Source organism: Tympanuchus pallidicinctus, unplaced genomic scaffold (assembly GCF_026119805.1).
Source record: "Tympanuchus pallidicinctus isolate F22 unplaced genomic scaffold, pur_lepc_1.0 scaffold3, whole genome shotgun sequence".
Classification (NCBI taxonomy): domain Eukaryota; kingdom Metazoa; phylum Chordata; class Aves; order Galliformes; family Phasianidae; genus Tympanuchus; species Tympanuchus pallidicinctus.
This window is the reverse complement of record NW_026294747.1, coordinates 92,844,478-93,308,329: the sequence shown is the minus strand read 5'-3', so window position 1 is coordinate 93,308,329 and position 463,852 is coordinate 92,844,478. Positions and strand designations below refer to the sequence as shown.

The window sequence follows — 463,852 nt, the reverse complement described above, 5'->3', positions numbered from 1 at the left end:
TTTCCATTTTCTTCTGAGCTTTGATCTTAAATTATAGCAGTGCCCACTAGAGCTGTTTGTGCTCAGATTGTGTTGGTGTGTTTTTTATAATGAACCCCATACTTAAGCAGGATTATGACTTGGCCACAATACCTAGCAGAATTAAAGGTAACAGGAAAAATCTTAGGCTGGGGAAAAATATATATATATATATTTTTTAAAAATCCTCCTAAGTTTGTCACTTTAAAGGGGATATTGTTAACATTCTTACTTGCTAAAATAAACAGAATTTGACAGCTGCTTCATTTGATCACAAGTGAAATTAGGACTTTTAAATGATCTTTGTTTTGAGTCTCATTTTTAAAGTACAATACAGAGCATTTCCAATGTTAGAAAAAAAATTGTAATAACTGAAATTCCAAAGGTGATTTTTAGTATTTCAGTAAGTGAAATAAGAAGACAATTTAAATAAAAAAACATAATTCAGAATTTATTTTGCACCACTTGAAAATCAGCTTCATACCAAAACTAACAGTGAAGAGTTTATCCACATAATCAGCAACATAGATCCACATAGGATTCTAGAGCCCTACAGGAATTTTTTAAAACATATGCTCTAATTTTAAAAAATAATGGTAATCTTGTAATCTGATATATGAAGCTGAATTGAAATAGTCACTGCTGATATAAAATGTCCCTTACTGGTATGTGGCAGCCATTTTAGGTATTCAGGTTGTTTCGTTGTTTTCTAGTCGTATTTATTCAGCAGAAATACAAATACTTCAATTATGGTGAATTCTATCAGTTTATTATATATACGGTGCATTATTTTAGGACAACAGGTTAATTTATGAAGTTCTTTTGAAGAGAATATCTTTGGTTTTTGAAGTAAGGTTTGAAAAAAAAAAAAAAGAATAAAATCAACTATAGAAATATAGGACCAGTATCCAAATGCTTCCCCCTTTCATCACACTAAAGGACTTAAAGAATTTTGAAACATCAGTTGATTCAGTTTCTCAATGCTTGTAAAGACAAACACAAAAAAAGGTATGAAAAGTATATATTATCCCCATTGCAGAGATAAAGAATTTGGTATCCAGTGACCTTTTCAGGGACCCTTGGAAATCCCACAGAATATTTGAGTATGGACACCTTCTTGTCATACTGTATCACACTCTGCTTGTTCTTTCCCAAAACACATATTGCACTGGGATTGCACAGGACAAATCCATGCAATGAGGGTTTATAAAGGAAATTATGGTGCAAGTACTTCTAAGGATATTGTTTAGGTTTTTTTGCAGCACTTGCCCTAGGAAGGCATTTCTTGAACAAGATCAGCATATTTCTTCTGTAGGGATCACTATGGTTCTGTAGAAGCTGAGCTCACCACTATGATAGTTATCAGATTTAGTCCTATTGAGTCAAAGCTATTGTCTAAAATAGATATTTTAGAGGTATGGAATAATAATAAGAATTAAAGGCAATTTCCATTTTAATTCCAAGTTAATTGGAATTGTGTTATGTGAATCCTAACCAGATAATTATTGGGTGAGATTTAGAGGTTCATCATGACTACCTACCCACAGCAACTCTCACTGTCCATGTTGAAATGCAGTGATGCCTTTTACAATTCCTGATTTTTCATCTGAAATACGATCATTTCTCCCATTTCTCTCCAGCTCCATTTTAAATCCAGGCAAAATGTAACACTTGTTTCTGACTCTTAACTTAAGTACATCCTACCTGCACTCATCCTGTCATTTATAGCCTCTTTTCCATCACAGCAAACCCAAACTATTATACTCACAGAGTCCTCAATTGCCATCAAACACATACAGATGATTATTTCTTTCCCATATCAACACACTCATTCCTGCATGGGCACTGCCAGTGATGGCAGCCTCCCCTCCCACTAACCAAAGTTTACTGGAATTATCTTTATGTTTTTAGTAGATAGCTCCTAACATTTCAAAGTTGTTCCCCGCAAAGTCTGCTCAGCACAACCATTTCTATATATTCCTTCCACTCTCACCTTAAAACTCACCTGTGTTGTGACACTGATAAAACATCTGACAGTAGTTTTTGTGTTGTGACTTGTCCTTATTATGCTAATGATAATAATTTTCCTGTTATCTGATGCTCCTCCACTGTGTTTTGTTCACCTATTATTCCTTGTCTTGTTCATATAGCCTCCCTGAAAATTCATTTAACTCATTGTAAAGACTCCCACTGTTTTCAAAAGCTTTGGACCAAGTTTCTAGATGCTAAGTCCTTTCAATTTTTCAGTAACTTATGAGCACAGTAGAGAGTCTGTCCAAGCAAGTCATACATCTGACAACATCTTTTCCTTCCTCTATCTTGCAGCTCCACAGTAGACAATTTCCCTTTGGTCCTGTGTGAAGGGTAAAGATTTGATGCTGAACACAATTGTTTCATTTTAAATTAAATTTAAAATAAAAGGAGAGATTCTTTAGACTTTGTTCTGAGCATCTTTTAGATTTGTTCTATGAGAGTTCTCCTTTAATCTTGATCTGCTTATACATACCTACCTCAAATATTCACTTAAGTAGCCAGTCAACTAATTCAACTAATTTTGAATTAGAGTACTGTCATTTGAAAGCCCAGGCATATATTGGACTTAGATATTTTTCCAAAACAGGAAAACCTACCACAAAAAAAAGCAAGCAAAATTTTCTTAGGCCTGTGGCATAATGAGCCCATTTCTGGCAGTGACCTTGTTAAGCTCAGAAGTGTAGGACTGTGCAGACTCACACAATTTTTTATTTGAGTCACAGTGCTTACTCCATATTTCTGGACCAAATAGTTTGAAAGAAATACATCCTTCAGATGTTGGAGGGACAGCACAAGGCCCTATGAAAAGGGGGGGGGGGGGAGGGGGGGAACATGGAGACCACTTCCATCCAGGCAGAGGGTCACCAGAAAGGTTTCCTTATTTCCCAATCAGCCACCAGAGAAAGAATAGCAAATTTTAAAAATACTTCTGGGAAGAGTTTACAAGTTGGCACAAGAGCCTGTAATGGCTCTAAACCTTTAGCATTATTTTAAGGCTATATTTAAATATATATGTGTCATTTAAAATAACTCCCATGCCCTCATCCCATTTGCTATTATTCATTTCAGTGCCGATGCAACAGCCAAATGGTTTACCAGCCTGTGTCGCTAACACTTGCATAATAACTTGAGATCTCACAACCCCTCTATTTATCAAGCAACAATGTTACCAAAAATAACTATATGCCTAGCTATAAGGGAAGCTGGGGAGGGGGAGAGGGGGAAAGAGCATGGGGAGATTTGTCAATACCATTTGAAACCTGCAATGAAGAGCAAGCATCGAAGTTTTCGCATCACTTTTCCTGACAGGGCGCTTATCGCAGTGTGGGGATGGAGGCTGTGCAGTCCCCTTGTCACAGTGGGCCCAGAGCAGTGCCACCGCATACATCCACAACAACCTGCAGAGCTGACAGGAGCTGGATGGGTGCAAAAAACCTCCAACACTCTTTTCTTCACTGCATCATCACTCTCTGTGAACCCTAATGCCTTTATTCACAACAGATTGATTGGGGTTCAGTGCAAATTACAGTGGGTCAACCAAGGAGGAATGACACTGCTGTGCCCATTGTCCACCCACTGTCAAGTCCTCCTGTATGTGCACGTATGTGTGTGTGTGTGTTTTTCAAAGCCTGAGCATTCCTGGGGGAGGGAGGGAAGGAGAAAAGGAGGCAGCAGCTCTTCAGAAAGGCTGCTTCACCTGTGAAGTTTACAAAATACCATCAGTATTGCTGAACTAATGAATAACAAGAATGTGTTGTCTCTAGCTTTTATGCAGTCTGCTCTGAAAAGATTCAAAACTGTGTGGGACCTGCAGTGTTGATCTGCCTATTCCAGGTACAGCTTCAATGATTTTTATCTCAGCTTGGAACACAGAGTGTGTTCTGATACTAATACTGATAAAAGCATAAAGGCTGATGCCATCTGCCATGGCAACTATCAAGATGGCAGCTGCTTTTCATCAGCTTTATCTGAACTTTGCATTAATGGGAATTCAGACACTGTGGGTGCGTTTTCAAAAAGGACATAAAAATGATAGCACTCCTCTGAATAAAACCAATTCGTCAAATATCAACCTACTCTCATCTCCTTTATCTTTCTGGTAAGAAAAACGAAAAGGGAGGGGGAAATTCCATGTGTGCTCTCTTTAGATACCTTGTTTCTTTACCAGCTCCAGCCTCTGATGCCGGTGGTATTACACACTTCCACTCACACAGGAGCAGCAGCAGGGCTGTAACCCTGCGAGGCTCCCACTTTGAATCCCAGCACTGGCGTCGCTGCTGCAAATGGGATTCAAATGTGCAGTGTCTGAGGGCAACGCAATCAACAAAATAGCATGCTAGTGTGCAGAGCCTACCGCAGGTAATAATAGAGGCTTTTCCCAAAGAAAGAAAAAAGAAAAAAGAAAAAAGAAAAAAAAAAAAAAAAAAAAAAAAGAGAAGAATAAGAGAAAGGAGGAGGGAGAGAAATAAGAGGAAAAATGTTTGAGTAGTAAATCTAAAGGGCTTTTTTTTCCTCAGCAACAGTTTACAGCAGGTAAACCTTTCCCATGTTCATTAGCAGTACTAGAACATGATAATTCACTACAGAAAAGATGTTAATTACAGCACACAAGCATTGTGTTGCTGGCTATAGAAGTATATACAAAATATAAATATAAGATAGTAGTATGCTAGTATTAGATTGCTTTTATACTTCCACTGATTTTGCTATTTTCCAGAAGGTTATTTTCCCTGAATTTTTTCCTCTACTAATTAAATCTTTATTTGATTTATTTTTTTGGTCTAACTTAGCATCTGGCTCTCTCCTCAGAATAAATTTTATTGAATTTTAAGTAGATATAGATATATAATGGATGTACCTCAACAAAAAATGTACAAAACAGTGCTAAACTGTACATACAGTGGCATGCAACAATTTACAAAACATGTTCTCAAAAAAGTGTTTGTTGCTACTGTAGATTGTTTTGGCAAAGGAAACTGAAATGCTTGAATTTAGTGAAAGCAGAATTAGATACAGAAAGCAAGTCAGACATAGACGGAGGACCAGAGGCTTGAATGTGTGAAATACAAGGGGTGACTTCACCTTTCCAAGAAGTTGGTGGCAATTGAGGGATCTCTTGTCATCGCATGTCCCAAGAGACAGTGTGCTGGGAGCAAGAAGAGCAATCAAATCACCGGTGGCTGTAAATCACCAGTAAGGGCAGTCAGAGCTGGGGCTGACCTAAGCAATGCCCAAGGTGGTAGGAGTCCACAGGTTTATACATGAAGGAAAATTATGTATGGAATTAGCAACAATGCTTTCCCTTATAAAATGTTTTCATTCCCTCTCAATGTTTGAATCTTGGAAAATTATTATTAAACACCCAGTTCTGTCACAGCAACAGAAATTGTTGGAAGCCAGGGAGGAGAGATGGCTGATTTACAAAAGAGATTATTATGTTTTCTCCCTGCGATCTACAGTTTCAAATATGCACTCATTTTCTCTTTCTGTTGTTGTGTCACATACTAGATGAGGGTAGTAGGCAGGTTAAGACAACTTTCATTTTCAGCAGTGTAAAAAGCAACAGAAAGAAAATGTTTGCTGAATTTCTGTAAAGCAACTAAGTAGCGTGCAAAAAATTTTTTTCTCCAAATTTTGTTTTCCTGTGCTTCTAACCCAACCAAAACACTTAGTGACTATTGGAATGTTATTGGGGCATTTAAATTAAGAGAGTTCTGTAAAATCAGACAAATTTTGTTAAAGTAAAATGGTTCTGCCTGTAAGTACAGCATCAGAAATATTTGTATAAGGTCTTGGAGGGGTGACCAAAAGCTGCAAGATGGAGGAGACCACACAGAGGACAATGAGTATCTTGAAATGCTGAAACTTTTGTTATTCTTTCAATGGGAACATGAAATTTTCTGTCTCAGCTATCAGTCTCGTGTACATTTTTAGGCTGTAAAGAACCAATTCTTCTTAAAAAAAAAAAAAAAAAAAAAAAAAAAAAAAAAAAAGCCCTGCACTAGAAAGACAGGAACAACAGTAAATTGAAAGCACAGAGGAAAAAAAAAAAAAATGAAGCCAGCAAACAAAAACGTAGTTGACACCATACAGGCTTGCAGGCTTTTAGGACACAATTCTGTGTGTGAAAAAGTCGATTCACCTCTTCTCCTTGCAAGAGCATGTTATTAATGTTTAATGCCTACAGCAAAAGACAAACACTGTCTGAAATGGGGTGAATAAAAGTGTACACAGAGCCACTACATTGCTCTGTGCTGGCTACTCTTCTTAGAATCTACACGAGCATTGATTTTTCAGTAAAGAAAGCAACAGGGAGATTTTAAGTCTTACCAAAAAAGAGACAATTCCATTGCCTAATAAAGCTACCTTCATAATCCTTCTCATTCTTTATGACTCTGTGGCTTTATTGTTGCCATCATAAACAGTTGATCAGAAGACCACATTTGGAGTAACAGGTACAGCTCTAAAATATGGTAGAAGCTGAAGACATGCAGCCGAAGATAAATAACTCAAGGATTTGAACTGTTTGAAACTTTGGAAATAGTTGCTGTGGGCTCTTTAGTAAGGGAAAAGACACAGAGTAAACAGACAAAATCAAAGCAGAATGAAGAACTCCTTTATCTAAAAGAAAAGAATCTTGAGTTGGAAAAAAGGTTGGTGAGTACCAAGTGATTAAAAGTGGCATGATTAAACTCCATTAAATTTTTATGGAAGACAGTGGGCTTTACCATCAACTCACTAGATTTACAGTTTTGTTCTTAGAGCAGGATTTCTTAAAAAGATGGAAGAACAAATAGAGTGTTTATGGAGTAATTATATTTAATATTATACATGGCCTAGTCGTTACAAACTGTAGGGTAGTTAGGTAAGTATTTGGAAAATTAAAGTATTAGAATAGCATTTCTAATACAATTAATATTATGAACTCTTAGAAGGTACCCTGGTTTAGACCAGTAGAGGGCCAAATATAGCCCTATATACTGAAACCAAGTAAGGACTTCTCTACTCAAAAACAAGACCCCGACAGGTATGTTAGCACTGCACCCAATCACACAAAATGCTGCAAAATATTTCATTCAGTTTCAATGGGCTAAATCTTAAGTGGGGCTTAGATAACCATCTTCAACTTTTTTCACTTAAAAAGCTTTGAAAACATAGTTAATTTGGCCCAGGTCACTCAACTGTGGAATGTCTCAACAACGCACTTCTTAGAAATCCTAGAATCATAGAATATCTTGAATTGAAATGACTAAGAATCACATAGTCCAACTCCTGGCTCCACATTGGACCACACAAAAATCAGACTCTATGTGTGACCCTCCTCTGTCACAGTTTCATGCCATTCCCTTGGGTTCCATTCCTGTCACCAGAGAGCAGAGATCAGCAAATGCTCTCTGTACATGGACATAGAAGACTAAGCTTTAAATTAAGGTAGATATTTAAGACTTTTGAGGTTAAATTTGGAGATTTTGAGATGCAGTGCTGTAATATTCTCATTAAATATCTCTTTTCCAATAAATTGTATTTCTATTTTTTTCTAATCTAATTTCTATTTTTTCTAATCTAAATTTTAGAATGGCAAGATTTAGCACAATATGCAGGCTCAGAAAAGGAAGCAGCAGTATAATTGTCTGCAGTAGCATGTCTCTTCATATAAAGTGGCTTTTGACCTCTGAATCTCTGCCCACAGCCTTGTGCAGTGTCTGAACTTTTTGCATCCAGCTCAGAGGAACTGTGTACACTCAAAGAATAGTAGAATAGTGTCTATTATTAATAATAGCAAAAAATCTGATGCCTAGCATTGAAATTATTTTGACATATTAATGACACACTGTAACTATGTCACCAAACAGAGGGCTCCACATGTTCCTGCTCTTCAATTAGTCTGCAGTTGTAATGGTGTGGTAATGGGGTCTCCATAGAGTTATACTGAAATTGCTTTCCCCATCTTCATCTTATATCATAATGGCCCTGGTGCAGGGTCTTCATAGATGTGCCTTGCAGTCATCATTCATCATCATGAAACCTGTATTCTGCTAAATAAACTTCCCATGACTTTTTAAGAGCAATATGAACTCATCGCTCAAGTGAACTGAAAGTTGGTACAACATGGGAAAACATGAGGAGAAAGAAATTGAGTAGTTGTTTTGCAAATGTAAATATTATTGCTGAATTAAACCTTTATATTTGTCAGTGTCTAAGTTCACTAAAAGGATTAAAAACTTAATCCTAAAATCTTTTTGCAGGAAAAGTACCCAAGTGGTTCTCAAATTGTATTTTGTTTCAAACAAAATATTACACAACTTCTTTTGTGGTTTTGGGAAGAAAAAAAAAAAGAAAAAAAAATGGTGAAAACGTAAGTATACTTACTAGTCACCCAGTGTATTATTGAGAAGATTCCTTATATGCACACTTGAACAGGCCTCTACTTTGGGTTTCATTTAGAGGAAACAACTGTTATACTCCTATGAGTCAGAATTCAAGGATCTCTGAAGAAATGGTCGTGTCACTCATCTTTCTTAGATAGCTGTATTTTATCTGTATCTTGTCAATACACGTGTGCTGTTGAAAGATAAACTAGAGGTATATAGTAAAAGATCAACATTTTCTTGTACAAAAGAACATTTTGTACATTTTTTTGTGCAAAAGTTACATTTGTGCAGTCCAGTACAGACTAAAAATACTAAAGTTAGATAATCAACAAGTGCTTTACATAGTGATAAGATCATCTGTCCTTGCAGTTAAATTATTCTAGCATGTTTCCCTTGATACTTGATGTATCCCATCTGTGGATTTCAGTCTTGATGTATCTTGTATTTCCAGTATGCCATGCTTCCAAGGAACAGGTTTTTGATTTTTTAATCAGGTGCATTTTAGTGAGAATCAGATACTGAGGCTGTGGAATCAGATACTGAAGATGTTACTAAAACAGATCTTACAATAACTCCTGTTTAAAAACTAAGAATACAGCATCTATGATCCTGGACTGAGCTGCAATGGGAAGGACAGCAGTGGTATATAAACAGGCAGAAATGGTGAGCAATTGTACTGATTGTACTGTACATGGCGCATTCCAGGACCTTATTCCAGGGATCACACAGGTGGGAGCACATGGAAAGATGCTCAGTCCTATTGCATAGAAGTTCGTAGTATGGATTGTCTTTTCTCAGGCATTGTGTTTGAAGGGTGATAAGTGGTTGCAGATGATCAGAAAAGGGAAAGGGAAGGAGGACTGGAAGGAGCATTTAGTTGTGTGCGGAGGGCTGTATTTCCCTCACCTTTGGCACATGTCACAATAAGAAGTGACTGTGCAGCTTTTGCGTGGGTTGGATCATGTTGACTCAATAGCAGCCCATACTCATTTCACACATTTAAGTGAATGGCATAGCATGCAAAACCATGAAGAATCAAAGTAGTAACTTTTGACACTTCTCAAGGGAAAGACGGTATTGGAAGCAGGCTAGCAACAATAGGAGAAATAAAAAATCAAGGGCAGAATACACTATTTCCACAGGCAATCTGATCAAACTTCTGGAGTGCAGACTACTTGATGTCACACCAGTGCTTGGCAGGGCTTTTTCAGCATTCCTGGAGGAGATGGTTGTAGTGAGCCCTGACTCACTTCTCCTGCCCACCATTATCATCTGCAGTCTGCCACAAGATTTAAAATCAATAGATTATTGTGTCTTTAGGTAACAAACATTTTCTACATCATGTTATGTATCATTTACATAAAGAATCTGCAACAGGAAAAAAAAACCTGCTTCTCAAAATATTGCAAAAATAATTGAACAATCAAGAGGTCTTTCACCTGTTACAATATGCAGACAAAGTAGAAGATTTCTTTTTACTGGTAGTGATCACGCTGGGCATAGAATTTGAGATACAGATTGATTGATCTCTTTAATCTAATATTTGTTCATGGGGAGGCTGTTATCTTTATAGTGGTGACACCTGCTAGTGTCGTTATAGTTAAAGGCTTTCTGTATTTCTACCACAAATGCTGGTTTGGGGTTTAATATATCAGCAGGTTTGCATTGCACTGGGCTAAACACTGGCCTAGGAGTTGTCAATCCTAGACACACTTGGATTTTTTTTCTAAACTAAAAATTGATTCAATTCTTTAGTAGAATTGCTAAAATAGAAAGCAGTTAAAGTAGCATGGGTTTTAACAAGCAGCTGACACCAAGTCTCACTGTCAGAACTTTATATTCAATATAAATTAAAAGCCACATGCAAAGATGCTGTCATCTGACATGACAAACAGGCTCCTGAACCACCCAGAGATACAGTTATAGAGAAGTGATGTGACAAATCTCTTGGTCTACAGAGGCCACTCTGAGCATCCCTGCTGCCACAGGGCAGTCCCTCTGACAGCACAGGCTGTTGTAAGAAGAAAAATCTAGTAAATATTCTGGTATGGATCAGCTCACTTTGAATTGCAGCACTTGACTAACAGTGTGCTACTCAGGGTGAGGGGCTGTGTCAGTTGGGACGTTGCTGGGCATGGGCAAGTGGTGGAAACTGGAGTGGACCTGCAGAGGCTCTAGCCTCTGTGTGAAACTACAGCCACAGTTAATTTTGTATCATAAGAGGGTAACTAAGGCACCCTAATGAAGGCTAATGAAGAACTTGTTTTGAAGGAGTGAAATAAATGATTCTAGACAAATCACTATGCTGACATGGAAAATACTACTTCTAAGACGAGATCTATTTTTTTTAGGGTTTGTTTAAGTCTTTCCCTATGGCACTCTCCCCTCAGACACAGTAGAGTTACTCCAAAAGCCCAAGATTCAGGTTGAACCTTCCCTCTTTTTTCTCTTTAACTTCATCTCTCCAAGTTCCTCTCCACTCCCCTCTCTGTTTTCACAGCTCCCCTACGTGCATTTCCACTGTCTCACTCCATTTCTGCACAGCCCACTACCCTCTGTCTTTTTACAGAGATAAGCAGGTCTCAAATATGATAATATGCCACATGGTAAGAAAATCTCTCTGAAAATGCTGGCACCTACATTCTGAGTACAAATCACATGTTCTTGTCTCACTTTCATGCATAGTGTGGGTGCTGGCTTGCATGTGCCATCACAGATATGATAGGCTAATATCCAAAACTCACCCTCTCCCTAGGATCTTCCTCTATTTTTAAGTCAGACATGCCAAATGTGGACTTCAGCCTAAGCTTTTCCCTCGACTGGCTGTTTCAAAGGATCATTCCCAAACTCCTCTCTGCAGCCTTAGCACCTATATTGGTGCTCAGGGGAGCTGCCTGATCTGCTGCCAGGGTGAGTCAGAAACGGACTGCATTGCTTCAGCATGTGTGTCTGCAACTGAATACATCCATTTTACATTCGAAATACACAGTACTGGAGAACAGAACAGCGCCAGCTCTGCAGAAAATGCATTTCTTCATCACTGATGAAAGAAAACTCAGCCATTTATCTGTTCTGTCTCTGAATGAAGACTTTTGTATGATTTTATATATGTACATATGCACACAATAATGCACACACTCACATTTTTTTCTGCTCTGGCTGACTAGCTAGAATTTTACATGCTATTTACCTTGTTCTCTATCTTCAAATTCTTCATGTAGCTCCTGCTTCTCCAGGAATTTCACCAATTCATCACTGAGAACATGGTTATTTTTTAATTGCTATCCATACTGTAGTAAATATAAATGACAAAAATCATCAAACATATGTTGCCTAAGTTGTATAAATATGCATATATGTTAAAGATGTGGTAGCAGGCAGGTGCACAGGAAATCTTCATAAAGTTAACAGCTACTGCAGCAATAATAAACTGATGTTACCCTTTCAAATGCTAGTCAGGATTTTGCAAGCATTAGCCACCACTGTGTGATTTGAGCAGTGCCACTAATACAGATATAGTCAAGCTGGCAATTCCCCCCCCCATTTCCCCCTTTTCTCTCACAAAGAAATCGAATGAGTTTATTAAAGTATAGATGCCATTTTCATGTTGCAACGTTAACTGTGTTGTCTGTATCCCAAAGGTACTGAGCCAGTCAATGCAAACAGCTGTGCCACCTACTTGCAACAGTTGTACACCCACCACAAAACACGGGTAGGAGGAGCAGGTTAAAGCAAACCGTAAAGCTGCTAGTGTACCTCACTTTGCAGTTTACCCACTAGCTCGAGGGAAATTTCATCCCTTTGGAGAATATGCAATGTATGTGGAGCTCATAGCATAGAGTATTCTTTTGCTCTCGTTTCCTATAAACCACCTACTGCATTTTTATGTTCCACAATCACATACACCAAAACAGTGTTAAGCAAATTAACATCAAGCTAAATAAAAGGCATATCAACCAACTTAGCAGGCAGCTTTTAGGTGCTTCTGTACTGAGGATGTTGGGTGATCCATAGGTTAAGATAGCTGTATTTCCCTCAGATTATCATTATTTGCTTTTAGTATAATTGGATGAATTTAACAGGAAAATTAATTCATTTTCACAGGTTATATCAGTAGCCCTGATTATTGCAATGTGAATGAGAGCTGGCAGAGGAAGGCACTGATTCAGCACATCTCCTAGGGTAGCCTACATGGATGGATATCTGTAGAAATCTCATGATATGACAGAACAGCCCTTCTGCTCTATTCCTCTGTGAGGTGAGAAAGTCACTGTGCAGAACCACAGACGAGCACAGCATGCGTCTGGGCATGCACATGCATTTGGTTGTTGGTTGGGGGAATGAAGGTGCTTGCTTGTGTGTAAGGGCAGTGAATTTTCAACTTCTGCTGCATATAAATGTGTTTTGGTTTTTTTCTCTGGGAGTCAGTGAAAAAGCCTCTGACTCAGAACTGAAGTCTTGCCCACTCTATTGCCAGCTATGATGTGGCTCAGCAAAGCTTTTGTCTCTGAGATGACATGTGACAGGATGTAAAGAAATAGTAAGTGTAGCACAGGTATCCGCATGCATTAATATATGCATGTAGTTGTCCCGTTTTTCTGGGTCTTGCCACGCAGCTGTCTCACAAAGCAATGCAGCAAACCAAGACCTCCCTTGCACCAACAACACCCTTGTATGCAGTCATGTAATGCAATGTTAATTTGAGGACAGTATCTACAGTTCAGTGAATATCTGTATCTTGTAACCCTGATCCTCTGATCGAACAACAGGAACACGATCAGCACTAAGTGTTCATTTAGGAAAAAAAAAATACATTTAACTACAGCATGATCAGTTGTGAGCTTCTTTCTGCCTCTTCAATATAATTAACTAAGGCTTTATCTTACCATTATCCTTGTATGCATTAGGGACTCAGTCTAGGAACTTCTTCCTCACAGGACTCTAATATACTCTTATCTTTTCATAATAATTGAGTTATCTCATACTGTCACAGAGGCAGTAACTGAAATAGACACAGAAAGAAAAAACTGCAAGCACTCCTGAATGCTACTAAAACTCTTCTTGAACAACTTTTACTGGAGTAGTGTTTTATCACCTAGTGCATCCCCTTCAGATGTCTGCTTCCCCTATCCTTAGGCTGTGGGCAGGGAAATCCCACTGATCAGGACAGCTCCATTATCCCACTCAAATCACATTACCATTTCTCAAAAACTACTTGTCTCACTTTTTCTCAAGAGCACTGATGACCTCCTCCTTCTGGGAAGACATTCACAGTAAACCTCATTGGCGTACAACAGTGCAGCAATTGATGTATCAGCAACCTCTGCTGAGGTAAAAAAAAAGAGACTAACAACATACCTAGCACATAACAAGAAAATAACGTGCTTTGTTTCCGTCTTGTCTGCATCAGACCATGTACTGCTGTCAGTATATGTTTTCATTAAGCTAAACTGGATTTTTATTTCTGACTTTCAAGGAAATCACTGTTGCTGAGTGCCGCCCTCCACACACACCCAATATAACTGTTGAATAAAACAATTACAGCCATGCAAATGGCAATAGTCTTTGAAGCCATAGCATATAATACTATATAATGTAAATTAAAAAGAGAGTTGCAGGGTTCAAGTCTGAGAGATACATATCCTTAGCAAGGCCAAAAAGAGCAATGCTATCAGCTAACATAACAGGTCTAATCAAATAGTCATCTGTGATTTAGAGACACCTGCTGTGCTTACTTTTTGATGACTTTCTGATGTCATAAAAAAACATAGATCTTCCTAGACTGATGTGTAATAACTGTAATACTATGTAATGACCATAAAGAAGCCTGTGAAAATAATAAAAGACAATAAATTCAAGAAAGACCCAGCATCTGACCTTTAAATTTATAAACAAACAGTGGGACAAAATCCTTGCCTTGGCATCTGTAGAAGTGAACCTACTGAATAAGAACTGGGTTTACACACATAGACTTGCAATAGCAGACCCGTGAGAAAATTGTCTCTATTGAGGCCATGTGAGCCTCCCAAGTGGATAATCCAACAGGGGTCTAATGAGCAGGCTCAACTTCTCACTACATAGCATCTCCAGGATTATATGAACAGTAGCATTTAAGGGTGGTGGTGATGTTTGTGAGCAAATCATGGAATCATGGAATCATAGATTCTATGATTCCATGATCACAGAAGGTTAAAGCAAAAATAATAATATTAAAGAGCGGCTGCGAAAAATTTTTCTCAGTTTTCATTACTGCAGAACCCATTAGGGTCTTGTGGACTGTAACAGTATTAGGTCCCTAAAGACTGGAACAAATTTGAGGTACATCACACCAGCCCAGCATTCTGTGTCTCTCAGTATTCATTGCAGCAATGGATAGAGAAAACAAATTAAGATATATAATAAAATCAGATCCATCTTTTTAAGTGTGATGTCCCTGTCTTCTTTCTATCCTCAGGGAAGATACATTTGAGTCCATTCAATGGAGTTAGGATTTCTTACATATGCATTCTTTTAAATCTAGAATAAAAGTGTAAAAGTGGTTTTTGTTCTATGCAGGTCTAAATATCTTCAACAAGGGTTTCTAAATACAAGTGATATGAAACACTGATGCCCAGCAAATGATGCTGAAGAAAGGGAGTAGAAATGACTTCCAAGATATCTCAACGTAGTCCTGCCTCATACTTCAGCACTGGAACAAAAGATCCTTCCACTATACTAAACCCCATAATGACTGCTTCAAAATTCAGTAATGTTTCATGTCTCCTCCCACATCCCAGAGATCACAGTGTATTCTAGTCCAGCTGCTAACTCTTGTCTTTGTAGATGTGTGAAACTCTTCAGTACAAACCAACGCAACAGCGCAGATTTTTGTCTGATACAAAAACCAGGATAGTCCCGATTAAGATGGGACTATCTATCTATTGTATCCTATGTGAGCCAAAGAAGTGGTTTGTTGGAAGACGTGTAAATAGAGGGATAGTTTCAGCTATGAATACTCCATAAATGAGATTGGACTGGAGAAATCATCCAATAATATGTTTGCAGATTCATTTACAACTTAGGACCTCAGTGTGAGGTCTGTCTACTCTGGAATCGTGGAAAAGGCAATTTCAGTTTCAGATGCAGTTTAGAGACACATTTACTTGCGTCAACACAGATAGACTCAAGTACTGACCCATATCTTCTCATATCAGCTAGTGAAGTTTCCACTGCAGGAGGGGAATCTTTAGGGGATCACTGGGAACCCCCTCCTGACTGTGATATTTCTCTCTCAGGATGTTTCCCTGTGTTCTCCCTGTGTAACTCCATATTTCTCCTTTTTAAGAACACAATTTGACTCAAAAACAATACACATAAATTATAAGTTCAATTAGCAAGATCAAGTAGTAACAATTACTTCATTTGGATATGATCTAGAAACAAACAAACAAAAAAAGCCATTGCTGTGAAGATAAAGACAGGCTTATTTTCCTACATGGACGTGCTTGAAAGGAATATGAAAGGGACTTAGGCAAATGGACAAGCTCCAAATAATAAAGTACCGTTTTAAGAAAAATGCACAGGCCAAGATTATAGCAAATTACACACTCCTGTACCCAAGCAGCATTGCCACACTTGAATTAGAGATATTCATGCTTAGTTCCAAGGATCAGCACAGTTCTCTCAGCCCACAGTGTTTTCTTAGTGAGAAAAATATATTTTTTACTTCTTCTATTTTCAAATGGCAGCACCAAGTCTTATTATTCTTATTTAAGTTAGTAAACTTAGTTTAACTAAGTTAAAAATAAATAAATAAATAAATAAATAAATAAATAAATAAAAAGGACTGTGACTGACAGAGAGCACAGCTTCTGCTCAAAAAGGGGAAGTTTAAGAAAATTATAATAACAGAAACTGTCTTGTTCTGTCAGAAGGAATAGATCAATTGAAGTACAGATACCATAATGTGTTCAATTTGCAATCCCTAGAAACAAAACATTTCTGGGCCGGGCTAGATGGAAAACATTAAGTATATAAACCACATCAAAGCCTGAACAGGCCTTCCCCACAGTCTTTTTATCAGGTAGGGAAAGGAAAGGGCATAGCTGCATCTCTGTTCTCACCCATTAATGAGTCTGCCCAATTAATGTATGCTGAGGAAATAAACTTAAGCTTGAAAGCCAAACTTCAGTTTCACATGCTGCTTTACTTGTATTCAGATATGATCAATATTTTGCTGCTGCCACCAAACCAGTTCACACCATTCATTTTCTGCTATTTCAAGATTTCAGGATTTTTTTTTCTTCACAGTGATTGGTCTCAGTCCTTATTTTTTATTAAAACCTGAGATTTAACCAAAGGAAAGGACCTCTGGAAAACCTCTTACAGCCAGAGCTTCTCCATAGCCTTAGAAACACTCAGAAAAGGAATATAACCAGCTGACTCCAAGTGCCACTTGATCAATAATGAGATATTCAGAAGGAGTCTTAATTTTATCTAACCGGAGGGATGAGACTATCATCTTCCCTGACAACCAAAAACTCAGCAGAGACCTCTTAAAGGGAATGATCTCCATTAAGTTGTTGCCTGCTTGCTAGCAGTAGCAGTGATGGCACTCACCAGCTTTCAGCTGGAAGTGATTGGAGGAGAATGCAGCAGGTAAATTAATGCTTTGCAGGGGCATTGAACACATACCCGTAACATTATGCCATTGTGGCACTCATCCATAGATTCCACAGGGACTTGCAATCACTTCTAAGGCTGTGCTTAAGGTGCTAGGATGCCCAGAAGATAAAGCAGATCTGTCATGCAGTAATGTATGTGTGTATGTACGAGTATATAGCCTTTCCACAAATCATGTTTCATGCGTGCACCATAATGCCAGCGTAACTTCTTTTAAATGGAAAATTTAATGTTCTAAAAGACCATTTGTTGTTCACAACAATGCAAAAAACTTATTGTGACTTTTTAAAATTTGCACATTGTTATTACTCCTGAATAAGCTTTTTAGTGAAAAGTGCATATTAAAAATGGCAGATTGATGACCTAAATACATAAATCTTCTTTTTAAAAAAGCTTGTCTTTCTGGAGTCTAACACAGCCTATCATTAGTAAATTTCAATATTTAGTCAATACTAAATAACATAAACATCTCATTCATAATTTCGTTAGAAAATCAGTTTATTTCCAACTGCACAGTTTATAGATGAGGGAAATAAATTTTTTCTTAGGCAGTATGATCTTCCTATGACTTAGAAAGGAAAATAAACAAAGAAAAATTTATCTCCAAAGCTTTAAGTTTCAGCTTGCCACTGCTGAGTTTAGTAATTGGTCTGATAAAGACAGACGAAAAAGTTAAGATCTAATTAAAAGAATAATCTTTGATGCAACAAGAATCAGACCAGTATTAAAAGACATTTCAGGAATAAAATAGAGGGAATGCTCTGACCTGCTAATAAAAGACTAGAGCTTGAGGTGAGCAAGACATAAAAAAAAAAACAAACAATCACCTCATATTCAAACCAAAGAAATAACTGAAGAGATTTTATGAACCAAGCAGATGACAGTTCAAGAGTCTTCTCTGTGATGTAACCCAACACTGTGTAGTCCTTTCTTAACAACCCTTCAATCAAGTTTCATTTCATTTAAATTTAAATAACACCTCAGCCACCTCCTACAGGGGAGGACTTACAGACTCCCCTCTGGAAATACATTTCTATAACACTGGATGTCAAAAAAAGAAAAACCATACATTTTATTTTAACTTCTTCAAGTGGAAGTACTTAATTATGAAACTGAGGTTATGAAACATGTCACTTGTTCTGAAAAAATAATCCTATAGTGTTTGCATTTATATACTTTTGTACCTTTCATCAGGTTTTGCATCTATATTTGGGATGAAGCAGGTTTTCATGTAACCTAAGTAAACTTTGGTTATAACACTTTTTAACACAAATATAAGTAGTATTGTTGAAATAGATTCTATCATCCTGGCTGTATGAAATCTGAGCGGTACGATCTGAAATTTATACTTTTACTCTACTTGATCCTCTGAGTTCTTAGCTCGTCCGCACATCTCCACCTTTTAGACCAAGGCTTTATGTCCAGCATGTCCAGAGCAGATAAGCTAAATCTCTTCCCTCATTGAAAGAAGTCCTTTGTTTTCACAAAAGATCACTGTGTACTCAATATTGTCCAGGTTTACCAATTTTCAATCATGCATTTGGCATAAACTATATATGTATTTGCCAAACTTTTCGGAAGATTCAGTCATATATAGCTTAATTATGTGAGTCAATAATTCTTTCTTAGAGGTCTCTAAGCAAAATTCACAGCTAGTCTAAGATAAGTTTTGGTTTAGTAGCTTGAAAATTCTGTCAGGCAAAACCAGGACACAGCAGTATTTTCAGAGCAAATATAATTCATGGTGAATCAGAAAGTTTGCCAAAGATCATAAAAACATTTGGAGACTGTGGAGATGCAATCTCACTCACATTCGACCATGTTGTCAACTTAAAATTCTTGCCTGAATTCAGCACCACCATGATGAATAGCATGTGGCTTCACTGCATGATGAAACTTGAAACCTGTTGGTCTCAATTTCAATTGAGATGATAGCTAAGTACATCTACTTTCAACATCAACCAATCAAAAAAAGATATGATTTTCCATAGAAACATCTCTACCAATGGTTTATAAATGCTGAAGTAGCCAATTACATCCTGGCACACTCAAAAATACATAGCAACAGTAATGACAGCATGGCAACAGCAGCTGCTGTACAACAAAAAAAATTAGAAAATTACTCTTTAGAAAAAAATATATTCTGTTAATCCATTTCGTTTATATTTTCTTTCATGAAATAGTTTCAGAAAGCACTGTATATGTGCCTTACTCGTGTAACTCTTGGGTGAATTAAGATTAACAAAAAAATTCCTTGTAGTCAGACTTCTACCATAAGTGTAATTCCGCACATGGCAAACTATGGGAATTTCATTTTTTTTTCCAATTGGTTTCACACCTGTGTGCATATGTTGACTATGATTTTCATAGCTGGCAAACTGACTTCACTGTGATAGGACAACCATCCTAACCAGTGGGACATTACATGACATCCCAGAATGGCCCAGCCATGGTAGAAAGGCTGATTTTTCCCTCAGGGTAACCCATCATATGCTATCCTCACACAGTATGACGTTTACCATATGATCAGATGTACTTACATGAGTATGCACTTAAAAATACATAAACAGAATGAAGGAGAACTTATAGTGGAAATACTGTCCTTTTGAGATGTTAAGGTCCATCTCATTTCTGTACAGACAGAGGTTTTGTTCCACTCTCCCCTTCCCAGGGGAATGACCCCCATAACTTATATTATGAGAAAGAGCCCACAAGAGTGGTTTTGCTGTGCTTGATTTATACCATGCCAATGATGGCATTGCAGTGAACAAGAAAAGGATGGTTGTTTTTTTCTTGAAGTGATGAGAATGTATACATCCTCATCACTGTATATCAGACCCACAGGACACAGAAACATACAACTTGCACATTCACAGGCACTTAATGTGACGACCAAAACAAAAACAACCTATGCAAGAAAAATGATAATTACATTAATTATGTTCACAGTGACTGTGTCACATGTCCAGATTTTATTTCCTCTTCTGATAGTAGATTTGTACCATATTCCCTTGGGATATGAACTTACATCTTTTGCCTCTATAGTTAATTATTAAGCAGTTTCCTATCATTGCCATTCTTTATCTATTAGCATCTGCAAAGTTAATCTACTCTCTGGTAAGACACAAATATGTTTAGACCTACCAACACTGACTACATTTGATTTGATTAGATATTGTTATGCAAATAGTATATAAATTCAGATTTTATAAATGACAGATAATGAATTTCAGTTTTACCTTGTTCCTTCCAGTTTCATCTTGTTCCTCTTTATCCTGTATTTGAACTCTGTTTTGAGGCTTAGTAATTGTTTGACAGCTGTTTTGTTCTGTCTCATTTCTCTGCAAGCCCACACCCAGGAAAAACGTATAAGTTAGATGCCCACTTCACATGATGTGTCTATGAATGTGAAGATGAACAACTCTTCACTGAGATTGGGTACTATGCTCCATGTATATACAGAGACTGTCAGAAACCTCAGTGTAGCCACCTCTGCATTTAAGTTTGGGTCCCACCAGACCGATATGACAGGCATGCTTGTAACCAAGGTCACATCTTCCTTATTCCACCCTTATCCAGTGTGCTCTGAGGCATTTGTAAGGCTTTCAGGCCCCAATTTGAAAGACATTTCTTCATCTGAACCAGAGACAGACTGTCCAGATTATCTGCTTGAAGATGCAAAAACAACAGTGTTTCAAAGGAAAAAAATATTTTCTTGAACTTACATTAAAGTAAGAACACATCAACCTTTTTTTCTAACTCTCTCTTCTACTTCCTAGATCTTCTTGGCCCACAAAGTGAACTCCAAATGAGATGACGGTTAATTTGACCAGGATGGCCTTTCCACTGTCCCCTTGTCTCTGCTCAATAGGTGGCTTAGAGTGTGTTGAATACTGTTTTTGAACTTACATAAGAAGCTGCTCTATAAAATGACCTTTGAGCATGACTGAGGGAAGACAGTATTCTCTGAAGTGCTGCTTATTGTCCTGCTTTTACACATGTTATTTATATGCTTCATCTTCCACTTGTCCTTCTCTTATCCCATTGACAAGGTTCATAGCGGTCATGGCTATGATAAAAATCATTATTATCAGTTAGAGTTGCTCTACTTCATTTTAGATAACACTTCTCCTGGCTGTGAATGGAAGGGTATGCACTGCTGCTAGTAGCTCTTACCGTTTCTCAAACTGTCAGTGAACAGTCATTATTGTCCTTCCACTTCTCTTTCTATTGCGAAAACCTTTAGTTATCCTACTTTTCATAAAGCTTGCAGTTTTGTAAATTAGCTTTCATTGTAATACTTTATCATTTAAATCTGGAAATTCTCTTCAACTTCTTCCTCTAGGTACATATGGAGCAAATTAGTCATCCAATGGAAATGAGATTAAGACTTGAATTTATATAATTTAGAAAAAAAACAATGATCTCTCCATCTCTGTGATGGGATCCCAACCTGGCATATTTTCGATTTCAATATAACAGGTAGTTTCTCATCAACTTTCTCCTACAGTCCTTGGCTCAAATCTTCAAACATTCAATCTCCATTCAGTATGGTATCTGTGAACTTAGGTTGCCCTGCCATCACAGGAGCAGGTAATAAAATTTCTTCAAAATATGCTATATTCTTTCCCTGATTTATTTTTTAATTTCTTTTATTTTTTTAGTTGTAGAGAACAAATGCTAGTGCAACTGCAGAATCTCGTGATAAGAATGTAAGAATGATATTATATTTACTGTAATCTCCCAGAGATTTCTGTAAAATCTTTTGAAGACTTCCATATGAAGATAACCACTTTACACTTCCTCTTCTGTGACTTTATTCCTCTTTCTCTTGCTTGCAACAGTCACTCCGCAGTGACATGGACTTTAACGCTCCTGTACTTTCTTCCTTGTTTTGCTTCCTTATGCTGTTCTCCAGTGTGTAGAAGCATATGCAATGCAGCACTGAGGTTTCTTCATCAAGCAACACTTTCTATGCACTTCCCTATCATCTGAGGTGACACTTGTCTCAATCTTCTTTTTAAGGTGCTGTCCATTTGCAGGAACTGACACACTTTCCCACACTGACAGAACATTTTTGAGTACCAATGCGGGACACTCATTTGATAAAAATGGCCATGACAGTAAAATTGCCAGCACCCAACCATCTCCTCCTCCTCTTCATTTGTATAACAATCCTTTAACATGCAAGATCTTAATGTTCTTTAACAAGTCAGAAATGGTGAACAGTGTCATAGGAGCAATAGAAGTGGCATAGGGTGTTCACCTGTAGGACATAATATACAAAATCCATTTGCTTTAATGGGAACTATTCTGAAAAAGCAGATAGCACCTGTGTGCCAAATACATAAAGATGTATGTAATCTGCTCATGATCTATTTGCAGAGTGTGCTGTCAGTTGCTTGATGTGCACTGGCTTAACAGGGGAAGAATGGAAAAAAGGAAGAATAACTAACTAACTGCAGTGCAAACATGGAAAGCTTTCTTTAATTGTCTCAGTTCTTATTTTTCTTTCCTTCACTGAATGTCAGCTTTGACCCCACAGAATCATTTTTTAGATCGGGCTTCAAATACTGAATGTTTAATGCACACTTTTTTAAACCAACAGGCTGAATTATCCATCTGGTTGCCTAATATATTTTCATGGTAGCTTTAGGTCCTAGCAAATTGGGTATTTCAGTACCTGAACATTTTCAGTATAGCAGAACATAATGACAATGAACACGTACATTGGTGAAGAAAGGGATTTTTTTGTGTTTCTATATAAGTACGGTAATACATTCTGACACCATAAGAGCAGTATTTTCTGTCAATCAGCTTGAATTCTCTGTAAGCCTCAGACATATAAGTCACATTGAGAGGGTTATGCATTTCACAAGTGGATTTATATATAAATACTTTCTCTGGCTCCAGTTCAACACAACAAAAGAAGTCAAACATTAGTCTGTATTTGTATTTCTTCACTGAAATGTTTTGACATAAACTGCACACAATCCTAGCTGAAAAGTGCCATACAGTTTGGAACAAACGGCTATGAACACCTCTATTGTTCACAAAATGCCAAAGTTTTTGTTTCTTAGAAACTTAGAGACCTCATTTCCAAAGCTGCATTGATGGTGTGTTTTCTAAAGAGAACACAGGCAGTTTGCAGTCTTCTACTTCCTTTCCTAGGCACTCCTTGCCACCGTTCTAAGTAGACTCAGAAGCACACAAAGCTGTTAACACCACTGAGATCTACAAAAATTACATCTGATCTTTGGCAAAACAATGAAAAGACTATGAGAAAATGGTGGCTATTTGCTCTCCAATTGTAAGCAAATGCCCATTTTTACATGACATTAAAAAAATCACTGTCACTTCGTAAAACATTTTTTTACATTGTGCGGTAATTTCTCAATCTCTCAGGTATACTGTTAAATACTAAAATGACTCAATGAAAGGTGAGTGACTCTAGATTCACTCTAGGATTCCTGTTCCCCGGTGTGTAATGTAAGTGGTTATAACCATCACAGGAACTCTACAAGGTTTGGGTGCAGCTCTGCAGTGTCGTAACATTAATGCTAGCATGACTTCAGTGCCAACTTCATCACACACAAAACAACTTGCAGACTTTCCTGAAATGTGCCAGCTAGCAGAGTCCCAAAGTGCTGCTAACAGTTGAATGTCACTGAAGCAGCATGGTCATCTGGCTATGTTATTTTCCTCTGTGGATATTCTAATACTTAGTGCACACTCATCAGTCACTCATCTATTTACTCCGGCTGCTCTTTATCCTCCACGTAGCCTATCTACTACCACAGAACAGTGAAAACCTCCGAACAGCAGCAGAAACATCAGGTCTACTGGAAAAAATAGTGCACCGCCATTTTTATCTGTAAAAACATGTTCTATTTCACAGTGTTTGTGTATTAAATTACACTGAGAAGCACAGTACATTCATTGACACAAACTTGCTTTAAGTGGTCCCTAAGAAAATATGTTGGTTCCATTAGACATCCGACACTGTGTTTAGTGCAATGGGTTTAATTATGAAAAGGGAAAAGAAGAAAATATTCAAGCAGGATTTGTATGTGCTCAAACTAAAACATGCTGGTTTTGGAAAGCAAAGCATTTGGTTTTCAATGAAAAGCTACTGGTATTAGCGAAAATATTATGCCTTGAAAGGAAATCTATTCATTTCCATAAAAATTTAGTGACTTGAGTATGCATGGATTGGTTCCACTACGGATGTATTTGATTCAATGACACTGCATTAGTTTCAAAGCATATTTATCCATGCAGTAAAAATGTATAGGTTAGGAGAATTAAAGAGCCGTGATGATGGCTGCCCTGAAGACTCTAATCTGAAATACAATTCCTACTAAAATTGATTAAATTGGGCTTAACAATGATGCATTCCAAAATCCTAAACAAAGCCTATAGTATTTCATCACTTTGGACACATCAGTCCTTTCGTGTTTCTCTGGTGTAAACTGACTTGTTTACATTTCTAGAGTCTGCATCCCATCCACTTCTCCTAGAATGTAACTATAGGTGATTTAAGTTCATTCTCTCTAAGCAAAGTACAGTTTTCCTTGTCTGTCTCTAAGAAGGAAAATGCAGTTTGTACAGTGGGACAGCAGACAGGAGCAGTCTTGACTTCCAGTTTTCAAACTGCATGTGAAAACTAACGGTGCACAAGTGTCAGGGGCAGAAGTGGTCCTGCTGACCATAGGCCTGAGGGCTATTATCCTCAGATTAAATTCCAGCAGCAGCTCTGTGTTTGTATTTCTTTCTAGCTAGCTCCAGGTCACTCTGTAGGCTGTTACTCAGACTCCATGAGTTGCTCCTCGTTGATCACCTAACATCCTCTGGTGAACAGATACAAAAACAGAGGTGGAGTTTTGGTTGCCTGAATACATCCTTGACATCAAAAACAAAACAAAACAAAACAAAAAACATAAACAAACAGAAAAGAAAAACAGCATACCAGTGAAGCTATGTTTTTCTCAGACCCGTACATTTATTTTCTGCTAAAATTGTGCTGTACTAAAATGCCTGCAGACTCTTGCTGAAGCATAAAAATGTAGGCATGAACTCCCCTCATGAAGTACATTTTTTCATGTAAATCATAGTGTTTAATAAATGCACAATTAATTGAGAGGTGTTTCAGCTTCATCTGCTATAGCACAATAGGACTCTGGCTACACCGCTGTTATAAGTAATATTCTGTAGACACAACATTTGGAACCACTCAGGCTTCTGTGGTTGCTTCTATTGTACAGAGGCATCCTGAGTGATTCTGAAAGCCCAGGTATTTGTTTTGATTTGTCTATAAAAATGTATTGGTAACTTTATTATTTACTTTGTCCTGCTGACTAACACGGCTCCCCACTCATGCTAAAAAATGTACATAATACAAAGGCTGTTAAGTGCCTGTACTATTTTTATAAGCAAAAACATCAATAAGCACTTGACTTTGAAGTTTTTACCATCCATTCTCCAGTATGACTCTAAATGATAAAAGAAAACAGTCTTCAACTTGTCTCTTTGTGGTGTACAATGAAGCTCTATTTACTCCGACATTTCTTAATGATGGGACCCTAGCTTTCTCACACAGTCTCATTCCCTCTAACAATACATAGATGAGCAATTCTTTCATAAGTCCTCATTAGACTATTCCAATCTAATACAAGTGTTATTCAATATTTTCAGGTAAGACTGTAAAAATGTCCTAGGTTCAAATCCTGAATCTAGCCTTTCTTATTCCTGACACATCCAATTGCAGGATCGGTATTCACATGAGTCTGATGAGCTACAGTTCTATCTTGCCACAGGAAAGAATATTCTTGTTGAAACAACCTATTTTTCACTGTCATGTTATAAATTAAAAGTTTGTTGCTATTCCTAAAAAACATATTCCATTGTTTTCCTCAGAACTCTAAAGCAAAATGTACCTTAAAGAATTTAAGACTTTATTTAAAGCCTGGAAAGTGGAAAATTAAGTGATAGAGGAAGAATATGGTCCCATTAGAGGAAAAAACTGCAGTTATAAAATACACAATTTAAAGACAGTTACCATTCTGTAGTATAAGACTTTCTGCATCAGTTAGTCTCCCAGAATAACTTTTTAAAGTGCTATTGCCAATAACACCAAGCAGGCTTTGTAATCACAACTGCCACACATGTAGGACTCCAGGATAATAATTTTCTTCAATTAGGATTTGTCCAATATGGTTTGTTATGTTTTATTTCTAAGTTCTTCCTAAAATTTTCATCCACTTTTCTAATATGAGGATCTTTGGTTCAGCATACAGCCTAACTATTCTGACTCCTTATATAATGTAGCCAAGTTTAAGTATCTTCTTTTGATTAGTCCCTACGGCTATATATAATAGCTATTGCGAAAGTTAAAATACTCCATATGCTAGCTATAGTGTATGACTGCTTTTGCTGAAAGAAAATCAGAGCCCGTGGTCCTGACTGCAGAATTTACACACAGGAACAATGGCATAACTGCTACACCAAATTTCTCATGCACACGTGAATATTTGAAGACAAAGTGTTTAAAATATTGTCATAAATCCAACATCAGAAACAGGTGAAGGGGAATCCTCTAAGAGACTTTGTGGGGAAATCCCTCTACTTCTTTCCTTGTAAATTGATTCCATAGGAATATACCTGGGATCCAGGATTTGAAGGACAATCAAGTTTAACATACATGTTCTGATGCTCTCATATGGCTGAAGTCTTCTGTGGGTCAGAACATTTTGTACTGTTTTCACAGTCATACTCAGCATTTAGTAGCTGCTTTATGCATTTATTACATTTATTTTCAAGTCAGTCTGTTTTGTGGATGCACTTTTATGTCTCCTTTTAACTGTCTAGCCATTACATGCAGTAGAAGGCAAACATTTTAAAAATATATCTGATGTTTTCTAACATCATCACATATTTTATTGTATCTATTTAAAACACAGGCAAGCAATCACAGGCCAGCATGGGGGAGCTCACCCTAACAAGTTACCCCCAGCTCCAGCTAGTCCTGCAGTCAGGCAGCAGATGGGGGTCTGCACAAATTCCTTCATAGCCATAATAGCATCTTCTCTCAGCCCCAGGTTTCCCTCCAGCCATCACTGGGTTCCATCTGCTATACAGCCACGAGAGAAACAAAGCCAAGTAAATTTGAGCAGAGGTGTAAGACCTTTCAGGGTTTCCAGAAGAAGCTATTTGCTGCCCCAGGCTAAAGGACTTCCCACTCAGATTTTTAACAATTGAGTTGATAACATGCAGGATGACAGCCTTCAGTACAGGGCAAGGAATGCATGAAACATGGAGATCTCACAGGACAACAACTTTTAGGTCACTCTTAAAGTAGACAAAAATTCCACAATTGGTTAGAAGTGCACACACTTGGAAAAATGCTACCACTTGTCATTTCGTAATTCCAGATTTACAGAGGTGTAACAGGAATAGAATTTGTTCCAGAATCTGTAGGCAAGCTGAGAAAGAGCCCTCCTGGAACACATATTTCAATATCATGCCTTAGGTAACAGTAAAATCACAGTCTTTATGTTTCTTTCATGCACTATCAAGCTTCCATGCATCGCACATCTTTGTGTTTCCTTAGCTGCTTCACAGAATTTAAAGAACACTGGGATCTAGGTAGTTGGGTTTTTTTTGCATTTTACAAGAATACATGTTTTTCAAGATTAAATAAACAAAAGGTATTCACTCCTTAATTGGCTTTTGTCAGGAGACATTCTTCTTTTCAGCTAAGAGAGAAGTATTCTTTGATGTCTTCATTAAAAGATCTCACCATTTTATCCTCAGAAATACACACACACACACAAATATATATTAATGGCATGGTAAACTTTTGTGTCTCCCTTTGATTGTTTCATAATGCCAAGAATGCCATTTAAATGTGTATTATTTTGCCAGGGTTTATGTAAAATAACAACGTGGATATTATTCTTTAAATCTAAGTTTAAACAGTATGAAGATCGGAGCCAATTGAAGTAAATCATAATTGCTAAACAGGATTAAGTTTGCAACAGCTTCCTAAAAGTCTGTAAGAAAGCAGACACAAGAACAGATCCCTACAGCAAAAATACATTTTATTCATAGCTTCTACCCTAGACCTTCACTCTCCAAAATGTCAGTGTCATGAATCATTGTTAGAAAAACAATAACCTTAGTGATCTTACATTTTCTCTGTGCGCAAATTATGTATGTTTCATGTGACATTACTTACTTCCTCAGCAAGCAAGTCTTTTCCATCTGTTGGAAAACCACCAGTGGTGATGTGCTATCAAAGTGAATTACCTTCTTACATGCTAGGAAATTAGGGCAATCCAGTGCCTTTCATCTAGCTCTTCCACATTGCCTTCCTGCTCCCACAGGGTCCCCCATTCTCTCTTCTCTTACTGACTTGTATGGGAGACATACAATTACTTTCCAGGAAGTAATTTCTCTGTGGCTTGAGAAAGATGTTTCATGCTCGAAAAGAACTTCCATAACTGTATGTACAGTTTGTTTCTACAGAGCTACTGAGCACCAGAAACAGTAAGTTCTTTGTAAGTTCTTTGGATTAAAAAAAAAAGAGAGAGAGAGAGGGAGAGAGAGAGAAAGGGAAAAACAAGTTAAGGAAAGGATGTGCCACGCATAAATGGCTGCAGGGACCTTTATTACACGTAGATGTCAGGGAGTAGCTACAGCTGGTGCTTTCTCTTCTGGTCAGGATTGGTGGGCTATTTCATTTTCTTTGCACTTTTCATGATTTTCAACATTGGGATAATAACAGATAGAATAAGTTTACACAGGTCTGAACACTGTTAGTCAAAAGATTGTCCAGAGGAAGGTAAACTGAAAGTAATATTTGAATGGAAACAAGTTTACAGTCCTCTATCACCCTACTGCAAGTTATTCTTTGGCTTAAAATAATGTTTTCCAAAATGTGCTAGGTGCTGAAAATCTTGTGAATGAAGAGTTAAGATAATGTTCCATTTCCCCATTGCTGTACCATGATCCTTCTTTTCCTATCACTTCTATTTCTCTCCTGACTATGTTATCATTCTTCATTCCTCTCCTATTATCTTGTCATGACACAAATCCCTCTCACATATGCCCACATACCCTTCTTCACCTTTCATAACGTATGGGAACTGCTGAGTCACAGCCTGAACCTCTGATTGATCACCTGAGGCAACCCATAAGTCAGCCAGATAGCACAGGTTAAGGCAATTCACCTGTGCTGCCAGAAGAGGTGGAGCCTGGCTGCACCCCTCCTAGACCTATTTAAGAGCTGGCTACCAGTGGGGAAGGATTTCTTCTGGAGATCCCCTCTTCTGGTGTTTTTTGTGGGTGAGCCTAGCATACAGGTAAGCCTTCCATTTACTCTCTCTTGTTATCTCAGTCTACTTTGCCTAACTTTCTTGTTCTTTTGTGTGATTATACACCTTAATATCCATTGATTATACACGTAACTATTAACCTTCATGTCTCCCATCTCTTTCTTTTCCAGTCTCTCTGTGGGTGAACTGTGATATTGCTGTTCATCCTTCTCCCCAATCCAGTCATTTCTGTGCCTTCCTCAGTGACTTACATGATACCTTTATTGCTTTCTATGGGTGACCTGAACTTCCAAACATTGCATTACCTTTTCTTAAAACATCCACATATTTTGTACATTGCCCCATTTAAAGACTGATATTTGCATCTTTCTCAATGCATTTATTAGAGTGGAAGGGTTTTGCTTTCAATTACAAAATGTCTGTAAAACTTCTATCCAGGTAGTGACAGGAAATGTTTCAGAAGGACTGATTTCTGAGGTGAAGTTAATCATAAAAAGTTTAAAAAAAAAGTTTATAATGAAGATCTACATCATATCTTAATAGCTGAGTTGCTGTTGTTACACCATAACACAACAGGTGAAAGAGTTTCAAATATTCCATCATTTTATACCAACCAATGAGCACTCATTCACTAGATATCTTCAGCAGAACATTTACAAATGCAAAAAGTTGCTTTGATCACTAAGTTTCACCTACACTCGATGCATACATCTGTACTATACTGTAGTAAATCTGAATGCTTTTGTCTATATAAGCTTTTCAGGAGTAAGTGTAATGTTGTTTACTAGAAGACTTGCTCCTGCCTCTAAGTCAATGGCCCTTTTGAATCTGATAAAACCTCACTGATATCTGCAAATTGTTAGTTGAGTTTATTGACATCTATGCTCTCCAGAAAAATCAGAATTGTTATCCTTCTATGACTCATAATCAGTAGAGGATGAAACAGCAGTAAATTATGCTAATCTGCCATCAGGTCTCCTTCTGCTTTTTCATTTCATACAGGTCTCCATCCTCTTCAGAGCTAGCCTTACATGAGCATCTTCAGCAAGCACCCTAAGCCTACTGTAATGATCTCATAACCCCATCTCCAGACCAAACATAGCTGAGGCACAAACTGCACGATTGTCTGCAGCTCCTCCTCCTTGTAAGGCAGAAGAACATCTAGCAATGTAATGCATTTAATGGCATTTGATTGTACACAAAATCCTGTAATTTGCAAAGGGTCTCCCAGTCATTAGTGAGAATTAATGAGGTTCTACAGTAATAAAATCTTACTTCAAAATACAGAGTTTTACCAGAACATATGGGATTATAAAAGTAAATGTGCATCACACATAATCTTATGCCACATTATATAGCACATTTTTAAAAAGGAAACACCCACAGGTCTGAACAACTTTTATTTTTATGCAAATGCACTATGCAGAGAGACGTGCTTATGTGTCGCTTTTTTGTTGTTTCACCACAGTGCCAAAGGGAGGTATTGTGTCTTACTTTGCCTTGCCTTTCTCACTTTGCCTCGCCTTTCTCAATCTACCTTTGCAAACACTTTTTACCATCCACGAGTTTAATGGATTCTGGCATTACAGAACTGTTTGCTATTCATATTCATCTTCTGTGACATACAGAAGTAAGCCACTGCAAGAACTTTGTAACCCAATCCTCCTTGGGAATTCAATATGCTATACAACTTATGCCCAACCCTGCATGCTTTTTATAATCATAGCCATCATCTTTTTATTATGTCTTGGACTTGAAGAGTCCTGAAAGCAGATGTAACTCATGATGACCTGACTTCAATGGGAGAATGAACCAGGTGGCTAATTGTCTCTAAAACAAATACACTGATAATTAGCAGGAGAGCACAAAGCAACAGAAGCCTAACCACCAACCTTTATTTAAGTTAAGCAAATGGTTGAGAAAATGATGCAGCTGCATCGTACTTTGACAAGTTAATAAGGGAGCCATGCTTCATCTAGTCAGCTACAGTAGCCAAAGCATGCCCTCAGGACATGGTATCAATGATTCTCAAATGGTAAACTTATACGAAATGGAAAAAAAAAAAATCAGCACTAGAACAGAAAAGCTCCTCTACACCAGATTCTCTTTTCAGAGATGGTCACTGCACTAGATTTTCATTCTGTGTACCCACATCCAAACCTTGCCTTACATCTCAAATGGAAATAGCCATGGTGGCCCCCTCTTGCTTTCCACTTGCCCATATCATAAAAACAAATACACTGGCATCCTTTGCTGAGGAGCAGTCTAGGAACAAATAGCAAAGGAGCTGCCAGTTAGGCTGTATTACATTGGCAGTGCTGCACGGAGGAGCTTACTCTCTAATGGCTCACAGAATAGCTGGCTTTAGCTACCATTGCCAGTCCCCCATCTTTATAAGCAGTAAACTTCAGCCCATTGATTCCATAAAAAGCAAACAAGAAAATGAGTGGAGTTTGCTTTAAAGGTATTAGATACTCAGAGACTTTAACACTTCACGTTGAAACACAGACTACATTGAAACACAGACTGTTTCGTAAATTATGTCAAACAGCAGCCAACAGAGAGCACCATGTAAAATACCCAGTGCATACAACTCTAAGGATGTTGACAGAGAAGTGAAAAGATAAATATTTCCAAGTAGTTCTCGTTATCTTTGTTATATTTGTGACATTGATCAGATAAGTCAGTCTCTCTTGTACTAGGAGGTAATATTTTCACTTATGTTGAACACTGCATATTCGTATGCTTGAACATTTACGTTTGTTTATAGGTAGAAAAGGGAGGTAAATGACATTGGTTATCTAATCACTTGGAAGTGTTAAAAGTACTGAAGAAAAAAATATTACTGTTGTATTATATATTATTATATAATTATATAATAATAATGACCATTTACTCCATATTCTAGTTCCAGGTCAGAATGAAGGCTAATTTAAGCATGTCCATATGCCAGAGCCTCACACAAGACAGAGTTTGGGTACTAATGAGAATTAGAAAGAAGAAGTGGATATAAAGCAAGGGTTCAGTATATCAGTGTTACCCTAGTCTTACAAGCTCTCAACATCTTCCTTGTACTGTAAGCAACAATAAGCAACAAAATACTGCTATCAACTCCCATCCCACTTCATGAAAGATATTTGGCTCAAAAGTAGATTTTGTCAAAGCCTGTTACCTCATATCACCTCTTTAAAATGATTCTCAAGAGGTTTGCACAGGCATAACCCTAGGGTAAAATGGTGGTAAGATCAGCCTCTTCTCACAGTCCAAAATGAACAAACTATAACATTTAAACAGGTAGCATAAATGGTGAAAAGTATAATTTTCCACTAACGTTTTTCTAGCTTCTAGTTTTAATAGTCTAAGGAAATGTTATTAGGGTGATCAAAGAGAAAAGTCACAAATTAGAGAAGTATGAAAACTAAGCATCAAGTTAGTGTGGCAAAGTAGATTGCTTTCTTTCCATTTCCTGTTAAACATTGCTTTGGAACTTTATTTTGATGTAGATATGACAAAACTCTCATTGCTTACTGAAAAGAAAAGAATAAAGGAAAATGAAGAGACTGTCAGAACAATAGCTGCAAAAAGAGAAAGAAAGAAGTCTGTTAAGGCTTTAGATTTACAGACTTTACTTTGACAAATCGAAAAAGAAGTAAATGGGAAAAATAACCTCCTGTCTATTCTTGCAGCCCCTTAAATAATTTGACTCTTCATTAAGCCCCATGTACCTCTTCCTGAACTTAAAAATAATTAGCTTTAATAGTTGAGGTAGAAAGAAAATTAGATATAGCTCCTTTCAGTTCCTCTTTTAACTAGGGTAAGTGCAATAGTGGGGAAGCTTGGGGGCATTTTTTTCCCACCAAATCGTTTAGGATTTCATTGTCACATTAAAAGGTAGACATCTAGACCCCCACCAAGTTCAAAATAATCTTAGCTACTGTTATTTTCTTGTTTAACTTTCTGGAAATGTTAATAAACGAATGGAAGAGTATCAGCTGTTTACCAGCTTTGGAATACTGCTGTGAGATGAAGATGTTTCCAGTTCACTCAATATTTTTTGCTTTACCACAGTATGAATTAGACTATCACAATGTTCACATAATACAAGTTTAACATGACATGCCATAGAAAGAGTGTCTTGGTATTGTCTGACTCCACATTATCATGTGTTTTTCACACTGTTTGACTAAATAATAGGCATAGAGTCAGTTTAGCCCCTTGCGATTTTTCTTCCATGTGAGTTTTGAACTTCCTACTTATTAACTCTATTCCCATCGTTCTTTCCTAAGAGTCCAGGAAATAGTTTTTTGAGTTCTGTTTTGTTTTCTATAAAAAGCATTTCAGGAGCAGACTTCCTGAGTAAGATGTGAAATGTAATGCTGCCTTCTCAGTGCAAATGTGGAGTTCCAATAGGTATTGAAAAGCATATGATTTTCCTTGCAGAGCCTTTTCCTGCAGGTAGCATGTGTTATCAAGCACGTACTTCTTAGTAGTGCAACAACACCATCAGAATAAGTTTTGTTCCCATCCCTGATTACTCAATTTGTGACACCAGACAATAAAAAGCTGATGATCAGAGCCATACCATCCATATATTCTTTTTAAGAACACTGCAGTATAAGAATGAAGAATAAGAACCGTACAGTATAATAAAACCAAAATATTCTCAGAAAACAGTCATGGAAAAGACAGCAATAATGAAGGAGGCTTCCTCTAAAAAATGCATCTCCTTGCAAAATAAATACTTAGTTGTTGGTGAAAAACATATATAAATTCAATTTAAATTTTAAACATTCAATTAGACATTAAGTCTTAAACATTTCAATGAGGATTTAAGATCCTCACTGCAAATATTTCCAATACCAAAACATGGAAGAGCATTCTACACACAGGTTGTACACTTTCCCCTACAAGTCAGAATCAAAACAAATACTCCTTTACTGAATGTTCCTTCCTCTTTTTCCCCAGGAACTCTTTCTTATTTCATAAGGAACTTGGTACTTTCTCAAACTAAGTGCAAACATACGTATCTTTTCTTTTTCTTGTCATCTGCGGAATTGTTCTGCTACATAGTAGTACCCCGGCTCCTCTTGCCCAGATTATTTGGGTTTATAGGCCAAAACGTTTGGAAAACTGGAAGTTTTAGAAAGACTCTAGAAATGGCCTAAGAGAATGCAGTTTGTGGAAATAGAAAGAAGATAATGTGATTCTCCAATGTCAGATTTAAGAGTAAAATATTTTCCAGATTTCCCGAAAGAAGCACCTTCCCAGAAGCATTTCACTTAGCTTGGATCTACTCACTAGAGAATTGAATATAAAGACAAAAATTACTAGAAACTGGAATACATCCATTCTGCTTCCTACACTAAAAAGAAGGTATATCCATACTCATCCACACCTCTGAAGTGTTATGAAAGAGGGGTCTCACTTAGCTCTTCAACTAGTACAGATTGCCGTGGAGCAATCTTCTTATTCAGTTCGTACTCTTTCCTACTATATTGTATTAGAAGACTAAAGGTATAAAAAATCAGAGTACATTTTTATTCCGTATTCAGTTTAACTACCCTTTTCCTGCAAAGACCTGAGCCCTTTGATTTTCCTTTACTAGAGAAATTCCTATTAGGGAAATAATTCATTTAATTTCTTTTTTAAAAAAATCTTTTATACATAGTAATTCTCAATCACCCAACCCAATTTCTTTGGTGAAGTGATAATTAGGTGTTAAAAAGTAATCAGATAACAACAGAAATCTCTCCAGGCTGCCATCAAACATCTAATCAAGAGTACAAGTATGAAAATATAGGGTTCTCAGGAGCATTCAACCTTAATCAATTTTGAAACATTTTGAAACATTTGGAGTTACTGGCCTGTCTTTATAGTCCTACAGTGCTGTGACATAGCCTGATATACTGTAAAGGACTCACCCACATTTAAGATTCGGTGTTCGTGATAAAAATATGTGTATAAGCCAACCAATCTTACTCTACCCACATGTTTAAAGCAAGGATAAGACACTGAAAAAATCACTCTGACCAATGACCACAAATAAGAAATCTTTCCATCCCATGGAAATTTTTTTCAATGTGCTTGTCTTGTTGTCTGGGAATCCTTGTGTTTTTAAAAGCAAAGCTTTCATGTAAATTATTCTCTCTGTTGACTTTAAATTCTTCATACATTTTTCTTCCATCTGCTAAATTCACAGAAACCCAAGAATTGCCAATATGAGATCCACATCTTTTTCAAAACAAAAAGAGTTTGTAATGTAACAAATAGATTTTTTCATTCACTTCCTAATATGATTTTTACCTTTTTTTGTTGTTTGTTTTTCAAAGATTACAAGTTTTACCTAACTGTGCGCATCCTGAACGTTATTTAAAAAGACAAATAACTTGTATAGTGCTTAAGGTGATGTGCCCCTAATTTCAAAAGATTTTTTTATTTGTCAGAATGCTAAAAAGTATCTGATAAATCATGATAATGACTACATTAAAGTAGGGTATAAAATAAATCCTTTGATATAAAGCCTGCCATTTGATATTGTGATAAGAATGCTCTGATAAAATGGGTCATTGCAAAACAATGTTTATGTGTATTCCACTACTCTGATAAGTACACAAACGTATTAAGGAATTCTGCTCTCGACAGTGAGCCAAGCTCATTCTAAACTTGGCTGGCATAACAAGAATGACATCAGTAATTATTGTGACTTCCCTTTTTTTTTCCATTCCCTATCTACTCATTTGAAATTATAGTGGATGCTAAGAACTGCACATACATTAAGAGTTGCAAAGTTTATAACATTATCATGTACTTTGCAAAAGGACCTGGGAATCAACTTCCATAAGGCAAAAGAAAGTCTGTGGCTTCCTGACAATTTGACTTATGGGTGTTAAGCACAGTCTTGAAATCTATCTCAAGGGAGCAACAAGGTCAACTCAAATTATGAAGAGAAATTTCCAGTAACTGAGGCTTACCGAGCCATAGCATGCAGTCAATAACTTAGACAACTGTCTTCCCTCCAGGTCATGATCCCACAGCCATGAGGCTGTGTAACTGTAGTCCTCAGTGCTGTAGATATATGCTGATGTGACAGAAGCAGGAATGATTAGAATCACTGATTTCTATGGAAAGGCACAGTTTAATCCAAACTGAAAAACTGGCATAGATATGCCCTTCAGATGCTTCACATTAACATTACATTAATGAGTTTAGGGTAACTTTTAGGGAGTCTTAGGCCCAAACAGTGTTTTAGTGGCTATGTTGAAAACTGACAATACATAGCCTCACTGAAGCAAGGGAATCAAAACTTGACCAGTTCAGGGGACAAAGCTTGATCTTCAAACCTTGCCACCTCCTTCTAGTAAGAATGAGGCTGTGACCAGTGATAAATAGATCGTATTTATGACCAAAAGTTTCCCTTGTCTTATTTCAAGGAACTGACTTTTTAATGAGAGAAAAAAAGAGAAAACATTGCAATACTCCCTCAGTGTGCTTAATTCAATGGCACACTAAGAATAAAATCATCTGTGAATATAAGGCTTCCAAGCTGTTTGGTATCTTTTTCAGATCATCTCCTTATATTCGTAGGTCAGACTCTAACCCCTCTTCTAGATGCTATAATTATCGCTCCTGCCAGCCTGCAAAATATTTTCCTCAAAGAGCTTGATTCACCTCAGAAGCCTTCTCATAAATGTTCCCAATAAACTGAAGCACAGATCACTGCCTAGGTTATTCAACTCAAACTTAACATTGCTTTGAACTTTTCCTAAAAAAGTTATGTGAAATCAACATGCAAATGAATGATTAAGCACACAGTTCAATATTTTACATTTCCAAAGTGATTAGCATCCAGACGACTAATAATTGCTTCCTGAGACACTCAAAAACACACTATACACATTTATGTAGGAATTACCATAATAATATTATCACTATCACAAATATGCGTATGAAAACATCTCACAGTAAACACAACATTTGCACATAGTAAATATCCATATGTCTCAATAAACACAATCTAAAACTTTAATATGACAAGTGTGTGGCTCCTTCCTTTAATTGAGGATGAAAAATTAAGAACGTGCCACTTACAGGGTGAATCTTGCCATTATCGAAGTATGTATAAAATTGGTGTGGGTAGAAAACTTTGTCATACCCTCTACACTTGGTGGCATTAGGATTGGTCTATATTTAGTGCCCAAAGACTGAACATCAAATTAAAGGTCTACCAGAAATATATATCCCCAAAAGTGCTGTGGTCTGTACTATTGATTCTGTGACCATCACCATATTTTTGCCTACCAGAAATAATGTTCTCATTAACGGCAAATGTCCCCCATTACACGTCCCTTCTTTCATATTTTCTTCAGACTAGACATTAAGACACAAATATGTTCTCCTTCTTTAAATCTACTAATACTTATAGATAACTTAGGTTGCAATTTTAGCAAATGAATAAGGAAATAGAAAAAAAGTTGAGAATATTCTGAAAAATGAAATTCATAATTTGTCATAATTTCCAAATACTGTTCTTTCTTTATGAAACTTGGTTGTTTCGCTGAAGAATGGCCTTATAAAATTTTAAATATTAAACAGTTTAATGGGACAAAATTCTGCTTGTGGTAGCAAATTTTAGAAACTCTTTGGCTTTAACAAAATGTTGGAATAGGAACATCGTCAGACTTACAGTGTCTTCACTAAGATTAGCTCTCCTGGCCTTGTATATGTGTGCTTTCTCATCCTAGCCTGGACATATGTGGGCAGAAAACTGTTCTTCCTGGCGCTTGCTTCCAGCAATTCACAAGTCTGTCTTTGTTTTCTTCCTTTATGCTATTTTCAAACATACCAGTTGTCTCAGAAGTTTCAAACAGCTGTAGTTTCACCACTGAAGACTTTAGCAAAGATTTTGGGACATTTACATTTTGCTTTTCAGATACCAGACTGCTTCTATTTCAGATTACTAAACAAAATTAAAATATCACTTAAATTCTTAACTGATCAGTAATCAGTGCATTACAGACATACTGATGGAGCATAAATATCAGAAAACTAAGATGACATAGAGTTATTTTTCAGATCATAATAGTACTGTATGAAACAGAGACAAGATGGCATATGTTTCTAGCTGTTCCCTCTCCCTTTAGCACATAAAATTGATGGCATTACACAATTTGTTAACATTAGGGTGAATTTAGTCAGGAGTTCTGAATACCCCAAAACAGCTTTCACAGATACTAAAATAGGTTTGGTGCCTGGGTTTTTCTTCAAATCCCTCCGTGCAGAATGGAAACTGGGCATCAAACTTCTTAACTGTGCCCATACACTCATAAACATCTGCAGCAAACCATAATTTTGTTGAATACAGGAGCCACATTGCCATGGCATTTTGGTTATGAACATTAGAGGAGCGTGTGGATCTGAATCCCAGTATTACAGATTTTAGGAACATGAAGCTGAAGCCAGCTCTCTGACTTCAGCATGGATTGGGTTTGGCATGTTCTGAAAAATTTTTGCAAAGCATAAGTTTTATGTTGTACGAGCAGAACTTTGCTCTGGTAACAATAGTAGGGTCAAGGTGAGGACGGAGGGCAGTACCTCTCAGGAAGAGAACGGTTAACTAGCCACAATAACACAAGCAGACAGACAGCTACACTACTGCAACAAACAACAAATTATTAACACTAAGCAATTTACCAGCTCAACTTAGAATAAGCAGCACATTGGGCACTGACTACACAGTGGCAGACTGTCTATGACTCTCTGCTACCAGCCAGCCAGAAAATTTTATTTTTTGCCCTAAAAAGAGTTCTTTCAAAACTCCTCTATAATAGGCCATTCTGTGCCCAGGAATAATTTTAGAAGGGCTGAGTCCCAGACTTCCCTTTTGCAGGTGCGAGGCAGTGTATTTGCACCTCCATCTACAGCCACCACTTCCAGATCTGCCCAGAGTCAGCACTCCAGCTTCAGCAGAGCCACAATACCAAATTTCTCCATTTTCCATTATGATTTGAACTGCTATGAGCCAGTCTGCACTGTCCAAAACCAGTCCCCCAGAGGTGTGCAATTGCAAAAGCACTGAGACAATGAAAAGAGTGATCCAGATCCCAGGTTTTGAAAATTTGCCCCCCTCAAGAACAGCTAATTGTACCATCATGGCACTATTTTTTAAAATAAAGGCATGCTTCCTTGATCATAGCTCGCACTGCAAAGCTTCTGTTCAACTAACTACCCAACAGTCTGTTAGCACTGAAGGAAATCCCTTAAAAGCTGTGTTTGTTTGACCAACAGTGACTCAAATTAGAAAAATATTAAATGAAAGCAGCTGGTCAGCTACCAGTCATAATATTTTCCCAACTTCCTTCACAGGAAATGTTATAATAATGTTTTATATGCTTTTTTCCCCACTCTTGCTGCCACTAGGGTGTAATATTTCTTTCGTGTTGCTGATAGATCAAGAGCATTTCTGTTGGATTTAGGCTCTACTGTATGCTGACACCAACATGTGATGACAGTCTTTAGTTTGGGCTCAAGACAGCGTTTATCTACATACTAAAACAGGATCGAGAAGAAGAAAAACAAGGATTATTGATTCCTGAACCAAAATTCTCCTTCAGAGACTTTCTAGGGAAAGTACTTCAATATTTTCACTGTGTACCAATGACTGGAAATAACCTGCTTCACAGCAGACCTTTTCCTGCATGCTCTGCAAGATCATAAATCCAGTACCAGGAACTTAGGCCACCTGAATGTGTATATTTGCTTGTTCTCCTGCCATACAGGAAGCACTCCTATGCACATTTTGCACCTCTTTCCCCACATGTTCACTTTCTCTGTTACTTGGCCTTTCTGTTTCTCACCACAGTCTCAGCAGAAGAAGGTGTTGTCACAAAACAAGGCTGCAAGTAGGTGACAGAAGCTCCCAGACTTCTAAGCACCATCTCATCTCAGGAGCTGTTGGTGGTTCCTCAGAAGAACCATGATGGTGGCTGCAACAGGAAGGCTATGTTGTAGCTTACTGAAACCAATGCTGTCTGCTTTTTCTTCCGTTCAGAGTCTCGCAGAAGAGGACAAGGAGTCCTAAGCTATTGGACTGTCTCCACATGGTTTTGCATATTCCTTGTCCCTTAAGGAAGGTTCTTTTTTCCCTGCTCTCACAATGGTTTTAACATTCTATTTCTGTAACACCTTCTAAAATGGACCCAGCAGCCTACTCTGCTCTAGGAAATGTTTGTTAGTGGAGCTCCACCAATAACACTTCCTGCTGTGGTCACACTTTTACCAGCAAAAGGACACTTCTAATATGGCTTCTGCCATTTTGTTATGTAAAATAATCTGCATCAGCAAAACCATATCCCGCCAGAGGGAAGACCATTATAACCTAACATTTGCCAGTAATATAATTTTTTCAAAAAAGATGGAGTGCTTTTACTGACTCTTTGCATCTTAGCTAAAGTTTTTGCTACAGGTATATCTTTATGCAACTGTAGTTATGCTTTTACAACATCAGTTTAAGTATACCAGATATAATCAGTTCATAGGTTAGTGATAGCTCTTTTTCCTCAACACATGCATTAAAAAACAATATGGCTTTCATCCATCTTCAGTAACCAAGGCTTTGTGCATATGGAAGCCATATGGAGTATAAGAGCTTGCCTACATTAGAAATTATAACAATATATAGTAATGTGGGAATTTAAACCACTGTAGTTGGAAAATATAAGCCCTTTTTCCATCATAGGGATGTGAATGTGCGTGCACATGTGAGTAAAATGAATGACTGTATCTTTTTTAGCTTCTGTTGATTTGAAAGCAGTTTACCCAAACTGGAAAAAAAAAACCACAAAGTGTTTACTTCTGAGTAAGAGCGTCCACATGGAGAGTTGTGGTGAAATAAATACAGCATTTAAAGTATAGAAGTCTCATTTGTCATTCTCCCAGACACAATTGGTTCTATAGTAAAGTCCTATATCATATTTTTGAATATAGCTTCTTGTCACTACCAGCATTTGCATTTTAGCAATTTGCATTTCTTCTTGCAAATTAAGAAAAAAAAAAAAGTGTTCAGCTGAGATTTGCAAATGAGCAAAGGCAGCCAGGTGAATGCAAGCAGGAGAAGAGGGGGAGGGTGAAGGTGAGAGTGAAAGCAAGATAAACAACAACAAAATGTCAGGTTAGCTTGGAAAGGCTTGAGTTTTCCTCCAACCAAAGTTGGTATGTCCAACTTTGCACTGTGAATCTGAGTAAGGTGATTCCGCTCAAGTGACATCAATAACTCACTTCTAAAAGCAAATGCTTATTGATTTCAGGGTATAACATAATTAGGTCTCATATTACTCACATAGTCTGTGCAGTTCCTGCTGTAAACCTAGATATTATTCAGAAAATCAAAGTAATCTCTTGTGGGTATTAAAATAACAATACATTTGAGAAATGATTGCTACCATTTTTGAAACTGCATTAATGTTCATTATTTATGTAATATACAAGTTTAGAAGGGGCTGATTTTTTTTAAATTCATTGCTAGCATAAGAAAATCTTTCAAGTTCTTGGAATCAAATGAATGCAAGTTTCCCTTTCTGCATAGGATGATGAAGACAAATGTATCTCTGCACATTAAAAATACATCGCATATTTTATACATTTACGTATGTGGTGCTCTTCATGTTAAAAAAAATCTCAGTGCACTTCAGAGAATGCACCCAGAAACAGAACCATTGTTCGGGAAAAGCCAGATTAAACAAACACGCCTGTATTCTTGACTTGGAGGCATTTATGGAATTAACATTCTGAGTCTCAGCTGGCACCATGCTCCAAAGCTGGGGGCAGAACATGCAAAGCCTTTGGCACCTACGAGTTTTCACTGATATTTTTGTTACAGACAAAAGCCCAGCATTTTACAGAACTCCAAGTAATTCCCAAACATGTACATTAATGGAACCAAAAGTTTTAATTATCATTCAGGGCCTTAAATTATGTGGTGCTTAGAAGACTGTTCTTGAAACCATCCTGACATCACCAGGCAAGGCAGTGTGTGACATGACCTTAATATAGGATTGGTCTGGTTAGTCTGGTTTATTAATATTCAAGGGCAGCTTAGATTCCCATACAGTGTAATTTGTAAAGGTACTTATGATCAGGGATTTATGGTAACTTAGACTAAATGTGACTAAAAATCAGAATATTTCTGCTTTTATCTGGGATAGCAGTGCTCCTGGTGCTCTGGAACAAAGTCCTAGGATTTGTTCCCTCTTTTCATGCAAAGTAACAGATACTGTGGCACATTCTGATCTTTAGCTCTGGCTGGCTTCATCACCATCTTTCAGGATACATGCTAACATCAACATCCATAGCTAACCTGGCTCCTGAGAAAGCCCATGTCTGATTCTATAGTCACTACAGTATCTAGAAAATTCAGAGGGAAAAAAGAAGAGAAAAAAAGCCATGGAAGCACTGGTAGAGACTCCAGTCCTTGACATAACCCATTGCTGGAATGAGTCATGCACCATCAGGAGCAAGTGCTTTTCCTAATCTTTAGTTGTCATTATTTGCTCTTCCTTAATACTGGTGTGCTCAGAGATCCATCCCTAACTGTCTCTTATGACTCTAAGTCAACAAAACAAAATCTACTTGAGACAGGCAGAAAATAGCAGATCTCTAGAGAAAAAAAATCCAAGGCACAAAGTGGTATTTTATTAGCCAAGTACTAATGGCATAGACGAGGTCCTGGTGTCATGGAAGACGGCAGATCGACTATCTCTCATCCAATGATGTAATGCTGCTACAAAAAAATAACAAATCTCATTCTGACATGTGTTAACCAGAACATCCTGTGTAAGACATGGGAAGAAATTGTCTCACTCTCCTTGTTGATAGTTAGCGCAGCAGTACTTCTGTGTCAGCTCTCAGTGTCATACTTTATGAAAGATGTAGACAAATTGAAGAGACTGAAGAGAAGAGCAGCAGGAACAACAAGATGTTTAGAAAATGGGATATAACAGGAACAGCTGAATTAAAAAGAAGTCTGTGATGAACCCTAACTATCACGCCAAGATCCAGTAAGAAAGAAACCATTAAAGGCAGAGAATAAGCAATTGGCTTATTTTTCAGCATGTACATCTATACCTGAAAAAATGTCCAGGTCTGAGATCTGGAAGATATGTGGTATCCTCTGCAAGGGAAGGAGGCTTTTAAAATTATTAAACTGAATGTGGGATAGTCTAGATATAGTCCATTCACTTCAGGTAAAACGTGGGACATTATTTTTAAGACACTTTGTGTGAACAGTTTATTCTGAGTTATTACACTCCAAGGCACTCAGTATTGGTATGAAAGTTACTTGGGCTAAGCAGTCTTCATAGTTTCTAAAAATTTCAATTTAATCTGTAGTTTTGTTGATTATATCCCAAAGAAGCAGAGTCAGAGGAAGTTATCTGAACTTACACATGTATAGGGCCAATGCTGCCATCCAAGGAGCTACATAGACGTTAAAAGTTGTCTCAGAAACTGGACCAAGCAATTCAACCAAGTGTTTGCCATTCCTGAGGAGAGAACAAGGATTTTATATTATATATATTTTTTATAGTATATTTTATATTATAGGCTTTTATTTTATATTATATTATATTATATATTATAGGCTACCTGCTGTTTTTAAAGCCGACTGTGATAGCAATAATGGCAAAATAATGTTATAAGATGAGAATTGTACAAACACCTGACTTTGCCAAAACTGTGTTTTATTCCACCTACACAGATCTCTGATCTTCAAAATGTTCACCTCTGCAGGCAACAGACAACTGTATATGAAACACTTCTTAATCTCTCTGTGCCTCCCCACACTCCTGCCCAAATAAGCACTAACTGTTGCTCCGCCTTTCCAGCAGAAAAGACAGTTTCCTACAGGTGTTGACCAGACATGCATAAAGGAGGTAAGAAAATGAGGGTTTGCAAAAAGTGGTTGAATACTTCTAGAAATACAACGTAATGGCAGCAGAGACATAGGTTTACCAGAAATGTGTCAGATTATGGGAGCCTACGCAAGCACAGATCCCCATCAAACACAAACATAGCATTAATCCAGGTGAGAAAAAGACAAGCTGCCTATATAACTAGAGGGTAAGAGAAATATTCTGTTTCAGAGCTCAACTTTCATAGGTTTTACCAAAGCTATGGCACAATGACATATTATGCTTTAAAAAATATTAGGAATATCTGGACTTTTATGTTTTATCCTAATGTAGATTAGTTTCTACTCCTGCAAATCTATACATTTTGATCAGATTTTTGGTATCAGAATTAATAAGCATGCAGTATTCCTTAGATTTCTAAACGAGTTCTTTCAATGAAAAGGTAACCTGAGATCAGGTGGTATTTGGGGGAGGGGGAATAAAAAAAAAAAAGCTGTTGGTTTGAATTCTGCTTCCTTTTTGACATTAAAAACAGTCAACATAACTCCATGATAGTGTAGAAATTTAACTTTTGTACATTTTTATTATATTCAGAATACCAAAGATAAATGGACTTATTCACAGAACTGCTGTCATTGAATTCAGTTTTTTGGTACAATTTCCTTCTCATATAAAGCCATAAAAAATGTGATGGGTGAAACATTAGGACTGCTTAAAGAAGAAGCTGATATATATACATACAGAAGGAACAGATAGATTGCAAAATGTTTATGCCTTTTACATTTTTTACTGTATTAATAAGGAAACACTGTGATTACCAATCAAAAAAGACTCAGGAGTGCTGCTTGTAAAGTGCACTATTATAAAGATTTATATCTGTATCTGGGGAGTAATATAGAGCATTGATATTTTAAGGAGCTCTGTTCAAAATCTCTTCATTCAGTGAAAGCCCAAGAGAATGAAATATATTTTTCCTGGGGCAGAAGTGTGAGCATCATTGTTTATGATACAGGCTGGAAAAATGTGCTTTCCCCAAAATTATATGTATGTCCAAAACATTTGAGAACATTCCTGTATTTAACTGAAATCCTTTAGAACATGGCATTACAGCAAATCATCTCTGAGTACATGTATTTGGTTAATTGTGAACAAGAAGATAACAGTATTATCCATAGATTTTATTAACCAAAACATACATCTCAAAATAATTGAAGAATATGACTGCTTTACATGTATTTAAAAACACAAACCACCAAGAGAAGAGTAGAAACTAAGACTTCCTCTGGGGATCACCGAGAGACTTCAGGGAATTCACCTTTCTTAAGGCATCTTGTTTTGATGGTTTCATTTGTACATACTTTTGACTACTTCATGCAAACCTTTTACAGGACCTGAACTTTTTCTTTTTTTGAATGAACAGATGGTTCATAATACTCACCATAGCATAGAAATGTCTCTGTCTATCAGAGTAATGTTCAGGAGTCGGAGTGTGATAGAGTAAGAGTAAGAGTCTTAAATTCTTGTGTGTGTTCCTCACAGCATAGTATACTGTGGTAGTGATGTGTTTATAAAATGCTTTTGTTAAAAACTATTGTACTTAGTCTGTTAATACAGCAAACATGATCGCAGTTTGATATTGGCACCTACAATTCATCTTCTGAAAGAACAAGGAAAGGATCCAAACAAATTATATTTGGAACACACTTTTATAAAATCTTTTCCATTCTTCTAGCAGTGTTTTCCCCTGTTTTGGACAGCAAAATGTCTGCTCTCTCCCTACTTTGGAAATCTCCAGTGCTTGCCGAACCAATCCCACCATTCTATTTGCTTTAGGTGACATTTTGATCTGTAATCTGGAGAAAACTGTACCACACCTTTTCAAGACTGTTTGGGCACAAATAATTGCCTGTCATACTTTGGAAGAGACCTGTACAGACAACAGACAAAATTCACAGAGAAAAAAATTAAAATGTGGTAATAATTGTATTCCTTTCTCCCTTCCTTTTGATTGCTGAAGTTTAATCACTTGGCCAGGTTGCGGTCCTTAGGGTATGAAACATATCAAACCCATGTGTGTATAAGTGGATTTTTTTAATATACTGTGAAAAGTAGCAATGTACTGCGATCAGAATCTAAGCAAGAATAAAAATAAGAGGCATATGAACTGACGGCATAAATACAAAGTTTATCATATAATTCCCAGATTCATGTAGCTAGTCCCCAGGAACATAAAAAAACCAACAGTACAAAGGAAAACATTTTCAGATGTACTTCCCTTTTTTTCTGAAGATCCTGCTGCAGAGGTTATATCTGGCAGTGGGGAGCTTTTTCTCTTATCTTCAGTTCCCACAAGAACCAAGCTTGAACATCAGAGCTCCCTAAGCCTAATAAATGAGAGTATTCTTGTCTGCTTTATCTCTTTTTTTTTTTTCCTAGTCATATGATGAAGAAATAAATACATGATCTTTTTTTTAAAAGAAGCTATTGTATTAAACAGAGGTTCTGAGACTAACCTATCCCTGAGGCTCTCACCTAGACCTGAGTAGCAATGTGCAGGCACAGCAATGCACAAAGCAAGGCAATTGCTCTCCTTGGAGCAATTGTTCCTGCTCCTTGCCCTGGAGCTTAAAGGAAAGTGGCCTTACTGCAACCCACCCTTAATGCCTCCACACAGGGAAAGGGACAAGCTGCCTCACATTAACAAAGTCAGCCTCTTAATGATTAGTCCAACAGAATGGGGTGCATATTAAAATCAATTTCCATAAATATTCACTTACATCTCTTTTGTCTTCATTTTCTGCAAACATCCAAGTACTTGACTCCTATCCACATGAATGCTCACAGAAAGAATTTTAAGCTTATATGCTCGAGTACTTGCATATAGTACATTTTAAAATGAGTGAGTATGCAAGTCATAGGATGGGAAATACAATGCTTTTGCCAGTGTGTTGTAGAGAGGCATTTAAATAACCTAGACAAGTACCTGTTTATATCCTTCTTATCTACCACTGTGCGTGTACATGTAGTTTCATTTGGAACAGTGAACTACTTAAATGATAGTTAAATGGATGGGACACGGGGCAGGAAACACACAGATCTGTCTGCTTCCCCTACAGTAGGGATGATACCATTCAGTTACCTGTGCCAGACACTTGGAGATTTTTAGACAAAAAATATAGGAGCTTATATAATAATATAAATAAATGGTGCTTATCATGTTCTGCACAGGAAAAGATCTTGGCCTGGAGGAAGAAGAGCTGTAGAAAATAGGCACTGAGTGGCAAGGAAATCAGACAGTAAAGAAAGCCAAGTATTTTTCAGTGCTAGCAGTATTTTCTGGATTATACAGTCCTTGAAACAGTAAAAGTGAAAATCTCAATCAGTTCAGTCAGCCTCAGCTTTCCTATTTCTTTCATTGAGTCCAGTATTCCATTTCTGTCTTATATAAATTCAATCTTTATTTCCTAAAATTCAGCAAAGTCGGGCAGATGAAATTTGGATGCAGGCTGGTGGAATTCCAGAAGAAGAGAGGTCAGTAAGAATGGAGCAGATAAAAGCCAACAGAAAGACTGGGAAATAAAACATCCAAAAGAAATAGTTCCAACATGGACACAAGGGACCAAATTTGTCCTCGGCATAACTCTATCAGATGGAATGGATTAAGCCTGCTGTTTGGTTGCTGAAAAATCTCATCTAGCCAGAGTACCACTAGAAATGAAGCATTAGCAATTTACCAATAAGAAGCTGTGTTTTCTCATAGTAGGAAATGATTCCACAGACTCCACAAAAAGGAAATCTACATCAGTGCATGGCAGTTTATTTCACACTAAGCCAGTCAACATATTTTCTCTTTGACTGCATATGTGTCTGTTGCAGAGAGGAAGGACACCTGAGGGTTCTGACCTTAAAATTAGATGTGCTGCTCTTGCAAAAACCCACCCTCACAGCCAGATCTTCCTTTTTTCCAGTCCAAGTTTCACTGCATCTCTGAGCTTTGCAGACTGCTTAGGCCTCAGCAGACTCTGAGCATAATTTGACCCAATGTGAATTTGCAAGAATGATTGCTGCACTTCTTGGTTCCCCTGCCTTCCTCAGAGTACCTTAGCTACAAACACTATGCAGATCAATAACTTTACAGTATAAACAGACAGAAACTTCTCTTTCTGGGAACACAATAGGGCAAAGTCAATTGATTTACCATAGACACATGAGTAAATGAGCCAGAAGTATTTTAACAGGATATTCCAATCCAATATTTGCATTTTAAAACTGATATGTAACTCCTGATCCAAAATTTCACTGAAAGTTTAAAGACTCTCCTAGAGGTTGGGAGCAGTTAAACTAACTTTTTAGATCTTGTTGAATGTTGATTTGAATCTCCAGTGTAAAAATGAGACCAGGCATCTCACACGAACATTTTTTTCTTTTATGTGTAGACCCACAGCAGTAGAGCCCAAACTGCCAAAGATGATACACTGGACTTCAAAGGAATAGAGATAATAGTTTCAAGTTGTTCCAGGGGAGGTTTGGGTCTAATATTAGGAAAAAAATCTTCTCAGAAAGACTGGTGATGCATTGGAACAGGCTGCCCAGGGAGGTGGTGGAGTCACTGACCGTGGAGGTTTTCAAGAAAAGGATACTGAATGACATGGTTTAGTAGAATGGTAGTGGTGGATTGATGATTGACTATATGATCTCAGTGGTTTTTCTAACCTTAATGATTTTGTGATTCTATAACTTTCCAAGGTTTATCCTAAAGAAGCAGACATTTGACTTTGAGCCACATCAGCAGCCATGTTGAACACAGCATTTGCAGGTCAGGCACTTTAAGGCTGGAATGTTTTGGAAAGGTGAGTTTCCGTGTCAATATATATATTTACTAATAGCAACATTCATTCTCTGAATGCTGTAGGAGTATGCATGCTTAAGTTATGATTAGTTTTACAGCACTGCAGAACATAATTTATTTTTTTAAAGTGGAGCAGCACACACTGTGAAACAGTAGTGCTGGGGAGGAAAACAATGAGCAATTTCCCAGCCTTTGGCCACATTGGGTGTGAGATCCCCTGCTTCCACCTATGTCTCTTATTTGTTTGCAGTTTTTTTCCTTGTTTACCACTGTTTTCAGCAGCTGTCTGTGATTCCAGCTACAGTTTGATGCTAAATACAGTAAATATCTGGAAATAGTAAACATTTGCCAGTAAGTCAGGAAAAAAAAAAAAAAAAAGATTTTGCAAAGAACCCTTAATGAGAAACATGGGACATGTTACAACTCTATGGAGAATGAATGTGCTTTGCAAAGTCATTTGCATATTGTCACTCCTCCCAGTGTGGCTATTCCCTTAACCTCTTTTTAGATTGCAAACACGACAAGGCTGTACAAAATTCCACTGAAGCTCATCCCAAATTGAGGATAAAATGATCAATGACTAAAACATGACTCAGGCAAAAGAGACTTAGGGCCTAATTTTCTTCTAAGTTTTAGTAAATCTATGCCTATGTAACTATTCTATTGGCTTCTGTGGTGGTGCTGGCTGTAATAATATATGTGAAAAGAGAAACAGACTCCTACAGCTTCAGACCCATCCCATCTCATGGAAGATGTCAAATCCAAGTGTGTACTTGTTTTGTCAATAGCTGAATCTGATCTTCAGGTTTGCTGATAAGCTACAGAAACATGTACGTGCCCATACAGACTTTATGCAAAGCACTTTGAAGTCACTACATAAGTTTCAGTTACAATTCATGATGTTAGTGGAATAAAAGGAGCCAGAATTTTCAGCGATAAAGATGCAATTCTTCATAGAACATGCCTAATAATCACTAAAATCACGCTTTGCTCCCTCATAGTTGTGACTCATAAAGAGCACAAAAGTATGAAAGGAGCACTACATCCTTTATTGGAACACAGAAAAAAATGAATAAGTACATATAGATAATGATAACATCCTAATGCAATTCACATAATTTACTTGTCAAGAGCCATTAGGCTCATTAAGGCACGAGGATTTGAGTTTGAGGACACCATAACTTCAGAGAGGTGCCATGTTATTGGCAAGTGGAAAGATACTCCTCTGCATTAGGTAGCTGCTGTTCAAAGATTGTGAGAGATTTTCAGAAAAAATACCTTTAGCTAAGGGAGCTTAATCTGTTTAGTTTACCCAAAAAGGCAAAGAGGAGAGGACAATTTTAGAGATCAAGTCAGGACAAATCAAGGTGGTTTAGAAGTTGTAGGGCGTTGCAGGGTTCATAGAAGACGCTGACAACATGAAGAGCCAGGGAAATACAGTCCCTGATTGCTGGTGTAGGTGAAAGTTGACATTGTCTATAATACAAGGGTTAACTGGGAAGAAGTTAAATGCAGGCTGTTATGCATAAATCGACTGGTAGCACAATGTGCACTGAATGAACTCCTGGCTCCAGGGAAGTCCAAGGAAAAACTTTTACTAATTTCAGAATGTCACCTTTTTCCTGCCATATATTCCACTTTAGTGCTAAATATACATTAAAATGTATATACACTGTTTCAGGCCACATCCTCTCACTTGTAAGCATGGGAAATCTTCTCTCGTTCCTTTGTTATCGAGGATCCTGGAAGCACATAGCAGTTTTATGGGTTTTCAAAAGATTGTTTGAGATTCTCAGCTTCTTGGCGGTGGGATTGGTGACACTCTTCCATTCTTTAAAATTCTTTTTATTATTAAATGAATTGCAACAGGTTGTCACTGCTAAATATTACTTTCATGGCTAACACACAGTTATTTTGCTGCACAATCTAAAGTATTCTGGGAAATCAGATTGCAATTAGGGAAGTATGTCTGTTAATATACTTAATGTAATTACAGCAATGCACTGAATGAAACTGAAAAGCAATCCTTGTAGATTTCTGCTTGCATCAGTTTCTCTGCCTTTTTTATTGAAAAGGCCTTTCATCAATAACCCTAATTCTAAGTTTTTGTTTTAGGCTCCTTCCAATCACAAGCACGTAGTTTGGTTGAAAAGTGGCCCTGTATTTTGTGCTGAAGCTTCTTGCAGCCTGGCTTTCGGTATGTTTCCTTGTGTAGGTAAACATGACAGAACAAAAGTGCCTGGAAATGTAAACAGACCCTGAATTATTATGCCTATTACTTTTTATTAGTAGTAAAAACAAAAAGAAGCAAGGAACAGTCCTATTTATGGAGAGCAGTTAAAACATAAATAATAATAAAATGCTAAAACTATAAAACTACTTATGCCATATTAATTTAATTCTAATAAAAAGTTGGTTTAGGTCTTGCCTCCATGACAGCAAATGTGGTGCAGCTTTGCTTTCATCCAATATTTATACTAAAAAACATTTTGGTTTAGGAAATAAACTAGTGATAAAAAATTACAGTCTCAGAATATTGGGCTTTGACTAGTCCCCTGCTGCCCTTTATATTATGTTTCTGTAAAATACAGTACATCTTGCTGTTTTATTTCATTGTTTGTGGCCCATGCAAAATCCTATTGTCCAGCTGCCCAACGTAAATGAACAACAAATCAGAACAACCAGAAAAGCACAGTGACTGATTAAACTAGGTCAGAATTTTTGCCTGCACTGTCAGAAATATGACCCTATTCAGATTTTCGGTAAATGTTTACATCACCTTGAATGGCACTGAGGAAGCCTGCTGATGGAGCGTTTCATTTTTAAGAGCTACAGACAAGCAAATCATGCCAGCTCTCCTTAGCACATATTATCAAGTTGTTTAGTCCTGTTGATTTTTTTTTTTTAGTTATTCCAAGTTAGCAGGGTGATCCTGCATGGGATTAAGCAGCATATAAGTGAACAAGAAGTACAAATCAGAGAAGACTTTCTACTAAAGGAGCTTGCCTGTTTAAAGCCCACTATTGGCTCCAAGCATTGATAGTGCAGTTTAGGGGCACCCCAAAAGGGATCCCCTCCTAGCAGATATCTGGCTGCCGTAGGAAGTTTGAATCTCCTTCCATATTGCAGTATTTTGCTATCAGGCTCAACTTGAGTCTTCCTGCCTGTATCAGCAAACGCATGAGCCAAAACAGGCCAGAGCCTTGACAAGAAATCTGTGGAAGTATATAGAGATGAGCACACCAACATCTGCCTTCCCCCTGCATTTTCTTTTGGGTTTTGTGGTACAGAAGATGGGGTATCTTTGGATATGTTTTTTTTTTAAGGGGTTAGAAGTATCTGTCTCACCAGATAATGTGACATAGAGTCACAGTGAGTGGACTTCTGGTCTGCCTTTCTTACAGAACTTTCTTGGACAGAATCATAATTTAGATCCACATCTTAATAGTATTGTCAACTCCAACTATATATCTGTGTTTTTTGTCTCTCAAACCTTCTTCCAGCACAGGAATAATCTTTGGCTCTCCTATGTTCCCTGCAAAAATTCCTACTAGGAAAGAGGCAGAACTTGTTCAAGTTCTGTGTAACTATCTGCTGCCAAACAGAAAAATATCTCAGTTTTACCTTTCTTGACTTTCAGCTCAGTGCAGTCATTCAGCTGAGGTTTCTCTCAGGAAAACAGACAATGTCCATGAAACTGCAGTAGCATTGGAGATCTACTTTTCTATCAAAATTGGTAGAAACTGGCAGCAAGCTCACAGGTCATTAGGAGGCCGCTGATACACAGACAGAGTAATTTCATTACTCCATTAGCTGGAACCCTGTAATCAAACCCACTGCACAACCATGAGAATTGTTTACAGATCATAAGACTTGAGAACATAATAGAAATAGACTGTGGGTTCTTTCCAGTTGCATATGGATTGCAACTAAAGACAAAGAATACACGGAAAAGAAATTAAAAGAAAGAATTAAAGAGGCAAAATATTTCAAGTCTTACAAAGGTATCTTTAGAAAATGCATGAACTACTTATCAAAAAAGACTTTAAAAGAAAAGCTGGTTTGGCTTAAGCAGCAAAATATAAGGTGTTTGGAAGTAATATATATCCTTCAAACAGAATTTAAAAAAAATTGAGGAAAATAGAAAATATGATAAACTCCATCAAACTTCTTAAAATCTCAGGCTTAAAGGAAGTTTGTCAAATTATAGAAAACTTATTGCTGATACTAGGAAATGAAAAATGACAAGTAGGATTATTTTTTTTAAGCTTTTCCAAGGAAGGCTTCAGAGAACTGCAGGCTTCAAATTCCAGTGTTAAGTTTTGAACTGGTGAAATTGATAATAAATTATATTGATGGTACAGCTGAAAAGATAGGAAACAAAGAGTAAATGCAAAGTGGAGTTTCGCTGGTGGAGGAAGGTTACTAGCTCCTCAGGGAACTGCATGCAGACCTGTGTGCTTCAACATAATGAAAATAATACGGAATAGGAAGTGAATGATAAGTTCAAACTGATGACACAAAGCTTTTCAAGATGCTCAGAAGTAAACCTAAGCAAAGAGTTACAGAATAATCTTTCAGCATGGAGGAACTTCACAGCAAAATAGTAGTGAACAAAGTCCTGAACAATTGGAAGAAAAAGTTGAACTAAGCAGATAGAAACATAAGATCTTCTCTAGTGTTAATACTTGGAAAGGTTTCTTGGACTCATTTTGAGTAGTATTTCAAAAATGTCTGTTCAGCATCCAGCAATGCTCAAAAGGGGCAGTAAAATATTAGGAACTATTAGGAAAGAAATAGAGAAGAAAATGGGAACATTACTTTAGTGCTACCTTGCTCCCCTATAATTTCAAATACTGTGCATATTGGATATTTTAAGCAGCCATCTCAAAAAGGTTACAATGGATTCAGAAAAGGCATTGTGGATAGTGACAAAACATATTAGAGGTATGGAGTATATGCCATAAGAGGAGCAATTAGTTAGACTAGGATTCCCTTGCCTGAAAAAGGAAATAACTGTGAGGGAGAGCAATAGAAAATCATGAGCGGAGTAGGAGAGGTGAACAAGGAAAGGTCATTCACTATTTTTCGTAATATAGAAAATAGCAGGCACTGAATGAATCTGTCAGACAGAAGCTGTAAAACAACAAAAGGAACATGCTTTCTCATGCTTAGTAACACTGAAGAATATAACAAAAAGTTTGTTCTCTTGCTAACAGTACTGAAGATGAGTGGGGCTCTTATGCTGAAACCCAAATGTACAGGTAGTTACAGAATAGCCTTATGCTGTTCTGCAGACCTGTAGGCAACCTGCTGGTAAATGCATCAACTTAACTGCTGACAGACAGCAGTAAACCCATTAGCTATCAATCCTTTCCCATCATATATTCCTCGGGGATGAACAACTAAAAAATAAAATGCAAAATCTGCAATCCTGAGGCTTCTTTTTGTGACACTAGTGTTAGTTTCTTCCTCTTTTTTTTTTTTTTTTTTTTTTTTTTATTGTAGGTACATATAGCATTATTTACCTGACATGGTGGGAATTCCCAAGTTCCAAGTAATCCCATTTTGCTTTATCTGTCCCTTTTTATTTCTGCAAGTCCTTTGGGATTCTGACATTACTTTCTAACATTGTGGATATCTTGGTTTTCAATTTTGAATAAAATGGCAGCAGACTCATGCCTGATTAGTTAGTCCTGCTCTGTAACTTACGAGTGCTAAATAGATACGATATTGACTGTGGCCTTTGGGAATTGGGACTCTAGTATTTTAGTTGTGGTTTTCTATCAAACTGCTGGATAATGAGATCAGCAGTGATGTATTTTCAACCATATTTCAGAGCTTGAAGAACATAAACTCTTTTAAAATATCCTATATCCAGCATCAGACATTTAAGAGCTCTGAAGTATATAGGTCTGTTATGCAGTCACTTTTCTCTCTCTAGCAACATACCTGAGAGAAGTGAAAGTACAGGGAACTTTCCAGCCACTGTAAACAAATAAATGCCAGTTTTCCTTGTGCCACTAATATTTTTTTTTCTTTTGACTTGGGCTATATTTTTTGCTCAGGAAAAAACCTTTTGCATCTTTCCCAGTTTACTGTAAGGTCATTATGAACGTTCGTATCAAAGATACATCTTTCCCAATATCCTGTTTACAGTGATAACTAGCAGTGACTAGCTGATAGTATGAGTGATGGCATGTACTGACTGATTCCGTGCTATTCCTTACCGACTTCCATCAGGAGATGGTTTAAGGACTTATTGAACTTAAGGTCGCAGTTGATAACCAGCTACCTTCTTTAGCCCACTTACTCTTTTAGCTTCCATGGCTGTAGTAAGGTTGATGTAAAATTCTTTATCCATAATCCAAGAACTTTCTAATCTCTAAATGACAAGTGTATATTATTGCTAATACATAATTCTGCATCTTAGAAATAATCTATGGAATTGTTCTCGAAAATAAATAAATAAATGCCTTCTTTTTCCTTTTCCTTTTCCTTTTCCTTTTCCTTTTCCTTTTCCTTTTCCTTTTCCTTTTCCTTTTCCTTTTCCTCTTCCTTTTCCTCTTCCTTTTTCTTTTCCTTTTCCTTTTCCTTTTCCTTTTCCTTTTCCTTTTCCTTTTCCTTTTCCTTTTCCTTTTCCTTTTCCTTTTCCTTTTCCTTTTCCTTTTCCTTTTCCTTTTTCTTTTCTTCTCCAGGCACAATATGGTTCCTAATCAGAGACACTGAGTGATTTCAGAGTCAAAATGGAATCTTCAGACTTAGACAAGTCAAAAACTCTTCACTGTTTCCACCTTTATATGTATATATATATACATCCTTTGTTAAACAAATGCTCATCTCTTACTATTTTCATTGCAGTGAAGAAATCCTCATATTTCTGCAGCACAATTTCACAACCGAGCTTCCTCTGCCCGAGCTGAAAATACCAACTACTTCAGAATGAGTGACTGTTGAAATAAGGCTACCTCCCAACTGCCTCCTTTCCTGCTGGTCCCAATTGCTTACAGCTACAGATTGAAGTAGTGCTTCAACTTTCCCTAGTTATCCTCCATTTTTGAAAATTATTTAAACTTTAATGGGGTTTTAATTGTTCCATTCTTCCATTCTAGCTGTTTCATCAAATTGCTTAACTCTAGGTATGAGAGTATTTTGAGACTGACAAAATCCTGCTGCATTCTGCTTCTGAGTTTTAAATGATCAGCAATATGTACCATAAGCTTATTTTATAACAAAAAGATCAGTTTGGCACAGCTTGTGACAAACTCTTAAAAGTACAGTCCCATTGCCTTTGGAAACAGTTTCCTCAAATGGGGCATTTTTTGCAAGTTCCTAAATACAGAAGATGGTATGGATCTGGTTTCTTTGTATGGAGAGCTCAGCTAGAAAAGGATTACTGACACTGAGTCCAAAATAGAAAATATGCATGGATACAGATCTTGAGCTGAAAGAATATAGGACATGTCTCTAGATTTACTGACAACCTTGCCACAGCCAGCACACGTATTCCCATGGTTGCATGCACAGATGACTATCTGCATTTTGCCCTTATCCGGGTTACTGTGGGGAGATGGATTATGGAGTTTAAAGCGCACATACTTTGGTCTCTGTAAGAACCTGCGCTCTTGCTTTGAAATACAGTTTCTTATGGATCAAATGCAATAATGGACACTTTTGAACAAGTGAGAATGCCTGAGCCATGCACTTGTTTTTCATGTCAGGCTAAGGACTTAAAGAAGATACCACCTCTTGTCAGCATCATTTCAACTCAAATTCTTTTACACGGATCTCTATGTGAAGAATGCTTAGAAACTCCAGCAAGCACAAATCAGACTTCAGACTTCAGACATGGACAAGTTTATTTCCTGGAACAAAAGGCCTGACTCGTGCTAAAGAAATAAATTTGAGTCCCCACAGGTCATTGTCTTGCCTGCTGATGGTGTCAAGCAGCATGAGATTAACAGAAGACACAGCCTCAGTAGCCTGGAAAATAAGCCAGCACAGTAATTCATTACTTGTTTTAAAAGTTACCCTAATGGCTGCAAACTCTGTGGCCTCTCTTTCTATGTAATGCTGACTGTGGTCTTGGATCAAAGATAAAGCCTTTGCTAAAATACAATTGTAAGGCTCTTACATTGCTGTAATTCACTGTGGTGTCATGTGTAGATTTAAGGCAAATCAAGTTCTATAAACAAAATAAAAAGATGGCATTTCAGCAGAAATATGTAAAAAAAAGATACGGGATAGAAATACTTCAGAGAAGCAGCCTGCTTAGTTGTAAAATGAGTTTAAATTAGGCTTTAAAAAGGATTGCTAAATCTTGACACATATATGAGCAGCTTATTATCATGCAATTGTGCAGTAGTTGCTTGATCTTGTTACTGATGTGCCACATATGAATAAGTGATTAATTACCACAAAGGCTAAAACAGAGCAGAGTGAGAGTAGTGTAGCTCACCCTGAAAGAGGGGCTTAAACACGTTTATTGCCCTTTAAGTGCATTTCATTAAGGCCAATTAAGGACTTTCATGTCTTATTAGAAAAATGAAGTAGATTTATGAGGTTTTCGTTGGCTGTAAATGCTGGGGCTAGCAGATACAAAACTGTGCAGAAATACAGTAGTTAGAAACTAAAAAAATAATGTAAAGATACATACAGGAATAATTTCACTGAAGGACCAGATCACATGAAGGTGATTTCTGGGTAGAAGGGGTAAAAACAGTGTTAAAACATTTCCTCTCAGATTTGCTCACTGTAATCTTACAGAGAATTTTGCAATCCATGTCTCTTTGGGGCCTCATTCTACACAGCACCATATAAAATTTAGGATGACGTGAAGTGTTGCCATTCAGATTAGGCAGAAGTTGCTCCCAGTGGGCACACCTTATTACATACATGTGAATAAACTCACAAAGAGGAAGGGAGCAGATTGGTTGACCATCACATAGTGAGACTCCCAGTGCGTCTACATACCTTAATAACATTTAATATTGCAGAGAGAGATTCAGCCAGGTCTCCTTTATGGGTGCAACTTTAGGCACTGACTCAGAAAAACATGTAAACATATGCTCTAGTTAAAGTAAATTGGAGAATGAGCTCAAGTTTTTTGCTGAATAGAGGATGAGTATAAGTGCACACTTAAAGTTAAGTGTGTGCTTCAGCATTTTGTTGTATAAAGGACCACAAAAGTGAAAGCCCTGACCTACTCATCTATACTTCCTTCTAAGTGATGCATGATACTGCATTTCCTACATCCGGACAGGGATTTCTGGTTCTTGATAATGCCTCTATGTTGTATTTTTAAAAAATCCAAAAAAATATATAAAACAATAGAAATAAAGTATTTCTATTTGAATAATCCATATGTATTCAGACTCCCAGGGACCAAGAGACGAAACATGAGCACTGACCTTCCTTTCTTAAATCATGCTGTTCTTAAAGTGACAAAAAGGAAAAGAAAGAAATAGAGTAAAAATACCTCAACAGTGAGCTTTGAGGACAAAGGCTAACTTTACTTTGACTCTGCAAAGTCTTGGATGTTTGCATCACAGTCTTCATCTTATTTGAGTGGAATTTGTTCTATAGAATTTCTTTGCTTTCTTTATTTGGAAAGAAAACTTTCATGGGAGGTTATAGAGTGTGTATCATTATCCTTGAGGGACTGTGTCTGTTTCAGCATCATTCAAGTTTCTAGGTCCCACGCATACAGTATCTGGGCAGCTTTTTTACATATTATATATATTTATGAATTTTAAAAAATATGCATTATTTACTCAGTGGAATGGAATAACACTGTCAAGTGGGGGAATATGTATTTATAAATGTTTTTAAAATGCACATTATTTACCCCACAGACCAAACAGTTCCAGTCTACGATGTATAGTCTTAGCCACTTCATTAAAAATCTTAAGAAATTTCTTTGAAAAGCACTTGCAGTACATGTACAGTAACAACTTTTGGGGCTTTATTATCTTTGCTCTTTTTTTATTTTATTTTATATACACAAAGCACTTAGACATATTATGGTCTAATCACTTGCCAAATTTCATCTTAAATGGAAGCTGTATAGGAGTTTTACAAGCACAAAAAGCATCAAAAAAAGGCAGATCAGCTATATTTTGGGGGAGGGGGTGTGGAATATTTTGCTGCACTTGTATCATTTTAAAACAAACAAACTGATATTTTTTAATTTGGTGAAAAAGAATTAATTCCCACATTGAGGCTTGTTTGTGCCAAACCTTAGCTGCTCCTTTTAATGAGGTTTCAAATAATTTTTTCTGCCAAGTTATTCTTAAAGGGGTTTGTACAAAAAAAATCACTTCATTCTGTCAACATTGTCTATTATAAATTATTATATATATATGTATATATACATTGTCTATATACACTATTGATTAAATGCTTCTGGGATGAGAGAATATAGTTTTATGAAGCGTTGTGATTAAAGTAAAGAGCTATATTTAACACCAGCTGTCATTTTTTGACCAAATATCATTTCAAACAATGAAAATGTTCGCAGAAATACACTTTGCTCTGTGTGTTAGATTTTTGAAATAAACGAAGATATATTTTTTCAGTCTTCGAGAAAGAAAAGCTAATGTATTTTTTTGTATATTTTTGATAGACAAAAGTGATGAGCAACTGATGCTGACAATTTATATTAGAGTGTGAAACGGCTTTAGAATAAGTCTGGTCCATGTCTTGAGTAAAATAAAAATCAATCTCAGTTCTGTCCCAAACACTGTACCCAAATACTTTTCAGATCATCCTGAAACCACTTGTTTAGTAGCAGCAAGACACTTCTAGCCAGTTGATCACAGCATGATCTTTAACATGAACTTTGGCTACCCGTGACCATCTCAACCACTTCAAGGGTGTAGATGCTCTGATTCTGGGCATTTTGCTCACACTGAAGCCAAAAATCATCTTAGGAGCAGATTTTAAGGCTATTGCTATGTTAGATGCTTTGAAAGAAAAGCCTGACCAGTCCAAGCTACACAAGGAACTTATGACTAATTTTTTTGTAGTTTTTTATGCAGTGCAAGTCTCAAAGTGGGAAATACTTCTGCTCAGTTACCTACGTATATTGCTGCCAGATTTTGCACTTGTTAAATATATTAGTAGAATACAAACTGGATCTACATTATTTTTTCTTTAAATTTTATGAGTTACTTGAGATTCAAACTGAAAGCAAGTTACAGTTTGGAAATTACCTACAGGTTCTTGTGATGAAGCTTATTGAAATAAAGTCATTATTTTGAATGACTGAAATTTTTACATCTTCATTGTAGTAACAATGGATTCTATAAATAGAGATGCTTTTAACAGTACTAAGGTTGGTACAACTAGAAAATAAATTAATAGAATTATTTTTCACTGAAATTGACTCACAAAACATACCTTAATATTTCTGAGGTTTCTAGACCTTAATTCTTGAGAGACTGGGAAAGACACTGTTCAACAGTATTCTGAGTATGCAATTTCTGTTTAAATTATCTTCTGACATCTTACTGAAAGCTGGCATTGTAGGTTGGCACAACGCGACTGTGGAGATCTCTGGTCCAAACAGAATTTGATGAATTGTCGAAAAGCCACTTTTCTTTTGCCTCTGGTCAGAAAGAATAACATGGACACTGGCCTTTCTCAGAGTGTTCCAGATTGAAGCAGAAATGCTTTTGAAAGCAACTCACAATGGAATAACTGGAGATGGACTGAATATGCAGTAGCTCAGTACGTGATAGAACTGACTCCGTAGCTGACACAATGCTTGTGGCAGGTTTTGATAAATGGTGTGACAATCTCTTTTGACATGATGAGTGTGTGCTACCAGCTGTGCCCTTGGGGCATCAGTCACACAGCTGCAGTGTGTTGCATCCCTCCTGCACTTCTGCACTTCTAGCCATATGAAATATGAGCAGACACAAGATACATTTTCTAGTATGAGAGGGAAAAAATAAACTCTGTTAGTGTAGTATCTTCTCTATTTTTAGCTATGGTTGCAGCCATATTGGTGTTCTGTATCATAAAAAGATAAGATATGCCCCACTGGGCCAAGTCAGCGTTCCATCCATGCCAATATTCTTTTCCCAGAATTCATGGTAAGAGATACTATTTGTTACAAGTACATGAGCCTTTATGTTGACAGTTCTCTACAGACTGGGTGAGCATCCTCAGCTCTTATATTTGACACATCTTCCCTGTATCCATTATGTGCTTATAAGTTATCTGATAATAAATCAATTTCTTCATTTTCTTACTACATGTATCTTATTTTAGAAAAGAATTGGGCATGATTTCTATAGACCAGAGGATTCAAAATGGGTTTTCTTTCAAGGTTTTTTACTCAGCTTTCCTGCTTTTCTTGATATATGCACATATACACATATGCACATATAAACTTGGAGTTATATCATTAAGTAGATAGAGTAGCATATGCTCTAGAGGAAAGAAATGCCATTGAAGATTAGGCTTCAAATGCCAGTGGCAAACTGGCAAAAGCCTGATCAGGGAGTATAGTGATAGGACAGGGCAGAAAAGTTTTAAAATGAATGAGGGTAGATTTTGATCTGATATAAGGAAAAACATATGTGAAATAATATATATTAAAAAGTAAGTCCTGTTGTTAGAAAATTTAACAATTTTATGTCAAAATACAAGAAAAGACTTTGCAGCAGTGAGTATTCTTATTGTACTGGAATATGTCCTGCTTAAATCACTTTCTACATTTTCTGAATGTCAAAAGCAAATGCCCCAAAGGAGAAACAAATTCCTCATATTGTTCAGTTGTGAAGCTTACAGTGGATTAAGAATCAGCCAGAACCCCAACAGGGTCTTGTGGGCTTGTGGGCTAATACAAAGCAGTGATGGTGGTCCTCAGGCCTCCACTGGAGCCTTGGGCGCATCCTCACAAAAGACACACAAGTATGTTATCATATTAAAATTGAAAATGTTCTGAGCTGAGACGAGGTGGTTGGCTTTACGTGACTCAAACTAATCCCATTCTGATCTAAAGCAGAAGACGTACTGAACTGATGAAGAGGAGCACCCTTTTTCAGCCATCAGACTGTACTAACTGTACTAACCACGTACACATCTTGGGTGGAGTATGCATGAGAGAAACACATTCCTCATAATCAAGGGTAATTCGAAAGGCAAACAGTGACCAGAAGAGCATGCTATCCAGCAGAAGACTAATCCTGAACCCAGCTCCACAGACGGTTGCACAGCCTGCTGCAATGCCAGGGCAGATGCCAGGGAAGAGACCAGCCACAAACCGAACAGACATACAATCCAGAGCTTGGCATCTGGGTCCTTCAGCTGCCAGCCTTGCCTCATGAGTAGCCACAATGGTTGGCTCTTATGCAGAAAACAACAGAGGAAGAGGCTAAAGAGGTATATGTGCCACACTGCCAGCAGTGGGAATGAGCACTGCCAAGTGAGTATTGCAGTTTCATGCACGTGCCAATGTGCTTTGGAACCGCTTTTACATTTTCAAAAGTAACAACAGAATTCCTGCATAAAGCAAGACAAGCTCTAACATCAAGGACAGTTTGCCTTCGTTTCTGAGACTTTCTTTGTATGTAAATTTCCTTTTGACTTCATTTTCTTTGCCCCATATCTACACTTTAGACAGATGTGGCAGAGGAATGACCTTCACACCTTGCACTCCACACCAATAAAATATTTGAATCTACAAGAATACATGCACTAATCAGTTAATTTCATAACGAAATTACAAAGCACTAGCTTGTAAGCTTCCATTTTACAATGAAAGCAATTACTCCAAAAAGTACATGCACGAACCCCTGTGCTAATCTTTGCTGTGAAGCAGCACAGCACAACATGCAAACAGTTCACTTTCTTGTATTTAAAAGCCATGTTCTGCCCTATTTGCACAGAATGGTGTCTTAATACAGAAGAAAAGGTTTTTTATATAAATCATTACTCGTGTTTATTTTGCTTTGGGAATCCTTTAGGTTATTAATTTGCCAAATGAACACCTCCGAAAGTATGTGTTTGCACACATATATATGTATGCTTCCTGCATTTGCAATCCAGCAGAATTGTTTTATTCAGATGCTGTTATTTCCCACAAATGCCTGAATAAGTCCATTACTTTGAGAAGCTTTTGTTTCACATCAGGATGGTGTGTTCTATTGTCTGTAATTGAGCAAACAGCCAAAAGAAAGCAGGATGAGCCAGAAGCATGCAAAAGGGGTGGTTGAGCAGATTCTCCAGTGAAGGTTGCTTTATGTTTCTGAAATGTCTTTCAAAACAAGGATCCCACTCAGTTATGCGAACATCCCTAAATGCTGATTACAGACCGAAACTGATTATTGTATGATCTTACAGTAACAAATAAAGTTGTTGATTACCACTACATTGCCCTGGTGCTTCTGGAAAAGAATCTACTGGTGAAACAGTAAGATAGCATCCAGGGATTGTGATGAGGATTTTTTTGTGTAACTTAAATGTTAGGTAGAATAAAATGACAAGGAAGGCAAAGTAGCAAATGGCCAAAGAACTTTATTTGAGTCAAGCTACTAGAACAGGAATCAATATTTCTTCTGGGCTCTTCCAGGAGATACTTTCTTATCCATAATTCAAATCATGTGCTGGTATCACTTCCCACTCCAGACATTATTTAGTCTTTTTAACCACATTTCCACTTTGCAACTCTTAGGCTCTCCTCTTCCTCTTCTCAGACCATTCTCTTACCTATTCATTATTTTCAGACACGAATTCAAGCACTGTCAAATCACAGAAATGCATCTAGTGTCCTAGCCATGTTTCACATTGTATCTGCAGTTTTAAAAGGGCAAACAACTGTTAACCAACAAACAATTGCATACTATGATCTTGGTGTTTTTAATTACTTAGCATTTGCCTCTTTTTTCCATCATGCCAGTGCTGGAAATTACACTAATATCATTAGGAATAGCTTTAAGAATATGAATCTTTATTTTGAGTGAGAAAAGAGTTACTTACACTTGGATAATTCCTGCAAATCTAAACTCTGACTGACTCTAGTAGTAGTATTGAAAGTACAAAGAATATGTGAAGGATTTTACAAATTTGACCAAAAATATTTAAAGGTACAATAACTTGTTTAACCTGGCTTATTCACAATCCATACAACATTCTTTATCCTTATAAGATATGAGCTGCTCACATCTTGTCATTTTTCATTGCCCACCTTTTTATAGCTGTACTTGTTTCATTATTTATTTTTCCTTCTTATTATATTTGTCATATAATACAGGAAAAAAGCAGATGCCTCCATCAGCTCTTAGTGGAAGAATTTGATTTCCCAGTTTTCAGTACCATACTTAAAAGCAGCTATGGTAGATTAATATAAAACCTAAAATAAGATTATTATAAGTATTTCCTTATCAACTCTTATTCCACTTACTGTAAGGCTGAATTTAGCTCTGTGATAAGTAAAAGCCTAATCCTGACACTCATACCAAAGACCTCAGCAGCACTGATAGAAGCAAGATCAAGTTCTGATCTGCATTAGAACAGAAAAAAACAGTGGATTTCTATTTATACATGCAGACTTGACTTGTCCAGCTTTGGAAACTTAGACGTAGTCTAAGACTATGTCTCTTGCCTTTGTTTATTTAGTTTTCTACCTTTGACATCTCAGGTACAGGTCACTGTTACAGGTAAAATGTGGAACTGGCTAAAACACAGTTTTGCTTTGGTATTGTTTAATCAAATGTCCCTAAAAATCTAGGTCCAAGTCCTCAGCTGGTGTAAATTGCTATAACTCAGTTTATGGCAGTGGCATCATGCCATTTTACAACAGCTGATGTTCTGACCCCTGTTTCCCAGGCATAAATAGTAAGCTACACTGCTACCGCAAACATGGCCTGCAATGTTTTCTCATTCATTATATGTGTGAGTGGGAAAAGTGGGCCAGGCGAGAAGGAAATACTTCACATCATCATTGACACACAGAACAGTTTTGAATGTCTAAAACTTACTCATGTCCAAAATCAAAATCATGTTCCTCTGTGTCTTCATTAGAGTGCAATCTAACAGACCCATGATGATAACAAAAGCTGTTAGGATGGCTGTTGTGCAGATAATATGTAGCTCTGCACTCCTTGAGTTGTGAAGGATATTTTTGACTTGAAATGGTTTGGATACCTTGAGTTTTGCTGAAGTGAGACTGAGGTAGCAGAGACACAGCAAATAATTCTGTCCTCTGTTTTCTCCAGGGAAACCACCTCTGATAATCTCTGCCATAGTTTCCATATCCACACCCCTCCACCACGGTAAACCTGCAGCGAATTGCTGAATGTATCTTTGGAATATTTGTCCTTTGGAGATGACATTTTCAAATTTTGTCATTTCTAGACTTGTTCCTGCCAACAAACCTTCACAAAAAAAAAGCAGACTCAAGAGCTAAGCACATCTTGTCCCCTGTCCACCAGGCGTGAGAATCCTTCTTTGTTTTTTGGCTCAAAGTTTTCTTCCTGAGGTATTTCTAGTGGTAATACTCTGATTGATTTGTTGAGGAGGCAAGTGATGGGTGCTACCATGTGACAATCGACATCACTTTGGGAACATTTGAAAGCCCCTTCCTCCAGAGCTGCTCGCCTTTGGAAGAGAGTGCTCAGGAGTGTTTATTGGCAGAAGGTCAGGCCTGTGACTAAACAGCTCCAGCTAGGTATGGGAAAATTGGGGAATGATACCATTGTCTCCTATGAAAAACAGGATGCAGATGGGCATCCCGGGCATTCCTACTCCCTCTTATCTGCTGGCAAGACCCGGAAGATAGGAACAAAAGAGTTTCTGCTGAGATCCCAGAGCCAGAAGCTGCCATTCCAAGGAGAGCTGACTCAACCACTTTGGATTTGAGCTGTCACTCCAAAGACAGCTGACTCGACCACTTTGAAAGCATTGAAAAGGGGCCATCATCACTATGGTCACAATTGCCAATGAACAAGCAAGAGCCAGGGTATCCTCCTCCTCTTCCATGAACATACATGAAAACCTTATCTATGTTATAGCTTATAAATGTCTGATAATTTCATGAACTCTTTCCTACATCAGCCAATGGCAAAGCATGCACTATTACAGACCTGCTTCTATTGCAGTGGCAAGACACAAAATATAAAATCCTGAACTATGAAAATCGTGTTGGAGTTGGTTCTCTTTGTAGCTCCTAAGCAAAATGTTGCTCTCTGTTACATCCACAAAATGTTTATTAAATTCAGTGAGCTGAATTTAGAGCAGGAAATGCAGAGAATAATATTGACTTGGTAAATCTGAGCTAATATTAAGGAAGAATAATAGGTACCATAATTGACTTGATTTGGAGAGGCACTTTTGTCTCCACTTTTACTTTAAGGATTGTCAGGAATTTCACATTTAGTGAGCCACTGGATTCATATCTAAAATACATCAAATAAGGTATCGCCTAAAAAGCAGAACTGCAGCAAGATGCTTTATCCTGAATTATATTCTTCTGATGCATTTATTTCTCCAATTTTAGCACTTCTCTGTGCAAAATCAAAACCTAAATATTTAGCTGTACTACTTTCCATGACACTTTGTTTACGATTCCTTTCTGCTCTCACTTGTCCATCCATAAATATCTTTTCTTTCCTTTTTCTGAGCCAGCTACATAACTACTTACTGCATATTTCATCTCATAGTTTCAGCACTTATAGTCCCTAAGTCTTCAATCAAATCCTTACATTGACACTTGTTCACAGGTATTTATTGCTTTTATTTCAAGCTTTAGTTCTCTGCCTGCAGGCATTCAGCAATGTTCTCACTGATGACCAGCTTCCAAACACCTTCTTCTCTGGAGACATTGTAAGACTGGAATTTGCAAAATGTTAATGTTTGGCTTATACTTAGGAGGAGTAACACTGCTCTAAAACTTGGAGCAATTTGATCCCTTAATAGGAACATGTTGAGGAGTCTCGGTGACTTGTTTGCCCTGTTTGGTTTGTTTTTACTGGAGCACTGGATGCGAAGTTTAAACTGTTGTATTGTTTCTTTTGTTTGTTTAGGTGGTTTGTTGCCTTCTTTGCTGACAGGCTCATGTGGCAAGCTGTCTTGTTTCAGCTGAAGGTACCTTATAGAGTTCACATGCATACTTACTGAAAGACTGTTCTAGCCTTTATATTTTCATGTACGCAGCCATTTTTCCATAAGCTCATGCACTGTGGAGCTGGTTTTCAGCTAACAAGCACCAGAGTAGGTCAGCAGTCATCCTACCTGCCTTCCAACATGCTGGCCTCGGATCCGACTTTACGCTGTGATCATGGAGAGCTTGGTGGAATTTCAAGCAGGAGCTGTTGTCCTCACTGGGTGTCAAACTCCAATCATTCCCTCTACACACAGGGTTGGTAGGAGGACACCCCTTTCACCATCCCCATCCTGGCTAGCAAAGCTTATTCAGGAACCATTTCTACCTGCTTTATAGACTTTCTCTCTGCCATACAGGAGGAAGAGCATTACTATACCTGATGATCATTTCTATTAGGTCATGCATTGCATTTTACCTTAAAAAAGAAACCCAGTCCAAACACCATAGTTCAGTGTGCTGTGCAACATTGCACTCTACAATTCAGGTATGACTGTGCTACCCTCAGTATCAGTCCTGATTGTTGACTCTATAAGGAATGATTCCACTTCCACGTGAAATAAATATTACCCTAAACTTCAGCCATAACATTAGGGAATCAGTCATATATATTTTGCCTTCACATTTCTGAGAAGACATTGAGGATGAAATAAAAAATTAAAAATATTAGACACTGCCTTTTGACTTGACTGGTAACACAATAAAGCAGCATCGTAAACTGAATCATGGAAGTCTGCAGTCTTCATTGCTCCCTTTGCTGGTATTACTTCATGGATATTGGAGCCCTTAGGGAAACTGGAATATGAATAAAGATTTTTTTTTTTTTTAAATCAGTCGTTTTTTCTTGGTTCTGTTTCTAAAAATAATGCAGTTTGAAAAAAAAAAAACAAAAAACAAAAAACAAAACAAAAAACAAAAACAAAAAAAAAAAAACCAGAAGGTTTGGTTTATAACACAAACAAAATTGTTACATTCTGAATGGGTTGTAAGTACCTGATTCTTTGCCTTTTTACTCATCCCTGCTAAAAAAAAAAAAAAAAAAATCTGCAAATCCATTTGCTAACCAGCTGCACCTCTGTACTGAACAGATAACAACCTGTGCAAGCCAGGCTTTGCTGTGAATCGGTGCTGATAGGCCTGAATCTCATAGCTTTTTTTAAATGCTAATGACAAGAAACATTTCCTAAGCCAAAACGCTCTTGTAGATCTGTCTACTTCTATTATGACTGATATTTGCTTGTAAGTACATAGAACACTTGTTCACTGTGCCTTATCTGCTATGGTGCAGCATGCTGACCTACATACCATTCAGCACAATATGATGCACAAACATCTTCTATATAATTTTTCATTTTCGACTTAAAAACAGTAGAGGCAAAATAGGATTGCTGCAAATCTAACAAAGAGATGGCATTATTTCCAAATAAAAATGTGCATTTTTCCAAAGAATTTATTTGTCTAGCAGCATGAAGTTCATACATAGCAATGCTTAAAAAGGGTGTTGAATTGCGATTAGGAAAGAAGGACTTAGGAAGAAGAACAAACCACATCTTTTCTACTTACATAGAATAATTAAGCTAACTTATTTCTCATCACAATTAAAAGTTCAGGCTTTCTGAACCTTGTTTTCGCTATGTCACTAAATGCTGCTGATATAAGAATGCTGAAATAAGTGTGATAATAACAATAAAGAATGATGGATAGAAAAGGATACAGTAGCTAAGGGAGCAGAAATGATAGTCTATTACCTGCCATTGTCAAGCTAAACAAAACTACAGTATTTATGATTTTTGCTGTGATGCCTGCTATGTTCTATAAGCCCAGCCTTTATGATGATACTTGTCTATTGAATGAAATAATTAATATGTCAGTTTTTATTGTAAATAAATATATGTCTATCCAGTGGCCAGACATTATTCATATTGAGTAACGGAAGCACAGCCATGAATATATCAAAAGCTTGTAAAGAAAAATGTACTTTAAGAGCTACATTTTAAGAGCAAAACATAAAGTCTTCATCAATTCAGAACCTTCCTAACCAACTTATTTTCTGAAATGTTAAAAAAAAGATAGGAAAAAAGGGTCTTCTCAAACAATAGAAAAAAAAACCCAATGCCTTGGCTTTGCTGGATACAGTTGTTCTTATTCTAAATTATGTAAAACTATAAATGACTTCTACATAGAAAAATTGTGTAAATAAACCTAAATGAAAGACATTTTTACAACAATCTGCTTTATACATGCACCAACTTGAGATATATATTTATTGCTTTGTTGTTACATCTAGGTGTAAAAAAAAAAAAAAAAGCAAAGAAACAGAAAGAAAGTATACAAGTTAGAGGAATTGTGAATGTTTAATCCTATAAGAATTTTAAACAAATGACACAACATGTATGTACTATTTATTAGCTTTCTAAGAAAATATTAATTTTCATATCCATAGACACTATGATTCTACTCTTTCCAGTGGTATGTGATGGAGGAATCAGCTTGAAGTTTTAAACTGACAAATGAAAATAATGTGGGGACCAAATCAAATATCAATGAGATGAGAAGTTTCTAGTGACAAACGAAGCCCCCAGTCAATCTGTTGGCTCTTTCATCTCAGGTTGTTTTTCACTGTATTTTAGAACCAGTGAATGTAAAGACAAAGATAGATACTTGATAAATGTTAGTGGTTAGGGTTAGGGTTCTTTTTTATTCTAAAAAGATAGACTTATCTGCAAAACAACAGTGTCTGAATCATTAAGGACTGGATGATATTTTCTGTATTTCACTCATCTTCATGCACACGCTGAAGACACCATCTCTCAGATGAGCCACTGGCTTCACTTCTACTAAAGTGGCAAGCAGTGTCTTAACTCACGTTGCTTATGTATCATTAATAATGATAACATCTTTAAAATCCTCATGTAGCTCAATGAGTCTAAGCTAGAAACAGTTTGCAGTGATGTGGTTTCCAGAAATAGATTGTTATGGAGATTGATACAACTTCTAGTATCAGCCTGCTACCCATTCTGCATTTAGTAGATTAACTCTCTGAATAAAGTGGATTTTCCACTTATACGTCAGAATAGTTTTCCAGATTCCTTTTGCAGTTTTGCAATATCTCTCACAAAACCTTTGAGCCAGATCTGCAGTTCTTAGAATCATTGAGCCGTAGATTGACTGAGGTTGGAAAATGCCTCTAAGGTCTGGTTCAACTGTCCCCTTACCAACAATATTGCCCCCTAAACTATGTCCCTAAGTACCACATCTACACACTTCTTGAGTATCTCCATGAATGATGACTCCATCATCTCCAACACATCACCACTCTTTTGGAGAAGGTTTTTTTATTCACTTGTATAGCTATTGTGCTCAGCAGTTATACGATCTGTGATGTTAATCGAAGCACAGACCAGAGATCAGACATAACTGTGCCATACATGCTTTCCATTGGAACCACAAGCTATTAGCCTAGCTCTGAACAAGATTCGAAAAATTCGCTATGCTCAAGAAGAGCCAAGTTTGGGAGATCTAACAGATCAGGATCCAAATCATTAAAGTTGTTGTCCAGCTCAACACCCAAGGATAGCATGGACCTAACCTGACATAGAGTGCTTAGTGTAATTTCCTGATTAGACTATTTCTACTCACACATGCTTACAACCCTACCCTGTGGTGACGTGTATACATAAGCAGTATTCCAATAAGATCCATAAGAATACCTGACTTTGTAGTCACTGAGGCAATTTTCATGATCAAAAACAATATAAATTATTATGATTCCTATCTGTACCTTATTACATTATCCAAGATGTCTGGGTCCTGATATTTTGCACATGAGCACAATAAGGTTTGTGTGGCTTTTAATTTTTTTATTTCCAGAAGGAATAACAGAGATAAATTCTATAAGATACATATTGCTGAAGTTCTTTCTCATGCAGAATTTACTGGAGCTTTTTAAAGACACACGTCTGAAATAGGAGTTATAGAGATGCAGTTTTAACAGAAGACCATGACTTGTAAGGGTTACATGCCTTATTCAAAGTCTAGTGGGAAATCTGTGAAGGAATAATAGAATAAATTTCAAATATTTTCCCTCTTCATCTTTGTTGAGACTGATATGTAATACAGATTACTCTTTCAACTGTAACACTTGTAAAAAATTTTGCACTATCCCTGGGTTTGTAAAGGACTTGCTCCCTACCCCCCTCACATGGGTATATACAAGAAAATGCTGCCACTCCAAATGCTGAATCTTTTCCATTAGATAGCATTTGTCATTGACCAAATAAACCAAGTCTTCTAACAAAACACTGGGAACATATCTAGAGTCTGCATATTAATTAGCCTTCCTGACCTGAATAGACTATTACCTAGGGTCCTGGCCTTCATTTCCTGAGCACCCTAAACTCCACTGTGATGAATAAAATGAAATGCAAGGCCCTTATTTTGGAATTACATTGTATGGAAATATTGCTCTTGCCTATGAGATGAGATTTCTGAAAATGCCATGGAGAGTTTCTCTACTGTAAGAAGAGCTGCATTGTTTTGTTCCAGATGAGGTCTTGTGTCCCTCTAAATGAGTGTCATCCCACACTTAAACAATCTTTTGTGCTTTCAGAAAAATACTGAAAGTATGTCTGAGGCTCCCATATTTTTGACCAAATATAACTTAAAACAGTTCTCTATTTTAATAAAAGAAAATGAGATAATATGGCAAAAATATCTTTCTTTTATCCTAGAAGTATTTGATTGTATTTTATTAGAAGGTTTGCAAGCCAAGTGAGATGAAAAAAAAATTAAATAAAAAATAAATGGTAAAAAGCAAAGGAGGAACTGTCTAGATTTAAGAAACCTTGCTTTTTTTTAAACTCAGATTCTGCAAAAAATATTTTTGTTTTAAAAAAATATAATTCCCCTTTCAACTTATTCCAGACACAACTTTACAGGTAGGCTCTGTGAATCATTAAATTCAGCTTTGAAGATGCACCATAACATAAAGTATTACAATTATCATATACTCTAAAGCCTCTTTTGAATCTAACTTTATTAATGATTTTAAAAGTGAGGTAAATTTACGCATGGTGTTTAACTGGGAAACATAAGGAGTGGAGAAAATCATTGTGACTGAGAAGGAAAGCAATTTGTCGAGTTTTAATTAAAAAAAAAAAAAAAAAAAAAGAAATGAAGTTAATAGATCTTGTTAATAATTATTTGAAACTTTGCCTCTTAGAACTGTGCTTTTTCTATAGCACACTGTTTCCACACTTACTATGTTATGTAAGTAAAATGGACATCTGGAAAGGATTCCATCCTTCTAAAATTATGATACATCAGGAATGAAACATTAAATATCCACTTCCTGCCCTGGAACTCTGCAGAAAAAACAGTGGGAGTGGAGGTAACAGGTTAGGCAGTGCTTGACTGAATTGAGTTTGATATCTAAAGAGAAAAAAAGAGTATTTTAAAACTAAACATAAAAAATGTTTAATATTATAGGAGTAACTAATAGGAATGGATAGTAGCAAAAAGGAGGGGGATTCAGAAAGGCTTCTGATGTTCTAAGGCATAAAGGCAGTAGATAGTAAAAGAAAGTTAAAAAGAGAATGCACATACGCAACACGCTGGCTTCAATAAAAGCTAAGCAAGAAAGAAGAGCATGTGTAAACATTTGAAAGGTGACAGAGGCCATGTAGGCTACGAAGTCTCCAATGAGTAGCTGTGCAGACCCCATCTTTTGTGATATTTTTAATGTGGCTGTCTGTGTATCTAGAACATGCACTCTTAAGAATTACTTAATTTTACAAGGAAGCAAGTTAACAGACCAGCAAGCTCTCTTTCACTCCTTATTTATGTGATAAATCCATTGTAAAAACACGTCATTAAAAAGTATATCTTTCTACAATGCACATGGAGAGGCCCTGCTTGGGAAGATGGTGAGCAGCTGTTCAGAGAGCGAAGGTACTCCATGCTTATAATAGGTCATACGAGGGCCATGCCAAGCCAATGGCTTGCTCCAGATTACAAAAAGAAAGAAAAAAGTCAAAGTAAGGAGAGCATCTGCCAGTATGCCATGAACAGAAACCCATTAAAACTATGAGTACATTTGCCTTTAAATGGATGGATGTCATTATGCATGCAAAAGTGCCCAAAAATAAAAAGGCAGAGTGACTGCATTTCGAGGAAACAGTTGAGTGGCAGCAACCATTACCTTAGCAATTGCAGCACATGGTCTCTCTGCTCTGCAGTCTGAAATGAGGACATTCCCTGTGCTACGTGGTTTACTTTGAGTAGCTGTAATCTGCGTTTTTCCCAAGTAAAATGTCAGTGAAAAGTGTCCCCAGTGTTTCCCCTAATCTTGTCAGGAGCTACTTGGTTTCCACCAGAAAAACCCTTGTGCTACAAAAACTAGCCCAAAATGTGCTGTTATCATATGAGAAGCTCGTGCCAGGTAAGGTTTGTACTGGATTGCCACAGTGCAAAGAACAGATCGAATTCAGCCTTTCCATAGCCTGTGTGCTAACTTAGGGCCAGTATGCAGGCTGCAATGCCTCTTTGCTGTACTGGGAAAGTACCCTAGAGAAGGAGGTTGTCTGAGTGTAACTGAATAGGGATGGTAGGATTTGGCCCATAGGTGACAGCGAGATTCTGCACAATTTAGAATCTTCTACATAAGTAAACTTGGCAGTGAACAAACAGATGGATAGACAGATAGCTAGATTTGTTAAGATATTGCCTAATGTTCAGTATTGAATTAAACAACTAAGTATATATTACTTTCCCCTATGACTTAATCATATCCCTATGTATTTATTGAACCATTCATAATTACTGGACTGTAAAAAACAGTCTATGTCATGACAAAATATAAAATATAGGAGACTGAGTTCTTTCATTTGGATGCAAAAAGTATGAAATAGTAGATCTGAACTGAGATCAAAGGAAAAGGCAAATGCTGTCTCTGTATAGTTAAGAGCCTTTTACCCCATTTATTCATTAAGCTTCATTGCATTTAAAGGGAGGCAAACACTAAGTGGCCCCTCTGCATATATCTGCTGAAGCATGGTTGGCATGGATTCAAGGCAGGACTGCATGCCTGCAGGCCAGTCAACCACCAGCTCTCATCCTTACCACAGAAGTCCCCTCATCCCCGGGATATAGTATGGTGGCAAAACCTGCTTATTTAGTGTCTGCACCCTCATTTACATTATTCACTTGTAGAGGTAAGAGACAATTTTTCCTTTCTTCAGGCTTCAAGCAAGGCCTTTGATATGGAGAACTAGTGGGACATCCTTAGAAAATGTGTTATCTGTGTTTCTGAATCTAATGTCAAGATTCAGTGTTAATTCCTATTTTCAGGGATGTAGGGAACTGTATATATTTCAGAGGATTCCAGAACTACTTTGAAATGACGGTTGTGATGAATTTCATTTTCACAGAGCTTCCAAGTTAGAAGACTAATGTGAAAAATCAGGTATTAAAATAACCATTGGTGACAGGCACATTCTGAGGTCAGAGTTTTTGTTGGGTCAAAATCCCCATCCAGTTTGCAGAAAGAAGCTTCCTTGTGGAAATAATAAAAAGTAAAGTCCAAGAAGACAAATCTGTCAGGTATAATAGCCCATGTGTGAAAGTCGGAGGTATATTTGTAGATCAGTAAATCAAAAGCTGTATTTTAAATATCCATCTTGATGCTCAGTTCCTGAATAGAATGAAAATAGCAAGACAAAGAGAGTCTAAAAAACACTATAAGCTGATCTATTGATGCAACAGCATGATAGCAATTTATACATGTGTCTATTTAGTGCAGTTTTGCAGTAGGGCCTACAGTCTCATCATAAAATCCCAGCAATTTCTGCCCCTCTCTGAAAGGCACAATATATATACAGAACTAAATATAAAGAAAACACTTCTATGTTCCATTCTGGAAATTTTCACATCTGTGATTTTCCATAAGTGATTTTCCAGCAGCCAGCAAAGAAAAAATAAAGTCATGTGGGGAAAGACAAGTGAATTATGCGGTGCACCTAAGCAGTTCAATGTATCCTATTAGCACTTTCTATTTCATATCACCAGTTTTATAGTTAACAACGTAAGCATAAAAGTCATGTTAGCACATTATCAGTAGCTTGCCAGTTCATGTATTTAAGATTTAGGTACGCAGGTTCTTATCACCACACAGACCAAGAATGATTTTCTGTGTTGTCTTGAATGCCATTCAGACAAAACTAGACAGTTAGCATTTCAGAAGTTTGCACTGCTTCATCTAAAACTCTACCTAATTTTTGATACTTTTTACCCTCCTAATGTAGATGACCGACATAGCAGGCTGAACATAGATGTCTGAATGAGATGGACCATGCAAGGGCCAGTTGTTCTGGCACACAATTCCCAGCTTTGAATTGCACAATGAGAAAATCTTTTTCATGGGACAATGCCATCTTCCTGGGCAGTGGAGGCTGGGCTGCAGCTGGGAGAGGCCAAAGCCCAGAGGGAGGCAAGCCTGGGAGGGTTCTGGCTATGAGCAGTGCCAGTATCCCTTTCATTGGAAAGCCTTCCAGGGCCGCATGAAGGACACCTGCAGGCAAAAGATGGGGTATTGAGTATTTGCTGTTGCTGTGGAATCCTCTGGTTTCATCATTGCTGCAGTGAGCAGTCAGGGTTGAGCCTGTAGGCATCCATCCTCTGGACCCTCCACACAGGCACATTTATCATCAAGTCCACATAGAAAGTTTTCCCCCTTAGATTCAGCTAAGGCACCAGAGCTAACTTTGAAGTAAACATGCAAAATCTGAATAGGGACAAAGGTAACTGAAGATCATGGGAACATGCCTTTTTAAGGACATACTGCAAATGTGAACGGGTTCATAATTTCTGAATTTAAGAAACACTAAGTTTTATCACTAGGAGTCACAGATTATCAAAAGTGGTAAATAAGAATTATTTTTCCATAAAATGTGCAGCCAAGCATTGGCACAGCAGAAAGCGCCCATGCAGATGCTGGATAGAACTTTATCTATGGCCTCACTGACACTCCAGGGCCTTTTGCTTCATAAGAACATTTTTTGTTTCTGTGTGCAGATTGAAGCTGGATGCTAAGAAAAGGAAAGGTTTATGAAAGAAACAATTGTATCAAAGCAAACATAAATTCAGACACTATTTTACGTTTACCAGGAAACCAAGGAGTATACAAGAAACCAACTAGTTTATTTGGTACTGTGCTCATCCATGCAAACATTATAAATTTTATACCTCTGTTAGGCAAACAAGAAGCATCAGAAGAACAAATTCAGTGCTAAGTCTAGCAGGGACAGAGCAGATTTCAAACAATTGGATAACATAGGTCCCCATTATAGTGGAAGGCAGGATTTCGGCTTTCTCTGTATTTGGAGGCAGGGACAGGGGAGGGAAGAAACAAATTTTGGACTAAAATTCATTGAGAATGATCTTTAGCACACCTTGATATCTGGGTATGGGCTCTGGGTGGGCAAGTGTGAAGACAAGTTCTGCATGCACAGCTCCTAATGCAGTTACAGCAACGTACAAAAAAGCCAAAGGGGAGCAAGTCTAGACATAAGTTTATGTATTGGTGTAAGCATGCACATACTCAGTTTCTATCAAACCAAGGGGAGTGACACTGACTCGATTTATGCAAATATATGGGACAGGCTCTGTGCTCTCGTTCAAAGTGAATATTGCTGCTTCTCAAGTTAATGTGATAAGGAGGCTGGGCAGAGAGTGTCAACATACATTTCATTTTTGTCTGCTGCTCTAAAGACTGTGAAGTGAGAAATGAGAAACTTCTTTATTCTTTCATCTTCTTTGTTCCTTGCTCCTCAATACACCTGCTGTGCTTTCCCCACCTTGACCATCCCTGCTCTCTCCTTCTCACAAATAATTGCACAGCCGAGTCACTATGTTTTGATAGTAATCCTAGCTTCTAAATTTGAGATCCATCTAGAAAAGAACAACATTCCCTTTTTATAACAGTATATCACATCTCATCCCCCACTTTCATCACAGTATCCCTGCAAGTTCCCACCACCCATCTGATGAGGAGTAGGTAACTTCCTGCTGAAGACAACAGCTCTTTAGAGCCTGTTTGCACAGTGACCCAAGGCAAACTTTTTCCGGAGATCTTCTCTGAGAAAAAGGCTGGAGCCCCAGCATCATGCAGCTCTCTCCTCACACTGGAACTGTCAGCTACAATCAAAGCATCCACGCATGGTATTTCCAGTGGAAAAAAAAAAAAAATGTACACAGATGTATAGTTTGCATTTATGTACTGTAGGGACACCCTTGAATCGTGTTAAAAAATGTCAGTCAAGACATCTGGTCAGCTGTCCTAATCCATATTGGGGTTTTTAGACTACTGTTATGCCCCAATATGCTTTGAACATTGCCAATATGCTTTCTCTGCAGTAGCAGCAGTGTGTCCCCTTTGGTTTCACAGCCCGTCCCCAGCATTGTTTTTTATAGTGTCACGTACTGAGCAAAATGAAAAACCACATACTGTATCTTGTGTGTCTGGCTAATGAAACTGGTAGGACAAACCTTGTGTGATTAGGAACAGGGACGGATTGGCTTAGGTCTAGTTCATCTTACGGACTGCAAAAAGAATCAGCTGTCACTTGTGCCATGCAGCAGATGGACAGTTTGCATCCGATTTACATGCAGGCGCCAAAGCCTTTAGAAGCTTTGGCAGCCCACTTGCCATCAGGCAGCAGACTTTGATGTCCTGCAGATGGTTACAGCAGCCATCTTGCTCTCGCGTTGTGTGGCGCTGTCGTGCCTCCTTGCCGGCTCCGGCCGGCTCTGTCTCAGTGCCTTTGGAGCCGCTTGGCTGTGCGGAGCTACCCAAGGCTTGGGACCCTTTGGCTGCCACCTGGGCACGGCTGTATTTTCATTTCAGTGCAAAGCTCCCCTGTGTTTTCACTTTTATGGCAACTGCACACTCGCACCCACATAAAAACCCTTAACTGTGCCCACTGCAAGCTGTCCCTTTGCTCCCTCTGCCACACTTCACTTCATTTCATATTCCCCACCTAGAACCCCAACAAATCCACCGCCCCCACCCCCTCAGATTATAATAGCATAATTGCAGAATGATCACTGATCCAATTTCTGTGCGAATTCAGCTCACCAATGCAGCTTTGCCATAGCGTGGTTCAACCCGTCCTAGGTAATGACACGGAACAAAGAGTTTTCTTCATGGTGGTCAGGCTAATCTTGCTCCATGAATAGCCCAGAGTAATCTGTCAGCAGTGGAAAGCTGTGGCTGGAGGTCTTCCAAAATCAGCTCTTTCACATTTGGTAGGAGCAGTTAGGAATTCTGACTGGCACTATTAGTCAGGAGCCGTGTCAGTGCGCTACAGAGGGGACCGCAGTTGTCCCCAGTAGGTAGGATCAGCCCAGAATATCCTACCATCCTTTTACATCCCTTGGGTGTTACTGGAAGTTCAGTAAAGAGTCTCTGATGAGGCTTTACGAACCAACATAGAAGAGGCAAATTCAATCATGCATGATTTCCAGGCAGTTGGAAGTAACAGAAAACATTCAGGAGGGGTAGGAGGGTGGAATATACATCTATATCTATACACACACACATATAAATTGTCAATTAATGCAGACTGGTTACAGCCAGCAAACAAGGAGAAAAAAATAAACAGTTAATTAGGGCTTTTTGAATCATTGTTATATATACAGTGCATCATTTGCAGGTGCTACAAAAGTGAAAAATAACAATTATAATTACTAGTATTCAAAGATTCATATTTTCCCCCATGTAATTGATTTAGGATTATCAGTTTTCTTGTAGTTATACAAAAGGCCTGTCAAGGTGTTTCCACACGTGTTTGGCTCGTGCATGTTCCAAAAACAAGTCAAAATGCCATTGTATTTTACATAGCGCAGTTAAAGTGGCTCTAAAAAATAGGCCAGGTTTTACCTGGATTGTTATCTAGGTTAAATTATCCTACATATGCTTAATTTTTTTTCTTGTTCATCCTTCCTTTATCTTTTTTTTTCCTCCCTCTTTCTTTTTGTTAAAATACATCTGTGTTTGTTGACTGCCCCAGATTATATCTAAGTGAGGAGTGGGAGTACTTGCACCTGGTACAGTATATGTAGCTTAACAATACATATCATTACATTATTTACAGCTCATTTTATGTTATTCAATAGTAAACTGCATATTAACCCTTCAAGAACTGGATGAAGCTGCTCAGAGAGGCAGAGGAGATCCACACTTTCCATGACTGTGGTCTGTAGCTGTATTCATAACATGGCAGCGTCCTCATTACAACAGAGATTGCCACCAGAGCCAGCTAATTCCTCTCCCAGGAAATCTCCTCCATAATCATATTCCTCACCACACCACACTTGTACTTCTGCTGATAACAGGTTATAAAAGGGACACAGTCAGTACCGGAGTCAATTAATGAATTGGCTTTTTAACCTCCTTTATTGGAGTGCACTCTGCACCAAGGGGACCTAATACTGTGCTGCTGGCAGGAGGGCCCAAGCAATGCCATTTGGGACTGCCATTTGGGGTTGTTTCAGCCCCATTTCTGGTCCTGAGAAGCATCCTGTCTAAACTCATTCAGCATTGACTCAGCAGCCTCAGCACCTGCAGTTCAGCCAGGAGCCCAGGGGAAATATTTTCCCCACTGCCAAGGAAGAAAACATCTCCAGCTAAAGGGCTGATGGGTTTAGGCATCACCTGCATCGCCCGTGCTTCTTGAGTCAGTAGAAAAGACCATAAGCCATGAGCTTTTATTGTGCTTGCGTTTGTATGTTATTTTATTTTATATTTTTCCAGGGAAGAAAGGCAGCAAAGTTGCACAAAGGGAGGCAATATATAACAGGAAATGAAAATGTCAGGGGCATGCGTGACGGATGTCAGGAGGGGGAAAGGTGGACATCCAGTGCCCTGCGAAATATTTCCCTGTGTTTCAGCAATTTGGGGTGGTTGCCGCATGCAGGAAAATGTACAAACTGGCCTTTCCTTGTTCCAGCAATTTGTTTGGCATACAGCACACGTCTCTGTCAAAACGTTGTAGATGCCATGCAGTGCTGAAATAATTCTTCTTGGATAGTAAGTGCAGAAGGAAGGGAATCCTGCATCATAACACTCCTATCTCTAACCTTTAAATACTCATCAATATCTCCGTTGCTGAATTAATCAGCCTCAAGATTATCAGTAATTTAGTTGCATTTTGTTGGTAATTAGCTTGATAAATTAGCATCTGCAATATAAAATTTGACATCTTATTGTTCCCTCCGTTTTATTATACTTCTGAAAAAAAAAAAACCTGCAGCTTACTTTTAAAATAATCATTTCTATTACAATAAAGGCAGATATAACAATGAAAGTTTGACAAGCTTAGCAACAGACAGAAACAAGCTCTGCTGATATACTGGGCAAAATATCAAAGATAAATAGCTCATAATGCAAACTTCTAAAGTATGATTTAAAAAATAAAATTTAAATCCATTCACTGTGGGCAGCTGCTTCTTGTGAGTAAAATAAAATAAATGTTCGATGAATTCATTTTCCACATTTTCTGCAGAAAGGCTGACAAATAAACTTTGAAACATGAGAGAATTGAGAATTGATAGAACATAAATGTATTTATTACAGCGAGTCCCTCAGAGCTATTTGAATTTTCTCAAATCAGGTAAAAAATTAAAGCTTTTCTTCGTTTCCCGTCCACGTCAAATTGCTGAGCGTCGTGGAGACCTTCACGTCTGGGACACTCACTAATGCCTCTTTTTGTCTGGTGGCAATTATCAAAAGGACTGGTGAAGCTTTTTCCCAAACAGCATCCCAAGGCAAACCCGTGCTTCTATTTCCCTCTTTAAGTGATGAACAAAAAGAGAGGGTAGGTATCTTCTTCAGAAAACATATTTAAAATACAGCAATTTTGCAGTACAGATGTGGTATTATAAACTTGATATTCCTCAGCATTTTGTTTCAGCCATAATTTCTATCACAGAAAACTGTACTAATAGAAACATTCCTATTAGTCTGAATTTGAGATATTTCACACAATGTATATTACCTTTCTGCTGCCTGCAACCTTCTGCCAGGTTTTTCTTTTCCCTTTTTTTCTTTTTTTTAGGAGGTGCTTTGAGAGGAATATACCATGAGAACAATACACAGCTGCTGCTGTATAGAGATATCTAATTGTCAATATTGTGGAATTTCTACAGCTTATTACTTGCATTCAGTCTAATTCTGGGCAAATTGCCAGTCACTTCAGGGACATTCAAGTGAGCCATATTACACGTGGTACGGCATCACAGCTTTAAGATACCCGGCTGTTTTGCCTCTGGCCAGGGAATGTTTGTACCAATGCTACTGAGTGAAGGGGGGTAACTACAAATAAAATAAAATTTGTATTTTTTCAAGTGGGCTGCATTTCAAGCCCAGATGTTAGTAATGAAAGATTCAATTTAAGGATTTAAATTACAAATAAATAAAGTATGAAACAGATGTGATTTTTAAGGAAGTTCAAATTATCCAGGAAGAAAAATATCTCTGTGCATGACAAAGTAATAGGGATTGTCTTGAGAGTCTGTTGAAAACAATCTGCTGTGCTAGATACACCCTTAGGACAGGATTGGTTTGGAATGGGAAGGACTGGTGGAGCTTGTCATTAAACAAAAATTGTGTTTAATAAAACTTTATAACCGTGATTAATCCTATGAGGCCCTAAAGGAGTTTGCAGTTTCTGATAAACACATTTTCCTTGTTTGCAATGGTAATGATATTTTGAAGTGAATGGAATCTGAACAAAAAACTCTAAGGGTAAAAAAGGACTTGTCAGGTACCACCTATGAAGAAATTACAATGACACAAAAGAAAGAGGAGCCACCCACAAGGGAAAACTTAGATTATATGTTTGAAGGAAGAAAAAAAGATAGGTCATTGCAGGTCTGCCTTCAGAGTAGTCTGATCACCACAGAAATGCCTATAAAAACACAGAAATTATTTGAGGGTATCTAGCATGAGAGGATTAGAAACCCACATGTTAGGTGCAGGTGCTCATTTGCAAATGCGTGCAGGAGTGGAGCTACAGCCATGAGCTTAAGTAATGTGTTTGCAGGAAGCAGGGAACAATTTCCAGTGTGGATGCTTTGCTGACCAGCACAAAGTCCCAGGACAGTGTCATTAAAAAAAAACACATTTTGCAAGGAGAGCAGATAGGCAGTAGCTACTTATGGTGATAACTATTATAGATCTAATTCTGAAAGGTGCTAAGGAACGTGCCCAGCTTTAAGTGGCAAGGGAAATACACCTCTTCACACACTGCATGCACTTTGCCTGGGGATGAATCCATGCTGTCTACATAGCCATGGAGATAATATTTAGAGGTTCTGCAAGGGATTAAAAAAATCCATGTGCCCAAATGGAAGGTGGAAAAATTTTATCCAGCATTATGAAATTTCTGACATTCACTGTTCCTACACAGCAGTGCAGAATGGAAAGGTGATGAAATGTGAGGCAAGTACAGTAGAGCTGAGCAGCTGCAGTAATGTTGTGCTAAATGCTGCCTGTCCTCTACCTGATTTTATCTTGAGAGGCCACCTGTAGTAAATAAAAAGACTTCTTTTTAGTTTGTACTCTACTTATAAATTCTATATATGCTACTTACCAGCCCTAGAATGAGTGATTCCACACCCTGTGTGAAAAAAAAAAAAGGAAAGGAAAGAAAGAAAAAAACCCACAGCTTTCTCTAGTGTGAATACTCTAGCATTTCCAAGAACTGTCAGAAGCCCTTTCAGTTTGTCTTGATTTGGGACAAAGCCACATTTAGATGTGCTGTCTTCAACTGGGAAGTGTTTGTTGTTGTTTTTTAATGGGAAAGAATGAACATTTTAAAGATATGCTAAACTCAAAAGTTTTTAAATTAGGGTTTTTTTTCTTCTCAGTTTATTTTTGCTTAAGATCTTTTGAGTCCAGTTTCCTTTCCAGCCTATATCTGAGTTTAATGTCAAAAGGTATAGTGTTGCACAGCTCTGCCTACCTCCTACTTCTTTGTGATGAATTTTTCATTTCCTACATCATTCACAACTTCTTGCTGTAATTTTGTACGGCCTGTATAGCACTGTATATATTTGGACCATAAAGGGAGACAAAATCAGGTTGAGCTTTCATGAAAACGCGTCCTATTAAAGTGCAAATTTCCTTGCACTATCGTATCACCAGCAGCTTTCACAGGGAAAGAAAAGAGTGTCAATCCAGCATCCACACTGGATGGGCTCTGATGACCTTAACAATCTCCAGCTTCTGCGATTCCATAAAGATATGATGCCTCAAGAGAAACCAAGGAAGACATTTTTCAATCAGTCTCAAAATATCTCAGGTAATTCTATCATCTAGCATAACATAACATAAACAATGTGAAAAACAGAAGAGTGTTATGAAGTGAAAAGAAAACCTACAGCAGAGAAGTTGTAGCACTGTTATTTTCGAGATTAATAAGAGAATGGCTGTTTGAGGCCATGCTGGCAAACTGTATAGATATGTTGATCTCTTCACTCTCCATGGAGAAAAATCTTTTGTTTGTGAAGCATAGAAGCACAAAAATGATAAAGAAGAAAAATATAAAATGAGCATTCCATTCTGACAGTGTCCTCATTATGTTGACTTGGGAATGAGGGACCCTCAGCATTTCTAGAAATGCTCATGATCTTACAGAGTTCATCTCTGTAAACTGTGTGCATCTTTATCCTTTGTTTAGAAAGAAGCCTAACATATAAAATAATCAGGTAGCATCTGCCCTATCCCAAACTATTTCTTAATGCTTCCATTTCAGCAAAGCACTGTAACAGACATTAGGGTCCCAAAACAGTGACTGCGTTATGGCAGTGCCCATGTCCTTCTGGCACTAAAATGACTCATGGCCCAGAGGAGATCTTGGGATGTGATTAAGGATAAGTATACTTTCGTATGTTATGTATTTATTGGCCCTCCAATAATTTCATTTCTTTATTTTCAAGTCAACTCTGCTTTCACGTTAATGTTCTTGTAGTGACCAGTGTTGAACTGTATTTATTTTTCCCTCAGATTTTAAAATAATCATTTGAGGATTTTTATTCCAGTGAGATAAATTCCATACTGGCAGTATTACTTAACAATAAGCAAACAAGTAGGAAAACAATATATCATTTTTTATATGGCTGCATCCAGAACAGTGGCTCTGCTTTTTGTATTATTATTATAGCAGCAATTAAAAGTGCCAGGCAGGGACCAGTCCCCACTGCATTATGTGCTATTTAAATAGAAAGTTCGGCCTCCCTAATAAGTTTACAGTCTCTTTTGCACAGTGCCAGGCTTTCTTGCCATCACAAACACACTGGATTATTGCTGCATCATCTTCAAGGGTGGTCTGAGTTTGCCCCACCTGCCAGGCTTGCCATGAGGACTGGGGATACATGCACACCGCCTGAGGGCAAAGAAAACCACACACACAGCTGTAAGGAGTGCAAGAGCCCCACTGTGCCCAGGGTTTTGACAGGGGAATGTTTGCCTCTCGCTGGCACTCAACCCTGGAGAAAGATGGTGCTCCTTGCTGCACTTTACAATCCTTATCCACAGACCTCGTCATTCAGTTAATGTGTCATTTTCTATGCTCTTTTAAGTACAAGTGCACATCTGCAGAAATATTTCTAAAGCTATATGTAAAGTTTAATGTATAGTGCATAAATAACAGATGCACAAGTGCATCTTGAGATGAACAAATTCTGTGAACATATTCATAATTAGAGATTATAACACATTGCAGACTTCAGGAAAGATATTTTCTGAGGAATTATAGGCATCGATGCATCACAGAGTGAGGGGCTGGATTTAGATCATGAATCTCTTTTTTCAATTTATAAAGCTGCCAAAATTGACACAAGAGCAGGTAAGTTAATTGATAGGCCTTGCGCTATGAAGGTGTAGGCTTAAAATATAAACCTGAATATCCCCAGATTCTGCTGAGCCCTAGCAGTGCAGTGGATTAGCCTAGAAGGGAGATGAGAGCAGTCCTCCCAGTCAGACCATCTTTCTGGTGGGCTTCAGTGATTTCTCTGCAGAAGAAAATTTTGTAATGGTCATCTGCAGCAGTGAGTTCTATTCCAGAGTAGAGGGAAACAATCCCAGGTACTGGCTTGGGATTAGCTGGGCTAAACACTGCCTTGCCCGGACCTACCCTGATGTCCAGTCACACAGGCTGCCCACAAGGCATACAGCCTATCTGTGGGTGCCCAAGCCGCTCTGCCACCCAGCCTGACAGCTCTCATTGGTGTGTCTAGAAAATGGAACAGCTCTGTGGAGTTAAAGCCCAGTCATATAGTTGCCTGTTATTTATTCCATATTTAATAATCCCTTCCTGTGACACACATTGGAGATATAGGAGATGCTCTCATAAACTTTTTAAGATAAACCCATTTCTCTCCCAGGAGGCTCTGCTGACACAAGCCATTACTGAAGATTGACAGGAAAGTGTACTGGTAGCCAAGACATGCTATAAGACAAGCAGAACATATTTAAATCATTTATTTGTGATAAGGCATTTGAAGAGCTGTTTGGCCTCTGCAGAAAGGAACTGTGGGGTACTGTGCTTCCAAACCAAGGAACTATTGGGGGGAATAAGTTAAAACATAACACTTGCAGATTTCCTATGGCATCTGCACAGGTTAGCCTACTAAATCACTGCTTTTCTATGGTCACTAGCTAGATGCCACTAGTTTCACACTAGCAAGCAGGAGAAGGTAACACTGCGCTGCATCCCTGGGAAGCTCACTCTTCCAGGAAGGGAAAGGGGGGTGTGATCATACAGTGTGCAGCAAGAGATTGACAGCACATCGTGTCAAATCAATGTCAAAGTTCACTGCAAACTTGCTAGAAGTATGTGGGCAAGAAGGAGGGAAATTCATCCACATGGTGAGAAATGCAAACCTAAGGCATTGCACCCCAAAAAACCAAAGTTGCCTACTTGGAAGAACACAGAGTAAGACGAAGTTCTTCCTACAGCTGTAGAAAAATGCTGTGCATTACCCCTCCTAAACAGAGGAGCACTTTGTCTCTTAGAAATACTGGTTTAGAGTTGGGGAGGGAGAGTATTTGTTTCCAGGTCCTTGGCCAGTCATCTCATAACTCATGAAGAAAAAGAACACGTGAGCAACCTCCCTGAACAGGGCATGGATAACTCTCCCTATCAGCTGGGCAAAGACAGAAGATTTCGTGCCATGCTTTTTTCCCCAGTGCTTATAGTGGCTAAAGAAACATGTAAGAGCAGTAAACAAAAATTAACACATACTGATTGTTTTTCAGTGCCTGTAAACAATTAAACTTTCCCTCAAACATTCAAAAAACGAGCTTTACTGACTAAATCTGTCATTCTTTCAGACTAGTTTTTCCAAGCTATTTTTACAGCGAGAAAAAAGTGGGTATGCAGAAAGGTGCACAAGCCAGGCTTTGCAGCACAGCCTGCTTGCAGATTTAATTGCACTACACAGCCGCCTCCCTTTATGCCTGTTAGATTTAAACCGCCTTGCACCACAAACAGATCCAAGTCCAGCAAAGCACATCAGTGCGTGCTTAGCTTTAACTAATTTAGATTGCTTGTGTGCTTAAAGAAAATCATGTGCTCGTGGATTTTGCTGCGTTTGTCCCTTCATAATGAGAGATGATTTAGAAATGTTTTTGCTCTTGAATGAAGTAAGTATAAGGGAGCAGTCAGCAATGGCTTTTTCTCCAAAACCTGTGTTTCTTTGTGTCTCTGCAACTTGACACTGCTGTTCTTGCCATTTGCATCTTGTTAATGCTGGGCAGGTGTTTTCCAGTGCAGGGTTTTCCATTAGAGGGCTGTCAGAGGGACATACACAGGACAGTGGGATTCTTGGAAGCTACGAGGGACTGGCAGCCTCTCTCGAGCTGCGTGAGAAACAGCACGGTGTCAAAATTTATTCTTCACAGTGTTTTAAGGATCAGATCTTGATTGGGCTAAATTAAATTTCCCGGCAACTGTTTCCTTAAGCAAACATTTGTTTTCAAACCAATCCCTGTGTTTTTTTTTATTTCTCCCCTCAATGTAATATCTGAATCAGCAGATTTTAAATACTCAATATATCTTTAAATGCCAATGCACAACAAGTATAGCAGGTGTTTAATTGTGGTTTAAAGATCCACATTTTTCACATTTTACAATCACAATTAAAATTAAGCAATAACACCAAAGGAGTTCCGGTATGCAGCAATAATACTTACCCATATAGTGAAATTGATAAGGATCCAGATATAATGATGCCCATTGTAGTAACCCTGTGGTGACTGATTGCTATTCTGCTGTTAGCAAACAACCAAGAAATACTTTATTTTTTTTCAGAATTATCAATTTGTTTCTAGGGTATGAGAACAATGAAAACCTTAAGGGAGAAAGCAATAGTTAGTGAGGTATTAAAACAGTTCTATAACTAATAAAAACACTAAATCAAGTTAGATATGCAGCAGTGTGTCATTTCTATTTTAATAAAAAAGTACATTATTCTCTCCTCAAAATTACAAAATTTTATTTTTTTTAGTCATTGCCAACATAATCGGAAAGTGAAAAAAAATGTAATAAATCTGCAGTTTCTGGAACTGTCATTTATGTGACTTTCTACTCTTTAAAAAGACAGAGTATAGCTCATGTATTCATAAAATAATCTTCTTGAAGACTTATTTGCCTCTCTGCTTTGATTCTTTTTTAAAGAAGGGAGCTTCGGGAATTTCAAATAAAAAAAAAACATTTGAGTTTCATAATGTCTCTACAGATGCATGAGCTGTGAAACACTTTCTTAGGAGCAATAGCTGCTACATTTACTGTGCAAGGTGTTAAGATAAATCTAATGATTTCATATCATACCATAGATCCTGTGATATGGACAAACCAACAGAAAAACCGAGCTGTCCTTATTTAGAGTATTTAGTAATAAAGATCACTGTTCATGGATACTGATGGCACAATCACAAATTAATGTGCAAGAGATCATAATCCTTTCTTTCCAAAAAAGCAGAGCAAGAAAGAGATGGCTAGGAATAGTATTTCTATAATTTGGATGATTTGAAATTCATTGCCTATTAATATTTAATAACCCTACAATCCAATCTCACAGTTCTCACTCAAGCAAACTTCCCACAGAGGTTCATGAGATGTAGAGATATGTATAAAAATTTCTAAATACAATTAAGAAAAATGGTAAATAACACCTGGTATCAGTAGTGCTCTGGAAAAAAGGGCTGGAGGGAAGAGGCACCTGCAGTGAAAGATGGTCACTTATTCAAAGAAAGGAAAATTCTGAATTTCTTGAGAATGGCAGTCCTTCCAGACACATTGAAACAAGCACACTGCAACACTTCAAGCTTAATTTTCCACTCCATCAACTGTACTGTCAATAATATTAACCCTTTTGTGCACTTGATAAATCTGTGGCATTATAAGAAATCAGACTTTTTTGGAACTATGGTACCCAATCTTCACTTCCTTCCTGAGGGAAAGTCTTTTTTTTTATGAAACAAGGTGAATGGGATTGGTAATAGCACACCACTGCTTTCCCTTTCTTCATGTCCTACTTCAACTATCCTGAACATAGATGAACAGTATTAATAAACAGCATACAAAAGCCCCAAAGTTTCTGCATCTACTTGGCTAAAGTGCAGACACTCAGACAACTTTATCTTCTTTCTTCATGTTTGTTCCAATTAATCTGACTCCCTTTACTTAAAAAAAAAAAAAAAAAAAGGTGAATTGGGGGAGGGAAGAAGAAACATTCTAACACTACTAAAACCTGTTTTCATTGTCTTGCTCTGAGTCCAGCTTGCCTTTCACTGACACCAGCTCTTTAGATTTGGACTTAGAGAGCGTTCCTGAAATGTCAACACTTCCAAAGCAAGAAAATATTTATAAGTTTTTCATTGAATAGAAACATGGTTTCTTGCCCGGGTCCAGCAGATTTTTCTGCTCCCAAATTAAAACATTGGTGAGAAGCTAATATAGCTTAATTTCCATTCCAAGATAACCAGCCATTCCTAAATCTGTTCCTTTTTTTTCAGATGCACTTCCTGGAGATCATGCAGGAGATGCAAGAAAGAATGGGGAGGAACACAAAGCAGAAAGTCTGCCATGTAGAAGGTTCTGCTTTTACTTGAGAATCTAAACTTAGGTGATAAGATATAAGTGAAATACGTGGGTGGGAAAAGGTTCTCTACTGACGACAAATGGGCGCCCATTGTATAAATATGCTATAACTAAGAGGCAGTTCCCATCATAAAAAGCTTACAGTACAAATAATCCAAGCATTTAAAGGAACAAAGAAAGAAAAATGTATTTTACTTATGGGAAACCAAGGTACTTTGCTAACTCTGTACTCTGTGTCCTTCTCATATGACCCAAAGAGCCTTTTCTTACAAATGCATTTTTGATGTGCTTAACAAAACGCATTCACTTTATGCAGTTGGCAGACTTAGTTGTTGCATCAAAAATAGTTAACAGCAAGTATCAGCATTTTTATATTTCTTTCCTTGTGCAAGTATTTAATAACAGGGAAATAGCAAACAACAGCTGTGTAAAAGGAAAGAGCAGTATAAATGAATGCTCATCCTGCATCCCAGGGAACGATGTAAGCCTAAGATTCAGACTGGGAGCTCCCCCCAGATTGCAACCAGATGCTTTGCAAATAGTTTGCTTGCCACACACAAAGTGGGTTGGGAGAAACCTGCGGGGTATAATACTTTAGAGGTACAATATGCATACGTGGTGTTACTGACAGTGACAAGGAATCATGAGTCTACCTGTAGGTAACAAAGACTGGAAAGACCTTCATACTGAGGGATCTAAGCAAAACAAGGAAGCCAGACAAATCCCATCTTGACAAACATGAGTAGAGGGCCTTTGTGCAGGAAAGCATGCTGAGAATGACTCCATCTCAACTGGAATCAAATTGCCCTTGATATCTGCAAAGCCAAGAGCTTTTGCCCTGCTGGGAGGATCTGACTGGCATTGCCTTTGCCTTTGATAAAAAAAATTCAGCTGCATTTTAGGAGACTGTGTGACGAAAGTTCTTTTTTTTTTTTTTTCTCTCTAGGCTTCCTTGATCTGATCATGACGCAAAAAAACTAATTACAGCAATTAATACAGAATTAGAATAGTTTCATGCTAACTCTGTGAGTAGCTTTCTAGCAGCAGATTGCCTAGAGATACAGGGTTTGAAGCAAACACTAAAGCTCTTATTTTCCTGATTACAGCTGTTGAAAAACTAACATGTTGGTCCTCAGAATGAAGAAGGAAAGCTGACTATGAAACCCTTATATTATTCTGCAAAATGCTGCAATACATTAATATAGACAGAAGCTTATGAAAGAATTAATAAATGTACTCAGAACTGAAATCTCATTGCATTCCCAGACTCTTCAACTGCTTTCTTGTGCAAGAAAATGATGCTTACCTGGTCATTATCCTTTAGTGTCAAAAGTGATAAATGAATCTAAGAGGGAAAATAAAACAGAGGGACATGTAAGCAGATGGAATTGGCTGCAAAAGTTCCTCAATGACTTTAAATGATGTTAGAAAAAATCTAAGAAATCAGCATGGAGTACAACTCACATGGTAAAAACATGACCTCAGATGACTTTCTTTCATTTTAAACTTTCTCCTCTGCATCTATACAGGTACTAGTATGTACTCTGGAAACATATTATTCATGCATACTTTTGTATAGCACCAAAACAACAACAAACAAACAAAAAAATAAATAAATAAATAATAAACAGAAAGTGTAAATACTTGCCAATGTATTGTTTGCTGGCAATAGCAAACGAACCAAATACCGAACAGTCATGCTTCATCCAACAAGCACAGCTGCTAGCCAAATTCAGGCTTACAATTGTTTGGATGAAAAAGAGACTATCATCCATTCACCTCTGTATTAAGGATGTGATGTACTGTGCAGCAGCAAGTTAGGAATCAATCTTTTGGAAAGAACTGATATGAACACTTAGTACAGGACATGGAAAAGTGTATGAACTTTTTACACACCACTTCCAAGAACAAATATCAGTGAACATCGCAGACTGCAGCTTTTGTACTGACAGGAAACTAAGAATTCCCAAACAGATTCATCAGTGGGAATCATTTTTGACCCCTGAAAAGACATCAGCTTCAACTCTCTTCTCCATTTGCATTACTTTAACAAAGAGTCAATAGCTGGATTTATTTCCCTGGCAGCTTGATCCCTTGCCCCCTTAGCAGGCACACATTTCCTCCATCACCCACCTCTGAATGGAGAGAAGTAAGTTGATGTGTAATGATTCCCAGCTTTGGAGTGTCTCTCAGGCCACAGGGAAAGCGATGAAGGGAATCCTTTTCTACAACAAAGGAAGTCCAGAGAATGGAATGGACTTACACTTCTTCCTGCAGTTATTGCAGTTTTCAAATACTTAGCCAAAGTGAAACCTTTTCCATGAGGGTACATAGACTATTTCAGCTCAAATGTGATAGAAAGCAGTTCCTCTGAAGGGTATAGTCAGTGCTGCACAAAAGATGTGGATCATGAAGGAGGGAGAAAGCTCAAAGTAGTCTCTGTTTCTGAAGTCAGTTAACAAGGTAGAGTTAAACATAGATGTTATGAAGCCCCTTGCCATAGACAATATATATTTTTGGGACACTGTTGGGAGAAGAAGTGGGAGAAGGAGAAGCAGTAGTTGCAAACTTCTCAGCCCTCTGTTGTGGCAACATAACATTTGGGAAGAGAAAAACGAATCTGGAAAATGAGCTGAACTATTGCTGTGGACCAGCAAGCCTGGATTCTGCATAGAATTCAAGCACATATTCAAAGTGTCTACACATTGTGCGTATATAGTTTAAGAAAATCCTTAAGATAATGCAAAATACTCCGAGGCTTACAATAACACAAGCTATTAAAAAAAAAAAAAAAAAAAAAAAAAGCAGTATTCTCAGAAGAAATATTTTATGTGCACAGGCAGAAAATTTGTGGTACTAAGAAGTCATCTTAAACAAATAGCCATTAATGGGACAAACTTATTAAAATAATTCTTTTTCCATGCACAAAGGTTATGGTTTTAGTAGATTTTTTCTGTATTAGCATAGACCTGTTCTTTCACTTTCTGTGGCTAATCTTGAAGAAACACACATTAACATACTGTATTTTTCTGCTTTATTAATGAACATTACAAGTAAGATCGTATTACACTCATTATAAAACTAATAACTAACATATGATCACAAAGAATTATTATGTTAACACTTTCCTGCAGAGATGTGAAATGAGTAACACTTCTTGTTGGATGTTTACTGAAAAGAATTTTGCTTACTAAGAAAGGGGAACCTTGTAAAATCTTTTCTTTCTCATTGCTTTGAATATACTTGACATCTTGTATCCATAACGTTATCCTGCTCTGCATGTTCTCAACATGTTGAAGAATCAGGGCTAAGGTATTAAAATGAGAAGATTATCTACCTATTTTCAATCCAAAAAAAAAAAAGAAAAAAGAAATCAGACTAAACTACGGAGGTGAATGAAAGATCTCATAGAATCAATGAATGTTTGCAAAATTTGAAGAAACAGGTCAGCATGCTTTCCAATAATTTATATGTCAAAACTGCGAGAATGTCTTAAAAATTAATTGGTCAATTTATGTTTCTTCAGAGGCCAGTTTTATGCAAAATTAACTGTTAGAATATATTGAGGTGGTCATGGTTGCCTAGAGCTTGTTCTACACTTTTTATAATAAACTTTGTCAGACCCAACCTGAGACTAATACACCTCTACTCTCTTCACCATAGGCTTACAGTAATATCATCAGTTGGGCTGTCAGATACATCTTCATTGGTTAGATAAAAATGCTTTGCATTTCAAATATTCCACTTGCATTCCCAGTACTCATGGTACTTGTTGACTATCTTAAATAGCTGTTGTCACTTCATTCCTGCTTCTGGTATCTTCTTGTCATCTGCATCTTTTCTTTTTTGCTCCTCCCTTTCTTTTTCCATGAACATACTTATATACGTTCCATATCAGTAGACTCTAAATAGTATCAGTGGCTGTTGGTGACCTTGTGTTGACAGCAAAATTCACAGTTTTGCTCTTTTTTACCACCTGGCAGCAGGAATCAGGGGAAATACTCTTCCCTCACCCTAGATGTTTATTTTTACTTGCTCCATTATCATCCTGCAAAAAAAGAACACGCATGGCTCCTGTTGCACCTTCCTGATTTTCTTGTTTTACAAATCAGTCTCAGTGCCGCTCTTCAGCCTTATTTTTTAATACATGATACACCCATTCTCTTTATGCTCTCCAAACCCACCTAGTGAGTTTCAGTGAGTTTCAGTGAGCCTCCACTTAACTAGTTTCCAGCTAGTTTATAGAGAATTAAGCAATGAAGGAAGAGGAAAAACAGAAATGATGCAATCAGTACAAATTACCTGCTTTCAGAGTGTCTCCACATACCTTGCTGCATTTGGATGACTTAGGTCTATTTCCCAGGTTTAAATCACTGAAAGTGTGACTCGGGAAAATGTCAGGATTGCAGAAATGGAAGAGCACTTGTGTAACTTTTCTGGGAATTATTAGACTGGCACAAGAATTAACATCAGAATAGCACAGAGAATATCATTACATCTTACCTCAGGCCCACACATGACAGCTGTCTTATACAGATGACATACTACTGATAATGACCCATCAAAGGAAGATCCCAAAGGTTATCTATACCTATTCACTAATGCCAAAACTGGCTAAGGCGTGGTTTTATAGCAATATCTAGGCAGTAGTATAGCTATTTTTTTTAATCAGTCACAGCAACTCATGTCTTGGTGAACTGGAAGCGAAGTTGAATTTTGTTCCAGTGCTTTGGCAACTTTTATCTTTGATGTATATTACGTATTTTATGATACATTGTTGTCACCAATGAACAGAAGCCTGTTTCTCTGATGTTATTATAGGCATATGATGATATTCCAAGTAATTATGAAAAATATTCCTGTATCTGTCACACTAGAAGAAGTCTGTCAGTCATCTCTGCTCACAGATTCAGGTTCTTGTCCCTCTCCAGTTTACTTTATTCTGAGTATTTCTTATTGTTATTATAAGGTGCAGTGCCACAAAGAGGATGTTACAAGGTAAAAAGAGCCAACAGAATCTTTTTTTCTGAAGAAAATTTAACAATCTTTGTGGAAATAAGAAAGTTACTCACCCCTCCTGGCATCTCTGCCCTATTCAAACAGCTTGCCTCATTTGCAAGTAGGCAAGACACCATTCGAATACATAGCAAGTGATGTTAGCAGCCAATAAACATCTTTCAGTGCTGAGCACTGAAATACCAACAGGGAATAGACAAATGGATGTCTTTTTCTAGGTTACACATGAATGGTTAGTGGAATGTGCCACTGCCGCTGGAGTAGGTCACAACTGGAGTCACTTCAAAAAAGTTTGAAAGCTTCCACTATTGTGTCAGTTGTATTTGCCCAATAGAACAGTGAAGTAAAATGGAGACAAGAGCAGGAGAGGGAGGAAAATGCACTTACTGTGTTTCTCTTTTGAATCTACTTGTGAAGGACAACACAAGTATGCCTGTTCCAACCAGATTCTGAAAGTCAGCAGTGTAGGGGAAAAAAGAATTGGAAGAAGATGGATGGAGATCAGCACAGGTCAGCACAGCCTTGTCCTGTATGCACAGGAAAGGTTTGTGTGTGGTGGTTGGAATATGTAGACATTGCTCACATATGGCCCTCACCACCCCTTTCACATTTCCAGTAAGTACCTTTCCCATATACCATTTCCATTCGCAAATCTGAAAGGGCTACCACGGACTATTTTAATCCCAGCTACTTCCCCAAAATCTCTGCAATTAATTCAATTCCACTTTTCATTGAGATTACACTTCTGAGCTGCCTAAAAAAATATATGGTTTTCAAAATGTATGCTTTATTCTGATATATAACATCTCTTAAAACAAGTTACTCATGGCTTTTTAAAGACCTGGAGAGCTCAATGAAAAGATCTTTCTTTAAAATTTCTTTGTTAATGCTCCTGTCCTGAATCCTTCCCAACATACTGCTATCTACTGTGCCTGTTTTTGTAATACCCAACCTGACCCTCCCTTGACACAGCTCTGTACCATTCTCTTGGTCCAGTCTTGGTCACCAGAGAATACAGATTTGAACCTGCCTTCATGAGGAGCTGTAGGCCACCATGAGGCCTTTCCTCACTTCCCTCCACTCTTAAACAGAGAGACCTCAGCCACTCCTCATGTATCTTGCCTTGACATGAGTTATCTGCTACAGCTACATTTCAGTCCTCACTGATAGGCCAAATCCAGCACGACCAATGTCCTCCAGGGATTGTAGATCTAGCTGTAGTCCCATCCATATTAGCATCCTCCACGTAATACTGCCTATATCAGAATGATATAATTTCACAATGCAGCCCTTGAGAAAAGATGACAAGCAAGTACACGTGAGTTAATTTAACTGCAGAAAAAAACCTCAGAATTAATAATCAAACAAGCTATCTGAAAAGTAAAAAGGAAATAACTACCAGTCAGCATAGATGTATTAAGAATAAATCATGCCAGACCAGTCTAATTTCCTTTTGTGAAAGAGCAATAGTACATGTGGATAGGGAGAAGAAGTCAGTGTTCTGTGTATTGACTTTAAAAAGGCTTCAGCAAACTTTTATGGGGCTTTTTCATGGATTCACTAAGAGAATACTCTACAAAATATCTGGAAGAAGTGGCTATAAAATTATTTTTAAAACCTCACTCAAGGAATTTCAAGATGGCTAAGGAAATATAGGAAATATAGGGCTAAGGAAACTGTGGAATATCCCCTGTTGCAAGTCTTCACAACTAGGTTAGACTCATCTGTTAATAATTGTATACTGGCAGACTTCTTGATGTTGCTGCCTGTCCTAATTCCTATTTCTGTATTTCAAAGCAAGTTATCACAAAACTAAAGCCACCTCTTGCCAGTGCCACATTATGGGAATCAGTGCTGCAGAAGCATAGATGTGACTTAAGAAGGCAATCATACTATTATAATGCATGAAATCATAGATTTCTAGGACGGAGTGGGATGGACCTGAACAGTCTGCTTCATCCCTATTGCCTGCAAATAATAGGTTTGCATCTCAAATGCAGTAAAGACGTGCATGAAAGCTCTGGCCTGAGGAGGGTAGCTGCTGAATACAGAAAAGTGCTGCAAGTTATTCTCCAGATTCCAAGACAATAGGATTTATGTTAATAAATAGTCTCAATACATTTGAAAATTTACTCAAAATATTGTAGTGAGACACAAAACATTTTTGGGCCTTGTATTTAAACACTATGTGAGTTAATGCAAATTTATCCACTCCATACTGAAATACACTCCGCTGTTAAGTGTACATACTTTGCAAGTAAAGCCTTTGTTTGATGTATAATTCCATTCCTAAGTGTGCCAGTTTTCCAGACTGTACATTCACCTAGACTAGTTGCATACATGCATGAAATTCAGCTTGGTGCAGTTTATGTTGAACGGTGTTTTACTATGCAAGTTGTCTCACTGCAGATCCCTTTGCATTTGCAGAGCAAGATAATGGGATTATGTTCAGGTTTGGTACAGTAATTTTTGACATTAATACAATATTTTTAAAAGTGCATAAGCTATGGAAGAGATTGCCATAAGAAAACTACTTTTCATGGTGACAGTGCCTTAGAAATCTAACAGTATAATCATTTACTGCTGCTATAATTCTACAAGCAAAAGAAAAAAAATCAGAAATCTAGAGTGGAAGATTTGATTTGAAGATCCACCTCACTGACTATCTAATTCATTCCTAATGATATAATTATTGGTGAACAGTAAATGCAATTCAGAAGGTCAAAATTCTAATATTAGTCACTAGATTTTATAATCAAAGTTCTACTTTACTAGCAGTTCTTCTGCCCTGATTGTCAAAAAAGAAGAAACTATGGCTTGTGTTAAATGTGGTGGTAGAAGGCATTTGTACAAGCTGAACATTTATAACTCAGATCTAGCTATAAATTAGTCCTAAATTAAAATATTTTCATATCCTTGTCCTAAAAACTCATAAACAGAAATAAAGCCAAGCCACCGATGGATTAATTACTGCATTATCTTTCTCGTGAAAAATAAGTTCTCAATATCTTACTGCATTATTTGTGCTTAAACAATCAATATTTTACTGTCTTACCATATTTAACTGTACAAGTATATCTAAATATCTTTTTTGAGAAATTCTAGTGCAATACTGTGAGCATAACTCATGATCACATTCAGGTGAATTAATGATTCCCTGAAATACACCATGCATATGAAGTCATATTTCATCTGCATCTATTTCTCTTATTCATTACCTAATCTTTCAAATTCCAGACCTTTCTTCTGCTCCTTATGAATTTAAACAAAGCATGTTCCAGTGGCTTCTTTCACAGCAAGGGAATAAATCTGTACATTTACCCTATTGAAGACAGTTGAGGAAAGCCAGCATTACTTTGTTCTAAAAGTTTGCCACCTTTAGGCTCAATGCTTTATTTATCAGATCTATACCTACATTTACCAAAATGGCTTTTAAAAGGTTTAGAAAATTAGTTACTGAGCTGCCATTGATTTATATGGTGCAAGGTCTTGTATTACAAGACACAGCTGCCCAATCCACAGCCCCATTCTCTTCCTTTCACGTTGGAACTTTACCAACTCCAGCTTCCTTGCAGGTTTCTTTTGAGTTGAACTGGAGATATCTGGTGACGCAATAATGCAATGCAAGATAGCAGAAAAAGCCCATATTTTAGTAGAATACATACATTATTTTATTTGAGAATAAATTTTGATCAACACTTAGTATTTTTATATGCATAATCTTAAAGTTTGCAAGTGCATCCTCAAAGCTATTCAAAATCAGGCTTGCTAAACATGTACATATAAGCGATTGCCCAACACAGACACTATGATTTTTTAGATGAACAACTTATGAAAAACGAAGAAAATATAGATACAGATTAAACTTCCATTGGAAGACCTAATGATACGTTATGTCCGTCAATACAAAGAGCCCTTCAATACCATATTAAGATCCTAGATCAGAAAAGGTTGTACGCACAAGCTTATCTCTAAACAGGTGACCAAGTTTCAACAATGTCAGGATGCAGCAACCCACTCAAGCCAATGGTCTGACAGGTGTTTTTCTCAGTTATGCTGGCTTGATGAAGCAGCTTTCAGCACTAGCAGCCTGAGTCCAGGTTGATCTCACTGAAACCTGCTACCACCCTGAAAAGAATAAAAAGCATCACCTTATGTCACTCTGCCTTTGACGAAGTTAAGCTGAGTACACATCATAAGTTTTTCTGTAAATACATTGCTTATTTTTGCACTATGTTCAATTGAAGAGTAACATTGTCTTCTAAAGTAGTATAATTTTGCAAATGTCACTGTAATTTTCCCCAAAGTATCACCCATTAGTTATAAAATATACAAATGAAAAGGATTTTTAAATTGGCAAGGAGGTAGTGGAATAAGAAATACTGCACTAATAGTTCAGGTGGTATAAAAAATAATGATTTTTGACAATCTTTCAAGAAGAAAAGAGAGCCAGAAAGAAGTGATCACTTGAGCTTCTTGCACATTTTTATACAGAAATATAAGGGCAAATCTATCAGTAGGTATTAAAGCATTTCTAAGAGTAATTGCAAGCAAGGACCCACTGTAGTGTATATGCATACATAAATATTTATATTCATATGTATATAAATGAATAAGAAAAATGAGACAGTTTGGTATTTAGGGCTCTTCACCTACAACAGCAACTTACATTACAAGGTTTGGGATCACTTTTGGTATGTAAGTCCTAATGTTATAGAACTGTATGTCCAAAACCAGAGCATTATTAGGAAGCCCAGACCAGATTTTACTAACTTTACATCTGAATTTTTTCATTATCTGATTAGGGAGCTACAGGAAAGAAGAGGACATACTCTTTAGCAGGGCCTGTGGTGATAGAACAAGGGAAGATGATTTCAAGATCAAAGAGGGTAGATTTAAGTTAGATATAAGGAAAAAATCTTTTGCATAGAGGATAATGAGTCACTGGAATTGGCTGCCCAGATACATGGTTGATACCCTGTCCCTGGAGGCTTTCAAGATGAGACAGAATAAGGTCCTGGGCAACCTGATCTAGCTGTGGTGTCCCTTCGCATTGCAGGGGAGTTGTACTAGATGACCTTCCTTCAGAGATCTCTTCCAATTCTAAGGATTCTGTGATTCTATGATTGGATTTGATTTCTATTTTCATGGAAGAAGTTTTCATGGAAAAACTGGACCGTATTTTTATCCACTTTTATCAGTAAATCCAAAGGTGAAAAAAGAATTTTGACCAGTACTAGTCACAAATGTAGGGATTGCTACCTATTCAGAATATCAAGTTACACAGCCTTTTTTTCTTAAAACTTTTAGAAAATGTTCTTAAATTCTGTTGCCAAAACTCTCATTCTAATTTTGTAGTGGATTTTCTTTTTCTTTGACATCTGAATGGCTGTCATTCACTCATTCTTCGCTGTTGTCACTCTTATTGTAGGTACAAACTTTTGCATGAGTAACATTCAGTTTGAAAATAGAGATAGAGATATTTCCTCTTCTTTCTCCCATTCTATCCCCTGAATACAAAATTGTCTCAGCTTCAAAATTTCTGGTAAAAAAAATAGCAATGGAAAAGAAAATGTTCACAAAGCAGCAAGTAAACTCATATAAGAAACCTTTTACTTCACTTTCTTGCTGGATTGATTCAAAACATTGACTTGTACCTATGACTCACACTACCAAGGACTTGCTCAGTACCCTAATAGTCAGGCTGCTGGCTATTCTGGTTAGTATAACTCTTAAAACTGATTGATTTTAGCTTCTGCTGGTAGCCTAGCAATGGAGAATTAGGATCTTCAGAAGATCCACAGGAAAGAATAAATATGTCCCAGTCAACTCTAAGTAGTCCAACATTAGGAAAGCATATGATACAATCCGATAATTTATCACACTTTGTACTCTTCCAAACAAGTGTGGGTTTAGCCCAGGATTAACTGCAATACTCATGTACAATGTAATATAACTTCACTACTATATACAGATATTTGAACAAAAATTCAGAGAGAGCAGAAAGATCACATTCTCTCTTAACTGTTCTAGGAAAGATGATGCCAATAAGTAGGCTTTGAGACCTTTTAGTGTGTTGAAAAATCTTATGGTAATCTTGTCATGGTTTTATGTTTTTTGGTTTTCAGTATTCCACATCATAACATCACGTAGTGCTCCAATTCCAGGTACCTATTCCCCATACTTTTACGGAAGTCATGGGATCTGGCCGTTCTAGGTGGGGTGGTCTCTTACTGCCTTGCAGTGTGTGCTGGAGGCTGCTTTCCTAGCCATTCCAAGCTTTTCAGGTTTGACTTGGTCTCAAGAACTCTCTCTCTCTCTCCTATCTTATTTGATTTATTAGTCTCAATTTCAATTAGATTGTATTATATTATCTTGCATTCCGATATCATAGTTAATAAGTTTTCCTCCACAGGTCATTGCCGCTGCTTTTTTTTCCTTCCTTGAGCCCAGCTACCATCTTCCTAGCTCTTTTTCCTTTCCCTTCCCGTTTTGTGGGGCTACGGGAGGCCCAGGGGCCTACTACCCCCCTGTCACGGGCATAGATTGATCTAGTTAATTCCGTGACAAATCTATGCAAATCTTTGCATCTTCCATGTGTTTAAATGCTGTGATGAGACATACAGCAGTCCATGGATAACTAAGTATATATAGCCTATAAAGAATGGCATACAAGAATAACAAAATCCAAAACCTTTGGAATCAGGTCTCAGTTGCTACCTACTGCCCAAGGATCATTTCATATTTAACCACAGGCTCTTCTTTTGCATCTCATTTACAAAAGGGTCTTCCAAATTTGAAGTTATAGTTTGAATTTTGTTACTGAACAGCCATTACTTTACATGCATCCAGTATGTAGTCAAGCATGCAGGTTTGCTCAGAGCTGTTTATGCAGAAGTTTCATATTTAAGCACCTTCTTGTCCTCTTTAATGTACTGAGAAAAGTGAATGTATATTTTCATAGCTGGTACAGTGATACGTGGTATATACTAGTGTATGGGAGCTGGTGAGTCCCGGCCTGAACCTCTGATTGATCACCTGAGGCGAGCCATGAGTCAGCCAGAGGAGCACAGGTGAAGGCAATTCACCTGTGCTGCCAAAATAGGTGGAGCCAGGCTCCACCCTCCTACACCTATTTAAGAGCTGGCTACCAGGGGGAAGGATCTCTTCTGGAGATCTGCTCTGTGGAGTTTTGTGAGTGAGCCTAGGATAGGGGTAAGCTTTCTATCTATTCTCATTTTGTTATCATAATCTGCTTTGCCAAACTCTCTTGTTTATTTTGTAATTATAGCATCTTAATATTTATTGATTATACAATTACATACATTTCTACTCAACTCAAACTTAAACTAAGTTTGTCAAAGGTGATAAAATAAGTTGCTCTGTTAATTCCACTGTACCAAAAGTTCTCATTGTTACTATTTTATTTATACAGCTGAATTTGTGTTTGTAGGCTTGGCAAAATTGATTTCAGTATTGACTGGGAAGGGAGTCATTTGTTTCTCATTCTGTTTCTTCAGCAGAATGTTTCAACTTTCATTTTCTGTATGCAAAGTAACTTTTGCATGCTGAAGTTCTTATAACTGATTTTAAAAGTAATGCGTCTGCATTTTATATAAAATATAATATGGGAGATAACTCATTTTTTAAGCATCAAAATGAACATCAAAGACATCAAGAATAGTGATTTTCAATTTGTTTAGGACCTTGTAGGATCAATTCCCTTTCACAGTTTTAATCAAAAAAATGACTTAATGAAAATTTCATTGGCCATAGTTGGAATTAAGTGTAATGAAATTAAGTATAACTCTGGGAATGTCTGTCTCCACTGACAACAGACGAAATGTAGACACGTAACTTCTAGATGACTAAAGATGATTGAGATGAATACTACAATATAGGGGCAGAAGTAGAGGGTAAAAGGAAAAAGTGGGGGTCAGGGGATGACAGTGAAAAAGTTACTACATTTAAAGCATACAAAAGCCTGTTAGAAAATTCTCATTGGGGTTGTATGAATAGAAGACTCTGGCAGATAGATGTGATTCATATTAAGATGTTATACTCTAATCCTGAAATGCCACATGATACAGCCAGAGTTCACAAAATGGTAAGATAAAGCGTTTTCTTTCTTCCTGAAATGTTGATTATTTTCCACATTGCTTCAGATAGAATTATTCTTTAAAAAATACTTGTATTCCGCAGTACTTCTCAGCTGAAAGCATCATCAAGTCTTTTTCACAACTTGTAAATGGAACAGAAAGCAGTTACAAACTGTGTTCTAGGTACAGTAATAGGTGCTTACTGCTGTATTCACTGAATCCATCAGCAGCAATACACAGACTTCTAACTGCAACAACTTAAGCAATGTAAAATATGGCGTTGTAGGTTTCAGCTTGACTTTTATTGAAAGATTTTTAAAAATAAGAGTACATCATCAACAGTGACAGCTTGCTTAGTGACTCTACACAGTGGGAAACCTATTGCTCTAGAGGACTATGTTCTGCCTCATTATTTAATACAGACATCACAACCATGCTGTTCTGTTTTCAGTTCATAAATGCATGATGCAAAGGAACCTACATCTCAGTAACTCTGCCTTAAAGAGTGAGACTAATTCAGAGCTGTTAGATCTGTGCTACTGATAATACACTATCAGCACATTAGAGCAAAGTTACATAATTTATGAGATTTAGAAATATTTGATAGTATTTCTAAAACCTCAGTTGCTGGAATCAGGAGATAGTGTGAGAACATCTGCTTCCATTTTATAAGCATGAGCACCTATAACACTCGGTGTGTGTGAAGAGAAGCTCTAAACCATGAACAGAATACACTGTAAAAGCTAAGGCTCTCAACCCAGAGCCACATAGAAATAACTGGGAATTTTTGTTGTTTTTTAAAGATACCTGATCATCTTTTTGAGAACTTAAAGTGCATGTTATTATAGTAATAATATTTTCTACTTTAAAGAAAACAACAAGGAATTTATAAATAGGAAGAAAAACGAAGAGGAAGAGAACGGGGACGGTGGGGAAAATCGGAATAAGGAGAGATGTGAAGGAAACAGACACCAGGTAACAATCTGGGTATAGGGCGAACAATCTAGGAAGAAGCAAAAAATTCTGCTGACAGTACATGTAGAGTGATAATTCTGCAAAGGTAGGCAAAAAGGTGATGGGCAAGAAGCAAATCAATATAGAGTATATTAAAACTAGCCCTAGGATCAAATGGATATAGGTACAGAGGCAAGGCAAAGTGAAGCCAGTGAAACAGAGTATGGGAAAGGCTGAAGAAAGGGAAATTTGGTTTGTCAAAATAGATGACTAGAGTTGTGAAAATCAGCAGTTAGCAAGGTACAATACTGTTCTTTTCAGAAGCAAAATAACAGAGTACTCAAGGTTCTATATGAATCTTGAGCTTGTTCTGAGATTATATTAGGTTATCGCAAAACAGCTCTCTGTAACTTCTTCCTTTGTCCATAAGAGTCTATAAGATATATAATAAATGAGTGCATTGCAAAAAAAAAAAAAAAAAAAAAAGCAAGCTAGAAAAAGTCTTTATGCTAAGGTAGCAAATGCCTATATTTTTTCATACTTCCTTGACTGCAAAATTCTGGTGGCTAGTACAATGCTGGGGAACCCTTTCCTTTTGGAGGCATCTGATTTTAGACTCTGAGCTCCTTTACTGAAATACCAAGTGCCACTAAGCAACTTTTTTAAGAATAGTTTAGTCATGAAGTTCTTGAGCCTGGGGAAGGAAATGGGGCCAAAAGCTAGGAGAATAACCTGAACAAAGACAAGAGAGAACTGTGAAAGTACTTTGGTTTAGAAAGGCCAAAATGCTTTGTTAGATCACTCTGATTTCTTGATTCAAAACTGTATTCTTCATTTTTAAAAATGGATGAGGTAATGGATTAAATAATATGAAAATGAATGGCCAAAAAAATGTAGGGTTGACTGGAAATTATATTTTGTCCAGAGAGATCTGTAGGGGAAAAAATGAAAAAAATTCATTCTGGTTCTCTTCAAATCAATTTCCTTGTTGCTATTTCATTCGCTTATTTTTCCTACTCAACTTTATTTGCTGACCTGTTTTTTCAGAATACTCAAAATGGCAAACTGGAATTAGTGGAAGATATGCCTTGAACGTACAAAATGGCAGGCAGTTCCGAGTACTATCCCAAACTAATCACTCAAAATTAGTAGATTCCTTTGATGTCTCTTTTTCTGTTTCAGAGACCCTACTTGCTAAGTGAAACTCGTTTTCCACAGTGTATGTTATTAATATGATTTAATTCATGATTACAGAGTACTGACACAATATGATCAGGAGCATCAGAGAAATTGTCTTAAGAATGTAAGAGTGCAGATAATCAAGCATGAACTATATGTAAAGAAAGGGAGAGAAAACTTGATATTTAACACATACTCATTAGGAGAGTGACATCATTCAGTGTATTGAATGAGATTGAGATACTGGTGAGAAAGAAAAATCTCATGCAGTTGTGTATCTGAGACAATCATAGTCTAAACACACACTGAGGCTATATTAAATATGTTAAGGCAACAGTACAGTCAGGATTATTTATCTTCCTAACTATTGTATGCTTCAAAATCTTAATGATATCTTTGTAATATATTTTGTAGTTACTACCATGTAATCTAATGAAAATAAATACTGATTGATAAGAATGATAAGTAGGACAAAGAGCAAATAAAGTTATATAGATTTTTTCAAAGGACATAACCATTAAAAATCCCTTAGCCACAGAATTCAACTTTCATACTGATCCTGGAAAAAAAAAAAAAGCTAAAATAAACCAGATAGAATGGGAAAATATAAAAAGGTGAGACTTCAACAATAAGTGAATGTAGTGAATACAGCTCAGTTTCCTTTCTTTGGAAAACACTGCCAGTGTTTCTCCACCTGATATTCTAGCTAAACTGTACTCATCCGAACTGCAATTATCTTTGATGGTAAAGATATTTATGATGTGACTAACGCTGAATAAACAACTGAAAATTGCTATGTAGCATGAGCAACTGGCAGCAACAATGAGGAAGGGGTGATACACAAGATCTTCGCTTAAAAAATAGAAACATAAAATCTGGCAATCTCCTCAGGAAGTAAGCATAGGACACTTCCAGTTCTTAGCTGTCCTATATTTTGCATGTTGTTTCCATGAGATGCAGGCAGATTGACAGCATTTGTAAGCTTCTTCAAGCCTTAGGTAGCATTTTAATTCAAATTGGTTGGGGTAAAAATCAACAGAATCCTCAATATTTGTTGAGTAACCAACTCTGTAAGATGGTGAAGTACTCTTTCAGTGTATCAGGCACATACATGGAGTTCTACTGACAGTGCATATAGAGAACAGGACTCCATGCAAGCCTTTGCTTTGTATCTACAGACTGCTGAAACATAAAGGCTGTGGCCTCAAGAACCTGAGATTAGTACACTGTATGCCTTTACTTGACAGAAGTTTAATTATGATCAAGTCCTACTTAATTGGCAGAAACTGGAAAAAGAAGCAGGACCAAACTGAAAGAATTTTGTCTAAGGCAGTTTTATTTCGCCTACAAACTTATTTTAGTGTTTATCTTATTTGCTCAGAAAAAAAATGCATGTTAAAACACAAGAACGTTTTATCACAAAATAAAATAAGTTGTACATGCCAGCCTAATGATGTATATGTGCAAAATACTTGTGATGGACTGATTAAAAAATAAGATTGCATGATGTTAATGTTGCATTAACCTTATAAAATAGCTGATTTTGGGAAGTAAGTTTTTGAGTGATGAGTTCTTATACTCTCACTTGAAATCCAATTTCATGCTAGGAGATACTTGATGAACTTCTTATTCTGTTTAATTTTAAAAAATTAAGGTACTTCAACATAGGATCTTAAGCAAAATATCCTCTCAGGGTTAAAGAAATAACTCAGGAGCAGGAAACATGGTTGGAGTATATGTATACGTTTTTGTTTCAGAGAGTGGCTGCCAGCAGATCATTGCGAAGCCACGTATTCTTAAGTGATATGATAGAGGAAAAAAAGTAAGGTAACAATATATTGTGATGGTACTAAGCTAAGAGAGCTGAATGCAGTGTTACATTGAACAACTGGGTATTGGAATGTCAGGTAAAATTCAACAAGGAGTCATAGAAATTTGGGGAAAAGTTAGATTCCACGTACGGAAGTTACTGCCACTAAGAAGTGAGTAATAAGATCTTAAGATTCTAACAGTTCTGGGAAAATAACATTTTAATGGATGTTACTAGACAAAAAGAATAGGAAAAATACAGAACAAAAGGACACAACATCACTGTGTCAGATAATAAATTGTAGCATTGTACTGTATCTTCACTTCTATGGACAGTTCTGTGCCACTGCCTTCTCCACTCCTCCCACCCTTTTTCCTCCCCTCCCCCCCTCACCTTCCCAGTTAAAAATAAAGTGAATAAAAACAATATTCAATGAAGCTCAACAACAATTGTTGGTTTGGAGGGATTCCATGGGATGTTTACTATGTAGATCAGGACTTTTTGGAAAGGAGACAACTGAAGCATGTTGTTGCAGAGATCTGGACTATTCAGAGCTGAGACACTATACTGTTATCTTCTGATTCTTCTAACTCAGATGCAAGTAGTGTTAAATGAAGACTGGTGGCAGAAGGTTCAAAGAAAACAGCTGAACAAACCTGAAGGAGGTGTCTGTGCACACTGTGCAGAGTTACTATGTTAAACTTTCTATCAGGCTACATTATGGATTGGGAGCTCATTTTATGTGCTCCAACAAAGCATCACTAGAGAAACTTTTGATGTAAAAGCCTTCATCAGGAGCTGGATACAAAGATAACTACTCTGGATCAGAAGGTCTCTGGACAGAATGCCACATGGCCTTAGAGAACATTTTGATGTACAAATATAAGATTCCTAGTGTAGTGCTTTTCCTCAAATATTACTTGATGGTAATAGTCAGAGACGCTGTCTTGGAACATATGGTGCTTTGGTTGGTTGCCTACAAGAATTTTGTGGTCTTTAGTGAAACTGACAATTATTACTTAGTTATTACTCATGTGACTATGTACTAGTTAACACTATTGTGTACAAATTACTAGTTGACAAATAGGATAAAAAGCATCAGAAAAAGAATCACTTTTCCAAACTAACAGTTGCAACTTTTAGCACAAGAAAGACCATCCTGCTGTCTCAGATCTTCCTCAGAGAAGTCTGTGCTAACTTCTATCTATTCATCATGGATGTCTCCATCCTTCTCCTACATATTTACTTTATCCTCAACAAAGATTTTTTTTTTTCTGCTTAAGTTCTATTATTGCCACATTGTTCTTTACTATATAAACTCATTTCCTTTCATGACTTTATTTTTTCTTGCTGTTCTCTTCCTGGCTTTCTAGCAAGTCCATATCTTTCTCAAACAGAATGCCTCAAAACTGTGACCTTTCAAATTCTGATTAATAAAAAGTGTTACCCATTCATTTATATTTCATTATATTGTGACTTTTTTCAAATTGCGTATCTTCAACTTTCGGTCCCTGAGATACCTCACTCAGGATGGCTAAATGAAACATGCTCCTTTTGTTGCATAACTTCTTTGTTGATTGAAACTCCATTTTCATTGTATTATTCTGCTCCTAATTAAAATGCTTATGTTATAATTATTAATCTCCCAAAATACAACTAAACTGCAAACAACTGAGCAGGGAGCAGGACTTTCTAAAGATATCAGAGTAATACATAGCTTTGGATCTGCCACCATACCAGTATTATAGAAAAGTAACCCAAGTAAGCTCTTCAGTTCCTTCACATTGGAGACAGTTCACACGTGCCAATGAAGAAAATATCCAGCAAGAGACAGAGAACTATAACCCTTCCAACCTGTCACCACTGAATCTATTGAAAAAATAGCAATGCTGACTTAAAAACGGTTCTGGCAGCTAACAAGTGAAAATGAAACAATTCTGCTTTATTTATTTATTTCGTATTCTATTTGAGCCTTCTCTCCAGTAACTGCAAAATGTGTATATACACATGTAAATGCTCAGTATTTAAATGTAGGGGTAAGTTTTTGTTTAGTACATTAATTGAGCTTACAGACTGGAATAAGAGAAGGCTCTGGGGAGACCTGATAGCAGCCTTTCAATATCTGAAATGGATAGGCCACAGCAGGGTCAGTTTTGATAGGACAAGGGGAAATGGTTTCAAACTGAGAGGAGAGCTTTAGATTGAACATAAGGTGTTTGTTTGTTTTTTTTTTAATAATAAGGGCAGTGAGGCACTAAAACAGGTTGCCCATAAAGGTGATGGAAACCTCATCACTGAAGGCATTCAAAGTCAGGTTGGGCTCTGCTATGAACAACTGATGGAACTGTAGGTGTTCTCATTCACTCCAGGGGAGTTGGACTAGATGATCTTTAAGGGTCTCCTACAGTGATTCTATGCTCTATAATACTATCTAATTCCATGTATATACACACACCTATTTATTCTGATCATGCAAAATGTCTTTTAGTTTCCAAATTAAGAGGGATAGTTCGATCAAATGGGATAACACTCCTGATATTGATCCAGCAGATTATTAGATTTTCAAACAGCTGCCAGTAACTAAATATTTAATTATTATTATCATGTAAATCTGAGCAATAGTAATTACTATGTCAATATAAAATTGTAAAGACAGTAATTTTTGTAAATTCATTCTTTCCAAATAACTTTCTGAGATGTTATCTTTCTACCCAAGACATCATGAATTATTGATATTGATTTTTATAATATTTTACTTAATATTTAGCCCCTTGTTATGAATTAATTTGAATTATTAATTGAAGAATTAAAACACAAGTATGTATTATAGCAAGACAGCTGAAGGACTGATTATTTTTTTTTCAGTGCAAATTCTGAAAACATTCTTTGCAAGAATTCATACTGAAAGTGTCCAGGAAGAATTACTTTTTGGAATAGAAATGGCAAACAATTGTATCTGTTCACAAAACATATTCTTCTCTGTTTCAGCGAGAAACAAATGTATTCAATAATAGATCTAAAGATCAAATAGTCTCAGGAAGGAGAAAACTGTCCTTGGGCTACAGCAGTGAAGTACACAAAGGAAAGTGATGTGCAGTGTCCAAACACTTTTTGCTTGGATGTTTGAAATTAACTCCCACACAGCAGATCTTCTAACAGTCTTCCTAAGTTCTGTTCAGAGTCTTAATGCTATACACAGATCTTTTAAGAGCTCTTCATAAACCGCAACTTTTACGGCTACTTGTGCTACTACAAAAAGCAGCGTCCCTCTCAGTGTTTCCTGCCAGGCTGAGAAACTTAATTCAGGATACCATCTGACCAGTGCAAACATGGGCAAAGAATTAAGCATACAGATAGTTTGTCTGTCTAGATGAAGATACCCTGGAAATAGTACAACACAACTATAACATTGCGCATATTCTCAATTTATTTTCCTTTAAGCCTACACACTTCAATATAACAAGTCTAATAGCTATTAAAAGAGAGCAGAAAATTCTCCAAACCTGTGAAAGCATTTGTAGGAAAGTCATTATTGTTACCATTACTTTTTCTGAAACTCTACTGGGACCAAAGTCTTTTTATTTTTTTATTAGCTTTATACAAATAGGATGTGAATTTCAGCATATGCACTAATCAATACTTTCTCCTTCAGTACCCTGAGAAAATAAGGGATTCAGATGATGTCTCCTTAAATGTCTTACGACAATGCCTATGGCATCTAATATTCCTTAAATGCTAATCTGAAAAAAAAAAAAAAAAAAAAAAAAAGGAAAGAAAAAAATGGGGAAAAAGAAAACAACAAAATATAGCAGCAAAAGAACAAGATCTGCATATCCTCTTAGTCTGTTCCCAAACATTCACATGGTTTCAGTCCACCATTCCAAAACATTTTTCAGCAGTCAAAAAGTAACAAATGCTGTTGTTTTATTTCATGTATTAGTAGCCTGACACAATGCTACTCTTTAACTTCAGGAGGATTTGAATCACCTCCTTTCATTCACTAAGGCTGCTCTTTTCTTATATTAACCTTGGAACAAAGATGATTCTGTACAATTACATTGTCTCTATCTATTTAGATGATTGCATATTTGTGATTGTTGATGTTTCCAAAAGAGTTTGTCCTCAATTAAGCACTGAAGAAAAGTTACCAGACTTTCAGAAGTTGTTTTTCAACAGGGGTCCCCAAGTACAGTAAGCTGTGAAGTTCTGCAAAGAAAGTTTGTTCTGGTTGCCATAGTGGTGATTTAATTTATTTATATACTTATTTTTGACATGGCAAGCAGGAAAAATGTCATTTATTCTTATCAAATATTCAGGCCAAAATCGGTCCTTCTTACCATAACAGCAAAGGGATTTGCTCAGCCTGTAATGGCATTTGAGGAGCCATGCACAACACATGTGGAAAATGTGCAAAGGAATTAAGTGAAACTGATGGTGGAATGCAGCTTTTAAGTTGAAAGCTCACTTCAAAAACAAACAACAAAAAGCAAACAACCACAAAAACAAACAAACAAACATCCCATTCTCACTCTTCTGCTTAGATAAAAGGTACATTACAGAGTATCAGTTGCAGACTCCTGTCAGGCCATTTCTGTAGATAGATCTGTGATGTCAGAAATAGGGCAAAACTATTCTCAATGAATCACCTTGCTGCTGAAATATCAGGGGGTGGAAAAATAGCTTGAAGAGCCAGTGAAGAAATATTTCAAAGGCATGACAACAAGTATCTGCAACTATCCCTGTTGAACATTAGAAATATAATTTAACAAGAGAAAATTGGTTTTCCCAGCACAGATTGAAATAAGCAGATGAACAATGACTTTGCTTCCCACAAGACTTCAATTACTCAAACTTAAGCAAAAACAAATTCACAAATGCAGCTGGAAAAATAAGAGTCATAGTTCTACTGCTGAATCAACTTAACAAACGTAATGGTGTAACACCAATAGAGTAGCTGTTGTTCTAATAGCTATATTAAACCTCTGAGCATAATCAAAATGACTTTGATATTTCCATACGGCGGAGTAAACTCGAACTGAGTACTACGCTTAAACCATTAACAGTATTGTTGCCTTCTTGATGATTAGTTTGTGTTTGAAGTAATTTACTATATTTTACACTAGAAAAGGAGAAATTATGCATTAGGGAAGAACCATTCCTTCTTATTTGTCCCTTTTTGGAAATGGAGAAGTTTATCTGGCCCTCAGCATAGCTTTCAAATATTGTTGTTCTCAAAACTGGTTAAAGTTGCAAATCATCATACCAATATTGGGTGGGTAAACTCCATTTTATAATGTAGATGTACAATTCTCACTAACATTCAAGGCTGTTCTATATGCTTACACAGGGAGAATTCAATCCTCCTCATCATTTTTTGCCTCTTCATGAGGATATTCATTTGTTTAATGAAGAAAAGAAGTGAATAAACACACATAAACAAATGAGTAATCAAATGTCTTTCTTGCTTGGCCCTAAAGTAAGGTCCATATGTTTTAAGCAATGCCCCTCTGAAATGTAACATCTTCTAAGTGTTTTTGAAGGCTACTTATCTCTCTGTCAGAATCCCATGAGTGAACGCTGTTTGCATTATGCAAAACATTAGCTGGGCACCTGACATGGGGGTGGTCTCAATCTGGAGTCTCACTTCCCAGACTAGCATAGGATACAAATGTCATGGAGGCAATGTGTTGAGTTCCCAGGGAAGCTGAAAGAAATGGAGAATGCATGCCCTCAGTGACGTCTGTGTGCAGGGAAGCCGGAGCTCTGGTTAAGAAAGGTGGCATCTGAGACAAAGCCTAGAAAATGAAAGGTTGTAAAGAGATGAATGACACAGGCTGAGAGGATTTGGCGGGGTTCCAGAAAGGAATCAGGAGATGTCTCAAAGGAGAGGGAAAGGGTGAAGAACAAGAGGGGGAAAAAATCGAGAGTCTGGTTTATACCAACAAAAATAGGAAAATCAGCTAAAAGGCTGACAATCTGTTATCTGCTTATCACTCTGCTTAGATATTTCAGTGGTATCGGGCAGTAGAGAGTGTCAAATTCTGCTCATGCTGTTACACCCACACACAGCTCATCAGGTTAAGGCTGGAGCATTCTAATTTAATTGTGACTGAGCCAGTCCAAGCACGTAATTTTGTAAGGTACTTTTCTCATTACAGTTTTCTTTTCTTATTTTATTAACGAGATTAAAAAGGGTGCATAAAAGAGAAGACTGAAACACAAGCCTTGTATGATTTTATCAGTTCCAAATCAAACTGTTGTGTTCCCACCAACAGACTCTTCAGTGGCACTTGAATGCCAACCTCATGCCAGGGTTTTACACTCTTACAAGGTGCTGACTTCTTCTGATGGAATTTGTCTCAGTGTTTCATAGCACAAGAACAGCATCCACTGCACTTACTCATTCTGCCAAATAACAGTTGTTCTCGGGAGCCATTAGCTGAACACAGCATGGCTTTTCACACAACAGACATCACTGGTGGGATGCTAGTCTGCATTTCACTTACAACAATACAGCTCTGGTAGAGCGGCAAAGTTTTGCACCGTGTCAAATAGCAGCCTCCCTCTTGTGTCCACACTTCGGGTGAGCAGCCACCAAGATCAGAAAGGCAGCACTGCTCAGGAACAAAAAATATAGGCGTTAATTCATCAGCTCCACAGTGTACCTGCCAAAGGGGAGTGGGAAGATAGAGTGAGAGGGAGGAGGTATGAACTTTTAAAATCTATCCTGGAATTTAAATGCCCCCATTCCTATTTACATTTTTAAAATTATTTTTATCAAGGAAAAGAATTGTGTGTGTCCCATATATATTCAACCTTCTTCTCGAAGTTTTGAGATAGAAGAAAAAGGGAGTAAAAATAACCATATCTGAGGTTTTCTTGCATAGAGAAAAAAAAATGAGTCTCTCTTTCTTTTGCATTGTAATTTCAGTTGCACCTGGTAAACAATAAACAATTAAAATCTGTGGGGTTTTTTTGGGTGGCACTTTGTATCCATTCTCTTTTCAGCAACAAACAACAAAGAAAAAGATGTGTCCAGGACAGGAAAAACATGCAAGTTGCATAGTCCCACTACAGGAGGACATCACAAATAGTTTAATTGACAAATGTCACCATATTAGAGGGAAAACGTCTTCTGTAATCCAGGCATTAGCACAGACGGCCTATCTATTCCTTCGAAGTACGCTGATGACCATGGGAGCTGTTCAGTTTGCAGAAGGATAGCAGTTCAAGTATAAGATCTCCACCTGAATCTTTCTTCATAGCAGGATGCTTGGCACTGGCCTGGGTGATGTGTGCTGCCTACATCACAAGGATGCTACAGTACTGTCAGAGCAAAGCTGGAAAATCCTTATTTTCCTAAATGCCTTTTAAACCTCCTTATAAATTCAGTCAGGAACTTCATACCATCTTGCTGGTCAGCTTGGTTTCCAACCAGCAGATCCTTCTTATATGCACTCCCCCTTTCAGAAAATTAAACTTTACCCCAGAAAATACTCTTTTTCATTCTAAACAAGTTCTACACATCTTACAATCTTCTAATCTGAAGAACAAGTTTTTTCTTATACTATCTTATATGAGAGAAGTATTCTCAAGGGCTTATTTGAGATAAATCTCCCTGAACTGACTTAATAGTTAATAGATAGAAAAACACTTCCCTTGAGAGCAATTTAGGACTTACCTGCTCCCAAAGAACCTGTTTCTGTGGTATCTGGGGAGGACCTGGAAAAACTGGCCAGCATTAGCTATTCAGAGTAGTTCTCTCCATTCAACATATGAGAGGGTTTGTGGTTGTTTGACTGAGGTTATAGGAACAACAGAAATACAAATTTCCTAGAAGATAGGAATTACATAACAAAATAGTGAGGCAGTATCATTTTGCAAGGAAGTAAGTGGAGGAGGAGGAAGAGAGATGTGCTTACCTAGGTTAGATTTTTATTTTCAAAAAGTTGACCATTATTTAATTTATCAAACAATACAAATACAAACAAGCACAGTTTGCAGTCTAAAAAGCTTTATGTCAATTGATACCAGTTGTTGTATGAAAGGAATAACCCCGAGTAGAAGAACTTGATACACAAATGGGAAAACAACAGCCTCTGAGATGTTTTGGAAGCAGCATGCTGAAAATATTTTTCTTGAATTCATGGATTGAAAAGTAGGAAGTGTAAAATCTGGGAAAATTGAAGCATTGAGACATGGAAGATCCAGAACACTTTGCAACACTTTCCCTCTCATCCTTCAAAGAAGAATGAATTCTCAGTAATGCCTGAATTTTCTGAAGAACAGAAGTTTACATGAAAGCATTTGGGCAGTGATTGGGCAACTGGCCTGAACGAGCACAAATAGGTCTGCGTTGTTGTGTTATAGGGCATTGTTGTGTTTGCCTGATTCATCAATAATGAATGAAGTCTTTCCAACAAAGCTCATTTTTCAGCATTGACCTCAGCCTCTTTCCCTCTGTGCTTTTTCAGAAAAACATGAAGGAGTGGTGCAATACCCCTTCCTGAGCAGAATGAACCTGTCTTTCAGCACTGCTGCTGCCCTCTGCCTTCCACCAGATGAAGGCTGTGCCTTGGGCGTGCGCTCAGGTCATAGCCTCTTACAAGCACATGTTGTATCGCATATTAACTACTATGGGGCATTTTAGCCTTCACACTGTTCTTGTTAGCTGGGGAGGGAACTCAGAGTGTCCAAGATGACAAATTTAGAGAAATACAAATTTCTTTTTTACTGAGTAAATTACATTATACGTCGTGTACGTAGATTGCAACGTATTGATATATTACTGATTTTCAGCGAGCTTAGTGTGATGAAACTGTGGTGAAAACTGGACCCTCCAGCACAAATGTAAAGGACAAAAATCCTCAGCTCTCTGGGGGAAGCAGTAGGAGTACCAAGAGAGAGGAAGTTGCCAATTTCTCTGCATTCAGTTGTCCAAACGCCACTGCACGACCACCAACTGTTGCATGGCTGGTATTCACATAAATTTCTAGTCAATGAATTCACAGTTCATGAGCAGACTGATAGGTTACTGTTTGTTAATATACCTAATCCATGCATATTCTCGGTTTCCATGCTTCAGGGAACTGGGTACCACAGTGTACAGGAAAACAGAATTACTTTGCATGAATGCTCTAATCTCCGGTTCCAAAGCAAATCAGGGCCACAGCTCTACCATATTGCAAACATCAGTTACTGGACTACGTGTTTTTTTTTTTCACCTGAAATGAATTAAAAAATTGGTCTTTAAAGGCTTGATCTTTGCCTGAACAGAAGATTTTTAAAAATCAAGGAGTAACTTACTTCTGCAGTTATAATAACAAATATTTAAGCTGATTTCTTGTTTAATAATGTCTTCTTTTATTTAAATTTAAATAATTCCCTTTTAATAATGGCTGAGGTATATTTAGAGGCAAATGTCAGTCAGAGGAAGAAGCATTTAAAGATGTTCAAAACCAAACAGGCTGAAAAAGTTTTCACTAAGAAGTGCAAGGAACCATAAATGGTTCCGAGAGACTGTAGCTGGATGCCATTATGGGATCTAAAAAGAAGATTATTCTTTTGAAAGCAGGACTATGATATGATTATTTTTCTGTGGATTGGATACAGTGTCTGGCATTGTACCCTCTCCCAAGATGTAGTTAACTTTCTTGAATTTTATAATAATGACGTATGACACAGTGTCCTCTGGGATTAATCACAAATATTTTTAAAAGATGAGGCTTCGTTATATCTTTGTTCTTTGTATCTTGGCTTTTGTTAGCGCATTTTAATTAGGATCTGGTATCTGCAATAAACAGTAAACATAAAGAGCTTTGCAAAAATGTATTAGACTGTTTGTTTTCACACTCTAATGCATATTTGCACAATTTTACCATGAAAAAAAGAAAACATGCTAAGCTCTTGGGCTCTATCCCAAATGTCCTGGAATAGAATCTGGAAATTACTAAAAATGAAACCAAACCACATCATATTTCAGCAATTAACCTAAGAAAAGAGGGCACATTCTCTATGTGAAAGATAGTTTTGAGGGAGGCTTTTGTGAAAGAAAGAAGCTTCTAGAACAGATATGCAAGCAATTATTTAGAATTTGATTTGATTTTCTTTGACCAGGTAAAAGCTTGATAAACGCATTGAGATTATATTTTTTTTTCTTTCACAACAATGGAGAAAATATTTATCATATAATCCTCGTTGTTGAAGCAAAATACGTCTAAAGGAAATTGCAAATAAAAATGCAGCCTGAAATTCAGTGCAGCACCATTTGTTTCACCAGACAGATGCCAAACAATACAAAAGAGCAACTTTGGGAATGTACAGGATAAGTGAATCTATAGTGGATGAAAAAGCAGATGCTGACAACAAACAGCTTTGTATACAGGAGATGGGAGAAACGGACTTCATTATAATCATATGTATACTGATTTGAAGAAAGTTCTAGGGATTAATATCGCTTTTGTAAAACACTATAATATCATATTAAATACAAAACAAAACAAAACAAAAAACAACCAATGCTCAGAACTGAAACTGCCATTTGCCAAAGACAGATGTACTTTCATTTCAAAGTATTCCTATCAAACTCCATCAGATAACTTGAAAGGTTTAAAATGTGGCTCTTGTGAACAATTGGTATTGATATGACACCTTGATAGTATTTGAACGTGGCACAAAAGTCATAAAAGTATATAAGCTATTGTAAGGTGCAAAGTGATTTTTCCCACCAAAGATAGACTTTAATGTGTTTCCAAATAAAACACAAGATTAAGTAATTTATTTTGTCATATGATTTATTTATGGGCTGAAACACTGTAAACAACAGATAAAAGATAGAGACTCAGATGTCAAAGTAAAAGATGAAAATCATTACATTTTATTAGCAGAAGATATATAAAAATGCCAAAACGAACAGTAAAGAGAGGGAAAGTGTTATGCTCAGAGGTCCTGCATCAGAGTTGCATTTGTTTTTCCCACCTCCCCTAAAGGGGAATAATAGCTCTGAATTTAATTAAAAATCTATTTTTTAAGATTAAAGTCATGAAAAAGTTAAAAGACTGGATCACAAAGAAGAGTAACTGTGAGGATCTCAGGGAATATGAACCGATGGACTCCTTATATTTTATTTCTTCTCAACTATTTGTGGGAGGGTCACTAGTGCTGCAAAGGAATTGTTAGTCCTGGATAAAAGCAAGGATTTTATAAACCAATAAATTTTTCATTAGTTTTTACATAAATTTTAGTAGCAATAGTTTAATTCCAGTCAAATTATTTCAATCATATGAGTTGCTGCTGAATGCAACATTATACATTATATTAACTGGGGCATTTAGAAATCTGGTTCCTATGCATGGTACTATGCCTAAGGCACTGTTTGCCACAAGTTTTTTTCTTAACATGTAAAATAAAAATAAAATAGATGAAGCAAATGAAACTAAAACAGAATTTCAGAACCTTCTAACCACTGAGAGAACCACTAAACCCAAACTAGCCATTTAAATACTTATAGAGGTTTTGTTAAATTTGTACCTCTAAAGTGTTCCTCATCCCCTTAGACAAAATTTTGGAAGTGTTATGGTGTGACTCCTCAAGCTTTAACTTTCTTCACCTGCCCATTTCCTCTGACCACCTACAGGCAGTCCAAGAAAAGAACAGAGGAAACAATCTTGTTGCATTTAATTCTGATGGCTTCTGAACCAGAACATGGCACAACAATGGAAAAGGCAAAGCATACACTGCTTCTTGGCCAGCCAGAAAGAGGTAAGGATGAGGTCATGAGAAAATAATCAATATTAGTATTAAAAGATAGATATCACTTTGGGGCTGTATTCCAATATTTACAGGTTAATACAGGTTGGCTCTAATCAGAATTATATACTGTTTATTGTAATTTTGATAATACTTATACATTAATCTTCCCCTGTTTCCCATTCGGCCTCAATCAAAATCATGGAATAGCACTCAAGGCCTACACATAGAGATTTCCAGTGCCAAAGAAACCAAGCATATCTTTTTATGCTATATGATTTGTAATTTTCTTGATCCTGACTTCAATGGAAATACTGTGTGTGGAAGGATGACAAGATTGGGCCCTCAGGCAAGAGCTCTGTAGAATAATGTGTAGGAATGCTATTGTTGGCATTTTAAGAAACAACATCTAATTGCACCAAACTCAGACCATCTTCTTCATGTAAGTGATCAGTTAAGCTACTCAGAGGAGTAAAGGAAAAAGCTAACTCTATTTCAGTTTACTTGATAAAAAGCTGCATCTTTTGGGGAGTCTTTCTCTGTTATCTACATACAATTGTAATTATGCCATCCAGTTGGCATGAGGAACTCATGCTCATTGATCCCATGATACAGATAAATGGATTGCTTTGATCTTCCATTTCTAGTGGATATTTTGTCTTATTTAAAAATGAGCAGAAACTTTGCTACCTGAATTTCAGGGAGGTTTGGTGTCATGCCAGCACATAGTTCCACATTACCAAACGTAGAAACCAGTTAATTTTGCTACCCCATGTTTAATACAATTAACACTATCTATTGTTCAATTTCATGAGTAATAAAATCAATATTCATAACATTTCATAACTTATGTACCTGTTAAGAGAATCTCAACTTTGTCCTTTGGACACTGCAGCTCAAGAATACTTGACCATCTCACAGAAAAACATTTTAGTAAATTACTTGAAGACTTTATTAAAGTTCACAGTAACTCAGTGCAATTTTATGCAATTATGCAACATATTTTGGAACCTAAAGGAACATTCAGTTATCATTCATGGTGCATGCAGTACTTTTTATTGATAACTTCATAAAATATAGAATCTTTTACTAAAAAGCTAATGGAGTGAAGTGGGGAAGAAGACAGAATTATAAAAATAGCAACAAGAACATGAAGCTATAATAAATTCTTAATTTTTATTGATTGATGTACTCTGAGAAACTGTTTGCTAAATACTTTAATTTGTTGATTTTCTAGCACTGAAGAAGCCAACATGGTTTTGCCTTTTCCTTGCATTTCTGTCCATGTGTTAAATGCATGCTATTATACTTATAAAGGTGTCAGCAGCAATGTGCACAGCTCTGGAAACACAGTTGTGTACTATAAAATTGCCATGTAGTCCACCTTTTGCTTTTCCTTTATATAAAAGGCACGTTGTTTGTTAATTATACATCGCAGTACATAGAACAGAGGGAATCAGGCCAGCAATAAGCACACTAAGCCATATCATGCCCTGTCGTGGAAAAGAGAGTGAAAACATGCAACAAAAGTCTCTTCTCAAATGGAGCCATGCAGAAGGCACCAGATATCCCCATCACATTTGGATGAGTTTGCTCTGTGAACAGCAATCAATTTGTGCTGCTGTAAGTGAGGAAGCTTCATTAATAAAAGGGCAGAATTCATCTCTGTGCAATGAACACATCTGAACTTGCACTTCCCAGACACCAAATATACAATCAACTACACATGACCACATTTTGTGTCAAGAAAAACTCTGCTCACCAGAGACTTGTTTAAACATGTGCAACTGAGGAAGGCAGACATTGGCTCAGAGCTGTAGAGTACCCAGTGAACTCAGGTTGACCACTCGATAATATAGCAAATGAATGTAGAATAATAAGTTTTTTTTATGCTAAGCAAAGGAGACGGCAGGTAGAAGTTACTCAACCATACTCAAGAAGTACGTAACTGAAAAAAAGGCACATTAGGGGTTATGTGAATAATGAGATGCAGGTAAGCACTCTGGGTAGTTGGCATAAGTGTGGACTTTAACAGCCTTCAAGAAGCATGGAAGTCTTCCACTACTAAATTATCTATCCCCTCCCTCTCCACTTACCAATATCAAGTCAGTCCAACAGATGTTATGATTTTTAGGTATCATTCTACATCTCATCCAATTTAATCTTGAGTTTTAGACAAATTGCAGGGGGAAACATTTTGAGTATAAAAAAGTAAAATGCAGACTTAGTGTACAAGGCACAAAACCATAAAAAGATTTTTTAATATGACCATCACAGGCAATAGCTAAGAAAAAGAAAGCATGTACATAAGAGACATATTACTGATTATGAGAACAATAAATCACAGACACAGTGCGCCAGCACTTAGCACTGAAGGCAGAATATGGAATATCATCTAGCCACAAAGAGACAAGCTCAAATAAATGTACTTTTAAGTATAGAATGATTTACCCTATACGTACCAAGTTCACTAATAGTAGTGAACTACACTGATATCACAAATGGATTTTCAGGTATAGTAACACCAGCTGATGTTTTAATGCCACTTTTGTCATTACTCATTCATTCTGTTTTTTATGCACTTTACATTGATTCCATACAAATGAGAAAACAAAAGGTTTTGATTTGAAAGTCTTATTTTTAAAGGGCCTAGCTTTCCACAGGGGGGGCCTGATCAAGTTTCCACTCAAGTCAATAAGATTCTTTCAATTCTTCTCATGTGCCTGTGTTCAAAATGAACAAACATGGAAGAACCTGTACATATTGCCACACAGCTGACTGAAGTACAATATTCTTAATCTTATATTTTTGTACTCCATTTTATTTTGATTCTTTCCAACATAAAGGCAGTTCTACAATCAGAGCTCTTAGGAAACATGCAGTGATACAGTTGACTATTACAACTGCAAATTCTGATAGCAGTTTACTTCTACTTATACTAATGTGTGAACTTTTTTCTTTCCCATTAACTCATGACTTTATAGGTGAACTTTCTATATTTCTATATTCAATATAGGCTGGAGGAAAACTGAGATAGGAACCTTAAATACTGTACAAAGCACAAAAAATCTTAAATTCTTCAGAGTACCATTTCAGCCCACCTAAGAAAGGTTTCTCTTCTGTTAATGGAAGCTAATGTAAAGTGGAGAGTGACACTGACAGGCAACACCAATTTTTTTGATGGGCAATACAATTGAAGATAAAGGTCATACATTGGTATGAATACATAAGAAGAAACATCCATTTATACAAATTTATGCCAAGTGTTGCATTGCAACAGCCAAGCTGGGATTTATCACAGAAATTTAAACGAACACATAAACAAACAAACAAAAACAACCAAAGAAACAGGTAGATCTTTATGGAAAATGTCCATCTCCCAATGTTATGTGACTCTTCTCATTCAGGCAAAGAACACTTCTGAGAAGCAGTAAACACCACAGCAAGAAGGAAAGAGATCTTGATCTTGATTTGATCTCATTGAGACACATCAGTTCAATCAGACCCATGACAATAAAATTAATATGTGCTTTTCTCAAATTAACATTTAAGTCATTTTGTCAGACTGATAGCCTTTTAACTGATGTTTATTTTTCTACCAGATTACACAGGACAAGCTGATTAAAATAAACATTTTGCTAGTTTACCTTTAAATGTGAAACTTAAATCAGGATGACCAAGCCTTACATTACGAAGTGGTCTTTGGAATAAAATATGTCTTGCTCCTAAGTGTGTTTATATTTTTATCATACATAGCTTTTTTCTCTGTGTTCACCTCACACTGTTTTGATATTTGCAATAATCCAAATACTTATTACAAACCTAATTGTGCCATCAAAATAAAGAGAGGACAAAGTGACTATATTAATAATCTCTAATTATTAATAAGTTACTTAATAATCTCACAAAGTAGATCTTACTCAGCTACTTCCGAATGCCAGTGTCAACCGCTGCATACGATAATGGGTTGGCTTCTTATTGCATCTCTGTAAAATACAGCAAAGATTTATTTCAAAAGCAGAGAGCAAATTCAAGAATTAATATCCTTCATTTGGAGATACAGCAAAGTACTGACTATTTGAGAAGCATGTTGTCACCGTGAGACAAAAGTGTATGACTTTGGCATACAATCAGGAATATTTTACTTCTGGAGGAATTCTGCTGCTTGCAATTCTATATGTATATAAAAAAGATGTCAAAATCTTTCCACCAGTTTCTCCTGTGATACATTTATTAGCAAATCAGTAAGGCTAATTAAGTTCAGCAGAAAATTTAAACTATGAGTTTAATTTTTTTAATATAAAATGAAGAAAAATAAAATAAATGATTGCAAGATAAAATTGCAGACAGGAAGATAAGTAGCTTTATTTCCTAAATTTTTCAGTAGTTCTGTTAACCGTTTTTTTTTTGTTTGGAAAATCAGTCCTACATATGAGAAAAGGCTTTTTTTTTTTTTTTTTTTTTTTTTTTTTTTTTTTTTTTTTTACAGAGACAAGAACCTATTTGGGTGGAAATTGTGAACTAAAGTGCACAGATTCCTTTTATCTGATCATATACCTGTGAAATAATAAAGATAATTCAAAGGGAGGAGAATAAAAATGGTTTGCTTAGGAGATTCAATACTCTATTACTTAAGGATAAAGAATGTCTAATAGATATTAAAATGAAAATCAAGGAGTATATAAATTTTAATTTGTTCTTTGCTTCATATCATAGTGTACTGAAGGCTTTCAAAGTGCCTTTTAGAAGCTAGATTTTAGGTATATGTCATGAAATTAGGAAATGCCAAAGGCGAAAAAAAAAAGAATTGGAGCTATTAGCAAAGCTAACAATAAAAAATTAGAACATCAAAAATCCCATAGTAAAGAGCTTATGTAGAATTGCTACAGATTAAGGCACTATTGAATAATATTGCTGTTAAAGAAGCCAATTATTTTTATAGAGCAAATAATTTTTTCTATGATAATTCATATAAAACTGGTAAATGGTTAACCACTTTAATAAAAGGGGAAGAGAAATCTCAACATAACAGCAATTTATACAAAACAAGGGGTGATAATGAACAAGACGAATTAGTAAGTGATATCTCCAAGGCATATTATATGACTACATAAATCTGAAACTTCTGAAAATGAAATCCAAATTTTGAGACTGAAAATTAAAATCTTGAGGGTGGCTTATTTTTTTTTTTTTTTTAATATTGGAATAAAGAAATTGTCCAAAAAAATTTGTTACCCATCAGACCTCAGACACTAGTCAAAGGTAGCTTTTCATTGGAGTTTTTTAATACTATATTTAAAGAACTTGGCCTGCTCATGCTACAGACCTTTAAATTTTCTTTGAAACTGAGCTACATGCACTCTATTACATCATTAAAATTATTTCTATTTGGAAAAAGAAAAAAATGTCTATGTGACTTTTTACACTTTCAGCCTTTTTTTTTTTCCTCATTTGTGCTAATATCAAGATATTTGATCAATTTGAAATATGGTAGAAAATATTTGTAGGGTTCAGATGGATTCCATAGAAAAGAATTCTACCATAGAATAAGAACAATGCATTCAACACTGCTAATACTTGTGCCTAAAATATTTGCTTCTCACTTAACAGATACAGATGCATTTTTGCTGGAAGGTAGAACAGTGTGATTGGTAATGCTGTATAGACTTGTTTCAAATAGTGTCACAAAAGCTAGCCTTTCAGAGCAAAAGCTGTCGCTGAACTAAGCTTTCAAACTCAAATATATTTTAGATGGGAGACATTCATAAAGCCTTTCCAATATTTTTTCCAAGGAATTCTCCCCTTCATTGGGTGTCAGTTTGAATTTTAGGATGTGAAGAGGTGAATAAGGGAAAGGTACTTTGACTATACTGTTACAGCTGTTGAATTATTTCCATAAACTATTCAGTAGAATACAATAATACATGAAACTTTTGAATACTTGACTGCACTAAAAACCAGTTCACAAAATATCTCATATAAAGAAGGTCAGTTTCTCCTTATTCTGTAAAGTAAGTGCATGTGCTTACTAGATTTCTATAGCATCTACAGTTATCTCAGTGAGTGAAGATTCAGTTTTACTCTTGTCTTCGTCTATGATGTCAGGCAAATTCCAAGAAGTCAAAGACAGACAAACTTACCCTGATTATATTGTTCCCACTTTGTTTTGCTAGAGAGAAAAGACTTAGTGAAGAAGTTGTTCTTCCATTTATCTGGAAGCATTAGCTACTTAGGAACAGAGTGACAATACAGGAACACACATTTTGTGGTGTCCTGTTTTTAACTCACCTACTTTTTCCTCATATTACTGGAAGGAATTTTGTTGCATCCTGAAAAACTATTTATGCTAAGATGAGCATGAGATTTGGTCTCATTTCCAGCAGCTCACTGCAATTGACTGTTGTTCATCTGCACAGAATGAAATTGATAATCAAGGAGAATTGGCCATGATTTAAAACCCAGGAGTTCTTTGTTTCTCATTTTTATATTCCTTTGAAGTAACAGGAAAAAAATTATTGGGCCTGGAGATATCAGGTGCAATGGTGTTCACAATTAAGGTAGGACCATTGCAGATGGGACATAATACAAAAGACATATATTTACACTAGCCTACCTAAAAAAAGAATTTATTCTTGTGATGCCTTTGAACTATCCAACTTTGGCTGCTAATGTTCCAGGCCAATACTCACATTTTTTGCACAAGATGGTTGTCCTTTCCAAGTTTTCTAGGTAGACTTTGTACAGATATGGAAAAGAATTACAAAATGTCATGGAAGACATTATCAATTCTTTGCAGGGGTATTGGTCCCCTCACAAGAAAATTTGCTCTTTGATGGCAGTATGGGTTTTGTTTTACAACTCTTGGGGTAGGGATGGTTGCATCTCCTTGGTGTGCTGGCACAACAGTAGATACCCTCAAGCTTTATGATTATTTAGCACCACGGGGACTATTAACTGCTGGTAAGACTGCAGTTTGAGTTATTGGATTTCAATAACAGTTGCAGACTTGGCCTTTAATCTAATTTCCAGTGTGCTGTTTTATTTCTGCTTCATCCAGCATGGTGTCAGCAATGCAGGATCAGGCCATTCAGATTTGCTTACTGACTACTAATAAAACTCAATATAGAAATTATTGCTTGAAGTCACTATTTAACAAAGGACACAGCAAGACTTTGACTACTGAGAGACATTTTAATAGTTTGACTTTTTGCGATCCTGAGAATGTTTTCATTTAAAATAGGTTCCATGAATCAGCACATTTCAGAAAGAAATAGCCCAGTAAAAATAGGCTTGTGCTCTTAGTGCTTTTCTAACAAATTAACAGATAAGAAAGTCATCTCTGTGAAGAAAAGGATGTGTGTGTGCTGAGGGGATCTGTTTCATTTGTTTGAGCTTTTTCTTTTTGCAGTACGTATTTTTGTCCTGTAAAGTTTGGAGCATTTTGTGATGATGGGAAAGTGACCAACTGTTATATAAATCAAGAGAATAGCCACCTGAAAACTGTGAAAGGAATGTGTTCTTTTTTTATTAGGACTATACACACAAAATGTTATTAATAACGGATTTCTACTGCCTTTCTCAGTGAATGCAGTGTACACGGCACTGTCACCTTGGGATTTTGGTCAAATGGAAAGAAAAGGGTTAAGGTAAGGGGAATACAAATTGTTCGAAGGAGAAGCTATGTCCTTGTATGCCTTAGGTGACTTTAGATTTTAGAAAATATATTGCTAATAGAAAAACATTTTCATTTTTCCAGTCCTTGCTGAGAGTACATAGAAAACTGGAGGACTGGTTTGGGTTTGTCCAACTGAACACATTTCAAAATCCCAGTTTAATGAACACTTGAGAAAAAATATGCCATTGTTAAAGTTTCAGCACTTTTTTTTACGTATTTACTGCTTTGAAACTGCTACAATTCAGAGCCAAGTCAAAATAAATCTAACCAGCTTGTGTTCTCTAGTTTATTTCTTGTTTGTGTCCTGACTTGCCATGTGTACACAAATGCCATAAGATTTACACGTATTTTCACTCCTGCATTGACTTACCAACACATCACTTAAACCCCAAGCCAATAACATAACAGACAAAAAGCGGCTCAGAAGAAGTACGGAGACAAATAGTGGCAGTTGTCTTTAGCTGAATCCACACTCAAAACATGAACTGTTTCCACGGCCTTTTGCTGGCCTACTCAAAAGCTATAAATGTTTATTTGAAAAAGAATATAGCCAGTTAACTCAGTTCACTCAAAGGGAAAAGAAGAATTACAGAGAGGACAGAAATAAGGCAGTCTTCCCTTGACAGCACTGCATAAAGTGTTCTAGGGGAAACAGTTTCTTCATCCCTTCCCAATCTCTCACCAGTTATTACACTAAAATGCACCCCAGACAATCACTATCATAATGAGGTTAACGGATATGATAAATTCAGCAGAACTGTTCTTTGTTTTTGATTGACTTTGTGGCTGTGAACTCCTAACTTCATCCTTCCCACACTTTACTCTATGACAGATATTTTTTTTCTGGGGCTAATCTAAGTATCCATTGACACATTTAAAGATTTTTGTGAAATCCTTGAATAAAAATTGAGGCAATAAAAAGTAATATAATTGTGAAAACACCTTACTGAAGGAGTTCCTTCTTTTTCTAGGACACCCCTCTGGTGAAGAGGCATGCTGCTACATCAGATCACCAGAGAAGCAAAGATTGTGCTTGAGCACGGAGGATCCCATGTACATTTTGCAGAGCCAGAGGGCAATTACTTTACTGTTGCCTGGCCCACACAAACACCATAAGAGAAAAGAAAATTTAAAATACATTTTTAATGCTGCAAGATTAAACAAGGGTGCCATAAACAATTGTCATCATTCAGTGTGTGATATTTTACACATTTCAAATTTACAGTGTCCCTTTTAAGAGCCATAAAAATCTTTAACTGTTGTGCTGCTGTAGGGCTTACACTTATCTGTTGTAAAAAACAAGTGGGAGTCAGTGTAATGAAAGAGGTGCATTTGCCCTCAAATTCCTTTAGGCACTGAATTAGATATCCTCAAAATAGGGCATGGATCAGAACTGCCGCTTTCTGCTAATCAAAGGATCAGACATTTTCAGAAAGAGGATGTGTGGGTTTTTTTGTGTGTGCATCGGCATAATCTTTTGTTGAATAAAATTTAGAGGGAAAAAAAAAAGTGACAGTGAACATTCCTTTCTGTTCCCTTGCCCCTAAGTTCCACATCTGCTCAATGTGCACAGCAGCCTTATTCTGATCTCTGTAAGCAAAAGGAATCTTTTGCATCAAAACCTGGGCAGCTGAGAACGTTCTTAAGTATCTCCTAGGGTAAAAAAAGTACGGTGTAAAAGAATTCCTGGTGCTGTACCTTAGGGCTTTAGAATGACAACTTTAAGATTTGGAATTATTTTTAGGGAAAAAAAAAAGAGAGAGAGAGAGAGAAGAAATTATTATAGGAGCTGGACAGCAGAACAAGATGAGAAAAGAAGATGAGTTAAAGTTACTGCAGCTTTCATTTCACTGGTCTTCTCCAGGCACTCTGCCCTGGCACCCCGCTCTTCCCACCTTTCTGACTTTTCCCTTTCCCTGTGTCTTCTCTTGATGGAGTGTCAGCAGGATAGGTGTCAAAGCAGAGGAGGATGGCTCAGAGAAGACTGTGCCTCTCTGCTGGGAGCAGGGGAACCAGAACTGCATCATCTCATTCCTTTGCAAAACTGTTTGCCAATATTTTGAAATAAACAAGCAAAAAGGAAGGATTCTTAAAATTCCACTGGTTACCAAGCATTAAATGTACATGGCTATTAGGGATAAAGGTTCTTTAATCAGTTTTATTTATCCAAATACAGCTTTGTATGTATATCCAAAGCAGACAGAATGTAGGAGCTATCAACAGTGTAACTAAAAGACAGCATTAGTCACATTGCAAGTTCCAAGTTTGAAATATGAAAAATAATTATACAGCTTAAATACAAAAAGACTAACCTTTTTCAACAATATTTTTATTTAGAGAATTGTCACTTTCAGCAGAGGAACAGATTTTGCTTAAAGTAAAAAAAATAAAAAATAAAAAACTAATTTTTTCCCCCAAACTTATCATTTCTAACTAAAGATAGGACCATCTGCCCACTTACACAAGCTGGGTGTCTGGCCATGAAAGTCTGATTTTTCATGCCAAATTGAATAGTTATCAATGGCTTAATATTTATTTACTTATTTGAGGGGGAAAAAAAATCAAGCTGCTAAAAATTAATTGGTTAATTTGCACAACTTGCAGTCCCACTGCTGTTTCTCATAGTATCTTAACACACCTGATGAATGTGGTTGCTGTGTAGGCATCCAGTTCAAAGCCCAGTGAGGTCCCATCATGCCCAGTGGAATCACAGTCAACGGTTACCCTGGGAATCTGACTGCAGTTTTCAAAGGAACACAAATGTTTGTTTATCAAAATAACAATATGAACTGCTATTGAGTGCTTCATTTATCCAGCATACATAAGTGGCTAATCAGTAGTAGTAGCTTATTATTAAATACAAATGGTTTCTTATTTACATAAATAAGACTAATGTTACTTCTCTTGCCAGTTTTGGCATACTTGATAGCCATCACAGACTGTATTGGCATCCAAAGCGCCTTCACTGGTCTTGCCAGCTTAAGCGGCAATAAATCTGATCTTCGTTTTTAAATTGCAGTTTAATATTGCTATAGCCCACAAGATGGATTTGAGAATTTGCATCTGATTACAATTTTTTGTAAGAGCAGCTTTCCTAAGTTTCACAGTTAGTGCCATCGCCGTGTTCACCAATGGCAATGTGATCTCATTGCTGCTGTTCATCAATATGATGATGGTACATAGGCACTGGAACTGCAAAAATTAAAGATTTCATCCCTTGCCAATTCAGAATTGCTATTTATTTACTTTGGGGTCTATTTTAATTTTGACTCATTTGGGGACTTTATTCAATACACCAAGGGTTTGCTTAAACAGGGACACTCAGGAAAGTTAATCCAAAGTAATTAAAATAGTGAATTTAAAGTGGATTAGTTAAACCACATTAAACCCCAGTGTGGACTGGGGTTTAATGTGGTTTAACTAATCCACTTTAAATTCATACCTTTAGTTAATTTGGATTAATTTTCCTGAGTGTCTCTGTTTAGACAAGCCCTAAAGCCCCAATCCTGTAAACAATTTATGCACACGAGTATTTGTATGTGACGTACTTAATTAGCCTTGATTTAGGAAAACACTTAAGCCCCACAGAAATCAACGGAACTTAAGTGTCAATGGGCGGTTTTGTCCAAATCAGGACCAAAGGCACCACAGGTATAAACGCTGCCCTGGACACTAGTCACTAGGAATTATTGTTCATTTTTAGATACTTCTAGCACTTTCCTTGATATCCATATATCCATACTATTTTTTTTTTTTCTCGTTTCTTTTCACTTCTGCAGGATACTTTCATTACTCCACTCTTTACTCTTTTACTCCACTCTAACTACCTTCCCCATCTCTCCAGGCACAGATAGAACAAACACATTGTATGTCAGATCACGCTGACAGGATTCTGCTGATGCACCATGTGTTTCAGCATCAGAAGCTTGGATTCTTTACATCCTTCAGAAGAAGTCTCACCTGAAGCAATGTAGCTGAGTTAGATTGGAGTGCATGACTCTTGTTCTTCACATTCTTCCCAAAATCTGTTCATCAGTTTGTCTTTCTCACTCTTCTTTGCTCGATTCATTTAAAATATTTCTGAATGCATTAAGTAGCACATCTTTGTCAAACTTATGTGATGAATTTCCTCTCCTCTCCTCTCCTCTCCTCTCCTCTCCTCTCCTCTCCTCTCCTCTCCTCTCCTCTCCTCTCCTCTCCTCTCCTCTCCTCTCCTCTCCTCTCCTCTCCTCTCCTCTCCTCTCCTCTCCTCTCCTCTCCTCTCCTCTCCTCTCCTCCTTTTCATATGGATGTGGTCAAGAAGGCTTGGAGAATGAAAAAGACAGAACAATACTCATAATTAATTCAAGTTCATGATTGCAAATATTTCAAAAGAATGCACAAAAAGAAAACTTCAGAGCAAATTAGTGATTCTTCACAATGGAAATTATGAGATTAATGGAAGAAAAGAAAACTAAAATCAGTACACCTGTTCTTAATGGGTGTATGTAGAATATATCTCACTGCAGTCTAGAAATGCTAGGAGTACTCAGAAAGCACTCTTAGTTTCTCTATGGGAATACAGTTGCTTGATAAGAGAACTTCTTTCAACTCATGAAAGAAGCTGAAGTCATTATAATTTGCTAAATTTCCTGAGATATCCACAGATTCCTAAGATAGTAAAATTTTCCAGATTCCGGATGAAATATAAAATCCAAGCATGTATTGAGTGTATGGATATTTATATAAATACACTTGCATATACATACAATCATATCTATATTCTAAATAAAATAAATGAATATAATTCTTATATGTTAGAAAATCTGGTGAACTTTTCACATTGAATGCATGAGTTAACTAAGCCAAAAGATGAGGACTTTTTCTTTGTAACTTATTGAACTGAGGAATTTACGCTAAACTCTTTCAAAATAAATAAAATCCTGCTAAGTATCATGCATGTTAATAACTTTGAAGATGATAAACAAACTGGAAACTCCTTAAAGAATGAGACACTAGAATACATTTCTAGGTATGTTACCAAATGAGAATCCTTATGTAAGAAATGAATGCAGGAGGTTGCTATTTTCCACTTTTCTTCCTCTTAAATTGGCTTCTGCTGTCATATGCAAGCAATCTAAGCAATCTTTTGCTATGGATAATACTTACAATTAGGACATTAAGAACCTGTATAAAATTTAGCAAGGTTACAGACCAAAAAAATGAACAATGCGATTAATCATGCAACTTATAAAACAGGATTTTTCATATTTCCACTGTGCAATCAAGTAAGATTTCAACAAATTTTCCCCTTAAAAATACTTCTAGCCCTAAGAATATTCAATTCAACTCCTAATATAATAATATAATGAGGAATATACAGCCACAAATATCTCATCTTCATCTACACAAAGCTTACACATCTTGTTTTGTAAATCTGCACACTGGTCATATTTTCAGTGTAAATTCAGAAGGTAAAAGCCTTTTGTTCTTAACTCCTCCGTAATCTTGTAAATATAGAAAATAATAGTATTTGGAATTTATTTTTCCTTTTATTATTGAGTAAGTAAAAGGGATTCAACCCCTTACAATTAAAACTGTGGTCTAATTTTGGGGTGGAACCTCCATTCAGGCTTAAATTGCCATTTTAAGTGTTACTATGAGCCTAACAATTGATTGCAAATGAAACAAGAATAAACCACTTTTGGCAGATTCTGCTGTTGTTTTTCCTGCTGGCTTTTGTTCCAGCTTTTATTTTCCATGGGAAAATTTTCATATTGAGAATACCGAGAGGGCCAAATCTTTTAAGACATCCCCTAAGTGCACACACAATTAGATATCCTATGCTCATGTAATTACTCCAGTAGTTATTTAGACAACTCACAATTGCCTGATTTGAGTACACAGTTGGAGCATGTGCCAAAGGCAGGTGCACACTTTTTTTTTTTTTTTAATTTAACAGTAGCACAAATCTACAGGTTTAATTCTTTACATTACCCCTTCACCTCCTGAGAGAATGCTACTTATGCACATGTTCTTATATGGAATGCACTGCATTACAAAAGCAGAAAAGATGTATTTCCACATGTTTATAGTGGACTGGTCACTGTGATATATGCAGACTGACTGTAGATGGCTGTATGATTTCTAAATCAAATGCTGTGCCCTGTATTGAAAAAAAGCCCCACAATTTCATTACTGAGCTGTTAAGTATTCAAAGCATATTTTACTAGACAAGAATTAGATGTTTGACTGCTTTTGTTTTTCTTAATCTGCTCCAACATAAAACAAACGTGAGGAGTGACAAACAGAAAATCATGGTATCAAACGCAAACTGAAACAACCTGATTGAAATTAATATACATAATGACATTAATGACATACCAGAAGATCCTCATTTCTTCAGATTTATTATTTTTGGTGATTGTTGGTTTGTTGTTTTTTTGTTTTGTTTTGTTTTGTTTTGTTTTGTTTTGTTTTTTTTTTGAGAGGGGAAGTAGGTTTTTTTGTTTGTTTTTTGGTGCTTTTTTTTTTTTTTTTTTTTTTTTTTTTTTTTTTTTTGCCTGTGCTTTTAAATCTGCAAACTTTTAGCTTTAAATTCCTCTTTCTACTTTAAACATTCTGTTGTAGCAAAAATTTCAGTGCACTGATGTAAAACACTACCATCAGCAGGGTGGAACCTACTTTGGTCTCTCTTTTTTCTTAACATCTGGGAATCAAAAACCTCTGTAGACTGGCATGGAGATTTCCTTTCAAAGTATATTTGGCAAAGCCACATGGACGTGTTGATTATAATGCCCTAAACAGCCCACAAAACATTAAAGTTTTTTTCTCTGGAAATCAGGAGTATTGTAAGTAATGTCATCAGAGATGAGACACAACACTTCCATTCTTCACATGATTACTACTAACTTACTAAGTTTTATTTTAGTTTCATATTTTGAGGTACATCTCAGATAGACTGATCCTTCCTATGCTGTCCATGCTGTCAAACTGCGAATTTTAGGCTCATTTTTCCTAGATTGAGACAGAAGTAATAAAACCACTTTAGCTAATGTTGGATTATGGGCTATGTCTCTACTTTGTCCTTTTTGTCCTATACTACACCTCCAAAAGCTTAGGTATCCATTGCACTATCAGGTCCAGTCAGAAAATACAAAATTGTGGCAAACAGCAACTTAGGACATATTGTATTTTTGGACAGTTGTATAAATGTGCAAGGTCTTGTATTTTGGTCAAAACAAGCCCATGCATGAGGATTGGAGCAGTGGCTGGAAAGCTGTACAGAGGAAAAGACTCCATGAGTGTTGGTTCTCACTTGGCTCAACATGAATCAGCAGTGTGCCCAGGTGGCCAAGAAGGCCAATGGCATCCTGGCTTGTATCTGAAGTAGTGCAGTCAGCAGGAACAGCAAAGTGATCGTTTCTGTGTGTTCTGGTGAGTCTGCACCTTGAGTACTGTGTTCACTTTTGGGTTCCTTTCTATAAAAAAAGACAGTGAGACCCTGGAGCTTGTCCAGTGAAGGACAACCAAGCTGGTGAGGGGTCTGGACCACAAGTCTTATGGGGAGCAGCTGAGGAAACTCGTTCAGTCTGGAGAAAAGGCGGCTCAGGGGAAATATTTCTCTCTGTAACTTCCTGAAAGAAGGTTGTAGGGAGGTGAGTGTTGACCTCTTCTCCCAGGTAATGGTGATAGGACGAGAGATTATTGCTTCAAGTTGTGCAGGATGTTCAGGGCAGATGGAAAAATTTCTACTCAGAAATAGTGGTGAGGCACTGGAACAAGCTGCCTAGAAGATGGTGGAGTCACTGTACATGGAAGCTTTCAAGAATTGTGTAGATGTGTCACTCTGGGACATGGTTAGTGGGCATGGCAGAGATGGGTCAACAGTTGGACTGGATGATCTTAGTGGTCTTTTCCAACACTAATAATTCTATGATAAATATGTATGGTACAGCTCTTCTGGCAAGTAAAACAAACCCTCCAGTGCTAAGTGGTCTTCTAAAATAGCTCACATGCTTTTAGAACTTATAATGAATGCCCAAGCGGTGCTCAAGCAGCGTCCTTGGCAGCAGCAGGCCTCTGTCACCAGGCAAGAAGCGCCCAGTCAGCCTGGGTGCCAGCAAACACAGCTCAACACATCATTTATAATGTTAAAGCACTGCGCTGGTTTGTGACATTCATGTCCACCTTCTGTGAGAAAGTTTTCTGAGTAGTGTGAACCCAGCTAGCTGCTTCAAGGGAGAGCTGCACTGAATTCATTTCAAACTACCTCAGTACAAGCCACTCCAGGTATGATTTATGTACATAATTGGGCATCCTTAGAAAGCGAACGGCACAAGAAAAAAAAAAATAGAAAAGAAAAAAAGGTTAACCTCCTAATCTCAACAGATCCCAGCGCCCCATTCTGCTGCTGCTGCCTCCGAGGGCTGGCAAGGACAGGGTGGGAACGGAGCTTGCACCACTGCCCGAGCCGAAGCCCGAGCCGAGCCGACCCGTCCTCCTCCGCACAGCCAGACCGCCACATTGCAGGTGCCACTCAGCCCCAGTGCCGTGCAGGGAGCGGGGAGCAGGGAGTGAGACCCAGGAGCTGACAGCTGCGACCACGCCGCGGCCTCACCGCCGCCTTGCGCGCCTGCGCGCAGGGAGAGAAGGGGAGGGTGAGGGTGGGAGGCGGTGCTATCGCGCGTCTCCGCGTGCGGGCAGGGAGCCCTTCCCCTTCCCTTCTCTTCCTTTCCCTTCCCCGGGCCTCCCCCAACGCCTCCCCCTGCCCCGCGTCCCTCGCAGGGCGCCGGGCCGGCGCGGGGGTCTGCGAGCAGCGCAGGGAGGGAGGGAGGCGGGGAGGGAGCGGGGAGAGAGAGAGGGAGAGAAAGAGAGAGGCTGAGCCAGATCTTCATGCCACTGCAGGCAGCAGCAGCAGCAGGTAAAACCAGCCCCGGAGCATCTGCTCCCTTCACCCGCTTACCCCCCTCCCGGCCGGCCGCCCCGCAGTCAAAGTGCGCCGGCCCCCCCGGGCCTCTCCCAGCGGCGCCGCCCCGTCCCGCCGCCCCTGGCCGTCGGCGCGCAGCGCTGGGGCCGGTGAGGCCTGCGCGCAGCGGGTGCCGCGGGCCGCTGCCTGGCCTCCTCCCGCTGCTTCCCGCGGGGCCGCCTCCTCCGGGCCCGGCGGAGGGCAGGTGCTCCCCAGGTAGGGACCGCTGAAGCCAGAGCCTCAGTTCTGGGAGGTGGAAGCAGGGAGGGAGGAGGAGGAAGCAGATGGTCATAAGATTGTCCCCCTCTGGACTTTTTTTTCCTTTCCATTGTTGTCGGTGGTAATTCTGATGGCTGAAGAGGGGAGAGTTAAGGTCGAAGTGATTTTTCTTTTCCCAGGCCTTGACAAAGAGTTTTTGGAAAACGCCAGGTTTCCCTCCACTTTCTTGACCCTGATGACTGTCTTTCCTTTCCTTCCCACCCATCTGACCCCAGTCTGTGCTGACTGCCCAATTTATTGCCTACAGAGTGACAGTTTTAGACTTACTAATTGCCACATTTGGTTATCTTTATGTTACGGTAGTTCAAGCAGTGTAGTCAGTATGGATTTCAGTGCAAGGGCTGCAGTTGGCACATTTTAGTTGTTGGAAGGTTTCATCCTCTTAGGTTGCTGTACCATACCCATCAGTTGTGTAGTGTAGGTACATATCCTATGGTGTTATTCATCCTGGGGGCTTCATGGTTTGCTTTTAAGGAATAGTTGTCCCATCACACTGACAGAACATTGCTTTAAGTGGTACATATGACTTGAAATACTTAACAAACAAGAAGAATGTTAGTTGATATGTGAAAGGCTCGTATTCCAAAGCATATTAGATTGGGTATCAGGAGTCAAGAGTGGTCTTCTAGTTTTGCCATGCAGCCATACAACATCCTTTTGCTGCTTTATTGCTAGCAATCCTTCTTATTTGCCCTTACAGAGTACTCTGCAAGTTGGTTTAAAAGCACAACTATCCTCATACCAATGTAAGTTCATTGAAGTTTATCAGTTCTGTTGTTTGCCACACTTTCATTCAGTGATAGCGTCTCTGTGAAAATGAAACCTTCCACAATGTATCCCAAATAAATATGGGCTGTTTATTGGAATTGAAAATATTTTTTGAAAAGTTGAAGGTAATAAAACACACAGATAAATTAATCCCAGACACCCCACCTATCTCAGAATCATTGCTCACTACTTACTTTGTAACTCAATCCAACAGGCAGTCCTAAAACTGGGCAGTAATAACAGTGTATCATTTTGGGGCAACAATGTTTCTTCTTTTGGAAACCAGTCCTTGTTTTGTAATAGTTGACAGCCTTAATGTTACCATGAATAACAAATTGCCAAACTTCTTGTTTATTGACATGTGTGGCCTGTTCTTATCACATTCATAAATATAATGGGAGTGATTACTGGACTAGGTGCAATTTGTGCAATTTAGGTTTTGTAATGCATTCTGACACATCTGATAAAAACAGAACTAGCCACAGCCCAGCCCAAAGAAATTGGTGAGTTTTTAAACTTATGTGAAGTTCGTAACATTGTTGATCCACCAACAGGAACTTACCCCTGCATGATTTACACACCTTCATTATGAACTTCAGCTCATAACAATGTATGAGATCACAAACAATTCCTCTTTTTACATACAAGCATATATTGGGAAGAAGGTGCATGGTTGATCTTCCCCCACCTTCCCTCCAATTTTATGATGGCTTAATTTGTAGAAATTGTTGATATAGTCAACTCCCATACAGGCTGAACATTTCAAAAGATACTGGTGGCATCCTTTTATTAGTGAGGTGAAGAGTCAGGAGGATGTTCTCCAGCTTAGTGAATAGCAATGACAATGAAGTAAGGGCTTGTACTGGTGGTACCATTCAAGAATTAGTAACACTGGTGGGATTGTTGTTTGTTTTGCTTTGTTTCACCTGAGGGAAATCACAAGCCCAATTTTATACAAGTGATTTTTCAGATCGTGCTGCAGTGTTAGCAAAGCTCACTTGTCACACAAAAGATGGTCACACCTTCCCTTAAAATACCATTGCACCTGCAAGAGTGACACTTAGCCTTGTGAAAACATTCCTCTCACATTTGTCCTTTGTGTTACAGAGTTGGTTTTGTTCTTTTATTTTTTGTTTGTTCTTTTATCTTTTGTTTACATTTCAGTAGTGGAATTCTTTTGGAATTTGCTACCTCATATTAGCTTGCAAGTGAAGTGTGATTTGGTGGAAGTGTGTTACATGTGCTCTGCCTGCCTATGATTTACACTACTGTAGATATTTGCTGTCTCTGGCTTATTCTTGCTATTATAACTTCATTTTTTACTATGGAAGGATTATACAAAGAGCTGCTTTGCACTTTGCCCTGTAAGGAATTCTGCTGCTGAAGTCTTTTTAGAAAGTTTACTCTATGCTCCATCCTTAGGAGCTTTATCTTAAACTGTTAGGTACGCTGCTGTAATTGGCAACAGCTGTTGCTGAGAATTGTGGAGGATAGACAGTTTCTGAGATAATCAGTAACTAGTCCATTTGAGGCTTTGTTGATTAGCGAGTTTACGAGAATTTTGGATCAGGAGTCAGTGATGACTGCAGAGTGCAAATGTGGTATGGTATGTGAATAATTTGCCTTAGCCTCTACGCCACTCTGGAGTAAATGCAATACAGGTTTTGGGTGTTCTAAGCCCAGTAAGCTGCCCAAGGCAGCCCATTATGGTAGCCCATAAAAGTACAGGTATTTGGCTGTGTTGTGCTGTAGGAGAAAGAGGGCTGTGAAATATGATGTGAAGGAGTTGTATGCCTGTTTTTGACTGCTGTATTAATGAGCCTTCAAATCTTTTTTTTTTTTTTTTTTTTTTTTTTTTTTTTTTAACATCAGAAAGAGTAGGCATAATTGTTCCCATTTCCAGTTTTTGAAAGTTGGCATTGAGTTGTGGTTTGCTTGATAATGTTTTTAGTTAACCATGTTAACTAAACCCAGGTTATTTTTTTTTTCTTTCCTGATAATTCAGCTTCTGAGATTGAATACTCTCTAAAAAGAACTCAATACAGAGTTGAAGTTTCTATCACATTAGGTAGCGTTATAATCTGATAAATCGTATTATTTTTATTTATGTTAAATACAAAAAGGAATGATTTGAATTTTATCTGTATCTGTGTGTGAGATGGTCGTTGAGGAGACATGGTTAACTCTATTTATATTCTGAGAGCTGGCATTAGACATGAGAGAGCCAAACTGAACATTTCTCCAGACTCCAGATTTCTCCAAACCTTGGAGAGGAACATGCAACAGTTGGCAGTCCATTAGGATAAAGGTCAAGGAATTACTAAACAAAACAGAAGTAGGTGTTTTGCCTGTGTTAATGGCTAGATGTCAATTTCTAAAAAGACTGGAGTCATATCACAGTCTGAAGTCTAGTTGGAAATAATTTGAAAATAATAGGAAGAATCACATCACTGTTGTTGAACTGAATGTGGTGCAAGAGAGTCATCATTCCAGTATCTTGTGCTGTATTTTTTGATAAAACTTTATATTTACCTATGTACTATTAAAGTTGAGGTGCTTTTAGTTCCGTTAATGGGTTAGCAAATCTGTATTTTAGGTTTATTATAGAACGTTATTATGACGTTGCTAATTAATCTAGTGCAAGTATGCAAAATTCATGTGGTTTACTTAAGTTGACTTTTCTGCACTACTATATCATGTGGTGCTGCTTTGGAGTGGAGATCAACACTGTCTTGATATATTCACGTTTGCTTCACCTCGAATGTATTACAGCATCAGTTTTTGTCTGAATGGATACTTTTTTTTTTAGCTGAAGTTCTAGTTGGCTAAGCTTTTTTCTAAAGTATATCAAGATATTGAGAATCTACCATTTACTTCTCTGGATGACTTGTTTCAGTGATTCATCTTTTCCACTATTTAAAAATAAGGCATGCAATTATTGTTTGAATACATTTGAATGCATCTGTCTTTCACTGGTTCTTGTTGTTATGTCTGAATTCTCTTTCACATCAGACTGCCTTAAAAACTTTATTTGTCCCTTTGACACAGTTGTCTCTCCTAGCGTCAGTTCCTAGCATTTAAAGATAGAGGTAGCTTTTAAAATACACAGATCGAAATCTATGATCAACAGATCACAGATTTACTGGGCTGACAGCCCTAGGACTCTTGGAGAAGTTTAACAAGTATGCTGATGTAAAGCGGTTGTCTCACCATGTTTTTTAACATCTGATCTGGAACATCTGTTTAACAAATGAGTTGGAAGGAAAAATCAATATAATGTGATACAATTATACCATTTTGAATATTTCCAACTATAGAGTGAAAGTGTTTATTGGCTATTTTTGATCTTTGCATATGATTTTTAACCCTTCTGCCACCTTTGCCTAGCCACAGGGCTGTGCTGGTGTTGTGACGGTGTGCAGTGCTGGTACTGCTGGCTGCATCATATGTGATGTTTGATGTTTCTCAGCTTCTACACTTCATAACTATTTCGTGTTGATGGTGATCCACCTCACACTTTTCCGTATTGTTGATCCTGTTTTACTTTTACTGCTTTCTTCCTGTTTTTCTTTCTTTTTTTTTTTTTTTTTCCCCAAAAACCATCAGTATTCAAACATCTGGGGTGAATTTTAACCCAGTTTGTCCTCTTTGTTAGTTGTAAAACTAACTGACTGCAGATAAAAGATATGTTAAGGATGGCTTCCATTTGCATGTGTTCCGGTTCGGATTTTTCTTCCCAGTCAGTTATGTTCCTAACTTTTTTCAGCTTTAGAAATGTAGAAACTTCAGGAATGTGAGAGTGTGCTGCATGATAAGTTTATGTTTGTTTCAGCCATCTCTGGCTGTGTAATCAGATCATGATCAAGTGGTTCTTAGGCTATCTGCAGTTCCTTGTCCAGTGATTCGTTTGAGCTGTTATAATGGGCTGTATGGTAATTTCTCTGTGCCCATTACAATAGTGTTAGAAAACTGTTGCTAATAGTTTTTTAGAAACTGCTATTTTCACTCTTGGCTGCTTAGGATCCTGGGATATTTGGTTTCATTCAGTTTGACAACTCTTTCAGCAAATCATAGGTATGCACTTATGAAAAAAAATCCTCCTGTTATCTAGTTGGAGCTGAGGCTTTGTAGCAGAGTTCCACTTGCATTGCCCTTTGAGCTGTTACAATTCTTATACCTGTATCTCATGATTCTGAGTTACCAGGTAGTGAATAACTGAAGTATGTTTTCTGAGAACCTAGTTGTGCATGCTTCATAACAGGAGCTATTTTTGTTTAATCACTAGCCTTTACACAACTGGATTTCTGGCCTTTTTAATGGGAAGGAATATAGATTTCTGATGTTTACTGAGAAAAGAATTTCAAGGTACAGAACTTGTTAAATTTTTAAAGAATTTTTCTAGAACTGTAGAGGTATGGTTTTGGCATTTAGACTTCACTCTGATGTTAGCATAAAGATCATACCTTGCATCAGATAAACTGTCATCAGGGTTGTTAATTTGTCATTTACAGTAGCCAACAACTGGTGCTTTACAGGAGGTGAAAAAAAAATCCCAGTTGTGGTATAATCTCCATACCAAGGAGCTCTTCGATTTTTTTTTTGGTTTGTAATGGTTTATGATTATGAAATTTTTCTATTAGCACCAATGGAAGCTGCCAATTGCTTCTGTATCCTGTATGATGTGTATATAAGCATTATATTACTCAATGTTTTTTTTCTTTCTGCCCTTATTTACAGCGAGGCAACATCTGTATCTGGATGGTGATCCATCTGTACTTCACTGTTTGGACGTGTTGCAGAGTTGATCTATTTTCTAATCTTCCCTACCAGATTCGCTTTAAAAAAAAAAGTGTTTTTTTCCTGATCTGTGATTAGTTTTTCTTACATCTGTGCTTTAAAAGAAATTGTCAATGTTCACACTGTCCTTTTCAGATGTAAATTTGGACACTCTTAAAGTAAAGACTTCGAAGACTCGTGATATGTTTCACATTTATTTCACAGTTGTTTTCACATAATCATGCCTGCTGCACTGTAAATGTGAACAAGAGGATCCAATGCCTAGGCGGTACTTGGATTTCTTGTACCTTCTTGACTAAATTTTATCTCAAGTATTCATGATTAACATTTGGTAGTTTTGTAGAGCCATTCATCCATAAAAGAAAATGACGTTAATCGTTTCCAGTGAGAGGGAAGTGACTTATTCAAGGCCAAACAGAAACTCTGAGTGGGAGCTCCAGTTAGAACCCAGATTTTAGATTATCCATCACAGTTAATTCACTGCAAAATATTTAGTAAATCGCACTGTTTAAACGAGTTTGCTAAATTGTGGAAAAGATTATGTAATATGTCTTTACTAATTAAATTGTCAAATGAATTTGAGAAGCACAGTGAAAGAGTAGATTTAAGGAGAATAGTGTTAATCATCACAGGAAGAATTCAAGCAAATATTTAGCAATACACTTCTCTTAGTGTAACCATTAGGTTATTTCATAGTTGTGCTGGTTATAATGGAATTATTAATTTCTGTAGTGAGAAGAGTGGCTTTCAGCTGATACTAATGCTCTTTTTGTATGGCCTACTTCCTATAAGACATTGCACAACTTTCACAGCAGTGACTTAGAAACATGCAGCATATACAGACTGTATTTTATTTGGAACCATGTATGTGAAAGAAAGGGAAGAGCTTTACTTGACTTTCAGTTATTCATGAGTCCACAGAACGCTATTTCCTCCTTTAGGCCTGACTCATTTTTAATTTACATCATTTTCACATATGCCTGTGGCACTAATAAATATACGGTTTGGAGAAAAGTTAATAAATCCAAGTACTCTACCTTGCCAATTCTCTTATACATGTGTATAAAACATATGTGTCTGTGTATATTTATATATATACACACATATATATGTATTTTTGTATGCCGAAAATCAAAGCTATTGCTGCTTTTACAAGTCATTGTATCACACAGTATGTGCAATGCATTAAGCACTCTAATACGTACATCTATCTAACAGGCCAAAGACTTGACCTTATTTAGTTTTAATTGTTGATTCACATTTATAAATAAAATGTATTCTGGCCCTGTTAGTTCTCCTGCTGCATGAAAACATGAAGTGAATAATGTTTAAGAGATTGTTTTGTTCTGAAGAATGCAGAAGTTGGGGCACCACTACATTTCCTTTCTGTAGCTGTTTGAGAGAGAAGCAGATGAGTGTGTGTAGAGGAACAGGCAACAGACAGGAACTGTGTGACTTCATTAAGCAGAGGAACTCATATCCAAATTAGTAGAAAGATTTTTTCTGAGCACGTATATGTCCAGATATTGTGAAAGATGATGATGACAGTGCCTTCTAGTGGGATACAAGCATTACAGAGCAGTAGCAGGTAACACAGAAGAAGAAATGGCTCACCCCTTCCAATGACAGGTGATAGCTTGAGAGGAATGCAATCTCTATGCAGATGTTGCTAACCCTTCATTAGGGGTGAGGAAGGGTAGATCTAGGCTCCACCTCTTGCTGTCACTCTGATGCATTGCTTGCACCTGAGCTTCCTGGGTTAGCTATACCTCACTTGATGCTCAACCATTGCTTCAGGCTGTGACTTGGCAATTCCACTGTACCAGATAATTTATTGTTTGTTGATGACTTTTTCAGCAGGTCTGAAAGTTACAATGACTAAGTAACAAGAAGCAAAGGAAAGATATGTTGACATATCACCGAGTAGAAGATGCTTTGGTTTATGGATATTGGTAGTGTTTCCAACTCTTATTTATTACACTGCCCACAAATCTTGATCTGAAGTCTGCTTGATTCAGGTGCAAGATAGAAGTTGAGGCTTGACTGTAGGTCAGGGAATTGTGAAGAGAATTAAGGGATAGATGGAATGAGAAATGTATGGGGCAGGAAGTACCTTCTCCATCCATTACCAGCTGATGACCAGCTGTTTGTGTTTCATACTGCAAATTTACCTTTTTCAGTACTATTTGTAGACCTGAGCAGAAACAGTTTGCTTGTTGCTTTTATTCCTGACCTTTGATTGGTACTGCTCTTTGCTGACTTAACATGCCTTTAGGATATAATGACAAACTTTTCTATGCAGAGATAGAAGAAAAAAAAAAAAATAGCACATGTGCCCTGAACTGACTATTGTTTCTTTTGAGTTTTATCTTGAGCTTTAAGAGTGTTTTCAGAGGGAGGTGTGGGACATTCTGTACCCGAGAAGAAATGAAAAAATATATTGGAGAGATATGTGTCAATATTTTTAATAAACATATCCGATAACAGTGTCGGATATTTAGTTGGTAAAGGCAGAATCCACTTATCTGGAGGATCAGCTCTTGTGGAACTGAGCGGAAAAGTGACAAGATCAGCAGCAGCTGTTACTGCTGGACATAGCTCCTCTTGGTGTTGTGCACAACTGAGAGGGACTGAAGTAAATACACAGAATGTATATAGGTCACACTGAAAGAAATGAGTCCCATTTAATTCCACGGAAACAACAACAGACACAAAGAGAACAATAGCACTATTTGACAGACCAAATCCTTGGCTATAAAGCATTTTTTCAACAGTCACCACCATGAGTTGTCCATTTTTGCCAGCGGTGAGCAAGAACCTGCATGATGTACTCAAACATAAAGTAGGAGGCATTACTTTCAGAGCAGCCCTCATATGTATACCTGTCAGCCATTACAAATCTAACTGGAATGCTGTTAATTGAACAGCGCTCTACAGTCAGTGATTGCAGAAAGTACTAATTTATTTCAGTATGTTCCTCTGTTTTTGTTGCCTTTTGTTTTTCTGATCTTTAGGGAGTTTAGGTGAACTATCAAAATGTTTGTTGAATATTAGAAGCAAACTGTATAGTTCTGCCTGTAAGCCTGTATTCTAAACTGATGTATGCCGGGAATTAGAACACATTGTTGCATAGAGCGTAGCTGTTCAGAGCAACTGGGTTTTTATGTTAATTTGTGGTAATAGTGTATGATCAGTCATTGTTATAATTTCCAGTAGTTTTATCAGAGGGCAAATGTAGACTGAGTGAACATTGTTTTACATCATCTTAACAACTTAGATTGGGATGAAAGTTTATTTATATACTCATGTTATAGTTTTTGTGGGTTGACTGGAGTGCTTCACTTTCTAGTGCTAATGTAATTTATCCCTTAGTCCATAGACATGTTAGACGTCTCCTAATACGGATAGTCTTTTGCTGGTACTTCTAGATACAGTTTCCACTAAGACTCAGCATAATCTTCTCTCAATTTCTATTACACTCAGAAGCTTTAGAATTGTGCAATCCCCTTTCAAAAGTAATGGATCAGTCTAGCTCAAGCCATATAAGAGTCAGAAAGAAAAATGGAGGGGTAGGAAGGGGGTGACTAGGGCTTAAACCTGTGGGTTTAAGAGGAGAACCTTCAATGTAACGCTTATAAACAGGAATTGAGTAGCATTGTAAGCATCTTTCTTTTCACATGAACCATTTTTTCATTTTCACATGAACCATTTCTTTCAGATCCCTTTTGCTGGTTTCTCTGCAGTCTTGCTCTGCCCTAATGCTTGTAGCCTTTACCTTTCCTGAGTTAGCATACTAAGACTCCACCTTCTAAAAAACTGGAAAAACGTCAGACCCAAGAAAACAGACAGTGTATCATGAATACTTGCTGACCTTTATTATTTTCATTTTTTATTTATTGCAGTGTATGTCTTTTAGCATTTTGCCTGATTTATGTGGATGTCAGGCTCCTCTGCTTCTGTGTTTGCAAGTGGTGAATGGGTCCGTCTGCAACAAGTAATTGTAAGGTCATGGTGTGAGTTCACCACAGTAGACAGCTGAGCATTGCACGTCTGCAGAAAGGAAATGAGGGCAAGGAAGAGCAAATATACTAGCAAAAAGGATATAGTTTTAGATACTGAGGCAGATTATATTATATAACTGCATCTGTAGGATTAATGGAAGAAAAAGACTTTTAACTAAGGTCTTTATTATCCTAAAATAGTATGCAGTGATAGAGGCTTGATCAGAACAGACAATGTAGGGTCATTGAAAACTTTTGCAAGCCAGTGAGATGAGTGTTTTAGAGGTGACACACTTAATGTGTTGGTTGGGAGGCAAGCTGGATTGTATGGGTGAGTGGGGAAAATGAGAATTTCAGCTGTATAGGCAGGTTGAATCTTACCTCTATAATTTTTGTTGAAAAAAAGAATGGCAAATTTAGGTGAGATTGGAAGATGAGGAGGAGTTGGTGAAGATCACCTCATTTTGAACCCGAGTAATAAAAATGGTGACAAACGTGCATTTGATACTGAGAGAGGAAAAAGTAATGAGGATTTCTCATTTTTTCTCGAACAGTCTGTTTGCACTAGAAAGAAAAATATCTTTAATAGTACACTGCTTTAAGCTAGTACTTTAAGCTGGTGTGCCTTGCACTTTCTGCATTTTCCCTTCTTAAAAAAGGACTCATGTTTCCAGGAAGTCTCTAAGTTGCTAGCATTACATTTCATCTAATGTTTCTCAGTCACTCTGGTCAGACAACTTCTAAAATTATTGTTCAGATTAACTTCAGAGTAAATGAAGGTTGGATTGCATCTTCAGTTTTTCAACATGATAGAATTTGCTTTCCAAGTCCTGAGTTAGTTTGCAATGATTTCATCACCGAAAAGTATTTGTAACTGATGACAATAAATAAACTGCCATTTGACTTGAGACTAATTTCTTGCTACAGTTAAGAATAGTGGTTGGTGAAATGTTATAGTTATGCCAGTTTTATTGTTGTTCATTTTGCTTGGCTGTAAAAGATCTGAAACAAGTGTCAAATCCAGAAATCTGTTATAGCAGCCAGTAATGGGTTTCTAGTGATGCATCGCTGTGTCTGTTTTCGGCATCCACTGAAGGTACCAAGGCTTTCTGTGCAGTCCCTTCTGATATGCTAACCCCTTCCCTCTAACTACTGAGATGAATTTTTGCACTTCCCCTGTCTTGACAGAATATTTCAAAATATTTTTACTTCTATTTGTTATTTGCCTTTTCTGAGGCTGAAGCTGTTTTGCTGTCAATTCTGCTCAAAACTTGTGCTGCCATTATGGTAGATTGACTTGAAGATACAAGTAAGGAGTGGCAGACAGCAAAATGAAATGCAAGCAGACCTATTAATCACATGAACGTGTGAACAAATGGAAAAATATTTAGTAGCGTCTGTCATCTTGCGTAAATGAAAGACACGGGGAGACGATCTCTCTGCTCTTGAGGTTTGCTTTGATTCCTTCCTGTCAGAGCTCAAGCCCTGCTGTCCAGTTCATAGTGTTTTTGAAGTAGACTGCCTTACAGACAGCTCTAAGTTCAACACCATGATGTTAGCTCTCTTCTCTGACACTTGGTAATGGATCATCTGACTGTGCAGGACCTTGCTGGGCATTCCTGCATCCATCTGCAAATATAAGTTGCAGTAGCCCTTGAAGCGCTGGTCATTTTAGTAATACTATAAGGAGAAAAGCAACAAAAACGAACCAAGAAACCTTCCCAAACTTCTATCTATCTTCAGCCCATCTGGTTTCTTGAGGAGAATTTCACTGTGATCTGTCTAGTAAGAGATCTGGCATCAATTCTGGAGTAGCTGCCCCTTGTTAGCAACCTGGCTGTGCTTCGGTGAGGGAATGGCAGAAATCCATTTTCTCTGCATCTAGAGGGAATGACTGTGGTGAGGTGAGATTAAAAGCTAGACTTTGATTTTTATGCCCAATTAATCCTTCATTTGGAATGCCTTTGTGCATTAGTAGGGTGGCCTGGGGGAGTGGCTGGCAACCACAAGAGGTTGCTCAATCCCTGCTGCCTTATACCAAGTGATGTTGGGCAGGATATGTAAGAAGATATTTGCTTACTTTTGGTGATAGATATGAAAACCAACACTGTACTAAACATGAAAGGCCACATCACAATGTACTTACAGCATTCTGACTGGGCTCATTAGAAGTCTGAGATGATCACCTCTACATTTGTTAAAACAGCATTTTTAAAAAATTATTTTTCTGGATCTGAGCAGCTTCAGCTCAAAATTGAATGCTCTTTTAGCTCTGATTTTCATCCATCAGGATCCCCAGGTAGGATCCCCATCAGGATCTCCGCAGGGCTGCTCTCAGTGAATTCTCCCATCCTGTAATCATATCTGGGATTGTACCCAACCCATGTGTAACCCATGTGCGAGGCATAGTGATAATGGATAACTTACAGAGAAAGACTACTCCGTGTCTTATTGAAATATTCATACACAGCATCACTCCTTTTTGAGCCTTTAACATTTGTGGACTTGGCATATGTGCTTGTGTCACCTGATGGTTCATAAAATTAGGTCTTCAAGTATCACCTGTAATTTGTTTTGTTTTAATTTACATATCTTCATCTTTTTCGTAATGCTATAGGGGAGATTTTTGATATCTAGTCAATGTAAAAGATGCTGTGAATCCGTACAAGCATTTTATAATTCCAGATTGGATACATAGCCTTTAAGTCATATAAATAGTGTTTTAAACAAATGATCTCTTTGCTTTCATTGAATCTTGATCCTAAGAAGGTATCTGGAATATTTTGGCCACAAAACAGCTATCATTCATAGAATGGTGTTAGAATGTTAAAAAAAAAAATAATAATAATTAAGGATTAAGTGTTCTGTGATAGCTTGCCAGAGGTCTTCCTTCACCGCACTTTTAGTGCTGACATAATCCATCAGTTATTCTCATGTAGAGAGGCTGCATTTACTAAAGGCCGTTCATTTGGTTGGCACTGCTAGCCTCAGTGAGTGATTTATGCATGTTGTGGATAAAGACAGTATTATGGCAGGTGCTCTCTTACTGAAGCAACTTTTTCCTTCTCAGAGTTGAACCATGAGAGCACAACCAAATTTTGAAATATGCAGAAGTAAAAGTAAATTAGGTTTGGATTTATTGAGTACTTCTCTTTCTTTGTTTTAGTTCCTTAGCTTACTTGCTTTGTGTGGTTTACAGTCAGTGAACTGAGAATTTTTGTCATAGAAGGTCTCTAGGCCAGCATGTGAATATGAAGGAAGGTGAATGTCTAACCAGGTTTATCAAATGGTGACCCAAGCTAATAAGTAAGCACAGAACTGTCTTAGTAAACCTTGGATGATGGAATCTTCACGTTATCTCATCATGTGAGTATAACATTCAACTGCAGCAAATTTCTTTTTAAGTTTAAATCATGTGAAATTTGTATTCATAGTGCACTTCTTTGGATCCTGGAGGTAATCCCTCATAATCAAGAATGTTAAAGAACATTAAGATTACATTATCTAAGCTGATGTATTTTACATTAGTAGAAGTACAGGTGATTGGGAAGTACACTGCATAAAACTCACATGGGCATTATTCCTGCTATTTATGTTTGACTTGGCTTCATGTTTAGATTTTGAGCTTTTATTGATTTCATTATTTAAGCTATCTTCTTTTGTGATAAGTATTACTTACACTGGCAGTAGAAATTTCATGTTAGAAGGAAACGAATATTTGTAATGGTAAGCACTATGGATAGGTAGCCCATAAGTAGTAAATAAAATAATGCCATCTTTCTGGCAAGCATATAATTTCATGAAATTAGTTTATTCTGAAGTATTGAATGCGATGCTGTAGGTTACTGAAAACTGCTTAAGCAGTAGTGTGGAGAATTACTTCAGGACATTTTTTAAAATGTAGTTCATTTACTCACAGAATACATTCTTTGGCTTTTTCTAGGATTTTAGAGGATTTCTGTTGTCTTGTGTTGCTGTTCTGAAGGCATTTGTCACTTTAAGGAAATTAACTGGTTTGGCAGCTCAGAGAAAATATCTTTCGGATGCCTATGTTTTTGCTGTATGTCAAACATTAGACCAGTTATCCATTTTACACAAAAATTCATAATGATATTAAAGTGCTAGTATGGTTAAGTGAAGTCATGCATTGCCTCCTGAATGCCTGCTGAGTAAGTACTTCATTCCTGAAGTCAGATGTTGAAGTCCATGGCTTCTATCTGCTTAAGGTTTGTTCTGGGATCTTAAAATTGATTAGTACTCATGAGTCATGGGCAGCTTCACTGTTGACTTCAGTGGTGGGAAGACCCACAGCTAAACAAAGTGAAGTGAACAATGTGGTTATAAGCAAGATAAATTTACTGGAGGTGAGAAGTGGGATGAACAGAGTGTGCAACGGACAGTTAAGTTTAATTTGTGTCTGTCCTGTTGGTTGTACTTATGTTTCTATTCATTAATTGTGTTTTGTTTTGCTGATACTTTTTTGTATTGGCTCTGATGTCTGCAGCTTATCCACATTACTTGACAAGGGTTAAAATTTTATTATAAATGAAGTTATATTTAAATAGTAAATAATGAACCTGATTTTTTAATGAGTTGCAGAAGAAATCTTATGTAGTAAAATTACATTGTGAGATACACTGAAAGGGATTTCGTTAACATAGGCTTAAAAACAGAAACAAAAACCAACAATTGTTAACGAAGTAGGTAAAGACAGAATTATGTAGGCCAGTGGAGTTAATGCTGTGAATCAGGAATTTGGGAAGGATAACTAAGGATAAGTTTTTAACTGAAAATATAGGTATTTTTAATTACTTTTATTTGAATTAAGGACATGTAATAATGTATCATAAGGCTGTTAGTCTTAATGAATGACCTTTAGATTCAGATCTGTGTCAACTCTTGTGAGTAGCAATCCAATTTCAGTGTGAGAAATAAAATACTTTGGAGGTTAGTCAATGAACAAGTTGAACAATCTTTCAGATTAGATAGTGTAAGAAAAAAAGAATGAATGGCTGCTCAGAGCTTTTAAGTACTTAAAAGAAGCCGTGGTGTTGGAACTGAGGTGACAGTAGGAAAAATAAGATTAGTCAGGAAAGCCGAGCTCATGGTTTATAGGCTTGGGTCATACACATCTGCCTTGCCAACTTTTTTTGGTCTGATTAAAATACCAAGGCTTATGATAAAAAAAAAATAAAATAAATCATTGTGAAGAAAGCTCAGGGATTCCGGATTCTTTATTGTTGGCTGCAGTTTTATGTTTGGCTTTGAAGAAACTGACTAGTTTTATAGTTTTAGTCAAAGATCAACACAATCATTTGAGCCTTGACTTTCCCTTCCATGTGTGTGACAGTGCTGGCGTTGTTTTCTTCTGTCAGGCTTTTGTTGTTTGAGATCAGCTCTTTGGCTCAGTGACACTGTAATGAGGAGTAAACAAGCCGTATTTCTTTGAGACAATTTGTAGTGTGTTGCCAGTGGATTCTGAGTTTAACAGAACTGGTTTGATAGAAGATCATATAGCTGTAGTGAGCCTCATCATTATATTTTACTTTGTAGTTGTTACGTTGGAAAAAGTAAATATCCCAGCCCTTTAAAGAGGGGTACGTCATCAGTCCTGACAACACTGGCATCTGCACTCTGCTTGCTTTAAAATGCCATCTCCTCTGTCTTCTATATGCATTTAGCCACCAGTTTTAGTTACTGCATTTCAGACATCCTTCTTAGCATTTTTTCCCACCGATAAATGTGGGAGGTAGTCCAATCACCAACATAAACAAAGGGATTTGTAGATCTTTTACTCCATACATCTTTCTCTTCTCTGCTTTCATCACTGACTCAAAAAAAATTTGGGCTTAGTTTTTTTTCTTCTGCTCTGCTTTTGGAAGAGTAATTTCCTTTTATTCCCATCCATACATGTGTTACCACACTCATACCAAGACATATATTCTAATAGATGGGGCTTAAAAATACGTGTGCATCACATGTATAGGTACAGATATTTGGTATAAGTGCTCAGCACCAGTTTAGAGGATAAAGTGTTGCTGAGAAGACAAGCTTTATGTTTCACGTGTCTGTGATTAGAGAACATAACAGTGATGTGACTTAAGAATCAAAATGTTTATACATCAGTCTAGCAGTTAAATAAACATCTGAAGCCTTCAGTATTGCTGATGTTGGAAATAAGTCAGGATGCTGTCTTCCAGAACCTTTAATAAAAAAAAATAATGAAAAAGAAATAAACATTTTGTTGTTTTTGTTCTGTGTTTGAAACAAGCAAGCTTTATTTTCATTGGCTTCTCAGCAGATGATTTCTGGTTTCCAAGTATCAGTAAGGAAGACAATGAGAGTGCCTTCTAGTAGGATACAAACCCTATGGTGCAATAGCACCAGGATAAAAACGAAGGGTAATTGGTTCACCCCTTCCAATAACCAGTGACAGCTTGAGAGGAGTGCACTCCGTGAACAAAAGATGCAGAAAAGAAAAAATCAGATGATTTGGAAAGACTAAAATAAATAAATAAATTGATACGTTTATAGTCTCCTATCTAATACAGTTTCCTGTTGTAGAAATTAGAAATTCAGTGAGGCTAAAAATGGAATATAGGGAATGTACATACTGGATGAATATCTTAATCATCATCGGAAAGAATAAATCTCAGTGTTTTCCTGACAATGCACATTTTATACAAAGTGAAGCAGCGACAAGAGTGAGAGAGTGAATGGATGATCCCAAGCAGTTGAGGGATTAGTTCCTCTCATTTGCATGAATCCTCAAATCACATACACCTTTGTACGAGGGGATACTACCTGCTCTTAGTCATGTAACAGCAAGGTTCTATTTGACTGCAAGCTCTTAGAGTTTGAACAAATATCATGGTCAGTTCCAAACATTGATCAGACTGGAGAGAAATAAAAAATGCAGCTCACAGGACTTCATTTTCCATTCCAATGGTAATTGTAAAATTGTAACTATAGGAAAGTATCATACAGAATTCATCAAACTGTTTCATTTGTAGTTATTAACATAGCACAATGAAGTAAAGGAAAGATGCATCTTATTATGTATTTAGTTGAATTAGCTTTAAGAAGTATTGGTATGGGTATATTTTGTTAATCATCAATTACTAAAAAACTTGGAGGTTCTATATAAGAAGTAATGAGGATCCTGATTTAAAGCTAGCGTGATGAAGGAGATTTTAGTTAGTTGAAAAAAGTTTTTGTTGCTTCAGCTTCTTTGGGAGCCCAAAATACCTGATTTATATTGTCTAAAGAAGACAAAATAACAGCTAATTTTTCCCCAGCAGAAGTCAGAAGCACAGTTGCTAATCTGATGCATTTTGTCCAATTTAAATCTAACATGGAGTCTTTTTCTTCCTACATTAAAAGAACTTAAACTCTTCTGGTTCCATTAATGAATTACTAGATCTGGCTCAAACTTAGTCATATTACAGTTAAAAAAAAAGGTGAGCGCAGTACTGTTACATCATGTAAAATATTCATTAACCTTAGTGAAAGGTTTTCTTTTATTTAAAGGAATGTAAACAGTAAACGTGTACAAAATGTATCAACATCTAAAATAATATAAAATGATTTTTTGAATATTCAAATTTAATTCAAAGATGTAATTTAAGTCAGACGTAATGTTCATGTTAACTCAGTAGTTAATGTCTTACTAACATGACTACTATATTCCTTCAGTTGATTTATGTAGTGTAGTATATACCTATGTAATGTATTACTGGCAGGGATGGCCATTAGTGGTCGTTATCTTGAAAATCTTCTGAAATCTTTGCTGTCATCTTTTCCAAGCTCCTTTCTGTCGAGGGTTTTGTTTTGTTTTAAAGACGTTTTCATGTTTCCCACTATTTAGGTAATTTGTCTTCTACAAAGCAATATGACAGACTTTTACAGATATGATGCCACACTTTTGAGTTTCAATTTGTTAAATTTTTGCTCCTCATGCTGTTATTTGTATTATGCTGGCAAAATTTACAGAATTTTGGGTGATTAAGCCTTTTATTTTTTTCATGGAATGCAGTGCTGTTGAAGGTATTCACCAACCTTCTAGTTAGTTTGAATAACTTGCAGGACATAGCAGTTTCTGGTGTGTACTTTTGTCTTTTGCAGATTAGATGTTTCTGTCCTCTCCTATTCAGCATTGATGCACTTATTTTTTACTTCAGTAATGACAGATTTTACTGTAAATCTAATGATCTGCTTGAGAATTTAAATTAAAAAGTGCTACCAGTCTTGCTCTAGTGGATAAACCAACTTCCTTTGTATACTGCTTACTGACATAGGCAGATATTTTATTGATGAACATGGAAAGAGTGTATAGTCCAGTGCTTTGTTGCTTTGTGCCATTCTTCTTATTTATGACATCAGTAATAATGGATGATGAATGAGATATCCAAAACATTAATAAATTACCTTAAGATGTCTACTAAATCAAAGAGGAGGAGGCTAAGAAATAATCTAAAATAATGCCTCCAAGAAAAGTAAGTTAATTCCAGAATCATTTATTCAGCAATATGCAAAAACTCTGACAAATCTGTTGAAATCAAACTGCTATAGTTAGGATGATGTTAATATAATTCAGCGTTCCAGATTTGCTATTCTTGACTTTTGAGTCTCCAGCTTCAGGTGGCAAGAAATGTAGAACGTACAGAATAAAATCATTCCTTTACACTAAAGTTTATATGTTGAGTTTAAGCATTTTTAAAATGAAACCCAGCAATTTTGTTCTATGTTGGTGATGCTTCTATTCTGTTCCCTAAATTCATCTACTCATTAACAGGGTTGAAATTTGCAGCAGTTTTCTGCTGTGGATTGCATTCACTTGCTTGATTACATGTGAAATATTCACTTAAACTGCATACTTTAAAAAAAATAAATAAATCAAAATTTCTGTGTTTGTGTAGAATCATAGAATCACCAAGGCTGGAAAAGGTCTCCAAGATCATGCAGCCCAAACGTTCATCTACCAGCAGTATTTCCCCCATAAACCATGTATCTCAGTACAGTATCTAAACATTTCTTGAACACTTCCAGGGATGGAGACTCAACCACTTCCCCTGGCCGCCCATTCCTGAACCATACTTTCCGAGAAGAAATTTTTCCTATTATTTAGCCTGACCATCCCCTGGCACAACTTGAGGTCATTCCCAAATGTTTTGTCCAGTTGCATGTCACAACTAGTAGTTCTTCCAGTGGTGCTGGCTGTTTCATAAGGAGGCTTGGCATGTCAAAATAGGCCTTGGCTGCTCACACAGTAATTATGTACGACTTTGCTGTAGGCAGGGAGCATCAGGGTGCTGGGTCAATTTTACACATAACAAGTATTGCTATTCTTATTGAGCTGTTTCTTACGAATGATAACAAGTGGAATGAATTTAGTGACCGCTGTAAAATGCAGTGAGATACAGTGACTGCAAAATGTTACTTGTGTTGGTAGAAATAAAAAATTATGGAGGTTATATAAGGATTCCCATTTCATAAACTTGTGATTTCAAGGGTTTATAAATGTTTACATAGCTAGTTTAAGTTAACCTGTGTGGGCTTAGGCCATATTGTCATAAAAATAAACAATGTATCTTTCCTACTCCCTCTGTTTTCTTTTTTGCTATTTTTTTTTATGCCTTGCACCATCCCTAGGGTTTGCTCGGCCATATGGAACTGATCCACCATGAGTTATGAAATGGGTAAATATTTTTGGTATGAAGTAAACCAAATATCATAAATGCTGTGTTTTCTGTATCGATGACAATGGCAAATGCTTTATTCTTGATGATTTCTAAACAAACTGGAACACTTTTAAAGCGGATAACTAAAGCCTGTGGAAAGTGGCAGTTAAATATGGGGACACCGAATGCAGTCTCCTGTCATCTTATGCCATATCTGTGAAGGAGCTGATATTCAGATTAACTTTTTTTTCTTCTTGCTTGGTATTCAGCCACAAAGCAAGTTCTCTGTTCGAGTTCATGTTGGTCTTCCATTTTTAACATTTTCCTCTCTACCTTGTTTTTGAGAGCCTTGAGATTTTGTTCAAATTCCATAAATTTTGATCCAGTTCTATAAAAAAATTTTTGCATTTTCCTCTAGCTAGTATTGTGTGAGAAAACTTTTTGCTCTTCAAAGAATTGAAATCATATGTAATATTGGTTACAAAATGTGCTTAACCAATAAGCTACTCAAGCTTCTTTCAATTTCTTCCGAAAAAAGAGGAGAATATTTGAAACCCTGAATTTTGAAGAAGTTGCTATCCCTAGGCTAAAATCTAGTTATACTAAAGTAGTAATATTTTTGTAGTTGCACTGAATTCACCTACCTGATTGTATTAAACTTATTACCCATCTGCATGCTGATTTCCTACTTGTAAAATAGTGCTGAAGAATATCTTATTGTGCAGCGGGACCAGTATAGGAAATGATTGCCTGTATTTCAATGGTCTCTATTTCTTTTTTTTTTTTTTTTCTTTTTTCTTTTCTTTTTTTTTTTTTAAAAAAAACTAAGATTATGCAGTGATAGTTGGGTGCTGTGTCACTTGTAGAGAGCTTCTGGGTTTTTTTCCCAGTTCCCCTTCTCTTGATCCCCTTATGAGTTTCAGTGAACCAAACTGGCCATAACAGTCTGGGTGGTGATATGCTACCATTGAACTCACAGCTTGTTTGTCTTTACCTTTGAATATTTTCTAGCCAGTTTATTTTCTCAATTCCCAGAATTTATTTGGTCATCTTACTACTTATTTTAATCTTTCACTGTGGAATTTATTGTAACCTCATTTCTTCAGGGGAACATTGTCATCAGAAGATGCTAATGGTTTGCTTTCTACTTCTCGTTTCCCTTGGTTTTTAATTAATATACTGAATGTTGGTAGTCAAATGCTGCTTCTAATCATTGAGTTTTGTTATGATGAGCAATTAGCAGTAAGCTGTAAACAACAGGATTTTTCTATTTTCAGACTTTTTTCATATTCTTCCCTTCTTACTATAAGTTCAGGTGTCTTGTGAAAATTTTGGTATTAATTCAAGCTTAAATGAATATGCTGTATTTGTGAGTCAGTCTAGGACTGCTTTTGATCAGTCAACCCATGTGCAGTTGTTAAATTTTCCTTATTCTTCCCCATAGCTATAATTTGTAATACTGTGAATTTTAAAGAGAAGTGGTAGACAACAAGCATTTTGGAAACTAGGAATTACATTTATTTCTATGTTTTTTGGTGCTTTACAGAAGATGTGTGTACATCTGCATGGGGACGGTTGATCACAGCCTGAACCTCTGATTGACCACCTGAGGCAAGCACTGAGTCAGCTGTGGGAACACAGGTGAAGGCGATTCACCTGTACTACTAGAAGGGGTGGAGCCTGGCTGCACCTCTCCTAGACCCCATTTAAGGGCTGACTGCCACTGAGGAAGGATCTCTTTCTGGAGATTACTCCTTGTGGAATTTATTGTGAGTCTATGACAGATGCTGGTGAGCGTTTCCATTTATTTCTATTATCTTTCTATCGTGATAATCTTACTAAGCCTAACCTTTGTACACCTATTGATTGTACAACATTTGGCATAGATTTTAATGTCAATGTTTTTGTCATAGCTTTCATTTCCTACTTTTTTTTGTTCTGGTCACTTGTATTGAAGTTTCACACAGAACTTCAACTTCATTCTTCTGTTTATTTTAAGGTCTGCCTTGGCTGTAAGTGTAAACATTATAATCAGTCGTCAAGGTGGAGGATCAGTACTGTATCATACGAAAGAATCAAATGCTTTCTGCTTTGGAATTTGTGGCGTTGTAACTGGGAGAGCAATTAGTTTGGGATGGGTTTCTGATTTCTGCAGAACCTCAAATGTTCCCTGTATGTTCAAGTCTTTTGAACAAAGGGAGTGTTTCTCAATGAGGGAGAGACTGAAGACAATTTATTTGTGTTATCAGCATTTGCTGCAATGCGAGACCTGAGATTAAGGAGAATAGCCATTAAGGAAGCAGTGGAATCCTATCATATATTTAAAATCTATCTAATTATTTTCAGTCTGTAATCAAGACCTTTTAAAAATCAGGAATGTCCATTTAACAGTGTCTTAGTGGCTAAGATGCTCGTTTATGAGCTCCTGGCCACCATTTTAGGTTTTTTAAATAGTGAGATGTAAATATGGAGTAAATAAATGAAGCCTTGCCCAGTCCGTTTATTTAAACTCTATTTATGCTTCATAACATCTGATTAGTAGAGAATATTGTTTAAATAGAGTAGCAGTTGTTTTTTTTTAAACACAATAAAGCAGAGTCTTTAGTTGTAAAATCAAATTTTGCTATTACAGTGAAGCTCCCATTATTGAAACTACTTCAGTTAATGTATTACGGTGAAGTCTTTGGTGGATGATGTAAATCAATCCAATGAAGGGTTAACTGTGAAAACTGATATAAGTTTTATTTTCTTATAAATCAAAAGGTTGGTAAAATGTACACTTACTGTTGATCATTAGAATACAAAACTATCTGTTGAAATCAATTAACATGCATATCTGATGACTGATTGTATAAATATGAAAGTCAAATAATTGTCATCGTTAACCATGGCTTCAGGTCATATGAGTTGTCAGCTCAAAAAAAAAAAAATAGAGGAGAAAAAGGTTGATTTGCATATATTTAATGTGGCATGCCGTACATGTGGGAATTTAAGATAAACCTTTCCTAGTAATCTGATTGTTTTTATCTAAAAGTCAGCTAGGAAATGTGGATCATAATAGCCAAATGAGCTATGTGTTGTACTGATAGCAGTTGATTCACTAGTTTGGGATTTAACATTGTCCTGTAGGTTTTAGCAAGTTAAAATTGTTATTTTACTAAGAGAGTTAGAAGAAGCTAAAAGAAAAATCAGAAAGGTAATAAAGATGCAGAAAGATTTTTAATAACATACTGTACTGAGTCACAAAGCTATCTTCTTGTGTGAAGTTGTCCAAATAGATAAATTGAATTTAATTGGTCAATTGTAATAACTGGAATGGAGGGAATATGGCAGAGGAGTGAAGCTTCTGGCCTGGAAATTTATGTATTATTTACTTTGTAAACATGATAATCCATTGAAGTCAATTTTTTTTTTTCCATGAATAATGCAAAGTATCCCATGTAACTTTTAACTATTCAAGAAATCCTTGAAATATGAGTCAGAATATAATGGTCAGTACTTTACTATACCTGTAACTTTGTTAGAGTGCATCTGCCTGGTATTTGTACCCAAGTGTCTATTCCTGAATGTCAATAAATCAATCTCATGTCCTAAATTTTAAAATTACCAGTAAGGACTTTCCGAATTTTGTTTTGTTAGCATGTATTTCTGAAGTTCCCAAAGGGAAGAATCAGCAGTATCTGGTATCTGTTCATCTGATTCATACTTGCAAACGAAGACATTTTCTGTTGGTGGTGATGTTAAAAGGTGAAGGATAGCAGATGATTTTGTTTCTCCATGCTTTTTCCTGTGAGCTTTATTTATAATGTTGCCATTGTTAATATTAGAAATTTGTTATATGGCACAATTCACTTCCTTGTGTTATTACCCACATCGCTTTCAGTACCGGCTGAATGGCCTCCCTCTTGTAGCAGGCAGTTTCTCAGCCTGGGTAAGGCTTAGAACTTACACAACTACTTTCTCAAGTAGTAAAATGCCAATGCTGTAACATCCACCTGTATGGCACTGCACTTTGCTTCAGTCTTCCACTGAGCAAAATTTTGCAGACACTGCTGAGTAAAGGCACTTAAGTTATATGTGGAGGTTGAGGAGAAGGAAGCATACTAGCAGAATAAAGAAAGGAATTGAATTCGTTTTCTGTCATTACCTCTTGCATAGGTTGGAGTTCATATTTGACTGCAATGGAGGGGATGTAGCTGTATCTCAAGTTGTTGGTTGTTTTATCTGCTGTCTAAACTATCGTATCGTCAAGAGATTTAGATGTCAATTCAAACAGAAAACAGTGACCCTTTAACATAGGCAAAAATAGTTATGTGAAGAGGTCAGTTCTGGAACCACACATTGAAAATCCAAATTAAATATGAAACTAATTGAAAACTGAGCAAATCTTCAAAGGGAAAAAAAAAAGTGCTTTAAGACATTGGTGACTGTAAGTGCATTTTTAGCTCTACTGTAAACCTTTAGTGAAAAATCACTTTGCTGCAAATGCACGAAGATGATGTGTGATTTGGTGGTACTTCCTGCAGGAAGTGTGGTGCTGGAGTAATCTCAGATCACTGCTGAGCCATTGTATGTCCCAATAATCTTGTGACAGTTTTTTAATGTGTGGAGGAATAGGCTACTTTTACAATAATCCATTATTCAAAAAAAAAAAAAAAAAAAAAAGTAGGATTTGAGATTTGTTATGTGTGTGCTGAAAGAGGATGGGTTTGCCGAGTATGGAGTGGGAATGAATTCTTGAACAGAAATCTGAGGACTGAAAGATTTTTCCCACTTTTGAAGAAAGCATACTGTGAGGGAAAAAAAGTGTCTCAGATTGCTTAAAATACAGAAGTTTTTTGTACTCTTGTGTTTTGGGGCTGGCAATATTATTAACTCAAAGGGGAGGTATGCTTTTTCGTGATGACTGTATTTAGCCAGGAGGAATAGTCCTTTTTAAAGCAAATTGAAATGAGTGTATGAGAGCGTGAAATTATCAGCAGCACTGGTGCACATTTACATTACTTCTACATACTCCTTTGAATGACCACACAACAGAACAAGTACTTCATTTCCACTGTGTTGATTTTTCTTGACAAAACATGGCAGTCTATCCAAAGGAGAGTGTTTAGCCAAGATAAATATAAAATTTATGATTAAGCAAAGTGTTTTCTTATTGTAATCCCTAAAGAGAATTTGAGACTTGTTAAATATAATGTGCCCAGGTAATTTTAAGAGTAAATTATCCTTTATGCTTTTAAATGCCGAAGTACAGCAACAGCTCCAACCATTACAGATTTTATCAGCAGAAACAATGCTGCTTATGATTTACTTTAAACTACCTAGTGAGAAACCACGTATGTGAAGGATGCTCTGAAAGTAATGCCTCCTGCTTTATTATGTTGGCCCACTACGTCAGAGGTCAGTGTTGCTGATATGACAGTAGAAGTTGAACCTCCCACTGATATTGTGTTACTTGTTGTTGCCATGTCACAGATGGCAGCAGAGGGGCACTCTGACAAGATGGTGCCTGACATGGAGGTGTGTATGAAAAAAATGTGTGGAATTGTGTTCCTCCATGCAGAAAAAATGGCATCCGTTGACATTCATTGTTGCTTGCTGGATGTTTCTGTGGATGTGAGCAGAGTGAAGCGGTGGTTGGTGCATTTCAGCAGTGGCAAACTGAAGCCGGTCACCCCCACTGGTGCTGGTTTCTACAAAGCACGACATAGGTTCTTGTTCGTGGCTGGTGAAAATGCGTGACTAGTAGTTGTGACCACGTTGAAAAATAGTGTTTTGTAGCTGAGAATGTGCTTTAGCAAATAGGGCTATTGTGTTCTTTGTGTCTGTTGTAATTTCCATGGAAATTGATAAAAAGCATTACTTCTGGAGCAATGTATGTGTATGCTAAATATATTGTTCAGCAACCTCAGGCTTTATGCATTCATTCAATTTAATAGGTTTGTACAGAGTCTAAGACTCCATGTCAGTAGCATAACTTATAAAATTGCTTCACTTTAATGTGTATTATGGAAGGAAACAAACATTTTTTGACAGAATGGATAAAATTGATAAATATTGATAATGCGATTACATTTCTGACACACTTCTTCAAGTGTTCTATTTACAGAATGCCACTTTTAAAGAAATTGTGGTGATTGTCAATAGTATTCATTACGATAAATGGAGGATGAAAGCTGGTTCAAGAGATGAGTGGATTTTGACCTTTGTGGTATGAGTGTTGGCTTTGGAGTGCAGAGTTCTAATTAAATTATGAATGTAGAGGAAATGGTCTCACTGTATTCTTTCAAGGACTCTGAACTACCAAAATCAAGGATAACGTTAGATGTCAGCCAAGTATTTTGTCCTTCTCATGGTTTGTCTTTACATCTGAATTAGTGCCAGTTTGCACAGATTGTGTGTCAGCTTAAATACAAGAAACAGGCCTCAGTCTGCTTGAACTCGTTCCACCAAAGACTTCTAAAAACTTTTGGTAGTCTGCAAACTGTAATGGTTGTTTCACATTAAGATGCTTTGTAGAATTATAAAACAGCTTTTCTTGTGCTTTCAAATAAAATGTTGTCATCCGCTAATGAATGAGATACCATCTGTAATAATTAAGGTTATTCTACTTGTTTTCCCCCTGCAGCAAAACTTCTGAAGGTTTGCAGAAGATAGTAAGAGAACTACCAAGAAGGCTATTGCAGTATTGTAAGTACTGCACCCAGAAAAACAAACAAGCATACTTGAATTAAGAATGTTGTTAAGAGATTTTTGCTTTTGGGTTGGGGGGGGGGGAAGTGAGCTACATAAAGGGACTACATGTAAAATACAGAGCAGGATATATTGTAGCAACCGTGTTAATAATTTACGAGGAAAAAACTGCACTCTTGTAAAATCTAAAATTGTATCCTTGTGCAGTGTAATCAGGAGTTTACCAATAGCAATGAAAACTATTTCTGTATCCACCAAAGATTGATCTAGTTTATATACATTTGTTTATTTAAAACTATCAGAATTTAGAAAATCATTGTAGTTTTGTAGGTTTGTCATTTGTTTTAGTGACTTATTGTTTAGGTTATTTTGCAGAATTATTTATTTGCTGATTTATTTATGTATTTCATTATTTATTTATTTGATTATTTAGTAAATTATTTATCTGATGAATTATTAATACATCTTCATGACATGCTTTAAATTATTTATAACTTAATTTTGAGTTTATTGCTTTTCGACGCTGCATTGTTACTGACTAGTTTTGATTTTTTTTCTTGGTTCTTGAAAATTAAAGTACTAGCTCTAAGGCAAAAGTATATTCTTTGCAGAATCTGTAGATGGTTTTCAATGAAGCAATTTACCATGTAGATACTAATTTTATTTAGTGTAATATTGCTTAATATCACTTTTTTACTTATTTAGCTTTTGCTCAGATTGTCTCAAGATCAAATGAGTGACCTTTAAGGAGCAAAGATAAACATCTACTTAAAATATGTAGAAACAGAGCTGTTCTACTTCCCATTATTAAGTACTGTTTATTATTCTTAAAGTTCACTTGGCATATTTTTGTCCAAATAAAATGGGTGGTTTTAAAATGAGCCTCTTGATATTCGAACTAAAACATTTAACTTCTAATAAGAAAATATGATCACAATAATAACTCATATGGAGATATTCTTCTTACTGGCCAGGTTTTAAATATGTGAAGAGAAATGGATGGTAATTTTACACACCCCCAGAACAAGATATATGTCTGGGAGTGAAAATGGGTTTGGTTTTTCTTGTTTGCTTGATTTTTGAGTCATAGTGTTATTAGCACACATAGAAATTTATAAGCTCTGGAAATGTAAGGTCTCTGTGCTGTTGTGAGCACAGAACCTGTCAGCGGTTTACATACAAAGAACAATTCTTAGTGCACAAATGTAGTTGTGAAGCCAGTTTCGCTTTGCTTTCTTTTGCCAAACAGAAATGCCTGAGATCTCTTCATTTTCTCTGAAGAGGCCTGAGTAATGTAACCAGAAAAAGGGCCCAATTTCAGGCTGCATATGAGCATCAGATCTGTAGTCTAAAATAGGTGCCTCAGAGCAGAATTGGGCTCAAAGATTGTTGCCTGATGTGATTTCCCTCAGGAACTGTGAGACTCTTACATGAAGTTACCTGCTCAGTTTGTTACCTGCTCAGTTCCCAGTGATTAACTCTTTTGGCAGGCTGAAGCTAACTTGTAGGAAAGCACAGTGACTGACAGCCCTGCTCATAGAGCTGGAAGGGCTTCAATGAATCGGGCAAAGCAGTGGTTCTTGTGGAAAAGAGCCGTGTGCACAACATGGCCTTTATTCTATGTTTGGTGCTTCAAATGAATTACTGTGCACTTTAAAGTTTTAACATAGCTTGGGAAGGCTGCATTGTACATTTCAAGTTTCAGTGCTATTGAAATACAGTAGAAATGGCCTCTGTAGACAGGTTTCACTATAGAACTTAAATTATGCATGTGTGTATCCAAATTCCTTATTTTGAAATATTGAATGTATGAATATTTAATTTGTATCTTGCTTTAGTATCTTCATATGCTTGCCTTAAAGGAAGCTGTTTCCTTTGATTTATGTACGTGGATAAAAATGTGTGTACAGTGTGTATCAATGGTTTTTTTCTTTACAGTGTTAGATGAACAGCTTCAGATAATGATAGCTAGTGATTTTTATTCTGCAGCTTGCTGCCATTTTATAGAACATAAATTTGTTGTATTTGTTCTATTAATCTTACTGGAGTTTCAAATTCATTTGCTTTCCGGAAATATTTTTGTAATTACATATGTTAGGAAAAGTCAAGTATAGAGATCTTAGCAATGCAGTATTTTTGGTTTGTACACAGTAACAAAGCCCTGACTATTGTCATTCTTAGAGGCAGCATTCCAGTGTGAATTTTTTCTCTTTATATGAACATGTTGAATGAAGTCAAGGACTCCAAGGGAGTTCCTGAACGAATACTGGTTTATAACATGCTGTATGAAATTTTGTGCAGTCACTCTCATTTCCTTGTGCAAATGAAGTCTTATTGTACCATAAGACCCATTATCAGCAATTACAAAGGTAAGTGCTGTCAGTGTGCATTCTGCCATCGGTTTCTCAGAGTATGAAACATTTCCTGCAATACATGCTACTACTGTTATAGGGTAATATAACGCAGCTTCTGTGTTGGCACTGGAAGTAGCTACTTTATAATGATGACAAGTGAAAGTACAGCCAAAGGTCACATTAAACAGGAGATTTCTTTCACACTTCACCCATCTTCTGGTGAGGTATGAAAATACCTTTTTTTTTTTTTTTTTTTCATATGCTACAGTATTTTTAAAAAGAAATTACATTGAAATATTTTTTTGTACCTTGAATATTACTTTTGTTCATGTTTTAAGATGTAGACTTTGGGGTTCTAGCATGCTGACTTTAGTGCTTTATATGTGTTTGAAATTATTTTAAACTGTAGGTTCAATTAAGCAATGTGAGTAGTATTTCAGCCTACAACATTTTTTGTTTTGCAAATTTGCTTAGAGGCACAGCTTTAAGTTTTTCAAAGAGAAGAATTAATGTGCAGAGTGATATTTATATGACATTGCAGGCCTAAGTAGGGCTTTATTGTTTCTTATTCCCTTTTAAGAAGAAAAGTATGGATTTTTGTCTGAAAAATTCAGATCTATGTGGAAATAGAAGTGTGAGCCTATTCATGTTGACAGTTTCTTACCTCTGTTTTCAAGATATCCTGCAAGTAATGCAGAAGGATAATTTAGGCTCTGTGCTCAATCACTTCCTTGTCTTAGACTGAAATGGCCAACCAGGGTGCTAAAAAAAGGTATCATTTTTAAAATCTGACTAGTCATGTGTTAGATCAAGAAAATGAAGTTAAATTGTATCTCAGAGGTTGCTGAATATCTAGAAAATGGTTAGGAAGCCTAAATCTGGTGTATTATTGATAGGTGTATTTCTGTTCTAATCTAACTCCATAGAAATTGTAGCAGCCATATTAAGCTCTTCTTCAATTTATTCTATACAGATAAAAGAATTTACATCTCATGAGTCATGTATTTCCTGTTGTATCTTTAATACATCCATTTTTAGTATTTTTCTTGCTTCTCTCCTCTATTGGTATGCTTAGAGGGACTGCGCGTAGGAGATTGTTATTTCACCCATGAGGCAAGAAGGAGTTCAATAGCAGTGTTGATGTTAAATGATTTTTTTTTTTTTTTCATGCCACAATAAGACTTGATTTTTGTCATCCTAATGATGCTAGCATACTTCACAGAATAGGGATTAACACTCTCACATTCTTACAAGTAATAAAAAGAAACAAGTCTTTAAGAGGAAATACTGGACAGATACCCTGGTATTTGTAACCAAACATACCTTAGCTTTGTAAAATGTGCTCATATTCTGTTTCACTTTGTATGAGAACTGCTTTGCATTTTGGAAGTCTGCAGTGAAGGATGTAGGATTGATGAGAGTTGACAGTGATGAAAATACGATTTTCAAAAAATCATTTTAAAACAGTGATAACACAAACTATTTGAAATATAAGTTCCGATAAAATGTGGATTATAGCAAGACTTGAGTGTAAAAAAGCAAACAAACAAAACAACAATCCAGTAGAAATTCTGTTTTCCAAAAAAGTCTTTATTGTAATGCTTAGAAAAAGAATGTCTGAAAGAACATAAGATAGAATCAGGAAGAAAATGTCACTGTGGAGTCCAGTATTGCCTTCTGTATCATGGCCAAAAAGGAGCTGCAAAAAGATGTGAATTTGAGAGGAAATAGTATAACTGTGGGAAGCAATAGCATGATAAGAACTTATGGATATAATATTGGTAGCAGTCATGTTTTTTTGAGAAGCGCAGGCTCTTTTGTGTTGGACATCTGTGAGCTATAGCGGAGATGAATCATTCCATTATATTATTAAAATATCCTGCTCTTTACATATTTCTACATTCTTATAAATATCTTTCACTATATGGGGTAGATGTTGTGTTTTTGTTTGGTTTTCTCTTTTCATCTGAAAGAGCTTTAGTGCAGTTGCATGGTTCAACATTCATATATCATATAGTAAATAACGGATTTTAGCTTTACTGTTGAACACCATCAGCCCGTTTTGTGAAAGATTTTCAGTAGTAAGCAGCTTTATTACTATCTACACATGTATATTTTCTATTTGTATTTTTTCCTTCTTTTTTCCTTTTTAGCAAAACGTGCGTTCTCAGTTTTCATAGTGTAAGTTGCATTGTGGTATTTTGGGGTTTTGCATTATCTCCTCTTGTACTAATCTCTGTTTTCCGATTTTTCAAAAGGCCACCTGACATTAGGTCATGTGATACCTGGTGATTTTTCTGGAGAGGGAACACCTATTATTCTGCCACCAGTAAAAAACAAAAACAAAAAACCCTCAATAATTACAGCAACTGTTTATTTTTCAGTAAAGCTAGTAAAAATTGTATAAGCAATTAAAGGAACCTTCTGTGGGTTTTTCAAATACATGTTAACTGCAGGAAATGAATAGCATCCAAACTCTAGAATGACAGAGGAGAGTTTATCCACCTCAACTCCAGAAAGTTTTCGATGATTCTCTTCCTGATTGACATATGTTTTAATGTATTAGATAAAGCCTATGTTAGGAGCACTGTTTTTTTAGCTCATTTATACTAGCAACACATTTCTACCTCAGCTCCAGCTTACTAGCAAATAGTAGACAGAGTAGCTTATTCTTGTTGGTGTATTCCCTACTACTTCTTTCTGCCCTAGTGCTGAAAGTAAGATACGAATCAGTTTTGCTAAAATAGCTTCCCCTTATTTGTATAAAGTTAGTGCACATATGAAATGCCACTGGCATCTTCTATTCTGCCATGTGTAGGTAAAGATGTCTACGAGAAAGAGCCTCTAACATCTTGTCAGAAATATAGTGAAAGAAGCAAGAGGTTCAGTGAAGAAGGCTGTGACTTGTGTGGCGACTTTTCTCTCCTGAAACATGTTTTTCTTTTCAGCTGAAATTCTGATCTTGTAAACATTTGAGTGTAACTTCCGACAAGCTGATAGTGACACTGAAGTTGATAAATATGACTTCTTACAGCATTTATATTTAATAAACACCAATTTTAGACCATTTTCTTTATCCCAGGCTCTTACATTTGACATACAATTAGAGTTGGATTTAATGTTCTTCACTTTTCCAGTGGTTATGGAAAAAACAGAAATATCAGAGAGGTGTTTTATTTGTTTTTCTTTTTCTTCTCTATTTTTCGGTTAACTAGAGTTTTTGAAGAACTTGGACCTCTGAGATTCTTCCATTTTATCATGTTCATATAAATTCTAACATTTTGTTAACAAATCATGAGCTTTTTAAATTAACACAGTAGAACTTAATTTTTGTAACATAAGCCTTACCACAGATTTCATATGATTTGTGGATTCAGGTAATGCTTTCGGAACTGCAATATCTGTTGGCTGAAGCTGGTGTCTATGGGTAATCTAGAGATTTAATGTGTAAGTTTTTCACAGAAATTTCTCCTTACGTGCAGCCAACAAATGAAATTGTTGAAATTATTTAACGAGATAAATTTAATATTTTTGTTTCTATGCAGAACTAATTTTTGGTTTTATGCTATGCAACTCTTCACCATGGTATGTTTAAGCTATGTATTTTTTTAATGTGTTCAAAATATAAAGCCCATTGAAATATGTTGAAATACCTGAATTAACAATCTATGAACTGTTACATTTAGACATTTCGTATTTGTTTTTCTTCGCTATGCCTACTTACTGTTAATGAAAATCTGCACAATCTGAGATGGGAAGTGAAAGCAGTGAAAGGACCAAATGAGAAGTAGATTTTGGTAACAACTTGGAAGAACAGATTTTATTTCCCAGAAATCACTTAAAATCTATAGTACTACCCTTAAGACTCTTTCATAGAGACTTGTATTGTATGCATGTGCATTCAATTCATTCGTAGAACAGTTAGTAAAACTGAATGAAAAATGCACATTGTGGATTTTCAGTGAAACATATTTGAATAAGTAGCTAATCTATTGGGTAGAATTGTCCATGCATTCTAAAGACATTTTTTTCTGTGCTCAGACAAATCAAGATAGTAATCACTTATAATTTCTTGCCTTCATGAAAAGGAGTGATGAATAATATGTTTGGAATGAACGCATGAGTCATGAAATGGGGAGCTGGGCAATCATGGAAAAATTTGCTTTGAAAACTCTTTTCTGCTTATCAGGATTCGTAATGTGAGTTAAGTTTTCTGTAATGTAATCTAAGATTATTATGGTTGAGGCTGTGGTAATAGCCTTGGATGGATGAACAACTCAAAGCCTGTTCCAGTATTAGTTGGGAGGGTTATAGTGAGGAGTCAGCTAAAAGTGATTTTGGATATAGTGATGATGAGAGGACGCTTTCTCCACTAACCCCGTATGAATGTAGAAATAAAATGTCTCAAAATGTAGTTCAGTTAATATGGAGTGAACCTAGACGCTATGGTCCCATCAGTATCTGCACTAATATAAAATAGCTTTTAAGATCTGTTAAATTATTGATAACTTGGTAGAGCACTTCAGAAGATCTTACTTCTACTTCATATTTAAGTCTGTGTAACCAGTCAACATTTGTACCTTTTCTTGATTGTACAACTGCACGTAAAAGAGAATAAGTATTAGAACTAAATAAACAAATCCATTTGTCATAGCTTCATCCACAAAAATTCCATCTGATTTGTAACTTTTCTCCCATATTAAAGCCATCAGGCATGTTTTTCAAAAATTGCATGATGGAATCAGTCACTGACTCTGTCCTGGGCAAGGCTTGCACAAGCAGCTGTTGTTCTCCCTGCAGTGACCTGGGCTGGGCAGCCTAGCATCTGCCTCTGTTTTCTTTTCAGTGACCCAAGCCAGATTTCTTCAGAGCCTATTGCTGATGCTTTCCCTGCAGCCACTCATGCTAATTTCCTTTACATGCTGCAGCTGGTTTTGAAACATCTTTCCCTTTTTCTAGTCTGAGTCACTCTTTCCGTAAATTTAAGTAGGTGATTTTTAAAATTCTTAGGTTGAACATAGGATTGCTTTAGTTTTCTTACTTTAAAGCATATGTCAGCTCTATAGGAAAAAAAGCAAATTAAATTTACTTTCTGAAGGAAAAATCAGTAAAGAATCCTTATCTTGATCTGAGATAGTTACATTCCTTTAATTTGTGAGAATAGAGGTGAAGGTGTTGGTGGAGACTGAGGATGTGGCAGAATTCAGAATCTTGCAGAAATAGAATGGGAAATATTTTGCTCTGTGAATTGTATGGAAAATTATGTAGCAAAATGCATTTAATGAGAATAACGCTCTAATAACGACATAAACCTTAATCAACATGATTAAGCTGTTCTCTAGAAGGCATTGTTGGAGAATAGTTAAATGCAAAATGATGATGAAATGTAAGTTTGTTATTTGGAGGCATACATCTCAGCTTTCGTAATCATTGCCTATGGAAATAATAAAAAACTTTTTAGTAAAAACAAAGTGTGGTTTTTGTTATGTTTTTGTTTTTTGTTTCTTCCTCCATAAGACATTTAGATATTAAAGTGAGCTAAAGGTTCTTGCTTCTTTGAACTTTTTTATAGTGACCATATTTTGCAAGAGATTGTACATCCTACTTTCATTCTGCAATCTAGTTTCAAAAAATCTCTTTGAAAACTCCAGAAGTATTTGCCTGGGCAAGTGAATAAAGATAAAAAATATTGTGGCTACTAGTGAGTGGCTAGAATTTGCTTCAGTAGATGAAAATGTGGAGAACATAGCATGAAGTTTTCCCCAGTATAAACTGAAGCATACTAAGAGTGATTGGTTAGGAGGGAATCATTTCAGAAACTGAAGAGGGTAGCCTTGTCCTGTTCTTACCAGTTTTATTCAGGCTGCTACTTGTGCAACCATGCATTCGTTTTTTGCTATGTTTTAATCTTTATTAGTTTCCTGATCTGACTTCGTTACCACTAGTGTTGTATCAAGGAAAGAGTGAGGAAAAAGATAGCTGAAGAGGATAGGAGGCAGTCACAAGCCGATACTCTAAACCAGTTCTGTTCCACTGACTAGCTGTGGTGGTAAGAGACACTGCTACCAGGTACGTAAAATGCTCAGGGTTATAATTGCTTACTGCCTCTGGAGTTTCTGTCACTGCATTGCTACACTATGCATATAAATTAAAATGTTTGATTTCTTCAGTCTCTAATAGAATTATTTCTGCTATTTTTATGTTGTAAAATGCAATATCATTTTTAAAACAGTGTTCTTAGACAACAGAAAAACTAGTGCAGAAAAAAATGTGCATCATCTGAAAGGAATGAGCCATTTGGCTCAATATGATAGGGATTTTCTTAAGTAACTTCTCTGTGACACAATCTCTGCAGTGCTCCAACAGTTGTCTGAGGTAAAAACTGATGTAGAATTTATAAGGTTTAGTTGATATCCTATGTGCAGAAGTTCAAATTACCTTATTTTTTATGTAAGTGTCTCCATTAATTCATTTGTCCTATAAGCCTTTGGTTCTTAACATTTACCAAAACTTTTTTACAGAAAGGAATTCTTTCCACTTCTTATGCACTTCTGTTGTTAACATGAATGAATGTACAAGTCCACTATAATCAAAATGTCGTGCTTTAAGTAAATTCAAGATACGTTGTCATGTGTGTATGTATAATGTTTTTTGAATATTTTTGGAGAGTGATTTATTTTATTATGATCATGTTATCAAGTACAGCTTTATGCTCCCTTTATGCTTTCTGAAGACTGAAAAAAAAGGAGCCTCCACCCCCATGCAAAAAAAAAAAAACAAAAAAAACCACACCACCGATCCAAAACCAAGAAGGCAGCCTGTTGATTTCTGTGTAACTCCGGAGATGTATAAACATCTACTGGATGCAGTTAAATTGTGGAAAAAACTTCATAGATTCTGATAAATCCAATTACTGAATCACAGAGTAGTTGAGGTCAGAAGGCACCTCTGGAAATCATCTAGTCCAACCTCTCAGCTCAAAGCAGGAGCAGCTGTAGTAGATAGTCCAACATTGTCTAACTGAATTTTGAGTATCTAAAAATGTAACAGTGTGAGCAACCTGTTCCAGTTCTTTAATTATCCTTCTTGTAAAAAAAGTTTTTCAATCTAATACAAAAAAAAATCCTTTTTCAATGTACCAATTATAGCTTGTGTGTTCATTTGAGAACATGGAGAAGAATCGGGTTCTATCTTCATCCCTTCCTGTCTTAAATTTCAGTCCTTGCCTCTTGTACTGGAGAGCACGGAATTGCATGCAGTACCCCAGAAGCAAATCACCAGTGTGACATAAAAGGCAGTAGTCACATCCCACAGCTTTCTAGTAGTGCTCTTTCTGATGAAGGCCAAGATGCTGTTGACCTTCTTTGCTGCAAGGGATGGTTTAGATTGAAAGGGACCTTTAAGGTCATCTAACTCCAACCCATAGCAGGTGTCCACCAGGATGCCCAGATTCTTTTCTGCAAAGCTGCTTTCCAGACGCTTGGCTACCAGCCTGTGCTGGTGCATGGAGTTGGTTTTACTCAGGGGCAGATCTTTGCACTGACCTTTGAACTCCATGAAATTCCTGTTGGTTTGTTTCTTCAACCTGTCAAGGTCCTCTTGAGTAGCAGCACAAACGTCTTATGTATCAACAGTTCCTCCCAGTTTTGTATTATCTGCAAACTTACTGAGACTGAATTGTCATCCAAGACATAAATGAAGCTTTTATACAGTACAGGTTGCACTACTACCCCTTGGAGCACGCTGCTGGTGACACCTGGACTTCATGCCACCAATTACAAGCTTCTGAGCCCAATAGTTCAGCCAGCTGTTTAACTTGTCAGTGTTGAAAGCTTTACTTAAAGTAAACAACATACAGTGCTCTCCCTGGTCATTTTGCTGTAGGTAGAGGAATATGAGTTTAGGCATGGCTTGTTTTTCATAAATCCATAAGTTTACCTGGTAAGCTTGATCACTTACATAAGGGGTTGTTTCAGTAAGAAACAAAGTTGTTACATAGAACTTGAAACTGTTCCTTTTGAAAAGGAAGAAGAGGTACAATATATGGAATAGGTTAGAAAAACAGTTTTTTAATATTAGGAATTAGTAATTATTCTCATAACGTAGAAGGGATTTGCAGTAGAGATTTTGTTTCAACCCGAGTATTTTATATGAAACGAGATTAGCAGATATTTTGCTAAAGAGCTTAGAAAATAGCAACTAAATATTTTTCATTTCTTCATGTATTATTAACAGTGCTTCTGTGAAAACATGATCATCCTCAGTATATCTTTTTGACAGGCTAGTCCACAAATTTCTACTAACAGATGATTAAATGTATGGAAGAAAGAAAATAGAGGAGAAAGGGAAAGCATGAAAGAATTGCTAAAAATTCTCTGATGCGAGGCTTCACTTCTGTCACTGATTATTTTCTGATACGAAGTCTTTGTCAGTCTTCTGTCAACAATTTTACTTTTTAAATATATTGTTGATATTAGAACTACAACTGAAGTTTGGGGATATGTTTTTTGTTTGTTTGTTTGTTTTGTTTTGTTTTTTAGGAATTTAGAGTAGAATTGTTAGAGCATTCCAAAGTCTTTGTGTTTGGTAGTATGTGGAGCTTCAGAAGGTGAAGAGAACTATGCAATGGAGATGCATTGTAGAACATCAGAGAACAAAGCTTTCCTGTTGTTCTCAACTAGATAGTGTGCCCATGATTTTAATAACTTAAGAACAGCAGAAACACAACAAAAGTGCGTTCTGTTCATTCAGAGTTCTAATTGTTCTCTGTAGTTGTGGCTGTTAGCTGAAATGTTTAGAAGTTGGGTTGGTTTCTCTCACTCAGCCTTTTGTTATGCTGATTACGAGAGTAGTTTATTCCATGAGTCCGAGCATTTCCTTACATAGAGCGTGATTTTTCACTGAACAGTTGTGTTTTATTTGTTGTGTATGAGAGCTGCCCTGGAAGTAATGCCTTCTATTTTGTTATGTTGGCCCACGGTATCAGAGGTGGGTGTTGGTGGTTTAGCAGTAGAAGCTGAGTATTTCCAAAAATATTCCATTACAACTCCTCCAATGCAATTTTTGGTGACCAGCTATCATTCTGAAGCAATTCTGTGAGAGTGTGAACAAACTTGGGAAATTAAGTCAGGGCACATAGTTGTTTGTTTTTAAACCTAGGAATAAACCTATACAGCAGTAAAATTTTATTATACACTAGCATTCAAGACTCATACTAAGGAAAACATCTATTTTTTTTTTCTGAGTGAAAAACTCCATGCGCTTGTTCAGAAAAGATTCTATAGTAAGTTGACTTGACAATTATGTACAGCTTTTTGGATCCTCTAATTTTGAGACCTATATCCAAAATGTACAAGCAACTGGCAGAATACTTTGTAATTTTATTCATTTGTACGCAGTGAGTACTTTCTTATGAATCTAAGTAGCTGACACTAAGGCCAAATGATTTTGGCTCAGCGATTGCAGAGATCGCGTGTATTTTTTTTTTTTTTTTTTTTTTTTTTTATCTTTGATAGCCTTCCTGAGATCTGTTCCTTCTATCTGCTGAGTTCTAAGTTCTGTTAATTCTTTCTTGGCCCAACTGCTGGGGAATGCATAAATAACTTCCTTATGATTTTGTTTACCCAGCTTGTATTTTATTTACATAATGGCATCGTCCTCTGAAAATTTTTTGGGAGATTGAGTTCATCTTATGCTTGATTGGTTGCAGCAGGTGATCTGTGTGTTAACTGAAGAAAGGATGTATTCTGCTGTACAGTAGAAATGGAATACCGGTTCTTGCAGTCTCACTAAAAAAAAAGAATTGATATTTGAGAAAAATGTATGATAATTGTTTTCAAATAGATAACTTCCAGTTTCCTGTATTTTTAAAAATAAAATAAAATAAAATTGCACACTGTTAAAAGTAGTTTGCAAATATATTTGTGATTTCTATGTCAGCTATTTTGGACTTGTAATTCATACTGTACTTTTCACTATATTGAGATTAATGATGAGAAAAAGAGTAAGGCATTTTTGTTATGGCCAATTTATTTCATTTCAGACTATTATCATTTGGTGAAAGCCCTATTGATTAGCCTTCATAGCTTTACAGAGCTTTTCTTCTAAGCACTTAAAGTTTGAGTTGTCTCAGTCCCATAGGACTGAAAGAAAGCTGTTAGTACCATGAAATTCTTCTTCTGTGTGTTTCCAACAGCTTGAAGCCTGTTCTTGGAATGCAAAATATTAGCACATTAATGTTATTAACCCCTTTTGTATGAAATGCTTTTGGACGTAAAAATATTTTTTATATCTTCAAAGTCTGGATTTTTTCTTCTGTATGAATACAGTTTCTTAAAGCTGAAAAATGTGTTGCTGTGCAACAAACAGATGCTGCTCTAACAATGCAATACATTATGTACCAAAAATGATCTTGGTTTTAATCATAGATGCTGATTTAATGAGACAAGACTAGCTTACATCAAAAATGGATTTAGGGTGTGATTTTGTTTTCTCTGTGTTTTCTCTACATAATTAATAGGAATATGGTACCTTATATATTCTGTTTTAAATTTGAAAGTGTACTTTGGTTTTATGCCATTTTATACTCCTGGCTTCTAAATCTGCCTTGTATAATAATCCTTTTTTATTCCTTGTGGTGATGTGAACACAAAAGCATTAGTAAATCTTGTATTGTTAATGTTTTTACAATAAATGAGTTACTCCCTCAAAAGGCACTTCCTTTTTACAGAATCATTCTGTTTATGTTTAATCCTTCCATTTTGGCCAGGTCTTCTTATTCATTTATTTTCTGAATGTTTCCTGTACAATGTTTTCATTCTGCGTTTATCATGTGGGACATGTAAGATGTTTGTTTGTAACTAATGCTAGTTTATGGATCACAAAAACAATGCTAATCAATATCTTCTGACACGATCAGTACTTTCTGTTTTAAGAACACGCCTGACCCCTTGGGAGCATTTCATTGTTGATATCTTTTCAGTTTAATTTCCATTTTCTTCTGCAGACATTTTGTAACTCCACATTAGTTGCTAGCTCTAATCCTTCTATCACCAGATATAAATTTTGATTGACAATTTTAGATAAAGTCAGATAATACTATACTTGGGGGGGAAAAGTCTTCATATTGTGTTTTTAATTCCACTGAACCCAGCAGAGTTAAATGTAGTTTGGATGCACAGGGAAGAATTAATGATTGGAAGATACAGAGTTGGTAAATTATTTATTCTGGCCCTGAGGAAGCTGAAAAGCTGAGTGAAAGACTAATAAATCATTTGTGGTAGTGCTGGTTGTCACTTCCAATTATTTTAGACGGTTTTGTGATAAACTGCAGCACCTGCTAGATATCCCTGCACCATCCCTTGATGCTTGCAGTGCAGCTTGTTCAGTCGATTATCAAAGGCAAATTTGTCTAAAGTTTCCTCAGGTTGGAAAGAGAATTACTTTTCTCAGTCACACCTTCCCCCATTTTTTAAGTTCCTTTTTTCATTGCATGCATGAAGTAGATAAAATCTATGAGATATATATATATATATATATACACATGGAGAATTCTATTTTTGTAATGTACATTCAGGTGTGTTCGATTGAACCACTGAGACAGGATGAGGAGTGATGAGTCTGTGTGAGTGTAAACATAACCTTGAAAGGCTGTCTTCCTTTCATCTTTCTGGAGATTAGCAGCTTGTGTGGTTGGTATGAGAGCTAGTATTTATCTTCTGGTTTTGAGGATTATGTTGGAGCTGGTGCTGAAGTTGCAGAAGGGTCTGACTTGAATATCAGTTGACTTTGTCACCTGTTAAACTTTTTCTACTGCTTTTATTTGGAAAGCCTTCGTTTAAAATTCCAATTACGTATACAGAGGCTCCATAGCGTGCAACACTTGAATAAATAGAGATTAAGGCAAAGAAAAGTTGTTGGAGGACTAGAGGGAAGATTTAGAAAAAGTAAAGAAATGACTTTCAAGACAGAGAGCTAAATGTTGCTGAGATAAAAGTTATTGATAGAGAAATATTGAAAGTGAGATGAAAGGTAAAAAAAAAAAAAGAACTAGATTAATGGAAGGCAGTTACTTCTTTGTACAACTTCAGTGAGAGTTGATTTGTTAGGCATTATCTCATTTAGCTGCTCTTTGACCACTTTTTCTTTCCTTTTTGAGACAAAACAATCAAGCCTATGCTAAAAATACTTTTCTTTCCAAACCAAGAAAGTAGTAAAATATGATAATTTTTTATGTATTACAGGTTTCCAAATTTGTAGTGCCAGAAAAGAAGAACATAATAGAAAAGAGAGAAAGGATATTCAAAGCGTTGAGCTCAAAGTTTTCTTTGTGTTGTCCAAAGAAGTGTTAGGAGGGAATTCCTGGTTATACAGGCATGTATGTCCTATTCCTGCTCATCTTAGGGAAAGGAGTGCAAAAATTGAAAATTGTACTTCCTTGGTGTTTGGCTGGAAAATTAAAAATTGGAATGCCTCAAGTAGTCAGTTTAAAGCTTTTGAGATTCTCTGTCATGTCTCTGCTGTGTTACAGGTGCATGTTGCGCATCTTTCCACTAGTGGGACCCAGCTTGAGGTTTCAAATGAAACTTTCTTGGGAAGTGATGATATTTTTGCTCAAGATAACTAGTTCAAGACAAACCAAACAGATGACCATGCTGACTAAAGTCTGAATTCAAAGCTTTATTTTCTTGTTCTACATTTTGTTCATGTGGAAACAGTGTTGTTTTTTTTCTTTCCCCCACTATCCTTACTACATTAAGGGGAGAGTCAGGTGAAAGTACGAAGCTCGATTTCCTTACTTCCCCAGATGACTTCAGTGTAGAGGTTTTCAGAATTTTGACTTTACATCTGTGAACTTTAAGAAATCTTAATGAATCTGTCTATGTTCCATAAGTAGACACCAGTTTCCAGAAGAACATTTCAGGTTATTAGTGGGATTTTGGTTAAGTTGTTTGGTGGCAGGATTTTCTGCTCAGTTTCCTGGAAGATTTTTTTTTACTGCATCAATGTATGTAGTTACAAGTACTGATGATAACATAGAATGGACAGGCCATAAGAGCTAATCTGTATAATAATAGTGCAATTATTAGGGTACTGTTTATGTAAACACAACATATCTGACTATATCATAGATTATATCATTTTTTTCATGTGTGGCTTGAACCAGCTATGTAATAATGATTTAAGAAGATCTGGATTTTAATCAGTTTTATTTTTGCAAAAAAGCATTTATTGAGCAATATATTGCTATAAAACTACTAAAGTAAAAGCATATTTATTTTTCATTCAACATTTGCTATGGGCACAGCTTTACTTTGAGAACATAAGAAAATAAAAACTCTGGTTAACAAGTTATAGAAAGCAAAAGAAGATTGAACTGAACTGAGATAAAAATGAGGTTAAAACTTTTCTTCTAAATCAGAACATCTTTTAAATCCTGTATTTATTTTTTTTGTCATTCAAAGCAGACTTCCACAGAGCATAGCAAGGGCCTTAGCAATAGCCAGTGGAAAGTGGTATTTCTGTAAAATAGATGGTTAGGCTTTTAGACCTGTCTTCTTATGTAATGACAGTGTGAAATGAATGGCATGAGAAGTGGAGAAAATCACCTCCAGTAATACAAAAGACGGTAGGAACATGGAAGCTGTTGGCAGACCATTGTACTAGTCCAATGGACTGGCGTCCTGCCTCTTCCCAGAGCTCTCTTCTCCACAGCATTGTTGAGGGGCATAGCATTAATGCACATAGTGCTGCATTCTATCAATCTCTTTTCAAGGGAAGAATTGTTAGCAAAGTAGTCTTCTTTTGTATTGTTTTAAACACATTTTGATATTTAAGTTTGCAAGAGTAAGAAAAGGACTTCGGGTTTTGTGATGATCACACTGGTTGTTAGCTGCTGCTGCAAATGGTTGTTTCATGGTCATGGACTAACCTTCAAGAAGATTCTGTGCTTCATGTGAAGGAATTTTTTTTTTTTTTTTTTTTTTTTGTAGTCATAGGGAGTTGTCTTCCCTGTGGAATTCTAGTTAGTCACTTTTAGCTGAAATCAAGTGAGTGTGCAGAAGAGAGAGCTGAGAACCAGAATTGTATGAGTTGATCTTAAAATATGCTGCAGCTGAGTGATGATGATGACATAAATAATTGATAAACTTTTAGTTATTGCTAGAACAGAGGAGTTTTCTAGCTAACAGAAGAGGTGATAGTGTTTTTTCTGAGGATGCTGCCAAACGCGGTGTTAGCATCAATGGAGGGTAAGAGTGTTGCTAAGCTACAGAGTAGATTGGCCAATTGTTGATTTTAGAAAAAAAAAAAAGCTATCTTCACCTATCCAGTCTCTTCTTATCAGCCAGCTTTTTGTTTGAGCTGTTTTCCTCCAAGTGCTTAAGATGCTGACCTGATAACAAGCATCAGTTGTAACATTGTATTTGTATAATGGTACTCCTATGTCTCTGTACTGACCAACTCACAGAACAACCCCCTGCAGGTCTTGAAAAGGAGTAATGAAAGTAATAGACCCTTCTGAAATTTACCAAGGCAAGGAATGGCTAGTAAACATCTGCTGTTTACTACCCGAATAACTGAAATTATTCTAATTTAGTAACCAGTTTTTGTGTTACATCTTTTAAGGTAGATGAGAGTTTGTCATTAGTCCCAAGTTTGAGGTACACAGAATAGCAAAAATTGTTATTTTTCTTCTTTGTTTTCAGAGATCAAATTCAGAGGCACTGCTGAATGTTTCCCTTGCTTGGTTTAAATCCAAATAAGCTTGTGGTGGGCCTTTGATTAAAAAAAAATAAAAATCTGTTATTTACTTAGGGACAACAGGTACAGCGATACTGAAAATTAAATTACCTTCGTTGATTGTTAGATTACTGAACTTTTCAACAAGGAATGAAAGACTTCAGGTACTTTGGTATTTGTGAAGTGCACAAATAGTGCAAGCTTATGACTGCAACAAGAGTCAGCTTATGTATGCCATCTGGAAAGCTTTGCTGGACAATCCCAGTGTGTTCAGAATTTCATTAAAAATGTGCTGAAATTTGAAAAAATGGGTGACTACTAGTTGTGGATATGAGTGAAACAATTGTTTTTTGTTGCAAAAGCCTTTTCTGTGTGCCTGATCTTTAGATAATGTCTTCATATACTAAACCTTGAATGGTAATTCCTGGAGAAACCTCTTGAAGCCCATGCTGCTCTCTGCGTTAAAGGAGTTAGATGATTATCAGAACCCATGCTATCCAAACAATTAGGTATCATTATTAATCAGTTGTCCTTATGGATCTCCTTGGGGAAGAATTTCATACTTCCTGAACACTGTTAGAACAACTCCCTACGCTGGTGGAGTAGCCCCAGTCCAGGTTTTGAGAGATATGTTTCATTTACAAGTACAATGCTTTGCTGTCTGACTATGAACATTTTATTTTTTATTTTTGTGTTATTGTATTTTGCACCTTACAGAAAAATGAAGTTATTTAATAGTAAAGCTGTCTCTTTCACTGTATTCACAAGTGAATCTGAAACACAGTGGTCAGTCCATTGTGGTGCCATCAGCACTTCCTCTTGTTGGGCCTGCAGATTGCAAATTCCCCTGGCACTTCCTGCTATAACCAGCAACATTAGATGCTTTCATTGACTGGTGCCCTAAAAAGGCAATATCAAAAGTACTGTTTGGGTTACAGTAATCGTAATTTTAACTTTTTGATTCTTTGTTTAGATTTCCACTAACCTTCCCTGTTTTTCATATCTGTTTGCATCCACTCTGCTACATGGTATTCGTTGTACATCTCAGACATAACAGTACAAAATTGCATTGCTTCTTCTGAAGCCTAATTTTTCTCTCTGAAGAATTAAAATAGTAAATTTAGTTTTTTTAAATATGTAAATTGTTGGATAGTTTTTAAATCTTAGCGTAAACATTACCATTGTTTTTGGAAGTTGAAATCTACCTTGTTATAGAATAGTGTAGGCTGCTAACTGGAATCTGGCTGCAGCTATCTCTCTGCATTTCACTCTTGGCTGAATATTAACACTGTAGATATTTCAGACTTATTTTCTATTTCATAATAGAATTCAGACTGATTAATGTAATATACATCTGGAAAAACATAAATATACTCTTTAACCTTGTCTTCTCTTGATGAAGATGTGTGTAATGAGGTGTAACTTTAAGATTCTGTGTTGTTACTTATCCACTGTAGATGTGTTTTGCAGGAAAGAGATGCAGGACATGAGCATTTGATTTCTAATTTCTGCATTCAGCTTTCCTGTATCATAGAATTATAGAATGGTTAGGGTTGGAAGGGACACTTAAGGCTGTCTAGTTCCATCTTCCTGCTATAGTCAGGGGCATCTTCCTTTAGACCAAGTTGCTCAAAGCTGCATCCAGCCTGGCTTTGAATGCTTCCAGGGTGGGAGCATCCACAACCTCTCTGGGCAACCTGTTCCAGTTTCTCACCATCCTCACAGTAAAGAATTTCTTCTTGATATCTACTCTAAATCTACACCTTTCCAGTTTAAACTCATTGCCCCTCCTCCTGTCACTACATGCTCATAAAAAGTTCTTCCCCAGCTTTCCTCCAAGCCCCCTTCAGGTACTGGAAGGCTGCCATAAGATCTCCTCCGAGCCTTCTCTTCTCCAGGCTGAAGAGCCCCAGCTCTTAGCCTGTCTTCATAGGTGAGGTGCTCCAGCCCTCAGAGCATTTTTGTTGCTCTTCTCTGGACCTGCTCCAACAATCCCGTGTCCTTCTTATCTTGGAGGCTCCAGACTTGGATGCAGTACTGCAGGTAGGGTCTCACGAGAGCAGAGTAGAGGGGCCTCAACCTGTTGGCCACACTTTTCTTTATGCATCTCAGGAAACTATTGGCCTTCTGGGATGCAAGCACAAATTGCTGGCTCATGCTGAGTCTTTCACTACCAAATCTTCTCCTTAGGGCTACTTTCAAGCCATTTTCCATCCAACCTATATCTGTGCTTGGGATTGCCCAGCCTGGATGCAGGACCTTGCACTTGGCCTTGTTGAACTTTGTGAGGTTGACATGGGCCCACTTCTCAAGCCTGTCCAAGTCCCTCTGGATAGCATCCCTTCCCTCTAGTGTGTCAACTGCACCACTCAGCTTGATGTCATCTGCAAATTTGCTGAGGGTGCACTTGATCCCACTCTCCACATCACCTACAAAGATGTTGAATAACACCAATCCCAACACTGATCCCTGAAGAATACCACTTGTCACTGGTTCCACTTGGATGTTGAGCCGTTGACTGCAATGCTCTCAGTGTGACCATCCAGCCAGTTACTAATCCTGCAAGTGGTCCATCCATCAAATCAATGTTTCTCCAATTTGACGACCAAGATGTCATGTGGGACAGTGTCAAATGCTTTGCACAAGTCCATGTAGATGCATTATTTGTGAAATATTTTATTTAAATGGTCAAATAGAAATTTAAGGCTTTTTTTCTCTCTTTTTTTTTTTTTTTGTCTTGAATGTGTTTCTTACCATCCTGTACCAGCACTTGTATTTTCTGAATTATTCTTTAAAACAAGCTTTTATATATATATATATATATATATATATATATGTATGCTTAAGTTGATTTTTTTTTTTTTTTAATTAGAATCTAGGAAAACTGTTACACTGTATGTTTGACTGAAGAATTAGGTTTTGACTTTCAGCCATAGGCTTTATAGTTAAATCTCTTTGTATTTTGTCTGAAGATAGATCACTCTAAGGCACAGTTCTTCAGCATGACATTCATTGAATGGGTTATTTCATAACAAGAACTCTGAACTGAGAAAGCAAATTTACAGTTTGAAATCAGACTAATTTTGTTTCATGTTAATTGCTTCTGTACTGTTCTTAACTTGCTTGTATTGTGAGTGCTACAGCTATTTGAACACGATATATTTTTTTGAAACGCATTCAGTGGGAGAAGTGATACAAAATCCTTGTTTGGATAGCCTTATGAGTTCACATGGTCAGAATAGCTCAAATGAATTTTCATCTAGGCTATAATAGCACAAATCTGAATGATTAAAAAGTTTTGTTTTATAAATGTGTGTATAATTTAGTTGATTTCTGGGTTAACAGCTATATTTTGAAGATAGAGTTTCACATCTCCCAACTTTTGAGTCTGACATTGGTGACTCTGCTAATTGTAATAGAGCTGTGGAACAGCTTCATTCCAGATGGAACTTTAATCTGGCCTCTGATTGAGCTGAGTGTCCTTGTAGAGTCTCTTAGCATCTGCTTTGGAAATGTATATAACATTATTCAAAATTTGTACCAAATTAAACCACCCTAAGGCTATAACTCATTTTTTCTTTATTGAGAAATGTATTGTCAAAAACTTTATGCCACAAAGTAAAATCTGCACTAAAATCTATTATTTTATTATATGTATGTGTTTTTTAATTTTTTTATTGTTTTTGCAGATTTTGCAGTATTAGCAGATTATTATAAAGATTACTGATGGAATTTTCAAGTTCAAATTCTTTATTATTTGTTGAGCCTTTTTATTAAGAAATTTACAATGGTTTTATAATTCTGGATAATTTCTGTGAATGAAGTTTGAGATACCTGTATTTGTGTTTGTGTGAAAAATTAAAAAGCACACATGGACTATATTGAAATACACCAGATACCATTCACTTCTGTATCTTATTTTGTTTCTTCTTTATCTCTAACAGTTAATTATTGTGATTTTTTGTTATTTTTTAATTCTTTTAAGCCAGCTGTACTTAGTTATAGTTTTTATGTTAAAATCTTCCTCTTGAGCTTAGTGTAACTGCTATTTTGAATGAGTTCTTTTATTGAAGATGGTCAGATTGGGGTAACAAATTGATACAGTTTTTCTCTTAAGATACAACTTGTGTAATCTAACTCGAGTAGATGTGCTTGGAAAAGACTGAGATGCTCTTGCTGGCAAGATCAAAATCTGGAGCTCTGAGTGTATTAAATGTCTTCCTAAAACATTTCTCAGCCCTTTAGTAGGACTTCAATACTACCACTCCAAACACTGAACTTGAATCACCAAAGCTTTGTAGCTGACTGTCAAAAACTTACAGGATGTCACTTTTCATTTACTCACTGCTTTTCTTTTATTCCCTGATTATTCACTGTTTTTCTTTTATTCCCTAGCATCTTTGGCCATGCTACTGCTGAATCTTTTGGAGAAACTTCATTAATAACCACTGCTGTGGCTTGATAAATTCCTTGCCTTCTGCTGTTCAGAAACATGGTGGCATAGTGATTGCAACTTTATCAGGTTATGCAAAGCTATTCCAAGTCTACTTGCAACCCCTTGCAGAGCTGATAGGCAAGAAATATTTGCTGAAGGGTAATTTTATTGAAATGTGTGAAGATCCGTCCTTTTCCAGAAAGAACCTATGGAAAAGTTTTGACAGAGAAAGGAAGATCTTATACCTCAATAGCTGCTATGTTTTGGAATGTGCTGTCTGCAAATCTGTGTTCTGGTTTTGCATTAATTCAAGATGAAAAATGGTATTCTGAATCAGGCAGAGTAGTAAATTGAAACTTGAAACTGCTAAAATAATCACGTTGTGAAGTGTGATGCAACCATGTATCGTGGTGCTAAAATTTAGTAGATACTCTTCTTACTTCAACTTGAAACATGAACAGATTTCAGAAAGATGTTACCATGAATTGAAATTGTGATTGTTTGGCAATCAGTGCTTAAATCTACTTTCCATTCTCCATGGTTATTGGGTTCTGTTTATTCTCTACTTTTCCTCTTCTGGTGCTTAGTAGAGAAGCAGAAGACATATATGCAATATTTATGGCGATCAGAATGAGAGTGGAGAAAATAGTTAAAAACACAATGACTGTTTTGAAACAGAACTGCACCATTATTTCCACTTGGGATTAAATGAAAAAACAAGCAAGCAAAAAAAAACAACAAAAACACAAACTTCTAATCTTACTACAGTTTGGGGGGAAGAGTGAGGTAAAAATCTACAATTGAATCAGATGTTGCCAGGAGTGTTTTGTAATTTCACAAAGTTAATGCAAAAGAAAATAGAGAAAGTTGCTAGAATTGTATGGGATTAAAAAGTAATAATAATTAAAAGAAAAAAAAAAAAAAGAAAAAAAGAAAAAAAAAAAAAGGAACTTCAATAGATTTATTTATTTATTTTTACTCATCTATCTGATCTTATATGTAGAAAAAGCTACAGATGCCAGTGGAAGTTACTGAATATTTGTATTTTGAGACAAGGTGGTTTTAGGGATTTCATGAAATAATAATAGAATATAGTCTGAGAAGGCAGTATCCTTGGAAGTAAGAAATATCTACTGGAGTCAGTTCCATCAGTTAATATATTGCCATTTAGAAGTCATTTCATTATTCAGAAAAGTTCAGACAATTTAACTGGATTTTTTTTAGGCCAAAACTATCTATGGAACAGATTTGGCTAACTTCTTCAAGTTTAATATTAAAATTGTGTTTACAGCAGGGGAAAAAAATTATGGACTTAATTATTATGCATTGGAGATTTGCGAACTCTTTGTTTCCTGTCACAGTATCTTTGAGCTCCATTTGGTTTTGCTTTGTGCTTTGTCCTTTTTTAAAAAACAAACAAAAAAAACAAAAAACAAACTACTACTATTACAAGACAGATTTCTAACTTAGTCTAAAACAATGAACTTTCTGACTGGACTGTTGAGAGGGAAAGAAAATAGTGAGTAAAAATATATGGGATTAAAGTTTTCCTTTGAGAGCACATCTTCAAATATAGTATAAATTTTAAGGAAGTATGGTATACAGTATTTTGGTTTGATGTGTAAAGAGCTGTTAGATGTGCTTATTTTGCATTGTCATTGTGCTTGGAAATCCTGAATACAGGGATCAGGATTCTGTCCTGACCGGTGCTTAAGCCACAAAAAGATGAAAGAGGATGGTCCATGCCTTCCCAAAGTCTGAGTGCTCTCTTGCTGGCTACAAGCACTGATAATAGTGCAAGAGCAAAATAGGAGCAGAATGGATTTAACTTCTCAGTATTTCACTCCAATGAACAATCTTTCAACAAAATCACCTAAATATTTTACAAGTAGTACAGGAAGAAAATATTCAGTATTATGTAATGTTCATTTTGACTGCATCTCACACCTTGAGTATGTTTTATCATTCAAGCAATTAGTGCAGGTTTAAGACTAACTCCAAAAATTGTTGTACAGATTTTAAGCTACTAAAATTGTTTATAAAAGAAATAACATAATTTTTGAATAATTTTTATGCTTTTGTGCATGACTTGCTCTTGTACAAATTCAGGCCACTAAATACATAGAGAGTTGTTAAGTCCATTTATAGATCCCCTTTCTGTATTGCAGCTGTGCAGTAAGGCAAGTAGAACTACTGAAATGTAAGTGTGATTCTCAGAGCTTTCAGCAGAATGTGACTTCCTCAGCTATTTAAAGAATGGGAATCAATACCTACCGCTGAATACGGAAACTGGCTCCGAGTCCAGTGGCATCATCACCATTTCAAATTCGTGCAGTTAGATCTCCCCATTCTCATATATTAATTTTTTGTGCCAGTCTACAAGTTTTTGTGCTTTCATTTGGGTTTGTATTTAAAAAAACATCGTAGCAACCCAGAAGTTAACTTATGTGCTGGGTACTTCTGATAATTGATTTTAAAACAACAAACAGGAACAAAATGGCAAGGACAAAATACAGATTAATCACTCAACCCATATAAAGGGAAATCCCTCCTTTCCTTGCCTGTCTTTCTCCAGTTACCTTACTCCATTTTCCTTTACACTTTGTTTTCAATGAATGGGAGAAGTGAGAGAGATTGCACAGAAGTTGATTTGTAGCAGAAGAAAGTGATGAGGGCAAAATGGGATATCTATGTTGGGCTAGTCTCCTGTTACACTGGCTGTGATCAGCATTAAACTGCATCTTGCATTTTGTAGAGTGTATTGCAATATTTCTATGATTTCTTATACTTCAAATAGCCTCATTTATATGTTGATAAGTTAAATAGCTATGAAATCAGAGTACGCGTGAGATAAAAAACCATCAGATCAATGGCTCTGTTTTCTTGATGCCATCAACATCTAGTGAAGTGTATAAATGTGATCAAATAACTTAATAATTTGTTGAAAGTAATTCAAACACAAATACCATTATTGCTACCTAAACAAAGTCTTCACCAGCACTACAATTGGAAAATCCAAAAACTCACACGGCAACATACAAATGGATATCTCAGAATACTAGATGTTCCAGTTTTTAAGATAAAATCTTTATTTCAAAATTTTATTTTTAATAATCTTAAGGGGGGAGAGGGGTAATCCATCTGCTTTCCCAAATTGTTCCATCTGACTCCTATAGAACCCATAATTGCAAAGTGACTCAATCTTTTGATACTTTTTTACATGCAAAAAATTGTTGCAATCTAGGAAGTGCTATTTTACAGGTCTAGATTGGGAAGGAATAAATATAAATTAACTCTGGCTTTTACTCACCAACGAAATATTCTAATTTTTTAGAGCACCCGATGAAAATTTTCCGTCTCCATAGAACAAGAATTTTATGTTGATTCTCTAACCTCATCTGATGACATAAAATTTAAAAATAATACATGAAGTAAGATGAATGAACTGTCTTAAGATATTTGCTGTTTACTCCTCCTTTCTCTTATATAATTATTTATATATTTATTGTAGCTCATACATTCCATCGAATAGATTATATGATCCCAGGAAACTGGTGTGCTAGTTGCTTTACCATTCAGCTGTGGAACTGAAGCTATTTCAAACTCTGTGTAATAACTGCATGGGTGTACTGATAGGAGTTGCACATGCACAGCATTTCTATACTGTTGTTTGACGATCTCAGTTACTATTTTGCATACCTAATGTGATTTGTAAAAGTGTGAGAATGTAATAGATTGTTCCTAGAGAGTTTTCAGCCATCGGTTATTAGCAGTTATATTTTATCCTTGCTATAAAGAAATTAATTGAATTGTATGAATGAATATTTCTGATAAATTAAGATACTTGCTGAGTTAAATTGTTAAAATCAAGAAGAAAAGGGGATGAAATACAATGAAGGTATTTAACTTATAGATATTTGAATTTCAGTTTGACCTCTTTGTTAAAAGCAGCTATGTTTGTCATTCTGATGAAGATGCATTTTGCCATACCTTGCTGTTGACAGACTCTCACCTACTTTTCCCATTTATTATGATAATAGTCTACCAGATGTCATATGTCACAGACTAGTGAAGTTGTCTCTGTCTATTACTGCTTTTTTTTATAATGTGCATTCTTGTTTGTCTTTCCTTAATTTAGGAATTGTTATATGCTCTTTGACATCCTCTTTTTTATGAGGAAAAGAATGGTTAACTGCCTAACATATTTAAAGAAATTTTAGGTACAAGATGCTATTTTCTTCCCATTATGTTAAAGTGTGTTTTAATATGGAAGGGTAACTTAAAAATGATTGAACAGCTTAAAACTCTAGTAAATGTTAATTTAAAGTATGTAGCTCTATTTTGCTCAGCAATTTTTTAGAAAATTTCAGTAGATAGATAAGTGCTAATAAGTGGAGTTGAAAACATGAATTACAGGATTTTTATACATAACTATAGTGATAACAGTAACTGAAGTCATTACTCCTTACCTGAAACATAAAATAGGATATATATATATTTTAAAGTTTATCCTATCTTTTAGAATATAGCCATCTCATATATACATAGACATATGTGAAAAGATGCAATAGAAGCAACTGGTTAGTTCCTGTCATTCAGAGGTGTGGTATTGTTCATCTGTGTGTGTTAATTGATTACACACCATGCCTGTGATCTGAACACAAGTTGGAGAAACATTTTAAAAATAAGCAGAGTTGCTTGGAGCCACAGGCAGATTTTTCCTCCACAGATTGAGAAAGAGGGAATCAAAGAAAGCTTGACATTTTTCTTTTTCCTTTGCAGTTTTGTGCAACCAGGATTGACCATGGCTTAAATTATTTCAAGTGAGTTCTGACAAATTCCTATTTTAGAAATATCTAAGTCACTGTCCAAAATAAATGTTGTGCCCTGATGGTTTTTTCAAAATTAATTTTATCTTTTTTTTTTCTTTTTTTTTTTTTTTAAGAAGACTTGCATTTCATTTTTGTCTCTCAAAGATTTGAGCTTTTTAACTGACTATAGTTTTCTTTTAAATAAAAGCAAAGCAATAAATTAAATTGGAAAGATTAGTTGTCTTTACAGGTCTGAAACAAAACTAAAACATTATATGTTAAATAGACGTCCCTTTTGTTGAGATGATCCTTGATTCCAACTTAAACGTTTATATAGCAAAAAGTAAAGAGAAGGTAAATTTATATAAAATAGCTAAATTTTATCCTCCCTGTTCCTCGATGAATTGCTGTAAATAGAATGTAACAATCCCATTACTTTGAGTAAAATGCAGATTTTGATTTGATGCACAGGAACTACATTTTTATTTAAAAGAGAAATAATCTTTATTTCTTTAAATGAGAAAAATCTATGATACATTTCTACCTTTCTATACAGAGGAGAACTCTAGTATTTAAATTAATGATAGTAATGAGGAATATAGGATATTTTTAGGCTGATGGATCAAGTATGGAATAGTTTGCACTATATCACTTCAGCTTTAAATCCAAGGAAGGAAACGAATATGCAGATTTTTTCTTTATCTTGCATTCTGCTTGCATTGCACCCATTCATCTTAATTTGATTGGGCCAGGCAAACCAAAGTGAGAACTGTGATTTTGTATGCAAGGTGTTATTAACCTGTAGATGATGAGGTTAATTTGATTATGAATTAATAACTTAAAATACTCTTGAATTTTAACTGTTATTAAATAAAATCAGCAATTCACAAAATATAATACCATTACCTCTCATTGAAAACAGGAGGATATACATTTAATCTTCTTTAAAATAATGCCCAGTCCATTAATACTTTTCACTGAGAATAGGTATAATCTCACATGTTGTGTAATCTTACTAATTTTAGCTGAAGTTGTTCCTTTGCCTTATCAAAGTTGGCTCAACTACAGGGAAGTGTGCTTAGCTGCAGTAGTGGCTGCCTCTTGAGCAGAACTCTAGCGTTACCAGTTCCTGACAGCTGCAAGCCAGCCTCTGGGCATCTTGCTAAATTTTCAAATGTAATTATACAGTAGACTTCCTTTAACAAATTCTGTGTTCCCAACTATAATTATAACAGCTTTTCTTGCCTCCAGCCTGTTCCTTATCTTACAACCCACCTCCATATCTCCCACTGCTGGCTAGGGTTATCCAGCAGAGCTGATGAATCTAGAAAAGCAGAGTTTACCTTCTCTAACTTCACAAAGATGGTTTCTGCAGCACAGAAGATCCAGTTCTTCTGTTTGACTGTACTGAAATGACATGTCTTTGCTTTCTGCAGAACAGTTGATTAGCAGCCTTCAAAAAGTGCTTCATGTTCATCTTCTCACATTTAGGATATATTGTTTCTTGTAAGCACATGTATGTAAAATGAAAATTAAAACTGTCTGTGATACATTCTAGATATTACACATCTTAGACAAAGTCTTACATCTGATTTGAGACAAAGTCCTGGGTAATTTTAAGCAAAGAATGATAAAACAGGATAACCTGCTCACAGATGTGCTATATATTTAATATTGGTTCCTGTCAAAGAAGTTCCAAAGCAACTGTATGTGTATTTGCTCCTCTATATCAGCCCAGTAGTAAGGGAAGCTGATGTGGTGGTTTTGAGTATGGGAGTGTAAAGATAAAAGGTAGATGGGAGAAGTCATATGCTGTTAAAGGCATACAGAAACATCAAAATCTGCCACCTTGGATTTCTCTTAATTGAATCATTTTCTTGATTTCTGACTTTTTCTTCACTCTTCAGAAGCATTCAGAAATCAGATCCTGTCCTCTGAGGTGCTGCTGGTTTTTCATAGCATTGCATTATCTGTAGCTTTTGTCACCACGCAGTATTCTATTTAGTATTCATTCTATTGAATGAAATAAGAGACTATTGAATGGAATAATCTTCTAATGGAAATACTAAGACGAGTTCCTCCTTTATGATCCTCTTCCAGCTTGACATTTTTCAAGTTTTTGTTGTTTTTTGTTTTTTTTCTTTGGTGGGTGTTTTTGTTGTTGTTTTTAATTCCTTCCTTTCCTCCTTGTTTGAACCTTGCTTGTCTTACATCATTGTAGGACTCTTTGATAGCTTATACAGAACAGAGATGAATGTTTTTTGTTTTTTTTTTTCTAGCTGAGGAGTTGTGCAGTAGAAATTTTCTTTGGTTTTATTTGTTCTGTAATTTCAGAAAAGCACAGTTGGGTTCATAACAATAAGATTTCAAAGGTTACCAGAAAATTAAGTGCTCTTTCATCACATTTGATGTACCAAGTGGAATGGGATTAAACAGGTCAATTCCAGAGGGAAATGAGATCTGAAATTTTGCTTTTTGATTATGTGAAGTGTAAACGTGGGTAATTACATATGAATATCATCATTTTGGCCTCTTGCATCTCAGTACAGTAAAATAGGTTGGGAAAAAGATTGAAGTACAGCAATGGAGATTCAGCCCCCAGTGCTTGCTTATATCTAAATACCCTATGAAAAAACTTTTAATCTGAATAACAATGACTTTGGTATTTGGGCTGGTGGCCCAGGGAAGACCTTTCCTTGGTATTCAATAAATTTGTGCATAGCCACCTAAAATCTGTCATTTATTTGGCTATTCTACTTGTATATTGCAACATGGAGAACTTCAACTGAAAAATAAAACTGTAACATTAAAGGCAGTGAAAGCAGGGTGTATTGGTTTTTTCTGTTTTATTTGACAAGGTCTATCCTATGAGCTGAGCCCACTTCCTCGCCAACAGATAATAGGACCAGAAGCCAGAACATTTATACCAATTGATAATGTCTCTTTGAAATTTGATGTTTTCTATTTTAGCTGCCAGTTTACTTTATAGGTCACTTAATTTTTGTTGCTTTTTTTTAGTATGAGCTGAGAGAGAATATTGCTGAATGTGCTAAAATAGATGTCTTTTTTTTTTTTTTTTTAAGGCTGGCATTTAAGTAGACAAAAGAGTCATGCTTCTCTGATAATAAGTAGTACTATAATTGATTGTTGTTAGAAACCCTTAAAGTACATTTTTATGGTTGAAATGTACTTTGGGTAAGCAGTGTTCAGTTTGCCTATTAAAATAATTTACTGTATGCTGTGGTTTCTTTGAGTGTTAAGGAAGTAGGACTTTTTCCTGCAACAGTAATTGGTTGACACTGCTTGACCTTAATGCAAAGCTACAGTATTTAATGAACAAACGGAAGGAATAAAGTTTTGATAAATAAGGCAATTTTCGTGGAACCTTTAGAAATATGCTTGAAGTCTTTTAGTGTTAGATTGACGGTTTTTCTTTTTGTGAAAAGAATAAGTGAATAATTTAAGGCTATATTTCATGTTTTCAGATCTTCATTCTGTCATATAAATAATAGACTGTGAAATACAGCAGCTCCTGCATTCACAGATTTAATAGACCTATGCAAGTGAGTATCTTACTCACTCCTGGCATCTTAAAATGCACTTCTCTGATAATGTATGTCTGAAAAGAAATGCAGAAGCGAGAAATTGCTAGACTCTCTTCAATAACCAAATTCCATACGTCACTCTTTTAAAAAAAAAAATAATCCAGAAATTGTTCTGCTTACAGACATCGTAAGTAAAGTAATACATTGCTATTCAAAATTAATGTGTGATCTGATGTTTGTTGAAAGGGAAGACTGTGGGAAAGGAATTCATGTTTGGATAAAGCATAGAACTTCGTAGCACCATCAAATCTTAACGAGAAGATAATAGTATTTAATTAGTGAAATATGAAGGAAACTTATAATATTTACTACATTTATTCTCAATTATGTATTTTTTCTTGAGATATAATAATGCTGAGAAATATTGTTGGAGAAGAAGAGGAGAGAAACAAAATGAATCTAGTTTCTTTTCTGTTTCCTTTCCCTCCCCCTCCCATGTTAAGAGTCTTTATTTTGATATCTGTTTAAATGATGGTGAAGTAAGACTTGAGAGAACAAGTAGTGGAGCAGTGGATTTTTTCATGTAATTTTAGGACTAGTGAACCATGTGAAACATAATGATTCTTCATGAAAGAAGAATGTCTATTTTGTTAGCTGTAAATTGTTGATTTCCAACAATTTAGAAGACTAAGATAAAATTGTCTTCATTTTCTTCCTGTCATCTACTTGTTTCATCCCTGGAATAATTCTGGATACTAAGAACCCTCTACTAGGACTTGAATTGATGCTGAACTCTTGCCTGCCTCTGTCTTGTGACTACGTGTGCATCTAGCAACTGGGGAAAGATCATTATTTCACATTTCAAAGACTGCCTTCTGTAAATAGTATTTAGGGACTATCAGATAGTCTGCCTTTGTCATGCTGTTGCTTTATGTACTTTCCTCATAAGTTCCAGAAATTGGTAGTATGAATCGTTCAGACAAAGAGGGCCATGAGGATTTCATTGTCAGATTATTTTCTCTGTTCTTTTCAAGCAAAATAATCTTTGTTTCTTGTGTTATATTAACACGACCCTGTATTCACTTTTGTAAATTATTTCCAAAATTTATTCATTTCTTCATTTCCTCTTGTTTATTTTTTTTTCTTATTCTCTGTAAATCTGTCTCTTGGTTTCAGCTGGTCTAAACATTTAAATGAAAGCATGCTTTTCCCATTCTCGAGACTATTCTACTCATTGAAAACTCAATGCATCAGGTATAGAGACTGTACTCTGGGGGGGAGACCTGACAGCATCCTTTAAATCTCTAAAGAGGAGCTGTAAGGAAGAAGGAGACAGACTCTTCAGCAGTGTCTGTTGTGAGTGAACAAGGGGAAATGGTTTCAAACTAAAAGAGGAGATTTAGATTGAATATAAGAGAGAAGTTTTTTTTACAATAAAGAGTGGTAAGGCATTGGAACAGGTTGCCCAGGGAGGTGGTAGAAGCCCTATCGTTATAGACACTCAAGGTTAGCCTGAATGGGACCCTGAGAAACCTCATCTGACTGTAGCTCTCCCTGTTCATTGCAACGACTAGATGGCCTTTAAAGGTCCCTTCCAACTCAAAAAGAATCTCTGATTCTATGAAATTAACTTGTAAACTAGTATCACAGCAATGTGAAAATGACCTGTTTTCAGAACTTATGTGTAATAATGTTTTGTATTTCTTTTGCTATATAAGCATTATTTAAGCCATTGGCTAAGGATATTTTGGTTGTTTCGTTAAGAATTCACAAGATAAATATAATGGTTATCGTAAGCAAACTGAACTGATTTACTGTAATAACTGAGGTGACACTTCCATTATTAGTCATTATTAATTCAGTACAAAGCCATGATCTCACTGTGGCAAAGATGTACACATATGAACAATTATTTATTTGCAGGCTTTCACCTGTTGAGACAGGGTAGGAAGGTGATATAAAAATCAAAAAAGATGACAATGGAAAAGCAGAACAGCAAAGAAATAAAGATACTTTGCTAATGCCTGTATGCTGATAGTGTTTTTTAAGTTCTGAGTTGACTGCTGTTCTGTATTTAGTCAGTACAGGTCTTTTTGCTTAATTTGTTAACACCTACAGAAATTAGAATGAACAGTAGTTATGACAAATGGACTATGTAATCTGAAAATTGTATTTTGTCACATGTTTTAGTTACAAAACCTACTTGAAATCAATTGTCCAAACATTCACTTAACATATTAATAAGTAATACAGGAATGCTCTAAGCCCTCTTGAATTAGACATATTACAACTTGTTACAAATTTTAATGCCAGTCTTAATAACTCAAAGTATACTCTAGAATAAAAATGTATTTATATGCTAGTATATAACAACTGGGATGGTAATCTAAATTTAAAATAAAGACACCACTGTTTAGTGAGAACTGTGAAATTTTCTCATGTGTACAAGAGTGTATTTAATTTCTTCAAAAGAAATTCTAGAATGTTTTCCTTTAAAGTAAGCAAGGTCTTTACAGTTTATTTCTAAATGTAGTTAAATCTGTGTTGACAACCATGGTCATACTTGAGTACTTCTGCAACATTGGCATCTTCTAGGACTTTATTTTTTAAAAGGGTCTAGATATTTGTGTTCTCAGGCTTTCTAATCAAAACAGTGTAGACACAGTAAAGTATATAGAAAGTATCCTTTTCAAAAAGGAAAAATACTGTTTCCAATTGAACACTATTAGCATCCTCTATTTTTAATAGGAAAAATTGCTTTAAAATAGCAGTGTAACCCATAATTATGTGAATAGGATTGAATTATCTCAAATAAGTGGCTGATCTGTTGATGGAATTTGGTTTAAATTTTTCTTGAAACCAGAGCCTTGAGCATTTTTGGTGTGTTCAGAACTAGCTGTAGTGTGCTGTTGAATCTTGTAAGATATTTTTCATCTATTAATAATGAATTAACTACTTTATGGAAAATGTGTGTAGCAATATCAAGTTACTGAAATTTGTAAGGCACATGTTTTTAGGAAGTCAAGGGAGGAAGAGTTGATAGCCAAGAATTGAATGTTGATTTAAAAAAAAATAAAATAATCAGTTTGAATTCTGAAATTGTAATAAGTGAGTTTGCAAACCTTGGAGTTATATTCCAGAGAGTAAAACTTCAGCAATTATTTCTTTTAAATCTATTTAGCCATCTCTCTGCAAATATTATCTTATTAAAAATAAATAAAATCGCATGGTCTTATTTTATATGTGATTTCTTTCTCTTCTGTGACATGATTGTATGAAATACATACTTGATTTGAAAACTATATTAGTTTCAGTCACTTGACTTTGTTGTTATATGGAAATTTCTGTAAGAAATGCAATGTTTTAATTTAAGTTTTAAAAAAAAAAAAAAATTAGATTTTCAGGGGCATTTTTTCATCAAACATCTTTACTGTCCATCCAAAGCTCAAGTTCAGGAGTCTGGTGCCAGGATTACTCCGTCTTCCTTGTTCGTAGTGCTTACTTCTGAAGTTGGCTTCAATATTGTTCTAACAACTGTCTTGTTTGTTCAAATACCTGCCACACTGAGTTAATTTTTCTGTCTTAAAAAGAAAAAAGAAAACATAATTTTGTCTCACCTTCATTAATGTCACAGTTAACTCTTTCAGCGCTTCTAAGATGATGTTTGCAATGTTACCCAGATAATATTTTACCTTTTCTGTAAAGTGACTTTTACTAGCATAGATGCTTTTTTACTAGTCTACTACACTAAATTGTAAAAGACAATTGAAAATTCTGACTGTAGTATGCCGTTTTATAAGCTATGGCTAACTGCTGAAGTCTGCTTGCAAATGAAGTGGTGAAACATCATCAGTGGGAGCTTCTATTTGTTTTCTCTCATCCCCTCACTCCTCACCTGAAAGAGAAGTTCACTATCATAGTTCAATTCTTACAGCAACATGGCAGCGTTTAGAGGTGATACGTTTGCTATTAAAGAATTGCCAATTTTGCCCTAAATAGCTAGATTTTATTTCCTCAATTTGCTGCGTTCCCTGTGTTTTGTTTGGAATTACCTGGTAAATGTTGAGGTAATACTAGTGAATTGTGTGAAGGAATTAGAAAGTTGAAATGTAGATTTAGAATACTAATATTTGTCTACAGAATAACTTCAGTTCAACAGATTAAATATCGTGAAACTCAATTGGAACAGTCTTTGCTCTTAGTGACTCCCACTAGCATCTTTAGTTATTTTTCCTTTATACTGGACTGGAAAATTTAGAACCCTTTCTGTACTGATTTTATAAGAGATGTATGTGCTTGTGTTTATGTATGTATAGTTTCTGTACCTTTCAAATGTAGTTAGTTTTTTCTGGTGTTGCAGTGAAGTACAGAATACTATGCAGTACATTAAAGAAATAGAGTCTGTGCATCAGAACAATTTTCATGCCTCACTCAATTCTTAATGTAAATTAGTAGGAACATTGGTTATCCATTTGAGAAATTGAGTTGGTATAAAAATAAAAATGCACTTATGGTGTGTGGTGCTTTGTGTATCATCTTGGGAGTGTTTTTCTGTTTATCTGTCACTTGCATTAGAAAAAGCAGTCACTGGCTGCAGGTGACATTAAAAATTAAAGGTTAACCTCAATTTCTTTACTGACCAGACATGGGGCAGAAAGTTCTTCTGGATGTATGCCTGAATTTTGGAACTGTCAAAAAGAATTGAGAAGTAAAGACTTGTGCTTTTGGTAATTTAATCTTTGTGTGCAAGTCTGGATATATGGTTTTAACATTTTCAAGTGTTTATATTGCTTGTAATAGGTGATATCAAGAATCTTTTTCATTGCATCCAACTTAACAAAATTGAAAAATAACATGATAATACTATAGCAAATAATTATATTGATCTGCATAATTTTGGGAAAGATGTTTTTATTTCTGTAGAGAAATTAATAAAAGTAGCCTTTTTCCTATTACTAGAAAACGTGTCTTTCAAAAACTAGTTAAAATTTTTATTGAAAATTGCTATAGCAACATTTGAACGTCCTGCTTAGCTCAGTGTGCATTTAATATAGGCCAAGTATGCAAGTTGCTCATGAACAACCCTGGGAAATCTTTCTTTTAAGTAGTAAGTCTTTTGACAAAGTTGGCTGCTATGCCATGGTGAGTTCAGACTGATCCAGATTAGGTGCTGTAGTGCTTCCCTCCTCTCACTCTTTGTGATGGAGTTGTAATGTTCAGAAAAGAAGTCTAGCTTCAGGCAGCAGTGGTTGCTGTGTAACCTGCCAGATATCTTTCATTTGTGAAGCAGCTATTATGCTTGTTCCATGGTAGACAAGCTACGGGCAAGTCTTGATACAGAAGATGCAAACTCAAAGCTGTGACTGCTGCTCTTACCTTCTGTTTTATCTCGTGATTTACTTATCCATGCGTATAATCAATAGATCTGCTGCTTGTTACTTTCTCAGTGCAAATGAGCGGGAAGAAAGAACAGTGGAATTGCCTGCTCTGTCTCTGTGATTCAAATAGACTGCCTAAACGTACTCATCTTCTTCCTTATCCCCCTTCTGTTGAAGGATGAATCTCTTTTGTCCATCATCTTTTTTCTTACAGAATCACAGCATCCTTAGAGTTGGAAGGGACTTTAAAGATCATGTAGTCCAACTTTTCCTTCTTCCTACAGCTCTTCCTTGGAAAATATGAAAATAGTCATTAAGGAAAGCTATGGGTGTTACTTCAGAGAAGACCATTGCAATAGAGATTTGTGAGGAAGCTTAGTATTGCACATACTCATATAAAAGTTTTAAAATTATTTATCCATGTGCTTCTTGATAAGTTTGACAGTTATGTCAAGACTTGTAAGCTGAATTTTTCAGATTTTGAAATAAATTTTGTTAAGAATTTATTGATGGGAAAGTGTTAAAACGCATTTCATATGTTTTACTTATTCCTATTTTGTTAAGATTGTGTTTCAGACCAGTAATTTCTCTGAAGACAGAATATTTGTAAATGACAATAATTTTTCTCTATATTTCCCTCTGCTTGAACTTATCTCAGTTTTCACCAAGATCAGTGCTTAATTTAACAATTCCCAATGTCAGGTGTTCCAGATTTATTCACTTGTCGTACTAACGAACCTGATCAAGCATTATGTCACTATTGAAATAATTAATGAGGAAACTGAAGTAATGTATAGCTTTACACTCAGATCTTTTGACTTACTAAGTTATTAAATTGCACAGAATAGTTGTTTTACAAACTGATTTACAAAATAGTTGTTTTACAAACTGATTCTAAAGTGTTAGTTTTATAAACTGGATTATGGGGAAAATAATTAAATACGGCAGGAATTTGTTATAATTTGAAATTGACAAATTTCTAGGAATTTCTACTGATTTTACGTATTTTCTAACATGCTCTAAAGTGTGTGGCATTTTATATTTTTTCATGATTCTTCAGTTACTTCCTTTAAATTCAAAACAAACAACTTCTCTACCAGTCTAGGTCTGGTGACTTTCAATCTTGTTACAGATGGCTTCTCAAATACTACAGTAATCTGTGGTTTGTGGAGCAACTAAATTATCGATTTGTTACCCTGTCAGGCAGCTCATAGAGGTCATCGCACATCTGAATGAAGCAAACATTTAAGAAAAGAGAAGAAGCTCTTTATGCAGTGTATCTGGTGCTGTTCTTACAGCATGAATGGTCCATGCATCTATGTTCTTGTGATTAATTTATGGCTGTATTGGAAATATCAGCAGTAGAGAGATATATCTGTATAGAAAGGACTCTTTCTCATATGTAGCAGAACTTATGGGATATTCAGCTTTGAAGAATGAAAAGCAAGTCCAGATTTTAGCTATATCGTTTCCACATCAGGGTGCATATTGTCCCCTCTCTGATAACAACTTCCATAGCTTTATTTCTGTGGCTATTAGATGGCCCCAGTGAGGATTAGCACTACTTTGTGTTACCAGCCAATGCTCTTTAGGCATCATTTTTTCTCTCTTAATCTCTGTCAGGGTTTATCAGCTTTATGTAGCTGATGACCACATAATGAATTTTGGTAGTGCTTCACACTGTTCGGTAGATTAGTAGTATATGTCTTCTGCACTTCCCTTGCCCCTTCATGTTGAACAAGATGGCTCTGATGCCTGAGCTGTCCTTGGGCAGAGCCCAGAAAAGTCTGGGAGAGCTTTAGCTTCATAATTGGTGTCTGCTTTATGGTTTGTTTTAATCAGGAAACCAGAATGTGAGGGCATGAACTTACTTCATCTTACCTGCTTAATTTAATGTATGTAACTTTCACAATTTCATTATATATCTTCTCTTCTGTATATTGATAATTTCCAGGTTTCTTTAGAAGCATCACACTGTTGACAAGTGGCATTACTACTCAGAAGACTTTTATTTATGATCGGCTTTTGTTTATTTTCAGTAACAGAGGTCTACTGTCTTAGGTGATCCTAAATGCTACTGAGAATTTGTTAATCAAGATTGTTTTGAAGTAGTTGTTAAAGGCTTAAAAGTTACAGTCTTAAGAGTTTTTGCATCGAGACAATCATCAGGAGGAGGGACTGTTGGATTGCCAGTGGCATGCTGTAAATAGAATGGTAATATTTTGATGCATTTGAAGTGATTCTCTTACCATAGATGTGATCATTACATGCAATTGTTTCTGATGCATTCAATGTTGTGATAATGTTGCAATAAAGTCTTAAGAGAAAGAAGTTCTAGAAAATTCTCTTCTACTTCTCTTGAAGGGGAGAAGGCTCCATTTAGTGATTATGCCTGACTCTTTTTCTCCTACCCAGGAAATACTACGCAACTTACTTTACTACTGGGACAAATTCTTAAGAAAGTTCACAGGATTTTAGTGCTTTATACTCTTAATTAATACCACTGAATGTCTGAATATAGACTGAATGGCAACGATGGCCTCCCTCAAAATAGATGCCTGCTATGTGCAGTTGGAGTCTGGTATTAGAGACTGCATCCTCAATGCAAGTAGCAGCCTTTCTCAGTTGTTCTCACGACAAGCTGACAGTTGTAATTAGATAGAAAGGAACTTAATAAAGCTTTATAAAATTCACAGTGTTGACCAACTGCCTACTAATATAAGATCCTCTACATATTGCTCAGTGAGATGTATTTGGCGAGCTTATATATTGTATAATATAAAGCATTTATTTAAAGTAGCAGTAGCTACCATGGTCAGAAGTTATTCCTCATCAGTGCTCTGATGCATTTAAAGAAATTGATGTGGAACATGAGAAGCTCAGAACTTCCTGAGTCACTTTCCTGTGGGCTTATTCAAGGTTGTACTGGATGATGTGCAGTAAATGTCTTCATATTAAGCACTTTCTTTGATAACAATATTTGTACAGACTTCAGATTTTAGCAAAGGATTAAAAACTCATCTGCTTTTGCATTGTTGTTTTTTTTTTAAATCTTTTTCTCAGTCTTACCTTCAAGATCATTTTTAGTAAGCATTACTTTTACAAGCATTGATTCTGGGGCAAAGCATCAAACTAGATTTTGGAGACATAGGTGAATGCTGATTTATGGTTATTCTGGAGCATGCGTGCCTTGCAATTATTGAGGTCACATAAAGGCACAATCGTAAGGTTATGTATATCTTGAAAGTTGCCTTATTTTTCTTCTTCAGGGAGGAAATTGCAAAAGTTGCACAAATTTCTGTCATAGTTTCATTTTACTTAGAAATTTAATGGAACAAGAAAAAAGTCATAGAATCCTCTATTTGATTTTTCTTAGAAACTTTTAAAAACTTATTTACTTTGTAGAAAGTGAATTTTGAAAAAATAAGGGAAATAGATGAGATGTTTATATTCTGAATTAATGTCTATTTGTCAAATTATGATTTAGTCCTTCTGCTTAGGATATTTTATAGTGTGAAAATTTGCTTCAGATGAATAATTTCGTACATGAATTGCATTTTCATTGATAAAGTGTAAATTTTTAATCACTTCCAGGTTATTTTGGTCCATGGAAACTATAGATATGGAAGTTGCATGGTTTTACCACACTTCGGTGGGAAACAATTATGGTTTCTTTTTACTTCAAGGATGAGCTGTTAGGAAAGATGTAGTAGACCAGGTATGAAAATATTCTCATACAAAATTTTTGAATTTCAAAAGGCAGTGTAAAAGTCATCATAAAAGATGAACTGCTTCATATAGAGTAGAAAGTCCTATTGTTAATTTTCTTCATTCATGGTGTTAGTTTATTTTTACTTAGAGAGTTTATTTTATACAGAGATGTGCCAAGAGCTCCCAGATATTTTGAAAAGAAAATCTGACTAATGTGATTTTGTAACTTTTCTGATGCTACTTATCTGATGTATTGCCTTCTTGAACATATGATTACTGCGCAAACTTAATATGCAGGAGCCTAAAACAAAACAACTGTTGTGCAAGGTTCTTAGAATAAACATGGTAGAAGCTGCATACTACAATTTATTCAAATAAATTTCAGTATAAATACAGTATTCTAATAGTTTGGAGCATTTTGTTTCTTGTAAATGTTTTAATTTTTGTGATTTTTAAGATGCCTGTATTTTCCCTGTGGCAAATACTAATCATTGGCATTGAATTGTCTTCAGTGTTTTTGGGTAAAGGACATGGATAAGTGGAGAAGTATTGGTGTGGGTGAACAATTGGATTGGATGATTTTGGAGGTCTTTTCCAGCCTTGGTGATGTTATGGTTCTATGTTTCTAAGGTCACTCTGACTTCCCTAATGATTTTACTGTTGAAAATATTGCAACATAGCTTTTTAACATTATTTGTAGGGCACTGAAGAGAAAGCAATTCCTGTTTGGTAGCCATAATTCACATCAGTACAGTGACAATAGTCCTACTGACTTCTCTTTTGCCAGGCATGCAGCACAATCTAAGGAAATTTAATTATTTACATAGAAAATGAACTAGTTCAAGTTCAATTGTGGAAAGAGGTACTGAATAAGAGACAAAGCTTGATGGTTTGGCTTGTCACCTGAGTCAATACGTTCTCCATTTGCCAAACTACAACATGAACTTGAAATTCTTTTAGATTTCTTTTATTATATGATGCAAATGTAAGGTGACTAGGAAAGTCACTGCTCTTTAAAGAGTTTCTATTTGAGTGTATTCACAGTCCTTATATTTTGAAGTTGAGTCTTCTAATGACATGTTGAGTAACTTGAAAACTGATGTATATGAGTAGCAGATTCACATGTACAGGACTGACTTGACTAGTCATATGTTCCCAGTTTTGTTTAATTAAGATGAGTAACTTTTTTTCATTCATATCACAATTCTCAGGTATCAGGGAATTGTCTCTTCAAAAAGGGTATGCATATCTAATATTGTGGTGGGAGGTTCTGAGCTGTTTTGTTATTTGCATTTACAGTGTACAGATGTCAAACAGAGCATTTACCATAACAGAACAAAAAATCCCTTATTTCAAAAGAAGTCAGAATATTTGGGTCAATTTCATTTGACAGTTTTTCATTCTGGAAGCACTTTTAGGATCAGGTACGTTATTAGAAGACTGAAGGAAATTAGCTGACCATAATAGTAAAATCCAGGAAAAGTGCATATAAAAATGTACAGTTCCTTTGTGTAAGTTTGTATTTACTAGGCTAGATAGGAGAGTTGACTATTTGCTCTTAACTGAGGAGCTTATTTTGCACTATGAAGATCTTATCTAATGACAGTTTTTATATCAGATTTTTTCATTCATGTATCACATCTGTAAACGTGTTCCCAAACTCTACATATAGTTCTGTAGTTATCATAGTGATTACATGGTGTTTGTCAAAGAATAGAAAAAAAGATTTATGCAGACAGAGAAAAAACTTTGCAGGTTTAAAATGTGAGCAACCTCTGCATGCTTCATGCACTCATGCCTGTACAAGGATAAGACTGATGTAGAAATTAAGCAGCGTTTCCATTTACAGAAGATCTGTAGTTTTCTGATCACAACTCTGTGAGACACTTTATTTTTCATTGGTGTTTTCTCTCCGTGTAATATCCATAGGAAGTTAATGATGAAAGAATAGTAAAGTATTCATTGAAACTGAGAATTATAGTATTTGCAAATGTAAAATGATGATTTACATAAACGCTGTAGTCAAGAACATTATGAACGTAAATACGCCTTCATCTATTCTCAGTCTTATAATGCCATTCATTGTCCAGTGGGAGATGAAGAGCGATGTTGAGTCTGCCGTTTAACCTATTATGGCAGCCTAAAAAAATTAAATAGCCTTGATGTAAATATGAGGTGGGAAAACAGTATTCATCTCCATTAAGTGACATAAAAAGCCATGGTAAGAACAACAGGCGGGTGGGTGTGCATTAAGTAGTGAAATCCCTAAATTCAGGCTCTAATTATAAGCACAAGGACAATTGCCTCCCACATACTTAAACTGTTATGGGTTTTTCAGACAGAAAATGTGTCTCACAGTTCTTCAGGCACCAGGTATGGATTTTCTTTTGCATTCTTTTTCACCCGATGCGTAATTTCTTTTCTCCTCATACAAACTGAGGTCCTAATACTAAAAAGCTGACTTTGTTTTCCTAAGTAAGATGAGGTCTTCAGACATTTTTCTAGATCTTATAGCTATTCTTAGGAAGTGGCACACTTTTCATGGTGCCTAAAGCAGGTTTTGTACCATTATATTCAGATTATTTGGGGCAATTTATTTAGGTTTGTTTTTTGATTAGATATTTCAGCTTCATATTATTGTTCTAAAGACCTGTGGATGATTCTGGATGATTATGTTCATGAACCAAACTTATCACATAGATCACTGTTTCTTCACTTCTAAATGATCAATTCTTTTAAAAATAATATACTTGCAAGAAAAATGTTAGTGTTAGATCATGCAGTTTTTTTCATATTGAGTAATTTGAGAAAAGTGTGTGACCTGTGAAATTGTAAATGAGAATGGAGTTGGTTTTTAAAACTATACTTTAGTTAATTGTGTGTTGCAGTTTCTTAAATATTAAACACTTTCTAATACAGGAGAGACCATTTTGATAGCCCTTTCATCTTTAACATAGTACAAGATACGATTTAATTATTTTTTTTAAATCAAAATCATTTCTTCAGCTTGGGTTGATATTTGAGTTAGGAAAGGAGATGCATTATGTCCCTAGCTGACCTGATGTAGTGACTATGATGTCATATCTCTACGCTAAATTTGTCTAATTTTGTTTTTCAGTAATTGTCTTATTATCCTTTTCTGTGCTTGATTAAAGTTATTGACTATCACATCTTTTTGGCATGTAGTAAGTTGTAGAGCACAATCGAGTCCTCTCTAATCTTATCATAAATAAACTAAATATAATGATCTTAAATCTCTCTCTCTCTCCTACACATTACAAGGTTGTCCTGATTCTAACTCTTATAAGTCCTTTTGGATCCTTTTAATTTTAACTTTATTTTAAATTGAAGATACCAGGCACTGGATATGGTATTCCAATAATGCCATATGTGCAGATAATTTCAAATCCTTAGTACTACCATATATTTCCCTGTAATGCACCCAGGGATTGTTGTTAGCTCCCTAGCTACAGCAACCTGGTAAGAGCAATTGGTTATTTACTGTGACTTCTAAGTTCTTTAGGGATTCACTGCTTTCTAAGAAGCAGTGCTCCATTTTATGTAATCTGTCTTGAATGTTCTTAATGTTCTTAAATAAATGAAAGTAATACAATTTATAATCTGACATCTACTTAATATTGCAGCTTATTTGAAGGTTTTTTACTTATTTGGTCGGGGCAGGGCTTCAGCTTTTCGTTTACCAGCAAAGAGTCAGTCACTGGGTTTTATATGTATTTTGCATGATTGATATTTTAAAAGAGACAATAAAGGGGATTTTACAAAGCATTAGAGCATTAATACAGCAGAAAGAAGGCTTATAATGTGTTTAGCTTTTGCTGATACCTAATGATACGGCAAAAAAGCACTCTACTACAAGGCTGCTTTTAAGATCCAAGGGAACCAGAGGAGTTGTAAAGAATAATGGATAGCATATCTTAGATTAATTCTTTTAAATTTAGTTTTAGGAGTAGAAGCACAAAAATCCTGCCTTAATCTTGCTATTTCTTTTAGGTATGCTGCTTATTTTGCTTTTAGTAACTTGTAATTTAAGATCACAGTTATTAGGTGTATTTCTGCATTTTATATATCGCTCCCAGATGCTACAGTATTAGTTTTTATCACTGCATATTTTATGAAATGTCAGCCTTCTGTTGGCTGTTCACGCAGCATTGTTAGTGATCAAAGCCACAACATAAAGGAGAGAAATCTAAACAGTTGGCTTATCTTTGTCCTTCATTGTGACACAATACCATAAAATTACTTTACTATATAAAAGGCAAGCAAAGCTTCACACTCTGAAAAGGTGAACTTCTTGTTAGGCTCAACGAGATAGATAAACTCTTATCAGTAATATTTTGTATGAGGAAAGTAAAGTTAGCTGTTACATCTTTTTGCTTTGGACCAAGTTTTCATCTTTTTCTGCCTTTTCAAATCACAATCATCTTTTTATATTAAAATACTTTTCTATACATTAAAATGTTTCAAAATTGAAGAAATGTAATGCCCTTCAGAGTGTACTATATGATATATTTTAGAAGTAATCTGTATTACATTTTCAGGAACTTCTCTGAAATACAATTAGTCAAGGCACACTATATCATTTGAAGAGTGATAAATGGGAAGATAATAGTCTTTATGTTACGAAAACTGCTGTTGGTTATCAAATATATTCAACTTATCATTTTGCATGGATATTATTCTGAATTAATCTAAATTTCTGGTAAAAAATTTCAGGACAAGTATCAGCTAACCTTTTTTCTTGTGTGAGTTCTGTATCAGAACTGAGGTAATAAAGTGGTAAAAGCTCTACAAGCTCTAGAGATATTCTATAGGAATTAAAATCTTGAATGATTTTGATCAGCTGTTGTGTATGCCCTACACAGCAGTTGGTTCAATCAATTTTATGTTTTGGGATGGTTTTATTAAAACGAGCTGCTGCTTTCAGTAAATCATTGTAAAGATGCTAGCTTTGTATATGCTTTTCAGGGACCTGCAGCTTACCAATGCAGTCTCTCAATGTAACCTCGCTGAAGTCTGTTCACCAAGAGGCTATACTGAGTTAGTGCCCTCCGTTCATTGCAGATTATTGAACAGGAAGATCATGAAAAGAAAGATGTGTCATCGTATGATAGTGGTGGAAAAAGCATAATATTGTGAAGATTGAAGGCAGGCCAATCACTGGGCTCTGGGCAGTCTTTCATAAAGAAAAATGATGATGCATCTGACTTCTTAAAAAACATTTATGCTTCCAGCTGAGCTCTGTCATGCTTTTCAGTAACTCTAATGCTTGTAGTATGCCTTCATTCTCTCTCAGAATATGACTACATTTTGATATGCACTTTGGAGACTCCGAACACACTGATAGTGGTATATCAGAAGCATTGATTATTTTTTCCAATTAACTATGAAGACTGAAATTTGGGAAAACAAAATACAAAGCATTCTGACAGTAATAAGTAGTCCAGCATCAATTTTATTATCTACCTCCTACCCCCTACAACTGAAAGCTCTCAGCATTAAAAACTATAGGCTTGTTCCCTGTCTTTGTCAGATAAAGCCTTTTTGTGATTTGTTTCTGTTTTGATTTATTGAAGTTGTACAGTCTCCTCCACTGGTTACTTAAGAAGGGTGTATTTTGCATCTCCTATATCCAGTGGGATTCTAATTTGCTGAAGAAGGCAGAAAAATCTCCAGGTTGCTGTGGCTGTGATAGATTTGGAGAGACCAAATAGTGATGTTCAGAGCATGCTTACTGTCCACAGCAGCAAGAGCTGTTTCTCCTAGGGAAAAGAGAGGTGTACAAGGTTATTATAAGCAGTCCTCTAAGTGCCTGAGAATGGGAAGGCCTAATAAGTTGTGGATATGCTGTCCATGACAAATTTAGATGAACATGAAGATGTGACAGTAATGGGTATGTACAGTCTTTGAAGAGGGTGAAATGTTTTTTCTTCTCTGTGGTCTTATTATGTCAGGGTTTCAAGTCTGTAGCTGGAGAGTAAACATTTTGTTCAGGGCTCCCTTATATATCTAAGACTGCTTTAACCACATGGTAAGATAAACAGATGCTAAAGACATTTTAAGAGCTGGAGTGATAGACAGCTTATCAAGTCAGATTCTCATATGCTTACATTGATTAATCTCTTTGATTCTCTGGCCAACCAGTTATGCATTCATTATTAAATGCACAACTTTCCCATATCCACATACAAACCTAATGTGTACTAATTTTGCAGTGACCATGATGAAGCATAATACATCGTTTGAAAGATGTGATGTTTATTTCTGCAGTTGATGCTTTGTTGTGCAGAGTTTCGATCTTTGTGTCAATAGGTGATAAAAAGATTTGTTGAAATAGTGAATATAGTTATAGTATCTTGCTTTTTAAACTGATACTCTTGAATCTTGATACGCGCTTATGCAATCATTATGCTTTGGAAACTTAATTTCAATTTACAGATATTTTGTATGCACAAATACTCAAAATATTTACAAGATTGGTCCTATAGGTTTTAACCAGCTAGCCTTATTTCTACAGGAAAAAAAAAAAAAAAAAAAAAAAGGTTTTTGACTGTTTTTACTACCTTTCTCTGTTGCTTTCAAATGTGCTCGTCGCTAGCTTTTGTTGATGCACTTTTACTGATGCGCTCTCTTCCTCAAATCTCTAACCTGAGTGCTGTGAATGTAACTGACAGAGAAAATTGAGTCAAATTCATAGTCAGGAATTTCTTAATAAGATATAAATTGTTGCTTTGGACTTGAATCCCTGTTGATAAAAGTTTCTAAAATGTTGCTATATTAGTGTATGCAAGGGATATCACCATGCTTTTACCTGAGAGAAATAGTAGTTGCTGTTCTGAACTGCAGAGAGCTCACAGAAGGTGAGAAGTGGATGTAAGCCAACTCATGCTCAACAAATGTCATTTTGCAGCCCCAAACTTAAGAACTTCATATTGACCTTTCTTATTAGCAACATCCTAAATCATTTTGAAACTTCCATTTTGGAATTTATGAGTGTGAATCTCTGAGCTGTTAGAACTGAGAAAGGGGGAAAGATAGTGAAGTTCCTGGAATGCTGTCTCCAGTATACCTTTTGTTTAATATGCAGATTTTTATTAACGATGAGCATAAAAGGATACATGAATGTTAGCGCATCTGCAAGAATTGAGATGCTTTTTTGGTAACAGTAGAGTAATTGAGATCTTTTCAAAGTGAGTGAAATTTTAGTTCAGAATTTATTGGTAAAGTGAATGGTAACAGGTGCTAATGACACTTTATGAATACAGAATCTCAAATACAAATGGAAGCAGTTAGAATTTCATCTAATGCAACATTAAACCATGCTATATAGTACATCTTCTCCTCTGATTTTTGTCCTTAAAAAGGAGACACTGTTCTTTGTAACAGAAGTTTTCCTCTATCCTCTAGAAATTTAGAAAAATTGCTGTGCTTCAATTTTGTCCTAATAGTGAAAATATTGACTTTGCAGTGTAAAAAAAGCTGCAGTTCTACTTGTGTCACATCTGAGAAAGCATTACTGAAAGCTTTTTTCTATACCTAGTAGTTGAAATTAAAACCAGTGGAATTTGCAGCAATGCTACAAGATGCTGTTTCATAAATCCTTGCAGATTTATGTCCATTTCAGGCAAGCAGAGGGGCTGCTGTCCAACCTGAAGTGTCTAAGAAATAGGAGCTTGCTGGTGAAGTCTTTCTCCAATATGAGACAGGATTAAAAAGGAAGGGGAAGGCTTTTGGGATTGATGGAGAAACTATGTTTTATATCAACACTATTGCTAAAGAATCAGTGTGGCCAGACTGAAAAGGAGTTTGTAACACATTTGTTTGAAAATAGGGTAAGATTGCGTGGATTCATGTTTAATTTTAATACATTTATAAGCACCAGCTTATCATGCATTTACTTTTAAGGAGTGCAGCAGCAATACCCTGTTAAAGTGTTAAGGGCATGCAAAAGTATAGGAAGATGCATAATAAGCTCGAAAGAGCTTCAGAAGGAATTCGTCCATGGATGGTGGATATTGGCAGAATGCTGAAGGAATCTGATTGTATTGGAAAGTGTGGCAGGATGAAGTGTTCACCTCACTCACAGACTATGCTGCTAAGCTCTTCCATGTAAATACTGGCAAAGAACCAGGTTGCAATTTCATTGAAGAGCACACCAACTGTAATAATTGTAATCATGAGATTGCAGCATTTATATATTCATTAGGCACACCTTTAGTTGTGGCGAATTACTATTCAGAAATGGAGTTCATGTGCCTAATTTTTATTAAGGAGAATGAGAGCTTAAAAGAAATTTAACATATCAATTTCTGATAGGGATAGATTGCTCTCTTTTATAGTAGTTTAAAAGGTTGCTTTTTAAAAAATGTGTGTATCTGAGATTGCAGAGAGACGAAAGAGAAGATAAGTACTTAATGCAGTTTGTGTTTAATTATTATGAAAAGTAGTGTCATTCAGGTCAGTTAAAGAACATTGGTTAAATGCAGGAGTACTGCCTTTCAGGCTCCCTGCTACATCTCTTGCCATTCAGTGATGAACTGGGGATGTGATTGCCTTTCTAACCTTGCGTTTCATGAATGCTGCAGGGAAGGTGCTGAGAAGATAAGTCAAAGTTAACAAAGATAGGATTTGACCATGTCTTCTGCATACTGGTGAGGTGGCAAATTACAAAGATGTCTCTTTCTTTATAATGGCTAAATTGAGATAAGCTCAGGAATATTGAAACTTTTAGGGCCTGAGATACTTTCAGACCGGAGGGGATACTGTTTAGACTTGGATGGGGTCACCATGCCATCGTTAGGGATGAATAGACTTTTGCCATGGATAGCAAAATGGAAAAGACCTGCCCCAGCTACAAGAATTATGGCATGCTTCCATTTTCCTCCCTACTTCTTGTTTTGTTTTGCACTGCATTACTGTAATGCACTGCATTACAGATTTTAAGTTCATTCAAACACTGATGGCATACAGCAAAACCAAATTTTATGTACGTTGTGTACATGGAAAGCATGTGCTTTTCTTTCTCTTCCTTTGAGGTCTAAAACAACAACTCTCTATTTAATCACTGAAATAATTGTTTGTTGTTTGTTTTGTTTTTTTTTTTTTTTTTATTAAAAACAAGCAACTCATGAACATTTCTGATATATAAAACTGGAGGGATCAAGATGTTAGGTGAAAAATGCACTAAAACATATTCATGGCTTTTAACTCCACTAAGGAAGGACTTGATTGTATAAACATATGCTGTTTTTCCTCTCCAGTTCTGTAAATATGAAAGGATTCTTCCTTGATTCTTTTTCTCCACATTTTAGATTTTTTAACTTGCCTTCAATCATTTGATAATGGATGGAAAAAACAGTGCATTAACATTTATTTTTATTATTCTTTTCTGGGGTCTGTTTCTGTCATAGTTGACTTTCTTTGTAATGTCTACTATCAAGTGACTGTTTTAAGTAATTGCAGTGAGGAATGAGAAAAATTGAACCGCAAAACAAACCTTGTGCAATCCTATATCACTAAAATTTGATTTGCACCAGCTTAGAATTTTACTCTGTATATTTACAAACTGAAATTACAGATGCCAGAAGGTTGGAGGCTGAATCTACTTTGAATCATTGTCTTGGGCAATGGTGGCAGCCATACCCATTCCACATTAATGTATGATGAAGAGAATGCATTTCTTTGGAATTCCCTTTATTTTAATATTATCACCCATAGTTGCAGAATTTTAAGATTATTTTTATAGCATATTTTCTTCTTTTGAGTAGTCTGCAATACTTTATTTACTATTCACCCGGCATTCCTCCAATTTTAATACTTCATCTATAGTGAGCACCCCACAGGAACATATGACTTAGGAAAGGGACAAAATCAGCAGAAAAATAGGTGGTCTGAGCATTTATGCGTTAAATATGCATGTTAATTAGAAAAAATTAGAAAAAATATGAAAACAGATGTTACATAAATTATTTCAGTCTCAGGGTAGTAGTAACTTATACACTGACAATAACTTTTATACGTGCATATGTATGTGTATATCTATTTCTGCATTTCAGAGCATTTATGCAACTCCTACGTGGATAGCAATGGAAAAGAAACTTATAGTTTAGGCAGAGCTTCTCAATTTCACCTGTGCTTGTGGACATGTTTCTGTTGTGTGGTAATATCCATTGCACTCCTTGGAGAATGTTCCTGATGGAGGAGATACTAGCAACAGAGTTGGTCATATCTTAAGACCCAGGGAATGTGTTTCAGGTAACTGATATGTGGAATTATATGGAAAATGTTTCTTTTCCTGCATGTTAGTAGGTTAGGAAGCTAAAATTTTAATATACAGTCCAATCTTCTATTCAATCATATATCCCATTCTTTATTTTGATCTCTTAGTTATTCTGGAGAAAAATTTACTAAAATCCTTTCGGTGTAGGGAAGCCCAACAGCAACTAAAATGTTGAAAATATGTTAACCAAAGGCAGAATTTTCTAAGTGGGTATTCATGCTAGAATTCATCTGCTTTTAATGCAGTTGTTTTGTCATTTCATAAAGAAGACACTTCTGACTGACAACCAATTTTCTGAATATAAATTCTGATATAATTTGAATAATTACATAATTTCTGTCCATGTAAGAAAACCCAGACATATGTGCATATCGTATTTTAATTATCACCACCAGACTGAAAAGTTAACTTCCCAGGAAATGAAGGCAATGCAACCCACAGTGAGGAGAAATGTTGAAAAAAGACCTGTAGCCTTCTGTAAATTTTCAGATAATTACTTCAGTATAACATTCTACTTTTCTAGCTTCATAGCTTTCATATTCTTTGAAATGTTGCAAGTCTCTGTTTTGTGTTGTTTTGTTTTTTTTTTTTCCTGTAAAATCTAGCATATACAGTGGGATGATAAAAGGCTGCAAGAAGTAGACAATGAATTCTGGAAGACGAGGGATAACAGTATTTCTAGCAGATTGTTAGTATTGAAGAGTTTTTTAAAATAGTGTTCAGGGTACACAATTGCTATTCTAGCAGATGCGTTATGCTAGTAAATGTATGAGAATGTGGTACTATATGAAAATGAATTACAGAAAACTATTAAGAATCTTATTTATGTCTTGAAGAGGAAATATATTACCATAAATCCTACTTTATACCAATAAATTGTGTTGTCTGCACAGAATTATTTAAACAAGAAAAAATAAAGTGATGTGTTAATCCTTCACTGCACATGTATTCATTTGCATTGCAAGAGTCACATCACATGGGAAAAAATGGAAATTGCTTCAAGAGGAGTAGATTGTTCCAGCTATATGTCTTGAACTTTCAAAAAAAAGTACTTTGGAATCTTAGATATTCACTATCAAACATGTAGGTGTGATGACTTCAAAGGCCTGATTAGAGCCCTTTTTTTTTCTCTGAGACAATGTCACCTTTCTTTGCCAGTTTGTATCTTTTTGTAAGGAGATCACCTTTAATTAATTTCCTGTTATCTTCTTGAGAAGTCACTTCAGTATTAAAGCAAATACAGATGATTCCATTTCACTGGAAGATACTTGTTACTGCCTGGTAAATACAAGCGAACCTTAACTGCTGAGTCTAAGCACATTAGGAGCCCTCTGTCACTTTTCAGCTCTCATTGTTTTTTGTAAGTCTCACAGCTTCACAGTAGCACATGCTCTAATTTCTGAGGAACTAAGTGTTTTTCCCTAGTCAGTTGGAAGTGACATAAAGCTTTGGGTCTCTATACCTTGATGCTTTTATAATTTCTGGCTTTAATAAAAGTGGTAAAATCGTAATTCCAACTCATGACAGTATCCATCCATTATCCTTTAAGAAGGATATTTAAAATATTTGAAGAGAACTTTCAAAAACTGCTTTGCTTTTGAAAACATTAACCTTTCACAATTGGATCCAGACTTTCTAAGAATTTCTGCTACCACTTAGGCATCTATAAAAATAATAAAAAAGATTGCAGGAGTATTTAAAGGAAATGATGTCAAGTCACTTTGTTTGCAAGTTAACTTATGTTAACACTGTGGACCCCAACAGTACTGCTCATTTCAATCTGTGCTGTTTAATCTCTAGTAAGAATTGAACATTCACATTAAGCTGTGGCCTTCTGGTTCTTTGAATCTGCAATGAAACATGCAGATCATTACAGATACAGAAGTTCACATTCAGTTTCCTCAGTATCTCCATTTTTCTGTTTTGATAAGTTAAATCAGAGGATGCTGTAAGATAATAGAAGGAATAAATCTATTTCTCAAATGTGAGCTCTTTCAGATGCCTGTCTAGTTCAGAATTCAGACTCTTAGAATTCTGTTTCTGTCTGTCTCTGAAGCAAGAAATAGGTTTTCTTAGGTTTTCTGTAGGTTGATTTTGATAATTTTAAGAAAAAATAATTAGCATTAGTTCGTCTTCATGTAAGACCTTAGGTGAAAATGATAAAGTCATCTTAGTTAAAAGATGTGAAAAATGATACTTGTAAGATGTTTTTGCTTTCAAAATTTTCTGTAATGTTTTTACTACAAGTTATGAACATGAAGGTGTGCATTCTGTGAAAACTTCAAGAATTCAATTTATGCCTCTTTGAATTGCTGAATAGCTAGAAAATGTGACAGTCCTTCTCCTTTTCTTTCATTCTATTTCATTATTTCCTGTCAAAAAAATGCAGAGACATTGTGTACAGTATTTCCTGTAAAAATATCCAAACTGGCTTTGCCCAGGTGACATATTCTTTAGTTTTCACATTACTGAATGAAATTATGACCACTAATACTTCTAACTCTTGAGGGAAAAAAGAGTGTTATTACTATATAGGTATATTTATACATATATAATCCAACTGATGTATATTATACAGATGCATGCATACGGATGCACACACATGCATATATGAATATTTCATTTTCATAATACAACTGTAGTAGTAAGGATGTTCTTGTTTGCAATACAGTAAGCATTTCTATTTTTTGCATTTTTTCTATAGATTTTCATCCTACCCATATTAATGGAGCTCTAAGCACTTCTCACCTTAACAATATTTATTAGTATCACCACTTTAAATAATATAACCATATTTATTGATATTTGTTAATATGACTGACATTTTTAGATGGGACAGTTGTCTCTCTCTTCTCTGGGAAAAATGCAATTCTGTAGGTATGTGCTTCCATCTGTCAATGCTAGATGATGCAGAATGGAGGGAATGTTCCTTGTGTTTGAAACAGAAGGCATTGAAGCTTTTGGCTATAACTTATTTTTTGTTGTGAATTTGTTTCATGATTTCTGATTGGCTTTTGAGAAATCTCTGTCTGGTGCAGCAAGAAAAAATAATCTTGTCATAGAAGGCTCTGCTTTGGTTGACAGACGTGTGGGAGCACGGAGATATCGTTCAGCAGCTTTAGGTTGCAGTACCTATTGCATTTGATGAAGATAAAGATTAATTTTAATTGCTGTTGAGAAAGGTTTACTTTAGTCTGCATTACTGAAAAGATGCTTTAAAGCATTCTGTACCAACAATTTGAAAGAGCTGCAGGTACTTGCAGATGTTAGTATGACATAGGCCATGTGAAAGCTGATGGGTGTTCTACAACTTCAGTGTGAGACTGAATCCCAGAGATGTGTGGAGATGGTAGGAGGCACTATTTGAGGAGCCCATACATGAAGTCCTTTTTCTGTACTCTATTTTAAAAGAAGCTTTCTGCCAAACATTATTGCTCTGAAACATTTTGAGTATTTTAGTCCTTTCTTCAAAGGATGGCTGTTATCTTGATGTCTCTTTTGTGTGCATGTATGAGTGTATGTCTGTGTGTGAGTTATTTGTGTGGTAGGGAAAGGAAGAACAAATAAATGATATGGAATGTATAAAATGATAAAGCAGTCTGTTTGAAATGATTTCCTATGGTAGTTGACAGTCCAGTAGTCATTTAGAAGGAGAATATAGAGGAACCTGGTTATTACTGTGGAAATTTCTGTCATGTCCAAGGAAAAAGATTACAAAGAGTAGTTCCACCTGAAGTTTTCAGAGCTCCTTAGGCTTATCCCAAGGGGTTGAGAAACAAGAAACTGGGAAATTATTTGAATTATTGGGAAATCCAAGGAGTTGTTGCATTTACAGTTGTTAGCCATATTACTAAGGAGATGTTCTGGAGTGTTTTTTCACCAGGAATATTGCAAGCAGTGAAGACTGTGTCTAGGTACAATGCATTTTGAAGTCTAGCTAGAATGAGGAGTAACAGAGGTTGTCTGAATTCTTTGGGAATGTCTCTCTGAGTGAAATGAAAACAGTAGGAAAAAATGTAGTTACTGCAGTCTCAAAGTCTGGGAGGAACAACATTGTCAAGAATACACTTAGAACAAGGAGTAAAGTGACTATCTAATATTATACTAGCTGATTATGAGCAGCTTTGAACATAAGCACAAACTCTTTTCTTCAACTGTTGCAAAAGTATTTGGAACATTTCTTCAAGAAGTGTGGGTCATTTTGCAATGTGTTGAGCAATATATGATATATTCCTTGTTTCTCTTGACCTTTGTTGTTTTGCTGACTAGACCAATAGCAGGGCAAGTTAATGCTGTAGTAACATAGCAGGAGGAGGATGTCTGGACATAGTTAAAAATGCTTCTATTGCTATGAAAAATATACAATAAGCCTACACAGACAGATGGATCAGGCACTGCATTTCAAAGCCTTTCTTTAATGTACAGTCTTGTTTGCTGTACTTACTTATAATTTACAATAGGAAATTTGCCAGAAATACATTGCCTCCAATTAAAAAAAAAAAAAAATACCAGCCAAAACAAGGTATATACATTACAAAGAAAATATGTTGCAATGTAAGATGTGCTGGTTTATGGCATGTTAGCCATTCGCAGATCTCCAGGGAAGGAGATTCCACATCCTATGTGAGCAGCTTGTTCATATGCTCTGTCACCCTCAAAGTGAAGAAGTTCTTTCTCATATTGGGGTGAAACTTCCTGTGTTCCAATGGGTGCCTGTTACCCCTTCTCCTGTCACTGGGCATTACCAAAAAGAGCCTGGCCTCATTCACTCGACAACTGCCCTTTAGGTATTTATAAGTATTGATATCGTCTACTCTCAATTTTCTCCAGGCTGAACAGTCCCATGTCTCTCCGTCTTTCCTCACAAGGGAGATGCTCCAGTCCACTGATCATCTTTGTAGTCCTCCACTGGACTCTCTACAGAAGTTCCCAGTTTGTCTTGAATTGAGGAGCTGGAACTGAACACTATACTCCAGATGCTGCTGCTTTTCAGGGCAGTGTAGAGGGGGAGGATCACCTGTCTCGACGTGCCAGCCACGCTCTTTTCAGTGTACCCCATGATACTACTGACATTCTTGGCCACAAGACGCACTGCTGACTCATAATGAACCTACTGTCAACAAGGACACTTGTGTCCTTCTCTGCAGAGTACCCTTCCAGCAAGGCAGCCCCCAGCCTGTACTGATGCATGTGGTTATTCTTCCCTGTGTATAGGACTTGACACTTGCCCTTGTTGAACCTCATAATGTTTCTCTCTGCCCAGCTTTCCAGCCTGTCAGGTCATTATTTGTCAGATGTTTCTTAGAATGAGCAAAAATATATGTTGGCCTGCTTAAGAGGGAAAACCCTTGTAGACATAAGCTGGTTATTTGTATTTGTAAGTACTGAAGTAGACATGGGTGATTGTTAGTCATATTGCGGGATTTCATTGACACTAGTTTGCCTCAGGAAGTGACGTGAAGAAAAAAAAAAAAAGGCACTTAAATCCTGCTTAGGTCTTTCCTTTAATGCCTGAGATCTGAAATCTCAGAAAGTAAAGTTTTCTGTTGTTACAAGCTTAAACACCCTCCCTGACCTGGGTCTGAATCAAGGTCTGATCATTTGTGAAACTAAGATTAATAGTAGAAAAATCAAAATGGATGATACCAGCTAAAGGGTGATGCAGGTTAGGATTTATTTCTCTCTTGTGTAGTCAGTGCTGTAGTGAGTGAAGAGTATGTGACTGCGGTTGTCTACACAAGTGAACAACCAAGTTTCTTCTTTTTTCACCATCCTTGCATTGAAGATGATGTCACCTAGAGAAAGACTCAGTGTTCCTCTTATCCTCTGAGTCACTGTTAGGCTTTTGTTAGCCCAGTTGCTTTTTGCCTTTTCTCTTAATGGACCACTGGGATATGAACTACCTATGTAGAAATAGATAAGCAATTAATTCATATTAAATGTTGTGAACAATGTAAAACAGTACAATTTGTAAAATTCTGGTACCTTGATTTCCAGAGCAAAGTTTGTTTACAGCTTCTGTGCTGTAATTAACGAATTAAACTGTCCATAAAACAAAAATTTCATGGCCTAGATGTTGCAGAGACACATGAAGCACAGTGCTATAAACAGACAACATGGATGAAGTTGCAGATAGTTTTAGGGTCAACTTTTTCACTTTTCCCTGTAGCCAAGTAGAAGACAGTACAGAAGAAAGGAGAAAAAAAAAAAAAAAAAAAGAATCCAACAGCACGGTGGGGCAGTGGGGTAGTAGGGCTATGGGCAAGGCTGGCACAAGCTGGCAAGCCATCAGGCCACACAGCAGGGCAGGCTGAGTGAGCTGCCCAGCTGCAGGGCAGGGTGACAGCCTCGGGCTGCTGGTAGCAGCCAGCTGTAGGCTTACCTGCCACCCCACTGACGGATTCTTCCAGGGACTTAAGAGCCCTAACAGTATTTCCTCTCTGCTACTGCATTCGGTGTCTACTGACGTGGGATATTTGCATGATTAGCTGTTCATTTCTTTCCTAATGTTTCAAGCTTCTACGTGTATGGGAGCTCGACGTTTTTAAACTGTTATTTTTTTTTGTAACTCCTCTGATTCAATTGCAGACTGAGATTGTGCAGAGTAGGGTGTGTGTTACATCCCTGATAATATTTTGCCTTTTTGTAAATATCTTCTTGAAATGGAAGATTTTTTTTAAAAGGACAATTTTTGCATTTCTCTCTCTTATCAATTGATCTGTTTTTACATGGTGACTTCTTTATTTATAATGCTGGTTTTTTTTTAATATATTGATCATGAAGTTGGACAAATGCAAAGCACTGTAATCAATGCATTCCTACACTACCAAAAAGGAGAGATATTAAAACAGTTTCACGTGCTTTAAGACATATAAGTGGGATTTGCTAAAACAAAAGGAAATGATGTGATTTAACTGTTTAGATTGGTTTTTTTAATTTTAACTAAACTTTTATATCTGAGGAAACATTACTGTTTAAAGAAAGTGCTTCTGTTATTCTTGACTAAGCGTAGTGGCTTTATTGCTATGAGAATGTTTTACTTCTGATAATGAGGGGAGGGGGGGTTATGTACATAAAAACACATTTTTTCTCTAATCTGATTTGATAATCCAATTTCCATTGTTAGATGCAGATTATAAAGAATTTTGCACTGGTAGGGGTTCTAAAGCCTTGACATTGTTTTAATCTGATAACGAATGGCTTTAAGTTCATGTTCTTTCAGTTGTTGGCAACAAATCTAAACCTGTGCTTTTTGGATTTATGAGGATAAGTCCTGCTTTGGCAATCTTGTAGATCCTCAAGAGAATAGTTAAACAGTGATTAATCATTGTTTCTTCACTGAGTGTGCAGAAAAGAATGGAAAAGCTGCATTTCACACTTCTGAAGCAATTAATCCCCATGATCTTAGCCAGGTTTGTCTTGTAGATAAGTCGGGATACAAAACTGTACCTAATTTATCAATGTATGCATGCCATAAAGTATAAAACACACAATTTATTTCATATCATTTATAGTCAAATGTAAAAAAAGAGTGACTTTGCCATATCCAAGAGTGTTTCTTACATTACCTTCATATAAACTAAGTACCAGAGATTACAATGGGATTCCTGTTTATTGTGCACATCTGGTGCAGTCACTATGCATTTTCTCATTCACTTGCTGGCATTTTTAGTGATTGTGGCATAAATCACCTTGCTAATCAGAAACATAAGTGACGGGAAGTCATCTCCTTTTTTTGAACAATGGGAAAAAACATATGGCTTCTTAGACAGGACTTGGCTGTTATACTATTTATGTGGCATTATATTCTGTATTTAGAATTTCATATTAATTGCTGTGCTTTGACTGAAGGCATAGAATGCCCCGTGGTGTTGGTCAAAGTATTTGTTTTATGATCTACTTATGATGCTTTCCACGCCTACTATCTGTTGTATTTGTGGATATCAACAGTGGAGCTAAACGTGCAGCTTGTATTTTAAAATGTGATAAAATGTTTTCAAACACTTTTTAATCGATATGAAATGGGGTGCTGTATGTTCCAAATGACATCGTATATTAAAAAGTTGTTGTAAATTATGTGGAACAGAAATCAAGAGAAAGAAAATTTTGTCCTTATAAAGAACGCGTATTCTCTAAACTTCTGTTCCTGCAAAGTGTCTGTCGCTGGATTTACCACAGTCTATATAAAAACAGTTACTGTTTGCAGAGTTATGTAAAATCAGGTTAGGAGATGGGACTGGTAGCTTTTGTGAAGGATACATATTGCTATTGTGGCCCTAAATTAAAATTCCCCGTGGAATAAAACATACAATAACATACCAAAATTATATAAGCGTGTGGGAAAGATAATTACAGCCAAAAGCAATTTATGTACAATATCAGTTTATCTAGTTCTGCATTCTTACATGAATGTTTTGCACTTCATTTTGTGCTACTTATTTTGTGATCCAAGACAGTGATTACTCCTTAGCCAAATAGTTCATTATTAATAATAATTACTATAGGAACATTTTAGTAGCCTTTTGGAAGAGTGTATTTATTCATAGCCAGTGGCTTTCAGTTTGATTTACTGTTATATTATTTCTTTTAAGTAATTGATTAAACATGAGAACTTAGTGGTCTTACTGACCAAGTTTCTCTAACTAATTTGGATCCTTATATATCATTGCATAATATTGGTATATACTAGTTGTTTTTTTGTGTCTAAAACAAGATATTTATCTCAGGAAATTCTATACAATTGCAACAAATACTGAATTAACTGATATGAATAAGACTTGCATGTTCGGCTCTTGAAATTGGGGGAGATAAATGGAATGGAATATGTGACTATCTCAAATGAGCAGCTATTTATTAGTAATATCTCTCTGACAATGCAAATTATGCCTCAGCAATACTAAAGAAAACAGATAATGACAATAATGCTTGTACTGCTACATGCACTTGTTAGGCCTTATAGCTGAGGTCTCCATCTTCTCAGCTTGGTTTCAGGCCTAAATGCACACCTGGGATGCTGCTTTTGAAAGCTCTATTAGAGATTAACTTTTTACTCAGATATTTGGCTTGTAATTGGGATTGTTGAAAATCCTGAGGAAGTAAACTTAAACTGACTTGCTATCCTTAAGAGGATTTCTACAGAAATAGAAATTTTAAAATGAATGGGCAACACAGCTGTATAATTTTTACAACCATTGCTTAGTATAAAATTTCTGCTGTTTCTTTTGCTGTCTTCTGAATGGAATCTTCCATTTCATCACAAGATTTAGATTGCTGTGTATTAGTTTATCACGCTTGATTTTTCAGAATGGCTAAACACACACACACAAAAAAGCCAAAAACTATCAAATGACTCATCAGGTGTGATTTCTTTAAATACTGATTTCTTTTATGTTCGTTTTCACTCATTAAGAAGAAATGATTTAAAACACATGCATGTAAAGTTGCTGACTAGATTAGTATTACTCCAGCATTTTCACACTTGTTGTAATGTCTGGGGTTACAGGTTAGGAAAGGATGCTAACAAGCCTTAAAAAATACATATTCACACCTCTCATGGTGTCACGGAATGGTCACTCTCTTCTTCTCATGGACATGCAGTGTGCAGAACTTGCTGCTGCTTCAAAGTGAAGGTGAAAATAGGCTGGTGGTGTTTCAGGTAAGTTGTGGGTCAGCTCAGCATCGTTAGAGCATGGGAAACCACTGATCTAGCTTAGTGAGTGTTGGTGTTGTAGGCCTGCAGTCTTTAAGGAGATCAGTATTATTCACTTGCATGATTTATGTGGGTTTAATTTATGCTTATATGCCTGGCAGGTTAGAAATTTCCTCTTGCAAAAAATAAGGTGAGGTGTAAATTAGAATTGAGCTAGAAATTAAAATAGAAAAGAGCTTGAGACTCTTTTTGAAATTGGTAAGTGTAGAACTCCCTTTGTTGCCCTAAAACCGAAATCACCCAATACAATGTCAGTAATACTGTGCTACGAGTCGTACTTTAATGAAACAAATTTTAAAATTCCAGTCATGATTTAGGAAGTTCACTCCCTTTGATAAACAGTCACAGACAACTCAGGAGAGGGTTAAAGACTGTGTTTAGATAAATTCATTCTCCTTCTAATGAGGAGAGTGAATAAAATAATTTACTTCATTTTAATACAGTTATTTAAAACTTAAATTTTGAGTTTACAACCATCTGTCTCAAGGGCTAAGCTCACTATAAACTATTATAATCATTTAAATAAATAGAGGAAAAAACAATCCGTTCAATATGTTGAATCAATATGTCATGCTTTGAATATCTATATAATTTTCCTCACATTAGGATCCGTGGCACATGTACAGTACAATATGCTCTATAAATAGACCTGGAAAGAACAACACTGTATCTTGCTCTGTGCAAGGGATGGTAGCACTCCCCGCAACTTAGTAGCTAGTTTTGCCTAGCAGCAGTCTTCTGCTGTGATGAGAATGTGATTCAAAACCTAACCAGTCCTAACTGAAAGAAGATGAATTTTAATGGTGATAAAGAGCGGAGCATATCTTTGTAACTTTTTGTGTCCACCACAAGAATGTTTATTTGATGACTGTATTTCATTCCCTTCTTGGACCAGGGAGAATAAGTACTGTGTCTGCTTGCAGCACTGCTGTTCAGTGTTTCCTCTTTGCAGCCACTAACTTGTGCAGCATTCTTGACCAGTTCTCTTGGTCAGTGGATTAAGCAAATATTGCTAGATGAGTCTGTGCTTGTTCTCAGCACTTAACAGTGTGTGTGCATGTGTTACACTGTACATATTCTAATTGCTTGGAAAATATGCATTGGAACATAAGCTATGGGCCTGCTGCTCAGAGTTAGCTCAGGAGTACAGATGGAAGAAAAGCACAAAGAAAATGATGGATGGACACCAGTGAAATTTATATGATTAAGCCTCTAAAAGATATTTATGCTCCCTAAGTTCTAATTCAGCTTTGTCCACAATGGAAGATTTTCATTGTTTTAACTGCTAAGGAATTATTTAATCATTTCTGAGTAGCTTCACAGACTGTATTAAGGAAGTGTAGTGAGGACATGGTTATTGTAAAAATAAATGGCTTATAATATTTTAAGAGATTCAGTGCATTTCAAATGTAAATTTTTTCTAGTATAGTACAAATGTGATCTAAAGCTCTATGTAGAAAATACTATCAGAATGTGTGTAACTGGAAATACAAGACTGATTATAGTAGATTTTCCCAATACCTTTATAATTTAGGAAGGGTAACATTCTAACTGTGTTGTATTAAGGGGACAAAGGATAACAGTGACAGAGCAGCAGGAGTGTAGGGCCTTCAGCATATTCAGGGCCTAGGCCTGGGACTTCAATTCATTAACTATGTAAATAGAGAAGCTGCCATGTTCTGAGTTATGGAACTAGAATTCTCTTGTGGGCTTGTAGTGACATCAAAAACTATTAGAGGTTTGTTTTTGATCTCACTAGAATCCCTTGATTCAATTGTTCATCTGTATTTATAGTGCAAAAAAAATTATAAGGTGAGATGGATGGATGAAATTTGTCTTCCATTGTTCACTGTATAAATCACATACCGGCTCAAGGCTGCTTAAAAGGAAAAATGCATTCGTTCTTTTTAACATTGTGCTCAGCTGTTCTGCAGACCAATCTAAATGAAAGCAAGTCAAATGCATGTTAATGGTGTGGAAGAGGAGTATTGAAGTGGTTACTGAAGAAATCTAGATTCTGATTTCACATGTACCTCTGACTTGGGCCCTATGAGCCAACTTCTGTTTGAAACCATACCAAAATCCTTGTGTGAATGATGTGTTGCATGTGAAAACAGAAAGCAAAATGTTCCATATACAGGAAAGCCTCAGCATATGGCTGTGTGTCACTGTGCCTGACTTTCTGTATTTGTAAGATGAGGGATGTGCTCTGCAGAGTGGTTCAACTCAGCACTATTTGGAAAGTATTTTGGTTTGCATAAAGCACAAAGTATTTAAATTTCTGAAGTATTAGTCTGTTGCTGAGTAGTGAGCGCTGTTGAACGCTTACTTAGCATCCAAATACTTGTCATTATGCAAATATTTCAAATTCTTATTCTTATGTGTTTTAGATTCCTAATAAAGCGGTGGTTACTGTACTACATCAATGTTAGAAAATCTTTAGTTATTGACATACTTTTTTAATGTTGTTTTGTGTACTGCTTTTGTCCTTTTTATTTGTAATTCTTTGCTTTTCTTTATGGTAGTATTTAATAAAAACTGAATTGTCATTAAGCTAGTTGAAATGCCTGGCTTTTTCAGCATTTTGTTCTGCTACATGGCTTCATCAAACTGCATACTCTTACTCATAAGTTCAAAATTCTACAAGTAGATAGAATGTAAGAATAGATTGAGTTTTCTGGACATTCGTTAGTTTCTTTGGCTTGATAGCAAAAACATGCATTTGTTTATCTACATCTATTCAGACTTAGCATGCTAAGAACCACCGAAGACTAAGTCTCTATGTAATTTATTTTCAGTGTGTAGTGTAAACTGCTGTGCTGTATATACATTTTATATTTATGTCAGAAAAGGGTTTCAGAGGGGTACTTTAAAACCACCTTTTCGGCTCTAAATAGCTATTGTGTACATATGGTAAGGTACTGCTGCTTAACAATTAGTAACTGCTTTGATGAAACTAAATTACATGTTTAAGTTCCCATCAGGAAGTCGCTTCACATATCTGTATTAATGTATTCAAGGCTCGAGAAGGAAAGTTAATTTTCCAGCTTAAATATTTAATTCAAGCTTAAAATTTAGTCTGTAATTAGAGCTCCCAAATGGCAGGAACATGGAGTATTTGTCCATTTTAATTAGATTGTTGTTTACCTATTAATTATATATCATATCTTGTCATATAGTTTTGATGGTAACAGATGGTGCTAGGAGTTAGTAAGGGTTTGAACAAAATAAGATTTCACATGATTTATTAAGTTGCACTTTATTAGTGAGTGGTCTGCTTTCGTCAGGTTATTCTGAGGAATAAGAAGTTTGAAGCATTTCACTAATTTTGGTGATTATTCTTTATATATCCTATTAAAATACTGAATTTAACATCTCCAAAAAGTGCATTCTTTCTATTTAGAGGAAGATTTAATACCACTTGTGTTTCGCAGAAGTTATAGCCTGTTAGACTGCTCACTTGATAGTGAGATTAAATACTAAATCTTTTTTTTTTTTTTTTCTTTTCTAAATGCTCTGCATAAGACTTTTCTGCATAAGAAGAGATGTATCTATAATCTGCAGTGAATGCTGTCTGGAGCTGTTAGAGCTGTAAGACCTGACTTATTTGCAAAAATGTTATCTTTTGCACAAAACCTGTGGTTGATTTTCAGGCAAGTTTCATTGGGTTAATAAAAACAGCATATCCTTTTGTTGAATGGCACTTTCAAAATGTGCATGCGTGCATACGAGTACATCCACATCCCTGTTGCACCCTCTGGGCATTTAACTGTGAAAGGTTCTTGAGATTATTTCAAAGTTCTGTAGTTCTGAAGGAATCATGCCATGTACCTTGACCTCAGTATCTGAATGTTATTCCAATTCTTTATCAATATCTACTGTAGACACATTTCCTTTGTCAGAAAACCATTTGTACCAATCTAGGTAAGATTCATTAGTCCTCTGTGCAATATGTCTGTTAGTCTGTTTTAGGATGATTAAAACAATGCGGAGCAGCCTACACTTTAAGCCATGCACACATAGACATATATTGTATGGTACGTACACTGTGATATTCTGTAGACCTGGGACAAAGAAAAAGAAAAAAAATAAGGAGAAATTAGGACAATTTCATGTTTCAAATTATTAAAAAAAATAATAATAATAATAAAATTCTGAGAAAAATTCTGAAAGTTTTCAAAGAAAAATCTCCTTATGAGAAATTTTGCAGTCTCTGAGAAAGGGCAAGAAATAGAAATTGGTATTTCATACAGGGAGAATGTTAAGAATTTTAGTAGTTAAAAGGATCGTATAGTAGAGGTTGAAGCATGTTGTTTTTTCGAGGAAAACTAAAAAGGAATCTTGAAAGATTCAGTAGGAGTTGGTTTGAGATGTTCCATGAATGATGCTGGTAAATGGGCAGTGGCTCTGTCTGGATGTATTTGCACAGTGAAACGGATTAGCAGTGGAATTTAGTGGTGTGTTGTTTGTTGGTGATTTAGCAGAGATCTGAGGAGATTTGAGCTTTTAAATTTACCTTATGGCTAATTTAAAATATTCTCCTTTTGGTTCCTAGAGGGAAGAGAGCAGAGACAAATTAAGTCCAGATCAGTTCAGAAGCTCTCTGTTACAAAGCTGAATACATAAATCTTGTTGTTGTAGGCCAGTCTTTCTGTTTTCAGATGTTGCTTTCATGGGACCTTGATACTTTAATCCCTTTGGGGTATAAAGTACTTGAACAAATGAAGATCCTTTTCCTGTAGTCCGTAATTACATTATTCTGTTTTCCTTCCTTGTTCCTTTTGTCCCTTTGCCAAGTTTTTTTTTGTTTGTTTTTTTGTTGTTTTTTTTTTTTAAAGCCAAACATGCATAATCATAACTGTACCTGTTTTTTGACATTTACCATTTCTTTGACTCCATGGTCAGAGTCAGACTTTTGCTGGTGAAAAGTAAGCAGATGGCCGTGGTACACACACTGATTTCAAGGCTTGCTTCAGTGGGCGACTTGACAAACAGGAGATCTACAAAACTGCCTCCTTGTTCTGGCACTCACTTGATCCACATACCAGCAGCAACAGATGCCTGATGCTGACACGAGCTCGTTTTTCTCCGCATAACTTTGGTCACATACTCCTAGTTGGTTTCGCTGTGACCTCTCTTGTTTCATAATTGTCCGTATCAGCGTGGTTGCTACCTTAAAACATATTGATAAATGTGTCTGTATTCAAATCAGCCGGAGGTGGGGTGAGTAGGGGGAGGTGTTTGGGAGTGTGTATGCATCTTGGATGTGTTCCCAAGCCTAGGATCGTTTCATCACCACCTACATCTAAAAAGAACCACTATGCTGAAATTGTGCAGTTTGATTAGCTAGGAAAAGCTAAGTGACTTGGCCTATTGCCTCTTCTATGTGTGAAAAGATTACCTTCTGAAAACGTGACCTTGTGTCCTTTCTAGCTCAGATACGGGATTTTTCTTAGTGATTTGTAGAACTGTGTTAACAACAGTAAACTACATTCGATTGTTGATAGCTGAAATATAAGTGAATATAGAAACATTATAACAAGATAGTAAAAAATATTCCATTTGCTGAGTTTGCACCACCAGAATTTATTTATACATCTTTTGCAAAAATACAGGGTTAATTTTTTTATTCCTTTGACCCTGTGTATCAAATGTGATAAGATATGCTATCCTGCAGCTAAAAGCAGATGGAAAAATAAATTGAAGAGCAGCATTTAACTGCAGTCTTATTCTAGTTCATATAAAAATATTACAAAAATAAAACATAGACATAACTGGGTCATTGAAATGTGTTTTAAGAAAGGCTGCTTACGCAACAAAATTACCCCGTTTTCAAAGACTGTGGTTCATAAAATTCCTTTTTTAAAAAAAAGGATTTTGAAATTTAGTAGCAGGATTATTTTTTTTTAATAGTTAATACTCTTTAATACTCTTGGAGTCTATCTTTCATTGAGGAATTGTGTTTGTTTGTTTTGAAATGCAACAATGTAGCATGTTTGCATTAAGGCTTTCTCATGGCCATTTGAGAGTTTTGAATCATCACTTCCAATTTCCTTCAGTGCCAGGCAGGGCTTTTGCTTTACTTCTTACCTTCCTTTATAATATCAGTGCTGTTTATAGCTTTCAAAAAAAAATTCCTTTTTTCCTTGTTTGACTTTAGAAATAGATTTTGAAGGGTAAGATGCAGAAATGACAGTTTCTGTAAATACGTTGATGTGGTTTCTTTGATAGTGAATTCAGTCAGTAGTGACATACTATATTTTCTCAGGTCTTGACCATTTCATCAGATATGCCTCAGGTATCAGACAGAAGAGCATTGAGTCTTCCCTTTGAATGCACCTGTTTCTCTTCTTGATTGCTGAAGCAACTTCAGCCTCTAATTTTAGTCTGTAAAGTTTCATTTGACGTAGACATCTTAAAGCAGTATAAATAAAGCATTGTGAATAACCATGGGAGCTGAAATGGGAATGCCAGGTCATCACGTAATAGCATCGGAGGGAGATAGGAGAAGTGGGATTTTCTTACAGAAAGGACTGCAAGGAAGAAATTGAGATTTGTAGTGGATGAATAATAAAATAGCATTCATCAAATAAGCAGCCTTTTCCAGTGCACGTATTGGAACAGACTTTTGGTTTTAAGACTGTGTGGAAGAAATGGCTCAACCTAAACTAGTTATGTTGCAGAATTTAATGCTGTTTACTTTTGATTTTATAGGAGACACCACTTTCTGTTTCTTGCTTATCAGTATACACACTATCCACACTATCCTTTGTCAATGGTTGGATGATTTTTGTAGGGTAAACATTAAAACAGAAAAATGAAGGAATAATCTGTTGGCAAAGCGTAGTTTTTCTGGACGGTTGTCAGTTCTTCTGGAAGAAAACAGTACCTTCTGAATATATGTGTATCTTACTGTAATTCTCTAAGAGAATATGAAAAGCATATGATAAAGCATTAATACCTGCTGTCAGGTTGTCTACAAAAAAAGGCCCAAGTGTTCAAAGAGTAAGTAGCATATAAGGAGAGAAGTGTGTAAGGAAGAGACTCATTTCTATCTGTGATCTCATATTTCAAATTTAGCTGTTCTTGCTGCAGCTAAGGTCAGCATCTCTATAACTGATTGTGTGACTTTCTTTTTTTCACATCATACTAATATTGAGCTGCAGTGGAGAGTATCTTTAGTAGAAAAGTACTTTACAGTAGCTAGTTATCAGGTGGAAGAACTGAGTGAACCAAGTGTTCTGTTAGCATTTCAGTTGCAGGCCTCTTTTTTGTGAGTAGAAACTTTGAGAAGTTTGAGACTGTCAATAGCAGAACAGAAATCCTAGTTAACTTTAACTCAAATGGGCCACAGCAATGAGAAATAAAAAGGGGGTATTTGTTTCTGACAGCAAAGGTGGTTTATCTGAGCTTAGTCTATGCAAAACTATAACATGAAGAATTGATAGTGGCCCTCCCTAAAAAAGAAACATTATTGTTTAAACTCAATAATGTTTGTTTTGGTGGTTATACAGCTATTTTACGACACAAAGCACATGCTTTTCTTTATTCTAAATTGAGATCCAACTTCAGGGCTAAATTCTATGGATTCTTTCAGGAGTATGTGCAAAACATTGGGGTAAAGTTATAGGTTGAATACAAATTGGAGTCAACAGTAATTTAAATTTAGCGATACTTCATACCTCTTTTTGTATCCTTCTCTAAAGAATATACACTGTTGTAACAGAGCTCATTTTGACGAGTATTTTTATGCTTACATTGTGCAGGGAAGGGAAGGTCTGAAGGGGACACTGCTTCCTATCCTCATCACGTTCTTCCGTGTCAAACCAAGGTGCTCTGACAGGTCAGAAAAGGAAGCTCATACCTCTGCTTTTTTGTGATGTTCCTTGTGTATAGAGAAATTACTGTAATCCTGGTTCACCAGGATTCCCCTGGGGGAAAAGGGCACAGGAGTGTGAGGCAGCAGTGTACCAGCTCTTTCCTTCCCCCGTACATCCAACAAATTTGAATCTGAGGTGTCTTACACCACAGTAATCTGATATTGCAAGTATATAAAATTATTGTTTGATCTTACAGACCATATGTGCTGCAAAAGATAGCCATACTGGCGTGAGTTAAGGCTGTAAAAAGAATCTTTTCTCTGAATTAACTGATTTAGGTTAGACCCTGTGCATTGTTTTACTTGCACAGTTATTTTTTGTTTTTATGCCCTTTTTTGATCACTGTTCTGTATTTAAACTCCTTCAAATGTGTAAAGATTAAATGTTTAATAAAAATTGCTTGTTGTTTTCAACATCTGTGTTCAGAGAACAATGGCCCACTGGAGTGCAGAAAGCTTGTAAAGTTTTCAAATGTATTGAGAATGACAGAAAGTTCAGTGAAGAGTTTGCTTTCCTCATTACAGAGCTACTTCTGTGGCTGCGATTACACTAAGAGCATCTTTAATTGCTTTAAAATCTGAATGCATGATAAGAATGGATTAATTTGATTTTTCTGTTACTACAAGTAGCAGATGGTTTATGTCTTAGGAATGCTCATGTTGTAAAATGAGATCCCCAGCTCATTCGTGATTGGTCACTGTTAATGAAGCATGCTGTGCTGATTATTGATTTAGAAAATGAGGATGACATGAGTATTGTGTGTGTTGCTGTAATAAATTAAAGAGGAGTATTTTAATAGCCAGCAGACATACACCTTAAATAACATGAAATATTTGATTTTCTATTCAGGTGGTCTCTGCCCTGTCAAACTAATTTTATTGTTTATTAAAAAGATGTACTTTTATAGTTTCAGCTAACAAGCAGATGGTCGTCTTTACTTATTTCTGTTTTGTATTGCTGTATGACCGATCAGATGCATGATAGGAACCCAAATTAGCTTGTTGTTTGCAAAGCATTGGTGTAGCCACGGGAGGAAGTCTTTTGTAGGTATTGCTCGTGTAAGTGTGCATACGTGTGTGTGTAGGCATGTCTGGTTTTTTTCCTATCGTGTTTAATCTTTATTTGTTACTGTAGGAAAGGTAGTTAAATGTGCTAAGTGCATTCAGAGTTCTGTCAGTTTCATTTTTATGTTTCTCCTTCAAAACTTTTGAATGAGATAAAAGGGGAAAGTATTTTAAAATCTCTTATTTATTCAGAATCACATAAACAATATCATACTTTAATGTTTATTTAATCTTCTTACAGAGGACATAAACAAGAACTTGTATGTTAAAAATCGGTTGTATTTTATTCTGTGATTTGTAAACTGAGTGCGTTATAAACAGCTGTGGATTGAGGTATTCATCAAGATTCAGTACTGCATATGTGACCTCTACAGCAAATCATAATTCTTTGATGTATGTTATATAGTCTGCATTACAGTAATTTCTTAAGAGTTACTATATCACTGTATCTGCTTGTAGAAGGATGAAGACAATAATCCTGATATGGTACAGTATGTACTGCATGTGTGTGTATACATATGTATATTCAGAAAAACACACTAATGCATTTAGTTTCCTCTTCATTAAACTCTTAGAAATATCCATATAGAATGTGTATACATATGTATATTCAGAAAAACACACTAATGCATTTAGTTTTCTCTTCGTTAAACTCTTAGAAATATCCATATAGAATGTGCTGATAGCTGATGAAATACCTCTTCTGATCCCCATCCTCACCCCTTGCTGCTCCAGAAACTCCCCCAGGGAGTTTCAATTGACACGACCAAGAAACTCACCTTTATGCCAAAACTATGAACATTCAATAATTACTTGCTTTTCTACAGATAAGATTGTAGACTTAGAGGCGAATAACAACTGTTGCTTTCAGCAGTTATCAAACCAAAAATGCAGTGTTAGGGGCCATCAACCTAAAGTGTCCAACTGAAAGAATTTTGTCCTGAAGATCTGGAGGAACACTGGAGGGGGAAGATGTTATTCATTCAGCACTAATATGTGTCAGACCACTCCATGCTGTGTGTAGAAGTGGTGGAGACCTGTGTATGCTGTGAGAACAAGTACTTAGTGGGGAAAGTCAGTAACAGAGCATTACAGAGATGGTAAAAACATTGTGTCTTAGCTGTTCTTGTTTTCAAGCTTGTTGTAAAGATCTTGATTTTGGAAGAATGTAGCTACGTTCATATTATAGCAGAAAGTGTTCATGTTCAGAAGTCCAGAATCCCCAGATGAATTAGAAAAGTAGAGGTGATTAATTTGATGGTGCTAATGGTGTAGGAAAACAAATAGTTCAAAAGAAGCATGGATTATAGTTGTTTTTAAGTGCCTGTGAATTTATTTTTGGAATGGTTAGCTATATAGGTTGGATTCTCTGTGTTAGTTTTGAATCTTTTCTGTTAACTACTCTTAAGCATTTCCTGACTGAATATGGCTGAAATCCATTCTTTAAAAATTCCTCTAAGCAGCTTTCAACCAGGTAGCCTGGAAAACAGCTAGATGGAGAGTACCCGCTATTTACCTCGTACGTGCCCTGGCTTGCCTGACCTCATCACAGATTAGCTGCCATAGTAATATATTATGCCATTCTAACATGGTGGTATTCCTGCTTCCTGACAGTTCTTTCTTTTTCAGCTGCTTTAATGAAACATCCCCCTCTTTACCTCTAAAACTGCTACACCTTTCACCTGCCACTGTCAGAAAACTGCATTCTGGTTCTGGAGTTTATTGTGGTATATGACTGCATCTTACTTTCCCACTGGTTCATGCATACCATCCTTGGGAAAATGTCCTCTTCTGGAGACAGATGTGAAATAACTGATATGTTTTATCCACTGTTGGCAGCTTTTAGATATGAATTGCTGTACTCTTGTAAAAATAAGGAGATGCATTCGCTTAATGCTTTTTCCCTTGATTCCAGCATGTTCTGCTTTTATATTTCCCATTTCGATTCATGCCTAAGTAGTAGGTTTGTCTTACACCATAACAAAAGGAATAAAATTGTCCATGTAGTAAGTAATTAATTGGATATTTTTTTTGTAATTTCAAAATTTTGCACTTTAAAATGCTACTTGAGATGGCTCAAGCAGGGGTAAGACTTTCTGGGACTCATTTGGTGATCACGGTGTGATTCATTGGTAACATATTTTGCCTAATGTGTCTCTTCACTTGAGCACCAGGACGATGCTCACGAATTGCATTCTACATTCTCTGTTCCTGCAGAATTGGCTGGTGTGAGTGCATGATCTCTGTGGCTCTGGCTATGCCTCAGTCCCTAAGAGTGACTGCTCTTTTTGTGAGAACTTGCAGCTTAACAAGGTTGGGAATGTTATGTATGTGACAAGATCTTTCACTATGACATGCTCACCAGCTCTTCTTTGAGTGCTCTGTAGCTAGATAGGATTTTTTTCCAAACTTGGTAACAAGAGTAGATCCAAAGAGATACTTACGTGCTTATCTCCTTACACTTATGTTAAAATCAGTGGGAAATTAAAAGCTTAGGATTTAAATACTTAGAATTTGGAACTATCCCAAGATCCTTGTCATCAAAAAGGCAGTGGCCTCGTTTTATGCAGATGTCCTAGCTCTCAAAGGGTGCATAAATTACTGCATCACTTATCAATTTCTCTTTAATGTATTCCTTTCTTATATCTGGGACTCTGTTAATAGAAAAAAAGGATTAAAAAGCATAAAAATAACTTGTATGTAAGTTTCTTTGAGTTGAAATTTTATCAGTCAGCCTGTCAGCACTAACATATGGGAAACATAGTTTTGCTACCGTGCATTGCAGGGGCTAAAAGTGCTGTTCAGACCATGTGCTCAACTCCTACAGAAGAGGGACTTTATATCACTTGTGCAGCCCACTCACAAATTTAAGGGGTGACATCTATGGATTCTGAAGATACGGTAACCAAAATATTGATCTTGTTAGAGAAAATGTAAAGTGGGGAGGGCAAAAAGAGATAAAGGAAATCTTCTAGGTCAGTGAGGAATTCAGTAAAACTTCAGTTATTCCATTTCTTAAAAGCCTATTGTATTGTTCGTACTATATTGAAACAGTAATTGTAGATAACAGGGAATTTTTACGTAGCTTTTCCATATCTTGGGCTAACTTGCAGTAACATATAACATCTCCTTGTATCAATTACTGTAAAGTACTAAAGATCCCTACTGTTTTTGTTTTGTTTTGCTTCCTAAAGCCCCCTGCTGCTGTTGATTACACCTAGATCTGCTACTGATTGGAACTGTTAAAAGTCAAAAATAGTGTTGGATGGTTTCTGAATCATTTAATTGTAGAACTAATAAGATGTTTTCACTGGGACCTAATAGAACTGATAATATTAATTACAGATAATTACACAAAGTATATTCTGTAGTATGTTGATAGCTTTGTAGTACATACTGAACTTAGTGCACGTGACCCTTGAAAAACTGCTTTCTTAATACAGCAATAATACCAGTTAATGTCCAAAATGGGCATAGAGTTACGTTGACTTATCTGTGTAAGAACCATTTCAATTCTGTTTCCTCCTCCACTGTCCACTCAAACTCTCAGCTCTGACAAGGTTGAAATGTGATCTGTTAATGCATACAAGGAAGTCCAAAATGAAAAAGAATGAAAATACATCATTAGTTATGAATGCTAAGATTTAAGTGTTAACTTTTCTATAATGTTTCATGATTTTTAAATTCTAGCTAGAGAATTTTCAAGAGGTGGGGAGGGGGAAAGGATGCGAAATTCCTACTACTTAGGTGAACAAAAAAGAAAGGAAGGGAGTCTGAAGTGACATTAATGCCTCATAAATCTTCATCAGGATTTGGAGCATCCAGGAAGTGGAGCTGCAGAGCAACTCTAGCATGGCCATGTGCATCTTGGAGGGCATTATGCGCAGTTGAAGGAGTCTATCAATTATGACTCATGATTAACTCACTATTTCATTCTACTGTTTTGCCAGATTTGCTCTCCTTCTCACATACATACAATTCTCTCATGCGGTGCGAAGAAAGTGGCAGCAGGGCCTTCTGAGGGACCAGCTGAATCTTCAGTTTCCAAATTGTTCTGCTGTAGTCAATCCAATCAGCTTGCCTTTTGTCTGCAATCACGTCTTTTTTTTTTTTTCTCAGTTATCCACATTTTAAAATATAACTTGCATTTTACCCTTTTGATGGGTGAAATGCTGGGAGGTTTGAAAAGCCATACTACAGAAAGCAAGTATGTGTAACAACGTGTGTTCTTTAAATTTATGCATACAAAATACATATCATGGATTCAGAACTGAGGCTGGAGGAAGCAGAGCAAATCTCAGTATTGAATGATGAAGATTGTTGACTTTAGTAACATTCAAATTTCATGAAATGTAAAGAGTTAAACCTTAGTTGTTGTTGAATTCATACTCCCTACAAATTTTGGCTTAAATAATCAAGGCAACAAGATGCTACCTTCCAGAATAAAGGAATCAGTCATCCACTTTGCAATTCAGTAGACTCTTACTTTCCTTGACCAATTATCCATATTGATTATTTGATTAAAAAACAGTAGAACAAAATTATACTGCTATATCTAGAAGAGAAAAAAAAAAATCTGCTTATCTCAAAAGCAGATAGCTTTCCTTCTGTTTTTCTCTTCTTTCTACAAAGACAAATGTGTTAGTATAATGCTCGTTGAATGTACTAACAGCTATCAGGATCTGTTTCTTTTCTTTGGTCTGGTCTGTATTTTTGCAGAGATTATTTCATGCTAGATAAACAGCGGTTGAGAGTTTTGAAACATATATTATAGTTAACTGACAAAACGAGATCAATTTTTAAAATGGGAAGAAAGAATTGAGAAATTGATTTCTGTAGTTTCCATTGACAGGTAACATTTTGTCTGTTTACAGTTGGAAAAATGTTTTTCCTAAGTACTGTTAAGCAAAATAGTATCTGCTGGTCCCTGAAAAGCCAGTGGTTTCTCTCACAGATTCTTGTAAGATTCTGCAGCTGAAATTTGGTTTTAGAGTTTGAATGTAATCGTGTCTGCACACATACTGTATTGATAATGTGCAATGCATTATTAGTAAAATTACTTTGAACTAAGCTGATGAAAAGGAACGACTGCAGCTCCTTGCATTTTTTTTTCTCTTCATGCCCTACAAAGGAAAAACAAAAAAGAAAAAAAAAAAAAAAAAGAAAAAAAAAAAAAAAAAAAAAAACACCCACAAAACCAAAACATAACAAACCTTAATAATTGCATTCCTATTACACTTTGAAATGTTGGAGTTCTTCTGACTACTGATGCTTGTAGTCTATGAAAGTCCTGCAAGGTATATATAGTGCTGCACTACAATCAATTGGAAGCGCTAGCTGAAAGCTCTCAGTGCACTTTGAGAAAGCCTGTGTAAGGAAACAACTGCAGTTTGTGCTGCTCCAAAGTACTGCAGTATTCTTTACCTTAATCCCTGGCAGCTATCACCTCCATTTTGTTGGCTTGTCATCAGCATCTCTATCAGAGGAAAACTCCAATGCATGTAGCAAGAAACGAAGCGTGTAGGGGAAAAACAGAAAGGCTCTTGACTGAAATAGTCCTTTAACTTATTAACAGACAAGTGTGCATGTCAGAAAAACACACTTGTTTGCTGTGAGTATATGCAATAGCTGATGGGTAAAGAAATGGAAACCTTAATTGCTGCTCGAGTTTAGGTCACTGTTCATTCATTCATTCGTTGCCGGAGCTATAAAGTATTCATATGTTGCCACAGCACATTACTTACACACGACTGAGGGAGAAGGAAGTAAGAGCTAAGATGCTTCATAGACATCGACATCGGGGGGATTAACATGTCTGCTTCATTAATATATATGTGCATACTTTAATGTTGGAGTATTGAAACTGTTTCAAATGAGATTAAAAATCTCTTAAGGTCTTCTATCGTGCTTAGAAATATGTACATTTTTGCATTAGTCTTGTCAGTTTCCTCACCATTTTACTTTTCCTCTGCCAGTGGGGTAGAAGTGCAGGCACAGTGCTCATTGCTTTCCGGCTGCCTGGCTTTCTGTTGTTTTTCTTTAGCTAGATCTGCTCACTGTACTTGCTAGCCATCATTAAGCGTATATGAAACTCTGTAGAGTGGCAGGCGTGGATTCTGAGTGACATTTCTGGCAGCATTTTCCTTGTATATGGCACCAGGCCTGATTCTCTGAAATTTTAAGCATGTATGATCCGTATTTGCTTCTGCTGAATCTGTAGGTACTCTGTCCTTTTGGAAAACATGCTGCTCTGTGCAAACCTTGGGCAGCTAAGAGATGAGAAAGTCCTGGAAATTTAAGTAATGGCCATATGACTTGGTTCTGGAGAGCAGCAAGAGTACAGCCAACGTGAAGGGATTGCCACTCCTACTGTGTTAATTATAGACCCAGTAATCACCCCTTGTGAAACTAGGCTTGGAGATCAGTAGTGAATTGTTCAGTAATGTTTATTGGAGCTCTTTAAAATATATTTGCAATGTATAAAACACTTTGATATATAGAAGCTCACATTCTAATAAGATTACATTAAGTATCCTAATAAGATCAAGGCTTGAAATTATGTTTTTCCGGATTTGAGTGATATAAATTAATTTTAGTTTAAACCAGTGTCAGTGTTCTTAGATGTACGTTGTAAATACTCTGCTTGCAGTTTATGTGGGTCTGCATTTAAATTAAAAGAAAAAAAAAATCAATTCTCCTATTAATGTGAGAAGTATTTTCTCATCTTCTTGTTCCAGTACTCTGTAGCTACAGATTATCAAGGCAACGCTGTAATTATTAAACTCAACCAGTAAATTGTATAGAAAACAACAGTGGCTGATCACTGCACTCTGTTGGAACTGGCCTTTCATTTCTCATTTAAATCTAACCAATTATATATGTAGGTCACTCCAAAAGTAATGCTTCCTATTTATTTCCATGAAAACTGTAACAGATACAAAGAGCACTATAAAACTATTTAGCAGAGCATATTTTCACCTCCAAAAACTACTTTTCAATATAGACACCACCATTAGCTATGCATTTTCACCAGTGATGGACAAGAATTTGCTTTTGCTGTAGCTGGACATGACCCATTGTCGCCACTTCTGAAACTCCACCCATATCCTCACTGTGCACCATCCAGTGTTTGGTCTCCAAAAATATTCAGCAAGCATCAGTGGTGTCAGTGGGTGCCATTTTTTTCCACATGGAGGAATTCAGTGACACACGTTTTCTTCATCCACATTCTGTTCCTCAGCTGCTGTCTGCATATGACAACAACTTGTAAAGGGAAATAGGTGCGAAGGTTCAATTTCTACTGACATCCCACCAACATCCACCTCTGACATCGTCAGCTGACATAATGAAATAAGAGACATTATTTTCAGAGCAGCCATTGCAAAATGAATTAATTATTCTCAGTTTAGATCTCTTGTGGAGGCTAATCCATGTCACAAAGCCATTCAACAAAAAAAGTGAATTCTCTTCAGGAAGACCTTACAAGTGCTTGCAAAACTGACATATGCAGTAAACTTTCAGTACAGGCAAAATTAGTTGTTTGTTATGATAACAGACTGACCAGGGTGAAGTATTGGATTAGTTAAAAGGAACTTACCACAATAGTATAATTCTGCTGTGAAATCTGTTAATTTTATACATTCTGTTTTATTCTCTTGTTAATTCTGATTTCTCTGTAAACTGTTACACAATAAGGTGAATCTAACTGTAGGTTTTAATATTGATAATGATAAAATTTGATACTTAAAATCAGGAAAAAATCTTGGCTTATTTCAACATCATCATATTTGTCTTCTTTGTGGTCTGGATGGAGATACCCGTGGGACTCAGATAAATTGTCCACCAGGTGGGCCAACTGGGCAAAGATACTAGCTGGTTTACGCCTAAGTATCTGTACATATGTACGTAAATTATGTGGTTATAATCACTCTTCAAGGTACACCACCTGCTATATCAGATTGTTATGTAAGATGTTATCCAGGAACAGTAAATATTCCTGGAGTTTATGATCACGATATTATTTTTAGTATGCTAGCGTTCAGTTTTGGATTTTGGTTAATGTGGTGATTCACTCTTATGATTTATCTGATAAACACTGGTTTCCTTCAATGTTACTGTCAGATCAAAATATTTAATTATTAAATATTGAGTTAATTTCTTGTTTAGATATTTAATGTTGTGCTTAAAGTGCAGAATACTTGGAAGTGTGGCTCCTACCCTTCCCCATTAAGACATGGTCTTCGCTCCAGCACTCACAACTTGGGCTAGTTTTGTTTGTTTTATTGTTTGTATAAAATATGAGGCTCTTGGAGAAGTTAATATTACAGAACTGAGTAGCCGTCTTATTTCTTGAGATCTTTTAGTTCACCGGAGAGAAACGTATCTCCTATTAGTTAAAATTAGTTTACTGAACCTGAAAAATGTTTCAGGTGCAGAATACAAAAAGCATAACAACTTTAGAGACCCATTCCAGTTTTATGTGCAGGATAATAGCTGGAAAGAGTTGATTCATTCCATTTACCATTGATGACCTAAGATTTCCCTCCTTCCTGTCTGAATACAGCTGAATATGTTTTTAAGGACACCTCAGCATAATCAAAAACAGCACATTTTACTGTCCTATTGGTAAAAAGTAGTAGATACAGTGTAAAAGTATTTTTTTTTAAACTTGAATTCCTCCATAGTTTTAGATATGGATCTTGTCAAATTCTTTACTACTTTGTTTACTTAAATACTTTATCTTGAGCTATGGAGCAAGAGCAGTAATGACCTTCAAACTCAATTTTCCAATACTGAATTTACACTACGTTAGAAAATCCAGTTCAGCTTCTTGAACCCACCTGCCTCATTCTCAAGTAAGCAATCTATTGTAATGTTTTTGTGAATTTACGATGTCTTTTTCTTTTAGAAATTGTTTCTCCTACAGTGTGCAAGAAATAGTTTAATTCATATTTTTTCATTATAAAGGACTAAGAGTGTTAGCAGTCTTGTCTCTATAAACATATTTAAAATTTCAGGGAGAGTTTAAATATTTATGAAAATATAAAAGGTAACTTAAAGATAATATGTTTGTCTTGGAAACTTGTGGCCAGAACTTATCTGCACACAAATTACTTTTGGGAAAAGAGAGGAGCATACTTACAGTCAGTTTTAATATTTTTAATGGCTTTCACTTTGTACTTTGATGATTGTATAAAGCCTTCAAATATTAATATATATTCAAGATTAGGGATTTATAGGCTTCTTTTGTTACCATACATTGCTTGTCTGTGAAATTTTCATGGTCTTCTGATTTTTCTGAACCATAGTTATTCTACAAGCGGAGAGAGCTGATGCTGCTCCTAACTCTTCATTGCATTAATAAGTGAAACTCTTAGCCCAAAGATAGCAAAAACCATTCAATTCTTCAAAAATAGTGTACAAGTGGAAATCATATATGCTGCAGAAAAAAAAAGAAAAAAAAAAAACAGCTTTTTGCTAAGGGTTTCAGTTTTACAGTTATTGCTCTTCTGATATGGGAAGCATGCTGACTTTAAGTATTTGTCCTTGTCATATATATTTATTTTTCTGAGATCATTAGCTTTGTTTGAAAGCTCAATTTTTCATATAGATAGTTATAGATATCTAGTTATAGATAGTGTATCTGAAAAACTAATAGTGATGAACTTATTTAATCACTGTATTGTTTTGTGGGAAGATGATTTTTAAGAATCTCTCTGTGTTATTTACATCATTTAACTGTTGATCTAGCATTCTTGTAACAAAAGAATAAAAGAACCTATTACTCCTGTTTTCAGAAGTGCAGCAGTCATGACTCAGTTGTATTCCCCTATTCTATTGTGAGACTTTGTGATTTTGCACTAACGCTCTTGAAAAACCCAATCCTCCTTCTAGCCTTTCTTATCTCGCAGTGCAATACAAGGCATTACAAACTGAGACATTTCGTATCAGAAAGCCATCAGTAGAAAAAGGTGGATATTCTTGAAATTTATATTACCTTACTTTCTGTGTTTGGACTATTTCTTTGATGCTTATGAATTAGTGCTAGCTGCTCTAATACAGTGCTTCTTCTTTTAAACAAATGTTTCCCAGAGTACATACTTAGTACTTGTCCTGTATAGCAAATATTCAAAGGTTTCAAGGAATAGCTGTAGCAATTGCAGGAGAATTGTATAAATTACCATCTCTTTTGGTTTTTTTCCTCCTCTCAGTACATCTCTTACTATAATTAGCCAGCATTTAACAGCAAATGTTTGCTTTGGTTAAATTATTCAGAACATTTATTTTACTTGTCAAAGGTTAGATCAGGTTGTTGTTTGAACTGGTAATTAAATGCAGCCTAATACATGGTCGTGTTTATATGTGCTATCAGCCTTGTTTCCTCCTTATTCTGTATAATTTTATAATAGTAAAGGCTGACATTTAGACATAAAACTCAAATTCTGTTTGCTTGTAAAGAGAGCTACGACTTTGCTTCTACATTGCATACATCTGTATGCTGAAGAAAATTAAGACTAGCATTGTTTGAAATATCACAGAAATGAATTCCCTTTTTGTAAAATTAACGTTCCTCAGTGCCGCTTTGTGAAGGCCTTTTATATATTTTAGTCTGTTTATTTATAAAGTCATCACACAGCATCTGGAATGTATTAATTATTTTTCAGAGATGAAGATAAGGTGGATAAGTGCAGAACTGTCTTTTTCTAGGAATCCAGGGGGTCACAAGTATAAACAGAGGGCTGGAGCACCTCTCCTATGAAGATGGGCTGAGTAGTATGGGCTTGTTCAGTCTGGAGAAGAGAATGCTTTGGGGAGATCTCATTGTGACTGTTCAGGGCCTAAAAGGGGTTTATAGGAAAGCTGGAAAGGAATTCTTTATCAGGGAATGTTCTACGCAGATAAAAAATGTAGAGTTAGATTAGACAGTAGGAAGAAATTATTTACTCAGAGGGTGGTGAGGCACTGGCACAGGTTGCCCAGAGAATCTGTGGATGCTCCATCCTTGGAAGATTTCAAAGCCAGGTTGGATGGGGCCCTGGGCAGCCTGAGCTGGTGGGTGGCAGCCCTGCCCATGGCAGGGGATTAAACTGTTATGGCTTTAAGGGCCCTTCCAACCCGAACTGTGCTATAATTCTAATAGAATACCAAAAAAAAGTCACAGGAACATATAGTATATTTAAATTGCATTACCATATCCTTACCAGAAATACGCATAAAGCTACAGTGCAGAAGAATTCTTAAAAGTAATTCTGCTTATTGCCTAATAAACAGAATGAAAATAATTACGTAGTTGAATCAGATGAGCAAACAATGTCTCAAGGTGAAAACTTTTTGTGAATTGTACATTTACATTAGAGCGCTGAGACTACCTGCCTATCCTAATAAAATCAATGGGAGTTTTGAGGAGGACAGAATTTGGTCTATAGTCTTTCATAACAAGTTCACAAACTATTTTTACCACAGTGAAATTACAGTCAATCGAATAGTTATTTATATCATGTATTCGTTTGCTTTTTATTTCAGCAATGTTTATTTTGTTAAGTTTGAAGAAGAGTAAATTATAGAGCTTTTTTAAGTTTTTGTGCTCATATGCTTAATATTGTCCGATATATATGAAAGGTAGAAATATTTTTTTTTGGTCCAGATACAAGCACTACAATGAAAGACTGATTTTTCAGTAACTTCTTTTTCCCTACTTTATGTAGACAAGTATTCCTGCCTTTTTCAGTACATTTTTGTTCCAGCTTTCTCTTTGTGAGACTCATGTAGTGATTTATATACATTTCAAATGACCTTATTTCTGATCATTTCTAAAACATTTTTGAAAATTCTTAACTGTTGTGCTTAATGTATTGAAAGTACAATTTTTTAAACTCTCATAGTTCTGTCAAATCAGAACAACACTGATTCATATCTTGTTAAGAAACAATTCAGACTTCATGGTAGTGAAATTCTACTTTATCCACTTGGTGATTCCCAGACTATGTTATGTGCTTGCAAAAGCTGAGATAGTGTCTACATCTTTTTTCTTATTTCTATCTTAGAAAGCCAAAATTGACAACTTAGTTCGTACATATGTGATCTCAGAGTAGCTGAATTTATTATATTTTTCACCTTTCCTTCTCATAATCATATTTTGTAATAAAGCTGGCATAAGCCACCAAGAGCCTCAATATAGAAAGAATAAAGAGTAAATACAGAGTTATAAGTTGAAGAGTATTCTTGATTATAATTATAGCATTCCTTGCATGACACTAAAGAAACTCGATCTATGGTGTTCAATTTGTTGTTTTACAGCTTGTTAAATTTTTATACTTTATGGCTGTGGGAGGTAGCTAAAAACAAGAAAATATACTGTGCTCTTACAGAAATTATTTTGACCTCTAGGTAAAGTACATTTATTTGTGTATACATCATCTGAACTGTGAGCTGTTTTGATTGATGTAATAGATTGCATATACATATGGCATACAAAGGCCCTAGGTTAGACTAGAGTTCTGGGCTCTTTCAGGAGGGTCTAGCTAAATATAAATAGAATCAAAATGATTAAATTGATTTTAAGTTGTACAGAAGTGTCATATGGGTGTAAGTTGTGAGACAGAAATGACAGACTGCATGCCTTTAATTAGGAAAACTGGTCTTAAGTTAAATAATTACCGTACTAAAATCTCAGAAGTATTTCCGTATCACTTTGCACAAGGACTACATGGAGATGTAAACCAGTGTAATTCTTTCTCATGGTGTCTTCGAGATCACTGATAAAATGAGTGTTCACTGATGTATTTTGTGTTTGAACCAAGGAGTTTGGCAAATACATAGTATTTCAATGGCAAAAGAATGAACCAACCAGAACCAAAATCTTTATTCTTTTCTGCACGTCTCTCCTACCATTCCTGTTGGACTAAAATAAATAAATAAATAACCTAAATCATTCCTTCTCTTTCCTTATTAAGAGCTTTACCAAACACAAAGGCAATGTTGAATTTAAAGGAGGCAAGTCAATAATACTTCTTGGAAGGCTAACTTTGTAGCTTTGTATGTGGCATTTTTTAGAAAACTGTTGAGAATATTGTATTGTTTACATATTTGAATGGGTAAGGAGAGTCTTACATTGACTTCTGTGGGGAGAAAAAGATGAGGTGGAGTGGCACAGTGAGGGAGTACTAGTCTATCTTTCTGTATTATTTGCCCTCAGTTACATTTTATGCTGTGGCTCTTATTTCTGATGAAACTCTGGCAAAAATTCAAAGTCAAAAAATGGCAAGTACTGTTAAAGTTGCCTAGTGTTCTTGTATCCTTTTATACTTATAAACGTGGCTGCTAAAACTGAAAGGAATTTACGATTTTCTTTCACAGCAAAGAACTAGGACTTCCCAAGGACAACTATATGGAGGAGCGATTTTTGTGTGATCCTGTGTGGAGGCAGGAGTTGGACTCAATGATCCTTACGAGTCTTTTCCAACCAGTTCTATGGTTCTTCCTGAGAAATCTGAGAGCTTCAAGCCTTCCTGGAAAAATGTGGAATTGCTGGATTTTTTTGACAGAGAATACTCATCTCAGCTAGGCAGTCTGTCATCTCTCCTTTTATGACAGATTTGTTGGTCTGCTTTTTCCTTCTTTTCCATTAGGAAGCTAAGGGCACCTTCTATTGTCTGTTAGGAGAAAAAGAAAGATGAGTAGTACAAGGGCTGCTCTGAAAGTAATGACTCCTGATTTATTATTTTGGTCTACAATGTCAAAGGTGGATGTTGATGGTATGGCAGTAGAAGTTGAACCTTCACACCAATATTCCATTACATGTTGTTGCCAGATGGCAGGTAGCAGCTGAGGAGCACTCTGGCAAAATGGTGGCTGTCATGGGAATGTGGATGAAGCAAAAGTGAGTCATTGAATTCCTCCATGTGCAAAAAAATGGCACCCATTAACATTCATTGAATGAATGTTGCTTGCTGAACATTTTTGGAGACCAGACAGCGGATGTGAGTACAGTGAGGCAGTGGATGGTGTGTTTCAGAAGTGGCAACAGTGACATGAAAACCTGTGTCGCATATAAGCAGGCACAGCTATCACACTGCAAAATAGTGTCTCAATCAGCTCATCCACGCATATTGGCTTATGGTGGTGACTATGTTGAAAAATAGTGTTGTATAGCTGAGAATTTGCTCTGTCAAATAGTGTTATTTTGCTCTTTGTATCTGTTGTATTGTCCATGGAAATAAATAGGAGGCATTACTTTCGGAGCAATCTACCTATACAACAGACCAACATTTAGCTGCTTTAGGATGCACAGCCTTGCTATTAAGTAAAAGAGTCAAGTGAGAATTGCTCACACCTGTATTCTCTGCATGCTTGTTTTCTTTCCTTCTGGATCCTGTTCAAAATTCTGATTTCACTCTCTTTATTTGTCTAAGTGATTCATAGCTTGGCCTCTGTTACATCACATCTGCATCTAAGCTATTGATAGAAATGCAACCATGTAGCAAAAAGTACATCCTCCTAGATTTTTGCTGTGACCAGTTTCATGTGACCAAATTTAAGTATGAGAGTCTGCAGTAGGATAAAAAAAATGTGAAAGAAATTTGTCGTTAGTTGACATTTCTTACATTTGGAGATAAAGAAGTTAAGATTTGTCAGAAGACCGAAAAATGAAACAAACAAACCCAAAACCAAAAGAACTGGAAATTATGTGAAAGCAACTCTTTTCTCCAGGAGGACTGTCAGTGTTAATGGCTATCACTGTTTATAATTTATACATTAAATATTATTAAAAAGTCATAGTTTTCTTGTCCTTGTGTTAGATGATTATCTACGAAGGCTTTCTAAAAACAAATAGAAAAATTTAATCAAGGAGGCATCTAACCATATCTTGTTTACATCTGTTATATTCTTTTAATAAAATTGGCTTAAAAGCTTAGCCTCAAAGGTGATGCAAGCTTTCTGTAAAGCATAATGACAGCTGTTGTTCCAGTACAATTCTGCAAATCTGATTGCAGTTTCTTGGGAATTCCATTTCGTTTTTGGTTTGTAATGATATTCAGACAACACAGGGAGATTCAGTCATGTCATAGTGGGTGGTGAATTAGAGAGACCTCTCAACTAAGCTTACCATGTTTAGGAGTCATCTGTCTATTGTATCACTTATTAAAAATCGAGAAAGTTTGAAAAATCCTATCTGTAATTTTGCTCTGCTTCCCCAAAGCAGAACATACACAATTCTCAAGGCAACTCTTAGCTTCCTAATACCTGTGATCTTGTCTAAGGTCTCATCCTGATACTGAGGTGTTGGCAAAAACTATTGTGTGAAGTAAGGCTTCTGCTTCTTACTGTGTCGTGTGTGCTTGACCCACTTCTAAGGCAAAGTAGCCGTGGGATTTAGTGTAAAGAGAATAGAACTTGATGGTGGCAGCTGTTTCTGATGAAACAAATTTACTGCCAAACCAAAAAGCCCTTTAACTAATAAACTGTGCCTTGGTTTTATTAATACTGTCCCCTCTGGACTTTATTTCTGAATTAGTTTATATTAAATATGCTTATTTGTTGCCCTGAATTGTAGGGTATATTTCTAACATTCTGCAGAATTAAATATTTCTTTGTAGATCCAGACTTTTGTTTCTTACAAACTTGCAAAGACTGTTTTCCTACTTGATGCTTAAGACCTGCATCTGATTCAGGTTTTGAGGCACTGCTGCCAACGTGTGTTCAGTGCACCATGCTGCTTGTACCGGTGACTTCTACACATGTGTTTTATGTGCTCTGGCAACGAGCAAAGACTACACAGAAAATATTTTAGGGGGAATAAATGCCTCCAAACAACAGCATGATTTCTATAATGTACTACAGCAACCATATCTGCCTTGCTTCTCTGTGTCTGAAGACTTCGGCAGTACCACTTGTTCCCTTGACAGCTTGATGTGCAGCTACAGAAAAGCATAGAACATATCCAACTGCTCAGAAATTTGAATGGAGTGTAAAAGATAGGGAGGGGATAGGAAAATAACTTGTAACTGATAGCGCTGTGTTAAGAGATCAAGAATTTAAAGAAGGAAGGGTATTGCACTGTAGTTTTCTGCTATTCATAACAATACTACCCCTGACAGGAGTTAGTTTTGAGCTACTGAACACCAGAAACAGAAGAAATGCTGCACGAAAGTTCTCTGTTTGAAAAAGGAAGAAAAACGTTCCTTGTCACCATCTTAGTAACATGGAATGCAGTAGTACATTCATACTAAAACAAGTAAAACAGCAGGAGTGATACCGTGGTACAGCGCTTTCATGCAATCAGCTGCCAGCATGGTTATCACAGTTCATCTGTACCTTGTGTTTCCAAATCATAGGGGTTATTTGCTTTTCAAGTCTTTTATTCTGCTCTTTACTTAGGGATTGCTGTGTGAACTGAATTAGATGTCAGCACCTCGTCTTGGTTTTCCATTTCCACCCAGTTTTCCTCTGCAGCTGTGCCCATTTGCATTCAATCACAGAGACTGAATTGTGTACATGAAAGTGGCTCATGCTTCTTCACATTACTAACTTTGTTGTAAGATGCAAAGTGAATTCTGTCTCTTTTTGCTCCTTTGAAAGTGGCCATGAAATTTTGTCCTTTTTCCTTAGCTAATGGAGCTTACACTAACTTTCTCTGTACCTCAGTGTGAGGCCACGCTGCTTTAGTATCTGCATATCTAGAAGAGAAATATTTGATGTAAATGCCTCCGTGCGTGCATGAACACGCTGGTGTTTCTATAAAAATTGTCAGCCTCTGTAGAAAACTGTTTTCTAAAAATAGTGAAAGAATAAAAGGCTGAATCCTGGATTAATTGCTTAGTACACTAAAGCTGTGATATCCTAGAAACTTACTTCATTGAATACACTTTTAGTGTCTAAGCTAGTTACTATCATTTCGGGTAAGGCTGCAGGCTAAGCTGCCATTTTTTACGGCTCACTGTTTTGATGATTTCTTTCAGCCTTGACGTTTTTTGGCCTTTTGAGTTACATATGTATTACTAAAACATAAAGTATGTAGCATAGCATGGTGCCTGTGTATTTCTGAAAGTAAAACTCTTAAATAGTTAAAAGCAGTCATTTCCATACTATAAACAACAGTAAACTACTTTAATGTCTTAACTGTGTTTGGAAGGACAGTACTTTAATTTTAGTTACATTGAAATGTTTTGTAACCAGGTAAATAAAATGTATTCTGTAATAGAATAAACAAGCAGATTGCTTGGTTTAATGGGTTTCCAATTTGGTATGATACATTTTAATATGAATAGGGCTTTTAGCACTTCTAGATTACTGTAAGAGGAGGTAGTAGCTTCACAGTTAAGTAATGTAAAGATCTGAAATCTCGTGTATTTCTTGTCCTTCATTTCAGTCTTTCTTCCACTAATGAACAACATTTTGATTTTTCAGTCATGCCATAGGCTGTATTTTCTAGATTCCTACTAGTCTTGTTGTTCCTTTCTATCTACACCAGCCAGATGTCAACCCTCATAGGCTGTCCATATAAAGATGGATACTTTACTGCAGCTTAGATCTTACTGGCATCATATGATGGGAGATTTACTTCATATACCTGTAAATAAAGCTACATCTTGTTTTTATCAATTTTTTTTAAAGTAATGTGATATTGTTGATTCACCTTCAAATTGTAATCCACTTGTTCATATCCTTTTAATCAAAGAATAACTTTCTTTGTGTTAAATGCAAGGCCTTCATTACTCCTGGTAAAATTCTGGTTAATCTTGCAATAAGATGGCTTTGACTCAGCAGAGTCAACTATCCTGTTTCTATGCAGGTACTTTTGCCTGTAGAAAGAAAGTAGCACCAATGGTCAGTTAAACTACACATTTTGAGGGCAGTATTCATTTAGTCAAAGCTACTATATGAAATTACTTTAAGCTGAATTGTATCTGATTATTTGAAAAGAACTAATTTATCTCGTCTCTGATCTTTCTTTGAGCTAACCCATATATATTTTAAATGATGCTGTGTCAGTAATCTGATTTGCAATGGAATCATTTAGCAAAGAGTAAAGCATAAAACACTTCACCTGCCTTTCTGTCTTTGATAAATCTCCCTTTCCTTTAAATAAGAGATCAAATCTTTCCGTTGTTTTCTTCTTCCAACTAACTTGTGTATATGTGTACATTTACATGATAAATGAAGAATGTTTATTTCTTGTTCCTTGTGTTCCTTATTCATTTTCTTTCTGATTTGACCACATGACTTTGTGCTTCAATATACACAACCTGCATTATTTGATCTTTGAGTACATTCTGCTCAAGTTTTGGGTCATTTGTGGTTTAGCTAAATTCATGTAATTCTATCTTCTGTCTGTTCCTGTGCATTGGGATACACTACATATAATATAAGAGAGCTCTCATAAAGAGTTGGCCAAGTTTCCTGAGTTCCTGTCATCACTTGGCTTTGTTTCTTTTAAAAAAAAAAAAGTGTTTTGTTGAAATCTTGTTCCTCTTATTACCATGTTTTTCACCTTTTTCCTTTCCTAAGAATCATAAACTTTGTCCTTCTAAGATCACTTCTACTAGAAATTTTCATCTTTCTGAGTTAATTTCTACTTGTGGCTTAGAGTCCAGTTCATTTTAATCCAGTGACCTACTCTTCTGCTTTTTCCAGCTCCTTTCTCAAAGTATAAACAAGTGAAATTAAAGTTCTCTTTCGTCAGCTTATCCAAGCCATTGTCCAGCCAGTTTCCATTTCCATTATGTCTTCTGTAGTGTTCCAGTTTTCCTTCTTTTATTACCCCTATTTTCAACCTTCTCCTGTATTCTAACTTCCAAGTAAATGTAGATGTCTGTTTACAAGGGACTGCTCTCACTCATTTGACTGGTATATTCTTTCTGAGTAAATAATTCTGCTCTTTATTACTATTCTAGTAATGATTTATTTCATTAAATCTTACTTGTTATGCCAGTTCAGTTATAATTTTGATCACATGTAAGGATTATCAGCTCCTCTTGTTTATTCCCCATATTACTGTTGTTAGTAAACAGACTTCAGCTGTGCTAAAAAGATTGGCCTCGCACTCCCTCTTCCTCTCCCTCTCCTCCTCCTCTTTTTATTTCCTTTTTTGAGATACATAGTACCACCTACTGAACTGTAGCACTGGGAACTTAACATGGATGATACTTTTTGTACTTTGTCATCATTTTCAGAGCTGGAGAGAAGCAGTAAATGTCGAATGTTCATAGTGTTAGAGTGTTGTTGACAAGATTGGTAGGGGGATATGTTTATTGTGTACAGTGGTAAACAGTGCATAAGGTTTTCAATCCTCTCTGCTTTATTTACCCTATTTCTTCCTGAATCAAACTAGCATATCTTGCAGTGTCACATAGCCTCAAGAAAACCATAAGCTAGAAACTGCAGGAGCTTGTTCCCATCTTGCAGCAAATACATTGACAATTCCATGTCTACTAAATTAGGAGAATATAACTTACTTATGATAGCTTTGTGGGTTTACTTAGTGTTTTATATTTTAACTCATAGCATAAAAAAAGCTTTTAACTATCATGTGAATTACCAAGAGAATACATTGTCATGATCCCCAGCTATTTATACTGTTTCTTATCCGTGACATTTAATTCACTGCTGAATTTATACTTTGCATGTTTAAGTACTGTTAAGACATGAAAGTTGTAGGGTTAAATCTGTAGACAGTGCTTTAAAGCTCCTATGATAATTGTTCTTAGGTATGTATTCCTTTACTGTGGCTCTTGAGACAACTGTTTAATAGACAACATTTGAATAATACAAATGTGCGGTTGGTAAAAATGGATTACGGTTTCAGGGTGGTACCAATGGGTGATATTTAATATTGAATGACATGTATTAAGACAAATGCTTTTATATATAATTTATTTGGCATTGTAAATGCATTTATCTTGTGAGATACAGACCCCCTGTTGCCACATGAAGTATTCTGGAAAGGTTCAGAGTAAATAAATAATAAAACCACTTTGATATACAATCTAACAATATTAAATATTAAGACTTTCACATGATTGATTTTAATACTTAATTAACTTATTTAAAGTCCAATGTAACTCTGTTTTTGTATTAAAGATTAGACAGGCAGAAGTTAAAATGCAGGAAATGTTATTAAATGGGACAAAATTAATTGCATTTCATGATCTTCAGACTCACTGGCTGTTAACCTGTCCATCAGTGCAGTGATCATGTTTGTTTTGTTCCGGATCCCAGCTGATGGTAATGTTAATCAGCTTTACCATGTCAGTCCATTTTTATGTTTGCGTCATTCTATTTTAATGATACATAATCTGATACATTTTATAAAAGAAAACAAACTTGCTTTATGCTAGTCGAAGTTTGTCAAGTTGTGCATTTTTCTTCAGAGTTAGTAAATGTTCCTTCTGAAATGTGTTTCCTCAAAGTGTTAACAACCTGTGGAAGTGCCTGAGTAGCATCCCTGCTGGGTTTCATTGCAGTTGGTTTTAACCTAGGTAGCAGGTTTTCTGTATATAAATAGAGGTGGTGGCAGTGGAGGGTTGTATGTTCTGTAAGAGGTGGGCTCAGATGAGGAAGAGCAGAATCACTCCATGGATGCTCAGCACCCTCTCCCACTTGGCCTTCTACTGAGAGCAAACCTGGGATCTGGGATTGCTTCTAGATTATTTGCAAGTCATCTGCACTCCATTGCTTTAAATATACACAATGCATGTTTATACTCCTAATATTTAATTTCATATCTACTGTAAAATATTTTTTGTATTCTGTTCTCACTTCAGTGTGCTAACATGCTTGATTACTTCATAAGCTGCAAATGAGGGGCAGAATTATGAACCCTCATAGCATGATGCTGTCAAACTCAACAAAACATGCACAAGACCATTACGACATCAGACGCTTTTCGTTGGGTCATTTTAATCAATTTGACTTCAGAGGGCAGCTAATTTATCACTTAGCTAAACAAGTATTTCCTCTACTTGTCATCAATTTAAGTAATTAAAATGGTAAACTTTGCTACATGGCATGAAATAAACGCCCAAAGATAATTTGAAGTAGGTAGATGATACAGTCTAATAGGATGAATGCAAAGTATTGTTCAAATACTTTCCTACACGTCAGTAGTTTTCAGAAATGTCATATTCCAGTAACACTGCTTGTACTGATATATACCCTTATATACTGATTTTAACCCTTAGCTTATGCAGTGCTTAGTTTCTTCCACTAAGATTGAACATTTGTTTGTTTCCTTTCTTCACACATTAAAGTTTTTACTTTTTTACTTTATTGTTTGGGGATCAGAGGATGACAGAAAACATGAATGAGACAAGTTCTCAGGATGTACCTTATTAGTTCAAGTAAGCCTGCAGACCTGACATTGTATCCTCTCAGCAATCTTAGTTTTCCTATGAGTGTTTTCAAGTTGTACAGGAAACTGGTTTGGAGACCTCAGTTGGAATTTGTGCAGTTTTCCTACCCCGATGCTATGGACCTCTTCCAGCATGTGGTTTCTCTTCTTTCGTTGAACCATAAGGGGAAGGGAAGAGAGAGCAAATGGGCATCAGAAGTGCTTCTGACTTCCCACTTCTGTTTTTCTGTTCAGTTACACGTTCTAAACAGCCATTCTCGTTTTGTCCAAACAATATGAATATTCTTCACTTGCTATGAGTTTTTGTATGTTTTGGTTTATCTTGTGCGCACAGATTGATTAAATTATTTTAAATTTCTATGCAGAGATAGATGATAAAGGATAACATTTCAGAATTGGTTTAGTTTATTTTGAAATTGAAATCATTCAGTAACTATTTTTGAAACAAAGTGTGTTACCTATATTTGTTTCAATAGCTACTGCAAATAAAGAGGTAAATTAAGGTCTTATGGCTTAAAATAAAGTACTATGTTTATGTTCAGATTGAGAACATGATAGTTTTGAATTTATGATATTTTTTGACAATAGAGTAGTCTTGTATTTCGCTCATTTGGTAACAAATAGTCTTGCTGCTTTAAAAAACAAACGAATAAACAAAAATACCTCTATGAAGTTTGGTTTTGTTACGAGCATTTCAACTTCTGATTGAACGTTCATTATGATTAGTCTATTACATGAACATTTATTATAATCAAATCACAGAGGACTCTGCTGTTTTGTGCTCTACTGGCTATAGTGATATTCTTCTATGTTTATATAATACATGCTTTTGCCATGTTTTGCCCAGTTCCTGTCTGGGTGACAAGTGCACCATTCACACTTCAGCTAAAATAGAAGCAAATCTCACAGAGACTTTTGACTTAGTCTTGTATTTCTAGCTAGCAGATAATTAATAGAACAGGTAGTTGATTTCTGTTATGCAGAAGGAGGTTGTTAGTAAGGTGGAAGTAAATGTTAGTAAAGTTTTTCCTAATGAAAGCAGGCTGATATTTTATGCTGTGCAATGGACTGAGGAGGAGACCATGTTGGAGTGTATTATAAGATGGTATCTCCACAGTTTTTTTTAATATCCAGAAGATTTCCATGTTTGTGTCTTTAAGCCAATTTCATGGGATTTTGGGTTGTTTCTGTTGAGAACCTGCACTGACAAGTCACAGGTTTACCAACAAGGTGCCTTTTCTACTGTTGAAAACCAGACTGGGTTCATTCAACGTGGTCAGTGAGGAGTTGACACATGGTGCAATGGACTGAGGAGGAGACCATGTTGGAGTGTACATTCTTAAATAAGAATGAAATTATTTAAATCTTAGTTTGGTACATCACTGAGAGTACTACTAACAACCTACTGAGGGAGATCAGTGAAATGCCTAAGGACAGTTTCTAGATAAAGACACATGGACTTCCATGACCAAATACAGTCTTTTCAATGTTCACAAAGACTCTTACTGGCAGTAAGCATCCTGCAGATATTTGCAAATCACAGAGAGCCAACCAACATATAAGACACCTCAGGTAGCCCATCAGGAGCATATATTCAAAACTCTACTTTTGCACCATTCCAGCAGTTCTGCTCTTGAACAGTTTTTAACAAAAAAAGAAGCCAAGAACTATCAAAACAAACATAAGTAGTGATCATGGATCAAATAGACAAATTCATGTAACTTCATAATGTGTGCCCAAACCTTAAGAAGAAGGTATTTAAAAGTGATTCGAGAACATAGCCCAGTTGACACATAGGTGGAGGCATCTGAGCTCTGGGCCATGTGCTGGATGCATCCAGAAGTACTGCAGGGCTTTCTCTGCTCTCACACTTAGAGAGAGGAGTCAAACACAACACTTATCTGCCTTGGGCTCACGGGTGGGTTCATGTCTCCTTTCATTTCCCTAAACGAGGTAAATGTTTCTTATGCAGCCCTAATTATGTTTCCATGTATATTAAAGAATAGTAGAACTCCCAGTGCTGGGAAGGGTGCCTGCTCTTCGTCTTTTTTAGGCCATCATGTTTGAAGAAAATTAGTAGGAATAGATAATAAAGTCACTGTTAGCTCTGACTGAGAGTCTAGGTAGGCAGTATCAAGTCTTGTAAGCTAATTGAATTTCAGAGGATTTTAATAACATTTTTATTGTTTCACATTGAAAATGCTTTTAACTTACATCTTAGTTAATATGAGCAATATGTTATAGGCCATTACGAATCAACCACAAACCTGTAAAGAATTAATCTTTCTCAGAGTAAGATCCCGAGAGTAATCATAATTATTTAATAGTTTGCTTTGTTCTTTCTTAGAAGAGCTGAAAAGAACTTAAGTATGGAACTATAAAGGAAATTGCTTGGACTATCACTAAAGCTAATAGTGATACTTTTTTTAAACACTAATCAAATGTATCCATAAACAAACACAAGTAACTGATTAAATCACCATTTGAGTATCAATAGTAAATCTCTTTAGCTTTAAAATTGCTGTAACTGACTGTAAAGTAAATTATGGCTCTTACATGTTGTAAAGGCATGGTATTTGGGGAGTATTTAAAAAAAAAAAAAAAATGAGAGAGAGAAAGAGAGAAGGTAGAAACAGAAAAGAGGACAAAGAAGAAACTTATCAGAGCCGATTTCTTACTGTATTACTCATACGAATGAAAGAAAATGTAAGTCCAAAGCACATTTTTTTCTTAAAGTGGTGGCTGGTAATAAGGAGATTTTGAGCCTGGTTCTCGGTCTGAAAAGCTAGTAGCATTGTGCCTTACTTAGATATATCGTGAAGGACCATGACAACAAAAAGTTAAACTGTAGCAGGATGGTGTAAATGAACTTTTAAAGGTCATGCCTTAGAAAGGCACCAGCAGTGATACAGCAAAGACAGCAGGAGAAGCCACTAGAATTCCAACAGGAGAAAAGTGTAAACATATCTTTCTACAATTTTTTCTTTAAATAAATAATCAACTTTTAATTGTTACAAGTTTTTCATTTATTTATTTAAAATATCAAGTAATTTTAAACATCTGCCAGTATTATGTAGTCATAGGACTGCAGGCAAGCATTGAGATATTGTTTAAATAACTAGTAAGTTTTCAAATGCTTCTCTCGAAGTTATTATTCATGAATTTCCTGTGATTATGGTTAATAAATCACATACAAAGCATGTGAAGTGTACTTGCATTCGTAATGTGTTTTTTGAGATCATCCAAAGACTTGTTAAAGGCCTTTCTGTATTTGTGGTGCTTTTTCTCTAAGGCCATGATTTAGGTTTAGTTTGTGTAGCAGTGGTAATGAGAAGATGGTTGGGCTGGATGATCTTACAGGTTGTTTCCAACCTTGTGATTCTATGATTCTATGATTATTTGATTGTAAAATTTGCCATAAATATGTACCACTGTAAATGCAGGCAGTCCTGCCTTCCCTCAGTTCTAAGCACCATCAGATAATGTTTTAGCTAGAAAGTAGCAACAGGTGATCATTTGTTTATTGTTAATAAACTGAAGTCATTAAGCGTACGTGGTCAGTGCTTTATAGGAACCATAGGAAAAGCATAACTAAAGTGATTTTTGAATTGGTAATATACCAATCCTGAAACTGTAGGAACATACCTCTTTGTATATTTCTTCTTCAATATGGTTTTCTTGGAGTTAGAAATTTAAATATTGTAAACTAAGCAGCTACAGGAGATGATACTTAAAACTAAAGTGGCAGCAACAGGCCAGTGTTAGCTCAGTCTCTCAAGCTGTTAATAAATTGCTGTGTACTGACCAAAAAGCTGTCTCAAAAAATGTATTCCTGCATTGTGATAATGCACTTGAAAGGTCATTTCTCTGTCTTACCTCTCTGACCATAACACCATCTGCTTCTCCCTTTTTATTGGCATCCTGTTTTTCGTTGCAGCAAATGTTAGCTTAAAATGTACTTCACATGAGTTTCTAACATCATTCTTGGTCATTCGTGTGTTACTGATTTGTATTCCATTCAGACTGTGATGATGAACTTGTATAACCCTCTTGTTGGGTTTTCACTGACCTGCTTTATCTCCTTTTGTTCTTAATTTTGGGAAGAACTTCTTTATAAATATTAACTAATTAGCTGATTAAGTTTCTTCAAATGTTTCCTTAACATCACCTTACTACAAAGCTAATAGAAATCTTGATTAAACTGAAATCATCATACCAATCAATACCTGAGTTTTCTAAAATATAAATATGGTTAAAAGAAAAATGTTTTTCTAGGATGAGGTGTTCTGAATCCAGAAGGATGTGATGTTGGTTGTTACCTCAGCTTTGCTCTACAACCTTCATTGTTCCTACAGGCTTTGCTCTACAACCTTCATTGTTCCTACAGCCTAGCATCAATTGTTTTTGGAAGGAGATGGAAAGGGGAGTTGAGAAAACTAGAAAAGGAAGGAGAGAGACTCTTGCCACAACTCAATGTCCCTCTAAACAGTATATGCATTTTATTTGCATGTGATTATTGAGAGCTACTATAACAATTCTTTTGGACTTAAGTAACAAAATATTTGAAGGGAAATGCCATTATTCTTCTATTTAGCATCTAATGATGATTTTCTACCTGGAAAGTAAGGAAAGATTTTTAAGTATTTTAAATTGTGAATTGTGTTATTGCAAAGTAATTAAAGAAACACTGTTTGTTTCTTCTTTTCCTCCAGATAAATATCCTTCAGTGGAAATTATTGCCAGTATGTATCAATCTGTATCTGAAACCAGACACCCTTTGCAAACAGAGGAACAAGAAGTAGGCATTGATCCCTTGCAGAGTTACTTGAACAAAACAGAGGAAGGTGAGTTTTGTATTTCTGTGGGGACGTTTTATTTTAACTTTATACCTACAAACATAATGTGTGGTGATGACTATACCTGTCATAATTTGTTTAATTTTCTCAATGAAGTTGACAAGAAAACTTAAAGAACATTTCACAGTTTGTGTAGTACACTCTGATACTAAGGAAAACCACGAAAAGTCAACTTTCAATTTCAGACAGAAACATTAGCCAAATGTTTAATGCTCTGTCATCCTTTTTTAATCATAAACCCAACACTGATTTCAGCATAAGAATATTGAAATAAAGCATGGCTTTGAGTTACTTTTTGAAAGATGGGCTCTTTCACAATTGCTCTGGTTCCAGGGTTTTTTACCTCTTTATTTATTCAAACTGTGATAAAGTGAAATGCATTATTTTGGAAGAGTTTATAGAAATAAAAAGGGTGATTTTCATATTTTTTGTTTGACCTTCTTTTGATAAGAATATTGTCATATATACTTATTTTTTAAAATGCTGAAAGTTGAGGTAGAATGAATAGACTCTTAACAGCAGAAGCTACTTTGTAACCCGAAATAAATTTTAAAATGCGATGTAATGAACAGTGAGAGCAAAATACTTGCATAATGCAATGCATGCCTGCACAGCTTTTCTTTTCTACTTATTTGCTAGTGGTGACAGTATACTTGGTTCGAAGAAAGTGATAAGCTTAACAAGAAGCCAAGATCCTTGTCATGAAAACATTCCTCAAGTACTCAGACACAATGGCACCTTAACTACCTGCAATTTTCCAGTCATTGAGCACATGTACCAGGAGGGCAAACTAAAAAATGTGTTTTAAATTACTGAGTTGAAACAACTTTGTCACATTTCTTAAGTCCCTCACTCACATCAACCATTCTTTGTGGGTGTATCTGTCTATAAATTTTCTGTTTACTAGTGCTTAATAAGAAAGCTATGTCAAGATTTGCTTAGTCAGTTTTACTAATTCAGTTTAGAAGAAGCCAGTGCGTTGCTTTAAAATACGTGAGTAAAACTTGATTGCTCCTTTGAGGGTTTTTTTTGTTGTTGTTGTTTGTTTGCTTTTTCTTCATGGCTTTATTAAGCTTTTTGAGTATCAAAAAGTTAGAATGAACATCTAGGGGATAGTATTTTAAAACCTGATGATTAAATTAAATAGCTTTTTCACGTCAGTGTTCTTCCTCTGTTATATTTGACATCTTAACAGTATAAAGCCATGTTGGTCTGACAAACTAAAAGCAATTTTATAAGTATTTCTAGATACTTGAAAATAATCCGTTGCAATAACCTAAAATAAAAACTGTTTTCCTGAGGAAGTATAGTTTGCTTCTACTTTACACCAATCAAGAAAGATGAGCCTTTTCTTCTGATTTTTTTCCCTGAAATTATTGGAAATTTTCTCAACTCCGCTTCAAGGAAAACCAAGATTTTTATCCTGTTAAAAAAACTCGGTAAATTAATTTTAGCCTTTATTGTGCCAGAAATGATTTGTTACCTTGACTGAAAAGGTTTCTCGTTTTTATCCCAACCTTAACATCTCTATGACATACAAAGTTATTGGTATTGAATTGATGTTTAAAAGTGCCATTAATTCATTTACCCCAAATGTTCATTAACAATGTAAATGTATGCTGATGTTCTATGAGACAAGGAAGTGACTAATGACTCTTCGCACTAACAACACTTAAAATGAATAGAAACTTTAGATAGCTAATCTTGAAGTAATCAAGACCCTCATTCAGCCTGGCATCTCTGTATGCTCTAAAACAGCTGTCAACTGTTAAAAATATATACACAACACCACATACGCACATGCAAAGATAAAGATATGTAAATACATGGTTCCCCAAGTCATAAAGGTTACCAACTATGGTACATTTTTGATGTTCTATCTATGTAAATATTTTATATAAAGCATCCATTTCATCTTCATTTTTGTGATCTTTTTTTTTTTTTACTGTGAGACACATACTGCATTTTAATTTGAAACTTTATATATCCAAACTAAATATTTGAAGTTTTAATATTTGATTTTAAATAAAACATATATTTATGCCGTGTTACGTCTTAGAGCATCAAGGTATGGCATTGTTTTTGTCCATCTGGCCTGGTTACAAGTTCAGAATAAGGAAGTAATCGGTGTTTTGCAAATGATGTATCTAACTGTTGAAACAAAATAATTAATACTTAGGGGATGGATGGAGAATTGTCTCAATCCATATTGTGATATATATGCACAGCCTTTCTTCCTTTTGCGTATGCATTTTCTAACAGTAGCTCTGCAGCGTATTAGAAAATTGTATAAATCCTTATCTCATTGAAGAAAAATGTGAAGTCCCACTTAAAAATACTGTAGTATACTATGAAGATGGGGAAGATGCAGCCATTTCTTTAATACAAAAAAGACCTTGCATAGTTGAAGTTGCTTGAATTTAGCAAAGGGATTCTAATTTGTGAAAGCTGTGTTTAAGCAAACACACTATTGCTTTAGTAGGAAAAATTGATCAATGTTCTATATAATATTCTGAAATACCAGGACATGTTTGAAGCTGAGCTGAGTGCTTAAAGGATTACAGTGGAGACAGTTATAGAAGTCTTCACTGGGATGAGGTAATAAAGCACACCACTGTTAAGTACACTGAAAATAAGTACATAATAATAGCGCTAGTCTGATTTGCTAATGTATGCGGAGGACTGCGTTAAGTGTTTGTAGCTGATACTGAAATGTAGAAATGGGAGAAATAATGTCCAGTCGAAATTGTCTCCCAAGGCACTCATAGAAAAGAAACCTTGGAAATTTGTGGATTGTTGTTAAGTATAACTGGCTGGAAAACAATATACATAGATCAGGTTTTTTTCATTTACGGTCAGTGAGGAAGAATGTGGTGGATGGGGTTCCAGAAAGATGTTTATTTAGTCTAGCAGTACTTATTGCTTTTATTAAAATTTCTGCGAAGTTACAGAAGGAAAACATGTTTTATTAAAGATATGGCTGTTAGCACAGTGAAGGGCTAACACTGAATTCAAAGCATTTTTGAGATTTTAGATAAGTGCCCTGTGAATAATAAGATTTCAGCAGGAGGATTTAATGTTGCAAATGCAACATTGATAGGTAGACAGATTGTCTATCTCAACAAATAAAACTAGAACACAATAGATGAGGTAAATCTAGAGAAAGATCCAGGTATTCATATAAAGGTTTGTTTAACTGTGGTTCTTTGAATGTTGAATTACGACAAATCATGAGAATGTGCTTGTTTGCAATTTTACAAAGTCAGGTTTCTAGTTAACAGTTTACAAGCTGTTAACTAGGCTACAAACTAGGTTTCTAGTTAGCAGTCAAGAGTTTTCTTATTCTCCTGCAATACTTAAATATTAAAAAGAATAGGATATATTATTTCAGGTTTTTTTTATTTTTTTCAATATAAACGAATGCATGTTCATTGCATATATTCAATCATATATGCTTTTAAATTGCAGTTTTAATAACTAGCAAAAATTATGAGAATGGGATTCTCATTTTTGCAGCCTTACAATTCAAATGGTATTTTTTAATAATTTTAGGAACGTTTTATTTGTTTTTTTTGGTTTAACTTTTGGATCTTAGTGTATTGTCATTTGCATGCTTGTACCTATAACTTTTTCCTTACTTTTGACTATAATAAGTAGGTGTTATCTTAATACTTTTTGTGTTCAAAACGTTTCCATGGTGTTGTTCATTTTATTCATTTCATTTTGTATGATTCTAGTTATCTTCATCAGAATAATATGGTGAATCTTTTTGGTCTCCAGATGACACTATAAACAACGAATACAGGATGGGAAATTTCAGAAACTTTACTCTTCTACTTTATCCTTCTGTGCTACATCTAACAAACACTTTGTTCATTTCCAAATGCTTCAGGTTTCTGTTACATTTGAACAGATTAATTAGGGTAACTTTCTGAGCTGCAGTAAATTTTTACTCAAAGTTATAGAACTCTCCACATTCTGACACAAGTTTTGAAGAATGTAGTTGGTAGTATTCCCATTTCATTCATGTAATAAGAAAGTTGATCCTCTAAGGACAGACTGGAACAATGCATTTAACACTCTTCAATTTAATTTGCTCAATATCACAATTAATACAATTAAGGTCACTTGAAACTATTAACGAATTGGGTAATTTACTTTAACAATGTCAGTGTGTTCTCACAATTACATTTGCTTTAATTATTGTACAAGCTATTATTTAATAGCATACTTCAGATAGAAAAATGTAATGTGTTCTTTGTTCTCAGTAGAAGAAAAGGGGAAACCTTTAATGGGTAGAGTGTTTTGGACTTCCTATTTGGGGGGTATATTTCTTGTCTAACAGCTTTAACTGGTGGTGAGAAAAGAGAAGGATGGCATAGCTGGAAGGATAAAGATAACTATTAAAGTGTACGATTGATATTAATCTAGTTAAAATAGATCAATTGCTCACCTCACACTTACCATTGCATCCCTTGTGATTTTCAAGGCTGTCATGAAAAAAAAAGTGAGATAGTATAAGAACATTCATGTTTCCATTTTGACCTTATTCTGTGAGTTTCCATTTTTCCTTTTGGAAGAATTTTTCTGTTCTGGTATAAACCTCATTACCTTGATCACTACGGAGTCTTGCTGTATAAAACCATACCTTACATCGTAGTTTGAACAACTTGATTTATGCCATATTATACAGAAAATATGCAAAAAGCAGAGGGAAACGAAGTAACAAAATAAATGTTCACCTTCAGAGAACCAAATAAGAGGCACGTGCTATCAAATAATTTCCCCAAATTTTAAGTATGATTCACATGGGGACTATTTTGATCTCAGATACATCCTTTTACAATCATTCTGGTGTTAAGAGAGTTACTGGTGGCAGAAAATTATTGTCTCCTATTCAGTCAATAGCTATTCAGTCTTATTATTTTCTACCCTTAAAATCCTCCTCAGTTTGCCCTGTATGGCATTCATCCACATCTGTGTTTTGAGAGATCACCTCAGTGGTTACACGTATAAGAAACAACCACAGAGGTCCAGACCTCTCTGTGTGAGAAGTACTTTCCTAGGTGAAAGCAACTGAGAAAACAAATACAGTGAGTATTTGAGGCTCTATTAGTTTTATATTAATATTTTTCTACAGTGTGTTGTATGACATCATGTGTCACATAATGTATGTTGTTTCATCTTCTCTCCAGAGAAGGAAAAGTATGTGGGGTACAGCATTGTTCTTAAGAGGCCTCACTGTGTCCCAGCAGCACAGCTCTTTCTAGGGCTCATCGTTCAGAGCTGCTGGGGCTTCTCTGCCCAGGCTTTGCTTCTCCATCACAGGCACAGGTGTAAAGATTGGAGGTGTGCTAGAGAGAAAAGTACCATCTTTGATGTGCTTTGTATTTTATGAATAATAACAGGAAGGTTGTTACATCTTCGAGCACCATATGCTAACATAACAAGCATTTTAATATTAATTTACTAATAACAACTACTGTTTAGTTTGCTTTTGATTGAGCTGCAACAGGATTGTAGTGACAAAGGCTATTGAAGCTACACGGTATATCCTGAGTTAACTCAGTCTGTCACTATCTCCTTCTTAAAGATCTTGGTTTTCTCTTCAGGATTTAGTTATACTGCAGAGTTCTCACTAATCAGATGCAGACTGTGTGTGTGCCCGGGGTGGTGTGTGTCAAACACAGCTTCAGAGTAGAAGTCCTTGAACTGAAGTTCTTTCAATGCCTGTTGGTCCAGAGTGGTCCAGCTACATGAATTCCAGTTTTGAGATAATGTGTTACAGATAATCAGCACAAGCACTATGTAGGAAACCTGTGTTCAGTGGTTTATAAGATATATGAAAAGACCTTTTTATTTGGCAGTGTCTGTAGAAGCAGAATAAATCTAAACTGATCATTTTGAAAGTTCTCCTCAGCATCACTGCACAGAAAGTAAGGCCTGCCTCACAAGTAACACTGGGAATCCTCCTCTATTCGGTCTTGTCAGCTGGGAGCTTCCAGTTCTTTCCAGATGCCAGCCTGCCCAAATACTGGCATAAATTACTTATCAGTCTCATCATTCTCTTAACTCCTCATGTCCTTACTTAGGGAAATGCTGGTTTCAGTGTTTCTTTTTCCTAGCTTCTCCCAAATCCAGGTTAAAGCTTATCTAGCTAGCTCTCATCTTGTTTCCTATTATATCTGTAATATAACATATGTGCTGTAAAAACAAATGGTGCAATTTGAATGAAAAAGAAAGATTTTTAAACTAAATTTCATATGCTGATAGAAGCTTAAAATACCAAGCTGAAAATTCCATTTTAACTGTAGTGACCTCTTGACATCCATCCAGAAGAATCTTTTTAATAAAAACTTTATAAATTTAATGTGAAAACTTCATTATTAAAAGTTATACAGAAGTCGGTGCAATCATTCTTTGAATGTTTTACTCAGATTTGATGTAAAAATGTAGTATGAAGGCTAGTATATGTAAACACTTCAAATATTAAGTGTTTGATGCAGTGATCAGATTATGTTAAATGGCTATATCTCTTACGCATGCAAAAGGCAGGTTTTCTCAATTTAAAAAAATTGAGCTGTACAAGCTTGATTTTCTTTGTGTATGTATAAAAAAAGGCTAGTAAATCAGAATTCTAGCTGAGGCCAGCATGATTGGTACAGGATAATAATTAAATGTTTGTGTTCCCTTCTGTCCTTTCATTCACAAGACTGTAATTTACAAAGCTGTTTGTAAATTGTATGCAGCTAGCTGATATTACATACCCCTGCACCTGAGATTAAGTGTATGTTTAAACATTTTGAAAGAGTTAAACTGCCACAGATTTGATTATATTAGAAATTGATTGCTCTATATAACAGAAATCTGTTAGCATAGACAGAATCTTTCCTACCTTTTGTATTTGTGGATGTTTGTAAAAATCTGGAATTCCTTATTTTAAAAATTAAAAAGTTTGACATGCTTTTATTTAAGTGATATTACCAAGTGATACTGCAGAGCTTCAGTTTTAGGCTTCTCGTTAGCTTGTAAGCCTTAATTCTTCATCCACCTTGAATGCCCCTGTCGTCCTTTGTGCACATGCAGAGCTCAGAGGTGTGGGAGAGGAATAAAAGTGCCATCATACCAAATAATTTTGTACTACTTAAAATAAGTTAAATGTGTATTAGTTATTGACAATCTGGCCTTTTAACAAAGAAAAATAGGCCTACGGTTAGGTTGCCACTGCTACAAACTAAACAGCTGATACTTTAATGAACAACATACTGAGGGCCATCCAGGACATAAGGCAAATTAAGCAGGTTACAAACTGCATATCTTCTGTTTAGATATAGGAGATCTCCCCAGCTCTGACAATTAGCTCTACTGATCAGGCAAGCAGACAGACAGAAACAGAAGGAGGCCATTTGTATCAATTTGAGGAACAGAGCTAGTAATGAAGTAAAATATTCCTACCAGATATTTTCAACTCTGCTTTGGAACTGATATTTCTAACTGCTGGTTTCATCTTAAGAATAACAAACAAATAAATATGTGCTGCTTAACAAAAGCATATTTTCTCTTGTTTACAAATTGAGAGCAAAGGAATAGTAATACTTCTTACCCACAGGGTTTTTAAAAAAGGAGAAAACATTTTCTGGACATACAAACAAATATGGATCTTGGTAACCTGACAGCTTTGTTTAAACGTTGAATTTGAGTTTCCTTTCATGAAAATCTTTTCAAAGTACAGCAATTCAGCTGTGAAAACCTGAATACATTAATGATGACAAAGAACCTCTGGAATGAGCCAACATTTGTTTTTGTTCTTTTACAACATTTCCTGATGAATTGCACATACAAAAGTGTTGCAGGTTATTTTAATTTTCCTTTCTTACTTTGATAATAAATGTCTCCACTGTTTACCTTTTCAGTTAAAGTATCTTATTATTACTAATCAGCTTTAATTATTTATAACAAAATGACTGTGAAAGATTTTTCTTTGATGTAGAGAAAGTCAGGGACCTGATCCTGATCCTATTAAAATTAATGGCAGGGTTCCAAATGACGGTAAAGGCAATGAGCCTGAGTGCCCTTATTGCTTAGGTGAAGCAATAATTCAGCCCATGATACTGAATTTAGATTCAGTATTTGGATTTCCTTAATTTTGGAAGTGTCCAGATTTCAAGTATTTGGTCTCATGATTTGACTGCTCAGAAGCAAGAGTACATATAACTGTTAAAGCCCCGGTCTTCATTTTGCACATCAGATATGAAGAAAATGAAAAAAAAAAAAAAAAGAAAAAAAAAAAAAAGGAAAAAAAAAGGGTAAGTATACAGGATTGTTGGAGACTATCATATCTCTAAACAAAAATAAAGGCTAAAACAGAGGGAATGAAATGTGTAGAGACTTACTATTATTTTTTTTTTTAATTTCTTCCCAGACAACAAAATAGCAAACCAAGCTACTGTATAACAATAGAACCATTGAGAGTCATGGTTTGGTGGGCATAGTGGGCTTTGGTTGACGGTTGGATTTAGTGATTATAGAGGTCTTTTCCAACCCTTGTGATTCTATGATTCTATGATTTTAAGTTATACTGAATACGAAGTGAGATGTATCAGATGCCTGTATGTGAGCTGATGTTTAAATCATTTTATATAAGTGAACTAATTCTGAGTTTTGTTTCTAAATATTTGAAGCCTAAGATTTATATCTGTGTATATATATATACACACACACATTCTGAAAAAATATTGAACGCTTCTGTCAGAGTCTAGAATACATTTTAGTATTCACGACTATCCCTCTTCAGCTTTTTAATCATGTCAGAAGTTTGGGTCATTGCAACAGTAATCATGTGACTATAATGTTTCAAGTGCAACACAGATGACACGAAAGAATATAGCAAAATAAATTTATTTTTACTATTTGTGACAATCGCACAATCTTACGATGCAATTTATGCCCCATAGCTTGATCTGTTTATAAACAGCAGTGGAATTTTAGGTTTTCTTTTGAATCTCTGTGCTTACTTCATCTTGTTAGAAGCTATCTCATACCAGAGAAGCTAAGAAATGAATTATCATATCCATATGTATAATAATAACACTCTATATTCTCATACAATCAGAAATCTGAAACAGGCAAAATGATAGGCCTGATTCATATATGAAGTCAGGTTCAGAAACTGAACCCAGATCATTCAAGGTTCAGAGAGCTACTTCAGTGACCATGCTGTTCTTTGTTTCATGCTTCCTTTGAGTCAGGTAGCTAATTCACTGAAAAAAATCATAAATTTGTTACATATCAGAGTACACCCACGACATTTTCATGTTTTGCATACAAACTTACAATAAATATGTACCTGTCAGTCTTCATGAATTTCAGCTAAAAAGTACTTTTGGTAACTGTCATATAGAAAATATTTTCAAAGAAGCAGATCAGTGTCACCTTTTCAGTATTATAAGTTATCACATAAAGTTAAAATGTTTTAAATGTGTTAAACTCTTCTCTAAACTTTGGTAAACCATAGCAAAATATGGATGTATACATGTGAGTTACTATTAAAACGTGTTTTGGCCACAAGTTTAAGGAATGCTGCTCTAACTTGGTGACATATTTACCAAGGTTGATTTGGTTTTATATCATGATTTTCTGCCTTGGCACTGCTAGCTCCTATCTTAAAAAGAGTCAAAATAGTAGAATTTCCTAAGAGAATTTCCAAAGTAAGCACTGCATTCTGCTCTTACTGTTTCATTCTGCCATTAGGTACTGTGAGCATTGACATACTGTGTTGGCTTGACGTACTGCTCAGTGTCATTTGTGAATCAGTTAACACAGTGCTAGCTTCATGTTTCCCCTGCAACTCCTCTTGAGATAAACGGAATACCTATGTTTTTGATATTTATTGGAACATAGGTAGGAAGGTTAAAAATCATATTCAACTTCTGTAAAATATAATGGCCACTTAAATTTTTAAAAATTTCTCTAATTTTCTTCTTTTAAATATCTTAAGTCTGTACAAACAGTTGGTAGTTAAATGCTTCTGCTTGAATACTGGAGAGAAAAGCAATAATATATAAACTGGGATAGGAGGTCTGCATTCAAATTTTTTACCAAGTCCCAGCCCGTTAAGTGCAAATGGGACCACATAACCAAAATGCTATCAGTAGCCCTGTGTGATAAGTTTATCCACTAAAATTTGGATATTCCATTACAAATTAATGTTTTTGATCTTCCTAGAAGTTAAAAGGCACAGAGTTCATCCAGATAAAGCTTTTATGGTGGTGATAATCATTTTCTTCTGAGAAACTGGATTTATAATGGAATCAATGATTTAAACTTAGGAAATATGAACTGTATGGTGTTTCAGTTCTAAGTGCAATTGAAGGAATAGCGTTCTCATGTAAGACACTTGATGCTATAATTTTGATGATGTGAAAACATCTGAGTTTCATTATGCATACTTTCTGTGTGTAAGCCATAGTATTTCAAGGCACCATGATCATTGCTTTTGTTTACTTTTCATCTGAAATACTTAAAGGGTGGAGCAATGGAACATAAATCTGTCCATTAGTGGACATTTCTACTTTGCACTCAAATGAATTTTCATCAAATTTGATTTGATGACTGGTGGCCAGAGCACATGCTATCTTAATGGAAAAGGGAAGCAAATTGAGAAACAGGACTACCTCCAAACTTCTGTTACCCAGTATTAACTCATTCTTTATGAAGTACAAAAGGAAATACTGCTTTGCAAATGCAAACAAAACTCCATTCTGAATTATCACAGCAATATGTCCACAAAATTATCACAGAAGGATTAGAAGGGACCTTGAGAGATCAAGTCCAACCCCCCCTGCTAAAGCAGATTTTCTGCAATAGGTTGCACAGGTAGTCATCAAGACAGGTCTTGAATATCTGCATATACGGAGACTCCACAACTTCTCTGAGCAATCCAAATCAGCTACAGTAAGAGATTTCATTGCCACTTCATTGGGATTTCCCATTTCATTGGGAAATTTTAAAGTATTGATTGTTGGTATTCTAAAAATAATGCTCATGCAGATTAGTTTGGTTCTTTTACTTATTTGAATAGATAAATGTGATGTAAGTCAGATATTGTATGGTAGAAGATTCAGTTCTCTTTTGGGATTCTTGTGACTAACCAGTCAGAACTTTTATTTTCAATATTCTGGAATTAAAATTGAAGGTTTTCAGATGGAGACATGACAGTTTCAGCTTTGGCATTTGCATAAACTAAAGTTACACCATTGTAGCTGCTTCATCAAGAGAATGTTTCTTTAAATAAGTTGCTTTGTAGTGTACTTTTATTAGAAGTAAATTTCTATTTTGGGAAAGTAGCATATAAAGCCTGTATTAAGTGCTCCATTACTCCCGCTCATTTATTTAATTTCTGCAGGAAAAAAAAAAGTTATTTCTGTGGGGGGAAAAAAAAAACAACATTGTCTGCAGCAGATTTTTCATTCCAGAATTAATGCCTTTGTGATACTCTAAGTCCTCTAGACACAGCAAATTTGGGAAAATAGCAAGTTTTCTTCTATTTCTTGTTCATAACTCTCAGTTTAAATTTCAGAATCATATGGAAAAGTAACCCTGCATTTGGTTTCTGACTTCAACATTACTTATCTAAGTACAATTTTCTGGTTTTGCATATTAATCTATTCCTTGCTAAAACTGTAGCTCAGAGGAACAGCTTTGAAACTTTTGAACCTACCATTTTATTTTTTTTTTTTTTGTAAAGTAATATATAAAGTTGAATTTAAGTTGGATATTCTACTAACTGTGACAAACTGCTAGCTATAAAATACGTAAAAATTTGAGGATGTTGAGTTGATTGTCAACTGATAATATATATACAGAAGTTGCTCTAAAAGTAACGCCTCCTATTTATTTCCATGGAAACTTCAACATATTCAAAGGGGGCAATAGCATTATTTGATTGTGCAAATTCTCAGCTACAGATCAGTCTTCTCACATCCACTGTTTGGTCATCCATAAACATTCACCAAATGTTGGTGAATATCAGTGGGTGCTATTTTTTCCACATGAAGGAATTCAGTTCCACACCTTTGCTTCATGTGCACTTTCACATCAGATACCATTCTGTTCGGCTGCCCCTCTGCTGCCATCTGACGCATGTCAACAACATGTAACAAAACACTGGTGGGAATGTTCAACCCCTCTACTACCATACCACCAACATCCACATCATGGACCAATGTAATAAAATGGGAGGCATTACTTTTAGAGCAGCCCTCTTGTATAAGAAAGTGACAGTAAATATTTACAACAGTACTGAATCTTAAGATAGAAAGTGTTAACATCTGAAAATCATGTAATAAATTACATGTACAGAGGTGGTTTATTCTAGCATAAGGGACCTCTCACACTATGGATCCTACAGCAGCACAGTGTCAAATTTCCTGAAATTTTGATGTTTTTTTGATTTGGGAGCTTACTGTAATGACACTGAGTCTTTGCAGCAAGAGAAGAGCAGTTCTTTAATAATTTCATTCTGCCATGCTACAATCTTCCTTGGAAAATAGGCATAATTAGTAATGATTAGAAATATTATTAAACCCACTTTTAAAGTATAATTGAAACTTGGAAGGTTAGTTGAGACACCAGAGGTCTGCCATGAATCATTGCAAAGAGAACAAAATTGTACCAATGCCATGTTTAAATACCTGCCAGAGCCCCTACTGGCTTACCACCTTATTTACTCTTGATGACTCAGCCCAAGCTGCTAGAAGAAAGTTTGTCCAGCTTGTTAATTCTTCGTCTGTTTAAGTCTTTGACCCTTAAGTTTATAAATTGACACCATTTTGCACCAAAAGTGATGAATACATTTTGGGACATGTTAACTTGTTTTAGTGGTTCTCATTACCAGCTGGTATTAAGTCCAAATCTTGTTACTGTTTTAATGAAGTTAAAGAAAAGCAAAATTTGAGAGTGTCAGATTGGGTTTGATTTTTTCCTTTTTCAGACCATATATATCAGTGCTCCAAAGGCCTGTCTTGTGGCTGGTTCAAACAAAATAGAAACACATATAAACATGTAAAAGATCCCATTCTGAGAAATATCGACTAATTTCAGGCAAAATTCTTTTCATTTGATGTTTACAAATAGCACTTTTTAAACTTTGCCTAGAGGTAGGGAGGGAGGAGCATTTCAAAAATGAGATGTTTAAGTAAAATGACTACAAAAGGATGTAATCTTCCATTTTAGTGTATTTCTTCTGAATAAGTTATGCTCTAATAAAAATTAAAGAGCAAGTTACATTTCGAAGATCAGGTCATCGTAATTCATTGACATTAGGCCACATAACTGAATAATGTCTTACTTCAGTGAAATACATCAAATGAGATCAACAATTATGACTCATAAACATGCCTCGCAGGCATAAAGCAGCAGGGAATTAGCATGTGAGGCTGATAAATATGCATGTAAATAAGCTCCCAAAGGAATAACATGGGTTTGATTGATAGGTTTAGAATTGGAACATATGTAAACCCCTTTATTCCTCATTCTGGTGTAGCTAAGTAAAGATGCGTTTTACTTGTTAAAAGTTTCAATAACTTTGTAAATCTTAATGCCACATCTGCTTTTGTGTGTGCAGGCACGTGTGGGTGTCACTTGTGAGATTGATTGAATTGTCTACAGGGTAGATGCCCTCACTTGAATTGTAGTGTTTGTGTATGTATACTGTAGTGCTTGTGTATGTGAATGCACATATATGAGTATTTGAATACTACGCACTAGGAGGAGTGGAGCAAAACATTATTTGAGGATTATGATCAGAACGTGTAACTTTTGAAGCTTGTTTTATAAGTAAAAAATTGAGTTGTGAGTTTTGGCATATTCACCGGTATATTTATTTTTGCAAATCCTTTCTGCATTGAAGGTAATTACTGTTTATATCACAGAAAGTTCTTCTAGTGCTGCCGTGTTTAAAAGTCTGGCAGGGATTCTTTATTTACTTCCATTTTTGTTGGCGTCTTGCAGCTTGAACTCTTATCTACAACTTCAAAGTACCTATCACAGCAGTATCTTTATGTTTGATCAGCTCAAGTGTTTATGCTGTGCAGAGATTTACATCTGTATTGTTAGAAGTGTATATAACATACTTTGTGTTTATAAAACATTAATACTTTGGTTTGCCAAATATAGACCAATTGGTTGCCATGTCATGTGACCTAGCATACATCTGCTTTATTACCATTCCCTGCTATTAGACAGTAGAAACTTTTCCAACTGATGCACTCGCACTGATGTTACATCATAATATAATTATGCTAAAGTAATCTTAGAGCAATGGCATGTGATATGCAAATACATTTTCAATATTATGAGATATGTACCGACTGTAGATTTTAGTTGGGTATGTTTTATAGCTAAAATAGTCATTCTGAGAAATTTAAGATGGGATTGGTACCAGAGATTATCATTGTTCACATGTGAAAAACTCTGTTCTCTAATACTTGTCTTTTGCTTACATGTACCTTTCTGTGGAAATAAAGGTTGAGCAAAAAGACTTTCAGCTGTTCACATTTATAGAGTAGTAGGGAATATATTTTCCAGTTCCGATCAGTAAATTCAGGAGCTACTGTTTAGTTCTGAAAACTGGCTCTTTTTGCTGCTTAAAAAGAAAAATAAAAAATAAAATTGTAGCACTCAGAGACATCAGAATCGATTCTAGTGTGGGTTCTCATGAAGCAATTTATAGCTACCCTGTACAATTTATATAGAAATACTCCAACACCATAAACTGCTTAACTCAGAATGTTAACAGGCTGTGACATCAAGAAAAAATGAGCCCTGTATATAGCCATGGGGAGGGGGGCAGCAGAGAGGGATTTCGTGCAACAGAGATGAATAAGCAGATTGCTGTCTGGAACTCTGATGGACCATGTTTCTAGCTGTGTAGCACTGTCCTTTTTCACAGAGCATGCCTAGATATCTCTTGAGCCAACAGAAATAAAAAATATAACACTTTTATTTTTTCTTTTTTATTTTTTTTTCCTTAACAATGTGCCCTTTTTGCACGCAGGACCTTGACAGACTGTCATTCAGTTTCCACTCCCCATGAGGAATGTCCTTGAATGGCTCAAGAGAAGCCAGAAAATTGTTACTACGTATTTTTCATTCACCTCTAGAATTTTCCACATTTTATCCAACATGTGTGAAGCCACTGGGAAATATGGTTAAATGAGTTAAGCAGACATCACCCATCTGTGCATCTTAGGGAAAATAAAAACAGTGCTGTCCCTTGGAAATCTTTCTTGGTACATAACCAAAATCCAACAAAAAGCCACCAGTTTGAAGCTAAACCTAGGCAAGGCTCTTGTAGAAAGGAAGGGAGAAGCACTTTGAAAAAGTTTGCTTCTACCTCACCCCCAGTCTTCCTGGTGTGTTGCCTTTCATAATGCAAGGTGGTCCTGGCAACTGGGCTCTTTTGGAATTCCTGAAGGCTATTGGGCACACAAGAAAACACACCTACAGATCCTACCTACTTCAGCCAGTGTTAAAAACCTGGCATTCAGCCTCAGCTCTGAATTTTAGTCAACGCACAAGCAAAAAATACCCTTTTGTAGGCTTTGCCCTGTTTGTGCAAGTGTTATATAATTCTAGATAGAGGGCATCTTAATAACTATACATTTCCAAAAGTCTTGAGCCACCCATTTACATTGTTCATTGTTATCCTTTCTACTACTAAAGTGACTGGTAATTTGTATCTCTCAAACGGTTCCTGCTTGGATTTCTCATGTACTGAAAAGTCAGATGCCTGACATTACTGTGTAAAGTTAAGTGCTTGGGGTTAATGAATGGCATTAAATTTTATGAGGTCATGTCCAGTAGATGTTAAAAGAAGCTTAAGGGAACTTTATCACTGATAGAAATTAACAGTTGGCATGAAAGAATGCCTGAGGGAATTCAGTTCTAAGCAAAAATAAAATTAGTGGTATAAAAACTAAAATATAGAGTCATTGTGATTAATGTAAACACTTTTGTTAGGTAATTGGTTACGTGTTGCAGTAAAAGAAATGAGACCTCACAGTTTGAAAGGAAATAATATTATTGTATTTAGAAAGCAATTAATGCTTGTAGTCAAATAAGAAAAATCTACATCACCTACAATATTTATATTCTTTCAGTAAACATATAACCTTTGGGGCTGTATTTATCAAATAGTCAAGTCTCCACTTATTTACATTAGGTTTTTCTTTGGGCAAAATGTGTTTTCCCTAGTGGAGTATGTTATTTTGTTTCATTAAACCTTTATTTCTACTCACATGCGTTGCTTATATTACAGACCAAATGAGTACATACTGTGTGCTGAAGTCATCTAAGGTTTGTGTTTTGGAGTGACTGACGGATGGCATGAAAATTCTGTTTAAAAAAGAAAATGGCTACATTAACTTATGGATAGATCTGTTTTGCATAATTATGTGGGGAACTATTCAGTAATTACACTAGTATTCACATGCTGTAATTTTCGTCTTCTTTATTCGCTGTCATTCCAATGAGAGGAAATGGAAAACTTATTCAGACATACATCCTTTCTTACTCTGCCTTACAACCTGCAGTCACGGTGTATAGTACTTTCAGACAGCATCTGTACAGCTCAGGTAAGACAACGATTGTCTTAAATTTGATGTTCACTGCGTTTAAATTCTGCACTCGATCTTCCAAGTCTAAGGACCCTTTGGATACGCCTGAGTGACTTGTTAGTTTCACATCAGTTGAGGTCTCTGCTTTCTGGACACTTGGAGGTAACAGTGTCAACCATGATGAGAACATAGGGCTTTATGATTAGGAGTCAGTTTTTGTGGGAGAGCTTCTTGTCTCTGTGGTTGTACAGAAATGTACCTACTCTGTTATCCAATATAGCAAATCACCACCACATCCCTAATTTGGAAAGGGAAAGCTGAAGAAAAAGTGAAACTAATTTAGAATGTGTTGTCCCTCAGGACTGTGCTGTTGCTCTCTTCTGTTGCTTTTGTGACTTAGTATGAAGTAAATACCTGAATCACATCTTGTCTCATTTTTGTTATTTGGTGCTTGGTCAAAAAATCCAGTGTCAGATAGTTAGTGTGACCATCTGCTTGGTGACGTGTTCATTTTGCACTCAGGCTGTTATCACTTTGGCTAATAGATGTGGTGTGTTTTCTGTCTTAGTGAGCTGGTATGACTATCTAGAAAAACTGACTGCTCCTAAACATTTGTCCTATTATTGTGTAAAATAATCATCAACCTTTTAGAAAACTTGAGTAAAATTGTAGTCAACAAAAAAAATCCAGTTATACTGATCTAATTTTGAAGTCTTGTAATGCTTATATCTCCAAATAACTTCGTACTTGCATCCTTAGTTCCACTTTGAAGCCCTCCCCCGAGGCTTTACCTAGTCATTGGCCTCACAGGAGGGTAAGAAAGAAGAACGGAAATCTGTCCCATGATGAATTTTATACTTCTGCCTGGAAAAGTTTTATGGGGAATTTTTCTCAATACCTACAGCAGTGGGACTGTTATTCTACAGCCTACCCTACATTATAGTGAATAGAAACGTTTTGTCATTATGCTTGTCACTGAGATGTATTTTTATATTCTGACGTTGCTGTGGACTTTCATCTGTTAGACATCTAGAGCTTGCTGCTAATGCATATATATCTTTGCTCTTCAAGTTTCTCCAGATCTGTCATTTACAAAATGCATCTGCTTTTGCACCAGCAAAGTACACAGTTGGTGCTCTCCAATTAACTAAGGCATGATTTAAAAGAATTTTGATTAACATCTAGTGTTTTCATTATGTTTTGGCATATTTTGATTTGACAGTTTAAAAGCTCTAGCTCAGTACTTCCTTTATACAGTTCTGTGGTATTTTTCTCCACTAGCAAAATTTATAAAAAAATCTAGAGTCCTGTTTCATTTTAGAGTCTTCTGAAGTATGTGTCTACTGGACACATAATGTATTCTGAGAATTAGCAACCTTACTTAGATAGCCTTATATTAGGAGCCAAGAGCTTCCTGACATCATCTTATACAGCCATGTTATACAAAGCCAGGTGGTTTTAGGCTCAGATGTCCTTTTTTGGTGCAAGTTCCTCCTACATAGCTGATTGGATTGGATTAAGGGCTATTCCATCCAGAATGTCTCTTTCAGGGTTGAATATTTAAAGCCGTGAGGCAGTGTTTTTTGTCTGCAGTTTGCTGGCTTTCTTCAGGCTGTTTTCCTCAAGTGTGCCTTGTATTGATGCTATGATAGGGTGAAAGTATCCTAGTATTTTTATTTTTATTTTTCTAACTGTGAACTACAAGTATCTTATATCTACAGTTTCTAATTGATGGAACATCTCCTTTAAGTTTTGCCCACATAACATTAAACTTTAACTAAAGACTCTGTTGCTTCTTCAAAATCATTTGCACAATAGGTTTCTAAAAAGGTGAAAAAATGTGCTTTCTGTTATGTTACAAATGATAGGTAGGTAGATGAAGTAAAAACCATATGAATTTCCAAGGTGTCACATTCATCTTCGAATTAAACCATTGGTAATCCCTTTACTTTTTTTATGTGTGTAAGAAATCCATATTAGCCTGTTGGGCCTACTGAAGTGACTGAAGCAATTGTGTGAGAGCCTTGAGAAGAGTGCAACAGCTGGTAGCAGAGTCCTGGAGCCCTCTTGCTGCTTCAAGCAGTGCAAAATGGAGCTGTGTTAGGGAGAAGGCAGCAGAGCAGTGCCTCAGTGCCTCCGTGTGGCTCTAGGTGGCTTTGGAGCTGGCTGTTTCCACCATGGGCCTTTCCCCACTTCATATGGAGTATTCGTAAGATCGCAGCGTTTGAGAAATGTTAACGCATTGCCTGCATCTCTGTGACAACTTCCTAATGTCAAATTTCAGATCTGTTTTCTCTTCCTCAGAGCTGAAACCAAAAGCTGAAATGCTGACTCTTGGGGATAGTGCCAGTCCCTCCATGGATGCTAAGCAGCTCCTCTGATTTTAATTCCTCATATACCTGAATTTTCCAAGCTGTTTTACCGTAGCTTCCTTTAATAGGAAGCTGCAGACAAAACAAGAATTCTTCCTGTTCTTTTTTTTAACCTCTGGTCCTGTCCATCATGAAAGCCTCTGACCAAGTGCAGGAGGTGAGGCTGCATGTCACTGCCATGTGGCTTCCTAGCCAGACTGGCTTTCCTCCTGATAAACGTATTCTTTTCAGATGAAAAGCTGGCTTCTGGTTGAAAGGGCAATTCTGTTTCAATAAAAGAGCACTTAATCCCTTCTCGTTTGTCTTATGCTATCATTTAATCTTGGCAAAACAGCAGTGTTCAGAAACTTCTACTCCATCTTTTTCAGCTCTGTTTTTTTCCTAGACTCAATGGATTATGCATTATCGCTTTTGAGTATGAAAATCAAACTACGCTTCCTTATTATCCTAAACAGACAGATTACATTTATCTATAAGATACAAACGGGGTTAAAAATAGGATGTAATTGAAGTAAATTAAGGACAATAGTAGCCTTCAAACATATAAAGAGGTGGTATGTTTTTCTTATTGTCAGTTTAAATGGTCTCTGGAGACCACCTTTTTACACTGATTGTGCATGTCTAAGATTAAGCAAAGCTGTATGACCAGTGCTATCTCAGGAGGATGCTGAGTCATTAACTCATGTTTATTGCCTCTTGCCATCTTTAGATTATTGCAATTTATAGCTCAAAGGCCTTTTAGGCTGTTTATAAGTTAAAATTAGCTAAATTCTTCTGGATGCAAGTGATAAGTCACTCTGCACTTATATATCATGGAATATAAGTTCCTAGCAATGATTCCAGACTACTTCTAAGATTTTTCTTTCTGTGCAAAGTCTAATTGTGGTACTTGTCTCTACTTGTATATATTACTCTATCGTCTGTTTTGCTAGATCTGCTGTTTGCTATTTTGTTTTCGGTATATGCTCATAAAGAATTTATTGAAGTTAGACATTATATTATTTATTAAGGCATCCACTTCAACCACACATTTAACACACTGCATTATAGTATTTGTCACATTTGATGGTGACCTAGGAGCTTGTTTGGGTTATATATTGTAAATGATCAGCAACATTAGGTAGCAGATACAGACTGTAGTACAGAGCCTGTGAATAGAATTGGGCATAATAATTGGGCGCTTAGACCAAGGACAGGTCTGCACTGCAAAAAACAAAAGACTGAAAAAATGTTAGAAGAATCATGTTCTACCTTATCCTGTGGGTTTTTGTTTTTTTTTTCTTTAACCAGTCTAATTGCTGCTGGTAACAAATTCAGTTCAGGCATTACTGGGCTAAATGCTTATTGACTGCAGTGGAAGTTGCATTTGCTTATATAAGCTAGTATTTTGTATTTCCTATTGAGTGGGAAGTAAAGCTCTTTTTCCCTGCTACGTGCATTTCCTGAAGAGTTTGTATCGCACTTAGATTTGCCCTTCCCATCGTGCTTAAAGAGATTATGTTAAAGCACCTCTGGATGTAAATTGTTTAAGGTATTAGTACTTAACAATCACCTGACAACTCTTATCAGGCATTCTTATGAATTACTTCAGTGGTATTAGTGTAAAATTCCCTTTTCTATGTATTTTACTGTTCTAGTTTAGAATGCAGTGGATAGTTCAGCCTATTTTAGTAATTACAGAAGCTTAGACGCTTAATCAGGAAACAAAATGTAATAAATAAGTGCTTTGAACATATTTATTGTTATTTTAAATTGAGCTGCAAGGAACTACATTCCTTAAACACCGATGCTACACTATGATTTTGAAATCAGTCAACTGGAGGTTTATATACACTTTCCCATCCACTCTTTTTCACACACACATTTTGCATTTGAAAAAGGGGTATGCAAACGTGGAGGCTAACCTAATGACAGGGCTGGTATCAAGATTTGTGAACACTCTGAATCAGTTTCATTTAAAATGGAAACCCTCTTATTTTTGCATGTCTTAATTTGGATTGAAGTGCATTGATAAAATTATTTCAAATAGAGCTTTTGCCTGGAGAATACGCAAAGTTCACTTGTGTAAGCGTATACACATAGGCAATTGTGATTTGATATGCAGAGATCACAGTAGATGCCACTTGATTGTCATAAATCGTAAATCAGCGATTCAAAAGACACCAGAATTGACTGGGCTGGAGCAACATGCAATACAACATATTCTTCTTATCTCTGTAAGTTTTTGTTCGTAACAGCAAACCAGTGTGTCTGCCTATCATATTGTTCAACAGCTCTGCTGTTTTTCTGTAGGGCTAAAACAGGCTTTGATTTTGCACCTTTGTGTCAGCGTTGTGTGCTTACTTTCAAATGTCACCAGCTTTCACTATTGCAAAATTAGCATATGCGCGGGTACTCCATTGTGTTTTGTGTTTGTGTTCCTTTCCTAACTTGCATAAGCTTGGGGAGGGAAAAAACACTGTTAATGCTAAGTGTATGTTTTTCATACTTATATCTAAGGGTAATCAAATGAAATATTTCCCCATGCAAGACGTTTAGACATTTGTACTTCTGATCATAAAGTCCTGCAGCTGATTATCAGCAAGATCTGCTAACTAGCACAGTGTATCATTTTTTTATTCAATTCCTAGCAAATATTTTAGGGCACATTAGTTAGAACTGAAATGGTAACAAAAAAAATTCATGTAGCAGGCACCGTGCACATTGGAAGTTTTTACGTGTTTCTAAATGAATTTGAAAGAAGGGGCAGAGAGTCAAGTTTGCATCTGAAAGGCTACTCACCAAATTGCGTTGTGTTTGTTTTGCAAAACTTCAGGAACTTGCTCAGACTGAAATGTTCTTCAACTTTCCAACCTAATAATTATTTTATAAATATCAGAAGTGCAGTGCACTTAATTCTTTAGCTGAAGGCATTATTTTCAGTTTCTGTACACTGCTTCAAGCTTGCTCCATTTAATCATTTTAAAAGCTTATTTGGTGCAAATTGAATTTAACACTGTAGTTGCAGGGGTGTTATGTAAAAAGTCCGAAAGATCGCTGCTGTGCAGGGTTTGTCGTACAAGCGATTGAGCTCCAGAGTTCAGCGGAGACTGAATCATCCTAAACTCTGCAGCACCCTCTATTGACACCATGCAGCAATGCCGTGTGCGTCGCTTCTTTATTGCCAGGAAATCTATCAAAAGACGGGACAGAGAAATCAATAGCTTCGCTACATTTTACTTTTCAAAGAGAGAGTTTATGTAGCTAAGTCTTAATTTACCTTATGTTTGGGGATTACTTCCCTTTTTCTTTTTATTTTTTCTACTGCCATTCTGGTCTCTCCAATGGACCTGAATCAGAAAGCTTCAGTCTTACTTATCTAGTATTTATTTTATTTTATTTTATTTTGCTGCGGAGATCCTGAAGACTTTACAAACTGCAGATTTGGTGCAGTCGAAATGCAAATTGTCTCTTCTTTTGTAAACCCTTCAATTGTCAGACTGCTCTCTTTCAAAATAATAGAGGAGCCTGGAATCGCCCGTGCTAAAATTAAGAATTTATAACTGTATGGAACAGATGTTTTCATAAACATTTGCTATAATTAATTTCAACTAGGGGATTGAAGGAACAAAGCAGTTTTTCCCTCTTCAAAACTTTATTGCCTTTTCCCCATACAGCAAACTCAGAAATCTTTGCTTTAATATTGTTAATGAAACAAATTTACTCTTCTGTTTGGTTTTCGTTGTGAAAAAGGAAGGCTTAAATTGAAGAAGATAGTGACCTTTGGAACAATGGACAGTTATGTTGAATTTGAGACACTGCATAAAAGAATTAAAATACAGTGTATTTCTTTAGGCACTCGTTTCTGAGACTAAAACTCTGTGTTGTCAATTGTCAAAGCTTCCTACATATTAGAATAAATTTTATGCAGATCACTTTGATGAATATGTATCTGTGGAGTAAATAGTACGAAGGAATTTTATGTTTGTAGAGTTGTGAACCTTGATGTTACAAAAAGGAAAAGGAGTCTCGTGGCATTATATATAGTTTTAATGCATAGTAAAATGCTTATTGTATGTTGATTACCCCTTTATACTCACAATAAAGGTCTGCAATCTGTTAAGCAATTTTTTTTTTTGTTTGCATTATGTGAGAAACACATTTTGACTAAAATTATTCTTCCATATTTGTATTGTCACTAGTTTTTCAGGGATATTGCTTGAAATGTATACAGATTAGGATTCGAGTTTTGGTGCTTTTGTGAAGAAGTAAAAAATACCCATACATTATTCTTCTGTTTTTACTAGTTTCTATATATCACATAAACATCATCTAGGGAGAAAAAAAAATGTTTAAAGTTTTAAAATAAGCACAGCTTAATTGTTTTGCACCTGAAAGAAGCGGTGCAGCTGCAAGGATTTTTTGAGCAAAGTAGAATTCCTGACTGATCTGTCATCTATAAAGTGTGCAAAGAAAAATAGGTAGCTGTCATTAAAATTACATTTCAGCTTTCAATAACCATTTAATGAGTAGCGTAATTATATAAGTATGGTACCTCAAGTACTTCACTCAATAATTAAAAATAATCTCATCTTTAAAGTGAAAGCGCTATAATTATTATTTGACTTAACCAGGACCACTGTTATGATCTCCAGTGGCACCTCAGATTGTTCAAAGTGGTTTTGAAAGTATAAATTAAAATTGGATAAATCATTAAATTATTAAGCTTTAAATATCTGAAAATGAATATAGAGTGGAATTTGGAAGTCATGTTGTAAGAACTGACAACCTTAGACTGCAAGCATGTATTTGTGTTAAAATTTTCCTTGTCTTTAATCATGAAACACCACATTAATGATTGGGTATTTTATATCAACTAGAACTTGAATTTTCACAATTATTAAATACCATTTTTAAAGAAGACCTTAGATTAGAATACAAAGAAAATATTAAGCAGAGTGCAAAAGTGTCAGCAAAGTGATCTATATCTATTTTGATACTTGTGAGCAGGGGAATGCACAGTTTGATTTCCTAAGTGGGATCACTTTTATCACCAATTCCTAAGCTGACAGCCATAAAACCCTTTCATAGTTGACATAAGATTAATAAATAGTTTATTGCTATATAAATAGAAACATGTTGTGTACCCACAAGTAGTCGTGCATGTGTGTACACACCGATACATATAGAGAGAAGACATTTTTTTCATATCAAAAAATGATACGTAGTTTAAAAAGACAGGAATTTGGATTCTGATTCTTTTTTAAATGTTAAAAGTACATCCGTGGAGTAAAGGAATTTCAGTTAAGCTTCTTGTCTTGGACCTTTGGTTAACTGTTTCCCTGGTCTTCTCTATGAGGAATCCTGTACTGGATTTTTGTATCTTATGTAAGACAGCTGTTTTCAGAGCTGATTCCTTATTGAAGGAGATGATTGAGCAACCTGTGATCCCTAATGGTTCTTCACATGCTTTTCCACTCACTGAGCACTAGTGTAAGCTTAAGGTGCTCACTGTACCTGCTATATACCCATTGCCTCTTCCTGCTCTCAAAATTAGTGGCTCTACAATGCTTCTTATTGCCAGAAGCAGAAACTATGTGCAGCACCTTAACAAAGCTTTTTTTTGGAGTGAGGTTATATTACAGTTTGTTAAAGATAAAAATACAAAATAGTATGCTACATCTATAGTATGTTTCATCTATTTTATGTCTACAGTCTCAAATGTTCTTAGAGAATAAGTTACTGCAGGTGACAAACCGATGTGTTCTGTGTGAATCTAGTACTGTAATAAACATATAATTTACAACTCCTTCTCCATGCATCTCTGAAATCCAAAGAAGATGACTTTTGAAACATTCTTATTAAATGCATACATAGTTTTAAACGTTTTTATTAAATGCATCAGTTTCTAGTTATGCTAATTTCTTTTGAAACAGCTTCCAGCTGTGTCCAGTAGTTTCAGCTCCTAGCCACCTAAGTACCAACTCCCTTTAGCCCTGAGTCTCCATCTAAAAGCAAAGTCAACTAAAATACAGCAATGGAATTGATTTTTTTCCAGCAGAAAGAGTATTCATTTCCAGGAAAAGGAGTTTCTCCAGTTAGATCAGCAGTTAAGAAAGACACTCAGAAGGTATTCAGTCCCTTTGAAGGAACTGCCTTGTTTTATTATCACAGTAAAGCCCAATGACTCCTGTAGTGTTGGAAAGCTGGGCATTGTAGCCTTCCTTACTTTGATACAAGTGCTACCTATAAAACTGGATATTTCCACTCCCTTTCTTCTGTAAGTGCAATAAGATTTAATTTAGTTTGTTGTGATTGGTATTTTTGGGTTGGTTGGTTTTTTTGTTGTTGTTGTTTTGTTTTGTTTTGTTTTGTTTTGTTTTGTTTTGTTTCTCCAGCTATTGCATTTGAGTTCAGAATCCTTCTTGGGATGTTTGGGACAGGATTGGTAGAGAGCATCTTTTTTTGTTTTTTTCAGTCTAGCCTTTTCCATTTTTGAGGCTTGGGATCTAAAGATTAATATGATCCAGAATCAATTAACGTTTCTAAAGGAGACCACAAATTCAGTTATGAGAATCATGAACCTTATATTCATAACTCTTAAGTGTATACCCTAATTTGACTAGAAAGTTGAATCATTATAACTGCAGATGCACGTGACCTCTGAATTCCATCCGGAGTCTACCAGACCTTTCAAACACTGGGATAACTGGAACTTCCCTGAGGAGAGGTGATCTAGGGCATGGATTCCCACAGCTTATTGTCATTAGTGAAATACGTGTCCAATTGCTCTTATTAATTGTTGACTAAACGCTTACCAGGATTTGCTGGAAAGTCTTTCAGATACCAGTAGGTGAAATTTAAGAAATCTTTTTAAGTTAATGAGTACTTTCCACTTTGTGTTATCATTTTTAGCAGTTTTAACAAAAGGCATTGAATCATCTGTCAAGATACTATTAACAGAAATATTTATCTTACAGAGATTGAAATAAGGGGGGGAAAAAGGCCATTTTACTAATTCATGTTTCTGAGAGTGCTGGAAGTACATAGTCCTGGACAGTTTTGATAGCTGCTACTAATGACAGTATGGAACAGCAAATGTGGCTCTCAGAAAAAAAAAAAACAGTAACTTGTATGAATGATATTTATTAATGCCAGGTGTACCATTAAGAATGCTGAAGTACTGAAGTGGTCATTTACAGAAGGGAAATTATTGGGGTTTTTTCTGAAAGAATGTTTCAGAATAAAGAATGATACATATAGAGTTGTCTGTGAAGGACAGCTGACTGCAGCCATGTCCTGTAAGTCTTAGTGGATATCAGACCACAGATGTTGTTGCGTCCTGTTGCATCCTGATGAAAGAAAATATTTTTTACTGAAAATCTACTTTTCTTCACTAGTTGATCCTTTGGGCAGGACAAATGGTATAGCAGAAAGATGATAAAGGCCTTGAATTTTTTGTGATAGTATTCAAGTAGGAAGAAGATCTTGTTGCCGTTCTTATGTTCAAAAAGATCTTTTTTAGCATATAAACATAGCATTGTGAATGAGCTTCCTTTTCAGTCTGATTTTTCCCTTTTGAATTTTGAACCTTCCAGAATTACAATCTGAATAACAGAGCACGAGAATGTAGCCAAACTCCCAGAAATAAACGTATGTGTTCTTATCAGTTCCATAGGTGAATTTCCCAGGCTCTTCTCTGTTTCTCTTCTGGACCTCGTGTCGTAAAATATTCTTTTCTCATCATAGCAGAGTATGTTTTGTAACAATAGTGGAAGAAGATTTTTTTTCCAATGGTTTGTTGATTCAAAATGAGTGAAGAGTGAAGGGAGGAATTGGCACTTCATACTTTATAAAATGCTAGATGTTAAGTTTCTGAATGGTCACTCTTGAATTACTAATTACAAATCTGGATCCAAGTAATCATTTCCTATTTCACACTTAAACAAACAAACACTTTCACACAACCCTGCCACTAAAATACAGAAATCTGAGATTTCACTGGGGACACATTCTTTTGAGGGATATATTTTCATGGTACGTGGGTTTTTACTTTGATTTTGAAAGTTGCTCACCAAAAACAAACTGAGTAATTTTGATTTTCACAACTTATTGTTTTTATTGGAAAATTTGCCACAATAGGTACCATCTCTGTACACTACATTCTTTGCCAAGGTAGAGTCAGGCCATAAGCATAAAGAGATCATAAAGACAGTTATTTTCATAGACTAAGCAGGTTAAACTATCAACTTGACCTAGTAAGACTCATCACTAAACATTAGTTCCACATTCACATATGTCTTAAATAACTCTGGGGACAGGGATTCACTGATCAGCCCCTTCCAGCCCTCTCTCTGAAAAAATTCTTCCTAAGGTCCAGTGTAAACTTCCCCTGGTGCAACCTGAGACCATTTATTGTGTTCCACCACTTGTCACCTGAGAAAAGGGTCCATATGCTTTTCTTTACATCTTGTCCTAAGAATCTGATTCTGCTTTATCCACCAAGTTCTGTCACTCTCCAAAGAGTTAGGAGAGGTGAAACAAGACTTGTTCACAGTTCTTGTGATGGTTCTTAATGGCTTTTATTATTTATCCACTCAAGTCTCTGCCTCATCTACAAACAGAAGCATGATACTGAATATAATTCTCTTTCTGGACTTGCAGCTGATTGTTTTGCGGTTTGATCTGCTAGAAATACAGTGTCTTATTGTATCTATTTTGCTTTGAAGGAAAAGACAGAAAGAAGTTGGTATCAGTAAGCAGAACAGAGCCTGTAAAGGTGCCTGATGCTATCTATAAATGCATTAAGGAAATACACAAAGACATAGAAGAATTGTTAAGCTGCATGACAAGTTATGCAACAGTAAATAGTATGAAACAGAGCATGAATAAATTTTATTTGAAAAATAGAAGATTTCTTCTGGCTTTTAATAATCCTTCAGTAGAAGCACTTATCACATAGAAGAAGGACGCCTAGTGCTTGCTTTCTCTGTTTCACTCTGCTATGTATGCTTTTATGTCTCAAGACATAAAACCAGATGTTTTACAGACGTATTACTTAGGTAATTTCAGAGAAACTTTGAACATCTGCTATGAAAAAAAAAATACTGCTGTTACACAGTCAGCTCAACATTTTTCACAATATAGATGAACTTTTACATTCTTTGTAAAATCATAGTCATCTATTTATATGGTATAGCTCTTTGGCTTTATTCTAGTAAAATTGTATTTAGTAAGTTGAGAAGGGCCTCAAATGAAACTTGCAGTAATATTAAGTCTTAGATTGCCAGAACAGTCAGGCTCCAAATTGAATATACTGGCCAGTTGTTTCAGTTGCCAGCTGTAAGAATTTGAAGGTGCAAAACTGAGCTTTGACTAAGTAAGTTTTGTCATAAACTAAAATTAGCATGTGCAGTAAAATCGATTGTAACACTTATTGTGTTATTTATTATCATGATCTGTGTTATAACAAAGGCTTCTCACTTCTATTTTGTATTAGGAGGATCGAATGAGAATGGAAGCACACAGCACACCTCAGATTCTGCTGGAACATTTATTTCTTACAGGTTCGTAATTTGTTATACTAATTTTCTAATTTTAATAAGCTTGAATGTAATAAGCAACATAACCTATTTAAAGCAAAAAAGCAGGTCTGTATCTTTCAAGATTATTGTACAACCTAAATTGCAACAGTTAGCAGACTGAAGATGAAGGATTTAATTAAGAATTATTTGAAAAACTTGTTTTCTAGATTATTATTTTTTGAGACTTTTTTTCAAAATATTCAACTGAGGAAAGTTTTGGACATCTGAAAGCCTAAATACTTTTTTCTCTAAGGTATGCAGTAAAGTAGAAATTCTCACCTAAGTTAATAGAAGCTAAATGCTGAAATTTTTAAGTGATCAGGGTCACCTTTCTGATTTTCTCAAAAGTAACTGCATTTGCAGGCAAAATGGAGCTCTATTTGTTGGTTACTACAATTAAAATGTAAAACAAAAACATAAGATTTCTTAAATTCTGGGACTAATCTTTCAATTCCTTTAGTAGTAAATACCAGTTAAAGAAGTATAGTACTGAGCAGCTTTGCACAGCACTGTCAGTAAGCTTGAGTCTTGCTTGGATAAGTACTGGAGGATGTCTTGTACTTGAAAGCAAAGCAACGTAATTGGCAGATCTGTAGTTTCGTCTTTCAGCCAGCAAAATACTGCCTCTGCTACAAATGCTAAATCTTTGTCCTTGTGACTGATAATTAATAGTAAGATTTGTGCTAACTGGAATTACTGCATCTGATTTCAATGCTGAAGCATGGGAAAATAAAGCAAGCCTACCATCATATTATTTTGTATTCACTGAAGTAAACTGTGATGATTGGCCTCTATTTCTTTCTCTGTAGTCTGTTGTAACTTGTACTTCAAGGGGATGGGGCAGGCAGGGGGAACTTGCCTGTTTGCCTTGTCCTGGCTATGGCTAGATAGGAATATGGCATGCTCCTTGGCCACCAAGCTGTGCTCAGTATGAGCAGTCCTCAGGTTGGGATGACCAGTGGGGACAGAAGTTGAGAACTTGTTGCAGACTGGTGACAGATTGCTGACAAAGCAGGGAGAAAGCAGGCTTTCATTGAGGATGTTAAAAAGAAAGAATTCTCATGATGACCCAGATGGAACGCAAAGAGCTTGCTGCAATTCAGACACCCACAGAAAACTTCTGGGCTGAGAGCAAGGTTAGACAAAAGGATTTGCCTGCAGGGATGCTTTTGGCCAGTGGAACCAAATCCTTGCAATTTTCTGTATGCTAGTAAGTCCGTGGTTCTGTTTTCTGTTCTGATGAAACCTAGTTTGTATGATAAAAACCCTTTGGAGACCATTAGGATGCCCATTTTAAGAATACTGTGTTAGCAGATCCATTTCAAAGTTCTGCCTTACTCAGTTTTGTCTTGTATTGTATTCTCTAACTTATGCAGCATACAATTTAATTTAAAAAGCGGGGTCAAAAATTCCACTGAAAATATTTCCATGCTCTTCAGATCCAAAGCCTACATAGATACAGCAACCATGTGCTGGTTTTGACTAGGAGAGAGTTAATTTTCTTTATGTCTCAAACATTGCTGTGTTCTGGATTTGTGATGAAAACAGTGTTGATTACACTGGGATGTTTTAGTTGTTGCTGAGCAGTGCTTTTACAGAGCCAAGGACTTTTCTGTTTCTCATGCTGCCCTGCCAGCAAGGATCTGGGCGTGTACAAGGATCTGGGAGGGTACACAGCCAGGACAGCTGACCCAAGCTGACCAAAGGGATATTTCACACCATATGGCATCATGCTGAGTGATAAAACTGGGAGAAAAGAGGAAAAGTCGAGGACGTTCGCAGTTATGGTGTTTATCTTCCCAAGTAACCATTAGATGCGATGAAGCCCTGCTTTCCTGGAAATGGCTGAACATCTGCCTGCCGATGGGAAGAAGTGAATGAATTCCATATTTTCTTTCCTTGCAGGCACAGCTTTTGCTTTACGTATTGAGCTGTCTTTATTTCAACCCAAGTGTTTTCTCAGTTTATCTACCCAGTTCTTTCCCCCATCTCTGTGGGGTGGAATGAGCAAGTGACTGTGGGGCATTCATATGCCTGACGGTGTTAAATGTCAACAGGCCACAAAGCAGCCTCTCAAAAGGAGGCAAGACAGAATTTAGTCAGATCAACAAAAGGAAAAGGTTGAGAGCTCTTCTCTGCCATTAATTCCAGGACACTTATAACTGAAAGCTGTTAACTCCAGAGACCAGCTGTTGTGCCTGCCAAAATTAAGTTTGGGAAAGAAACTGCAGCTAGACACTGGTTCCATGAGTTATGCTGTGAGGCTGGGTTCCTAAACCCTCTCATCCTACCCCTGGCACTCACCAGTCATTGAGCTGGTCCAGTGGATTTGAACGAGCCCATCTGGGGTGAGTTTAATGCTGATTTAGTTCATGCTGTCATCCTCACGAAAGTTTGAGTGAGTACCAGTGTCAGGGGAAAGAAAGCAGCTAGAAATAAGTGGTTGGATGGAGAGTGGCATCATTTCCTTTGGTCAGCCTAAACCATAGCAAATCGTCCAGTTGAGTCAGTCTGTGGTTCATTGATGGAGTGCAATCCAAGACATTATTGGTGCAGAATCCCATGGATTGATCAGGCATAAGACACCCAGATTGTACACTGTGCAGCATCTTCTTTGCACTGATTCAGTCAGATAGCTAATGGGCAATTATTCCAGAGCTGGAGAATTTGATGTTTAGCACTTACCTGTTGGTCTCAGGACTTATATGCTTATGGATCTTATGCATGTACCTTTTCAGTACTTTAGGAATTTTATGCCTTGTAAAAATTAATTAGGACAGTTCTTACAGTGTTCTAAACTTATTCCAGTGTTTTAAAACATCTTCAATGCTCCACAAATAAGCAGAGGATAAAGCTGGCTGTTGTATCTTCGTATTCCTTAGTCCAAAGTGAATATAATAAATAAACATGACGTTGACGATGAATTCCACTGGAAAATAATCATATTCTGTCAGAGAAGATTACAACACAACTTGCAAAACTGAAGTCAATTAACATTTTAAAAGGAGCTCCATATATCACTGCCAGAGTATTATTGTTGCAATTAGAGGCAAGATGATAAAGCAAGATAGTACAGTATGTATATGTGTATGTGCATATATAAATAAAATAAACATCTAGCTTTTAATAGTTACCAGGCTAGCACCATTTTTAAGTAATTTTACAGTGTTTTAGTTATGAAATGAATGTTTCCTGCTCAGTGGCAAGTAACAGCCATCATACTATGAGACAGGCTGTAAATTTGCTGGTTGAGTTGAATATTGTATTGATAGTTACAGTTCTGGGCTGCACATTACGTAAAAATGAGCAGCTAATACCTTATGAAAGATTAAAAGTGAATCTTAAACTACCTTGAAAGTTAACGATGGCAAATGTAACGAAGAAATGTTATTTCTTTAAGGACTCGTTAGAGATTTTGATTTAGCTGTCAACGAGTATTGTTTCAGTAAATTACTCATTTGATAAAACTGATGATAGTCTAGTTTATCCAATGTGTTTCAGTCTACTCGACTTAAAAGAAATTGGCTAGTGGATTTTGCTGTAAAAGAGACAAGGTCTTCTGTGGATCTTGATAGATGTCATGATTGCAGAAGGCTAACAGATACAAATTCTATGAGAAATTTTCACTACTAAAGCTGTTTTAAGTTTTTTCAGTTTATTTAGGTGAAGAGGGACGTTTTAATATGGTGGTGTCATCTTAGAGTGTGTGGTTCTTGCTTGCATTGGTCACAGCACAGATTTAATGCTGCTTATGTTCAGATAGTAAGCATTTCCCTCCAGGTCATAAAGTTTCTAAGTAATGTAAGTGAAAAGCATGCGTGAGTGGCACATATTCCTAAATATTCTGCAAGTTTGAATGTATCCTGACTGGTCACAGAATTTTCTAATTGGTCTTCAGGTCCTGATGGCAAAGTTTGTACTCTTGAGAAGATGCCTTACTAATAAGATGCTATGGAAATTCTTTCCTAGAACTATGTTATCAAAATTTGAAGTTCAGCATTAGAAAAAAAAAAATTAAAATAGACATTTCATAATCTCTAAGATACTTGGGCAATTTTGAGCTTCAGTGTGCTGTAATGTTTCATTGCTATGGATGAAGCCTTGTCTGGATGTGCAAATTGGCTGGACTTTGCCAAAAGGAAAAGGAAAATAGGTGTGGATCTCTCGTTTCAGTATCTGCAATGCAGTGCCACTGGAAAGTAGAAATACTGTCTTTCTCTTGCCTTCCCAAGGGCAGCTGACCTTCTCCTCGCCAAAGAGGTGAACCCCTTGCCAGCACATATGACTACAGACTATTACATTAATCTGTTTAGCCTCAGTACCAGCTGCTTGCATGTTTTTAATTATCTTATTAGATGGTATAACAGTGACCTATGAAATAAAATGAAGGTGAGTATTTTTTAACTTTATTTTACAGGCTATTTTTCTAAATATATTTTAATGACCTAATTATGACTTTTAGGGAGAGCCATTGATGCAGACATTCAATTTGGCTGATAGAATCTAACATCCCAAGGACACTTATTTTCTTCCAAGGTGGATTTGTACATTAATACTGCTTCTAATAAATATATTGCCTAAGAAAAGCTCTCTTTTCATACTTGCATTGTTAACTTACTGTATGATTCAGAGACCCCTGACTACTATGCTGGATAATTTCTTACTACATCTCTTCACTTTTATATAGATTTAATTTCTACCCCACGTATCAGGATTAAGTTAATTCATGTGTGGCTTAATTCCATGCTTAAACATGTAAAGATTGCACAAAGTTGTGGGATATATAGTCAATATATATTCTTCCTTCCACTGATATTTAACCTAGGCAGCAGATTTAAGAAATACTTTGTTGTTCCATTTTCTTACCCTGACTTCTTACAGATATTGCTTGCCAGATGTTTTCTCTCTTACTGCAAAAAGGCAATGTGGTCCTGCTGGCTGAGGCATGTTTCTTGTGCACCAGCCAACAACTACAGGACTGATTTTGAGCACACAGAAGAAAGACAGCAAAGGGTGCAAGCTGTTTCTCCCTGTTTCCACTCCTTTCCAAAATTGGGTAGTGAAAGTAGTTTGACTCCTGTTTGACCTATGGCTTTTCTTGGCAGCAGAGTGAGAAATCACTACATAGACTCTGTCCTTATATGCAAAGGGGTAGGCAACATATTCCTCCACCTTGCAGAAAATTCTTGTTTTAATTTGATAGGAAATAACTTTTTCCGTCTACACGCACCTATTAGTCTTGTTACTACAAAGGTGTGTTCCTTTACTGTTTTACCTGTAAGATATCCTCATGCTTATATAAACTATTTTTCCTGACTTTACACACTGTGTGACCACACATAATCAAGAGCTGGAAAAGGCAAGCTCTTTTTTCCCTTTGGGATTTAAAATATTTTAAGATTCAAAAATCATAGAGTAAAAAGTAAGATGCTTCTGTTCTGTAAGGACAATTCTCAGCACTTACGTCTTTCCACTCTTTCCACAGTGCAGTAGTAAATCTGGAATCCATGTTTGTTTTGTCTCACAAAACCAAAAATTTTCCTGAGAAAAATTTTTGGACAGCATCTTGGTTGATGCCGTTTATTTGCAAAGAGGCGTTTTCACTACAAGTCTATTTTGTCTGAGCCTCTGAAACTCATAATTATTATATTCTGAATGCGCTTATAATCTTTTCCTGGAAGTAATGGTTTGTGCCAGTAGTCTCATTTTTTTCCTGTTGGTGAAGAAGTTTGCAATTCCATCTTGCAGATTTCTTATTTCCAGCAAGAGAAAGTGACTTCTTGCTCTGATAACAGTTTTCCTCCAGAAGCCTTTTTTTTTTCCAATCCAAGAAGACCACTTTAGCACCTACCGGGAGCTTGGAAGATTTCCATTTTCCTCTGAATTCTTCCAAAATTATTTTAATTACTTTTCCTGCTCAAGGGCCCTTACACAACTTCTTGTCAGGCCTCTTCTATTGGATCTTGTTATCCAAAGGAATTTGCTAAGAAGTTACTAAGACAAGTAAGAAGAAATTGTCGCTGAGGAATTCAGTCCCTACAAGGAATACGTGTTCTCAGACATTTTGGGAAATATAAATTGTGTATTTTTTGAGCTTGTGTGTGTGTGTTCATATAACAAGGCTGCATGCACGTGAACTAAAAAAAAACTTGTGGAGATGTGGTTAGCTGCATGTCTAGAAGGGAGAAGCAACAAGGGAGAATTAACACTGGAAATATGAGTTAGACTGAAGCAGCACAAATAGTCTATCTTTAGCTGAATAGTTACTAGAAAGGTAGGTGAATTATCAGTTAAATGTTTAAAAATTGATTGAATGCTTCACCTTCCCATGTTTGCATCTCTCCTTTTGCTCTAGTGAAGGTTAGCAACCATGCTTCAAGCAGGTGCCTGGATGTTAGCAGACAGACTTTGAGTGACATGGTGAGGACCGCCATGCCCAGAGCAGGAGATAGAATTCTACTCAGGAGACTTAGAAAGTGAAAAAAAAAAAAAAAAAAAAAAAAAAAAAAAAAAAGTCCTATCTATGTATGCAAGGAACTTCAAAGGTCCTGGTGGCATAACTACAATGGTTAAACTACAAGGCCTGGAATGTACAACTGACAGATCAGTAACAATACATATTAAAAATAGAATAATAAAATGACCATTGTGCAGTTCCTGCCATTGAACATGATGTCTAAATTTTGTTTTTGTGGTTCTGGTGAAATTGAGACTTCCAGCTGGCTGTAAGAGTTCTTGCCAGATCATAGAATCATAGAATCATAGAATCTTTATAGTTGGAAGGGACCTTTGAAGGTCATCTAGTCTAACTCCCCTGCAATGAACAAGGACATCCACAGCTACATCAGGTTGCACTGGACTTGATTCAAACTCACTTTGAAAGTTTCCAAGGATGGGGCATCAACCACATCACTGGGCAACCTGTTCCATTGCCTCACCTCCTTCACTGTAAAAGGATCACCTGACTTGACCTGCTGACCACAGTGCTTTTGGTGCAGCCCACAATACATTTGCCTTTTTGAACTGTAAGGGCACATTCGTGACACATATCTAGCTTGCTATCCACTAGTACTCCCAAGTCTTTTTTGGCAGGGCTGTGCTCAATTCTTTCATCCTCCAGCCTGTATTCATTCTGGGAGTTGCCTCAACCTAGGTTTAAGACTTTGCATTTGGTTATGTTGAACCTCATGAGGTTCACCTTGGCCCAATGCTCAAGACTGTCTAGGTCCCTCTGAAAATGACATCCCATTCCTCTGGTGTGACACCACACCCCACAGCTTGGTACAACAGCAAACTTGCTGAGGGTGTACTCTACCCCACTGTCAATGTCACTGTTGAATATATGAGAGTATCGGCCCCAGCACTGACCTCTGGGGAACACCATTCATCACTGATCTCCATCCAGACATTGAGCCACTGACCACCACTCTCTTGAATCAATTGTGCAGCCAGTTCTTCGTCCACTGAACAGTCCACCCATCAAATTCATATATTTCCACTTAGGAGAGGAGGATGTGGGGTACCATGTCAAAGGACTACTGAAGTCCAGACAGACGACATCAGTGGCTCTTCCTTTGTCCATTGATGCAGTGACACCATCATAAAAGGCCACTGGGCTGGTCAAACAGGATTTGCTCTTGGTAAAACTGTGCTTTGTTCTCCCGTACCACATCCCAGTCTTCCATGTGCCTTAGCACTGCTTCTACAAAAGCTAAAGAAGACCAGGGTTAGAAGGAAAGTGAATGGATTCATGATCCATTATAGAGATGAAAGAAAATAAAGTTTTGAGTACAGAGTTCTGTACCCGATGAAATGCTGCTGCAGGTAGAGATTTGCTGACCACAAAGACTTTTGTTTCCTCTCTGGTCAACACTTGCACGCATGCTATCAGCTTCAATAATGTTAGATTTTTGCTTATGTTAAGAAAATGATTTTACTTTTATTCATCCAAACCTTTTTAACTCTATGTCAGCCAAAACTAAGTGAAACCCTAAAGGCTTAGAAAACCTGGCCTTCGAATTGTGAGCCTCCTAGTAGTGCAGCTATGAGGAACAACATCAAAAAAGACATATATTTTCCAAGAAGAGCAATAAGCTTTCACATGAAAGCATTCAAGTAGATTTTCAGGATATCAAATATAAATCTGTGTATTTTGGAAATGTTTATGTTTTAGAAACTTTCTGCTTATTACTTGATACTACATTTCAATTGCTTTTTTTTCAGGTTTTTATAGAAAAAATTCTGTTTTCATTACACTCCTGGCTTCTGCTTCACTTTTTTCTCAAATGTTCTTTTTATGGCCTAATAAATAATACAAACTATGCATGCTTCTTGGATATATGCATCACGTTTGAACAGAGCTCTTGCATTTGAATGTAAATACTTTATTCACTTACTGATGTTCCTATCAATAAAGACCTCATATTGCAAAACATATCACATGATAATTAGTGGACTTTTCTTCTTTCTAATGGACTGTTAGCCTGTTGCTTCGTTGGGTGCCTCCCAGGAACTGAGTTTGGGTCTCAGCACTTTAAAAGGTACATTCAGAAGATAAATACATGAGACAAAATAACTATACACACTGTATAATAAGTTGTCAGGTACAGGTTTCTTCATTATCTGTTGTTTGAAATGAAATTTCAGTAATCATGGATAGTAACATTAGCCAGTAGGTCCTAGCCCTTGCAGTCCCAGAACATAATCTTCAGTGACATAGATTTTAATTCACTGTGCTTGTTCCTCATTTACATTTCTACATTTTTATGAGTTTTCGTGCCTTCCCTGGTGTTTGATGTTGTTTGAACATCATGGTACAAAAATATTTTTTATACTATTGTTAAACTTCGGAAGACTGCATTTGTATGCATCAGCAGCAGTATTTCATAAATCAGTATGTATAGAAGTTAGCTGGCATTGTTTGCCAGAATATCTGTGCTGTATCACTTTTTCTCTTTTGTCTTCTTTCTGTTTTTGAAAAGAGTACTTATTTTGTAATGAGCTAAGGTAGGCTAAGGTGTTATTCTGCATATCTGTTATTGGTGTGTATGATTTACCATTATGATGCAGATTAAAATTAAGCAAAAGACCTTGAGGCTGATGCTCCACTATAGGCTCTCAGTGGAAGAATATCTTTGTTACCTATACCCCAAAACTCCCACAGCTCAGCATTGCCTCAGTAAAACTCCAGGAACTGTTATTCCAGAATTATTTTCTAGGCTTCTCGTTCCTTTCCTTACAGTGTATTGTCAGACAGTGACTCTTCTCTTTGAAAACTTCAGATTTTTTTCTCTCAAAACCTAATGTTTTTAATTGTCTTTACAACTGTTATAGCTCTAAAATCTATCCTAAGATGTGTCCTGTTGGAAAGAAAGAATAAATATATATGGTTAGCTGAGAGATCAACCTCATTTTGTATAAGGAAAAAAGTATGTGTGCCAGAGCAGGCCCCAACGTAAAATTAATTCAGAGACAGACTCAAACTCTGCCATGCTTATGGTAGAAATACGTGTTTCAAGAGATGAGAATTAAGAAAAGAACCTTGCAGAACAGATCTGCAGCATTCATCCCCTCCATTTTGCTTGGTTTTTCATCTAAATAATCCAACAAATATTTTACATTGAACCTTCACTGCATAGATACACCACATGAAATTAAGTTTTTTAAAGGAACATTAATCTAATTACTTTTTCCCCATAGGTTTTACATTATTAAAAGTTTACAGTATGTACCACAACCTATTAGACCGCATGTTTAAACAAGTGAGAATATAAAATAAAAATGTGTACAAAGTAACCAGAAAACTCTAACATTTATATTTACCTATATTTTAATTGTACGACTTAAAAGTGCTACTGTAACACATTATTATGCATTTAATTTTCTAGTTTGATTAGAAGCAATTGCATGTTCTTATTCACAGTTTAAGTCACTCCAACTGGCCGTAGAAGCAAATGGGATGCAACTTCAGTGAAGCAAATGGGATGTGGTAGACTTGATCTGTGATCTTTATTGCTCATTTCCCTTTGACCGATGAGATTTCTACAAGCCTGGGTTAACAAGGCTCAGATATATTAGTTTTACAGAGCGGGGCCATATCATTTCTGAAATTATTCTTTTAGAATTGAAAGTTTGTTGATATTGCATGGTGTTGCCATTACTGAAACAGTCTCTACAATTGCGAGGTTTCATTTATTACCTTTAATTCAAAATATCTGAGAAACAAATTAGTGGATGCTCTTCAGAAAGGATTTTAGATATCATTTAGCCTTCCTAAAACTGTGACAGATTCCAACTTCTGTTTACACAAAAGTCTTTTTTTCTGTCACATATAACTTTCCGTTTTAGTTATCCCAGCAGCCAAGGCAGGATGGAGAGGAGATATAATCTTGCCAAATTTCTTTTGGCTGTTTTAAATGCAATTTTGTTCAAAATATGTTTGGAATTGCATTATAAGTTTCTTTTAAAAAGCATAATGTCATCTGCACTAATACAATTTGAGAAGTGTTGAAATTACTGCATAGCAATCACTCTCAACAGTTAGTGAAAAAAATAACCTTTTGAGGTTTCTTCCTCTTCATTCCTTCTATTTGCAGTTGCACAGGTTCGAACCTTTTACTGACACAGCTGACATCCCAGTATTTTGAATGACTTTGTAGAATGTGGTCCACTTTTAGAACAATGTGAATAGCTTCAGAATTTGTGCACAGGGGAAAGCATCACTCTCAAAGCACTGCTACCTTAGGGAGGCAGCTTGGCAGAAGTTATAATGGCCAATGATGCTACAAAATTTACAATGGCAAATGAAGAATATTATACATGATAGAAACAGGAGGGTTATTTAGATAGGCATAATATACTGTAGTTACTGAAGTATAAATGACTATCAAAGAAAAGGCCAGATTTTTCTCAAGCTGTGTCTGCTATATACCATACGCTGTATTTAAAGGAGGTAGAATTGTGGTAAACAATCAGGCAGCTCGCTGCAGAAGATTGGGATGTAGAGGAGATACGGAAGCAGTGAAATGAGTAGATAGGCTTTCTGACTTACAGACCAGGGGATGTGGCAATAAGGAAGGAAGTTTCCCCACACTACTGTAGTTACTAGTGCTATTTTAGTCACTTGGGAATATTGGTAGCAGAAGCTAAAAGTCAGCTTCAGTCATCATTGTTCTTATCCCGAGTACATTTGCTTTTCAGTGAATTAATAATCAAGATCTGGGAACGAACAACCATTTTTTAGAAAACTGTGAAATCATAGAATCACCAAGGTTGGAAAAGACCTCCAAGGTCATCCAGTCCAGCCCATGTTGGTCCTGGCTGAAAGGTGATGGTGCATTTGTAAGCACAAGTCTAGTCCTAGCATGGATGATGAGTTTCCTCCTATCTCAGAGGAGCAGAACTATAATGGTATGATCCATTCCCAGCAACTGCATCTTATAATTCTTTTTCAGAAACTGCACAAGTTCTATCTAAAACAAAGTTTAAAAAAAGTCCTTCTCGCAACTCAGCTTAAAAGACTGAAAACTATCTAAATTTATCTTGCATATATTTAGGGCAGTTTTTAAAGCAAGAATTTGTTACTATTTAGTATAACCTATTCTGTGACTTTAACTGCTGAAGAAAGTCTGGTGAGACTTACCCTGGAGTCACAATAATAGTTTCCCTCTTTCTGGTTTCATTTGGTCTCCCAGGGAGAAGTAATAGTCTCCCTTGTGACAGTCAGAGAAGGAGATGTTCACCTTAAGGACATGCAATGAAAATAAATCAGAAACACATTTCCTTGCACATAGCCCAGCTCTTTGCATTGCAGTTGCCATTAGAATTTTAGAGAGGATGGAGAATGTCTGTTAGGAAGTCTAGGGCCACTAGGACCATCACTTGAGCTTATGCTGTTCCTGAGATTCGTTTCAGTAGAAGGTGCAGGAAATATAGATTTAATTATTTTATTCAAACTCAGTAGATGGTTTGGGACAATTAATTTCCAATTGTTTCCCAGTAGAACAGATTTACTTGTATATTAATGAGGCACAGGTGTTAGGCCCCTGGTGCCTGCATGCCTGGGAGGCATATTTAGGTTGTTTATCTAGTCAGCCATAGGTACTGCAAGGTACTCAAGCTTGCCTTTAACAGTTTATACAGTGAAGCTTTTTAATTTTTTGATGTTTTTTTAAATTTGCTAGCACCTGTTAAAATTTTAAAACTGATCATGTAGAAAGAAGTAGGAGTGATTTCAATAGTAAATAGCACTAAATGTTAAAGAAAGTCATCTTCTATTATGCTTAACTGCCCAGCTTGACATTAAGAAGAAAAGAAGGTTCATTTAAGCAAATATGTCATGTGAGGAGCTAATACAGTCAACAGTATACTTTTCTATTGCATATTTTTGGAATAGGTACTTCTTTGTCTAGAGCTGAAACATGAATGTGCTTATATTAATATTCATTTTTCTTGTTTATTCACTGAACTGCAGTACCAACATTTTAGAGGAAATGGAATAGCCTCCATAGACATTATGAATTTCAGTAGCTGGCATAATTATAGCGATCTACATATTCATTAAATCCAAAGAAGAAATGTGTCCAAAAAGACAGCCATGCGTTTAGAAATGGCACACAACTAAATATATACATTTTAAAAGAGTTGCTTTTCTCTCCTTATCCAAAATTGTGTAGTGTCATATCGTCCTTAAATCAGCTGTGGCTTTTTTTTTTCTTTTTTTCTTTTCTTTTTCTTTTTTTGAATAAATGTTCATTCCTTTTGCTTTTGAACACAGTAAAGAATGGGAAGAACTATTTGTAAACAACAATTACTTGGCAACTATACGGCTGAAGGGGATTAATGGGCAGCTGAGAAGCAGCAGGTTCCGTAGTGTTTGCTGGAAGGTAAGAAGAGAAAATATTTATTTACAGTTTGTGGTTGCAATATATCAACACATTACCTGATGCGCTGGAAGATTATTGATGCAAAGAATCATGAATTTTCCAGCAGACTTCATCCCAATGTTTTCCTCCTCAGTTTTGTAATTCATAGGACATTTGCTAATCATATTGAGTTGCCTTAAAGCTGAATTGTGAGTGATAGCAAATGGTTCCTTGGAAAGACTATCTTTGTGTTTGGTGTTACGTTTAAAATTGAGTACAATACAGCAGTTTCTCCTGTCAGCTTCTGCACATTTAAACCATGCAATGGAAGTAGAAAAGTTTCTCTGAATTCATGTTTCATGGTATGGAAATTTAAACTCAGTTGGATGCTTCTCTTAAAACTTCTTCCCAGAGAAATGAGAAAATGAGGACCAACCACTTTTATCATGACTGGAGAAAAAAGGCAGGAACAGAAAAGATGCTTAGAGGTTCCTCACTACATTTTTCAATAGTTGCAGAGAAAGGCAGGGAGAAAAAGTACAGTTGCACTGAGGTGCTATATAATGTCCAGAAGAGCTGTGTTGCACTGGCATCTGATGTAGCTTTGATAATAGAGAACATTTTTCTTGGTAGAGTTGCTCTGTGTTAGCATCAATAATTTAAATGACCTCACTTGGAATCTCAACCTCGACTTTTGAAAAGAAAATTGAAATACACTTTGTCCATTAAATAAACAAATTTCAAAAGCTTCATGTATATGGATGGCATTGAACAAATTTAAAGATAATAAAGATAATGAATAATTCTAGAAATTAGACTGGTTTTATTTGCATGTCCTGAAATGGGTTAGGACTATGTTTCAAATTGTTTATTTGGAAGATGCTATCAGTGCTTTCATTAACTTCTGAAATACATCTTTTTAGCAATTTGAGAATGTTGGTTTTTTTTGTCAATATTTGCTGTTTTATAATCCTTTATAATATGTACATGAAAGCATATTTTAAAAATGAAGAAAACACTTATTTTGCTTTATTTTAGATGCAATTAAATAGCATTTTCCAATAGATGTTTCTTTCTAGCCTCATTTAAACAGAAATCTGAAAGAACTGAGATGTAGATATTCTCAAGGATTTTTTGCACAATTAAATCTTTTGAGTTTTTCACAGAATTTTAGAATGTACTTCTTTTACATAGACTAAGATTTACCCTTTCCTCATTTCTTAGGCAGTCTCTCTCTGAGTAGTTAGTTTCTGCTCAGCACTCATACTTGGTTTTAGGCATGTTACATCAACTCCTCAATGTCATGTAAATAGCTCTAAGATTTATATATCCATTTTTATCCCTTCTTTGCATTTTGTTTCTGCCTTAGAAGTCATAGTCAACCCTACTAGAGCTTCTACAGCTTACAAACTTGAGTTTGTGGTATCAATAGGATCTAATAATTTCTGTTGTATAATAGAACTGTAATTGTTTCTAGTTTGTTTGTGTAATGACTGGAAAGTCCTAAAGTCAGGATTATTCTATAGGTCTTTACTTCCTTTTCCCTAATTGTAGAATATTTGTGCGTCCTTCCTTCAGTCTTCAGATTATGCTATCTGGTGGGATTTATATGAAAAGCTGTATTTCATTGATTAAATTGTTTTTATTTTGATTTGTTAATAGTTGTTTCTGGAGGTGCTACCCCAAGACAGAAGTCAATGGATTAAAAACACTTCAGAATTAAGAACTTCATATAATAAGATAAAAGAAATCGTAAGTTGGTATAAAATAGAGTCTCATGATTTCATGTAGGTACAAATGCCTGTAGTATAGCGTGGAAAGATTTATTTTTTTTCTGTTCTTATCCAGCACATTACAAACCCTCGAAAAGCAGGACAGCAAGATCTGATAATCAACAATCCGCTCTCTCAAGATGAGGGGGTAAGTTAACCCTTTGTTCTATTGATGTATTTCTTACAGTTATCATCATCATCATCCTGACATCTCTAATAAGAAAGCAGAAAGTATTTTCAAAGTTGTGACACTTCACTGAGAGTTTAATTTTAGGCAACTTTATTTTTATACATTGCTTTTTTACTCCATTTTATTATATGTAAAAAGATATTCAGTATACCTCATATCTTCAAGCATGTCTGCTAAAGACATTTTTTTAGCTTCTTACCATTTTTGAAAGTTCATTTTTTTGAGGGGGAATGGGGAGGGCAAGTTTTCTTAAAAATCTTAATGTGATTAAAATAATTTGTTTGGCAGTATTTAAGATATTTACACCTGGAAAGACTTTCACAGATCTCTCTGATGGAGGGGTCCTACGTTGTTCACAAGCAGAAGCCCATATTTGCTTGTATTTAGTGTAGTTTTCTGTTTCATATTTAATACAGGAGAGATGTTTGAATAGGTTTGCTGAAACGTGGAAGCATTGATCATAGGCTCCTTTGTGGTTCTGCAGCCAGTATGACTGTATATGCCATCAAACCTTTGTTGAACGCAGTTGTACAGAAAGTTGTATCACACGCAAAAGATTTAAAGTGGTCTTGTTGTAGTTTATGATAATACTCAGCAACACGACCTTCTTTCTGCCTGTGATTATCTTTTGAAGAGAGAAAACAAAGGTTGACATGTCAGGGACATAGTCTGTAAAACAAAGCCACAGGACAAATCAGACATAGGGAAAAGAGCTGAGTGCCTTTCAGTCTCTAAACATTTTACCTTTTGTGTCCTGGGTTTTCCTTTCTTTTTAGCAATCAAGATTCTGTTTCCTTTGCATTTTGGTTTGATGAACGGTTTGGATAGGGGAAGGAAAGAGAGTTTCAAAATGTGATCTAGGTCCAATTAATAAGATATTGTCAAGGATACATAACAGTTTTAAATATTTTTGTTTTCTTCACATTTTGTGATGCAAATATAGATGCTAATTAACATTTTACTTTGTTATTTTATGTGAGTTTGAATTTACTCCACTTTACTACATATTCTTACAAGTAACTCAAAAAACCTGCAGCCTTCCACCAAATTAATACAGTAAGCAAAGAAGTATGATCCATAAACTTACATGTTTTCATCCTGATATAAACTGACTTTCTAGGATACTACAGACAAGTCACTAACATTCTTTTTCACCCCCCAAAAATTAATGTGGGTTTCCAGGATTGGTGAGGATTAATTAGTTAATATTTGTACAGTATTTTGTTGTACAAAGCAAAGCCTCATATATTAGTACAAGCCTTTGTTTCATATAATTATTTTTCCTTATTTCAGAGTCTTTGGAATAAATTTTTCCAGGATAAAGAGCTTCGAGCAATGATTGAACAAGATGTAACAAGAACGTATGTAGATCTTTAAAGAAATTTCTAAATATAAATGTAGATTCTGTATTTTTATGTGGTATATATTATATAGTGTTTTCTTGACTTAAGATAGTGTAAATGTCAGGATTGTTGAACATGAATGTGTAGAAACATACATTAAATGTATAAAAATACAGCTTTCTTGGAGTGAAGAATGAGAAAATTGAGTTAAACATTAAACCCTGGAGATTTATTGGTATCATTGAAGAAAAGCTCTTCTAAATTAAGATATTAGGAAATGTATTACTATATGAAATCTAAAATAGAGTTTTCCATGTGAAGCAGAGAGAAGGAAAAAGGAAGGTCTTTTAACTCAGTTATTATCATAATAAAAGATTGAACAGATGAGTTTCTGTAATTCTTAACACTTATTCAATCAATAATAAAAAAAACTGTGAAATTAGTAAGGAAAATGTCAATGATATAGAGAAGTTAAGCATTTCTATTTTAATTATCACTTTTCTATTGTCATTTGTCGCATATGCCTTTTGTCCTGTGTCTGTCTTTCCGTCTTCCTGGCCCTTAAGTTATTCCTATTTGGTAACCTTTCTTCAGATAGAACACTGTTCCTGAAAGCATTTCTTTTTAGAGTTGTAGCATTGACTGATATCTAAATCTAATTACATTCAATTACTGTTTTGGTACCATAGAAAATTTTACTGTATGCAAACACTTTATTGTAACTTGAAAAAAGCAGTGATAGTCTCAGACTGTTCAAATCCCAAGCTCACGCGTTTTCATTTACAGAAACAAAGTCAGCCAGAAGAAATCACTGCTCTCTGGTTTTCAGAGATTTTACATGTCTGTCCCTAGACCCGCTCTTGAATGCATTTTTGCCATGAGATGTGTAATTAAAATCTGAATATGTTTTCATGTACGTTCTCACAGATGGCATTTTTTGTTTGTTAAAGGGAACAGTTCAGGATGTTCTAAGATTAAAATATATACATATCTAAAACGTAATTGGAGAATGAAAAGTTGTGTGAAGGGTATGTTTCATGTAGGATCATTTTTAAAAATGCATATACGAAGTCCAGGCTCTCTCTCTGGCAAATAGTAGAGCAAGTAATGCTCAGCAATGCCATAATAGACACCAATAAGATGATTATTTATTAATATTAAATATTGTACTTAACACTTGTATGAAACAATAGCAGAATGTGTCATAAATATTAACGTAAGTCAAACCAGAAGCAAAATTTATTAGTAGCATGATATGATTTTGCAGAGCATGTGCATTTATGTGTACACTATATAATCTATATGTTTTATATTTATATGCTAATCATAAAACATTTTATGTTTATATATATATATGGATGTAAACTAGTACTGTTATAAGAAGTGATAACCTTGGCTCTGTTCCTTGTCTTCAATGTTGTACTTTACATTTCTGTTCTCTGAACAAATTTATGGAGTTATAATATAAAGATCTGGCAATAAATTTCAGTGCTGTTGATTATAGTTTAAAATACGTATTATATTCAATTATCAACATCAATACCTTCTAAATTTTATTTCTTATTTAAAGTATAGCTTTTTATTCTTTGTCAGTGAGTTCAATACTCCATCTAATGGCATTAACTTAACAATGCTGAATAGTGTGATGATAACTATTCACACAGTATCGAATCACAGAGTTCTGTCTTTGGTTGAGAGCCTCTTTTCTGTCTGCACCCAAATTTCTTTTAGAAGGTATTTTTGTGTCCTTTTATTTTGTTGCCAACCTAAGTTTCTTCATTGTCAAAGTTTGGCTGACACCCATGGAAGGGGCTCCTAAGTGGATAAAACTAATGTTTTAAAAAATAACTAACTCACACTGATCTTCTCTTTCAAAAAGTAAGGATTTGAACACACTTTTTTTTTTTTTTTTTTTTTTTTAATTAGCAATTAGGGTGAAACATTTTAGTAAAATTCCCGTTCCCTTGTGCTGTCTTTCTCAGAGTTATAATTAAATGTAATATTTTGGTATTCATAGAAAGTTGTATTCTTGCCTTGCCTGGCTCGAGGATACTGTATTTCTAAAACAGTGCTTTAGTCATAAAATGACATTCTCCATAAAAATCCGTCCTGAACTAAGAGTTCCCTCATGATCTCTTGTATTTACATTTACCATAATTAATATTTCAGCCAGCTTATTCATGAGTTTTTTTATTATCCTCTCTGTCACAATCTCTGGTATTACTAGATCCTCACAGATATCTCTGTGTATTTTTGAGTTTTCTTTGTTAGTCTTCTCTTTCTAAAACTCATAGGGCAGGACTGAATAACAGTCCTTCAGAAATAATCTCTTCAAACCCCTAAATTATGTCGATTGCCATCTGCTGTAATGCACCTTTTTGGTCTCAGCTGTGTCCTTCCTCTACAGTAATGTGATTAGTACAAGTACATACAAGTATCCAAATGTTGGTCTACCATTACCCCCACCAGGTGCCAGGAAAATGTTACACTATTCATCCCAATGCCTTTCTCAGTACTTCCATGTTCTGTGTTCAAACCATAATGTCTTCTGTGCCTTGGCTCTTGCATCAGATCTTTCATCTAAGGATTTCAAAGCACCTTTCTAGCTATTTCTCTCATTCCTTGTTATTACCTCTGTGAGATGACCACAGTATTTGTTAAAACTCGTAGTTTTATTGCATGTAATCTTTTGTAGTTACTTGTTTTTTCTCTGTGATAAGCTTTACAAGAGTCAATAAAACTGGTCTAAAGTTTAGCACTGTAGCTAAGACCTTGGAAACAGGCAAGGCAAATGTTTCTTGAAGAAAACTTTCCTCCAGTCCATGTGACTTCATTTTGAAATTGACAATATTATAACCTTTATATCAGAAGTCTATTCTGAATCCTAACATCATTGTCTTCCATTTTCCCTTCTCCAACTTTACCTTTTCTTTTGTCGTTCTACCTTTCCAGATTTATTTAATTTGCTATTATTCCACATAGTTGGATGTGGTTTGGGGTGTTTGCTTCGTAAAATATTTTTGCCATCTAGTTACCTCTTCAATAAGCATAGAAACACTTTTATTTGTGCACTTACTCATTAAAGTGCATCCTGCATAATCAGTTTCTTTCCTGCTTCCAGCAGTCAGTGAACAGAATGCTTTGTGAAAGTAGCTTCAGAATAGTTACAGGTTACAAAAACATGCATTTTCCCGAATAACAGGATTTTCCCATAAGCTTTTTCCCCCTTTCCTCACATTAAAACTACTTCATACCATGCCAAAGTATCCAGTGTTTTTGTAATTTTATTAGAGAAAGCTCCTAAAGACAGTGAAATGCCACATAACCAAAGATGCCAGTAAGATATGTTGGAGCTTTTATTGGAGCTGAAGAAAATTAGGTTGTCAATTTTCACGTCAACTGTAAGATATTTTATTAATCTTGCCTTTAATATGCTTTTAATTTCTCAGATATGCATGAAATACTGGAATTTTATGTGTATGCTCCTTCTGGCACACTCTCTTCAATTTTATTCCAGCGTAGAACTGGAAATTCTATGAATTTCTTTAACATATTGTAGCTTTTGTACTCTTCTGCGCAGCATTGATTTTAAGAGGAATGAAGAACAGTTCTTGAAACTGCAGGACAGACTGATGATCCGGTTACAGCTAACAGCCCAACGTAGAAAAAAAAATATGAGAATTTCATATGAGCTGTGATAGTGTCTGTGGAGATTTGTTCTTCAGTGCTTAGATTTCCAGTACCTGAATCAAGTTAATCACCAGTTTTGCAAGGGAGGTGGTGTTTGGGAGTTGGGCTTTGCTGATCACACATCCATGAGTTTTAGTTTTGGTAGTGTGAGACTGACAGCCAGTCGAGCACTATCTTGGTGCTTAACTTAAGTTAGTTTTGGGATGCTGTGCTGCCTGAGACCAGAGCCATCTGGTCTATTGGGTTTAACAGTTCACATTCATGATCTTTACTTCAGGATCATTTCGGCATACTCTTGTTCTGTCTCCTTTCATTTTGTTTCAAGCCAGCTTGTGTTCATGGAATGGAATTTGAGAAGCAAAGGATCTTGATTGTCCAGGCACCTCAGAATGGACTCACAGGGGACACTGTCTTATTTGGATTAAGTTCTTCAAGTTGTTCATATTTTTAGTGGATTGGTGATTAGAGAAAACTGACTATTAAAGCAACCTGTCATTTCATTTCATTCCAACATCTCTCTAGTTTTCAAAATGATGAAAAACATTGCACATTTGAATATAACCACTGATATCATCATGTAATAAACTGATGTATATTAAACACTGATCAGAAATTTAGTTGAAGAACAAATAAAGTAAGTCCTTCCAAGTATTCGTATTCCAACAGCATCGACAATTTAAAGAGAGATGGGAAAACAGACAGGAGAGATGTCTTACTTCTGTCTTACCTAAAAATATTTGTGGAACACCAGTGGCTGAGATTTTCTGGGCTATACTGCTTACTGTTGTTGTATTTCTTCATTTTCAGTTTTCCTGAAATGCAGTATTTCCAGCAAGAGAATGTGAGGAAAATTCTTACAGATGTTCTGTTCTGCTATGCCAGAGAAAATGAGCAGTTGCTCTATAAACAGGTAATGAAAATATAGTACAGGTGGCATTCATTTACTCAACATTTTCTGTATGGTTTGACAATAATGTAGTTCTGTTGTATCTGAAGTTGTATCCTAATGCTATAGTAATCAAAGAGCTGCTTGTCAGCTGTACAGTAAGAAAAGTAACATTGAATAACATATGCTTTCTCCTCACAAGGCAGTCCCTTAAATTGTTTTCTTTAAGGTTTCTTAGTCATCTAACTTCAAAACCCTTTATAAACAACATCCTCTACTTCAATGCTGGTAAAATAAAAAGAATTAAAAGAAGCTTTCTTGGTATGCAGCGGCATTAAAAAATGGCACTGAATAAACAAACAAAACAAAAAAAAACTGCTGAAAATTTACTACTTTTTTATATAGTGTTTTATATACTTTTTTATATAGTATTTTAAGTTCTTCCTCAAAGAGATAGTGCTATGCTACATAAAAGATAGCTATGCAGCAACCAAATGCAGTGCAGCTGATAAATGTCTATTGACTGAAGAAGGGTGCTGACACATACCACTTTTATGGCACTGCCACAAGATACTTCTCGCACCATTTTTGTCAAAATGGCAAAGGTAGCCTTTAAAACCACTGAATATACATCCAGATGGGATGAGAAGAAATTTAATGTTTCTTCTGAATGTTTGGAAGTGAATATGAGCTTGATACTGAATTAATGTAGCAAGACCAATATGCAAAATTATAGATGTAAGTATATTTGTATTTGTTTCCTCAGGCTATTAACTGTGGGGAGAGTATGGACTGTCAAACTGAGGGATACTGTGTGCATGGACAAAGGCTAAACTGTAGAGCAGCAAGCTCTAGGTAGGACAAAATCTTAAGTAAATGTGAAGACTTTTATAACACACTATGTGCTCTCTGGCATGGTCTGTGACCATCCTGTCCCTAGCCAGGAAATTTGTAAATATAAATTCAAGGACCAGATACTTGTATCAAAAATCAAATACATAGTGATCAAACATGTAAAATCTCCATGAACCAGTTACTTTTTATGTTTGACAGACTCTGAGCAAGGAAAAGTCATGCATAATAGTAAGAAAAATAAGATTAGTGAACTGTGTTTTAAAGGGCACTGCTACAGGAAATATTTCAGCAGTATTCAGCCTCCTCTTTCTAGTGAATATAGGCCAGAGTACTGATGATGGGAAAACGGAAGAACACATTCTCGCTAATGTAGTCTATCATTTATTGAACAAGAAGTATTATTTTACTCTTTGATATGACTTAAAAGGACTTAATTACCCTCTGTTCATATTTAAAATCCTCTGGATTCCTCACCAAGAAATAATACCTTCCTACATAAGGATGGAATATTTAGCCAGATCAAATTTTAAAAAAAGAGAGCCCTGAGTTTCATCACAAGCTGTTAAAGCTATTATTTTCTACTAGGTGACACCCCGTTTAACATAGACCATATTGTTAATAGTTATGGGATTTTATTGAATTAATGAGACTGTTATCATGTAGTAGAATGTCTTGCTGAGTTAATTGAAACTGCAGAGATTATATAAATGGTATTAATGAACTTTGACTGCCTGATGCCTCAGCTTTAATAAAGACTGCTTGGTGGGCTAAATGAACATAGGCAGATAAAAGAACAGGTTCAATTTTGTGAGCCTACAGGCTGTTGACAAAGAAAACTTCTTTACCTCTGTTTTCAACTGGTGTTCATTGCATCAGTAATGCAGTAATTTCAGGATGGTGTTGCTACAGGACAACTACACTTTACCATCTTTAAATTGCATAAACTGAAATAAATTTGAATTATGAAAAATGGTGTATTTATTATCTTCAAAGTGATTCATTGTATCATCCAAGTCTTATGGTGCTGTGCCACATCACAAAATAGCAGATGATTGTGGTTTCCTCTTTCTATGAAGATGTCATTTTTGTCACATGCTATCTCTTTTTCTTTCTTCATTCTAAAAGACCCTTTCTTTTACAATTGCTGAGCTTGTATTGGTAACAATCCTGCTTTTTTGTCCACAAGTTCTTCTCTTTTAGATATCATTTATTTTACAATCATCAGTACTCTTCTAAGAATTAGCTAGTAGTAAACAGAATTTGTGGTGGTAACAGGACATATCTTTTTCTCTTTTATCAAATATCTATGCAGTAGTCAGCCTTCCTGTCCTACAAGTTTGCTTGGTTGTTTTTACCATTTACTCACCATGTTGAGGTTAATTAAATCAAAGCATAGTGTATTTTCTTGAAGATAACAAAAGTTCATCAGTAAAAAATCTCTTCCAAGATGCTTTCTCTGCAGTAGCCAGAATGCAAAGCCCATATTCTGAATTTTGGCTTCGTATTCAGTACCCATCACAGGATAGTCCTGTTGTTCTCTTGCACTTGTATGACCACATGCAAGAGCTATATTTGCTATCATCATTATGATAATTGACAATAAATGACAAGTTATTTCTGTTAACAACTGTTTCTCTTCCAAATATTTGGAAAAAGTTCTTATTCCTAGAGAATTTACATTCCTACAAAGAGAACTAAAATATTTACAATATTTTACAGAAATAAATACATAGCACCAGTATATATTCTAAGAAGAATCAGTGTTTGCTTAATTTGCATATATGCATAAAAGTTGTCTTTGTAGTAGGCTTTGTTGTTTTTTGACAATCATGGAGTAGAATTTTATTTGGTGGAGAAAGAAGCATTTCTGTCCCTACTCAAATAGAACATAATGTTGGGAAACTGTATTAGAGATTTTTAAAGACAGAATCGTCACTGGGATCATTGAATTTTTAAATAGCAGCTGTAAATGCAACATTTAAAGAGAATAGTATATTGTACTTGAAAATGAGTAAAACTTCCTATTAACACTCTTCTGTAAGACTGGTGCCAAAATTCTGGTCATAGTTACTCTGAAAAGAAATAGGGACGATTAAGCTACATCACTAGGCTGACCATTATTCACTCATGATTTGATAAACCTTAGAGAAGCCAATATAATTTTGAAATGCACCGATTCACTTTTCATAGTAGAAGTGCTGTATTTCTGGTTTTCTTTCTAAACCACAGACTGCACTATGAAATCAATATTTTGTTGCAGCTGGGAAGTGTCATAAAATTATCTGAGCTCTGTCAACTTATTTATTAACACTAAAGAGTTTTAGTAAAATGCAGCATTGAAAAAAATATGTATATGCATATTACATTGGTGGCTTTTCTTGCCAAGTTAAAAATCTCTAAACATTTGAAGTATTCTTGTAACTGAAAGATCAGAGGTATCTTTTTGAAATCCTGATATTTCATCATCTGTTTGTTTTGTTTTTGTTGTATGTGGGCAGCCACATTAGGATTCTGCTTTATTATATAGTTGATACATTATTATGTTGGAAGAATGTATGATGTGCTTTTATCTTTTATAACTAATTCTTATTTTATGTCCTCTTTCTTTTTCTTCGACTTCTGTGTTTACAGCTTAGGTGATAGTTTTATTAGATAGTCAAGTTTTTGGCATTTCCATTTCTCTTATTTCATGTGAGTACGTGAAGGTGAATAAAAGAGTAGACGTGGAGCTGTTAATTATCTGAGGTCTGTGAATATGTGTGGAAGTACAGCTCATGTTATCAACAGTTTATTTAAGTATTTTGCCATTTCTATTTATCTTTTAATTGTGGACCTCTCTCCCTGTCTCTCCTATTTCTTTCTTGGTACTACCATAAGACTTTCAGAAATATGAAGCTCTCAGTTTGTTATTTTAACTATATTGTTGTGTTTGGGAATTTTTTATATTCTCTCCCGAAATCAAGTGGCTACATGAGAATCTTGGGTTTCACCCTTTTTTGGTTGTTTGTTTGTTTTGTTTCAATGGAATTTCTGTTTAGCCTTCATCTTTTGAAGATTATCAAATCAGAAGGGAAAGAGAAACTTCAGTCATCAGTAGACTTGCTGATTTTAGCTTTGCCTAGTGGCTATTGTGGCAGCCCTACAGCCACTTGGCTGTGGCCATTTGAGCACTGTCAGTCCTAAGAAATGGAAATTTTCCCAGGATTTCAGCTGACAGCACACAAAGACATTTACATCACCACCACCACCTGTTTTTTAACTCATTACTGCCAAATATTGGAATTTCCTCCTACAAACAAATGAGATTCATTAGCATGTAGTAGAGATAGATGGATTGATAGGATAGACAATTGTCATCCACATCTGTCTGAGTCATCTTCTCTCAGCTCGGTTTGAACTGCTTAAAGAAAATCTCCAATATTTCCAATAAAAGTCAAAGGGTATTTTTCTGGTACTGGATCTGCCTAATATGTATGATGCTGGCTTTAAATGCTACATATAAAATCACAGTTCTACAGCTGAGACCTGTTGGGAGAGTATTCCTAGAATTCAAATCATAATCTCTTTGACTGAGATCTTAATAATATGCAAAGATACTGCCCAGAGAATCCCAACTAACCAAAACAGTGAGATTTGCTAAGATTCTGACTGTGGTAGAGGCACAAACCAAGACCATAGCAAGTAGAGGAAGAGCCAGTTTTGGAATCCAAAAGATCCAGACAACATAAAAGATTTTGGAGGCTTGAATGCCTCCAGGAATGGGGCATCCACAGCTTCTATGGGCAACGTGTTCCAAAGCCTCACAGCACATTGTGTACATAAATACAGGTCTGTAATGGAACAGTTCCAGATCTCCTATACGTTCCTTTAATAATGAGCTTATTTTTAATATTAACATTATGACTTTTTAAATGCTATATTAAAACAAAGGTAAAAAAGACTGTTTTTCATGTCCATAGCAATGGAATTTTAATTTTTTAATTACCCAAATAGCTACCCTAATCTCTTCTACTGCTGTGCTGGTTTTGGAACATTATCAAGTAAAGCACAATTATAAATTTTTGTAATTTGTCCTTATTGCAGATCTTTGTACTATACATCATTATTATAATTAACATAAATAAAATTTATATTTATGAATATAGATCTTGGAGCAAATTGCCAGGTGCAGAGTTGCCTACCACTGCCAATTTGTTGTCTGTCGTGTTAGAAAAAGGGAGAATAACTTGTCTTCTCATATTTTAGCAGAATAAACACTTGTATTTAATCAGAATTTAGAATAAAAATCATTGCATATAAAACCTTTTTTTTTTAAAGAAAATAAATGGTCATGTGTTCACCTGTGCCTGGTGTTACTGGCTGCTTGATGCTATGCATGAACATGAATGAAAACTCTTACTATACTTTGCATCTTTTTATATTTAGGGTATGCATGAACTCTTAGCTCCCATTGTCTTTATCCTGCATTGTGACCACCAAGCTTTTTCACATGCCAGTGAAGCTGCACATCCAAGGCAAGCATACTGTTTTATTCTTAAAGTATTAAATATTTTTCTTCTTTCAATAAAATATGTAAAGTTTGCTGGACTAGAACATATAAATATGTGTTTTTTGATTATTATTTATAATTAAGAAATGGACCTAAAAAAACTGTTACATCTTTGTGCTTTTATGGGAATGCTTTTATTTCATTATCCGTACCATAGCTTCTGAAAGGGGTTTTTAAAGTGTAGACAGTGGTTGGTTCACAGCTGTTAGCCAGAGAACCCAACAAACCCAAAGGAAAACCTTAATCAAAAAGGTTATGTACATACTGTTTCACCTCATGGTTTCTTATTGCCAGGAAAAGCTTAGTGTTGTCATTGCAGATAGAAAGTGCAGTACCAAAATGGTCTTAGAATGCACACATCGATAACTTTCTTTCCTTAAATCTTAAAAGACAAAATCAACTATGTAGATAAGTTGCTGTGATTGATATTTCTTTCAGTATCTGCAGTATTGTAGCTGCAATACCTGACTGTGGTTTGTCATGGTAGTAACAGTAAGTTTAGGTATTGTTTCTCCATTTCAATCAAGCAGTGTGTGCACATATTTATTCACTTATATATAAAGTGCTACATCACATATGCTTGTCTGCTAACCGAGTTCAAATGCTTTTTTCTTCCTTTATATGTAAATCTTTAAAGAAAATCAAGAAAGCACTGGTTTCCTGCTTGAATCATTTGTGATATTTGATCAATTTCTTTGTCTTTTTTTATCATTACCTAAGGAGTCTACTGTTGAAGAAAAAACAGTTTAATTACTTATGCCATATAATATTGTACTCCACAATATGATTGTCCAAACGTAGTATTAGTGTAAGGATGGAATTTATTTACAAGTATGTATTTTATTCAGTGTATGTCTTCAGATATCCTGAAATTCCCTAGAAAATGCTCTTAACTGCAAAATAACTCAAAATTACCATATGTTATGCAGAGCATTCTGTTCCACTGCCACTGAAAAAGTAGAGCTACACAACAAAGTAGATGGAAAAGAGGTGCTGTCACTGATTAATTGCTGTTAAAGTACAATAAAATACAGGCTATTAAAACAAAATAAATTAATGTTTTGATACTGCATATTTGACCAGTAACCATATTTTTTGTTGTTGTTTTGGACAAACAGTGATAGATTGTGCAGCAATCAATTATTCTAGATCAAGCATACTCAAATAATACATTGTGACATTCAGTAATTTGTTATTTGGAATAATTAGATGGTTACTTCATTGTAGTGTAGACAAGGCAGCTAATTTGTTTTTGATCTTTATAAAAAGGAAAGACTTCATTTGTTCAATGGAGTCGCTCTTTTTAATTAAAAAGGCTAGTTTTCTCATTTGCTCTTTATATGAAAGTTAGCTTATAAATACATAATATTACATACAGAACACTGACCAAAAATAAACATTCACACTTAGATTGTTCACTCTTGATTTTTGCAGTGAGGAAATGAAAGTTCTTTTGAATCCCGAATATCTGGAACATGATGCCTAGTAAGTCTAAACAACTTCCTTTACATTTAATTTACTCTTATTATTAAATAATGTAATGCATTATTTAACACCACATTTCTGGATTTTCCCCTTTCAGTGCAATGTTCACACGTCTTATGAAGACTGCAGAGCATTGGTTTTCAACTTTTGAGCATGACAGTCAGAAGGTAAATATTACCTTAAAAAGTACTGTTTTTATTCTTAAGCAAATGTGGTTTTTAATAGGATTGAAGTAATTTGAAGATGATAATATATTTTCTCTTAAAGCAACTTTTTTTCTCTTAACTATCTCTTCTTGTCAATGATTTTCTTTACCTTCCTTTTTTTCTTCTTGGCCTGAGCATGTTCTAAGGCAATGTCTGTGCCCTTTGATCACATGTTTAGCTTTTCACTGCAGCTAGTATGCTTCTTCTTTTCATGGAAAACCTTTTTCTATGTATAGTTCTACAGAGCTTTTTGTTTTCTATTATTTTTCCTGTCCTCTTTGAACTCTTTGCAGAGCTATCTAGTCCTTGCCTGTAATAACCATTTTTCATGCACGGCAGATTTAACAATTCCTTATGTCCATTTTGCCTCAGTCAGGTGCTTGAAATTTTCTTCAATTACATTTTTTCTGTTGTCACATCACACCAGCGAGAGGAAGGAAGAGGTGACCAGATTCTCAAAGATTCTCTTTCCCTTTTTATACCTCTCTTCTTTAACGCTGAAAAATGTTTTTTTGCTAAAGTGTAGATAGAAGACTCTAGCAAAACATCCGTGTTGCAGGTGTCCAAAAATTTCAGTGTGTTATATACTAAAAGAATTAGCCTCTAGACTCAGTTCCAGCTTGATGTACTTCATCATTTTTCACTGAAACCATGGGGCAAGTAAAGTTAATGAAAAAAGCAGTAAGAATTTGTTCATTTTTTTATACCTATTTTTTGTGCACCTATCTGTGCACAAAAAACTATACTCGCAAACTTTAATTAGTGTGTACTAGTTTTGCAGATGGTTTGGTCTGTCAGTTGAAGTAAAAGATAGTTGTCCAAGTGCTATTTAAAGGCTTCTTTTGTATTTAAATTTTTAAATGTATTTATGTATATATTTTACACAACATGGAGCGTTGGTATCTTAAGTCCCTGAAGGTATACCTGCCATAATACCTGCTGCATCAAAAGAAGTGGCCAGTATGTCAGGGGAGGTGACCCCCCACCTCTCCGCTGCCCCAACATCTCTGTTCATTGCAGGGGAGTTGGACCAGATGACCTTTAAAGCTCCCTTCCAGCTCAAGTGAGTAATGCAGGCAGGCTTGTTGGTAACAGTGGACAAGGAAAAGTCTGAAATACCCAGCCTCAGTCTTCATTGGCAACTGCTTTTTACACATCTTGAGCAGATGGATTGGAAGGTGTATGGGAACTGTCGAGTCACTGCCTGAACCACTGATTGATCACCTTAGGCAAGCACTGAGTCAGCCATGGGAGCACAGGTGAAAGCAATTCAGCTGTGTGACTGGAAAGGGTGGAGCCTGGCTCCATCTCTCCTAGACCCCATTTAAGGGTGACTGCCAGTGAGAAGGATCTCTTTCTGGAGATTCCTCCTCTGTGGCGTTTTCTTTGTGAACCTAGATCTTTGGATATAGGTGAGTATTGCTTCCCTGTTTGTTTGTTTTTCTATTTTCACCATGATAATTTTTCCAGTTGTAACATCAACTGTAACAGCAGATAAGAAAGGCTGGGGGGAGCAATGTTCTTATCACTGTCAGTGAAGATCAGGTTTGCGACCAGCTGAGGAAACTGAACATCTGCTAAGTCTATGGGTCCCAGAGTCCTGAGGGACCCGTATTGGCTGACATACTCACTAAGTCACTCTCAATGATATTAGAAAAGTCATGGCAGCCACTTGAAGTCCCTGGTGACAGGAAAAAGCCAATATAGCAACCACTTTTAAGAAGGGTAGCAAGTACAATCCGGGGAACTACAGCCTGTCAGTCTCTGTGTTAGTGAAGGTCATGGAACTGATCTTCCTGGAAGCTATGCTAAGGCACATGGATTGAGAGAGACCACCACTCTCTGGTGGTGGTCTCTCTCAATCCATGTGCCTTAGCAGTGACTCAGTGTCTGAATGGAGATTAGTGGTGAGTTGTGCCCTTCAGGTGTTTGTGCAGGGAGTGGTGCTCTTCAGCATCTTCATCAGTGACATCAGCAGTGGAATTGAGTGTGCTCTCTGCAAGTTTGCAGATGACACCAAGCTGTGAAGTGCAGTTGGCACATCTGAGAGATAAGATGCCATTTAGAGAGATCTAGATAGGCTCAAGAAGTGGACACATGTGAGTCTCATGAAGGTCAATAAATCCAAATGCAGAAATTTGCATCTGGATCAAGGCAAGTCCTGCTGTCTTACAAGCTAGGACATGTAAGGATAGATCATAGTCCAGCCAAAAGGGACCTGGGGATACTAGTGGATGGCAGCTGGACATGAACCAGCAGTGTGCCCTCAGAGCCCAGAAAGCCAACCATATCCTGAGCTGCATCAAAAGAAGTGTGGCCAGTATGTCAGGGGAGGTGACCCCCCACCTCTCCGCTGCCCCAACATCCCTGTTCATTGCAGGGGAGTTGGACCAGATGACCTTTAAAGCTCCCTTCCAGCTCAAACAATTCTGATTTCATTATTCTCTATCTACAGTTATAAATTACCATTTGGATTTAGGTTTTACATAATTTTCAGTAACTGCAGATAAAGCATATGAGATACAAATTTTATGAACTTATTACATAGTCACTTTTATTCTAACAATAAAGCTGTGAGACACTTCTCTGTGCATAGCTTTTCAGAATTCAGTGTATTCAAACATATTTGTTCCAATTTCTGTCACAAATGTGGTGAAGTTTGAGGTTGAATTTTCTTCCAGGAAATAACTAGGTCGGCTTACAGATTTACAGTGCCTGGGTAGAAGGTGGAAGTTTACATTGCCCTTTCTAGTTCTTTCATGGCATAAAAAATTAATAATGCAAAGCACATGGATTAATATCTAGTTGTTTGTTCTTGTTCTTTGCAAACATGCATAATCTTTAATAATCCTTTCTCGTACGTATTCTTTTTACAATCATGACTGTGGATTGGCTACATAATGAAGTCTGGATCTTCACAAATGAAGCAATGAAAGCATGTGCTCTGAGATACGTGTTACATTTTATAGCTTCTAACAGTTGGTTCCATTACTCCCAATTGCCATTAGAGGAGCTTCTCCAGCTATGGCATTCCCTAGTGGTTAATGAGAGAAATCTGTCCATGTTTTACACTTGTGCTATGTCCTAGCCTCTCTTTACAACTGTAGCATTTGTTTCCTAAATGCATGAATATATAAGTTGTATTAATATCAGATACCAGCCATTCCAATACGTGTTCTGTTAGGTAATGTTCTGTGGCAGGATTTGGTGATTCTGTTCCTAATACTTCAAGTTTTCAGTTGCATTTCACAGATATCCATATTTAAACTGTCAGAAGTGAGTCTGATGCTGTCTTGTTAATAGCATAGCAAATCTCTGAGCTGTCCTTTTTGTCTTTTTGTGAACTGCATTCCTTTGGGATTGATAATTTATATTTCAAGGTAGCAGTAGATGGCTAACCCTGTGTAAGGTTTACCAAGACTTAGGAGCTCATAAAAAGAGGAGAGCTTTGTCCCTTGTGGCATGGTAATAAGTAGTGAGTATGAGTGTGGGCACACAGATTCTGAATTTTAGGCAAAGACACTGCAAGTCATTTCTACTTAAGCGTTTTGATGGATTAGTTGTCTTAGTTCATTTGAGCATCTTTCTGTTTGGGCGATGTCTTTCATGTCTGATGTGATTTTTTTATTATTATTATTTTTTTTAGCAATTTCAATTGACTGAATTTACCTTTTTTTTTTTTTTTTCCCAAACAAACTGCATGAAAGGAGGTAACAAACTTCTCTTACAGACTCTAGTCGTTCACCAGATATCTTCATGCCCCAAATCATGAGGCACAGACAGTCTGTACATTGATTATTATTATCTTCTTGCCCACAGAGGTTGTCATGCTTTGAAGATTTCTGTTAATGGAGTTAATTTCTGTGGTTCCGATGAACTGCATTTTGATGGACACCATTTATTTACCCTGTGATTTTAAAAATGGCAAGGCAGCATATATTATTTGATGCTCTTAACCGTGCTGATTTTCACATTCAGCAGTGTGTCCATGCTGAATTATGCACAAATGTTGTAAGATACAAGTAACTTCTTTTTGGCACTCATCCTTAGGAGGAAGTTTGCATTAGTTTTGGTAATCTGAATCTTCTGACACTTGAGTTTGTCTTGTAATTTTGTAAAGATGGCTATAAACCCACAGACAACTAATGGTGTAAAGGCTGATTTAGGCAACTACCTACTCTTGCTTTAAAACATCTGATAGTTTGAAAGATTCTAATGTTGAGATTTCTAGATAAGAATTTATGCCTATAAAAATTATTTGCTTCTGTCTGTGTTCAGAGGAGAATATTGCTGGCCTCTTCTCCTTAGTGGCTAGTACCACTAGTTTCTGATTATCTTTCATGAGTCAACACTCTTCTTACTTTTTTTACTTCTTAGGAAAGGAAATAGGAATCTTTTTCCAAGTCACAGATTTATTTATCATCACAGGCTTGTTGCTTCGTCTGCATGTTTTTTTGACTTATGTGCAAAATTTGGTGAATGTCTTCTTTTAATATGAGATTGCTCTTTTGTGAAGGTCATTCTATCAGTATTTCTTGAAGTATTTATTCAAATATGGTTACTTCACTTGCATCCATGATTCACATATTCTACATAGCTGTTATGCTTTCCATGATATAACTGTTCAGCTTGAATATTCTTCTCTTCTTATAATTAACAAATATTTTTTAAAAAAAGTTTACTCATTAAGGAAGTTAGTAATAAACAATAGGTAGGAGAAATGCCCTTTCACAAAATACATTTGTCTATAAAGTACATTAGTATTTAAATAATAAACAGCATTTCCAATTGACCCTTAAGATGCTAGAAGTTTTATTTTAAATTTCTCTTTGGCAGAACACAAAAGTTTTTGAATGAAACTATCCCATTTCAGTGAACCTTGTTTCACAGACTGTGAGAGAGCTTTGGTCAAGTGATTTGCTAGGACACCTGAGTTGAATATCTCTTGCTACTACAATAGCATTGCAAAACCACTGCATTATAGTAGACAGATCATTCCCTTTGCTGAAATTGTCATAGCAAAGCAATAATGATGCAGATTTTAAGATGCAGTTTATAATTTATCAGATCCTTAAATAAAAGCATTTTACCTGAAATCAGCATTCAGCATCACATTCTATTTTCTGCAGTACAGAAATGGAATAATTAAGAGCAAAAATTTCAAGCAAAGGAGATAAACAAAAGCCTGTTTTTGTAAGCTATTTGATAGAGATTATTAGATGTTAAGTGTCCACTTGAATATTAAACCATGTTATAAGTAATTGTGAAATATGCATACTGCTCTTTTTTCCTCTTAAATTGCTGATGGAGAGAGAAGAGGATTGAAAAGGGGACAATACCATAGGAAACAACCTTGGAGATAGTTTATACAACAGAAAAAAAAAAACACCTTTCTTTGTTATCAAGTGTTAGAAATAATGTACTCTTCACTGAACTGAACCAAGTGAAGCTGTCTTTCAACAGTTATAGCAGTAATTAAGTTGTCTTAAAATATTAACCCTTTGACCTTGATAATGCTTCGCTGTCAATACAATGAACAAAAGTATGTAAAAATAAGAACCATTTTTTAAATGAAGCTCAGTTCTGAGAGCCATGATTACAAATTGAAACAAAATCTTCGTGGAATCTTCTTACTATTCCAATCTTCTTTCTAATTTTCTAATATTTTCTAATAACTAGCATTGCTCCTAACAGGTTAATTCTTCGTTTCCCTTTCCCCTATCTTTCTCTTGAAATGTCTGATTTATTCTTTTTTGTTTCTTATCCTCCTTTCCATGGGTTTCTGATTTAGGATGCCTATGTTCCAGTAGTTTTCTTCCTCTGTTTTCACCTGCGTTTGTCATCTTACAGATTGTGACATAATTAACACAACCTTTGGGTCCAGCCAGCTGCATTTTTATCCTTAAGTTCATCTTACTGCTCTATTTCTTTGTGGCTTTAAGGATTTTCTAATCTTTTATTAAAGATTTTTATATATTGAGGTACAACCACATGATTTTCTGAGTAAGGAAAGCCTGTTTAGAAAGGTTATTTAAAAATAAGTTATTTGCTGTTTGGAATGCAGCTTACTGTCCTGTGAGGGCATATATTCTCTACAAAGTTACTATTCATCTGTATTTTTTTGGTCTGACAAGTACTGCTTATATTAAAGCTGATTATTCTAGCTGTCAACACTTTATCAGCATGTGGAAAGTAAAGCACGTACATAGATTTGACTTGGAGAACAAGGGAATGAAAGGCCTGGGGAAGGGAAACCCACAATAGGTGCCACAGAAGTGGTTACTTGAAATTGCTCTTTTTCTGGAAAAGACTATTGATATTTTTAAGTTTATTTTGACACCAGAGATTTTAAGTCAAAAAATTTCTGTAGCATAGGTAAACAGGAAGGGGTGTTCAATTTTTTTTTTCCTGTTTTCTGTGCTTGCAGGAGAAAGATGTGATGATTACACCTATGCCATTTGCAAGGCCACAGGACTTAGGCCCGTCTATTGCTATTGTAACTAAAGTAAACCAAATTCAGGATCAGCTGCTGAAGAAACATGATATTGAGCTGTACATGCATCTGAACCGACTGGAAATTGCTCCACAGATCTACGGACTGTAAGTGTTTGTATCCCTTTACTTAATTCCTTCTAGTTTTATTTCATTGTGAAGGATGATTTTGTCCTGAAGTTTTTAATTAGAGGAATGAGGGTAAGAAGTACTTAACTCTTATGCCTTATTTAATTGGCAGCATTACATTGAATAAACCACACAGATGTATTTGTGACAATGATGTTCCCTCTGCAGATCAAGTCCCTGCAGTTCTATATTGGGGGACTTGTAAAAGATTCTCGTTGCAGTTATGAAGTATATATTTCAGTTGTGAATATTATCATATATTCTACCTGTGATTTTCCTGTAAGAAGTAATAGAGCAACAGGAGACAAAGGATGGAGGAGGATAAAAATCACCAGCATTGAGTAGTTTGCTTAATTTTTTTTTTTTTTTTTTTTTTTACCAATTCACTCACTGTCAGTGAACTTTCCCCTGTCACAGTAATGGAGGTTTGGATACTGGTAATGCAGGTTTTGGGGGGGGATGTTAAAAGTTGTGACATAATGATGATAAACTGTACACAGAGTTAGCTCAGGTAGTCCTTGTTCCATTGAAGTGGCTCAGGTCTGTTCAGCTAGCTTTGTCCTGTGTGACCACATTCTGGGGCGGGGGGGGGGGGGGGGGGTGAAGGTCAGCTGTGACTTTAGAGGCTTTGTCAACGTATGTTTTCAGTGTGGCGTACAAACCACACATGGCTGCTATTTAGGTGAATCTAAAGCATACAACTTGCATGAACTATGAGGTATTGTGAGTTGACTGTGATTTTGAGAAAGAATTTTGCCTTCATAATCTGGAATTACAGACAGATTATTCATTTTGATCATTCCTTAAGGGGCAAGTTGTATTTATAGTTGTAGTGACAGAAAAGTAAACTTTTTCCAACTTTTTGCAATGACTTAAAATTAACGTGAAGTTTGCCTTGAATCACAAAACAAAAACTTTCATACGTAGGACAGAATTGCCAAAAGTAATTGTGAATTACATTTAACAACTTGATAGAAAATGTGAAAAGGAAGAGAAAAGGAGTCTTATTGCAGAACATAACTGCAATACTTACAAATAAAGTCTAATTTGATGTTATCATAAACTGAAATACTGCTGAGACATAATATGCCTTCAAGATAAGAGTTGAACTGCAGATTAGTCACAGACTTGCAAAGAGCATAGGAAGGCAAATTTAATTCTACAAAACTCGCCTCAATGGTTTTGATATCGCTGGGCTACAGGGAGAGGAAGAATAAACTAAAGAAACTCAAGGTATTAAGAGCACAAAGAGGATAGTTTGTCTTATTAAAGCATTTTTTTTTCATAATGTGGAATTTTGTGGTTTTTTAGTATGCTTACTAGTCTGGAAGAGAAAGCAGGCATTGCTGATAAACTTCAGGGATAGCAATGAGTAGGTGGGTGGTGTAAATAACTAGGAAAACAAAAAAGCCAGGATGACTGTTTTCTGAAGGCTTATGAAAACACACAAAATAAGATAAACCTCAGAAATTTGCAAACATATTTTGGTGCAAAAGTAATTTGTACTGTGGATGTTCAGTTTAATATTTTGCCTTTCAGTGAGAAATAATTGAAAGAAAAAAATTAGGCTTAGCTCAAAAACGTGACATTACAATTGCAGAAGAACGGTGCAGTCTGGTGTGGCATAAATAGAACTGAATCTGAATAAAGAAAATTACAGTTAAGGGAATGAATTATGAGAGAGAGCTTCAGGCTGACTATCAGGAAAACCTTACTAACAGGGAACTGTTAGACTGTAAAATAATATTTCAAAATTAACAATGGAAAAAACCATCAGAATATTTTAAACACAGGCTTTTGAAATGCTCTCAGAAGTTGACAGTATTGTAAAGAACAAATCCGTGTTGGCAAAAAAGGAAAGTAGGTTGCAAGTGAGGTCACATCCTTCTCTGATTTCTGATTTAATATAGAGGACAAGATATTAATATGCTGCTGGAGGAAAGTATCATCACAAAGGCTTTCATTTAGTGGCAGTCTGCCCTAGCCTGAGCAAGTTATACAGTCTACTTATTTAAAAAAATGCAGTCATTTCTACTTTGGATCTTCTTGTAAACTTTTGTGGTAAGATAGAAATTCTTGCTTACTCTTTCTACTTTCATGAAGTTGGTTTTTAACCTTTAATTTTCCCAAGTAGTCATTTCTTTATCAAACAACATGGCCAGGACATCAGGTACCCCAGTCTGTTCTGTAATTCCATGTTCGGAACTGTTCCTTTAAAATAAAGTGTAGCTACCCACTTCTTGAAAGTATGCTCACTTGCTAACAAGAGCAGTTTTAACTGACACTTCTGTACTTGGAGTATGACTCATTAAATATCATTACTGTCCAGTGGTGCAAAGGTATGATGCCATTTTTATGTACAGTACATATTAGTGTTTATTAGATCAGCTAGTCCTCTGTTAACCATCGCGTCATTAGCTGTGTGGAAAGGCTGAACAGCCTGAGTCTATTCAGCCTGGGGAAGACTGAGAGGGGATCTGATGAATGGTTATAAATATCTAAAGAGAGGTAGGGGGCAAATGGATGAAACCAGACTCTTCTCAGTGGTGTGTAGTAGATCAGACAAGGAGTAAAGGCCTAAAACTTGAAGATAGGAAGTTGCGTGCTAACATGTGGAAGAACTTCTACACAGTAAGGGTGATGGATCACTGGAGCAGGTTGTCCGGTGATGTTGTGGAGTCTCCTTCTGTGGAGATAAGACCCATCTGAACGCCTAACTGTGCAACCTGTTGTGGGGTACATGCTTTCGCAGGAAGTTGGACTCGATGATCTCTTGAGGTTCCTACCAAGCCCTGTGATTCTGTGAAAAGGAAACTTCTCTGATACTTGCTGTTTTGTGAAGTTCTTGCTTATGAGAGTGGATTGCTTTATCTTCTGGAAGGCAGTAATGAGCAGACTTCACATTACCTAGCTATCTCATTTCGTTGCTGAACAGAAAGAGAACTGTGGTAGGTCAAGTAAGATGTATTATTGCTCTGGCTATGCCATATCTTTGTTCTGTGGTGATGCACATTGATGTTATGTGCAGTAGACTTAAGACAGGTTTGTTTTTTTTTTTTTAAGTAGAAATTTTGTGAGATAGCAGATTAATTCACTTGCAGTCAACCACGGCATGTCCCAGTGATAATTATTCAGCTGCTATTAATATCGGCTAAAATGGAACCAGCAATACACAGATAAAGGCTTTTGTCCTATCATTCTTCAGTCTTCTTTATTTGCTATGGAGTTTTTTGACCTTAAAATAATGTTTTGCAGAATAACATTGTTTAACGTGCCTGGTATCACTGCAAATTGCATGCAGTCTAACCAAACTATATTAATTATCTAATCACATCTAATTTTCTACTTTGTAAAGTAGAGTACAAGAATAGTTGGGAAGTAAAATTGAATTGATTACATTAACAGCTCACTGACACGCTTTCTGATAATAAACTTTTCTCTAAATAAAAACAAAAAAGCTGAAATTGAACAAAAAGATTAGATACTCTGAAGGGCTGACAGTTTCAATATTTAGTTTAATTACAAAATTAGATGAGTTAGAAAAGATTAATGTACTAGATGATATGGTATTCTAATGTTAATTTCCTTGACCCTTACATCTAATTCATGTTAAAGTAAAAAATAATTATTGCAACACCATTCTGCAGCTTCTGCAGTGGGCAGTGTTTGCAGTGACAAATTAAGCAGGTCACCTTCCCAGAGTGAGACAGAAACAAAGGTTGAAGAAGTCCTAAAATATGCATATATGAAGACATTTTCCTCCATTCTCAATTTGTAGTAGAGGATTTCTTTTAGACTTCATTTAAAAGATTAATCAATTGGGAGAGCCGCTCAAAATAAAGTAGTTATAATGATATTATATGTAGTGGGAGTTTCAAAGTGAATTATATTCATATTACATCACATGAAATTCATATAGAACTGCATGCAATAAGTACAACCAGCTCATGTAAATATATATGATACACACACAACGGTAATGACAAGGCATAAATATGAAGTCCTTTATTTAAGAACAGAAATTAACTGATGGCATAAACTCACTAGCTTCTGCATCAAAACTCTGATGGCAGATTATATGCTGATGGTATACTGGTTGAGGAAACTCTTAAGCACACATCCATCTAACAAAAAAGCACTTGCAGAAATAAGTGTAAATATTTCATGATAGCTTAATCTCAGTATAAAAGAGGCCTTCTCAGAACATTCAGTGCCAATGACTTTGCCTCCCACTGCCACTCTACTTTCCAATGATCAGATAGTTGTACTACATACTGCACTTTCAGATTCAGTTTCAGCCCTTTAGGCTGATACTGCAGTTATATCTCAGGAAGAAAACTCTCATGAAGCAAAGGGGGGAAAAAAAAATGAAGAGAAGGTTACAAACCAAGTCACAAGATACATTTGAAGCTAGCATTAGAAAGGTTATGTTACAGCAAAGTCAAAGCAGATGTGCTGCTCCACTATTACTATTCTTAGTTGCTTTGCTGTGAGACTGCTATGGGGCGTCCACCTGTTTTAGTTTCTCTCCCATTCCATTACAGTACCAGGCAGTATTCTTTTCTGTAATTGTATTGGTCTCTGGAGAGAGAATTTAAAGGATTTAAACAACAGCAGCAAAGAACCATGAATCATATTCATTGTATCCAGGAAAAAAAAAAAAAAAAAAAAAAAAAAAAAAAACCACTCATCAGATTGTGTAAAAATCTTCATGATCTTCAGTTAAAGTTGAATTACCAGTCTTTCAAAAAAAAAAAAAAAAAAAAAAAACTTTTTGAAGATCATCTGGAATGCCTGGATTTGTTTTTGACATTTCACAAAGGGGAAAAAAAAAAAAGTATAAAAAGAAACAGAAATAGTATATAGCATGGCCAAAACCGATTCCAGTTTCTCTGTGATTTTTAATCCAATGTCATCAATTAATTGGACAGCGATTACAATGTAACCAACTTCAATATACTGTGCTTGCAGTAAGACAGCCACCAAAATCTGGCCCTACCATTAAAATAAATGAATATTTAGTATCAGTGATGACTGAGACTAAGTAAATACAAAATCTTGATGAATGAAGAACTAATTCTCATTTAAATTACGTGAAATGAATTGGGAAATTAGTACCAGTTACTGGTATTTCTGGTTGAATTCCAGTAATTATGTAGATCACTCCAAAAGCAATGCCTCCTGTTTATTTCCATGGAAACTACAACAGATACGAAAAGGACAATAATAATACTTAATAAAGCAAATTCTCATCTATACAGCACTATTTTTCAACAGTCACCACCATAAACTATCCATTTTTTGCCAGCAATTGGCATGAGCCTGCATGCTGCGCTCATAAAAATTCTTTATTGCTATCTGGAATGTGGCTTGCCTTTCATGTTGCTGTCACCAATGCTGAAACACCCACCCACCACCTCACTATGCTCATATCCACTGTTTGGTCTCCATAAACATCCAGCAAGCATCAATGAATGTCAGCTGACACCGTTTTTCCTTCATCAAGGAATTTGGTTGCACGCTTTTGCTTCATCTGCACTTCCTTGTCAAATGCCATTTTCTCAGAGTGCCTCTCTTCTATGATCTGTTGCACAGCAACAACATGTGATGGAATATTGGCAGGAATGTTCAGCCATACCACCAAAATTTGCCTCTGAAATTGTGGGACAACATAATAAAACAGGAGCTTCTGGAGCAGCTCTCATATATTTTCTTCTTGAATTGAAACATTACATACAAAAAAGATTTTAATGTCATTTATGTCCTATTTTGTCTGTTAGTAGAATGCTTGAAAGGGCTTAATGTCAGATGTAAAGGTTCTTTTAAGAAAGGTTACAATCCACTGTCGGTTCCACAAATTAAAAAAAGATACAGTCTACTGGATTTTTAAATGAAATTTTTGGGAAGTGACACAGAGCTCTGAAGACTTTAGTATGATTTTTATCTTGTGTAGTGACATAAACATTTTCTTACAATAATTAAGTTGAAAATAAAGTGACAGAGGAAAATAAATCTGAAGCTATTTTAGGAAGCCTCAGTGTATTTTCATGGAAACGGGAGTTGCTTTATCTGTTGATGTCTCAGTTGTGTTGCAGTGGTTTACTAAATATCAAAGAGTTTGCTTTTATGCAAGTAAACTTTGGGCATTTCTTGAAGTATCAAGGTAGATATCTCACTTTCAGGAAACAAGCAAATGATCCGTACCTCTGGGTGTTGCTTTTCTTCTGTTTTAAAATGTGACTACCCATCTTTTGTTTTCTAATATGATGGGTAAGTTTCCCCAGGAAGCTTTCTGATTTGTTGACTGAAATATTTTTATCATTGTTATTTTGTGTCACTTGGTTTTTCCATTCTTGTTGTGTATTAGGTCGAAAATTAGTGATTATAGTATATCCTATTTCCGCGCTCTCACAAGTAGTACTGTAGATTTACTTTAGACTTAAGATTTGAGCACATAATATACATAATGTGAATGCCTACTCTATAAACAGAATGAGGTGAGGTGTCAAAAGTGTTCATTGGACTTTTAGTCACCTGCCACCTAATTATGTGCTGAGAAGATGAGTAGTACTGGATAGCTGTGAGGATAGAATGAAGATTTGTCATTATGTTGTTCCTTGATGCAGGTGATGAGCTTCTCGTATGAAGCACGGAAAGCTGTCTTTATGTGGGAAAGAAGCAAGCAAGAGGGCCTCCATTTTTACTTTCATCGTACAGCCATAAAAAATCTGGTCACGTATAACATAAGTAGTCTTCCAGACCAGTGGATTTGAATAGAGTATCTTCTGAAGCCTGTGATGAAATTGGGAGAAATATATAGAGGTGTTTGGAAGTCTGCCTTTGTCTTTCTAGTCAATAGCTATAAAGCAGAAATTTAAGGTGCCCTGTATCGAGTATGGACTTCTCCTTTGCTTTTCTTATACCTAAATCACATCAACAATTCAAGTTAATCAGTGCTGTTTAATTTAGTGCATCATTTTGTTTCCTTCAAGGACACAAATCTTACTCAAAGGTAATGGAACAGAGGTTAAGTAGCTGTTGCAGGAAACAATTACCTCAGGCGTATGCCTAGAAATGGTATTGAGCTAACATGTCCATGTTAACTTGGTGCAGCAGTTTGGAATTAAGCATTTGCTAGCAACCAGAGCATTTTGCATAGAATCCATTCTGTGGATAATTCATGGTTTGATTTACCAGCGCTTCATTCTGACTAATTCATAACTTTCTATCTTATTCAAGTTAGAATGGACATGCATATATATTATTAGCACATCCTTTATTTTCCTGTGAAGACATATTATTACAGCTGATAATGAAGTAATGAATAGTTCCATGTGCACCATACAGGAAGGGAAGATCATCTTGTCATCAGTCTCTAAGATAAAAGCTGATCCTCAAGAGTCATGATAACCTAAAGGCTAATGCACAGAGAAAGGAGATGTACAAGGATGAATTTCTACTACAATGCAGAGAAAAGCCTCATCGTCAGTAATGGCAAGATGCTGAAGACAAAACTTGGCAACAGTTTTAAATTGTAAAATTTAAAAACTATTCTTTGTTCTTTAAGAACAGCTAGGATCAAATGAATGGTGCAGATAAGAGGAATTTTAATAAAAATCCTTGAACAAGTGAGCATGAAATAGTTAATGCATGACCTAGGCCTGCTGGAAGCGCAGGAGGTAAATTTCATTTGGAGAAAAAAAAAAAAAGACATTTTGAGTAGTTATCTTTTTCTTCCATGTTAGAACAAACTAAGCCATTTTTTATTTTCATGGAAGAGTAGGGAGAGGAATGACATGGAACTGCATTTGAGAAAAGTGGTAGGGTACTGCCTACAGATGTGGGATGACTACTTCAGGGAAGGCATGGCCTTCAATGTATCTCCATTGATCTAGGAGGACATGTTGGTATGCAAGCTCTTGATGATTTTCATCTGAATCCTTAGTTTTAATGGAAAATTATATCCTGAAAGCACAATGAAAATCTTATCAAAAATTAATAAACCATAATTTTGTAGTAATATAGCCAGTCTGCATTGTCTCTAGAAGCCTGCATTTGCTAAGTGGAATGCAGATAACCTGGGGGGATGTCTCTACAATGTCAGCAATTAAAAAGAATGCTCTTTTTCTGCTTTTTCTCCCCCACTAAAGTAGTAGCTTGCCAACTAATCAAGTCATCCTGTCTGCCTGTGATCTGAGAATAGTTCTTGAGCAGTGATTTCTATCCCTATGGACAACTCTTTTTCTCTCCAGTCTAACCAAATGTTACAGGCTGAGGTGATGGAAATAAAGGAAAACAAAAAAAAAAACCAACAACAACAACAACAACAACAACAACAACAAAAAAAAAAAAAGCAGTAAGGGAGATGGGATGGAACCTATATAACATGGATTTTTTTTTTCATTCTGAATCTTCTCTGACATACCTATTTTACTGGGAGTTCTTCATCTGGATAAACATATGTCAGTTTTGGAAATGTATTCAATCTAAAAAGATCCTGCTTGGAAAATAATAAGCTGTACTAAATTCTAAAATGAGCAAACTCAATAATAGTTCTCCATGACCTTGTGAACCTCTTTCCAACATTTGCTTTAGTTGTAGAAGCTTCAGCAATTTAGGAAAAAAAAAAAAAAAGCTTGCGGCAAATACGTGCGTGCCTTGACTATCTTTTAAGGTTCCAATGTGCCAATGTGTTTTTGAGCAAGAAGTATCCTATGAAATATTAAAGCAGGCTAGCTATATCTGAAGAATAAAATCCATTAACACAGGTTACAGGAACAGGTTGCTCAGGAGTACTGCTATTAATTAGGGAGCACAATTTTGTGTAACTTTTGCATAGCATATGAATTTGCAATCCTATTCTAGGTAAAGGATGAGAAATGATGATTGGCAAAATTTCTAAAATTAGTATTATGTTACCATACTACCACCATAAAGATCATTACAGTATTTCATCGTGTTGCTTAGTGAATGTGACAGCATGAGGCCTTAAATGGTTGAGTTATAAAATTTAGCATGAAAATCCCAAAATTTCTGCAGAAAGAGGAAATCTGTACACAATGCTGCAAAATGGAATTGCTCAATATGGAAGAATGAAAGCAAACAAGAGCAGGACACATTTCAGACAAATTTCAGACACATTTTGAGATCAATGAATGAATCATACTTGAATTTTTAGAAAAAGTCAAGGGTATTGTTCTGTTTTCTTCCTCTGAAAATACTCTTAAAATATCATTTCCAGCTTGATATTAACTCCTTATGGTACCTTCCTTGAATTTCCGGAGTAGTGTTTATAAGGAATGAAGCCAATGCATGCACCTAGGCCTTATTATTCAGCACTGAATGTATTGACAGCTGTACATTAGATCTTCACAGACTTCATAGAAGCAATCCTATATAATATCAGGAAATTACCAACACCACCTAGGAAAGTACACAAGAGAGTGTCTCTTTTCACAGGCCTTACACTGGCATCTGTAATTTTTATTTATCTGCTTCTCTTTACTTCTCATCACTTCATTTGAAACTAGGACCATGATAGCATGCTTTCTATGATTAGCTTTGTACAAATATTTTTCTTCTTGAAATCTGACCTGTCTACAGTGATCTTTGAATGCCACACAAGCAAGATATGCTGTTACTGAAAAGAGGGAGAAAGAACAGAAATTTGTTATCGTATTTGTTGTCCATTAAGCTTATAATTGAACAGAACACAAAATAACATCCTATATGGGATAACTCAAATCAAGCCATTTTGCCCATTGTCTCTCTTACTTCTGAGCAAAATCACAATAGTAGCTGGACAACAGAAGAAAAGAATTCCCACAGTTTGTAACATTTCAAGGTACTTTATACACAGAAACATAAATGAGGACACATTTATATGTATAGACTGAACAGATGAAAAGACAATAGCTTCTGTGATCTTAACAATTCTATGTATTAGTATTAACGGTTTGACAGGTTAATATATTGAAAACTTGCTTAAAATTAATTGAAATATTTCATTTTCCTTTTTCAATAACTATAATCAGAAAAACCTTTTTTAATAGTGTATTCACAAATCCAGCCAAAGTAGTTAGCACTACATCTTGCTTTACTGTACTTTATCTGAGCTCTGGGACTTTCCCATTGAAATACATCCTCTGATTTATCTTCTGTCTAAACTACTTTTTACGTTATGACTGTGCTGCAGTCTTTTATATTCCCTGTGACATCATGAGACAGCTGTGTTACATTGTGTTTAAGCAATACTAAACCTTTAAACTTTAAATGAATATTTTTCTTCTTGGAGGTATAAATAGAATATGTAATAAGCATCTGTGGGATATGCAATTAATGTCACTTGTGAGGAGAGGCCTTCATGATGCACTTGGGTTTTGGCACTCTTAAATTATGAGCTCTTTACTAGACTCATGGGATAAATTCCATATCCCCTGGATGCTTATTATGTATCTTCCATGTCCCTTAATTCCTATTAGCTGGATTAGGAGTTGTTGTGATGTTGAGGTTTATGGTAATTTAACTGGGGTGTTTCTTGGTTATCAATAAATAAACTTCAAAAGTTTAGTAATTTTTATTTTCTAGCAATTCCAATGTGAATAGCTGTAACAATTTACGTAAGATGCTAGTTGGATGTACTAAAAAATTTGGTCAGATGCGCACATTAGTGTATCCATTATCTAAATTTTTAAAAACATGCAAATGAATAAAAGTGAAAGATTTCAATAGGAAAGAATGAGCCAAAGTGTAAGGTTTTAGGGTAACCAAGATGGTATTTCCTTTTGCTTCCAAAAATCTTCCAAAAAACTATTTGCCTAGAGAATAAATATTTTGTTGCTCAATGATGATGTTATTAATGTTCTAGTCTCAATCATTACCTGGGAAGTTTGTCAAACTGGTACAGAATGGCCTAGATTAGTTATCAACTCAAGAGCGAATAAGATTTTTAAAAGACTCAATAAAGTCCAGTGATTAATTGTTATATACTCTGATTCATGCCTATCCCATTTTATCTAATTTAATAAAAGTCTGAAATGATGATTAATCCTTTAACACCAGCAGTTGCTGGTACATCCATTATATGTCCAATCTGAATTCCTCTGCCAAGGAGTTAACTACTATTTTGAACTTGGTGTGAAAAATATCATTATAAATTTCATTAACCTGATCATCAAATTTAAAAAAGTCAACTCATAAAATCCATTACTACATATCATGCATCGAAGATTAAAAACTGGTCCTCAGTGGGCAGGAATAGCCAGGATTTAATTCCCATAGCATATGTTTAAAGTGCTCATATGACATTATTGTATCTGTAATTATCAGAATTTTATGTTTATTAACCCAAGTGAATTAAGAGTCTTGTTTTGAGTAAAATTTAGCATGCGTGTTAAATTGACCATTAATTCTGAGCAAATCAATGTATACGTATTTACAACAAATTAAAAATATTTGTTTAGGATATTGTAATAATTTTTGTGTTTAGAGAATTGCGTTCCTGTAATTTTTCACTCTTGGATGAAATAATTTACTTCTTCGGTGTTTCCAGTTGGCTATCTTGGTGTAAATTCCCATGCTTGACATAGATTTAAGTCTTCCGGGGGAAACTTGAAATATTTCATGTTTGCACTATATCTCAACTACAGATAAGTCTTCATCTTCAATTAGGTGTTTTTTTCCAAATAGGTAATATAGCACTGTTCTTCACTGCTGCTTGGCCCTCTGTGAGACAGACTTCCCTATGCTGTGCATTAAATATGCCTGAGGAGAGGAAATAAGCACAGAAATTCACATATCTCCACAGTGTTCTGCATAGGTTTGTTAGTGTAAGGGTACGATAGACTTTCTGTTAAGGCATTAAAGATATGATACCTGAGTTAAACAGTTTAGAAAAAAGCTAACAGTACAAATAGGAAAATGTTATGAAAGCCTTTGTAGAAGTCACCTGTGACCTAGATGCAAGTTCTTTCAAAAATAACCTACTGCAAAGTTCAGTTCACCAATATAATTCAAATTCTCTTATATTCATAGCATTCATAACTCCTCCATTTCAACCAGTTCAATGCACTGTTTAAAATGTGATTGGACTTCCCAGTCTGGCTCCAACAGGTGCCTTTACTGAACCAACTCTGGTTTCTGCTGTCTGTACTTGGCACAGATGTAACTTCAGATATTTAGAACTGTTACAACTGTCACTGCACACTGCAGGAAGACATGAAGCTTTACTGCTTGGTGTAGTTTCACCTTACACATCCTTTCATGACCTGTCCCAGTCATTGCATCTATTTCACTTGTTCTCTGGAAAGAAAATGATGAAGTCAGAAGGATTAAAGAGACCCCTTTTCATCCCCAACCTACCTGCCTGGTGAAACATCTTTTTACAGACACCTAGTATCACATCAGCTGCTGATCACAGCAGTACAGAAGTGTTTCACAATAGCGAAAGAGACTCCTAAGAGATCTTACGTACTTGGATTTGGGGGCGTTAGATTTGGAAGTGCATATTTGCACTGTAAAGTTTAGGTTCCCTTGGCGTAAAGAAAGGAGGAAAATGCCCAGATGATTTTATTCTTGGATGGACCAAATCTTCTTTCTAAAGTTCATCTTCAAATCAAAAAAGTTTGTCCATTGTGAAATCCTTGCCTTTGCAACCTTGTTGATTGAGTTATCTTTGATCTATTTTTTGATGTTATCTTTGATCTAAATTATCTTTTGATCTATTAAATGCCAGGCTTAGAGCAGCTCTTTCTTCTAACAAATGTTTTAAATGTCTGCAGTACCTCACATAACCTCTACTACCCTGAGGAAAAAAAAAAATTCTCCATAGAGGTTGCAGTGGATATGAAGAAGTAGCATCTCCCAAGAATTTATCTCTGTGGACTTTAATAATACCCAGCAATGTTTCATGGGATCCTAAAAGATTTTGTAACTTTTTTGAGTGTTTGAACATTACAGAAAATTACTTTCCCTGGGCTTTTTAGAGGAGTTAATTATCACATTTGGGAAAAGAAGAGCAGTGCTACATTTCCTTAAGAGAGAGTTAAGAGGTTAAAGTTAAGGTTACTGATAAAGAGAAATGAATATTTGCTTTACTTTGGTTTTAGTCTCAGATATCGTTCGTATGTCCATTTCAAGAAAGAAAAGTGCAGTATTTTTTTCTTGAGGTGCTTTCAATACATGGCTTTCAGGCAGAGGTAACTGCTCTTTGGCTGCTGAATCGCATCAGAAGTGAAACAGTGCAAAAAAAAAAAAAAAAAAATCACAGATACATCTGAATCATCCAAGTGCCCATTCATTTGATTATTTTTTTCTTAAATTTCGGAACTGGTAAAAATTACATGATTTTCACAAAAGGCACAGAAGTTTGGGAGCAAATCACTCTCTCATCAGAATCCTTTACTATGAGAGTGGTGAGGTGCTGGAACAGGCTGCCCAGAGAAGTTGCGGATGCCCCATGGCATCCTGGAGTTGTTCAAGGCCAGTTTGGATGGGGCCCTGGACAACCTGCTCAGTATTAAATGGGGAGGTTGGTGGCCCTGCCTGTGGTCAGGCATGATCCTTGAGGTCCCTTCCAACCCGGGCCATTCTGTTACTCTTATTCTCACATTGAGTGAAGATTTGGGTCAAGACAAGGAGATGAATGAGGGAGAAATGAGATATAGAGGAAGGCCTATGTGTAAGGCCAGAATTGCTGAATCTGGAGGATATAAGTTGCATTTTCAGAGTAGTTCAGACGTTAAATAATGCTGGAGGTCCAGTTGCAGCAATCATATGGTAGTCAAAGGAGTGAAATTAGTACCTGATTTTAAACCTGAACATGGATGTTGTATTTATGTTAAACAGATAAAGAGTAGCCTAAAACACATACTACTTCAGTCTTTGTGTATTTGCAGGTGTGGGTGAAGCATTACAAAAGCATATACCATTTAAAAAATATATATATATATTTCTTTAGCTAACTCCTTGGTAACATTCGGGTGGAAGAAAAGAAAATAAAGATGTAGTTTAACTGATTTTGGTGTGTGTGTGTGTGTGTGTGTGTGTGTGTGTGAGAGAGGAGGGAACGAAGGTTCTTCCTTTTTTCCCTGTTTCCTCTAGTTATAAAAATTACACTGATTACACATCATAAAGCCTATCTGTAATAAAACGCATCAGCTGGCCAAGGTTTTCATCGCTCACTCAATAATCCATTAATACAGCAACGCTGCCCAGGCATCTTTATAATACCAACTCGGAGGTAATTTTAATCAGCTAGACCAGCTGGTATTTAACAGCAGCTGCTGGAGATGCCACAAATATACTCAATAGCTGACATCTTTATTTGCAGTTTTTCAAGGGGAGAAGAGATCCTCCTGTGGTTACTTATATTGAGCTTTTTTTTTTATTATTACATATATAAGTGTTGGTACTGGAGGATAATACCTGAATAAAGGAGTGAATAGAGTTAAAATAAAAAATGAAATTATACTCTTGGAATCGGAGGGCTTTTTCATGAAATCTTCATAAATGAACAGAAAAATAAAGAGTAGATGCTGGCTTTGTTGGAGTGTAGAGCCTTTTCCTGGTACAGTTACACTAAGCTCAGACATTGCTTGCAGCATGAAATGTGCTTTGTGGTGCTGCACTGCCCTGTCTTACTGAAGATTTTCTGACTCTCTATGCCAAAAATAAGTGAAAAGTAGTGCTTTTGATAGAATAAAGTGATTCCTGCTCACACGTGTTCAATTTCAACTGACACGTGCTTCTTTTGTCCTCAGTTTTAGTTTAAAGTGCATGCAGGAGTATATATGTGTATATATCTATGCTTAAGTACATGGATGTTTGTGTATAAATAATACACAGTATGTTTATTTGTACTACTCATCTCTTATAAAGCTGAGTAAAGTGGTGCTTTCTGCAGCAGTAAACGTGGAATACAATTTCTCACTGGGTTGAGGGGGGACTAGCAGAGGCAACACGAAGTTAACAGTCACAAACACATTATAAATAAAAATTTAATTACACTTGGGGGAGCTCGGCTTTCAAAGCTCACAAATCCATAATGGAGCTTTCTGGTAATAAAGACCTGATCTGTTTGTTAAACTACAATATCCCTGTCCTTCTGTATCTCTTCTTTTGTATAAAACTTTAATTTCTCCATTGCTTACCAATTGCAAAAAGGACTGACTTCACTGGTAAACAGTTTTTTTCTGTCAGATACCAAATGTTCTTTCTTTATTAAGCAAATAGTTGTAGCTCTTAGGTAGGGCAGGGGAGGTGCAATAAGAAGTGTGAGGATGTCTATTTTTTGTTGACTATAATGTGGCAGAGTGGATGGAGATACATTTAATATCAATTTGACTTGCTGGAGGTAGGCTTTTGCTAATGTATGAACAAATTCTAATGTAGCAGCTTCTTTGTTATGAAGATAACAGTCATGAATGAGGAAGAAAATGTGCTCTTATTAAACTTGTTAAAGATGTAAGTGCTCCTAGAACAGTAAAATGAAAAGTACGAGGCAGTTTTATTTCTTTCTTTCTTTTAGACTCAGAATCTCATAGGTGAACACGGGGAGGGAGACAAAAGAAACTAACTTGAGTACATGGATATTAATCCTTATAAAAAATTAGAGGTTATACTAGTCATTTGTAGGTAACTCATTTATAATTCTCAGTGAGGTGTTTCTCTGATCAAATACAGATGTGTCTGAGGCTGTGACTGACTGCTTCAACTTAAAATCCAGCAGTAGAATGAATTACTGCAGTTGTGATTTGACTAAAAAATACTTAGCAAACATGTTTTCTCTTATTTGTTCTGAAAACAGTCTGTTTAAGTTTGTTTAGTGTGTTTGACAACAGACAGTTTGATATATTGCCGGGCACAGCAGTAGGTTGGACTTGAGTAGTATTAGCTTTCAGTGTTTTGATTAATGGTAATCGTTTCAATGAAAAGGCATGTTTTACGTACATCTCGTAGTTCTGAAAAACAGAAGTCAACTTGCAAGATCTGTAATTACTGTTCTGAGTTAGCATATAAAAAAAGCTTCAAGAGCATGCAGGCAAATCACAGTAGGGCTTTTGTACGTCTGTTTATTTTGTACTGTATTACATTTTGCATTTTGTAGCTTTTAAACAGTAATTTTTGTCTAAGAAAATAAATCTTAGTTTTCATCTCTTGTTGAATGCTGCAATGTGTTTAAGACATATTTCTGAATTCCACATTGTAATTCAAATCTTAGTACGGTGAAATTTTTTCTTTCCAATCATCAATAACAATAAAAGAAGGTCAACTTGGAGACTCCCCTGTCTCCTCTAATCCCAACAGTCCTATAGGGAAGAAAAAGCTATCTGTACACCTTGAAAGACTGTTTTCTCTGGTTAGAAAAATACTTACTTATCCCACTTGCAGAATGCATTTCTAGTTTTCCTAAGATGCTTTTTTGTGTGAAAAATAAATATTTCATTTTCAGTGTATATTCAGGAAAAAGGGGAAAACTGATTATTTTTGTATTTAGGTAAATAAAGGATTGTAATGATATGTTTAGATGTAAGGGATATAGTACAGGATGTCAACTATTATTACTAATGCCATCTTTCATTTATATAGAACTTTCATCCTAAAAGACTCTAGTTTCTAGAAAATGTAGATTTAAGCCAAAAACACAATTAAAAATATATTTCCTTGTCCCGGCATGTTAGCTTCAAAGTATTGTGTGTCACTTTAACAGACAGTACCAAAATATCTTTCTTCTGCTTTGCAGATGCAAAAATGTACCTTGAAATGGGTATTCTGAAAATACTGTTAAACCATCTCTAGAAGAAGAGAAAATTGGTTTTATAGATTCCTCATTTTATGGCATGCTTTCTTCTCAGATTTTAATATTTTGCAACACGTTCTGAAAGAAGAAATGAATAGATAGTGCTTTTCTACATCTGAAACATGTAGGGGCATCACAACCTACCTGAATTGTTCCCTAGGCAGCATTAAAAAGAAAGCAGTAATATCTAAATTGTAGAGGGAGGCAACTAGATTTCTAAGTGTGGCGCCAATGTTTGTAGTCAACAATGAGACATAAAAAAATTGTAGCCCGTGTTGATAACTGCAGGGTTTGAGGCTTGTGTTATTAGAGCTCGCCTAAAAGTATTAACACACAACTCATGTATAGCCTTTGTATAAGCTATGTTCTATTATATATTTGGGGGGGAAATAAAAATCTGTAAAGCATGAAATTGTGGTGTTTCAAAACGATTATTTCTAAAAGTGAATTATCTCATCTCATAGTAGTACTAGCTTGGATTTCCATGTTAGATGTCAGGTGGTTTATTTCTGAGCAAAATACAAATTAATAAGTGTACATTTTAATACTTACCTAAACCAGTGACAAGAAAATAAATACTACTTTTTATTTACCTTGCAGTTAACAACCATGTGTCATTGTGGCATCTTTTATTGAAAGGAACTTTATTTAAGTAGCATAAACTTGTTGGATGGGCTTCAATTAAATGATGATTTGTTAATGCAAATGTGTAGCGAATGACTGGTAGTACATCTGTCTCTTCATCCATAGGCCATTACTGTGCAGCATTAGCACATGATTGTAAAAAACTGGAAATCATTATATGCAGGTAGTACATATTCAATCAATTCTGACCTTATGTCTCCGACGAAATAAAAAAAAAGTATGCAATGTAAATGATATTTAATCTGAACACACACAAAAAAAAAAGAGAGAGAGAGAGAGACAGAGAGAATCCTTGAATATCTGTGATTCAAGCTGTTAGATGATGTGAGGTGACTGCTGTTTGGGATTGATTGTTATTGGTGGCCCCAGTGGGGAACAGCCAGCACATTAATCCTGTGTTACTCCTCCCTCATGCTCCTCCAATCCAAATAGTATTTTTGTTTATATTAGGAAATAAATACTGTTCTGTTTATTTTAAAATTCCTCTCTTTTGGAGATTGAAAGGAAAAAGCTCTGTGTTGATGACCAGTGTTAACCACTTAAGCAGGCAGGGACAATTAATACAACAAAAAATTGTACAATTAGCTTCAGCTCCATAAGTGTCTAATGAGCCATTTGTCAGTCTTTTGGTGAAATAAACTACTCTATCTTAATTCTCCACTCTTGCAGCAAATAAATAGAAGTTATGAAACACCCGGGCACCAATAAAATATAATTTATTTTGCAGGGCATGGCAGAACTCCTTACATATCTAAAATGAGCATGTTATTTACAAACGACTTGTAATACTCATATAAAAAAAAGAGGATTTCATTCTACAGTAGATATGTTTCCTTCCTGATTTGTTCAATCATTTAAATATATAATTGCTCCTAAAGGCATGTGAGTTAAAATGACTTCTCCTGATGTGATTAACTCATAAAGCCAAAAAGAAGCTCAGAAAGGAACCTATGAAATGCTACGGATCGGCAGTCTGCAACACAAAACATTGCAAACATTAGGAAGGACAAATTATTTCCATTTTAGAATACTTCTTTTCTGCTGTTCCATTCCTGCCCTTCCTGGACTTTTCAGATGTACAGATAACATGTCATTAAAAAAAACAACCACATTGGCAATTGCTGTTCAAATACCTTGGTTGGTTTTGATGAAAACGGGGGCTGCAGGAAGGCTGTCTGCAATACGATTAGCTGTGAAGAGCAAGGTTATTCTGCTATCCTTTCCCATTCAGAGTAGCCTCTTTCTAACAGAAATTGGTGTAAATATTTCAGGCCACCTAAGTCTTTCTCACTCGTAATTTTAAAGGAATGTCATCTATGATTGAGTTCAATTGTGTGATGCCTTTCTGACCAAATATCTTGCTATGCTGTTTTAAAACTGTGGTCAATAAGTATTTAAACAAAAGACATAAAAAAAGAGAAAATGACCTGTGGATAGAGCTCTGTTACTCAGTTTCATTCAGAATGAAGATCCTCTATTCAGAAGGAGAGAATTTTTCAAAGAACAGAAGCCGAAGGGACACAAGTCCTCCTGAGAGACCAGAAGAGAGGAGCAAGATGGCTGGTGTTGTGTGGATAGAAAAGGAGAGAATAGGGAGGGAATATCAGTGTGAGCGGAGGTGGGATTTACTTTGTGGAACCAGGCTTGAAGAAGCCTGAGATTTTTTTGGCAGATGGACTATGTGCATGGATACATATGTATAGCCAGTTCCATTGCTTTCAGTTGGAGATGTTTTGCACATGGGAAAGCAATTAGTTTAGGCATCTAGAAAAGTGATTAGGGAAATCCATACAGAGACTTTCAAAGCTATATATAATGTTTAGATATAATGGTAATTTCAAGATGGAACGGCAGTGGGTTTTTGTACTCGTTTTTATGAAGGTAACAAGCCAGGTTCAGAGAAATGTTGAATAAAAAGAATCATGACTAACAAAAACTAATCCCAGAAAATTGTGGACAGTTTTAATTCAGATAGAAACTATATTTGTAATAGAAGGCCCACCATACAAAAATGGGGCAGACCATTCAAAAAATTGCTGTAAGTGGGAAGTCAGCATTTCTGTGGGATCAAGTGAAATAATTGAAAAGGTTATTGTACAAGAGTATTGGGAGAACGCTGTCCTTGGGTAAAACACCTTGCTGTAGTCAAGGTAGACAATATCCATTGCTCTCCCCCCCATTTAGCCAGTCTGTGATGACATCATAGAATGCTAAGAGGTTGGTCACTATTTCTCCTCGGTGAAACCATGTGACTGATGGACTCCTGATAACCTTCTCTTCCAATTGCTTGGAGATGGCATCCAGAACAAGTTGTTCCATCATCTTTCCAGGGATGGAGGTGAGGCTGACTGGCCTGTAGTTCCTAGTAGGTCCTGATAAATATGTATATGGTGTTTGTAGGTGTTTGTTTTTCCCTTTTGCTTAATTCCCTCAGTATATAGGTTACTATTATAACAATAATTAGCAAATTATAATTGAAAAGATTTTAATTGATGCCTACTATAAATGTTTTCCATAACAAAATATTTTCCATAAAAAAATAGTGTAGTTGAGATTAAAATTCAACTTCTATTACAAAGTACTGTTTTCACTGGTCCTTAACTCCAAATCATCTCCTTTGGAATTTCTCTTGCATTTTAAAGGAAAGCTGCAACTAGTGTTAAGTGAATATCAAACAGCTGTAGTGTATTTGCAGAATAAAATGAAATAAGATGAAATAAAAAATCAAATGAAATATAACAAAATATATATTTAAAGGTGTTTTATTTTTATATTTACATAAAACAAATTCTACCAACCGTCGCTCCTCGAATAGACTTGAAGGACCAATTCCATTATTCTTGTAAGGTCTTAGAATTTATGGTTTATTGATGTTTAAAAAACTATGTCTGAGGAATTTTTACAGATGCTTGAACATGAAAAACGGAAAAATAATTTGATCTCTTTATTTATGTACTGCCACTAGGTGGCAATACTAGTGATACCTGTCCACCAGCCAGATGAGACATAACTGGTAAAATACAAGTTGATAGAGCAGAAGAAATGGTGATGTTTTTGCTTTTCCAGGTGTCTGATAATAGATTGAAAGTGAGTTCATGCTAGGAGCAACTAAATTGATTAGCTGTGTGAAGGACATGTTATCAGGCTTCCAGTACTTCTAGAAAAGATAGAAAAGAGTTAATGCCATTATAATAAGTACTTTTAAGACCTCATCTGAAGTGCCTATGCATTTCTGGTTAACTGTTCAAGAAAGATCAACCCAAACTGCTTAAGTATGGCTGCTAGCTCTGAGCTTTCCCTTTGTTCTGATCAGCATCACTTTACAAGAGGAGCATAACTGAGTTTGACTTACCTAGCCAATTGCAGCAGAAGGTGAGAGGACGTGATCGGTCTTTAGAAATGTGTCAGGGAATAAATACAGAGTAAGTTGGACAGTGTTACCAAAAGTAAAATGATGGAAATGGTATCAGATTTATATACTGAATATCTGAAGGTTGCTAACTATTGTAGGAGTGAGATTTATGCGTTTGTGATGACAAGCATAAGAAGAACAAGAAATGTCATTACAGGATCAATCTTAATAAAAACCTACCCTATAACACATTGACCACAACGACAGGGAAGTGGACTAAATGAGATGGAGCTATCTTCCAGTCCTAGAATGTTGGTCTGTGGATTTTTGTGTCTGTCTCCTAATCGCAGGCATCCAGTGTTAATCCAGATGTGGCATTTTCAACTGCTAGTCTTATAAAAGGATCTTAGTGTTTATACCCGTATGTTGTAGCATTTGCTTCATGATGGCTTGTTTATAGAGGTTCAATACAGTCTGTACTGGTTACTTGGTGAAGCTTTTTCTCTTAGTTTGAAAGGTGTTATTGCTGGTGTTTTCCCCAGAAAAATTCCTTTACTGGGGAAATCTGCAATTTTACATTTCTGAATGATAATACTTATTATTTACACTTAAGTCAGAAACAGGCATGTGTTGTGTGAAGTGCTTATTTTCAAGAATTCCCACAGTATTTGGGAGCTTTTTGTGTTTTCCTTTCTGTAAGCAGTGAAGTTATCATGGGGTTAAAAGATCACAGTGATTCTGTGCTAAGGCATCTGCAAAAACTTTCTAGCAGAGCCTAATAAAGCCCTGCCCCATTTGTGACATACCAAATCACATTCTCCTTGCCTGGTCTGACAACCACAGCTCTTAAACAGCTGCTGGGGTAATTTGCATAAAGGAGATTGTAAATGTCTCATTGGAACGCATGCAGCGCAATCCACCCAAAAACCACTGCCTGAACACCAGGAAAAGAAGATTGTAGTCATAAAAATTGTGGCTCTCATGATTTTAGATTATGGTCTCCACAGTCTTACAGCTTTTGCAAATACCAAGCTTTTGTTCAAAAAAAAAAGTTTCATTTACCGATACAGAACAATACAAACAGATGCCATGTTGCTCTCTTGACTCAGTCTAGCAGAAAATTGACTTCTGCAGAAAAGGTAGATGTTGACCCCTCCTCAGATTTTCACCCTAGTGATGAGTGAATTGGTCCAATTTAAACTATCTATAATAAAACTGGTTAAAAAAAAACTTTATGGTAGCGAAAGGGAAACAAAGGAAATGCAGAATAAAGTTAATTTAATAAGAGGATTCAATAAAGAGTAAACAATGCATAAGTTGATACAATATGTTAATTGTCTGCCTACATCTGCTATGTTTTATGATGCATATTTTCATAGAAATTAATATTAAAGCGGTACATATTTTCATGAAAATCAGAATTAAAAGGAATGTACTTGCAGAACTAGGGATTTTACAACATGGTAGGAATTGTCTTAATGCATTTCCTTAGTTTTAATGGTATAAGTTTAAATTGGAGCATTGAAGCATTGTTTTCTTTGTCTTGAAAGAACTTGAATGGAGTAGTTTGGCACGATGATGAAACTGTGTTGGTGTTATATACATAACTGTACAATAGGAAACCCATTAAGCTCTGCAGAGGTAGTGTCTGCTTCTGTTAAAGCCACTAGTTCATTGATATTCTCAACCAGAGCTCTGCCCAATTTCTAGTGCAAGTTGAGACTTTTTAGGTGGTGCCTCCTCTTTTTGAACACTTCCTCCAGTCTCAGTTCCTGGAAACACATTTCATGCAGTTACATCAGTCTCAGTTGCATCACCATCATAAGTAGAAAACGACTAGTAGCGATAGAGTAAGTTGTCATTCCCCTTTTACTCCAGTTTTTAATCATCCAGAGTGCATAAGTTTATTAACACCCAAGTCACCTATATCTTTGCAATTAAAAGTTTACTTACTATCTCAGTTTCCTATAATCAAAAGTTTTGTATATATCTGTGCAATGACACAGTGGACAGCAATTGTTTCAATGCTGTTGAGTTTTAATATTCATTATAAACACTGAATTAATTTTATAGTCAAAAGGTTATACAAGAGGGATATGTTTGAAAAAAACTAACAAAGTGAACACTTTTGCCTTGTGTAAATTTCAAGTGGTTTAGAAAAAGTTTATCAAATCACTTGAAAGATTTGACAAGTCTCTTTGTTTAGCAAGATATTTAAGGCAATGATAGTACATCAGTAGTGCAAGTTCAACATTGGTAGACATCTTGTCTGACTTCAACAATAAAAAATGTATTTTAAAATAAATTTAACATTGGACTTTAATAAGATTCGCCATTGGTACCTCATGAATTTTTCTGAGATCCTACTACTACACATACTTTCATCACTTGGTTGTGGTTACTGAAAAATGCAGGAAATATGTAACTGAAGATACATGCTTCGTTTACTCAGACCGCTACGTACTCATATATTACAGCTCATAATGGTTTAACTGGCTAATGACGTAGCAAAACAAGGTGTGTAAATAGTAACAAAATCCTTACAGAAGTAACTATTATGATTGAAGAGGTATGCAGGTTTTCATGAGCACAAGCCTTTTTTCAGTTCTAAAGTAGAACTACCATATTGAAAAGCGAGTTTTTAGATAAGGTTATTGCTCTGAGTTAAAGTAGTATCAGCTAATCAATCTGAAAAGTATTTGAATACAATACATCTCAAGTGTGAAGCTTGTAACAGGAAACAAATAAACATATGAATAAAAGATAATGCTGCAAGGATAGCCCACATCTGGAAAATTATTTTTAAATTCCTTGATCCAAGTTAGAGCTCTTGCTGAGTCAGCCTGCTTTGGGCAACAAAAGTTTGATAAACTCTTCATGAACAAATCCTTTTCTGTATGAAAGTAAAATCCATGAATGATTTATTGGTAACAGCAACCCTTTAAAAGCAGGAGTGGAATCATATCACTAAGACTGTGGAATATTATCTGAGACAGTAAGAAAGTTGCTAATGATAGTTGGCAAGTGTTGTCACAGCCTGGTTTAGCTGACAGAGATGGATGCTACCCCTCAGAATATGCATTCTACCTGTCACAGCCAACTAAATACTCAATAGCATAATTTCCTTCAAATAAAATATCACATCCCAAGCAATCAGGAGCAAGAATCCAGTAGAGAAGGTGTGCCTAGAGGAAATGTTGAAATTATCAAGATTCAGTGAGTTCAGCTGTAAGATTACCTCTCTGTTCCCATTAACTGAAGGAAATTGTCAGTCTGGAGGCTGGTTTCCAGTGCTAGACTTTGTGTTGCATGGGATGATCCTTTGTTTAACAGACAAATGCATTTGGCTCCACTAGAATGGTTGTAGCACCAGGCATGTTTCTGGCTTCCTACCTTCCAGTCATGTTGTGCTTCATTGTTTTGGAACATAGAAGAGCATGGTCAGATAAATTAGCCTTTAGATACAACTATCTTCCAGCCCTTTCTTTTCATACCTAGACTTAGGGATCACTTACTGTGCTTCTCATCACATCCCTCCTTTCTGTCTGTTTCTCTTTCAAAACTCAGCAGCAGTCTGCTGAAGAGCCTACTTCCATTCATGGAAATCCTTCCTATGAGCAGGTATCCACCTCTTACCCTATGAGATGGACACCTCTCCTGTCTGCATTTGCCAATCATAGGAAAAGACAGAGGATTAGGATGTCAGGTCCATTTAATGCTGCCAAGAAACAATTCTGAAATGTCCCTTGTGTGCCTCTTTCATCAGCACTGAGTATTTGTAGCTTCAGAAAAATGTTTCTCTTCAGAAATAAGTTAAAATATAGTTTTAAGAAAAAATTTCAAAGAATAAAGAGAGCAACAGAGTTCAAATTAGCACAGTTTTGAGAAGACTATTTCAACTGTGTAAATGTGCAGCAGATTTTCTGTTTCTGAAGCTGTGGACCATTGTAATAAAATAAGTGGCATTACTTTTGGAGCAGCATTCTTATATAGCCTCCCTCTGCACCAGATGCTAATTCTATAGTGCTTCCTACTCTTTTTAATAAGAACGAACTTGTTGCATCCCAGCTGTGGACAAGTTCAAAGTTGTCTTTGATTGCAAACGTCTTGATTCTGAGTGGCCACATATTCTGGCCACAAAACAAAAGAACCATTAAAATAAGCATTGTTTTTAACAAATGTTTTGTACTGTGAGAAGGCGGCTCATGAAATTGTTAGCTTATGTACCTGTCAGTTCAGCTGACCAGAGTGTCAGCAATGCTGCCCTGCAGTCCCTCTGCTGCTAGCTATACATTTCAAGCATGCAGTAATATGTAACTCATAGGTGTATAAAATCATAATAGAACATTTCATCATGTCTAAATAAGGATAGGTGCATGCTCTCTGAATGGTTAACCATTGAAAACATTCAATACAAGGCATTTGACACTAATTTTGCTGGTCAAATCTTCCTCTGAAAGAAGCCTGTGTTGACAAGCCATTTGCTAGGAGCCTTCTGCAGAGTGAGCCTGACTTGATGGGTCGTCGCATAAGCTACTTGACATTTGTCCCCAGTCAGACCCATGCCACATGAAAAATTTACTCAGGCGAGGGGCTCCCAGGAATAAACAGTTCTCTAGTGTTGCTCACAGGGGACTCGGCAAGGTGAGCGGAACTTCAACTTGTCACGGATGCACTGTTCTGACAAACATAAGTAGATGCTAATGGCTAAATCGTGACAGAATAAAGTCCCTCAACCATATGGCTAATTGCCACAACAATATCTTCAGTGTTATTAATCAAGTTTTCATAGTGTGCCATGATAATTGGAATAATTAGAAACAGTGTAGGCATTGCTTGCCTCCGCCACACATACTGCAGACGGGGACGTGGAACAACCACAATTGCACTTTCTGTGCAGCGTTGTTTAATGCTTTCCTTTCCAGCAAATACTATAGTTAATTAATGAATTAGCAGTTTGCTACCAGAGTGTTTTACTGCTAGCAGTCCTTCCATAGGGTCACATAGGTAGCTAAATGAGACCACTAAGCCCCTTGTGCACCTCTTAAAAGATGCAGTGTTCCCATACGAATACAACTACACAGCACAGAACTCCACCAGATATAGGTACTTCGTTTCACAAATATTGGAATTCTTACTCTTGTAGCTAATACGTAAAATTACTTGTTTGGAGCATGTATGAAAAGGATAAAATAACCTGAAATATGTTGTGGATTTTTTAACTGTTTACATGAAAGAAAGTGTTTGATAATGTCACCATAAACTTAAAGGAGAAAGAATTTAGCAAATGTCGATATACATGCATAAAATGAAAACTTCTACTTTTTTTTTAAAAAAGTGGGAAAAACTGAAACTCTGGTTTAGTTGTATCTGTGTCTTAACATATCAATATTGCTAGATGTAAACAGTTACACCATACTCTTACTTGCCTTGATAATGGGATCAGCCTCCAACTTAGATTCTGCCTTAGATCTAAATTTATAAGTAAAGTGTCTATTCTAATTCCTTTATTTATGTTAAGCAGCTAGATCAACATTTTTTATGCTGCCTCTTGGAATAGCCTCACTCAATTCTTACATTCAGAGGTATGACAGCAGGGAAAAATGCTTGGTTTTCCTCAGTGTGTGCATCAACATGTAGTTGACTGGTCACTAAAACTGGCAGATTGATAATGATGACTCCCTTTGTTGGATATATGAAGGCAGTTAGCTAGACTAATAGATTGAAATGGACTGCTGCGTGTATGGCCTCTGAACAGCTTCATAATTCAGTTTTAGAGCATACAATAGATATAATATTGTATTCAGTAATGATATAAATCTTCTCATTTCAAAAACTAAATAAATTTCTTCTCTGCAGTGGAAAGCCACCAAGAGATTTGGAAATGTCCTGTACTTAATTGTAAAGAAATCTGCGGAAGTAACTTCTCAATTTGGGTAGGAAGTGAGAATTCCATCAATTTTAGGTGTATTTTTGAGTCTCAAAGGGAAAGGGTCTCTGAAATGTGTCTCACACCATGATGAGAATAAGAAGAAAAACCCAAATTCTCTCTGCACTGAGGGCTGCCATTGAGGTGATCTGGCCACTGCAGGCATTAGCTCCAAATGTGGAATTTCTAATAGAGTTACTTCATCTACAGAGCTGCTATAAAGCTGGGTGCTCCAGTCATTCATGAAAAATACCCGAGAAAATTCTGGTTGCACAGCAATGATTTAAATAAGTGGAATTAAAAGGAAAAAAAGACTCATGTGAATTGATAAACTGGTGGGGTCAGAGGTATGTTGCCTAATTAACTTGAATACAACGTGTTTTTATAGGCAGATAGCTTCTGAAGAATTAAAATAAGTTTTATCTCCTGAAAGTTTTATTGTAATTTTTACTTAGCATACCAGAAAAAGGTTTATCTGTTACATCATTGCAATGTAGAGTTACAGAAAGGTGATTCAGTTGCAGATTTCATTTTTTAATGGACAAAAAGGCATTTTATTTAATAATCTCAGAGGTAGAAAATAAAAACAGAAGCTTGATAATATTTTATCACTACTTTCTTGTTTACTTCAAAGTTCTTGAAAAATTCTCCCTCTTCCTCGTATGTTAAAATAGACAGTTTTTAGATGACATCTTGTTCAAGTAGATTCTACAGAGACAAATAATAACTGTGGGAGATTTAATATTATGGATCAATGAAACATTGTAGGATTCCTATTCTAAAAAGACTATACAAAAGGATTCGTGTATCTTTTAAAGCTACTGCATGCATCTTGAATCAATGGATAAAGCTATTAGCAAATTTATTTTATCATCTTAAGAACTGTGCTTCAATTACAACACTGAGAGTTGTTTTTCTAATATAATTTCTCCACTTTAAAACCAAATTTAATCATTGCTGTTTAAAGATGGAAAACTTGGGGGTTGGAGTTCCTAATTGCTAATAGCTGATATCAGTAGGAACTTCACTAATTTAGAAGTGCCTCTTTTGTTTCAATAGCTTTATTGCAGCAAATAGTGTTTAAAATCATTCACCTGTAATTATTTTTGTTAAAAAAAGAAAATGTTTTTGCTACTCTGCAGTGATTTTCCAAACAAACTGTACATGTATCATTAGTATTTAGTGCTGTAGGTTTGAATTACATAAGTACAAGAGCAGTAAGAATTCAGTAGTCGCATCTTCGTGTTCTTATATTTTTTTCTTCTGAATGCATATTAGTCATTAAATTATGTCTTTATCAGGGACGAAGTACCAGTGTCCTTGCACTTAATACTTTGTTGCTGACTTCAAAAGATTTTTTTATTGCAGATTATAACACTCCCCTTTGGTCATTCTAGTTTATCACTTTATCATACTAAACCTTGCGTTTTAAATCTGGGTTTTGCCCAAGCTGTAAAAAATGTAGTCATTTTGCAGAAACACAGCAGTGTTCTTCAGTATCTTTCCATTGAATAAAAGCACAGCTTAACCTGGATAATTTTTAAATGAATCATAGTGTAGCAGCTGGATCCCTAGTGTTGTTACAACAGTATTTTGCCCAACGTTTGAAAAATGGATGAGTAACCTTGTTCTTTGATATGTGTTGTAAACTTGACAAAAACTTGACCAAAGAATCCTAACAAGTGTCTAGCTCTAATGTCTTTTTAAAAAATTAATAATGGCAGAAACTACTATTATTATTATGGTCACTGGACTACTGCACAATGAGCGGTCCTTGAGAGCAGCCCTGTGAAGAAGGACCTGGAAGTCTTGATAGATGAAAAACTTAACATGAGCCAGCAGTGTGCCCTTGTGGCTTGGAAGGCAAATGGTATCTTGGGCTCCATCAAAAGAGGAGTGGCCAGCAGGGACAGGGAGGTGATTGTCCCCCTCTACTCTGCTCTTGTGAGGCCCCATCTGGAGTACTGTGTCCAAGAGCGTAGCCACCAGTACAAAAAAGACAGGGAGACAGGGAGTTGGAGAGGGTCCAGAGGAGGGCCACGAATATGATCAGGGGACTGGAGCACCTCCCCTATGAAGACAGGCTGAGGGAGCTGGGCTTGTTCAGACTGGAGAAAAGAAGGCTACGGGGTGACCTCATTGCATTTCAATACCTAAAGGGAGCCTACAAAGAGAAAGGGTTGATAACAGCTGGACAAGGTTTTAAATTGAGGGAGGGGAGACTCAGGTTGGATGTCGGGGAGAAATTCTTTACAGAGAGAGTGGTGAGGTGATGGAACAGGCTGCCCAGAGAGGTTGTGGATGCCCCGTCCATGGAGGTGTTCAAGGCCAGATTGGATGGGGCCCTGTGCAGCTGGTCTGGTATTAAATGTGGAGTTTGGTGGCCCTGCCTGTGTCAGGGGGGTTGGAGATTCATGATCCTTGAGGTCCCTTCCAAACCTTGATTCTGTGATTGTGTTATTCTGTTGCTGCAGATAACAATAGGAATAGAACAGTTTTATTCGTCCTCCCCAGTAACGACCGGTCAGTAAATTGTTATATCCCAGTAACTTGATGTGATGTCTTTCATGCTTATACAAACATAGGTGTTGTGTATGTGAAATACTGAAATTGTTTCACGTTGAATTTAGGAGAAATGGAAAAGAAGCTAACCAACACCTTATAACAAGCTAAAACTGATAGAGGTTAGAACTGATAATGAAAGCAGTCGTGTTCTTAAAATGTATTATTGCATAATTACTGTTACAAATAAGTTTAGATTCAAGCTTTACCAGAAATTGACCGCTGTAAATTTTATGTGGGAACCATAAACAAAACCTGAAAATAGAACTACCTCTTTAAAAACAGTTTGAGTATGCAGAGAAACTAGAACTAGAGAAAAAAATCAAAAGAAAGTTGTCCATTTAATAAAGAGAAGGTGAGCCATTTTACATACAAGCTAAAAGCTTGTTTGAGTCAGTCGTATTTACTGGAGCTTTAGACCAAGATCAGTCAAATACATTTCAAAATCATGACAGCAACCCAAGATTTTAAAGTTCATTGTTCTGAATTCCTACCTTTATCAAACAATCACTGAAACAAAATTATATTATATATATCCAGAATTTTGGAGTAACATGCAACCAAGATTCAAATGTAGCAAATAACCAGATATCCAGGTTTCTCCAGTGGTTTACTAGTAACTGTGGGGTTTTTATTTTTGCTTATGGGGTCACTGGGGCCTAGCAAGGAGCGGCTGGCAGCTTATGACAATCTTTTGGTGTATATTATGAATGCATTTTTGCTGTATGATTTTATATATTACTAGCCTAAGACTGCTCAGCAAGACTGAAAATAGTTGTATTAGAGAGGTAATGTACATAAAGATGAGATAGCAATGCTGCTGGCATAATTCTTAACTAGGATTGGTTTTTTTAGTATTAGTTCTTTCCATTTATACTGTTTCCGTTTACTCAGTTGCCATTCAGTAACTGCGGAGTAGGAACATTCAGCGGAAGTTTAAAACCTGCAATACATTTTAGTGAGTAGAGTCATTGATACTTTGTAAAAATGCTTGCTTTAAGTAAGTTCCTTCTCACTGAGGCATCATTGGAGAATGACATGACACTTGACATGGAGAAACATACGCTTTGGGATGGCTGTGTGAAGGAGCAAAATGCATAATTGTTGTCATCATTAAGTGGATTTCCAAACAGCAAAATAGGACCGTAACCATTCATAATGATACAACAGGCTGGAACTGCATAAAAGAGGAAAACCATAGCACAAACATGAAGGGGGATTGGTGTCTCCCTGTCAGGAGCACTACGATGGCAGGTGCTACTGCAGGAGGTGGCTGCAGGTTGGCAGCAGCCGTATGTAACAGCAGCAGTCAAAGAAAGTCTGCAGCCAAGAGCAGCGCTGGTGGCTGAACAGGTCACCTAAAGTTAGCTAGGTACTGGAGCAGAAAGCTACCCAAAGCAGGCTAGTACGTTCAGTATTTTTATCGTAATGTATTTGTAGCAATTTTAAGCATTACTGCTTAAAGATACAAAGGCATATTTTTCATTAAGTGCATTACCTGATTACCCTGCCCTAACCCAATCACCTGATATTTTCAAAATTTCACCTTTTGATTGAACTCACCCCTTTCCCTTTGGGCTCACATTGGCAACCAGCAAACCAGGGACCATTTCTGGTACTGAATGTCCCTCTGTTGAGGGCGCTTTTGCTTTGCATTTGTAGCTGTGATTGCTGTTCTCATCCATACAAGCGCTCCGAGCCCCACTGCAGCAGTGGAATCCCTGTGGCAGGAGATGGCCAGCCTGTTGCTAACAGCCTGCCCAGCATCCCACACAGGAGTCCTCAGGTGGGAAATGCAGGTGTTTGAGCACAGAGCACAGGCACTGGCTCTGCCCAGAGTAGTACTCGCTGCTTGGCGCTGAACTGTTAAATTCTTGATTCACCATAGAGCTTTAAATTCTTTAGAATGTTGTTGTTCCGCGTCCTTTTTCCATATCTTATTTTTATAAAAGCAGATCACAGCCGAAGTCTGTGCTGCTACCCTTTCTCCTAAATTATTGACCGTGACTTTCCATAGTAAATTGTGATGGCTACAAATGTTTGCTTGAACATAATTCATGGCAGAGCTTAAAGAGACAGAGCCTACGTGTAATTTTCTCAGTCAGTAAACAACTGATGTTAATTTTGGCATTTCTCAGCTTTTGAGTGCTTAGTTTTGATAAGATGGTGTTTCTTACAATACTTGATCCATTGAATTAATTTTCTTATTTAAAGAAAGCAGCAAAACTTATACTGAAAAAGAAGATTTCCTGCAAAATACTACTGATCCTCTCCTTCTCCAGAGGACTTCCCCTCCTGAGCCCTGCAGGCAATGGAAACCAGATTGCAGCATCCTCCTCCAGTGCAGCATTGAGTGGTGCCAGCCATGGCAAGGGGTGGCGCTGTAGGGGGCAGCACACACCAGTGCCATTTCCTACACAGGGCATTGGGGTGAGAAGGGCGGGAGGGTGAATTCTGCACAGGCATGGCAGTGGTGTGAGTTAGGAAGAGAACATGCTTGTGGATACCTGCATTCTACTAAGCTTGCATCAACTGAGGAGGCATCGAATGTGGGCATTTTTATTTGTTTTTAATATGCACAGCAAAAGGAAATACCAGAGACCTTATTATTTTCACTTCAGATCTTAGCAAGCTGTTTGGGGAAAAAAAAAAATTTGCACGGGCAGAATTATTTTTTTTACTGAATTAAAAAATCAAGCCATGAGTAGAGGCTTAGGTTGCGAATTGTACTGAATACTAAATTTAACAAAAGCATATCTGGCTGAAAACAGACTCTTACAGTAGAAGGTTTTAGGCAACTTATTGACAAACACTGGTTTCTGCACAAAATCATTCACAAGTATCTGCAGAATGGATGCGGAGCAGCTGCATGTCCCAGGCCATGCCTGGCCTCTCCTGGCATGGTGGTTTATCAGACTCCTGCTGATTTTCTGGTGCTGCTTTGTTCTTATAAAAGGACAAACTATGCCCCTACTAAGCTCTCTGAAATGCTTTGTGTGGAACCATTTCTTACTTATTTTTTTTAAGAATTTTCTCCGAAAAGACAGAGAAGGTAACCAGCTACATATATGCAACAGAAAAGCTGTCTGTAGTTAAAGTAAGTTAATTTTATCAAGGCTTGGAGAATAGTCTGGTAAGTCCCAGTCAGTATGGTTGTGATTTAAGTTAAAACTGGTGAAGCTGGATCATTGCCTAGTTTAATGGCTTTACTAGAGCACAGTTTTCTCCTGCTTTCTCTGTATGTAAGGCCATTAATGAATCATTATCTATTGTCAGCAATTACTGATGTCTTGAGAATATTGTTTTAATTATATAGAAATTAAAAGTAGAAGATACAGTTACATATGCTATAGTGTAGGGAGTAGAACCTTGCTATATTATGGCTTTAAAGAATCTGTGCTTTTGCAGATTTTAATGGCTGAGGGTGTCTGGTAAAATATGAATTATTGTATGATAGCACACGATAAAAGATATACTAGTGTGAGCCTCACAGTCTGCAGGTGTAACAGATGTAAGGCAAGATTAACAGGACAGAACAATAATTAAACCACAGACAGCAATCTCAGAAAAAAAAAAAAGCTTTCCGTGTCCAATGCAATTATTAAGTGTTTCTGAAATTCTCTGCAAATATTTGTAAAAGCAATAGAAATCTGTTCATTTGAAAGAGAGCTTTTCAGTACAGACACTTACTTTAAGGAATTAAGAACCTTTTTTTGGAATATAAAAGCTGACTGAAGTCCTGTGATAGCATGGTTCATAAGCAATACAGTCCTTGGTTTATTGATGCTAAGAGCTAAACACTGCTAAAGAAAATGAGAGAGCAATTAGTATATATGCATTTAGAACAGTGAGTTGCATACTCCCTTTAGGACAGGAGCATTCAAATAATTAACGATAATATTATGGTTGCAAAAGGAAGTCCAGTTGTTCTTTGGCAGCCTACATCTGTGAAACATGATACCTCTGGGGACTGAGAATTAATTTTCCCAGGAGAAAGTGTAAAAGCAGGAGAAAAAAAAAAGAATGACTTCTGCTTGAGCAGAATAAACCTGCATCTACAAACGATTAACACTGCATAATGAAGTAGTAAAGAAGCAAAAGAGATTTCTAATAAAAGACTAATAACAAATCCCATTACACCGCGGTGTATTTTTTCCCTTGAAGTGTATTAGATGGCTAGCAAAGCTTCTGCGTGAGAACTGGTTAGTTGCAGGCAAAGTCAGCTAGAATGCTTCAAGCTTAGCTCTAATTCTGTTCCTAACAGTTTGTTTAACATTAAAGTTGTGGTTTTACAGGTGGGAGAGGTTGTTAATGGAAGCAATAGGCTTCACACAGAGTTTGGGTAATGTTTGTGTCACTGTAGGGTAATAGTCTCCTGTGGGCTAGACACTGTAGGGTAACATGCTGCTATGTGGTAAAGGCCCCTAGCTACAGCTGACATGGTATTAAATGTACACAGGTCACTCCAAAAGTAATGCCTGTATTTATTCCCATGGAAAATACAGCAGATACAAAGAGTACAGTAGCACTCTTTTATAGAACTAATTATCAGCTACAAAAGACTATTTTTCAACGCAGTCGCCACCATTATCTCTACATTTTCATCAGCAACAGACAAGAGACTGCTTGCCATGCTTTACAAGAATTTGCACCAGCAGCAGTGGCTCGCTATTGCCACTGCTGAAACACAACCCAGTGCTTCACTGTGCTCACATCCACTGTTTGATCTGTGTAAATATTAAGCAAGCATCGATGAATGTCAACGGGTGCCATTTTTTCTGCATGGAGGCATTCAGTTCCACATCTTTGCTTCATGCACACTTCCATGTCAGACGCTGCTCTGTCACACTGCCCCTCTGCTGCCATCTGTTGCACAGCAACAAAATGCAAGGGAATATTGGTGGGAAGATTCAGCCTCTACTGCCGCATTTCCAACGTCCTCTGATGTTGTGGGCCAACGTGGTTAAATAAGATGCATCACTTTCAGAGCAGCCCTTGTAATAGATAAGTCCTGCATTTTGTTAACTGGTCTTTTGACTTTGCATTCTGCAGCCTGAAATTATGTCCTTCTAGGGAAAGGGTTTGATCAGAGAAGCAAATACCAGAGTTTTGGTTTTGTCGTAGCTAATATTGTGGCTGTTATAATTACTATGCTAAAAGAAGTTACAAGAGCTTAGAACGTAAATGTTGGATGTGAAGATAATAAGAATTAGATAAGACTGTTTTTTGAAATTGCTTATTTTCAATTTTAAGAGGGAACGTTCTTGCTGGGAATAATACTCTGTGCAGTGATCTCTATGTCTGTAACATGGACATTTTTATGGGTTATATACACAATGGCAGAGCATATAATAGTTTCAATGAACAAAACTTCAATTGACAAAACAGTAGCTTTCAGTCTCTATTGAAAGAGAGTACAGATTGTCACCTCACCTGACATGCTGAGATCCATTTATGCAGCAGTGAACTTTTATTACCAGAAAAAAAAAATTAAAAAATAATTTAAAAAAAAATTAAAAAAAACCATAGATGCCTTAAAACAACAAGTTCTGGTACAAAAGTGGTTAAACACAATTCCTCAAAAGTGAAACTAATCTTCATGAAATTTCCAGTTGCCTTTTTGGAAAGTTTTGTGAATTTTATAGAATGACTCAATTTGCTTAGCAGAAATTCACAATCAGTCTGTTTTTGTCACTGAGTAAACAGATTCTGCATTGAGTAGAAATTTGCATATCCCAGCTATGAACGTAATTCATTATTTTTAAGTCCATTTTATAATAATTATTCTAGGATTGATGTACTAACTCCTTCGCAGCTTTTACAATTGCAACCTTAAATAATTCTTGCTAGCTAAAAAGATACCAAAGTAATGGTTCTGTTTTGGAATAGGAAAGGGAAGTGCCTGTCTTGAGGTCAGCAAGTAGGCCAGTGTAAGGGCCAGAACTGCGTATGAGAAAGCTTGAGAAATTTTCTTCTGCATCTCAGTCTTCTAGTCTCAAGCAAATGTTGCCTTAGTCAGACAGATTTTCCCCTTTTTCTATGAAAACAGCAGAGGTATGATCAGGACTTAATGCTGTAGACTACTTGCAGATTATCACTAAATCTGGTAAAGATTTAAATTATGTTTAGTCAAAAAAGAATCTGTAGCATATTTTTCATGGATCTGCAAACACTGCTTTCGAAAAGGGAGCAAGGCTCTTCAGAGCAAGTGTGGGCTGATCCATTTTCACTGTTGTTTATCATCTGCCTTCAATTGGCTCTCACTTGCCGGAGGTTTTCAGGGCTTTTAGAAACCACTGGCTTCATGCAGCTTCCCTGTTCCAGGCCATTCTTGCATGACATGGTCTTACTTCCATCTTCAAAGAATATCACATCAATTGCTCAAAAATACAGTATGTGGAATTGGTGTGATATTTCTTTTAAGGTTAACCTATGTAAGAGTAATCAGTAAACCACTACAGTCAGTACTGTATTGCTTCCCATAATGTAAATACAATAATATTTCCAAAAACACAATTAAGTAATTCTCATATACCTTCCGAATTTGCAAAATTTGCTGGTAAAACACTTTGTATTGTAGCTGATCCTGTGGTATATATACTGCCTTCCCAATATTTGTCAAAATGCAAGGGTGCAACTCACGTCTTTTCTTTTTTTCAGGCGGTGGGTAAGGCTGCTCTTTGGACGTGAATTCCCACTCCAGGACCTTCTTGTTGTCTGGGACGCTCTATTTGCTGACAGTATCACCCTGAATTTAGTTGACTACATTTTTGTAGCCATGTTGTTATATATTAGAGATGCCTGTGAGTATCACTTTTCTCATGATCTTTTAAGAATGCCAACCTATTTTTTGCAGAAAAAAAGGGCTCAAGAAATGCTAAATTTCATTGTGATTTTTTTAACAAACTGAAAATACTTTTAGATGCCATGAAAGGAGCCATTTGTTTTCAGATGCAGTCTGCTGTGTTTACGAAATAAATTGTATCTGAGAGTTAAATGCAGGTTTGTTTTCTGGGTAGTTCTGTGTTTTTCTATGGAGTTGCAGACTGTGTGTGGGAATTGACTCAGGTATGTATAGAGCTCCACCTTCTGACAAAGCTGATGAATTGAGTAAAGCCTCTGATGCTGGAGATGCATCTTTTGCTGTTCTGTGAAAATGCATAAGGCAGTGACTCATAATTTTCCAGGTTATATCTTGGAGGAAATCTGTGTGCAAAGATGAGTAACAATTACAAAATACTTGTATTTTATCCAAGAGTGGTGTCTTCAAAAAACTGATTAATTAGTTTTATTGTATTTAATCATACATGAAATTATGTGCTAAGGTGAGTTCTTAAAGGCTGCTGATGAGCAAAAAATGCATGAAGGTGAGCTAAAGGAAATCCCAAAAATGTCACTAGTGTATGTAACTGTGAATGAGAGAAAGAAGATATATTATTTAAAAGATTTGTACTTATGCCTCATCATATTTTGCAGAGAATTCTATGTATGAGTTTGCCGCAGCAAAGTATGTGTTTTGCAGTCAGATGCATGTCTGTCATTAAATATATGAATTCTTTAGCATGCTGTTCAGTGTTAATTATATACAATCTGTAAATTTTAGCTTCTAACAAGGTCACATATTTGACACAATTTTGTATTCTAGGACACATAAAGTTTTCAGCTTCTGTGGTTCCTATTTTAGGGTCCAATCTTGAAAATATAACATGCATTTACTTTACACATACTGTCATTTCATTGCCTGCCATAGAACTTCATGTGGGGTTTTTTTTGTTGCCTTTTAATAAACATTTAGCATATAGAGCTGCTTTACATTCTTCTAAAAGAAGTGGATGCTTAATTCAGCAAAGAGATTTCAAAATAAATAGTTCTGTTTCAGGATTATGTAATTCCAAATCATTATGTCTGAAATTTCAGTCTCCTTTATGCAGTAAACTGAAATAATCCTTAAAATTTTGGTATAGTTATATGATGCAGATACATGTAAAAATATTTCTTAACATCAGCATTTTATTTTGTGCCATCATTTCTCTTTAAAAACACTTTAGAAATATATTTGTAAGCACTCTGTCTCTCCTAGAGGAGAGAAGATTGTTTTGGAGTTGTTTTGTTTTGCTTTCTCGTGCTGACACACAAGTATCGGTATGAGGTAACTAAAAAAGTAAGCTAAAAATGTATTCCAGGCATCGGTATGAAATCAGTCTCCCTCTTTTCTCTGAAATCCCAGCTTTAATAAATAAAGTAGCAAATGGCTTTAACAGTGAGTACATTTGCTTGGATGGTAGGCAAAGATATCTCATCAGGACAGCTAATATTGTTTCTTTCCATAGTTGGATTTAATCAGTTACTCTAAGCTTAGTAGGTTGGGGAAACAAAAAATACCCTATCAGAAGTGTTGTAAAGTTGAATATATTGTTAACTCCAAATTCAGAGATTTCTTGACTTTATAAAAGTCAACTTTCCTTACCTATCTGTAAAGATTTTTGTTTCTGTTTTCCCTTTTATTTATATTAATATTTGAGCTGAGGTGGAGTTCAAAGTTCTGTTGTAACATTTTTAAAAACATTCTCAAATAAGTTTCTAAAAACTTCATTCGCTGAAAGGAAATGTTAGCTCAAAATCCACCATGATATTGATCTTCTATACATAAGCCATCTGTAAACTTTCAATTTAAAAACAGTGAAACAATGAAAATAGCAATGTAAATCTTAAGAAATTACGTTACAAAAAATATCAAACATAAGCCATAATAATAATAAATTACTGAAAGCATTTGAGAGTTTAAAAGTGATGCAGATGCTTTTCTACCAGCACAGTGGGGACTGGGGAAGAAGTAGCTGGTTTAGGAATTGCTGGATCTTTTTTGGTTTTCTTATTGTATTGACAAGAACATGGTTTTAAGAAAGTAGCTTATCTGCTATATATTTCTTTTTTATTATTATTATATTTTAAAATTCTGTTACACAAGTTATGTCTTATTTAATGAGAGTGTAACGTTTTGATTGCTTGATTACTGTGCATACACAAAACATAGTTGAAATGACTTGATTGTTTTAAAGACTGCCGATATGTAGTGATGTATACAGCCGTTCTGTGAACAGCTCTGTTCTGTTTAACATCTGTATCCATGCAGAGCTTTATTCTTGCAGTGGTAATCCTCACAAACCAAGTGTCCAGTCATGTACCAAACTACTGGTGAGTTTTAATAAATTATTTCCTTGGATTCTTTGGAAGAAAAGCACCTTTGTTTAAAAGTGTGTCAAATCTAAATGAGTGTGTTACTAATTTTTCACTGATATGGACTGAACGTGAGCAGTTAGTTGTTCATGAAATCAGAATTGAAAGGAGAGCTCAGTGCAAAGAATGTGTATGTATTTTATATACTTACCTTCCCTTCAAGAATCTAATTTTGACTGATGAGTGTTTGAATAAGTATACTTCTATCACGTTCCCACTTGATAAGAAAGACTAGTTATGAGCATTATTAGCATATACTTTTTCTTACCTAAAAGCACCCTGAATATTTTAAGAGAAATAAAGGAACCATAGCCTCTTCTTAGAGGAGTTGATTTGTTATTTTTGTTATAGTGCAAGATGTTCACATAATCTATGTTTAACTCAATTTAGGTCTACTAAATAGAACATAGCAATGCGTGAAGCAGCAGGGGAAAGTAGTCACACCATTCCTGGGTTAGGAAGTCATCTTCATACAGGATTGGCAGCATCAGACGTGAAACTCTGAACAAATGACAGGTGGCAGTAAATTAGGGCTTGATTGAGGACAAGTACAGTTAGTTTTCCACTTTTTTGACTGGTGCTTGCATCCAATAATGATTATTGGACCAATAGTGAAAAGTCAGTCTTTATAAAGCAGAGAAGAGAAAGCAACTTAATGTTCTTCTGGGCACTGCGTAGCAAATATTAATCAAAAGGCAATAAGGTTGCTTTTTCTATCACAGGAGTTTCTCTGCTGCTTTCCCTAGAAATACCAATCACATTTTTCTCTGGCAAAGTGATAACTGGTTTTCACAGTGTGAGTTGAATCCAGATGTGACTCTTGCAAAGATGTTGAGTGAAAGACAAGCACAGAGTGGCAACCATCAAGCTTATATGACAAAGCAGTAGATGGTCTTTCACCCTGTGCAGTAGCACCATCCAGCTATGGCTGAGACAGGAGAAATTGGTATTGTAGAGTCTTCCTCCAGAAACTTCGTCCTGGGTTTGATTCTCAGAAATCCTTTTAACTCTTCATTTACAGAAAAGGAGAGGGTTGGATTTTTTATCTGCTATTTTCTGCATGATTTTTAAGAACGTTGCCACTTTCTTTGATAATATCAAACGTTTCGTCCTTAAAAGCCAAAGATAGTTCACTCTTGAAATGAAGAAGGATACCAATAGGTGTTTCAGCAAAGTAATCCCTTTAACCCAATATTATCCAGCAAATAGAGCACTAGCAGTGATATTCTTTTCTGCAACAATTTCTACATGAAAAAGGAAGAACTGAATGTATGAGAAAATCCCTAACAATGAAATAGAAGTTAGCAGGCCTTCCTCATTAAGGTCCGAGTTTTTTAAACATATCAGTGGTGGCAAGGATTCATTTTAAAACTGATCTTTTAGGGAGCATAGGGGACTAAGTTGGTGACATAAAAGTTGTTGTTTTTTTTTTTAAATTGTTCAATTGTTTCTCTATTCTCCATTTCAAAAAATTAATAGAGTAAGTGCCTTCTGTTTGAAAATATCAGTTTTTTTTCAGGGTTCAAGTCTGTGCCATTAAAAAAAATCAGATTTTTTAATATTTAATTTTCTCTGTATCAGTGCGACAGCAAATAACTCTTCCAGGATAAATAAAGGAAGAATAATTTAATCAATTTTCCGTTGCAAAATAGAACATGTACTGACATGCTCAAAACAGAAATGTATTGGTTTTAATTCCTGTCATTTATAAAAGTACGCATTATGTGCTATCCATTGTCAGTATTTTTATTTGCTTTGGTAAAAAGGTATAATCATAACTGTAGTACAGTATCTGAAATTTGATTTACACGGGAGAATTGGATTGGTTGTGTAATATGTGTTGCTGGTATTATGCGCCTCTGAAAGATCTCTGACTGAGACCATTGTATTGTGTTCATTATGCTACTCTGTGACTTCAAGAAGAAAAAAAACTGGTACCTGAATATGAACAAGAAAAACAAAGGATAGGAAAAGAACAGGCAGAACAGATAAAGAATGAGTAGGATAAGTGAGTGCTTTACAAATGAAAGCAGATGTATGAAATTACAAGCTGTCGGATCAGCAACGGAAATGAAGATGATAAAGTGGTTCCCTACACAGATTATAATTATTCATTTTGCCCAGTCCTGCATCTTTTCCCCGTAATCCTCTTGTTGAGGGAGGAAAGGTATGGGAGGATATGAGGCTTATTCACATGAAAGAAAAAAATGTAAAGCATTTAAATCTCTCTGTCCACAGAACAATCATTTATTTTGCCTTTTATTGATTCAAAATAAGTCTATGTTTGCAAGATCTTTTCTGGTGTGGAAGCCTGATTAGAAGTATTTCTTGTTACAACTAAAGTTCTCAGAATAGTAGTCTGTTAAAAATTTCATTATAATTATTAGCGTTTGAGTCTGTCTTTATATTGCACAGTGCAAGCAGCAGTAACAGGCATTGCTTTGACAGCTGTGGCAGATGGATTGCCTGGATTTAGATGGTGCAAAAGAAATGAAGTAGTTTACACAGACCTGCCTGAAAAGATGTCTTTAATAATTGCACTCATAATGAGATTGATTTGGAGAAAAAAAAAAAAAAAGAAAAAGAAAGAAACAGAAGATGACAGTGACAAGCAAAGAACTGTATAGAATATACTTAGCTTCATATGAAATCAACTTCCTAATAATTTCTAAATAAGTAAAAAATTCTTCTTAATGTTTACAGTGTATTTTCATTCTAAGTATTTCTGAAATGCAAATCTAACCTTTTCCCTTTGTACTTAACATTCCATAAAAAGTTTTTTGATTTACTAGAAAACAGGGGAGTTGTTTACCTCAGTTTATATTTGCATATGAATGTGCGATTACATGTGTGAGTGCGTATATCTGTCTATGTGCATAAGAATACGATAAAATATATTTCAGCAAAGAATTATCAGAACGGGAAAAAGTTGCCATGTAAGCAGGACCTCACATATTAACACCTCTGGATATAACATCCACAAGTGAGTGGTTGAAAAGCCAGTGTCCACTTTTGGTTTTGTACCTCCACTGACCTGGCTTTTTTTGCCAGTTTCCCCCACCTCCACTGGCTCTGACTGAGTTTCCATGCACACCTTACAAAGAAGTGTCTAAATTTAGGCACCTAAATCTGGAAGTGAATCCTAATATAAAGGTCTGTGAAATACAGTCAATCGTAGATTTAATGATAATGCAATTTTTTTTTATACCCTAATGATATTGGATCAAGTGTAAGTCAAAGGGCGTGGTAATACAGTATCATCTTTTAGTCTGAGCTCTGCTTGAATTTGGAGTCTTTGTGAGGGAAAAGGCAGCTACATTTGAACTGTCATGAATTTACAGGGAATAACATAATAATATTTTGCTTTTTTCACTTTCATTGTAGTGATATCAAGTAATTATCAGACCTGTCTGGGACTTCTGATGCATTACCCTCCTATTGGAGACGTTCACTCCCTTATCCTAAGAGCACTTTTCCTTCGAGATCCAAAGGTGAGAGGCTGGATCTGTAAACATGGGAAATGAATCTCTTTAATAGAATGTTCTGAATGCTGTGACATTAATAACAACTTATATTTTGTTGGGTAGACTATAGTTTTACGTTTCTTTTTCCTTGACAAGCTGAAGAAGGGGGCTGATAAACAAGAATGAAATAAAGTTTCTTTACTCTTAAAAGAATTCTGTCCTGTTAATGCATTAAACTTCTACAGGAGCTCAGGTAAGTGCAGGTGTTTATGCTCCTTTGCTTGGTATTCTGCACAGACGTATTTCATCAGAGTACACTTTTGAGGGAAACTGGTATTTTATATATTAATCCTAGTAACTAAAAACTTTTTTTTGAGATGTCTACAGATGAATCACTGTTAATCCTTAAAACACTGCCCACGTACAATATATAATATGTTATGTGATGACTTTCAATTAAAAATGAGTATCCATTGTTAACAACCTGAAAAGATTCACAGAAATAAAAAATATGAATTTATAAATTTAAAGTTTGTGATACACTCAACTATATTACAAAATTGATTAACTATTTGCTGATTTAGAAGGGCATGCATATGTACATGGTTATTATACATGTTCAGTATCCACAATATAGTAGACAAAGTGTGTGAGGCAAAGTCGCACTTGATATTCTTTTCAATATTCAGATTTTTGGCAGACAGCAGAATTTGTGCTACTGGTTTTGAAGTGTCTTTGAGCATGTCCCATTAGTAAGCTGCCAGTGTAAAGTTTGATTCCCCTCATCTTCTGATTCAAGTCACCTTTGAAAGTGAAAAATTCAGCACTTCTGCACTCTGACTGTTTTCTGCAAAATTTCATTCAATACCAATGTTTACACTTTTGTGGATTAAGAAAAAAATTGTCTCTTTGTTTCTGTATCAGTTTTTTGCAGAAATCAGCTTTCTTTACAGCTGCTTTCTTTACAGCTGTTTTCTTCATTCCTCTCGGGCATAAAGATTTCTTTCATGACGAGAAATATATCATCTTTTAAGTGTGTAAGAAAGTTTTTAATGTTAGATCTCAAGAATTTTTCTTAAGATTTAGGCAGCAGTCTGTGAAATCAAACTGCCAGCATTTATTTAAGTACTTCATGAGCAAAACAAGATAGAACTATTTTTTAGAGGAAAGACATAGAGGGAGGGAAATTGTGCTGAGATATTGTGCTCAATCCGTACGTAATCTGCTGTTTAGCAAAGGAATATGTTAAAAGGAAGAAAAATTACTAATTATTCAACTGTCTTCCAAAGTATCCTAGGCAGTATACAAGCTATACAACCAGCAAAATGGTCCAAAGTAAGCCTCCGGTATCCTATGAAATAAGTTTGATCACTGTTCTGCTTCTCACTCTCTTGTCTGAAGCAGAGTGAAATTGTCAGGCTCATAAGACCTTGGCATCCTAATAATTCACATTCTCAGATGTGCCTAAAATCACTTTCAGAGAAATGATGGGTGTAGGACCTTATTGTGTCTTTCAGATAGTTCTCCCTTCAGTCAGGTGAATAAGCCATTAACACTCTTTTGTGCAAATGTTCCTCCTTTCTGAGCTCTACTTAGCTGTTTGGGAAATACTCTAAAGATTAGAAAGCTAGGATTTCCGCAGAATAGACAGCCCAAAGGAATTCATAGCTGCTTCTCATTTTACACTGGGTTTTTGGGTTTAGACTATATTAACAAGTTTGGACTTCCTTTAATAAGGAAGGAAGGTTTTCTATTCAAAAAGATTTCTCTAAATGAAAAATTACCTTCTGGTCAGAGAGGGAAGTATATTTCCAATGCAGTAACAAGTACCTGTGGTTTTTTTTTAATCTTTCTCGAGATGTAATTTAAAGTTTCACTTATGTGTCTCTAAGCATATGCTGGCTTAACCCAACATATTTCTGAAATGGGAGTCTGTCTACTGTGGCTTGTTATTCTGTGTGGTCCAAGAACTACTTATAAACATTTTCCCAGTCTGTCAAAATTTTTCATTAGTGAGAATGAAAGGGAAGACTCAACAAGACATCATGGGTGCTGCAGGAGTTAAAAATCAGTACACGGATTATGTACCAGTGTAAGTGGGAAAATTAGAATACCTTTTTTTTGTTTTCTGCATAAAGATAATTCAGTTTGCCTTTATTCCCTGAGCAGATAAAAGGAGATTGCAAAAAAAGACAAGGAGATTTTAGTCAGTAGTGTAACTTGTAAGCGATGATTAGCAAATTCATTGCTTAATGATTTTTCTTCCTTCTTTGATGTTTTCCTGCACATTTCTCCATCAACCACTTCTAGCTTCTAATGAGAAATTACATTTAGTTTGGTGCAATTTCCATCTTTTGAGCCAGAACTGAATTGTTCTGTATTGTATATCTTCCAGGATTGTGCTTGATTTTTAATGTGTGAAGTGGGATATTGTTGCATAGTCCAGTGGCTTATTTCATTATTTGTTGAACATAACAAGTATGTTAAGTGTCATTCCAAATATCTGAGGCAAGTTTGCTCTCTGCGCCTTGGAGCTTGGATTCGCGGCTAGGCAGGAAATGCAGTAGAGGAATCATGGATAGGTGTAAATAGCAATCTGCCTTTTAAAGGTTTGTTAGTAAATGTTATCTTTGGGTGATGGCACAAACATAAAACTGAGAGGTTTTTTTGAGAAGTAGGTCTCTCATAGGTTGTGAAGTAGTTCATGTGGACTTCTTCATGTGGCATTCCTATCCATAGCTTCTGATTCTGGAGATAATCAGAAATTGCTCCTCTGATACAGTCTGTTATTTCTGCTTCTGTTTTCTTCATCTGTCATAACCGATAACTTCACCTTACTTATTTGCCTTGTAGATTATCAGGAAAGGTAAACTGTGGCTTGATGGACCCAGCATTTTTTGTTTGCTGCATTGCAATGCAGACCTCGCTAGGAGAAAACCTAATTATCAGAAGAAAATGAGACCATTTTTTTTCTTACAGATGAACAAATAACATTTCCTGACCTTCTGTGGAATCAAACTTCACCAGAAATCTTAGCAAAATCCAGTAATAACTGTAGTATGAAATGTTTTGTACTTGCCCTTACAGCAGCTCTGCTTTTGACTTAGTGGACCCTGGTTGGCAGTTGGGCTAGGAGGACATTGCCAGTTCTACATCCCCAGTCTATTCCAGTACCATTGAAAGGAAATACAGAGTTATATAATAGCTGGAAGCAAGTAAACACACCTGTCTCTGATAGGTGGGTTGAAAGACTGATTTTATAGCTTTGAGTATGGGTCAGTGTACAACAATTGAATTTAATCTCAATTAATGAAAATCTCAAATCAGAATTGTTGTCTTCAGATAGGGTGATATTGTTAACCTGCTTAGCAGAGTGTTTGTTTCACATCTCTACTCTTTGAACAGGTCATTACCTCAATTATTTATATGAAAGTTTATTGTGTGAAATTACTGTCCTTTCAAATCTTGAAGTCGAGCTCCTCATGAAGGAATGGAGTTTTGTAAGTATGCTTATGTGAAACGAGAAAATAAAGCTAGGTTTTCTTCTGAAGGTGTATATCTCTGTATTTAATATTCCATTATATATTTTCAATTTTTTTCCACATATCTAAACCATTGAGTACTGTTAATTTTCAAAGCAAAATCTGCAAAATTAAGAAGTAGATATACAGAGATAGGGCAGCAGAAAAATATAAAGTGATTAAAAAACATAGTTCTAACTAAAGTTGTTCAAATAAAAAAAAATTAAAAAACCCAATTAGAAACAAAAGTCATAGAAAATGTGAACATATTGTGTTCCTTAAATAACCAGATGTTCTTTCCTTCCTGAAGGCAGCCAGGGCTAGGAATAAAAGGTTTAAAACTATTGTTTTAAGTTAACTGTGAATTTTGCAAATCTGTTTTCACCCTTTAGCAAATAAAATTCTAATACAGCAACATAAGCAAAGTAATTTTCATCTTTGGGTGTGCTTATTTCTATGTTGTTCTGTGTTGAAGCGTTAACCTTATCACAATGACTTATTACAAATCTAAAGCACAGCGCAGAATATTTCCATTTCACATTACATACTAAGAGCCTGACAACCATCCTTTGTCTGAAAGTGTACTGTATTCTTAGTATTTTGTCAAATATGTTTGCTTTCAGATATTTTAACATAGTGAATTACACTGTTAAACAAGCTTGTTAGGAGTTTTATTCAATGGAGACACTGCTTATCATAAGCCATTGATTTTAAAAAGAGAGAAAGAAAGGGGCTGTATTTGGTCAGTGGAAATTGTTACTTATGCTAGTAATATTATTATTACTGCTGCTGCTATTTTTTCAACACTGTATTTTGAGGTATTTGCTGACATTGAAAATGGTGACAGAAGTTTTACAGACTATTAAATTCGAAGTAAACCCATGACATTTAAAATAAGTTGTATTACCTCATCATGACTGAAGTTACAGGGACTGACAGAAAACTTAAGCAACAATTTATGGTTATGATCATTCTATAATGATCAGTCAGAGAATTTACATTCCAGTTTTTAACACTTCAAAATCTGAGCAGTAAATGACAAGGGGGAAACATATTACTGAAATTTTGAACTGAACTCTTTCTTTGTGCATGAATTTTCAGCTGAATTTTCTTCTTAAGTAGCTGCCACCGTCTCAGAGTTTTCTCCAAGCTAGTTTCATGTGCCTGAAAGGCTGTTGAGTTTCACTTTCTTCTTCAGATGGATCCTTTTCTATACACTCATTAACTGAGGTGCTGCTGCAGAGCTGCAACTGGCCTTTGAAAGCTGCCGTTATGTCAGTGTTGTTTGTTTCGCTGTTTGTGGCAGGAGAAAAACAGGTTTGAGGTTGTTTTGTTTGTTTGTTAGCATTGTTTATGCAATCTGGCATTAATTACCTCTCTTTAATGACCAGATTTCAGCCAATCAGAAGTTAGAATCTGGCAGGTTTTGGACATTAGCAGCTCATTAATTCCTACCAACTCAGAAAGGTACTGCATGGGGTGGTTAGTCCATTTTGTCAGAGTACCAAAAGAAGAAGGGAGGGCTGAACAAATGATTTATTTTCCCTTTTTCTTTTTTTTTTCTTTTTTTTTTTTTTTCCTATCATAAAGAACGTGACTTATTTTTCAGGAGATTCGCAACAATACGTCAGGAGTTTGAGGAGGTTGAGTCAGCCTGGGATGATGAGTATCTCAAAGTAATGTGAGATGCTGATATGAGTAAGGTCAGCTGTGCTTTTAATGAGAGTCACTTTCACAGGGACTGTGACTGGTAAAGGAAATGATGTGTTGCAGTACAGTTTAATACGTGTCTTTTCATTTTGGAAGAGAGAATTAGGAGAAACAGACAAATGCATTTTCTTTTAGTGATTCAGTGGCATTACACAGTGAACTTCTGTTTCCCTTAATGTCTGAAAGATTAAAGTCTTGGATGTTTAATAGATAGATCTTAATGAAAATGTGTCAGGATCTGGTTTTACAACCACATTATGTTCCTTGTGGTGAACCTAAGTATTCTGATGGTCTTATTTCCCAATTTGCAGCTACAAGGTTAAATATAATTTAAACACTTCCTTTTGAATAAATGGAGATTTTTTTCTTTAACTGCATGGTAGGCTTTCTAATGAAGGCCTATACAACTTCAGTACTGCATATATTTTATATATTTATTAACTTATTCTTTCTGCTCTTGAATTCAGAAAGTTTTGCTTTCCATTTGAAAAGTTATTGTGTTTCATTAAGAGAATAAAATATGACAAGCAGCTATGAGTTTAATGATAAATTACTTGGTATAACTGTTGCTATAGTACCACATAAAAATAGTTTACCGTGGATTAAAAATCCTCTTTGTTTTTGTACAGTTGTTTGAAAACCTGTTCCCATTGTACCTATGTTTTTTAAAATACAAAAAAAAAACTTTTGTGTTCAGTACTCATAGAACAGTAACTTTTTCATCTGTCTCAATGTTAATTCATAGAGTCATAGAATCATTAGGGTTGGGAAAGACCTCTGTGATCATCTAGGCAGACTGTTCACCTATCTCCAATATTGCCCACTAAACTATGTCCCTAAGTACTACGTCTCTCCTTTCCTTGAACACCTCCAGGGGCCGTGTCTCCACCACTTCCCTGGGCAGCCTATTGCAGTAACTCACTGCTCTTTCAGATAATAATTTTTTCCTAATATCCAACTTCAACATCCCGTGACACAATTTGTGAGTACTCCTTCCAACCTCCTTTCAGGGAGTTGTAGAGAGCAATAAAGTCTTTCCTGAGTCTCCTCCAGACTGAACAATCTCAGTTCCTTCAGCCTCTCCCCATAAAATTTGTGTTCCAGACCACTTACCAGCTTTGTTGCCCTTCTCAGGGGAACAATCCAACTGCAATCTCTCTATATTCCAATCTCTCCAAAAAAGTTAACCATTTAATCAACCCACTATGAAATAGTCACTATCTTCAAAGTATCATGTGTGTCATAAGTAATGCTTTCAGAAAAAAATTCCTGGAAAGTAAGTAGTTCATTAGTCATTTGTGCATGAGAAATCCTTCAAAATCTTCCTTGTTCTTCAATTTCATACATAACATAGTAGTCATCACTCTAAGGAGAAAGCTGGTGTTTTCAATTGCCAAAGACACTGCTGGTTAAAGCATCACTCTCTTGTTAGTGTTGTATACAGAGGCCAGTTATGTAGATAAGAACTCACAAGAATTATATTAATTAAAGTTAAACAACCATTGCTCTTAAATGTATGGAAAAAATTGAGGGAAATAATGCAAGACAAAGCTAAGTTTCTTTACAGTGACATGTCTCGTAGTTGAGCTGTGTTACAGATAAGATGATGCAGAAATAAAGCACTCATCCCAGCTATACATAGGGCCAAGTGAACACCACTGCAATCTACTTCTGAAAATGAAAATATATTCAGCAAGGAGGGCATGTTCATGTAGTTGTTTTCACTGATGATGCAAGCTGCTGGTCTGGAGGACAGTGAGGTTGATGGTGGTATGCTTGGCAATTTCTGTGCCCATAGGAAGTGTATAATCTTTCACAGGAGACACCAAAAGGTGAGTCAGAAACTACTGTTTCTGCCATTGACTGGAATTCAAGCAAATACATGATCATGCTGTATAGAATAGCAAGTAACAGCCATTATTCTATAAATAGTCATGGCAGTTGCTGGTCAGTCAGCACAACCAATTGCAAACATGAGGGGGAAAAAAGTGTATTTTTTAACCTTCTTTTCAGATTTCATAAATAGCTCTTTTATGAAGGAGTCTTCTCTATTAGCAACAGAAAGCAAGAGCTGTGGCAACATCATGTTCATCCAGAGGGCTGACGGAGGAAAAATTTGGAAATGGGAAAGGAATTGTTCTTCTGTGTTGATAAGTGTTCCCATTAATATTCACTGGGAATTCATAAGCTCAGTCATGTAGTATAAAAATCTTTTCAAAAGACAAGTTGGAAGAGAAAATTCTATTTGGAAGCTGAAACTTCAAATAGTTCCTTCTCTTTGAGCAAAGCAATACCCTTAGTAGCAAAGTAAAAGCAATTCCGATTATATTTTATGTTAAAGTAAGGAGTAGAAGCGTTTTAAGCTCTTAATTACTCTTGTTACCAATAAAACTTACTGCACGTGAATTTCTTGGGGCTGCTTCTTTCAGATGATTGGTTTGCTTCTGTTTAAAAAGTCATATGAAGCTACTGACCCTCTCCTAAAGAGTAATGATATATCTATAAAATTACAACATTAAAATGTATTTAACAGTGTTAGAGAGAGGTGATTATGGTTCTTGTGTGCAAACTGACAATTCAATTAATCACTTCTAGTTTGCAAGGTAGTTTGTCAAAAGGAAGCACTTAAAGCACTCTGACTCTACCTAATCAAAAGTTCTCTGTATCATAATTTGTTTCTTTGACTAAAATTGCAAAACACAAACTGTGAGTTATATAAAAATAGATTCATAATCTTCCAATAATCTATGGAAGATTAGCTACTGAGTCATATCTAGTCAAGTAGGATGGAATTTAAGTTCAATCTCTTCTGATATAAATATGGATATATTGATGGTGTATTGACACAGCTTATGTTATTAATTGTCCTGTACAGAAGTTATTTGATTGAATCTGTTTGTATTGTAAAGCACTTTTAAAAGAACAAAATATTTTCAAGATAGAAGTGCAAATGGTGTAGACTCTCCTTTGCCAACAGTTTTTATGGAAAATTAGATTTAGAGAATTAAGGTAAGTTTCTTGGTCTTACTTAGGAAGCAGAGTGGTAAAAATGGCTCTCCCGTGCCCCTTCATTGCTGGAATCACAAAATGAAACAAATTGCTTATCCCACAGCACCAGGAACTTAGCAAGTCCCTTCTGTTTTAGAGGAAAGGACACCAATGTTGTATTCCTTCTATGGTGTTGTGTGCATGAGGCTCTTTGAAAAAGCCTTCTTCACTCCCTAGGGGACTGGTTTCAAGTGCTTTACTTGGCATCTTATGCATAGAACATAAATTATTCAGTTTCTTTTCCATGTGGCAGACATAACCAAAGAAACTTCTTTTTTTTTTTTTTTTTTTTTTTCAGGTGTGTGAGATTTGTGTACAAGCATGTGTCTGGAAGACATAATACTGAAAGTGTGGTTAACAAGGGTTTTATCGGTATAAGCCTAGGATAACTGCATTCCTCACAAAACCATCAGTGAGTTACGCAGGTTGTCCAAAACGAGTGCCAATAAAACCATAATATGGTAGCTTTTCTGTACATAAAGATGTCATATTTTAAATATCATAATTTGGAACATTCCAGGGTTTAAAGCAAGGCTCGCTGTGTGTTCTCTTGAAAAGCCTGGATCTTTCCTCCACAGTTGTAAAACTCTTGTTCTAACCACACGGGGCTGCAAGATGCCAGTGTGTAAATCTGTCATGGGGTAAGGCTGAGCGCTGTCAGATTTATATCTCACTATTTAGTTAATTTATTTCTTAAAACCTAGGGTTCGGTTGAAAAGTAGATGATGATTAAGAGGCAGATTTAAAATATACTTAAGTGATTCTGTTTATGCAAGACAGGGATTTTACGCAGGTTATGAACTTGAGCATTGGCAAGTTGGAGTCTTTTTGTATGGAATATCAATAAAAGCTGATATGGATTGATTTGGTGTACCAAATGCAATACAGTGTAAAATGATAAATGGAAAAAAAAACAAACAGGCTTTTGAGTGAGATAGGACAAGGATCTTAAACAGGCAACTAGAAAAAAAATTTCTTTCAGTCAAGTCACTGAAGTATTTTTAAATCTCGCTTGTCATTTCTTCATTTCTATATCTGTTGTCATAGAATGCCCATGTGAGAGAAAGTATGTGTACGTGATGTTAAAAACAGACCATAATGCACAGTATTTAAAATATCATCCTGGTATTTGAATTTTCTAGTTGCCAGGGGGATGAAGGGCTGTCACGGAACAAAACTGGAGATAATTTATTTCAGATTGATCAGAGTTCAGGGGTTTCTTCCTGCCTTGACACAATTAGCAGAATTTTTTCCTTCTCAGTTCTTTCTGCGATTTTTTCTTATTTCAGAAATTTCTCCCTAATTTTTCTTCATAAGCAATTAAATATGATAATTCTTCATGCTGTTATTGCATTGTAAATAACAAGTTCTGCAACTGAGACCCACAGCATCTTTCTGAAAAATGTAATCAGGAAGTATTATTCCCAGTTTGAGAATTATGGTGTTTCTGTGCCAAAGTCAGTATTAGTGTACAGATCTCCTGACTCCTGTGATTAAAGAAAGTTCTTTATTATTTCTGTGCATGATATTTTCCATGCTGTTCTACTATCATATCTAGGGCTGATAGATGCAGACTGTCAGCCTATGTCTTGGATAATATTTAACCATTGGCATTGAACCACTTTAAAATTGGCACATTATGTCCTCTAATGCCTCAGTTGTTTGGTTCTTTCTAGTAAGTACTTAACTCTGTGGTTTGTAGTGGGTGATGGAGTACCTTTTGTGCTTCAACAAATTGTTCATTCCAGAGAATTAATAGCTAGGAGGAGAAAGATGAGAGTTTTGTTTTGGGAGTAGCATATGCTTTGGGTGCTCTAGAGTTTGGGATGGCTTTATGGTTAGTATATGAAATATTTTGTCCTGTTTATGTAATGTGAAGCTATTGCTTATACCCTGTAAGTCAAGTCTTTGAGTGGAGTCAGATTCTTGGATAACTGACAAACAAATAAAAAGAGGAAAAGTTAAATTCTCACTGCAGCTAGGCTATTAAGTAATTATTAGTATGCAGTTCATATTAATTATCAGTGAATTATCAGTGAAAAACTGCTGCAGAACTGAACAAAATGCAAAGATGCTTATCCATGTCTAAGTTGCTGTATTCTACCTCTGTTCCCTGACCAATTTTTCCCTTGTTTTTGTCTCTTTTATTTAAGAAACAAGTACAGGTGGTGTAAGTGTAAAAGGTATACCTTTGCAGACCCCTTCTTCGTTACTGAATGTAGGGTCAGGTGTTCCTCCAAATTCAATTAGAAACAAATGAAAGGGGGAAAAAATAATTTTAATACAGAAATATTTAGCCTGTGTGAGGATTATAAAAAAAATAATATTCTACTATAAGTAAAGAAGAGAAAAAGGAACAAAGTGTCTCCCTAAAAATATGTTTTAAATAAAAAAGGCAACATTTGATCTTTCTCTTTTTTGTATATGTTTAATTCAGTTTGTTCTTTGTTCTAGGCTTAAAATATTATTCATTTAGAAGAAAAAAAATGAAAAGATGTGTAAGCATTTGTTTAATATACTGAGAGAAACTGCTTAAAAAAAAAAAAAAAGAAAAGTCCCGTTTGGCTCTGGTGAGATAATTATTTCAGCGAGACTATTGCTGTGCGGATGTGTAATTCACCGTTGCTATTCTGTTTGTTTTTTCCTCTATTACATGTAGGTTATCTGGTTTCAGATACAATCTATTAAGTGGAGAATTTTTCAGTAGTTGAGGTTTTCCCACCTGTCTACCCTAAAACACCTGCAACATATGTTTGTGTAACCCTGCGATGCTCTGTGTTTTGGGCCCCTGGAAATTCCCCCAGAGCTTTCTGCTTATAAACAGCTGAGCAATTCATTTCTCTAATGACAAGTGCTTTTCCCTCGGCATTGAGGCAATAGCATGTTCAACTGAAATAAGCCTCATTTTTCATCAGACATATTGAAAATCTTTTTTCATTGTTGTCTCTCTTATTCCGGGCCTTCCGATTTTGTGCAGAATTAGATTAGATTTTTTTTTTTTTTCTGTTAATATGCAAGAAAGGGTGAAAAGGAAACACCTAGACAAAGAAAATAACGTTGAGTACAATCCTCCACTGGCACCTGCATGGAAGCTTCTGCAAATAACGTATATTCAAATGGTTAAATGTTACGTTACAGCATAGCGTGGTTTCCCCAGTGCACTGCAAGAGCAGTGTGCCCATGAATGGTTTCGCACAGCTCTGTGGACAATCTTATGCAGTATGTCCCTGGAGGCCCATAATGGAAGGGGCAATACTGGAGATTTTAAGTGTACAAAGCACAGCCCCTCACAGATGGGAGTTTTGAGAGTTTTTCAGCAGTTTCTGCGAGTTTAAGGAATTCCTACTGCATTCCGTGGGATTCTGACCCTGTCCTCAGCTCCTTCACCTGGGAAAAGAGTGGGTATGGGTATGGGTATGGGTATGGGTATGGGTATGGGTATGGGTATGGGTATGGGTATGGGTATGGGTATGGGTATGGGTATGGGTATGGGTATGGGTATGGGTATGGGTATGGGTATGGGTATGGGTATGGGTATGGGTATGGGTATGGGTATGGGTGAACTCCAGCCCTTCTCCCATAAAGCAATGCAGAAGGTCCCCAGCAACTCCCCACTAGCTTTATGTGTGTTTGGAGAAGTACAGTTACAACCTCTAAATAAGGCTCTGTATTCTAATATTAGGATGGAGTCCGGTGTACCTAAAATACCTGAAACATACTTAGATATCTTTTCAATTGGAGCTGTGGCTAATACATGCTTAAAAGACATACAAAAAAACTATACATGTATGTTGTTTTGAAAACTTTGAAGTCCAAAACTGCACTTGTGCCTACATGCGCTTCTGTATCTGTATTTAGTGTGTGATTCCTCTAAAAGTATGAGTGTGGCTGTTTCTACCACTTTAAGCTTACTTTAGGTAGAAATGTAAGAACAGAAGAATTATAAAGCCAGCAGACTGCTACCAAAGATGGATGTGGGAAGAGGGATTTGTAGTACTGGCACAGGCAGCTTTTCTCTAGTATTTCTGCACTGTTTCCCTTAGAAAGGAAAAAAAAAAACTGAATGTGTTAATCTGTTTAATGCCCTCACGCAATTTATTTCAACAATTTAGTAATTCGAAGGGTTGATTTCACTGTCATTTAAACAAGACTTTCCTCTTAAGGAAAAATATTTCATCTGAGGAATTTGTCAAAATAATTACATAAATTGGGGAATAAAAAGGAAAAGTTTACTAGCCTAAGTAATTAAAAATATAAATAGTATCATTCTAAATTGCAGTATGTAAGGAAAAGGATGCTGTTTCTGTGAATATTTTAGACAACAAAGCTATGTTTTGCAGTAAATAAATTTGTTTAATCTTCTTTTCTAATATATGGCATGTAATGTAGAGGGTAGCTGAAACTGCATGTTTAGATGGGAATTAATGGAAAATTCATAAGGAAGAGATGTAACTGCAGGTTTTTGTTTCTTACATTTAACCTAATGGCTTGATTAAAATATACAATTTAAAGGTTAATAACAATAATAACATAATATATACTAATTTATATTATTAATAATATATCGTAATGCAATAATATAATAATATAAATATCATAAACCTCATAAAGTCATATTTTTTTGCTCCCTAAAGTGCTATTTTCAGAACTTTTAGCATTTCTGTGGTAGTACTGAGCAGATACTGATCTGCTAACATGTATGTCAGATGTTTGTGTTGATTTGTTTTTAATACTGTACTTTCCTATATGGATAACTTCACTGTGTTACAAAATGGTTTTCAGCAGCAGCTTGGTATTCACTGCCTTGCATTTCTAATGTTTTTCCAGTATCTTTTTTTTTTTAAGGCATTTTTTTCACTGCATGTAACAGTAATTTAAACTGCCTCTTCCTTTGAAATCTTTAAACCTCATAGGAATTTAAATAGTCCCTTGTGAAAGTAATGCTTGAGCCTCATTCATATATTCGAGTTAGCTCATTATTCCTATTAATGTCTTTAAATGCTTAGATAGTAGATCAGCCGTTCGTGTCTTGAATTACTCATCATTTCTGCATAAATATGTTTCAAGAAACTGTTCATATGATCTTTTCCTCTTTTAAACAGTTTTCTGTTTATTTGTTTGTTTGTTTGTGGGGTGGCAGATAGCAAATTCCACCAGTTTTGCCAAGTTTAGAATAAATATTGAGTTACTGGTCACACTGCAAAACAAAGTAGCAACTGGTAATGTGAGTTTTTCAAAGGGCTTCCCTTGGAATTAAAAGTACTATCTTTTCTATTGATCTTGTGTTCATGTACCTTGTGGAAATGGGCATCAAGTCACATGAAGGAAAGTTATTTAATTCACAGGAGAAAAGTTACACTGATTGCTTGCAGAGTAGTCACAGAACCATCAGTTATCCTCCTCACGTCAGTTTGGATTTGATTATCATAGAAATGCATTGAATTACCAAAGTAGAGCAATAGTAACTAAAGCTGATTCATTGTTATTGCTGTCAGTTGATGAGGACTGACTTACAAGCCATATGAATGGGTAGAGTTATGCAAATATTGTTTTTATATCAAGGGAAGAAAAATGTACGGCACCCATTACAATGTGGGTGGTAGAATAGATGAGAATGTTTTTAATGCTTGTCTAATAGCTTTTAGCTTTGTTTCGTTTTGAACATTACAAACAGGATATATTTTTAAATTGTTTAATGTGTTTCCAAATAAAGGAAACGAGACCTGTCATACAAGATTAAGTCTGGCTACTTGAAGGAATCTGGAAATTCCCAGCTTTAAGTTTGACCCCAGAAATTATCCTGGCCTTTGAAACCTACCACCTCCTTACATACTCCTGTCTCCTATTGTGCACATGCAGTAGTTTGGTCTTTAAAATGCAACTATACCTCTTCCAAAAATAAGAAGGCTTTTGAGAAAAGAAATTTATCTGGAGTTCCATGGGGAAAGGAGGGAGATGGATACTACAGCATAAAATGAAATTAGGAGATTTAGGACACAGTGTGTGAATAACTCCATGAAGAATGTAATGTGCTTTCAACTGTGAACAACTATTTCAGACAGGTCATTGCATAGTTCATTAAAACTATATTTACTATTAACAAGAGTTAAGAAGGCAGATCAGAATGTAAGGCAACAGCCTATGGATGATCAAATCTTTGAAGCAAATAATCAGAAAGTGTTTACATGTGTTTTAGGCAGTATATTTGATCATTGCAGTGAATTTCTTCTCCAATTCATGCTTGCGTATGCAGGGACTCTCTAAGTCTCTGCTGGTTTTGGTTTGAACCATATGCATGTAATTTTTACTTTAAAATATTTCCATTAAAATAATAACTTCCAAATAACATCCTTCAGGTTGCACTAGTTCAGTCAGAACTCTTTATGCAAGTACTGCATTCACGCCTCTTCACGTAGTCATCAAAATACCATCTCCAGAGGTGTTCTCACAAGCACTGGAGGCAGTGGGCTCCAGTTTTATTGTGACAGACACTTTTGAATAGCTTCTGCTTTCAGTATCAATTACAAAAATGTTGTTACAGGAGAACTGTGCTTTCTTTGTGGCCTCAGTTTTGGGTAGGGAGAAATTTAGAAAGTCTCCGCGTGCCATCTAGTGGCAGTGCTCGGCCAGTCTTGCTGCTTCGCTTAAGATTCGCACTTGTATGCAGTTATTGCAACATGTAAGCGCTGCTTTGTCCTCAGTGTTATCATTTTCTTTAAAATCACGTCATTTTAGCCTAGAGATGGTAGCATTCTGCACCTGAGATAAAGGAATAAATTACATCTGTGTCTGAACTTTGCCCTACAGTACTTCTGCTTTACTTAGAAGTGCTATCACAGCAGCCAGCAGTGCCTTCCTCATATGAAACTGATTTCTGTTAGTGAAGAGAGGGCTTGCCACTAACATTCGGTATTATTCTAAGGTTTTTAAGGCTGCATTTTATGTAACTAGCATTACTGCCCTTAGAAAACAAGATCTTGAGAAAATAAATTATGCTTTAAATTGGTAATCTTTAATAAACAAATTTCTTGTCTCGACTTTAAATCTTTCAGAAAAAAAAAAAAAAAGATCCATTACAGTATGCTTTCTTTGAAGGATACATAATGCTATTTTTTTTTTCAATTTTTTTTTAGAAAAATCCAAGACCAGTGACTCATCAGTTCCAACAAAATTTAGATTATTACAAAGCGCGTGGAGCAGACTTGATGAATAAAACTCGGTAAGCTATTTCTGAAGATGTTTTCACTGAACTAATATATTACATAAATAAAATGTTTCGTAAGTCACTCATCCCAAATGAGAGTTACATAAGCAGTGCTAAAATTGTGTGTTTAGTCCATGACATTTATTTTGAATCTTTCCCTTTCTTTTAAGAATAATTAAGGTTACATGATAATTGGTCAGCTCACTGGCTTTTTGTTTTAAGGCTAAGTTACACAGTGGCACATTTTACTAAAAGCAGGGGGTAAAGCATTCAGCCAACATGAATTCTGTAGCTGAGCTACTTCCAACAGCGCATCTAATTCCAAACTGTAGTATCAATGTAACAGAAGCTATATGAGTTAACTAAATGTAAATCCAGTTTGAATTAATTTTTACTGAACCCTTTTGCAGCATCCCTTTCTCACTTTTTTTTTCAGAAATGGCTTCTATCAATACAATTCTGTCTGTTGATGAATAGTCTAGTGGTACCCAGCGTGATAGCCAAAGAGTCAGTGTTGGTGGCTGACACCTTGTCCTTGGTTGACAAAAAGTATTGCACTCTATCACATTTATTTAATTTTTAATGGTTTCAAGACTTTACAAAAAGAAAAAGAAAAAAAAAAAAAAAAGGAAAAAAAAATCACAAATCCCAACCTAGAATGACACTTGTTGGAAACTTAAATTCTAAGGAAAGAAATGACCATTAAATCTGTTGATTGTGCACAGGAGATATTGCTTGGAATAGTTCACATAGAGGAGTAACTCAGAGAAATCTGTCTCAGCACAGAACTATTTAGACTAGGTCAGACATGGTAAATATGGTCAAGATTGGACTAAAGAGAAAATAGGAAGATGTGACCTTAGGAGATGTTTCATCAGTAGGCAGAGAAATGGGTTAGATAAGCTGCCAGGTCTTTTTAATCTTTAATTCCACAGATTCAGTAATATATTTAAAATATCTTTACAACTCTCTAGCATGTATTGCTTATTTTGTCATATATAAGACCTTTTAATCTGTCACATTCATAAATTTTTTCTCTCATCACTCATAATGGCTACTCTCTGAAGATAGAAATGCCTTTGCATAAGGCTTGCTTAAAACAAAACATTTTTGTCTTAGCAAAAAACTGCAGAGATTGAATCATCTTCCCACTGCTAGTTTAAAAATACACCATTCATAGTCAAGGTCAATGATGCTTATTGTGATGGAACAAAATTGTTTGCTTTGTAGATGGAATTCACTCTCCTTGATATTCATATTTTTAAACTGAGGCCTTACTTTTAAATGCATCTGCTGATAACTCTACAACATAATCAATCAGCATTTTTCTTGTAATTGTTGTGCACGTCTGGTACATTCAGATGGCTAAAATGTAGACATTGATCCATGTTTAATGGCTGTAATCATCCTTTGTGTTAATATATCAGACATTTAAACAGTAAGAATACATTGTTCTTCTTTTCCTGAACTTCACTGTAGATTTATATACCTTTTCCAGAGCTCTAACACCTTGCTATTGTTCATTTTCTGAAGCTGCAATTCAGAGAAATCACACACTGAATTTTACTTACGGATACTTTTGTTAAGACTACATCTCAACAAGTACTACATACAGCACCACTGTTCATTTTTCACTTACGTGTATGTGTTCTGAGCTGCTCTTTTAGCAGCTGTCTCAGATCAGAGCTCAGTCACATGAAGGTATTAGGAACTGCAGTGGCTATACTTTCTAATTTTGAAACAGTCATAAAACATTATTGCATATTGTTGTTGAAAGCATTTTTTTTTTAATTTATATTTTGACCATAATGGCTTAGATAAGATGTTTGGTGTTTATTGTTATTGTTTAGTGCATTATCTTGAGAAATCTCTTTGAAACTATTTGAGAAATCCTATTAAAGTCCCTTCTTATCTACATGTATGTCAAAGCAGCATGTTAAACAGCTTAGAAGGAAAACATATTTTTTATTAAGGAATTATTATTTTTTTTTTTTTTAAAGCAACAAGCTGATACACAAGGAGACAGACCTTAAAGTCTTCATAATCTCAGCATTTTATTATAGTCTATTTGCTTCTTTACAAAAGCTTTGTCTCATGCATCTGTGGACCATCAGGATTCCAATGATGCAGTTAACTCAAAGCATCCAGTGGCTTTGCTGCTTTAGTAGCTTCTCAGAGAAAAAGATTTTCTTCTATTAAATACCAGGTTTTTTGCTGTCAGCATTTTTTCTTTTTTTACTGATTGTCTATGCTCCACACTTGCAGGCAAAAGAAACCTAGGACTCACTGTACAAGTCATTATTTTCTTTCTAAGGTGATAGTTCAGGTGAATTAGTGATATATAGCTCCTTAATTTGGCAGACAGTTTGAACAGACCAAAGGGGAAAACTGCTAGATATACTGATGCTAGGGTTCAGAATCTCAACAAAGTTATTACTGGCATGGCCCCTAAAATCAGTGATGTAATTCAATTAATTGCAGACTATTCATATTTGCTGGGTATCTGCTAAAGCAACATTTGATCTTTCTTCTTCCACCTTCTCAGCTACAGCCTGTTTTCTTTCTGGAATGAAGAAATCATTAAACAAAAATCCCTATGCTGACAATTCTGATGCCACGTGTATGTCAAGGAATTAGAAAATCCATTGTCACTTCTTTAAGCATCCCTGCCTAGTTACGTGCAAGTGGTGGAACGTCCCTGCAGGTGTTCAGGAAACACGTAGATGTGACACTGAGGGGAAAAGTTTGGTGGGCATGCTGTTATGGGGTTGATGGTTGTACTTGATCTTAGAGGTCTTTTTCAACCTGAATCTTCCATATTCTGATTAATAACCAATTCTGCTAGGTAGTATCAGAGAAAAAAAGTGGTAGTAATAAACAGAATAGCTTTTTTTAAAAATCATTACAAATATTCAGTTTGCTTTTGAAACCATTTGGGACTCCTGCAGGGCCATTTTATAACTGCAAATACTCTTTTTTAATTTAATTTATCAGTCACTCTGAGATGACTACAGAAAGTCCTTTTGCAATAAGCAACAGTAAAATGGGGACATACACAGACATCTGCAATCAGTAGCCAGAAATCGTTCCAGCTTCCATAAATTGGGAAGCAGCACCAGGAAGGGTTGAAGAGATACAGGAGACAAACTTTGATCCCCTTTTTGTTTCACTGCTACTCCTGAAAACTGTAACACGTTTTTTCTTCATCACTAGTCTAGAAGAGGATGCCCCCATCTCGTGATTCTGCGAACTCACATACTTTCTCCTCTTTTCTCTCATTTTAATTTTTATCTATTCTTAGTCTAAAGAATGCAGCTGTTCCTATTTTCTAGTTATGTTCAATATGTGTGTGTGTGATCATATTGTGTATCTGAAAAATACATATATATGAAGAGAAATAGGGAAATGATATGAAAAGAAAAAGCAAAATTACTTTTTCAGGTGTGTGCACAAGTTACAAATCACCTATATTAATTTATCTATAATTTGTTTTTAATTAAACTTCCCCAAAACATTCTGAGCTGCTTTTTTTTTCCCAGTACAATGATTGCAGAGTCCTTAATTGAATGTATTTCTTCAACTATTTTAAAAACAGCTATTTATATTACCGGTATGTAGCTCAGTAAAATAAAACTTCAGGAGTGGAAAGGTCTCTGTGACTGATATATTTCTGTACAGGGTATTTCAAGCATTAAGAATATAAAACAGAAAAATACTGCATGAATGAATAGCAGTGGCATTACTGATCTCTGGGTTACGTGAACACCTCTACTGGGAATTAGAAGCTGCTTTGCCTCTTTATTTTAGATAGATTAAATGGTTTAGTAATTTCCTCATTCTTAATGTTGCATATAACTCAAGTGAATTAAGTATCCACTGTAGTTTCAAATAAAAGGTAACAGTGATAAGGATCGTGACCCAGTACATGTTATATTCTGAAGCCATTCTTCAGCCAAAACCACTTTTGCAATCAGGATTCCCTTTACAAAGCACTTGTCTAGAAATGGCTGGCATGGACAGAGGGTAACATTGGAGCAAAATTCAGCTAGCTTTGCCAACCTAAAATGCAGCCTGGTGGTTTTGTTTGTTTGAAGAATTGATTAAGTTTTAGTTATTTTAAACGTTTAAGAAAATTTAATCTAACAGAAATAAATATTATAGTAGTCTTGGAATAACAAGTGAAAAAGTCTTAATAATAAATTTTATAATGTTTCTGATACTTCAGAGCATGGATCGCTTGTTGACACTTTTTCATATCCTTTTTCATTTAAGAAGCCAAATTAAGGAAAGTGGAATAACTTGCCTGTGTTTTTCAGGAAGAAATGACCAAAAGAATTTGTCTGCCATTGGTTGGAAAAAACCCTCACTGTGTTGTCCCTGTGACTCCTGTGTATGTTTCATGGTAAAACACACTGTTTGTGATGCTCAACACTTGGATTACCTTGGCTCCATTTTGGAAAACAGTGTGTGCATTCCTACACAGAATCATAGAATCAGAAAATTGCTTGGTTGGAAAAGACCTTAAACATCATCAAGTCCAACCGTGATCTAACCATTTGTCTTGTTCTCCTTTCAGTGCCAGTGCTAAGGCTGCCCCACTGAACATCAACAAAGTCTCCAACAGCTTACTGAACTTTGGCCGAAAGCTGATAGCTCCAGCCATGGCTTCAGGTAGCACTGCAGGCCCCACTGCTGGGGCAGGTAGCTTCCCTCCAACAACAGTGCCTACCCGTGGGACAGCGGATGGCCCCCAGTACCACCAGCACCAGGCACAGCAGCAAAGAATGATGAAGTCGGAAAGCATGCCAGTCCAGCTGGGCAAAGGTAACAGCAAAAAATGCGGCAGTGCTACAGCAGGAGATGTCCTTTTATTGATGCAATAAGTTTGTATCTGGAGGGATTAGAAGAGAGAGAATTTTGTTAAACAGGATGTTTGCAATGTAACATAGAATTAAATATAATGACAAGAAGGTGAAAATACTAGGAAGTTTTGAACCTTTAAAAATATTAACAAATGACTTAAGACATACCAGCAAACTCTAGTATTATTGTAAACATCTTCTTATACGTTAATTTTCCAGTCTTTTAAATGCACTATAATTTAACTGCAAGACTAATTTCATATCATTTTTTTTCAGGTTATTGGCAAAAATCCCATGCATAACAGTATTAGCTGACTATGAGTGCAGGATGTTAGATCAATTACAGAGTAATTCTTAACAAACAAAATCTTATTCCCTTTAGGAGTTGGAGAGCTTATTTCCGAAGCTACTTGACCAATAACATCTATTTGCCTTTTAATAATTTGTGATGCCCCCATGCACGTTCTCAGTTTGGTAAATACTACTTTTTGGAGCCTTTTTTTTTATATTTCTCAAGGACATTTTATTTGAACAGCAAAGTCAGCAAGCTCAGCTTCGGTATATATTTCCTACGGTCTGCTAGGCTCAAGGCATATTTCTGCTTTTCATCTTCAAATGCCTATGACAGCCTATGACAGCATGGTCTTTGAAACGAATGTGTAGCACTCTACTTATGTGTGTATTGTTTCTAGTTGTAGATCATAATAAGTAATGGTTAAAAGTTTGAGGGCTGCCTGAGTTGCTGATTGCCCTGAACCATTGCGCCATATTTTTCACCAGATTTGGAAGTGTACAAGGAAGAAAATAACATTTCCATGGCTCAGACTGATGTTCTTTCTCTATCCCATGCCACCCTTTTTATCCAAAGTCAGTCCTTCCATGATACATCACATTCCCAGGAGGTACTGCGAGAACAGCATTTGGAGGTACAACTTTCCTCACAAAGCAGAGAGGTGCAAGCAGTTTTGTAAAGGCTACTACAGCAGCTTGGCAAAATGCAGATTTGTAGCTTTTCTCAGAATCATAGAAACATTTTAAAAATTGCTCCAGCACAGGTTTTGAAAGTCCCCATCACTGTGCAAATATGAAACCAAAGTGTGGTAATTTCTCTGCTGTGCAGTGACCTCATTTGATTTGTATTTACAAATGTTGTGTATGCTCCTGTTTGAATCCTTGATGCAAACCCTGCTTGTATCAAAGAAGGAAAGTTAGGTCTAGAAAGAAATTGTTTCCATAGCTCTGGATGGGCTCTTTGGTTTGCTTTAAAAAAAACAAAAAGGCCACAGTAAAGTTGTCAGGTGCCTGACTTTATACCACTTCAGTTGAAAATTGATCAGGTGGTGATTTGCTTTTGCTTGCTTAATATGAAAAAACAGTAACATTTGAAGCAGCTTATAGTAGTAGAATCATTTGTATCTTAATACTGAGCTAGCTGATAATGGGTGGCCTTGTTTATGCTTGTATACAGTAGCTACTTTGCTAATTAGTCAAGAAACTGACTTGCCAGTTTACATGTAACAATCAGAATAAAAATTGTAGTTAGACTTTGGTGATCGTCATGCACAGACTGCGCACTTATTTCTGCAGAGACAGAATATCCATATTTGCTGCAACATGTCATATGTAATTTAAAGGCAACAAGTATATTGCCTGTAGCTGGACAGAAATTTGGAATGGTGGCAGCCAACTACAAGTGCCGACACACAGCACATAATGTCTTCTGTATCATGTCTTAAAAGTCAGTTTTAAAGTAAGATGATAGTATCTGTGCACCCAAGAAAGTGCTGTGGGCAGTGGGTCCACAGTGGGTGAGAGCACTTCTCAGTGGCTCTAAGCAAAGTGCTTCAGGGGATAGGGATTAGGACAGAAAAGTCCTTATTCTGCTCCTTCTGTTTGTGCTGAAGTACCTTCTGATTTTGTGCATTGGCTTCTATCAAACTGAATTCTGCTCTAGCTTTTGGATTTCTCAAAGCTGGTTGATGTGGTTTGTAACTATGAGGCTCCTAAGTTACAGACAAACTGTATCTAACTTTCAGATGTTCCATTCATCACCATGTTTTCAGCTCATCTTAGCCTTCAGGAGCTTAGTCATTTAGCTGAGGTAGGCAGAGGCAAGCATTTTGCATTTAAATTGATAAGTCATTTGCACTTCCAGTCAATGTACTACTCATAGATGCTTAGTTGGACAATGTAACCAAAAGACCAAAGTACTGTCAGTCTGACAGGGATCGAGTCAGTAGAGGAAATTATCAGTTTTTTCTCATTATTTTAGTCCTTTCAGGTTTTAAATGCTCAAGTAGTGTTGATAATTTCAATTACTACATAAAGTACAGTGAAATCTGAAGAGATTAAGTTCAGTGACTAATCTACTTTGAATTGTGAAGAAGTCATCGGTGGCAAAATGTCTTGAAGGGTGGCAAAATAATCCTATCCCAGCTTTTACAGCTGTGCTTTGGCACTGATAACACTCCTGTCACAAAGCTGCAGCAGTGAGGGATGTCGCTCATGCATCCATAAGTGCTGTACTCAGTGTAAGGGATGGGTGTTTTATATCAATAAGAATTGTTTCTCATTTCAAAGTTTTTGCACTTGTTGAGTTTCTTTAAGAAAAACATGCATATGATTTAGAGAATGTACATGGAAAAAAACTAGACAGACAAAAAGTATCCTAATTGCAAGCCTGTTAATTCCAGATGAGTCTTCAACATTACTAATCACAATTGAATGAAATATCCAGACACCTAATTGGAAAATCAGTTCCTTCTAATAATATATTAATCCCATTCAGTCTGTCCTCAGCACAGAAGGCCGGGTGTCATTGCTGATTACTTCTGTGAGGCAGCCTGCAGTACAAAAGGGATTACAATATTCCTTTGATCCTACACAGTGAAAGAATTCATAGGCACAAAGGTTAAATTAAAATCTAGAGTTCATTGGATTGTCAGCTGAGTTTGTGGTCATAAGAGACAAAATCAATGATAATGAAAAAAGCTGGAAAGAAAAAAAAGCAGAATTGTTGCCTTTAGTGTTTCACCAGATTCTTGAGCGTTCAGAAACTGTGCAGTCTTTGCCTACCAAACGGTAATGTGCTGCCAGAAAAAAAAAAAAAGGAAAAAAAAAAAAAAAAAGAAAGAAAAAAAAACAAGAAAGAAAGAAAGAAAGAAAAAGAGTCTTTCACTTCTTCCCTCACCGTGATAGTTTTCCTTCCAGGTCCTTTCTCTGTGAAACCAAAAAGGCTTTTCATTTGAGTGTCGCTTTATCACAAGGACACATTAGAGGACTAATCTGAAGATGTTCTGCCAAAACTGTGATTGGCTATTTAAAGGATTTCCAGACTTTTTCTGTTTGTTTTTAAGAGTTGGTACTTCTGTTGTAGCATGAGTAGAATTTCCACAGTCACCTGATTTGCCCTAAAGAAATGATCTCCATCTTTAGAATGACTAACAAACTAGAAAAATGATTGTTTTTTCTGAAGGAAAAAAAGAGAAGTTGTCTGTATTGATAGCAGAATTCTAAATAAATAAATAAATAAAAATGAAATGAGATGCTGCATTAAAAAACACTTGGAAAAAAAAAACAAAAACAATTGCATGCCCTTAGGTAATGATAACATTTTTCTGACAGCATGAATATGATACTCCCCAATCAGCTTTTGCACAGGCAGTGTATAATGCAGCAATTGTTCAAATGTCCCCATGGGATTTTGCCATAACGTCCCATCAGACGCTGCCAAGCCACGACTCACACCGGAGTCTCACACTAACGTGTCTCTTTGCTTGGCAGGCGATGCCCCCGGTGGCGATGCTGCACTTCCCGGCCCTGCGCAGAACTCAACTGCGCTCCCAGGTACGGACCTGCAGCAGCATCCCAGGCTGAATCTTGTAGGATCCCTGGGATGCTCCATCCGTGGCGTCTCCATCCGCCTTCACTGCCATTGTCCATCCACCGAGCGGCACTGTTGTGTAGAAATTACAACAGCAGCTCTGCTTCATCCGTCTCTCAGTGCTGTGTGTGGCTCACATTCCCCGTACAAATCTGCACTTGCTTTGTATTTTGTTGTCCATCCCGCACTTGGTCATGGGGGGCAATGTGGCTATCAGTTTTTTCTTTTAGCTGTGTCACTTTCCTGTTGTTGTGTTTGAGGCGGTAATTTGAGCCAAACACTGATATTAATGCCATTAACCAAAGAGAAGCTTACTGGGCTTGCTGAGAAATAATAGCCCCACACATGTGTGTGATGAGGTGGTTTGAGTGAATGTTAAAAATGCTGGAAGCCTTTGTTCCCATTTTACTGTTTAAAAAAAAAAAAAGAAAAAGAGAGAGAGAGGGAGAGAGAGAAAGAAAACTAAAAAAAAAAGAAAACTAATTTATCTGAAGTTAGAAGTTTTATAGAACTCATTATTTTTGCAAATTTTCATATTTTACATCTTGACTGTGGCAAATGCAGAGTAATAGATGAGCAGTTCTGAATAGTTTTGAATTATGGATTTTGCCTTATTCTGTTCTTCTTGGTAACTTTGTCCTTCATTCTCCTTATAACTATGAAAGTGATTCTTTTCCTCTTTCCAAATAGAGAGCGAGCCATTGGTTTTGTATGTCATTCTTGCATGTCTTTGATTCTTCTTATATTTTCCTATACCTATGGAGGCAGAGGCCTGCAAAGTTCATAGTTATCTCCCTTCTAACTAAACTAAAACTTAGCAAGCTTGCTTTTCTTTCATTGTAAGTCTTCCTCACTCCTTTTGTCATCTTGTTTTCACTTTATTACAGATACTTATAATAGATCTCATTATATTTAAACTTTCTCTCTCCTTTTCAATATACTGCACTTCTCCACACCCTCTGCCCTCCTGACAATACAACACCACTACAACTGTGTATTTTAGAAATGGTTGTGAGTCAGTGTGTTTGTGACCCTAGTGTCAGCCACAGTAATCTTCAGCAACAGACAAGTAGAGAGCTGGTTTGAAGACAGCACATGGAGGTTGCAGTGCTCCTTTTTGCTCCTAGAAGGGTGTGAATTTTTAGTGCAAGAGGCCCTGTGCATCATTATAGTGAAGTATTTATGGACTTTTGCAGACATATACATATTTTAAGACGTCTTATGCAATAATGTGTTCTGACCACTGCTATCAAGGGTCCTTAGCTTTTGATTCTGTATACCTCATAAGCATTTCTTTGATTTTCAATCTTGTGGTTTCTTCAACCTGATTCATTTTGGCTTTATGATCTTCTGGTATATGTTTATGTAGTCAGAAATTAGTTTAAGAACTCTTCTAATCTTTTAAGGAGGCATAATGCATTTATCTGTGATCATTAGAATAAGCATAAGAAAATGAGAGGTATGATGAAGTGATGATCTCAGTTTGCTGACTGAGCTGCTAAAGAAGAATGAGATGTGTTTAGCTGGAAGTTTCTTGTATCACATTATATATTTGGTTGTATACTGAGGATAAGTGTTCTGTTCTGTTTTAGCTTTTTTTACTGAAGAGTACTCCAAAACTCTCTCAGATAATGGTGAGGTGGTGGCACAAGTTGACGTTATATTGTACTTTCAAACTTACACAAAGGCTGCTAGTACCTTAAGAATTGGTGAATGCATAATACATCTTCAGAAGGGTTGTGGTGACTTCAGACAGCTGTCTTTGCTGTAGCTCCACTAAGATTCAGTGTTGGGAGAATCATAGGCAGTTTTCTTTTTGCACTAAGGAAAGTAGTTGCAATTGGTATGAATTGTCTTTCAGCCATCTTCTTATTTCTTAATCTTGATTACTCCTCTGAATTTTAGAAAAGCCTATTACAACACAAGAAGTCTGCTTTATGACTGGCGACACACTCTTTCATACATGCTGTTCTTTCTCTTGTGAAATTACTAATTACATCCCCTGAATGATCCATGACACAGTGTAGTTCACATGGTTGGAGTCAGCATAAAAATTACATTTCCTGATTATCTGCTTCATTTCATCTAGTGTTACATTTATTTTTATATTTTTATATTTTATAATCTATAAAAAATCTTGGTATTATATAAACAAATTCCCTCCTACAACAGTTTTTTCCTCCACAAAATCTCAACCATATATATTTTTTCTCTTACTTGGTTATGCAAATAGGTGCATACTCCATTTCTCTGAACTGTGATTCATTCTTGAAATGAAGCTTTTTAATAAACAGTATTTACCACAAGAATAATTCTCTGTCTTTAAAATGTGGACCTTTTTCACTTAGAACTCGAAGACTGAATATAAAAAAAATTCTTACAAACCATTTTTTCCATCATTTTACCAAGTTACATTGTATCTTGTGAGTGAGTTCCTCAAATGTATTTAAAGCACCCGTCTCTTGATGATATCTGTGAAATTTTACTGTATCATCTGCTTATTGCAGATGAAGTGGGTTAAGCACAGGCCAAGAAATGGAGATGTATATTAAATACTTATATTGCTCTTTGTCTTTTTCTTTTTTTCATTTTTAATCTTCATTTTATGTGAAAGCTATCTTCTTATTAACAGGATAGGAAAAAGAGCCCATTTTATACGTAATATTTTTTCATTGTTCTTTATAGATTTTCTGGGTTTCTGGTACATGATACATGACTAGAAGAGGTCTGAGAAGCAGAAGGAAAATGCAATTGAAAGAAGAATAAAGAACAGAAAAAGTTGGAAAAAGGAAGTCCTACACTACCTAAAGGGAGGCTATAAGAAAGAGAGTGATAAACTCTTTAGCAGAGTCTGTTGTGATAGGGCAAGGAATATGGTTTCAAACAAAAAGAGGGAAGATTTAGATTGGATATGAGGAAGAAGTTTTTAGCAATGAGGGTGGTCAGGCACTAGAACAGGTTGCCCAGAGAGGTGGCGGAAGTCCCGTCCATGGGGGAATTCGAGGTCAGGCTGGATGGGACTCTGATCAACCTGATCAAGCTGTAGATGTCCCTGTTCAGTGCAGGGGAACTGGACTAGATGGCCTTTAAAGATCCCTTCCAACTCAAATGATTCTTTGATTCAATGAAGTCACAGAAGTAGAAAAGACAAAGTAAAAGGGTCTGAAGAGGAGGAAGGGGCAATCAGAGCAAGTGTCCTCAGGAGAAGCAGAATATAAAATGTGGAGAGTCACGGGAGAGAAGAGCAAAATAAGGCAATCAAAAATGAGGGAAAAAAATAAGAAACAGTTTATATGTCAGTTTTCTTCGAGAAAGCTTGAAGAATATTGAATTCAGGTCCCTTCTTTTTTTGTCCTTTCTGGTCTGTTTTGTCATGTAGGATATTTTCTTCTTTGCAAGTTCAATCTGTTAGTCTCCTTGCTAGGATGACATTTTAAATAGATCTGTATTTATTCCCTTTATAAAATGTGAATTGCTGGTTTCATGTGGCTGTGGCTGTGCAATATGTGTCACGCAGGGCAAATGCTGCAGATAGCTTGGCTCAGACTCCACCCTGCAGGTGGCTCTGGCACTGCTGGCATGCACACCACTTTGAGGGCAGCCACTGTTCTAAAGCTTAAATAACTGAATAATGTTAAAATGTATGAGTAGTTCCTCCTAGTTGTTACCCTTAATTTAAAAGGTCTGAACTCAACATACCTGGTTTCCTTTTGTTTCTAAAACTGAATTTGTGTGTTTTCTACAGCCTTTTTTTCATTTCTTTGTCTTTAGTGTTCTTTTATTTCTTCAGAAACCTGTATCATGGGAGAAGAGCATAGTGTATACTGAAGGGGAGACTTTTCACTCATTCCAGAAAGGGAATTAGCGTTGCATTTTCAGAATGGATCATGTACCTACCACGACAAAAAGTGTACTAAAAGATACACCGAATATATTGGGAGGTCTCTGCATTAATATTTGGTGTCTCTGAGAGTAAAACTGGTTTGAGTGGAAGCAAATCAGTAAGGAAGGATGGAACTCTTCAGAATTTGATTGTGGTCTGGCAGAGGAGATCAGTTTGCACCTCTAACATCTGAATGATTTCTTGGAGGATTGTTTTTGAGGCTATAAAAGGAAGCATGAAAAACACATAAATTTGGAAACTCTTTGCGGGCTTCAACTGGAAGGAATGGTCTTTTGTCATAAACTGCCTGATTACATACAGCAATACAGCATCGTGGTGAAATAGCACAGCCGTGTACCCAAGTGTCCTCACTATGACAGTGGATAACACTAGATTCTTTAGAAAGCAAGCTTCATCAAAATCTATCACATGAAAATGACCTTAAAATTTGAGGCAGAAGAATTTATATTCTTTCTCAAACACAATTTACAATTTTCTGTTGCAAGCCTAGAAATTGTCATCTAGTTACTAAATGTTAAACCCATTCTTGTAATCCAATGTTCTTGTTCTCAGTTTTCTTTGTCAAGTTTTATAATGTGTTTGTTAAAACAAAAAGGTTTTCCTTTGCAGTTTTGATGAGGTGAGATTTTTTTTATTATGATGTATACTTTTAGTCGTTACGCATCATATGGAATCTCCTGCTGAAAGATGCTGAAAGATAATACCTTCTATTTTATTATGATGGCCCAAAACGTCAGAGGCAAATCGTGGTGGTATAGCAGCAAAGAATGAACCTTCCCACCAATGTAATACATGTTGCCATGCAACAGATGGCATTAGAGGGGCAGTCTGACCGAGTGGCATCTGACATGGAAATGCGTAAGGAACAAAAGTGTGTTAGTAAATTCCTCCATGCGGAAAAATTTGTACCCATTGACATTCATTGATGCTTGCTGAACATTTCTGGACACCAAACAGAGGACATGAGCACAATGAGGTGGTGGTGCATTTCAGCAGTGGCGACAGCAACAGTGGGTCTCTTACACTGGTGCATATTTTTACAAGTACGGCACACAAGCTTTTCTTCATCTCTGGCAAAAATGCAGTGATAATGGTGGAGAATATGTTGAAAAATAGTGCGTTGTAACTGAAAATTTGCTCTATCAAATGGCATTAACGTGCTCTTTGTATGCTCTTTGTATTTCCATGGATATAAATAGGAGGCATTACTTTCAGAGCAACCTGTCTATGTACTATGTAGTTTGTGTATGTATATATACCTATATATACATTAAGATTTGTGTTTTTCCCTCATACAAAAATCAAGTCCTGTGTATGTCAGAATAGTTCTTCAATTTCAATGCATGCTGACACACTTCAATGTTTCATTGATGTGTATTTACAGGGAAAAGAAACAGCCCACTGATTAATTCTCATCTTACTTTATGCTTCTTTTATAGGTCAAAGTTCAAAAATCAACTCATCTCCAAGCATAGAGAGCTTGCCTGGGGGACGCGAATTTACAGGATCTCCACCTTTGTCTGCATCAAAAAAGGATTCATTTTTTAGCACCATCTCCCGTTCTCGTTCCCAAAGCAAGACTATGAGCAGGAAAGAGTCTGTGAGTTCCTTAACATTTTTAAGCTATTTTAATTGTCACACAGCATTACATGTTACAGCCATCATTTCTCTCGTTCATTAAGCTCATACTTGAAAATGTTTCCCTCGGCTCATATTAATGGCAAAAGCAGAAATAAGCTATTTAAACTGTTTCTGTTGAGTAACACCTCCATTATGAATTCCATCCCATAATCCTACTGGAAATGAAACTGAAACAGTCCAAAACCTCTAAAAAGAAAGGAAGAACTCCTCTTTGCTTTGCTTTGTTAGACTTTTGGTGTAGTCCTGAAGTTAATAAACAGTTCAGTGAGGAGCACGAATGCTCAGCAGATCCAAACATGTCCATCTGTTTTCCCTGAAATTCTTTAATACATCAGAGATTTCGCAGTGTCTGTAGCATTTGTAGTCACAGTTTTATTTTTTGTACAGCCCTCTGATCTTTCATTTGGCCACAAGACAGAATGTTTTCAGCTAAGAAGAAGAGTACAAATTTTTCATAGGTGTGTTCCAAATAAATTCTCATCTAATAAGAGATATTAAGATATTATAGGAGCACTAATTTAATAAAACTTATATGTCTTGGAGCCAGAGGATTCTTGTTTGTTTTGCATACCAGTTCCCCACTGACTTTCTGCTGATTAAAATCCAGCTATGTAGTTGGAAAAAAAGTTGTGTTTTTGGGAGATGAAGCCAGTTCTCCGTTCCATTTTTGCCAGTGTATGTTCGTATAATTACTCATTGATTTGAGTAAAAAAGAAATTGTAATAGCAATACTTCTATGTTAGAGCATTCTTTGGATATTCAGAAATCTTAGAAATGGATCTAAATGTAGCACAGAAATCTAATCTGAACATCTCAGCAGTTTCATCTCCAAATAGCAGAATCTTTCACATGTTTTGTTTGATATTTGAAACGTTTTGATGAAATGCCTACTTTTCCATAACATTTTTCAGCTTTTGTTCACTAAAACAGTTATTCCACATACTTCAGTGACACCTAAAGAAAAGCTGCACTTTGTGGTTAGTTGAGAAGAAGCTTAATGTTTGCTTTGTATCCATTTAAGACATACCAAACTGAGTTTAAAGCTAAATGAACAATATCTTTCTGCTTATCCTCATGAGTTGAAAAAAAATAAAAATACCAATATTCAAATTCCATTTTACGCAGTTTAACAAGATCTACATCCAAATTTTGCTTACAACTTTTATCCCAGCCAGAACTTGGGTTTTTTTGCACCAAGAGTTCTCTAATAGAATACATAGAAAAATTTTTCATGATATTGCTCAGTCAATTTTCGATTTTCAGGTAGATGGTCTCTCTTATTTGTGAAATTTTATTGATCTCTTCTCATGGATTTTTAACAAAATTGTTGATTGCAACAGATTTCTAGTCATTATATATTTTTCAATAGATTGGTAGTCATGATAATATACAATGAGCATTACTTTTCCAAAACATTCTTTGAACTGCAGTAATTTACATTGTTGCATTATATGATTTGACAGTTAGAAAAGGTTTTAGGGTGGCAAAATCTATTTCCTTATGTTCAATTTCTTACTGACTTTTAATATAGAAATAAGAAATTTACCATAACTCTTAGAAGAAAGGTTTGTTTAAATCTGTTTTTGATTCCTCAAGATTACGTTTGGTTTTTATTTTCCTGTAAGTTTCATGTTATCCAGTGTTCCATTTAAAGAAAACTCCCAGAAGTTCATCCTGAGGTCCCAAAATATCTGCCTCAGAAGTGTCCAGTGGTATAGTTGTTTCCTTTACAGCTGTTCTCTGGAGGCCCAAAAAAAAAAAAAAGCACAATGGGCTCAATCATTGTTTTATTTATAAAAACTTAACTTTTTTACATTTGTGTCCAGTAATCACAGAGATTATGTTATTAAGCACCATGAAAATTATCATTGTTGGAACATGCAATGCATCAATCTCTTTATAAAAAGATTATTTTAAATGCAGACATCCTATGGATGAAGGAGAATCCAATTCTCCCTCATCTTTGTGCTTTTAATTAATGAATTAATGCCCTTCTCAAGGAAAAAGTGAGAATAGAATACATAAATAAAAATACGTCCTTCAATATGGAATTTTAATAGGTGATTTTCACAGACCAAAGGACATATACTGTAGCATTGTCAGAGGATGAGCAGGAACGTCGTCATCACAAGGCACTCCAGAAGTGTGACCTGTATCAGGTTCAGATCTGGGCTGCCCCATACAGGAGAGACATGACATACTGGAGGTAATTCAGCAAAGGGCCACAAAGATTATGAAGAGAGTGGAGCATCCCTCCTAAGAGGAAAGGCTGAGAGAGCTGAAACTGTTCAGCCTAAAGAGAAGACTCAGGGGATGTCTTCTTAGTATACGTGCAGAAGGGATACAAAGAAGATTGAGTCAGTCTCTTTGCAGTAGTGTACAGTGCAAGGGCCCCCTGAGCACCAGGAAGCACTTTACTGTGTGGGTGACTGAGCACTGACACAGACTGCCCAGAGATTGGAGTATGTTCCTTGGAGATACTTCAAGCATTCCTGGAGATAGGCCTGGGCAGCCTGCGCCACATGTCACTGCTTGGAGCAGGGGTTGGACAGATGGACTCTGAGGTCCCTGCCAACTTTAACCAGTCTATGATTCTAAGACAGCATGAACTGGAATATGACTTATTTAAATTCTTTCTTTCCTAAAGTCTGTCCAACAAGCAAGACTTTTTTTGGAATAATTATGATCAAAATTGATACACGGTTCATTGCCTCCAGGAATGAGATAACTCCATTTCTTATAAGAGACTCTTATTTAAGATAAAAACATTTGTCTTATATCTGGTCTTCTGTTTTGCCTTTGGTTTTTTTTTTTTCTTTTTAAATACAAAGATCAATGGAATGACTTTTATACTACTGTTGACAGAAATAGGTGTCCTCCATTTTATTTAAAGATGTGAATCTATAGCCTCAGGCCTGAATCATAGAAGGAAAGCTTGGGTTGAAAAGGACCTCAAAGATATCTAGTTTCAACCCCCCTTCTATGTACAGGGTCAGCAACCATTAAACCAGGCTACCCAGAGCCTGGCTTTGAATGCCTCCAGTGTAAACAATCATTCCTCCTCCTGTTCATATGCTCCCTTAAGTATGGGAAGGTACTGAAAGGTACTGTGAATGCACCATACCAGATCACATTTTGGCAGCCTATGGATAATAATGTGGATATTATTAATAAATGGATAATAATGTGATTCACATTATTATTGTGTGGCATTAAGCTGAGTGCTAATGTGAGGCCCACTAAAAGTGTTCGGAAGTCTGTTTTGTGCTCAGCAGTGAAGTGCCTCTCTACCTCTTAAGACAGCTTACTGCTTTCTGACACATCACAGTTCCTGAAACCATTTTGCCATAAACAAAAACAGGAACATATAGTGCCCATTATCTTCAGGCTGGGTTGGTCTTGCTGGAATAAAGTCCTAGAAAATTTCCTCTCGTAACCTGCTTACTGCCACCTCCTCTTCAGCAGAGGAAACTGGGTACATTTGTGGTCCATTTACTTCTCTGATTATGTTACATTTTCTTATCCAGCAAACATGAAGGAGAGTCTATTATCAGCAAAGAGCAAAGCTGATTAGACCTTGATTTAGCAAATATGGTTGGTAGTCTCACATTCTGGCAGAAAATTCTGTAAATGGCTTTCAGCTACAGAGATGTGCCAGAGAGGGATCTTTGAATCAGTGTAAACTTTTTTAAAACTTTCACAGAACAAAAGCAGGATAAATATATTTGTGACTGAAAAGAAGGTTTTGATCTAGATAAATATGTTTTAATAAATAAATTTATATGTAAAGTGTTTCAAGTTCACAAAAAACAAATGATCCTAAAAAAAAAATACTTCAAAGATAAATCTGGAGAAGCTTATTTTCTTTACTAAAATAATTTGTAAATTTGGTCAATCAGAATCCCCATTTCTTAGCAAAGAAATATTCTGGAATAAAAATGTCTTTGTCATGCTGGTTCTGATTGCATAGACTTTTTAATTAAGTCAAATTTGACAGCATACGCTGTTGTCCTTACAAGCAGGTAGAAGCAACTGTTACAGTCTGTGATTTACTTTGCCAGTTTGACTGATTTGGCGTTGTTAAGAATACCCTTGCAGATTAGAAAATTAACTTATGGCATAATTTTCAATTAAGTAGGCATCTGCTTTGGTGATTTTGAAGCCTGATTTAAACATATAAGCTTGACATTTCTGCTCAGGTAGAGATAGCATAAGAAAATAAAAGGGATTAAAGAGGGTAGATTTAGATTGGGTATAAGGAAAATTCTTTTACAGTGAGTGTGGTGAGGCTCTGGGACAGATTACTGAGTGTTGTGGTTGATGCCCATTCCTGGAGACTTTCAAGGTGAGGCTGGATATGGCCCTGGGCAACCTGATATAGCTGTGCATATCCCTGTTCATTGCAGGGGAGTTGGACTGGATGGCCTTTCAGAAGTCCCCTTCAACTCTGATTCTGTGATTCTATTCTATGATAATCAAACTAACACTAGACAACTACACATAAAAATTAATGCATACAAAAGTTCCTTTGGAGAAAAGCATGCCTTTTGTGCATAGTGGCATATCATGAAGACCCTGGATTTCTGTGTATCTTCTCCCTGACATTTTTTAAATCTCTTTAAAAGGCTTCAAGCAAAATATTTGTCTCAGTCCATACTTAATCATGCTGAATGTTTGTTTGGAAATAGAAATGCTATGAGTAAAGGATCCTTTTCAGTTACACAACATAATGTGTGGCCAGAATAAATTAGTGCCTGTGTTCAACAGCTAATTGCTTGATCAGTGTGTATCAAGCCGAAAGTTAAAGACTGTGATGATTGTTTTTCAGGGCCTTAAGTTTAATGAACTTCAGTACCTTAAAATTTAACTGAGCAATTAACGCTTTAGGGCACTTGCTTTTGTTATTTTGGTGTGACAGGGCAATCAGACACCTGAAAATGGTAATTCATTTAGTACTTCAGCTTGTCTAATTTTAGAGGCACATGAAAAGAATAGTGAATCAGTGGTGCTGCCAGGTGTCACGTGAGCACAGTTCATAGGAAAACCTCTGAGATGCTTAGGAAGTGTGATGTTTTTCTCTGTTTCCTTCCTCAGGCACTCACAACATGCTGTGTGACTCAAAAGAGCTGAAAACAATGTGAGGAAAAATAAGCTGCCTTTTTAAGTTTTTATTAGAAATACTTGCATGTTTCATATAATTTTGTGAAAAGACAGCTGTATACATAAGTGGCAGCTTTGAATTCTAATGCTCCTTATCTTTTCTGGAGTGATTCATTTCAGGGAAAATAAACTGTACTGTGATAAAAGCAGGAAGTTAATTGTTTAGAAAAAAAAAATACGATGAATAAAAATCCAATTGGCTTTGCAATGCTTTTTGTGTCATAATTTGTCTTTTCCTGGTACAAGCAATTCAGATATGTGCAGCCTTATTAGAGATTCCAGTGACTTCTGTGTGGAAGCAAATTAGAATTATGGAATTTAAAGATGGTAGTAAGAGCTTTTTTAATTATTGGAGTGCCCTTTGTAACAGTGAAGGAAAATTTGATAAATGTCCACATCTGGACTTATTGAGACTACAGGCAATGTTTATAGGAGGATCAAAGTGACTTAGGAGCCAAGAAGCGTAATAATTTACTCCTTTGCAATCATGTTATCAGCAGCTCAGCAGGTACAGGAACTGGCTCTATGCATGCTCTTTCCTCCCATTAATCATGAAGTTAATGTTTTAGCATCCCAGTAGCAAAGAGAAATGTATCTGGGAATTTTCTGGTAGTTTGAGCTGCCCTTTTTTCCTTATAAATGGAAATCTCTTCCCTTCATCCCACTCTTTAAAGATAACACCACAAAATTACTGTTCATTTCTGTGAAGATCTCAGTACAGAGTACAGAGACCTGTGCTGAATTCTCAACAAAAGCATTGCCATCTCTCTATATCAGGCTTTTCTTGGTGTTTTTGTTTGTTTGTTTGTTTGTTTCGACTGGAAATGGTTTCTGTGTTTGGGGAATTTATTTTTTCCCATTGTGCAATGGATTATAGGTGTGCAGTTAAATTTAAAGTTGTTGGATTCTTATTTTGTCTGTTTGGTTAAACCTTTCCATAAAAAAGAACAGAATTTGTACTTCTTTTAACAAGATTGTATAAATGTTTTCATTTGTATCTATTTATTGTCACTGCATGATCACTATACTTAAGTTTTACCTCCTTAAAGTCAGAGTTTCTAAATAATAATATCCTAATCTGGTCTGTATTCTGACTCATGATAGAAGGCATATCAAAGGTCAAATGCATCTAGTCTAGATAAAGAGGAGTTCAGCAGAACTCTTCTGTAACTGATGCCTAAAACAAGTTTAACCGAAGATAAGTTGAACAAAAAGTATACTGTAAGAGTCCTTCATAAAGGTCTTTATATATGTTAAACTGTGTATATTTACATACTTACTGAGACAGCAAAATTAAGAAGCATAATTCCATATGTGTATCCTTCTTAACTGGCTCTTTAATTAGCCAAATACTTCAGTAACCTAATACTGAAACATGGAACATGAATTTTATTCAAAGTAGAATAATAGTGTATTTATCATTCCATATCCGTTCAAGAATAGTTACAGCATTTATTTCAGAGAGCTCTAAATTCAGAAAATGTTTTTGTTTTTTTTCCCTCTGCTCACATTTTTCTTACATTTGCCCTAGTCATCTGTGTGGTCTTAGCATCAGTCAGATGTGATGCCAACCAATAACAGAGGAACTCATTCATGTGTGTGTCTATTTATAGGCATTTCCAAGTACTAACTAAATAAATATCTCAATTTTATTATTTATACTGCAAAAATACTGCAATATGGTTAAGTCAAAAGTTTCAACAGCAGCTCTGACAGAAACCTTTTATCAGTATTTATATTCTAAGGGATAATTTCTATTTTCTTACAGCTCTTTCTGTTGCCCTAACTATTCACTTACCAAGTGAAACACTACAGATTTTCTTGGTACCTATCCTTCCACAGTCAGTGCATGATTTGTTGCATTCCATAGATCTTCCAGCATTTCGTGGATTTTGTTCTTAAACTGTCTCACTGCGGTCCCATAGGGCAGTGCCAGCAGTTGCAAGTCCCTCATGTCCTGTGCTTTTGCTTGAAAAAAATTTTCTTTCCATCACCAGTTCGTCCCAGGTGAACATCATCAAGTAAAAGTAACTGTGCTCACATCTAATCATTTCATAGCCCCTTCTTCATGCAGAAGCTTTCTCTGAACATCAGCAAAGCAAATGCCTTATGATTCTTCAGAGCACTCCAAAAACTTCCTGCTTTCCATTGGCAACAGTTTGGTTGGTAACATACTGAAGCCATGTCTATAAGACTGACTAATATCACCGTATTGTTTTCATGTCCTCTCCATATGTGTTTCTGTAGCCATCTGTTCTCTCTTGGCTTACACTGAAAAGTCCTTCAGAATAAGGGCTTTTTATTTATGTTTGTATGGCACCAAGCAGGATAAGATCTTGTTCCTGATGACGGTCTGGATGTGATGCAATTAAATAATACATAAATTAATATATAATTTCATTAAAGTATTTCATTGTTCAGAAATGGTGATTTCAGGTTTAAGTGTCAGCATATGCTATAAAGTGTTCTGTGGCTGGCATAGATCATAAATTCTGTGGGTTTCAACCAACATCCAACTATCAGGGGTTCAATATTAGTAAGTTAAATCTTGTATTTAATTATATTTAGTCATTAGATTGAAAAAATAAAATGAAGTAAATTTTCACAAAATGGAAACAGTAACCAATACTTGTTTTCTCGAGGGAAATTTGAATCAAATTAAATGAGAAAGCAATTTATGCCATGCATCTGAATTTTATTTGACATGCAAAATTCTATCAATATCCTAAGGGTATACCTTGTGTATGTTTTATGAATAAGCACTTAAGTACTGGTAAGACTCTGAACAAGTCCCTGGCTTTAGAATTTCCCTGACTCAATGTCATTTTTGCAGTTACTTTCCTCTAAATGTTTCAATACTTCATCAGAATTATTTTCTAATTTGCCCTGTCAATTTGCCAAGTGCTAGGGGCTTGCTCTTTAGTGCTTTTACTATGAATACTGAGAGAGTGGAAAATATGATGGAGCAAGTTAATATAGGAAAAATCTAGAGGCTACAAACTTAAAAAAAATAAAAATAAAAACTACCTTTCCTTTGCAAATATTTACAGTCTGGAAGGGTACTCTGGGAGAGTATTCTGGGCAGTACCACTACATGATTATATTCTTACATACTTTTTCACTGCAGTTCACCCTACCCGTCACTGAGCACCACCAAATCAGTAAAATTAGACTTCTGTTCCAACACAACTCTGTCACTTCTTGCATTCCATTTTTGATTGCAACACTCTTGCTTGAGCATCTTACTTATCTTGAAATAGACTTAAAGACAGTTTATATTCCATCGCACTTACCACGTGGTAGTGCTGCTAGGCTGATCGACTTCAAGAGCCGCTGAGTTCTCACCCGAATGGAATTTCGCCTGAATATTCAGGAATGAGAAATTGGGACATATGTAATTGTAAGACATTGATAACAAAATTGCTTTTTCTTGGGTTTCTACATGAATAAGACTGACAAAACTAATTTTTCTTTCAATTCCTGAATAGTAAGACTGAAAACTTATTGTTAGCATGAAGGAAAGGCATTACAGACCTGAATTCGTGAATTGATACTCTCAGTTTTCTAGTTCTATGTTAAGCTGCATGTCATGTATCTGGCAGAAAGCTTGCTTAAACTGATAAAAGCAAGGATGAAAAAGAATGGCTTCTGCCAAAACAATTTTTCTTCAGACCTTGGCTTGTGTAAGATGATAAATTCCAGTGACCTTAATCATTTTTGCAAACCTTATTGCAGCTTGTAAAGTGATGAACTGTAAAACAATAGTATTACTCTGTCACAACTGTAAAACTTGCTGTAATCTGTTCTTGAAGGTGATGACCATTGTCAGTTAGTTAGTTATACATGTTTTTCTGAAATAGTAAAATTTGTTGAAAAAATGAGTTGTGGTGGAAGATCTCATTTGAGTCCATATAGCTCAGGAAAAAGGAAGGGTATAAAAATTTTATTTCCTGAGCTGTCTTCATAAAGGTGAGAAGATAGATGAAAGGAAAGGTAATAAAAAGGAAAGAATGAGCTTTGGACAAAATGGAGGCACTAGAACTGTATAGATTTTTTTTAAAATAGGGTAGAAATGGCAAATGATTAATCACAGAGAAATCAGTTTGGGGGGAAAAAGTGAAAAGGAGACGTAGGCAAGGTTCTGGGTACGGAGAAGGAGAAAGACAAATATGAGAAACATCTATGTAAATCAGGTTTGTTTGTTTGGTTGGTTGGTTGGTTTGCAGATTCAGTCTAACCACAAGAAAAATAGTTGGAGATGCGTATATAGAGTTATTCGAATAAATGCTTTCTTTGATTAGAGATGTAAATGCTTCCCTATACTACCCTAACTTAGATGGTTCGTGAAATATAAATCAATGAGGCATCGCAAATAGCATAGTTCCTTTTCATTCTCCTGTTAAATTAATAACTGATCATCTGTAAGGTTCTAAATCATCAGTAATGTTGAAAGTGTGGCAAGGTTTTTGAAATTCCAGGACTACATTTTCAGAAAATATTGTTAACATGTTTTACTGTAAAATAACATCATTTAATTTGCACATCTGATGCAGTGATCCCTTTTGTTTTTTATTTGCTGTTTGATTTAGATTTCTTCCTCATCGTACAGCTCATAATACTTACGTGCTTTGTAGGACACTGTTCTCAATAATTTGGCAATGATTTTTTGTCCCAATTAGTTATTTAGATTATTTTTTAATTTTGTGGTCAACAAGTTAACCTTTGAGAGCTGTGACTGAGAGGGTTTAAGTGACTGTTCGTGTTTCTGATACTGCATCTGTCAGATTAGCTGAAAGGTCAGTTTCTTAAGGAAGGATGAACCATGTTTTCCTTTTAACTTCCATTTGGTCAGCTCAAAGAATGTATGGGTCTTTGCTCATGTGTAAAAGGGATCAAATTCCCAAAGTGTCTTTATACACAAAATAAAAATGGTATCTAGGGAACTTACAGGCTCCGCACAGTGTAACACAAAAGTTGGCACTTACAGTAAGGAGCAGCAAATACTTCTAGACACGAATCGACAGCATCTGCACAATAGCAGCTATAAATCAGTTGTTTCATTTATTATTGCCAAAGAATTTGACTTTAGAGTATTGGAAAAAAGGTGTACTTTCTCTGGAGTGCTTTTTGGTTTTGCTTCTTACCTTTACAAAGCTGTAAAACATTCATAATTTGCAGAACAATTTTTGAAAGATACTGTAAGTAGATTGGTGTTAGAAATGTTGATTGAAAGTGACTTTTGCTCTAACTGTTACTTGGAAAAGTACAATCTCTGACATTGGATCAAGTCAGTGGCTTTGAATAGGAACTCTTCCAGTGCTGCACTGCTCTCCTAATGGAGAATATTCTCCTAATGAGCATTTTGAACCTCATAAGAGCCAATTTTTGGCCTTCTATATCATCTGCCACTGCTGAGAATTTATGTACATCTTCTTTGTAATTCCACGTTGTTGCAGCTCCTAGTATAAATTTTAGTCTTCTGTTTGCCAAAATAAACAAGCCCAAGACTATTCTCTAGACCCATAACAAACACAGTAGCCCATATTGGACCTATTCCAGTTTCTCAGCATCCTTCTTGAACTGATGCTCTCAGTGAGGCCTGAAGAGCACTCAATAAAGAAGAGTATTGACTTTCCTGGGTCTGCTGCCCACATTCCTCCTAATGTAGCCGAGAGCACTGTTTGCACTAGTTGTGATGTGAGCACTTTGTTAGTTCTCACTGAGCCCAGCAGATACTGCTGCCTCCATATTCTTTTCAACAGGCCTGAAGCACAGCTAGTTCTTTTCCTATCTTTATAAGTGCATTGTTTGTTTGCTTGTTTTTTTCCCAGGTGCAGAATTTTGCATCTGTTAAAGGTTCTTGAACAGAAACCTCAAAAGCATGTATTTTGCTTAGGCCTCCAATGTCTCATGGTCTTTCTGAATTGAAGTTCTGACTGAGTGGCAACCACACCTCCCAGTCTAAATCTTCCTCCCGTCATTTGAAAACCCACTGAGATCACCTTCTGTTTCCTCACACGGGCTGTCAATGAAGATATTCACCAGTATCTCCATAACAGCCCCTGAGGTTACTGTGCTCATTTCCAACCTCCAACTGGATGTCATGCCATTTACTCAACTATTTGAGCTTGATGGGTCTGACCAGTTTTCAGCCCATGTATAATCTTTTGGTTCAGCGCATACCTCCTCACCTAGCAAATGATAGAGCTTTTGGAAATGTGTCATGATGTATGATATTGAACCCACTTTTCTCCATTCATCTGCATGGCCAGTCATTTCATCACACCGGGCAATCAGATGGGCCAAGCATGATTTGCTCTTAGTAAATCCTTGTCAACCTTTCTTGATTCTTGTCTTGTCCTTTTACATGTTGGAAATTGTTTCCAAGAGGACATACTCCACGATTTTTCCAAGGACTAAGGTGAGGCCAACTATTATGCAGTTTCTTAGATCCTCCTTTCTATTTTCTTTAATATGAGTGTAAAATTAACCTTTCTTCAGTCATCAAGATTATTCTATAATAGCAGTGATTTTTCATGAATCAGCCATGGGTGTTACAGCCACTCCATCAGCTCTCTCAGCACCCATGAGTTAACTCACAATATCTCAAGTATTTGAGCACATTTGACTTCTTAAGGTACTCACTAACCTGTCCATGCTGAACATGCAAAGGTCTAGGAGTAGATATTATGTAAAATGCTGTAGGCAGAAATGGTGTTGCTGCAGACTTTTCCATATTGTCCATAATTTTGTTATCTCCCCTAATAAGCAATAGGCCTATATTTTCTTCAAACCTCTTTTGTTTCTCTCATACTTTCAAAATTCCTTCTTGTTACCCTTTCATGTCCTGCATTAATTTTAGCTCTAGTTGGGCTTTGTCCTTCCAAATGTTGTTGCTGTGCCCAAACAGTGTTTGTGTGCTTGTCTTTTGTTCCCTGTCATTGTTTCCACATGTGTGTTCTCCATTTCCATTTCAATATATGCATTTATCGTTTTAGTTCATTAAGAAATTCCTTGCCCAGCCAACTGGGCCTTCAGCATATCTTCACCGTAAATACTGCTATCCAGACTTTTTCCTTTCTGCCTTAGGGCTAAAGGGAAACAATGCAAGGATTCCTGTCCCCTTCACCCTTGCTCAAGAGCCCTACAGTTACTTTTGAGGTAAAATGATTTCATATCACCATGTAACTGGTGTCTGCATGAAAAAGCAGAAAGCAGTCAGAACACTAGGTGATCCCAAGTAGTCTTTGTGCAACATGGGCCTTGCATCATACAGTAGTCTTCCTGCTACCAGGAGCCACAAGGTGCAAGTTTCTATCTTTAGGAGTGCATGTCTTCTTCCCACTCTGTCAAGTCTCAGTTGCAACTTCCCTGTCCAGGGGATAAACTTTTACACTTTGAAAGATCCTGACAGTCTCCTGTTAGTTATCAATGCACACTGGCCACTACTCACCTGCAACTCTAGCAGAACAAACCTCCCACTCAAATGGTCACCCTCATGGGACAATCACCTGCCACAGTGCTGCAGGTGACTCTCCCAGAAGGGCACTGTCTCATAGCACATAATCACCATTTGGATGTTGTCTTCTTATGCAGTACATCTGGGTCTCTTGTGTGTCAAATGCAAAGTTAACTGTCTTGCTATTTGTTCATCCTGCTGTCAGTGCTCCTTGGTGCTTTTTCTGAGGGTGCCAGATAAACAATAAGCTCAAAGTGCATTCGTTCATTCAGCCCTTTGCAAGATTTCGTACTTGGCAGGAAACCTCTTGCACTGTCTGTGAGTTCCTGGCCACATTACCCTCCTTTGTGAGCACTGGGTATGCTGAATGCTTCTGCTGCCCATGTTAGATGCCAGCTGAGCTGAAGGAGCAATGTACTAAGCATCTGTCTCACACGCCAGATGACGAAGAACTTTTGTGCCATTGAAAAGGTTAGTTATATAATCTGATCAAGTGGATAGAGCTGTCCAAAAGTATTTAAAAATCAATTTACTGCTGTTGTGATCTGTGAATAAGAAGAAATAGTGTGGGAAAAATATAAATTACCAGATGTTAAATTTTCATATTCCATTGTACAAGATAAACTGTGCTTCAATTGCTACTATTTTTTATAAAGTTGAAAATGTTATTTTATATTAAGATACTTGAATACTGCTGCCTCTCCCCATCTTATAGCTAGATCTGAAGTGCACTGGCAATCTAAAACTGATGGTAGGTTATTTCTTGCAGTCATTAGCTATACATACAAGGTCTTCTGCGGAGACTAATCGAGAAGCAATGCAGATATGCATGTGGAGGTTGTGACAGAACTGCAGGCTTTGAATGAGGTTAACCTTTCAGAAACAATAAATTGCCAACATCAACTCAATCCCTTTGAGGCTTAAGTTCTCAAAAGCATGCAGGATGAGTAAAATAAGGTGAGGGCTTAATAACAAGAAAATAGTAGTGAAAAATTATTTCATATCTATAGATTGTAGGAGTGATGAAAAGGTGCATAGCCAGAAAATGATATTGCTGGATCTTGCAAAATGCTACCGTTAAATTTCTCTTTATTCATCAGTTGCGTTTGGATATATGCTGTGTACTCTTCTGTTTCCTTTACTTACGTCTGTGTCACAGTTTGTGGTGGAGATTAAAATCATTTGTATGTGTAAAACAAGATTGTTTCATTTTCTTTATTCTTACTGAGCAGTTTTGCATTTATTTCATTTGAAATGTAATTCACACTCTTACATTCAGCAATCTCCATCAAAAAGAGTATGATAAAACTGTAAAACTCTAAGAAAACAGGATGCTCACAAGTTACTTTGCCTTCATCTTCTTCAATTTAATTGTGTTCTTAAATAAACAAACAAAAAACTGTTTAATATTGAGTATGTCTAAGCTTTAAAGGTATTCTTCTAAAGAAGTACTGAACTTTTTCCCAGAATCATCTTCAAAGTTGAGACTGGATGCATTTGTAAATAGCAAACAAGGTTCAAAGTTCAGAGTTCAAAGAGAAATTGTTGGTTGATGTAGTTTCTATTGCGGATATGGATCATATAGCTTAACACTGGGCCTTAAAATAATTTTTTTAATGGTATTTTAAATTGTACTTGGTGTATTTTTATTAAATAACTTGATAATGTAGAGTCACTGTATTACAGTGAGTTAAATTAGTTTTCACCTAAACGCTACGTGATAGGTTTTGTGGAATTCCAGTTGCCTTGGCTGGTTTTGCATACATATAGAGCATATGTGACACAAATAAATATCCCAAAATATATGATGATAGTGCATCATTGAGGTATAACATTAGGTCTCATTAAATATGTCTTGAAATAGAAAAGTAATTTTTCTGAGCTTTTAAAGAAATTGCTGTAAAAATTACTCTAACAGAACTGTGAATTTTTCTCTTTGATGAGTTTTTCAGCCATTACTGTTGTGCTGTGTACAAGCAAAAACAAATAGGTAACCTGGAAAATAAATGTGAATTCTTAACCTTTCCTGGATAATGTATGGGAATGTAGGCAGGGGTTTGTTGGACTCTTTAGATGAAAAAATAATATTAAAAAAACCTGAAGTATTAATACTAAGCCCTGTATCCATAAAATCACAAAAGAATTTACAAGTCTTTTAATAAATACATCTATAAAGTGATTCTCCTCATTTCCAAAATTTTCTCAAAAGCAAAGAAGTAGGAAAAATTGGAAGACACCAAAACATTTCAAAAGTTGTATAACCAATTTTACTGTATGTCATATAAAGATGTTGGTTTTTTTAATGCTTACTGTAGGAGGAGGAATTGGAGGCCCAAATTTCATTCCTACAAGGGCAGCTAAACGACTTGGAAGCCATGTGCAAATATTGTGCAAAGATGATGAACACACATCTTGGTAAGTGCCATACCCTATATTAACCTAATAATCTTTGCAAAGGCTCTTCTCATGTTTGGATTAGAACAGAAATAATATTTATGTAGTACTCTGCATATTATTTTAGATGTCACCAAAAAAAAAAAAAATTGAATTAATGTATGCAATTATTCAAAAAAGACAGAGATCTCCTAGAAGGAGTGCGTTGGAGGGCCACAAAGATGATAAAGGATCTGGACCATCTTCCATATGAGGAAAGGCTGAATAACCTGGGTCTGTTCAGGCTGGGGAAAAGAAGACTGAGCGGGAATCTGATGAATGTTTATAAATATATAAAGGAAGATGTGTTGCAAGTGGATAAGGCCAGGCTCATCTCAGTGGTGTGTACTGATGGGACAAGGAGTAATGGTGTAAAATTTGAACATAAGAGGTTCCATACTAACATGCTAAAGAACTTCTTTATGGTAAGGTGATGAAGCACTGGAACAGGCTGCCCAGACAGGCTGTGGAGTATCCATCTCTGGAGATATTCAAGACGCACCTGAATGCCTACTTGTGTAAAGGGAAACTGCTTAAGTAGTGGGGCTGGACTCAATGATCTCTTGAGGTCCTTTCCTGAGGTTGTCCTGAGCCCTGAGGTTCTGTGATTCGATATCGTACTGTCATACCATTAAACTTGAGAGTATATTAGCTGCTGACAGTGCTAAGAAAAAATTAGTCATTTTAGCACAGATAGTCTTTGTTCTAAAGATTTCGTGTTTTGTTAGAGGTGTGCTGGAACTCAAATCTCATTCTGTGAGCTTGTCTGCAATTCAGCAGTCCCAGAATCATACTTGTTGCATGTAGTGATAATTGTATAAAATCCAAATACTTTCTTTAAATATAACATCTGCACAGTGTACACTGGTCAATTTCATTTTGTAAAAATGTGTTACTGTAGGCTGGCTATTTTGTAGTGTTTTGCTTAGACCAGAAGAAATATGTTAAAATGAAAGCTACCTTGGGAAGAAAATCAACAAATATTGCATTCTATAGTTTGATTTATATATTGCCAAGACTAATCAGAAAATAAATAAATAAATAAACAAAAAGCTTCAGTCGATTCAGGTATTAAATATACTTAGCTAGACTTTGATAAAAGCAGTATTTTTAAACTGTGTTGAACCAAAATCCAAAGGTTACTATATTTAGTTATGTGCAAAAAGCACCGTTATTAAGAAATCAGAGCACAAGTGCAATGATTTCAAAGTTTGTTTATATCCTGCAACATCACAGTCGAAACAAAATAACTTCAAATTGAGTGTTTCAGTGGGTAGAACTAAATATACATTACCTAAATTTACCAGGTCAAAAAGATGTGAAATCCGAGTTGTACTTGCATTTTCATTTTCTTTTATGTGTGTCCATATAATTTTAGCAGCCACTGTTATGATTCTAGGAAAAGCTATAAATACTGTGTTATTTGAAAGTTTGGAATCACAGCCTTCAAAAGCCAAGTGTAAACCTTTAAGCACAGCCGCTTTATTCTGCTGTAGTGTATTCCTTCTGCAAGGGCATCTGGGCAACAGGTTAAACAAATGCACATAAATCCTTTAGCAATTAACAGTTAATTACAATAAATAGAATACAAGAGAGTCCGAGATGCCACCAACCTTACCAGTCCCTGCTTTTGTTGCAAACTGAAGAGCTTAGCTGTCTGCAGGTTAGCTTGCAGATGACCCATGGGGAGCCAGGAATAAAACCACCAAGACTCTTGCCAGTATGACCTGTGCAAAAATCTGTCAGGCAATCTGAGCAGCACACATCAGCAAGCTGATCAAGAAAACTCTCAATAGTTCCAGCGAGCAACCCCCAAGGATTGTTTGCAGAGTCCATCCATTACTCATTGCTTCAAGAAATGACAGTAAAATAAAACTCAGAAAATACCTGGTCGTTTCTAGGTCAGAGGAAAGGTTAGTAAGGGCTGCTATTGTAACTAGTCTAATACTGCCTCAGGTATCTCTTACCGATGAAAATTACTGTATTTGGACCCAAGAGCAGATAACAATGAATTATATACACATAGTGATCAAAATCTCTCAACAGTCTTTGCTTGCTGGGACGCTTTTTGATTCTCTTAAATAGGTTACTTTTTACAGCAGAACATTTTTATTGTCTTCCTTTGAATTTTTTAGGGCTTTCAATATGCTTTTTCTGGTGGGTTAATCAGGTCAGGATATGCTATGTTAGCAACTGCAAAGCAAAGTGGTAATTTAACAAAGGGAAGGTCATTTCTTTACTTCCACATGATAATTCCTCTTTTTTGACATGTGTAGTGCAGCATGACATTAGTACACTTTGACGGGTTCAGGTGATAATCCACTATGATCTTTAAAATTTTGTGACGCACAGCTTTTTAAACACGGGATTTTATCATCCAGGTGTAATCAGGAAATGTTTACATCTATGTTCCTTGTATTTGATTATGTTGAAATTCACTTGCTGTCATTCGGCTTTTTAGCTGAATAAGTCAGGTTATTCTGCAATATACTCTGTTACCTGCTAGGAAATGCAGACTGCTGTCATGCATTTAATAGTTGGCTAAATTATTAATAAAAACATATGGATATGCAAAACTTGAGGAGTCACCCAAAATAAGTTCCTTCTAAGTTCTGTCTAAGGTCTGCTTTTTAAATCCTGTTCTAAATAGTTTGTGCAAACTTTGTTACTCAATTATTAGCTTTTTTTCTGCATTGTATTTGCAGCTTGCTTTTTAACGATGTAGTGTTAATTCCAGCTTATAGAGATGTATATCCACTGTGCAGCACAGAACTACTCAATTGGCACTATGAACTGAGAGTACCAAACAATTGTAGGATGTGCTTTCTCTTAAAGGGGGGATCCTGAATACCATCAGGACAGTTACATTATGATGTGATAGAGATGTCATGTTATAGCTCAGAAATGATTGAGATAATCAGAAGTCATCTGTTCTGTTTTTCTAGTAATTTATATCTAGCAATTTACATCTGTGCATGAAATACAATTATATTACTATTCTATATTATATACTATACCTTTATATGATATCTTTTTAGGAAATTATTTTTTTAATTAAAATCTCAGTCAGAACTTTTTGCCTCATAAAGTCACCAGATTTCTTTTTACCAAGAACTTTGCCTTTCTATAGGTTTCAGCAAATACCTTTAATTAGTGCTTCTTTTTTTTTTTTTCTTTTTTTTTTTTTTTTTTTTTTTGCATAGGACAGGAGGAATGACCACAAGGGATAGAAAAGCAGTTTTTATTTTGTTGGTGTATTGAAAGATGCTTTTATTAAATGTTTATCTACTTCCGCAAATAACACATACGGTGAACCACACAGCAACGACATAATTAACTGCTTGTAATATCAAGGGATGTTACCATGGTAATGAATGTTGATTCTGCAATATTACTACTGATTGCTATGTGTTGAAATTAGAAATAGGCTTTTGATCATGAAAACGGAGGAAAGTCATTGCGTGGTTTTTGTCTCCTTCTTAGAGCTGTGCAGCAGAAAGGGCTTTAATTTTCATCCCCCTTCACCACTGAAGCATTGCTGGGGTGGAATGCCTTTTAATGCCTCCAAGGATAATTGTTGAAATTTGTGTATGTAAAACTGACAGACAGGAAGGCAGATTTTGCTTCTGTTACCACCCTTTTCCACCAGCTTGTCATAGCTTTCAAAAGAAAGAATTCCATATGTTCCATTTTTCCATTAATGAAATGAAAATGCATGCAATCTTGTAAGCCTGTCCTGCGGCTTTGTTTGTAATATAAATGCAGAGTAGTACTCAGCTGACAGTGAAAGAATATATTTGCCACAGCTATTACTGCTTCAGCATTATCACAGATATATTTTTTCTGATGTTTCTTTTTTACACACACTGGCCTTTTTTGAGGAGTAATATCCCCTGTGCCTTCACTAATACAGTAATTTTCTTCAGCTTTTTTTTTTCTGAGGTACTTTTCTGTAGTGCTCATAAACTCCTCAAGGCTCAATGATTCAGAAAGCTGTAATGTACTGGTTAAATATTGCAGTATTGTAACCTAACATAAAGTTACTTATTTCTTGAATAATTTTAATTGCTTCTTCTTTTTCTTTAACTGTGTCAGAAGAAAGGGATTGAGGTAGCAGGTGCCATCGGATGTCATATTTCTCCTGTTCAATGTGACCTCTGTCTGATGTCTTAGAGCAGATCATGAATCATTTCTGTAAGAAATTTACACCCCAGTATCACTCCAAATGTCCCACAGTATCTGCTGTGAAGAGCTTCACATTTGACATGAGTTGAGTTTGAAGTGTTGGTGAAGTCAGTCCCGAGGTTCTCAGACAGCCAAGCTTCATTACATCTCAGGCCTGAGACCACACAGTGTTGTTATGTGGCAGTTCAAATAACTGCAGTTAACAATAGTGCCATCTGCTTTTCTGGTATCCTTAGGGTTTGGTTTTTGTCAGTACCCACCCAGGATTAAAGCACAAACTTTTAGCAAAAGGTCAATAGAAATTCTGGAGAAGCATAAACCCTCCAATGGCCTGTAATAACATGAGAGGTTGTGAAAGATGTTTATGAGTTGGACAGTTTTGCTCCAGAGACAAAAGTGATGAATTTTAAAATGTCATCTGTTTATAAGAGACAGGAACCAATCCGTCATCACTGCTCTTAAAACTGAAGTACCTAATATTTGTTTCCAGCAGAGATGCAGCTTCAGACCTCCAAGAATGTGAAAATGCAAGTGCAGCAAGTCCTTTTCATGAGAGAAAATTTTCAGCTGTGTGGATCTTTATATAGAAACTATTCCTTTCTGATAGGTAATTGATCAGGTTGTGAAAATGTAGGAACTAAGATCATTCCACTCTTGCTTTTGCTTAAGGGCTGGACTGGATAAATACAGGCAGGTTGCTTCGACAGTGAGCTAGGGTCCAGGTGCAATTTAGCTACTTTCTCACAGCACAGACCTCTGCTAATAAGCCCTGTATACTCACATCAGCTCTGCAAAGAGTAAGTTCACGTGGTTCTGCACAACGCCCTAGAAATATGTGCAAAGGTACCCAACAAAGATATAACCATGTTTATGCAGAATAAATATGTCTACCTGCTTTTATGAGCTTCATCTTCTTACTGGCACTACTACTGCTAGAGAATAGTCCAACTTTTTGGCTTTCCTGGGCCACACTGAGTGAAGAATTGTCTTGGGCCATATATGCATAGGTTGCTCCAAAAGTAATGCCTTCTATTTATTTCCATGGAAACTATAACAGATACAAAGAGCACATAATAAAATAGGAAGCATTACTTTCAGAGCAGCCCTCATAATGTATATATAATATAGTTAAAGTATATAAGGAACAAAACCTTTTTCTTTTTTTTTTAATTAAAACATAAGCAAAGGAGAGCAACAAAACCATAAAACTAGTGGGATATCTAACCAGTTTTTTGTGGAACCGATGCATCGGGCTGGTTCAAAGGAAGTGATTGCCAGTCTTTGTGAGCTCCCAAGGTTGGAGATTTTAATTACATTTTACTCTTCTTGAACTTCACCCTTGAAAACTGCCATTCACAAATGTACGTGCTGCCAAAAAGCAGTATCATGTAAGGTGTGATTGTGAAGCGAGGGTTATTTCTCTCTGGTAAGATTGGACTTGATCGTGTCATATTTTTTACCTGACTGTCTGATTGCAAATCTACACATTCCATTTCAAAATTCACAGGTGTTGTGTTTATGTTAACTGAAAATGGAGTTGCAAATATACCAAAAAATTCATGATTTTTTTTGCAATCTGGAAACCTATTCTCAAATTTCTTTCAAAGCAGAAAGCAAGGTGCGTATTTTTCACTGTTCACAGAACTGTGTTTAGCCAATGTATGATAATGCATGCAATTAATAACTGCAGTTAGCCTTGCACTGTGCCCTCCATGTGTCTTGATTCCAGTCCAAACAGTACCTATTGCACGTCAATACATCAACACATGGTCTTTGCGAGCGATGGGCCAAATTGGGCTGCTCAGTGTGGAAGAGCCACCACCATGATGGTGTAGGGCAGGAGGTGGCCACAAGACAGGCTGGGCTGGGCCACATGCAGCCCACAGGCTGTGGATTGGACATGCGTGAGCTAGAAGGACATTCAGATGGGTCTCTGAAAAAAGTTGTTCCATACTGGGCTTACCTTGTACAGCCCTTTGAGTCTAAGTGTGTTTCTTCTTGGTTAAAAATAAAGATATAAAATATCCAATAAATACTGATAAATGAAGAGCACTAACAGATTTATTTAACAATACAGAAGTAGTTACTGTGAAACAAATGTTTGTTATATAAATTTGTTTTCAGGCTCTCCCTTCTGGTCATACTCTATTTTTATGTCTAGATACAGATACACATGTGTGTCCAGGAAGAATAAAAGTAGAATTTTTAGTGCTCAATGAAATTAAAACACCTTTTTGTCCCATGAAGGTGACTCTTAAGGTCGAATACATACAGTTAACAACTGTGCTAATCCTGAAAGTCCAGCTGTGATAGGCACCTACAAACCCTTTCATCTCAGCAGTCCTGATAAAAATGGGAAGATTAAAATAATGACGCTTACATACTCCATAATTACCTACATTAAGACCTTTCCTTGCAAGTTTCAGCAAATTCCTGTCACAGTATTTACTTCCATCATTTGTTGTTTCTTTAACTTTGTAGGATGAGCATCTCCCTTCTGCTGACTGCTATTGACCGTGCACCCTTTCCTTCTCAGCATCTCTTAGGCTTTGATCTGTCTTGTGATATCAGCTTTAGAGGACTAAAACCTTGATAGAACTAAATTCCAGCATGACTGAATTGTTAACTTACCCGTTATTTCCATAAAGGTCTTTGGTATTCTTATAACTGAACCATACTGTTGTCACTGTCATTCTCCTCAAGATCTACATTTCATTTAATCAGGCAGCTGAGCAGGGACATATATAATATATTTCCTTCACTTTTCATGTTTTGTTTAGCCATTTATGGTTGTCCATCATGTTGAGAACACTTGTCATCGTTAGGAGAAGAGCACAGAAGCTACTTGAATGATGCTAGAAACCATTTTCACTGAAGAGGACTGCAGATAGTAAATGAACCAGGTCACATGGAAAAGTCCCTATATTCAGAACAGAGCAGCAGCAGGAACAAAACTTACAGAAAGAGCAGACAGGAAGTCAATTTGCGCAGATTTATCAAATCCATACAAGACATTCAAAAGGGCAGAGGAAAAATAAGGCAAACAGGAAAATGGCTTTCCTTTAACATGTTTCTAATTATTTTTATTAATGGAAATGTAACTGCACTTCACAGCTGGGATTGATGTGCTTTTCTGTTTTAATCTGGGCACAAATTCAGCACTACTGTCAATAATGTACTCCCAAGGACTTCTGAGTAAGTGAGACAAATATGACTCAGGGCTTACAAGATCTTTCTTTTTTTTAAGTCAAAGCTAATGTAAATTGCAGTCTCTTCTACTAGATGAAACAGTTTCATGGGAAGCTATCATGCTACTGAATGGACTCACTGTAGAATTCAGTCATTTCTGAGATCAAACATCTAAGGAACAATACAACAGAGCATGTAGTCATCTTAGTCAAAACCCGTATATACTCTTTGGATATCTAGAAAGTCTTAAAGAGCACAACATTGGTTTTAGGTGTAGCACCCACTTTCTCATGGCACATATAACATTAATGTCTTCTTTTACAGAAATGCCACAGATGTAAAGATTTAGAAACAACAGTCTGCAGTGAACATAGACTAGATTTAATAGCTGACTGATATTTCTTAAATGAAGCAATAGCTATGAGGCAAACAAAAAAGTCTCAAAAAATCACCAAAAAATAGTTTAAAAATACATTTGAGTAACTAAAACAAAATAGTTCAAGTTAGTATCTGTGCTGTATCAGACTCTACCCGTAAGGAGAACAGAAGGTCCTGTAGTTGTTAAGATCCATAATTTCTCTATTTATGCTACTTGAAAATGGAAAGCACCTGTATCAGAGTGAGTATTCCTTCTTAATAAAGAAGTCTTTAGTTTAGATGCTTTAGCTTTCCTTCCAGGTTGACATATTTCTTTACTGATGACACACATCATAGAAAATGTCCTTAAGTATGTTTTAAATAGAACTTTAGGCTTTTATGGATGTTTGCTGTCAAAACTCTCAATCTATCCATGTTTTCATGTGGCATTTACCACAGTGGTATTTGAGTAAATCATTCTGCTTGTAAAATCAAAAGCAGTTTTAATTAATTCAGCCATACAAAGAGTAGACAACTTTGCATTTTAGAAATCTCTATGTGATCTACAAAAACTGCCTTTTGCACAACCATAGCAATTTTTTAGTGTATTGTTTGCAATCCATTGCAATTTAAATCATTTAGATTGTGAGGAAATTAAATAGTACAGTTTTCCCTTAGGATAGGCTGCAATTTCTTATGGCTATTAAGATTGTCACTTATGCAGAACAAATTGTCATTTGCTTGTCACTTCACACTATGGTTGTTGGTTTTTTTTTTTTATTTCTAGTGAATGTAAACAGCAATAGGAAGACAACCATTCCACAGAAGGAAGGAGAATAAAAAAATCACCTTGAACTTTCAGAAAAATACATTGCTCAAAAAAATTCAGAGGGTAGTGGTCCTCGTAGGTATTTGTAGTCATAGGTAAAGAAGGATGCATATGAGACGTGCAGATGTCATTTATCTCAAGACAATCAATGATCAAGAATGTAAGCAGTGTGGGATAGTACACAGTCTCACCACCATCAGGGCCAAAATTTATTAAAAAAATCATTTCTGTATATCAAGAGCATGCTCTGACACCTGTCATGGGAGGCACACATCTATGCTTTTTCTGTGTTCTCTTTGGAATCACAGAGTGTCTGTGTATACACTGTTGTCATTAAACACCTTAGCACTGGCATAAAAACAATGTATACATAAAACAAGGTTTGAAGGAACAGATTTTCCTCCCAGAAGTCCATAACACTTCTAGTAGAAATAAAGTATTTGCAGTAAAGACAGAGAAAAAAATATTATCAGAAGCGAAATGTCAGTCCATCCTTAAAGCTTTCTAATGGTAATGAAAAAAGACGTCTTGCTATTACTAGTATAATGTTGGAAATTTTGGAAATATTTCATTGCAAAAATGATAAAGAACTGGAACACAAGATTTCTTTGAAGGCTTTGATATCTGTGTGAATTTGGGTGTTTTTTGTTTTTTCATTAGGAATATAACAGTGCTGAAGTGGCACACATCTCTTCCCTTACTGCTGATGGCATTTGCAATGAGAATGCCTTTTTGCATTGAGACTTTGAATCAAGGATGAAAAACATAGGCTTAACATTATTCTAGCACAATTGGTTTTCACAAATCACTAATCATGTACTACTAATAGAAAGGTATCATTCATAATGTAGTTTGCAGCTCTTTGTAGTTAGCTCCTCTCAGCAGAAGGCACCTTCCTGAGAAGGTCCTGGGAAGAGATGGGGTTAAACTGGAAATTTGGAGAGAAATGCACTGCGAAAAGACAATGGAATAGGAGAAAGGAAAGAACCTAAGAGTGATGGTAATAAGGTCATTGCCAGATTCAGTCTTCTCCTACGCATGATCTGTGTCAGTAGAAAGTTAAGTCCAGGTTATGCCTTGATCCTGCAGGACTATAGGCCTGTGTAATTCCCACCTCCCTGGTGGAAATGAAGAAGTGCAGATTTGTCTTTCACACGAATAGCCATGAGATGTCTGAGACAGATGCATTCAGCAGACTAGTTTTCCCACCGGTGCTACTATCTGTCCTCATTTAGCACCGCTCTGTGTAGGTTTCTAGTATCTGTTTTGAAGCCATGCTTATTTTTCAGTGACTGTTAGTTTACTTAATGAGTACCTAAAATAATTAGGCCAAACATACCAGCTTTTCCACCTTCAAAGAGAAAATTTGGTCTGTAAATGTAATAGCTTTTGAACAGCCCCTTTCCCTGGATGAGGAGCTCAGCAGTTACTGTACTCACCAGCATGCAATATGTAGCAGTTCGGTCATCAAAGAGCATAAGCCTTCTTTAATTTTACTGCTAGGGGCTGATGTGGATTATCTTCCTCCTTTCAACTTGGTACAGCAAATTATAGTGTATATACAGTTTAAATTTTAGAATTTAGGGAGAGGAAATCTTGCTTCTCAAAAGAAGTACTTCTACAGTGAGTTTTCATATGAAGTTATTTACAATTTGAGTAAAATGTAAGAGCAGGAAATGGAAACTATTTCATCGTAACTCTTCAGTTGTTTCAGCTAGCCTTTGCCACCTTAACACTGAATACTCTCCTATATTTTGTAGAAAAGGACAAAAATGCAATCATCTGCATATTATTCCTCTATAGTTACAATTGTCTTTAATATATATCAAGGTGTAATCTCCCTAAGGAAGTGGTTATTAGCTGGTCAGTTATCTATCAAAATGCAATGAATCTTCTGATTTGATAAGTTTTCAAAATGCATTCTCGTGAATTACATAAAAAAGCATTTCTTAGCTTATGAGTCTTGATTGAGGACCATCATTACAGTGCGTAATGTTGCTGACTTCTGAGGAGAAGAGCAATATCATAACAAATGTCATGCTACCTGGCACTCATAGAGTGCTTCAACCAAACTGGATTGCAAGGGAGGAGAACGTGACTGAAGAGGCACTCATTCATGCAGAGTCACATTGCCTTTATGCTTCTTTCCTCTAAAGATTTTATATTATACTCCTTTACTGATTATCCAGGGAAAATGAGCGAGCTCTGGTCAATTTGGTCTCCATACTTAGCACTTATTTGGTAAATAATAAGCTATGCATTCAAAAGGGATGAGTGTATTAAATAGGAAGCTGGGTGCAGTACAAGCACATATTCAGAAGAAGAAAAATTCATTGCCAGTTCCACAGGGAAAAGGACATTCCGATTTATGATCTTATGTCACTACTATTACCAGGGGGAAAAGTGGCTAATTACAGTGATTTGCACATTTGGACTTTTTTCTGTGCTAAGTAGAAGAGTGTTCAGAACTGTGCTTCAACAAATTCACAATGGACATTCTTCCAAAATATATTCTAATGTTTTTAACTGGTTAAAAAATGATGATAGTAATAATAACAATAATGATAATAGTAATATGCCCTCTTTATCCAAAACTTATGTCATCTTGTACTTGAAAATTCAAGGGAAAATGTTTGAAATGCAACAATTCTTTATTAGACAACTTTGAAGTGTTTTCAACCTTTTCTCCCAATCTTTTTTTCTTTGACACTAATACTAACATCTGGTATTAATCTTTCTAAAGTAAATATGTAATTATACGAACATTACGAACATTTGTATTGATTTTTACTGCTGACATTCATCATACCATTCATAAATTCTTAAAAATCTCAATACATTTCTTCACAGTAAAAACTGATTTTGGCTGCAATTATAGATTTTTATTTTTTTTTTAATGCTAACTTATAAACATCTGTAAAGAACAGAAATAATAATGGATTATTTCCACATCATGAGGAAGGTCAACATTTACTCTCACTCCTTTATTTTCCCCATTGTTTTTAGATCTCCCATGTTTATCTTTAGCAGGTTTGATGCCTGTCTTGAACTATTTTCCTTGTGCATCTGCTTAGTCATTATGCATACCTTAATTGCATGTTTGTAATTTATGTGCAGGATCAGTCACTACAGATATATTTTTATTTCTAATGCTGAGAAATGGAAAAGATGGTTGAATTCGGGTTGTGATTATGTATTATTTTCCTGCCTATGAAGACTTCAACTTTGGACTTCTGATTTTTAAAGATCTGAACATTTTAAAAGTAGAAAATTGTTACTGTTTATTGAACAGTGGAAAATCACTATCTGAAGTATAATTTTATAAGTAAATGTTTATGTATTTTATTTACCAAGTTGAAGGATAGGACTAAGTATGTGTAAGAGATATTAAAAGAGAAAGCAATGTTGTTTTTTTATCCTTTCTCTCAATTCGCAATGCTATCTATTTGAGGAAAGATCTAATTTCACATTATTTCTAGCCTTGATATCTTTCTGGTGTAAGATTCATGCCAGACTTTGTTCAATTGCACTGTTTGATTTCATTGCTGCTGGAATCTTCTCCTGTTGTATGATAAATAATAAGTGCTAAATAGTGTAAACTTGGATCTCGTTGTTCAGATGCACTCTATGCAAGGCTGAGTCATCCTAGTACCCCATCATTGCTCTTGACCTTGATCATATTGCCTTTCAGAACTCGTCTGGTGTTGCCTTCAACAGCTCTTTTATTCCTTCTTCTTCACAGATAGCTTCTCTACAAGTTCATTTATAGTTTAGGTTTGGATCCTTTTCCTTCATTGTCCTTCCTGTTCATCATTTATACCTACTACTAATTTCTGGCCCGCACACAATTTCAAACTTATTTATAGGCGAGTTTTAAATCCACATTTCTACCTTTGCATTCTCATCTAGTCCAGTCTCCACATCTCATTCTTTCGCTGTTCCTTCTGTAAACACAAAACTTAAACCATATTGCACAATGTTTTTAACATGAAACCTCACACGCTAAGTTGTCAGTGTCTTCATATTTATCCTTGTCAGTGTTCTTTTTTTTGGCCTTTCACTGATTGGGGCCCTAAACCTGTAAGACAGTTTTAACAACAAACAAATGAAATGTGTCCACATAATGGTACAAAGCTCTAGTTGTTTAGCACCTAGGTTACAGATATTTATGAGCAGCAAATCTTTGTTCCCAGATGGACATCACTGAAGGATTTGGACTTAGCTCTATGTATTTAAGACACCAGTGGCACAAAAGAGTGTCCTTTAATTTTCAATTGAAAGATACTATCTCTCATTGTAAATGGTTTGTTAAGATTGACTGGTGTTTAAGGCTTGAGGAGGAAAGGAGCAGTTAGGAGGCTGGGGAATGCCGTAGATAAAGATTTTGCACAGTTCTTGAGGCTGGTTTGGACTGCAAGTCAGGATAGTGTAGAACTTCCCTGGTGTAGGGAAAACCACTGCAGCTCCATCTCTGATGTATATGGCATGCACCATATACCAGCTTCTTGAAATACTCCTTGGAGGACCACTGTAGAAACAGAAGACAGGTGTCTTCTGAAATGGCAGTATTGCACATCTCCTCCTGCCTCATGAATTTTGCTCAGCCCTGAGTTTTTCATCTAAAGGAAGGGACTGAAAAGGCTGTGAGTCGTGTTATAGAGAAAAAGAGTATTCCAGTGTTTGCAGTGGCCGGGATCTAAATGAAAATTGCTGACCTCCTGCTCAAAGATGGAAGTAATTCCATTGGCCACAGAGGCCAATGTTTTATTCTAGAGCCCATAAGCAATGAGCCCTCAGTACCTTGGGGCAGTAGAGGTCTAGCAAAAGTGCAGGACCAGCAGGAACCTGGCAACACTGATGTGTTTTGCTGGCCCCACTTCTAGAGCTAATAAGGTTGTCAGCCTCCAGGTCTGTCTGAAATTGTGTTTGCAGGTCACAAGGTTTCATTATGAGGATGTAAATCAGTGGTAAGTTGGCAGCACATTAGAGGTTATTTAGGGAATGTTCTCTCTTTACCTTTTTTTTTGTTTTGGTGTTGCAGGAAATATTCAGGAAGTCATATTACAAGAACACTTGGAAAAAGAAGATGAAATTCTGGTTTCCTTGGCTGGTTTGAAGCAGGTATAATGATTGCTTAACTTAACCTTTTTGTATCCCTCTGCACTATTACTCCTCTTTTTTCCCCTTTTTTAATTGCCTTTGTATACTGCTGTTTTATTTTCTGTTATAGCTGTTTTACTAATACTAATGCATTGAGCATTGCAGAGCACTTTTATTTAGAAAGCAAAACTGAGCTATAAGGAGTTCAAATAACTTGCACAGTGTCTGCTGCCTGAATTGTTCTGGAGAGGCCTTGAAAAAGAGATGAGGCAACACAGTTCCAACTTCAGCATTTTTCTTAGTGCAACATGTGCATGCTGTGTAATAATCGTATTTATGTCCCCATTATTTTATTGAGTTGCCACTTGAGTGTCATTCAATCTAAAGAAAAAGTGCTACATATATAAAATGAGAATGCTAATGAGCATCTGAAGCTCTGATTTTACTATATTCTACTCCCTGGAAATTCATTTTATCAGGAATTATGTGACATGCTACATCTATAAGTGGAAACATCAGCAGTTTCATTCTTTTTAGATTTGTTTTCCAGTCTCTGTAACAACAACATTGCAATTATATTTACATCTTTACATCTTTAGCCTATATAGATATTAAGACTGGCTTATTTCCTATCATCAAAGAGATGGTTATGGGGAAATAGTGTTTGAAAGCACTGTGCATAGAGCTTTAAAAAATTCAGAATTCCCCCAGACTTCTAACTTACGGTTTTTCCTCTCCCATTCAACAACAGATCAAAGATATTCTGAAGGGTTCCCTGCGTTTCAACCAGAGCCAACTGGAAGCTGAAGAAAATGAGCAAATCACGATAGCAGATGACCATTACTGCTCCAACAGTCAGAACAAAGGGACTGGTGATATCCTGAAGGGACCCGTAATGACAAAGCAACAGTTGATCTCAGGACGACAGGTAAGATAAAGTATTTCGAACAGTCTGCTGATGGAATTAGTCTTACATTTCTTTGGCATGGCTGACACTGCATGAGGCACACCATTTACAGCACACTCACCCTGTAAAAAAAGATGAGTTCTGTCAGAAACACAACTTATTTCTTGCTGAGATGGTCTGGCCTTAAGCTGTGAGACCCAAGTTTTCTGGTTCATATGGAACCATGATTATTTGCATCAATTCTTCTACTGTAGCGTTATACTCCACATACAGATATAGAAGTAAAAATGTTTGCATTGTTTGCTGAGAGTAGTTCTTCTTTCAGATTTTTAAATCTACTTCTGAGGTTAATTTCCTACAAACATCTCAAAACTGGAGGCAAATAATCCCATATCAATTGATTGCTCTTATTGTCCTTCCATTATGTAAGAGCTGATTGTCTGCATTGCAGTGTATCCTTGGCCAGTGCCGAAAAGGAAATAGCAAGGAGGTTAGTTTTACCTTCTACTTCATTGTATTGACTTTCTCCTGGAATCAGTAAATATTTTCACATACAAAGCATTCAGTAACAGGACACATTCACACACACAGTTATTTTTCTCTAAAGGTAAAACTTCCATCTTTATCTAAAACTCAGTCTGACTCAAATGTGATCTTCAAAGCAATTGCTTTTTTATATGCATATTTCTATATCCTTTTCCATCTTAGACTCATCTGCCAGGCCACAGCTGACAAAGTGGCACCACTGTCACCACAGTCTAGCTCAGTCTGCAATCAAGTTAACTCCTGACAAGTCGACCTAGGAACTCATTTTGAATTATTTATTCTCAAATAATAGCACAGTTGCTTTGATTTATGATACACAATCCTGCTGATTTAGATCATTTTAGGAGTAAACAAATATAAATAATATTTTACTTATATTTTGATACTGAAAATATTATTTTTTTTTTTACTTAGTACTGGCAGATTCACAGGCTGAAAAAAAAACTGATGGTAGCAAGTTGGAGCATAATGATGTCCTAATTTTCATTTTATTTCCTAGCTTTTTTACTAAAAAGTATTTTTTACTTCCACACAGAAATGGCAGATAGTATTTTTTTACTATTTTTATTTGGATTTATTATAGAAACTGGAAGATAGAATGCCATATGAGCTAACAGCGTGCAGTGTTACTGTGTGCTGGAGAAGCCCTAACTCAGACACCTATCACTCAGCAGAAGTGCTTGGGCATTGCATTCTGAGCACTGGCAGTGGGCAGCTGAAGCTTGCTCTGTGAAGGTTTCTTTCCAATGGAAACTTTGAGGGCTCATCCCAGTGTGTAGTCAGGATACGTGCCTCTAAACTGAGCAATGCTAACTCAGAGTTAACTGTTGGCCTAAACTAGGCCACATCACTGCCTTTTAGTTCTGGTGAAGAAAATGGACTGCCATGTAGGTCTATCTGGGAGCAATTATGGAGAGCTGCAGGGGGCTTAAGAATTCCAACCATCTCTAGTTCTCTTAATGCATTTCTTTCTAAAGAAAATTTACTGTATTTGCAGTTTTTGTGACTTTGATTATGTTTAATGTGACTTGCCATAGAAATTTTTCTCTAGTGAAATTATAGGGACAATTCTGGAACAGCAGGAAAAGGTACAGGTGTAGCTATCATGTAATGGAGTCTTTTGTGCGTGGTTGTAACATAGGTATGAATTTTCATCTTCTAAATCTTCTTTTTTGCCTCAAGCTCTTTTCTGGAAAGTGAAGATAAGGATACAGCCCTTCTTTGGAAATGAAAGCTGCAAAATTAAAAATGCGAAAAATGAAGATAAAAGGCTCAGAGAAGTAGAGCATTTGTTGGAATGTTTGGCTTTGGTAGCAGTGTGCGGTTGACAAACAGAAGGCTTCTGTTGCTAAATAATGAATGATAATTAACACATTATCTTGCCTTTATGTCAATTCAGAGAAGGAGGCAAAATGAGCTGCCGTTCTTCTCAGCTTTCTTGAATTGTGTTCTTATGGTTAGTTTTAACTCATTCACAGTATGAAGGAGATTGAAATAAGCCCAGTGCTAGGAGCTGATATTCATCAGGAAAAAATGTTTGGAGAAGCCATATGGCAATGGGCGTAAGGTTGTTAACTTTCAAAGCTACCGGAAGTATAATTCTGTCATTTTTCATTTATTCAGTAGTGGCAGCAGATGGGAGAAAACATGGTTCACGTCAGCATGAGTTTCCTGAAATAGGCAGAACAAGGAGGGAGGAGGTATTTTACCTCTGGAAAAAGTACCAAAATACCACTGTGATATAGGGGTAAGCAGACGTTTACAGGAGGTCCTTTTTATATCATTTTTGAGTCAATATATGTAGTCTGCTGCTTGTCTGATTCTTCAGGGATCTGTTGATCTCTTTAACTCAAACAGGAAGTATTGTTAGAATGAAAAATAGTGTTGCAAAGCCCAACACTGACAAAAAGAATTTAGGATGAGTGGTTCTTTTTCTTTTCCCTTCATTAGGGAACAAGATGCTTTGCAAAATTTTGCTATGCAAAACCAATTTTTTTTTAAGCAGAACTTGTGAATTTACAGCACCAGCACAAAGTGCTTCTAATCAGGCGTCCTTGCTGGAGTTCACTGCCATAAGGTAGACAGCCTGTTAGCCAACCTTGGAGATGCCAAGCAAAGAAAATATTGATCTTGCTGGGCAATTGTGTCATAATTCCTGTGGCAGAATCACAGAGTGATTGAGATTGGCAGAGACTTCTGGGCCCATCTGCTCCAACTCAGAGCAGGCTGCCAGGCCCATGTCCAGGAATGCTTTAAAGATCTCCAAGGAGACCCCACAGCCTCTCTGAGCAACCTGTGCCAGTGCCCACCTAGTCAAGAAGCATTTCCTGATGTTCAAAGAGAACCTCATGTGTGCCAGATTTTGCCCATTGCCTCTTGTCCTGGCACTGTACACCTCTGAAAAGAGTTTGGCTCTGCCCTCTTGTACTCTTCCTGCTGGTCTCTGTACACATTGATGAGATCCCTCTGAGTCTTCTTCAGGCTGAACAGTTGCAGCTCTCACAGCTATGCAGGGATGCTGCAGCCCCTTCATTGTCTTTGCGGCCATTTGCTGGACTCTTTCCAGTACGTCCATGTCACCCTACACGAGATGGAGCCATCCTGATGTGAGGGCTGTGAGAACTGAAATAACATGATAGCTTAGAATAATAACGCATATAATTTTGTAAAATGAGGCTATACTGCATTGAGTGGGAGGTATTAAATAGAAATGTAGAAAGAAGCCAGGTGAGTTATGCAAGAGTTGCTGTTTAGAGGAACGTGTATTTCTTTTGTAGAGAGGCAAAAATGCAAAATTTTAACATGGTATTTAGGATTCCCAGAACAGCTCCACCTGGACCTGTCTTGTGGCTGTGGTGGCTGCCTACAAAATCAGGTAAATGTCAGCACAAGACTGGAGCAGAGCAGCAACACTGGGTAGCCTATGGCCCCAGCCCTGGAGATGGCAGCTGACCAACAGCATCACAGACCAAAGAGAGTAAATGCTAATTAATAACAAATGATGTCTCACATGACAAGAGCCTAAGTAAAGATGTATCTCTCCTTCTAGATCTCTTTAATTTCGTGGAATGTATTTGGGAAGTTTTTCATTCACATTTTGACTACTCTGGTTCTGCACAGTCTAGCAGCTGTCTTATGTTGAGACCGTTAAAGCTGAGCTTAAGACATTTCCATTTGAATGATAAAGCACTGAAATGGTTATTTACAAAACATAGTAATTGACATAATTGTACCTAGATACTAACCAGATAACAAAACAGATTATTTGCTACAAAGGGAAATGTGTATTTCAACTCTCATTCATACAAGTTTTGTAAGGAAACAGGTCATAATTATGCATTTGTATTTCAGCTAATATTGAATTTGTGACTTTTAACAGTTTGAAATTAATTCCTTCTCAATTATTGGTGGGTGTTTGCTCTCTGAGCTACTGTACAGATCCTTTTCAAGAATATTCTACTCTATAATTACTAATCAGAGCAATGCAAAATTGTTTTCAGCTGTAATAATAAATTTGGCAAAGCAAGTTTTGCTCGAGGCCATAAAAATCTAATATTCAAGTTGTGACTTGGTGATACTTGTGACGACCTCTGTTCTCCAATTTTATGTACTGTGCCTACTTTTATCTCATTCCGATTTTTTCTGTTTGTCTTTTTTGTTATTGATTTATTTTTTCTCTAATACCTGCTACCTGTATTTTACCCTAAAGTGAATTCACATTCAGTCATAATTAAAGAACGTTTGGCACACACATTTCCATACTTCTCCTTTCCCTTGATCTTGCGTTACTGAAGTCAGTGTACTGTTTTCAATATCACACCACTTCTGGACACTTGTCCCACATAGGCCACTTGGTAGGTTGTGTTATGGTGCTGATACACTGGCAACTAAGAAATCAATTATATAACTATTGGAGGAATATAGTGCTGGATAGGAGTTGAATCCAACTCTTGCAGAAGAAACTAGAGGCTATTGTCCATTTACTTTGCAACCACACTAATATGTTGCCAGTTTTGTCAACGTGGGAGAAATCCCACCATGCTGTATATGGCAGACTTCCCTTCTAATTGCATGGAGCAAATTGTCTTTTGAAAAGTTGAATACATCCAGCTGGAATATAACATTGTGAGATCATAGAGATTTTTCTGGTACATCAACGTTATTCATCATCCACTATTGCAATGCTTTGGGACATCTAACAAGATAGATTAGGGATTCCCACATCCAGATTTTCTGGTAAAGTGAGACAGTGCTTAGTTCTTCAGCCCACAACATCAAGCCTTGAAGACCTGGGAGTACAAATCTGCCTTGAACTGCTGCACACTAAAATATGATGTACAGCTCAGATTCCACTGATCAGAATTTTATCAGGAAATTTTCTGTCAAACCTCTCTCTTGAAGAGCTGCAAGGTACCATTGTACATGCAGGTCTGCAAAAAATTCCTCAGTTTGTCTTTATGAACTTCAGTAGAAAAATAACAGCAATGTGAATAGAATTGCCTAAAATCTTCACAACTATTATTTATGCCCAGCTACTGAGAGCATGGCACAGATGCACTGTGATAAGGAAACATATAAGAACTTTATATCATATGATGATGATGATTTTAGAGCTTTTGTACTGTTGTCATTAATAATTTAATCCATAATACATATTGTTGATTTTTTTACTTTTTGATATGGGCGTTGCAACTTTTGAATAATGATAATTCCTCTATCCCATTCCTGAATCACCGTTGTGTGTCAGAAGATTCTTTTAAATAGTAAAATGGGTACTGACTTACAGTTCTTTCTGTGCTGTTGTCTTACAGACTACCACTGATTCAAGCACTAGAGAGAGTAAGGGTGCTGATGACTGTATTTTGGTTTCCAAAGAAGAAGGAAGCAGAAGTGCTGTCCCAGAGCCAGCACAGTTGCTTCAGACATTCAAGGAATCAGCAGTGAAGCCAGAAGCACCATCTCGTCCTTTGGTATTCTCTGACCCTCTGATGGGCTCCATCTCAGCCTCCTCCAGCAACCTGAGTTCCAGCCCTGATGACAACAGTAGTAATAACAGCAAAGATTCTGACTTTGCTATTGTAAGCCCACTGGACATCTAACCAAACTGACTGGGAGAAATTAGAAGGCCAGCTGGTACACCTCAGCTCAGCTTCCAGTGGTTCCACAGGCTGGACGGTTCTTTGGATTAGGACAGAAAATAGGTGAAAGTAACGCATCCAGCTGCCAAAAGCCTAGGTTAAAAAAAATACATTTTTTGTTGCAACTCTTCAAAAAGAATATACATCTTGTGATGACTGCCTTAAGTAAAAACCCAGTAAACCTGGTTCTAATATACAGTTATTCTTAGTTATAGATCTGTCTTACTTAGGAGCTTTGTTACTATAGAACTGTTGCTTTCTTGAAACATAGAATAGTATGTGCAAAGTACCATAATGGATTAGGAAATGCATAGGTACTTGACATCAGACCTGAAGAGGCAAAGACAAACTAGGTTTAATATCGTCCTTCTGCAAAATATACTAGACTGGGTTTTCTGAATAGGCAAGGATACTGTTTCTTCAGAGTCTGTGACTAGAGAAGTAGAGAATGTAAATCAGAAAAATTAAAAGCATCATCCTGGCACTTGTTCTCAGTTGAGGAATCCTAGTTTCTTTCTTTTCATCCAACAGTAGCCTAAGGTGTGTTAAAGGCACTGGTTTGTGTAATAGTTCCTCAGCACTGTGTTAAAGTGAATGTGTTACAAATTCCTTGAGAAGGGGGACCTATACAACAGAGCCTTACTTCCCTTTGCCTACTATTTTTCCCCTTGAGAATTCTCAGCTCACTTCTTTCCCTCTTAGTATCTGTGTGCTTTTACTCCCCTGGCATGAATTAATTTTGATTTTACAGAGATCGCTACCATCAAAGAGTAGGGAAATTACATTATTTCATAGTGTATATCTGAGCCAGTTGATCTAAAATTATTTTGAGTATGGTAATTTAACAGGGAAGGGTGCAAAGTAGATATAAAATGTTCATAATTAAAAGCACTTTATGTCTCCTTGCTATTATCTTCTATGTCTCTTTGCTATTATCTTCTATATATTCTGTTTACATATATGCATATATGATTTTCACATTACTAGTCAGAAAAAAAAATACATAATGGTGCAGCAGCATTAACCAACAGAAAGTTTTTAATTAACCCTAAAACTTGTTCTTCTATGGAAAAGTGTATTTCTTTGCCATCAAGTACATACTGCATCTAATAACAGTTCTTTTCAAATAGGTAAGATGGGTGTTCTTTGTACTCACTGATTCCTTTCAATTCTTCTGGAATTTGCAAAAAGAAACTGTTAGTCAGAGGAAGCCTTCTGCTCATGCAGGACCTGTGCAGTTATAGCCGGAGGAAGTAGTGCTAGAAAATTTCTCCATTTCTCACAACAGTACAAAATCTGAATTATTTTGTTTCAAGATACTTATCAAGTACTCTGTGCAAGAGCATTGTAGCTGTATGGTGAAGCTTCTGTTGGTATAGTCTTTTAAATGGTAGTTATTTGCTGATTAGTCTGTGGTTATCAGTGGAGTTAAGTACAATATCCCAAAGATGAGGTGATATGGCTTGCTGGTTTTAGATGGTCTGTGTTAATGACTGACATTAAGAGAAAGCTGTCATGTAATTACATGGGAGCTGCCATATCCTTACACATTCAGAAGCCGCTGTGTAGTTCTTCTGAGATTCTCTGTGCCTTGTAAAATGTTAAAACACTGGAATGTTGTGAGCAGACATAGTATCACACATCTCTGTGGCAGTGGTGTGAACAGTCAGATGGCTTTGTTTAGATGAGGGACCTTAAGCGAGTAACATTTCAGATAGGTGTTTATTTTGGTTTAGTTTTAAGCTTCATAGAAAATCACTTTGGAAATAAACACACATGCCTACCTTCAGGTTTATTTTATGTTTCTGATTTTGTGTGAATGCCAGGGGATTAGGTGCCTGTTGGGTTTTTTAAGTCTTTACAACTCTTCTAGCCTTAACCCATTCAGCAAGGCTTGTGCCACACTACCAACAAAGGGGAATCTGTTCAACCAGTACTTGTGGAAAGAGGAAAGAAATATTCTGGGGGCAGAGAGACAATTTTTATATTCTGTGATACGTAAGCCTTCAGTGATTCTAGAACTTTGGCAGGGGAAAATGTTTTTACTTTTTTTTATTATTTTAGGAATCATTCTTTTCATTTCTGTTCTGGTTGTTTGTTTCAGGGATCACATTGCTGTTTTCTTGAGCGGTCTTATTGCCATTGGAAGAGTGTGATTTGTACAGTCCTTTTATTTTTGTAAGTTAGTTGTATCTTCAATACAGCATATTTTAAAGCAGCGCTGAAAGTATATACAGATTTTTGGAGTTTCTAACAAGTTTTCTCTAAGCAGTGGATACCACTGAGCTGGATCTCTGTCATGCCAAGGGATATAATAAGATCCTTAGAAGCAGAGAGTTGATTATGCAAGTAAGATTAGAGCAAGTTCCAGTAAACGAATATGCTTTGATTACACCATGTTCTTCCATGTCACAAATTTGCTGTCTCATACTTAATCATGGTACAGAGACAGTTAAAATTTTATATATTCTTTAAATCAGATGAGCCTGTAAGTTAGACAGAATATCAAACCATCACCCTGTCTTGCTTTATGTTAGGAATATACTGAGAAATAAATAGTCATAAATAAAATAAAATAAAAAATAAAATGCAAGATTATTCTTTTTCCCCAGAAAAGACCCACTCATAATGTTCATGGTTACCAGTAACAAGATAGAAAATGATATGCATTGAAAACTTGTGATAATAACTAATATGGGATGAAGATATGTATTTGAAACTGTTGTACTGTATCTTACATCTGTCATTTATGGCTGTTTGAAGTCTTTTGCATGTCATATCAGTTATATATACTGCAGAGAGGCAGTATGGTATTTTGACTGGGTATTCACTTAGTTGTGGAACTTTGTGTCTTTATCCCAGAAGAATATCTAGCCCACTTTATTAAAGAAAGAATTAACTGCTTTCCTGAGTTGTGCTTGTGCTGTTTTCACAGAAGGAAAAGCTTTTTTACTAGAATTTTTGAAGTATGATTTCTCAAAACAAAGGTTATTAGAAACTATTCCATTATCTATATAAGCAGATATATTATTAATATTTTAATCAGATTTTATGTATTTCATCCAGGAAATCAAATTGTTCATTACTCATCTTACTCAAGTGGCGCAGAACATTTACTATTTTGCCATCTTTATTGTATCTGATAATGCTGTACAATATTTAAAGTGGTATAACCTTTCTGCTGCTTCAGTAAACTTGTTATGATCTCATCATCTCATCTCAGTTCCCATCTCAGTATCTGTACAGTACCTTTCTGAACCTCAGTAGTTCATTGCACATTCTTAAATGGTTCCCTTTATTCTACAGTGTGCTTTCCTCATTAGAGGACAATGAAGCAGCATTGACAAAGATTAAATTTCAGGTTTAATATCTGTGGGACACTTGTGCCTGGCAGTGACAATGTCATCTGTTCAAATATGGACACAACAATCCTTAAAAGATTTCCATGTTCTGAGTGTCAGCCCTTGAATAATACTTTTGATTTTGTGCTGCATGTGTTGGTCTGGACTGAATGTCTGTAATGGTTTATTAGACTTGAAAAGGTGCAGTTTCATAAAATAAACTTAATTTGGCTACAGAATAGCGATTACACCGTCTCATAATCTGTGCTGTTCTTTTAAGAGTGATTACATACAGTCTGCATTAGTATTTCCTGTGTCACTAGATTCACTTCAGTAGCTAGCTAAATTTAGAGATGAAAGAGCATGAAAGAAGGTCATTGGAGAAACAGCAACTTGAAACGTGCACACAGGCAACTTGTTTGCCCACTGCTTGAAATATATTTAACCATGAAAAAAAGTGTCAGAGGTATCAGGAGGACTCTGCAAGAGGTGAAATGTGTTGTTACTCTAGAAACAGAAGACAAGTAGCAAGGGGTGAACCATGAGGCTTTTAAACTACAAATTCTTTTAGGTAGGATCTATCTTTTCTGAATTTGAACAGAACTTCTAAGACTGTTGTAATCACAAAAACTGTCAAAATGGGGTTAATAATAGTACATTTATCAGTTCAGCAGTTTTGCTCTTTCAAACAGTGAGCCAGATGAAATCCAATAGTAAAGCTCAGCTGACACCAGCAGGATCATATCTGAGAAGAATTTGCTCCCACACTACTGAAATGCAATTGAAGAGCATTACATAATTAAATGTAAGAAAACAATATACCACAAAAATGAGACAATAATGTTGCTGAATACAAAAAGTCGTATTTACCTCAAGGCATGCATGAGATATGGTACCAGTGTGCTACAGTGGGCTGCATGTCTTTATGCACCTGGTTCGACTATGGTTTGACCCAGTTCGCCAGCAGTTTGGTACAAACCTGTCTTTGCTTCTAAGTTGCAAAATCATAGCTGATGCATAGCTGCAGGATGAGCTAAAGACATTTCAACTTCATAGGGAAGGCACTGCCATTCCTCTTGCTATGAATGATAAGAATTTGATCCTTCAAATCCCACTGCTTTAGCACTTCTGCTGTCTTTTGTGATGACAACACGAAAAATCCTGTAAGCACTATCCAAGCTCTGCTGCTTAAATTGTCACGTGCAGATACAGAGCTTAGAGCTGAGAAAATTTTCTCAGCTTTGTCTTTCACTGTGGGTTTCAGGGACTGCAGTGAGATGAGATAGTTCTGAATTTTTAACTAGTACAAAGAAGCACCCAGAAAAGCTCTAAATTATCGTGTCAGTCTTTTGGAATATAAATTGCTGCATAGTTTTGAGAGAAAGAATAGTTGTCACAATATCTTCATCTACCTGCTTTTCTAATTGAATGCAGGGGACAGGGAGAATATAGTAGCAGTTTCAGATCAGCATTAAATTTCTCTTTAAAACGAGAGAAAATATGAAGCACATGGATACTCAAAGGCAGATAGTCAAAGATGTTTTATAGCTTGCTGAATAATAAATACCTCTATGCAATACTCAGGAATGTGCCATATTTTCATATGGCACATATTTTCATCCATGAGTAGCCTGGAACACATGGCAGAAAATGTACATGAGTAAGAGCCTGTCCTCAAAAACCCTTTTAAAAATATGATTGAAATAAAATCAAAATGTTTAAAAAATATATTTTTATACACAAAGAGCTTATTTAGGTTTGCAAAAATTATCAGAACTTGGTAAAGATTCACTTGGTTTATATAAATTTTCTTTAAAGTCTGAATACTTTTGGTTCTGCCATGTAGAATTCCCATTACCGCTGGCCCTGCTGTCTGAGTTGCTGCAGTACTTGCACCCACATCCAAGTGTAATACCCAGCCCACCAGCAGCCCACAGCTGGACAGAATTAGGGTATGTCTTCAGGGGAGTGCTCCAGATGTTGCTTTCTCCAGTTATTGCCTTGCTCATTGATTAGCGCCTTGCAGTCCCTACCTATGCTTTCTCTGAAGGTTTTTTGTAATCTTTGTATTGTCCTCAAGACCTCTGGCACCACACATGCATTGCAGATACAGCACTGAGACTCCAGCCTCCAGGTGGTACCACAGGACAAAGTATAAAGGAACATACATAAACATAAAGGGTAAGTATCCTGGGCCAAGATCAACTCCTTGTGTTTCAGAATTGTGCTTCAGGACAATAACTTTCGAAGTCTGGAGAAGATTAATTCCAGTATGATGAACAATGAATTGCACATGTTTACTAAGTTGTGAAGAAGTTGCGATGGGGGAACATCCCAGCAGACCTTCTTTCTAAATGCCTTTTATTTTAATTTCCCACAGTCTAGCCCATCTGGCAGCTTTGTGATACCGGACATAACTCATAAAAGCTTGAGCTGTTTAATTTTCTGAATAAATGAGTTCTCAGTCGCTGTGATCAAAGTTCAGTGTTCTTCATCTGAGGACTCCAATCCCCTCTGCCTGGAGCCTGGCCACCAGCCCAGCCAGGGTGCTCCTTGTTCCAGTGAAAATCTGCAATCTTGCATAGATCTCACAATACTCGTACAGCAGGTGGTGTCCATATTCACTCCTCATAATTTTCCTGTGGTAAGCTTTATTGTAAGTTTACTAGCTAATATGTTTTTTCTATCCACACTTTCTTACAAATAGAAAGAAAAAAAAGATATATATATTTGCTTGACTCAGAAATGCTTTGCCTTTCTTTTTTCTCATACTTCTCCCCTTCTTTGAGAATGGAATTTCATAGCTAAGGATTTGGGGTTCTTTTACCTGGAAAACAGCCAAGGTGTATTAAAACTGACTATGAAGTAGAATTCTGACCTATTTTGTCTTAAAATGCTGAAGCAACACATTGATAGCTTCAGAACTTTACTCACTGAGTGGAGTTTGTGTCAAGCACTGACATTACAAACCCATAATGGGGAATGGTGTCTCTTTTCCTTTAGCCGCTCTGCACTGGTATGTGCCTTGTTATGTGGGGATGGGAGGACTCTTCCTTGTTGTGAGTGCCACAGCACTGCTAGCAAGGTTAGGGGGTCCAAAGGCAGAAATTACCAGTTGTTGCCTTTTGTATATCTCTAAGTTTCAGCATAAATTAAAAAAAAAAAAAAAAAAAAAAAAGAGAAGAAAAAGGAAGGCAGTTGTCAAGTGCCATTAACCTTGTCAGCATTGCAGTCACTACAGTGTGGTTTCCTCGATTTTTTCTTTCTGTGGGATGCAAAGTCTACACTTTACAGTTGCTTAAGAAGGAAGAAAAATCTTTTTCACATTTTGGCATTTTGCTGTGTGTGAAAATTTTTGAGAAATGTTTGTGTAAGTCTTCAGAAGCATCAGCTTCTCTCCTCCATCTCCATATCAGTTATGTTGAAGTAGAAGAAAGGAAGAGAGAGAGGAAAAGACTTCAAAATGCTTGTAATCTAATTGTTGTTGCTTTTAGATGGCAGGATTTGTGTGGTCATTAGTTTGCACAGAGTGAAACACCAATGTCTATTAGGACAGCTGAAGAGAGGTAAAATGCCTGCTGTTCTTCAGTGTATTTGTATTCTGTATTATTATCTGTGTATTTTTTCAGAGCCTATTTAGGTACTGCTGGCCTCACCAGAGAAGTTTGATGATGAATATGGCTTGGACAGACTTTTTTAAAGAAAGAAAATCAGAACATGCTTTTTGTTTATAATGAATGGCTTTGTTTTCTGAAATACTTGGGTCTTTTTAAATACGCATTTTGTGGTGCTTCTCTACAGCATGATGTTTGTTTTCTTCCCCTGGCATCCCCCGCCAGCATGACCTGCATACCCATCTGATCCTTTCACACCTTCACATAAATGTCATGGTTTATGGGAGTTTCAGTTATAAATCATTTGAGGAAAACCACAACAAAGGACATGAGAGAGCTACTTACCATAGTTAGAAGAAATTTGCCATCAAAATGAGAAACCATGAGCCTGTCTTCTAGACTCCTTAAGCACAGACAAGCATCCCCAAATCTTCTCATTTTAAAAAATATAGGGAGAGCCTGTCTTTGGTAAGGAATGAAATTGCCACCAAGATGTTGGACCTGGCTGTGTAATGTGGCAGGGATCAATCCAAGCCAGATCAGATGGAGGGCAGCCTTCATGCTCACTGCTGTTTTGTGGTAGGGAAAGTCCCTTCTCCAGATGAGGAGAAGTCAGGACTGGTTCACAAACTAAGTCCAAGTTTATTTTTTTGTAAATGTTCATCCATATGTATGTAAGACAGAGGATACTGCACTAATATCAAAATTATTAGCCCTAAGGTTGGCATTCACTGTATTTCAAGCACAAGAGTGTTGATTTAATCAGAGGTTTTCATCAATCTGCAGGGCTCTTCAGCCTGACCTCCTAAATCCATGGAGCCAGCAGATCCACCTGCCTGGGTTACACTGCCACGGATGTGGAGCAGCACTTCCTCTGGCTCCAAGGATCACATCGGTGTATTCAGACTGAGGTGTGTTTCTCCTGGTGCTGGCTTCCGTGTGTGACAATCCTCCCAGCTGCTTCAAAATAGCACTGTCTTAGCACTAACTGTTGATCCTGTATGTTGCTGTGGTTTAGGACACTTGGATGAAAATATGTGTCTTTGTCCTATCTAGAATCACTGCTCCTTGCAGCCCCTCAGCAATTGGTCTCACAGTGTTCTGTCTGCACTTTCAATTTGTGAGTCAGGAGGTTTGTGTATGAAACAGAAGCATCAGTATGCGTTAAAACTGGTTTACACCTCCACTGTGAGTTGCTTGCTGCAGATACTCCCCGTCAGATCTCACCACAGCTGTTAGCAATGCTAAATCATGTAGCAAAACCTAGCGAGGCTGGTGGCAGCAGTGGTGGTGGTGGCTTCTTGGAAGTCAGTTCCTCAGTTCAGGGAGGATGTGTAGCAGAAGAACTACAAGCCCTGGGGACTGACAAACACTTGGGCTCCGTGTTAGCAGAGCTTCTAAGAGGCTGACAGTGCAGGGTCAGCACACACCCAGTCTGGAGCAGCTGCTCCCTCTGTGCTGGCAGATCAATGCTATGCTTCCTGTTACGTGTCCGCCTCACTCACCTCACCCCAGCTGTAGGGCGAGGAACATTGCTTTTAAGGGGCTGCTGCCCTTGTAATGGGAAGTTTATGCAGGATTTCAGAGGGAGAAGGCACTGGGCTTCTTCCATGTTGCTGCCGATTAATTGTCATGAATGCATAAATTCTGCAACCAGACTGGGCAGAGAAGGTTTCCATTTTGGCTGCAATTGGTTTCTTGCTGAACAATCTTCATAGAGTTATTTTGGAGATGTGCTCTGAAAGACATTTTTGCCTTTTCTTCTCTCTCTGTTCACTGTTTCGGAGTCAGGACTTGTATCCCATTATGAAATATTCTCCACAGAAAGGCAATGGGACCATGCGCTCTGCCCTGCCTGGAAATGCCTGAAGCCAGGATAAATCAGTGCTGCATCAGGGTGAGGTGACCTGAGTCAACAGTGAAACAGACCTTGAGATACAAGATTGTGCAAAGGGGAAAAACTTCGTATCAGTGCTGACTTTTGTGTTCTGAACAGATTTTCATCAGTAGATAAGTGTTTAAACACAGTTATCTGATCAGATTGTTCATATGGAGTCTGGGTTTTAACACCATAATTACTGTTGTACTTAGAATGTTCCTGAATTTTCTTCTGTTACTCTTCATATCACCTATTGAAAGTGGCAAAGAAATTTCTCCAAAACCATGTGTGCAATGCTTGTTATAGGAGGATAATTTTAGGGATGGTTGGTAACTGAAGCACATTTTATGTTTTCTAAAAAATACTTCTTTTCTAACAAATTCACATAGTGATTTGTGATTCTGTGACCTAAGGGTGTTTTTCTAAAGAAAAGGACGTGGGAGGGAAAAAGAGAAACTAACTGTACCATGATAATTAAGGGAGAGTGTGAGAGCAATGTGAAGACTGTTAACTCCAAGTACCTCAAAATAGATTTACAAGCAGATCAAAGAATAAATTTATATGCACATGAATAACAAATGCATTAGTCATATTAGGGTTTAATGAACTGTTTGTGAAACAGCAGCTCCATAGTACTATCCCTTCAAGAGTAATTCACTAAGGTATAGCTGATGCCACATCCGTGTTTTTCTTTGTCCAGTGTATAAGCTGTGCAGGAAGGGCAATGAGGATAGGATGATCATTACTGCTGTAGGATTAGCTACCAACTGGAGAGAAAAGTTCTGTGGTATTGGTGCCTTGCCATGTGCTACTTTACCTGCAGTAAACCTATAGAGGCCATTAAAATCAACTGTAGAACCTTCGCTGAGCTCAGACTTTCAGACTGCTCTTGATAAGAACAGTGCAAGGAATGGGGGTTGACCAGGGCATTCAGTTCATGAGAAGGAGGCTGCCAAACAGTTATTGTTTAATCTCCTTAATGTAAAGCAATGTGTTGCCTCTACTGCCCCATTTTGGACACTTATCCATGTTGTTTGTCTTCCTTAAATGAGCTGTGACAGGAATCTGTGATTCTCCAAGGACAAACACTGCACATTCTAGTACAGTCTGTATGGGCATGATGGAAAATAAGAACACGCTGTATTCCCAGCTCCACCAAGGTCTACACTACACTGCCACTGGAGAGAAGACCAATGTAAAAACTCAATCAGACATCCAGAAGTCTTGATGAGCAGCCAGCAGGCAGAGCTGCATTGAGGAAGAGCAGGATCTGTTTGCTCCTAGGTTTGATTGTGATGATGTATAATCCTCTGGGGAAGGGCAGGCTAACGGGTGAGGTGCTGTCAGGGGACCAGACAGAGTCAGCATCTGAATGAATCTGGTGCCTAAATATCATTGAAATGCATATTTGGATTTAACAGAAGACATGCTTTGTTGCTTCTGAAAATAGTTCTGGCAACTTTGAACATCTTGTCATTGTTTTTTCTGTACGCCATGGTCTGAGTTCAGGAAGGTGGCATCATATCTGTTCCCTAGAATTGCATAAGAAATGTTGGAAAAATGGTATCCTCTGCTGCTAAGGTAATGGGAAGAGCCTGCTTTACTTCTTTTTGATAATTGGAGTGGGTATATTGATTATGGATTTTCTGATGGCTATAAACTTAGAAATGAAAGAAAATGAGTTTGCTGCAGAAGTAGTGTTTAAAGGCACTGTACATATATCATTAGTGTCATATACTTGCCAGACTCTTAGATCAGCTCTGCAAAGAAAGCTGCAATGGCCTGAATGCTGACAACATGCCTGCTACTCTCTGCTTTGATTATTTACAGAATTCAAAATTAAGGCCATATTTGAACAACATATCATAGGTGCATGCAATAAAAGTAATTGGATGAGCCTATGTTTGCTACATATAAATAAAGTTTCTGCCCTGACGGATCATTCTATGACAGCAGTAACTCTCTAGGTGTAGAAATACTGACTGCTAGATGCATGACTTCTGAATTATCACCCGCCTACATGTAATAATGCAGAGAATGTCGACAGTGCCCATTGTTTGCCAGTGAGTGGAAAAGTAATTTGTGCTGTAGGTTACCTTTGTGGTTTTCATCAATAAAGGCTGGACTGGCTTTCTGCATTCTTGAAGGAATAAATCCAGCACAGCCAAAAAAGGGTGTTGGATACGTCAGCCTCTGCACTGTTACGTGCCAATTTAGCCAATATCATGCAATGCGATCTCTGCAGCATGAGAGAATGAAAGAATTTAGAGCAGATTCTTTCTCAGAGTCTTTCAGAGAATCTCACCAAACCAGAGCTCCAAATCTCTGCAATTCAGCCTATTTTGCAAAAAGGAAGAAGGAATTTTGTGTTTATGTTTGGTTTGTTATTTTGGCAATTTTTTGTTATTTTTTTGTAAAAGTGCTGAATTTTCCTTGAATTCGTTAGAATATTTACTTCTTTAGACAATATTTTTTGCAGAAAAAAAAAAAGATGTAGAAGTCTGTGCAGAATAAATATGCTATGCTTCAGTATATAAAGCTGGAAACAAAGATTTGTCATCTCAGAAAATCTGAGAGAGAATATATTTGAGCTCTAGTGTACTCAATGTCTTCATGCCATCTCCCTTAGCTTAGAAAGCTCTAACATTAACAGAGAACCTAGTATGTATGGGGAGTGTAAGCAAGCCTTTATGCAATGATGAAGGATTTTTGGATAAGGACAACCTGTCCAAGATCAAAAACCAGCCTACTCCCAGTTGGACTGAGAGATTTAGGCAGTTGCTATATTTTAATTTGTTCCCATCATATGTAAAGAAAACCCTCACTTTAGAGCAATGTTTATATAGCCTTAAGTAAGATATTACCATCATGTTATTTGACAGTCATCATAATCACAAAGGAAAACAGTACTCTGGGCTATTAACTATTTTTAAATGCAAATGCCTCAGTGTGTGTTTGATACAGTAAGATTTTTAGGATGCCCAGCACCTACTGCCAGATGTCTAACACGGTCAAACTGGTCTTTGGCTATGCCTTTTTCTTGCCAGTTGTAATGTTATAACTGGCTACTCATCCTTTCATATCTGAAAGATATGATATCTTTCCTCATAAAAAGAAATGGACCTCCATTTCTTTTAAGGGACCTCCCAATCTCCATTTTATTTGTCTTCTCATAGATAAAGCCAGAACTCAGCATACGGCACAAATATTATTTTGCTGGTCTTGATTTTCACTTCTTTTGGGGAAGGCAAGAAATGAGAGGGTTCTGGAGAAGACAAGGCATGAGAGGACTATCTTTGTGATGGTGCGTTGTTCTTACAGCAGAGCTCTGTTCAAAAGCATTCCCTAAAGCTGCAGTGTACCTCACCCCTGAAAACCTGTTCTGGAGCACAGAAGTACATAAATGGAACAACAATTTACATGACATTTTCCCCAGTTCTTTCCTTCTAATTTTTTGTTTGTTTGTTACTACTGTGTTTCTTACAAAATGCCTTCCCCTTTTGGATAGTATTGCAAACTATCCAAAAGGCTATCCAAGATGAGGGTACTTTTAGCAGAGAAAACATCACCTGGTGAGAATGTCCTTGATGATGCACTATCAAGTGTGTCCTTCAGGAAGCAGGTAGATGTTGTTCTTGCATGTTATCTTTCTGGGTTTCCTGTAAGCCTCAGCCTGTTGGTTGGAGTAAATAAGGGTACACCCAGATCACTGCTGCAGGTTACTACAAGATTAAATAACAGGTAGCTGATGTTTTTGGTGTACAAAGTTTCAGTTCCCTAATAGAGTACCAAGTCTTTAAACTTAGACTTAGATATGTCTCTGCTACTTGAGTACAACCTGTGTTTCTCTAGGAAAGATTTCTTAAGTATCTTTATGCTTTGACTGTAAATTCTGCACACTGAGTAATGTTTGTTGATGAGGAGTTTCAAGTAAAATCAGTGAAAACACAAAAAATACTTGTTCCTTTTCATAAAAAAAAAGATTTTAAGGCCGTTAAAATGATTTGTTAAAGGACCCACCTCAACTAGCGGACCTCTAGAAATTAGGGCACTGAACTGTAGACATTACATCCATTCTTTTTCATTTGTTACCATCAAGGGAAAATAATAGAATTTATGCTTTACTGACTTTCCATGGATCATAAGCTCAAGCAGAAGGGCCATCTCTTGCTTTGTTGCGTTGAGAATGTCGTCATTCGCGTGCAGCCTGAACCTTGCATTGATCTCTGCACTCTTCTGGCTTTACTTCTAATGCAGTAGTACTGATTTACCACTGTGTGTGATTCGAGGTCCCAGATGCCCAGGGCAGCCCTGATGTATGTGTTCCCATGCAGCAGCTGTGTCTCATCTCAAAGCTCAGTGAAAGATGTTCCATTTGCTCACTGCCCCAGTGGGCAACTCTGGCTCTGGATTTCTTCTTCCAAATTGTTGCAGCTTCATCAATATCACCCATTTGGTTTTTTAGATCCTTCATAAATTTCACATATTATATTGTCAAATAAGGATCCTCTAGGCTCTCCTCATCTCTCTGATGTGCACAAGCCAGCTCTGTGATGCAGTTGTTGCAGCCCTGGTGCAGGAGGAGGAGCCCAATTGCTGCTCTTTTTGCAACAAAGGAGCCAGATGTTGCAGAGAGGAAGCAGCCCTCCTGTCGGCATGGTTACCTCATTCTTCACTCTTCTGAAAAGAAAATGAACTTTTAAGAGTTCCAAATGCTGCCCTGGTATAGTTCACAATTTCCACCTTGGCATGTGTTTCCAGATGATAACCACGAAGGACTTCTGAGTTGTTTTTTTTTTTTAACAATTAATGTTACTGGAATAGCATTAATAGAGTTTGAGTTTTTGTTTGCTCATTAAGCAGCCAGCAGGAGCTCACTTAATGGAGCACAAACTCACAATTATTACATTATCACTTAATTATTCACCGCTGACATCACTGCATCTTCACAGCAGGCACCTTCCCAGCTCAGAAAGGGGTGTGCTTCCCCTCAGCTCTGCACATCACTCTGAGCATTGGGTAGCAGGAGCAGCTGGAGGCAACATTGGGGCAGGCTGGTCCTGCTGTAGGCATGCAGCCCTGTATGCAGAAACAGCCCTCAGCACAGAGCGTGAGCGACGGGAAATAATTGTGAAATAGGGCAGCTACAGAGAAGGGTAATCAGGGGAAAGTAGCGGTAAAAATATCACATTGCTGTACAACTGCACTCACTGAGATATTTTTAGGTTGTTTAATAGATAGAGAGGGAGGGAAGGATGGGAGATTTTGCAGTGGCAAAAAAAAAAATGTTGTTCAGGTGAATTTACTGAAATCTCAACTATTTTGTCGATCCATGAGTAAAACACCATCAATCTGCTGCTTTTCAGTGAGCCTGTTTCTAGTGCAACCTTCTGCAGAGCTCTTGGGGAGTGAGCTGCTTCTGGAGCCTTTTCCAAACAAAAAAACCACACAACGGGTGGGCAACACCCATCTCTGCAAAGCAATACTACAGGAGAATGCTGCTTTCTAAACAAATCTCTAAGTTTTTATTTTTACAGTGGAGTTTTAATTACCCTTCTGTCAAACAGCAGAAATAATGAGGTCCAGAGGCCATGAAGTGTAAGAACGGACCAAAGTCCCTTTGTGTTTCGCACCTGCCAACAACTGTGCTACCGAAGCCAGTTGTTGCCCTGGTGGTGACACTGAGCTCCTCATGAATTAGTGTGATTCAACAGCATCCAGCCCTGCAGAATATGTTCTCTTAGTGCTTTCTAATGGGAAAGGGAAGATCTCTTTGGACAGCTTTGTCCTTTATGGATGTGGCTGGCAGATTCAGCTCTGGTTACTCAGCAGCACAACTGCAACTAAGAGATGGCTTTTATTGTAAACAAACAATTTGTGCAGAAAGTCCTGAATGTAGATTTGTCAGGCATCTTAGCACGTCAGTGTTAAGAATACATCATGATTGGGGAATTTGTACTCGCCATGGTGAAAGGGAGGAGAGGGAGACCCGTGAAGTCTCTGGCTATGACTTTCAGACTGCATTTGTTGCTGTGAGACAATGACATTTAAAGGTGATTTTAAAGTGTGATGTGCAAAGGGAGAAACAGCTTTGTTCCATTAATGTTATCAAGGTGCCCCACACTGGCTTTCTTTACTGGGATGGCTTTGCTGGAAGTTTAGCCTAGCTGTTTGGCATTTGGATGTAAGCCCTGGGAGTAGGTGGATTCAGGTGTAAGGAACTGCACTTTAAAACTGGAGTTCACAGTGTTCTTGTATTCATCCCTTGGGAGTTTAAGGCATTCTGCAGCATCGCTTTACCATCAAATGTCTTCATGTCGTGTTTTGACTTCCTTTTCTGCCCTGCTTTTTTTTTTTTTTTTTTTAACTATGAAGTTCTCCAGCCACATAGGAACACATGATCTTAATTCATTTATTCAATAAACCATTTCTGACTTTCTGTCTACAGATTTGTTCCAGTGGAAAAAAAAAAAAAAAAACTATAAACAGCCAAGGATGGTAATGGCCTGTACTAGCAGCTGACATGAAGACAGACCTATTTTTGAGAAAAGGAGGAGGCGGCTGATAAACCCAAGACATACTTGGGCATTCCCCGAGGCCAGATGCCCATTGCCTTGAGAGGACTGTGGAGATAGAGCAGCTTGCGAATAGGCTTCTGCAAGGAGGCCAGCTTTCTCCAATAGCAGGTAGCTCTGTGCCACAGCAGGATGCAGACAGAGGCCGTGCCTGCGTGCAGGAGGACAGGACAATGCCTATTCTGGGTTGTTTGGCTCCTCTCCAGGTACTAGCGGAGATCAAGTCAGATCTTAATAAGTGTCACCAAGGGGAACTTGCTGTGCAGCTGTCCCTACGGCTGTTCTTCTTGTGGTAGGGATAGCTGAGCTCTACATGAAAGGGTATTCCAGAGCCTGTTGCCATTGGGAGACTGAACCAATAGGTCTGCCTCCACCCCTCCAAGTGCTCCTGTCTATCCCATAAAGAGATCATTCACAGGAGAAAGGCTGTTAAGTGGCACATATCGGAATGGTGCCAAAGCACACAGAGATGCATCATCAGGTTTTTGTCATTCCCATCTATGTGAATATTGCTTTCTTTTTTTTTTTCCTTTTTGCAGCTGCAAGTTCAGAAGTTAATGTGCGTTATCTGTGGATGGGGAAAACCACTAAGTGGAGAACAATCTTTAATAATGAAAGTGCAAAAGAGAGACCAGCACTGGTGTTTTTAAGACTTTTGACTTTCCCATGATGTTGAGAATCCATCCCCTCCACATTTTGTGCTTTGTTTTGTGCCATCGCTTTGCCTCTCACCTAAAAACTGCACACCTGTTGTGTTCTTTGTTCATTCTGCTCTGATGTCAGCCAAAATAGTGACTTGTGGCCTCTTGTCAGCTGTAGTTAGTGTTTCCTAAAAGTGCACTAGTCCAAACTATTTTCTGCATTATTTCACCACAGTGAGATGAAACAATTAACAGATTGCAAATATGACAACACTACCACATAAGTGCTCTTCTTTGGGAATTCATCTCCTGCCTTAACTCAGTGCAGAGAGAGACGTGTCTTCACTGCCTACATCTGTGCAGATGCCTAATTGAGTTCCTGCTGTCTTTGCTGCTAATGAAACTTCTGCATTCAGGAGGTGTAGTCTCAAAGGCACTACTAATCATTCTAAAGCCTCCCATTTGCCACAAGTCCCAAGTCGGGTAGATGGATCTACAGACTGAGAAGTGCACCTGACAGATATGCCTACGGTGACTAAATAAAGGAGGGAGATCATCTTGCTTTCTGTAAACTTAGTGCTAGCAAATGCTTAGACCCTAAAAGAACTAGTGAATTCAACTGCCTAAAATGCACAAATGGCAACACTTGCCCTCACAGAGAGGAACTTCCTATAAACCATCGGTGATTTCAAGCTGAAACCTTCAGGAGGGTGCCCCCTCCTCTTCCTCTCCCCTGCAAAAGGAGATGCAGCCTCACACTGATCCTCTTGCAGCTGCTTTCTACTTTATTCCTTTAATTTATTCCTTTGGGACCAGGGCTAACAAGGGGGTGATAATTACCTGCTGACTGCTTTATTAATCTTCACTGACCTGCTGAGCCACAGGAACCCACTCCCCATGCTTCAGGGAGGTGAAAGCCATGCTGTGGATGCCTCAGTCCATTCTGCCATCTCACAGCTGAGCGCAGCCATCTGTACTGCCCTTGATCTAACACAAGTGAAATATAAAATTAACATGATAAGACAGCTGGGGGCAGGTTAATTGGAAGCTGGAGACAGGTTTTTTCTTCTTCTGTACTTCTATTCTACTGCATCTTACCAAGATCCTTTAAAAGGTTTTTGTCTGCCTGCTGTATGGTAATACCACTCACCAGAGCTGCCACTGTTCTTGCAGAAAGCAGACATGCTTCTGCAGGGTACTTAATTGTGGCACAGGAACTTTATGTACAGCAAGTCACAGAGCTGTTGCTAAAAAGAGTTAGTGCACTGTGGTTCGTGGCCTCTGGGCTTCAAGAGAAATGGCACTGAATCCCACAGGAAATATAGGAGCTGCTTTCCAAACAGGCATGGATAGAAACGGGCAGTGAGGACCTGTGGAACAGGCTGGTACTTCCATTCCAACAGATAGTGGGGAGACAAATATAAGTCCTAGGGCCACCATTCCCAAAAAGCTCAGTCTATACAAGTCAAAGATGCGAGTCCTTCTATAGCCAAAATATCTCTGGCTGTAAGGTTATCCCAAACAAGCTTATTGCCATGGTTGCCTGATCTCTCACTGTCACAGCCCAGCATGTTGTTTGCCATTTCTCTTTGCGGGTCAGTCTGATGCTGTTTGCAAGTATGCTGGTGTGCAGAGGACTACCCTTAACAGGAAGTTAAGGCCTCATTAAACACATTTATAACCTGTATTTTCAAGATGTTCACAAATAGAACTCCTCTTCATGGTTTAAAAATGAAACTCCAGCCGTAACAGGGATCCATCTCCTCTCACAGGTGCAGATGCAAAGAGTTTGTAGCATTTTAAGGTTTATCCAGCCTAATCATATGTCTGTATTTGTTTTCAGTTTTTTATGGGTCCTTTTCCTTCTTGAATGATCTTTTCCATCCTTCCAAAATGCAATTAGTAAAGTTCATCAAGTGTGCCATCAACTTTAGAGAAAGCAAATTTGAAACAAGAGACAAATGCTTCCCCTGCTGGCTAAGATGGCAGGCTGTGTGTGTCTAACCAGCTGTGTCTATTTGAGACTGTAGAATGATAGTTGCATTCTATTCATAAATTATCTATGGATATGGAAGATGGTTTCATGTAAGTCTTCTTCCTACACAGCTAGATGAATTTACCCTAATTCTCTAATCTTGTCCACACCAGCACATCTTTCTTCACCGCAAAGCAGCAGTTTAATAAGAGCTCTGAGTATCTTAGCCGAGGTCATTAAGTTACTTTTAAATACTTGCACAGAGAATGTAAGTTTCACCTTCAGCAGCACCTCCCTTCCAGCAAGATTGGTATATAAATGTGTAATAATTGCATGATGACTCTGTTTCTTCCTTTCATTCTGATATCCACATCTTAGTTTTTATAAAGACAGGGTTGCATGTGGTCGAAGTGACTGTTTCTTCATGTAATGGACTTCTGAGCAGGAGGAATAAGAGAAGATAGGATGCACAGAAGTGCAGTACGAAACTGTTTTCAGAACATACTCTCTCCCACTCCACCCATAAACCTTAAATTACTAATTTTCCTCAGCCACAAGGCATGGAGGAAAAAAGAAAGATCAAGGTATTTTAGGTAGGCAGCTTCAAGGAAACAAACTAAAAAGGGAATGAATAACTCAGTGAACTTCTATTTAAGCAATATTGTTAAAGTTCTTTGAGTGTCTCCTCACAGCTTTGCTGAGGAGTTTTTTATACTATTCTATAAGATTAAAGCTAACCTCAACAGCTTTAAATCTCCAGTTTCATGGATGCCATATGCTATCATTCTTGAAGCATATGAAGAAGAGATGGTTAGGGAGCCACGTTGAAGACTTTACTGAGTCATCCAGTTTTGAACATACATAAAATTGTTGCTTGTTCCTGGGCATTTCTTTAAAAGGGTGAGTGAACTGATTAGGTTGAACCTGTCATTGCTTCTTTATTGTCCACAGAACCAGCCATTGCCTTTAGCAAGAAGGCAAAGAAATGCTGCAGGCAGCTATTTAAACTGCACTTTACTGAAGAAATTATGCAGGATTTGTCTGGCATAGAATCACTGGCTTGTGTAAACACCAGATGTAAGTGAAACACAGTGTCTTAACTAGAATGCTGTGTTTAGGCCAATAAAAGTAATATATTATTATAGACAATGCTCCTGGTACCTATATCTGGGCTATGCACCAGCAGCATCTTCTGTCTCCCTGGACCTTGCCAAGGGCTGCTCTGACCACCTGGCTCTGCTGGTTTAGTGCTGGGAAGGACTGCAGCTGAGCTACACATGCATGTCCTGCTCTTGGGCTATGCTCTGAGACAGTTTTCCTTGGTGTCTGCAGAGATCCAACCTTGCTGTCTGATGTAGCCTTCTGCTTCTTGCCTCAGTGCTTGCATGTCTGTCCTCGCAGGGTGTGCTCTGGCTCCAGACTCCTCGGGGAGCAAAAATGCAAGACTTTATTCCATCCAAGAGATGATAAACCCATGCCTGCTGGGTGAATACGGAGAGGGAAAGGTGCATACTGCAAGCAGGGATACAGTCTGTGAGGTGACTGACTTTGTTCTGTCTGCTGAGAAAGCTTGCAAGCAGGGCAGAAAGATGCTGTCTCACGCTCTGCCTTCATGACCCCATCTTATCCCAACTGCAGCTGTTCCCAGTGTTGAAGAAGGCCACAGGCTGTGTACCCAGGTGAGTGCAAGTCTGTGCCTGGTGGCCACAGCAGCTGGAGGAAGGTACACCCCCCTGAAGATGTTCACTCCATAAGCTGTACTTAATGGGGAAGGGTGTGGGTAAATGGAGTCAGTCAAGATGCTGAACTTGAATGCAGCAATATGTTTAGCTGCTGTCTGACAAGTGTGGAGTCAGTGAGGCATGGGTCAAGAAGAGGCTAGGAGAACAAGGGCAATAAAAATGCTGTAGGCTTGCTAAGGTCCTCCTGACTCCTGGGTAGTTTGTGATGTCTGGATCCAAGATTCAGAAGAGGTATTGTTGGTTTCTCTGCATCATGGGGTCAACAACAGGACAAACCATACTGCAGAGACAAAGCCTGCACTAGCAGTGAGCATTTCATAAGTAAACAAAAATACAAAAGCATGCGAGGCACATTGAAGGATAAAGGCTGACACTGCAAGGGTTAGGTGGTGCAGAGAGTGACCTGGCAGAGAGTTAGTGGCACATGATTAGGCTGCACCTCGAGGTACTGTGTTCAGTTTTGGGTCTCTCACTACAAGAATGACATTGAGGCCCTGGAGCGTGTCCAGAGATGGGAACAAAGCTGTGAAGGGTCTGGAGCACAAGTCTTATGAGGAGCAGCTGAGGGAATGGGAGCAGTTCAGTCTGGAGAAGAGGCGGCTCAGGGGAGACCTTGTCACTCTCTACAGCTACCTGAAAGGACTGTTGGTGAGGTGGGAGTCAGCCTCTTCCCACACATTACTAGCAAGGAAATGGTCCCAAGTTGCACCAGGGGAGATTCAGGTTGGATGGAAAAATTTCTTTTCCGAAAGAGTGGTTAGATCATGGAACAGGCTGCCCAGGGGGGAGGTGGAACCTTGTCCCTGGAGGTGCTCAAGAAATGTTTAGATGTTTTATTAAGGAACATGGTTTTGTGCAGAAATATTGCTGTAGGTTAGCAATTGGACTGGATGATCCCTCCTATGGAGGTCTTTTCCTCCCTTGATGATTCTATGATTGTATGGGAACTGTTGAGTCATGGCCTGAAGCACTGATTGACCACCTGAGGCAAGCACTGAGTCAGCCATGGGAGAACAGGTGAAGGCGATTCAGCTGCATGACCAGAAGGGATGGAGCCTGGCTGTAACACCAACTGTAACAATGATAGTCCTACAGATTTTGCCACAGACTCACTATAAAATACCACTGAAAACCTCTACGTTTTATCTAGTAGTTTGTCCCACCTGACCTGGCTGTTTTTCACTTTCCTATGGGTGGCACAGCCATCAGCCTGCTGGAAAGCTTTCAGTCTCCCTATTAGGTGCTGTTCCTCACAGCTGGGAAGAGTGGCCCTTTGTGCTCACTGTAACACCTGCTTCATCCACAACATGCTGCAGCAGTTGAGGACAGGATTTGAGGTTTTCCAAAGATGTTTAATGATGACAAAAGTAATTCAATTAGCTGACCAAAATAAGGTACCCTAAAATGTTCTCCTTCTTGGACAAAGCACATAGTTATCGAAGGTCATTAGCTGTGCTGTAGGAGAGCTGTAAGCATCCTGATGCTTTATTAATCACATAACAAAATGCTAGTACCTGTTTAAGTTCCCAGATTTGCTTAAGCCGTCTGGGAGCTGCACAAGCAATCTGATAACAGGTTTGCACCACTGGTCTGTTAAATGAACTTCATTAACCTCCCACTCTGTAACAGTGTGTGGCTTTATGCAGCTTTCTCTTTCTATCATGCAGTTCACTGAATTACCAAGGAAAACAGTGTTTTCTGAGCCTGGAAAAGGCTGGAGAGCATAGTTCTGATCACAGTGATCTTGCATCTGAACTCTTTAAATTAATCCCCTGTTCCTTCTGGCCTGTTTAAGACAAGAAGGTTTGAAACTTTCTCTTTTATTACTGTGGCACCACATAGTGAGGAATGAACTGGCTTTTCCATTACAAAGCACTTTTTCATTTCTCAGCACGCTGAAGCCTGGCACACAATGCTAACTCAAGGCACAGGAAGTTTTTTTAGCAGCTTAAAGAAAATTAGGCTTTCTTTGAGATTTGGGAGCAAACAGGGTTGTTTGTTTCTAGGGGAAAAACTGGGTGGTTTCAGCTGGAGTCTGGCAAAATAGTGCATGGAGAGAGCCAGGAAAGCCAGGTTGTTTTGTTGGCTCTAAATATACTCTTTCTCCTACTCTGACTAAGATTTTATTTTTAAAAACAGACAAGATTCCAGCAATCGCTTAGTTCTCACTTTGAGTAAGTTTCCTCTTTTTGGTTTGCATACTGTGTGTGCCTTTTTAACGTTTATTTATTTTCCTTTGCCAGCTCCACACTGAGAACAGATAGCCTACCCCTGAGGTATCAGCATGAGGAGGAATCACTTCTGTCCCTGCTGCGAGCAGCCACTTTCTGTCAGCCTCAGTACTACATCCTCAGCATGACGTGATAGGGATCAACATCGTGCATCCAGTCCCTATAATTTCAAGGGAATATGGAGAAGGTTCACACCGCTCTTAGTCACCTTTTCCAGAATGTATTCCTATCCCATGCGACCATGTCGTTGTAAAGAGATTACAGACAATTATTTCCAAGCTCACGCTCCTCCTTAGCTACATCTGCACCTAGAGATGCAGCCTTCTTTCCCTGAAGCTGCATTGGAATTTGTCTCCTCTATCACTTCTGCTGACAAAATGTTAATAATGTCACTGGGAATACCATGTTCTTTATGGTCAGCTGTCTTTGTTTTATTTGGAAGATGCCCGAATAAGTCCAAAATAACCTGCAGCCTTAAGCTAGAGGAAAAATTGATTGACTGCACTGAAGTCATTACTGGAAGTAAACAGTGTTAAGCAAGATGTATGAATGTATAAACCTACGTTGCTCTTTGTCCATTTGAAGATCACAGTGTAATGCAGATCTATGATCTGTAGGTTAGTTTTGACTTCAGTTAGTAGTGGGCTGTGCATCAAATTTTATTTCCTTCAAAAATAGTATAATACATAAAACAGTGAGGTTTAAATTAATGCAGACTTAGTTGCCCTGAAATCACGTACACAGTCAACAGAGACATGGTGTTTTGTTTTTATAATACAAATACAACAGCAGAAATGCCCAGTGTGTGCTATCATTTATGTGTTGTCCTCTCCTCAAGGCAAAATTGTCTGTGTGCCTATCTATGTAGTGAGCATAATGAGAATTGTAAAAGTTAAATATGAAATAGTGTGTTAATATAGGTCCATCTTCAAATGCTAAACTAAGACAAAATTCAAATGGAAAAATATTAAAAATAAATGTCCCTTCTCTCTAAAACCAGAACATGGAAAAAATGCAGCCTTCAACAATGTTAACCCTTTGTGTTTCTTGGAGCCTGCAGACCTCAAAGCAGTATGCCAGTGGGAGCTGCCAGCATGCTTCATCTTAGTTTAACTGTGGGAGGAAGCTGATACAGCCCATCTGTTCCATTTTGGAGGTACAAAGCTTAGGAAGATGAGGTGCTGATTTGTCACATTTAATTCAACCCTCTGAATGACAATGTCGTAAGAGAGTTCCAGTCTTCTTTGTGCATTTCTCTGACCTCCTTGCCTTTGATCAAACCATCCCCTTTCCTTTGGTGCATCTGTTGAAGACAATAGCTAATGAGCAGCCTTGCAGCAGTGCTTGTACTCTGACCAGTGCATAATTTGATTGCCCAAAAGAAAGTAATGCTGATTGTTGTTAAATATAAATGTCTCATAGGATAAATAATCTCCAATGCAACCATTTTTCAGTCACAAACACTTTAGGCTTTGGTTTGTTCCTTTTGTCTAATGCTACTCAATTTTCTACATGAAGTGCCTCTTGTGACATCAATTCTGAGTCCTGTCAATGGTTCTTGTGCCACTAAAACCACACAGAATGCGCACAACAGCAACCGAAGAATAAGCTGTATTTTTTCCTTGATCTTGTCTGAGTAGATTTTGCTTTTTATGCAAATACTCTCAGCTGTGGCCATAGCATAGAAGCTGCATTGTGCAATTGCCACTGTTGATGGCACAATCGGTTTTGCTGAGACATTTTCTCTATTAATGTCCTGCTGTGAGCATCTAAAGGAGATCTTTGACTGTAGACTGCAAAGATGGTGGAAGCAAAGGCTTGAATAAACCACCCATAATGCTGGTTTTGCATTTGAAGGAAAAACTGTAATTCTCTTCTTCCACTACACAAAGTAACTTTCCAGTTCTATGAGACAAAAAAGAGATGTGGAATGAAGTAAAAAAAAGGCTGTAATTGCATGATATCAGGGAGGAATACATGCAGTGTATGTATCAGCAGTAAATTCCCAACTGAGAAATGGGAAAAACAAAAGGTTTTTTTTGATAGTATACAATCTGTCATAATGTTAAAGACTGGAATGAGAGGAGAAAAACAAACTGGCTTTTCAGTTAAGTACCTCCTAGAAATTAGTTCAATGGTTCCCAGTAGACTAAACAAGAATTAGTTCACAGAACAGGAGGGTTCACATAGAAAAACTCATTTTGTTTTCCCAAGTATTCCCTGCCTGGGCAATACTGGCTCCAGTCACCAGTGTTGTACTTGCCTGGCATGTTCTTAACCTGTCTGTATCACTACTGGTGGCCTATAGAAAAGCACTTTGAGATCTTTAGTACCAAAAGTTTTGCAATTATATTGCATCATATTGTTGCTGGCTTTAAGGAAAGGTATGAAATGGAGATAGATTAACTGCCTCCAACAGGCTGAGTGATGCTTAATATTGAACAAAATCTTAACATGCACCAAACCACGAAGCTGTTGAGATAGTTCAGGCTTACTTCTTGCTGTTACCTGAGTTTTATCGTTACGTATTACCTCATGCAAATTTTGTTTCCCACGTGCTTCTCCAGAATGGCCAGATCTTTGTGCAACAGGGCTGACACCAGTTCACAGAGGAGAGCAGGCTCTGGGAGGGCACTGCTCGCAATCCCTGCTCCTGCTAATTCTCTTGGGTTAAGGACCAGGGCCAAAAAAGAAAAGAAAGGCAGAAAGTAGCTGTTTGCTCTGAATGAAGAGATACTGAGAACTCACAAAGACAAGCTTTTCACCTACAGGGTCAGGCTCTGTAGGAATGGTGAAAAAGGCTTCTCTATGACCCTGTCCTACAGAGGCCATGAGGAGGCAAAAGGAGGGCACTGAGCCAGGAAAGGAGAAGAGGGAAGCCAAAGGGAGCTGCTACATGACCTGTCATCAGATCTGGAGCAAAACTGTCTACTGGAAAACCTCTCACTAGCTGGTGCAGGTCTGCCTCAGAGCCCACCAAAAGTATTGGGGAGACGTGGGCTCAGCCACTCCATACACTCTGCTCCATGGGATCTGTCTTGTCACTTCTGAAGGTCTCTTCCACAGGGGCAGTGACAAGTTTGGGCTTCCAAAAAAAAAAAAATAAGGGGCAAAACAGTGGCTTTTGGGATCTGTTAAAAAGTCCAAAATGTCCCTCTGGATCCTCCTTATCAAAGTTTTAAGGCTGACAGTTGTGATTATGATGAGCTTTCCCCAACTTGCTGTCAAATTACATTTATCTTCCTGTCAAGCCTCTTTGTACCTGAGCAATAATGAACACACCAGCAGTTTAAAGCACATTTCCCCAGCCTCTCTCCCTAGGAACCACTCCAAGTACTGTCATTTACCTGACCCAGATACTGTATTATTTTGCCAACATTTCTCCAGACCCTTCTTGATCCTTTCAAAACCCCACCTCTCAGCTTGCACTGTAGCTACACAGTAGTTGCTATTCTTAAATGCAGGTTTGTCAAAACAGAGCACAGCAGGTATTAATAACCAGCTGCTGCTTTCCTTCTCAAGCAAAGTGATGAGGAGATGCTGAAGATCTGTTTACACAATTCTTGAAGAGCAAAGTTCTTCATTCCCCCCAGAAGCATTGTTGATTCAATTGAAGAACTCCCCTTGGGGAGGGTGTTGCTTGTGAAAGGTTACAGCCTATTAAGATAAAATCATCTCCATCAATTGTCAGCTCTTTAAGCTAATGATGATGATCTTGAGTAGTTTGCTCTACTCCGAAAAACTAGGTACACAGCTTAATTATATTAATTAGCAAAATAATATTATCATAAAGAATCTGACTCTATATATCTCAATGCCAGAAAGAAAAAAAAAAAAGTACAAATTAGTCTGAATGACACCTGTCATTTATTAAATAGGAACTGGTCACAGTCAAAACACAAGTTTGACAGCTGTAAATCTGTCTTCATGCCTGTTCCAAAATCTCCAAAATGGACTCAAAGAATTGCTTGTTCATGAGTGGGTTTTCTAGGTTTTTTTGAGTTCTTTTGATTTGGGGTGTTATTGTTCTGTTGGCTTGTGTTTTTTTTTATATTTGCGATGAATGCAGCATAGGAATGCTTATTGCTGTCTTTCCAAAGGGATATGTTTCAGTACTGTGGATCTATGCTTAAAATATGTAAAGAGGTGCTGTAAAGGTAGGTAGTTGAGGCAACAAGGTGGTTATGCAAGGCTATATCTGATTCGTAGAAATCCCAAGCTTTCCTGATCTATCTTGAGTAAACCGGAAAAAAAGAAAGAGGGAAGGGAAGGGAAGCATAAATTGATGATCTTCATCAAGCCTGAGATGTGTAGGACTCAAAGAATGATGTTTTGTGGGTTTGCAGTAGACACCAAAGCGAGTCAGTATTATGTTTCATATTTCCTGCAGGGGAGCATCAGCAGTCACATGATGTTCAGGAACAAAAACTAAGCTCTCTTCTGTGCTTTGTTTTTCTATCATAAACCCATCTTTCACACTGAAGATTATATCTGCTTTTACTGTGTCTATCAGATGCTTTGTCTTTGTTTCAAAATTGTGCATTACTTCAACCACGTGTTTGCAGCTGAAGTAGTGCTACCTTTAAGTAAAAAGAATGCATTTGATCCCACATTTCATGGAAAAATATTTTTAAAACTGCTCCAAAGCTTTCTGAACCACTGACTTTATTCCTCATTAAGTGTGGTAAAATGAGAAAATTCCTTAGAATGACAAGCCAGGAAATCAGCAGTCTTCTAAAGGGGCAAACACAGAGACTGCAGTCCTGGAAAACAAATTGTATTAAGCAATTTGCACTGTTTGAAAGCAGAGAGAGGATGAGGGTGGAGAATTCAAGTGTTGATGACCTAAGAAAACGCAGTATAAAAGATTTTACTAAATAATAGATCAAGTAAGCTTAACTTACTCGATAAGGTTATAATTGATAAATTTGTGCAGATGTTCTGTGTCATGCTCTTCAAATTAAAATGAATAGCAGTACCTAAAATTAGTTGAATTATGTTAATAATTAACTGTGAACAGGAAGACACCATCTTGAAGGAGACTTTCTAGTGGAGCACCATGTAGGCACCATGTAGATCATTGGATTCAGTTATTTCTTCACACTTTTCTGAAAGAAAATAGAACTAAGGATTAAATTTGCAGAGGACACAAGTTACTGAAGTATAAATAAAAATGAGGTGAATTGCTTTGTACAGATGGATTTCTATCACTTGACTACATAATTGCACTGAATGTGTATTTGGGAAAGAGATGTGTGACTAGCAGAGGGAGCCCATGTGACGCATCACTAACTGGAACTGTGTGTCATTCCTGGAATACTATGTCTGTTTTCATAGCATCAACACCAGAATTTATGTTGAGAGATCAAAAGGGATTAGCAGGGAAGGCCAAAGAATGAGTTGAGGTCTTGACAGGGCACTTCAGGAAGATGCTTCAATTTGATGCATAATGTAATATGGGCTTCAGCGTGATTAGACCACATGAAAGATTTCTGATTACAATAGGATCTCTTATCTGGTGAATGAGTGAAAGCTCAAGTCAGACAAAGTCAAGCTGGGAATGAAATGCAAGTTTTACCAAGGAAAAAAATTAGCCTTTGAAAAACACAGCCTACAGAATGGTTTGATATTTAATTTTTATCATCCTGGATCTCTTAGGAAGGAAGGAATGTGGCTCTAAAGACATGCTCCAAGTGAAGAATCTTTAGGCAGGAGACACTAGGTGAACTGGCCTTTATAACTCGTGTTAGACTAGATTATCTGAAACATTTCCATCTGGACCTCCAAATATCTTTTTCTCATGTGTTGAAGAAGTGTTTGCTAGAAATTTTTAGTAAAATGAACCTGAGACCAATTTATCCCTGCACAGTGGCATTCTTCAAACCAAGAAGACAGATCTGTGATGTTTCCTTTGGTTTTCTGCGGGGGTACAAAATAAACAGTAGCCACTGAAATCATATATTTAGCTACATAGCAACTCTCAGGAAAAGCAGCAAAAGTTTTATAAATAGGGACAGGCAAAGCAACGGAGATGACGGAGTTAGAAACAACCTCATCCTGGACCACAGAAAAATATTTACAAAAATGTGTGCAAAAATTAGACTATATAAAGCTGCCAGTGACTAAAATCAGAATGTTTTATGTGAATAATTTACCCCAGGGGAGAGAGACATCTATGGTTATGTGCATCATGACTGACATTTTCAAAGATGACATCCCAGGAGAGTAGCCCAACAAGCCTTGACTTTTAGAGGCACAATTCTCCTCTAAGAAGTTTGATCTAAGGTATAGCCATTCCTATCAGTTTTGGTGATGTTCCTCTGGTCCAGTGTTTAATCACTGGAATTGAGCCCCTTCTAAGTAGTCCACAAGATCTGCCATTTAGAGTGACAGTATTTTAGTTGCATTGAAATATCCTTCAGAGAGAAAATTCATAGCTTAGGAGAGCAAGGGCTTTTGCCACAAGGTAGCCAGAAATAGTCTGTGGTGCACTCAAAGTAATATGATACATATAAAGCATACAAAAACTTCCTTTCAGATCCCAGAACACCAGCACACCTAGCCTCAATTCAACAGATGCATCGTCGTATGGTCAGCTGGGGTCAAGGAGGCAGTGCAGTTTGAGGTTTACAAAAATATATCTCTTTCTCAAAATATCTCTGGCCATGTCCATCGTGGTCAGGCCTCAGCTTGGTCTCCAAATGCCACTGACATATCATTTCTGGATTACAGGGCACCAAACCATTTTCTTCTACTTGCAGTTTGCATTCTCATGGAAGAAATTTATAAGTTAATGTCACATCTCCAAAACATGTACTCATCTTTTGGACTGGTTGAAGAGTAGAGACCTCCCTGCGTAGAAATTCTCTTCTGTTCCCACTGTCAGTGAAAACAGTTGCCCTAGATTGCCTTCAAGATAAAACAGAGAACATGGATTTAATACAAATTGTTACTCCAATATATATCATGAAGTCTGAACCTAAGATTAATGACTCCATGTACAAGTTACGTTCATGTCTGCATGCTGTGGAAAATGACACCACCTACACTTTTTTTCTGAAATAATCTTGATATTTCATATGAATCAAGTTTCTCATGTGATCCATGGCTTCAGGCAACTTTCAGCTCAAGCAAAAAGAATTGAGAGGCTGGCTTTGTCTCCCTTAAAATTGGCCAAGTTTATGCTACTTGGAAAAAGATGAAACTGCATTTCCTAGATGGGTCTTTGCAAGACAAAACCCTTTGATTTCAGAGAGTTTTCTTGCCTTACTAAAAGAAGGAGCAATAATGCCTCTTCTGTGAACATTCAGTGCAGGTCTCTGGACACAGCTGGCTCTCCAATGAGCTGCCTTAGATCCTGAAACTATGAAGAGCCCATAGTGGATTTCACAGAATCATAGCATGAGTCTTGAAATGGTTTCAGTTAGAAGTTGAAATTTCACCTCAAAACATCTCTAATGTACGTGGTATGTGCAAGATTCATGTGCAAGTTCTGCTCATACCTGTATGTGCTGTTATGCCCCTGCAGAGATCTATATGCTCCTTTGGCTGGGGCAGCCCTCTCTATCTGATACGCCAGCAAGACTCAATATCCTCTCTTTTAACCAGTGCTGTTCTTCAGCATCCCTCTTTGCAGAGCAAGCCCAAATCAAGCACACAAGAAATGAAGAAATGCCCCACTGCCGTTATTCCAAATCTATCATACTTTCTGTTACTTGCCCCACTTGCCGAGCTTTGTGATGAACCTGTGGCAGAGGACAGGTGCAGTCATGGCTGGCCACATACACATATACCTGAGAGTGTTACAGTCCTGGTGGAAGATGGCTATCTCACATCAGTGAGGAGCATTTATGCACCTACAGTGGAGAACAAAAGAATAACAGCTTGTAAAGCTCCTGTTCCCAAGTGCATTATCAAAAGGGAAAGATGTGAGCATCCTGCTGCCTCAGGCAGGCTGAGGTTGCTTGCCTGTCTGCCCCTGCTGGCAAACTGGGACTTCAGCTCTGCTGGCGAAACGGTTAATGAAATAAACATGCTCCATTTCTCAGTCATTTAAGCTATTTTCGCTTGTGTCAGGTTTCATTTCACAAAGCCCCGATGTTGCAGCTGAAAGCAATTGGCAGTTTGAAGCTTCTGAGAAAAGTTTCACAATGGATCATCCAGTACGTGGCAATGAATCTTTCTGACACCAAATTTTGCACTTCTTCCCATTAGAATTTCTGGCTGAATATTAATTTAACTTTGTTTTAGGCGCAAGTAGCCTCCTGATCCCAGGCAGCCTCCTGATCCCAGACAGCCTCAATGTGCAACAATCCACTGGATAAGGTTGAGCCTTCAGCTAATTTAGAATTCAGCTGGCTACAATTTACATGAGAAATAGTTGGCAGTTCAGTCCATTTTGTCATCTTCCTTGCTTCTTCTGCAATGTCAGATCTCTTTCAGCCGTAGAAGACTATGTGCATGAAGAGAATACAGTCCCGTTGCTGAGACATTTAAATGCCATAAAATGTCACAACATCAGATATGCTTCAAGATCTTAAAAAAGAATTAGAAGTACAGAGAATTTATTGGATACTGACATGCAGCTAATAGCAAGTTTGTATGCAATGATTTCACACTATTTCTGCAGTTTTAAATGTCATGTAAGTGTATAAATTCCTTTCAAACATAACCTTTACTATGAGAACATCAGTAACATAAAATCTAATTAAAAGATAAAAAAACTTGTTGGAAGCATAGCCTTTTTCATATCAAATTGGTAATGAGTTAATAGAATTCTATGAGGAATATTATTTCAGATGAATACTGACCAGCACAGAGAAAACCCGATCTTCCACAGCATCATTTAGTGGAAGTTCCTCCCCTCTCTTCAGCACCTCATCCTCACTCTTTGTAATCTTGTTTGAATTATTATTCCATGTGGCTGCATCAGAACACATGAAAACAGCAGCTGGACCTCTGAAACCACCCCATTTCATTCAGACTTAATCCCTCACACTGGGACACTTGCCACCTTGCTGCAGTCTGTTACACCCAAGCCTGTGGCTGATGAATTACAGCTCTGCCAGTCCTCCTGTCCAGCAAACCGCCAGCGCATGAGGAGGAACCCAGCATCATTAGCAGAGTTACAGAGCACCATGGACAAAGTAATAGCAGGCTATGTTTCCCTTGCTCAGTGCTTCCCCTGGAAAACTAGGCCACCGTGTCCTTCAAACCATAATGAGAATTATTATTGAGAGGATGTCAATCTATGTAACAGAAGAAACGAGGCTTGACAGTAAGGAAAATTAGGGGTAAGTACAGTAGGAGAACCAATTACTGCAAAAGGAATCTTTTTTATTTCTCTATGCTCAGACTAAAACAACAAGAATTTACCCTGGCCAAAGCAGTTGTCAAATTTTGACAATATATGGTTACCTGTGCCTAGCTATTGAATGCTGCCTGGAAGACTTAGAATATAAGAAAGTTCCACTTAGGCTGTTCTTTCCCTAAGCAAATAGTTTTTTGCATTAAGTTCATGCTGCAGAAGTGATAACTGAAAATGCCATATCGCAATGCAAATGGACCAGCAGAGCAGCCCTCATCCCTTTCTGTTTCTTTTATTATATCCCTAGAGAATCACTGCAAGAATATTTTTGTCTTCTGTGACTTTCCAACCATCACTTACTTTCTCTTCCATCCTGGTCATTTAGAAACTATTCACCTTCCAGGTTTAATTGCTGTGGCTCTCTCACCCATGTCAGCATGCTCTGTAGGAGCTGCCAGCCCTGATACGATCTGCAATGGAAGCAGCAGCTTTGGGAGCAGTCAGCACTGGGAAAAATCACTGTGACAAAACTATATTTCTGGACTCCCCGACACAGGGCACAGATCTTTCCAAATGAGGAAGTTCCCCATCTACTCACCACAGCCCCACAAAGTTACTTTAATTGGAGCCCTGCATCTCTTGTTGCTCTTACGGTTATACGGAGCAATGCTTGGGAATCACCTCATTTTTAACACCCATTTCTCAGTGTTTGATTCTGCTGCTGGATATGCAGAGACAGTTCTTTCTTCATGCCCTTTGGCAAGAGAAGTGTATGTCTTAAACATGAAAGTATTTTTACATCCACACAAAAACACAGGAATTATCCTGTAGTTTTAAATGCACTCTATCTACTGTAGCAGCTAGCATTGGCCACTGACCTGTACCACTTTTCCAGTGTGTCATTCCAAGTCCTCTCAATCATTACGAAAGAAAGAGATTATTTTAAGCCCTGAAGTAAGAGATTTAACCTTCCCTTGCTTAGTGCAATGTGCAGTGACTATGAAAATCCATATAAGCTGTGAGGACTCCAGCAACCTTCTTCAGCTTGCCAAGCTAGCCAATTGACTTCAATGAAATCCTGTGGCTGTGACTACTGCCTTCTAAAAAATTAAAATATTTTCTTTTATGGATTCCTGCATTTTCCAGCCTTTTGTTGCATTAATAAACCAGTAATATACCTGTTCTATATGCAAAACATTGCTCAGTAGAAGCTAGAAAAATGAATTTGTAGGATCAAATACAGTCATTCTTACAGCACTAGAAATGTCATTACTTGCAGTACAGGTCATGAAATAATTTTAACCTGATTCTTCTGGTGAGCAGTCTACAAACAGTATCTTTCCAGAGTGTGATTCTCAGGGAGGTTCATAACCCAGGGGAATGGCATCAATGCCATTTGCATGTAACCTACTTGGACAAATTGCAAAAGCTGCAGTTCCAGAGTTAGCAACCACCCCTTTCTATTCTTCTACAGTTTGTAACTTTACAAGAAAGTAAATATTTGAAATACGAGGAACTGGGCTGGGGATGGCTTCTTTTCTGTGTAGATTGTGAAAACTTTGGGCACTGATGTTAAAGTACACAGATCTGCATGCTGTCCTGTGCATGAGCGTGGGTGCGCTGTATCTCTCAGAGCCCTCCTCTGAGGCTCATGCTGCTCTCATCTTCACAGAATCATAGAATGACTTGGGTTGAAAAAGATCACAAAGATCATCTAGCTTCAACCCCCCTGCTATGTGCAAGGTCACCAACCACCAGACCAGGCTGCCCAGAGCCAAACCCAGCCTGGCCTTGAATGTCTCCAGGGATGGAGCATCCACAACCTCCTTGGGCAACCTGTTCCAGTGCATCACCATCCTCTGTGTGAAAAACTTCCTTCTAATATCTAACCTAACCCTCCCCTGTCTCACTTTAAAACCACTCCCCCTTGTCCTATCACTATCAACCCATGTAAACAGTCATCTAGAAAGATGTTTGTTTACAAATTGATACAGATTTCATCAAGCAAATAAACCTCAAGCAGTGGTTGTGAGCCAAGGCCCAGGGCAGCATAACACCCTTCCTCCTTCCCTCCCAATTTTGGATCCTGCCTGCTTTGCTGGAGCACGGCCACAGCCTGCCAGGTTTCACCTATTTCATTGCAATTATTGCCAGAGGGGATGAAACAGCACAGAAATGGCAACGAGTAAAGTGTGCAGTTCTTTAAACCCGCATACAGGAAAGGTGAGCACAAAGCACAGCACTCCAGAGAAGGATGTTCAGGAAGCACTGCTCCCAGCGCGGCTGGCTGGCTGCTCCCTCTCCACAGCAGGAATGGCAGCACAGCTGCTGACTGTGGGAATGCTCTGCACTCTGCAGTGAGATCCCTACCCACACTGGTCCCAGAGAAGATCCACTTTTTCTACACCCAGTGACATTCTGTCATCATTTTTCAGCAGTCCTGGCACAATCATTACCAGTGCGTTACGCAAATAAAAGATCTTTGACTCTTACTGGGCACTAGTGATATTTAACTCCTCAGCCCACATGATCCCAAACACCCAGGCTCACTTTGCAGCTGACTGACAGTAGCTGTGTGTTAAAGCCCTCCTCAGCAGCCCATGGCACACTGGAGCATGACTGATGAATATGTGCCTCCAAAAAAACATTTAGACATTAATGTGCTTCGTAAAACCCAGTGTACGTGACATTCAAATACGTTCTAAAGCTGAGCTATTTATTTGGCAGTTTATTTCACTCCTAGCAGGCACTGGGGGGGTTATATTTTTCAGCAGTCACACAGTATGTTGTTTCTTTTGTTACCTCAGAATGTGCTAGGTGTCATTTCCTCCAATTTATCAATGGAGGAAACCAAAGGACGGAGAACAAAACCCAGCCTGAGTTCCTGCGCTCTGCTTCCTGGCTGTGCTGCTTTCCTTCTCCCCAAGCAGTTCTCAGCTTACAGTGAGGCACTGATCAGTCACCTCCTCTCCCTCCAAAAGCTCCTCTATAGGCTATAGACATTCCAGCAAGGCTGGGGCACTTCCAACCAGGCAGGAGGGGCAGCTGAACCCTCATTGGCAGTGCTGCCACTTCACATCCATTTTGTCCTGAGGCACTGCTAACACCTCCAGTGCCACTGGATCTTCCAGTACGCAGGGATGACACCAAGACCACACTATCCCATAGCTGCCCATATTCCTGGGCTAAAATAACCCACTTTTTTTTAACATTTGATTGCCTCCCCACTCCTTTGGCTTTCCACCTTGTTACACTCTATAGTGGGTGCTCCCCTGCACGTGTAAGGGTTCTTGTTGCTCTTCACTCAAGCCCCATTTCTAATCTGCTGGGCAGCTTTTGCAGCTCTGCCTTTCCCCAGCCAGTGGAGATCAGAGGTGGTAAGTCAGTTTAATAGTGTCTGGAAACAGAAACAACCATAAAGCCTTGAATGGTTTTACTGCCTTTTTCTTATGGAGAACAAGCAAGTTGTAATGAATAAAGGGAATAGCAGGTCAGTTTGGAAAATTATTGGACTGATCTGTCCCACCACTGCCACAGAGGAAAACAGAATCTGAGGGTTGTAAGATTGTGGGTTTTTTTTTTTTTCAAATGTTTACAGGAGTTCAAACAACTGAGATTGGTATAGGATACATGCAGGCTTATTAATTTTTGAACCAAGTTAGCAAATACTCCATTTAGAAAGTTTAGTCAGTGATGAGGTGTGAATTGAAGAAAGAAGTGGTGGTCCTACAGCCATTACAGGTGAAAGCAGCAAGCTAGCAACTTCCCCAGTATTAAAATGCCATGGGCCAGGTGTCCCACTGCAGCAGTTCTCCACTTCTGCTACAGAGTGTGAAAAACACACCACTATTTATGCAAGCTTTGCTGCAACTATGGCTGTGTGACTCTCTCCTTTGCAAGTAGCACCCTTCATTTTGAACCTCAACACAGGTGTAAAGCTAGGTAGATCCAGGCTTATTGAAAGGAGTTTGACTCAGTGATCCTCACGGGTCTCTTCCAACTTGGGATATTCTATGATTCTGTGAAAGATTATTACATGTGCACAGGAAAGCCAGGAGTTCCCTTGATCTGTGTAGCAGATCTGTGCATGCATACAGCAAGAAATACTACTGACAAAACTGCATTCATGCAGTAGAAATCCAGGAAATCATACGTATGGAAATGTAAGAATTGCAAGACTGGAAGATTAGGTCCTTTAGGATTAGTTCATTTGATTAGGAGAACAGAATTAAAATTTGGAGCTCATTTCCATTTTTCATGCTGGCAGTTCTGATTCATCTCTCTGCTGCTTCAACTTCAAAACAGGAAAAAGTGAGCATGGTAACCAGCCAGGGAGTCTTATAAAAATATTCCTGGGCTGTACGAAGCAGCTGAAAACCAGCCTGACTCATACAGCATCTTCCACTATGCCTACACCAGCAAGCCCATGAAATGGGGCACCCACCCGAGCTCCTTGCTGCAAAAACATGAGAATATAAAGAAACAAATGGTCCAAGATGGAGAAGACATTTTGCAATACTGTGCTTAAGTCCTGACCCTGTTGGCTTGAATAGGAAGACCAGCACTGAGAGAAGAAGGGCAATAGCTTCTCCAGAACTTGTCCCTGAGCTGTTTTGAATGCTTTGATAAAATCGATAGGCCCTGAACTTCCCTCAGGAAGTGCTATTGGAAGAATTTTTGGAGGACTGAGTTGCCATGTGCAAGTGCTTGGTGAGTTCAGAGGACGGAGAGCATGATCCTGGGCTTTGCACTTCCATCTCCAGTGGCTGCTACAGACTGGACCTCACCAAGCACAACTGCTGAGTGGGGTGTGGGGCAGGAGTTGAGATGGGGCTGATTTTTTCAGAGACACTCCTTTTAAAAGCTGGTTTTGTTTTATCCTTTTACTTGTATTCAAGAACAAACTTGCTGTTACTGTGTACATGGAAAATAATCCCTATGTGAATGTTTTCTTTCCCAATTAGTATTTTCTTTTAAATTAAGCAATATGTTGACATATTTCTCTTTCATATCCTTACTCACTTACTGAAGCCAAACAAAAGCCAAAAATGCAGTCAGATAAACAGCCATTTGTGTTTTGTCTTCATCTTCCAGAGTTCAAAGCTATATAAACAGTCCAACTACTTTACAGCATATTTAAGAAAATAAAGGCAAAGAAAAGCATAGTGTTAACTTGTGGCTTGATTTGCTAAGAGCACTTCATGTGTTTGTACTCCTGTGTAAACTAAAACAAACACTGTCAAGAAGGACTAATAATAAAAATAATGCATCATGGATGCAAAGAATGCTTTAAGAAAGTACGACTGAGGAAAATACGCTGTAAGAGATTACTCTTTTACATCATTGTCCCAAAGCTTGCTGGGGACACAGATGAAAATGTCCAAGCAAGTCCTGGGCAAGGGTTGTGAACTCCTTTGTCTGAGGGACACAGATGGACAAGGCCAGGGGCAGTGAGAGAGATAAGCAGAGAAGAACAGAGGTGTCTGCCATCAGATTCCTCACTACGGAATTCCCGCATGCTGACAGACTCTCCTGGGCCTGCTACCTGAGTCCTGCTGCTTCCTCCTGGATTGGCTCTGTGACTTCTTCCTGCTACCTGCTTGCTGCCCACGGCTGGCCATGCTGCTGCTCTCCCCCCTCTGCTGCTTTTGCCTCGGACCTTCGAAACGCGGTGCAGCGGGACAGCTGTTGGGTCCTGGTGGTGACTATCCCCGCTTTACATGGTTCTTGCTCCTTTCTTTCCCCTCGTTCCCTTCCCTGTCTCCCTGATTAGGATTTATAGTAAACTGGTTGGATCAACATTTGAACTGTTGTTTCTTTATCTTACGCCAGGTATACAGATATTAAAAGAACCTCATCTCCCTCCTACAAATTGGAGCAAGACATATGCTAATAAATTTGGTTTTGGAATCATCATTACTGGGTTAACCATGGAACCTCATACTTTGCTTGCAGGTGTTTATGTTGCATTCTCTTAGCATGTAACATGCAAACTGCCTGAAGGATTTTTAGCTACCCATCAACTTTCTAAGCATCTGTCTAACTGAGTTCATTTAAAGGCCTTATGTTACACACAGATTTGGACAGAATATGAATAATGCACAAAAGCAACTTCCATTTTAAGGTCTCAGTGTTACACTAGAATCCAAAAGAATTTAAATGGTCACTTGGATAACTGCATCTATTTTAGCTGTTAGGTTGCTTTTGTTGTTTTGTTTTGTTTAAGCAGATGGTATATATGGATATTACTCACAAAACAGAATTGTCTTCATTTTTAGTGAGATACAGAAGGATCAGAGGAGTTACGTATATAACAGAGTTCAACACACAAAACCTGTCAGTCTTAACTCTTGTGGCATTCATCTTTCACTTTTTTTTTTTTTTTTTTTTGCCTTAAGGTGAAGAAAAACACCAAACAACCTTACATGTGTTTAATCCTTTCAGTGTTACCAAACATCTCTCAAAGATGTGATGTGCTAAGCAGCGATTTATCAACAATAAGAATACCTGAGCCATTAATCCAGATGAAGAAAGAAGTTGTACAGAAACGTTTGGTTTGAGATATCAATAAGATAGCTCTGTGATTGCCACTAAAAAAGTGATGGGCCAGGACTGCTAATGGAGCATCAGTGGCCCTTAGGCCTATCTGATGTATAATACTAACTGTACTGATGTTTTTTCAAAGTCTACACTTTTCAAATGGAGTAAAGTTGGTGGTAAAATTCCAGCAGCTTGGGTATTGTATTTTCTGATAAAGTGAAACTGACCTTGTCAATTTACAGCCCAGCTAAATCTTGATGTAACGTAGTTATTGTTGTATAGATAAGTTGGGAACAGATCTGACCCTGGAAGACTGATTTTATGCTGGCTCGGAGTACGGTCAGTAACAGCCAATGTCATGTTGCTTCCCACCAAGTAGACGTGCCTACGGAATGCTTGCAGCTGATGACATAGAGAAGGACTGCTCACAAAGCAGTGCTTGCAGGTGCTCACCATGGGTTAAAAGCTTCATTTTCTAAGAGCAGAACTCATTCCTGGCAGGATCATCATATTGAGGCATATGATCTGTCACTGGACACTAAAAGAGCTCAGCACCTTCTAAAACTGCTCCCAGACCATTCAGTTTGACATTTAAAAACGCAAGCTAAGACGTGACATTTACTGTGCAAATTGTTTTCATCTTTCTTTTCCTTTAACTTTATAATGACTAGAAAATAAATCTAAGTCCCTAACAATTCAGATTGAGTGCGGATATACTG

The 463,852-nt window shown here is 36.5% G+C and overlaps 1 protein-coding gene across 1 annotated transcript; it reads left to right on the top strand.

Annotated features, from left to right (window-relative positions):
* The first annotated feature begins 134,593 nt into the window (after nt 1-134,593).
* Nucleotides 134,594-428,192, top strand: TBC1D5 (TBC1 domain family member 5). The gene is made up of 22 exons (XM_052695951.1): nt 134,594-134,823; nt 255,071-255,202; nt 283,681-283,747; nt 296,541-296,649; nt 298,291-298,380; nt 298,477-298,548; nt 299,884-299,951; nt 304,431-304,533; nt 309,790-309,878; nt 311,348-311,398; nt 311,496-311,565; nt 318,032-318,204; nt 354,172-354,314; nt 360,133-360,239; nt 375,625-375,710; nt 380,272-380,519; nt 384,341-384,403; nt 389,784-389,944; nt 404,920-405,019; nt 418,639-418,718; nt 419,449-419,625; nt 424,962-428,192. The coding sequence occupies exons 1-22, from the start codon at nt 134,796-134,798 to the stop codon at nt 425,247-425,249; spliced, it is 2,505 nt and encodes an 834-aa protein (XP_052551911.1). The 5' UTR covers nt 134,594-134,795; the 3' UTR covers nt 425,250-428,192.
* Nucleotides 428,193-463,852: the final 35,660 nt, after the last annotated feature.

What these genes read in the sequence shown, in the direction of transcription:
- TBC1D5 (XM_052695951.1), top strand. Translation starts at nt 134,796, where the DNA reads ATGCCACTGCAGGCAGCAGCAGCAGCAG. An exon ending in GCAGGCAGCAGCAGCAGCAG is followed by an intron (nt 134,824 to 255,070) that starts GTAAAACCAGCC and finishes CTTTTCCTCCAG; the next exon opens with ATAAATATCCTTCAGTGGAA. An exon ending in GATGATGAACACACATCTTG is followed by an intron (nt 405,020 to 418,638) that starts GTAAGTGCCATA and finishes TTGGTGTTGCAG; the next exon opens with GAAATATTCAGGAAGTCATA.